At 41.2% G+C, this 507,906-nt stretch overlaps 4 protein-coding genes and 1 non-coding gene across 17 annotated transcripts; 2 read left to right on the forward strand and 3 right to left on the reverse strand.

The window, feature by feature from the left end:
- The first annotated feature begins 97,672 nt into the window (after positions 1-97,672).
- BOC (BOC cell adhesion associated, oncogene regulated) lies at positions 97,673-177,143 on the forward strand. 5 transcript variants are annotated; one of them, XM_060098944.1, is made up of 22 exons: positions 97,673-97,729; positions 97,882-97,983; positions 98,173-98,740; positions 102,898-102,989; positions 135,089-135,250; positions 135,947-136,225; positions 153,189-153,335; positions 155,154-155,297; positions 155,631-155,924; positions 156,282-156,554; positions 157,621-157,928; positions 161,310-161,472; positions 161,878-161,988; positions 162,358-162,564; positions 163,823-164,004; positions 170,257-170,362; positions 170,628-170,750; positions 172,900-173,121; positions 173,894-174,129; positions 174,311-174,387; positions 175,090-175,283; positions 176,374-177,143. In XM_060098944.1, the coding sequence occupies exons 5-22, from the start codon at positions 135,154-135,156 to the stop codon at positions 176,559-176,561; spliced, it is 3,351 nt and encodes a 1,116-aa protein (XP_059954927.1). In that variant the 5' UTR covers positions 97,673-97,729; positions 97,882-97,983; positions 98,173-98,740; positions 102,898-102,989; positions 135,089-135,153; the 3' UTR covers positions 176,562-177,143. The 5 variants fall into 5 exon arrangements, with proteins under 5 accessions (XP_059954927.1, XP_059954931.1, XP_059954929.1 ...); XM_060098945.1 differs by lacking the exons at positions 97,673-97,729; positions 97,882-97,983 and adding an exon at positions 100,156-100,306 and having other exon boundaries at positions 98,005-98,740; XM_060098946.1 differs by lacking the exons at positions 97,673-97,729; positions 97,882-97,983 and having other exon boundaries at positions 98,002-98,740; positions 161,313-161,472.
- Positions 177,102-314,318, reverse strand: CFAP44 (cilia and flagella associated protein 44). Its single transcript, XM_060098942.1, has 34 exons — positions 314,222-314,318; positions 302,367-302,522; positions 301,712-301,871; positions 297,714-297,876; positions 295,801-295,903; positions 292,052-292,268; positions 290,237-290,351; positions 287,505-287,669; positions 285,415-285,570; positions 284,766-284,813; positions 284,077-284,176; positions 283,321-283,415; positions 280,439-280,648; positions 279,707-279,817; positions 261,657-261,818; positions 259,665-259,892; positions 245,854-245,999; positions 244,976-245,246; positions 239,393-239,448; positions 239,064-239,226; positions 237,430-237,560; positions 233,871-234,067; positions 230,959-231,133; positions 220,792-220,969; positions 210,658-211,158; positions 204,368-204,571; positions 202,722-202,917; positions 194,195-194,305; positions 192,763-192,893; positions 191,354-191,470; positions 190,276-190,477; positions 186,380-186,540; positions 184,707-184,841; positions 177,102-181,311 (listed from the first exon to the last, which is right to left on the reverse strand). The coding sequence occupies exons 1-34, from the start codon at positions 314,316-314,318 to the stop codon at positions 181,138-181,140; spliced, it is 5,535 nt and encodes a 1,844-aa protein (XP_059954925.1). The 3' UTR covers positions 177,102-181,137.
- An 8,412-nt stretch (positions 314,319-322,730) lies between these two features.
- Positions 322,731-388,142, reverse strand: SPICE1 (spindle and centriole associated protein 1). Of its 4 annotated transcripts, none has more exons than XM_060099858.1 (18): positions 388,052-388,142; positions 381,458-381,553; positions 378,315-378,362; positions 373,893-374,036; positions 369,458-369,560; positions 368,318-368,424; positions 364,931-365,046; positions 354,736-354,878; positions 354,387-354,524; positions 353,764-354,029; positions 342,915-343,046; positions 339,494-339,635; positions 338,355-338,579; positions 331,335-331,825; positions 328,569-328,752; positions 326,047-326,149; positions 325,205-325,292; positions 322,731-323,950 (listed from the first exon to the last, which is right to left on the reverse strand). In XM_060099858.1, the coding sequence occupies exons 2-18, from the start codon at positions 381,551-381,553 to the stop codon at positions 323,897-323,899; spliced, it is 2,580 nt and encodes an 859-aa protein (XP_059955841.1). In that variant the 5' UTR covers positions 388,052-388,142; the 3' UTR covers positions 322,731-323,896. The 4 variants fall into 4 exon arrangements, with proteins under 4 accessions (XP_059955841.1, XP_059955844.1, XP_059955842.1 ...); XM_060099861.1 differs by lacking the exon at positions 388,052-388,142 and adding an exon at positions 387,691-387,711; XM_060099859.1 differs by lacking the exon at positions 388,052-388,142 and adding an exon at positions 387,452-387,522.
- LOC132491520 (U6 spliceosomal RNA) lies at positions 362,182-362,288 on the reverse strand. Its single transcript, XR_009532729.1, has one exon. It is a non-coding gene; the product is annotated as a U6 spliceosomal RNA (small nuclear RNA).
- A 19,412-nt stretch (positions 388,143-407,554) lies between the features above and the next one.
- Positions 407,555-497,391, forward strand: SIDT1 (SID1 transmembrane family member 1). Of its 6 annotated transcripts, none has more exons than XM_060099862.1 (26): positions 407,555-407,767; positions 434,565-434,686; positions 435,681-435,851; positions 446,350-446,395; positions 449,535-449,636; positions 450,249-450,332; positions 451,992-452,079; positions 454,878-454,949; positions 455,368-455,461; positions 463,916-463,959; positions 470,068-470,139; positions 471,491-471,636; positions 472,641-472,714; positions 474,333-474,399; positions 475,791-475,864; positions 477,066-477,189; positions 477,397-477,514; positions 479,819-479,955; positions 480,589-480,700; positions 483,798-483,812; positions 484,769-484,848; positions 488,391-488,437; positions 492,802-492,907; positions 492,992-493,102; positions 494,086-494,199; positions 497,329-497,391. In XM_060099862.1, exons 1-26 carry the CDS (start codon positions 407,555-407,557, stop codon positions 497,389-497,391), a joined length of 2,496 nt encoding a protein of 831 aa, XP_059955845.1. The 6 variants fall into 6 exon arrangements, with proteins under 6 accessions (XP_059955845.1, XP_059955847.1, XP_059955848.1 ...); XM_060099864.1 differs by having other exon boundaries at positions 484,772-484,848; XM_060099865.1 differs by lacking the exon at positions 483,798-483,812 and having other exon boundaries at positions 484,772-484,848.
- Positions 497,392-507,906: the final 10,515 nt, after the last annotated feature.

Consider the following 507,906-nt stretch of genomic DNA (forward strand, 5'->3'; position numbering starts at 1 on the left):
TCACCCGAAAACTTACCGACTGTCTGTACTTCTTCCTGTTTTGCCAGCTTTCTCTGATTCTCTTTCCTTCTGGAGAGGTTCCTAAGCTCCTAACTCCTAGTTTCAGCCTCCACAATCTCTCTGTTCTCTTGTGGTTCTTCACGCCCTTTATTTATTTATTTTTTTTTTTCCATCTCTCTCTCTCTCATGACTGAGAGGAAATTTGGAACACATGATTTAGAAAAATAAAAACTATTATTGCTGTATTTCTCAGTAAGGCTCATTCAATTCCATGATATTTCTAAAACTCAGAAATAAATTACTTTTTCAATTATTTAACTTAAGTTTTTAAATAAACACATTCATGTGATTCAAAATTCCAATGATATGAAAGGGTAAAAATGTTTCTCTTACCCCTTCTCCCAGCCACACAGTTCTCTTTGGAAGCACCTAATGCTACTATTTTCTGATAAATATTTCCAGAGACATTATAGGCATATACAAGCAGTTAAACATATATATTTAAATATGTGTATATGCATCTGTATGTATGTGTATTTATACATTCTTTATTTTTCTTTGTTTTTACAAAAATCATAGCATACTTTATACAAAAGCACCCTGCTTCTTCTTCTTCTTTTTTTTTTTTTTACTTAGCTGAGTATCTTGGCAATCATTCCCTATCAATCCAGAAACAATTCTGCCATGAATAACCTTGTTCATATGTCATTTTTCACATAGGAGCATATGTCTGAAGGATAAATTCCTAGAAGCAGAATTGCTGGGTTAAAGGATATGTGCATTTGTAAGTTTAATAAGTATTGCAATCTGCCCTTCTTAGAATCTGTAACCCCAGAGATATGAGAGGGCCTGTCTTTCTGCCTTCTCACCACCCAGCCCTCCTCATTGCTCTGTTTTTCACCATTCTTCTATTCTTACTTTTCTTTCTATATGAACTTTAGGATCAACTTTTGTCCCAAAAAAACATCATGTAGGAATTTTTATTGGAATTGCATTAAATGTATAGGTTGACTTAGGGAGAATAGATATCTTTATGATGTTGAGTCTCTTCACAGATGCCTTTCATTTGATAAAGGATTCATTTCCAGCCTTAGTAGCAATTGGATATTTTCTTCATAAAAAGCTCACACATTTCTTCTTAAGTTCATCCCTTGATGTTTTTATTTTTATTGCTGCTGTTTTCAATGGGATCTCTCCTTGTATCTCTTCTGAGTGGTTGCTATTATATAGCTTTGATTTTTGTACCCAGTTTGTATCTTACCACGTCAATAAATTCTCACATTATTTGTAATAGTCACTTAAGTTTGGGGGGTATATAACCATATTGTGACTCAACAATGATAATTTTATCTCCTTCTTTCCATTGTGTATGCCTCTGTTGTGGACTGAACGTGTCCTCCAAAAATTTGTATGTTGAAGCCCCTAACCCCCAGTGTGGCTGTATTTGGACAGGGGGCCTCTAAGGAAATAATTCAGGTTAAATGAAGTCATAAGGGTTGGGAGAACCCAGATCCGATAGGATTAGTGTCTTATCAGAAGAGACACCAGAGATCTCTCTCTCTCTTTCTCTCTTCACCATGTGACGACAATGAGAAATCAGCCATCTGCAAGTCAGGAAGAGAGACCTCACTAGGACCTGACCCTACTGTACCTTGATCTTAGATGTGTAACCTCCAGAACTGTGAGAAAATTAATTTGTTGTTTAAGCCACCCAGTCCATGGTATATTGTTATGGCAGCCCTAGCAAACTGATGCAAACTCGATTTTCCTTATTTTGTTAAGTGTATTGGCCAGAGCCAGAACAATCTTAAGTAATAGTGATAATTGTGGACATCTTTCTCTTATTTCAGAATTGAGAGGGAATGTTTCTAGTGTTTGCCCATTAATGCTGTTTTGGGTTGAAAAAAAATATAATTAAGAAAGGAAAGCTGTTTCTATTTTCATTGCATTTTTCACTTATTTGTGGTATTTACTGAAAATTAACAAACAACATAGACTTGTCAAAGTACCTGATCAATAAAATAGGTGCTTCGATCATTATAAAGTTCAAGAGGAGTTTGCCAGGTAGGGATAATGTTTTCCAAAAGGACTTTAGCCACAGAAAAAGCAATAGCCTATGTACAAGGGAAGGCTTCAGAACAGTGTGGAAACATACTGACCATGTTAAAACATACTTACATCCATGAGATGAAGGAAGTTGTATGAAACCAATTTGCCATACAAATAAACTTGAACAGTTCATTAGGCAGTTTAAAATGTTTGGAACCAGTATGAACAAGTTTCCCTGAGTTATACTTTGGACAAGTGGGACACGTGAGGTAGGCACCTTTTGCAGCCTTAATGTTTACCCACCAATATGTATATCATTTTGTCAGTAGACCAATGGCTTAGTGCATGTACAGTGGTAAGGAGTGAGAATTTAAAATCTCCAGTAGGACTGGGTTGTTATTTTGTCCAAACCAGAGCTTTCTCTTTTTATCAAACCATCAATTGCTAAATTAACAATCTTGTTTTTCCCTTTCAGAGGCCAACTCTTAGGCTTCTCTAGGCAGTTTTTCTAAGTTATCATTTGGGGAAATATCCCTTTGGACCATGGAAGAGGTTTGGCTGCTGTAGGTCTCTCTAAGAACAGAATTCCTGAGATTGGTTCAAGATGGCAGAGTAGAAGGACATGCTCTCACTCCCTTACAAGAACACCAGAATCACAACTAATTGATGAACAGTCATTGACAGGAAGACACTGGAACTCACCAAAAAAGATGCCCCACATCCAAAGACAAAGGAGAAGCCACAATGAGATGGTAGGAGGGGAGCAATCACAAAAAATCAAATCCCATAACTGCTGGGTGGGAGACTCACAAACTGGAGAACACTTATACCACAGAAGTCCACCCACTGGAGTGAAGGTTCTGAGCCCCACATCAGGCTTCCCAATCTGGGAGTCCGGCAACTGGAGGAGGAATTCCTAGAGAGTCACACATTGAAGGCTAGCAGGATTTGATTGCAGGACTTTGACAGGACTGGGGTAAACAGAGACTCCACTCTTGGAGGGCACACACAAATTAGTGTGCTCATTGGGACCCAGGGGAAGGCGCAGTGACCACATAGCAGACTGAACCAGACCTACCTGCTAGTGTTGGAGGGTCTCCTGCAGAGGCAGGGGGTGGCTGTGTCTCACCGTGAGGACAAGGACACTGGCAGCAGAAGTCCTGGGAAGTACTTCTTGGCGTGAGCCCGCCCAGAGTCTGCCATTAGCCCCACCAAAGAGCCCAGGTAGGCTCCAGTGGTGGGTTGCCTCAGGACAAACAACTAACAGGAAGGGAACCCAGCCCCACCCAACAGCAGACAAGCAGATTAAAGTTTTACTGAGGTCTGCCCACCAAAGCAACAGCCAGCTCTACCCACCACCAGTCCCTCCCATCAGGAAACTTGCACAAGCCTCTTAGATAGCCTCATCTACCAGAGGGCAGACAGCAGAAGCAAGAAGTACTACAGTCCTCTAGCATGTGGAACAAAAACGACATTCACTGAAAGATAGACAAGATGAAAAGGCAGAGGGCTATGTACCAGATGAAGGAACAAGATAAAACCCCAGAAAAACAACAGAATGAAGTGGAGATAGGCAACCTTCCCGAAAAAGAGTTCAGAATAATGATAGTGAAAATGATTCAGGACCTCGGAAAAAGAATGGAGGCAAAGATTGAGAAAATGCAAGAAATGTTTAACAAAGATCTAGAAGAATTAAAGAACAAACAAACAGAGATGAACAACACAATAACTGAAATGAAAAATACACTAGAAGGAATCAATAGCAGAATAACTGAGGCAGAAGAACGGATAAGTGACCAAGAAAACAAAATGGTTCAATTCACTGCTGCAGAACAGAATAAAGACAAAAGAATGAAAAGAAATGAAGACAGCCTAAGAGACCTCTAGGACAACATTAAACACAAAAACATTCACATTATACGGGTCCCAGAAGGAGAAGAGAGAGAAAGGACCCGAGAAAATATTTGAAGAGATTATAGTCGAAAACTTCCCTAACATGGGAAACGAAATAGCCACCCAAGTCCAGGAAGCGCAGAGAGTCCCATATAGGATAAACCCAAGGAGAAACATGCCAGACACATAGATATCAAATTGGCAAAAATTAAAGACAAAAATTATTGAAAGCAGCAAGGAAAAAATGACAAATGACATACAAGGGACTCCCATAAGGTTAACAGCTGATTTCTCAGCAGAAACTCTACAAGCCAGAAGGGAGTGGCATGATACACTTAAAGTGATGAAAGGGAAGAAGCTACAACCAAGATTACTCTACCCAGCAAAAACCTCATTCAGATTCTATGGATAAATCAAAAGCTTTACAGACAAGCAAAAGCTGAGAGAATTCAGCACCACCAAACCAGCTCTACAACAAATGCTAAAGGAACTTCTCTAACTGGGAAACACAAGAGAAGAAAAGGACCTACAAAAACAAACCCAAAACAATTAAGAAAATCATCATAGGAACATATATATCGATAATTACCTTAAACATGAATGAATTAAATGCTCCAACCAAAAGACACAGGCTTGCTGAATGGATACAAAAACAAGACCCATCTATATGCTGTCTAAAAGAGACCCACTTCAGACCTAGGGACACATTCAAACTGAAAGTGAGGGGATGGAATAAGATATTGCATGCAAATGGAAATCAAAAGAAAGCTGGAGTAGCAATACTCATATCAGATAAAATAGACTTTAAAATAAAGAATGGTATAAGAAAGAAGGACACTACATAATCATCAAAGGATCAATCCAAGAAGAAGATATGACATATAAATATATATGCACCCAACATAGGAGCACGTCAATACATAAGGCAACTGCTAACAGCTCTAGAAGAGGAAATTGACAGTAACACAATAATAGTGGGGGACTTTAACACCTGACTTACACCAATGGACCGATCATCCAAACAGAAAATTAGTAAGGACACAAGCTTTAAATGACACAATAGACCAGATAGATTTAATTGATATTTATAGGACATTCCATCCAAACACAGCAGATTACACTTTCTTCTCAAGTGTGCACGGAACATTCTCCAGGATAGATCACATCTTGGGTCACAAATCAAGCCTCAGTAAATTTAAGAAAATTGAAATCATATCAAGCATCTTTTCTGACCACAACACTATGAGATTAGAAATCACAGGGAAAAAAAACGTGAAAAGCACAAACACATGGAAGCTAAACAATATCTTACTAAATAATGAAGAGATCACTGAAAAAATCAAAGAGGCAATCAAAAAATACCTAGAGACAAATGACAATGAAAACACGACGATCCAAAACCAATAGGATGCAGCAAAAACAGTTCTAAGAGAGAAGTTTATAGCTATACAAGCCTACCTCAAGAAACAAGAAAAATCTCAAATAAACAATCTAACCTTACACTTAAAGAAACTAGAGAAAGAAGGACAAACACAACCCAAAGTTAGCAGAAGGAAAGAAATAATAAAGATCAGAGCAGAAATAAATGAAATAGAAAAAAAGAAAACAGTAGCAAAGATCAATAAAACTAAAAGCTGGTTCTTTGAGAAGATAAACAAAATTGATAAACCCTTAGCCAGGCTCATCAAGAAAAAGAGGGAGAGGACTCAAATCAACAAAATTAGAAATGAAAAAGGAGAAGTTACAACAGACACCACAGAAATACAAAGGATCCTAAGAGAGTACTACAAGCAACTCTATGCCAATAAAATGGACAACCTGGAAGAAATGGACAAACTCTTAGAAAGGTATAACCTTCCAACACTGAACCAGGAAGAAACAGAAAATATGAACAGAACAATCACAGGTAATGAAATTGAAACTGTGATTAAAAATCTTCCAAAAAACAAAAGTCCAGGACCTGTTTGCTTCACAGGTGAATTCTGTCAAACATTTAGAGAAGAGCGAACACCCATCCTTCTCAAACTCTTCCAAAAAATTGCAGAGGAAGGAAAACTCCCAAACTCATTCTATGAGGCCACCATCACCCTGAAACTAAAACCAGACAAAGATACTACAAAAAAAAGAAAATAACAGACCAATATCACTGATGAATATAGATACAAAGCTCCTCAACAAAATACTAGCAAACAGAATCCAGCAACACATTAAAAGGATCATACACCATGATCAAGTGGGATTTATCCCAGGATGCAAGGATTCTTCAATATATGCAAATCAATCAATGCGATACACCATATTAACAAATTGAAGAATAAAAACCATATGATCATCTCAATAGATGCAGAAAAAGCTTTTGACAAAATTCAACACCTATTTATGAGAAAAAAACTCTCCAGAAAGTGGGCATAGAGGGAACCTACCTGTCGTTGGCCATATATGACAAACCCACAGCAAATATCATTTTCAATGGTGTAAAACTGAAAGCATTTCCTCTAAGATCAGGAACAAGACAAGGATGTCCACTCTCACCACTATTATTCAACAAATTTTGGAAGTCCTAGCCATGGCAGTCAGAGAAGAAAGAGAAATAAAAGGAATACAAATTGGAAAAGAATAAGTAAAACTGTCATTGTTTGCAGATGACATGATACTATACATAGAGAATCCTAAAGATGCCACCAGAAAACTACTAGAGCTAATCAATGAATCTGGTAAAGTTGCAGGATACAAAATTAATGCACAGAAATCTCTTGCATTCCTATACACTAATGATGAAAAATCTGAAAGAGAAATTAAGGAAACACTCCCATTTACCACTGCAACAAAAAGAATAAAATACCTAGGAATAAACCTACCTAGGGAGACAAAAGACCTGTATGCAGAAAATTATAAGACACTGTTGAAAGAAATTAAAGATGTTACCAACAGATGGAGAGATATGCCATGTTCTTGGATTGGAAGAATCAATATTGTGAAAATGACTATACTACCCAAAGCAATCTACAGATTCAGTGCAATCCCTATCAAATTACCAATGGCATTTTTTACGCAACTAGAACAAAAAATCTTAAAATTTGTATGGAGACACAAAAGACCCCAAATATCTAAAGCAGTCTTGAGGGAAAAAAAAATGGAGCTGCAGGAATCAGACTCCCTGACTTCAGACTATACTACAAAGCTACAGTAATCAAGACAATATGGTACTGGCACAAAAACAGAAATATAGATCAATAGAACAGGATAGAAAGCTCAGAGATAAACCCACCCACCTGTGGTGAACTAATATATAACAAAGGAGGCAAGGATATACAATGGAGAAAAGACAGTCTCTTCATAAGTGGTGCTGGGAAAACTGGAGAGCTACATGTACAAGAATGAAATTAGAACACTCCGTAACACCTTACACAAAAATAAACTCAAAATGGATTAAAGACCTAAATGTAAGACCGGACACTATAAAACTCTTAGAGGAAAACATAGGAAGAACACTGTTTGACATAAATCACAGCAAGATCTTTTTTGATCCACCTCCTAGAGTAATGGAAATAGAAACAAAAATAAACAAATGGGACTTAATGAAACTTAAAAGTTTTTGCACAGCAAAGGAAACTACAAACAAGACGAAAATACAACCCTCAGAATGGAGAAAATATTTGCCACCAAATCAACGGACAAAGGATTAATCTCGAAAATATATAAATATCTCATGCAGCTCAATATTAAAAAAACAAAACCCAATCAGAAAATGGGCAGAAGACCTAAATAGACATTTCTCCAAAGAAGACATACAGATGGCCAAGAGGCACATGAAAAGCTGCTCAACATCACTAATTATTAGAGAAATGCAAATGAAAACTACAATGAGGTATCACCTCATACCAGCTAGAATGGGCATCATCAGAAAATCTACATACAACAAATGCTGGAGAGGGTGTGGAGAAAAGGGAACCTTCTTGCACTGTTGGTGGGAATGTAAATTGATACAGCCACTATGGAGAACAGTATGGAGGTTCCTTAAAAAACTAAAAATAGAATTACCATATGACCCAGCAATCCCAATACTGGGCATATACCCAGAGAAAACCATAATTCAAAAAGACACATGCACCCCAATGTTCAATGCTGTGCTATTTACAATAGCCAGGTCATGGAAGCAACCTAAATGCCCATCAACAGATGAATGGATAAAGAAGATGTGGTACATATAGGCAATAGAATATTGCTCAGCCATAAAAAGGAACGAAATTGGGTCATTTTAGAGACGTGCATGAATCTAGAGACTGTCATACAGAGTGAAGTAAGTCCGAAAGAGAAGAACAATTATCGTATATTAGTGCATGTATGTGGAACCTAGAAAAATGGTACAGATGAACTGGTTTGCAGGGCAGAAATAGAGACACAGATGTAGAGAACAAACGTATGGACACCAAGCGGGGAAAGCAGCGGGGGCGGGGGTGGTGGTGTGATGAATTGGGAGATTTTGATTGACATGTATACTCTGATGTGTATAAAATGGATGACTAATAAGAACCTGCTGTATAAAAAGTAAATAAAATAAAATTCAAAAAAAAAAAAGAACAGAATTCCTTGTAGAAATATCAGCACGATGATTTCCATCAGCTTCCAGTGATTCAAGTTTAGAATTCCCTGTAATCTTAGTAATGGTTGAAGCAGCAGGTAAAAGTATTGCATTCAGTAATTTCTGAACATAGGGGCCATTTTAATTTAATTTCCACTGGAAGCTTCCAGTACATTCCAAAAACCATGAGCTACTCTAAAATCATTTCTACTATCAGTATCAATATTGGTAGTTCTGTCCTTGACTAAAGTACAAGCCCAAGTAAAAGTGTATAATTCAGCCCGTTGGACTGAGGTGGCCATAGGTAAAGATGCTGCCTCAACAACATCAAAAGGAGTTGCAATAGCATATGCAGCACAGTATTTGCCAGCATCACCTTTTAAGTAAGAACCATCAGTGAAGCATGTTCAGCATTACCCAAAGGCATCTCCTGTAGGTCATCATGAGGAGTCAGGAGGTGGTCTGTGAGCATTAAGCAGTCTTAAGGGACTTCACTGGTGACAGAGGGGAGAAGAGTAGCAGAGTTAAGGTTGTTACAACATAAAAGAGTTATGTGAGGAGCAGTTAACAAAAGGACTTCATAGAAGGTGAGGCAGCTGACTGAAAAATATTGAGGTTGATGAGAATTCTGGAGAATTTCTACTGCATAAGGTAGAAAAATAGTTAAAGGGAATCCCACAAAAATTTTCTCAGTGGCTTTAACCAAAAGGGCAGTGGCCAAAATGGCTCTAAGGTAAGGGGTGTATCCCATGCCACAGGGTCCAGTTGCTGGCTATAAAACCCTGTGGATCAGTGGTGGTCTCCATGTTTTGCAGTGAGTGTCCCAAGGGCATTCCCTTCCTTTTCATATACAAGGGCATTTCTTCCTTTTTCCTTTTGAAAAAGGAAAAAGGGAACCTAATAATTGGGAAGCCCAAGGGCAGGTGGGTTCATCAAACTCTCCTTCAAGGCCTTACAAACTATGTTGTCCAGTTCTTCCCATAAAATTGGGTTGCGGTTGTTATTGTTTAGTAAAACATACAGAGCTTTGGCCATAACAGAAATTTGGAATCCAATTTCAGCAATAACCAACTAGCCCAAGAAAACCTTGCAGTTGGTACTTATTTTGGGGTTTGGGGAAACTTAGGACACCATGAAGCCTATCTGGATCTAGGTGTAGCCCTTGTTCTGATATCAGATGCCCTAAATATCAAACTTGGATTTGGGAAAACTGCAGTTTTTCTTAGGCGACCTTATGTCCCTTTAGGGCTAAAAGCTTTAGCAAGTGGATGCTATCTTCCTGTGAGGAAGGTTGAGAAGGAGAGCAAAGAAGCAAATCATCCACATATTGCAACAAAGTAGAACATCTAGGGAACTTTATATCATCAGATCAGCCTTCAGGGTTTGTGAGAAGTAGAAAGGACTCTCAATAGAGCAGTGAAGAATTACTGTCCAGGTGAATTGTTTTTCTTCCCAAGTGAAGGCAAAAAGGTATCGGCTAGCTTCATTAGCTGGAATGCTAAGGCATGTGCTGCATAAATCAGTTACAGTAAAGAATTTACTTTCTGTGGGAATGGATGTTAGTAGAGTATGAGGGTTTAAAACAACAGGGTGTCGGACTTCCCTAGTGATCCAGTGGTTAAGACTCTGCACTTCCAATGCAGGCGGCACAGGTTCAATCCCTGGTTGGGGAAGTTCTGCACACTGCGCAGTGTGGGCAAAAAAACCCAAAAAACACACAAAAAAACATGGTATTGAGGGATAACAATGTTGTTTATTGCCTAGAGGGCCTGGACAATCTAAACCCTCAGCCCTTAGGTTTTCTCACTGGTAAAATAATAATAGTATTACAGGGACTAGTACAAGGGATAATGAGGCCTTGAGCTTTGTAATCCTCTATTATAGGCTTTATGCCTTGAAGTGCTTTTTTACTTATAGGATATTGATTAATTCTAGGAAGAGGGTTTGAGGAATCTGTTTGAATCATGATGGAGGGTGCACTATGAATTTTGCCAGTATCAGTTGGAGATTTTGCCCATATCAGTTGGTGATAGCTGATTCAAAAGGAACAAATGATCTGTGTTCTAGACTCAGCTTTAGTACTAAGAGACAAAACAAATAAAAGATGTCAAAGAGTCATATAATTCACCTGTTTGGTTACTTTGATGACTACTGTCTAATTCTAGAATTACTTCCCCCTTTGGGGAGAAAGAAATTCCAGTGTGACACTTCTCTAAGAAGTCTCAGCCTAATAAACAGTTAGGAACAGAGGAACGAAGGAGAAAAGGGTATGCAACTCTCCAAGGGCCTAAGCAAAAGGGAATAGGTTCAGAAACAGGAACCTCTTGAGGTTCATTAGAGATCCCCATGATTTAAACTGTTTTAGTACTCTGAGGCAGGGGCTGCTTTATAGTAGTGGTGTTGAGTACCAAGAGTGTGGTTCCGGTGTCAGTCAGGACTGGAAGAGATTCATCCCCAATATGGAGATATGTTTCTTTAAGCCAATGAAGAGGGAGGATTAGAAAGAGCCCCTGTAGTTCCTTCGAGCCCTGTCATTGATAATTGGAAGGACATTGGAGAGGCTGATTAGAAGCCTGAAGGTGCCTGAAGCACTTAACATTTGTAACAATCTCCTCTACAATGTCCATGCTCTTTACAATAATAGCAGAAAATATAAGGCTTTTGGTTTCATTTAAGAGTCTTCATTTGCTAGAGTTGAAGATTAATAATTTTTGTGGTCTTCCTTTTAGGTGGCTCATCTAGAGTGTGAGAAAGCTATTTGCCAGATTAACTAAATCTGGAGTAGCTATAGTTTCCCATTCCATCCTGGTCCTTTTTACTAGAAAGGAAAGGTCTCAGTTCAGCCCAGTAATAAACATAAAGTTAAAAGCTACCTGGATAGAATCAACATTTGAAGGAAGACCAGAATCTGAAGTCAATAGTAATAATCATGAACAGGTTCAGATTGTGTGCAATCCTGAATTTTGTTCCAATCAACAAGCTTTGGAAAAGCCCTAGGAATTGCTTGATGAAGTCACCAAGCAATTGCCCAAACCTGATATATAATAAGTAGTGGGTTGGTCTCCTGGTTATAATTTCTAGAGACCTTTCAGGATTTTCCCAATTAGCAGTTTTCATCGAATGCTGGGCCTGGCCTTCACCGACAATCATATGAACTAGCTGATGTAAATAGGAGAAACCAGGTTGATAAGTTTGAATCACCATATTTAAATAGCTCAACAAATCTGTAAGGATCTTAAGTTATTTTGGGAAAATCTTGGACTATGGCTCGCAGTTCAGCTTTAGTCCAGAGAATATAAGAAAGTAAGAGTTTAGCCTCTAGATCCTCAGAAGGCTTAATTTTAAAGGGACAGGCTCTGTAAGTTCAGAGGAAAAGGGAGTGTGGAGAGTTTCAGAGGAAAAGGGAAGTTTGGTGAGAGAATTAGTATAGGGAATCTGAGAGTACAGAGGAGGCATAGGCAGCATAGAAAGAAAGGAAGAAGATGGTGCCAGAGGCAGATCCTGAGAAAAGTAAACCAAGGAAGAGGACAAGGAGGCCTTAGAAGCCATTTTATCTTTCTTTAATTTGACTCAGTTAAAGTCTTAATTTGTAGAGAAGCAATTTTAGGTTCCTGATAATATTTGGTAGCTTCAAAATATCAATCAAAATAGGCATTTCATTCAGTTCTGGAAATTTTAGAGCTATAGTGGTCCAATTCGGTTTCAAGAAAATTAAGTTTGGGAATTTCAAAAGTTCCCTATAATGGCTATTGATATTCTAAACTGCCTTCAGTTTGGTTGATCCATTTAGTTAGAAAAGTGCATGAGGAAAACCACAGTTTTTAAATATAAAATCAGCTGGAATCCCTGGGTTGGAGGGAACACCCTCAAAATATTTAGGTAACTGAGACCCCATTTCTCAGAGGTTTTTCTCTAGAGTAAAAGAACAATTTTCAAACAGCTTAAACAGCCTACAGCTCAAACAGCTCAATTCAAACAACTTGCAACTCAAACAGCCTGCAGGCCTAATACCAGCCAGTTCTAAGGGAACAGCTTGGTCCTGGAGGGACCAGGCTGAAGACTTCTTAGCCAGTTCCCACAGAATAGCTGCTTTTCCAAAGGAATGGGCCACAGGCTTCTCAGCTAGTTTCAGTTGAAAGAGTCTGATCTCAAAATCAGACCAAGTGCCAAACGAGTACTTGCATACAGACAAGGCCTTAATAAGAAAGGACAAAACCTGAAAATAGATCCTGAACAAAGCCTGGAGAGCTTCAAAAGCAAAGAGGGGCATAAGCCTGGATCCAGAAGAAAGACATACCTTTAAATTCCAGGGTCAGTGAGAAAAGCAGTGAACCCAGTAAGCTCAATTGTGGGTACCATACCTGCTCACTCACCAGCTCCCAAGCTATCAGGGGTCTACTCTGGTCCCTGTACAGGCCACCAAAATGTTACCAAAGACAAATAGACTGCCAGTTATTTCTCCAGCAAAAAAATGGGTTTATTCAGGGTCAGCAAAGAATTGCAACTTCGAGTCTACAACCATGGTGAGCTATGTGCCAGTCCCCACACAGCAAAGGAAGGAGAGCACTCGAATACAAAGGAAAAAGAAGCTGGGAGGGCTGTAGTAAATTAAGAGTGCTTGGCTTTTCATTGGCTGAGACCTTGCCAGGAAAGAAAAGGAGTTTTTCTTCTTCCTGTTGGACTCTGCTGTAGTCACAGGGCATGAGAGCTTCCCCTTCTGGTCTCCCAACTCTATTTAATTGAGGTTTCTGTTTATTCATTTTCTTACAGGTATCGATGTTATCTTAGAGATTTTCTTCTTTTTCTATCTCCCAGAAAAAAATTTAAGAGCATTGGAATAATCTGTTCCTCAATGATGTAGTAGAATTACCTGTGAATTCATCTGGTCCTGGTGCTTTCTTGCTCTCTGGTTGTTTGGAGGATGTTACTTCTTTAAAAACTTTACCATTTTTTTAAATGACAATTTGTTTGTGTAGATATTTTGTTGTCTTCTAGAGACATTTTAAGTAACTTTTATTTTTAGAAAATTATATATTTACTAGGATTTCAAATTTATTTGCATACTTTTGAGAAAGGTAATCTCTATGTTTCTTTTAACTTCCCTTGTGTTTGCAGTTATTGTCCCCCTTTATAATTTTTTCGTTTCTTTCTTTTTTTTTTTTTTTTTGCGGTACGCGGGCCTCTCACTGTTGTGGACTCTCCTGTTGCGGAGCACAGGCTCCGGACGCGCAGGCTCAGTGGCCATGGCCCACGGGCCCAGCCGCTCCACAGCATGTGGGATCCTCCCAGACCGGGGCACGAACCCGTGTCCCCTGCATCGGCAGGTGGACTCTCAACCACTGCACCACCAGGGAAGCCCCTATTTTCTTATTTTATATATTTGTGTTTTCCCTTAAGTACATTATTTCTTCCTTCAAGGGACTAGCTCTTAGATGTAATATACTCTGCTCTTTTTTTGTTTGTTTTTGGTTAAGAAATTTCTGCTTTTATTTTGATTAATTTCTACTTTCCACTTTCTTTAGGCTTATTATTATCCCTATTATCATTCAGTTCTTTTTATTAACTCCTTGAGTTGGATGTTACTTTTTTCATTTTTAGCCTTTTTTTGTTTATCATTCTACCTATGTAAGGCTATGAATTTTTCTCTGAGCAGTGCTTTAATTGCACACTATAGTTTCTGGTGTGTAATTATTTCTAAATTTGTTTTTGACACAGAAGTGAGTTAATCATTGTCTTGATTCATGGCACACTCTCACCATTGGTCAATGAACAGTCTTTTATTTACTTATGTGTTTATTCTGTTAGCTTTTTTAAAGTTATAATTTTTATAATTATGGACCCACCATCCAACATGGTCTTGACAATAGCCGATATCTACCTACATGGTCCTTCCCATCCCCTTTCACTGCCTCCTCCTCCCCCAGCTCAATCAGAGATAAGCATCATTTCAATTCTTTGTTTTTCATTCCCTTGCTTTTCTTTTTGTATAGTTTTATAATATCTATCTATTCCCATATATATTCTTAAAATATATTTATTGTAGATTTTAAATTTTTTCATTATTTTCTAAATATTCCATCATTTTGATATTAATTTCCTCTTTGACCCAAGAGTTGTTTAAAAAGAGTTTTGTTTTCTCTTTATTTTTCAGGTCTTAGGGTATTTTGTTTGTTTTGCTATCTCGATTTTTTAAGATTCTAGTTTTATAGAATCATGAGCAGAGAATGTTTTCTGCACTATTTTTACATTGTGGAATTTATTGATTTTTTTCTTTGGCTGAAAATATGGTCAATTGTGAATGCCACACAACTCATGTAGAAACAGCATACTGTTTATGTCTACTATAGGTTTTGATACATATCAGTCAGATCTACCTCACTACTTATGTTATTTAGATCTTCTATATCATACTTTTTTTGTTTCCACTTAATCTGTCATGGGGGCAGAATTAAAACTTCCTGTTACTGAAGTATTTATTTTTTACCATATCTTACATGTTTTTTTTTTTTTGCTTCAGGATTGTTGGTTCTCTGCTAGTTGGTGTTCTAACTTTTTGTAAATCATACTGTTAAAACATTATAAAGTACCATTCCTTGACTTCCTTAAGCTTTCCTCTTTTTTAATACTAAGGTTATGGCCCATTGCATTTACCAGTATTACTCTGCCCACCCTTTTATTCTCAGCTGTTCTGATTCCTTCATTGTAGGTAGGTCTCTATATAGCCTATAGTTGAATTTTGCTTTGTAATCCAGTTTAAAAGTCTTTTCCTCATCTTTGACTTCTGTTATGTGTTGAATTATGTTGCCCAAAATGTGTATGTTGAGGTCCTAACCCCCAGTACCTCAGAATGTGATCTTATTTGGCAACCAGGTAATTGAAAATGTAACTAGTGGGACTTCCCCAGTGGCACAGTGGTTAAGAATCCGCCTGCCAATGCAGGAGACACGGTTTCAAGCCCTGGTCTGGGAAGATCCCACATGCCACGGAGCAGCTAAGTCTGTGCTCCACAACTACTGAGCCTGCGCTCTAGAGCTCATGAGCCACTACTATTGAAGCCTGTGCACCTAGAGCCCATGCTCTGCAACAAGAGAAGCCACTGCAGTGAGAACCCTGCGCACCACAACAAAGAGCAGCCCCCACTCTCCACAACTAGAGAAAGCCCACACACAGCAATGAAGGCCCAATGCAGCCAAAAATAAATAAATAAATAAATATGTAATTAGTTAAGATGAGATCATACTGGAAGGTGAGCCCCTAATCCAACATGACTGGTGTCCTTATGACAGGGGAAAATGTGAACACAGATACATAGGGATAATGCCATGTGAAGACTGGAGTTATGTTGCCACAAACCAAGGAACTACCAAAAACTAGGAGGAAGACCTGGAATAGATCCTTCTCTAGAGCCTTCAGAGGGAGCATGGCCCTACTAACACTTATCTCAGACTTCTAGCCTCCATAATTATAAGACAATAAATTTCTGTTGATTGAGCCACTCAGTTTATGGTACTTTGTTACAGCAGCCTTGGCAAATTAATACAACTTCCTTGTAAATATAAGTTGATTCTCATTATTAGAATTTTATATCAATTTAAAAACTCTTTCTTATGCCTTCATAAGTAAAAATTCTTGGCAAATTGCTGAGGACCAGATATTGTAAGTGTTAACAGGATCTATAGGTGACCCCCTAAAATGTTCTAAATCTCTACAACCCTAAGAAAAACCAGAGTAGCTTATACCTGTTCTAACACTGGCATCCTCCAAGAATCTCAAGTAAGCTAGCTAAAAGCCAGCCAGCTGAGCATAACACCTCCTTTTTTTTTTTTTTTTTTTTTTTGATGTAGGGGGTAGGAGTTTAGTAATTTATGTATTTATTTTTGCTGTGTTGGGTCTTCGTTTCTGTGCGAGTGCTTTCTCTAGTTGTGGCAAGCGGGGGCCACTCTTCATCGCGGTGCATGGGCCTCTCATTATCGCGGCCTCTCTTGTTGTGGAGCAGGCTCCAGACGCGCAGGCTCAGTAGTTGTGGCTCATGGGCCTAGCTGCTCTGCGGCATGTGGGATCCTCCCAGACCAGGGCTCGAACCCATGTCCCCTGCATTAGCAGGCAGATTCTCAACCACTGCACCACTAGGGAAGCCCAACACCTCCTTTTCTATTCAGGATTGTGAGATTTAATGTGAATCAAAGAATTGAAACCAATAAGAGTCTCTCCAGCAAAAGAAAAGTAAACCTAGACTTCCTGTTACCTGACCCAGAGATACTGGGACTTGCCTGGCCATTTGTAAAAATGAAGCAACTTCTATTTCCTCCAGTAAGGGTAACTCTCTTGCCTAACTATAAAAGGCTATGAAGAAAATGAGGACACCTAAGGACCCTAATTGAGATAAGATCTAGATTGTTCTCATCTCGAGCATTAATTTGTAATTTAACTGTCCATGCTCTTACTGTCAACCAACAGGTTTGTTTTTTCTTTAAACTTTGATTACCAATATTTACTGCAATTTATTAAGCAGAGCTAGAGGACAGATGCAGCAGACTGGGTGGGCTGTGTAGTTAAGGATGACTTGGTGCTACACCCCAGAGTTTCCCTGGATAAGGGCCTCTGAGAGACCACACAAGGATCCAAAGTGGCCTTATATATCCTTTCCTTCCTTCATCCCTTCCCTTCATACTTCCACTTCTTCCCACCCAAGCCCAATTGCCATGGAGAAGAATACCAGATATATAAGTTGAGGAATATGAACAGTGGCAATACTTTCAAGACAAAAATATGGACATCTAGTCCATACTTAGTATCAGGAATTTGGGTAGTTCCTAAACTCTGGCAGGAATGACCTCTGTTGAAAGAGAGGTAATGAGCGAACTGGAGATCAGAATTCCTCTATGTGAACATATGTAGCTCACATCTTACCTAAATATGCCTTCCAAAGGGGAAAACAAAAACATTGCATGCTGGTTATAAACTTTACCACTGGAAAGAATAAAATATAGCTCAAAGGAAAAATAAGCAAAAAAATAATTTTTTACTTGATGCTATATAAGCACTTATGTCAATATTTTTAAAATAAGCTTTATTTTTTATTAGAGCAATTTTAGGTTCACAACAAAATTGAGTGGCAAGGACAGGGAGTTCCTATATGCCCCCTTTCCTCACACATGTACAGTCTTCCCCAATATTGACATCCTGAACCCCAGTGATACAGTTGATGAACCCACACTGACACATCATCACCTAAAGTACGTAGTTAACATTATAGTCCATTCTTGATGTTGTCCATTCTACGGGCTTTGACAAGTGTAGTATACAAAATAGTTTCTGCCCTAAAAATTCTTTAGGTTTGCCTACTCATCCCTCTCTTCCCCTAACCCCTGGCAACCACTTAACTTTTTACTGTCTCCATAATTTTACCTTTTCCAAAATGTCATGTAATTGGAGTCACACAGTGTATAGCCTTCTTTAAATTGTTTCTTTCACTTAGAAATATTCATTTAAGTTTCCTCCATATCTTTACATGGCATGACAGCTCATTTCTTTTTAGTGCTGAATAATATTCCTTTATCTAGGTTACCACAGTTTACTTATCCATTCACCTAATGAAGAATATCTTGGTTGTTTCCAAGTTTTGATAATTATTAATAGAGCTGCTGTAAACATCTGTGTGCAGGTTTTGTGTGGACATAAGTTTTCAACTCCTTTGTGTAAATACTAAGGAGAACAATTGCTGGATGCTGTGGTAAGAGTATGTTTAGTTTTGTAAGAAACAGCCAAATGGTCTTCTAAAAGAGCTGTGTCATTTTGCATTCCCACCAGCAATGTATAAGAGCTTCTGTTGCTCCATGTCCTTGCCAGCATTTGATGTTATCAGTGTTCCAGATTTTGGCCGTTCTAATAGGTGTACAGTGGTATCTCACTGTTATTTTAATTTGCAATTCCCTGAGGACATATGTGGAGCATCTGTTCATATGCTTATTTGCCATCTGTATATCTTCTTTAGTGAGGTGTCTTTGAGGTCTTCGGTCCATTTTTCAATGGGGTTGTTTGTTTTCTTATTGTTGAGTGTTAAGAGTTCTGTGTATATTTTGGATTTCAGTCCTTTTTCAGTTGTCCTCCAAATATTTTCTCCCAGTCTATGCCTTGTCTTCACATTCTCTTTACATGGTCTTTTTCAGAGCAGAAATTTTTAATTTTAATGAAGTTTGGCTTATCAGTTATTTCTTTCATGGATATGTCTTTGGTCTTGGATATAAAAAGGTATCACCATACCAAAGGTAATCTAGGTTTTCCCCCATATTATCTTCCAGGAGTTTGATAGTTTTGCATTTAACATTTAAGTCTGTAATCCATTTTGAGTTAATATTTGTGGAAGGTCTGTGTCTAAATTCATTTTTTTGCATATAGATGTCCAGTTGTTCCAGTACCATTTGTTGAAAAGACTATCTTTGCTCCATTATATTTCCTTTGCTCCCTTGTCAAAGATTAGTTGGCTATATTTCTAGGGATCTATTTCTAGACTCTCTATTCTGTTTCATTGATCTGTTTGCCTCTTCTTTCCCCAATACCACACTGTCTTGATTAATTCTATATAGTAAGTCTTCAAGTTGGTTAGTGTTAGTCCTTCAAATTTGTTCTTCTCCTTTAATATTGTGTTGACTATTCTGGGTCTTTTGCCTCTCCATATAAACTTTAGAATCAGTTTGTCAATATCCATAAAATAACTTGCTGGGATTGTGACTGAGATTGCATTGAATCTATAGACCAATTGGGAAGAACTGACATCTTGATAATATTGAATTTTCCTACCCATGAATATGTAATATCTTTCCATTTATTTAATTTTTTGATATCTTTCATCAGAGTTTTGTAGTTTTCCTAATATAGATCTTATACATATTTTGTTAGGTATATACCTAAGCATTTTATTTTGGGAGGTGCTAATATAAAGGGTAATGTATTTTTAACTTCAAATTCTACTTGTTCATTGATGGTATATAGGAAAGCAGTTGGCTTTTGCATATTAACCTTGTATCCTGCAACCTTGCTATAATCACTTGTTAGTTCATGAAGGTTTGGTGAGTGTTTTTTTTTTTTTGGTTGATTCTTTTGGATTTTCTACATAGATGATCATGTCATCTGTGAACAAAGACAGTTTTATGTCTGCCTTCCCAATCTGTATACCTCTCTTTTATTTCCTTTTCTTGTCTTATTACATTAGCTAGAACTTCCATTGTGATGTAAAAAAGCAGTGGTGAGAAGGGACATCCTTGCCTTGTTCTTGACCTTAGTAGGAAAGCTTTGAGTTTCTCACCATAAGTATGATGTTAGCTATAGAGTTTTTGTAGATGTTCATTATTAAGTAGAGAAAGTTCCCCTCTATACCTAATTTGTTCAGAGTTTTTATCATGAATGAGTGTTGGATTTTGTCAAATCTTTTTTGCATTTATTGGTATGACCATGTGATTTTTCTCCTCTAGTCTGTTGATGTGATGGATTACATTAATTGATTTTTGAATGTTGAACCAGCCTTGCATACCTAGGATAAATCTCCCTTTGTCATGGTGTATAATTCTTTTTATACATTGTTGGATTTAATTTGCTAATATATTGTTGAAGATTTTTGCATCTATGTTCATGAGAGATATTGATGTCATTCTGCTTTCTTGTAATGTCTTTTTCTAGTTTTGCTGTTAAGGTAATGCTGGTCCCATAGAATGAGTTAGAAAATATTCCTTTTGCTTTTATCTTCTGAAAGAGATTGTAAAGAATTGGTAAAATTTCTTCCTTAAATGTTTGGGAGAATTCACCAGTGAACCCATCTGGGCCTTATACTTTCTGTTTTGGAAAGGTATTTATTTAATCTCTTTCATAGATATAGGTCTATTCAGACTGTCTGTTTCTTCTTATGTGAGTTTTGGCAGAGTGTGTCTTTCAAAGAATCTACATTTCATCTAGATTATCAAACTTGTAAGCATAGAGCTGTTTATAGCATTCCTTTATTATCATTTTAATGTCCATGTGGTGATGTTTCCTCTTTCAGTTTTTTGTTTGTTTTGGGTTTTTTTTGCCGTACGCAGGCCTCTCACTGTTGTGGCCTCTCCCGTTGTGTAGCACAGGCTCTGGATGCGCAGGCTCAGCAGCCATGGCTCATGGGCCTAGCCGCTCCACGGCATGTGGGATCTTCCTGGACCGGTGCATGAACCCGTGTCCCCTGCATCGACAGGCGGACTCTCAACCACTGTGCCACCAGGGAAACACCTCTTTCAGTTCTGATATTAGTAATTGTTCTCTCTTTTTTCTTAGTTAACCTGGCTTGAGGCTTAATGATTTTATTGATCTTTTCAAAGAACTAGATTTCTGTTTTGTTGATTTTCTCTATTGATATCCTGTTTTCAATTTCATCCATTTCTGCTCTGATTATTATTATTATTTCTTCTGCTTGCTTTGGATTCAATTTGCTCTTATTTTTCTCTGGTTTCCTATGTGGAAGCTCATATTATTGACTTTTTTCTTTTCTAATATATGCATTCAATGTTATAAATTTTCCTCTAAGCACTACTTTACACATCTCACAAATTTTAAGAGTGTTTTCATTTTCTTTTAGTTCAAAATATTTTTTAAACTTATCTTGAGATTTCTTCTTTGACCCATGCATTGTTTAGGAGTATTTTGTCTAATCTCCAAGGATCTTGGGATGTTCCAGATATCTCTCTGTTATTGATTTCTAGTTTAATTCTATTGTGGTCTGAGAGCAGACATTATATGATTTCTATTATATTATATTTGTTGAGGTGTGTTTTATTGACCAGAATGTGGACTATCTTGGTGAATATTCCATGTGAGCTTCAGAAGAATGTGTATTCTACTGTTTTTTGGATGAAGTTGCCTATGGATTATATCCAGTTAATTGATGGTGCTGTTGAGTTCAGCTTTGTCCTTATTGATTTTCTGCTTGCTGGATCTGTCCATTTCTGACAGAGGGGTGTTGAGGTCTCCAACTATAATAGTATATTCATGTATTTCTCCTGGTATTTCTGCAATGGACTGAATGTTTATGTCCCCCATAAAAAATCATATGTTGAAATCCTAACCCCCAAGGTGATGGTATTAGGAGATAGGACCTTTGGGAGGTGATTTGGGCATGGGGGTGGAGCCCTCATGAATAGGATTAGTTCCCTTATAAAGAGACTCCAGAGAGCTCTCTTGCTTCTTCTACCATGTGAGCAAAAAATAGTTGTCTATGAACCAGGAAGCGGGCTCTCACCAGACACCAAGTCTGCCTGCATCTTGATCTTGGACTTTCCAGCCTGCAGAACAGTGATAAATAAATGTTTGCTGTTTATAAGCCACTCTGTTTATGGTATTTCTGTTATTGTAGCCCAAATGGACTAAGACAAGTTCTATTTGGTTTTGCCTCACATATTTTGACAATCTGTTGTTAGGCACATACGTATGAAGGATTGTTATGTCTTCCTGGAGAATTGACCCCTATATCATTATGTAATGCCACTCTTCATCCCTGAAAACTTTACTTCCTCTGTAGTCTGTTTTGTCTGAGATTAATATAACTACTTCTGCTTCCGTTTGATTAATATAAGCATGCACTATCTTTATCCTTTTTTTTTTTTTTTTTTTTTGCGGTGTGCGGGCCTCTCACTGTTGTGGCCTCTTCCGTTGCGGAGCACAGGCTCCGGATGCGCAGGCTCAGCGGCCATGGCTCACGGGCCCAGCCGCTCTGCGGCATATGGGATCCTCCCAGACTGGGGCACGAACCCGTATCCCCTGCATCGGCAGGCGGACTCTCAACCACTGCGCCACCAGGGAGGCCCTATCTTTATCCTTTTACCTTTAATCTATACATGTTATTATATTTAAAGTAGGCTTCTTGGACTTCCCTGGTGGTACAGTGTTTAAGAATCTGCCTGCCAATGCAGGGGACATGGGTTCGAGCCCTGGTCTGGGAAGATCCCACATGCCACGGAGCAACTAAGCCCGTGCACTACAACTACTCAGCTTGCACTTTAGAGCCCGCGGGTCACAACTACTGAAGCCTACACACCTAGAGCCCGTGCTCTGAAACAAAGAGAAACCACCACAATGAGAAGCCCGCACACCACAACAAAGAGTAGCCCCCGCTTGCCACAACTAGAGAAAGCCTGCGTGCAGCAACAAAGACCCAATGCAACCAATAAAATAAATAAATAAATAAAAATTTTAAAAAGTCTTCTGTAGACAACATATAGTTGGGTCTTATTCCTATCCACTCTGACAATCTCAGACTTTTAATTGGTGTATTTAGACCATTGACATTTAAAGAGATTATTGATATAGCTGGATTAATGTCTAACATATTATTATTTTCTATTTGCTGACCTTTTTCTTTGTTCTTATTTTGTCTTCCACTGTTTTTCTGCCTTTTGTGGTTTTATTTGAGCATTTTATATGATTCCATTTTCTCTCTTTTCTTAGTATATCAATTATACTTATTTTTAAATTTTTTTAGTGGTTTCCCTTGAATTTTCAATATGCCTTTACAGTTAAACCAAGTCCACTTTCAAATAACACTATAATATTTCCTGGGTAGTACAAGTACTCTGTAATAACAAAATATTCCCACTTTTTCCCTCCTGTTCCTTGTTTCATTATTTCTTGTACCATTCATTTATATATTAGCATACATAAGCATATGTATATATACATAAGCATTCATAATCAAATAGTTGGAGCTATTATTTTGAACAAACTCTTACCTGTTGCATCAATTAAGAATAATAAAAGTTTTTATTTTACCTTCATTATTCATTCTCTAATACTCTTTATATAAATCCAAGTTTCTGACTTGTATCATTTTCCTTCTCCCTGAAGAATTTCTTTTAACATTTCTTATAAGGCAAGTCTATTGGCAACAAATTCCTTCAATTTTTGTTTGTTTGATAGAATCTTTATTTCTCCTTCACTTTTGAAGGACAGTTTCATAGAGTACAGAATTCTGGTTGGTGAGTTTTTTCTCTCAACACTTGAAATATTTCACTCCACTCTCTTCTTGCTTGCATGGTTTCTGAGAAGTCAGATATAATTCCTATTTTTGCCTCTGTAGAGGTAAGGTGTGTTTTTCCCTCCGGCTTCTTTATCTTTGTTTTTCTGCAGTTTGAATATGATGTGCCTAGGTGTAGTGTCTCATTACTTAATCTGCTTGGTGTTCTCATAGCTTCCTGGATCTGTCATTTGGTGTCTGTCATTAATTTGGGGAAATTCCCAGTCATTATTCCTTCAAATATTTCTTCTGTTTCTTTCTCTCTTTCTTCTCCTTCTAGTATTCCCATTAAGTATATGGTACACCTTCTGTAGTTGAGGCACTATTTTTGGATATTCTGTTCTGTGCTTTTCTCCCCTTTGCTTTTCAGTTTTGGAAGTTTCTATTGACATATCCTCAAGCTCAGAGGTTCCTTCCTTAGCCATGTCCAGTCTACTGATGAGCCCATCAGAGACATTATTTCATTTCTTTTACAGCATTTTTTATCTCTAGCAGTTCTTTTTGACTCTTTCTTAGAACTTCCATCTCTGATTACATTACCCAGCTGTTCTTGCATGTTGTCTACTTTATCCATTAGAGCCCTTAGCATATTACTCATAATTGTTTTGAATTCATGGTCTGCTAATTCCAACAGTCCTGCCAATATCTGAGTCTGGTTCTGGTACTTGCTCTGTCTCCTCAAACTGTGTTTTTTGCCTTTTAATATGTCTTGTACTTTTTTGTTGAAAGGTAGATATGATGTACTGGGTAAAAGAAACTGTAACAAATAGGCCTTTAGTAATGTAGTGGTAAAATGTGCGGGGAAGGGAAGTATTCTATAGTCTTATGATTAGGTCTCAGGCTTTTGGTGAGCCTGCACCCCTGGACTGTGAAATTCACCAGTTCTCAGTTTTTTTTCCTCCCTTTGGTGGAAAAGGATGGCTAGAGGGGGCTGGGCTTTTGTATTTCCCTTCCTTCATGTGGAAGCTCAGAAGGGACTGGAGCTGGATATTTCCTTTCCTCCATGGGAGTTAGGCTCTGATCATCCCAGCAGGTTAGGCCCTAGCAAAAAAAAAAAAAGTTTCTCCTGAGGGCCTGTCTTGTTAAGAAGAACAGAATGCTGTGGACTTATTTCAAAATGGTTCTTTTCCCCTCCCCCTGCCTAAAGCACCAGGAGATTCTTCTCTGATCCTCACTGTGAGCACCTGGTAGAGCTATGGGAGCTAAAACTCACAAAAGACAAAGTGTAAGGGTTACTTCCCTGTGTGCCCACCCCCCCATGCCTGGGATCCCCCTGGAGTTTTTATATCTCAGGCTTTTTCACCCTGAGCCTCCAGCAGTTCCTCTGGTACAGTTCAGTTTTTCCTACCCTGGTACTGGCTCCCTCAGAGGTTGCTGCTTGTGGCTTTCTGTCCAGTAAGTTGTGATTCTCCATATCTGTCTGTCTCTCCAATTTGGGGGGCAGCAGTTTTCACTGTGATCTTACTTCTCTGATTGATCTAAGAAGAGTTGTTGATTTTTCAGGTTGTTCAGCTTTTTACTTGTTAGAACTGAGTGGCAAATTCTAAGCATTTTACATGCTGAACAGGAAACTGGAAGTCCTTACGTCAGTATTTTAAAATCAGTGTAGAGGTAATAATCAGTTCATCCTGACAAAATTCCTCTTGGGCAAATCAGCATGACTCTGAGGTGATGGTTAAAACCCAACTGGCAGAGATATTAAGCAGGCTACCCAAGGCCACACAGCAGGCTAAAAGCTGAGCAGGGATTAGAGATCTGGAGAGCCTGACTCCCAGCCCTGTATGCAGACTATACCACCTGTAAACAAACTAGCTAACAGCCAAATCAGGTAAATGTGCCTGAATTGAGTCACCTGTGGCTGCTAAACTTGGCCTCTTTGCACAATCAGTAAGCTAAGGATCCAAAAGTCAGGGCCTTTTGCACACATGTCATTGCAAAACCCATCCCTGAGAGGCTGTGCTCCAAGGAGCAGGGGACTGACCATCTTCGGTGGTCACCACAGTGATTGTCCATTGCATTTGTATGGTCCTTCTCAGTTTCTGAAACACTTTTGTGTAATTTATCTCAGATGTTCCTTTCAACTATACTAGGAGACTGTAAAATACAGTCTCTGTTTTGTTTTTATAAGTGTGGTGAGCCAAGGAGGCCAACAAACCAGTGCTGGGAGCTGAATCTTGCCCAAATGAGTATAAAGAAATAAGCAGAGGGCCTCATCTCCAGATGGACATAGGAGGTGATCTCTGAGGTCAGATCTAAGTAGGACAGACAGCATTGCCCTGGCAGGGGTCAAGGTGGAGACTCAGCATGGGTAAGGGAACTGTGCACCTCCTGGTTACCAGGATCATCTTCATCATTTGGAAACTTCCTGGGAGACATGTAGTATTAGGGGTATAATATACTTAACCATGACTAAGGTATTAAAAGTCCTTCCCAAACCCAAATGAACCATCTTCCTGTTTCTTCCTATCTCAGTCTTCCTTTTGCTATTATGTTAACCTCCACCCAGGGCCCCTGGCCTCACCCTCCCAGTCACCTCTGGCCTCCTGCACTCAGTCTCCTCCAGTCCTCTAAATTCATCAGCAGCCAGAATGCTACCTCTTGGGTCTCCCTGATCACTTACCCTTCAGTCCTTGACTGAGCTAGAACCACCTACCCAACTATTCTTTACTACAGTGGTCATCCAACAACATACCTGAGAAGTTACAGAAATGTTATAGAAATTAAACTAAGGCTGTGAACAGCAGTGTTTAAAAGTAGAAATAGAATTATGTCATCATGTCAGTCTACAAGGTATCCTCCCCTTCTTCCTGGGCACATGCTTAGACTACCTTTCCCAGTCTTCCTTGCGGTATGTACAGCCATGTAACTAAATTCTTTCCAATGAAGTGAGTGGAACTGTTGTATACTCTTTATTTTTTTTTGAATTTTATTTCTTTTTTTATACAGCAGGTTCTTATTAGTCATCCATTTTATACACATCAGTGTATACATGTCAATCCCAATTTCCCAATTCATCACACCAGCAACCCCCTCTCCTGCGCCACTTCCCCCCTTGGTGTCCATACATTTATTCTCTATATCTGTGTCTCAATTACTGCCCTGTAAACCGGTTCATCTGTACCATTTTGCTAGGTTCCACATACATGCATTAATATACGACATTTGTTTTTCTCTTTCTGACTTACTTCACTCTGCATGACAGTCTCTAGATCCATCCACGTCTCAACAAATGACCCAATTTCGTTCCTTTTTATGGCTGAGTAATATTCCACTGTATATATGTACCACATCTTCTTTATCCATTAGTCTGTTGATGGGCATTTAGGTTGCTTCCATAACCTGGCTATTGTAAATAGTGCTGCAATGAACATTGGGGTGCATGTGTCTTTTTGAATTATGGTTTTCTCTGGGTACATGCTCAGTAGTGGGATTGCGGGATCATATGGTAATTCTATTTTTAGTTTTTTAAGGAACCTCCATACTGTTCTCCATAGTGGCTGTATCAATTTACATTCCCACCAACAGTGCAAGAGGGTTCCCTTTTCTCTGAACCCTCTCCAGCATTTGTTGTTCGTAGATTTTCTGATGATGCCCATTCTAACTGGTGTGAGGTGATACCTCATTGTAGTTTTGATTTGCATTTCTCTAATAATTAGTGATGTTGAGCAGCTTTTCATGTGCCTCTTGGCCATCTGTATGTCTTCTTTGGAGAAATGTCTATTTAGGTCTTCTGCCCATTTTCTGATTGGGTTGTTTGTTTTTTTAATATTGAGCTGCATGAGCTGTTTATATATTTTTGAGATTAATCCTTTGTCCGTTGATTTGGTGGCAAATATTTTCTCCCATTCTGAGGGTTGTCTTTTCGTCTTGTTTATGGTTTCCTTTGCTGAGCAAAACCTTTGAAGTTTCATTACATCCCATTTGTTTATTTTTGTTTTTATTTCCATTACTCTAGGAGGTGGATCAAAAAACATCTTGCTGTGATTTATGTCAAACAGTGTTCTTCCTATGTTTTCCTGTAAGAGTTTTATAGTGTCCGGTCTTACATTTAGGTCTCTAATCCATTTTTAGTTTGTTTTTGTGTATGGTGTTACAGAGTGTTCTAATTTCATTCTTGTACATGTAGCTGTCCAGTTTTCCCAGCACCACTTATTGAAGAGACTGTCTTTTCTCCATTGTATATCTTTGCCTCCTTAGTGATAGATTAGTTGACCATAGGTGCGTGGGTTTATCTCTCGGCTTTCTATCTTCTTCCATTGATCTATGTTTCTGTTTTTGTGCCAGTACCATAATGTCTTGATTACTGTAGCTTTGTAGTATAGTCTGAAGTCAGGGAGTCTGATTCCTGCTGCTCCATTTTTTTCCCTCAGGACTGCTTTGGCTATTCAGGGTTTTTTGTGTCTCCATACAAATTTTAAGATTTTTTGTTCTAGTTCTGTAAAAAGTGCCATTGGTAATTTGATAGGGATTGCATTGAATCTATAGATTGCTTTGGGTAGTAGAGTCATTTTCATAATATTGATTCTTCCAATCCAAGAACATGGCATATCTCTCCATCTATTGGTATCATCTTTAATTTCTTTCAACAGTGTCTTATAGTTTTCTCAATACAGGTCTTTTGTCTCCCTAGGTAGGTTTATTCCTAGGTATTTTATTCTTTTTGTTGCAGTGGTAAATGGGAGTGTTTCCTTAATTTCCCTTTCAGATTTTTCATCATTAGTGTATAGTAATGCAAGAGATTTCTGTGTATTAACTTTGTATCCTGCAACTTTACCAAATTCACTGATTAGCTCTAGTAGTTTCCTGGTGCCATCTTTAGGATTCTCTATGTATAGTATCATGTCATCTGCAACAAGGACAGTTTTATTTCTTCTTTTCCAATTTGTATTTCTTTTTCTTCTCTGATTGCCATGGCTAGGACTTCCAAAACTATGTTGAATAATAGTGGTGAGAGTGGACATCCTTGTCTTGTTCCTGATCTTACAGGAAATAGTTTCAGTTTTTCACCATTGAGAATGATATTTGCTGTGGGTTTGTCGTATATGGCCTTTGTTATGTTGAGGTAGGTTCCCTCTATGCCCACGTTCTGGAGTGTTTTTATCATAAATGGGTGTTGAATTTTGTCAAAACCTTTTTCTGCATCTATTGAGATGATCGTATGGTTTTTATTCTTCAATTTGTTAATATAGTGTCTCACATTGATTGACTTGCGTATATTGAAGAATCCTTGCATCCCTGGGATAAATCCCACTTGATCGTGGTATATGATCCTTTTAATGTGTTGCTGGATTCTGTTTGCTAGTATTTTGTTGAGGAGTTTTGCGTCTCTATTTATCAGTGATATTGGTCTGTTATTTTCTTTTTTTGTAGTATCTTTGTCTGGTTTTAGTTTCAGGGTGATGGTGGCCTCATAGAATGAGTTTGGGAGTGTTCCTTCCTCTGCAATTTTTTGGAAGAGTTTGAGAAGGATGGGTGTTAGCTCTTCTCTAAATGTTTGATAGAATTCACCTGTGAAGCCAACAGGTCCTGGACTATTGTTTTTTGGAAGATTTTTTTTTTTTTTTGAAGATGTTGGGGGGTAGGAGTTTATTAATTAATTTATTTATTTTTGCTGTGTTGGGTCTTCGTTTCTGTGTGAGGGCTTTCTCTATTTGTGGCAAGCGGGGGCCACTCTTCATCGCAGCACGTGGGCCTCTCACTGTCACGGCCTCTCTTGTTGCAGCGCACAGGCTCCAGACGTGCAGGCTCAGTAGTTGTGGCTCACGGGCCTAGAGGCTCCACGGCATGTGGAATCCTCCCAAACCAGGGCTCGAACCTGTGTCCCCTGCATTAGCAGGCAGATTCTCAACCACTGCGCCACCAGGGAAGCCCCCTGGAAAATTTTTAATCACAATTTCAATTTCATTACTTGTGATTGGTCTGTTCATATTTTCTATTTCTTCCTGGTTCAGTGTTGGAAGGTTATACCTTTCTAAGAATTTTTCCATTTCTTCCAGGTTGTCCATTTTATTGGCATAGAGTTGCTTGTAGTAGTCTCTTAGGATGCTTTGTATTTCCACGGTGTGTGTTGTAACTACTCCTTTTTCATTTCTAATTTTATTGTTTTGAGTCCTCTCCCTCTTTTTCTTTATGAGTCTGGCTAACGGTTTATCAATTTTGTTTATCTTCTCAAAGAACCAGCTTTTAGTTTTACTGATCTTTGCTATTGTTTTCTTTGTTTCTATTTCATTTCTTTCTGCTCTGATCTTTATGATTTCTTTCCTTCTGCTAACTTTGGGTTTTGTTTGTTCTTCTTTCTCTAGCTCCTTTAGGTGTAAGGTTAGATTGTTTATTTGAGATTTTTCTTGTTTCTTGAGGCAGGCTTGTATAGCTATAAACTTCCCTCTTAGAACTGCTTTTGCTGCATCCCATAGGTTTTGGATCGTCGTGTTTTCATTGTCATTTGTCTCTAGGTATTTTTTGATTTCCTCTGATTTCTTCAGTGATCTCTTGGTTATTTAGTAACGTATTGTTTAGTCCCCATGTATTTTGTGTTTTTTACTTTTTCCCTGTCATTCATTTCTAATCTCATAGCATTGTGGTCAGAAAAGATGTGTGATATGATTTCAATTTTCTTAAATTTACTGAGGCTTGATTTGTGGCCCAAGATGTGATCTATCCTGGAGAATGTTCCATGTGCACCTGAGAGGAAAGTGTAATCTGCTGTGTTTGGATGGAATGTCCTATAAATATCAATTAAATCTATCTGGTCTATTGTGTCATTTAAAGCTTTTGTTTCCTTATTTATTTTCATTTTGGATGATCTGTCCATTGGTGTAAGTGAGGTGTTAAAGTCCCCCACTATTATTGTGTTACTGTCGATTTCCTCTTTTACAGCTGTTAGCAGTTGCCTTATGTATTGAGGTGCTCCTATGTTGGGTGCGTATATATTTATAATTGTTATATCTTCTTCTTGGATTGATCCCTGATCATTATGTAGTGGCCTTCCTTGTCTCTTGTAACATTCTTTTTTTTTTCTAATTTTAATTATGCTTTATTATTTGACCTACATGCTATTTATGATTGTATTGATTAATTTTAAATTCTTTTTTTTAAACCCCACATTTTGTTTTATTTATTTATTTTTTTGGCTGTGTTGGGTCTTCGTTTCTGTGTGAGGGCTTTCTCTAGTTGTGGCAAGCGGGGGCCACTCTTCATTGCGGTGCGTGGACCTCTCACTATTGCTGCCTCTCTTGTTGTGGAGCACAGGCTCCAGACACGCAGGCTCAGTAGTTGTGGCTCACGGGCCTAGTTGCTCTGCGGCACGTGGGATCTTCCCAGACCAGGGCTCGAACCCATGTCCCCTGCATTAGCAGGAAGACTCTCAACCACTGCACCACCAGGGAAGCCCAACATTCTTTATTTTAAAGTCTGTTTTATCTGATATGAGTATTGCTACTCCAGCTTTCTTTTGATTTCCATTTGCATGGAATATCTTTTTCCATCCCCTCACTTTCAGTCTGTATGTGTCCCTAGGTCTGAAGTGCGTCTCCTGTAGACAGCATATAGATGGGTCCTGTTTTTGTATCCATTCAGCAAACCTGTGTCTTTTGGTTGGAGCATTTAATCCATTCACGTTTAAGGTAATTATTGATATGTGTTTTCCTGTGACGATTTTCTTAATTGTTTTGGGTTTGTTTTTGTAGGTCCTTTTCTTCTCTTGTGTTTCCCACTTAGAGAAGTTCCTTTAGCATTTGTTGTAGAGCTGGTTTGGTGGTGCTGAATTCTCTTAGCTTTTGCTTGTCTGTAAAGCTTTTGATTTCTCCATCAAATCTGAATGAGATCCTTGCCGGGTAGAGTAATCTTGGTTGTAGCTTCTTCCCTTTCATCACTTTAAGTGTATCATGCCACTCCCTTCTGGCTTTGAAGGTTTCTGCTGAGAAATCAGCTGTTTACCTTATGGGAGTTCCCTTGTATGTTATGTGTCATTTTTCCCTTGCTGCTTTCAATAATTTTTCTTTGTCTTTATTTTTTGCCAATTTGATTACTATGTGTTTCCGCATGTTTCTCCTTGGGTTTATCCTCTGTGGGACTCTCTGCACTTCCTGGACTTGGGTGGCTATTCCGTTTCCCATGTTAAGGAAGTTTTTGACTATAATCTCTTCAAATATTTTCTCGGGTCCTTTCTCTCTCTCTTCTCCTTCTGGGACCCCTATAATGGGACTGTTGTTGCATTTAATGTTGTCCCAGAGGTCTCTTAGGCTGTCTTCGTTTCTTTTCATTCTTTTTTCTTTATTGTGTTCCGCAGCAGTGAATTCCACTGTTCTGTCTTCCAGGTCACTTATCCGTTCTTCTGCCTCAGTTATTCTGCTATTGATTCCTTCTAGCATAGTTTTCATTTTAGTTGTTTTATTGTTCATCTCTGTTTGTTTGTACTTTAATTCTTGTAGGCCTTTGTTGAACATTTCTCGCATCTTCTTGATCTTTGCCTCCATTCTTTTTCTGAGGTCCTGGATCATCTTCGCTATCATTATTGTGAATTCTTTTTCTAGGTTGCCTATCTCCACTTCATTCAGTTGTTTTTCTGGGGTTTTATCTTGTTCCTTCATCTGGTACATAGCCCTCTGCCTTTTCATCTTGTCTATCTTTCTGTGAATGTGGTTTTTGTTCCACAGGCTGCAGGATTGTAGTTCTTCTTGCTTCTGCTCTCTGTCCTCTGGTGGATGAGGCTATCTAAGAGGCTTGAGTAAGATTCCTGATGGGTGGGAGTGGTGGTTGGTAGAGTTGGGTGTTGCTCTGGTGGGCAGACCTCAGTAAAACTTTAATCTGCTTGTCTGTTTTTGGGTGGGGCTGGGTTCCCTTCCTGTTGGTTGTTTGGCCTGAGGCAACCCAACACTGGAGCCTACCCCGGCTCCTTGTTGGGGCCAATGGCGGACTCTGGGAGGGCTCACATTAAGGAGTACTTCCCAGAATCTCTGCCACCAGTGTCCTTGTCCTCACAATGAGACACAGCCACCTCCCACCTCTGCAGGAGACCCTCCAACAGTAGCAGGTAGGTCTGGTTCAGCCTTGTATGGGGTCACTGCTCCTTCCCCTGGGTCTGATGCGCACACTACTTTGTGTGTGCCCTCCAAGAGTGGAGTCTCTGTTTCCCCCAGTCCTGTCAGAGTCCTGCAATCAAATCCCTCTAGACTCCAAAGTCTGATTCTCTAGGAATTCCTCCTCCCATTGCCGGACCCCCAGGTTGGGAAGCCTGACATGGGGCTCAGAACCTTCACTCCAGTGGGTGGACTTCTGTGGTTTAATTGTTCTCCAGTTTGTGAGTCACCCACCCAGCAGTTATGGGATTTGATTTTATTGTAATTGCACGCCTCCTACCATCTCATTATGGCTTCTCCTTTGTCTTTGGATGTGGGGTGTCTTCCGTGGTGAGTTCCAGTATCTTCCTGTCGATGATTGTTCAGCAGTCAGTTGTAATTCTGGCGTTCTCGCAAGAGGGAGTGAGCGAACGTTCTTCTACTCCGCCATCTTGGTTCTGGGCAGCTGGGAGGTTTTGATACGAAGGTAAAGCTCGTAGGATATCTGTATACTCTTTAAATGCCTATGCGATAAAAATTCTTCTCTGTTGTCCCACACATTTTCTGTGGGCTGGATGATGTGGCCCTAAGGGTTGGCAGAGTCATAGGGGTCTAAGAAGCCGGGGTTCCTTAACTACCTTTATGGAAAAGAGCTCTGCTCCAGCCAGGAGCACCTGCCTTGAACAGTTAGATGAGAAACAAACTTCTGTTGTGCTTGAGCCTTTATACATTGAGCGTGTATTTGTGATAGTAGTTCAGCCTACCCTAACTAATAAACCCATCAAGTGATTGAAAGCAGGTAAAACCATCACTAAGCTCTTACCTGAACCCAGAGAAGCCTATAATTGAAAAGGAAAAAATATCTGCCTAATGACAAACGGAAAAAAAAAGCCATAGGTGAATGTGAATTATATTTGTATAAAATAGGATGGGGAAACTTTGTGTGATGAAGGTTCTTGCAGCAAAGAACCTTTCGGGTTTTTACTAGCTAACAGTCTCAGTGTGAGCTGCTGTCACCCAGTGGCTGAAAAAATATTCCTTGAGGACAGGTTCCTTGTTAATGGATGGGGCTGACACATACTAGGTAAATAAGAGATACTTAACTTCAATCAAATCAAAATCAAGGTAGGATAGAGTCTCAACACCAGCACATTTCTAGAAACGGAACATAGCCAACTTTGAGAGCCAAACTTTAAAAATACATATTAACAAAGTCAAATGTCCAGAGAAGGGAAGGGGATCAAGGGTAGTAAAGTCTGAAACCATGTCAGATGAGGAGCATTAAGGGAGTGTAAATGTCTAACCTAAAGGAGTGTGTGTGCGGGCACGCGTGCATGTGTGTGTGTGTGTGTGTGTGTGTGTGTGTGTGTGAGTGTGTGAAGGGGGGGGAGGGAAGGAGAGAGGTAATGAGAACCACAATTGCCTTTCAGTAATTTGAAGGGTTGTCATGGAGAAGAGGCACTGTATTCGACATCCCTTAAAATGTAAAACTGGAACTGAACTTCTACTTTATATAAAAAGAGCTTTCCAACAAGTACAGCTCTTGGACAATGGAACAGGCTGCCTTGGAAAGAATTAAACTTCCCCTCAGAGGAAGTATTTCATCCAAAGCTGGCTGCTGCCAATTGAGGACATTGTAGAAGGTTATCCTGCACTGAGTGTTAGATGAGACAGTGAAGGTCTCTTCCAAAGGCTTCAGGACCCTGTGAAAGATAGTCCTCCAGAAGCTTACACTAACAGGACATTCCGGAGATTCTCTGTTTTGGCATCACCTGCAGTTTCCAACAGTCTCTGTACCAACTCTTAGTCTTTCCTGTGAGGGGGACTCTAGCTGGTTAGAAGATGAAGGGGCAAAAGAGATCTGGGAGAAAGGAAACCAAATGCTAAGTCAGAGAATACATGATCTAGTTATTTTATTCAAAGTCTAGTTTCCGGAGCGGGGGTGCAGCTGATAGAGAGAGACAAAGCCATTAACCCCTCAATATGTCCCCTACCAAATTACACCAGTTTAGTGGAAGTTCTAGTCCAGAATACTCCTGGAAAGATAAAGCCAATTGCTCACCTGGTCTTAAGAGAGCAGTACCTGGTAAGTAGAAGGAAAGACTGACTTTACCTTGTAGGTTCCTTATGATGATCAGGCCCAGTTAGAGACAAAGGCCCCAAAAAAGCAGTATGAGCGTATCCAGGGTGTTGGGGAACTGCAGGGGTGTGAGGAGGAGTGGAGAAGAGTTTTGCCTACCTTGCAGTTTAGCCTGGGGCCTTGGTGTATCTCTGAGAACTTTCTGGGCTGATAACATTGTTTGCAAGCACTCAAGTTGGGATGTCAGGACTTGTTTATAAACTGCAAACACCTTACTACAGCTCAGCCCAGTCTTCCCCATCTAGGTCAGTCTGGTCTCCTTGGGTTCAAGCCCCGGTCTGCTCATCCTCCCTCTGGGAGAAAGAAGGGAGAAGGAACAGAAGGATGCTATCTGTGCTAAATATCTTCCCATGAAGGAAGAGCCTATCGGTTACCCATTCTCATGTGAGCCCCACAGTCCTACACTTTATCTCTTCCATATCCAGTTTGATTATTCTACAACTTCTCTATCAGGGGAGTTACAGAACCCATTCACACTGGCTGGCTCCTAAACACCCAGAAACATAGCAGAGATTATTGGACAGTACAGAAACCTAAGACAGAGGACAGGTAGGCACTACAAGCTGTCTGAGGGGAAATTATGGTGAACTGCATCATCAAGAAAGAGGAAATGAATTTGAATCTTGAAGAATAAGCAGGAGTCAGTCATGCAAAGACAAGTGAGGGAATTTCAGGTGGAGAGACTATACAAGGAGAAGAGAGTATAAAAGAGTATGTTAGGAGCCAATGTGTGGAAGAGTCAGACTGGAAGGATCTACTGAGAGAACTCAGTGGTTGGTGCAACACTTCTCACAACCTTCAGCTTCCATGCACCATTCCAACCCCATCCATGATTGTTTGGGAGTCTCTAGACAGGAGTGAGCATTCTATGGTTGAGGCCGGTAGATTAGGGAATGCATAGAAAAGGTTTATCTGCAAAGAATCTGGCAAAACCTCCATGAAATTTTCACGTCAAATGGAGAAAAGTTGACTGGCTAGAAGTATGGTTAAATAAATTTATAGCTGGTTCAATCATGGACCAAAATTATACTCATCTCTTGCCCCAAGTCTGCCACTGCTCTTGTTTTCCTTATTGCTATCATTGGCCATTCACCCAGTAGAAGTGGTAGTGGATCCTTAAAAAAAGTCACCTCACACCCAGATCAGTGTACGTCTGGAGTGTCCCATGGTATGAGTTGTCACAGTAGAGGTACTTAATGGCCTTAGAGGCAGTCAACTTTCTCTAGGACCTAAATGCAGGCCATGAAACACCATGGTCCTATATATTTCACATAGTATGTGGGACTCTTGTATTTTCCATTTCTAGGGTAGTGAAAACCTTTTATTCAAATTGACATCTAGGTATGCTAGACTGCTTAAATAATTTAATGTTTCCATTTAGACCAACTCACATGGTAAGAAGTTCAAGTGCCAATGCCCCACATAATGTTCTTGCCATTGAAAACTATGAATTATGTCTATGTTTTCCTACAAACACTCACTGACTAGCATAATCATAGTGATTGACCTATATCTAGCATTTTGTGTAAAACACGTATAAATGAGAAGACAATAGTAGAAAGTTTAGAGAAGAGAAGACTGGTCACAGGATGGAAGGAATGGTGGGAGATGTTTTTACAGTTCATCAAGACACAAATAGAGATGGCTATTTGGGGGCTTCCCTGGTGGCGCAGTGGTTGAGAGTCCGCCTGCCGATGCAGGGGACACGGGTTCGTGCCCCGGTCTGGGAAGATCCCACATGCCGCGGAGCGGCTGGGCCCGTGAACCATGGCGACTGAGCCTGCGCGTCCGGAGCCTGTACTCCGCAACGGGAGAGGCCACAACAGTGAGAGGCCCACAAAAAAAAAAAAAAAAAAAGATGTCTATTTTGTTTTTTAAAGGCAGTGGGTGTACTGAGAAATAAGTAAAACTTTAAAAGATTATGTAATACAAAGAATGACCTGGAAATATGGAACATACTGGATCAAAAAGTACCAAACCAGCAGAGTTCAGCACACAAAATTATAAAGTGCCAAGGCATCTTCTCTAACATTACTTTGCAAGGTTGAGAATCACATTCCTGGTGATTCTTGAAGAATAAGGATCCAGCAGCAGTCTGACCTGGAAGGCAAAGTAGGGAGATTTAAGAACTCTCAAAATCCCTTCTCTGCCCAGTGTCTTAGGGTTTCTGGTTGAGTTAATGGGATAGAAGTTTTCCAAATCATAAGAGTGTATAATCTGTGGATGATCAAGAATGCCAGTTCTAGAAGCCAGATGCTTCCATGAGCAAGATGAGGCTGCTGCAGAACTATAATCTGCCAGTCGGAAGAGGTTGTCTGTGACAGAACCTATCTGAAAATTTGATCAGGAATTTCTTCCCAAAGGGGACAACTTCCCTGCCTTTTATTTGGAAGTCTGCTTTTCTTTCCCTGAAATTCTTAAAGCAGTAGTAATGATTCTTTCCTAAAGGAAAGTTGCTGCTCTTGCTAGCATGGGCTTTGAACTGACTTTCTCTCTAATCCTTCTGGCGCAGAAAACTTGTTGCTGAGTTCATGAAGAGGATCAATAAGTGAATGAGCTGGACAAACACAAGGGAAGACCACCTTAAGATAGCGAGGGAGCTAGAGGCTTGTCTTTGTGAGATGCTGACAGTGCACAGGACCCACTATAACATATAGGGTGGTGCCAGAGGATAGCAAGGCAGCCACTTGTTTCAAACTAAGGGACAGGAATTGAGTGTATATGATGAGAGGAAAAGACACAGTTGAAAGGAGAGAGTTTCAACTGGCCCCCTCTTATGGCTCTGCCTGAGTTCAAAGGTCTGTGGAGCTCTCTCAATTTATTATATGCCTATGGACTTGCTGGATAATCAGGAGAAAACAGTCCATTAACCAACCATAAGTCCAAATACTCTCAGTATTTTCACACACTCACCAACCCCAATGGACAGTGAAGTCTAAACGCAGCACTTTTAGGTGGGAAAAAAGTCTAATTAAAATGACTTTTGAAAAAATCCCTTACATTTCCTGTTATACCGTCTTTCAACAAGTTGTTACACCAGTTTTATACCATCTTTCATTGTTATACCAGCTTTCAACAAATGCAACATAATTTTGTGGGTGTTTTCCTTCAGTTGGGTAGGAGATAAAGCAGTAGACTTTTATTTAAAGGATCATGTTTTATAAAATAAATTATTTCTTTAAACACAATCAGATCATATTATGAGATACATCTAGGAACCAAGATCAAAAAGGAACAAGGGAAGAGTAGATTCACATCTCTCATTTCAGCTCATCTAATACTACTCACTGAGTTGAAAGATGGGCAAATCATCCTCACTATTTAAATGACCCTCTCTCCTTTCCTTCTTTCTTTCTTTCTTTTTCTTTTCTTTATTTTGTTTTCTTTTCCTAACACATATTACTGCACTCATATCAGTTAAAAACACATGGCGCCCGACTCCATGGTTCATGGGCATATCCTCTCCCAAGAACCTAAGTGAGGGCCAGAACTAAAAGGTAGGGTCCAACACTTGAGACTTTAGTTTCAGGACCACTTGGCCTCTGGAAAGTACCTTGCTGTTAACTGCTGTCTTTCTCAGTGTGTGCCCCAGATGCTGGCCCTTAATTATCATACTTTTCCCATCGATGATACCTCTTCCTCTCTTTGTGTTCTTTACACAATTCTTGGATGACACCTTGACCTTAATTAAGAAGAAAATACAGATTTATGGGAAAGAGACCTGGAAAATCTCAAACAGACACATCTTTATTGCAACCCTCTGGATCTGTGAGAGAGAACAGGGCCCAGAAAGATCAGCTCTGGACTTGCTCCAACTCGAGGCTTTCAGTCACTCCCTTCTCTTCAAGCTCCCCACTCGGGCCAATTTTAATCTTTCAGTCTTTCTCCCTCCTCCATAGTCCTCTGTTTATTCACCTTTTCCATTTCCCTTGGCTCATTTTCTCATTCTTTCTGATTGCCCTGCTCTCTCACACTCACATCCCCTCGTGGATCATCTTTCTGTTGGAGACTATGCTGACGGCCTCTTTCCAAGAGCAGCAGGTTTGAATCAGCTCCAGTTTAAAATGAAGGGGTGGGGGGGTGGTGAGGCCAAGAGGGGATATCAGCTCTCTCATGTCCAGTGTTCCAAGTGCACAGCCCTCCCCCAGGCCTCCTGGCTCCCTTCTCTGTCTCTGTCTCTGTTTCTCTTTCCTCTCTCCCTCCCTCTCTGCTCCGACACCCCTCCACACACAGGTGCGTACAAAAGAAGGCCTAATAATCCCTTGCAGGCAAGACCGGAGACCCCCCACGCCCACCCCCAGTCAGGCAGCTGGTTTCCATTAGATGCCCCAAGCCCTATAAATATTCTCTTTTCTCACTTATCTCTTATTATTTTTCCTTTCCCTTTCTCATGTTCCCCTCCCTGCCTCTGGATTCCCTCCTGGGAGGAGGCCTAAATTAAGAAGGGAAGGCATGCCAAACTTTGCATTAACCATCTTGTCATAGCCCAGGCCTCTGGCAGAGCAGAACCCAGAAATGATGAATTCTTGTTTGTCCAGTTTGCTGCTCCATACACCAAAGGTTGAAATCCTGCCAGGAGAGCAGAAGGGTTGAGCTCAACCTGAGCTCGAGGATGCTGCCAGGGTCTGCAGCATCTCTGTGCTCTCCATCGTACTGCTGGCTGAGCCTTTTGAGTCCTCTCTGTCTTGCGCTTTGCACTGAGTGGTGGATGGTGTCTTGGGCACAGCTCTGGAGGGGGACATTCTGGGGTTCAGATCCCAGCCTCTTTGTACACAGGCAACGTGACCTCAGGCAAATTACCTGACCTCCCTCATTTGTAAAATTGTGCTGATGACAGCTACCTCAAAGGACTGCTAGGAGGATGAAAATGAAGTAACTAGTGGGAAAACATTTAGCTCAAGTCTGCACTTAGCAAACACTAGTTCTCTCTTCTTGCCCCTTCCAGTAGGATTGACTGTGGAAAAACCCACCCTCCTTTTTTACCTCCTCCTACACCTTCCAAGTAATTAACTGAACAATTAGAGAAGAATTAACCCCTAAATACCCAAGGCCTGAGTTGGGGAGTGTAAAATGTTTGCTTCTTGATAAATGTTTGCTCTCTAAGATAAAGAAAGAGACAGAGGAAGAGTGAATGTAAAAGGCTTAAACTAGAACAATGGTTACAATTGTGAGTACTTCTTATAAACCAGGCAGCAAGAAGCCATGTCATTGTTGAGTCAGTGACCCCAGAGCAAAAGATCCTCCAGGGGTGGGTGGGAGGAAGTGGGGGAATCCAGGCACCTCATTCTAAGCCATGAATGCAGCCTTCAGGATCAGGCTGTTTCTGGGTCTGGATTCAAGCTCCAGTCCTTCCTAGCTGTTGAGCTTGAATGAGTTATTGATCTTTCTGTGCTTCATTTCCTCTTCTGTGAACGAGGATAATAATATAACTGACTTCATAGGATTGTTGCAAAGATTGAATGAGCTAAGATAGTTCACTGCCCTTCAAACGGTGCCTGACAGAGTAAGTGTGCAGGAAATGTTAGCCATCGGTCCCATCAGCAAATCAGCCCTGGTGTCTTAAAGCTTTGCTCTTCCATCGCGGCGGTTCCCAAACAGACCCACCCACAGGGCACTGATCCAGCAGGGAGCTGCCCCTCCCACCTCTGCACACCCCTCAAAAGGAGTCCAGACACTTTGGTGGCTCTGGATGAATTCCAATCCTCACAGTAGAACAAACTCTGGAAGCTCCTTACCTGGCCTTCCCATGCGGGGATGACTTTTAGGAGGGCATGCACTGTGAGCACAGGGATGCCTTTCCTGATCCTCAGCCATCCACGCCCACCAACTCCATGGCCTTCCTTAGACCACAGCCTTTGTCTGGGAGTGCAGCCATGACAGGCAGCAGAGACCAGTGCAAACAGAGCCAAAGGTCTCCAGAGTGCTTCGGGGGGACAGTGATGCTGGGTGTGCCCACTCTGTCTCTTGGGCTGAGGGTGAGTGGAGAATAATGCCCTCCCAGCTTAGAGTCAGGCATAGCACATAATCCCAAGGCCTTAAATTCACGGGATTGAATCCCCTGTCTTCTGAACACAAATCAATCTAGATGGAAACTTGATAAGGTTGTTTGTTCGTTTGTTTTGGCTAACTTCTTTGCTCTATCAGTCAACCTTCTCATACACTGGCGTCAGCTAGACCTGATTCTGTCACATCCTCACTGTGTGACCTTGGGAAAATTGCTTAACCTCTCTGAGCCTCCATTCATTAATCTATAAAATGGGACTAACAACCTTATAGATGTATCGCATCTTTCTTGACGGATTTCAGCCATGGCTACTCACCCTTATTACTATTATTTTGTCACTTTACTCTAGTTTAATTCTACTTCCTCTTATTCTGGCCTTAGTGCAGTCCGAAAAACAGGTGGTCACCACCATTCCTATATATAACTACCTTCCAGAGACCTGAAAACAGTTATAAATCACCCTTCAGCCTCTGATCTTCAGGCTAAGCAATGCCAATTTCTTTCATCTTCCTCCTAAGGTCCTAACTGAAAATCTTGAATGATTTCATTTTTACCTTATGGTCTATCTCTAAATTATTAACATCTCTGGTTTTTAGTGCCCAAACATGAATGTAGAATTTTAATAAGGGCCTGATAAAAATGTTGCCCATAGTGAACATAAAGTTTAATTCATCTAATTCATGCTTAGCCTGGGTGCCCACTAGTACCCTATATAGAGAGGAATATATACATGTATATATACATATATATATACACATATATATAATATTTTTTTGTATATAAACGTTAAACAATTCAAATATGAAATAGAGAAGAAAGGTCAGTGTTTGTTCCTTTAAGAAGGCAACCCCACAACTTATTTGTTAAACTTTGTCCCATTTGCTGGAGGAGGAAAAAAAGAACTACCAAAAGGGACTCTGAAGGAAATAGTAAAGTGAGGAGAAAAGCTCTAAAGAAAAGAGACGCTTTCTGCCCCCTGAACCTTCCTTGCTCGATTCTCTTCTCCCACCGTGACAGTGCAGCTCATATAAGTCTGTGCTCCACTAGGCCCCTGCCGAGTACGGCTGGGGTAAGACAGGAAATCGCCACTCAGAAAATAAATGACCTGTCCCAGAGTCTTTTGTTAATGAGTCCAGGGCATAATAAATCAAGGTGACCCAGTCTCAAGAAACACAAGCCTGTTTAAAAAAAAAAAAAAAAAAAAAAAAACCCTGAAACCCCCAAGCCCCAGAGGTGAAGAGGAGGAGAAAGGCGAGAGGGGACCGCAGGGAGTCCTTATAAATCACACCCTGATGAAACTAGTGCAGATGTTTTCCAGTTTCAGACCCACTCAAGAGGCAGAGAACAGACGTATGTGGATGTGAATGGAAGGGGCTATCTGTTTGGGAGGCGAGACAGGAGACGGCAGGCCTGGGGGACGCAGCCCCTCCTCACACTTGGCATCCCCAGGGCTGTTTGTGGCACAGGTCTGCGAGCTCCTTCTTAGTGTCTTCTAGTTGTCCACTTGGCTTTTTCATCTCGTCCCGGGTCTCCCTCTAATCAGCATGGCCGGAGTGTTTGGAGTAAGTGGCCTGCCTAAATCCCCTTGGGGAAGAGAAGCAAGAGCTTCTTGTGTCAGATGTAGCTCCCAGCTTCCTAGAGTGGCAGGCTCCTGTAAGAGAGGGGGGCCAGGTAAACCACGAGAGGGTCTTAGCTTCCCAAGGGATCTGCAAGTTCTCTGAGGGTGAAATTTAACAGGACAGAAAGAATGTCGCATTGGAAATAAATATTCCAGTATGTGCTAGAAAACCTGGAGCCTATAGATCTCGGGTGAGCTGTAATGTGAGACCCTGTTATATGCAGAGGACTTTCACCTAGAGCCATTAATAGCCTGGTAAGTTAGATGTCATTGTCCCTATTTGACAAATGCAGAAACTGAGGCCAAAAGAGGCTAAGGAAAAACCGCAAAAGGCATTTGTCATGCACTTTGCAGTTTGTAAAGTGTGTGTGGTAGGTGAAACAGGTTGTTCTTCCCTTGGCTACAGATGAGGAAACCTGGGATGAGAGGGATGAAAAAAACCTCTCCAGGTCACGCAGCTAATGTGTGGAGGAACTTGGGTCCACACCCAAGCTTTCAAATCCGTCTGTTGTCCCTTCTGTTCAACACAGCTATTTGCCAGTGTCCCATATGAACATTATGCTGTTAGGGCAAGGATGATGAAACAGGGAGACTAAACTCCGGCCGAGGTTCACGACTATTCAGTGTTTAGAGGTAGCTGGAAGGTAGGTGAATGGACAAGAAGAAACCGGCCAAAGATTTTTCTCATTCTCCTTGTTGTATAAAACCTGTCATCCGGTCATTTCTCTTCCTCTTTATAAGCATGGCCTCCTCTGGTCACTCTCTCCTACTTACCGTTGTTTCAAAAGAAATGACATCACATCAACTGCTGCTTTTTAAAATTATTGCCATGCTGAATTCAATTCCAGTGAACATCATCACCACTACTAGTTTGTTTACTTCCTCTAAACTTCTTAATCGGGATTGTCATTTACCGTAGGAAAAACTGAGATCAGGGTGACTTGCCCGAGATCGCGCATTAGAATGGAGATCTTTCCCCCTAGCCTGGACTGCTTCCAAAACAAACACAAGTAGCCAGACACCTTTTTCCATCTCAGTTTTTTTTCCTATTGCCCCAGTTCTTCAGTGAGAGATGTCACTGTCTTCCTCCAGGCTTCTCCATAGACCTCCTGTACCAGCTCTGCTTCGTTTTAAAATACGACAGTGAGCGTTATGCTCTAATCCAAATAAGAGTCCGCGTGTTGGTTCAACCAGACACAGTCGTCAGCCATAAGAGGAGGATGCCACAGCAGGCCGCCTAAAACAAACCAAAATAAACCCATAGCTTTAAATTGGTACAGGACCTAGATCTGCAGGACAGCAGGCACATCCATGAAAATTAGGACTATTCCAAGTATTTTAGGTAGAATAGCAGCCTTCTACCAAGGCAGAATACTGCTTAGGCTTCCTTTTCTTGTTTTTTGTTGGTTTTTGGTTTTGTTGTTTTGTTTTGGTTTTTGGTTCTGCTTTATGAGTTCAAATCTTTCATACTCAGATGTTGACTCTCAGCTGGGTACCCAGAGCCAAGAACCCCAGGATGTGGGCATTTCGGTGAATTCTGGCATATCAATTTTCTGTCATAAAAGACAGTCAGGGCTTCCCTGGTGGCGCAGTGGTTGAGAGTCCTCCTGCCGATGCAGGGGACGCGGGTTTGTGCCCTGGTCTGGGAAGATCCCACATGCCGCGGAGCGGCTAGGCCCGTGAGTCATGGCCGCTGAGCCTGCGTGTCCGGAGCCTGTGCTCCGCAACGGGAGAGGCCACAGCAGTGAGTGGCCTGCGTACCGCAAAATAAATAAATAAATAAATAAGACAGTCAGTCATTCAACACGTTATCTTGGATTCCTACTATGTACCAGGGACTGTGGTCGGTGATGAAAATTTTGAGACATGTTTTATAGTATCCTGGCCACTAACTATCTGGGAGACCTTGGGCAAGACCCTCCCCCTTTATGGATGGCAATTCCTGCCTCAGTTCAGAGGAAACTGTGCTAGTGGAGTAGGCCTAGGAACAGCACCTAAGGAGAATAATAATGTCCTCTTAATTTACTTATGTAAAGAACTGGAAAAGGAGGTAGAAGTGGAGACTATATTTTGCAAGGACATCAAGCTTTGCCATGTAACGTGGGGCTGGTGGGGGGCAGGGAGGAATGGCTACTGAGTTTTAAAAATCCATTATATATGTCACAAAAAAATTCTCAAATACAAATATGTGTATCACTTTATGCTCTTTTCTGGTACATGTTTTATTTAGCTGTAATCAGTTCTTGCATAATATCCTTTGTTTTATCTGTTATTTTGTATATACATTTTGTATATCATAGAGTGTATGTTTTTCCCATTGCTTTTAGTAGATAAGAGCATTCCATCCTATCATACCTTAGGTTTCTTATTTACTCACAAATGGTGGGACATTTGGAATATATTGGTTTTTTCCTTTTATTAATAGCACTGGTATAACTTTCCCCCTAAATTATTTCCTTTGGACATTCACAAAAAAAATTAAATTTCTAGATGAATGATGTGATCTGTTTCCAAACACCTGATCCATTTATAATAGCATCAGCAGTTTATCAGCATTTTGGGTTTTCTGTAACCCTTTCTACATTGCATATAATAATTTAAATTTCTTTTTGATAACCTAAAATTGTATGTTTCCACTAACTTCTAGGAAATTGTTTATATTTTAATTTCTTTCACTATTACTGAGGCTGATCTGTTTTCTATGTGTTGAATAATTTTCCATATTTCTTCCTATGTGAATAATTTATTCATGTTTTTTGACCTCAGGTACAGTGATTTTTGAAAAACATGTTAAGGCTTTTGTGGGCCAAATTCTTAAGCATTACTGATGTTGTGGATACCCAAACGTGGAAACATTCATCATTAGGAAAGTAGAGATTTTTGTCTGTTTTGTTCACTGAAGTATCCCAAGCACCTAAAATAATGTACACAGCAGGTGCACATTACATAAGTATTGAATAAGTGAATAAATATTTATACGATATCCACTGTGTATTGGGACAAATATGAGCTTTCAATTTTGGCATGGAAAGTGAGAAGAAAGCAAGGTCAGAATAGCTGGGAGTGGGAGAAGGGGTGTTTCTCACTTGAGAATTTTAAAAATTCACACAAGGTAAAGTGGCAAGGTAAGAAGCTACTGAGGAGTCCCTGTAGTTAATACCTTGACATTTTGCCAAAACATGGCACAGGTATTTGTGTGTTTTGTCTGCCTCCCTCGTTACTATTTGCATTAAAATGTCAGGCCAACTTCAGTATTATCACAGTGTGAACCTAATTCAAGCAACACACATTTTCTCAGCTTTTACTGTAATATGCAGGCACTGAACTAGCCACAGGATACTAGTCCAAAGAGCAGAGTCCCTGTGTGTGCATGCAACAGAATACTATATATCAGGAAGAAGGAACAAATTACTGGTACAGACTACAATGTGTATAAAACTCAAAAACTTCATGCTAAGTGAAATTGAGATGCAAAAACTATGTATTGTATGATTCCACTTGTATGAAATTTCCAGAAAAGATAAATCTATCAAGGTAGAAAGTAGATTAGTGGTTCCCTGGGGCTGGGGAATGGGGTGACTGCAGATGGGCACAAGGGGCCTCTTTGGGGTGGTAGAGTTGTTCTGATACTAACAGATTGTGGTGATGATTGCACAACTCTGTACAATTACTGAAAAACCATTGAATTGTACACTGAAAATGAGTGCATTTTATGGGATTTTAATTATACCTCAATAAAGCTGTTTAAAAGAAAAGAGTGGCTACCATGACCTTTACCCTGTCAAAACAAAGCAAAACACAGTCCCCAGAGGAGGCAGGCAGTTAGAGCACTGTCAGTTAAGGGCTGCCATGGAGGTGAGCCCTGGGAGCTCTGGGGGCACTCAGGCACCTAACCCAATCCTGGCGCTCAAGGGAAGTTTCTCAGAGGAGATGATGTCTGCCTGGGATAAACTGTTCCAGGCAGAGTAAATGGGAGTGGGAGAGTAGGAGAGGCACCACACCAAGTCAGTGACAGCAATATCCATGTCATGGGAGGCAGCGCTGAGACCAATGCCCATCTTGTTTTGAGTTTAGCAGGTTTCAGAGGAAGCTAAACGCTGGGAAAAGCTTTGCACATGAATGATAACTACCATCTACTAAGTACCTTGCCATGAGGCAAGAACTGTACCTTCAATAACAGCAACCCTACAAGGCAGGATTACAGCTGAAGAAACAGGCAAAGCGAGGCTACTTGCTAGGAGTAGCTTGCCTAATACAAGCAGCAGAGCTGGACATACGCTTGGGTCTGAAGCCATGCTTTTCCCATTCTGCTATCTCCTTTACCACTATGCAGACACATGACTACTACCAGTGTGGAATCAATGACCTTTGCTGAGAAGGACGTAAGTTTTGCTGATTTACTCTAAAGAATTCATAAAACTCATCTGCAAAGAGTTTTGCAAATGCAGTTGGACAGGGTCTCAGAGCCACAGCTTTGTAATTTATCACCATCCTTAGCACACTGCTCTGTATACAGCAGGCAGGCATTGAAAATATGCTGTTCCCTATTTAGCTTCAGATGTGTGCGTAAAATCCAATAATCTTGGTCACGATAAGTTAAAGAATGTTGACTTCCTAAAGAGCTAGAAAATTCTGAAAGGCCACAGAAATCTAATCCGTATCGCATAGCCATAATCCAAAAATCCTCATTAAATGCCTTTCAATAATATTTTTAGATGATCACACAAAGAGCTTAAAATGGTAAGACCAAAACAGAAACATGATTTCTTTTAAAAATGTGTTTAATCTCTCTTTTAGATTATTTGAGAATTGCTCCTTTCCGTCAACTTTGGCCCAAGTGTATCTACCCCTTTTGGGAAATTGTGAGTCAGCTTGGGTGAGGCAAAGACACACATTCTTCTCTTGAAAGAATAGACTTGCATTCCTATGAGTAAAATAAATTAGGTTCGGTTTCTCTGTCCATTAATTATGTGGAATAAACAACCTTCCCCTGCTCAGAAGGAAGCCCAAGAGACCAGCACAAATTTCCTCCTCAGACTCAGGGGAAAGATCACTTGACCCTCCAGGAAAACGCCTGTGGTCTGAGAGGACTCAGAGCGTTGGAACAGGCAAGGTTCTGCCGCCAGATGTTTGTAAGAAATACACTGATGGAGACAATCCCATGATACAATCCACAGAGGACTGCTGCGTTGCGGGGAGGGGCTGGAATTGCAGAAGAACAACAGAGTGAGAAGGAATTTACGTCCAATTCTGCCCCTCAGGAACATCCAATCCTCAACCCTGAAGACAGCCCATAGAGTCGAGGGAAGGTACTGCCCCCTGCCCCCCCAAGCACTTATGTTATTTTAGTTAGAGTCTTAAAAAATGCCAGGAACATCACTCCTGGGAAAGGGGGTAGGTAGGAGGAAGGTAATGCAGGGCCTCTGACATTCCGTAGTCAAACTGAACCGGCTGGGATTTGCAGAAGCGTGGAACGTCACCAGTGCCAATCTACAGACAAGGAGAAACATGGCTAATGAGAGGGAGTTTTCAGAGCTGGAAATGTGTTTGTGTTTTTGGCCTTTACACACTTGTGACCAACACTACTGTTCATTATCCGCTTCTTCCATACTAAGAGAACCTTGATTTTATTATGAGGTGCAACAGTGCTGTCAGTTAAACCACTCAACTTCCCAGACTCCACTGTGGCCAGGGCAGGCCACGTGTTCCAATTCTGGCCAAGGAGATAATGAACAGAGCTCGCTGGAGTCAGTTGTGGAGCAGTTGCCACGCTTCGGCCTCTTGCTCTTTGCGCTGCACTTCAGATGCGAGTGTGGACGCCGGGACCAGCCTCTTTCCCTGAGAGAAGGACCACAGAATGGCAGGCTGGCGAGCAGAAATGCTGAAGCAGCCCAGATATTTGATGATTCCCAGCAGACACTGCACTAACGCTGGCCTACCACCTGTGAGTCATATCTTGTTTAAGGCGCCGTTTGTTGGGTACGTCGTTGCCTGCAGCCAAACGTAACCCCTAACTGCTAGCAATTTGAAATGAGTTAAATTCAGCAGAGATCACCTATGATGTGCTAGGTGTGGGAATACGAGGATGAGAATGATAAAACCCACTACCCTCAGAGAGTTCAAGAACTAGTGCACAAGAGAAGATACATAAGCAAACTATTCTAGTATAGTCGATACCTTCTAAAGTGGAGGTTTGTTAAAATTGTTATGGGGCCTTTCCTGGTGGTGCAGTGGTTAAAGTCTGCCTGTCGATGCAGGGGACACGGTTCGTGCCCCGGTCCGGGAAGATCCCACATGCCGCGGAGCGGCTGGGCCCGTGAGCCATGGCCACTGAGTCTGCGCATCCGGCTCCGCAATGGGAGAGGCCACAACAGTGAGAGGCCCGCATACCGTAAAAAAAAAAAAAAAAAAAAAAAAAAGTGTTATGGGAACAGTCATCATTATTAATAAGGAAGCAAAATGTACTGGGGTAAACTGCATGGCGTTATAAGTTATTCTCACCCCTTATAATACATATACATATATAGGTAAATCCAATAAATTCACTGAATAGCCACAGTTCATATTATTGATATTGCCTGTCAAATCATGAAGTCACAGTTATTTTATCCCCCTATAAGTACCACTTTACACGTGTTTATTTTCTCTTGTGGGGTCAGAGGACCTCCATATTTCGTAAGTAAATTTCTCAAACCTTTGTCAATTCCTTATATACAAGAGAAACCCCAAGAAGTCCATGGAAAAATAAACTCAGTCTCAAAGAGCACTAGTAACAAAGGACAGTCTGGTCTGAAGCACAGCCAGAAGTGAATGGCCAAAGTACAGTAGCAGCATTTTCACCCAGGGCACCTACTGCAGCAAAGGCTGCCCTGCCTTTCTCCCTAATTTGTGATTCTCTCGGGTGCATTCCTCTTTCCTTGTCTGCTTCCTGCCTCATTCCCCATCATCCCTCCCTAGTCTTCTGGCTGGCATCTATTCCTCCCACTTTCTCACACAGTCCATCTCTCTCTCCCTTATCCAACCATGAGTTAAGAATAATAATTTTTTTAATGTTATTTGCTGCTTTTATTGAAGAGATTTTTATCCAAGATTTTAATTTTTTGAAGTTGATGATTAAATTAATTGATATTTCGCAAAAACAAAAACAAATTGCTTTAAAATTTTTGAAGAGGTAATACATTCACATGTTTCAAAATTTAGGAATTTTGAAAGTATATATGTAAAATATCTCCCTCACATCTGCCACCTAGCTCTCTTGCTCAGGACAACCAACGTTACCAGTTTTGTGTGTATCTTTGCATAGCTATTTTATATACAGGTAAATATGTACACCTATTTCCCCACTTTGTTCTACAAGAAGATGGCACATACTACATACCTCTTTTTTTTTTTAACTTAATATATATTAAAAACCTTTCAGGGACTTCCCTGGTGGTCCAGTGGTTAAGACTCCACACTTCCAATTCAGGGGGCACGGGTTTGATCCCTGGTCGGGGAACTAAGATCTCACATGCTGTGGGGCATGGCCAAAAAAAAAACATTAAAAAAATCTTTCATAGCAGCACATATAAAAGCATTCTCATTCTTTTTTAAGCTGAAAATGTTTCTTTCCATAAATGTATCATAATTTAGCCCCCACTGATGGACATTTGTTTCCAACATTTTATTATTTAAAATAATGATGCAATAAATAGCATTATATATACATCATTTCACAGATGAGAGAGTATTTTAGGATAAATTCCAAGAAGGGAGTAAAATAGTATGAACACTTGTGATTAGAATAAATATTGCCAAATTTCTCTTCATAAAATATATTATTTTATGCTTCTACTTACGGTGTATGGAAGTGCCTATTTCCCTAAACCCTCACCAACTCAGTTTATCAAACTTCGTGGACTTAGTCAATCTGATAGGTGAAAAATGGTCTGTCAGTGTATTTTTAAGTTTCTCTTATTATGAATGAGATTGTTCATCTTTCACACATTTCAGAGCTATTTGCATATTCTTTTCTATTAAATATCTATTAATATCCTTTACCCTTTCTTCTATTGTGTTGGTAAGATTTTTTTATTGCTATTTTCCAAGTTATTTATTCATGAGGGAAATTAACCATTTGTGATATAAGATGCATATTTTCCCCCAGTGTGGCATGTGTCTTTTGATTCTGCTTATCAAGGACTTTTACCTGGCAGTTCATATGTAGTCAAATTGATTAATCTTTTCACTTCTGATTTCTAGCTTTGTTTCATGCTTAGAAAGGCCTTCTGATGGAAGAGGAGTTTTTTATAATTACCTTCTTGATTATACATTATATTGAATGTCAATCAATAAGTTGTTTCTTATGTGACTAGTGCAGGTTAGAGAATGATCAGGAATCAAAGCAGATGGGGGATGGGGTGCAGGTGGTGAGAATCTGGGTTCAGATCCTCTCCACTCCTGGTAATGTTGCTAGGTAAGAGGGCTTGGACTTATTCTGACATCCACTCCATCCATTTGTCTGTTGTAGGTGAATGAACGTGTCCAAAGCTCCACGGGCTAAGTGTATGTGAAAGTGAAAGGAGGATTCTAAGATGCTTTGATGACATGTGTGCATAAACATTTGAATTTCTTCACCTCTGTGTATCATAGTGTCATGTCTTCTGCTGGATGTGTAGATGCTTCCTGTCTACCTAGTGTTGATATTGTTTTTCCTCAAAGATAAAGATTCTGGCATAGGAGTTATAGAAAAACTCATTACAGCTGAAAAAGATCCCCCAATACATTGCATTTCAGTGGAAGTTGAGGGAGGTGGGAGTGAAGGGTGGGAGTCATTCAGTCACCACTCCTTGGTTGAGCAGGGCTTGAGAGGGAGTCAAGCTTAGACGTGTGTAATGAGGTGCCTGTAACACGCTAGAGCCATCCTGACTCTTCGTCTTCACCAGCCATAGCCTCCCAGCCTTATGGGTCCTAGCTCCCTCCTTCAGATGAAGCCAAAATCCCAGACAGGCACCTGAACAGGAAAAGCTGCCCTCCTGCAGGACTGGAAAGCCTCTGCCAGTTCCCAAGATGGCAGCATCTGAGTTTGCAGAAGCAACAGCCAACCCCCCCGCCCCTGCCCAGTGTCCTTACAGCCTCAGAAGAGCAGAGAAGCTGGCCACTTATGACCCCAAACTGGGCTCCAGAGCATCTTGACTTACTTCCAAGGAACACCACTCAGGCTTTAAGGATTTGTCCTTTGGTTTTCTCATCTTTTGAGGGCATTTTGAGATCATGTCCTGCTTATACAAGGTTCTAAACTGAGAGGAGTGGTCAGAAGCTCTGCTGCCATTGGGTCACACATGCTGGGTCACTCTGAAGATATTAGCCTCATTCATCAGGTGCTCCCAGGGCTTGGGCTATGGGGAGGTGAATGGTGGGGCCGCTTGGGGTCCAGCAGAACAGAGTGATGGGCAGCCACAGAGAGGAGATTTAGGAGATTTGGGTGCCAGGAGGCCAGGTCATCTCAAGTCAGGCTCATAGACTGTATCATGGACATAGAATCTTGGGGTAGAGTTAGAAGTGGGGGCTGAAGGATAGAGGAGGTTTGTTATAGTCATGGTAACAGCTCTGTGTGAGAGCCAAGATGGTAGAGGCCTGGAGATGCTCTTCTACTGCCGCCCTACACAGTCAGCAGCTAGATATATCTGATAAGGTCATTTAACATCTGGGTCATTAGTTAGCACACATGTGAGACATGGCTAGCCTCAGTGGTTTTAACAGAGCCCCACCTGTTTCTGATGGGGTAGAAAGAAGAGAGGGTTCATTTGAGTCAGGGGATTCAGAATTGATGAGGAAGAGGTCGTGTCCAATGGAAAGGCAGCTATATCCAAGGAAATTCTACAGGCAGGTCCTTCCGTTGTCCCCCCTGAGTTGGGATTCAGGTGGTTTGAGGGCATTTTCTGTCTGAAACTATGGCAGTGACTTGAGACTTAAGTAAGAAAAAGAGATTGAGACATGAGAGAAAAGGCTCCAAGTTAGGGACTGAAAGGTAATCAGCCAGCAGGAAAGGAAGGAGTGGCCATTTATTCATTCCACCACTGTTCACTAAACCTTGTATGCTAGATACTGTTTAAGGTACCAGGGATATAGCAGTGAACAAAACAAAATCCCTGCTCTCCTGGTACCTATATTCTAGTGGGGGTGACAGATGATATCTATCTATGTATTTTAATATATATTTCTATAATTATATATTTATATATACCTTCCCTCCATCACTCACCTGTGTATCCCCTTCCCTGGTTCTATTAGCACTTTTCCCTAGTGTTAATAGAAAAGTGATGGAGGGAGGATGCTATTCTAGATAGAACGGACATAGAATGCTTCGGTGGTAATGATGTGACATTTGAGCAGAACTGGAATGAAGTGAGAGGGAGCCATGCAGACAGAGGTAAGAGCATCCAAGGCAAAGGGCACAGTAAGCCCAGAGGCAGGCGGGAGTGTGCTGGTGCCACAAGGAAGCCCCTAGGGCTGGAAATAAGTGAGTGAGGGTGGCATCATAGGGGATAAGGTCACAGAGGTTAGAGGGGATGTCGTGGTACAGGCCACATGGGGCCTGGCAGAACATAACAAGGATTTAGGAATGTATTCGGAGTGCAGTAGGAGGCAGTTGTAGGATCACATACTCAGCAGGTTACTGGGCAGCCTGGGAGACACTGTGCCCACATGTACGTGTGACTCTCCAGTGCTGTACTTGCCTCCTAGCCTGTGAAAGGTTGTGCCCGCCAAAGCCCTAATTACAGGGAAAACAGATGTGTATTTCAACTGCCGATTGTGTAGTTGTAAGCCACAGAGAGGCCTGAAGCGGGGAGAAAGACATAAAGCCTGCAGGTCTCAGGCCACTTGAGCAAAGCCTTCCTCATCTGGATGATGGCAGATGCAGCCTTGCAGGTGGGGGTAGCCTTGGCCTCTTACTTGAGTTGTATCTTGTGCTAGTAAGTGGCTGTGCTCCAGTGTTCAGAAAACAGTGTCTGCTTCCTGCTCCCTGAATTCTTCCTCCAAACCTCTCCATAGACCAGACCTCTGCTTAACAGAGCCTAGGTAGGAGGACACCTGCTACGTCCATCTTCTTCCGCCTGGGACAAAGGACTGGGCAGGCCTTTACAAGCTTCTTCCTTGCATAGGAAGTGAGATATCCCCCTAAGTCCCCATACAGTTAAAGAATGGGCTTTGTCTAGAGAGTTTATAGATTCAGCCTGGAAAACCCCACCCTCCTCATTAGATTCAAATGCATTAGCAGATATGCACAAGGCAGGAACCCAGATTCCAGAAGCTGATTTCTTTCACAGGGGTCCTTCCTAGAAGTCTTAGGAAATGCAGGTGGTCTGGTCATTTGTACATTTTGTTCTGTGTTTGTGTGTGTGTGTTTGGCTTACAACACAAAGGTCTATTTCTTGCTCATGCTACATGTCTACCATGCATGGCTGTAGGCCCATACTGTCTTCATTCCAGAACCAAGGCTGAAGGTATAGTCCCTATTGCAACATGCTCATCATCATCCTCAGGATCATTCCCAAACACTGATGGTTTTTGCAAAACAGGGTGCAGCTTCTGTGCTTTCTTTGGCAAAATAAGCCCATACTGTCTGCCCAGAATCACATTCTTGCTCCCATCTCCTTATTTTGTTTTCATCATAAAGTGTTTGTGAACACACTGGCGTACATGCACATGCACACGCACACACACACACATCATGATAATATTGTTGAAGACTAATGACCTAGAAGGATATTCACATGAAACAGTACGCTCAGTATAATCTAAGTATACGTAATTATGCAAAGATATAACTACCAGAGTAATGGCATTATGGGTGATTTTTATTTTCATCTTTTTTATGTGCATTTTCAAATTTAAAACATATTTTAAAAAATCCTTATATCCCATTTACCTGGAAATATAATAATATCAGAAAGTTACCATCTCAACCTCAGTACTTCCCGTCTAACAGCTCTCAACAAGGCAGGGCCTTGACAGTCCCTCCAACAAATCCTCTTGATTAGGATTTGTCAAGAAATCTTGTGTGTGGTAAACATTGACAGACTGATCCCCTGACCCAGTGACCAACCTCCTTTTGTTAGGTGCCTGCACTCGGTGTAGAACCATTCACAGGCAAGGTCACAGAATTGAGAGAGATTTCAGAAATGATCCTGCCTGATTGCCTGCTCAGTGCACAGCTCTCCTTTCTACATGTCCGACTGGGGCCTGTCCAGTCTCTGCTTAGTCATATCACAGGGTAGGGAGACCAGCCACTGTTGGGTAATGGCCTTAGTTAAGAAGGTCCACCCTATAGAGAGAAGAGATCTATCCCCACAGAACACGCACCCTCAGATCCTAGCCCCCATAGTTATGGCACCTCATGGCTGTAAGAGCTCATCCCAAGGAAAATACAAGGGAGTGTGAGATGAAGAACTGACATTTTCTGTTGTTTTTCGGTCGTTTTGTCTTGCCTTAAGAATCTCTTTTCGTTCATCTAAGTTTCTTTTCCATGCTGTCTGGCAGCACTCAAAGATTTGCCTTGTTCTCTACTTCTCTCTTTTTATGTCTGAGGTTTCTTTCTCTCCCAGATGAAACATTTATTTCTCCCCACTTCATCCTGGCCACCTTTCTTTGGTGACCATACCTGCTCTTTTATTTTCTACCCTATAGGTAATTGACTTTCTTTGACTTTTCCCATCACCCTTTTCCTTTCTTCATCAGAACTTCTTATTCCCTCTTTCCCTTTTAGGGTCATATTGCAACAGTTAGAGACATTATAATACCACCCCTCCAAACATGAATCAAAATAAAAGCAGTACCTAACTATAAAACAAATTTATGGGAGAACAAATTGTTTTTTTTTCAGATTTTGACGATAATGATTATTTCAATGATTTTGGGGGGCATTTTTTAATTGTAAAAGACATACCACACAAAATGTACCATTTTAGGGGCTTCTCTGGTGGCACAGTGGTTGAGAGTCCGCCTGCCAATGCAGGGGACACGGGTTCGTGTCCCGGTCCGGGAGGATCCCACATGCCGCGGAGCGGCTGGGCCTGTGAGCCATGGCTGCTGAGCCTGCGTGTCCGGAGCCTGTGCTCCGCAACGGGAGAGGCCACAACAGTGAGAGGCCTGCGTACCACAAAAAAAAAAAAAAAAAAGTACCATTTTAAAATGTACAATTCACTTTCACTAAGTACATTCACAACGTTGTACAACCATCACCGCTATCTAGTTCCAGATCTTTTGCATCACCCCAAATGGAAATTCCATGCTCATTAAGCAGGCATTCCCCATTCTCCCCTCCCCCAAGCCTACAGCAACAACTAAAACTGCGTTCTGTCACTATGGATTTGCCATTTCTAGATGTTTTATATCAATGAAATGATACAATACGTGGCCTTTTGTGTCTGGCTTCTTTAACTTTGCATAATGTTTTCAAAGTTCATCATTGTTGTAGCATGCATCAGTACTTCATTTCTTTTTTATGGCTAGATAATATTCCACTATATGAATATACCACATTTTGTTTATCCATTCACTCATCAGTTGATGGATACTTGGGTGGTTTCCATCTTTCAGAGATTGTAAATAGTGCTGCTATGAACTTTTTCATACAAGTTTTTGTTTGAACACAAATGCTTTTTTGGAAGTATTAATTTTTTTTCTCCAAAACGCAGGCTTGTTTGTTTCTTGCTGGGGGCAGGGGTGGGTGTAGCACTGCTTCACTGATGCCCTAAGCAAGTTTCCGCTTGTCCACTGGCGATCGCCATCTGTTCCTGTTCTTGTGCCTCTCCCTATTTTTCCCTTACTCTCTCTTCCCTGCACAAAGTTGCATGTATGTGGACTCTCCCGCACTCTCAAACAATTTGGAATTCATATTGGCAAGTGGATTTCCTCCTCTTCCACAGGTTTCTTTATATATATACATATATATATATATATATATATAAGTACAATGAATGTGTACAATTCAGAAAGCCCTTAGGCCTCAGTTCTTAGCTTCCCCTAACGAGGCCCCTCTCCAAGTCGATTCCAGGAAATCAGGCTCCCGGAGCTCAAGCCAGGGGAGGCCCTTCCTCGGGCCTGAGCTCATAAAGCCAAGGTGTGTCTGGGCCCCCAACTCTGTCAGGCTTGGAACTTGAGCCTTCACTCGCTGGCTGCTGTCAGAGTTCAGTGCTCCCTGCCAAGCCCTGGGAAAGCTGGGGGCCAGAGAGAACAGAGAGGTGTCAGATTACTGCCTGCAGAAAGGAGGGGGCTGCCCTATCTGACACACGCACCCTCCCCTGGTGTACAGTGTCACTGTTACATGTACAGCGGGTGGGTGAGCAACCCCAGGCATCGTTAGCGTTGGATCGCATCACAAAATACAGTGCGATTATCTTGCCTCCTCTCAGAAGTACAGAGGCCCTTTCTCCCTTCCCTTTTGCCTCTCCCACCCCTTTTTCCTGGGTTTGCAGCTCTCCCCCTCCTCCACATCCCCTGCTTTCCCCCATCTGTTTTTCTGGTGATTTCCCCCAAAAAACCACTCTAGTTCTCTCCTGTCCCTTTGATTCCCTCCCCCTCCTTCATCCTCCAAACCTTTTCCATCCACTCCCTGTCTCCTTGCCTTTCTCGGTGTGCCTTTTGGATCTGTTTCCTTTGACACTGGTCCCAGGCCTGCTGCCAAGTTTCAGACCCATTAGTGAGGTGCCTTGCTGACTGAAACACAAATCAAGGCTGATCCGGGTACAATTAGCAGCTGCTCGCACCTCATCTGGAACGCATTAGCCAGCCCTGAGAGTGGAGGGAGGGAAACAGGAGGGAAATGTGGATGCCAAGCAGAGCAGATCTCCTATTTTGGAACAGGGATCCTGACCCAGTAGATGTATAATTGAAAATAAGATACAAGTAGACAAAGAGGCCCCCCATGAGAGGCAAAGATGAGTGACCTGTTAACTGACCTTGGGTATCCTTCAGCATCTATGCAAGCGATACAGACTCCTCCACATTTGATTCAGGTGTAGAACTATCACCCAGGAAAAGGGGTGTCTGTTCCATTGAATCCAGATATTTGAACACTCGTGTGATCCAGGAGTCCTCCGCTCACTTGCTGCGTACTGTTATCTTAGTACTGCTTCTAGAAATCTAATATGCATTAAGAATCACCTGACACTGAGTTAAAAATGCAGATTCTGATTCACTAGCACTGGGGAGGGGCCTGAGATTCTGCATGTGTAACAAGCTGGTGGATGGACCACACTTCAGGAGTCTAGGACAATTCAGCTCATGTAATGTTGGTCAAATGCCCCTGCTAGAGGCTTCTCCAGGACCCTGTCCTTCTCTTTGTTAGTATTCACAATTACAATTAAGGATAAATGATGTAATTAGCTGTTTGATGCCTATCTTCCAGGTCAAGTACAAGCTGTCCAAGGGCAAGGACCAGTCCTGTCTGCTTCACTTCTGTATCCCCAGTACTAGCCCAGGGTGTTGCTTATAGTAGGTGGTCAATAAACATTTCACAAGTGAATTTTCACAAGTGAATGAACCAGCTCAGTCCTCAAGGCCCATCACAAGTCTCTCCTCTTTCAGAGAGCCTTCCTAGCCCAGCATTCCTTATCTGTACCTGCCTGGTGACAGTTGATAATTTCCCATGTGTTTCAGCCCCTTAGCTAGATCATTAGCTACTTGAAACTGGGACTTGGTCTGCTGAGTTTCTGAACTCTTTTATGCCCTTCCTCCTCCATACACCAGCCCCCCTGCACTGCCTTGCTCTAGTAGGCATTTAATGTCAGTTGATTGATTGAGAGACCCTAGGATGATGCCAAGTTCTATTTAGAACTCAATTATAATGCCCAAGGGTTGGCTGAATTTTGGCTTGGACCAAAGCCAAGGTTTCACATGCCCCAGTGGAAGAGTCTTTAATACTACCTAACACATCTGTGGGTGGGAAGGCTGAGACATTATGTGTGTACAAAATCAAGAGATTGTGAGGCTCCCAGAGCAGCTATAAATCAGGCCACTCTGGAGGGTTAACTGGTGCGCCTGCAGCCATTACCTCACTCCAGTTTCTCCACTGAAAACCGTGACTCACGGTGTAGGGCGCAATTGCAGGAGTGAAGGCTGCTGTTCTTTTCCAGGATCAGGCAGGCAGACCATTTACCTTGGAAATACAGAAAACTGGCTCGCTGCGTTCTCCCATAGATAGGAGAACCTGGTTTTGTTTGGAATTCATCAAATGTCCTATTTTTCAAACATTCAGGGATTCGTGAAACCCAGTGTGCCTTTTGTCAAGCACTTTCCCCCCATAACCTTAAAACACCTGTGTATTTGTAAGGGACATTTAATGCATATGCTTACTTACCCTTAAATCATCAAAATACTGTTATGCAAGATCTGTTTGATGTCTAAGAAACTTTATGAGCATTATTTGGAAGTTTAAAAACCTTGCTTTCAGCATAAAAAACAGGAAGCTGTGTTTTTCCAAAAACACATTGCCTTTAACACAAAAAGATGTGAGGGCCTTTCCAGAATCCTAATTTTACAGGGCTTAAGGGGTTCAGAACCAGCACAGTCCAGGCTCACATCCCTGTCTCTTCAGTGAATCAAAGCGTAGCTGAAAGTCCCAGGCTTGGCAGACTCTGTGACCCTTCAGTACCCAATGGTGACAAAGCTTAATCTGTCTGGAGACTCCCAAGCATATTTTACAACCAATACCCCAGATGCATGTTCCTCCACGTGTAATCGTGCAAAATGCCTGGCTGTGGCCTGATTATCTTCTTAGGCAGATAAGACATAAATCCTAGGGTGTTAGAGACAACTTTTAAAGTTTGAAAGTGCCTGGCAAAGAAAAACCACCAGAAATGCAGCTCAAAGATGTAGTTCTATGGAATGGATTTTCAGTGATCTGATTGATCTCAGGGCAGGGAATGAGGCAGGAAACGTAGGATGTCCTGTTATCTCTTAAGGCTCTGCCCCAAATTGGCCCTGAAAACTGAGAGCCACCACTTTGGTCTCTGAGTTCTGGTTCACTTACAGGTGAAATGGTGAAGTGGCTGGGGTGGGTGAGTTTCAAAGTAATGCTGATACACACACACACACACACACACACTGTATATAAATGTCCCGTATAAACACAATTAGTGAGCAATAGAGAAAGTATGCAGTACACCTAACAGAAGAAACTTAGTGAATAGTTGTTGAATGAGGAGTGACTGCATGTTGCTGAGAATAGGTAACAGGAAATCTGAATCCACAAGCGTCAACTCTCAGATAATAGGCTCCTGTTCCACCGTGGGGACATAGACGTTTGGGGGTAACAGGAGAAAGGAAGATGGCCATTGGGCAGGTAGCAGTGACCTAAGCAAGTGGTGAGAAGCAGAGACATAAGGAAACCCATGTTCCCCAGGCCACCTGGCCTGCCTCCCCATTGTCCTTTCTCCTCTGCGACCTTGGAGCCCAGCCTAAAATGAGCAGAGCCATGCCTGGGGAATGAGTCCTCCAGAAATGATATTCAGCTTCCGAGTTAACCACTCAGCAGATAGCACTGAAGGCCTGCCGCCTGTCAAGCATGGTACAGCTGTCTCAGAGCCACAGTGGTGGCTAAGATACAGTCCCCACCCTCAGAGAGTTCACAGTCCGGCACAGGCGAGTGGCCAGCTTCCTTCTTGCCCGCCCGATATTCAAGGGAGTGTGAATGGAAATGACAGGACAGAAGGAGAGATAAGCAAGAGATGGAATCAGCAGCACTGAGCCCTGAGCAGACGTGAGGGGCAAAGGACAAGGCAGCATTAAGGAAACTGTTGAAGGTTCAAGTCTCGGTGTCTCAGGGGATGGTGACGATATTAGCAAAAATAGAGATTACGGAGGAGAAAAGCAGTTGAGAGGGAAGATGCCAGGGCCAGTTTGGAACCTACCTGCTAACTCTGGTGAGACATCTCTGTAAAATGGCACTAAGGGAGGCCTTTATTCATCTGGGGAAAAAAAAATGGCTGCCTAGAAAGTTCATAAACACACACAGCAAAAAGGAGAGAAAAATGAGGTGAGAGAGCATGAAAGCCCTTGTTGAAGGGGCTTCATTCTGGCCTGACATGAGATCAGCAGAAACAGTGGGCTGCCTTGGCCTGAGCACGCCTAGATCAGAACTAGCACACCACTGTGTCTCACTTTTGATCACTCTAAGTGTTCTCAAAGTGAGAGAAACGAGTAATCTCACAGCCCCCAAAACTAGATCAGATGTGTGTGCTTCAGTGGGTAGCGGTGGCTCTACATATGGAAAATTGTATTCAGAAATGCCTGACTCCAGCACTTAAATTCCATGGCACACGTGGAAGGAATTGAGGAGATAGCCAGACTTAAATATTCCATCCACACAGTGTGGCGTCCTGATGCATTTTGGAAACAGAAGAGCACCATGGGGGGAAAACCTCTGCACAGTTAAATATGGACATCTTGAACAGGGGCTAAATTCTTTATGACATTTCTGTGTCACTGAACACTTGGCCAGTTTCATCCTATGAAGAGAAATCATAGACTATCTCCTCTGGCTATCTAGAATGCTTTGGAAAATTTATTGTTTTGAAGAGCTAAACGTTACAGAGAGAAAAGGGTTTACCCCTTTAAGTGCCAAAACTTAACTCCAGTGATTTTGAATGAAATCTTTTCCAAAGGCATATACCTTTCCTTTACTTCTTAAATACAAACTTAATTTCACTTGAGGAATGCCAATTACAAACTATGTTGCAATAAGAGAAATACTAGACAATAAGTTCATTGAGAAGTGAATGCTGCAAAAACTACTAGTGAAATCCAAATGAGGTCTGTAGTCCATTTAGTGGCAATGTACTGGCATTAGTTTCTTCCCTTTGATCACGGACTAATGTAAAATGATATCATTGGGGGAAGCTGGGAGAAGCGTACATAGGAACTATTTTTGCAGCTTCTTGTGAGTCTAAAATCATTCAAAATAAGGTTTTTTTAAAGTACCCTGAGATCAGGGACTCTTGCTTCAGTTATCAAGTGGACGAATAGAAGGAAGAAAGGAAGGAAAGAAGGAAGGAAGGGAGGGAGGAGAGACAGGCAGGCTTGGGACCTTTAGAGATCTAAAAACCTATATGGGAAAGAGTGTGGAGTATCAAAAATGTGGGAGCTTTAAATGCAGGCAGGCTCTGAGGTACACCCCCTTCCTAGCTTGGTGACAAATGTCTTATAAGCTCAGTGAACCTCCACATTTACCTTTGTAATATAGGGATAAAATACACACTACAGAGGATTGCTGTGAGGATTAAATAGAACAATATGCCCAGTACACCCAATAGAGTATCCATCACCCATTAGGTAGTCAATAAATGGCCCTATTCTAAATGTCCCTGAATAGTGTGTGGTTGTAATTCTTATGTCTTAATTCTGTAATTCTAGTTTCTAATCATCAGAATTCAGCTCTCACACAGTGATGCTCTGCACCTGCTGCCCTGTTCAGTTGGCTGCTCCTCATCTGCTGTGAGCTTGGTAGGATTCTACATGCAGTGTTAAATCTACATGCAATATTAAGTTGTCTGTGAATAAAATATTTGTGTTTCAGCCCACAGACACTAATTTTAGCTGCTCAGAGAGACCTTCTTTTGACGTACTATTTTTCGGCTGAGTTCTCCATGGATAAGTTTCTTGTTGAGTTCCAGTTAGATGAGACAATGACATTAATAAAAATAACAATAGGGGCTTCCCTGGTGGCGCAGTGGTTGAGAGTCTGCCTGCTGATGCAGGGGACACAGGTTCGTGCCCCGGTCCGGGAAGATCCCACATGCCATGGAGCGGCTGGGCCCGTGAGCCATGGCCGCTGAGTCTGCGTGTCCGGAGCCTGTGCTCTGCAATGGGAGAGGCCACAGCAGTGAGAGGCCCGCGTACCACACACAAAAAAATAATAATAATAACAATAGCCATCATTTATCGATCATTACAATGCTAACTGTATTGTGTTCAACATACATTATCTCATTTAATTCTCATAGCCCCTCTACTGTTTTCATCTCTACCCTGTAGATTAAGAATTTCATCCCTCGCCCAAGGTCCCAGAGCTAATTATCTGCAGACCCGGCTCCTATCACAGAGGATTCCAAAACAGTGTCCTCTTCCTTCATTGCGATTGAGAATACTTTTAAATGGCCCCCGTCCTTAGAGTGGGAGCTAGGTCCCTTTTTTTTTTTTGCGGTACGTGGGCCTGTCACTGTTGTGGCCTCTCCCATTGCAGAGCACAGGCTCTGGACACGCAGGCTCAGCGGCCATGGTTCACGGGCCCAGCCGCTCCACGGCATGTGGGATCTTCCTGGACCGGGGCACGAACCCCTGTCCCCTGCATCGGCAGGCGGACTCTCAATCACTGTGCCACCAGGGAAGCCCTAGGTCCCTTTGATGCAGGAGATAAAGAGGGGGTGAGAAGAAGAGGAAAGGAGGAAAAGAAAGTTGTAGTCAAGAGTTCAGTTCTTTTAAAATCTCAAGAAGACAACAGTCCTGGAAACAGCATAATTTTATACTGTAGCTCCTTAATAAATGTTTGTTGAGTGTTTCAGAAAAAAACAGGGTTTCCCCAAGCTGCCTAAAGAAAGAAAACTGTCGTATAGAAGGTTTCTCCCTTCTGTATCCTGAGACCCTTCATCCCCTGTACTGATTACCTCCTCATGCACGGCCGAGCCAGTCAGGAAAGGCCTTCTGTCACAGAACCTGAAGCCCTAGGATTTGAATTACAGAAATTCCCTGTACAGGCAATCTCTTAGGAATTGTCTACTTTGCATTTTGAAGAATTCCTGTGTTTGGTGACCAGACCTCTGAGGAAATGCTAATGATCTCGCCAGACGGTCCGGTCTGTAGGTGTTCATTGTTCACGTGCTTAGACTCAAAAGGGGAGCCCTGCGGATAGACACAAAAGAGGGAAAAGAGGGCAGAGCTGAGGTGGAGGGAGAAAGTGCCTCTTCTATAAGGGAGCAGAGGCCAGAATCCAGCAAGGTTGCAGACCTAACCAGCTGTAAAGTCAGAGGAGTCTTTAAACAGAAAAGGTTCCTGGGCCTTGGCATATATTTTGCAACAGGTTGTGCTGTGAGGGATGTTTGGGACAACTGTAAACAGGAACTGCTGTGTCCTTATTAGGAATAATCACCTCTCCAGGCAGAGAAGCGGCTGTTGAGACTGTGCTCGCAACCTCCTTCCTCCCTCCTGGCCCCAGCCTGTCCTCCCCGTTGCTGCTGTAGGAACCCAGTGACGCTGTACTCTATGGTTGCTTCTGGAGACTGCTGCTCAGCAGGACCCTAGAAAAGAAAAAACCAGGGATTCCATCTGGCGGAGTCTACCTTGATCCCAGCTGCTCACAAGAGCTGTTTATTCCCACCAACACTGAGCCTAGTGTAGCCGTCCTCCCTACTGGGTGGCCTTAAGAGCTGTCCAACAGGCCTGGCAAATTTTGTCAAAGCCAGACACTGGGCAGGACTTCAGGGGTGGGTCTGGGTGCTCAGCAGCCTGGATTTGGAGAGGTCAGCACTCAACAGAAGGTAGGGGCTACGGTAAGAGTGGATTGGTGCTTCATCTTCCCTGTTGGGAAGAGCCGATTCATCCTCAGGCCTCAATGCCAGAGGTCATTGCCTAGGGGTCACTCTGAGCCAGTATCACCAGTTTTTACCACAGAGGTGATTAAAAGTGTAGGCTGTGTCAACAAACAGTATAGGTCAAAATTCTGGCTCTGCCTTTCTCTGGATGCATTTTTCTGAGGATGAGAGTAAGACTTGGCAAATAGCTGAATTAAGGGGAAACAGAGAGTCTTTTAGAAGTCTAGGTATAGGCCAAACTGCCCTGGAGGAGCTGAAAGTTATTTATAAAAATTTGGAATTAGGTAGGTAAGCAAATTTGAAGATGAATATAAAGTCAGTTTTCCACATTTTGAGTTTCAAGAGCTAATGAAATAATCAAATGAAGATGCTAGTAAGCAGGTAGAAAAACAGGAATGGAGTTTAGGAGACAGGTTAGAACTAGATTTTCTTCATCATTGGTCCATGCATGACCCTATCTTATTTTATTTAACCTTTAATAATATGATGAACACTATGAAACTATAGCCCAACACAAGAACCAACCATTACCAGTAACCCACACCTACCCAATTGGTCATCCATATCCCATCCCTCCACCTCACCTCAGAGGAAACCATTATCCTGACTTCTGTGTCTATAATTCCTTTCCTTTGTTTTCTGTTTTATTACACATATCTAAAAAAGTAAATCTAAAAAAGTAAATAGACTGATTTTTCTTGTTTTACAACTTTATAAACAGGTTATACTATAATGTCTGTTGGATCTTACTTTGGTCACTCAACATTATGTCACTGAGATTCATACCTGTTATGTGAAGCTGAATACCATTAGTTTTCACTACTGTATAATATTCCATTGGGTGAAAAATACACTACTTATCTGTTGTCATTAAGTGTATGAGATGTTTCCAGTTTCTTTGGGTGAAAAATACACTACTTATCTGTTGTCATTAAGTGTATGAGTTGTTTCCAGTTTCTTTGGGTGAAAAATACACTACTTATCTGTTGTCATTAAGTGTATGAGTTGTTTCCAGTTCCTTGGCTATTCTGAGCAGTGAGCTATGAACAATTTTTTTTTTTTTTTTGCGGTATGCGGGCCTCTCACTGCTGTGGCCTCTCCCGTTGTGGAGCACAGGCTCTGGACGCACAGGCTCAGTGGCCATGGCTCACGGGCCCAGCCGCTCCATGGCATGTGGGATCTTCCCGGACCAGGGCACGAACCCATGTCCCCTGCATCGGCAGGCGGACTCTCAACCACTGTGCCACCAGGGAAGCCCTATGAACAATTTTTCACATGTCTCCTGGTGCATCTGTGTAAGAGTTACTCTTGGGCTTAAACCCAAGTGTAAGTGGGATTGCTGGGTCATACAGCATACAAATGTTCAGCTCTTCAAGATAATACCAAATTGGTTTTCAAAGTAGTTGTGCCACTGAGACAAAGATTTGAGAGATATTACCAGGGAGGTGACTATTAAAGCCGTGGAAGCAGATGAGTTTGTCCTAGGAGACCATGTAAAGCAGGAAACAAAAGGGGGGATTGAGGTCTGATTCTTAGAAACATGTATGTTCAAGTATGTACAGGAGGAAGCAGAGCCAGAAAAGAAAACAAATGGGTGGTCAGAGAGGAGGGAGCACAACCAGGAGAGGTAGAGTCAAGCATGCCAGAGGACAGGGGTGACCAACATCAGAGGATGCTGCAGAGATGATTTGAGAAGGATGAAGGTTGAGAAAAGGTCAGTGACTTTTAAGAAAGCTATTTTGGGCTTTGTGGACTGCTGAGTGTAGAAGGCATATTTCAAGGGATTTATGGGTGAGCGCTGGAGGTGGGGTGGTGGAGAGAAAGATTGTAATTATAAATACCATCGGGATAAGTTTGACAGTGAGTTGAGGAGTAGATATAGAAAGCTGGAGGAGATATCCCAGCTGGGATGTGATTTTTAATTTGTTTTTAAGGATGGGGAAGACTTGATGTGCTTGTAGGTTCAGAAATAGAAGCCAGTGGGAAGGAAATGTTTGAAGTAAGAGAGGTTCATTGTAGAGGAAGGTCTTCTAAGGAATGGGAGAGGATAGAATCCGATGCACAAGCTTGTTCTTGGCAACTCTATTTCTCTGAAACAGAGAAGATAAAACAACTTTAAAAGGCATAAAAAATTATCATTGCCATCACAGCAACTAACATTTATAGAGTACACTGTGCAAAAGATCCTGTACTAAGCACTTCACATATTATCTCATTTAATCATCTGAACAGACCTATGGCATGGGTACTTTTTATAATATCTATTATAATTTCCATTTTTACAGAAGAGGAAACTGAGGCTTAGAGACATGACTAGATCAGGCTAGTTGTCTGAGGCCATGTTCTCTCAATCATTATGTGTAAGCTGAGAATTTGGAAGTAGAACAAGATTGCGCAAGATGGCAAAAGCTTAGGCCTGAGACAATCAGAGATGTGAGAGGAATAAAAAAGGCTTGGATTAGGCATCCTTATGTGATAAGGATTCAGGGGAAGAGGAGAGAGGGAAGTGAACATTTTGAGCTTTTACTATGTTTCGGGCTAAGTGCTAGGCCCTTTGCATACATTGACTTATTTCAATGGGAACAAATTAAAAAGATAACTAAGAAGTAGCAAGGGCTCCTTGGCAATTGGAAAGCATCCAGTGTAATGGAACTAAGCAGTCTGGGCTTTCTGTAGGTTGCACAAATGACAAGCAGGGATCTGAAGAAGACAGTGCAGTTGAGCAAGGGTTGGAGATACGTAAATGGAAGCCTAGAGGTAAGGGGGTGGATGAGGCCAGAGAGGCCACTTATTTGCTGACCATGGCCTGTCACAGGGGGAAAAAGGCAAATAAGGTCATGAATCAGATGAACTGAGCTGGGGAATATCAAGGGACTAAAGTTCACAGAGGGGATACGGAGGCAGTCCAGCATTGACATGGGTGGGAGAGAGGTGGGAAGGTGAGAGGCTCAAGGACTTTCGTGGTTTGAGATCTTAGAAGTTGAGCAGCTGAGCACTGAGAGGTCTGCAGTGTGGTCACTCAGGAGGGTGCTGAAGAGAAGAAGATACAGATGAAGGCCGCTGGGACTGAGAAACCAGAAGGCTGGGCTACATATAGCACTTTTTGGTTTATGCTGTTTTATAATCTTCATAACCTCCTGGGGGGTAGTTCTTTTTGTGCATTAAAAAAATTCAAAAACTAAAAAAAAAAAGTCTGTTACTAGAGACAGTACATAGATGACCAAACTTGGGCTCCCCCAATTTGGAAAAAGCAGTCCTAGGATGTGAACCAAGTCGTCTTCTCCAAGTTCCCCTTTTCCTCTTTAGTGCCTGCAACTCCCACTCACCATTCAAGAGTCAGTTCAAATGTGATCTCCAAGAAGTTTTCATCTCTCTTAACACTGAGTCAGGGGCCCTTCTTCTGGGATTTCATGACTCTCTCACGTTGCATCCCAATTGCTCACTTATTTGTCTCTCACTAGGCTAGAGGAAAGTGACTGTGTCTCTATTTCCAGTGCCTGGCATCATTTCTGGCCCAGAATGGGCTCAGTAAAAGTTTGTGGAATTAATTAATATATTTGAAAACAATAGACTGGGCCCAGAGACATACCAAGCCAAGAGACTCTTTCCAATATTTGGACTTACAGTCCCCTTAAGTTTGGTTTGAGAAAAATGGTTCTCTATTAAAATAAGGTCAGGCTTCCTGGCTGGCACAGTGGTTAAGAATCCGCCTGCTAGTGCAGGAGACATGGGTTTGAGCCCTGGTCCGGGAAGATCCGACATGCCATGGAGCAACTAAGCCCATGTGCCACAACTACTGAGCCTGCTCTCTAGAGGCCGCGAGCCACAACTACTGAGCCCACGTGCCACAACTACTGAAGCCCATGTGCCTAGAGCCCATGCTCCGCAGCAAGAGAAGCCACTGCAGTGAGAAGCCCGCGCACTGCAACGAAGCGTAGCCCCCGCTCGCCGCAACTAGAGAAAAGCCTGCGCGCAGCAATGAAGACCCAATGCAGCTAAGAATAGATAAATAAATACATTTATTTAAAAAAAAATAAGGTCAGTGTAATGGGGCTGGTAGAAGGGCAGCCAAGATAAGCTGGGTTTGGGAGCCTGGGAAGGGGTGGGCTTATCTGGACAGGAATGAGTTCCGAAGGGAGGAGGAGAGACAACTAAAGCAGTACTGAGTATACATTTGTCAAATTGCTTAAGTTATTAATCAAAAGCCCCAGTTTCCTAAGAAGCCACCAGATAAAACCTTAGTGTATCCTGCCTCCATCACCCCACCCCAACCCCAGAAGAAAGTAGAAGCCACCCACCACAGCTGTGCTTCATTCTTCATTCTTCACACCCACCTTCCCTCTCTCCCCACCACCCCCGCCTCCCCCGAACCTCCCAAGCCCCTCAGATGCCTTCAGTTTACACACACAGACCACGTCACTCCATCCCCAGATGCACACCACGCTTGCTCTCTCCTGGGCTGCTTCTCCTCCCCGGTTTCCCAGCCTGGGAGCGGAGACAGCCTGTTTTCAGTTAAGCCTTTGGTCACACACAGATGCCTTTTCCATTACTCTTGTTTTTCCTCTTGGAGTGTAACATTTCCAATTAATTCTCCACAGGGGAGGAGGCCCTGTGTTAACCACCTCCACGTGGGTGTGGGGGGCAGGGTCCCTGGAGGCCTGCCCTGGACTGCCAACAGCTGACCCCTGGGCAGCCTGCAACAGGAGCTTTCTTCCCTTTGGTGGAGGGAAAGTGACCCTGTGGACACAGTTTGGGGGCATATCACAGGGTTGCCCACCTCTGTAGCTAAGGCCTATAAAGGGGACCCTCTTCTAAGCTCCCTTCCTGACCCTCTGACAGCCTGAAAACACTAAATGAATCTTGTCTGCAAGAGGACATGGAGTTTGTCTTGCTCTGTTTTAAAACCTAGGGGAAGAGTTAGAAAATAAGGACCATAACAGACCCATGAAAATCAAGAGGATCTCCCTGTGGAGCTCCACTTTTGTCCATACCTCTATAGCGTATAATTTCCCCCAGAAATTACAGCAGGGTGTAAGTGAAAGTGTTAGGAGTCCCTTCTGTCCTCTAAGGAGAGTTTATATCCCTGCCCTTGTGATATAAGAAAATATACCAAGCTGCTTTGAACTCTGGATGCTGAGCAGTCGACTCTGCTCAATCACTAGTCCCCATGGATTAGCCTCACAAAGAGGAAATTCAAATTGGAGCTTCAAGAAAATGAAAGGCTGGCATTTCATGGATCCTAAAGTTTGGGCAGAATTGTCAAAACTGCAAGTTCTTAACCTGTGAATGTCAGGTGTCGGCTGTGATGAGTCCTTCGTGTGGCTTTTTGAACTCCAATAGGCCAGACATCGGGCTGGGAGCTTGGCAGCCACTGTGAAGTTTGCCAAGGTAGTTATCGCCATGATCTTGTGTTGCACAGGGCTGCCGTGGACAAACTCCATCTATGCGGAGAGCCTGGACTCCATCTCTTTGCCCATTTGGAGCTCCACCCAGGAATCCTTGATACTGGGTTTCACGGGCTGGAGATACATCTGATTGATTCTGGGTTTGGGAAAAGGGATTGAAGCAGTACCCCCTTCTGCAGCAGGAAGAATAAAAGCCATGGGAACTGGGTTGTGGGAAACAGCAGGAGGAGGCAAGGAGTTGAGTCTGAAGGGAAGAACTGGAGATTCCTGTCAGATTTGAGGCCCAGAGAGCTCTGACAAGCAAAGGACACATGCTGTTTATAATCTTACATTGAGTAGGCTTGATTACACCTTGAAAGCTTTGTGGCCTCTCTCCCAGGCACCTGGGTCCAATTATCCAGGGCCCCATCTACCTAGAAGAAAAACTGCATCTGACTCTCCCAGGCTGACTTCACTCTCACCAGACTCTCATCCTCTTTCTGACATGAATTGAAAGGAATGCAGGTGGTGGAGAGGACCATGGCTGTTGACATACACCCTCCAGAATTTCGTCACTGTTTCATATGTTACAACTACCTTAAGTTTGATCATCAGCAACTTAATTCCTCTGCACGGGTTGTCTTGGTAACAGTGTCTCCACACTGAAATGCTTTTTTCCCCCAACTTTATTGAGGTGCAATTGACGTATAACAATGTTTAAGGTGTACCATGTGATGGTTTGATACTCGTATATATGTGAAATGATTACCACAATCAGGTTAGTTGACACATTCATCACCTCACACAGGTACACTTTTTGTGTGTGGCAAGATCTTTTAAGATCTACTTCCTTAGCAACTTTCAAATATACTACAATATAGTATTATTAACTATAGTCACCATGCTATGTATATTAGATCCCCAGAACTTATTCTACTTATAACTGGAAGTTTCTACCCTTTGACCATTGTTACGGTGCTCCCCACCCCACCCAGCAACCACCAAACTATTCTCTTTCTATGAATTTAGTTTTTTAGATTCTACATATAAGTGAGATCATACAGTATTTGTCTTTCTCTGACTTATTTCATTTTAGCATAATGCTTCAAGTTTCATTCAAATGGCAGGATTTCCTTCTTTTTTATGGCTGAATAATATTATGTCATATATATAAAACAGAATATTATATATGTATATATATGTATCACATTTTCTTTATTCATTCTTCTATCAGTGGACATGGGTTATTTCCATGTCTTGGCTATTGTAATTAATGCTGCTATGAACATGGGGGTGCAGATATATCTTTGAGATAGTAATTTCATTTCCTTTGGTTATATAGTCAGGAGTGGGATTGCTGGATCATATGGTAATTCTATTTTTAATTTTTTGAGGAACCTCCATACTGTTCTCCATAGTGTCTGCACCAATTTACATTCCCACCAACAGTGCAAGAGGGTTCCCTTTTCTCCACACCCTCCCCAGCATTTAACTCTTATCTTTTTGATGATAGCCATTCTGACAGGTGAGGTGATAGCTCATTGTAGTTTTGATTTGCATTTTCCTGATGATTAGTGATGCTGAGGACCTTTTCATGTATCTGTTGGCCATTTGTATATCTTTTTTTGGAAGAATGTCTGTTCAGATCCTTTGCCCATTTTTAAATAAGATTATTTGGGGGTTTTTTGCTATTGTGTTGTATGAGTTCCTTATATATTTTGGATCTTAACCCCTCATCAGACATATCATTTGCAAATATTTCCTCCCATTCTGTAGGTTGCCTTTTCATTTTGTTGATAGTTTTCTTTCCTGTGTGGAAGCATTTTAGTTTGATGTAGTCCCACTTGTTTATTTTTGCTTTTGTTGCTTGTGCTTTTGGTGTCATATCCAAAAAATAATTGCCAAAATCGATGTCAGGGAACTTTTCCATATGTCTTCTTACAGGAGTTTTATGGTTTCAGGTCTTACATTTAAGTCTTTTATCCATTTGTTGGTAATTTTTGTGAGTGGTGTAAAATAAGGGACCAGTTTGATGCTTTTGCATATCGATTATTTAAAGGATACATCAGGTGACTTAAAATTATTAGGAAATGGAAAAATGGGTTGGGCAATATTCAGTGTATATTCAATGCATTCAGATCACAGGAATGGGTGCTTTGGGAAGAAAATAGAAAAAATATAGTCTCAGATGTCTAGGAGCAACCCTTCTAAATGGGTAGGCAGAATTCATCCATGTGGAATGGATAATTAGATACTTAAACATGGAGACTAATGACGGAGGGGAGCTAGATCTTTTAATAGGGTAATTAGGGAAAGCGTCTCTGAAATGATACATTTAAGCAAAGACCTAAAGAATAAAAAAAACAGCCTTATAAAGAACAGGTGGAAAAATGTTCCGGGGGAAGAATCAGAATATGCAAAATCCCTGAGGCTGGAAAGAGTTTGTTCAAGGAAATGAACAGAGGCCACTATGACTAAAGCTAATTTTTAAAAAACATAATGAGATAATATTAAATATATAATTTTATATACTGTGTTTTCATGTAATATAAAAATGCATTTCCTATGTTATTACTTTTTTTCAAAAATATGGTTCTAATGACTTACAACATTCCATTCAATAAATGTAATATAATTTGCATCACCATACCTTTCAAAAAATACTGTTTCTAACTTTTTGCTTTTACAAGTAGTGGGAGCACAGCTTTATACATAAATACATAAATATACATATATACATAAATATTTGTCTGAATTAATTTTTCATCAGGAAAAATTGCCAGAAGTGGAACAACTTAGGTAAATAAACATTTTCAAACCAAGTTGCTCTCCAGAAAGTTGGTCTATATTACTCTTTCACCAGCAGTATATGGAGTCCATTCTAGAGTTAGTAATAATTTGAGCAGGATTGTAAATGTAAACTATTAAAAAGAAATCCTTAATGTGGGAAACAATTAACTTTAAATTATTGAGAAATGTTAGTATAGAAGTTGCTTTGTAATATGTAAACCCAAAATACACAGAAGAATCAGTATAAGAGGAAAGTATTATCTCAAATCAATATGTGGCTTTGGTGAAATTGTTTATTTGGAAAAACATTAAATTATCTCCTTACCTCATACCATATACACTCCTGATGGATTAAGGAGGTAAACATTTAAAAAAAGGTAAACCATAAAATAACTTTAGGAAAATGTAGGTATATATATATATTTTTGTTTTGATTTGTTTTGTTTTGTTTTGTTTTTGTGGTATGCGGGCCTCTCACTGTTGTGGCCTCTCCTGTTGCGGAGCACAGGCTCTGGACGTGCAGGCTCAGCGGCCATGGCTCACGGGCCCAGCCGCTCCGCGGCATGTGGGATCTTCCCGGACCGGGGCACGAACCCGTGTCCCCTGCATCGGCAGGCAGACTCTCAACCACTGCGCCACCAGGGAAGCCCTGTAGGTATATATTTATCATATAATAGGGGAGGAGAAACAAAAATGAAAGTAAAAGTTTGATGGATCTAACTGCATATGGATTCAAAACTTCTATTTCAAAAGTCCTGTCAATATAAATCCATCCTCTGAGAATAAAATAGGTACACTTAATAGATTTCTTAATAGTGATAGCTAACATGCACTGAGTACTTGCCAGGCACTTGCTAAGTACGTTTTTTTTTAAACATCTTTATTAGAGTATAATTGCTTTACAATGGTGTGTTAGTTTCTGCTTTATAACAAAGTGAATCAGCTATACGTATACATATATCCCCATATCTCCTCCCTCTTGCATCTCCCTCCCACCCTCCCTATCCCACCCCTCTAGGTGGTCACAAAGCACCGAGCTAATACTTAATCTGCTTTTTATTACTTACTCCTTGTGAGGTGGATACTATTATGTACCATGAACCCCTGGCTCCGAGGTGCTGGGGTCACCAGCAGTCAATAGTAAGCTGAGCTGAACAGGGGTGGTCTTGGTCAAGCACCTGTCAACTTGCCCAGGACACTTACTGGCCCGGAGACTCTGCTCATCTGCCCCTCACCCTCCCTTGGTAGTTGTCGCCTGCCCGTCAATGACAGCAGAATAGCACATTGTGATCTCACTCATTTCGAGGCCAAAGACTGCTGTTTTGTGGACACTGGTCACCTCTGACTTTCTCCTCTACTGTCTAAGCCAACCCAGAAGAAGTCACCATAGAAATAGAAAATATTATTAGAGCTTGTATCACAGATCCAGGGATCTTCTTCACTGAGCTGAGACAGAAAATTAATATGTTTATCAAGAAAGATTACACTTGTCGGCAAAGAGTCTTTTTTAGGCTGTAAGGATAAATAGAGAGAGTCGCCAGTGGCCCTCAGGGCTGGTCCCTGGGCAGGGTGTCTGCACAGGGCTGGTAGTATGTGCTCTCTCCATCTCAGCAGAAAACAGGCTGCAGACTTTATCCAACCTCCAATCCCGCCGCAGACAGGCCCCAGCTCTCAGCCACATCTTCCTCTGTGTATTTTTATTATAAGAAGATATTCAAGGATGATTAAGGGAGTAGAAAGAAGTGATTTGTCAGAAAAGATTTAAGAGGCTAAATATATATGATATAGCTAAACAATGACTAACACTGGCCCCCTCAGCTCTTTGGAAACTCTGTTGGGCCCAGGCCTTGTTTAGGCTGGCTTATGCACCAAGGATCAGAAGATGGCTCACCCTCAGGTGCCCTTCATCCATCAGTTACCTCTTCCCCATTTACTTATGGAAAGAGCACAGACCCAGACTTGCGTTCAAATCCTATGCTGTGTGGTCTTCAGCAAAATCCTTAACCTAAGAGTTAATCCTAAATCTCAGTGTCATTATCTGTAAAACGAGGACTAAACTAACACAGTGGTGCCAGGACTGGTCTAAGGATAGGGGCAATAAATAGGGTTCTGAGGCTGACTCCTTCAATCACCAGTGGGCCAAGAGGACACCACCATAAGTGATGTGTGTGGCACAGATGGTCACACGGTAACCGTCCTATCCCTGAAGGTTTCACAGGAGATAAAAATGTCTCCATGGAGGATGATGCCACGGCAGGTGCAGTGGGTCAAGAATTTGAAAAACCACGTGGGAAACAGTGTCTACAAAGAGAGTGGAGCCTCTGGTTACCGATAAGATGTATTGACTCCCTGCAGAGGGCTAATGAGAAACAGGGCCATCAGTAAGCAGCTAAGAGCTAAATGTACAAGCCAGAAGGCTTCTTTGGAAGCTGACAAAGATGCAGCTAAGAGTAGAATGTGCAAAAAACAAATCTCATAGTTAAAGTTGAAGAGCTCCAGAGATATTTGAGTGCTCAGCAAGGCAGGTCTGCTATGCTAAAATCAGGGGCCTCGTTGGAAAATACTAGGACCCTGGGGCTTCCCTGGTGGCGCAGTGGTTGAGAGTCCGCCTGCCGATGCAGGGGACATGGGTTCGTGCCCCGGTCCGGGAGGATCCCACATGCCGCGGAGCGGCTGGGCCCGTGAGCCATGGCTGCTGAGCCTGCGCATCTGTAGCCTGTGCTCCGCAACGGGAGAGGCCACAACAGTGAGAGGCCCGCGTACCACCAAAAAAAAAAAAAAAAAAAAAAATACTAGGACCCTGAATCAGCATGGGATCAATAGGACAGATGCCCCTGAAGATTTTGATTTTACAAGCACCACTTCCTTAAACTTTCAGAGTTTGCAGAGTTGGCTCCCTCCTTGTTAGTCAGAGGTAACATTTCCCCTGTGCTGGAAGATGCTGCAGAGGTCCCTTCCCCAGAGGCCACACCCCCTCAAGAGCTGCTCCCAGCTCCTCTTCTGGATGATAGGCTAATAACTAGGGTTAAATCCTAGTATAAGTTGGCTGGGGAAGTGCTGAGCTCGATAAAGAACGAACAAGACAAAGCAGATGGGCAACGAACAAGGATGCTGCTCAGCATCTACAAAAAAATGTCAAGAATGAAGGAGCAGGAGACTGAGGGCAGTCGCCCTAATAAAAAGTCATGATCTCTGGCTCAGTTCCCAGACCTGAGCCTATTTTCATACCTGGAACCCACTGAGTCATGAGATGTGACATCGTAGCAAGGTTATACTGTGATCATTCCCCTCATCTTTCCCCAAAGGGATCTATTTACCCCAGTGACTATACATTGCAGTGTGGGAGATAATCAAATATTTGGAGGACTGTTGGACACAGGGTCTCAGTAGACATTGATACCTAGAGACCCAAAGCATCATCATGCCCCCCACCCCGTTAGAATAGGAGACTATGGGAACCAAGGAATAAGGGAGTCCTGACTAAAGTCTGGCTCACAGTGGACCCACTGAGTCTGTGGATATACCAAGGGGTCATTTCCCCAGTGTCCAAGTATATAATTGGAAATGATATGCTTGCAGTTGGAGTAACCACCTCATGGGTCCTTAGCCTGCTGAGTCGAGTTGCTATAGTGGAGAAAGCCCAGATGGAAACCTCTTAAACCTCCCCCAACATCCTCCAATGCTGGGCCAATATAGGAAATCAAAACCAATATCATATCCTGGGGAGGGAGTGTGGCAGAGATTACTGCCAACTTTAAAGACCAAAGGACACAGAAGTGGTAGCCCCCATCATATCTTCATTTAATTTACCAGTCTGACCCCTGAAGAAACTGGATGGATCCTGAAGAATGACTGTAGACGACTGCAAGGACAACCAACTAGTAGCACTGACTGCAACTGCTGTGACAGACCTGGTATCAGTTTTAGAACAGATTAACGTGGCTGCAAGTACATGGCATGTGGCCATTAATCTGGTGAATGCATTCTTTTCAGTCCCAATGAGAAAAGAGAACCAGAAACAGTCTGCATTCATGTGAAATGAACAGCAATATTTATTTACAATTTGCCTTAAAGCCATGTTAACTCCCCTGCATTCGTCGTAATATAACCCAAAGAGATCTAGACTACCAGGCCATCCCGAAGAATATCATATCTTCCGTGGACGACCACACTGATTAGGCAGGAAGAACAACAGGTGATTAGTTCACTGGAGGTCTTGTTAAAATTCATATGCTCCAGAAGATGGAAGATGAATCCTGTGAAGATTCAAGGACCTACCACTTCTGGGAAGTTTTTAGGGATCCCAAAGTAAAAGACAATTTTTTTTTTTTTAACTAAGCACCCCCAGCGCAAAGGAGGAGGCTGGCCGCCTGATAGGCCTCTCTGGATTCTAGAGGCAACACATTCCACTGTTTCAGTCTATATACTGGGGGACACAAAAAGGCTGCCTGCTCTGAGTGAGACACAGCAGAAAAGGGCTCCGTAGCAGGTCCAGGCTACAGTGTAAGCAGCCCTGCCTCTTGTGCCATGTGACCCAGAAGACTCGATAGTGTTGGTGGTGGGAAACCTTGCTATTATGACAGATGAGAAATTAGTTCACTATGTAACCCAACACTTCTTCTATTTTCAGTTTTTCTGTTTATTTCCATTATAGATTTAAATTACACTTTTATGCATAGTTCTGTCCCCTGCAGGCTATATTTCTTGACTTCCCACTTTGAAAATAAGGATATTAGCATCCTTTTTCCATTTTTCCATATCCCAACTTCCATCCTCTTGTAACTTTTTTTTTTTTTTTTTTGCGGTAGGCGGGCCTCTCACTGTTGTGGCCTCTCCCCTTGCGGAGCACAGGCTCCGGACGCGCAGGCTCAGCGCCATGGCTCACGGGCCTAGCCGCTCTGCGGCATGTGGGATCTTCCCAGACCGGGGCACGAACCCGTGTCCCCTGCATCGGCAGGCGGACTCTTAACCACTGCGCCACCAGGGAAGCCCCCTCTTGTAACTTTTACGTTGTCAAGGTTGATAACATTTATATTCTGTTCTTCAATTGTAATTAAGTTTCCATTTTTCATCTGTAGATTGACCCTAAACGTTCAAAATCAATAAACTATGTTAACATCATTATAGCTCTGTAATATTTATTCACTGCAATGCCAAGTGCCTCACAATGATTATATTTCCTTACTTCTTAGTGTTTGATTCTTCCTGGAGTTTCTAATTGCCTTTGTGAGGTATTTCCCCCTCTTTTTTATTTGCCTTTGTTACAGCTGCATTTAACAGAAGCCCTTCTTTTGATACCACCCACTTGTTTTTCTGGAAGATATTTCTTCTAGACCCTTCTGCCCTCCTGCTCTGCTTTTTAATCTGCTGCACAGCTGTTGTACTGGAACTACTGGAACTGCACTGATCTAGCTTGGATCTGTTTTTTTCTGGATACCATATATTTCTCCTCTCGCTTCCTCCCCTCCCCCCCTCACTCCCTTTTCCTCCCTTCTTCTCTCCCACTTTTCTCTCTTTCTGTATATCCTCAAATAAGATGTTTGGACAGGGTATAGAATAAGTTTAAGTAAGTTTTCTCCTAAAATGAAGACACTGTTCTCTACATTCAGTTGTTTCTGTTGAGAGATCTGATGCTGATCCTAGTCTCATTCTCCATTCTTTTTTGTTCAGTTTTTGTTTCTTGGAAGTTTTTGGATCTTCTGTTTCACCTTGATGCTCTAAAATTTCACAACTGGGTGTCTAGGTGAGCATTTTTTTATTCACCATGCTGGGTACTCAGTGGGACCTTTAAATATGAGGATTCATGTCCTTCAGTTCTGTGAAATTCTCTTATTTATTTTATAATTTTATTTCCTTCATTTCCTCTGTTTCTTATTTTGATATTTCTATTAATCAGATATAAGAACAATTGGGGTAATATTTTCTGTCTCTTTTATCTTTATACATTTTTGTCTTTTAAATTTTATTTTCTAGGAAATTTTCTTTATATTTTACTTTCCAACTGAGAAGAGAAATTTACTATTGTTTTATTTTTCAGGTAGCCATAGTTTTAAGTGCTTTTAAATAGCATCCTGTTCTTGTTTTGCTTAAGCTATTACAAATTATTGTATTCTCAGAGAGATTTGAGAAATCATTCATAAAACAAGGCTTGTAGGTCCTTTTTACAGTTCTGTTTTGATTCTCTGAATTTTCTCCTACTTCCAGTCTTTTCATATGAGTTTCTCTTCATGTTTTTCCTTCATGTTATAAGATCTTTGGTTCCTCATTCATATTTAAATATAAAGCAACAGGCAGATACAGTTTGAGCTTTGTGTACACAAGTGAAGCAGATCAAAAGGGAGTATTTACTCCAGGGGTGTTGGAACAGTTGACATTCCATTTGCTTTGAGACACCTAAAGGCCAGAGGTGCCAGCTTCCACAGTAGTTCCCTGGGCTTTCCCCAAAGAGTTTGTTCTGTTTCTTTAGAGTAGACCCCCTCCTTTCTCCCATTTGGAGTTACATACCTGACTACCTGGCACTTTTGCAGGCAGTTGGTGGGGTGTGTTGAAAGTTGACTGTTAAGTCTATCGAGTCTTGCCTTTTCTCCCTATATGTAGACCGCTTCCTCCTTGGCTGCAGCTGTCTCTGCATGTACACTGTCAGCCCTCTCTCCCCCGCACTGCTCCATCAGTCACTGCTCTTTCTTCTGCTTTTAGTCTTCCACCAATATGTTGAAGCCTCTTGTGCCCTTTTCCATCCTGGTTAAAGAGAACTGATAACTTTTTTATTATTCCTTTAGTATTATTGGATATATTTTGGGGAGTGAAACCATAAAGGTGTATGCTTAATCAACCACCTTGAAGCCGAGATTTCTGTCTTAATATTATTACTTTCTAAAGCCTCAATTATGATTTTACTACTACCTACAACACACATCAATAGAAATTAATATCTCTCCTATTCACCTATTCTTTTATTTAACCTTTTTTTTTTTTTGCTGTACGCGGGCCTCTCACTGTTGTGGCCTCTCCCGTTGCGGAGCACAGGCTCCGGACGCGCAGGCTCAGTGGCCGTGGCTCACGGGCCCAGCCACTCCGCGGCATGTGGGATCTTCCCAGACCGGGGCACGAACCCATGTCCCCTGCATCGGCAGGAGGACTCTCAACCACTGCGCCACCAGGGAAGCCCTAACCATTTTTTTAATTGAAATATAGTTAATTTACAATGTTGTGTTAGTTTCAGGTGTACAGCAAAGTGATTCAGTTATACATATATATGTGTGTACATATATATATATATATATATATATATATATATATATATATTCTTTTTCAGATTCTTTTCCACTATAGGTTATTACAAGATACTGAATACAGTTCCCTGTGTTACACAGTAGGTCCTTGTTGTTGATCTATTTTATATATAGTAGTGTGTATCTGTTAGTCCCAACCTCCTAATTTATCTCTCTCCCACCCACTGCTATCTCCTGGGTAACCTAAGTTTGTTTACTATCTCTGTGAGTCTATTTCTGTTTTGTAAATAAGTTCATTTCTATCATTTTTTTAGATTCCATATATAAGTAATATCATGTGATATTTGTCTTTCTCTGACTTACTTCACCTAGGATGATAATCTCTAGGTCCATCCATGTTGCTGCGAATGACATTACTTTATTCTTGTTTATAGCTGAGTAATATTCCATTGTGTGTATATAATATATATATATATATATATATATATATGTACACCACATCGTCTTCATCCATTCATCTGTTGATGGACACTTAGGTTGTTTCCATGTCCTAGCTATTGTAAATAGTGCTGCTATGAACATTGGGGTGCATGTATCTTTTCAAATTAGAGATTTCTCCAGATATATGCCCAGGAGTGGGATTCCAGGGTCATATGGTAGCTCTGTTTTTAGTTTTTTAAGGAACTTCCGCAGTTCCATATGGAACTGTTTTCCATAGTGGCATTCCCACCAGCATTGTAGGAGGGTTCCTTTTTCTCCACACCCTCTCCAGCGTTTATTACTTGTAGACTTTTTTTTTTTTTTTTGCGGTATGTGGGCCTCGCGCTGTTGTGGCCTCTCCCGTTGCGGAGCACAGGCTCCGGACGCGCAGGCTCAACGGCCATGGCTCACGGGCCCAGCCGCTCTGCGGCATGTGGGATCTTCCCAGACCGGGGCACGAACCTGTGTCCCCTGCATCAGCAGGCGGGTTCTCAACCACTGCGCCACCAGGAAAGCCCACTTGTAGACTTTTTAATGATGGCCATTCTGACTGGTGTGAGGTGATACCTCATTGTATTGATAGTTTTGATTTACGTCAGTGTTGAGCATCTTTTCATGTGCCTGTTGGCCATCTCACCTGTTCTTTCAATTCCGACTCCCACTATCCAGTCCTGACTCTCACTACTTCGCACCTAGGTTATTACAATTAACTGACTAGTCTTCTAGCTTGAATCTCTACCTTCTTCCATAAACCATAACTCAAATCATGTCAGTTTCCTGCTCGAAAACCTGTAATACTCCCTACTGACTGTAAAAGAAAACCTAACTTTGCCTAGCGTTGAAAGTTCTCAATAATCTGTCCTCTGAGCAATTTTATCTCTGTCATTTATCAGATTACTTCTTCCTCCTAGAATGTCCCTACTTCCCATCTCTACAGCTTGAAGTCTTCTTCCCCTCCCCCCTTTATTCACACCACGGCTAATGTGCTACCTCCTTCTGGAAGACATCAATTGATTTGTTTACTCTCTCTCCATGCCTCTCCCTCAGTCCTCCAACTCTGAGGTCTCCCAGCCCACTGGCTGAGCCACTCTCAGAGCATCTGTCACCAAAGGCCTGTATGAGCTTCTGAGGGCAGAGACCTGTGTCATTCTTGTCTCTACGACCAAGCAGAATGGCTGGCACATAATAAGAATTCAGGGATTATTTGTTCAAGCAAAATGACTGAATTTGCTTTTCTCTTTTTTTAAGAAGTAGCCACCTTCTAAGATTGCCTGCAGACCCTCTGCCCACTGCATTTAGAGCTTGGCAGATGATAGTATTTGAATATTATTTGGTGAATGATTGGATGTTATTACTACCTTGTTTTTCCTTAGGGAAACTTTAAAGCCCTGCAATTTATCACCTTAGTATCAACCAGGTAAATCTAATTTCTGCTAAAATAATAATGGAAAAGGGCTAAAATTCAGGCTCTCGGGACATGGTGAGCATTTGAACTGAGGTTATTTAGAAACCCAGCCTTTATTATCTCAGAAGACCCCAACAGTCAGCCATTAGCCTGGCTGGGCCCCTGCCTACCTGGATAATGGAGCTGGAGAGACCAAGAATCAAGGGGAGAGAGGGAGAGCCAGAGACAGACAGTACCAGTGGGACAATGTTTAAATAACCAGGCTGCAACCCTATGAAACAAGGACGGTGATCACTTTCCAAACAGCTAGTAGTGACTAACGTGGAGGTATTTAGGAAGGCAATGGGGCTAGGGAATTGAGTAAGTCCAAGGGGACAAAACAAAAATGGAAACATGAATAAATACTGGGAATTATTTCCATCTTTCTATTTCATCTACATGGAGTGTATCAATCATTTTTTTTTTTTGGTTAATTAGGTCAACCTGGGTAAAAGTTTGTGCTGTTTAGTAGACCAAATTCACTAGGTAATAAATCAAGTGCTGTTTCTTGTCCTACATACCCAGAAACTCTCTGAGCTGGGCAAATCCTTTTTAATTGGATGTACTTGGAGGGGAAATAGAAGCAGAATGCACTAGTATGTTTGTATGTTCATGCATACATGCGTGTGCATATATGCACACCCCCTAGATATTGGATCAGACATGCTTTAAAGGGATCCTTTTTCCTATCATTCATCCTTCTCTTTACAAGCCAGAGCAGTTTACCCAGGCTTCTTTCCTAAGATGCCCTATGGCATTCCTTCAACAATCCAGGTCTATTTGAAAGTTTGTGGCCACTCACAATTTTAACCCAGGGGGCTTTTCAGGTAAAGAGCCAGAGAATTGGGCTGTTGGGGAAAAGTCTCTTGTGTAGGGTGCCAGGATGGGAAGGAGACTTTCTAGTTTCTCTGCTTTTCTCCCTTGGGTTTTCTAGGTATAATCCTGTTGTGGGCCCTGGGGACCTGGAGCCAGCAAAGGGGTTAACAAAGGTTCCCCATCAGTGTTTCTCAGGGATTCCTGACAGAGCCCATCAGAGCTGCCTTTTGTCACTGCTGCACGCTTTAGTGAGTCTGTCAGGGCTCTCAGACATCGTGTTCCCTGCTGGATTAATCCTGCCTGCATTCAAACTCAGGATGTGGGCCACAGGGAGGGAGAGGGCAGGGGGGAGGGAGGGAGGGGGAAGTGGGATGGGGAGAGGAGGGAAATAAGGTGGGAGAAGGAAAAGAAACTTTGAAAGTACCAAGTAAAAAACCTAGGAAGAAAAAAATTAATTTGCAAAATTAAGGGAAGAATATAGTTTGGACAAATTAAAGCTAAAAATCTGAAAAGAACAGGGGACCCAAAAAAAGGGGGTAGGCCCAAAGTCTCAGAATGTGAGGGACATTCAGTATGGGAGCAGAGAGACTCAAGCTCCAGGCTAGTTCTGTCAGAGGTGGTTTATTATTTTTTTTGTTTATTTATTTTTTATAAATTTATTTATTTATTTATTTGCTTTTGGCTGCGTTGGGTCTTTGTTGCTGTGCGGGGGCTACTCTTCGCTGTGGTGCACGGGCTTCTCATTGCGGTGGCTTCTCTTGTTGTGGAGCACAGGCTGTAGGTGCGCAGGCTTTGGTAGTTGTGGCATGTGGGCTCAGTAGTTGTGGCTCACGGGCTCTAGAGCGCAGGCTCAGTAGTTGTGGTGCACGGGCTTAGTTGACCGTGGCATGTGGGACCTTCCCAGACCAGGGCTCGAACCCCTGTCCCCTGCACTGGCAGGTGGATTCTTAACCACTGTGCCACCAGGGAAGCCTGTTTTATTTTTTTAGAAGATTATAAAGCAGACCGATCATTCACTGATTCACTCTCTTACTTGGAGCACATTAAGTAAGGGCCGATGACGCGTGGTCCCCATGCCAGCACACACTTGGAGAAGTTCTCATATACTCAGTTCTGCCATACCTTACTTGAAGAACTACAGAAGGAGATTCAGTACACCAGAGCCTCAGTTTTACCGTCTGTAAGACTTATACCCAAATCAAACCTACTAGAAGAGCACTTTGGCATTCCCTCAGTGAAAGCAGTTTTCAAAAGAAAAACACTGCTGGCTTGACACGTGATGAACTCCAGGTGTAAAAGTGCCTGTGCATCTTGCAGCTAGAAAGCCCCTCCTCATCTGGGCTGGCTGACACTCCAGTCTCTTCCAGTGCTGTGGTTATGGTCTCTCAGCTGAGAGACGAGGACAGACATATGAGATCTCTGTCACTCTGAGTGAGCATCTTGAGGGCAGAAACTAAGCCTAATTTATTTCTATTTCCTCTCTGCACATGAAACCTGATACTTAGTAAGTGCTCAGTTACTTTTGTTCATTGTTGGAGAGGGATCAGGAGAGGCATCAGAGAATCCGTGAATATGAGCTAGGCCTTGTAGCATTAATGTACAGGCTGCATCTGGCATACAGGAGGTACTCAATAAAGGAAGCTTTCCTTAGTAAGTTTGTGGAGAGGAAAAGAAGAGTAAGGCAGAGGGGCTGAGAAATAAAATGCATGCCGAGTTCAAGGAACAGCACAAGTGTGGCTAGATAGGTGTCCCCCAACCTTTTGTGTTTGTAAGAATGGCTACAGGAGCTAGTTTTGATCTGCGGAGTCCTGAGGTCTCTACACTCAGAATTTCGGATTCAGTAGCCCTGAGGGCCAGCGAGGATATCTGCATTTAAGCAAACACTACCAGTTTGTTTTCTTACAGGTAGTCTGCCAACCACACTTGGAGAGCACAGGCCTGGGGATGTGGGAAGTGGGGGCAGTGGGAGTGGCTTGAGTGTGTGGAAAGATGAAGCTGGGGTTGGTTGAGAAGAGTCTGGACTCTGTCCAGGAGGGGAGCCCTCCAGGGCTTCTAAGCAGGGGAGTGACAGGGCCTGATCTGTGATGGAAATCAACTGTTCTTACTAAAGCTCAGGGCATTTTCTCTTTGCTTCTGCTCCATTAGATATCATTGCTTCAAGGACCCTGAACAAATAACGTTCCATTAAAGCTTCCAGGTTTTGTAGGACCCAGAGTTCCAGTTACCAGTGGAATGTGAAGTTCACAGGCCGTGTTCAGGCTTGCAAGGAGAGGATTAATTAGGTAAAAAGGCAGTTGCACACATAAGTGGGTGCCCACACCCCAGTCTGGCCTAGTGTTTTGGTGCACTCATTCAGGCATACAATACTCTTTTCAGTTCTAAGCGCCACCTCTTGAAACAAGTTAAAAAGCGAGTTCCAAGTGAGATGCCCAAGTGCTGTGTTTTACGCAGACTAATGATCAACAGTCTTCTGTTTTTATGGTCCTGGCAACCACACTGGGCTCGCCCTGCTAAGGATACCATAGAAAGGAATCCCGCGTTTCACATCTGACTACATAGCTAAGTGCAGAAAATTATGTTTTAGGTTAAAAACAAAAGTGATGGGTTTACTGAAATTATTGGTTTCTAAAAATTTGTGCCTATGGGGTTTTTTTAACATTTAAAAAATGCCATATGTTTCACTGTGTTGGGACAGTGAAATTAAAATTAACATTAGTAAAGTACTTTACCCCTTGAAAAGTACTTTCACGTGTTATATCTCTATTGATTCTTAAAATAGTCTTGTGAGATAGGTATTATCATTATCCCCATTTTACAGATGAGAAAACGAAGTGAAAGTCTTACTGATTTGTTTAAATCCATACAGCTGGAAATTGTGGCTCCAGAAGCCAATCTCAGGTCTTCTGATTCCAAGATCCATGATTTCACAGTTGCTGCAGAAACCCTGGCAATCAGTGGGAATGCAGATATATCAGTTATCCCCCTCACAGCTTTATTTCTTCACACTCTCCTGTAGCTCCGCTTCACAGCTAGTTGCCTCAACATTTTGTTCCTTTCAAATATCTTTGACAGAGAGGTGAGTGAGGTCATGAAAACTATGTCTAAGTTGATGGTCAACTAGATTGGAAACAAGATTGCTTTTGAGAATGAAACTGTAAAGTTAACTCTGGTAGACAAGTGATATCCCAAATCACCTTATAGGTGTTAATAGAATGGCTCCCAAACCTGTTAGATGTTGTGACACATCTAAGAAATTATATGGCAAGCAGAAAGGGGAGTTGGTCATCATCCCAGAGACAAATGTGGCAAGACCCACTTGAGCTCAGCTTAGAGGAAGATGTGGCCCAGTGACTTGACCCATACAGGCCCAGTGGCATGGACCCCTTTGCTGTGATAATAGATGCTTCTTAAAATTTGGACCAAAAACCCTAACCCCCTTGTGTTGTTTCCATGCTCACTGAAGTAACTCTGAGATTTGACTTCCCTACTTAAGTGTCTGTGGGGTCTGAGAGATACAAGTCCCCAGGCTCTCCAGGTGAGCCCCAACCTGGGTCCTGGCCAAGCACTCACTTGCCCTTTTGAAGCATCCAGAGCAAGTCCTGGAGGTGCTGTCCATAGCTCCAGAATAGGCCTTAACATTTGTGAAGGCCAGCACTAGTCCATGGCTGCTTGAATGGGCCTCCAGTTTTTAAATGAGCAACTTAAAGTGAGAAACTGATTTTTCCATTATGCTTCAAAAAAAAATTTCCCACCTCCCATCTCTGTTGAGACATTCTGAACTTGCTGCCATTCCTACAGTGCATTTTGTTCACTCTTAGAGAACTTCAGACATGCCTTTCTCCCTTTTCTCACTTGTCTCCATCTTGCTTTGTACCTGCATGATCCCCACTCATTTTTTCAACTCTGTATTTAAGTAACTTTACAGAAAAGTTGCAAAGACAGTACAGTGAGTTCCCTTAGATCCTTCACCCAATTTCTCTATTATTACCATCCTTAACAACCAACTTCAATAATCAAAACTAAGCAACTAACATCATTACAATACTATTAACTAAACTATGGACTGTATAGATTTCATCAGTGTTTCCACTAATGTCCTTTTTCTGCTCCAGGAGTCAATCCAGGATCCCACGTTGCATTCAGTTGTCATGGATCCTTGGTCTTCTTAATCTGCAACAGTTCCTTAGTCTTTTCTTGACCTTAACACTTTTGAGGAGTATTGGTCAGTTATTTTATAGACGGTCCCTCAATTTTTATTTGTCTGATATTTTCCATTTGGGGACAAGAATACCACAGAAGTGATATGTCCTTCTCAGTGTATCATACTGGGGATGCATAACATCAAAATATCTTACCACTAGTGATGTTAACATTAATCACTTGGTGGTATCTCCTGGGTTTCTTCACAGTAAAGGCAGGTTTTTTCATCTTTGTGACTAATAAATATATTGGGGGTGATACTTTGAGACCGTGCAAACACCTTGTTTCTCTTCAAACTTTTGCCCACTAATTTTAGCATCCATCACTCGTTCTTGGCCTGAAAAATTATTGCTGTGGTGTTCTAATAAAGATTTTCTATTTCCCTAACTGCTTCTACATTTATTATTTGGAGTTCTTCTGTAAGGAAGAGCTACCCCTTCTACCTCATTCATTCAATTATTTATTTACATCAGTATGGATTCATGGATATTTATTTTGTTCTATGAGTTATAATCCAATACAATGACTGTTTGTTTTGTTGCTGAAATTTTTCCAGCTTTGGCTGCAGGTTGGCCATTTTGCCCTTTCAACACTACCCAGCCTTTTTCGGGTACTTCCTTGCTTCTCTAGCAGCATGAGATGCTCCTGTCTCAACTTGTATTTATCCCACCCCAGCCCTGGAATCAAACACTTTTCTAAGAATCCCTAATTCTTTAGATTGGAGAATGGGATGTAAAATCCAAGACTTAGGTGGTGGGTGTGCTCACTGCTACTGGGATGTCACTGCTTCTAGGCCCTCTCAGCAGACAGAGCTAGGAAATCTATGGATGAATACTAGGAGCATACTAGGTATGTATTCACATCTATATTTATTTCTGTATCTCTCTCTCTCTCACTATATATATATATATATATATATATATATATATATAGTGAGAGAGAGATATAGATATATGTATGTGTGTGTATATACATATATTATATTACATATATATATATATATATTTTTTTTTTTTTTTTTTTTTTTTTTTTTGCGGTACGCGAGTGTCTCACCGCTGCGGCCTCTCCTGTTGCAGAGCACAGGCTCCGGACACACAGGCCCAGCGGCCATGGCTCACGGGCCCAGCTGCTCCACGGCACGCGAGATCCTCCCAGACCGGGGCACGAACCTGCGTCCCCCGCATTGGCAGGCGGACTCTCAACCACTGCGCCACCAGGGAAGCCCCATATATATATATATATATATATTTTAAACCATGAGTTCATACTGATACCTCTGACTCTCATCCAAAACCATAGATTTCATTCTAGCCTTCCCTCTTTCCTTATTTGTAACTTATTACTCTGACCGTGAAAAGCCTGACTTTCATCATCTACAGTGTATTAAAGTATTTGTTCAACCCTAATATATACACCAAGTAGTTTCAGAATTGCTAATCTGTATATCCATGAAAAATAAATTTACTAACTAGAATGCAGTATTTGTGTATAGTTCTTTTTGCCATTAGCTTTACAGTATCCAGCCAAAATACTGATTTCCAAAGTAACTTAGTTCTTTTCTTCCCCACTCCATTATGGTTCTGTTATTCATTTGCAATATAGTTAGGTTCTGTTGTTGTAGTTTGTATTCCATTTGGGGCTCTTCCTTCATCCTGGTTCATTTTTTTAAATTTATATATAGTAAAATTTTCTTTGTGAAGTATAGTTCTATGAGTTTTGACAACTGCATGTTATGCATTTTTAAGTTGTTTTCTATATTCATAAAACTGACATTTTTTTTCTAGCTGTATATATCTAGGCATTTCCATTTATTTTTCAAACTGTTTTAGAACTTTATGGATTGGTCATTCCTGAGGGAGAAAAGTTTCAGCATCTCTGTGTTTCACATCAGAAGGGCCCAAGTTGAGGAGCCAACTTGTGTCTGTAATGCAGCCACTGCCTCAAATTTGGTCAAATCATGATTTTCCATCACCTAAGGAACCCAGGTCTGCACAGTCAGATTGGCTGTGATGTCAATCTATATTGGCTCTTAAGACATCAAACAGCTGATGAGGGGAGGGTTTTGGGGACCAGGGTTGAGAGAGAAAGAAATATTACAGGCTGGCAGCTGCAGCGCTTCCTTTCTCCTTTTGTTCTTTTCCTTCCTTTCTTCAGATAACAACTACCCACTACCTACCATATTCCAGAAGTTGTTCAATGATGTTTAAGGCCCAGGACCCGGCTTCAAGAGTTTCACATCAAGTAAGGAAAATTGAAAATACATCACAGTGTGAATGGCATCCCCTGTGGTTGAGAAACATGACAGGCTGAAACAATTATTAAAATGGTGAGTAGGTGCTATGATAAGGGTAAACACCAAGTGATATGGGTCCTTGGTTAACAGGCACCTCTCACATGCTGGGGAGGTGAGGTGGGCAAGGAGGGCCAGAGGAGTTAACACTTGAGCTTAGCTTTGCAGGACAAGTAGGAGTTTGGCGCAAGAGTCAGTAAAGGTACTCCAAGCAAGGGCACCACATACACAAAGACCTAGAGAAATGAATGATCTGGAATGATCTAAGGAAGCTCTATATGGTGAGGGAGGCATTAGGGTCAGGAGTGGGAAATGGTAGGATCATATTGAGGAGATACTTGCTAGGGACTGTGTGAAAGGTTTTGTGTGCTTTGCCAAGGGGGTTGATTTCACACTAAAAGTGGTGAGGTCACTGAACAATTTCAGGAGGAGAGACGGATATGGCATGATCAAATTTGCCATTTCTAAAGGTGTCTCCATCAGGAATGTGGAAAATGGACCAGTGATGGAGGCAGATGGGACATAGGGAGATTAATCAAGAGGCTTTTGCAATATGAGAAATGATGCATGTCTGGATTAGGGCACTTGCAGAAGGGACTGAATGCAGGTAATGAATTCTGGGGAGACTTTAGATGTGGCACTGCAGGAGTTAGTGACTCCTGAATGAAAATAGTGAAGAAAAAGGAGGCACCAAAGATGATTCCCAAGTTTTTCTGACAGCTAGATAGATCATGGTGTTACTCACTAAGGCAGTTTGATTTCAGACTAACTTTTTTTTTTTAGTGTACATCAGACAGATATAAAAAAAAAGAGAGAAAGAAGCAGATTTTTTTCTGCTAAATAAGTGGGGTTTTGCTAATATTACTCATATTCATTGAGGAGGAACCAAATAAGAAAGTCTCACTGCTCCATGCCATCATTCTTAGACCCCACTGTAGAATAAAGGAGATGATTCCATCCCAAGGGAGAGTAGAAAGTTACAGTTTCAGGAAAGTTTGCCTTTGGTGTGTTCAGGCAACTTCATGGGAAGGTGGTCAGTGTGCTTACACAGAGCCTTATACTCAGAAGGGCCTCTTGCTTGGTTTTAATCTCTGTGGCCGCCATCTTGAAAGTCTGTCTTTGAATTTGTGTTTTGTAAATGAAGTTAGACTGGACAATGAAGCATACGCTGGAGGCTTGGAGTCTCAGCTCACATGTGGTCCTGCCGCCCTCTTCCTCCCTGGGATAATTTCTCAGCTGTGCATTCCTTTGAACCCTCGTGCCCTAGTTTCCCCCAGCCTTCCCCTCCCCATACCTGCTCCTCAGTTGCCTTCTGCCCCAGGTGGGGGCCTGAGCATAAATATGGGGAGGGTTGGGGTACAGCATGTACTCACCCTGCATCTCAGAGAAGGGCAAAGCAGTGGCTGTCCCCACCCTAGGCTGGCAGGTCCACAGACTTTCAGCAGAAACCTGGACATGGGCCTCTAGCCCATCCCCTAGTGTGTCTTGGTGTAGGGATTACAACCCCTTGGGGGTCACCTTTCTGCTGTGGGTATGAAAAAGGGAGATTGACTCCATGACTCCTGACTGGGACCCTCCCTGCATTTTCATTTTGCACTGAACTCTGCAAATAATATAGCCTACCCCTGGGTGTGTTGACCAATGGCAGAAAATGGTGTATGGAATTGTTCCAACTCATCATGCCTCCTCCAGAAACTAGGAACTTTCTTGACCTGTCAGAGGAAGAACAAGACATTCAAGGAAGGGTCAAAGAGGGTGCAAAGCAGAGACCAGGTCAGGAATGAATCCCGTTGCCACAGACTTTTGGAAAAGACTCAAGCCCCTTCTTTTTGGGACCAGAGGGGCGTGGTCCTGACTCTTACTGATTGTGACCAGACTTTTAGGGGCTGGGCTGCACACACACAATAACCTACAAATCATTTTTAAAACATTCAACTACTCACAAATAAGTATGCAAGTAAAAATGACAAAACCTGAATAAAGTCATTGATTGATATATCAAAGTCAGTTATTAAGATATTGTTAAGATATCTTTAAGATATTGTACTACAGTTAGGCTAGATATTGTGTTCCAGTTAGGGGGAAATCTCTGTATTATTTCTTACAACCCATGTGAATCTATAATTAACTCAAAATAAAAAGTAAAAAAAAAAAAATATGCCAATCATGTGCTATCATTTCAAACGTACCGTTAGCATCTAAATGCAAAATACTAAATAAGAGCCATCCAACTTTATATTTAAGACAAATCAGTCTTTAAATGCTTTAGGCAAGAGCCTGGTTTTTGATAACTATGATTTCGCCTCAGGTGCAGTACCAGTTATTGGTATCCTTTCAACATTCCAGACTGTATAGATCCATCAGGCTTCAACTGCTATGACAGAGATACTTGATTTTATTAATTCTTCGTTCAACTATTTATATATGGGGCACTCATTTTGGGCCAGGTATCAGGCTGAGCACTGGGGGTACAAAGATGAAGCAGGGATCGCCTTTGTGCTTGAAGATATTCCAGTCAAGAGGAGAAGTCAGATGGACCCACAGTTAACCACTACAGTGCTCATGATAGATGCTGTAATAAAGGTAAGAAGAGGGGTCCATAGAAGAGAAGTGAAATTGGGGAGGGGAGGTTCAGGCATGTTTTCCTAGAGGAGGTAGTGTTAGAGGAAAATCTTAAAGAGTAAGTAGGAGTTAGGGGAACACAAAAGAGAAGAAAAGGTTTAAGTCAGGGAAGACAGGAATTGGGCAGGCTGGGAAGCATGAGAAATTGTGGTGCTTTGAGGAAGGGCAAGGAGATGCCGGAGCACAAGATACAGGTAGATGGGCTATGGGCGAGCCAGGCTGGAGAGGTGGGCTGGACCAGAGCAGGGAGCACTTGTCCCCTTATACCAAGGGAGCTGGGAGCCACTCATAAACTTTAAGTAAGGTAGTGACATGACTGATCCTGTCTTCACCACTCCTGGATAAATAAGGACAAGGCTTATGGATTTTTTTTTTTTTTTTAAGGAATAAGAGAATCAGTGGGCTGTATAATTCATTTTCTTAGTCCTTCCTTATCCCAGGCAGAGATTCATAGGTAAGGTGCTTCTCAAATTGGGCCCACCAAGCCTCAAATGATTCCATTTCCTTGTTGATGAATCCAACCAATAGAAGGCAAAGAAGATGAATCTGGGTTCTGAATCTGAGTTGGAGAGGTAGTGGGGAGGCTCATACAACATCACCAGCCTAGTATCTCTGTCTTCCTCTCAACTCCCCTTTCTTCCTCATGGCCTCTGCCCTGAGGGCTACTCCCTGAAACCCAAAGAAGTGGGGTGGGGGAGGTTAAGGTGGGGCTCAGCTGGTTTTCTGTTGCTGTGACCAAAAGTCCTAGTAAATCCCTGGTAACTCATGAAAGAGAAAGAAAATAATATATTGAGAGCAAAACAAGCAAGCACACTACCTGTCTCTAAGCTTGCCATGGCAGCTTTGGCATTTGATTCTGCTCTGCTCAGTCCCCGAAACATTGATTCCCCTCCGTGGAAGCATCTCATCGCTAAATACCCTTCCAGGGTGTGTGAGAAACTCCTTCCCTCTTAAATGGCTGACTGAACAAATTTAACGGAGGCTGTTACCCACTGAGTTCGGTATCAAAGCTCTGAGGTCAAGTTCTCCTTGAGTTTTTGCTTTTATCTGGAGTCTTTCGCCTCCTGCCCTCCACTGCCATCAGCTTCACAATATCAGACAGATGGAGTCTGGGCAGCTCCAGGATCCACGTTTCTCAGCCTAACACACGAGGAGGGTAGGGGGAGAAAGGATGGAGGGAGTTGACGAATGTAGGGGTTTCATTCGGGACTAAATGGGGCCTGTGCTTGCATCAGAGGATCTTATATCGTGGAAAAATGGAGTCTCTTAGAACTCAGTGTCAATAGACGGATTCCATTTGTCTGAGACTTAAGGAGTGTGCAAAATCAAGCATGCAGCATGGGTAATGGAAATGGCCTTGTATTACTCTATTTCCCATTTCTCTGTCCTAGCTGTACCTCTGACTCAAACTTTTACTGATATAACTACCACTTATAGAGTACCCACCAAGGGTTATATTAAATATATATGTAAAATAATGGTCAAGGCATTGGAACTGACCAATCAGAATAAGTGCTAACTGTAAACAACTGGTATAGTTGCACCAGATGACCCACTAAGAGTCATATACTGAGAGATACTTCATATATATTATTTTGAATTTTCACAGATAAAGAAAGTGGGATTCAGAGTATCCAAGCTCATAGAGCTTAAGACTGGATCCAAATCCAGATTGATCCCACAATCTTGCATTTTTATGTCATCCTCCCCCTAGGGTACCTTTGTCTGTAGGCAGCCTCAAGGGAATCTGGAGAATGATTCCTTAAAGTCAAAGAACACATGGCCAGTAGGAACACCTGAGCTAGCAGTGCTGGACGACAGAAGTCAGTCCCAGCCAGCTCAACTTGAATGGGGAGTAGATGGCATTGTACCAGGCTCACCTGTAATCCTGCCTCAACCTGCAATTTAGGGTTTAATTACACACTGTCTTGCATTGTTTACTAGTTGTTGCAGAGGTCAGTCTTATACTTTTATCATCATTCTTCATTCAGTCATCAAATATTTTTGGAGCAACTGGGCACATTCCTTCTCTGGCAGCCCTTGTGATAACCAGCATGCAGAGGTAGGCTAACTCAGATAACTAGTTAATGGCCCACTAAAGAGCAAATGAGAGCTAATTTGCCTTTTTATTTTTTTTCTTTTTGTCCGTGCCATGCACCTCGTGGGATCTTAGTTCCCCAATCAGGGATCTAACTCATGCCTCCTGCAGTGGAAGTGCAGAGTCCTAACCGCTAGACCACCAGGGAATTCCCTAATTTTCCTAATAATAAATTAATGAATTAACTTTTGCATTTATTTTGAAAATGTTTTCAGATATTGCTTTAATAAATAAAAATTATACATTCAACAGCTAGAATTTGAAACTAGGAAGTTGGACGCACAAATATTTTATTTCTAGCACCTCTGATCAAGATAAAATGTCTTTATCCAAACATTAGCTTTGGGAATAAGAATGTATACAAAAGCCAGTTTTCTTATTATCGTTAGTACTGTGAATTTTAATATCTAGTCTTTAATCTAGATATCTTAACTCATACGTCAGAACAGCATTCTCTTAAGGTATACAATCCTTGGACTCTTCTGTTAATTACAGTTAGTAAGTCACCTTAGCTCTTTGAATGTATTTGGATGTCCTATTAAAAAAAACAGTCATTTGGAAGCCCACAAAAGATTCCTTAATGGCTTGACAAAATTCAAGCATCTTCTTAATATGCCTTTCTTACTCCACTAAGAAGCCTGTAACTCATGAAAACAGTTGCAGGGAAACCATAGGTTGCACTTGAAAAACCCCAGGTTTCAGAATTAGTACCACCACTTAGTTGCTAGGGATCTTAGGCAAGTTACTTGAGTTTCCATATCTGTAAAATGGAGATAATGAAACCTATGGGAAAGGGTTGCTGTGGGGATTCGAGATTACACATACACACAGAATCCAGTCCAGAGGCTGTGAGCAGTAAGTGCTCAAAAAGTGTTAGTTTATTTCTCAGGGGGTTGTTGGGAAGGTTAAATAAGATCATAAATATAACTGAGCTCACATAGTAAGAAATTACTGTTCCACCCTTCCCACTTGAGCATTGTCTCCACTGTAGTGAATATTTGGCAGTTGTTTTCTTTATCTGTGTAGTCATCCAATCTGGACAATTCAATCAAGTCTCCACTTGGAGCCTTGTGTTTGATGATCTCATTGTTGTGGAGATCTGAGAGATGAAAATATATATTGGAGCCACGACAGGACAGTTTTGCAATAGCAGCCAAAAGGCCTTAAAACGTTCTGTCCGTTGATCCAAAACTCCTACTCATAGGAATTCACCTTTAGGAAATAATCAGAATTATAAATAAAGATTTATGACAAGATGTTTAGTCAACTGTGATGCATGATCATAATAAAAATAGAAATAATCTAAATACATGACAATAGGAGAATGGTTGAATAAATAACAACCTCTCTGAATAGCACACAGCTGCTTAAGTTGAACTTTGGAGAAGATTTAATGACATGGGGAAAATAATCACATTTCAACGTTAAATTTAAAAAGTAGGATCACAACTTGTGTATACAGTGAACACAATTTTACAAAATATGTAAGTACCAGATGAATCAGTGAAGAAACTGACCCCTAAGTTAATAAATGCATAAGAAAAAAATACAAAATATTGAATAAAGGTATCCATTTATGCTACCCTTTTAAACATCTTCCAGTTCTGATCAATTAAAATCATATACTCAGTGAAGATGAACTATGGATTTGTATGATGAGAAACAAAAACGAGAAGAATGACTAGAAAAAACACTCTGTTAACAGTGGTACCCGTGGGTAGTGGGATTAAGGTAATTTCCCCCTTCTTTGTGCTTTTCCATATTTTCTAAATTTTCTTCAATGAACATATTTTATCATGAGGAAAACAGATTTATATTAAAACAGGGGAGATTATCAAGTCCCTATTTCTCTCTGCCTATGTGTTAGTAATTTTCTCAGCACAATTCTTTCCAGATATCCTTCACCACCAAGGTGCCGCCGTCCATATGATACAAGTGGAGTGTCTACAACACACTAAGGAGGTAGCATCCTCTCTTCATGTCACTCGCTGCGATTCCTTCCAGTTCACTCTGCACAGTTTACTGATATGCAGCTTATATGGATCTACAGTCCCTGCCTACCCACCCCCAACATAATAAATGTGACGATCACTTCCACACTAAATGCTGCTTTCTTTTTTTTTTTTTTTTTTGCAGTATGCGGGCCTCTCACTGCTGTGGCCTCTCCCGTTGCGGAGCACAGGCTCCGGACGCGCAGGCTCAGCGGCCATGGCTCACGGGCCCAGCTGCTCTGCGGCTTGTGGGATCTTCCCAGACCGGGGCACGAACCCGCGTCCCCTGCATCGGCAGGCAGACTCTCAACCACTGCGCCACCAGGGAAGCCCAATGCTGCTTTCTTGATAGAGGCCCAGATAGCCCCCAAGGAAGCAAAACACCAGAGGGATTCACCATGAACAAAGTGGAGAGTAGCAGAGAGCACCTGATCACAAGCCCACACTTTGTTTTGAGATGGCTGGGCGGTTAGAGTGGGGTAGGGATGGTAGGGATAGGGAAACTAATAAAGAGGGGAAGGGAGAATTAGGCAAGGAGCTTGCTCCAGGCAAAGGGAGAGAGTTCAGAGATACAATGTTCTTACAGGGGTAATAATAATAAACACAATTATGTTAATACAAAGAGTCATAAAAACAATAAACACATGTGAGTTGCCAACAGTGTGCTTGGTGCTGCGGCAGAAATAAGCCCTCTCAGTTAGGCTGTGATCTGCATTCTGTCTGAACTCTGTGGGAAAGATGAGCAGCCCCACGAGCAGCCTGGGATGGGATGGGGGGAAGCACAGGCCATGGGTCTTTCTCCTGGTGAAATAATGCTGGTAAGGACTTCAACCTTCTTTGTTTTCTGTTGTGCTCTGACTGGTTGACTCAGGGTTCAGGGGACACCCAAAGGCCAGAATGGAGGAAATCAAGAGTCCTAGGAGAAAGTCTTTGGAAGAAGACAATGGGAAGGGGTAAGAGGCATCTTTGAGATGTTGATCAATGAATAGTATGTAAAAGAATATAGATGAATCAATATGAGAGTCTCATACATAGTTTCCTCATTGGTATCCCACATTATCAGTGAGAGTGGTAGTTGGAGTCATCTTTGAAAAACAGACAGCTCAATACTCTGCTGGGGGCTCTGGGGAGAGGGAGTGTTTTCACTGCAGTGGAAGGCTAGCTGGCCCATTCCCTTGGGAAATTGAGAGTTCTGTACCCAGGAGGGGCCCCAGGCCTGTACTCGTGAGTTGTGCCCTAGAGCAGGACAGTAAGAAGGTGGAAGCTGATATGGGCATTGAGTGGAGAGAAAAATAGGCCTTGGAGAATGTTAGGGGGAGAATGTTGGAGATTAAGAGAAGGAAAGTGGGGAGGGAGGGAACTGGAGAAGAAAGGAGCGGAAAGAATACAAGTGCGTAGTTCAAGGAAGGAGTTTATAGTCTTTTTCACCTTGTTGAAAATGGATCATCCCCTTTATCCACTTTCCCCTGGGGACAGACCCAAGAATCCAGGCACGTGGAGCTGAACGTTCCAGATACATCAATAAAGGAACTGGCTCATGCCTGGATTTCCAAAGGCAAGAGAAAAAAATAGTACAACATATTAATTAAAAGATCTTTGTGTTGCCCTTTTAAACATCTTTGGATTCAGCTTCAATTAAAATCATATACTTGGTGTAAAGTATGCATTTTTACTGATGAGAAACTGAAGAAAACAAAGTTGAGGCCCAAAAAGGTTAGGTGACTTTCTCAGAGCCACATGGCAGCTTGCTGCCTCCCGGTGCGGCTCTCCTGCCATAAAGGAGGCAGCACCTTCCTTCCCCCGACTCCCCCCCCCCCCCCCCCCCCGCCCCGCCTGTCCGCTTTCAGAACGGCTCCTTCCCACTTTGGCACAAACTCCAGCAAACGCCTGCCTTAACCCTTCTGGGTCTCGGTCTCCTCAGCCTCAATATAAGGGTGTGGACTGGATGACCCTTCACTATGTTTCATCACTTACAGATTAAGAAGGAGACCATTTGCCACCAACTCAGTACGTGCTTGACTTCTCAATACCGTGGAAAAGTAGTTTTTAGAACGTGGCCCTGGACACACAGCATCAGCACCACCTGAGAACTTACTAAAAATGCAAATTCTCGGCCCTACCTCAGACCCTACCGAAGCCGAAACTCTGGGCGTGGAGCTCAGCAACCTGTGTTTTAATAAGCCTGCAGGGGGTTCTGATGAAGCTCAAGTTTGAGAACCGCTACTCTGGATGTTTTTCTGCCCAACACTAAAGGGAGGGCTTAACACGCACACGCGCACAAGGACGTAACTAACTTTTCTCTGTGGCCGCTACCCCCTCCCTCGCCTCCCCCCTCCCCAATCCTTTTCCTCGCTCTTCCATCCTGGGATGATGAATGGAGGTCAGGGCAGGGCGCTGTCAACGGAGGAGGACGCGGCGAACCCTCCCTTTCCCGACCCACCGGGTGGGTCGGCGGGGAGGTAGCATTGGGGCTGTGGTTTCCTTATAAATTTCTCGACAGCCGCTGCCCCATTTTGTGTGTGTGTGGGGGGGGGGTAGGGGCGCGTTTAACAACAGAGTTTACTTTTAATGATTTATCCAATCATTTGTTTGCAGAATGAAGGAGACCATTAAGAAGGGGGGGTGTCCGAAAAAGACTTGGGGAGAAGAGACTGGACGAGAGGAGGGAAGGATTGCGTAGCAGAGCAAGGGTCTGAGGTGAAGCTAAAGAGAAGTGGGGGTTCCGGGGAGCCCGTGGGTGTGGGAGAAAGGCGGAGGACTTTGCTTTTGGTACCGGAAAGAAAGTGAAGTTTGGGGAGAGCACGGGACTAAGGCGCAACAGAAAGAAAAATGGGTATTAGGAGAAAAACTGAGTTTGGGGGGACTGTTTTTTTTTTTTTTTTCCAGCTTCCTTTCCAAGACTTTCTTTGCTCCACTTTGCTCCTCCCCCTCTTCCCCGCCTCCTCTCCCCCCTCCCCCTCCTCCTCCTGCGCGGTAATGGGAGGCTCCTAGGCAGAAGCAAAAGAAGGAATTGTTTGCGAGTTCAGTCATCCAAAAAAGCTTCTTCCATATGGAGGGACCGGGTGCGCAGGGCGCGGCGTCCCCTGCCTTGTCCTCCCGCTGCTGCCGCCGCGGCCCCCGCTTCCTGCCGCAGGGACCCTGAGCCCCGGCCCGCCGGTGTCAGACGCCGCGAGCGCACACGCACACTCACACTTACACACACACGCGCACACACACTTCCACTCACGCCCGCCGCAGCCGCACGCACCCGCACGCGCCCTCCCTCCCCGGCCCGCAGCTTCTCGGTCCGGGGCTCCTTTGTTGCTCCCGCGGCCGCCGCTCTCCCGTATTGTGTGTCCCCGGGTGTCACTGTGCGGGTTGTGTGTCCGTGCGGCACCGGGCTGTGTGGCTCTCTCCGCGCCCACCGCGCCCCCGGGCCCCGGCTCACCCTTCCCAGGAGCCGGCTGCACCAGAGGTGAGTCACGTCGCTGAAGTTTGTTTTCTTTTCATAAAAAGTTGTGTTTATTTGTTGGTTTGGGGAGGGGAGGGGCGGGAGGCGGCCGCAGGCCGGGCGATACCGAGGAAGCCCCGGCGGGTGGCTGGTGGGGACGCGCCGGCGGCGGGAGCGGGTCCCAGCGCTCGGCCCGCGGGCTCCGGCGGGGGGCTGCGGCGGAGGCGGGCGGCGGGGTGCCGGGTTGCCGCCTCCGGGCTTGGGGGCGCCGCATCTCGTTCCGTGCGGGTGCGATCTGTACGGTCGTTCCCGGAAGCTTCCCGGTGGAAGAAGGGCCCGGACAGCCTCCCAAACTTTCCCGGAGGTTGACACCGGTCTCCGACTACCCAGCGCGGGGCTCTGGGGAGAAACCCACATGGGGTCGGCAAATACACAGCACCACCGCACACCCATTTGGCCTCTTAGGGGGTGAGGGTTTACCGTCTCGGCGTTTAAAAATAATAATAATAAATAAATTTTAAAAATTAAAAAAAAAACAAAAAACTAAACCCAAATGAGGGACCGAACGGACCGGGAGCAAAACAGTCCCAGAAAAGCATCCCCCGCTAGAGGGGTGGAAGGGCTGAGGCTGAAGTGAGGGTGTCCAGAGGTGTCTGTGGGTTTGGGGCAGCGTCGGGAGGAAGTGTGGGTGTGTGGGTGTGTGTGTGTGCGCGGGCACAGCGTCCTCCTGGGGTTGTTCTCTTGGCGGTTTTTGTTGGTGTAACTGTGAGAGGTTGGGAAATGATCCTTTGGAACAAGTGGGAAGGGGCTGTGGAGAAGGGCCAGGAACCCAGGAAGAATTTTCTGCTGGATTTTTGAAGGCTCTGCTTAACTTCCAGGGTGCCCAGCGTTAGTTTGCTCTTCCAGATGGTAGGAGGATTTTGAGGGCTGGATGTGCAGGCAGACCTGGTGGAGTTTAAGGAGCCCTAGGGATTTGTTTGCTTAGTTTTGTTGTGGGTATGGGATTGCAGTGGCAGTGTTACTTGAAAGGTTGTTGTGTGCCTCCAGAGATGTGGCAGTAGAGCTAAGAATACCCAGACCACACACCAACGATCCTAAACAGGCACTTTCTGGGCGCGGTGGGCTGTTCTGCCTCTCCCCCGTCCCTTCTCAGCAAGTTCAAATGGGTTTGCATAAGTTTTTGACCCAGACTTACCTCTTTGAATGGACTGAGTGAAAAGTACGTTTTGGTTTCAGGCCCTTGTGCCACCTCCAAGTGCCTGTACCCAGCTCACATTTGTCACCTAGATCTTTGTTACCCAGAACTTTGCAAACGCTCGCCATTGAATGAATGAAATTTTCAAAATTCTTGAATGCACAAACATTTCTGATTTATTCCACTATTGGGCCCTAAGCAGGCAGCCTAGCCCTGTGATGGTTTTTCATCTCTTTGGTTACAGGCAATAAATCAATATCCATTTTCTCAAGGGCAGCATGACAGTATTTAAACAGTCTCCTTGGACTAAGGTGGGGACTGATGCCCCCATACATCTGTCCAACCTGTTTCCTGAACTTAAAGTGAATCTGAGGCAAGAGTTTGGCCGTTTTGAGGTATGTAACAGGTTTCCCAGGAACGTTTCTGAGGTCTTATAATTGGTACTTTTTAATGGTTTCATAATTGAAATCTACAAGTTTCCCATGGTAATCTTGAAGCACCTTGGGGTCAGTGGGACAGACGGCAGGGTGAAAACAGAAGTGGAGTTATGATTTTCCTGCAGGATGAGTTTTTGGAGCGAGTGTATGGAAAATGAAAGAAGTAAGAGTTGCCGCTTTGCTGACATTGCCTGCCCCCAACTATCGCTTAAAGTTTGGCCCTTTAGGAGGCCGGAGGCTGTCTACACCTATGAAATCTGAGGAATGAGATGTCAGACACTGTCTCATTCATCCTCTGTCAAGAGATCTCAGAAGAGGAACACTGCAAGAAACAGCTTCTTGGGAGAAATTGCCCAAGCCACAGCATTGGCTTTACTGAGGAGAGGAAGTTGATAGAGTCCAGGATAGTTGGTTCCTTGACCACAGTTGGGTTGGGGGGAGGGCGGTGGGATAGAGGGAACCCTGCTTAGCTGTTGATTGGTTGGCCAACTTGAATAAGAGGGTGATGTTTATTCCTTTATATTCTCCAAATGGGTCCAAGAGATTTTCCTTTCTTTGAAATGCTCTTTCAAATGTTTGGGCTCCTAGCTCTCTTCAACAACTTATCTGTGGTTTCCATACCCTAAGAAGGAGTAGGAGATTTTACTCAGGAGATAATTCAGTTGACTTCCCCAGGAATCCCCAGGGTATAAGCAAGGATGGTGAGAAGTGAACCTGGTGGTCACAATATTCCATGGGACCCTAGGGTTCTGAGTTCAGATTTCGACAAAGTCACCAGTATGGTTAATGAATAAGGGTTTTCCTTTCTGTGTCTTTTAAATAAGCGGTAGAAGCTGAAGAGGACCCAAGTGCACCAGATAATTGCTTCCAGTACTTTCTGTCCTCTGAGTAAGAAAGTATTAACCTGGCACCAGAAGATATTGTACATTGGGAGTTTGCTTTCTTTCCTCCAAACTCCAAGCCTTCTTGCTATCTGTGAAAATAAGGAGGAGGGTGGATGGATATTGGGGAGGGAGAGAAAAGAAAGTGATTTGTTACATTTTTTAAAGTGTATTTACTTTAACATATGGAACTTATTGTCATCTCCATACTTCAATTCAGCAAAAATTTATAGCACATCAGACCCCAGACTGGGAGCTTTTTTTGTCCCAAGAAAATAAGCTTTCTTAGTCAAAGGATGTTTCTCCAAACGACCCTCCCCTCCCAATTTTTATTTTTTGCACAAGCATCTACTAATAATAATAAAAAAAGTGTTTTAAAGTTACCCACGTTGCCATACTATAACTGTTTTTGTTCATCCATGTGCGTACATACTTTTCACATAGCTCCGATAAAAGTAAAGACTTGTAGTCAGACAGTCCTGAAGCAGCTCTACACTTTTGACCAAAGACTCATAGGAAGCAGGTATATCCAACCACTTCGCTATTGCTGGGAACAGCCTAAATCCTGAGAGTGCTCCCACGTGGAACCTTAACATGTAATATTTTCATCATTTATGAGGCTGGATCAAATATTTGGGGCTGGAGGGTGGGATGGAAGAGGGTGTTTGTTTTTAATCTAGAAATCCATGTTTACAAAAAGCCTTCCTAAATAGGACTCTTGCCTCCTTGGAGCCCTCAGGGTTGGAAATGGGTAGAGAAGGGGAGGTGGAATCTGGAAGTAAGACTTAAAGGATCCATCTCAAGTGGCACTGCCCTGAGGATTAGGAAACTTGGCTTGGACCCCTGGCTCTCCCTGTGGACTCCATTCACACGGACTTGATCCACTGAGCTAATTGATCACTAAATCTCCATGACCACTGAGTTAGCTCCTTCCCCAAGCTTGCCCAGTCTCTCCCGCCCTTCCTTTTATTATTCCGCCATCCTACCATCTTTTCCATTTCTGCCACCACCATGCTTCCTCATGCCTTTGACAATTGCTGACACATGGCTGGACTCCCCACTGTCTACCCATCACCCCCCTACCCTCCCCCCCCCCGCCAACACCCATCGTCCGTCAGTCCCATAAACTCATCCTCCAGTCTAAGCTCACAATCTGAATTTCTTAGCCCTCTCACATGTGGTTCTGTCTCATCTCATGATAATATTACCTTAATAGGACCCTTCTGCTCCAGCCGGACCCCTCTATTAGCCGACCCTTGATTTTGGAGGGGCTTCACTCCTGCTGCTGCCTTACCAGCCCCAGCCCCTTCCCTGTTAACCCACCTTACTTCGTATGAGGGCTGCTGATAATGTGTTCTGAACAGATATTTGGTGAATATTGGTGAAAATGGACCACTGGATGCAAAGGTAATGGTTTTGTAAGAGCAACAGACTGTTTTCAATGTAATCCTTGTCCTTCATCTATTGTTCAGTTCATTTCTAGCAAGGGGCCAGGTAACTGGAGATTTAAGGAAGCCTGTGGTTTAGAAAAACTGCTTTTTCTCTGTTTTCTTATTTGTAAAATGGACTAATAAGGAATTACTCTGGTTTATAGCAATGTACCTTATCAAAAGCAAATACTTTCAAAGTGTTTATTTATTTTGTTTGAGTCGCTTTCTTTTTCCTCAGGCCCAGAACAAGCTTCCTGGAACCCGTGACCCATGAAGTCTTGTCAACATTCACATCGTCTGAGGGTATCAGCAATGAAGTAGAAGAAGCAGGTGAGGTTTTCTGCCCATAGTCTAATATCTCTAGCCTCTTGGGTCAGTCATATTTTTATGTTTTATGTTTCTGCTTGAAGATAAGAGTGTTTCCCATCCTTCAGTATTGAAAGGGTCCAGTTTTGAGTGGAATCTGAACTAAACAAGTTGGTTCTAGTTCAGCTCGGATACTCTTATAGTCAGAGCCTGTGGTGGCCTCTTTCCCCTGGCGTGACCATGTCACCCCCCCCCCTTTCCCTGTGGCAAATTCTGTTCCACATGTTGGTTATAAACCATTTACTGTGGATTTGGAGCCCAAGACTGCTGCGGAAAAGTCCTGCTTAGGTTTGGATGAGGAAAGTCCCGTGTTTATGTGTCTACCGATGGTATTACAGCAAATGCCTTCTCATCTGATGTACTGGGTGGTGTTTATCTCACAAAACCCAGAGGGATTCCGTGTCATACCATCTTCTGAAATAAAGTTAGGAAATAGTTTCTCTTTTCCTAATGGTGAATTTGGCCTTATCTTCAAAGAAGGCCTTTGATGTTTGGGACGGGGTTATTGGGCAGTAGAGGAAATTGTAGGAGAAAGATCAGAGCCAGTGATACACAGTCAACTTAACTTGGTTGCCAGAGAAAACGTTGAGGAAAGTCTCAACTAGTTCTCCTAGTTAGTAACAGGAAAGTATATATTATGGGTTGAATAAAAAGTCATCCAAAAGGAGCTGAGCAGCAGAAAATATGGAAAAGAAATGTTTATTCTTCTCCCAAATGAGTTTGGACAGCATTGGACAAGATGAGGGTGATGACTCATTTGTAGGTTGGAGCCTTCATCCTTTCAACAAGCTTTTATTCGGCGCTCGCTGTGTGCTCAGTATCCATACCAGAGCCCATGCCTTCCAGAATTCCATGACTGAGGGGAGGGGACATGCAGGGCACGGCAATGCAAACTCCAGTGTGAAAGCGCTTGGACTGGGTCATGAAGAAAGGCTCCTGGAAGGAGGAGAGCCTGAGAGCCTCTCAGGCTAAGTCCTAGAGGCAGAGACGGGGCTGGCAGGACTGAAACGTTCTTTTTTTACCTCTGCCCACATGTGGTTCATTATTTTCTCCCTGCAAACTTACTTTTCCTAAGAGGATAATAGACTGAAGTATTCATAAGACAGGAGATTTCAAGTTCAGAGTGTTTTTTTAAATTTTAGTAAAGTTAAAAACTGGAATCTCTGCATTAAATACAGAACCTCAGAAATGCGAGTCTTCGACAAGTTTCTAAAAGTAGTTACTGAGTAGCTTTCAGGGGAAAAAGGAGAAATTTGTGATCTTCTTTTCTTTCTCAGCCAGGTCAGATTTTAGCTGAGAATGCTAGAAACACATGCCTGAATTCAGCTTTTCACTTTTAAATTCCATTTGCCCTTTGTTCTGCTGTCTGGGGTAGGTTTGCTCGGCTCTGAAATTATTCCCAGAGTAACAAGTGAGAAGACGTTTATTTTAGGGGCAAATAAAAGTTGCTGGGCTCTCCAGTTGCCCAGGAACCTCCTTGGCTGCTAAGAGGTGGCTGTCACACAGGATGGGAGCTACAGGTAAGAGGAGAAGGGCGTGTAGAACTGGTTGGCCTTGGAGGCTGGGCTGGAATTGGACTCTTGAAGAGAGCACTCCGCACCTCTCCCGGCCTGCCAATATTTTTCCAGAATAGTCCCAGCCAAGTAAACTTACCTAACGTTGCAATCCCAGCAGGTCTATTAGGTATGGGTCACAGTTAATTGGAGAGGAAAACTGGGGGGTTCTGGATTTCTTACTTTTCTGTGAAAGCAGAGGCTGCTCTTAAGTGCTTCACAAAGCATCTTGCCCCGTCACTCCCCCGACTTGACTCTCTGCTTTTCTGCCTGATGACTGTCATCCCACAGAGGTGTTACGGTACCTTGTCCTTTTTTACGTACTTGTGCCCACGTGAGAGGATTTCATCATGCAGTCAGTCAGCACAGTACCCACCTTTGCAAGTGAGACCACATAAAGTGATGGAAATTCACGGCTGTTTACTTGTGTCATTATGAATGGATGTTTTGTAGTGAACAAGTTACATAAAAATCTGCTGTGTTATAGCCAAGGGTTAGAATCTAATGGCTCTTCGCAATGTACAGGCCTTCCAAGCAGTCACCTGCAGCCCTTTCTGGACAGCGCTGGTGGTCTGGCCATCGTGAAGGCCGCGTCGGCTCCAGGTGAAAGCCCCGCGGCCAGGTGCCTGTCGTTCTATAGCCTTCTGTCGCAGAGATGGAGGCTGGGTCGTCAGGCCCGGCTTTCGCCTGCCTGGACGGTGGCAGCTTGCCAGTGCGTTTCACTGGGTGGTCTTCAACAATGGGAGGGGTGGGGAGCTCAGCTCTCTGTCCTCACCAAAGGGGAACGAGAAGGTTGGCAACCAACCCCGTCACTGAAACACCACAAAGGTCCTGAGTGTGCATGAAAAAGATAGAACAGGTTGCTGAAAGCAGTATTGTGATGGAGTTCATTTTTGTTCCCCTGATTTTACAAACCAAGCCTTACACGTATGTGGTGATTCTCCCTCAAGAGGGTGAGCACACATGAGCAGCAGGTGCCCTCCGTCACGGACGTTCCCGTACCCTTCCTTCCCTTACCCTCTCAGGGAATCAGCTGTGGACCTGAAGGGCAGGCCGAGAAGGCCGAGACCGGCGGATCCCAGCGCCAAAGAGGCGGCCGTACCTGCCTCCGTCGTCCTTCTGATGACGGGGAGAATGAGAGCTGCCATTTAGCGAGACCTACTGTGTGCCAGGCCCTGTGCTAAGCCCTGTGAGCACTGTCCCTGCAACCCCCCAGCAGTCCTGTGAAGGTGGGCAGCGTGATCCTATTGGGCAGATAAGAGAGCTGAAGCCTAAATAATTGTAGGGACTTGTTCTGGTCTCACAGCTGGTAAGTGGCAGGGCCAAGATTTCGTGGCAGGGCTGCTGACTCCAGAACTCGGGCTTTGAGGAAAAAAAAGTATCCAGACAATCTCTCCTCTCAGCCTCTCTAAGTAGAGCCCCCTTAGCTTGGGAGAGCTGTTTCTTTTGCAACTAACAGAGCGCAAGCGGCAGGTGGCAGCCTTTATGAGACTTGCCTTAAGAGACATGAATTGAAAACCGGGGCCACAACCGGAAGGTTTTGACTGGCTCCACAGCAGCAGCCTGAGGGAAGCTGGGTCCTGAGGCCCAGCTGATGTCTGACTTCGTAGGCAGTGCTGAAAGCTGCCTCTATCTTGGGTCTCCTCTTGGAACGTGTCTCCTGGCTTTTGCTCCCGCCTGGGACATCATCTGAATTGGCTGTCTGAGTCTCTGTTTCCACTACAGGTGCCAGCTGAATCCACATGCTCCTTGGGTCTCTGCAAGTCTGATCAAGGTCCTCTGAGCCTCGGCAGGGTGAGGGGGGAGAAGGTGTTCTGCCCAGAAGGTACTTTTCCTGGTCAGGAGAAGTGGCAGCTTGTGCAGAAAAATACCCTGGGGAAGGAAGTAGCAACTTTGACAGACAGGTAACTGACAGGAGATGGTACCTTCCAGGCAAATACAGGGCAGCCAGCAGAAAGAATGCTACAGGTCGTTACCTGCAGAGCAAAACCGAGTCTCCCAGCTGGCTTCAGAGAGCGGGGAGATTTGGCTGCCATGAGCATGGAGTTGCCCTCAGTTCCTTGTTTTTCTTTAACAAACGTGGAAAGCCTGAAGCCAGGATGTTCTGGCTTTGCGTGTGTTGGGGGGGGTGGGGTACAGGATACCTGGGTTTAAGATATAATTATGTGACCAACTAGTTGGGTAACCCAGAGGAAATCATGGAAACTCTCTGAGCCTCTCTCTCCCCATCCTCGCAAGCTGCCTTCTCAGGGCACTATGGGGATGCAGAGAAATGGCACAAGGGAACACTTTTGATGCAGAAGGTTCCTGCCCACCTCAAAAGCCTCTGGCATCTCTGTTCACCCAAGATGAGTTGGGAGATAAGACATTTGAGGGAACTGGCCAGAGGTCAGAGTCTAGGCACAAGGGCTGCATCTGCTTCTGTGGTTGTGTTTGTTTTCTAAGAGCAGAGGCCTGAACTGAAGGCAGTTAGGTCCTATTGCCAGATAAGCTGCTTTTCCCTCTCTTGTGGGAAGAGACAGTGAAGGCCTCAGGGAGAAGAAAAGCTCTCGTGGCAAGAGGATCCTGGTTCGCACTCTTCCTGAGAGGGGAAGGAACAGGGGAGTCTGAGGAGAGTTGGGGTGACCCCATCTGAGACCAGAGGCTTGGAGTGAATCTTATCAGCAAAAGGAAGTGCTGGAGAAAGACGGTTGTTGCAGGAGGGATCCATGTTTCTGGGGCCCCTTCCAGGTTGGAGATGGTGTGGCATCCTGGTTAAGGGCGGGCTTTGGAACCAGACAGGCCTGGATTTGAACATAGCTTTGCCAGGTGGTAGGTGTTATGACCCTGGGCTAGTCACCTCCACTCTGAAACCCTAGTTTCTTAAAGTTGTTGCAAAGGGAAAGCAAGATACTGCATATAAAGCGCACAAAATGCATTGTGAACATTCAGGAGAAGGTGGCCGTTAATAGGAAAGGAAAGGGCTTCCCTGGTGGCTCAGTGGTTGAGTGTCCGCCTGCCGATGCAGGGGACACGGGTTCGTGTCCCGGTCCGGGAGGATCCCACATGCCGCGGAGCGGCTGGGCCCGTGAGCCATGGCTGCTGAGCCTGCACGTCCGGAGCCTGTGCTCCGCGACGTGAGAGGCCACAACAGTGAGAGGCCCGTGTACCGCAAAAAAAAAAAAAAAAATAGGATAGGAAAGGAAAGGAAAGAAAAACAGACTGGAAGGAGAGTTATCGATGGATTGGGCAGCTGGAAAGAGGAGTAGGTGGAAGGCTGCACTGATGGAACCCCCCACTGGCTCAAGGCTCTATAGAGATGAGGGAATGAGAAGATGGGGAAAGAGAGGAGCCCACAGTGGGGCAAGGCTGTGCCCCAGGTGCCCCCGTAGGTACCAATCTTCAGGCCTGGTCACTGGGAAGACAGCTCCCACCCGGCCTTCTCTGCTTCTTCCCTGATTCAGCATATTCCATTCTGCTGGTGAGACCCAAAACCTGAGAGTCACCTTGGACTCTGTTCTTTCTCTCATACTCCACTTTAAGTTGGCAAATGATGTTGGCTTTATTTTTAAGATGTATTCAGAATCCTGCAGCTTATCACCATCCTTGTCTTCCAGCAACATTTCTTACCTGCTCTATTGCAGTAGCTTCCTAAGCGTTCTCCCTGCCTCCACCCAGCCCTGACCTCCCTGCCTACAGTCTGTTCTTCATGGAGAAGTCAGTGTCAGCTTCCAAAAGAGGAGCCAGGCGAGGTCAGTTCTCTGCTCAAAACTGTCCATGGTTTGCTTTCATGCAGAGAAAATGCCACACACTGTCCGTGCCCTCACCTCCCCTATTCGCTCCACAGCCTCAGTGGCCTCCTTGCTGCTCCTCCGCCTAAGCAGGACAGCCTCCCTTCCGGGGCTTTGCCCGCTGCCTGGGAGGTACTTCCCCGATAGCTGCACAGCCCCTCCCTCACTTCATTCAGGTGTCTGCTTCGTGGCTGCCCTCACTGGACTGCCCTTTATTAATTTACACTCCCACTGTCATTCTCTCTTCCTTCAACCTAATCTGTTCTTTCTCAGCGTTACACCTGCTGACGTATCTCTACTTGTTCATCTCCTTATTGCCTGCTTAGCCTCTAGAAGGAGAGATCCACGGCATCAGGGACTTCATTTTGCATCTCACCAACTCCCCAGTGCCTGGAGTAGACTCTGGGATGTAATTGGTACTCAGTTTTTCTTTTTACTAGTCCACAGGTCTTTCCTGAAACTCAAAATGAGTATCACAAGAGTTTCAAACAGAATGCAATAATTACCTAAGGATTTATATAAGAAAAATGCATTCTGGGGGGACTGTGGGAGAGAGGGGCAGGGAATTCTAATACTATGAGGGCGTCTGTTTTAGAAAAGCTGGAAAGCAGCGTGCTAGGCCGCAGCAGAAGAAGCTCCGTTCCTCTGTCTTCCTCAAGGTGACTGACTTCAGGAATGTCCGTGGATGTGCCTTTGCGCCACTGTTCCATCTGTAAGAGGAGGGTGAGAATGGATGCCTCTCTGGCCCTTCTGCATCACTCAAGAGGAGTTTACTGAGAATGGACTTTGTGTCCAGCACTGTGCTGGGCCAGGCTGGGAGCTGCAGAGAAGCCCAGGGCATCCTCGCTCCATCAAAAGTTTATACTCTAGTTGTTCATCTGGAATTTCCTAAGTGTGCCTGGACCATCCACTGTACTGCTCCCTTCTCTTTGCACAGTTGAATGGGAGTTCTGTTGCATCTGGGACGTGAGGAACACGGGATGAATTTGAGACTAGCTCAGTTCCCTCCATGTGGGGGCCTGGTGGAGTCAGGCCCCATGGTAGGCACACAGGTGACAGAAATTGTCTCTGTGGCTGGAGTGTTGACAGCCTGGAATACAAGGAATAGGAGGTTTGGATGTCTACCCAGAGGGGGATAGATCTGACTTCAAATTGCATCTCAGTCATTTCTAGCTTGGCTCTAGATTTAGAAGCTAAGGAAGCGTAAAAATAAGGGCAAATATCCCAAGAGGCCTCCTGCTGACAACAAACGTGCCTGAGAAATTACACTACCAAGATCCCCAGACCCAACATCTACAGCATCTCAGGGAGCTGGGGAATAGTCCAAACCTCCTCCTCCAGGTTTTTTTTAACTTAGAAAGAAATTAATAGGCTTTTTTAAAAAAGCAGTTTTAGGTTTATAGAAAAAAATTAAGTGAAAATTACAGGGAGTTACCTCATACCCCTCCACCCCTACCAATTTCCCGAATTACTAACATCTTACGTTGGTGTAATGCGTTTGTTAGAATTGATGAGTCAATGTTGACACATAGTTATTAACTAAAGTCCATAGTTTACATTAAGACTTATTTTTTGCATTATACAGCCTGTAGTTCTGACAAATGCGTAATGATACATATCCACCATTATTATAGTATCAGACAGAAGAATAGTTTCACTGCCTAAAAATCCCCTGTGCTCCACCTATTTGGTGGAGCAGCAACCATTGCTCTTTTTACAGTCTTTGTAGTTTTGTCTTTTCCAGAATGTCATGTAGTTGGAATCCTACAGTATATATAGTCTTCCCAGGTTGGCTTCTTTCACTTAGCAGTCTCCTCCAGTTTTAAACATGGCCTTCTCCACGCCATGCCCCCTCACACCGTACATCCAGCTGGGGTGCAAGGCGCTGACAACGGAGGAGCCCACAGCCAGTGCTGAGACCCACCTGCCCAGAGCCCACGGGTCTGCAGTGCTGCTCTTCTGTCGTCACCCACTGGACACGCCTGGCGCTGGAGCTACTGGAGTTCAGCCCAGGCTGGTAAACTGTCGGTTGCTGCCTGTGTTTTGGTTCCACATCTGGAAGTATCGGCTGTGCAGACCTTCCGTGGCGCTCTTAAGTAGAGAGACAGGAGGAGCACCGGGCCATTTGCCTTCCTCCTTGCTAGTTTGGTTTAGTTGCTCTGGAGCTTTGGACAGCGGCGGGGAAGTGAGCCTCCCAGGCAGGCAGGGCGGGCAGCACTCCTACACGCCGCATCCGGCGGCAGCCACAGCTCCCCCAGCCGCCGAAGTTGCTGTCTCAGCCCCAGTGGTGTCTGTGCTGAGCCCTGGGAGGCACTGAGCTTCAGGGCTTGTTTTGTGGTCGTTAAGCAGGAAGACCGATCAGGCACAAAGAGAGTGAGAACGCTTCCCCTGCCAAGAAGTGCTTCTTTCTTCAGTCAGCCTCACAAACGAGGATTCCTTGGCGGGGGGGGGGTGGGGGGGTGGCAGGAACCCCCGTATTCAGTGCCCTCACCAGTCATTAAACAGTGAGGCTCTCGGGGGATGAGGGATAACGATGGATTTTATCACTAGAACAGAAGGAGGACCTCCTCCAGCTGGGCTCCAACTCTGGGCCCCAGTTAGAGGAAAGGGAAGTGCATGTGAATGGGGGTCACGTGGGCCACCTGGTTGAAGCAGGCTGAAACGTTCCAGGGCTGAGAGGAAAGGGGTGTACTAGGTGAAGAGGGTTCCAACCCTGAGGAGCAGGGACTGAGACTTAGACCCCAGCTTCTGTTGCTTCTATGTGGAGTAAACGAAGAGCTGAGGCCAGCTGGCACCTCCTCACTTCCAAGGACACCAGGCAGGTGCCTCAGAGTTCAGTAAAAAGAAGAAAGAAGACATGGCCTCCTTGGAAAGTCAGCTCTCAGACGGTAGAAACTCCATGCCAGTCATCCCAGTCCTTACCACCTCGTCCTCTGGCTTGCTCTTTGCCTAGCCCACCCTCCCATCTGTATCCTGTTCAGGGACTTGCCGAGAGCTCTTGGGCTGCCATTCAGTGGTTCTTCCGACTTGCACCCTGTGTAAGTGGAGACTAATAGTACTTGTCCCGGGTGTGTCATCAAGACTGTGAGCACTAATGCAGTGGAGTGTTTAACGCTCCTTAAACTCTTCAGAGAAGTACTGTCTACAGGCAAGCCGTCCTTGCTTTTGTTGTTAATTGTGGAATCAGGGTGGTGTGCCTGCACCCTCTTGTCTTCCTGGGTCTCGCTCCAGCATCTGGAAGGCTGTGACTGATGATTGACCGTCAACACATGGGAGGCCTTGGCCCTTGTCACAGTTTGCCTGCGGAGGCTAAGGATAGAGAACTGCTGAACATGGGAGGGTGAGACCCATGTTCCCTGCCAGATCCAGCCTTCATTCCTGAGTCACCTCCTCACGTGCTGTCCCCCCAGGAGGTCCTGTGGGAGAATCCCGGACCGACTTCTGTAGGTGCAGCCAGGCTGTGTGTGTCAAGGAGCAGGGACCACGTTTGCTAAACCAAAGATAAGTACATGATCTGACAAAGCATTTGGATGGGACTTTTTCCCCCTGATTTTGGGGGGGAAAAATCTCAGAAACGCTGAGTTTATAAATATCTTGTGATGTATTAAAAAATAACCCTTTAGTACGAGGAATGGCATTCTGTCCAGTTGGGGGCCATGCCAGGACCTCCCAGCAGCATGGTCGCCTGTTAGGGCAGGTTGTGCAGGGAAACGCGGCGTGGCCTCGCCACACGTGTGAAGCTCCAGCAAGTGTTGGTGGAAGGAAGTCTCCAGGGCAGTCTGGGTTTTCTCTAGCACTTTCTCTACAGAACAATCTGTGGGAAACCAGGGCAGGGTCCCAATTTTACCCACCGCTGCCCAACTCCCCTCTCTAGAAAAAGCCTCCATGGCCGTGGAACAGGGAGGCTCCTGAACAGCTAAGTTCTACAGCTTTCAAAGTCACGAGGTAAAGAGGACGAGCCTGCCCCGTTGTGATGGAGTGTTAGCCAGCAGAACTCATTTTCCCTCCACAAGGACACTAACCAAAGTGCCAGCGCTAATGCCCATGGTCTAGATGGGGGAAAGGCAGTGAGGCCTTGTTTCTCTGAACCTCAGCCAAAATGAGGTGTGTTACCCTTCCTCGGGCAGGGGGTTCTGACCTGTTTCCCACCCTCTGAAAATCACAATGCCCGCTGCAGCCAGCCTCCCTTCAGTCACTGAGCTTCCACACTGAGCTGTTCCTGGTTTATCCAAAGACCCAGCAAAACACCTTGCCTAGAGCAGTGCTGTTCATGCCTCTTCAGGCATTTTCCACGTGGCCCCAAAGACGTGTTTGTAACCATTAAAGAGTGGCCTTTCCGTTGATCAGCCAACAGACTATTGAGCGCCATGCGTGCTGCCCTCAAGACACTTATAACTTGGATTCTGAATATTTCCCAAATCCAAGCAAGAGGTCATTTCACGTTGAACTGCATTATCTACCTTCTCTCATTGGAAGAGCCCTTGGCTCAGAGGAGGTGCTAGATGTCACCATTATTATCATCATGATTATTATTACTTTGGCTTTTGAGATAAGCTACTGATTTATAGCTCCTTCCCAAGAGCCCATATTCTCGGAGAATTTGGCTCTTTAAAGAGCTGTGTCACTTACGGTATGTTTGGGAATTTTATAGGTAGAAACATGGAGGTCCAGAGAAAAGTGATGGTCTTTCACTCGGACCTTGAAGCCTGTGCACTTGGTTGGTTCTGCCATCAGGAAAAAGCCCGCCAACACTGGGGACCTGTCATTGGAGAGATATGCTCAGGGTTCTGGGGAAGGCCCATCCAGGACAGGGAACCCAGAAAGGAAGCAGAGGGCATGGGGGGCAGCCAACAGGGTCCAGGTTCCCAAGCCAGAGCACCAAGGAGATAGGCTTCTCAGAGCCTCCTCTGGCTGCGGCCAGCAGTACCCTTTCAGGGGTGGGGCTGCCTCTTTGGCCCAACACTAGGGAGCCTTTAAAGGTTGAAGAGAGGTATACTGCCCTCCGTTACCAGAACCTGGGCGCTCGTGGAAACCTGCCGGACAGCGCTCTTTGGCTTAACTGAGGTGACATGGGGGCTGGGTGGGGGTGGGGGTGGGGCGGGCGTCCTGGAAGTTGGTGCAGGACTGAGAAGGTTTGGGATGATCTTGTTCTAGTCATCCTATTGAAAAAGCAAGTTTCATTATTATTTAAAAACTCAACTACACAAAAGCAGAAAGAAGAGTATCCTGAGCCCCATGTACCCATCACCCAGATTCAACAATTATCAAGACAAAAGAGTTTTTTAAATACTACTTTGTTTTCATTACTCTGCTCTGTGTGCAGATAGGACAAGGATGAACGCCACAAGGGTACTTTTTCCAAAAGAAGTGTGTGATCCAGTCTTCCCACGCCCTCCTAACAGGGGCGTGGAAAAGAAAGAACCCCAGCCCAGGGCCCTCGGGTTTGATTCTCAGTCACTCCACGGTGCTCTGAGATGTTTCTGTGTGTCTCCTTTACCAGATGCTGAGCTCTTAGAGAAAGCTTGAACTTTATCTTTGGATCCACGGAGCTTCGTATTGAATGAGTGTTCAATAAGTGTTTAGTGACTTGTAAGGCAAAGGATTGTGTGAGTCAGAGTGGACAGGTGTAAGTGATGTGAGTACTTAGTTCACCATTTGGGGAGGCAAAGGGGCAGCTGATGGCGTTTAGAGTTGAGTAAGGGGCCATTATCTGAACTCTGGGGGATCCTGAATGGGTGAAAGGTTAGGCGTGATCATTCTGCAATGCAGGGGCTCCTGGTTTGGCCAAGAAGGAAGAAGTCAGCAGCAAGAGATGACAGGAGAGAGCTGGATCAGAGCTGCTCTCTGCCTGGTCCCCAGATCCAGGTGTCTGCAGACCCGGGTATGGGGGGACAGGGGTCTAAGAACAGAGGCTCCAGCTCCAGACCCATTTCTCTGGGTGGCCAGAAGCAGTCCGCAAGCCACCTATGCCACCAGGGCCCGCGTGTCATTCCAAGCACTGTTTTTATTCATTTTGGAGTTGGCAAGGAACGGGCTCCTCCAAGTGTGAGGACCAGAGTCTGCTTCCAGCCTGTGGAGTGCTGGGCAGCTCGGCTGCTCTGTGGCCCCCTGGGCAGCGTTTGGGGTGGTATGAAATGGGTGTTGGAGGAACAGGAGGGGAGATGCTGCAAACCCCGGCTCAGGTCTGACCCTGGGTGTAGCCAGCAGGGGCCTCAGGCAGGGTGTGCCAGGGCCTACACAGACCCCAGGGAAGTCTCCAGGCCCCGACTTGGATCAGCGACCTGCCCCTCCCTTCCCTGCCTGGTCTTTTGCAGTTTAAACTTCGAGCTCTGTCCTCGCATACACGCCTGATGTGTGTGTGAGTGTTTTAATTTTTATCCTTGGCAGAAGTTAAGACACAAAATGGATTTGGAAGGAGAGGAAACCAGTCTTGGGATACGCTGGGTAGCAGCAGCTTCATTCCTGGAGTGGGAGGGCCGCAGGTGGGGAGGGGCTGGGCGGGACCCAAGTCTCTAAGGTTGGGGTGAGGTGCTGCTTCCGCCCCGGCAGGGACCATACTGAAAATCCACTTCTTGGGGAAGGGAACGCCGGAAGCTAGAGGCTGAGCTGTTAACCCTTTGGGATGTCAAAAAGCCAGTTCCAGGGGAGCCAAAGCCCACTGGTGCAATCTGGTGTTAAGTGGATGTGGGACCCCTGGACAGCCAACACCTGTTCTACTTCCTGGTGGTCTGTGAGCCCCTGAGACTGTTCTCAATTTGTTAAGGGAATCACTGACGGGCACTTCAGGTTTTCATGTGCAAACGCTAAAATGTGCATATGCTTGGAAAACTTCTGTCTCCTGCTAAGCTCTCTGCCCCCGAGAAGTGGTGGTGGCCCCAGCAGGGGTGACTGTGGCCCAGGGACCTGTTTAAGTGTCACCTTTGCTACTCTGGAAGCCGTCTTGGCCCCCAAAGTAGGTGCTGTTTGCAATGGTGGTCTCTTCTTGGGTTTTTATTTCTTTGTGAAGAGGAGAAAACTAGGAATCTGAAAGTCCAGAAAATATCTGGGGATATCTGAGAGAAACTTTGAGAAAATGTTTTATTCGTTAAAGTGTATTAAGATATTCAATTTGTGGAATAAAAGAAAACAGCTTTAAAAATGGCAAGAATTTCACTAAAAATAATAGAGCAGGGAACATCTTTATACAAAACTCACAATTTCAACCGTGGCATCCAGTGCAACCAACGCGTTTCTGGCAGACCTTCTCTGTCAAAATGACCCACAAATCCATGGCGGAGACTCCCAGGGGTTCTCAACCCTGGCTGCACATTACGGTTTCCAGGAAAGGGTTTTGAAAATGCTGATACCTGGGCCCCACTTCCACAGGCTCTAAGTGAATTTGCCTGAGGTGCTGCCCAGGTGTTGATGTGTCTTAGTGTCCCCGAATGATTTTTCCGTGCAGCCAGCGTTGGGAACCTCCAATCTTATGCTTATGTAAGAACAGAAGGAAGATGAGAGAGGTCAGATTAAGAAATGGAAGAATTTTATTGTCTCTCACTACAGGCTGGTGCATATTACATGGATCCAGACTCAGAGGGCCATGGCCAACTTGTGGATGGGATTGAGGCGCTCACTCAGGGCTGACTCCCGCTGGGGTGGGGGACTGAGCATCCTCGTGAGTTGGCTACAGAGTGCATTGTGGGACCTGACGAACCAGTCCCTCCCGAAACACGGTGGCTAGTGCATGACTCCAACCCAGGCTGATTTTGTTTTTTTCAGCCTTCCTCAGTTTCCTTTTTCGGTTTGTCTGCTTGAATCTACCAAGGACACCAAGACCAGCAGGCAGGGAAAGCAGGTAACCCTGGCTTTGAATCCTTTACTTGAGCAAGATGTTTAACCTCTCTAAGCCTCAATTGCTGCATCTGTAAAATGGAGATGACAGGACTACCTCCTTCACAGAGTTACTTAGAGGTTAGACAAGATAATACATGCACATCATCTCACACACAGTAACTCAGCAAATGGTCACATACTCTCTTTTATGCTAAGATGGAATATTTCTTCCAATTCTAAATATTTGCCTTAATCTCATATTACAACAAAACCTGGTGTGTTACATTCACTGAATCTGAATGACTTTTCATTACATTTACAAATCAGTTAAGTTAGGAAATTAGTGATTTAGCAGGAAAAGAAGGCAGTCCTTAAATGTTAATATGCCCAACATCGTAATCGTAGCAAACGAAGTGCTTGGTGGATATTTTATACAATTTACTAAACAAAGTAATTTCAGATTAGTAAAGGTTGCTAAAAGAATATTAAATGTGTTTTCATTTTTTCCAAAATACTTGTCCACACACATTGTGTGGATGCAACAGAATCCTGGAATTAGGGGAGGGGTTCTTTATAAGCCGAAGGAGTTGACTGTTGGATATAGACACAGGAAACACTTTAGATGTGATCATGGAGCAAAGAGTAACATTTTACAGCCCAAGGAGTTGTTAGGAAATGAGGCCCCTGGGCCTATGGGAAGATAAAATTTCAGTGATGACATGATAATATTTGGGGATAGTTTTTTTTGTTTTTTTTTTGCGGTACGCGGGCCTCTCACTGTTGTGGCCTCTCCCGTTGTGGAGCACAGGCTCCGGACGCGCAGGCTCAGCGGCCATGGCTCACGGGCCCAGCCGCTCCGCGGCATGTGGGATCTTCCCGGACCGGGACACGAATCCGTGTCCCCTGCATCGGCAGGAGGACTCTCAACCACTGCGCCACCAGGGAAGCCCTGGGATAGTTTTTTTTTTTTTTTTAATTTACCTTTTTAATTACAAAAATAACTCCACACTCACTTGGAATATTTCTTAAGTGTTTGGTATAAAAAGTGCAAATTTCCGGCCCTTCACCATAACTGATGTTAACATGTAAGTGTCTCCTGACCTTATCCTATGACAATTCAAATAACTGTACACCACACATTCACATGTAATTTTTAAAAATTACAAACATGGGATGCTGTTTTACAAGTTGTTTTTGGGATATTCTCCAGGAACCTCTTAGGCCAACATTTCCCGAAGTGTATTTGATGAAATTCTCCCCACTAATGGTACTCTGAGAAAAAAAGAGTAGTGTGGTCAAGTCAGTCCAGGCCTGTGGTCAAATAAGTCCAGGCCTGTGGTTGAGTGAGTTCAGCTTTCAGTGCATACTCTACCCCCCTTTCGGTGACTCACAATACGTAACAGCCCATTAAAGGCTCTGAAAAGGCCTGCACTAAAGAAACCTAATTTGCTTTTCTTAATAGAGCATTTCCCTACATTCTTCTTGCTAGCACGTTTTAACAACCGATAGATTTTTAGAAGCGCTGTTCTAGGCATTCCTCACTCACCTCCCCTCCACCTACAACAGCTCCTCCATCTGCAGCCTTGTGGGGTAGGCAGGAAGAAAAAAAGCTCATCTATTCATTTAATTAACAAATACTTACTGTGCTCCTAGAGATAGATGCTGGGGCTACAGTAATGAGCAAGATAACAGGCCCTCTACCCTGGGAGGCTCAGTGAAGGTATTAGTCACACAGGATGGGTTGCACCTGGGCCGGCAGACCATCAGCAGGGATCCTCTGCAGCTGTGGAGCCTGGGAGGAGCATCTGGAATTATCCCTATCCCCTCCGCCCCCCACCCTTCATCACGCCTCCAATTCCCCCACACTTCGCTCTGCTATAAATAGTGGTGCCTGACCCAGCTGGCAGGACGCCATGTGTTTGTTTTCTCTGCGTGTGCCAGCCCTGCACGGAGGCCACTGGGCTTCCCAAGTTGGGGAGGGCTGACAGGAGTTGGGGTCGGAGGCTTCCAGCAGAAGGTGGGGACAGACGGACTGGAGCATGCCTCAGGTTTCCAAACTGGTATTTATTTTAAGTTTTAGATGGTTTAAAAGAGCTTTCTAAGTGAGGAAGATTGGGGGTGGGTCGGGGACTGAATGTGTATATTTGGGGGTCAGAGAGGTGGAGAAAGTCGGTTTGCATGAGGTCAGACAGGAAAAAAGTAAACTGTCATGATTCTAAATCATACTTCCCAGCTGGAGCTGGAGAACTGGAGTTGTTTGCTGTGTGAGCACATGTGCACACGTGTGCCTATGTGTGCGTGTGCGTGTTTTGTTCGTCTCTCTTAGAGGTAGTGCGTGTACATGCCCAGAGCAGGATGCCTGGAAAGCCTAGGTAGAGGTGTCTGGCCCCTGAGATATTTACCTCTTCTTAAACCTCTTTTGTTGAAATATTAGGGATAAATCTGTAACAAGGATCAGACTAATGAAGGTACTTCTACAAGTAACCCTAAAGGAAGTGACTCAAATTGAATAAGTTGCTGTCATTTATTGAACAACTGCTTTGAACCAGTCATTGTTCTAGATAATTTACTGATGTGATCTGTTTCCCCTTCAACATGCTTGTGTGAGAGAAGTTACTGTCCTGCGCCAAAGTGGTTCCTCCTAAATGTCCGGGTTAAGGGTTTCTTGCTTGAAGGAAAGTCTAGGAAAGACACTGTCTGTGTCACAGTGCAGTCAGGTCAGGTGCCAGCTAAAGAGAGGCAGCTTCTGATCCCGTCTTGGCCCTGACTTAGCAGTTCAGCCATTTTGCCCCATGGCTTAGCTTTTCATTTAAGTGCTTCAGATTTCCTGCCAGCATGCAAGAGCCTGTTAAGGGTTTGTGTGTGTGTGTGTGTGTGTGTTAGGGGTTGAGGTGTGAGTGTGCTGACGAGTTGGAGTTGGAGTTGGGGCTGGTTTAGCCCAGCATTTGCTTGAATCGGCCCCAGGAGTGGACACGTCAAGAAGTGGCAGCCTGATCCTCATTCACTCTGGGTCACAGAACCGGAGACCGGTTTTGAGTCCTGGGGAGGGTATGGGTATGGGCCTGGTGCCATTGGTTGCTTAGTCATCATGAGGAAGGGGCACAGAAAATGGCTGCAGGTGACAGCTTAATTGGAATTGGTGGTAATCATGTTGCCTAACAGAGTAAGTCAGTCTTTTCAATCCTCAAACTTCCTAAAGGCCCAGCTTCCCCTCCTGAGAAAAAGCTCCCTCTTGACTATGTGACTACAGTTCTCTCTCCTCTCTGCCATGACCTTTCACTTTTGTGTTTTGGGTTGTAATTCGTTCACTCAATGGGTGTTTGCTGATACCTCGAACCGTGTTATACACTCAAGACGCCCCTGTAATAAGATCACCGCCATTCCTGCTCCCTGAGCATTTGGTCTAGCGGTCAGGCAGACCATAAATAATTAGCTTGATGGCGCTTCCATGGGGGAAGTGCAGGACTCCAGGGGACAAGAGCTGGTGGCCCAACTGCTGCCTGACGTAGAGTGGGTGCTGGGAGCTTGCCTAGCGAATGGAAGCGAGTTTCCCTGGGCGCCTGCTTCTCCCCACACTCTCCCCCGTCTCCTCCTTGGCAAGCCTGCCCTCACCCACATCATGCTCCAGCGCTGAGAAGGGAAGCCCTGTGTCCTGCTTGTCTTCTCCCCTGAATAAGAACCCCGTTGGGCTCCCCAGAGGCAGGGCGATAGGGACGGAGATCTCAGACACCCATGCATCACCTTCCCCTGCTCAAGCTCTGCTTTGCATCAGAAGCAGCCCTGGGGTTCACCGGATCCAAACTCCAAGGACCAAATAGAGTCAGGCCTGGAAGAGATCTTGGAGGTAGGTCTTTACAGCTTAGCAAACATTCACTGAGTATCTATTATGTGTCCAGGAGAGACTTGTATATAAATAAGGTACAACACAGTGTGAGAAGTGACAACGACAAAGCTTGAGGCTTCAGCAGTCCTCATAGGCTTCCATTAGCTCTAAGCCTCTTACCTACCTTCAGTGATGTACTTTGATAACTCTCGCGGGACTATAGTAGGAGTGAATGTGGATGATGGAAAGGAGGCTTCTTTTAGGACTTGCGAAGAGGACTAAGTCAGAGGACTGACCTTCTGTGCGGAGCAGGGCCTGAGTGTACAAGTGTGAGTGTGTGTGCGTGCGCTCAAATGTATGCCACATTTCTTCTGTCATGCCTCTGATGCCTTTGCTGGTGGTTCTGGTTCTTTGCCTGTACTTTGTAAAATCCAGCCTGTCTTTGATCTTTTCTTGAGGCCGTGCTGCATTTGGTATAATAGAAAGGTGGTGTCAAAGCAGAGGTTAACTAGGTCCCAGGTTCTTTCAGGACGGGAAACTGCCTACTTTTCTCTATGTCCCCTCCACCCTCCATTCAGTGTGTGGCACCTAGTGGGTGCCAAGTGTGGTTTTGCTGAACTGACCTGAATTCTGCCCTGAGCCCACCCAGGGACTCGTACATCTCATCAGGAGTGACTTTGGAGTTGCCAGCTGTTTTGTCTGCTCAGCTTACCATGATCACTAAGCAAAACACCCTTGTCTGTCCTACTCTTCTTCTGGCAAGGTTTGTGTTCACGCACGGCTCACTTGTCCAAAATCCTTTGTCCTAAGAGATAGGACTCAAGCTGTGAAGGTCCGCCTTAAGTGCTGTTCAGGTCCTGGGACTGGTTTGCCTATGTACTGAGTTTGTGCTGTCTACCCACACTCTAATTAATTCCTTTCACATTGGACCTCATCAGCTGTGTGCACCAGAAGCCTTGGAAGTGAATGCTCCTGTTTCCTCTCCAGTCACTGTTACCATTTTACTTTGTTGTTTACCTGTGTGGCTATAGCCCTGGCCGTAGGCTGTAATTAGAAACAGGTAGGTGTAAAAAGAGCAGGTGGTCTGTTGTAGCTTTGTGAGCTCACCGATGTGGTCGGAGGTGAGCTCCGTACTGGGGCTGGGAGGGGGGGGGCGGGTCAGAGAGGGATTGGGAGTGTGTTTTCCTTTCTATAAACACGTCTCCATAACTTCTTGTCCTACTGTCTGACAGGGATCTTCCCCCTTTCTCTCCAAACAAGTAGAGACACTACGGAGAAATTATCATCATCAAGAGAGTGCAGAGAGAGGGCATAAACAGGGTGGGATGGTGGGAGAGGTTATTAGCTTAAGTGATATAAATGTTGACTAGTGTTGGGTGGAGATCGAGAGGCTAGCAATTGTCTTGCCACAAACTTGGGAACACTCTAGTACCACCCAGGGATCTCCTGTCCCATTGGGCTGTTGTGAGGTTCTGTAAAACACTGTATAGAATGTAGGTGTTACTGCTTTTTTTCCGACAAAGAATGTTTCTTGAACTTCTGATGCATGTGTTGTAGGGCAGCAAAATCAGGCCATTGCTTAATTGTGTACAGCTGATGAGGAGCAATGAGCAAAGAGAGGATAGCACATCTGTCTGGAGTTGTTCAAATGCAACAAGTCCTTAAGTCTTAAAGGACATGAATCTCAAAGCCCACCAGTGCCACAGTATGAAATTAGACCTCCAGTGAACGGCTTTCAGTAGAAAAGTTCCACGACACCTGTCCCCCCTCACTGCTATGTGCCAGGCTGCCTTCACACGTAATCCCCTTAACTCTTTTTTTTTTTTTTTTTTCGCGGTACGCGGGCCTCTCACTGTTGTGGCCTCTCCCGTGGCGGAGCACAGGCTCCGGACGCGCAGGCTCAGCGGCCACGGCTCACGGGCCTAGCCGCTCCGCGGCATGTGGGATCCTCCCGGACCGGGGCACGAACCTGCGTCCCCTGCATCGGCAGGCGGACTCTCAACCACTGCGCCACCAGGGAAGCCCTCCTTAACTCTTATTAGCAGCTCAGCAAAGGGGGTATTATCATTCGCATTTTCACAGAGAGTAAACCGAGGGTCAAAGACTAAGTAATTTACCCAAAGTCACCTTCTACCAAAGGTAGAGGTGGCAGAGCCCTTATCCAAACCCAAGGCTCACGTATTTCAGTGCCTGATCCTGCAGAGCTGCAGGGTTGTCACTTAGTGGACAAGCTATGTCTGTAACACAAGTTTGAGATGAGCCCTAAAATCCTTACGTGCTAAAGCATCACCAAGTGTTTTAATAACCTCTTTCCCCATCTGTAAAGGGGACAGTAACACTCCCTGGGCTGTGATGATGAAAAGTGGACCATGTGCGTCCACCCCCAGCCCTGGGCTCGGCACAGAGTAGGCGCTTGGCATATTTAGTGCTCTCGTCCCTACTCCCCTCCCCACGCTCTCTCTTCAGGCCTGAACTTGTCCTCTTTCTCACTTACAGCTTTCTTCTTTCTCCTTCTCCCATCCCTCTCTGCCTGCCTCCTTCCACCCTGGCCTCAAGCTCAGGGCCATACTGTCGCTGGCTAGATGATAGCCAATCACGGTATCATCCTAGATGAGGTTCCCTGCAGTTCAGTGGCTGCAGGAAGCCTGAAGTCTCAAGCTTATTTGGGTGTTTGTTTTGGGAGAAGAGACAAGAAGGAAAACAAAAAAAGGTTCTTGAATGAAACCTCAAGCCATAGGAGCATCTGCAGAGGCACTGACTTCTGTCAGGCAGCTTGGCCTTCCCCAAGGGCTGCTAACTCATGTAAGGGCCATTTGGGTTTGAAAAATAAAGGCCACAGTTAGTCATTTCCTCCTAGAAAAACCCTTTGGTTCCACCACCGATAAGTGTGTCTGCGTGCGTTCCTCTTATAGGTCCATGGGTCAGAGTAACATTCCTTCCCAATCCCAAATTTCTAATCCAAATAGACCCTTCAGTTCAGCAGACATTGACTTTTCTAGGTGCTAGGGTTACTGAGATGAAGTGGACGCCTCCTTGCCTTCAGGAAGTTTAGAGTCTGGGAAAAGAGGCATATTATAGACAGGCATAAATCATCGTGGAAATGTTGCAGTAGGTGTGCACAGTGCTGTGGAAAGTGGGATGAGGAATAATCACTGGAGACACTATACAGTGACACTGGAGGTAAGTTTAGAAGGATAAGAAAGGGAGAAGCAGAAGATAGTTCTGGGAGAAGGAAGGTGTGAAAAAGCAGCTTGCCCGGGACTTAGGGCTCGTGGGAGGAAAACAAGGGGAAGGTTGGCTGCAGCCCAGTTAATACAGAGCCTGGAAAGTTGTGTGAAGAAGTTTGAACCTTATTTAATCATACTTGTTTGGGGAGCTATCAAAGGTGAGTCTATTAGCTCCTTTGCTTGTTTGTTTTTAACTGACCTCAAAAGGGGAAAACAATCACTCCTAATTCCTTCACATTTTCAAATCAGCTGCTCTTATTTGTTTCCTATTTCCTTCCAGGCCTTACCCAACTGTTTACATGCTTTTTACAAAATGCGATCTGCTTTTTTCCTTAATATCCTTTAAACATTTTTCATGTTGCTGCTTGCTCTTTCTAATTATTACTTTTAATGGCTGCATAATAGTCCATTGATTTTTCTGCCACAACTTATAGCAGTGTGGTAGAGTGAAAAGAGCCAAGGTTTTTAGCGTCAGCCAGACCGCGTTCAAATCCTGACTCTGTGGTTTACCATCTGTGTGATCTTGGACACAATATTTAATCACTCTGAGCTTTAATTTCCTCATTTATAAAATAGGTTGGTCGTATATCTACCTTACAGGGCCATTGTGAGAATTATATCAAATTAGGCAAATTATGGATTCTGGCCTATAGGAGGCATTGCTCAGTGAATGGTAGCTGCTCATTTGTCATCTTTACTGTTCGGTTGAGCTTGATATTCTAGAAAGAAGGTAGGTGACAATGTGGAGGCTTATTAGTTGGGGAGAGGAGAATCAGCGGGCCAGTTTGAAGGCCCTCAACATGCACCGTCTGATACAGTAGCCACTAACACATGTGGCTATTGAGCGCCTGAACTGTGGCTAGTCTGTGCCGGGATGTGTAGTAAATAGAAAATACATACTAGATTTAGGAGACCTAGTATAAAACAAAATATAAAGCTTTATTAATGATTTTTATATAGAGTATATGTTGAAATGATAGTATTTTTTGATATATTGTGTTAAAAAAGATATTATTAAAATGATTTCCACTTGATTTTTCAGTGCGACTACTAGAAAACTTTCAACACTATATGTGGCTTGCATTGTGTTTCTCTGGTTGCTCCGGCCAGAGTTTGAGTCCACACAACAAATCAGATACTGGGGTGGAGAATCAGAGGCAGCCAGGAGACAAGGATGAGCCCCAGGTTGGGCAGCTGAGTGGATGGTGAATCTTTACATAGTTTTAGGGAAGACCGGGCACGAGTAGATGGGTTTGAGTCTGTGTAGAAGCAGGTCATTAGTGGGTGTCCTCTGAGCAGTGAAATGAAAAGCAGGTATTTGGTCTCGACCAGAGAAGCTGTCCCTGCTTTCCTTCAGAGCTGCCGTTCCGGCCGTCGCCACATCACACGTATCCGTGGTGAGATTACTGACCAAAGTGCTCACTGCCGGGAGGGCTGGGAAGAGCTTGGCTGCTCTGCTGAGCTCCCAGAGTGCTCCAGCACTAGTTTGTACCAGAGCCCCAGGTGTTCCCACTTGCTCCTTCGTGGTCTTCCCCCAGGTGAGCCCACACACTTCTTGGTAACACACGCAACATGTGGGGTCAGAACGACCGGGGCTAGGGCTCGATACAAACACAGAAGTTGGAGGGGAAACCTGCTCTGCAGGGAGCGTAAGTGTCCAGAGTCCTGTTAGGCCCTGGTCAGTTGTGTGTCTTCACCTATTCTGGTTTGGGGTCTTCAGACCTTTGTGGTTCCCTAATAGATGTAAATGGATATGACGCTGAGATAGACTTCTGGGTAGTGTTTCAGGTACCCAAATGCTATTTTGGTTTTAGAACTAGGGATTGAAATTGTACCTGGCTCTCAAAATATCCACTGTAGCCTTTCCTGAAGGGTTGCTGGGATATAGGGCCTTAAAATCAGGATAAAAGCAAAGAAAAATTATGAGCACTTTTATATACTCTCCTACAGTCTTGCCCGCCCCCACCCCCTCCCCTCCTGCCCCGGGGGTTGAGCTTAGGAAACCACAGGTTCAAGATGCATTTCAGTCGGGTAAGAGCAAGGAAAGTAGAATAGAGCAAGTTTGAGCAAAAATAGAGCAAAAAACAAACCACAGCAAGCACCAGAATCTGCCTCAGTTTGAGCAGTTTTATCTGACCTAGCCTGCCTGACTCTGGCACTGGGCGAGGCAAAAGGCCCGTGTAATAGGCGCTAGCATCCCTCTGGCAGGGGCATTCCTAGCAAAGGTGCAGCAGCATTTTGCTTCTGTTGAAGCCATTGTCACCCACCAGAACCCTGATTGTAGTTGTCAATTGGGTAAGGAGTTTCAAGTTCTTGGTCAGCAACAGAACAACTATAGGAGCGTGTACATGGTTCATTCCTTCAGCAACCATTTACTGAGCTCTTCCTGTGTACCAGACCACGGGATTAAAGTTTCAACTGTAGGAGAGTATGTGAACGTTTTTATAGTTTTTCTTCGTTTTTTATCTTCTGTCTTGATTTTTAAACTTGTGATTTTTTTTTAGTCGCAGAACAAAAAACTATGTTTCACAACTTACAAAGCTGATGATTCTTTAGGAATTCTCTCATAGCTTGGTTACCAATTTTATTTTTTCTGAGAAGTTGGGAGAAATGTACTGTGTTCCCTCCCCACGTCTCTCCCCTCCTTCCCTTTTTGGCCCTGGGGAAAGACCACCTCTGACCTCAGGGAGCCCTAAGTCTCACTTCCATCATATATATTCATGACAAGGCTTCCTCTGCTAGACAACCCACTCCAGCAACTCAGAGAAGCCCCCTATGCCCTTAGTTTGGCTGTGGTAGAGCAGCCCGAGGAGAAGGGGCCCCAGCTTGGCAGGCTGGTGGGTCCTCTGCCCTACAGGGATTTATTTCTAAAGTAGTTTCATCTCGTTGCAAAACCTGTGACTTTTTCCATGCAACTGTGGGGAGCTAGGAATTGACCGCAGGCCTGACACCTCCGGGAGGTAGGTGTTGCTGGCTTGAATGCCCTTCAATTGGCTGGGGTGGGTGTTGGGGGTAGGTAGGTAGGGGTTGGGATATCTAGGCATAGCAGGCTGAATAGCTCTGAAGGCTTGTGTGCGCCAAGGCCCCGATGGACCGCGCACACCTGCGGCACCACGTGCCCCGGCCCCCGCGCAGGTGCTGTGCTGCTCTCTCCCCACTGTGCTGCCCACGAAGTTCCCACTGCTCACCTCTCCCCGCCAACTCCAAGGCCCCGTCTCAGCATCACCTCACCTTCCTCACTCCTTACCCCACAGTCCTGCCTTTCTGCCCGCCCAGACTTCTCCAGATTAGAGCTCTCTAGGGACCTGGTCCTTTTAAAAAGAAGAAGTAAAGAAAAGAGAGGAAAAACAGAAAGAAAGAAGGCAACAGAAGAATGAAACTGGACCGAAGAGGCAGCGGTGCCTCGAGCTATCTCACTGCATTACAATGAATATGGACTCTATTAAGCTCCGTTCTGCCTGTTAGTGTTTCCCCGGGCAACACAGCCCCCATATGGCAGGCATGCAGCAGATTAGGGGAGGCCCCTGGGCCTCATTGAAGGCCGGGGGCGTGACTGGCAGTTGAGCCTCCTCCCCACCTCCCCCTACTCCTCACACTTGACACTGCCTGTGTTTATCTAAAGCAAGGAGGGGGGGCCATTTGGAAGGTTTTTGTGCTGCTCTGAGAGAAGGGAGAGGAGAGGGGAGGGGGGTCGCGGAGGAAGGCGGTAGAGGGGGGCAGGGAAGGGGGGAAGTCCTCATAAATATTCAAGAGGAGCGCTGAATGGGGAGAGAGAAATAAAGCAGATGGAATTCGTGTTAAAGAACAGCACAATCACCCTGTTTTGAGCCCTCCAAAGACAAAAAAAAAAAGAAAAGGGAATGGCCTTCTAGGAGTGTAGAAGCTGCGTTTATCCAATTAGCGGGGTTGTCAAGTTGAATTTATATGGAATAGTGGTGGGGGGATTGAGAAACGAGTGTAGAAGAAAGGAAGTGGTTTTTCTTTTCTCTCTTTTTGCCATTTCAGCAACAAGGTTTGTGGGGTTTTTTTTTCTCACCTTTCTCTCTTTAAAGGTAGATTAAAAAAAAAAAAAAACCTCTTTAAGGAGATGAGGCCATTTTCAGGAAGAGGTAGATATGACGAAGAAATAGGACTCCCTGGTAACTTTTTCCTCAAGTGATGGAGGTGGGGGAGAGGATTAGATTTGTCTAGTGGGCAAATCAAGAGACCAGACCTTCTCTTTACTCGAAGGCAGAGGGGGCTTCTGTCTGGGGGGATTCCTCCCCAGAGTTAAGATGCTGTGTCCAGACTTTTCCTTTCCCCTTGCCTGGATGGTAAAGGAGTTGACCTACCTGAGAAGAAATAAGCTCTGCCCATGTTGTTAAGCAGCTTGTTATAAATGTGCGGTTCAGTGTGAATTAGCCCAGGTTTAGCTAATCTCCCCAGAATGCGTCTTTGCTTATATATTCCCTTCTCAAACCACCAATAGTTCCCCTGTGTCTATGGTGTTAATTTCACACTCTTTGTCCTAGTCTTCCAGGCATAAACCAATCTCAGTTTCCTCCCTTGTCTCTTTTCATTCCTCTAGAATGGTCTCCAAACTGGGGGCTCCAAAGGGGAAATATAAGATATTCCATTGGGGCAGTGGAAGAAAATATTAGAGATTCTCTTATGGTTTATTTCTATCTACAAAAGGAATAGGAAAGAAATTCAGCTTTCCTAATATTTAATACTGGGATTGACAGTCTTTAGTCTGTATGTCGGGCAATGACGTGTTGCAACAGAGAGATCTGCATTTCTCGGAGGGCTTGACAGTGGGGACCTCACTCGCTTGATCATTCACTCCCCAGTTTTCTTGTTCTCTGTTAAGTGGATTTATAGATTATGTTATTTAGTTTTAACTAAATTAACTCTCACAAAAGGACAAGTAGCTTAAAAAGTTTGCTGCAAAGAAATTGGGTTGAAGAGCGTGCTGATAATCCGGCACATGCAAACAGGATGAAAACAGCAGAGCTGACCCTTTTCAAGTCCCATTAGGAGGTAGAAACAATAATAATGGAATCACATCTGATGAGAAGTGAACAAATTAATTAACATTCAAGCAGACCATTTGAAAGAGATTACATCCATATCATTAGTGATGAATCTGATCCTAAATAGGCTTTCTGCCTTTAAGATATTAGCTTCATGATATTATAAAACAGTCGTGATTAACAAGTCATTAAAATGTGGTTTCACTTCTACCTACTCTTAAATTTTAGTTTGGCAGTATGTGCATTTAATTTATAAATAAATATGCATGTATTAGGATATTCTGGGAGATTTGCCCAGAGTATTTTTCTCATGAGAGAGCAAAATCAGAAAGGTTAGGAGACCACTTTCAAGATAAGCATCTGCTTGATGTACCACCTTCCATACAGAACTTTCCCACCAGGTCAGCGTCACCCTCTGTAGCGCCCTCCGGCTCTTACACGTGCACGTATTCCAGAAGGCCCAGTTTCAAACCCACTTATCCAGAAAACTCTTTCCTGAAGGCCTGAAGTTGAAAATGCTCTCCCCCCTCTGCTCGTTTTCCACTTCTCATTTGTGACTAAATTGATATCAATTAAGGTTCTAGAGTAAAGAATGCTAAAGTTGTTAGATGAGAGTAATTTCAAAACCTCAGTGGTTTTATGCAACAAAGATTTATTTCTTCTCCTGTCATAGATTGTGCTGTCTTCTTCCATCTCGTAGCTTTGCCTTGTGAAACATGGGATGTGGCCCACTGGCAGTGGGAGGAGGGAGAAACAGCCCCCCAATTCTCTTAACTGTCTTGGTCTGGAAGTGACCCAGAACATGTTCACTTACATGTCATTGGCCGGCACTTGTCACCTGGCCCTAAGCCAACTGCAGAGCAGGCTGGGAAGTGGGGAGCTTATGGATATTTGCTGAGCACTGGCTGACTTACGTTCCAAGCTTTGTTTTAAGCTTCTCAGGACAGGATCCATCTTCTAGTACAGTGCCTTGCATACTGTCTTCTATATGGTAGATCACAGTGATATTTTTTCTTCCCAATAATAATAATAATAATAAAATCACAATACACACTGTTTTGGGTTTTCTTTTTCATTTTATTTATTTTTGGCTGCGTTGGGTCTTCATTGCTGAGCGCGGGCTTTCTCTAGTTGCTGCGAGTGGGGGCTACTCTTCGTTGCGGCACATGTGCTTCTCATTGCAGTGCACAGGCTCTAGGCGCGCGGGCTTCAGTAGTTGTGGAACGTGGGCTCAGTAGTTGTGGCTCATGGGCTCTAGAACACAGGCTCAGTAGTTGTGGCACACAGGCTTAGTTGCTCTGAGGCACATGGGATCTTCCTGGACCAGGAATCGAACCTGTGTCCCCTGCATTGGCAGGCAGATTCTTAACCACTGAGCCACCAGGGAGGTCCCCTACACATAGTTTTTTAATAGAAAACATACACAAACTTTGGATAAGGAATAGGCTAGAAATATATTTAGAGGCTGGCTAGAGCATGGCTCATACTTAAGACCATCAAACCATTGTTGTTCTCCCCTGTGTAATGTCAGAGTGGTCTGGGTAGATGTTCCAGATATTAATCTTGAACTGTATTGCCTAATGTGGTAACCACTAGCCCTTGTTGGCTAACTTAAAATTAAAAATTCAATTCCTTAGTTATATTAGCCACACTTTAAGTATTTAATTGCCACAAGTGCTAGCGGCTACCTAGCATCTTGGACAGTGCAAATATAGAACATTTTCATCATTGCAGAAAATTTTATCGAAGACGTTCACGTAAAGAACAGTAAGAGATTCTTCTAGATTAGAATCTAAATGGTAAAAGAATGAAAATGACCACACAGAAAGTTACTGTTATAGATAATGATCCAGGTGACATTTTTATGCCTAAGGAAGTAAATTTAAGGACATTCTAAATTTAGTTCTAAAAGCAGTTTTAAGCAGTTGGTTAATATGACCCAGAAACAATCTTCTGGGAGACAGTGTCAGGGTAGTGGAAAGAGAACCAGACTAAGAGTCAGGAGACCTGACTTGTAGCCCTGGATCCCTCTTCACTGGGAGACCTTCTGCAAATCACTCAGCCTCTCTGCACCTTGCTTTCCTCATTTATAATACTAGGTACCTGTTAGGTGTTATCCAAAGCTATTCATTTTTCTGAGGTCCCTCCTGATTTAAAATGTTTCCCTTTAATTACGTCTGGGGGTAAAAACTTTTTACATTAGAAAAAAAAAATGCCCTTTCTTACATCCTTCTCCTAGATCTGTCTAAACCCACATATTCAGCTGAGAATTAAATTCATTTGTTGGCCCAAGATTTCCCCCAATGTCAGTCCTCTGTGCAGGAGGACCACCCTCTTTCTTGAGGCCAGAGGGCTGCCAGCCCTCCCCCTCCAGTCACTTGGCATCACCTTCTCGGGGGAAAAACTTCTCTCTGCCTTGGAAAAGGCCAGTCTTACTCCCCAGAATTGGGAACATGTGAAAAACCATGTAACTTGGGGTCAGAAATATTCCTTTTTTCACCTAGCCAGCCCCTCTCAGCCAGTGGAACAAGAATTTTGTTGGATCTCGTTCTTGCCCCTGGAAGAATGTTTTTAAGAAAGACCCTCTGTGCTACCTGCTAGATTACATGCTCTTCTGTGTAGCTCATCTTGTTAGTGGTCATAGGACATCCACAGGGTGTGTTTGGCATTTTAGACCGTGGAGGCTTCTGTCTTAGGGAGCTGTAGTGGCCTGGGTGATCAGGGGATGAGATGTGGCCTCGGGTGCCCTTGCCTCCCTCTCGGGAGAAGGTGGAGCTAGCCTACTCCTGCTGATGATCGACTCTCAGTTGTTTGTAATTTTCTCTCGCAAAATAAATACTCTAAGGCTGTAATTTCTAGTGCTTGGTCTCAACCTTAGACGTGTATTCTGCTGCTGTTGTTTTTGGAAAGTTTTAAAACCGTCTGCTTGGAGATTATTTCAGTGGGAACATGTATGTCAGCAGTTCAACTTCTCAGATGCATTTTCTTTTATTTTTTGTGTCCAAGTAACCCTTAAAAATAGAAAGTACCTAGGTCTCAATGAGGAATTCATGTCAAGAATTCGTTTTCCCTTCTCTCTGCTTTTGATTTTTTTTTCTTGATCTCTTTTTCTGAGAATATGCAGAAAAAAATAAGGATATAGACCTACCTTGCATTGCCAAGAAAAATAACAGGCCTTACTGTTGCCTTCACCCAATTTTGAAATTGTACCTTGTTCATTTCACAGTGGGACAAAGTTACACTGCAGTTAGGTACTCCAATTAAGCCCTACTTGCCTTTTTTTATTATTAAAAAAATGTTCTCAGAAACCTGCATTTTTGGAACTATTTTTCTAGACCAAGCTCACGAGGTAACTTCCTCCAGGAAGCAGCTCAGTTTCCCCAGCTGCTAAATAAGATGCATCATAGCTACGGTGATCCCCCCACCTCTGTATTTTTGCCACGGTTCTGCTTTGCCGTGACGGAGACCCCATGTGTCCTGCTTTGGGCTCTCTGAGTGGTATCTGCTTACAGCTCTGTTGTGGGACTTCATGAGTTAACTCCTTTCTCCCTCTTTGGACACCTGCTTCCTCACTCCCTCTCCCTCCTCAGCTACATTTTTTTTCTCCTTTAAAAGCGGGATGGTAGCTGGCAGCAGCAGTGGGGTCTGTTTCCATTTTGAACCTTATAAATTACCCAGGGTGCAGAAGTAACAGGAATTGTTTGGCTGGTCCTCGTTAAGCAGGAGGGGGTCTGGGCTGAATTTCCTCAGTAAAACCTTTGTCGACTTGACAACCCAGACACCTCGGTGGCCCCTGTGTGCTGGGATAAGAAACAGCCCTCCTGTCCCTCTTTGTCTGCTTGTCTTCTCTCTGCCCTTTATTACTTTGTATTCATTCCGTCTCCCTGCTGCCTTCCTTTCCTTCCTTCTTCCTTTCTTGGGGCGGGGGTAGAGCAGCTGTGGGCAATCTCCTCAAGGAGTTGGGGAAAGAGGAGCAAGTCATGAGCAAGCAAGTTCCCTAAAATCCTGTAACCGGTCATTCATGCAGTGTTCTAGATAAACACGCTATTTCATTGGGGGAAAGTAGAGAATTAAAGCTAGTATCTGGACGATGGAGGGGACACCAAAGGCTTGCTTTTTGCTGTTCGTCTGGAACTATATTAATGAACGTTTCCTTAATGAACAGTGATTAAGAAACCACTGTGAAAATTCCTCATTGTTCCACGTCACCCTATTCCAACTCTGTTCGCCAAGCGCCCACTTGGTGCAGAGGGCTGGTAGAAGAAAAACATGAAAAGGCTACTTCTGTGGTGAAAAGCACAGAACTTTGGAATGAGCCCAACCTGGGTTTCATTCCAGGCCTACAGTCATATGACCTCGGGCTAGTTACTTACCCTGTGGAACTCAATTTCCTCACCTGTAAAGTGGGGATAATAGTCCCCATCGTGTAGAGTTGTTCTGAAGATTAAAAGAATACCTTGTGCAAAGAGCTTAGCAAGATACCTATCGTGGTAACAGGCGTGCCCTCCCTCCCAGCACGGCTGCCCTGCCCTGCCATACTCACATCCTTTGCAGCTTCCCTTAATTTCACTTTGCTAATAACACGACCCTTTGATTTCCTGGATTGTCTGGAAAGGAGCAAAAGCTCTCGCTACCCCAAGAGGGAAAAACTTGTCAGGAAAAGCTTAAAATTTTTCTTTCAAACCTCTTTTAGAACATGTCCCCTTGTTCTTCCCCAGAAGAGTGGAGGTCCTCTGATGTTGAAGACACGAGGCAAAGGGAAGGATTAAAAATCAAGGGGAAAGGACTCTGCCCTAGAAACCGTTCCGAACATCAGTGTGGGGCCGGGCCCTAGATCTGGTTTGGAGGGGTGCTTGTTTGGCAAAGCAGCGTAGCCCTCTTAACTCTCTAAGTAGCTAGGTGAAAAGCCAGAGGAGCTTGGAGAACGGAGAGGTTTAGGCAGATCTCAAGCACTCCCTAGCACAGAGCAAGACCCTCGAAGCCCAGCCTTCAGTCCTCTGTGAAAGGAGCCACGGGAGTTGAGAGGCCCAAGACCGGCTCTTACAACAGACCATACAAGTAGCCAGAACTCCAGAGACTGGAGAGCGTACAGCTGTCAGCTGGGCAGCTTAACTGCCTCCTATGATTCTTCAGTGATGACTATAAGTTTTTGAAAGAGTCGCTGGTTTAGATAAACTGGTCCAAAAGTGTTTGCATTTTGAGTATACGTCACCCTCCTGGAAATAACTATTAATATCGCCCATGTGCACGATCCAGGAATATGCACCCACTGCCTGGGTCACTGTGATGCCGCCTTCAGGTACCTGAATCTCACCCTACTGTCTCCCTGCCTAGCAGGGCGTGGGCACACCTTCCTCATTGGTCTCATGTTCTATAGGTACAGCAGTGAAAACACAGAGGCAAGATCTGGGTTTCGGCTGTGACAGAAGTGTGTGTACATTTGCCTCTTTGTGATTTTGATGAATCTTAAACACCGTAGCTTAAATGAGGCATAAAGAAATAATACTGTGTGGGCTTCCCTGGTGGCGCAGTGGTTGAGAGTCGGCCTGCCGATGCAGGGGACACGGGTTCGTGCCCCGGTCCGGGAAGATCCCACATGCCGCGGAGCGGCTGGGCCCGTGAGCCATGGCCGCTGAGCCTGCGCGTCCGGAGCCTGTGCTCCGCAACGGGAGAGGACACAACAGTGAGAGGCCCGCGTACCACAAAAAAAAAAAAAAAGAATACTGTTGTTGGCTCTAATGATTAATGAATGTCAGTTAGATCAAGAAGGTTGACATTGTTGTTCAGATCTTCCATATCCCTACAATTTTTCGTCTAACTGTTCTGTCAGTCACTACGAGGGGAGTGTAACAATTGCCACTATGACTATAAAACTGCCTAGTGTTCCACTTTAATTCTGTCATTTAAAAAAATGTATTAGGCATATGCACATTTATGATTATACTCTCAAGATGTGTGTGTTTCACTATGTGAAAATTTTATGTCACTAAAATTTAAAATAATTTGATTAGGACTCAGGGTCAAAAAGAATGCATATAAAGGAGAGCCTCTGGGGGAAAAAAATGATCTGGCAGAAGACCAAGATAAAAATGAAATTGTCTATTTAAAAAAAAGTACAGATTTTGTAGAGATGGAAAATACCAGAATTTCAGCCCTAGGGGACGGAGAGAAGAGGGGCCTTGGCTGAGTGTGACTTTTGTCTGTGTTTGTGTCTGGAGTTGCAGAGGTTAGACAAGCTGAGGAGGGTTGGTAGGTTCCAGGAAATCAAAGAATGTTGACAAGGAGGTAGGTGAAGGGCTGGGGTGAGTCAAAACAGGAGATCTTTCATGAGCCTCTGAGACTTTAGGATTCATTAATTAGTAACATCCCCTAAATGAGGGATGAAGCATGCATTCAGTGGACTATGACAGCACTGTGCACCGTAGTCTAAACTAGCAGCATGGTGTGCCACGTAGCCCTGGGCACCTGGCCTCCTGCAAGCAAATGGTAAAGATAACTGCATCCTTTCCAGCATCTGTGCTGGCTACTCACTGCCCTGAGCCTGGGACGTGGCGGCCGGTCTCCGCCTCTCCATGTCCTGGGCTCTCCTGTCCTTGTTGCTGTGGGTGCACTGGGCAAGGCTCTGGCCTTCTTACCATGACATCCCCTTCTAGCTCAAAGGGGCAACTTAGAAGCAGCTTATGTTAGATGAGAAATGGCATGAGAGTGTCCTTTAGTCTTCCAACAGCCGGCCAGGTCAAGACTTTGAATGTTACCACCTGTGTGATGGAAGCAGGGGGCATGGGGACAAAGCCAGGCCCCATGGCTACCACAGGGGTGCCCCAGGCATTCTTACCACAGCCGTTTCTCTCTCTTTTTCACCACAGAGTGTAGCAGGGGATTGCGGTACCTCTTTGAGTGACTCCTTTGGCTTACGGGACGTTGACACACCATGCCGCGTGGGATGATGATAACGCAGAGAGGAAAGAGGTCCGAGGTCACACTTGCTTGCCTCCTCTTGGCCATGGCGGGCTGCTTCGCAAACCTGAGTGAGTGTTTTCCTTGCCTTCTCAGTGGCCCTTCTGGGAAGAACACTTTGCCCCTAGTGTCAGAGGGAAGCATCAAGCATTCTACAAGGACCCTCTAAAAAGGCCTCCTTCCTCCTGGATTTCAAAGAGCATTTCCTTCCCACTGACCTTCAGGGACACGCTCAATAATACAAGATGAGAAATGATCTCAATAACATCATATTGGTTGTATTTTGATATTTTAATCATTTGAAACTTATACTAGAGGAAGTAACGATAATGACTGAACTACCTTTTATTGAGCACTTACTATATGGCATTACAGCAGGCAGTTTACATGCATTGTTTGTCAGCTTCCCAGCGACTCTGTGAGACAAATATTATTAGTCCCATTTTACAGATAAGAAACTGAGACCCCAAAAGGCTAAAGTTCCCTGGCTCAGAAGCAGTGGCACTGGGATTCAGACGCAGCTCCTGTTCAGGTCCAAAGCCTGAGCTCTTGCTTTCATACCACACTGCCACTCCGGTCTACTTTCTGGGGAAAAGGCCAGGTTGGGGAAATGGACCCGAGGTCAGCAGAGTTCTTCAAAGAAAAGTCAACTCCTCTCTGGGTTGCTCAACTCTGAAAGGCTGCCTGGGTGCTGTGCTTCTGAGCATGTCATGCTGTTGGTTTCTTGGGGGTGTCAGTTCATCGCTGCATCCCTGTTCTTCCTCCAGACGAGGTTCCTCAGGTCACTGTCCAGCCTTCTTCCACCGTCCAGAAGCTCGGAGGAACCGTGATCTTGGGCTGCGTGGTGGAGCCCCCCTGGATGAACACCACCTGGCGCCTGAACGGGAAGGAGCTGAATGGCTCGGACGATGCCCTGGGCGTCCTCATCACCCGCGGGACCCTCGTCATCACTGCCCTCAACAACCACACTGTGGGACGGTACCAGTGTGTGGCCCGGATGCCTGCAGGGGCTGTGGCCAGCGTACCAGCCACCGTGACACTAGCTAGTGAGTACTGCTCCTCTCTGCACCCTCCCATCCTCTCTCTGTCCCCCACCCCAATCAAACCCCCTGTCATCAGTCCCGCCATAAAAGGGGCCTTGCCAGCTGACGTTTCCAATCAGAGAGTGGTGGCTGCCCAGTAATCTCCAGTGGCTGGGGACCTTTGTGCTCTCTGAGTAGAGGCAGTGTCTGGAGTGAGCGTCTAGAAAGAAGGAAACTTGACATGGTTGAGCTGTTTCTGTGGGCCCCAGAGCTGGGCCACGCCGTGCCTTTCTACTTGGTCGCCCTGTGGTCTTCAATGTTGTTGTGCCCCCCGCCCCCCATCCTCGAAGCAGCTGCAGTCAGAGCATGTACAGGGCCACGTGTGGTCCGAACAGAGCCCGCCCGTTCCCCCTTGGCCTCCTGCCTCTCTGCGGGGCAGGCATAGTCTAAATTCCTGAAACAGAAATAGTGGAGCACAATGAAAAGGGAACTGTGGGACGGAGGGTGGAGAGGAAGAAGTGAGGCAACACTTTGGTCCAAGGAGGGTGCCGGGAGAAGACTTCGTGCTACTCTTATATGTAATGACCACTTGGATACACTATTGTGCCCAAGCTCAGCACACACATTACCTGATTTTCTACCCATGGTATGTACGGGAAATGAGACTTGACTGGTTAAATAAACTTCCAAAGGCTTATTTTGGAAGCGCAGCCGCAACACCTGCTCTTATACGTGGAGTCTATAGCCAGGACATTCACTTGGCCCTTGAACAATTCAGGGTGAGGGTCGCCGACCCTCTGGGCACTCGAGAATTGGCATATAACTCATAAGGGGTCCTCTGCATCCGCAGGTCCAACCAACCTCGGGGCATGCGGTGCCATAGTATTTACTGTGGGGGAAAAGATCTCCAGCCACGTGGACCCACGCAGTTCAAACCCATGTTGTTCAAGGTCAACAGTATTAAGAATTAACCTCCCCTTCCTGGTGGCTGAAGCCTAGGAAACAGGGGACCTTGTTGAGAGTTCCATGGTGTTTGGGCTTAACCTTTGAGAAGGTCTCCTGAGCTTGTTCCTTCACGACTTAGCTGTGCCTCTTTATCCTGGACAGCCCTGCTTCCGTGTCACCATCGTTATCAATCTCCTGGACCATGTGGTTCCAGGAGGTTGGTGGTCCTTATGTTACAGGTCACACCTAAGGCAGCCAAGCTTCTAAGATGCTCCTTAAGCGTCGGCTGGGGTCCCTGAGGTGTGAGGCGTGAGTCCTGGGGAGAAAGTGGTGAGAGAAGGGGGAGTAGAAAAGCAGGGGAGAAAAGACCCCGCCCCGCCCTCTGGTTTCCAGATCCCTAGAGGGACTTCACTCCCGTGGGAGAATAGAGACTAGAACGAGGCTGGCAACGGTACTCCTGTTTCCTGAGGAGCCCGTTTAGCAGCCCTGCCCTCTTCTCAGAGGAGGCCGGAAGACAGGGTGGGTCCCTAGCTACCTCCCTAGTGGGGAAGGCCAAGCCTGGGCTGCATCTTGGAGCCACTTTGCCTCTGGCCGCAGCAGCACTCACTGAATCTGAGTGCCAGGCCTCTGGGGAGCAGGCTTAGGGTTCGGGTTTGGGTTTAGTGAGGCAGGCAGGCCCTGGGCCACCTGCTGGGCCCCCCCCCAGGTGTGCTGGTGGGCTGGGGGAGGGTGCTGGGAGAGCTGGGTGAGGAGGGTGACAGGGGTCATCTCGTCATAACAAGAAGGGCTGAGGCCAGAGCTACACTTCTTACCATCATACTTCTCTTGTAGATTTTTAAATTATAATTCAATTGACTCTCTAGAAAGTTTAGAATATGTGGAACATAATGTCTCCCCACCATCCTCATACCACCACCATCATCATTTTGGAGTACACCCTTCTGGTTTTCATCCCTACCTGTATTTTTACACTACTGAATATACAGTGTCTGTCCTTATTCTCTCCCCTTTGACATCGTATGACAAGCGTTTTCCATTGGCCATAGGACCGTATTTACTTTTTCTTTTTTATTGAGTATAAAATGCATCCAGTAAAGTACACAAAATGCACGAATGTTAAGTGAACAGCCCAATGTGTTTTTCACGTGTACGTACCGTGTAACCACCGCTCTGGCACGCTTCTAGTTAATCTGTCCCCCATCCCCCTCCAGAGCAGGAGCACAGTTGCTCATGGCCCTAGAACATCCCAGAGTGGCTCTACCACAGTGTCCTGAACGCTCTTCCTAGGGCTGGGCAATCGGGTCCTTGCCTGTTGTTCGTTATTACAAAGGAGAGGTGCCTTTTAGCAGCCTTTGTGCCTTTAGCAACGCCGCTCCTCCAGGAGGTTTGCTCACCTGCAAATGGTCAGCCCTCGTCTGTGAAGACTTGGGAGACTCCCTAACTTGGCCTAATCATGAGCCAGCCTGAACCTCTCATTGTCTGGAGAACAGGAGAGCTGGAGAGTGGAAGATTTATTTTGGAGCCCTCCTTCTACTTCAAGGTGAATCTGTGTGAGGAGAGACAATTTATAGCCTTTATTTTTAAAAAATTCCTGGCCGCTTCTTTCTCTGGTGTTCAAAGGGATCTGCAGTTGGCAGTGAGCACAAAGGGAATGGTTTGGTTGCAACCCAAGAAGGCGCAGTGAGAGAAGAGGGGGCTTGTGCAGAAGCTGAGGCGAGTCTTGTTTGAAAACCAAGAGCCATTGGCGTGTCATGTAGGCATGAATCAGAAGAGAAATGTTTGGGCCTGACCAGAAGATGGATGGAGAAGTGCTGGAAATGGGGAGAGCGGGCTTGGAGGGTCTGGGTCCTGGGGAGAGGGAGTTGGTGGACTGGAACTACAGCCTCCCAAACTTGGAGGAGGCAGTGACGGGGTGGTGGGAAGGCGGGAGAGAGGGGTGCTGTCCTTGGGTTAATGCCGTGGGGGATTTGGCCCAGACTCAGCAGCTAGATTAAGTTTCCCAGAGCACATTCCTGAGCAGAATGGGGGCTGTGTTTTGCTGGGTGGCTGGTGTGCGAGGGAGGCCGAGTGGCAGAAGGGATTATCGAAGGCACGTTCTGCATTCAGAGGCGAGACCGGCAGCGGTGTGCTGGCGCACGCACGCACGCACGCACACCCACACTTGGTGTTTCAGGCTTCCTTCTCCTCCGGCCTCTCCCCAGTGCATTCAGATGTTCATCCTCAGGCAGGGCACTTGCTGTTGGGCCTCCGTGGCAGGGCGCTGCCTCCTGCATCTCCGTGAACCCCTAGAGATCACTGGTGGCTTTCAGTGATGGGGTCTTTCAGTGATGGGGGCTTTCAGTGATGGGGGCTTTCAGTGATGGGGCTTGCAGTGATGGGGGCTTGCAGTGATGGGGGCTTGCAGTGATGGGGGCTTGCAGTGATGGGGCTTGCAGTGATGGGGCTTTCAGTGATGGGGGCTTGCAGTGATGGGGCTTGCAGTGATGGGGCTTGCAGTGATGGGGGCTTGCAGTGATGGGGCTTGCAGTGATGGGGGCTTGCAGTGATGGGGCTTGCAGTGATGGGGGCTGAGACCTGGCTTGCGGATTCAGGGATGTGGAGGAGGCTGCTAGCAGAACTTCCCTGGTCCAGACCACTTTTACTCTGATGCCAGGGGGTGCACTTGTACTTTACCCCTGCCTGGTGACATCAGCCTGTGTTCTTCAGGTAAAATGGGACCACCTGAAGTCTCACCTGTGCACTCCCACCCTCTCCTCCAGGTGGTCCTGGCTGTGTGGAGAACTGCTTTTCTTACTCTCTGTGGAGGTGCCCTTCCCACTCTCTTCTGTGGAGATTATTTTTCCCTTTTCACTTAAGGTTTCTTTGTGGTGAATCTCTCTTGCTGCTAATGCCTCTCTTCAGACCACCTTGTCTAATTCTTTTTGAAATGCTTTGCTCTCCTTTCTTACCTCTCTTCCTCTTACCTCTCTTTTCACAAGCTTTACACCCGGGTGCCAACCACTCTGTACGCCTGAACCAACAGCGGATGTTGCCCGTGGACACCACATTCCTTGTTCCTGGACCCCGAGGCATCCTTAGCGTTGCTTTCCACACAGCACAGCACGTAATCACAACCAGTTCAGAGCTGGCACGCAGCGTGAAAGCTGTTTCCAACCCCTTACCACTAGCCATCTACCATTCAGATAAACTCCTAATAATTCTTCATTTTTACCTTCTTTCTATCTTTTCAGTTAATTCTCCCAGTTATCCTATAATCCCTAGGTCCTAGTCATAGTTGGAAATAAAATAGGCGGTAACTGGGTAGTAATTCTATATCTGGGGAGTTTAGTCCTCAGGCTAATGTGAAGTCTTATGCTGGTGCTGGTTTAATTGACAGCCGATCTGTAACCCCTCCCTAAGGTCTTTAAACCCTAGGACCAGTCACGTACTCCTGAATTATCCTTCTCTGGCATGAGAGATCAGAGGCAAGACAGCTGACAGGAAAGGAAGGAGTTCCCCTTAGGCAGCTGCGTCCATGACTCTGTGCCTTTGAGGAAAGGTCAGAAGGGGACAGGGGCCCTTTGTTACCATAATTTAACCCATGAGTGAAATGAAGAGCCAAACTGGTGTAATGGAAAAAACAAGCAACTTGAACCGAGGATCTTTTTTTCTTCTTCTTTTTTTTTTTTTTTTAAGTTTTAACTCTGCCACTTAGAGTCAATGTGGCTTTGGGCAAGTCACTTGATTTCTCAGATTGCCACAACTGTGAAATGAGCACAGTAATGATTACATCGTCCATCTTATGGTTTTGTTTTGTTTTTTAGAGAATCAAATGAGAGAGTATACGATAGGAATATTTGGAGGCATTTTATGAATTCCAGACTTCATTCACTCACCCATTTGGTCAGCACATACGTGTGGAGTGTCCTCTTGCAGAAGGCTCTGAGGCCTGTGCCCAACCCTGTGCTGCCCAACTCCACTCTGGGAGCAGCCCCGGGACGACAGAGCCCAGGAGTGGCAAAGCTTCCATCACAGCCAGAGCTAAGAGAGAGGACTGGCTTATCAGGAAGAGAGAACAAACCCATTTCCTGTGAATTTCTTAGCTTCCCCTACACACATGTTCTCCAACCTGGGTTCCCACCGCCCCGCCACCTCTGAGAGCAGCCCATGGTGTCACTGCATGTATGTGGTCAGTGTAGCCCACAGAGCTGCCCGTTTATGCTTGTGTTGGTTCACTGCTGCTTATTGTTCCAAGGAGACAGTGCTCGTTTGCCCTGGCAGGATGGGCCGACCCTGGCCCTTGGCCTTGTGAGTTGCACAGACAGAAGCCATGACTCTTCTTACTCACCTCCCCAGCTCTGATTCCCATCAGACACTTCCTTAAGGTCTTCTGTGCTGTGACCCTGAATTAGAATAGGCCACTAAGGATTGCTGTCGACATTAAAAAAAAAAATTTCTAGCTTCCTTTATCCTTGTTTTTAGTCAGGGTTCTCCAGAGAAGAAGAGCCAATCTCTCTCCCCCCCTCTCTCTCTCTCTCTACATATATATATAAAATGCATGTATGTGTATATACACACACACATATATACACACATACATAATTACATAAACACACATAATTTTATGGAGAACATATATATAATTATACACACACACACATACGGGGAGAGAGAGAGAGAAAGAGGAGTAGAGAAAGGCAAAAAGAAAGGGAGAGAAAGATTCATTTTAAAGAATTGGCTCGGGCCTCCCTGGTAGCGCAGTGGTTGAGAGTCCGCCTGCCGATGCAGGGGACATGGGTTCGTGCCCCGGTCTGGGAAGATCCCACATGCCGTGGAGCGGCTGGGCCCGTGAGCCATGGCCGCTGAGCCTGTGCTCCACAACAGTGAGAGGCCCGTGTACCACAAAAAAAAAAAAAAAGAATTGACTCACATGATTGTGGAGGCTGGTAGGTCCAAAATCCATAGGGCTAGCCAGCAGGCTGGCGATTCATGAGTCCCACTAGGGAACCAGCAAACCAACCATTCTCCTGAGTTCAATATCTGGGTGTTTTGGAGATTGCTGTCCTGCGAATTGGGGAGTGTTTAGAATTTCCAGCAGCACAGTAAGACCTAGTCCGTCCTGCTGAGGATCTCTTAGTCTGATGGAGAAGGTGGACTGCATTTACATGTTAGCCATAAAGCAAGTCAGTCAGACCCATGAGTTGCCTAATAGAGATATAAACAGATTTTCGTGGGAGCTCAGGTGAACAGTGATTCATTTCAGTTTCAGGGGATTGAGGAAGACTCAGGGTTGAGCCTTGAATTTGTGCAGGACAACCTTTATCTCTAATTTTTTGAGTCCTCACATCCCTTTCTCAGACCTTCAACAGCGAAGTTCAGCTCTCTACATCGTGTACTTAGACCTAAGCCCAGTGCAGTTTCTTGGACGGTGCAGATAATTCCATAGTGAGTTCAGTCCGATCCTGAAATTAGGATGAGGTAGCAAGAGAGAGACCATCACCCAGTGGCTGTATTTCCCTAGGAGGGGAAAGGAGTCTGCAGCTGAAAGCTGGGTCTGAAGATACCCACCAGTCACAGTGTGAATCTGCCTTTGCTGGGAGAGGCAGAGAGACAGCTCCACATGGTGGTATAGTTGGAAAAGGAGAACTAACTTGACCTTGAAATCCAACTGCTTTATGCTGTAAGCGTTGTGTATTTTACTTTGCCAGTTGGACAAGAAAATTATTGAAAGACAGTGTAAACCTAAAAGGTACTAAGCAACTTGAGTACCTAAATAGGAGATGACTAAGGAATACCTTACAGCTTTAGGCCAAAGTCATATTAACCCTTTCTGTTTTCTACTGGATACAGGCAGAAATGCACACCTCACAAGAATTTCCCCTGGTATTCTGTTGAAATCTTCAAATGGCTTTGGTAATGCTAATCCCAGTAGGCCTGGCACAGGGGCCCAGACAAATGTGTGGAGTTAGCTCAGGGCATCATGGCAGCAACTGACCCAAACAGCCAGGGTTCCAATTCTCTATTTAGCAATGGTCAATATTTACCCAAAGAGGACTCAGTTCCATGGTGCATCTTCTCCCAGGGACATGCTTAGAACTCTTAACCTACCCCACTCCTCTCCTCAGTCTGTTCTTTGCACGAACACCCATATGCTTAAATAAAATCCTAGGTTCATTTTCTAAGCTAAGAGAAAAGGGAAGGACCACACAGTGTGTTAAGCAGGTACAACTATAGATTCAGTGAGCCAGAACAGACTTTAAGAAGGCTTTTGCATAGGAAGACAAGGGGAAGGATTGATTAGCTTGCTTGAAATCACTGGGACCTCTAAAGAACATGATGCAAGATGGTTCCTTTAAAATGAAAAAGCATCAAGAGAGCAAATGAGTTCCTTGGCTCTCCTTTGTTTTGTGTGTGTGTAGAAGAGTTCAGGGATTTCTACCCTGATCTTGTTTTTTAGACTTTCAACCATTTTTGGAATCTGGTAATAGTCCCAGGAACTATAGAACAGTGAGTCTGTCCTGCAAGTGGGACAAAATGTTCAAATCTAAATAAAGGACTATCACTTAATACTGAGGGGAAAAAAGGGTAAACAAAAGGAAAAAAAAAATAAAACTTGCTGTGGCAGAAACAGCTTGTTTTTTTCTTTAGGGAAAATTGTGCTTCATTTTTGGGGACTGCGCTCCTTTTCTACTTAAAAACATTGAAAAGGCACCACAGAGTAAGACTCAGGCTGCAGCGTGACACTTAAGCCTCCCTCTCAGCCCTACCTCCTCCCACTCTAGACCCAGCAACCCTGCCATTTCCTCAGCTAGTCTTGCACTGGGTTTTTTGGGGGGTTTTTTTGTTTGTTTTTTTGCGGTACACGGGCCTCCCACTGTTGTGGTCTCTCCCGTTGCAGGGCACAGGCTCCGGACACGCAGGCTCAGCGGCCACGGCTCACGGGCCCAGCCGCTCCGCGGCATGTGGGATCTTCCCGGACCGGGGCACGAACCCGTGTCCCCTGCATCGGCAGGCGGACTCTCAACCACTGCGCCACCAGGGAAGCCCTGGTTTTTGAAATGGTGCTCCGTCCGCCTGTAACAACCTCCTTTCCGTTCCCAGAGAGTTGCCACCTCCCTTGGGTTAGTCAATTCCTTCTCGGTTTTCAAGATTCAAGTATCTTCTCCTCTAAGAATCTTTTCTTGACCCCCTCGACCCCCCACGTCTGGAGTGGGGTCCCCTCTTCCCGGCTCCCTGCCATCCCGAGTTTACTTCTCTAGACCTCTCCTGCCACCGTCTCTTAGCCCTTCACCTCTGTGACCGCCACACTGCTGCACAAAGGGCCTGGCACAGGCTAGGCCTTCGGTGAATGTCTAGGGAGAGGCAGACTCCCAGATAAGATGTGTTTGAAGTCTAGAAGTTCAGAAAGGGCGTGCCGAAGGTGAACAAAGATTTCTTCACCAGATTATGACATAGTAAAAATTTTGAGGAAGTAAACAAAAAGGATGGAGCAACATCTTGGGATATAAACAGGCTGAAAATACAAATAGGTTCAGGAAGCATTTAGAAAAATTTATGGACGTCAGAAGCATGAAGCATTTTTAGAGGAAACTCTGGAACGTTTGAAGGGAGACGCCAGTGGAAGTGGCTCCACGTCCTACCAGGCGCCTCACGGGACACTGTCAGAGAGGGTGGGCAGACGACATGGGTAGTCATTACTGCTTTTAGGACTGTGTAGTTCCCAGGTGCGTGGAGGGGAAAGTGAGAACCACTGTGGGTCCCACGGCCTTCAGACTGTGCCCCTGCCTCTCCCACCTAGAATTCGGTTTGTAAAGGCCACGCTGAAGGGTTCATGTCCATTGTTCCTCCGAACGCCTCTGTCTTCTCTCCTCTCTCTCTTCCTGTGCAGGCCGCCAGCCTGCCAAAGGCCATGCCAGGAACCAGCTCTGGCTCTGATGAGTCCAGACCACCGGGATTCACATTAATTTTCCCATTGCTAAGTTTCTAGTTTATATTTGGTTGATCAGAGAAATATGTGTGATGTGGGTTGCTGGCAAGTCAATCTTTTTTTTCCTTCTTCTCTCTTTCCCCAGTGTGTGTTTTCAAACCATTTTATTCCTTCGTCTAGTCCAAAAGAAACTCCCCAGTTCTGCTAGCCAGCCCTCCTTCACGGCAGCGCTGGAGTCAAATAAATGGGATGGTCTACAGACATCTTCTCTGTTCATCTGGCTGCCAGACTCAGCGGAGAAATGGCTCCCACCCTTGATTTGGTTTCAAGGATTAATAACATTTCTCATTCTCATATGTCTTTTTAAATATATATATATATATTTTTTTAATTGGTTCAAGCCAAGAAATTCCTGAAGCATTAGGCCAGTTTACTGCAAATCATTTAATGACATTGCAAACTAGGTTCTTTTTATTTTCCTCCTCCTTCCTCACGCACCCCTCCTTTTATGCCCTCTGTCCTGTCCTGCCCGCCTCCAGTCTTGACTCTGACCTTCTGCTCTCCTCCCTCTGACTCTTCATCTCTTCCCCGTCCTCAGCTTTCTCCCACTGCTCCAATCTAGGTGCACACCCCACCTTAACTCGAAAGAAAAGAAAGAAACACAGGATTTAACAACTAATATGTTTGGCATCTGCCAAGGTTTTTTTCTCCCCCATAGAAACTTCTTATTTAAATAAAAGAGAGCATGCCTTGCTTTCATCAGAAAGTGTGTGTGAGAAATTTCATGTCACGTTTCCATGGCTGTCAGGAGATGGCTCTGGAGCCCAAATTATGCAATTGAACAGGCAGAAAAAAAGCCTGAAGAGAGCAAATGTATTTGTCCGCTCTTCCAGCCTGCAAAGGGAGGGTTAGTCACTCCACCAACCCCCTTTCTAAGTTGCTCTGGAGATCGAGGTAACCTGACTGAGGCTGGAATGCTGGTGAAGGTGGCGGGGACTACGCCTGGGGACACCCCTCTTTCAAATTGTTGTACCCTGCCTTGTGTGTTGTTTTAACTGTCTTTTCTATTAGAGTAAAGCTCCTGTGGTTAGGAACTATGTCTTTATCTTCTTGGTATCTTTGCAGCTTCTGGCTGGCTGAGTGAATGAATCAGTGGTGTCTGGAGGGATGGTATTGTGCCAGATGCCAACTGCAGAATATGCAGATTTTGCCCAGCCTTGTGGGCTGCAGTTGGGTTTGACTTCAGTGGTCTGTGTGCCAGGGCTATGGACTAGTAATAGGCTTAGTCACTACCCAGAATGCGTGGCGTCTGAGAGGCCTGCCCATCCCACAGTAAACCCCATCCACTCACCAGGATCCAGGCAGTCCCACCTCTAACAGGAACACCGTCAGGATCCAGCCTCCACTCCGCTTCTGCAGTCCATCACCAGGGTTTTCCACTTGTAGCGCACTTCCTTTCAGAGGCTTGACCCTGGGGTCGTGCCAGGCCATGGCTCCTCAGGTGACTTGGAGATCAAGTCGTGCTGTGATTCTCTGCCCATCCGCGAAGCAGTTCAGGGCACTGGAGAGCCCCTGCATTGCGAGAGCCCACACAGGGAGGCAAGGCCTAGGACCCTTCACCTGCTCAGACAGCGCCTCCAAGTCCATTGGTAGAGCGGTGAGCCCCGGGCTCATGGATCTACTTCCTTTGCACCTTTGCTGCCTTTCAAAACGTGCAGGGATGGGCCACAGGGTCAGCATGTCACTGGGGTACTCCATGAGGCAAGCTCTTTCTATGCTTTGTAACACTGGCCGTAGACGCAGCAAACCAGCACAGGGGCAAGTTGAGGCCTGGCGGCCAGGACAGTTGGGGGGTAGAATGATCGGTCAGCCTAGAAACTTGTCGACGGCCACGAGGCTGCTGAGCCACCCGGCAGCGTTGCCAAGTGAGCCCAATTCAGTCGCCTCACGATCTGGTGGATCCCATCCAAGCCTCGGCAGATGCGTGCAGGCTTGTCCTGTGCTCCCTGAGAACAGGCAGGAGGGTAGGACGGGACTGACTAGGTACGAGAACTGCCTGGATGCGTTGAAAGCCGGAATGTGTTTTTAATCGCTCAGCAGCGCTCAGGGAGATGGCGATGTTGGTAAATCCAGGCAGCCTCCACCTGAAGGCACCGTCTTACCTGACTTCTTTCTTAAACAGAAGCGAACTTTAATTTTCAGCCTAAGGGAGGACTCAGGGAGAAGACGATCAAATAAGGAAACTCCCTGAAAGTAAAAGTTAGGTTTGTTGATTACACTGGGGGCATTTTGCTGAGGCACAGTGTACAACGTAACAGGACAGGTGGAGTCTATAAAAATTGGAGGATGAGCCTACAATCAAGATTTGACAGTTTTGTGTTATGAGAATGAACAGACATACAATGAATATTGTCATTTAATTCATAGATCTACTGAGCCTTTTATTCATAAAGGAAGGATCCAGGCTAGAAGGTGGAGAGAAAGAAACTCAAAAGGGGCCCAAGGTGAAACCTGTCAATTTGTGGTTTCGCATATGATCCTGGTGATGGCAGCCACACCCCGACATGCCTCGGAAAGTTTTTATTTTCCTTCTTTTTTCCCCACAGCCAAGAAGGTAGGAGCCTGATGTACCCTGTAAATGTGAAGAGGAAGCTCAGAGCATATTGCATGATTTGTGTCTGAACAGACCCCTGTAATCTGTGTATCCAAGGCTCCTACGGAAGTGATATATCAGAAGATATATGTTCCGTTAAGAAATTGAGTGCTTAGAAGGCAAGGAACTGGGCAGGGTTCCATATGGAGCCTGAGATGTTATGGGCTTTCTCAGAAAGCACGAAGTTCTGTGACACATAAGGAAGGTCCATAAACCCAGAGATGGCCTCAAAGACCAGGGCTTCTGACCTGTTGAGAGCTGAGAAACAGGAGTGAGCCTACTGGCATTTGATTAGTGCCGACAAGTTAATAAAATAGTTGGAAGAATACACAAAGAGGGGATGCAAAAGAAGGGTCTGAGGGAAGGTAAGAGGATTAAAGCTGCAAAAACATTCCTCTAATGGATTTCTCAAACACACCAGCCAACAGGCAAGGGCAGGTGTCCTGTCAAGCCATTTCCCCCAGGAAACCTGATCCGTCGTTCTGCAGCGAGGCCTGAGGCCTGCTAACCCCATTTGTAGCGGAAGGGCCTGCCCCCTTATTCCCAGCGAGGCGCTCTGAGCAGCCCAGGGACTCGCCAGGAAACTGGCTTTGCAGACAAAGGGGCCTGAGAACAGGCTGCTTTCCTTCATATGCAGCCAACTAGATCTCCCTGCATCTGCCTCTCATCTGGTGGCTGATTAGGCTGTTATTGATCACAAAGCCTCTGCCCCTGCCTGGCCTCCTTCCTGCCCAAAACTGCTAGAAAAGGGGGTGCTCTGATTTTCAGATCGTCCATCACTTCATTACTCTGCCTTTGATCCCTTTTTAGTGAAACTCAACTTTTGCTCCAGCAGCCAAATTGGGAGCATTTGTCTAGTGAAGCAACAGCTAAAGCTTAAGCTTTGGTGGGGGGACAGGGCCAAGGACCCAACTGCTGCTTATTTGTTTTGAAGCCAGGAGGCTCGCCTGCCAGTCGGCCCTTGTGGGGAGCTGGAAGCCCAGCTGGGGTGTCCTGGGTCCTGCCCGCATGGGCTGTCGTGCACATGTTGGCATCAGAACAGAGGGGCCGTCTGCCGCATGGCTGACCAGCGCCCCCGCTCTCGCACACCCAGCTTGCTGTCTCCAGGGCAGCAGTGGATTGTCAGAGCGTGCACAAGGCACCGAGAGAGGGGCTTAAGGGGGAGTGCATAGTGTTATCTAGTGTTGGGGCACTGAGGTGGGTGCATGGAGGACAGCGTGCTCTGCGCACGGATAAGACCTCAGTTACAATTGGGCAGAAGCCAAGGGCTAAGCTGGAGATGGCGTTCTGATCCCAGACACCTTTCAGTTGCTCACATCTTTCTTGCAAAATGATCTGTTAGGCTTAAGTACATTCTTGCTTGAGGCAGATTTTCTTAGAATGAGGTAAAGGAGGAGGGTGAAACAAAAACTCAGAAACTCTTGGTGGAGTAGTTTTTAGATTTATTAGAGCGTGCATGAGAGTGCTTCTCAGTGACTGAGGAATTTTCCAGGTGCCCCTGAGCTCACAATCGCTCACAGCTCACTGTGGGGAGCCTCCTGACTTGGCAGGTCGGGCACACCCTGTGCTGAGGAGGGTTAAGGCCTTTACATTGCTGGGAAAGCAGATAGCAACATCCAGCTAGAACACACTGAGCACAGGCAGACCACCCTTCCCACAGTCCATACCCTCCTTCTCTCTGGGAGAAAACACATCCGCTCTCTTGGCTGAGAGGCTCAGCCAAGACTGGGCTACATATTTTGTGGGGCTCAGTGCAGAGTGAAAGTCTTCCAAGCGCAGGGCCCGGCACAGCTGCACAGTGTGCATGCCCACCAAGCTGGCCTTGGGCACAGCCTTCCAAACTAGTCACTCAACAAGGACTAAATGAGCATGGTGCATCCTGAAGATGGTGCAGTGGGGCTTGGGGCGGGGGCATGGAGTGCAAAATTAATAGGTTGCCCGCTAGGAATTTGCAATTTAGTTTGGGTTGGTTATCACCAACACAAAATTAAATAATGATGAGATAATTCTTTAAAGCCCAGAAGGCCCGGCACCCACCCAAAGGAAGGAATCCATGAGAGAGCTCACCTTGACTCCCAGGAACCACTGGTTCAGCCTGGAAAGCAAAATGGGGCCATAGAGATGAATCAGGCATTCTGTCATTGTTTTTGCCACACTACTTGGTCAACAGCATGTATTTCTTCTAGTGTATTTTTCATTTCAGTTATTCTTCAACTGATTGGTTGTTCTTTATATTTTCTAATTCTTAGTTTAAAACGTCTTGTGATTTCTTGCTCTGTGCATCCATTCTTTTCCCAAGTTCTTGGATCATCTTTACGATCATTACTCAGAACTTTTTCTCTGGTAGATTGCCTATCTCCACATCACTCAGTTGTTCTTCTGGGGTTTTATCTTGTTCCTTTATCTGGAACATATTCCTCTGTCGTGTCATTTTGTCTAAACTTCTATTTGTATTTTTATGTATGTGGGAGGTTAGTTATGTTTCTCAGCTTTGGAGAAGTGACCCTCAGTAGGGGATGTCCTATGTATCCCAGCAGTACACTCCCCTCTCGTCACCTGGTGGCCAGGGACCAGCTGGTCCCAGGGTAGGTCCAGACCTGTGTTTTTGGACTCAGTTCCGCAGGCTATGTGACTGTTTTTCTTGCTTCTGGTGTCTGCCCCCCCGGTGGGTGAGGCTGGTCTAGAGACTTGTGCAGGCTTCCTGGTGGGAGGTGCCAGTGCCTGCCCACTGGTGGGTGGAATTGGGTCTCGGCCATCTGGTGGGCAGGGCTGTGTCAAGGAGCGTGTTTAGAGGTGGCTGTGTGCTCAGGAAGTCTTTAGGCGGCCTGTCTGTTGATGGGTGGGACTGTGTTCCTGCCCCGTTGGTTGTTTGGCAGAGGTGTGCCAGCACTGGAGCCTGCAGGCTGTTGGGTGGGGTCAGGTCTTGGTGCTAATGACCCAAGCAAGATGTCAGCCTTCAGATGAGTAATCCGGATACGTTCGCTGCCAGCTTGTATGTCCCAAGAAGGAGCCACAGCTACCCCCTGCCTCCCCAGGAGACCCTCCAAGACCAGCAGGTAGGTCTGGCCAAGGCTCCTATGAAGTCACTGCTTTTGCCCTGGGTCCCAGTGCACACAAGACCTGTGTGTGTCCTCTAAGAGTGGATCTCTGTTTCCCCCAGTCCTGTGGAGCTCCTGTGATCAAGCCCCACTGACCTTCAAAGCCAAATGTTCTGGGGTCTCCTCCTCTTGATGCCAGACCCCCAAGCTGGGGAGCCTGACATGGGACTCAGAACTCTCTCTTGTTCCCGTGGGAGAACTTCTGTGATATAGTTATTCTCCAGTTTGTGGGTTGCCCACCTTGGGGTATGGGATTTGATTATATCTCAAGTGAGCCCCTACTACCATCTTGTTGTGGTTCCTTCTCTGTCTCTGGATGTAGAATATGTTTTTTTGGTAGGTTCCAGTCTTTTCTACTGATGGCTCTTCAGCAGTTAGTTGTGATTCTGGTGTGCTCGTGGGAGGAGGTGAGCTCAAGGTCTTCTACTCTGCCGCTCTGTCCCGACCGACAGCATGTATTTCTTATTCCACATTTATTACACCTATTTTACCTCTTTCCTGTGACCCTGGAAGTAATCACTCAAGAAACATTCTATTTTCAAAATATCCAAACTTAGATAAAGGTTGGCCACACTTGGATAAAAGGTTCATGGACAATTTGTTGTGCTAAGCCCTTGAGCTCATACTAGAGACCCAACTCAACTATGAAATTTGAGTTCAGAGGCAACATGCATGGGCATCTTGTACCTGACTTGAGTGGCCCAGCTCCAAGGTAGTCACTCATTGGTCATTCAGCATTCACTGAGCATCTACTTGCGCCAGGTACTGGTTAGGTTCAGAGGACATATACATGAAGAAGACTTGGTCCCTGCCCCTAAAAAGTTCACAGTTGAATATTGGAATCAAGGGGACAGTGATCCTTTCACAGAAATAAAAGGGCTTTGCTGCCCTGCTCTGGCTTGGCTTGACTAAGAACTTCTTGAAAGTTCCATTAAATGGGAAACCTCTTGACCTCACTGAGTGCCTTGATCACTGAGCTCTCCTCTGGCGACAGTAGTTTGTTTTTGGTGATTAGCTCCTGTCTTCTGTGCGAAACCCGATTCCCACCGCTCCTTTTGCCTTGTCTGGGAACCAACCACACAGGCAGGTGGAGTCTTGCCGTGAACTGCAGTTACACTGCGATGGTATCAGTTCTCAGCCGATCAGAATGTGGTGTGGTCAGCACTCAGAGATGGTGCCTCCAGGGCTTTCTGAGTACCTTTGTGGAGAGAGTGTCTGGGTAAATATTTTCATCTCTCTTATCTTATTCTCTATTAGTTTTATTTCCTCTCTTAAATTCAGCCACAATCCTGAAAACCAAATTTGGAATGCGGTTTTGTTGCACAAATGGCCCATTTTGTTCAGCAACAGCAGTGATTTGGCTCAAAGAGAGTTTTGTTGTTTGGACCTTTGGATTGTTTAGGAAACATCCTGCTTTGGTTCCAGATGGATCTCCATCCTCTCCAGTTTAAATCCCAGTCTTCCTGCCCCTGAGCTAAGTCAGGAGAGACTGCAGCCTCGTGTCAGGACCCTCGGCTCGCCCGCATTCCACTGCCATTAAGCCACACTGGGGACATCCCGCTTTGCCTTAGAAAATCCTTCAGGCATCCACAGATCCCCATCCTTAGCCCTGAGAAAGAATTAGCCATGACATGACATGGAGTCGGCTTTCTGAATCTGCAGGTGGAAAATCCGAGGATACGGCAGGCCGACTGTAATCGTTGTCCAGCACAATTTTATATAAGGGACTTGAGTATCCGCCGATTTTAGTATCCACTGGGGTACCTGGAACCAATCCCCGAGGATACTGGGGAGGACTGCATAGCTCCTGGGTAGCAGAAATCAGCCTTCTGGTTGTAACCACCGTTAGCAATTGAGCAGACTCTCGGGCCTTTCACTTTTCACTGTGGATGTCTGAGGAGAAGGCGATTCTTGATTGAACTGGAAAACAGACAAAAGCATTCTCTATCGTTGTTCCTTTTAGTCTCCACGAGCTGTGCCGGGACATCTGTGCCTTGACTATGCCCCATTTCCAGCCAGGCTCAGTGGGGCCGATGGGCCTAGCCAACTTGCCCCCCATGTCAGTGTAACAAAAGAGGCTGGTCTGCGTCACAGGCACCACTTCATGGAATTCTCTGCACCCCGCCCCCTCAACTTATATACGCCCAGCTGAGCTCCCCATGCAGCGACGCGGGCCACACACTCCCTCCTGTAAACTCCTCTAGACACCAAAAGGTTGGAGCAAGGACTCGGAGCACCCCCAGAGCACCCCGAGTGTGTGAGCTTCTTGCAGCTGTTGATTGTGACTAAAGAAAGACACTGAGGCACAAGCCCACCCTGGAATGTGGCCCTGTCTGCCTCTCTCCTGCATCGAGGCCCAACCGGCCCCTTCCCTTCTCTCCACAGATCTCCAGGACTTCAAGTTAGACGTGCAGCATGTGATTGAAGTGGATGAGGGGAACACGGCGGTCATCGCCTGTCACCTTCCTGAGAGCCACCCAAAAGCCCAGGTCCGATACAGCGTCAAACACGAGTGGCTGGAGGCCTCCAGAGGTGAGCGAGCAAGCAGGAGCCCAGCGGCTGGGGCCAGGAGGGAAGCTGGCCGTCTCTGCAGGGCTTCCCAAACCCCCGTCCCCATGCTCGTGAGCTGTCTTCTGCCCTGATATTTAGCCCCGCGGGATCCTGAAGGGACTGGCCTCTGTTGTGGAGGTCCCCTGAACCTGTCGCGAGGAATCTCTTCATCCTTTGAGGCCCTGGCAGATGCTGCTGAGCTGCTGCCATTGGATGAGGGCTGAGACTCTCCCTGTGCAGGCTCCCTGCCACCAGGCATACACAGGAGGGCTGCCTGACGGACCAGACATTCCTGGAGCTGTGGGGTTCCCTGGTGGGAGACAGGGGCTCTTCCCCGCACAGCAGAGCAGTCTTTAGTGGAACTTGAAATATTCCCTCTCCCCATCTTCCTGGTAACGCAACCATCTCAACAGTCACAGCTTCCTGCTAAGTGGACGTGACAGCTGGTCCAGCGGCGACCAAGCTTTTGTCCACAGAGTGCCAGCGGGGAGAGAAGCTCTCTCTCAAGGCCAAGTCAGCTACTTTCCACAACTTACCTGCACTCAAGGCCAAGTAGACCCTATGACTGGACCCGACACTTCAAAATGTGTACCTTTTTAAATGTCCTAGAGATTTAAAAATATCTTTGTTAGCTTTCTGGTTATGAAAGGGGAGTATATGTTTACTATAGAAAACACAAAAAACTTTTTTTTTTTTAAGGGTAAAAAGCCTAATTCTGCCACTCAGAAATAACCGGAGACTGAGAAGAATATGAATGTCTACTGTCCCTAGCAGAAGCCTGGCAGTAGCCCCTAGAGAAGGCCTGCCCATCCCACAAGAGTCGAGGGCTTTTTCCTTTCCATCTGGCATTTGCCTAATCAGCTCACACCTGGGGCGGCCCAGTGACAGGCAGGTACCAGACTCAATGAGCCTAGACTGCAGGGACATCCAGATTGCCAAGGGCAGGCCCCCAGGAAGCTCAAAGCTGATGACCAGTGCTTTGCCTGCCAGGAAGCTAAACACCAACCCAGTCACCAAGTGTACTGTGAGTCGCTGTGAATCTGTCTCCTGTGGAAAGAAGCTGAACTCAGCCCCGGGACCCCACCCCCATGGCACCCCTGGTCCAGAAGCAGACAGAGCCTAGCAGGCCAGTGATGCAGGGGGAAGGGCTTCAGTGGTATTCATGGAGAAGGGTGGGGCTTGGGGGTTAGAATATCCCTCCCTGGCTGCAGAAATTCAACGGTGAGATGGCTCAGAACTGTGACCATGACAGAGACTGATGGGAAATTCTGAGGTCAATTCCCTCCTTCCTGGTGGCTTGCAGGAATGATCAGCTCATCTCCCCTGAATGCAGCACGGGCCTCTCAGTCCTTACAAATGGCTCTGAAGCAGCACACATCATGCTGTTTCACAAATGAGGAACCAGGATCTGAGAGGTTAATTAACTTGCCCAAGATCACACAGTTAGTATGCGGCCATCCAGAGCTTGAGTCCAGGTCTGACAGATCCCAAATCCTGCCCCCTTTCCATGGCACCCAAGCTCCCTTAAAAGTTATAAAATGCTCTTCCACAGACCTGTGTATGAACTTGGGATGGTGGTGGGGTGTCATCCAGCCAGTCTGGAGGCTGGTTGGTTAGTGTCACTTCCGACACTTGCGCCCCACTAGGTGTGAGGTTTTATGGGGAGAATAGCATTTTCAGTTTGGGCTTGTTGGAATTCAGATATACAACTTCTGACTTGGGCCCTACCTGCCCCTGACCTTTGCGGGAGCTGCTGAGTGCAGTATTCTGGGCCCAAATTCATCCCTGTCCTCTCTTCAGATAACTACCTGATCATGCCGTCGGGGAACCTCCAGATTGTGAACGCCAGCCAGGAGGACGAGGGGATGTACAAGTGCGCTGCCTACAACCCAGTGACCCAGGAAGTGAAAACCTCGGGCACCAGTGACAGGCTGCGCGTGCGCCGTAAGGGGAGGGTCTCACTGATGGGGGGGGGGCTGGGGCCGGCGGGGCATCCGGCACGCGTGGTGCTGATGCCACTGCTCCACTGCTATCTCATTTCTTCCTCGTGACAGCTCTCTGCAGGAGGACCTCGGTTCCCCTAAGGCAACCAGAGCCCAAGGGAATTAGTATGTTGCCCCACTTGACAGAGGTCATAAGCCCCTGAAGAGCTGTTGGATTCCAAATCCACAGTCTCCAGGCTGCCCCCTGGGGCTGGGCCACCTGAGGCAGGCGGAGGGGATCCTCTGCACCCAGTCCTGGTCCTACACGCTGTCCTTCCTCTCCTTGCCCCTCCAGGCTCCACTGCTGAGGCTGCCCGCATCATCTACCCGCCAGAGGCCCAGACGATCGTTGTCACCAAAGGCCAGAGTCTCATCCTGGAGTGTGTGGCCGGTGGGATCCCACCCCCGAGGGTCACCTGGGCCAAGGATGGGTCCAGTGTCGCCAGCTACAACAAGACACGTTTCCTGCTGAGCAACCTCCTCATTGACACCACCAGCGAGGAGGACTCTGGGACCTACCGCTGCATGGCTGACAACGGGGTTGGGGATCCCGGGGCCGCGGTCATCCTCTACAACGTCCAGGTGTTCGGTGAGTGTCTTCTGTAGTCCTTCTCCTCCTCGGCCTTCTCTTATCTGCACGGCCTCTCTAGAAGCTCATAAGCTGAGGCTCAGACAGGGTCACGTGCCTTGTGAGAGGTCATGGGCCAAGTGAGTGATGGAGGAGAACTGAGAGAGTGGGAGGCCTTGGATCCCAGGGGCCAGGGTGCAGGGGCCCGGTTGCCCTTCCCTGTCAAGGCTCTGATGGAGGCGACATGGGACCTTTTCTCTCTCTACCAACGTCATGGGGAAGGAGGGAGCCTTGCCCAACAGCAGTCCCCTCCCCAGCCTGTCTGGGCCTGGATGGAAGGGCTCAGCCTTTCTTACCTCCGCTCTGGTTTCCTGGCAGAACCCCCCGAGGTCACCATGGAGCTGTCCCAGCTGGTCATCCCTTGGGGCCAGAGCGCCAAGCTCACCTGTGAGGTGCGAGGGAACCCCCCGCCCTCCGTGCTGTGGCTGAGGAACGCCGTGCCCCTCACCTCCAGCCAGCGCCTCCGACTGTCCCGTAGGGCCCTGCGGGTGGTCAGTGTAGGGCCCGAGGATGAAGGCGTCTACCAGTGCATGGCCGAGAATGAAGTCGGGAGCGCCCACGCTGTGGTCCAGCTGAGGACCGCCAGGCCGGGTGAGTGCAGCCCAAGGGTCTGAGATTCCAGCTGAACATTTATAGAACCCTTTTCTCAAATGGAATCCAGCTTAAAACCCCAGTATATAAAATAAATAAAAGTGGCTTTTCGTTGTAAGTTTAAATTGACATTGACTTCCTAATAAGTCAGAAGTGCAGATTTTCAGTAGTGCAGATGACCCATTTAAATACTGTATTAAAAAAAAAAAAACATTTTAAATTGGTTTGCAGAACCTGTGGCTTCCTAGAGTTCCGTGGAACCCAGCTGGACAGCCACTGGTCTAGCACAAAGAAAACCACCTCTGTCTTTCTTAGTTTGATTCCTTTCAGTTGACATCTACGTGGATTGAGCAGTTGCTATTTGCTCAGCACTGGGCTAGGCAATGAGGGGGATGCAGAGAGCCTACTTTTCCTAGGGAGGAGATAAAACTTACCGCAGAATCAACTGGAGAAAAATACAGCAAGGAGTAAGGCTGTCTCGTCTTTATCAGGAGCCAGCCTCCTGCGCAGGAGGTCAGGTAGCAGAAGCTAGTGTTGGCGGAGTCTGTGGACGCTTCCTGAAGGAGGAGCGGCCCCTCCTGCCTCTGAGAGTCTCAGACGTATTTACATGCACAGTTCACACCTCCAGGTCCCCTCAGTGGAGCAGGGAGAGACCCACACTGTCCCATGGTGTGGATCCCACAGTGGAGGGGACACGTCCCCACACCCGCACCGAATGTGAGAAAAAGGATTCAGGCTCCTGCACCTCAGGAGCACATTGAGATGGTTCGCTCAGACGCACCTGGTGCAGACACAGGAAAACAAGCCGGCGGCGAGAAGCCCAGGCAGGGGCGTCCGGCTGCCTTTCCCTGTGGCCAGGCTGGGGCACAGCCCTCTACCCCCACGGAGCCTGGCTGTGTGTCCAGTGGGCTGATGGTCACCTCACGTCCTGAGCCAGGGGCTCTTCCTGCCCTGGCAGCCCTTCGCTCTGACGTCTCCCTGTTCTCTCCGTGGAGACAACAGCTCAGCAGGTGGCCGGGGCACTAAGAGCTCTTCCTTACCTTCTCCTTCCTGCTCTGTCCTCCAGGCACCACCCTGCGGCCATGGCGGGATGCTAAGCCGGCCACTGCCACGCCTCCTGTGCCCCCGCCCGGACCCGGAAGCCCTGCGCAGATGCCAAAGGGCCACCCAGGGGTCCTGAGGCCTCCGGCGTCGGCGCAGCCAGCGCCCTTGCCGTGCCTGGGAGAGCAGGGGCAGGCGGCCCCCGCCGAGGCGCCTGTCATCCTCAGCTCGCCCCGCACCTCCAAGACTGACTCGTACGAGCTGGTGTGGCGGCCTCGGCACGAGGGCAGCGGCTGGGCACCGATCCTCTACTATGTGGTGAAACACCGCAAGGTATGGTGTCTGGCGTTACGCCTACCTCCCGCTGAGGCGGGGCAGGGGCCTCCGCCCGCTGGCCACCTCCCCTTGAGCTCCTGAAGCCTGGATGAGTCGTCTCCACTGCTGATCGTGACCTTCTGATCCCTGCGGCGAGCTTTCCCACCACCTCCCGGGAAGCTGGTTGTGAGATGGGCATCTGGGGCCCTAAGAGGCCCGGGAAGAAGCCGTGGGTGTGCTTCCAGGTCTGAGCCTCGCGCACCAGCTTCCAGTCCCGAGGAGAGTTCATAGGCTCCCGAGTGACCACCCCCGTCCTCCCCTCTGCCGTTTGTTGTTGATGTTTTGTTTTGTTTTGAATCTAAGTAAGCTCTGCTGGTGCATACCTGCAGGAACCCGGGCGTGGCAAGCTAGCTCTAGAGCCAGGAAAACAAATATCTGTGAGCAAGTGTTTTCTCTGAGGGCTACAAAATACCGCCTCAGTTCTCAGGATTCCTCCTGGCTCAGGTTTGACAAGCAGGCCTTTGAGCTAAAAGCACATCGTGCTGTTCAGACCTCAGCTATTTCTCCTTGGCAGAAGGAAGTCTGTCCAGGTGGATGTGTTGGGAGCTCTCGGAGAGACCCGGGGACAGAGCTGGGCTGGCCCCCCCTCTTAGACACTCTGCCCTCCGAGGCAGGACGCGGCCCCCAGGCTGCCACCCCCGTTGAGGGCTGCACTCTCACCTGCTGTGACCCCTCAGGGGAGAAGGACATGAAATTCCCCTTAAGAAAATATCCTTGAAAACATTTCTGTTTATCCCAGGTGCATGCTGGTTTTTTTCCTAAGGCCATTAGACGGTAGAAAATTATTGTTCTTAATGGATTTTTTAAAATCTTATTTGGTAAGTAATAATGTATCATAAATGCCAGGTTTTATTATGCATTTCTTTAGTTGCTAACAAAAGCGCCATGGGCACCTGGTAGAAAATACGGAAAATAGAGGAATGCGGAACGAAAAGCATTTGTCAACTTGCCTCCCTCTCCAAAAAGAAACAAAACCAGCGAAACTCAGTGAAAGGTGCCGCCTGTGCAGAAGCTGTGCCCCTGCTCCGGACCCCAATGGTCCCGTCGTTCTGGTCTTCCTCTTAACATGCTCTCCGAGGAGACCTCCAGGCAGGACAGGTCCACAGAGGCACCTAAGGCAAAGCCGCCTCCTAGGTGGGGGTCGAGAGGGGGCAGTTTCTAATTAACCCTCATAGGCAGCCAGCAAAGGGGGTGGATGAGTTTTTAACAAAAAGCAGTGTTGTTCAGCCCAGGTTATGGGGCAGGGCTGGTCCTAATCCTCACTTCCCCGTGTAACTGGACACCTCGATCGCAGAGTTGGAGACAAAGATCAGGGCAGGCCAAATGCTCGTGGTCCCCAGGAGGCAAGAACCAGCATGAGAGCAAGAATAATATTTTTCGGGCCAATAGGTGGCCATGAAACGGCCTCACCAAGAGGCAGGCTGGCAAAGGCCACTCGAGGTGATCCGGAAACGCCAGGCTGAGGCCGCATTCACCCTCTCAGTATGCGTGACAGTGACTAATTACCGTTCCATTTCTTATTTTCATTTCTGAGCCCGGTGGAAGTGAGGCCAGCGCTAGGAAGCAGAGGGAGAAAAGGGGCACAGGGGAAGTGAGAGGACAGTGCCCCGCTGGGTCTGGCTTCTGTTAGGCTCTGGCCCGTGGGGCACTTGGAGCTGTTAGGTGGACATTGCCAAGGCACAATTATGTCTTGAAAGCAGTTTCATTCTTGAGGGACTAACGTGTCTTCAAGATCATCACACAAGAAAGGGTTTTGAAAGCAAAAATCAGCATTTGGGTTGTGTTTTTTCAGCCCCTCCCCTCTTGCTGGAGACTGGGAGTCATTCAACTCATTTTCACTTTTTCACATGCATGAAGCCAGCTTTCATTTCCTGGTGCATCTGCAGACCCTGGGCTACTGTGTTTGGGTTTCTAGCACCACTGGGGATTCTCAGTTTGTAAAAACTTCTCCCTTTGGAACAAGTCCTGGAAGCCTGACATGAATGAGCCCAGACCATCCCTGTCCCTTGAATAGTAGGTTTTGTTCTATTTTGGAATATTCTGCTTGGGGATAAGAGCTTTTCCTACCAGCTGTTTAATTCCTTCAGCAAACCACAGCTTCAGGCCCCAGCAGGCTCTGGGAGATGTGCACAGTGAGCAGTGAAGTCTGTGTCCTGAAAGGTGGGTGGGTGAGATGAAGCAACCTCTCAGCAATGCCTGTCCGGAAGCCTGGAACTCCTTTTTTTTTTTTCTTTAAAGAGCCAGGAATTTGAAGCCATTAAAGATTAATCTCTAATGGTTACAGTTCATCCACGGTTTTTAAGTTCTAAGCAAGGCCTGAGGGCAGGAGCAGGAAAAGGAGGATTGAGATCCTCACTGAGCGGAGGAAGAGGGGGGGCGGCACGTACTTGTTGGGAACCTACTGTGTGCCGGCTTCAGTGCTCCACACGTCACGTAAATCATCGGATTTAAACTTCGGAGTAACCTGAGCGGTTTTATTTGCTTCATTTTCAAAAAGAAAAGCTTAGGGATCAGAAAGATTAGGGAACTTGCTCAGGGTTACACAGCTGGTAACCTGTGTGTGGTAAGAGACAATCCAGATTTGAACCCAGGATGTTCTGGCTCCCAGACTTCCTTTCTAGGGTAGGTTACGATTATGAGCTTGATCTCTGGAGTCAAGTCAGGGTTTCTGCGCTCACTGGCAATGTGGTCTTAGACAAATCACTCATCTCTCTAAACCTTAGTCTCCGCGTTTGTGAGGTGGGAACAATATTAACACCCATCTCTTGGGCTGTCGTCGTGGAAGCGTGTTATGGTGCATACAACGTGCTTAGTCGCTGATTTGCCAGCACATAGTAAGCTCTCAAAAAATGTGGCCATTTCTATGATGCTGCTGCTTTTATCATTCTCATCATCATCTCATTAGAATTTAAACTAAAGGTACTGTGTTTGTTTGGTTTAAATAGATCAAGGAGAAAGAAAGTTAAATAGGGAGGGTTTTACACTTGATCTTAGCCAAAAGGCCGAGAAGCCATAGGGAGGTTTTTAGAAAGAGAGCGGGTCTTTGGAGAAACTCTCAGCAATGTCAGCTGGGCCTTTTGACCCTCCCCACAGAGTTTTCTTTGATGAGATCATTAGATGAGGGGTCAGGGAGCCTGACTTTATTGTCCCAGCGAGGATGGATGTCCCAGAGCCAGCAGGAACGGTCTGCCTTCTGTAGGGCCACCTCTCCCACAACCTGGCCCATTTCTCCTCCCTTCCTTCTGTCCTCTTGGGCTCAGTTCTGCTTTCCTTGCAACCTACAGCCCACCTGTAGCTCCAGGCCAAGATGTCGGTCCTTATACCAGCCACCTTCTCCAGCAGGTCACAAACTCCTCTGACGACTGGACCATCTCTGGCATTCCAGCCAGCCAGCACCGCCTGACCCTCACCAGACTCGACCCTGGGAGCTTGTATGAAGTAGAGATGGCAGCCTACAACTGTGCAGGCGAAGGCCAGACGGCCATGGTCACCTTCCGAACTGGTAAGGGTCCAATGTTGCCCCCAGCTTGGGGTTTCCATGGGCCTGAGCAGTCCTACCAGGCCAGGTGGGCATCCTGCTCACCTTGCCCCAGCTTTTCACCTTGGATTTTATCTTCCTTTCAGCTCCTGCCTCCCTCTGGTCTGCGTGCCTAGGCTGAGGTGCCACCTCGCATCAGGACAGGCACCAGCTGGCCTCTGGCGTCCCTTTGCCCCTTTCACACTCGGGGGCCACGTGCAATCCCATGGCTGTCAGGCAGAGCTGGAAATCAGACCACACTTCCAGTGTCCTCTATTATTTCCATGGTCTTGTCAGACCCCCTGGCGCAGCTTCAGGCGGAAAGGACTGTGGAAAGAGAGACCTAATGCACACTCCCTCTCATGCTGATCTCAACCCATTTCTACCCAGGACGGCGGCCCAAACCTGAAATCATGGCCAGCAAAGAGCAGCAGATCCAGAGAGATGACCCCGGAGCCAGCCCCCAGAGCAGCAGCCAGCCGGACCACGGCCGCCTGTCCCGTAAGCCCCCGGCAGCCCTGAGGGCGGAGGTGACAAGCAGTCAGAACTGGAACCAGGTCCACCGCCTCAGAAGGCTCACTGCTGCAGGTTGAACGGGGTCTTGAGTCCCAGAGTCCTTGTGACATTTTCCTGGCCTCTCCCCAATTAACCACAGCAAGGAGATATGGATTGGAGCTTTTCAAGGGCTCCTCCCAGGAGAGAGTGACCCAGAGAGCCCTAGGAAGATCTGACGCGGCCACCAGGGGGTGAGGGCTGTGGGGTGAAGCTGGCCCCCATCAGGAACAGGCCAGGTCTAGTCACATTACAACCATCTTGTCATCATGTCCTTTCCTCCTGCTTCCTTCCTCCCTTGGGTATGGTCTCCTGCAGCCCCAGAAGCTCCAGACAGGCCCACTATCTCCATGGCCTCTGAGACCTCAGTGTATGTGACTTGGATTCCACGTGGGAATGGCGGCTTCCCCATCCAGTCCTTCCGAGTGGAGTACAAGAAGCTGAAGAAAGTGGGGGACTGGATTCTGGCCACCAGCGCTATCCCTCCCTCCCGGCTCTCGGTGGAGATCACAGGCCTAGAGAAAGGTAGGGCCCTGGCCACTGCCCTCCCTGGTCCCCTGGCTGCCCCCGGCCCCCTGGAGGAGAAGGGAAGCTTTGGAGGGTCTTCTCTCTGCTTGTCGTCCACCCACCACCAGGCTCCTGTGGCCACTCTTGGTCGTGTTACCTCAGTCCCACAAGGCCTTCCTTCTCCCTCCCTCTCTCCATAGTTGGTCCCAAGCCACCTCCTGTGTGGCGCCTCCTTTTTTTTTTTATTTTAACTTTTTATCTTATATTGGAGTATAGCCGATTAACAATGGTTTGTTAGTTTCAGGTGTACAGCACAGTTATACATATATCCTTTTTCAAATTCTTTTCCCGTTTAGGTTACATAATATTTTTTTTAAAACTTTTTATTTTATATTGGAGTATAGCCGATTAACAAGGTAGTGATAGTTTCAGGTGCACAGGGAAGTGACTCAGCCATACATATACATGTATCCATTCTCCCCCAGACTCCCCTCCCATCCAGGCTGCCACATAACATGGAGCCGAGTTCCCTGTGCTATACAGCAGGTCCTTGTTGGTTATCCATTTTAAATACAGCAGTGTGTACATGTCAATCCCAAACTCCCTAACTATCCCTCCCCCGCCCCACCCTTCCCCCCTTGTCTTGTCAGTCTGTTTCTATTTTGTAAGTAAGTTCATTTGTATCATTTTTTTTTTAGATGCCACATATAAGGGATACCATATGATATTTGTCTTTCTCTGACTTACCTTCACTCAGTATGACAATCTCTAGGTCCATCCATGTTGGGGCAAATGGCATTATTTCATTCTTTTTTATGGCTGAGTAATATTCCATTGTATATAAGTACCACATCTTCTTTATCCATTCCTCTGTCAATGGACATTTAGATTGCTTCCACGTCTTGGTTATTGTAACTAGTGCTGCAGTGAACATTGGGGTGCATGTATCCTTTCGGACCATGGTTTTCTCCAGATATATGCCCAGGAGTGGGATTGCAGGATCATATGGTATAGCTCTATTTTTAGTTTTTTAAGGAACCTCCATACTGTTCTCCATAGCAGTTATACCAATTTATATTCCCACCAACAGTGCAAGAGGGTTCCCTTTTCTCTGTGTGGCTCCTTTCTAATGAGGGTAGGAGTGCTTGAGTCCTTTGGGGCTTGCTTTTGGGTAAGGGCTGCCCAAAAGATCCCTCCAGGCCCTGAGCCTGGATGGGCTGAAGGGGAGGGAGATGGTGTCTCCCAGCCCCCAGGTTCAGTGAGTTTCTCTCCCCAGGCACCTCCTACAAGTTCCGAGTCCGGGCTCTGAACATGCTGGGGGAGAGCGAGCCCAGCGCCCCCTCCCGGCCCTATGCTGTGTCAGGCTACAGCGGCCGCGTGTACGAGAGGCCCGTGGCAGGCCCTTACATCACCTTCACCGATGCCATCAACGAGACCACCATCATGCTCAAGTGGATGGTAAGTGGCCTAGCGCAGCCAGCAGTGGAAGACGGTGCTGAGCTCCATGTTGGGCGGGAGCTGGACGCTGCAGCCCGGGCAGAAAGGAATCACCTTTCTCCCTTGGCTCATCCTAGGCTGCCACCCCTTTAAGTGTTCCTCCACCTTCGTACCTGGGAACTGGGCCAGAGGGACTCAACCTCGCAATACCCAGGAAGCTTCAGAGGGGACTTAAGTCTTTGAAGAAATGACCATTTGTTTCTTGTCTCCAAAAGTTAGGGACTCCTAGGCTAAATAAAATAATGAGTGATCGCTACAGCACTGTCTAGAGAGCCTTGGGGAGATCATCAGAAATGTGTGTCAAGGTCTCCAGTGAATTTTTAATTAATTTTTATTGGAGTATGGTTGTTTTACAATGTTGTGTTAGCCTCCACTGCACAACAAAATGAATCAGCCATACACATACAGATAGCCCCTTCCTTTTGGACTTCCCTCCCATATAGGTTACCACAGTGCATTAGGTAGAGTTCCCTGTGCTATACAGTATATTCCCATCAGTTGTCTATTTTATACATAGTATCAATAATGTTTATGTGTCAATCCCAGTCTCCCAATTCCTCCCTCCCACTCCTTTCCCCCTTGGTATCCATACATTTGTTCTCTACATCTATGTCACTATTTCTATTTTGCAAATAAGATTATCTATACCATTTTTCTAGATTCCACATATATGCATTATTATACGATATTTGCTTTTCTCTGACTTAAGTTCACTCTGTATGACACTCTCTAGGTCCATCCCCATCTCTACAAATGACCCAATTTCATTCCTCTTTATGGCTGAGTAATATTCCATTGTATATATGTACCACATCTTCTTTATCCATTCCTCTGTTGATGGGCATTTAGGTTGCTTCCATGTCCTGGCTATTGTAAATAGTGCTGCTATGAACATTGGGGTGCATGTGTTTTTCTGAATTACGGTTTTCTCTGGGTATTTGCCCAGTAGTGGGATTGTTGGGTCATATGGTAATTCTATTTTTGGTTCCTTAAGAGAACTCCATACTGTTTTCTATAGTGGCCGTATTAATTTACATTCCCACCAATAGTGTATGAGAGTTCCCTTTTCTCCACACCCTCTCCAGCATTTCTTGTTTGTAGATTTTTTGATAATGGCCATTCTGACCAGTGTAAGGTGATACCTCATTGTAGTTTTGATTTGCATTTCTCTAATAATTAGTGATGTTGAGCATCTTTTCATGTGTTTGTTGGCCATCTGTATGTCTCCTTTGGAGAAATGTCTATTTAGGTCTTCTGCCCATTTTCGGATTGGGTTGTTTGTTTTTTTGATATTGAGCTGTATGAGCTGCTTGTATATTTTGGAGATTAATCCTTTGTCCATTGATTCGTTGGCAAATATTTTCTCCCATTCTGAGGGTTGTCTTTTCGTCTTGTTTATGGCTCCCTTTGCTGTGCAAAAGCTTTGAAGTTTCATTAGGTCCCATTTGTTTATTTTTGTTTTTATTTCCATTTCTCTAGGAGGTGGATCAAAAAGGATCTTGCTGTGATTGATGTCATAGAGTGTTCTGCCTATGTTTTCCTCTAAGAGTTTTACAGTGTCCAGTCTTAAATTTAGGTCTCTAATCCATTTTGAGTTTATTTTTGTGTATGGTGTTAGGGAGTGTTCTAATTTCATTCTCTTACATGTAGCTGTCCAGTTTTCCCAGCACCACTTATTGAAGAGCTGTCTTTTCTCCATTGTATATTCTTGCCTCCTTTGTCATAGATTAGGTGAGCATAAGTGCATGGGTTTATCTCTGGGCTTTCTGTCCTGTTCCATCAATCTATATTTCTGTTTTTGTGCCAGTACTATACTGTCTTGATTACCGTAGCTTTGTAGTATAGTCTGAAGTCAGGGAGCCTGATTCCTCCAGCTACATTGTTCTTAAGATTGCTTTGGCTATTTGGGGTCTTTTGTATTTCCAAACAAATTGTAAAACTTTTTGTTCTAGTTCTTTAAAAATGCCACTGGTAGTTTGATAGGGATTGCGTTGAATCTGTAGATTGCTTTGGGTAGTATAGTCATTTTCACAATATTGATTCTTCCAATCCAAGAACATGGTATATCTCTCCATCTGTTTATGTCATCTTTGATTTTTTTCATCAGTGTTTTATACTTCTCTGAGTACAGGTCTTTTGCCTCCTTAGGTAGGTTTATTCCTAGGTATTTTATTCTTTTTGTTGCAGGGGTAAATGGGATTGTTTCCTTAATTTCTCTTTCTGCCTTTGTGTTGTTAGTGTATAGGAATGCAAGAGATTTCTGTGTATTAATTTTGTATCCTGCAACTTTACCAAATTCATTGATTAGCTCTAGTAGTTTTCTGGTGGCATCTTTAGGATTTCCTATGTATAGTATCATGTCATCTGCAAACAGTGACCGTTTTACTTCTTTTCCAATTTGAATTCTTTTTATTTCTTTTTCTTCTCTGATTGCCTTGGCTAGGACTTCCAAAACTATGTTGAATAATAGTGGCGAGAGTGGACACCCTTGTCTTGTTCCTGATCTTAGAGGAAATGCTTTCAACTTTTCACCATTGAGAATGATGTTTTCTGTGGGATTGTCATATATGGCCTTTATTATGTTGAGGTAGGTTCCCTCTATACCCACTTTCTGGAGAGTTTTTTAAATCATAAATCAGTACTCAATTTTGTTGAAAGCTTTCTCTGCATCTATTGAGATGATCATATGGTTTTTATTCTTTAATTTATTAATGTGGTGTAGCACACTGATTTTGCATATATTGAAGAATCCTTGCATCCCTGAGATAAACCCCATTTGATCATGGTGTATGATCCTTTTAATGTGCTGTCAGATTCTGTTCGCTAGTATTTTGTTGAGGATTTTTGCGTCTGTGTTCATCAGTGATACTGAACGGTAGTTTTCTTGTTTTGTGATATCTTTGCCTGGTTTTGGTATCAGGGTGATGGTAGTCTCATGGAATGAGTTTGGGAGGGTTCCATCCTCTGCAATTTTTTGGAAGAGTTTGAGAAGGATAGGTGTTAACTCTTCCTCTAAATGTCTTACAGAATTCACCTGTGAAGCCATCTGATCCTGAACTTTTGTTTGTTGGAAGGTTTTTAATCACAGTTTCAATTTTATTACTCATGATTGGTCTGTTCGTATTTTCTATTTCTTCTTGGTTCAGTCTTGGAAGGTTGTACTTTTCTAAGAATTTGTCCATTTCATCCAGGTTGTCCATTTTATTGGCATATAGTTGCTTGTAGTACTGTCTTATGATCCTTTGTATTTCTGTGGTGTCAGTTGTAACTTCTTTTCATTTCTAATTTTACTGATTTGAGTCCTCTCCCTTTTTTTCTTGATGAGTCTGACTAAAGGTTTATCAATTTTGTTTATCTTCTCAAAGAACCAGCTTTTAGTTTTATCGACCTTTGCTATCGTTTCCTTCACTTCTTTTTCATTTATTTCTGCTCTGATGTTTATGATTTCTTTCCTTCTACTAACTTTGGGTTTTGTTTGTTCTTCTTTCTCTAGTTGCTTTAGGTGTAAGGTTTGGTTGTTTATTTGAGATGTTTCTTGTTTCTTGAGGTAAGGTTGTATTGCTATAAACTTCCCTTGTAGAACTGCTTTTGCTGCATCCCATAGATTTTGGGTCATCGCCTTTTCATTGTCATTTGTTTCTAGGTATTTTTTGATTTCCTCTTTACTTTCTTCAGTGACCTTGGTTATTTAGTAGCGTATTGTTTAGCCTCTATGTGTTTGTATTTTTTTACAGTTTTTTTCTCGTAATTGATTTCTAATCTCAGAGCGTTGTGATTGGAAAAGATGCTGACTACGATTTCAGTTTTCTTAAATTTACTGAGGCATGATTGGTGACCCAAGATGTGATCTATCCTGGAGAATGTTCCATGAGCACTTGAGAAGAAAATGTATTCTGCCACTTTCGGGTGGAATGTCCTATAAATATCAATTAAGCCCATCTTGTCTAATGTGTCATTTAAAGCTTGTGTTTCCTTATTTATTTTCATTTTGTATGATCTGTCCATTGGTGTAAGTGGAGGGTTAAAGTCCCCCACTATTATTGTGTTACTGTCGATTTCTCCTTTTATGGCTCTTAGCATTTGCCTTATGTATTGAGGTGCTCCTATGTTGGGAGCATAGGTATTTACAGTTGTTATATCTTCTTCTTGGATTGATCCTTTGATCATTATGTAGTGTCCTTCCTTGTCTCTTGTAATAGTCTTTATTTTAAAGTCTATCTTGTTTGACATGAGTATTGTTGCTCCAGCTTTTTTGATTCCCATTTGCATGGAATATCCTTTTCCATCCCCTCACTTTCAGTCTGTATGTGTCGCTAGGTCTGAAGTGGGTCTCTTGTAAACAGCATATATATAGGTCTTGTTTTTGTATCCATTCAGCCAGTCTGTGTCTTTTGGTTGGGGCATTTAATCCATTTACATTTAAGGTAATTATAGATATGTATGTTCCTATTCCCATTTTCTTAATTGTTTTGGGTTTATTTTTGTAGGTCTTTTTCTTTTCTTGTGTTTCCCTCCCAGAGAAGTTCCTTTAGCATTTGTTGTAGAGCTGGTTTGGTGGTGGTGAATTCTCTTAGCTTTTGCTTGTCTGTAAAGCTTTTGATTTCTCCATCGAATCTGAATGAGATCCTTGCTGGGTAGAGTAATCTTGGTTGTAGGTTTTTCCCTTTCATCACTTTAAATATGTCCTGCCATTCCCTTCTGGCCTGAAAAATTTCTGCTGAAAAATCAGCTGATAACCTTATGGGGATTCCCTTGTAGGTTATTTGTTGCTTTTCCGTTGCTGCTTTTAATATTTTTTCTTTGTACTTAAGTTTTGTTAGTTTGATTAATATGTGTCTCGGCGTGTTTCTCCTTGGGTTTATCCTGTATTGAACTCTCTGTGCTTCCTAGACTTGATTGACTATTTTTTTTCCCATGTTAGGGAAGTTTTCAACTATAATCTCTTTGAATATTTTCTTGGCCCTTTCCCTTCCTCATCTTCTTCTGGGACCCCTATAATTCGAATGTTGGTGTGTTTGATATTGTCTCAGAGGTCTCTTAGACTGTCCTCAATTCTTTTCATTCTTTTTTCTTTATTCTGTTCCTCGGCAGTTAACTCCACCATTCTGTCTTCCAGCTCACTTATTCGTTCTTCTGCCATTGATTCCTTCATATGTATTTTTCATTTCAGTTATTGTGTGGTTCATCACTGATTGTTTGTTCTTTAGTTCTTGTAGGTCCTTGTTAAATGTTTCTTGTATTTTCCCCATTCTATTTCCTAGATCTTGGATCTTTATTATCATTGCTCTGAATTCTTTTTCAGACAGCTTGCCTATTTCCTCTTCATTTATTTGGTCTTGTGGGAGTTTACCTTGCTCCTTTGTCTGCAGAGTATTTCTCTGTCATTTCATTTTGTCTAACCTACTTTGTTTATGGTCTTCTTGCTGCAGGCTGCAGGGTCGTAGTTCTTCTTGTTTCTGTTGACTGCCCCCTGGTGGATGAGGTTGGTCCAGGGGCTTGTGCAGGCTTCCTGGTGGGAGTGCCTGGTGCCTGTGCTCTATTGGGTGGAGTTGAGTCTTTTCCCTCTTTTTTTTTTTTTTTTTTTTTTTTTTTGCTGTACGCGGGCCTCCACTGTTGTGGCCTCTCCCGTTGCGGAGCACAGGCTCCAGACGCGCAGGCCCAGTGGCCATGGCTCACGGCCCCAGCCGCTCCGCGGCACGTGGGATCCTCCCAGACCAGGGCACGAACCTGTGTCCCCTGCATCGGCAGGCTGACTCTCAACCACTGCGCCACCAGGGAAGCCCGAGTCTTTTCCCTCTTGATGGACAGGGCTGTATCAGGTGGTATGTTTTGGGGTGTCTGTGAACTTAGTACAATTGTAGGCAGCCTGTCTACTGATGGATGGGCCTGTGTTCCTGTCTTGCTGGTTGTTTGGTGTGAGGTGTTTAGCACTGCAGCCTGCAGGCAGTTTTGTGGAGTTGGGTCTTGGTGTTGATACGGATACCTTCAGGAAGGTGCACGCCAATTAATATTCCCTGGGCCCAGGAATTCTCTGGTGTTCCAGCATCCTGGACTCTATGTCCCCACCCTGGAGGCCCAGGCCCAACCCCTGGTCAGGGTCTCCAGTGAGTTTTAAACTCTAGGCAAGGGTAAAATTTCCATCCACCAGTGGTTCTGCTCACACGATGATTTCTCTGCCCCATTGTCAACTTGCTTCTTCTTTCTTCCCTGTAGTATATTCCAGCAAGTAACAACAACACCCCAATCCATGGCTTTTATATCTATTACCGACCCACGGACAGTGACAATGATAGTGACTACAAGAAGGATATGGTGGAAGGTGAGAAACACCTGTGTGAGATAGTTTCCTCTGTTGGCAAGGGGCTCTAGGAGTTGGTGAAAGTAGAAAATGTGGGCTGGCCTGCCCCACATTGTTGGCTCTTTCTTGACACACTTGGGGTCATTGAGTTCATAAACCCACATGCTTTGTTCCATGGTGATGGGACAACAGGAACGTGGGTGGGCACCTAGAACATTGCCTCCAGTGGGGGCCAAGCAAGCCACATGCATAATCATCATGCTGACTCTCTCTCTGTCTTTCCCAGGGGATAGATACTGGCACTCCATCAGCCACCTGCAGCCAGAGACCTCCTATGACATTAAGATGCAGTGCTTCAACGAAGGAGGGGAGAGTGAGTTCAGCAACGTGATGATCTGTGAAACCAAAGGTGATCTCTTTGGGTTCCCTGATCTCCTCTTGCTCTCCTCCCAGCAGACTAGGGCAAAATCACTGCTCTGTGTGCCATGCTGGGTATCTCTTCTCCAGAATGACTCCTTATTTTCCAAGTATCCCCAAACTTTGTCATCTTAACCCTTCTCTTCCTTTGCCTGTGCTTCGTATTAAGTACGAGTGGGCTGCCATCATGACGGTTTCACGGAGCTTGGGAATTAACTCACACATGAACTCATGGGTTAGAACCCACTCTTAAGTTGGGAGCTTTCTATAAACACTTTATTCCTACAGTAATATTTGGTACTCACATTGGTTAGTTTACTTAATTTAACTACAACCCCATGGGAAAAGAAAGAAACTGAGCATCAGGACATGTTATACCTTGACCAAGGTCACACAGCTGGTTAGCAGTGGAGCACACTTTGGGCCAAGTTTGTCTAACTACAAGCCCAGACTCTTTCTCTGCACTAAGACACGTTAAATATATTCATATAATAACTTAATGTTTGCACATTGTCAAGTGGATAGATATCATTTCCATTTTGCAAATACTGAAAGGTGTATTGCAAAAAAATGTAATCAGGAGAAGATCCCAGAGGAGCAGGGATGGAGCCAAGACAACAATCCATTTTCCTGTCATGGCAACATTCTGTCTCCCGTGTGCCCTTCCTGCCCTCTTCTGTCACGTACGGTGGAGTGAAGGGGCAGATGCACACACAGCCAGCAGTCCTGTGTCGGGACACAGAGTGCCTGGGGCAAAGAGCAGAGACTTCACACAGCCTTCACACTGGTCTTCTGGAAGGACTGAACCTTCAGCAGGGTGGAGGCAGCGGCCTGGGGCATAGGACAAACCTTCACGTAGCTCTACATGGTGGGAGGACGAGAGAGGGCAGTGCTCAGGGAAGAGGCCACGGGCATCAGGGACCCTGTGGGCTGTGAGGTGGAGAAGGGTCGTTGTTGGATTTGATGGTCAGGAAGGGTCACTGGTGACTAGGCAGGAATGGGCTGAGGGGAGAGAACCGGGGCCGCGAAGGAAAGGTGAAGAGAAGGAGTGGGTTTGAGCATCTTTTCTGAGGGAGCGTGGGGAGCACCAGGGACTGATAGTGTGTTGAGGCTGGGAGAGAGTGAAAGGAGTTCAGCGTAAACCTTGAGGTTTTGAACTTGAAGAACCACACAGGTGGTGGTGCCATTTTTCGAAATGGGGAAAGCCAGCAGGGAACTCGCTTCCACAAGAAAGGAACAACGTGAACCACTTGGAGGCGTACCTGAGTCTGATTCTTCTGAGATGTTGAAATGCAAGTGTCCCGTGAGGGAAGCAGGTCTCCTGCCCAGGGAGGATCCTAGGTAAGGGTATTTGGCGGTCACTGGGATGTAGGCTGAAATCACGGGAATAGAGGGAAGAAGAAGACAGAGTGTAGACTGAGAGGGACCAGGAGGACTTCTCAGTGTCTGAGGCAAAGACAGGAAGAAAAGGGCAAGAAGAGAGAAATGCAAGCAGCAGCAGAGAGGTTATGGGAAACCCAGAAGACTGTAGTATCAGAAAGTCACTGGGGAGGACAGCTGCGAAAAGGAGTTAACGATGTCAGAGGCATCCTGATAACAGCAAAAGCCAGACGCCGAGGTTGCCACCTCGTAAACTTTTGGATTGGCATTTCTCTAGCACTGTCAGTCCTAGTGAGCCCCGAACCCCATCTCCCTGCTCTGCACCCCAGCTCAGACCTAGGATTTCACGTCTCTCGATGCACCCAGGAATAGCAAATTCACGGGGAAGTTCTTCCATTCCCAGTTCTTTCTGGTTTCAGGTACTTTTTATATTTTCTTCCAAAAGTTCCCCAGCTATGCTTCTACAAAACCCCTACACCACTTCTGCCCCCAAAGACCCAGTCTGCCCCTAGTGCTTGGTGCACAAATATCTCAGGGGGTTTTTTGAAGTATAAGGCTCAAGTCTCTTCAGTGCCGCCCAATTTCACATTAGATGTCAATTTCATGCTGAGCTTGGACACCACACTCATCCACCAGAGGCCCTGTCTTATAAGTTTGACCCCATTTCTCACACCCATGGAATCAGGATATTGTTTTCCTATTTTTCATGGAAGAAATGTCAAAGAAATAGAGGCTGAAGTGAGTTTTGTCCCAATTAACAGCCCGGAAGTCTTCTGGTCAGCCTGGTCGACTCCCACCCCCAACTCTGGCCCCGCCACAGCTACCACCCCATGAAACCATAGAGCGGCCGGTGGGCACAGGGGCCATGGTGGCCCGCTCCAGTGACCTGCCCTACCTGATTGTCGGGGTCGTCCTGGGCTCCATCGTCCTCATCATCGTTGCCTTCATCCCCTTCTGCTTATGGAGGGCCTGGTCTAAGCAAAGTGAGTGAATGACCATCCTCAACACCAAAGGGAAGGAGCCTGGGGCGGGGGTGAGGGGAGGAGGGGTCTCCCAGTCCCTAAGGAGGCCTCTGCCCAGGGCAGCATCCCAGGCGCCCTGTTTCACACTCCTGGGAGCTCAAGTTCCTGGTGAGTCCCCCAGAGGGCTTGGAGAGAGTTGGAGAATGCTCACAGATGGGGCCTTCCCTTCGGCTCATAGACCTTGGCAGATAGAGAGGATGAAGTGGGAGTTGGTCTGTGTTCTCTGCATCCCTGGAGCTCAGTGCTTAGCTGGCTCTGTGTTCTTTTACTGTCTCAAGCTCTGACCACGTACTCATACTTTCAGTTGACGCCGCCTCTTCCCGCCTCTTCCCGCCTCTTTAGGTCTGTGGCTCCCTTGAGCTTTCCCCCTAATCCTGGGTTAATAATCTGATTTATCCACTGATTTCTGCTTCAGATGGTAACACATCTGGCCAAGTTGCTTCATTTAAATATTGTTCCTTCTGTTAACTTGCCATTTCATTCTCCCAAATCCTGGTCCTAGGTCTCCTGTCCCTACTGCAAAAAAAAAAAAAAAAGCCTAGATGTTAGGAAGAAGTGGGTGACAGGAAGAATTTTCCGAGAGAGAGAATATTCTCTCCCCTGGCGCGATGTCAACTCCCCACCTACCTCATTGGACCTTAAGTCCTCAGGAGTTTTCTGAGATTCACGTAGGACTTTTGCAAGCTGCCCCAGGCCTCCTTGACCTAAGCATAGCTCTATCCTGTTCTTCCAGAACATACAACAGACCTGGGTTTTCCTCGAAGTGCCCTTCTGCCTTCCTCCTGCCAATACACTATGGTACCACTGGGAGGGCTCCCAGGCCACCGAGCCAATGGGCAGCCCTACCTCAGTGGCACCAGCGGACGGGCCTGTACCAATGGGGTACATGTGAACAGGGCCTGCCCTGCAGCTGCCATGGGCTACCCAGGCATGAAGCCTCAGCAGCGCCGCCCAGGGGAGCTTCAGCAGGTAACGTAGTTCTGGGAGTGTGGGCACGCAGGGACGGGTCACCATGGAGGGAGTGGCCGGGCCACCTCCTGAGGCTCCCTCCCTTCTAGCCTCTAATCCCGGGCTGCTGGGCCTGCTGAACAACGAATGGGGAAGTTACCTGGACTCTCTGACGTGACCTTCTCGTTACTCATTTGAGCAGCAGGATGACACCAACAGCACGCTGAGGCAGACCGTTCTTGGCAGTGGATGTGACCCCCCCAGTCACCAGATTCCCAGGTACCCAGGCCCCTCCCTGCCTTGCACCCCTGAGCCCCAGCGCTCGCTCTCTCGCTAGTTCCTCAAACCCAGCATCAGTCACTGAGAGGCGAGCACTAGTGCTTCACTCACCATCCCCTCATCCGACAAACTGCTCCCCTGGACTCTTTCTTTCTTTGCGGTACGCGGGCCTCTCACTGCTGTGGCCTCTCCCGTTGCGGAGCACAGGCTCCGGACGCGCAGGCTCAGCGGCCATGGCTCACGGGCCCAGCCGCTCCGCGGCATGTGGGATCTTCCCAGACCGGGGCACGAACCCGTGTCCCCTGCATCGGCAGGCGGACTCTCAACCACTGCGCCACCAGGGAAGCCCTCCCCTGGACTCTTAGCCTAAGGGGGTTAGTTGTTGTGTTTGCAGTTATGATGCCTTTTCCACTCAGCAATTCCTCCCTCGCTTCTCAGGCCAGAGCAGCCCCGCCCAGCTGACTCTGCCCATAGGCCCCACGTCCTCTCATATGCTCAGGACACGCATGGAGTCAAATGGAAGGAGACTAGAATTGCCTGTGGAAGCAATGGTGTGGCACCTCTTGATGTCCAAAGGGGAGCAGCCCCTGCCCCGCCTGAGCCCTGCCCAGCTCTGCTGCCCCAGACGGGAGCAGCCAGGGCAGCGGGATCCAGGCCCACGCTGCCCCTACCTCACCCCTCCGCCTGGTTTTGTGCACGCAGGGCTCCCAAGCCTAACCCGGACGAGGGCTCTTTCTTGTACACACTGCCCGATGACTCAGCTTGCCAGCTGCTCCAGCCTCAGCAGGACTGCCACCACCTCCAGGGGCAGCCAGCAGCCACGGGCCAGCCCGGCATGAGGCGTGTACCCCAGGGTCCTGGGCTGGAAGCCACGTGGGACCCTCTTTCTCACCCAGGTCAGTGCTGAGGGCAGGGCGGGCGGTTGAACAGGCTGGGGATGAGGTGAAGTGTAGGCATCCACGACCCGGGAGTGACATGCAGTGGGCGAGAACAGTCCCTGAAGGCGGTGCTTGGTAAGGACCATCCGCAGCTTGTATATCTGAGATGGGGGTGCAAAGGGGAGTTGGCCACCTCCTTCCCTGCTGAAGGCCCAGCAGATCTGCGGGGAGTGTCAGGTGGGTCCATCATGGCAAGCTCTGTCCTCAAAGGCTGAGAGAACGGGCACTTCTCCATTTCAGAGAAAGAAGCCCTTTTGGTCTCAGCATTTCAAGGCCACTCACAAATTCCCGCCGGCCCTCATCACACTAAGAGGCACTCTCTAATCGCTCTGAAGTACCTTGCTTTGTTGGGTCTTGTCTCTTAATTAAGGAGCAAGGTTGCATCCATCATTAAGCCAAGTTCTCACATCATCAGAACTCTGTGCCTCCACAGAACCTTCCCTCCAAGGGACTCAATGCACAGCGCGCCCAGCGCACTGTCCTTCTTTGTGCCCATCTTTTTGATACCTGGTTGGGCACAGGCTGGTTCAGAGAATTAGCTGATGTTTCTTAGCCTCCATGGTGTGGCTTTCAGGTCACATGCAGCTCCCAGACCCTGGGAGATGAAATTCTAAGACAGGTACCTCCTAGAGCCAGACCCCAGTAGCATCCACACAGGACTCCCTCCATCGGGGGGCATGAGTTGTGAGTGGGAGGATCATGGCCAGAAAGCATAGCAGAAGGGTGGACTAGCAGCCCACTCCTGGAGAGAGAACTTTCTTGCACGGTTCCTGGGCTCAGCTGACTTCATCTTCATCTGTCCCTGGTTATAGGGTAGATGCCTGAGGGTCTCCACGCTTTCACCACTGAAATGTGCAGGTGGGACGTGGGTAAGAAGTGGCCCATACTTAGAGGGAGTGTAATCGTCCTTGTTGTGGTTGTAGGTCTCTGTCCCTCCTCTAAAGCCAGTAACCAGCTCCTGTCCCAGAGAGAGGCTGACCCAGTACTGCTGAGCACTAGTTCCTGGTCAGGCTGGATTCTAACGTTTCCCACTTTTCTCTCCCCTCAGGGCCCCGGTGCTGCTTGGGCCTCGTACCGGTTGAAGAGGTGGCCAGTCCTGACTCCTGCCCTGCGGGGAGAGGAGACTGGTGTCCCCAGCACCCCGTGGGGGCCTACGTAGGGCAGGAACTTGGGATGCGGCTCTCCCCCAGCCCACCGGTTCACGTGTCTTTTGAAACACCACCTCCTACAATTTAGGCAGAAGCTGATATCCTAGAAAGACACTATATATTGTTGTTTCTTTTAAAAAGAGAGGAAATTGGTATTTATTTTTCTATAATAGCCATATTTATATATTTATGCACTTGTAAATAAATGTATATGTTTTTATAATTCTGGAGAGACATAGGGAATCCTCCCCACTGAGGTCTGAGGTGGGAAGCAAAGAAGCCGCAACGGAACAGGAGTCAACGGGGAAAGAGCAGCACAGACTGAGGAGGCAGCCCGTCCCTTAGACCCTCCGCCGCTGCCTGGGCCCCTGCAGAAGGCCCACAGAGAAGGCCGTGGAAGGAGGACTCCTAGGCACACTGTCCACAGTGACTGCAAGAGAAGGGCCAGGACCATGCGATCAGAGGCTGCAGCCACCCGTGACAGTGGCTGGATCTGGTGCTACAGGAAACGTTTTCCCAAGATGCCCGTGAGACTAGACTAAGATGTGTATAGTACTATAAGCATTAACAAACCTTCCAGAATCAATAATCTGTGGCAACATATCTCTGTAAAAATAAACACTGTAAATGTCTAAATAAATGTTTAGTCTTCCCTGTAACCTACAGCTTAGTCATGTATGAGTCAGCATTCTCTTCAGATGTTAGGATTCAGTCTGAGTATTTGAAGAAACAGCCACTTGTGATGTTTTCAGATCCATCGAGGAGAAATCTGGAAAAGGTAGCAAATGTTTCTAATTTTGTCTTTTTAAATATTGACTCTCAGTTGTGTTTTCATTAATGCAGATGCGTGGTAACTGTTTAGTCCAAGAGGGACACAGTGTACACTGGGCGAGCAGAAGCAGATTCACCGTTCTCTGACTGGACTTGAGGTAAAGCTATGGTCAGATCGGAAGGAATGAGGCTCATCTTTTCTGTACAGGTGTGTGTTGAAGACTAAGTATTTTCTCCAAAATGCCACCTGTGCTGCAGGTGACCATATGGTGCCTGGTAAAATTCACTTCCCTTCTTTCCAAAGAAACAGCAACGTGGCCAGAGGAGTTGACTCACTAGTTGTTTAAAATCAACATTTACTCACTGCCGTCCAACCACAGGATCAATCTTTGTCCGGGCAAGTGGAAGTAGATGGAGGCTGAAGCTTTTTGCTGAGAGCCCTACCACACTTCAACTGTTTTCAGGAGAGAAATGTACCTTCTAGATTTCAGTAGAGTTGAGTTACAGATGAAATGCCACTTGAAACACTTAATCCTGTTCCGAGTCATCAGTGGCAGACCCTAGCTTCACGCTCCAGTCACAAATTGAATGAAGTCCTAAGAAAGCCCCAGGAGGTGACTGATTGTCTAGGGCAAGTGCGCCCTCTGCTGGCCAGAAGAGATTCCTGCATCCTTTCTCCATCCAGCCGCTAAATTGGAACATGGTTTTCAGAAAAGCAGTATTTTAAAAATATTTCAAGAAATAAAATGAAGGACTGTAGGAATATGGAAATGATAGGAAAGGAGACGTAGAGCAGGGAAGAGAAGAAATAAGATTGTGACTTCAGACACAATCTGGCATCAAGGGCCTAGAGGTCACTTCCAGGAGGGGGACAGCTCTCACCTCTCAGATCTGGGCTATAATTCAACTTCTAGCCCATTGGCTTTTGAAAAAAAAAAAAAACAACTCCCCTGTTTTCTTAATGCTTGATGATCCCAGTGGTTGTCAAAGTGAGGTTTGGTGAACTTTCTGGAAGTGGTATGGTTCCAGTGCTGTGCAGAAAGCAGTTTTATGTGACAACAGTGCTTTTAGCTCTCAAAAAAAAAAAAAAAAAAAAAAGCCTGGGAATGAAGAAGCACTTCTGAGGCAGGTTAAATGAGATAAATGTGCATATTTACTTTAGCCAATTGCAGGAAAAGGTTAGGCATCAGGCCTTTAAATTTTAGCCTAGAAAAGGAAACAGCTTATTCAGTTTCATTGCATCTTGCATTTCTTTAGATTCAGGTTAATTATTATAGTGCCTTTTAAAAATCTGATTCACTCAGCAATGGCTATATAAATTAATCAAAAGGAAGAGTAAGACCTAGTTGGGCAGGAGCTGGTGGTGGTGTGGAGTTCAGCTCGTGGCTCAGGACAGCCCAACAGGGCAGGCTGAGTCAGCAGGAATGAGTAACTCCTTCTCCTGTGAAGTTCTGACAGAGGGGCTGGACTCTACAGTTTTTCTTTCAATGTTGAGATTTGATGATACTATGGACGAGGGTTCAGAATAGCCAAGGGACATTAACAGTCGATCCACAAGTAACTCAGACAGATTTTTGGCAGCTTTCAAAGGTGAGGCTGCCTTCTCCAAGGGCACAGCAGGAGGCAGAGAACAGTTAGATCAGGAGACTAGGACAGCTTTCCATCCATCCCCAGCCAGGGCTGCACCCTGGTGCTCTCCTGCTTGATATTAAGCCTCCCGAAGACTCAGTTGCTATAGATTCAAGACTAAGCCTGGCATCAATGAAATGAAACGAAAGCTATCTTTACCTTTTATCTAATTCAAAATAAAAATGAATTAACTGTATTGTCAAATCCCAGACATGCTGTATGAAAGCCTAATATTGTAAACTTTAGTGATTTTTGTCTAGTTCAGTTTGGGAAAAAGTAATAATCCTGACTGGTTTTACTCTAAGAGAGTTGATAGACACATGGAATCCTTGACATGGCTCTTCCATAGACTAAATTCATTCTTGCTGCAATTAGAATCACAGGATTCAGAATGGGAAGAAGCCTCAGAGCTTAGCCAGATCTCTCATTTGTCTGATAATGAGGCCCAGGAAAATAATGTAATTTTTACCCTAGCTCTCAGCACAACAAGGGGATAGTGTCTCCTCCGGGACCACCCACTGTATCCAGGCGGTCGCTCAGGGTCGCAGCCAGCCAGCCAGTTACGTAAGTTTGGTGGTAGCCCTTCCTGCTGCAGCCAAGCTTCAGATGGACGCGGCCCCAGCTCACAGCTTGACTACAACCTCGTAAGAGAGAGACCCGAGCTGGAAACACCCAGTTAAGTAGCTCCCAGCTTCCTGACCCTCAGAAACTGGGTGAGATAATGTTGTTTTAAGCTATGTTTTGGGGTAATTTTTTATGCAGGAATAAATAAGTAGGTAAAACACTCAGAACTGTGACTAGCACATTATTTTGAAATGCTTGAAGGGCACACATAGTTTAGGGCGTACACACATAGTTTAGGGTGTACAGCAGAGAATGTGATAAAGGGTGCTCTCCAGTAGAAAAGCTGCTACAGCAGAGCTCTGTGGTGATAGGCTCAAACAGTAAGCTATTTGGACCTCTCAAATAGGAGTATGAAAGGATCTTAGAAACACAAGTGGCCGCCTGTAACATATATATATTCCAACATACAAAAGACCCCAAGTCCTGTCTATAATTTTGGGGGCCAGATCAGCAGGCTAGACAGGTTACGAAAACTTGACCTTGCTGAGGTCACTTTCTACATTGGTGCAATATTGCCTTCTTTACCTCTCGTTTTCGGTAACCAATTCATAGTCTGGGACGGCCTCAAGGGAGTAGCTCGTTAAAATGGACCCATAGAGCACGGAATTTAAAGTGCTATGTTCTATTACTAACAGGAATCCAAATATCAGTGAAATCATTCTTAGATGAATTCCACTGACTACTTACCCCCAAACCAAAAGAATGCTCCCAAATTAGTTTAAATGTTATGTACAATCAAAAGTGATTATTAGAGTTGATCTCTCAGTGATGGAATCTATTTCATTACTTCCTGATCTATAGCAAAACCAGCAAATGGCTCAAGTAGAAACAGAAAGAAAATGGACAGGACATGAGAAACTACAGGAAATGCTTAGAATACTGGTAGAGTTGCAGATACCTTCAGAGAAGAGCCTCCTTGTTAACCATTTTGCAAAACGCACTTCTCTGCTCCACCCAGAGCTGAGGAGTTTGCTAAAACCATGGGTGATTCAGGAAGCTGTTTATTTGTTTGCTTTACGCCAGCCTAAAGCAAACTGCTCTGCTCGTTCTGTCTGCATTTCCTGAATCCCGACCCCTCAGATAACTGCTTTATGAAGTTAACAATGTCAGAATTCTAAATTGCATTTCTTTTTCTCAGATATTGTTGGCAAGATAGTTTTTGTTCTCGTGTCCTCTCAGAGAATACCTGATAACATCAAAGCTTATTTTCCAAGGATCCAACGACCAAGAAAAGGAAGTTTTCTCATGGTTTGCTGAATGATCGATTTTCTTGCCAATGGCTAAGAATTCAGATAACCAAAAAACAGATTTCCTAAAACAGGGTACATTACCGATGGTTTCTGGCGATTTGAGTTAACAGCCTCCTAAGACTTCATATTCGACCCAGCTGGTTGCAAACACATCTGCAATGGTTCAGTTCAATAATAAGTGGCTGTTGGGTGCTGTAGTCAGTTTTAAGATAAGCAGTTGGGGGGAAATGATTAAAATGACATGACTGGATGTGGTTTTAGACTTTCAGATAAGTTCACTTTAAAACAGCAGGATTGTTGCAGGCGACAAGGAAACAGAACTTCTGTTGAACTAAGTGTCAGAAATCTTGGCTGGATTTGGGAATAAAGCAAACTTAAGGCCCACGGGCTTCATTCATTCTCTTGTGGAGAGTGAATTGGGGGGAGAACCAGGCCACCTTTCTTACGCAAAAGAACAACCTCTTCCTTTAAGGCCAGAATCCTTTGGGCCTGGACTTGGATCAGTTCAGTGACCTTCTCTCTTGCCACAGTATCTGCTTTCCGGGGGCCCTGGAAGGCGTTGCCCTGTTGAGAGAAAACACCTCCCTGCTTTAAGCACCATTTGGACTATGGAAACACCCCTGTCTTAAGCCTTCAAGTCCTCCACTGAAATCCTACCATTGGAAAGGTGTCCCTTTGAGCTAATAAGCAACTCTTAAAATGCAAATGCCCTTTAGAGGGTAACTCATTAAGCTAGCTGTCCATCACTCATACCCTACAGGGCTCATCGCTGGAATTCTAAAAGGCCAGATACCTCCTTTTCCTATACAGCCCATATCTTGTTTTCCAAAAAAGAAATCTTTATTCCCTCATCTGATTTCTTCCCCTGCCCAGCCAGTTCCTGCTCATGTTTCAGACATCATTTTTAAGGAGGATTTCTTTACCCCATGGGCTGGGTTAGGATTCCTGCTCTATGTTCTGTCAAATCATCCATCACACATCATTGTAGTTATTAGACTGAACCATCTGAAATTTGTGACATGTGACCATTTTTTAACCTAAAAAGTAGCAGTTTCTTATGGTTTGACCTAAGTGCTTGTTTGATATCTTTCTTGCTAGATCCTGTGCCTTAGAAATAGAGCCCAATATGCCTGGATCTCACCACTCTACCCAGCATCCGCCCTAGAACTTGTTACATAAGTAGATGCTCAATAAATCTGAACGTACATTAAAGGAAGGGACATAACACCTAGTATCTTCTCTGTGCCCGGTGCTTTATGTCTGCGACCTCACGTGATCCTCACAACTCAGAACCAGGCGGTGTTATTCCAATTTTAAAGATACAGAAACTGACAGAGGTTTATGAACTGACCCAAGTCACTATACTATTAAGGACTGGAAGCAGGATGAGAACCAGGTTACCTGAAGCCAAAAGCCCATGATTTGTCTGTTACCCCACTTACTATGGCAGCCCTTCCTCATAAGTAGGGGTTGTCATTACCCAGTACCTTCTTGCCTCTTCTCCCTTGCCCACCTTCACTTCAGGGGCTGTGAAAACTAAACACTAACCTTAGCCAGTTTCTTTTCCAGCTGGGAGTGGCTAAGTAGATGTAGCAGAAAACGTTTGCTTTCTTAATGAAAGGGACACAAGTGACTGGCATTTGGACAACAACCACAGAGCTGGGGCAGCTGTCTGTGACTGAAGGAAACCTCAGCCACTGAGTCACAGAGATACTGGCCCTGACATCACAGCCCCACTAAACTAAAACCCCTCAGTCATCTCCTGCAGACTTCTTCTTAAGTGAGGAAAAGCACCCCTATTTGTTTAAGCTACTCTCCAAAAGTGGGGCTTTTGGTTACTTATAGCTAAATGCACGGCCCCTCATGCCCAGTCAGTCCAGACGGTCACTCTGAAGTCACCTTAGCTTTTCCCTCATTCTCTCCACCATATCCAAACAAATTTTGGCTCTTCTTACTTTGAAATGTCTTTGACCGTTGGTTTTTTGTCCTTACCATCTTCATCCCAATCCATGCCTACATTGTTGTAAGAGTAATAGCTATGGAGTCAGCTTGGGAGGCAGAGGGCCCTCAGTTTAAAAACAAACTTCCCATTCACTGCAGCTCTATTTACAAGAGCCAGGATGTGGAAGCAACCTAAGTGTCCATCATCAGATGAATGGATAAAGATGATGTGGCACATTTATACAATGGAATATTACTCAGCCATAAAAAGGAACGAAACTGAGTTATTTGTAGTGAGGTCAGTGGGCCTAGAGTCTCATACAGAGTGAAGTAAGTCAGAAAGAGAAAAACAAATACCGTATGCTAACACATATATATGGAATCTAAAAAAAAAAAATTGGTTCTGAATAACCTAGGGGCAGGACAGGAATAAAGACGCAGACATAGAAAATGGACTTGAGGACATGGGGAGGGGGAAGGGTAAGCTGGGACGAAGTGAGAGAGAGGCATGGACATATATACACTACCAAATGTAAAATAGCTAGCTAGTGGGAAGCAGCCGCATAGCACAGGGAGATCAGCTCGGTGCTTTGTGACCAACTAGAGGGGTGGGATAGGGAGGGTGGAAGGGAGATGCAAGAGGGAGGGGATATGGGGATATATGTATACATATAGCTGATTCACTTTGTTATACATAGAAACTAACACAACATTGTAAAGCAATTATACTCCAATAAAGATGTTAAGAAAAAAAAAAAAGAAACGTCCCCACGTATTAGCTCTAGAGCATGGGCACGTTACTTCACCACTCTGAGCTTTGGAAAGTGGTATTTTGAAGATTCAGTGAGACAGCCAATGGAAAGAGACCATACATGTAAAGCTATATATATAAAGATATACTATGTAAAGGGACCTACACAATTAATTTCCTTTCCCAGTCAACTGATCTGCCTCCAAACTCTTTCCTCTCCAAGGTATCTGAACGTTCAAAGCACATCAAGTCAACAGATGTTTAGTCACTGACGACTCTGAAGATTCTGTCTAGGCATCACCCCTCTTGAATACTGCTGTGACTCTTTGCTCAATAATTCTTTAGTGGATAAAGGGCCTTTGATATTCAGATTCTAGTCTTCCTCTCTATTTTAGTTGCAAACCTCCCAAAGCCTCCTATTCATTCTTTTGGACTTTTGCTTAGACCAGTGATTCTTCAGCTCTAGCATGCAGCAGAATCACCTGGAAGGCTTGTTCTGGATTGCTGGACCCCTCCCCCAGAGCCTCTGATTCTGTAGATCTGGGTGGAGCCTGAGAATCTGCATTTCTAACAAGTTCCCCAGGCGAGGCAGATCCTGTTCCTCAGGGAACCACACTTTGAGAACCCCTGGCTTAGAACATTTCCTGGGTGCATAAAGAAAACCAAGAGAAAAAAAAAACAGCATTTTTGCAGGTACTATTAAAAGGTTATAGCACATAGTTCAGAATATGCCATACATGTGTTATGTCCCTAGAAGGCAAGGCTTAAATAGGGTGAAACTTTATAAATAAGTATTATCCACCACATACTGTGTATTAAGTACTACTAGGTTAGCCTCAATAAATATTATATAAAAGCAAGTTGAAAGCCCTAAAAAGTAACAAGTGTTTTAATAAGTAACATGTGGCCTCCCATAATTCAGGAGGCCCCCTTTAGGTCAAAGGAAGTAAACATTGGAAATGGATGTTTGACACCAAATTCAGGAAGCATGTTGATGTCATTATTTATACCTAAGTAACCTTACCTCTCCAAGGGCTGAGGCAAATCCCTTAATTAGTACTTGTATGAATTCATGGTACCCAGTAGGCATACAGTAAAGCTAGTCCCTCAGGCTCATTGTAATGTAGACGGTATCAACTCGGTGTCCTCAGGGACCCAAGTGGGCCAGAAACATCCAAGATCAAGGTTTGTTTAAAAGCCAGCACTTGATGTTCCTTTTATAGAACATCCTCAATTCTGACAAAAGGTCTGAAGAAAAGGAACATACCTGCTGGTTCTGTAGAATATTCAGCTGAGAATCAAGTTTCTTCTTTTCAATACATAAATCATTCATCTGATGAAGTTTTTTGGTGTGTTCTTTTGTCTTCATCATCAATTCCCATTGCACTTGAGCAATCTTTTCCTACCAGGGCAGAAAGATGCAAAATGGATTAAGTGAATGAGGAAGCAGAGAAAAATGAATGTCCGGATTTGATCAACACCATCAGGCAAATGGAGTGATATGCACATAGAAAAATACAAAAAGCCAATAATATCAGAAGCAAGTGCACTGGGTCTGGTTTGATTACAGAAGAATGTAAGCAGGACGAAAGTAGGTAAAAATAAGAGACATCACTCCATTGTTGAGAAATGACATTAGTGTGCATACTAATGGTGATGGTATTCATTAATTAAAAGGGAGAATGATCCTTTAAGCAGGAAATGTTCCTGTATTGCTTTTTCCCCAGTCTTGGCCCAGGATCCTCAAGGTGACTGGCTTGAATGGCCATACATCTGCCAATGGCTTTCCTTTGTTCTCCTATTACTCCAACAAATTATTTTAGATAGCACATATTATCTCCAGCACTACCCTGATAGGGACCAGTCCCACTGGCACGAGCACTGAAGTAATTTGTTTCTTCACGGTACAGTGGCAAATCTTCAATAAGAAAAGATGAGCCAAGTTAGCAGTAGGAGGGACTTCCCTGGTGGTCCAGTGGTAAAGAATCTGCCTTCCAGGGCAGGGGACGCAGGTTCAGTCTCACATGCCATGGGGCAACTAAGCCCACGCACCACAACAATTGAGCTTGCGCGCATCAACTAGAGCCCACGCGCAGCAAACTACAGAGCCCACGTGCCCTGGAGCCCGGCACGCCACAACTAGAGAGAGAGAAAACCCGCACGCCACAACTAGAGAGAAACCTGAGCAGACCTTGCACCGTCACAAAAAAAATCCCGCATGCCTCAACAAAGACCCTGTGTGCTGCAACTAAGACCCGACGCAGCCAAAAAAAATAAGGAAAATAAATAAAATAAATATTTTTAAAAAGAGCGCTAGGAACCTCTCCTCCTTCCCTATCTACTATGAAGACAGAAAACTGGAGAAGCCATAATTATTTGTGGGCTTATAAAATCTTTGTAAAAGTTCCTGTCTCTGAATCAGGCTGTAACTGGGGACTGCCTCATCTCATGGCTCCGGAAAATGTGTAGGCATTTAATACCTTCTAAGACCCTACCAGCTCAATAGTATATACCTTGTTATAAAATGTATTACTCAGAGATGTTTTTCTAATTTCCAGAATGGAAATAGCATGCAAAAGCTATGTAGAATAATACAATTAGGTCCTCAGAGTATAGCAGTTCATGTCTAACGCTATTAGAACGTTTATACATTAATGCAGACCTCAGAGTGGAATCTCTTTGTAATCTTTCATGCCATTTTGCCATCATATTTGCATGAATCCTGGACCCCAGACCCAGTGCTAGTGTTTTCATCGCAAGATAGACCAGTGGCTCAACTAAGTGAATAGTAAGAAAGCTGAGACAGGCTTAAGATCATGGAGGAACCAAGGGGGGCTCACACACATGTCTCCAGCTGTACAGATGCTTCACAGGAACCACTGAAAGCTCACCAGGAGTTCTTGCCTCCACCCAGTGGATCACCTGCCCTCTCATCCTAACCTCCCACATCTTCATTTCCTTTGTGTTCGATAGCTCCTTTCGAAGTTTTTTGATCTTTAGTTCTTCAAGTGTTGTATTCACAGAAAGTGTCTGAAGGGCTTCTAGGTTGATCACATGGCCAAACTTGCTGACCATTAGTTGATTGACTGTTTCTTCCATTTCTAAAAGAAGACAGTCACTGTCAGGTTGTTCACCAGATCCCACTGTTAGTAAACGAATAATACCAGTACCAATAACATTCTAAGGAACAGCTTTTGCAAGAAGATAAGAGATTTTACATTACCAGTTGGGTTTTCCTCTGTGACTTTTCACCTACTACTTTCCTCACTTAGAATGCACATTGCTCTATTGTCTTTTCATCTACTTCAAATTCCTGTGTAAAAGGGACTCATCTTTCCTAGCTGGCTATACCTTCTGATCTGCCCCTCCTCAGATTATTCATGGGCCCAAATGGGATTATGAAGCCTTCAGTTTTTAATTTTTTATTACTGATCTCTATAACATCTGGTGTTGAGAATAGAACAGTCACTGAAAAGAAGTTTCCATCTTATTCCAAGTAAAAATATTAAAATCCTTGCAGTGGTTCACAAGGTCCTACCTGTCCTGCCCTGCCCCTATTATCTCTCCCACCTCCTTTCCCACACCTCTCTCCTCATTTACTCCAGACACCTTTTTCTCAACCTTCTCAAACATTCCAGGCTCACTTGGATATTCTCGTATGGCATTGTCTGGAATTCTCTTCCCGAAATAGCCACATGACTCACTCCACACAACCCATTTTCTGAAAACAAGTTGTGAGACTGGTGAAAGACTCATTTCCAAAACACCCATTTCTGAAGGTGTAACCAAGTGTAATTTGTCCCCTAACCAGGGAGAACCACATCTTAGTAAGTATATCACCTTTCCAGGGAGCTCTTCCCTGGCTTCCTATGGACCTCAGCACTCTTTCCCAGTCCCTTTCTAATTTTTTCTTCTTAACAATCCTCTCCATCTAACATGCAACATGTTTTACTTTTGTTTACTGTGTTTCCTCAACACGTGAACACTGGAAAACCTGGAGAAAATTCTACTTGTGGAGTCTGAGCTCCCCAAGAAAGTATAATCTTGTAACAAGATTTTCTCAGTCACCAGAGTCCCCTAAGTGAAGTCTGAAGGCCCTAAAGTATAACAAGATGATGCAATTCTGTTACAGTACAGGAATTTGTATTCAGGTATAATTGTTATGGCTGAGTGATAATGGTATAATCAGCATGGCTGCCATTTTGCACAATCCAGGGAGGGTTATTCATTTCTATTCTACGTGAGTGGCACCCCATGGACTTGTGTCATGTGGTGGCCATGATAATCCGTGATGCAAATGAAATGACTGGATTATTTGCACATGTGTGGCTAGCCTGTGGCTGCCTGCTTGGCCTCCCTCAGTAAGAACCTTGACTTCCCCCAGCTAGCCCCATATGACAGGGTGCCCTCTCCCAAGGCAGCCTCATATACTAGGACATGGACTCTGGTCCTTGCCCTTCCCACTGTGGAGCCAGCCTAACGACACCCTTCTGACTCAGTTAGGCCAGCTAGTGTTCCCTGGGGACATAAAGGCTTCTGGAACACTCCCTATCCTCTGTCCCCATGGCTGCAAGCTGTGCTCTCCTTGAAAAAGAGAGAACTTACCTCCCCACCCCATGTTCTAGACTCTCCTCTTCTTCCCCATTGGGTCTAGGGATGGAGGCAGGCAACAGTGAGTGACTGTGGTGTTTCTCATCACTGGTAAGCATTTGTTCTCTGAGATACAGGAAAGGAACCCACTCCTAGCTTCACCTTCAGAATTAGGAGATCAGTCTTTAACCAGACTCACAACTTGCTTTCAGAAAATGGACCGGGGGTGGGAGAAGAACTGAAAGTCACTGAATAAAACTTGAACCACGTGGGACTTTTTTTTTTTAATTTCAACTAACATTCCAGAAATGTGAATACTTCATTTCATTTTCTTCACACATTTTTCCAAACTGCGAGGTTACTCAGTTGGAAATAAGCTTCTTTCCTCATTTTCATACTAGTTTGTTCCTTGGTTTGACAAACAGTATTTCAAAATATAAACAACGTTCACAGGCTACAGAAGCCAAAGGAATGTGAAGTACGTGAGAAACATTGGGGCCTCAAGGTTTATACCTGAGAAAACTCTATGTCTCAAATAAGTGTTATTCAAACATAGAGTCCTAACATGTATTTTAAAATTTTATAATCCAGCCACCCATGAGGGTAGAACCATCATCACTCATTGGAAACTGACCTCTAGAAATACAAGCAACTTGGATTGACTGACTGCTATATTCTTCCCATTATTTTTCTTTTTCAAATTTTCTTTAAAAAATATTCAATTGTGGTAAAATACACATAACAAAATGTACCATTTTAATCCTTTTAAAGCATACAGGTCTGTAGCATTAAGGTAGATGCTATTATAGTATGGTAATATTATTGTTATTAAAGTTGGAATACTTCATCACTTACACATATGTTCCATATGTCAAATATTCAAAAGGTATTTTAAAAGAATTGTCCTTACTCCATACATCTTATACTGTACACCTCAATTCCATCTGAATTAAGAACGTAAATGTGAGGAACACTACTAATAGAAGAAACAATAGAAAAATATCTTTGTGACCTCAAAATAGGAAAGGATTTCTTAAGACACACACACACAATGAACAAATTATAAATAGATTGATAAAATTAATTATATTGAGATTTTTAAATGTCTGTATCCCAAAAAGATACACTAAATAAAGTAAAAAGGCGAGGCATATTAGAAAAGATTCGAAGTGAATGTAATGGACAAAGAAAGACATAAAATATAGGAAAAAAAACTCCCTACAATCAATAAGTAAAATAAAAAAAACAGAAGTAAAAAAATGGGCAAAGTGTATGACAGGCAAGAAAAGGAAACACAAACAGCAAATAAGCTATGTGAAGACATTCAACCTCAAGGACTTCAGGAAACAGTGAAATACAATTTTAACATCTACGAGGTTGGCAGAAATATGAAAGTCTAACAGTATTAACTGTTGATTAGACTATGGAGCCCAGGAAATTCTCACACTGCCAAGGGAGAGAAAAGGGTACAGCCACTTTGGAGGGCAACTTGACCACACCCAGGAGAGTGGAAAATGCACACACACCCCTCTCACCCAGAGCCCCCGGTCCTGAGGACTCACCTCCTTCCACACCTGCACAGGGAGACATGTACAAGAAGGTTCACTGTCTGTAATCATGAAAAATTACAAGTACCCTAAATATCCATCAACAGGAGACTGAAGAGAAACTCTTTTATAGTCCTACAATGGAATATTGTAGTACCAGTTAAAATGAGTAATTATCTGTAGCAATACAGATTACTCTCAAAAACTGGTTTAATAAAGTGAACTGCAAAATGATAGGAATAATATTATATTACAGTTAAAAACATACAAAGGCACTTTGTATACTGTGTGTGGATACATCCATATGTATATGGACGTGCCTGGTGGTTGATCCTGGGGAAGGAGAGAGCAGAACAGTATTATAAAGAGAAGGGCCTTCAGTTGTATCTTCAATGCTTTATTAAGCTTGCTACTGGGTACAGGGGCTATTGCTGTATTATTCTATAACTTATTATACATAAAACCTTTAAAAATTGTGAGAAACTGTTTCTATGACAAAATATTTATCCTTTTAAAATAGGAGAATGACCTTTTGATAGAATCAGGAGAGAGAGTAAGTGGGAAGATGGGAAGGTGTTATTTCCTCTCAGTGGTTCCGATCTGTGATGACCTACTGTTTTCAAAGTTGGAGATGGTCACTTGACAGTTCCCTCTCCAATCAATAAATATTACTAAATAAGCCACGGGCTTAATACTCACTCTGTATAGTTTTGGCCATCTCTCTCTTTTCTCGGATGAGCTGTTTACGCCTCTCCCGGTATTCTTTGTTAAGTTTTTGCTGCTGGGAATTTTCCTCGTGGAGCTGGACAATTCGTTCTTGCAGTCGTCCTAAGGAGTGGTTCGAAAAGACCAAAGTTCCAGAAAGATCTCTAGGTATTTCTCCGGATACCACATACTCTATCTACAAAAGCAAAACAAAACAGAAATCAAAATAGACAAAGATCAAGCTAAATTTAAGGTCATGGAAAGCATAAGGGAAACACTTCTTTCTCTGTCCCTTGTCACCACAGAGTAAGGTAAAAGCAGGAAGCCACTTTCAAATAGAAATCACATTATGTCCCTCTGGGACAGCACTTCTTTCCAAAAAGACCATGCTTGATATCTACTGCATAAGGATGGAACGGACATTTCAGGGTTGGCATATTAGGCAAATTGCTACAGATAAGCTAATCCTGTTTGGGTCAGGTTAAACAAGATGTATGTAAGGCTGATCTTAGGTTTTTCTTCTAACATACAGCTTTCTCTATTTACGTGACAAAACATGGTACGATGGGCCTTCGCTGATATGATCTCTGCATTTTAATGTAAGTTGTAGTTTGAGCGGGATATAGAGATGAACAAAGAGGGGGAAAAAAGAGAAAGAATATTTTCCTTTTATCTTAACCTCCCTCATTAACAAGTAGAGATTAAGTGAAGATAATTCTTGCATCATTAGTTCATGTCTACTTAAAGATGGTGTGAAAAGTGACATGTGTCCAAGAGCCAAGATTTCAACCTCCAAGCCATTCCCTTAAGTCATAGGCTTCTCATTTCTTCAGACTTGAAATGATTCAACTTTCAAAGTGATAATGGACCACAGGGAAATATACATGTTTTCATATTATGCTTTTATAACAATCTCAGAAGGGGTAAGAAAAGTTGGGGTGTCATTCTAGATTTCTCAGCCAAGGGCTGCACTTCTCCCCCCTAGTGGCCCATGAATTTTTCTCTGGAAAAGCCTGAGTGTCATATGGCTTTCCTGCTCAGACAGGGTGGGGCAACCGCTCAGACCCGTCACCTGGTGGAGCTTGAGAGGAATCACAACCAGCAGTTCATTCAACCGCTGCTGCTTCTCACGTTGATAAGCCTCCAGGGCCTCCTCTGCCATGTTCAGATTAGTTGCCACAATCTTCACCTGTGGAAAACCCCGTGTGTGAGATGTTGAAAAGATTCACTGAATATATACCTGAGGTGGTAAATGAAGCCTTTCTGGGAGGAAGCAAAAGCATGAGCTGGATCTGCTTTGTTGGGCTGTGATTAAATGGACGATCCCAGCCTGCAGCCCAGCAATATATATTATTCTCTTCCTGCTAAGTCATGATCCACACCACTTTTTCAATTGTTCCAATGACCCCAGAGTTGTATAGGTTTTGTTAATGAAAACTCAGAAGACTTGTCCCCATCTCCCTCTTGTTTTCTGCAGTAAAAGCATCTCTCAGCCTGGAATGTCTTTGTCAGGATGGTTCAAATCTCATTTGGTCATAATGACATCAATAAACTAGAGAAAAAAGCCCTTTAAAGTAATGAAACTACTAACTACAGTATTTCTAAAGCACATAGCTTCATCTCCTAAAATACTTGAAAGTTTTCCAAATCATTTCCTTTTTCGAGAAGCAATCTATCAGAAATATTTCTGAATATGAGTCAAGTGATGCTGCTCTAGGAAAGAGTACCTAAGAGGGAAACTGAGCAGATACAGCAGAAAAATCAATATAATTGTACCAGAAGTTTAGCTTAGTGTCCTCCACGTGGAATGCATACACCCCAGAGTGTCAAAGTCATCTACTGGGGTCCGGAAAGAAGTTTCCATTTCTATTTATTTTTATCTTATTCTTTTCAGTTTCTGTTTTTGCAAATGTTTCATAATACATAAAATATATTAGTACAATAGTTCATGTATATAATTTATAAATAAATATACCTTTATTGTGGGAATATGTGCTCCACAATTTTTTTACTTATAGAAGTATGTAATCAAAAAATTTGGAGGCCAATGATTTAGATAAAGAAAGTCTCAGTCATTAAAAGAGTAATGGCGGGCTTCCCTGGTGGCGCAGTGGTTGCGAGTCTGCCTGCCGATGCAGGGGACACGGGTTCATGCCCCAGTCCAGGAAGATCCCACATGCCATGGAGCAGCTGGGCCCGTGAGCCCTGGCTGCTGAGCCTGCGCGTCTGGAGCCTGTGCTCCACAACGGGAGAGGCCACAACAGTGATAGGCCCACGTACCACATTAAAAAAAAAAAAAAAAAAAAAAAGAGCAATGGCCCCTCAACCACAACTGTAAATGGATATAACATGGGAAATGTCTGTTCTCTTACAAGAAGTCCTAACTCATGCCATTGCTATGAAATAGCAATATTATAGCTGCAAGGAGGTGTAGCTTGTTGGGAGAGGATGAACAGACCTGAGAAGGGCAGACCAACATACTTTTTTGGACAATGTATCATATTCCTTTCTGAGGTTATCGATCATTTTCTTTTCTTCAACTAAGACCTCTTCAATGTCCAGCCTTTTCTCTCGAAGTTGAAGGGCCAGTTCAAAGAGACCCTTATCACAATCTGAAAAGATAGTCAAAACAGTAAAGCAGCCCCATTTGTTAGGGAATGCAGTAATACAATAAGCGTGGACTTTGGAGCTTCAGAATTATTAATGTCCATCTACTCCAGCAAGGTTCCATCATACTTAGGGCTCCAGGTAGAAATTATTCTGGGCAGAAATTATTAATGGTATTAATAATCATGATAGTGTTTATGATACTAGTATTGATGTTCTGAGCAGTGCTCTGAGCCAGGCTGGGTCCTGGGTCCTTTATGTACCTTCTCTCATTCAAGGCTCACAGGCCCTGCAACGTAGAGACTATTGTTCCCATTTTATAGGTCACGACCACCCGACCACCATAAGTCTCAGAGAGGTCACACAGCTGATATGTGACAGAATGGGATTCAAGTACAGTACCTCTGTATTAATTTCCACTATATCACACTGACAGCCACATTTATCCACTGAGTAATTGATAAAGAATGTGAAAATATAATGGATCACTACAATGGAATTTAGGAACCATAGCTCCATCCCAAGTTTTACCACTAAACTAACTGTGAGCTTTTGTTCAAGCCGTTTAATCCTGCTATAAAATAACAAGCTGCACTACAAGATTTTCTAGCTTTCTTCCACTCATAAATATGATTTTAAGGAGATTCTTATTTTCAAAATCAAAACAAGATTTAAACTTTATTTGACTTTAAAATTTGATTTATAATTGATATGAAATATCTAGGAAAATAATTTCAGATGAAGAAGAAATAGTTTTCCTACTGAACCATTCCTGTATTGAGCCTGTAAGAATATTGGTCTGGACTATAAGAATATTGGACTGTAAGAATATTTCAGACTGGTTTCACCAGTGAAAACAATGAATATAAATTGCCAAGCATCTCCAGGAAATGTAAAAATTGCCCTTACAAAACAGGTTTGAAATATGAAAACTGAATGGCTTGGCAAAAAGGAAGAGCTTTATAAAAATATACTTAAATATATATTTTTATATATATACACACATATATAAATCTTCGGTTTCTCTATAAAATGAAACTTCCTGCATAATTTATGACTCTGAATCAACTAGAGATTGTCTGCAGATTATTTAATTGGGTACTCATAAATAGCTGCCTCAAGAAACAGAAAATTAATTGTCCAGAGAGCCCCAAAGAGTATTCATTAGACTACACTTCATACATATTAAGCCATCCTTTCCTTAAATATCATTATGAGACAATCGAGAAACCAAAAAAAGGGAATTTTTGGTATTATCAATCCATAGTCACACATAACAGAGAATGCATGGTTTTATCCCACTTACTTGTTGGGCAGATAGAATCATCAAAAACCTCATCTTCAGATCCAGACTCATCCTCATCACTCTCCAAGCTGGATTCTTCTTCACTTGATTCATCACTTTCTTTATCTTCATCTATGGAGAGAGGGAAACATTGTTAATAAGCAGAGAAGTTCCTGTGTTAAGGCTTTAAAAATAAATCATTTTTCAATGAGTTAGTCACTAGGGAAACAACAGGTAAATAAGGAAATTATTCAGTATTTTTAGAAGAATTTAAAATGGTTACGGATACAGAGACCACAAACTCAAATGCCTGCAGAAGGTTGTGCAATTAATTTCAATGCATTGAGTCAGAGAGGGTTGAGATCAAGCTGCCAAGCTGCTTATGCTGTGACCCACCTAACACACGCTTGGTTATACAGTCCACAATTCCTAAATCACAGTACTCTGAAAACAGAGAAGATTTTCATAACTTCTCTGAACCGAAGTAATACCATTTATAATCTTCACTTAACCTACTTAGTGTGAATATTCATGTCTTGCTGCAGAAGTATTACGATGTTTGATTTAGAGATTCTGCATCAAACCCTGCTGGGGGTGTTAGTTGACAAAGACTCTGGCCTTTAACCAAACTTGAGTCAAACTCCTCTGAGTCCTCTGACTAGTCCTTGACCTTGAACTAAATGGGCTCTGTCCTGGGCCCATTTAGTTCAGTTTTAGCAAGAGTCCTGCTGAGTAATTCCCCACCCTTGATAGCTGGTCAAATTCCTTATTCCCTACCCTCAACATTTTATCACTCTGGCCTGCCTTCAACAGAAACCCTGTTAGGTCAGTTTAGCAAAGAATTACCCTACTTCTTAGTAATTTTCTATCAACTAACCCTGACCGTGCTCCTTGGCTATAAATCTCCACTTGCCTTGTTGTATTCAGAGTTGAGCTGATCTCTCCCCTACTACAAAATCCCATTATAGTGATACCCTGAATAAGGTCTGCCTTATTCTTAACAAGTATCATGAATGATTTTTTTCCTTTAACAATGTCATATTTAATATCTTTTATAAAATTTTTTGAATACTAAAATACATCTGCTCCCAAGAGTTTTGGATAAGGAACTGTAGACCTCGCCCACTCAACTCTAACCCCATTTTCTTTTAAAACACCTTGAGCCCATGTGTGAACAACTGGCAATTCTATTATATGGAACATCAAAAAATAGAGATAAGAAGTGGACCTTATACTCACTAGAAGATTTGTTAAATGAAAATGTCTCAGGACTTCCCTGGTGGCACAGTGGTTAAGAATCCACCTGCCAATGCATGGGACATGGGTTCCAGCCCTGGTCCAGGATGGTCCCACATGCCGCGGAGCAACTAAGCCTGTGCACCACAACTACTGAGACTGCACTGTAGAGCCCACGAGCCACAACTACTGAAGCCCGCATGCCTAGAGCCCATGTTCCGCAACAAGAGAAGTCACCGCAATTAGAAACCCACACACCGCAACAAAGAGTAGCCCCCGCTCACCACAACTAGAGAAAGCCTGCACCCAGCAACAAAGACCCAATGCAGCCAAAAATAATTAATTAATTAATTAATTAATTAAAAAATTAAAATGTCTCTTAAAATGACTACAAGTGATCTGTACCACCTTATGAAATAAATCAGCAAAGTTTAAAATTAGGCTTTAAAATTCTTACATAGATTTCTGTTTTCAAGAAAATGAAGCAGATCTACTTCCCCTATTCCTCCCACTAAATACAGCCCAAACCCCTGGACATTATGTGTAAAACAAACACAAGAAGACTCCAAGAAGTGGAAAGAAGGTGGCAGGCCTACTAATGCACTTTGAACCCTGAGGAACAGCACTGTGGTGAGTTCCTTGGGCCTTTTTTTTTTGCCCTGTATCTCAGAGGTGGATAAGACTAAGAAACCTGAAACACCAACAGGTGCAGATAAAGAAAGGCCCAACCAGAGCATGCTCTCTCTAGCCAAATGACCTCACCATGCTGTCAGTAGAGATTCTGTGGGGAGCTGGGACTCCCATCTGCACACAACAATAGTAAGGAGGTCTCCCTTCCCTCGGGTGAAAAAAAAGGCTGAGTACCTCCACCTGGCAGTAAGGAGGATGCACCCACTCCTTCCTCTGGCAGAACAGTGTTAGAGAAAGCCAAGTAAACCAGAAGATTTAAATAAGATACAGAATCTCATATATAATATGAATGTTTCCAGCTCTCAACTGAAAATCATGCACCATACCAAGAACCAAGAATATCTCCAGGGTCTCCCTGGTGGCACAGTGGTTGAGAATCTGCCTGCTAATGCAGGGGACACAGGTTCGAGCCCTGGTCTGGGAAGATCCCACATGCCACGGAGCAACTAGGCCCGTGAGCCACAACTACTGAGCCTGCGCATCTGAAGCCTGTGCTCTGCAACAAGAGAGGCTGCGATAGTGAGAGGCCTGCGCACCGCGATGAAGAGTGGCCCCCACTCAACACAACTAGAGAAAGCCCTCGCACAGAAACGAAGACCCAACACAGCCAAAAATAAATAAATAAATAAACAAAATTTTAAAAATGCTTTATAAAAAAAAACAAAAAAGAATATCTCCAACTGAATGAGAAAAGACAACCAATAAATGTTAACACTAAGATGACAGAAATGTTAGAATTATTTGACAAAGTACTTTAAACAGGCAAGATAAAAATGCTTCAGTGAGCAATTATGAACACACTTGAAGCAAATGAAAAAATACAATGCCTCAAAGAAATAGTCTCAGCCTATTTGTTTATTTATATAAAGAAGAACTAAATGGAAATTTTAGAACTGAAAAATACAATAATTAGAATAGAAACTAATGGATGGGTTCAACAGCAGAATGGAGGGGACAGAGAAATGAATCAGTGAACTTGAAGACAGAACAGTAGAAAGTAGCCAATTTGAACAACAGAGAGAAAACAAACTGGAAAAACAAACAGAACCCAAACCCCAGAGCCTCAGGGACCTATGGGACCATAATGAAAGGTCTAACATTCATGCCATCAGAGTCGCATGAAGGAGTGAGGAAAAGAGGGGGTCTTTAAAAGGACTTGAAGAAATAATGGCTGAAAACTTCTCAAATTTGGCAAATGACATAAACCTACAGGTAAGTTGAATGAATTCCAAAGAGGATAAATCCAAAAAAAAATCTACACTAAGACTCATCACAGTCAAACTTCTGAAAACTAAAGAGAAAAAAATCTTGAAGGCAAACACAGAAAAGGGGATAAGCAATTTGAATATCAGAGGGTTTCTCATCAGAAACTATGGAGACCAGAAGCAATTGGCACAATATTTTTCAAATGCTGAAAGAAAAGAAATGCCAACCTACAATCCTATACCCAGTGAAAATGTCTTTCAGAAAAAGAGGAGAAATCAAGACATACTCAGATTATAGGAAAATTTTAAAAATTGCCACTAGTATACCTGCCCTAAAAGAAATTCTTTACACAGAAGGGAAATTATTTTTTAAAACAGGAAACTTGGAGCAAAAACATGGATAAATACAATAGGCTTTTCTCTTCCAAGTGTTTAAATTATGTTTGATAATTGAAGGAAAAATTATAACATTGTCTGATATGGTTCTAGATTTATGTAGAGAAATATTTAAGACAACCATATTATAAATAGGGAAGATAAAGAGATGTAAAAGTAGACGAGGATTCTATACTTGACTTAAACTGGTAAAATGATGACACTGGTGGACTGGGATAAATTATGTATATATATTGTATCAATAATATATAGAGCAACCACTAAAAAAAGTATACAAAGAGATACATTAAAAAGTGCTAGAGAAAATTAAAATGGAATTCTAAAAAAAATGTTCAAGTAACCCACAGGAAGGTAGGAAAAAGAACAAAGACAGAAAACAGAGAATAAGAACAAATAAAAAATAAAATGGCAGACTTAAGCCCTAATATATCAAATGTAAGTGGTTCAATATACCAATTAGAAGACAGAGTGGATGAAAAACATTATTTGACCATATGCTGTCTATCAGAAATTCATTTCTAATATAATTATATAGTCAAGTTGAAATTAAAAGGAGGTGGGGGGGGGCTTCCCTGGTGGTGCAGTGGTTGAGAGCCCGCCTGCCGATGCAGGGGACACGGGTTCGTGCCCCAGTCTGGGAAGATCCCACATGCCACAGAGCAGCTAGGCCTGTGAGCCATGGCCACTGAGCCTGCGCGTCCGGAGCCTGTGCTCCACAACGGGAGAGGCCACAACAGTGAGAGGCCCACGTACTGCAAAAAAATAATAATAATAAAAAAAAGGAGGGGAAAGGCATATTATGCAACTATTAATCAAAGCAAAGCAGGACTGGCTATACTAATATAAGACAAATAGACTTCAGAGCAAAGAAAATTACCCAAGACAGAAAAAAACCTTATATAATGATAAAAGTGTCAATCCATCAAGAAGACATAGCAATATTAAATGTGTATTCATAAAACAACAGAGATGTGTGAAGCAAAAACTGACAAAAATGAAAGGAGAAATAGACAAATCCATGATTATATTTGGAGACTTCAACACCCCTTCTCTCAACATTTGATGCAAAAACTATACAGAAAACCAGCAAGGATATAGAAGACCTGAACAGTATAATCAATGAATAGAATCTAACTAACAGTAATAAAATACTTCACACAAACAGCACAATATACATTCTTTGCAAGTGTCCACAGAACATACACCAAGATTGACCATATGTCAGACCATAAAACAAATCTCAACAAATATAAAAGAACTGAAATCATACAAAGTGTGTTCTCTGACCACAATGGAATCAAACTAGAACTCAATAACAGAAGGATAACAGGAAAATCTCAAAACACTTGGACCTACACAACACACTTGTATATAATCGATGGGACCCAGAAGTCACAATGTAAATTTTAAAACTACATTGACCTGAATGGAAATGAAAATGCACCTGAAAATTTGTAGAATACAGCTAAAGCAGTGCTGAGAGAGAAATTATAGTACTAAACTAGAAAAGAGGAAAAATTCTCAAGTCAATGATTTAAGCTCCCACCTCAAAACCTAAAAACAAGAGTACAAAATAAACCCAAAGCAAGCTGAAGGAAGCTAATAGTAAAGACAATAACAGAAATCAATAAAATTGAAAGCAGAAAAATAAAAGAGAAAATCACTTATACAAAGAGCTAATTTGTTCTCAAAAAGATCAACTGAATTGACAAACCTCTAGCAAGACTGAAAAAAAAATAGGAAGATAAGAAACAACTTACCAATATCGAGAATGCAACAGGTGATATTAGTACAGATGCTGCAGATATTAAAGGGATAACAAGGAAATACAATGAACACCTCTATGCACATAAATTTGCTAACTTAGGTGAAATAGACCAATTCCACAAAAAATGCAAATTACCACAACTCACCCAATATAAAATAGATAATTTGAATAGTCCTGTGACTATTAAGAACATTGAAATTCTAATTTTAAAACTACCTTGAAGAAATCCATTGGCCCAAATAGTTTGACTGGAGAACTTTACCAACATTTATAAAGAATTGCCATAAATTCTTTACAATATCTTCCAGAAAAATCAAAAAGGAGAGAAGACTTCCCAATTCACATTTTGAAGCTATTATTCTCCTGATACTAAAACCAAATAAATATAGTACAAAAACAGTACAATGATCCTCATGAATATAGACATAAAATTTCTTAACAAAATATTAGCAAGTAGAATTCAGCAATATATAAAAAGAATTTTACATCACACCAAGGGAGATTTATTTCAGAAATGCTAGTCTGATCTGGTAATCAGTAATCAGCCAATATAATCCACCATCTTAATGGGCTAAAGAAAAAAAAATCACATAATTGTCAATGCAGTAAAGCATCTGATAAAATTCAACACCCATTCATGATAAAAATTCATGAAAAATAGGAACAGAGGGGAACTTCCTGAACTTGATAAAGACTATCTATGAAACACAGGTGTTTCTTAATGGTACAGGTAGCATACTTAATGGTGAAAGATTGAATGCTTTCCTCCTAAAATTGGACTAAGGCAAGGATATCAGCTCTGAGTACTCTATTTCAAGATAGTACTGGATGTTCTAACCAGTGCAATAAAGCAATAAAAGGTAATTGGCATACCGACCAGAAATAAATAAAACTGTCCCTTTTTACAGATAGAAATTCCCAAGGAATCAATCAAAAACCCCTAAAACTAATAAGCAAGGTTATAAGATATAAGATAAACATCTAAAAAGCAATTATATTTCTATATACTAGTATGAATATGTGGACACCAAGATTAAAAGCAATATACCTTTTAAAATTACTCATAAAAAAGGGAAATACTTTGGTGTAAATCTAACAAAACATGAACTTGAATTGTATGTTGAAAACACAATGCTGATGACAAATCAAAGCTTTACATAAATACATACTATGTTCATGCATTGGAAGACTCAACACAGTAAAGATGCAAATTCTCCCCAGATTGATATAGAAGTTTAACACAATTGCTATCAAAATTCCAACAAGATCTTTTGTAGGTTGAGAAAAAACAATTCTAAAATATGGAAATATATAGGAGCTGGAAGAGCTAAAACAATTTTGAAAAAGAAGAATAAACTGGGAGAAATTAGTCTACCTGATTTCAGAACTCAATAGCTACTATAATCAAGACTATAGAATTGGTGGAGAGATAGACACATAAATCAATAGAAGAGAATAGAAAACCCAGATATAGAACCACACAAATAGGCCCAAATGATTTTTGACAAAGATCAAAAGCAATTCAATGGAAGAGAGACAGCCTTTTCAACAAATGGTGCTAGAACAATTGGAGATTCCTAGGAGAAAAAAAAAACCTTGACCAAAGTCTCACATCTTACAAAAAATTAACTCCAAATGGATCACAGACTTAAATGTAAAACATAAAATGATAAAACTTTTAGAAAGAAATAGGAGAAAATCTTTGGGACCTAGGGCTAGGCAAAGAGTTCTCAGACTTGACACCATAACAAGATCCAAAAAGGGAAAAACTCAAGATATACAAACAGCTCATACAACTCAACAACAAAAAATAACCCAATCAATAAATGGTCAGAAAACCTAAATAGACATTTCTCCAAAGAAGAAATACAAATGGCCAATAGGCACATGAAGAGATGCCCAACATCACTAATTATTAAAGAAATGCAAATCAAAGCTACAATGAGGTATCATCTCATACCAGTCAGAATGGCCATCATTAAAACTATATAAATAACAAATGTTGGAGAAGGTGTGAAGAAAAGAGAACTCTCCTACACTCTTGGTGAGAATGTAAGTTGGTACAGCCACTATGAGAATAGTATGGAGGTTCCTCAGAAAACTAAAAATAGAATTACCATATGATCCGGCAATCCCACTCCTGGGCATATATTCAGACAAAACTCTAATCCAGAAAGATACATGCACTCCTATGTTCATAACAGCACTATTCTCAATAGCCAAGACATGGAAACAACCTAAATGTCCATCAACAGATGAATGGAATAAGGAGATGTGGTACATATATACAACAGAATACTACTCAGCCATAAAAAAGAACGAAATAATGCCATCTGCAGCAACATGGATGCAACTAGAGATGATCATACTAAGTGAACTCAGAAAGAGAAAGACAAATACCATATGCTATCACTTACATGTGGAATCTAAAATATGACACAAATGAACCTACCTATGAAACAGAAACAGACTCAGACATAGAGAACAGACTTGTAGTTGCCAAGAGGCGGGGGTTGGGGGCGAGATGGAGTGGGAGATTGGGGTTAGCAGATGTAAGCTATTATATATGGAATGGATAAACAAGTTTGCTATATAGCACAGGGAATGATATTCAGTATCCTATGATAAACCATAATGGAAAAGAATATAAAAAAGTGTATATATGTGTATAACTGAGTCACTTTGCTGTACAGCAGAAATTAACACATTGTAAATCAATTATACTTCAATTTAAAAGATGAAAAAAAATTTTAAGGGAAAAATGGACAAATTGGACATTGACAAAATTCAAAACCATTGCTCTGCAAACTCTGTTAAGGGAATGAAAAGACAAGCTATAGACCAGGAGAAAATATTTGCAAACCACATATCTGACAAAGGACTAGTAGGTGTAATATGTAAAGAACTCTCAAAACTCAACAGTACCAAAGCAAACAATCCTATTCAAACATGGGCAAAGACATGAAGAGACATTTTACCAAAGATATACAGGTGGCAAATAAACATATGAAAAGATGTGCTAGTTAAATGAAACTATCCTATGATACCTTATACCAGACACACACACACACACACACACTCTCTCCAGATGGTTAGAGACCTAAAGGTTTATATCCTCTTATCTGTAACCCCATAGTGCCTCTACATTGTCTATGTTATAGTGAAATAAAAGGGTGTACTATGTCCCTTAGTTATTTCTCTATTTCATGCTAATGAGAAAAAAATAGGATCATACGTAAAAAGAAATACAAACCAGCAACTCCTTCAACCTCCTTTTTCTTCACCCGCTTAATCCTCTTCTTTAGTACTTTCATGAGAAAGTTAGCAAATTTATTGTTTTCTCCAAGGGCTGCTTGGAAACCAGCATAGAGTGCCGTTTCTTGGTCCTGGACCTTGGCAACTTCATTCTTTTTCTCTTCCATCTCTTTAAGAGTTTCATTTATTTTCCACTAAATGAACAAAAAACAAGAACAGATGATAAATAAAATATTTCTGATAAACCAGGTTCAGAGAACAATGTACATTACAATGTAAGGTTACAGCCTACAAACATTTTTTAAGCTTCTTAATAGAAGTTTATATTTCTGATGTTTCTGAATGCAGAGTCATTCACTTATTTGATTAAAATTTTATAATTCTTTTGTAAAAATCAGTTAAGTTCAGAATCAGATAAGATCGATTCTTTAACGTTTAACTTCCTCAAGAAATTAAATTAGGTAAATTGAAATTTTTACTGATATGTGGATATCAGCTAGTATTTTTCCATGTATGGTCTCAAAAAAGTTTTTTTCATATCAATACAACATAACTAAAACAAAAAGGCACATCTGCTCTTAGTGAAACTGATATACCTAAAAACTGACGTCACTACTGAGTATGTATTATCTAATACAATCCTTCTTCTTTTAAGACAAAGATAGATGGTCTAATTAAGCTCTTTAAATTTAACATATATGTAACAAATAAACTCAATTTCCTGTGCTACTCAATTATTTATTACTCTGAAACTAGCTATAATATTTAAGAAATTTACCAACTTCTTTTCCAAGTATGTTCATTCATAAGGATAATATATAATCAAAACTCAACTTCACATGATAGCTACTGACAACAAAAACAGACTTTTTTTTTTTTTTTTTTTTTTTTTGCGGTATGCGGGCCTCTCACTGTTGTGGCCTCCCCCGTTGCGGAGCACAGGCTCCGGACGCGCAGGCTCCGGACGCACAGGCTCAGCGGCCATGGCTCACGGGCCCAGCCGCTCCGCGGCATATGGGATCCTCCCAGACTGGGGCACGAACCCGTATCCCCTGCATCGGCAGGCGGACTCTCAACCACTTGCGCCACCAGGGAGGCCCCAAAAACAGACTTTTAATTTTGAAATCCATAGGTAAACTAAACATAAGGGTCACTTTTTATTTATTTATTATTATTATTTTTTGCGGTATGCAGGCCTCTCACTGTTGTGGCCTCTCTCGTTGCAGAGCACAGGCTCCGGACACGCAGGCTCAGCGGCCACAGCTCACGGGCCCAGCCGCTCCGCAGCACGTGGGATCTTCCCGGACCGGGGCACGAACCCGTGTCCCCTGCATTGGCAGGCGGACTCTCAACCACTGCGCCACCTGGGAAGCCCAAGGGTCACTTTTGAAAAATTTATTTCCTACCTTACAAAATATCAGATCAAATTCATTAAAAAGTATGATTCACTTCTCCCTGAGCACGGCTACCCAAAACAGAGAGCAAACAGGAATAACGGGGAAAAGGAGGAGGAAGAGAAGACAAGAAAGAGATGTGGACTAGAACAAGGGGGGAAATTAAGTTGAGAAGAAGAAAGAAAAGAAGAATCAAGTCCCCTCCATAACGAAGGCTGTAGCCAGCTAGCACTCTTCTGCCCATTCATACTTGCATGTCCTGTTCCTCTTTGTCTAATGAATTAACACGCTCTTGAAGTATGTTCTCCTGTTTCTCAAAATTCTTCAGGAGAAGCATTTCTTGAAATAATGTGACATGGTGCAGGTCAGATAATTTCATCTGAGTATCTAGTTTCAGTTTCTGATGTCTCAGGAGACGGAGTTCTGCATCAAAAGTGACAATCAGTTCTTTGATCTGAGGTGGAAAAAGATTTGAGGGTATGTTAGAAGTTTAAAACAGGAACGTGCATTTTAAAAACTATCCAACAATACTGATTTGTTTGGGTAAAAGCATTTTCTTATTATGCCCTTATTATGGATGGAGAATTACAAGGGTGGGTGGGTGGGGCACACGGGTGTGTATACAGTCTCATAATTTAATTTATGTACATTTAATACCATTGATGAACTGGTTTATTAAGTGGTAGGAATTCTGTAACTGCAGTCCTTCGAGCTGTTTCTTCACCATTGATTAAGCCATTGATCAAGAATGTCCTTCTTGCTGGTTTAAATCAGAGACTGTGAGCTCTTTGTGGGTAGTATTGTGTCTGTCTCCACTCTATCCCCATGGTATCTCTACACTGCCCTTCACACAGTAAGCACTAAAAAAATATTTTCCTCACCTTCTTATTTTGAAAAGTTTCAAATCTACAGAACAGTAAATATTTTTAAATAGATAAATATAATTGTGGAGCCATAAGAAACCTGTTCAGTCTTCTTGGTTTATTTACAGATGAAGAAATCGAGACTAAAAGTGACTTCCCTGAGATCAAATTTGTTACAGAGCTTGGATAAGAACCCAAATATCAGGTTTCCCTGGTGGCACAGTGGTTGAGAATCTGCCTGCCAATGCAGAGGACACGGGTTCGAGCTCTGGTCTGGGAAGATCCCACATGCCATGGAGCAACTAGGCCCGTGAGCCACAACTACTGAGCCTGCACATCTGGAGCCTGTGCTCCACAACAAGAGAGGCCGCGATAGTGAGAGGCCCGCGCACCGTGAATGAAGAGTGGTCCCTGCCTGCCGCAACTAGAGAAAGCCCTCGTACAGAAACAAAGACCCAACACAGACAAAAATAAAAAATAAAATTAAAAAAAAAGAACCCAAATATCTCATGTCCTGGTCTAGACTTTATTCCACTGCGATTTCAAATGATTTTAAATCCTCAGTTTTACTTTGATTTTGACACAGTGTCTCCCTTGCCCCATCCCAAAGGAGATGAAGAGATCAACAGAGAGCCCAAAGGGCTGATTCTCCCAATGAAACTAGTACACCAGGAAAAAGGCAAACCATTCCATGTTTTTCATTAGGCTGTACTTGAATGGGGAGCCTCGACTATCAAATGCCTATAATGAGTGTGGGCTCAGCCTGGGGCTGAGAAAGAGGAAGATATCTGTGGGTTTGGGTCTGTGAAACTGCTGGAGAATTTGAGAGAGCTAAAAAAAAACAAAAACAAAAAACCCCAACAAACCAAGGAGAAGAAAAATTAAACTTCTAATGTATGACTGTAGACTAAGTGGGTTCCACTTTAATCCTTGTTCAACAAATTTGAATTATTTTTAAATTTCTTTGGAGGAAGCACTATGTTTTCTTCAGTGCAACACCATTCTGCAACTATACCACATAGGTGTCCAAGGTTGTAAGGGTTATGCTTGTTTTATTCTCACTACCCCTCATAGCCTGTAAGATTTATAGGATAGAGAACATGTATGACTTGACAATTGTTTCATCCCTACTACCTAGCTAGCACTGTTTCTGCACATAGAATGTCCAATAAACATTTGTTAAATTAATAGATAAAATTAAATCAATCAAAACTTTTTACTGAATATCTACTATATGTCTGGCATTGTCCTAGACACTTCAGGGGAATTCTAGAATTGTATAATCTAATGAAACAGAGACTAAAAAAAAATAGAAAAAAAATCAATGAAACTAAAGCTGGTTCTTTGAAAAGATAAACAAAATGGATAAACCTTTATCCAAACTCACCAAGAAAAAAAGGGAGAGGGCCCAAATGAATAAAATCAGAAATGAAAAAGGGAAGTTAAAACTGACACCACAGAAATACAAAAGGTCATAGGAGACTACTACTAACAGCTATATAACAACAAAATGGAAAACCTAGAAGAAATGGACAAATTCTTAGAAATGTACCATCTCCCAAAACGAAACCAGGAAGAAATAGAAAATATGAACAAACCAATTACCAGTACTGAAATTGAATCAGTGATTTTAAAAACTCCCAACTAACAAAAGTCCAGGACCAGAGAGCTTCACAGATGAATTCTACCAAACATTTAGAGAAGTGTTAACAGCTAACCTTCTAAAACTATTCCAAAAAATTGCAGAGGAAAGAACACTTCCAAACTCATTCTATGAGTCCAGTATCACCCTGATACCAAAACCAGGCAAAGATATCACACAAAAAAGAACATTACAGGCCAATGTCACTGATGAACATACATGCAAAAGTCCTTAACAAAATATTAGCAAACTGATTCTAACAATACATTAAATAATCATACAGTATGATCAAGTGGGATTTATTCCAAGGATGCAAGGATAATTCAATATCCACAAATCAATGTGATACACCACATTAACAAATTGAAAAATAAAAAACATGATTATCTCAATAGGTGCAGAAAAACTTTTGACAAAATTCAACATCCATTTACGATAAAAACTCTCCAGAAAGTGAGCATAGAGGGAACATACCTCAACATAATAAAGGCCATGTATGACAAACCCATAGCAAACACATTATTGACTGGGGGATTTTTGCAGAAACTAATGCCTGTGTCCATAATATGCCTCTGGTTAAAAATGTATTAAAGGTGAAAAGCTAAAAGCATTTCCTCTAGGATCAGGAAGAGGACAAGGATGCCCACTATTGCCTCTTTTATTCAACACAGTATTGGAAGTCCTACCCACAGCAATCAGACAAGAAAAAGAAATAAAAGGAATCTAAATTGGAAAAGAAGAAGCAAAACTGTCCTTGTTTGCAGATGACATGATACATAGAAAATCCTAAAGACACCACCAGAAAAATACTAGAGCTCATCAATGAATTTAGTAAAGTTGCAGGATATAAAATTAATATACAGAAATCTGTTTCATTTCTATACACTAACAAGGGACTAGCAGAAAGAGAAATTAAGGAAACAATCCCATTTACCATCACATCAAAGAGAATAAAATACCTAGAAATAAATCTACCTGGGGAGGTAAAAGACCTATACTCAGAAAACTATAAGAAACTGATAAAAGAAATTGAAGATCACACAAACAGATGGCAAGATATACTGTGTTCTTGGACTGGAAGAAGCAATATTGTTAAAATTACCATACTACCCAAGGCAATCTATAGATTCAATGCAATCCCTTCAAAATACCAATAACATTTTTCACAGAACTAGAACAAAAAAATTTTTGTGTGAAAACACAAAAGACCTCAAATAGCCAAAATAATCTCAAGTAAGAAAAACAGAGCTGGAGGAATTATGCTCCTTGACTTCAAGGCCATACTACAAAGCTACAATGATCAAAACAGTATGATACTGGCACAAAAACAGACACATCAATCAGTGAAACAGAATAGAGAGCCCAGAAATAAACTCATGCACCTATGGTCAATTAATCTATGACATAGGAAGCAAAAATATACAATGGAGAAAAGACAGACCCTTCAATAAGTGGTTCTGAGAAAACAGGACAGCTACATGTAAAAGAATAAACTTAGAACATCCTCTAACACCATACACAAAAATAAACTCAAAATGGATTAAAGACCTAAATGTAAGTCTGGGAAACCATAAAATTCCTGGAGGAAAACATAAGCAGAACATTCTTTGACACAAATCGTAGCAATATTTTTTTGGATATGTCTCCTAAAGCAAACAAAAGCAAAAATAAACAAATGGGACCTAATTAAACTTAAAAGCTTTCAGACAGCAAAGGGAACCGTCAACAAAATGAAAAGACAATCTACTGAATGGGAGAAAATATCGGCAAATGATATGACTGACAAGGGGTTAATATCCAATATATATAAACAGCTCATACAATTCAACATCAAAAAACAAACAAACAAACAATCTGATTAAAAAATGGGCAGAAGACCTGAATAGACGTTTTTCCAAAGAAGAAACGCAGGTGGCCAAAAGGAACATGAAAAGATGCTCAACATAGCCAATCATTAGGGAAATGCAAATCAAAACCACAATGAGATAATCACCTCACACCTGCCAGAATGGCTATCATTAAAACACACACACACACACACACACATACACACACAAATAACAAATTTTGGCTAGAATGTGGAGAACAGGGAACACTCACACACTGTTGTTGGGAACGTAAATTGGTGTAGCCCTGTGGAAAACAGTAAGGAGGTTTCTCAAAAAACTAAAAATAGAACTACCTTATGACCTAGCAATTCCACTCCTGGGTATATATCCAGAAAAACAAAAAACACTAATTCAAAAAGATATGTGCACCCCAATGTTCATAGCAGCATCATTTACAAGATATTGCAAAGATATGGAAGAAACCTAGGTGTCCGTCAACAGATGAATGGAAAAATATGTGGTACATATATACAATGGAATATTACTCAGTCATAAAAAAGAATGAAAATTTGCCATTTGCAACAACATGGATGGACCTGGGGGATATTTTGGGTAGTGAAATAAGTCATCCAGGTTAAGACAAATATTATATGTTAGTAGTTATATGTGGAATCTAAAAAAATAAAACAAACTAGTGAATATAACAATAAAGAAAGAGACTCACAGATATAGAGAACAAACTAGTGGTTATCAGTGGGGAGAGGGAAGGAGGGAGGAACAATATAAGGGTAGGGGATTAACAGGTACAAACTATTATGTATAAAATGAGCTGTAGTGAACTAACACACCATTGTAAAGCAATTATACTCCAATAAAGATGTTAAAAAAATAAGCTACAATGATATATTGTACAACACAGCATACTTTATAATAATTACAAATGGAGTATAACCTTTAAAAATTGTAGATCACTATATTATACATGTGTAACGTGTAATATTGTACATCAACTATACTTCAATTAAAAATTGTAGGGCCTCCCTGGTGGCGCAGTGGTTAAGAGTCCGCCTGCCGATGCAGGGGATACGGGTTCGTGCCCCGGTCTGGGAGGATCCCATATGCCGCGGAGCGGCTGGGCCCGTGAGCCATGGCCGCTGGGCCTGCGCGTCCGGAGCCTGTGCTCCGCAACGGGAGAGGCCACAACAGTGAGAGGCCCACATACCGCAAAAAGAAAAAAAAAAAAAATTGTATAATTTGTAAGACAAAACTAACACATATAAAACAGCAAGAAAAATAAGTACAAAACCTAAGGTGCTGATTATAAGTGCAAATAGAGTTTAGAAGAAAGGAGAGTATGTAGTGTGGGCAGAAGATTCTGGAGAGGGTTTGGAAGTGAGCTGAGTTTTGAATGATGACAACTTTGGAAGAAGTCATTGTAGGCAGAAGGAAATAGCAAAGAAAAAAGCACAGATATGAAACTCAGAAGTGGGGTGGTAAGTGGGGAGAAACAGGAAGAGTGAGAAAACAGCACTGGAAGAAGTAGAGATAATGGGTGAAGAATAAGGTTGGGGAGTAATAGGTGCTGCTTTCAGACACACTGAGGAAGGGGACTCTATACGGCTGGCAGGAGGGAACTTCCATCCAGGAAAGGACCTTTTCCTTCCATATTCAGAACACCTCGTGCACACAACTGGCCCCAGCCTGGTCCTGATTTTCCTACAAATAAAAATATTTGCCAGTCCAGCTCCAGAACAATTCTGAAGCTAGTCATTACCATGAACACTCTCACTAAAGGGGCAAATCACACATTAGAGAAAGAGCAGGGGGTGAAAAGCAGAGGGTGCCCCATTTTCACTGGAAGGTTTTTAGTTATGCTCCATCCATCATCTGAAGGCTGCTCCATCACTTCTTCTTTACCGTGACTTTAGTTAGATACCAATTAACATGGATTTGTCCTTAATTCTTAGCTTTCCAAAAAGAAAAAAGTTGAAAAGCTCCAAAGTTCTGGGCAGAGCACAATGATTTTCAGAAGACCAGGGATGGGGAGAAAGCCAAGGCATCAGTGAGTTGTGGGCTGGTCAGGGTTTGGGGAAGATTAATGTAGAGAAATTAAAAATAATTTTAATTATTTTTAATTAAATTATAATTTAATTTTAATTATCCTGCTCTTCTCTTTCAGCTTTAAATAAGCAGTCTCATTTCTTACCCTGTTGATCAAATACTGTTGCATGTACAAGTGTTTAATCTCATCCCTTTTCATAATCTCCAGCTCCACTTCAGTTGGATCTGTTCTTTCAAATTCCATGAACTTTGGAATATCTAGATTGAACACTGATGCTTTTGATGATCTAGACAATGAATCACGTGTCGTCAAATCCCCATCCTTTCCAGAAGAGAGTCTGAGGAAGCTTCCAGCTGAGCCTGCAGACGCTGCCTTTTCCACTTGAGGGGCCATTTCAGCCTGATTTTTCATCTGCTGCTGCTTAAAAGCTAGGAGGCTTTCCTCATCATACTGAAATCTCTTTTCTGGAACTTCTTCTGGGTGTATCTGAGGGATTTGGGGAATGGGGATGTGCTTGGATACGTGAAGAGTCGACTGAATGTTCTTCAGTTCTTGCACCAGGCACTGTATTTCCTCGATGACAGCCACTTTAAGGTCTCGAAGAGAGACAATGCACTTGTTCATGTGCATTTTCTTTGAATAGGCCTGATAAAAAGAACAGGAAGAAAGCAAAATGACAACCTGCTCCCAAAGGGCAGCTTGAAATACAATTTGCTTTTGTCCCTTGACTGGAATGCCTAGCAAAAATTCAAGATAAAAATTTATCTGATGATTCCTGTTCACTACTAAGTTATTTTCTCTAGTTTTTAGGCTTTTCCCCATTTCACCTCTCCATAATGGGAAGACAGTCTGGATGTGACCTCTGGTGTCCCCCAGCTGGCTTGTAGGGCTGAGTTCCCCCATCCTCCTTCCACCACTCAATGGAAGTCCTTCCTGAGCCCTGTACTCAGCCAGATCCCAGGGAGGGGGAGGCCATTCTTTGGTCAGGAGCACACAGACCGTCCTTCCCTGATGAAAACTCAAATCCTATTGGCTTAGACTCACTTAGGGTTGCCCACCTCGGGCCACTTTAGCCTGCTGTCATTCTGTATTTTGGCCACATTCTTTCTGTTACTCCTGTGCAGGCAAGGTCACGATCCTGAATTCCAGTACCACATCACACTAAGAGGTTCCTGGACTCTTCCTTGGTTCCTTCTCCACTCATCCGAGCCCACCAATGCCCCTGCCTGCAGTCACAGGTGCCAAACAGGCCCACTGCTCCCTCACTGCCAGCTCTCTCCCCAGGCTGTGTTTCCTAAATGCCCTGACCAGAGCCTCCAGTCACATGCAACCCTGCTCCTGGTGTGCAGTTAGGCAACTAGACGGCCCAAAGGCTGTTAAGAGTAACTTTGCATAAATATACAGGTTAAGAAAAATAAAAGACCGAAAGACACTTCTTCAACTCGTCTTACAAAACTTACCTGTATATTTACTATCTACTGTAACAAGATAGAGGAGATGTTTTACATACCTAAGAAAAAACCTTTAAAGCATTAAGGTTTAAACTCAAAATCCAGCCCTTGGGTGAGTGGGGGACCACTTCTGAAGTACCTGGAGGACTGAGAATTAAGCGGAGAACAAACCCAAACCAGCCTGGTGGCTGTAAGGCCTACCTCTTTTAGGAGCCCAATTTACATACCAAGCCTCTCTTTCTAATTTTCCAAATACCACACACCTAAACACTAGCCACGGACAGGAGAGGTGGGGGAGGAGGAGTGGGGGGGAATGTATAATACACGACTTCTAAAATGCTTGATACTTTTCAGTGACTTTGAACTTAACCATGATAAGAATGACTGTTTATTGACTTTCACCATTACTTTAACCCTATGAAGAAGACTAGACATGTCTTGTCTTACTGTTGTTCATTGGTAGTAATACCTTTTTTTTTTAAACAGACAATACAACTGAGGCTTAGGGAGAGTTACATGACTAGCCAAGTTCATATAACTATTAAGTGGCAGAGATTGGAACGGAACTCTGATCTTCTGATTGGTAGAATTGTGTGCTCTGCATTATTTAATGCTGTCATTTTAATAAAATAGATTTCAGTACAATGCAGTTCCATTCAAGACATCACACCTGTCCATCACCTCTACCTGGGCTATAAAATTTCAGGTGGGATGACTGGCAAATTGTGATCAAAAGAACATTTCTCTATGACAGTGGATGAAACATGATAGTTGAAACAAGAATTGCCTTAGACAAACAGCTAGAAAAACAATCCAAACGGTCACAAATAAAATGTTCAAAATGTCTATTTGATCAGAAAGTTATAGTTATGAGCTATGAAAATTTACTTGTGGCTATGAATTGCCATACCAGGATCTCTGTAGTGCTGGCATGTACAGCATCTTTGCTGAAATAGAAAAAGACACTCCTTCCTCAAGACACTTTGCACTTCCATTTGTCAGAAAATTATAAAATATTCAAACATGCTATATCTGTGGTATGATTGGCACTCTTTTCAATGTGATGCCTTGAAATAGGCAACCTGCACAGCCATACTAGGTGGCCATATACGAAATTCTCCTCAAAATGGTAGCTCAGATGCCTTCTGAGCCTCTAAATGTGAAAAGTCACTTGTCAATTCAAAGCAAGGAATTACTATAACAGGGAGAGGAAACTTTAGGATGAAAACAGGTATGAGAAATCAGGATGATTAGAAGCAGTTTGGGGAAATGCAGAGAGAATCAAACAGGAATATATTAATTGCTCAGTACTGAGTCACCTACAAAAGTTTGAAAGTCCTTCAAACAAAGGCTAAATACAGTGGTTTATTTTCCTAAGTCTTGGTGGTCCACAGCAGCCAAAAACAATAGCCAACAAGAATGTGTTTGAATTTCAGAGATTCAAAGTTCATAAAATATAATGCCTTCACTCATGAAACTGGTATTGAACCAAGTAATTAATTTGAAGGCTGGTTCTGCCATGTTAACTAAATAGTCATGAATAAATCTCTTATCTTTGGGACTCAATTTCCTCATTTGTAAAAAGGGGCATTATTCTAAATAATCATGAAGGCCTTTTCCAATTCTAAATTTATACGACTATATATCTTTATGGACCAGCTAACAAAATGGGTGGTTTCAGCAGAATTCAACTAAAACAAGAAAATCCAGAATTCCGGGGAAGATGGCTGAAGAGTAAGACGTGGAGATCACCTTCCTCCCCACAGATACACCAGAAATACAGCTACAGGTGGAACAACTCCTACAGAACACCTACTGTATGCTGGCAGAAGACCTCAGACCTCCCAAAAGGCAAGAAACTCCCCACGTACCTAGGTAGGGCAAAGCGGAGAGATTCCCGCACAGAGGATCGGTGCCAACCGTAACTCACCAGCCCAAGAGGCTTGTCTGCTCTCCCACCAGGGCGGGCGGCGCTGGGAGCTGAGGCTCGGACTTCAGTCGGAGCGCAGGGAGAGGACTGGGGTTGGCGGCGTGAACACAGCCTGAAGGGGCTAATGCACCACAGCTACCTGGGAGGGAGTCCGGGAAAAAGTTTGGACCTGCCGAAGATGCAAAAGACTTTTTCTTCCCTCTTTGTTTCCTGGTGCACGAGGAGAGGGGATTAAGAGCGCTGCTTGGAGGAGCTCCAGAGACGGGTGCGAGCCGCGGCTGAAAGCGTGGACCCCAGAGACGGGCGTGGGACGCTGGGGCTGCTGCCGCCGCCACGAGGCCTGTGTGCGAGCGCAGGTCACTGTCCACGCCCCCCTTCCAGGGAGTCTGTGAAGCCCGTCACTGCCGGGGTCCCAGGATGCAGGGACAGCTTTCCTGGGAGAACGCACAGCGTGCCTTGGGCTGGTACAATGTCACGCCGGCCTCTGCCGCTGCAGGCTCCACCCGCACTCCTTGTCCCTCCCTGCCCCCCGGCCTGAGTGAACCAGAGTCCCGGAAGCAGCTGCTCCTTTAACCCTGTCCTGTCTGAGTGAAGAACAGACGCCCTCCGGCAACCTACACGGAGAGGTGGGGCCAAATCCAAAGCTGAGACCCGGGAGCTGTGAGAACAAAGAAGAGAAAGGGAAATCTCTCCCAGCAGCCTCAGAAGCAGTGGATTAAAGCTCCACAATCAACTTGATGTACCCTGCATCTGTGGAATACATGAATAGACAATGAATCATCCCAAATTGAGGAGCCAGGAGTCAGTGCTGTGCCTCCGAGGTGGGAGAGCCAACTTCAGGACACTGGTCCACAAGAGACCACCCAGCTCCACATAATATCAACGGTGAAAATCTTCCAGAGATCTCCATCTCAACACCAGCACCCAGCTTCACTAAACGACCAGCAAGCTACAGTGCTGGACACCCTATGCCAAACAACTAGCAAGACAGGAACACGTCACCCATTAGCAGAGAGGCTGCCTAAAATCATAAAAAGTCCACAGACACCCGAAAATACACCACCAGACGTGGACCTGTCCACCAGAAAGACAAGATCCAGCCTCATCCACCAGAACACAGGCACTAGTCCCCTCCACCAGGAAGCCTACACAACCCACTGAACCAACCTTAGCCACTGGGGACAGACACCAAAAACAATGGGAACTATGAACCTGCAGCCTGCAAAAAAGAGACCCCAAACACAGTAAGATAAGCAAAATGAGAAGACAGAAAAACACACAGCAGGGGAAGGAGCAAGATAAAAACCCACCAGACCTAACAAATGAAGAGGAAATAGGCAGTCTACCTGAAAAAGAATTCAGAATAATGATAGTAAAGATGATCAAAGATTCTATTTCCAAGATCCAAAATCTTGGAAATAGAATAGACAAAATGCAAGAAACAGTTAACAAGGACCTAGAAGAACTAAAGATGAATCAAGCAGCGATTAAAAACACAATAAATGAAATGAAAAATACTCTAGATGGGATCAATAGCAGAATAACTGAGGCAGAAGAACGGATAAGTGAGGTGGAAGATAAAATAGTGGAAATAACTGATGCAGAGCAAAATAAAGAAAAAACAATGAAAAGAACAGAGGACAGTCTCAGAGACCTCTGGGACAACATTAAACACACCAACATTTGAATTATAGGGGTTCTAGAAGAAGAAGAGAAAAAGAAAGGGACTGAGAAAATATTTGAAGAGATTATAGTTGAAAACTTCCCTAATATAGGAAAGGAAATAGTTAATCAAGTCCAGGAGGCACAGAGAGTCCCATACAGAATAAATCCAAGGAGAAATATGCCAAGACACATACTAATCAAACTGTCAAAAATTAAACACAAAGAAATCATACTAAAAGCAGCAAGGGAAAAACAATAAATAACACACAATGGAATCCCGATCAGGTTAACAACTGATCTCTCAGCAGAAACTCTACAAGCCAGAAGGGAGTGGCAGGACATAATTAAAGTGATGAAAGAGAAAAACCTGCAACCAAGACTACTCTACCCAGCAAGGATCTCATTCAGATTTGATGGAGAAATTAAAACCTTTACAGACAAGCAAAAGCTGAGAGAGTTCAGCACCACCAAACCAGCTTTACAACAAATGCTAAAGGAACTTCTCTAGGCAAGAAACACAACAGAAGGAAAAGACCTACAATAACGAACCCAAAGCAATTAAGGAAATGGGAATAGGAACATACATATCAATAATTACCTTAAATGTAAATGGACTAAATGCTCCCACCAAAAGACACAGATTGGCTGAATGGATACAAAAACAAGACCCATATATATGCTGTCTACAAGAGACCCATTTCAGACCTAGAGACACATACAGATTGAAAGTAAGGGGATGGAAAAAGATATTCCATGCAAATGGAAACCAAAAGAAAGCTGGAGTAGCAATTCTCATATCAGACAAAATAGACTTTAAAATAAAGACTACTAGAAGAGACAAAGAAGGACACTACATAATGATAAAGGGATCGATCCAAGAAGAAGATATAACAATTGTAAATATTTATGCACCCAACATAGGAGCACCTCAATACATAAGGCAAATACTAACAGCCATAAAAGGGGAAATCGACAGTAACACACTCATAGTAGGGGACTTTAACACCCCACTTTCACCAATGGACAGATCATCCAAAATGAAAATAAATAAGGAAACACAAGCTTTAAATGATACATTAAACAAGATGGACTTAATTGATATTTATAGGACATTCCATCCAAAAACAACAGAATACACATTTTTCTCAAGTGCTCATGGAACATTCTCCAGGATAGATCATATCTTGGGTCACAAATCAAGCCTTGATAAATTTAAGAAAATTGAAATTGTATCAAGTATCTTTTCTGACCACAATGCTATGAGACTAGACATCAATTACAGGAAAAGATCTGTAAAAAATACAAACACATGGAGGCGAAACAATACACTACTCAATAACGAAGTGATTACTGAAGAAATCAAAGAGGAAATAAAAAAATACCTAGAAACAAATGACAATGGAGACACGACGACCCAAAACCTATGGGACACAGCAAAAGCAGTTCTAAGGGGGAAGTTTATAGCAATACAATCCCACCTTAAGAAACAGGAAATGGGCTTCCCTGGTGGCGCAGTGGTTGAGAGTCCGCCTGCCGATGCAGGGGACACGGGTTCGTGCCCCGGTCTGGGAAGATCCCACATGCCGCGGAGCGGCTGGGCCCGTGAGCCATGGCTGCTGAGCCTGCGCGTCCGGAGCCTGTGCTCCGCAACGGGAGAGGCCACAACAGTGAGAGGCCCGCGTATCGCAAAAAAAAAAAAAAAAAAAGAAACAGGAAACATCTTGAGTAAACAACCTGACCCTGCACCTAAAGCAATTAGAGAAAGAAGAACAAAAAACCCCCAAATTTAGCAGAAGGAAAGAAATCATAAAGATCAGATCAGAAATATATGAAAAAGAAATGAAGGAAACGACAGCAAAGATCAATAAAACTAAAAGCTGGTTCTTTGAGAAGATAAACAAAATTGATAAACCATTAGCCAGACTCATCAAGAAAAAAAGGGAGGGGTTCCCTGGTGGCACAGTGGTTGGGAGTCCGCCTGCCGATGCAGGGGATACGGGTTTGTGCCCCGGTCCGGGGGGATCCCACATGCCGCAGAGCAGCTGGGCCCGTGAGCCATGGCCACTGAGCCTGTGCGTCCAGAGCCTGTGCTCCGCAACGGGAGAGGCCACAGCAGTGAGAGGCCTGCGTACTGCCAAAAAAAAAAAAAAAAAAAAAAAAGAAAAAAAGGAAGAAGACTCAAATCAATAGAATTAGAAAGGAGAAGTAACAACTGACACTGCAGAAATACAAAAGATCATGAGAGATTACTACAAGCAACTCTATGCCAATAAAATGGACAACCTGGAAGAAATGGACAAATTCTTAGAAATGCACAACCTGCCAAGACTGAATCAGGAAGAAATAGAAAATATGAACAGACCAATCACAAGCACTGAAATTAAAACTGTGATAAAAAATCTTCCAACAAACAAAAGCCCAGGACCAGATGGTTTCACAGGCGAATTCTATCAAGCATTTAGAGAAGAGCTAACACCTATCCTTCTCAAACTCTTCCAAAATATAGCAGAGGGAGGAGCACTCCCAAACTCATTCTACGAGGCCACCATCACCTTGATACCAAAACCAGGCAAGGATATGACAAAGAAAGAAAACTACAGGCCAATATCACTGATGAACATAGATGCAAAAATCCTCAACAAAATACTAGCAAACAGAATCCAACAGCACATTAAAAGGATCATACACCATGATCAAGTGGGGTTTATTCCAGGAATGCAAGGATTCTTCAATATACACAAATCAATCAATGTGATACACCATATTAACAACTGAAGAAGAAAAACCATATGATCATCTCAATAGATGCAGAGAAAGCTTTCGACAAAATTCAACACCCATTTATGATAAAAACCCTGCAGAAAGTAGGCATAGAGGGAACTTTCCTCAACATAATAAAGGCCATATATGACAAACCCACAGCCAACATCATCCTCAATGGTGAAAAACTGAAACCATTTCCACTAAGATCAGGAACAAGACAAGGCTGCCCACTCTCACCACTCTTATTCAACTTAGCTTTGGAAGTTTTAGCCACAGCAATCAGAGAAGAAAAGGAAATAAAAGGAATCCAAATTGGAAAAGAAGAAGTAAAGCTGTCACTGTTTGCAGATGACATGATACTATACATAGAGAATCCTAAAGATGCTACCAGAAAACTACTAGAGCTAATCAATGAATATGGTAAAGTAGCAGGATACAAAATTAATGCACAGAAATCTCTGGCATTCCTGTACACTAATGATAAAAAATCTGAAAGTGAAATCAAGAAAACACTCCCATTTACCACTGCAACAAAAAGAATAAAATATCTAGGAATAAACCTACCTAAGGAGACAAAAGACCTGTATGCAGAAAATTATAAGACACTGATGAAAGAAATTAAAGATGATACAAATAGATGGAGAGATATACCATGCTCCTGAATTGGAAGAATCAATATTGTGAAAATGACTCCACTACCGAAAGCAATCTACAGATTCAATGCAATCCCTATCAAACTACCACTGGCATTTTTCACAGAACTAGAACAAAAAATTTCAAAATTTGTTTGGAAAAACAAAAGACCCCGAATAACCAAAGCAATCTTGAGAATGAAAAACGGAGCTGGAGGAATCAGGCTCCCTGACTTCAGACTATACTACAAAGCTACGGTAATCAAGACAGTGTGGTACTGGCACAAAAACAGAAAGATAGATCGATGGAACAGGATAGAAAGCCCAGAGATAAACCCATGCACATATGGTCAACTTATCTTTGATAAAGGAGGCAGGAATGTACAGTGGAGAAAGGACAGCCTCTTCAATAAGTGGTGCTGGGAAAACTGGACAGGGACATGTAAAAGTATGAGATTAGATCATTCCCTAACACCATACACAAAAATAAGCTCAAAATGGATTAAAGACCTAAATGTAAAGCCAGAAACTATCAAACTCTTAGAGGAAAACATAGGCAGAACACTCTATGACATAAATCACAGCAAGATCCTTTTGGACCCACCTCCTCGAGAAATGGAAATAAAAACAAAGATAAACAAATGGGACCTAATGAAACTTCAAAGCTTTTGCACAGCAAAGGAAACCATAAACAAGACCAAAAGACAACCCTCAGAATGGGAGAAAATATTTGCAAATGAAGCAACTGACAAAGGATTAATCTCCAAAATTTATAAGCAGCTCATGCAGCTCAATAGCAAAAAAATAAACAACCCAATCCAAAAATGGGCAGAAGACTTAAATAGGCATTTCTCCAAAGAAGATATACAGACTGCCAACAACACATGAAAGAATGCTCAACATCATTAATCATTAGAGAAATGCAAATCAAAACTACAATGAGATATCATCTCACACCAGTCAGAATGGCCATCATCAAGAAATCTAGAAACAATAAATGCTGGAGAGGGTATGGAGAAAAGGGAACACTCTTGCACTGCTGGTGGGAATGTGAATTGGTACAGCCACTATGGAGAACAGTATGGAGGTTCCTTAAAAAACTACATATAGAAGTACCATATGACCCAGCAATCCCACTACTGGGCATATACCCTGAGAAAACCATAATTCAAAAAGAGACATGTACCAAAATGTTCATTGCAGCTCTATTCACAATAGCCCGGAGATGGAAGCAACCTAAGTGTCCATCATCGGATGAATGGATAAAGAAGATGTGGCACATATATACAATGGAATATTACTCAGCCATAAAAAGAAATGAAACTGAGCTATTTGTAATGAGGTGGATAGACCTAGAGTCTGTCATACAGAGTGAAGTAAGTCAGAAAGAGAAAGACAAATACTGTATGCTAACACATATATATGGAATTTAAGAAAAAAAATGTCATGAAGAACCTAGGGGTAAAACAGGAATAAAGACACAGACCTACTAGAGAATGGACTTGAGGATATGGGGAGGGGGAAGGGTAAGCTGTGACAAAGCGAAAGAGAGGCATGGACATATATACACTACGAAACGTAAGGTAGATAGATAGTGGGAAGCAGCCGCATAGCACAGGGAGATCATCTCGGTGCTTTGTGACTGCCTGGAGGGGTGGGATAGGGAGGGTGGGAGGGAGGGAGATGCAAGAGGGAAGGGATGGGGGAACAGATGTATATATATGACTGATTCACTTTATTATAAAGCAGAAACTAATAAAACAAAACAAACAAACAAAAAAAACCCAAGAAAATCCAGGGTGTGTGCCTCATTGTCATGAAAGCTATGGGTAAGTACCATAGAGTCGAGGTATCCCAGTTCCTCTTCCTTCTTGGCAGCATTTATTCTCATGTGTTCAGGTATCTTATAGTCTGGGGCTGTCTTCAAATTGAAGTCTCCCATATACAATTGGGCCTCTTTGATGGCTTGAACGTCTTTGGGATCTTCATAGTCATCATCAGGTTTACTCTTGTACCTATCAGAAAAACAGAAAACTCAGCCATAAACCTGACAATAAACTCTGGTTTGTCTACTTTAGGCATATAATCAAATTTAATCATGAAGCAAAAGCATAATTCTGAGTCTGTGGTGCTGCCTTTTCCTATAGAGCCCAAGATTTTTTTTATGTTAATGGCTATTTTTAAAGCACCTCAAGCAAAATAATAAGTAATAAATAAAAAATAAACAACTAGATGGTGCTGAAATAATCTGAATCATTCTTAGGCTTTGTTTAACTTCAAAGTAATTTAGATCAACATTGTTATTTATTCCCTCAATAGAAATTACACTTTGGATACAGGTTTGTTGTTGTTGTTGTTTTTTAATCACTAAAATGTTAAAGTTTTTAAAAAACATAAGCGACTGTCATAAAGTTTGTCATAACATTTTCAAAAAAAGGCATGTGATTCAAAATGATAGCACGAGTATATATGTATTTATCTCCCTCTCTTTTCCCACATTCCATGGAAATGGCACTGTGGGGTGTCAAAGGAAGTAAATCACTAGGAAAGTTGAGAATGGGATAGAAAACCATGAGCAAACTAGTGATAGAGATACATTTCTAGAAGACAGAAAGAAGATGAAATTGTATTAATGGATAAACCAGACCAATGAAAACTCTAGTCCCAGATACCCCCAGGAGAAGGCTATAAAAAGAATTGGATTAGGTCTTCTTGATAGAGTTCCTAAGAGGCTCCAAGCAAAGATGGAGCAGGTATGGAGCAGGGAATGGAATGTTAGACACTATTTGGTAAAATTAATTAGAGGATTGAAAAGGAATGCCTGAACCAGTTGAGCCCTCCCAGCTTTCCCATCTACACACATGCAAGGCAGTAGCAACCTTATACATAAACTAAAACTGAAGAACTAATCTCTACAGAAACTGACCTCTCTGCTTGGGAAATACTAAGGTAGCTATGTATGGGTTGGCACCCCACTGGAGGGGATCTTCATTGGGAGAGCCTAATCTACCTAATTCTTTAAAGTGAAGCCTGTCAGTCAACATGAGCATATAGCTTCAGTCAGCCCTTTAGGGGAAAGCAAACATACGTATAGCAGAGGAAACACATGCCATCTAATGTATTAACTGACAATTGTTCATTTGTGTATAACAGCACTAAAAGGAAAGATTAATATTTTTAATGAAAGGAAAGGAAGGAAAGGAAGAAACAAAATACTTCTGCTCTTGCCATGTGAGAGAAACACAGCCCATAATTATCCTCATGCTACAAATAATTAGAACTGAACAAAAATATATAAAACAACTATGTTCAGACATTGAATGATAAGCAGCACAGGACTGTAATTCCTGAGAAAAGTGAAACAAAATAAGTAATCCTTACTGTCTCCTAGTTTCTGCATGGAGGAAATTATCATACTATGGAGTAGGGTTGGAATCCCAGAAATCAGATTTCACAGAGGCCAGAATGGCTAGAATTTTGTGGAAAAGACTATCAGAGCTACACAAAGAAATCTATATAGGGCTCTCTTGAGTTTTTGGCTGAGTATTAATTTGTACACTTGTAATGTGAAACACCATGAAGGTGAACAAGGAACATCTGGGGAAAGTCAAATACTGGGAAGCTGTAAGACAACTAATTCTCATAGTTTACACATGGCTGGGACTTGCTTATGATCCCACCAGCTAAAGAGACCTTGTTAAATGTAGAAGACATTCAGTAGAAACCCCAAAAGAGTCATGCCTTCAAAGTAGGAGAAATAGAAGATTTAGACAATATTATCAATCACCTTGTCCTCATTGACACGTATGGAACAGTACACCCAAGAATACAAGAATACACACTCTTTTTCAAGCACACATTGAACTTTAACTAAGAGACTATATGCAGGCCTATACAATTTCCAATAAATTTAAAAGAATTTTAATCACACAGACTATTTTCACACAGACCACAAAAAATTAAATTAGAAATCAAACAGAAAGGTATTTTTTAAAACCTCAAAATATTTGGAAACTAAATAGCACATTTTAAAATAAACCACAAGTCAAGGAAGAAATCACAAGGGATACTAGAAAATATTTTGGACTGAATAATAATGAAAATATATCAAAACTAGTGGAATGCAGCTCAGGGCTTAGAGGGAAATTTTTACTTTAAATACTTACGTTAGAAGAAAAGTATAAAATCAAAGTTTACACCTTAAACTTAAACCTCAACAAGAAAGAAAAGAGTTAATTAAACCCAATCAAACTAGAATGAAAGAAATGATATAGAACAGAAATCAGTGACATAGAAATCAGACAAACAATATTTTTTTAATCTATAACCAAAAGCTAGTTGCTTAAAAAAATTAATAAAATTGATAAACCTCTTGCTGGAATGATCAAGAAAGAGAGAAGATACAAATTAACTATGTCAAAAATAGAAGAGGAAAACACAACAGATACTACAGAAATTAAAATAATAATAAGGGAATAGTATTATTTGAACTATATTATGCCAATAAATCTGATGAAATGCACAAATTCCTTGAAAGACACAAATTACCAAAACTGACCCAAGAAGAAATGGAAGATCTGAACAGCACTGTAATAATTTAAATTTTGAGTTTATAATTTACAACCTTCCTTCAAAGAATACTCCAGGTCCAGATGGCTTTACTGATAAGTCTTATCAAATATTTAAGGAAGAAATAATACCAAGCCTAAACAAAGTCTTTCAGAAAATAGAAAAGAAAAACTTCAACTCTTTTTATGAAACCACTGTTATCCTGATAACAACCCAGAGAAGACATTGCATAAAAATAAAACTAGAGAACAATATTCTTCATTAATAAGATACAAAAGTCCTTAACAAATTACTAGCAAATCAAATCCAGCAAAATATTTTTTGAAAATATCAAGTCTATTTTATTTTACTGTTTCATTGAGATATAATTGACATACAATATTGTATTAGTTTAAGGTATACAACATAATGATTTGATATGTGTATATAGCAAAACATTTACCACAATAAATTTAGTTAACATCTATCACCACACACTGTTATAATTTTTTCCTTATACTTAGAATTATTAAGATTGACTCTCTCAGCTCAAATACACAAAACGGTATTGTTAATAGTCACCATGTGGTAAGTTACATTCCCAGAACTTATTTATCTTATAACTGCAAGTTTGTATTTTTGACCACTTTTACCCATTTCTCCCATCCCCCCCAACACCCCTTGCCTCTAGCAACCACCAATCTGCTGTTTCAATAAGGTCAGATTTTTTTAGATTCCACATACAAGTGAGATCATATAGTATTTATCTTTCTCTGTCAAACTTGTTTCACTTAGTATAATGCCCTCAATGTCCATTTGTGTTGTCACAAATGGCAGGGCTGCTTTCTTTTTTTATAGCTGAATAATATTCTGTTGTACAGTATATATGTGCCACAACTTTTTTTAATCCATTCATCCATCAGTGGAGATTTAGGTTGTTTTCCTGTCTTGGCTATTACAAATACAATGAATATGGGGGTACAGATATCTCTGAGATAATGATTTTATCTCCATTGTATATATAACCAGGAGTGGAATTGCTGGATTATATGGTAGTTCTATTTTTAATTTTTTGAGGAATCCCCACACTGTTTTCCATAGTGGCTACACCAACTTATGTTCCCACCAACAGTACACAAGGATTCTCTTTTCTCCACACCCTCACCAACAGTTGTTATCTCTTGTCCTTTTGATGACAGACATTCTAACAGGTGTGAAATGGTATTTCATTGTGGGTTTGATTCGCATTTCCCTGATGATTAGTGATGCTGAACACTTTCACATACCTGTTGGCCATCGGTATGCCTTCTTTGGAAAAATGTCTATTTAGTTCCTCTGTCCATTTTTATTTTATTTTATTTGTTATTGAGTTGTATGAGTTCTTTATACATTTTGGATATTAACTCCTTATCAGATATATGATTGCAAATATTTTCTCCCATTCCATGAGTTGCCTTTTCATTTTGTTGATGGTTTCCTTTGATGTACAGAAGCTTTTTATTTAATGTAGTACAGTTATTTATTTTTTGTTTTTATTGCCTTTGTTTTTGATGTTAAATCCAAAACAAATCATTGCAAGGCTGATGTCATGGAGCTTACCACCTATTTTTTTCCTAGAGTTTTATGGTTTCAGGTCTTACATTCAAGTCTTTAATCCATTTTAAGTTTCTTTTTTTGTATGGTGTGAGATAGTGGTCCAGTTTTCCCAGCCCCATTTATTGAAGAGACTCTCTTTCCTCATTGCATATTCTTGGCTCCTTTGTCTTAAATTGACCATATACGCATGGGTTTATTTCTGAGCTCTCTATTCTATTTTATTAGCCTATATATCTCTTCTTATGCCAGCACCATACTGTTTTGATTGCTACAGCTTTGTAATATAGTTTTGAAATCAGGGAGTGTGATACCTCCAGCTTTGATCTTCTTTCTCAAGATTGATTTGGTTTCTTGGGGTCTTTGGTTCTGTACAATATTTAGTATTTTTTTCCATTTCTATGGAAAATGCTATTGGCATTTTGATAGGGGTTGCACTGAATCTGTAGATTGCTTTAGATACTATGGATATTTTAACAATACTATGTCTTCTAATCCATAAGCACAGAATATCTTTCCATTTATTTGAGTTTTCTTTAATTTCTATCTCACTGTTCTTATACTCTTTGGTGTACAGATATTTTACCTCCTTGGTTAAATTTATTTCTTAGTATTTTATTCTTTTTGATGTGGTTGTAAATTTGATTTCTTTCTTAATTTCTCTTTCTGATAGTTCATAATTGGTGTATAGGAACACAACTGATTTTTGTGTATTGATTTTGTATCCTGCAAATTTATTGAATTTGTTTATTAGTTCTAATGGTATTTTGGTGGAGTCTTTAAGATTTTCTTTATATAATATGACATCTGCAAACAGAGATGGCTTTACTTCTTCCTTTGGATGCCTTTTATTTCTTTTCTTGCCTAACTACTCTGGCTAGAACTTTCATTCTTATGTTGAATAGAAGTAACAATAGTGAGTATCCTTGTCTTGTTCCTGACCTTAGAGGGAAAGCTTTCAGCTCTTCACCATTGAGTATAATGTTAGCTGTGGGTTTGTCATATATGGCCTTTATAATGTTGAGTTATGTTCCTGCTATATCCAGTGTGCTGTGAGTTTTTATTATGAATGGATGTTGAACTTGGTCAATGTTTTTTCTGCAGCTATTGAAATGATATGATTTTTATCTTTTGTTAATGTGATATGTCACACTGATTTGTGGATGTTCAATCATCCTTGCATCCCTAGAATAAATACCACTTGATCATGGTATATTATCCCTTTAATATGTTGTTGAATTCAGTTTACTAAATTTGTTGAGGATTTTTGCATCTATGTTCATCAGGGATACTGATGCAAAGAAGGGTATGTGTGTGTGACAGAGAGAAAGGGAGATGGAAGCAGAGAGAGCAAGACAGAGTGAGCCAGAGAGTAAAAAGAGCTAGTAAGCTTTTGAAATCTCCACAGATTAAATTTCCACTGATGCCTGAGCTTGGTGGAGCAGCTCAAAAATGATTGAGTAACTACTGTCTAAAGTAAAGCTCATAGAAGCAGAATTCAGTAGCTTCTCCTAAGGCAACACCAGGTTTAGGATTCTGGTCCAAGGTGGTGACATGTGAGGCTCCTGAACTCACCATCTCCTACAGACACACCAAATCTACAGCTATTCACAGTATAATTACCTCTGAAAGAAGTTCAGAAACTAGCTGAATGATTCCCACACGTTGGTTAATGAAAAAATACACATATTGAAATGGATCTTGGCACACTCTCAGCCACTGGGGGCCATTAAGAACAAAGAATATGCCTTGGATAATCACAAAGGTCTAAGAGACAATGAAGATCTCAGGCCAGGCTGAAAGATAAGGCTCATCTCCCATGAGACCAGATGACTGTACTACTGTAAACTACTGTAAAGAATCTGAAAAAAAGCTACTACACCAAGTAAGCTTAGCAACATCATTAGATTAAAGATAAATATGAGAAAAATCAATTGAGAGGAGTTCCACTTCCAGGAAGATGGAATAGACCCACATTTTGCTACTTTTTCCAGCAAGCAGAAAATAAAAACCCTGGACATTATATATAAAACAAATATAAGAAGATTCTGAAAGGTGAAGAGAAGGTAGGCCACAAAAAACCTTGGGACCCAAGGAAGTATATGATGGCAAGTTCTCCGGGTTTTATTTTTGCCTTGTATGTCTCAGAACTTGGAGCTAAAGAAAACAGAAACTCATGTCATATGATCTGTCAATCCCACTCCTGGACATATATTTGGACAAAATATAATTCAAAAAGATACATGCACCTCTATGTTCACAGCAGCACTATTTACAATAGCCAAGACATGGGAACAACCTAAATGTCCATTGACAGATTAATAGGTAAAGACGATATGGTACACATACACAATGAAATACTACTCAGCCATAAAAAGAATGAAGTAATGCCATTTGCAGCAACATGGGTGGACTTAGAGATTATCATACTAAGTGAAGTTAAGTCAGAAAGAGAAAGACAAATACCATAAGGTATCCCTTAGAAGTGGAATCTAGAATATGACACAAATGAACCTATCTATGAAACAGAAACATACTCACAGACATAGAGAACAGACTTGTGGTTGTCAAAAGGGAGGGGGCATGGGGGAGGGATGGATAGGGAGTTTGGGGTTAGCAGATGCAAACTATTTTATATAGAATGGATAACCAACAAGGTCCTACTTTATAGCACAGGGAACTATATTCAATATCTTGTGATAGGGGCTTCCCTGGTGGTGCAGTGGTTGAGAATCCACCTGCCAATGCAGGGGTCACAGGTTCGAGCCCTGGTCTGGGAAGATCCCACATGCCGCAGAGCAACTAGGCCCGTGAGCCACAACTACTGAGCCTGTGCGCCTGGAGCCTGTGCTCTGTAACAAGAGAGGCCGTGATAGTGAGAGGCCTGTGCACCACAATGAAGAGTGGCCCCCACTTGCCGCAACTAGAGAAAGCCCTCACACAGAAACGAAGACCCAACACAGCCAAAAAACATAAATAAATAAATTAATTAAAAAAAGAGAAATCTATAAAAAAAAATCTTGTGATAAACCATAATGTCTCAAAATATAAAAAAGAATGTATATAAATGTATAACTGAATCACTTTGCTATACAGCAGAAATCAACACAACATTGTAAGTCAACTATGCTTCAATTTAAAAAAAAGAAAGAAAACAGTAACTCAGAAACCCCAGTGTGTTTAGACAACAAAAGCCCAACAAAATCCTTCTCTCTCTAGCTAAAGCATCAAGAACAGAATGGCGAGAGAAAAAACTTGTAGACACTAAACTCTCTACTCCAGCCAATTCCACAGAAAAAAAAAATGTGGTGCTACTTCCACCCATGCCAGCAAAGGCCAAGTGGGAGTCTAAACTTCCTCCATCACCAGGCTTTAACAAGGCAACGCAACCCCAACAGAGTGGTGTTAGAGAAAGTGAGTCCTTCCCAGGACTTTCATCACCAGTGTGGAACAAACCTCCCTACCACAGTGTGAGTGGAGACCCCAAAGGGAATCTGGATTTCCACTCCTGCCTAGCAGTAACAAGGTGATCTACCCTTCCCCCTCCCTGCTGCAGTTGTGTGTGAGGAGCCCTAGTGGAGAGTAATGATTTTCACCATGCTCCACAGTAACAGTGGAGGTCAACTGGAGAGCAAAGTGGTATTAGTGGGAGCCTAGTGGAATCTGGAGCACCAACTTTGACCAGCGAGTAGACCCTTCCTTCCTAAGGTGTCAACTGGAGAAGAATGGGTAACCTGGACTTCTATACTCATAATAAGATGACACTCCTCTTTATCCTGCTGAAATCAGAGAAAGTCAGCTAAAACAGACTGTGATTAGTCATGTATTCATAATGTAATACCTAGAGCAAACACTAAAAAGCTACACAAAATGATGCACTCAAAAACATTACAGATTAATCGTATTGGAACTCTAAAATATTCAAGAAACCACAGGAAAGCAAGAAAAAGAAGAAAAATGAAAAATAGAGAATAGAAAACAAAATATAAAATAGCAGATATAAGCCCTAAACATTGATAATTACATTAAGTGTAAATGGTCTAAATACACCCAGTGAAGAACTGAGATTGACAGAGTGGGTTTAAAAACATAACCCAACTATATGCTGTCAAAAACACACTAAAGTCAAATGTAGCTATATGAGCAGATTGAAATAAAAGAATGAAAAGTTACACCATCAGTACTGAATGCTTCTCCCCTAAGATCAGGAACAACTTGTGGACACCAGCTCTCCCTATGCTATTACAACATGGTACTGGAAGTCTTAGCCAGTGCAGTAGGAAAGGAAAAGAAAAGAAGAGGCAAACAGATTGGATACAAAGAAATAAAACTGTCTCTATTCACAGATTACATGATTGTCTACACAGAAATTCCCAAGGAACCTACAAAAATAGTCTCAGAACTAATATGACAGTTCAGCAAGTTTACAGAATACCAGATAAACCTACAAAATACAATTTTATTTCTATACCATGAACACATAAGTATCAAAATTAAAAACAATACCATTTACAATTGGTCCCAAAAGTGAAATATCTGTGTGTAAATCTAACAAGATATATATAGGACTTTTATATTAAAAACAACAAAACACTGATGAAATCAAAGGAGATCTAAGTAAATGCAGAGTCATACCATGTCCATGGATTAGAAGACAACATAATAAATATGTCAATTCTCCACAAACTGATAAACAGGATTAAAATAATTCCTAAAGAATTTCAGCAAGATTTTTGGGGGGTAAATATATGATTTATATGAAAAGGCAAAATAACTAGAATGGTTAAAATAATTTTGAAAAAGAAGAATAAGATGAAAGGAATCAGTTTACCCAATTTCAAGACTTATTACATAGCTACAGTAATCAAGACACTATGGTATTGGCAAAGGGATAGACATATAGATTAATGGAACAGAAAGCAAACCCAGAAATAGACCCACACAAATATGCCTAAATAATTTCTGACAAAGGTGCAAAAGCAATTCAATGGAGGAAAGAGAGCCTTTTCAACAAATGGTGTTAGAGCAATTAGTCACCCACAGGCAAAAAAAAAAAGATGAAATTACATCTAAATCCTACATTTTACACATCTTACACAAAAATGAACACCAAAATGGATCATAGACTTAAATGTAAAATGTAAAACTATAAAACCTTTAGAAGAAAAATAGGAGAAAATCTTTGGGACCTATGGCTAGGCAGAGTTCTTAGACCTGATACCAAAAACAAGATTCATAGGGAAAAAAATCAATAAATTGTCTTCAACCTAATTAAAAACTTTTGCTCTGAAAAAGATCCTGTTAAGGGAATAAAAAGACAAGCCACAGACTAGGAGAAAATATTTGCAAATAAAATATCCAACACAGTACTCATGTCTAGAATATACAAAGAACTCTCAAAAGTCAACAGTATAAGATAAACACTGTTATCTGAACATGAGCAAAAGACATGAAGAGATATTTAACCAAAGATATAAAGGTGGAAAACAAATAAATGAAAAGATGTGCTTGTTAAATGAAAGTACCTTTAGAGACCTAAAGATGAAGACCCAAACTATAAGATGTTAGAAGAACGTACAGGAGTAATATCTTCTTAATGTTGGGATAGAAAAGAATTTCTTAATTCTTAAAAATCACTGAATATATTAGTAAAATGAAATTCCTAGACCTGAAACTCAAGGGGTCACTGAAGGTCCACCACAGTATCACCACCCTGAAAGATCCACCTAACTTGACTTTAATATCTCTATCGGTTTCTATTTCTTTTAGTTCTTTATTTAAATACCAATGTCAATAAATGTAAAGATTTTAAAAGACATTTTGAGACTCATTAAAACAAAAGATTTCAGGTAAAAAAACTTACATTTCCTCCCATTCTTTTTTTCGCTGCTGAATTTTCAGTTGGGCCCTTTCAGCCTTTAATATAAGTTTCCTTGTTTTCTCAATTTGATTTTCCACCATAATTTCACTTAGGGTTTTAGGTCGAAATTTCTTCCCTTTTTCTATGATTGATTCTTCTGGCACACTAATACTCCCACCTGTACAGAGAGTCAACATTTTTTTTCAATCTTTTTTAAACATCAAAATAAAACTTTCAAATATTGTTTTTAACCTGCCACATTTTAAAAATCCAAGAATATAATGAATGTGTAATATATATAATAATCTGCAGTATATATTAAGCAACTACCATGAATTAAATCCCATAAGTATTTTAGAATACCAAAATAAAGAGATCTAAATCACAATTTTTGCTCCTCCGAACCTTATTAAAAAGTTGGTGAGATAACAATTAGAGAACAAGATAATGAATGACAGACCACTGACAGATATTGGGAAGCAGGGAAAGAGTGTCTGTAACATGATGATTGGGGAAGGGAAAAGCAAGTGAGTCCTATTTGACATGTATAATTTAAGGTGACATATACCAACTGCAGTGGTCTGTGACCAATCAAAAAACTGGTCAGAAACACACAAATCTAGAATTTAAAAATTATGGGCTTTATCACAGACACATGAAAAAATGCTCAACATCACTAGTCATCAGGGAAATGCAAATCAAAACCACAATAAGATATCACCTCACACCTGTCAGAATTGCTGTTATCAAAAAGATGACAAATAACAAGTGTTGGTGAGGAGATAGAGAAAAGGAAACCTTTGTGCACTGCTGGTAGGAATGTAAATTAGTGCAGCCACTATAGAAAACAGTATGGGGGTTCCTCAAAAATTAAAAATAGAACTACCATATGACCCAGGAATTCTACTTCCGGATATTTTTCCAAAGGGAAAAAAACCCACTAATTCAAAAAATATATGTGCCCCTATGTTCACTGCAGCATTATTTACAATAGCCAAGATATGGAAGCAACCTAAGTGTCCATCGATAGGTGAACAGATAAAGAAGATGTGGTATACATATATATGTTATACACACACACAATGGAATATTACTCAGCCATAAAAAAATAAAATCTTGCCATTTGTGACAACATGGATGACCTAGAGGGTATTAGACTGAAATAAGTCAGACAAAGAAAAATACTGCATGATTTCTCTAATATGTGGAATCTAAAAAAACAAAACAAATGAACAAACATAATAAAACAGAAACAGACTCATAGATATAGAAAACAAACAGCTGGTTGCCAGAGGGGAGGGGGAGAGGGGATGAAATAGGTGAGTGAGATCAAGAGGTACAAACTTCCAGTTACAAAATAAATGAGTCTGGGGATGAAATGTACAGCATAGGAAACACAGTCAATAACGTAGTAATAATTTTGTATGGTAACAGATGATAACTAGACTTATTATGGTGATCATTCTGTAATGTATAGAAATATGGAATCACTATGTTGCATACCTAGAACTAACAGTTTTGTAGGTCAATTATACTTCTATAACAATTAATTAATTAAAATAATTGATTTTTATCAGTTATAAGTATCTACTGGGGGAATTACTCTATTTATGTTCAAGTTGCATAGAGATATACTTTGGATATACACAAAAAAAGTTAAATAATATGGATGGTCATATAGTTACAAGCTACCATTTCATTTCATATTTCAAATATATGGCACCATGGTAAAATAATAGTTTAATGTGGCCTGAGTGGCCACAGAAAGGCTTTATAGTAAAAGTGTAACTTGTATATATAAAATAGATAACCAACAAGGTCCTACTGTATAGCACAGGGAACTATGCTCAATATTTTGTAATAACCAATAAGGGAAAAGAATCTGATAAAGAATATAAATATAACAATCATTGTGCTGTACACCTGAAACTAACACAACATTGTAAATCAACTATACTTCAATTAAAAAAATAAAAGTATAATTTGATCTGGATCCCCAAGGACTGGGGAGAATTCAGAGGGGAGAGGAGTGAATTGGTCACTCCATCAGGAACCTGGATGTGGAAGTTTCAGACATAATTAGGAAGCAACAAGCAGGACAATAAGCTAAACGTGCCAATCACGCAGTATGAGAATGAGCTATTGGAAATAAATTAGGGATATTGTGGAAGGATTAAATATGGGGATAATGGTTTCAGATTTTAACCTAGAGGCAGAAAGAAGCCATTAAAGGTTTCTCAATGAAGAGAGTGAACCAGTATTAAGGTCAGTACTGTATCCTGGGCACTAGTCTAGATCTGGCCAGGCTACAGTGACCTTTATCTTTGACTGGGCTCTGCAAGCCATTCCCAGAATTCCTGTCTTCCTCCTACTCACCTGCAGTCATCCTGCAGGCAGTCACAAGAGGCAGGGCGCAGGGATTAGAGGCACTATTTTCACATCTGTATTCTCAGCTCATCACTCTGTTTAAAACATACGCTCTTGGAAAAGAGTGTGAAATGCTGTGTTCTAGCCCTACCCTCTGGGATGGGGCCCAGGACTCTGGGAACAAACACTGCCTAGGAAAACTAGCATCTGGGGAAATCCTAGATTTAAGAACAGCTGGACATGGGAAGTGCTCACAAAAAGATAATTCAACTTTGAAATTTTAATAACTAGGGATTTAAAAGCCTTCTTTTTTTTTTTTTTCTTTTTGCGGTATGTGGGCCTCTCACTGTTGTGGCCTCTCCCGTTGCGGAGCACAGGCTCCGGACGCGCAGGCCCAGCGGCCATGGCTCACGGGCCCAGCCGCTCCGCGGCATATGGGATCCTCCCAGACCGGGGCACGAACCCGTATCCCCTGCATCGGCAGGCGGACTCTTAACCACTTGCGCCACCAGGGAGGCCCCTAAAAGCCTTCTTGTCATTTAGGTTACCTGTATCTCTCTGACTGTCCTTTCTTCCAGTTCCTTCTTTTTCAAACCTCTCAAATTTGCTCGCTCTTCTCTCCGATTGACTCGGCCGTTTGGATTTGGAGTATTTAGAGGGCTTCACAAGCCTATAGGAGGATATCTTGTGATCACTTTGTATGGCATGAACCACAATAGTATCGCTTTCCAATGAATCACGAAATCTGAAGGAAAAAAAAGTATTTGCAATCATCACCATTTTAATCATGCTGCATGATTATTACATAATAAGATCACAATGTACTATGCTGATAAATGATACCATTATATCACGCTGGATCCAAAATTCAACCATGCATATACCAACTCAACAAGGATGTAGTGGAAGTTGAATAGGACTTGGTTAAAGAGCAAGTAGAATTTTCTTCTTAATGAAGAATACTAAACATCTAACTAAACATCTCATTATAAACAGTATAATACCATTGTTTTGATAGTATGAAGAGTCAAAAATTTTCAGACAGACTGCAGTTTAAAGGTAAATGGATTATATCAAACTCTGAGGAAATGTAATTCATCTTCCTATCTATTATCTCATTTATTATATATAATATTTCATATATTACATATACAATAGGTAACAGGTGGTGATACATGTATGTACATATTACCCTATTTGTCTTTATAAAAAACATTAAGCTCAGGAATCTGTACTACTCTCCAGTTCAACTTTCTCTTATAGCTCATAGACATCTATCTTTTAAAAGTTCTTCATCAATTTAATTGTTGTTATTTTTTGCTGGTTCACAATTATTTCCTCATCTTTTTATGTCTAAGTTGATTTATAGATTCAATGTAATTCCAATCAAAATCCTAGGTTTTGTCATGAAAGTTGACAAACTTATTCTGTGCAAAGGACCTAAGCAATACTGAAGGTGAAGAACAATCCAGAGGGTTCATAATATCAGATGTCAAGAATAATTAAGGTCTTGTGACACTAGCACAAAAACAGATGGCCAATGGAATAAAATGAAGTGTTTAGAAACAGACCCACATATATGTGGTTACCGGATTTTTGACAAAAGCATCACTACAATCTAGTAAGGAAAGGATGGTCTTTTCAGTGAATGACAGTGGGCCAACTGGATATCCATATAGAAACAAAAGACACTTGATCTCTATCTTACACCACCCACAAAAATTACCCAAGATAGATAATGGCAAAACAGTAGAGCTTCTAAAAGAAAATGGAGAATTATTTCATGAATTGGGAATAGGCAAAGATTCCTTAACTACAACATAAAAGCACTAACCATAAAAAGTTAGTGAAAATATTGATAAATTACAAAGGAAAACATTGATAAACTAAACTTTATTAAAATTAAAAACTTCTGTTCAAAAAGATACTATAATGAGGATGAAAAGACAAGCCACAGAGTAGAGCAAGATATTTTACATGTGTGCATACACACACATAGATATGTCATACATACATGTCATGTGTATGATGAGACTCATCCAGAATATAAGTCCCACAACCAAATTTTTAAATGAACAAAAGACTTGAGCAAACCCCTAACAAAAGAGAATATAAAAATAACCAATAAGTACAGGAAAAGGGACTGAAGATCGTCACTCATCTGGAAAATGCCAATTTAAATCACACTGAGACACTACTACAGAATAGCTGAAATTTAAAGAGCTGACAATGCCCAGTGATGGCAAGCATGAGTGTTATGGGTTGAATTGTGTCCCCCAAAAAGAATATGAAGTCCTAACCCCCCAGGCACCTCAGAATATGACCTTATCTGGAAATAAGTTCTTAACCGAGGGAATCAAGTTAAAATGAGATCATTAGGGTGGATCCTAATCCAACATGACTGGTGTCCTCATAAAAGGAGAAAAGTTGGACAAGCACAGAGGCAATATTATACGAAGAGACACAGAGAGAACACCATGTGAAGACAGAAGATTTAGAGTGATGCATCTACAAGCTAAGAAACACCAAAGATTGCTGGCCAAGCCATCAGAAGCTCACAAAAAGGCATGGAACAGATTCTCCTTCCCAGCTCTCAAAAGAAACCAATTTAGTCAACAGTTCGATTTTGGTCCCCACAATTATCAGATAATAAATGTCTGTTATTGTAAGCCAGCCTGTCTGTGGTACTTTGTTATGGAAGCCCTAGAAAATGAATACAATGGGAATCAATTGGAATTCTCATACATTGATAATCAGAGTATAAATAAATTGAGCCATTTTGGAGAACTGTTTGTCAGTGTCTAATAAAGCTAAACATGCTTAGAACCTACAGTCTAGCAGTTCCACTCCTGATTATATAGCAAACAGAAATAAGTGCTTATGTCCACCAAAAGACAAGCACAAGAATGTCAGCATTATTCATCAAAGCCAAAAAATAGGAACAACTCAAATATCAGCAGTTAAATGGATTAATAAATTGTGGTATAACCATTTAATAGAATATTACAAAGCAATGAAAATGAATGAAGTACTGCTACCTGCATCAACATGGGTAATTTTAGGCATGATACTGAATAAAGAAGCCAGATACAAAAGTGTTCATACTGCAGCTTTCCATGTATATGAAGTTCACAGACACAACTAATCTACGGTGATAAACATTCATCTTTGGAGACTAAATATTATCGGGAGGAGGCCACGAAGGAAATTTCTGGAGTGTTATAATAGTTATTTTATTTTTTTAATTTTTTTGAGTTTTTATTTCTTTTTTTGGCTGTGTTAGGTCTCCGTTGCTGTGCTTGGGCTTTCTCTAGTTGTGGCGAGTGGGGGCTACTCTTTGTTGCCATGCACAGTCTTCTCATTGTGGTGGCTTCTCTTGTTGTGGAGCACCAGCTCTAGGCACGTGGGCTCAGTTGTGGCTCGTGAGCTCTAGAGTGTAGGCTCAGTAGTTGTGGTGCACAGGCTTAGTTGCTCCGGGGCATGTGTGATTTTCCCAGACCAGGGCTCGAACCCATGTCTCTTGCATTGGCAGGTGGATTCTTAACCACTGCGCCACCAGGGAAGCCCCTTTGGCTCTATTTTAATTTCGACTTTCTAATATATACATGCTCATGTGTTAATTAGTTATAAAATAAATCGTTTGTTAAAAACCGAAAGTAGGGCTTCCCTGGTGGCGCAGTGGTTGAGAGTCCGCCTGCCGATGCAGGGGACACGGGTTCGTGCCCCGGTCTGGGAAGATCCACATGCTGCGGAGCGGCTGGGCCCGTGAGCCATGGTTGCTGAGCCTGCGCGTCCGGAGCCTGTGCTCCGCAACGGGAGAGGCCACAACAGTGAGAGGCCCGCATACAGCACACACACACACAAAAAAAAAACGAAAGCAAATATGTATGACATAATTTGGTTTGCAAAAAATTTCGCAGACTTAAACTAGGAAGGAGTGAGCTCAGGAAATCAGTAGCACTGACAAGAGGATTCCTTGAGATTTTAGGAGTTAGTAGGTACTTCAGGAGACCTCTTAATCTGACCACTTCAACAAAGCCACTGGAAACGACTTTCTTCAAATATATGCTCTCAAACATCTTAACTTGCAGAAAATATGGATCCTACCTATTCTGTAGCTTCATTAGGCCAAGTTGGTGTTTCTCTTTTTCCCAAGCTAATTCCTTTTCCACTTGTTGAATTTTATTAGCTGTTTTCCTGTCAATCTCAGCACGAATTTTGGAATCTAGATCAAAATCCTGCAGATAAATAGATTTGTTCATCAAAATGGGTATCTTTATCAATGGACTTTATCAATCCTATTTCATACATAAATACAGATTTTTAAGGTTTGTCCTCAATTTTATGCCACATCATAACTGTCTCCTAAGTATCATAAACTCTCATTCTAGAAAAAAACAACATACTTTTGATTTTACTGTCACAAAATATGGAGAAAAGTTCCCAGAAATAATTAACAATGATGAAAATACAGTTACATATTAAAAGATTTTTCCCACAGTAAAAACAATGAATGCTAACAGAATATTTGGAGAGTTTAAACAGTTTAAAAAAAAAAAAAAAAAGAGGAACTCTCTCCACCCCAGAATAACTACTATTACATAACCACCTGGGCATGGGGTAAAAGTTCATGGCACTTGATCATTAGCTGAAACTTCCCTCCCATGTGACCCCCCCCACCTAGGAAAGACAGTAATGTCTTTGGTGTCTTCCGGATATAACCAAGTTCTGGCTGAATATCCTTCACCAAAGGGGCCATTTTCCCCATAAGGATACTTAGGGGCCTCGTGTTTCTTTCCTTCACTCCTGGAAAAATATTAGGGCCTTCATTCACACTAAATTGAAAGTAATTATTCTTTCCAGGTGTGTTGGTGTTTTAACTAATGGTGTGTGTAAAATGCTTAGCCACAGAACTTACCTCAGTTGTTCTTTATTTTGAATTATGTAACCATATTCTGCAAGTGTCAACACTTTTCTTAGTAAAATAACAAACATCCTTTAACCATTATAAATTGGTCTTTTAACCAATATAATGAGTTAATCATTATGATTTCACCACAGTTTTTTTTTTATATGAAATTGGCTAAGTGCTTCTGGAATTATAGGACTGGGTAACTCATGGGTATAGTCAGGATAATAAATTCTGAGCTTTTATTTGATTAGGCTCTTGACAGTAATTCCATTTAAGATAATGTAAAAAAAAATGAGGAAAAAAAGTTATCACTAGGAGGTAGATGGGGCTTTGCAACAAGTCACAGAAGAAAAAAATTTAATACAATATTAGCTTAAACAATTTGGTGATTGTCCCCATAGCTACAACTATACTAAGTCATCTTTTAGAAACTTTGTGGATGAACCAGGTACTATCTTTTCAATAGAGTTGATGAATTATGGAAAAGGAACCACAGAGAATCAAATTATATAGTATGTACCTATCCAACAGTTAAATATCTTGGCTAGGTATGGTAAGGATTGATAACCAGATTCAAACTTATATCTTAGTACCAAAAAAATGTGAAGTAGTTAAATCCAGAAGTAAACTTTGTGTAAAGAGGCTCATCTATATCCAAACCAAGTTGCATGACAAGTTCTACAGTAGTTCAGTTGCTGCCAACACACTGACCGAACAGACAAGGGAAATTTAAAGATGGTTTTAAGTGTTCCTACTTGTTGGCAAAATAGCAGCCTCAATTCAGAAATAGCATATGTTAAAATTAAAATCAAATTTATTTTAGGCTTACTGTCTGTTTAAACTGCATATGTTTTGGTAATTCTTCATTCATCTGTAGTAGTTTCTGTAATTGATTCCTTAAAGCTTTGATTCGTTCTCTCTTCTCAGCCTTGATTTCTTCCCCTTCTTTCATTAACTTGTCATGTTCTCTTTTTCTTCTGGCATTCTCAATACTGAAAACAGAAATTTTAAAAGGTAACAGGTTAAAGACAGAGAAACAGCAGAGAAAATTAGTATTTAATAATTTGGAAATTCATTTAACTTGGTCAGCTTTGGTAAAATGTTGGTGTGTTTTGCAAAAGCCCAGTCTTATTAGGTATTGATCAAAAATTCCCATACCTGTAGGCTTTAGGATCTTCAATATCTTCTGGAATTGGCTCTGTTTCTATTCCAAACTGTAGGAAAAGGAGTAAAAGCTTAGCTCCTTTAAATTGCATATTTACCTTAAAATATCTAATAAGTAGTAAATTGAGGGGTTTTCTCTGCTAATTTCTAACAACTGTAGGCCTGGAAAGTATTGTCACAAAAAATAAACTGGGGAAAAAAACTTATTTGTTTCTACTTCATTTAAAGAAGTATGTAGAAAAAGAAAATCACATGTATGCAAAATGTTAATATCACCATATTCCCCTCCAAAATACAAATTAGTAATATTCATGTGTTACTAACAAAAAATACACCAAAAAAATCCTCTAGATCATGTATTTTAAAGTACTTTTTTTTAGCATATTTCTTTCATACATGCTTTGATTCCCACCACAATACCTCATGTGTATACAAGGAAAAAATTTATGTATATCTTTAAAATTTTAAGTGTTTCACTTGATCTTATCACAGATATTCAGTGAGAAATACACAGAATAATATAATCCCTCTCCTTGAGAAAGAAAGATATGAAATCAGAAATATGACTTTCCCTTTAGAAAGGAAATCAGTTTAAATTAAGAAGTACTATGAAGTAAATCACTTAGAAGTACTTTGTTTATTCAGGTGCTGTGCTGAAAAATGTCTTAGGCTGTTAAAGAAGAGGATTTATAACCCAGTGAATAAAACAAAAAGTCCTAGTTTGCTAGCTAACAAGTTCTTAAGTAAAACTGAACTTATTTTCTATTCTCTTCATAGCACATAGGTCTCTGTTTTGCTATCATTTGTTGTAAAGAAATATTCTCTTTTGATCAAGTTGTTTTATTACAGTACTAGTCTTTATATACATAAAATATAATCTACATTTATGTAAGACAAGGTTTATGATTTTCATAAAGTGAAGTCATAAAACATGACCAATGTAAGAGACAAGTGATGGCTAATACATTTTAGTTACTATTAATCAATTAGGATACAACTTGACTGAACTCTATTCTTTTATTGCTCAGAGTTAAGCCCCTTGCTTCTTCCATATCAGTTACGATTTCCAGGATTTGATACTGATATCAGCCAACTCTCTCCTGACCTCAGCTGTTTACAATAAATTTGAGTTAAACAAAGGTGCTTCCAAAGAGTTCCAAAACACCTGCCAATTGTTCTCAATCCTGACTGCACTCTAGAACCACGAGGGCTGGGGGGAGGGGTGAATTTAATAAAATACAGTTGGTCCCTTACTTACAATGGTCAACTTGACGACTTTGCATTTGGTAGAAAGCATACTTCACGTTTGGAATTTTGACCTTTTCCTGGCTAGGGACATGTGGTAGAGATCCTCTCTCGTGATGCTGGGCAGCTGCTGCAACCACAGCTCCCAGGCAGCCACATGATCATGAGGGTCAACAACCAGTACAACCATTCTGTTTCTCACTTTCAGTACAGTATTCAACAAATTATGAGATAGTCAACACTTCATTATAAAATAGGCTTTGTGGTAGATGATATTGCCCAACTGCAGGCTAAAGCAAGTGTTCTGAGCATGTTTAAGGTAGGCTAGGCTAAGCTGTGGTGTTTGGTAGGTTAGGTGTATTAAATGCATTTTCAACTTATGGTATTTTCAACTTCTGATGGGTTTATCAGGGCACAATCCCATCATATCTTAAGTTGAAGAATATCTGTACTGATGCCTGGGCCTCACTTTCCAAGATTCTGATTTAACCGCTCAGGCTTCTATAGTTTTAAGAGCTCCCCTGTGATTCTAAAATACGGTAAGAACCTCAGACCTATGCAGAGCTTAGTTTTTTATTTTGTTTATTCAATTCTTTCTGATTTTGCCTTCTAAAAAGCAGAGGCTGCTTCAGTGACTTCAGAAATATTGATTGCAGTTATAAATAAAAGGAGACCATTATACAAATGTGGAATGGATTTTTTCTATCCCATATGGGTTTCCATAGAGAGTTGGCACTAAGTAGAAAGATAAAGATTTTCTTCTTGTTCATACACTTTCCCTTCTGGAAAATTCCTCTTCCTTAGCTTGACCTCATTAGACAACAGTTCATTCTCCAAATTTTGCTGCTATTAATAGAAATGAAAATTTACCTACTCAAATCTTCCCTACATTCTTTGCATATTCTTTTGATATTCTTTTGAAGCAGGCTACCTGTTAAATAGGAAGCCAATGTGTTCACAGGAATTTTAACTTTGGTCTAATACAATTCCTTATTCTTTAGAAGCAATCCTAACAGTTATTAGTCATTTTACCCAAAGGAACCTTTTTTTTTTTATTGGAGTATAATTGTTTCACAATGTTGTGTTAGTTTCTGCTGTACAACAAAGTAAATCAGCTATATGTATAAATATATTCCCTCCCTCTTGGACCTCCCTCCCACCCTTCCCCCCCCCATCCCACCCATCTAGGTAATTACAGAGCACAGAGCTGAGCTCCCTGTGCTATACAGCAGGTTCCCACTAGCTATCTATTTTACACATGGTAGTGTATATATGTCAATCCTAATCTCCCACTTCATTCCACCCTCCCCTTCCCCCTGTGTGTGCACATGTCTGTTCTCTACATCCTTGTCTCTATTCCTGCCCTGGAAATAGGTTCATCTGTACCATTTTTCTAGATTCCACATATATTCTAGATTCCACATAATTTATGATATTTGTTTTTCTCTTTCTGAGTCACTTTACTTCGTATGACAGACTCTAGTTCCATCCACATCTCTACAAATGACCCAGTTTCATTCCTTTTTATGGCTGAGTAATACTCCATTGTATATATGCGCCACATCTTCTTTATCCATTTATCTGTTGTTGGACATTTAGGTTATTTCCATGTCCTGGATATTGTAAATAGTGTTGCAGTGAACATTGGGGTACATGTGTTCTTTTGAATTATGTTTTTCTCAGGGTATATGTCCAGTAGTAGGATTTCTGGGTCATACCGTAGTTCTATTTTTAGTTTTTTAAGGAATATCCATACTGTTCTCCATAGTGACTGTATCAATTTACATTCCCACCAACAGTGCACGAGGGTTCCCTTTTATCCACACCCTCTCCAGCATTTACTGTTTGTAGATTTTTTGATATTACTGTTTGTAGATTTTGATATTTTTGATAATAGCCATTCTGACTGGTGTGAGGTGATACCTCATTGTAGTTTTGATTTGCATTTCTCTAATAATTAGTGATGTTGAGCAGCTTTTCATGTGCTTCTTGGCCATCTCTATGTCTTCCTTGAAGAAATGTCTATTTAGGTCTTCTGCCCGTTTTTTGATTTTTTTTTTTTTGATATTGAGCTCCATGAGCTGTTTGTATATTTTGGAGATTAATCCTTTGTCCGTTGCTTCATTTGCAAATATTTTCCTCCATTCTGAGAGCTGTCTTTTCGCCTTGTTTATGGCTTCCTTTGCTGTGCAAAAGTTTTGAAGTTTCATTAGGTCCCATTTGTTCATTTGTTTTTATTTTCATTACTCTAGGAGGTGGGTCAAAAAAGATCTTGCTATGGTTTATGTCAGAGTGTTTTTTTCTGTTTTCCTCTAAGAGTTTTATAGTGTCCAGTCTTAAAGTTAGGTCTTTAATCCATTTTGAGTTTATTTTTGTGTAGGCTGTTAGGGAGTGTTCTAATTTCATTCTTTTACATGTAGCTGTCTAGTATTCCCAGCACCACTTATTGAAGAGGCTGTCTTTTCTCCATTGTATATTCTTGCCTCCTTTGTCATAGATTAGGTGACCATAGGTGTATGGGTTTGTCTCTGGGCTTTCTATCCTGGACCATTGATCTATATTTCTGTTTTTGTGCCAGTACCATACTGTCTTGATTACTGTAGCTTTGTAGTATAGTCTCAAGTCAGGGAGTCTGATTCCTCCAGCTCTATTTTACTTTCTCAAGATTGCTTTGGCTACTTGGGGTCTTGTGTTTCCACACAAATTGTAAAATTTTTTGTTCTAATTCTATGAAGAAATCCATTGGTAATTTGATAGGGTTTGCACTGAACCTGTAGATTGCTTTGGGTAGTATAGTCATTTTCACAATGTTGATTCTTCCAATCCAAGAACATGGTATATTTCTCCATCTGTTTGTATCATCTTTGATTTCTTTCATTAGTGTTTTATAGTTCTCTAAGTACAAGTCTTTTGCTTCCTTAGGTAGGTTTATTCCTAGGTATTTTATTCTTTCTGTTGCGATAGTAAATGGGATTGCTTCCTTAATTTCTGTTTCTGATCTTTCACTGTTAGTGTATAGGAATGAGAGACTTCTGTGAATTTTGTATCCTGCACCTTTACCAAATTCACTGATTAGCTCTAGTAGTTTTCTGGTGCTGTCTTTAGGATTTTCTATGTATAGTATCATGTCATCTACAAACCGTGACAGTTTTAATTCTTTTCCAGTTTGTATTACTTTTATTTCTTTTTCTTCTCTGACTGCCTTGGCTAGGATTTCCAAAACTATGTTGAATAAGAGTGGTGAGAGTGGGCATCCTTGTCTTATTCCTGATCTTAGAGGAAATGCTTTCAGTTTTTCACCATTGAGAATGATGTTTGCAGTGGGTTTATTCATATATGGCCTTTTTATGTTGAGGTAGGTTCCCTCTATGCCCACTTTCTGGAGAGTTTTTATCATAAATAGGTGTTGAATTTTGTCAAAAGCTTTTTCTGTATCTATTGAGATGATCATATGGTTTTTATTCTTTAATTTGTTAACATGATATATTAACATTGATTGATTTGCATATATTGAAGAATCCTTGCATTCCTGGGATAAATCCCACTTGATCTTGGTTTTGATACTTTAATATGTTGTTGGATTCTGTTTGCTAGTATTTTGTTGAGGATTTTTGCATCTATGTTCAGTGATATTGGTCTGTAATTTTCTTTTTTGTGATACCTTGTCTGGTTTTGGTATCAGGATGATGGTGGCCTTGTAGAACAAGTTTGGGAGTATTCCTCCCTCTGCAATTTTTTGGAAGAGTTTGAGAAGGATAGGTGTTAGCTCTTCTCTCCAAAGGAACCATTCTGATAATAGAAAATTTAGGTCTTGTGATAGGGCAAAGGGATATAATTTGGGGATTCAAACCCTCAATCTTCATTACAAAGCCAATAATGTATTCTGTTTAAGAATACAATAATTTACCTGAGTCTTTGATGAAACTCTCATATTCTAATACTAAAGATAATAATATTTTTACAACCCCTTTCAAAGGTACAAATTATGGTATACATCCCACATATGCCTCTTCAATAAGCAAATGAATAAATAGAAAGCAAAGTATATCTGAAAAAAGTTGGGCATCTTGAAAACAAAAAACTTTGTGAAAGTGATGGAGACAGAAAAGTTGACAGTCTTTTTAGTAGAGGGACTTCTACACCTTTAGTAATAAGGTGAATTCAACATCTTTAATATTTGATAACAGAGACACCAGAAAGGCAAAATTATAGTACTGGTAGGAAGATTAGACTGCAAGGTATTTGTGGCTAAATAGTTTCATTTTTAAAGAATATGAGCATTTTAACATCACAATATTAAAATAAAGTTATTATTATTAGTCAGTTACATACCCTGGGAGATGGCACCTTGGCTTTCATGACTTCCTTTAACTCAAATTCAGAAAAAATGTTGAAAACAAATATATTACTGTCTGCTCCAGCAGTCACCAAGAAACGGTCATCAAAGCTAGTGGAGATGGCTTTAATGCATCCATAATTATTGTCATGCATACTGAAGTGCCAGTAGTCCTCCATATTGGTCAATGAAGGATCATTCTTATTTAAGATATAGACTCGAATTGCTCCATTTTGCATTCCACAAAACATTATTTCTTGGTTAATGCTATGAAACAAAAGGAAAGTAAATCGTTCTTCATATTAATCTGAAAATGTTTAATTTTAAGTTAATTGAAAAATGACTAAAGTTTTAAAAACAAAGATGTTATGGAGTAAATTATGTCCCCACAAAATTCACATGCTGAAGCCCTCACAAACTATGGCAGCTCTAGCAAACTAATACAAAAGAGTAGAAGGAGAAAAAGACAATTTGAAATTTGGAGCTATTATATTTGGTCTTCAAAAGAATGACCAGGATGTATGCTTAATTCTTAATTATTAAAGGACTAATGATTCAATTAGTGATCTTTCCAGAATCATTGTAACCCAGAACTTTCATTATCTGACTGTGCAGTAGCATCCTCCTAAGTAACAGAAAGAAAATCCATACAATTGAACTGTGTGATAAATTCTGACAGAATATTTGATAGAAGGGATTGAAGTAGTTTCAGGAGTACCTTAGATTCTACTTTAGTCACTTGATTTATTTAACTAAACATTGTTTGAGTACTCCTCCATTTGGACAGATCTTTAAAACTGACAATATTAATGATGGACAAAAACAGACAGTAATGGGATATAGTTTTTTTAAAGCTTTCTGAAATTCTGGTCACCTGAAAGTGATAGTTGTGATGGGATTATCCTCTGTATCCTCAAGAAGACGGAAATCAAAAGGTTCATCTTTCTTTTCTGTGATATCACTGCTTTTGTCATATGGGGGAAACTCACAGTGATATAGAAAACCAGAATCATAGCCACCCTGGAAAAGAGATAAATAACATAGAAGGTAGTACCTGAATATAAGAAACCTATGACCACATGAGGAGTTTTTGATTATTTCAAATTTTAACACATAAAACAGGTGTCTTAAAACATATACTTTTGTATGATTTCTATGGTTACAGATTGAGATGCTTTATAAAACCTATTATTCATTTTTATGCAACTACATAATTATAAAAATAAAACACTTTACAATGATTTGTTCCTACTTAAAAGACAATACAAGAGGGACTTCCCTGGTGGTCCAGTGGTTAAGTATCCACCTCCCAATGCAGGGGACGTGGGTTTGATAACTTGTTGGGGAACTAGGATCCACATGCCAAGGGGCAACTAAGCTCGTGCACCTCAACTAGAGAGCCCATGCACCCACAACTACAGAGCCCATGCACCCTGGAGCCCGTGCACTGCAACTACTGAGCTCACGTGCCACAAGGAAGAGCCCATGCACTGCAATGAAAGATCCCACATGCTGCAAAAAAGATCCAACACAGCCAAAATAAATAAATAAAAATAAATATTAAAAAAAGACAATACATGAGAGATATCATTTCTATCTACATACTGAATTCCATTTTATTTTAAGGATTATTCGGCATAAGCAGTATTTAACAATAGAGTTTTGTAGATCGTGGTTTTCAGAGATTTCCAGTCCAGGAGATTTTTTTCTCCCTAAGGCAACTGCCAGTTCTGAAAGTGGCAGCTAAGAAATTGAGCAGAGCAATCTGTAATGTCATGGGCTTAGGGAAAGGCAAAGGATTCCCAGGGTCCTCCAAGAAGAAGGAGCCATTGTAAACACACCTTCCACTGGGCTTTCCATTGCAACCCTGGAGCACTATATCCCACATGTATGGATAAACCAGAAATAGACTGGCCCTCGTAGGAAGTAAAACCTAATTTCAAGTCATCTCAATCACTGACTGGATGAAACTGATCTAGGATTTATAGTTGCTTTCCAGAACTAAAAATAAATTTCAGGAGACAATAGCAATATAACAGAGACTCAAGTTGATGCTAAAGTTTTTCACAGACAAGATCCAGCATTCAATTAAAAAAAAAACTAGGTATACTAACAAAGAAAAGTCTTGATTGAAAATCAAAAGAAAAAACAGACCAAAGAAACAAAAGTACAAGAAATAGTGATAAAGGTGTTTTCAAAATGGACTTCAAAATAACTCTGATTAATATATTTAAGGCCTTTGAAGGCAATACAGAAAGAAGTCAACTAGGATCTATAAAAAAGTAGATAATGGAAAAAATAAAAATTTTAGAACAGAAAAATAAAATGAAAAAAATTAGAATTCAATAGATTGGTTTAAAAGCAACTAGACACAGCTAAAACTAGAGTTATGAAGCTGGAACAGAATCAGAAAAAATAGAGTAAGGCAGGAGAGAGAAAATACATATATAAAAATTTTTTAAAAGGAGTATAAGATCTACATGGGACATAATGATAATGATTAATATACACAAAATTAGAATCCCACAAGAAGAGACTAAAAGATGGACCAGAAGTAGTATTGTGGTTGATAAATGTCTGATAATTTTCTAAAACTGAATACAAATGTGTTGAAGTACAAGAAATGCAATGACCCACAAGCAAGATATATGAAGAATTTACACCTTTTAACATCACACCATAAAACTCCTAGAAGAGAGCATAAGCAAAACATTCTCTGACATAAATCATACCAATGTTTTCTTAGGTCAGTCTCCCAAGTTGACAGAAATAAAAACAAAAATAAACAAATGGGACCTAATCAAACTTACAAGCTTTTGCACAGCAAAGGAAACCATAAAAAAAAAAAAAAGACAACCTATGGAATGGGAGAAAATATTTGCAAATGATGTGACAGACAAGGGCTTAATCTCCAAACTATACAAACAGCTCATACAACTCAACAACAAAAAAACAAATAACTCAATCAAAAAATGGGCAGAAGACCTAAATAGACTTTTCTCTAAAGAAGACATACAGATGGCTAACAGGCACATAAAAATATGCTCAACATCACTAATTACTAGAGAAATGTAAATCAAAACTACAATGAGGTACCACCTCACACCTGTCAGAATGGCCATCATTAAAAAGTCTACGAATAACAAATGCTAGAGAGGGTGTGGAGAGAAGGGAACCTCCTACACTGTTGGTGGAAATGTAAGTTGGGGCAGCCACTATGGAAAACAGTATGGAGGTTGCTCAGAAAACTAAAAATATAATTACCATATGATCCAGCAATCCCACTCCTGAGCCTATACACAGACAATACTATAATTCAAAAGATACATGCACCCCTATGTTCATAGCAGCACTATTCACAATAGCCCAAACATGGAAACAACCTAAATGTCCACTGACAGATGAATGGATAAAGAAGACGTAGTACATATATACAGTGGAATACTACTCGGCCATAAAAAAGAATGAAATAATGCCATTTACAGCAACATGGATGAAACTAGAGATTATCATACTAACTGAAGTCAAAAAAAGAAAAATACCATACAATATCACTTATATGTGGAATCTAAAATATGGCACAAATGAACCTAGCTACAAAACAGAGACAGACTCACAGACATAGAGTTCAGACTTGTAGTTGCCAAGGGGGAGGAGGGTGGGAGAGGCAAGGACTGGGAGTGTGGGCTTAGCAGATGTAAACTTTTATATATAGGATGGAAAAACAACAAGGTCCTACTGTATAGCACAGGGAACTATATTCAGTATCCTGTGATAAACCATAATGGAAAAGAATATGAAAAAAAAAGTCTGCATGTATATAACTGAGTCACATTGCTGTACAGCAGAGACTGGCACAACACTGTAAATCAACTGTACTTCAATAAAAAGGTAAAGAAGTTACACCTTTTAACACAAAATCTTCAAAGCAACAAGAAAAATGATGCATAGGTTACAAAAAATAACAATAAAAAGATGTACATAGGGTTTCCCTGGTAGCACAGGGGTTAAGAATCCGCCTGCCAATGCAGGGGACACAGGTTCAATCCCTGGTCCAGGAAGATCCCACATGCCACGGAGCAACTAAGCCCATGCACCACAACTACTGAGCCTGTGCTCTAGAGCCCGCAAGCCACAACTACTGAGCCTGCGCGCCACAACTACTGAAGCCTGCGCACCTAGAGGATATGCTCTGCAACAGAGAAGCCACCACAACGAGAAGCCCACGCACCGCAACAAAGAGTAGCCCCCACACAGCTACAAAAACCCAATGTAGCCAAAAATAAATTAAAAAAAAAAGATATAGATGGCAGAATGGAAGACAAAAGATGATAAGATATCAAAGTTTTAAAAAGAAAATATACAGAAGAACTAAAAGTTTTAAAGGCAAAATAGGCACTATAAGGCAACCCCCCCAAACTTATATATACATATACGTGTGTGTGTGTGTGTGTGTGGGTATATATAAAATGTGACAATGAGGTGAGGGGGAGGATACACAACACTAAAGTGCCCTAAGATCTTTTTTCTCTAGGGCTAGTAAAAGAATAAATTTGTATCAAATTATATTAAGTTAAGGATATATACTATGACCTTTAGCATCACCACTAAAAACAAAATAGTAAAAAAAAATGTATAACTAATAACCTAATAGAGGAGGAAAACTGGGGGAAAAACTACCTAATCATCTGATAGAAGGTGAAAAACCAAATGTAGAATTGGTGTGATAAACAGAAATAATAAGATGGTAGATTTAATCTAAAATATATTAGCCATTACATTAAATATAAAAGGACACAGTGTTCTATTAAAATAAAATTTTTACTACAGGATTAAAAAGAAAAGCCTAGCCATGTACTGCTTACAAAAGACATACTTTGAAATAAGAATATCAAAGGTAGAGGAAAGAAAAGAATCATTAACAACTCTCAGAGTTTTGGCTTAGTAACTGGATGGATGGTTGTCCCATTTACTGAGATGGAGATGGAGCAGGTTTGCACAGGGCAAGTATGATTTAAAAGTTATATTTTGGTGATTTCCCTGGTGGTACAGTGGGTAAGACTCTGTGCTCCCAATGCAGGGGGCCCAGGTTCGATCCCTGGTTAGGGAACTAGATCCTGCATGCATGCCTCAACTAAGAAGTCCACACACCACAACTAAGAAGTCCACATGCCGCAACTAAAGATCCCACATGCCGCAACTAAAGATTCCATGTTCCATGACTAAAACCCAGAGCAGCCAAAATAAAAATAAATATTTTTTTAAAAGTTATATTTTGGAAATGTCCATTTTGAGGTGCCAAGTAGTGATGTCAAGTTGGACATACAAGTCCGAATATGAGACGAGAGGTCAAGACTAGAGATACAAATGAAAGTTATTGGCATATATTTGATATTTAAAATCTTGGGACCAGATAAAATCATCTAGCAAGAAAGAGGGCACCCAAGACCACATCCTAAAGTACTTCAAAGTTCAAAGCTAGTTCAACATATAAGAAGCCAGCAAAAGAGGCTAAAAAGGAGTGGCCAGAAGATGGTGGTGTCATGGAAGCCAAAAAAGAAAATGCTTTAAGAAGAATGGAGGATTAACTTTATCAAATGTTTCGGAGAGGTCAAATGGACAGAGAAGTGACCACTGAGCTTGGCAGTAGGAAAATCTTTGATGACTTGAAGTGGTGGAACTAGAAACCTGACTGGAATGTGTTAAAAACCAAATAGGAGGTGAAGAAATGAAGCCAGTGACTACAGACAACTCTTTCAAGTTTTCCTATAAAGGAGCAGTGGAGACTTCCGGGTAAGATGGCGGAAGAGTAAGACGCGGAGATCACCTTCCTCCCCACAGATACACCAGAAATACAGCTACACGTGCAACAACTCCTACAGAACACCTACTGAACGCTGGCAGAAGACCCCAGACCTCCCAAAAGGCAAGAAACTCCCCACATACCTGGGTAGGGCAAAGCAGAGAGATTCCCGCACAGAGGAGCGGTGCCGAGCGGCACTCACCAGCCCGAGAGGCTTGTCTGCTCCCCCGCCAGGGCGGGCGGCGCTGGAGCTGAGGCTCGGGCTTCGGTCAGAGCGCAGGGAGAGGACTGGGACTGGCGGCGAGAACTCAGCCTGAAGGGGGCTAATGTGCCACAGCTAGCCGGGAGGGAGTCCGGGAAAACTCTGGAGCTGCCGAAGAGGCAGGAGACTTTTTCTTCCCTCTTGGTTTCCTGGTGCGCGAGGAGAGGGGATTAAGAGCGCCGCGTAAAGGAGCTCCAGAGACGGGCGCGAGTCGCGGCTGAAAGCGTGGAGCCCAGAGACGGGCGTGGGACGCTGGGGCTGCTGCTGCCGCCGCCAAGAAGCCTGTGTGCGAGCGCAGGTCACTGTCCACACCGCCCTTCCGGGAGCCTGTGCAGCCTGCCACTGCCGGGGTCCCGGGATCCAGGGGCGGCTTCCCTGGGAGAACACACGGCGCGCCTCGGGCTGGTGCAACGTCACGCCGACCTCTGCCGCTGCAGGCTCGCCCCGCACTCCGTGCCCCTCCCTCCCGCCCGGCCTGAGTGAGCCAGAGTCCCCGAAGAGGCTGCTCCTTTAACCCTGTCCTGTCTGAGCGAAGAACAGACGCCCTCCGGCGACCTACACGCAGAGGCGGGGCCAAATCCAAAGCTGAGACCCAGGAGCTGTGAGAACAAAGAAGAGAAAGGGAAACCTCTCCCAGCAGCCTCAGAAGCAGCGGATTAAAGCTCCACAATCAACTTCATGTACCCTGCATCTGTGGAATACATGAATAGACAACAAATCATCCCAAATTGAGGAGCCAGGAGTCAGTGCTGTGCCTCTGAGGTGGGAGAGCGAACTTCAGGACACTGGTCCACAAGAGACCTCCCAGCTCCACATAATATCAAACGGCGAAAATCTTCCAGAGATCTCCATCTCAACACCAGCACCCAGCTTCACTCAACGACCAGCAAGCTACAGTGCTGGACACCCTATGCCAAACAACTAGCAAGACAGGAACACAACACCACCCATTAGCAGAGAGGCTGCCTCAAATCATAAAAAGTCTGCAAACACCCCAAAACACACCACCAGACGTGGACCTGCCCACCAGAAAGACAAGATCCAGCCTCATCCACCAGAACACAGGCAGTAGTCCCCTCCACCAAGAAGCCTACACAACCCACTAAACCAACCTTAGCCACTGGGGACAGACACCAAAAACAACGGGAACTACAAACCTGCAGCCTGCAAAGAGGAGACCCCAAACACAGTAACATAAGCAAAATGAGAAGACAGAAAAACACACAGCAGGAGAAGGAGCAAGATAAAAACCTACCAGACCTAACAAATGAAGAGGTAATAGGCAGTCTATCTGAAAAAGAATTCAGAATAATGATGGTAAAGATGATCCAAAATCTTGGAAATAGAATAGACAAAATGCAAGAAACAGTTAACAAGGACCTAGAAGAACTAAAGACGAATCAAGCATCGATTAAAAACACAATAAATGAAATAAAAAATACTCTAGATGGGACCAATAGCAGAATAACTGAGGCAGAAGAACGGATAAGTGAGGTGGAAGATAAAATAGTGGAAATAACTGCTGCACAGAAAAATAAAGAAAAAAGAATGAAAAGAACAGAGGACAGTCTCAGAGACCTCTGGGACAACATTAAACGCACCAACATTCGAATTATAGGGGTTCCAGAAGAAGAAGAGAAAAAGAAAGGGACTGAGAAAATATTTGAAGAGATTATAGTTGAAAACTTCCCTAATATGGGAAAGGAAATAGTTAATCAAGTCCAGGAGGCACAGAGAGTCCCATACAGAATAAATCCAAGGAGAAATACACCAAGACACATATTAATCAAACTGTCAAAAATTAAACACAAAGAAATCATATTAAAAGCAGCAAGGCAAAAACAACAAATAACACACAAGGGAATCCCCATCAGGATAACAGCTGATCTCTCAGCAGAAACTTTACAAGCCAGAAGGGAGTGGCAGGACATACTTAAAGTGATGAAGGAGAAAAACCTGCAACCAAGATTACTCTACCCAGCAAGGATCTCATTCAGATTTGATGGAGAAATTAAAACCTTTACAGACAAGCAAAAGCTGAGAGAGTTCAGCACCACCAAACCAGCTTTACAACAAATGCTAAAGGAACTTCTCTAGGCAAGAAACACAACAGAAGGAAAAGAACTACAATAACGAACCCAAAACAATTAAGAAAATGGGAATAGGAACATACATATCAATAATTACCTTAAATGTAAATGGACTAAATGCTCCCACCAAAAGACACAGACTGGCTGAATGGATACAAAAACAAGACCCATATATATGCTGTCTACAAGAGACCCACTTCAGACCTAGAGATACATACAGACTGAAAGTAAGGGGATGGAAAAAGATATTCCATGCAAATGGAAACCAAAAGAAAGCTGGAGTAGCAATTCTCATATCAGACAAAATAGACTTTAAAATAAAGACTACTAGAAGAGACAAAGAAGGACACTACATAATGATCAAGGGATCAATCCAAGAAGAAGATATAACAATTGTAAATATTTATGCACCAAACATAGGAGCACCTCAATACATAAGGGAAATATTAACAGCCATAAAAGGAGAAATCGACAGTAACACAATCATAGTAGGGGACTTTAACACCCCACTTTCACCAATGGACAGGTCATCCAAAATGAAAATAAATAAGGAAACACAAGCTTTAAATGATACATTAAACAAGATGGACTTAATTGATATTTATAGGACATTCCATCCAAAAACAACAGAATACACATTTTTCTCAAGTGCTCATGGAACATTCTCCAGGATAGATCATATCTTGGGTCACAAATCAAGCCTTGGTAAATTTAAGAAAATTGAAATTGTATCAAGTATCTTTTCCGACCACAATGCTATGAGACTAGATATCAATTACAGGAAAAGAGCTGTAAAACATACAAACACATGGAGGCTAAACAATACACTACTTAATAACGAAGTGATCACTGAAGAAATCAAAGAGGAAATTAAAAAATACCTAGAAACAAATGACAATGGAGACACGACGACCCAAAACCTATGGGATGCAGCAAAAGCAGTTCTAAGAGGGAAGTTTATGGCAATACAATCCCACCTTAAGAAACAGGAAATATCTCGAATAAACAACCTAACCTTGCACCTAAAGCAATTAGAGAAAGAAGAACAAAAACATCCCAAAGTTAGCAGAAGGAAAGAAATCATAAAAATCAGATCAGAAATAAATGAAAAAGAAATGAAGGAAACGATAGCAAAGATCAATAAAACTAAAAGCTGGTTCTTTGAGAAGATAAACAAAATTGATAAACCATTAGCCAGACTCATCAAGAAAAAAAGGGAGAAGACTCAAATCAGTAGAATTAGAAATGAAAAAGGAGAAGTAACAACTGACACTGCAGAAATACAAAAGATCATGAGAGATTACTACAAGCAACTCTATGCCAATAAAATGGACAACCTGGAAGAAATGGACAAATTCTTAGAAATGCACAACCTGCCACGACTGAATCAGGAAGAAATAGAAAATATGAACAGACCAATCACAAGCACTGAAATTGAAACTGTGATTAAAAATCTTCCAACAAACAAAAGCCCAGGACCAGATGCCTTCACAGGCGAATTCTATCAAGCATTTAGAGAAGAGCTAACACCTATCCTTCTCAAACTCTTCCAAAATATAGCAGAGGGAGGAACACTCCCAAACTCATTCTACGAGGCCACCATCACCTTGATACCAAAACCAGACAAGGATGTCACAAAGAAAGAAAACTACAGGCCAATATCACTGATGAACATAGATGCAAAAATCCTCAACAAAATACTAGCAAACAGAATCCAACAGCACATTAAAAGGATCATACACCATGATCAAGTGGGGTTTATTCCAGGAATGCAAGGATTCTTCAATATACGCAAATCAATCAATGTGATACACCATATTAACAAGTTGAAGGAGAAAAACCATATGATCATCTCAATAGATGCAGAGAAAGCTTTTGACAAAATTCAACACCCATTTATGATAAAAACCCTGCAGAAAGTAGGCATAGAGGGAACTTTCCTCAACATAATAAAGGCCATATATGACAAACCCACAGCCAGCATCGTCCTCAATGGTGAAAAACTGAAACCATTTCCACTAAGATCAGGAACAAGACAAGGTTGCCCACTCTCACCACTCTTATTCAACATAGTTTTGGAAGTTTTAGGCACAGCAATCAGAGAAGAAAAGGAAATAAAAGGAATCCAAATGGGAAAAGAAGAAGTAAAGCTGTCACTGTTTGCAGATGACATGATACTATACATAGAGAATCCTAAAGATGCTACCAGAAAACTACTAGAGCTAATCAATGAATTTGGTAAAGTTGCAGGATACAAAATTAATGCACAGAAATCTCTGGCATTCCTATATACTAATGATGAAAAATCTGAAAGTGAAATCAAGGAAACACTCCCATTTACCATTGCAACAAAAAGAATAAAATATCTAGGAATAAACCTACCTAAGGAGACAAAAGACCTGTATGCAGAAAATTATAAGACACTGATGAAAGAAATTAAAGATGATACAAATAGATGGAGAGATGTACCATGTTCTTGGATTGGAAGAATCAACATTGTGAAAATGACTCTACTACCCAAAGCAATCTACAGATTCAATGCAATACCTATCAAACTACCAATGGCATTTTTCACAGAACTAGAACAAAAAATTTCACAATTTGTATGGAAACACAAAAGACCCCGAATAGCCAAAGCAATCTTGAGAACGAAAAATGGAGCTGGAGGAATCAGGCTCCCTGACTTCAGACTATACTACAAAGCTACAGTAATCAAGACAGTATGGTACTGGCACAAAAACAGAAAGATAGATCAATGGAACAGGATAGAAAGCCCAGAGATAAACCCATGGACATATGGTCACCTTATCTTTGATAAAGGAGGCAGGAATGTACAGTGGAGAAAGGACAGTCTCTTCAATAAGTGGTGCTGGGAAAACTGGACAGGGACATGTAAAAGTATGAGATTAGATCACTCCCTAACACCATACACAAAAATAAGCTCAAAATGGATTAAAGACCTAAATGTAAGGCCAGACACTATCAAACTCCTAGAGGAAAACATAAGCAGAACACTCTATGACATAAATCACAGCAAGATCCTTTTTGACCCACCTCCTAGAGAAATGGAAATAAAGACAAAAATAAACACATGGGACCTAATGAAACTTCAAAGCTTTTGCACAGCAAAGGAAACCATAAACAAGACCAAAAGACAACCCTCAGAATGGGAGAAAATATTTGCAAATGAAGCAACTGACAAAGGATTAATCTCCAAAATTTATAAGCAGCTCATGCAGCTCAATAGCAAAAAAACAAACAACCCAATCCAAAAATGGGCAGAAGACCTAAATAGACATTTCTCCACAGAAGATATACAGACAGCCAACAAACACATGAAAGGATGCTCAACATCTTTACTCATTAGAGAAATGCAAATCAAAACTACAATGAGATATCATCTCACACCAGTCAGAATGGCCATCATCAAAAAATCTAGAAACAATAAATGCTGGAGAGGGTGTGGAAAAAAGGGAACACTCTTGCACTGCTGGTGGGAATGTGAATTGGTACAGCCACTATGGAGAACGGTATGGAGGTTCCTTAAAAAACTACAAATAGAACTACCATATGACCCAGCAATCCCACTACTGGGCATATACCCTGAGAAAACCATAATTCAAAAAGAGACATGTACCAAAATGTTCATAGCAGCCCTATTTACAATAGCCCGGAGATGGAAACAACCTAAGTGTCCATCATTGGATGAATGGATAAAGAAGATGTGGCACATATATACAATGGAATATTACTCAGCCATAAAAAGAAATGAAATTGAGCTATTTGTAATGAGGTGGATGGACCTAGAGTCTGTCATACAGAGTGAAGTAAGTCAGAAAGAGAAAGACAAATACTGTATGCTGACACATATATATGGAATTTAAGAAAAAAATGTCATCAAGAACATAGGGGTAAGACAGGAATAAAGACACAGACCTACTAGAGCATGGACTTGAGGATATGGGGAGGGGGAAGGGTAAGCTGTGACAAAGTGAAAGAGCGGCATGGACATATATACACTACCAAATGTAAGGTAGATAGCTAGTGGGAAGCAGCCGCATAGCACAGGGAGATCAGCTCGGTTCTTTGTGACCGCCTGGAGGGGTGGGATAGGGAGGGTGGGAGGGAGACGCAAAAGGGAGGGGATATGGGAACATATGTATATGTATAACTGATTAAATTTGTAAAATAAAAAAAAAAAAAAAAAAAAAAAAAGGAGCAGTGGATGAGAAGAAAAGAGATGTGAAAGAAAAAAAATTCAAGTACTAGGAGCATGTTTATGTGCTGACGATAAGAACTGAGTAAACAGAGAGAGGTTGAAGATACAGGAGACCAGCTAGTTTATTTCAGGAGTAAAATCTTTGAGAAAGTGAGAGGGGATGGGATCAAGAGGCCATTTGGAATAGTGTCCTTGGAAAGTTGCAGGGGACCATTCACCAACTGTTAACAGTAGCAGACAAACTTGTATGGATCTCCATAGGACATTAGATCTCATTAAGACAAGATAAGGGAATTCCATCTGATTGTTTTTATTTTCTCAGTGAAATGTGAGATGGGAATTCCTTGGTGGTCCAGTGGTTAGGACTCTGCACTTTCACTGCCGGGGCCCGGGGTTCAACCCCTGGTCAGGGAACTAAGATCCTGTAAGCCGCTCAGCGGGGCAAAAAAAAAAAAAAAAAAAAAAGAAAAAAGAAATGTGAGATAAGGTTATCATTAGAAATTGAGGGAAGGTACAAAATGATTGATGGGAGAAGAATTAAAGCAATAATTTGGAAAGTGGGAAAGTGAACATAGCTGGGCAGTAGAACCAGCCTGCACTGTGAGTACTGATTTGAGAACTGTGGTCGTGCCTTCAAAATGAGACTGGTTTTCTGCAGCACCGGCTTGGATGCAGGCACAGAGTTGGCAAACAGTTGAGTCAAGCAGGGTTGGTGTCACTTCTTCTGAACTATGCCTTGACCTTGTATGCTGGTGTAGTTTAATGGTTAAGAGCGTGGACTCTAGATCCAGACTGCCTGAGTCCAGATCCTGGTTCCACCCCCTCATTAATTATACAACCTCAGATAAGTTACCTAACCTCTCCACTCCTTGGTTTCTTCTTATGTAAAATGCAAATTATGAAGAGCGCTTATTTTATAGGGTGGTCACTTAGAATGGTGCCTGGTATAGAATAAGCAGGTTTCTAGATTTAGCAAATAAAAATACAGAATGAATGTTAACTAAGCTTATTGTGGTAATCATTTCATGATACATGCAAGTCAAATCATTATGCTATATACCTTAAATTATACAATGCTGCATGTCAATTATATCTCAGTAAAACCAGGAAAAAAGTTTTTAAATGCAGGATGCACAGTTAATTTGAATTTCAGATAAACAACAAATATGTTTTTAGTATAAGTATGTCCCATGTAATACTTATCTGGCACCCCTAAAGGTAAGCATTAAATATGTTTGTCAAATAATTAATAATTCTTGCATATGTTTCAAGGACACTAGAACTCCATTATATTACTGTACAGTTGTTTCTGTGCCTCTCTCCCTCATGATATGAGGGAACTTTCAGAAGGCAGGATCATGTCTTAATTATTCCTTTACCCCGTGAACCCCACACAACAGTAGCCATCGATAATTGTTTCATAAAGCACAGAAGATAAAATGTCAAGGCACTAATACATGGAATCCTAAGGTGCCTCCATCACTACTTTCTATCCTTCTTGCTGCTTGTCTCCTTAGAAGTTGCTATCAAAGATGTATTTCTAAGAAATGTTGAAGAGGGGTGGAGTTAACTCTCATCACTCCTTATAGCAACAGTACTCAGTTAGGCAGTCTCCTGGCCTGGCCAAAGATCTGATACCACTTATGAATTAGAGATAACAATTGACATAAAAGTATATGTGAAAGACTACTTTTTTGGTGAATGGAATTGAAATTTGTGACAAATTCATAATGAAGGAAATCTTGCTTTGCAATAGATCAATAAAATATTCTATAAGAGTAGAAAATATATAATTAGGGGATGTAATTGTCACATTATTGTAACGTTCGCAGGTACTTGTCTCGCATTTTTCTCTTCTTCCTTATTAGCCAAGTCCCAATTTCACTCAGGGTGGCAAGGTGACCATCTAAAAACAGTCACTTTCCCAGACTTCCATGCAGCCACACAGCATAGTTGTAGATAATGAAATGTAAGCAAAAGTCTAGTGGACTGTGCTGCCATCATATTCAAAATTTTAAAACGACAAACACGGCTGGAAAACCCCTTAGCCCTTTGCCCTTCTACCTTTAATTCTCCTCCCCTTTGACCTTCTGAAACGTGTGATTGTCATAGATAACAGATACAATAAGTAGACATGTAAAACATATTAAGATGATATAAAAACAAACACATTCATTCATCAAAATTCACACCTTCGGTAGTAATTAATAGCTGAAGTCTTACCATAGAGTAAGGAATTAAGAAAGCGATGGAAAATAATACCTATAATTAGATTAGGGTTGAGATAAAAATTTATTACATTATTACTTACCAAAGAAACCCAGAACTTCCCTGGCCCAGAGTAAAATCCACAGAGGATGTGACAGGGGGTTAAAGGAATAAAGATCTCGGGTAATGGCTCCTCCTCCTCCTCCTCTTCCCCCTGGAGTTCCCTTTCTCCATCTTCTCCCATCTCTGCTTCTAGGCTTTTCCTCCTTTCTTCCTTCTCCTTCTCCTTCAACTCCTTTTGTTTCTTTCTCTTTGCAATTTCTATTAATCTCTTGTGCAAAAGAGATATTGGGATTAAAAAAACTGTAATTCATTCATTCATTCACACTATTATTAAAGAAAGTAGGAGGAAGATAGAGTCCTAGAAAAATTCACAGCTCTAATGTAACAAATAATGTCATTTAAAGATTATTATCGGGCCTCCGTGGTGGCGCAAGTGGTTGAGAGTCCGCCTGCCGATGCAGGGGATACGGGTTCGTGCCCCGGTCTGGGAGGATCCCATATGCCGCGGAGCGGCTGGGCCCGTGAGCCATGGCCGCTGAGCCTGCGCGTCCGGAGCCTGCGCGTCCGGAGCCTGTGCTCCGCAACGGGGGAGGCCACAACGGTGAGAGGCCCGCATACCGCAAAAAAAAAAAAAAAAAAAAAAAAAAACAATAAAGATTATTATCAAGTTGGGAATATTATTTTTTTTTTTTCTTTTTGCGGTATGTGGGCCTCTCACCGTTGTGGCCTCTCCCGTTGCGGAGCACAGGCTCCGGATGCGCAGGCCCAGCGGCCATGGCTCACGGGCCCAGCCGCTCCGCGGCATATGGGATCCTCCCAGACCGGGGCACGAACCCGTATCCCCTGCATCGGCAGGCGGACTCTTAACCACTGCGCCACCAGGGAGGCCCCGGGAATATATTTTTATTGTTAAAATTTTCAAAACATTGGAATGACTTTCTGCATAACTCCTATTGATCCTGGTTTTACAGAAATTATTTTGCCTTTTTTTTCCTAATAGAGAAGTTAAATATAGCTTCTCTCAGAGCCTATCACTGTCAATCCATGAATTTGGTGGACTGAAATAGTCCACAGGGGAAGCTGTTTCTATCTTTAGTGGTACAGTGATTTAGGCCCTCAGCCTCTATCAACTGGCTATTGCAAAAGCCCCCTAGCACTGGCATCCCTACCTCCCATCTTTTACCTCTTTATTCCATTTACCTCTTAGAATTAACTTCCAAATTTATATGATCTCATCACATCTATATCCTCCTCAAAAATTCAAAATGGAGGGCTTCCCTGGTGGCGCAGTGGTTGAGAGTCCGCCTGCCGATGCAGGGGACACGGGTTCGTGCCCCAGTCCGGGAAGATCCCAGATGCTGCGGAGCAGCTGGGCCCGTAAGCCACGGCCGCTGAGCCTGTGCGTCTGGAGCCTGTGCTCCGCAGCGGGAGAGGCCACAGCGATGAGAGGCCCGCGTACCACGAAAACAAACAAACAAAAAAACAAAACAAAAAAAAAATTCAAAATGGATTCCAATGGCCCAAAAATTAAATTAAAACATCTTGGCTAATATTTAAGGGGTTCCATGTGGTGGTCACAGACTCCTGTCACACCGCTCCACAAATTGCATCCCTCTGCCTCATGGTCCATTCTTCATTTCTCAAAAACACCAAAACTCTTGCAACTCTGCCATCCCTCAGAATGTTCTCCCAGCTTTTATTGCCTTCCTCCTCATTTTCAACCTGTCAAAATCCTTCCCATTCTTTAAATACTAAATATCACCTCCATGAAGTCATCCTTGACCTCCTCTCACCACTCTATGAGGATCATATATTCTTTCCTCTGTGTGCCCCTAAAATTCTTTTCTTTGCACTGTGATTTTAATATCTACTCATTACCACCTTCTAATACAATAAGCTGCTTTCTACCAAATAAGCTCCTTAAAGTCTATGTTTTATTCTTCTTCGTATTTTCCCAGCACTTAACACAGGATATTTTATATTCTAAGAAAGAAAAAAAATTAGAAGTCAATGCTTCAAGGGTATTTCATACCAGAATCTTAGATTTGATACTTGAGAAATGGAAACGTTTTATACACATGTCTTTGATTTCATAGGAAACTACATCATGGTCCTCCTCCTCCTCCTTTATAGTTGGAAATGGAGCTTCAAGAACATAGCCATTCTCACAAATAATCAGTAAAGTACTCTCAGGCTAAAAAGAAAATTAAAACATATCGTTTACATTTAGGCAAATTTTTATAAGCACAGTTGAAAACGATTTTAAACCAGGGAAACTATAATTGCTATGTATATTAACCATTTTTAAAAGATACTTATTACCAGTAATAACCACAGTGAGGAACTTAGTCAATCTTATTAATCATTATACACAATTATTAGCACAATTATATCATTAATTAATAAGTGTTAAAATTAGATTTAGATTCATTTCCCTTACAGACACCATATTTTCTGAGCCAAAAATTTGGTTGTGAAATGTTAGCCCAAAGGGCAGAATATTAAAATTAGGACTGCCAAGGAAAATCTGCAGTATGTGAATGGCATATATCACCTCAGCCTCCTTTGATGGATCATCCTCTCTCTGCCTGAGTTCATTTAATGTGGATAGCTCCAAGATTTTTGTTCACTTCCCTCTTCTTCTTTCTCTCCATAAACATGCCCTGGGAAATCTTATAGCCAATGAAGACTTCATTACCACTCACAAGCAATTAGACTCCCGATTAATCTCTCTAGTCCAGTCCAAAATCATGTATTTAACTATGTGTGGGAAATCCTCATCTTGATAGTCTACAGAAACATTATTCAAAATGTTTATTCGAAATGTTTATTCATTCAGTTATTCTATTCTATACTTATTATACACCTATTATGTGTTCAGAATTTTGTAGTGGGCTAGAGGCAAAATTATAATAAGAAAAATAGGGATTATCTCTGCCATTATGAAGCTTACCTCCAATGGGAGAGCCTGTCATTTAACAAATCATATAAATAAATGTAAATTATAACCACAATAAGTGTTGAAGAGGTACTGCAAGAGTAAGGAGGTTGTACAAGGCTTCCTGAGAAGGTGGTACCTAAGTCTCAAGGTGAAGGATGAGTAGAAGATATTTTTATAATGACTTAGGGGAGGGTTTGAGGGAGCAAGCTATGTAAAGGACATACCATGTGCAAATATCCTGTGGCACATTTGGGCTTTTAAGAAAGTTGTGGCCTTGGTTGTATCACCTAGGTGAAGAGAACAGAGTGAGCAGAGAGACTGGGACAGAGCCTTTGGGAAACAACACTCAATGGCTGAGTGAGGGAGACTGAGAAGGAGTGACAAGATGTAAGAGAAGGAACAAGGAGAGCATAATGTCCCCCAAATCAAATAAAGATGGTATTTCAAAGAGGAAGTGAGTGTCAACTAGGTCAACTGAGGCTAAGAGGGCAAGAAGATAAGAACTAAAACTGTTAAATGGATACCACCGGTATCTTTAGAAGAGCTGATCTGGTGGAATTATGAGACACAAGAAACTCGTAAGAATGTGTAAAGGAAGGAGTAGGTGTAAGGAAATGCAGTTCGTGGGAATAAACAATCCCCTTAAGAAAATTGGGAGGAGAAACATGGAGCAGTGACTGGAGGAGAACATGAAGTCAAGGAATTTATTTTTTATACATGAGAGTCTTGAATATATTTAAATACTAATGGAAATAATTCATTTAACAGGTAAGGTTAAATTTATATGACAGAAAAGAGAAAATAAATGTGTGAAATATTGAAAAGAGTGGGAGTAGAATCCAAAGGTCACAAGGGAGAATTGGCCTCAAGTAGGAAGGCATACAGCACCTCTATTGGTTAAAAAAAAAAAAAAAAAAAAGGGAAGAGGAGCAGGTATATGAAGAGGTAACAGGATTTTACGTTCGGTAGTGGGAAGGTAAAGGAGTTCCTGGCAGAGGGCTCCTACTCTATGAAATAAGTGATGCTGAGAATGAGAGTGAGCGAGCTAGTGGGAGGCTTGAAGCTTTGAGGAGAGGGGGAGTTTTTAAGTGTTCATTGTGGGTGAAAGAGAGTTGATAAGAACAATGTCATAGGACTGCTAAGCCATACCATGAATTGTGTTGAGGCCATTTGAGTCACTAAAATATGGAGAAGCTAATCTTCTCTGATGTATGACTATCTCCAGCTGCCCTTGGTAATCACTGTAGGCAAATATAAAGCAGTTGGGGGCATTCAGGGATGGATTTTTGCCAGAAGTGTATGAAAAAAAGAGAAGGGAGCTCAATGCATTGAAAGAGTGTTATTGAACCCTACTGAAAAGAATCATGATATTTAAGCTGGATATAGGGGGAACTTAAGACAAGAGTGGACTAATGAGTGAGGGAAAGCAAATGGTGAATGAACAAGGGGTGCCTGTGACTTCAGAGAACAAGTAGAGCAGAAGTAGCTACGTTAACAGGCTGGATAGGAGAGAGGTTGAGGTTAGAATGTGAGATATCTGAATAGTAGACTTTTAAAGTTGAGTTCTTACAAGACATTGTAGTCTGAATCATGTCCCCCCAAATTCTTATGCAGAAGTCCTAACCCCCAGTATGTCAGAATGTGACTGTATTTGGAGATGGGGCCTTTAAGCAGGTAATTATGTTACAATACAGTTGTTAGGGTGGGTCTTAATCCAATAGGACTGGTGTCCTTATAAGAAGGGGAGATTAGGACAGAGGGACAATCATGTGAGGACACAGTGAGAAGGTGGCCACCTGCAAGCCAAGGAGAGAGGTCTCAGAAGAAATCAAACCTGTCAGCACCTTGATCTTAAACTTCTAGCCTAAAGAACTGTGAGAAAATAAATTCCTGTTCCTTAAGCCACCCAGACTGTCGTATTTTGTTATGCAAGTCCTAGTAAACTAATAAACTGGTGGTAATAGTGCCCAGTGGGTGGCTGTGAACGTGTGTGGATAAACTGTAAAGGTCATGGGAAATGAAGAGGTCAAGAAGCTCAAAGGCTGATGTGATTTGATTGACTAGGCACATGGTGTTAATATCATTCAGTATAATTGTTTACACTCTGGATAAAGAGAAAGATAACCATATTCTCAAAATTTTAATAAAGGGGCAGGCTTGACGAGGTGGTCAGAAGATAACAGCAATATAAAAAGACAGAAGGTGATATAGCCAAGTTACAAGAGCCTCAGAGGAGCTGTGTTTCTATTTTATGAGTCAAGTCATAAAAGTAATAAATATTGCCACAAATGAAATAAAAGTTAACTATTATACTTCTCTCCCTGACCCCAAACAGATATAATGAATGCTAAGAATATATTTCTCCTCAGAATATATTTTTTTTGAATACGGAAAAGGGTGTTCATTCATTCATTCAGTGAAGATATGGTCAATCCATATCCATGAAGATAAAATAACCAGACACATTAGAAATAAGACATTAGAAGTGAGAGTCAACAAAACAAATACCAAAAAAATCTATAAAGACTTCAGATGTTGAAATTATCAGACTCAGTCCAAAAAACAATTATGCTTACTATATTTAAAGGAATATAGAAGTATCCACAGGGAACAAAAAAATATAAAACTAACAAAACAAATATGAAAAACAACTAAATAAAACTTCAAGAACTAAAAAAAACAGAAGTTGAAAATAAGATCACAAAGGATGGTTTTAACACCAGATAACTGAAGAGATTACTAGTCAGTAGAAAATATGAGAAGAAATCTGTAAAATACAGCCTGGAGAGATTTTTTTTTAAGCTAGAAAATATGGAAGATCTGTCATTTATACGACAGAAAAAACCAGTGTGAAATTTTGGAAAAAGTAGGAGACAGAAAAAGTTAAACAAAATGAGAGGACAGAGGAATTTGTTACAAACAAAAGAACAAGGGAAAAAACCCTTAAAAAAAAACAATTAATGAAACAGAAAAAATTTACCAGATAAAGAGCTCAAAGCATTAGTAATAAGTATGCTAACTGAATTTGAAAAAAGAATAGATGAACACATGAGAATTTTAACAAAAACTAGAAAAATATAAAAAATAATTCAGAGCTGAAGAATACAGTAACAAATGAAAAACACACTAGAAGGAATTAGAGCAAACTAAGTGATACAGAAGAAAGCATAAGTGATCTTGAAGGTAGAATAATGGAAATCACCCAATCAGAATAGCAAAAAGAAAAACAAATTTTAAAAATGAGGATAGTTTAAGGGACCTCTGGGACACCATCAAGCATACTAACATTCCCATGATAGAGATCCCAGAAGGAGAAGAGAAAGAGAGAAAGGGGTTGAAAATCTATCTGATGAAATTATGGCTGAAAACTTCCCAAACCTGCAGAAGGAAATAGATATCCAGGTACAGGAAGCACAGAGATTCCCAAACAGGATGAACCACAAGTGAAGAAACTAAAAGAACACAGAAGAACTACAAAAACAGCCAGAAAACAAGTAACAAAATAGCAATAAGTACATGCCTATAAATAATTACTTTAAATGTCAATGGACCAAATACTTCAACAAAGAATTATGGGTGGCTCATTGGATTAAAAAAAAAAAAAAGACCCATCCATATGCTGCTTACAAAAGACTCACTTCAAAGCTAAAGACACACAGAGACTGAAAATGAGGGGAGGGAAAAATATATTTCATGCAAATGGAAATGACAAGAAAGCTGGGGTAGCAATACTCATATAGGACAAAGTAGACCTTAAAACAAATTTTATACAAAAGACAAAGAAGGGCATTATGCAGTGATAAAGGGATCAATACAAGAAAATAATATAACATTCGTTAACATATATGCATCTGGGATTTCCCTGGTGGTCCAGCAGCTTAGGCTCCGCACTCCCAATGTAGGGGGCCCAGGTTCAATCCCTGCTCAGAGAACCAGATCCCACATGCCACAGTGAAGTTCCTGCAGGCCGCAACTAAAGATCCTGCATGCTGCAACTAAGACCTGGCACAAGCAAATAAATAAATAAATATTTAAAAAATGTTTTTAAAAAACATATGCACCTAATACAGGAGCACCTAAACATATAAGGCAAATATTAACAGACATGAAGGAAAAAGTTGACAATAATAAAATAATAGTAGGGGAACTTTAACACCCCACTAATGTCAATGGACAGATCATCCAGACAGAAAATCAATAAGGAAGTGGTGGTTTTTAATGACACATTAGACCAGTTGGACTTAATAGATAACTATAGAACATTCCATCCCCAAACTGCAGAATACATATTATTCTCAAGTGCACATGGCACTTTCTCTAGAACAGAACACATGCTAGGCCACAAAACAAGTCTCAACAAATTTAATAGAATAATAGAAATGATATCAAGCATTTTTTCCAACAACGTGGTATGAAATTAGAAATCAATTACACGAAGAAAAATGGCAAAAACACAAATATGTGGAGACTAAACAACATACCACTGAAAAACCAAAGGGCCAATGAAGAAATCAAAGAGGAAATCAGCAAATATCATGAGACAAATGGAAATAAAAACACAACTTTCCAAAATCTATGGACACAGCAAAAGCAGTTCTAAGATGAAGTTTATAGTGATGCAGGCCTATTTCAAGAAACAAGAAAAATGTCAAGTAACCTAACCTACCACCTAAAGGAATTAGAAAAAGAAAACAAAGCCAAAAGAAATCAGCAGAAGAAAGGAAATAAAGATCAGAGAGGAAATAGAGACCCCCCAAAATAGAAAACAGCAATGAAACCAAGAGCTGTTTTTTTAACAAAACATGAACAAAATTGATTATCTTTTAGCCAGGATCATTTAGAAGAAAAGAGAGAGGACCCAAATAAACAAAATAAGAAATGAGAGAGGAGAAATTACAACTGACATCACAGAGACACAAAAAAATCACAACAAAATACTGTGAATGGTTATATGCCAACAAATTGGATGACCTAGAAGAAATGGATAAATTTCTAGAAACATACAATCTACAAAGACTGAATCAGAAAGAAATAGACAATTTGAACAGACCAATCACTAGCAGTGAAATTGAATTAGTAATCAAAAAATTCCCAGCAAACAAAAGTCTATGACTTCACAGGGGAATTCTACCAAATATATAAAAAGATCTAAGACCTATCCTCCTCAAACTGTTCCAAAAATTGAAGAGGGAACACTTCCAAATTCATTCTATGAGGCCACCATTACCCTGATACCAAAACCAAATATACTACAAAAAAAAGAAAATTACAGGTCAATAGCAAAAATTCTCAACAAAATATTAGAAAACAAAATTCAGCAATATGTAGAAAAGATCATATATAAAAAGGATCATACATCATGATCAAGTGGGATTTATTCCAGAGATGCAAGGATGGTTCAATATCCACAAAAATCAATATGATAGAGCACATTAACAAAATGAATGATAAAAATCACATTATCATCTCAATAGATGCAGAAAAAGCATTTCACGAATTTCAACATCCATTCATGATTAAAAAAAAACTTATCAATGTTGGCATTGAGGGAACATACCTCAACATAAAAAAGGCCGTTTATGACAAACGCAGAGCTATCATCATACTCAATAGTGAAAAACTGAAAGCTCTTCCTCTAAAATCGGGAAAAAGACAAGGATGCCCACTCTCACCAATTCTATTAATATTTTTAACATAGTATTGGAAGGCCTAGCCACAGCAATCAGATAAGAAAAATAAGACAAATTGGAAGGGTAGAAGTAAAACTCACTTTTTACAGATGATATGATACTATATATAGAAAAATCCTGAAGTCTGTATTAGAATAAAGTTGCAAAATACAAGATTAATATACAGTCATACACTGTACACATGGTATCAACTACAATCATGCATGATAAACTCACTGGAGAGTTGCTGTTTTATATCCCTTAACCAAGACACCCATGATAAAGGTCAGGACCCAAGGGTCAACATAGTTGGATATACTTCTGGTAGTCATCTTAGCCCTGGATGCCCTGGCCAACAACTAGTTCATCAATATTTTTATAAAATCTTGAGCCATTAACAATTGTCTGTCTGCCTGATACAGCCAATGGCAGCAACAACATTCCTTATCCAAGGAATATCTTGACTCATAGATACCCAAAATATAAATCAAGGTCACATGTCTCTACATGACTTCATCAGCTTATTCCCTTCATGCATCCAGACATTGGAAATAATGTTAGAGAAACAATTTATTGGAATTTCCAATCAACCTTTCTTTACTTGATGTTAGAATATTTTTCCCCTGTAGAGGAGGAAAGAGTTTCTTTCTCCTGAGGTCTTCTGGGGTTTCTATTAGCCTAGAACTACATTATTCCAATTTTAATATTTGAAGATTTCCAAATCACTTGGGTGATCCAACACAGGGCCATAAGTGTGCATTTTAGAGCTATTTAACTTATAGTTCATCTTTATCTTAGTACATAGTTTTGGGGGATATAAGCTTTAGTTAGTGGTTGCCAAGGAGGAGAGAGAGTTGGATGGAGGGAGAGTTAGAAAAAAATAGTGAATTAGAATGGATTCTTTAGCTGGTTCCTTGTTTAAACCTTAAAAGAAAGAAAAAAAAAGCTTAAGTTAGTGAAGGTTTGTCATAATTTCTTCCTTTGCTATGCCCTCATCTTGAACATGAGTCTCCATAGACTAAGGAGGACATCAAAAAGATAGCCAATTTTTGAGGCTCTTTTTTTTTCTTTCTTTTATTCCTTTTGATCAGAATACGCCTGCCCTCTTAGCAGAATCAGCTTTCGGTACTTGAAGTTTTCCCAGTATTTGTGCTACATCTCACACCACCAATAAGATGCCTTGGTTATTCTGTCAAACCTTTTATTTATCCTCATGAAAAGGTTGAATTGAGCCACCTAGTACTCCATGAGCTAATACAGATCCTTACCCAATTGTATGTTCTATGCACACATTCTTAAGTAATCTTATTCAAGTGGAAGATGTTGGGTTATTTTTTGTGATAAAATGACAAAATCATCGCTGTAATTGTAATAACTCAACCAGATATTTTTCATCCATCATGTGTGAGTATCACAGTAAGTCACTCTCATCACATTGTTAATTCTAAAATACCTGAAAATTCAATTTCATTATACTTCTCTATCCTTCATGAAGGTCTGTATCCTTGATGACTGAATGTAGTTTATGTTTTAGAGATGAAAGATGTTAGAGAAGCACTGTTTTGCAGTTTCTATTCTTCCTGTCTTTAATCTGTCTTACAAAATTCCTTCATGAAAAGCTGTATATCAACAACTGGTAAATTTATTTAAATTTTGAAGACTGATATTTATGTACAGTATGTATATGTATAAAGAAACATGACATATATTATGTATATACACATATATGCATATATACATATATATGCATGCCATGTCATTTTTGCTAGGTAACTAGAGAACTTTAGAATCATCTAAAGAGAAAATGCTGTGGTTTTCTTACATATACATTTATTTATAGACTTCATCCCCAAAATGAATCAGAGCAGCAGAATATATGCCCTATAGGAATAAGGAGCTTTAATCCTTCTCTACCACATTTTATAGATTTTATTTCCTTTTCTAATCAAGTGAAATTCTATAAAAGGAAACTCATTTTCTTTTGTATTACACCTTGATTAATCTTTTTATTTACAATGTGACTAGATAAATCAAGAGGATATTTTATGAAGGTCATCTAAATTCCACTAAGCAAATTAAATTAATTGACAAGGGTTGGCTGGGTATTTGTGAAGAACTCCATTGTTATTGTTAAGAACTAGACATTTATTCCTTATTAAATTAACAGATTCAATTGAGAAATCACAGTTAATGTAATAGTCACCCACTTGGTTATACTCTGTAATTACTCTATATGACAAAGTTACTAACATTGGAAAAACTACCAATAAGAACTAGCTAAATCAAAGTCCCTTCATTGTGGGGAGGAGAGCATTTTTTTCAAATTTTCAAGTAGTGCACTCAAAAAATACATTTATTAAGCTTTTATCACTTGAGTAATAATGCATTTGGGGGATGAACTGAAGTGTATCATTTCAATTTTCCAATTTGATAATTAGTAAACATACTCTCCCCATGATGAAAAATATCGAATATTTTAATTCTCATAACTTTAAGAATATAGCAACTATTAATCTTGTCATTCTTTTTGATTCATTAATCTCTCTCAAAAATTGAAAAAAATCAGTCTACCCTTGTCTTGTCATTCAAGAAATGATACAAGTTGGATGCTGATATTGAAAGGTTAGATAATGGATCCCAAATATTTTAGATACTAACAACATATCCTAAGTGATCTTCAGTAAAATACACTTGCTGAAATCAAATATTTTTAGGGAATAACTGCTTGCCACTTACTATGGACTAAATATTTGGGTTCCTCCAAAATCCATATGTTAAAACCCTATGTGGAGGTGGGGGCTTTGGGAGGTAGTTAGATTTAGATGAGGTCCTTAGGGTGGAGCCCCCATTATGGGGCTAGTACTTTTATAAGATGAAGAGACCAGAGCTCTCTCTCTCTCCATGTGAGGAATCAGCAAGAAGGCAGTGATCTGGAAAGCAGGTAGAAGGCCCTCACTATGAATCTGACCATGCTGGCATCTAAGCATGCTGACCATGGGGCTGATCTCAGACTTCCAGCCTCCAGAACAGTGAGAAATAAATGTTTGTTGTTTAAGGCACCTAGTATACGGTATTCTGTTATAGCAGAATGCCAGACTGATAAAATACTTATTTATAAACATCTTATTCGAGGCTAATTTGCAAACTTTTGTTCCTGATTGTCTGATGCTTTAGGTCTTGATTACCTAGAATCTATTTTACATGTATGAACATATCAATCACCCCAAAGTATGCTTAAACAGAGTGAATGTTTGCAAATATAAAATGACATTTTCTAAGAATTTAGACATATACTAGGATATGACAACAAATTTAATAAAAAGTTTGTTTCTGTGGTTGTCCTTGCAAATGTTGAAATGGAAGCAATTGTAAAAATAAATAAACTTTACAATAAACAAATAAAAAAGGCAAAAAAGATTAATATACAGAAATTTGTTGCTTTTCTATATACTAATAATGAACTACCAAAAGAAAAAGCAAGAAAACAGTCCTTTTTAAAATCACATGAAAAAGAATAAAATACCTAGGAATAAACTTAACCAAGGAGGTAGGCGATCTATACTTTAAAAACTATAAGACATTGATGAAGTTGAAGATACAGAGAAATGGAAAAATACCCCATGTTCATGAATTGGAAGAATTAATATTGTTAAAATGACTGTACTACCTAAGGCAATCTGCAGATTTAATACAATGACCATTAAAATACTGATGGCATTTTTCACAGAAATAAAACAAATAATCCTAAAATTTATATGGAACCATAAAAGACACTGAATAGCCAAAGCAATCCTGAAAAAAAAAGAACAAAGCTGGAGGTATCACACGCCCTGATTTCAGACTATACTACAAAGCTACAGTAATCAAAACAGTATGGTACTGGCACAAAAACAGACACATAGATCAATGGAACAGAATAGAGAGTCCAGAATAAACCACACACTTATGGGCAAAATTAATCTACAATAAGAGGAAAGAATATACAATGGGGAAAATAGTCCCTTCAATAAATGATGCTGGGAAAACTGGACAGCTATATGTTAGAGAATGAAACTAGAACATTTTCTCACACCATATACAAAAAATAAGCACAAAATGGATTATAGAGCTAAATGTAAGACCAGAAACCATTACACTCCTAGAAGAACACATAGGCAGAACACTCTTTGACCAAAACGATACAATATTTTTTTGGATCTGTTTCCTAAAACAAAGGAAACAAAAGCAAAAATAAGCAAATGGGACCTAATTAAACTTAATCTTTTGCACAGCAAAGTAAACCACTGACAAAAAGACAACCTACTAAACAAGAGAGAATATTAGCAAATGACATGACCCATAAGGGGTTAATATCCAAAATATATAAACAGCTCTTACAACTCGATATCCAAACAAACAACCAATTTAAAAAATGGTCAGAAGACCTGAATAGACATTTTTTAAAAGAAGACATACAGATGGTCAACAGGCACATGAAAAGATGCTCAACATCACTAACCATCAGGGAACTGAAAATCAAAACCCACAATGAGGTATCATCCCACAACTGCCAGAATGGCTATCAACCCAAAGACCATAATTAATAAGTGTTGGGGAGGATGTGGAGAAAAGGGAACCCTGGTACACTGTTGGTAGGAATGTAAATTGATGAAGCTACTGTAAAAAAACAGTATGGAGGTTACTAAAAAAACTAAAAATATTACTACCATATGATCTGGCAATTCTACTTCTGGGTATATATCCCCAACAAAACAAAACCCAAAAACACTAATTTGAAAAGATACGTACACCCCAATGTCCATAGCAGCATTATTTACAACAGCTAAGACATGGCAACAACCTAACTGTCCATCAACAAATGAATGGATAAAGAAGATGTGGTATGTACACACACACACACACACACACACACACACACACACACACACACACATTGGAATATTACTCAACCATAAAAAAGAATGAAATTTTGCATTTGCAACAACATGGATGGACCTGAACGGTATCATGCTTAGTGAAATAAGTCAGACAAATACTGTATGTTATCACTTATATGTGGAATCTAAAAAATGAAACAAACTAGTGAATATAACAAAACAGAAACAGACTCACAGATATAGAGAACAAACTAGTGGTTACCAGTGGAGATGGAGGACAAGATACAGGTAGGGGATTAAGAGGTACAAACTACTATGTATAAAATAAACAAGCTACATGAATATATTGTACAGCATAGGGAATATAGCCAATAATTTATAATCAATTCAAGTAGAGTATAATCTATAAAAATATTGAATCACTATATTGTACACCTGAAACTAATATTGTAAATCAACTATACTTCAATAAAAATAAAGTTTAAATAATAAAAATAAAGGATTTCCCTGTGGCACAGTGGTCAAGAATTTGCCTGCCAATGTAGGGGACACAGGTTCAATCCCTGGTCCAGGAAGATCCCACATGTTGCAGAGAACTAAGCCTGTGTGTCACAACTACTGAGCCTGCACTCTAGAGCTCGTGAGCCACAACTACTAAAGCCTGTGCACCCTACAGCCCGCATGCCGCAACTACTAAGCCCACGCACCGCAACTACTGAAGCCCACGAACTCTAGGGCCCATGTGCTGCAACTACTGAGCCCGCGTGCCTAGAGTCCATGCTCCACAACAGGAGAAGCCACTGCAATGAGAAGCCTGCGCACCACAACAAAGAGTAGCCCCCACTTGCCGCAACTAGAGAAACCCTGTGCACAGCAATGAAGACCCAATACAGCCAAAAAAAAAACATTAAAAATAAATAAACAATAAAATATCAATACTTCTAAATAGTCCATAGGTCAAGGAAATCAAAATGAAACTGAGAATACATTTTCAAATGGATAATAAAAATACTACATTATCAAAACTTGTGGGATACATTAAAGCCTATAGCTTTATAAGGTACACATAAAGATACATATAAAGAAGAACAATAAAATATAAATATCCATTTCATGAAATTAGAAAACAAGAAAATAAACCTTAAGACAGTAAATGTAGGATTGTAATAAAAGAATATAACTTAATAAAATAAAAAACAAAATAAAAATCAATAAAGTGAAAAGTTCCTTGAAAACACTAATTGACAAACCTCTAGAAAGATTAAGCAAGAGGAAGGGGAAAAAATGACCAGTATAAAAAAATGAAAAGGAAACATTATTACAGATCCTGTGACATTAAGAATATTATGAAAATTACAGACAAAAATTTTGAAAATTCAAAGGAAATAAACAAGTTCCCTAGGGGGGGGGGAAATGTACTTACAAAAATTAAATCAAGAAGAACACATCTGATTGGAACCACAAGAGACCCTGAATAGCCAAAGCAATCTTGAGAAAGAAGTCAAAGCTGGAGGCATCACACTACCTGATTTCAAACTATACTGCAAAGCTATAGTAATCAAAACAATATGGTATTGGCATAAAAACAGTCATAGAGATCAATGGAACAGAATAGAGAACCCAAAAATAAATCCATGTATATATGGTAAATTAATTTATGACAAAGGAGCCAAGACTACACAAGGGGGTTGACAGTCTCTTCAATAAATGGTGCTGGGAAAACTGGACAGCCACAGGAAAAAGGGTGAATCTGGACTATTACCTTATACTGTGCACAAAAATTAACTCAAAACGAATTAAAGACTTGAATGTAAGACCTGAAACCATAAAACTCCTTGCAGAAAACATAGGCAGTAAGTTCCTTGACCTTGTCATTGGTCTTTGTGATGAGTTTTTGGATCTGACACCAAAAGCAAAGGCAACAAAAGCAAAACAAAAACAAAAACAAAGTGAGACTACATCAAACTAAAAAAGCTTTTGCACAGCAAAGAACTCAACAAAATGAAAGGCAACCTTATGAATAAGCAAAAATATTTGCAAATAATCTATCTGAAAAGGGATTAATATCCAAAATACATAAAGAACTCGTACAACTCATTAGCAAAAAAAAAAGCACAAAGAATCCAATTAAAAAGGGGGCAGAAGATCTGAACAGACATTTTTCCAAAGAAGACATAGAGACAGACAACAAGTACATGAAGATATGCTCAACATCACTAATCATCAGGGAACTGCAAATCAAAACTACAATGAGATATCACCTCACACCTGTTAGAATAGCTATTATCAAAAAGACAAGAAATGTTGGCTAAGATGTAGAGAAAAGGGAACACTTGTGCACTGTTGGTGAGAACATAAATCAGTACAGCCACTATGGAAAACATTGTGGAGATTCTTCAAAAAATTAAAAATAGAACTACCACATGATCCAGCAATCCCACTTCAGGGTATTTATCTGAGAAAATGAAAACATTAACTCGAAAAGATACATGCACCCTCAAGTTTATCACAACATTCTTTACAATAGCCAAGATATGGAAACTATGTGTTCATTGAAGGGTGAATGGTTAAAGAAAATATTCCATTGTGATTATATGTACACAATGGAATATTATTCAGCCACAAAAAAGAATGAAATCTTGTCATTTGCAACAATATGGATGGACCTTGAGGACATTATGCTAAGTGAAGTAAGTCAGGAAAAGAAAGACAAATATTGCATGATATCAATTGTATTTGGAATCTTTAAAAAAGAAAAAAAACATTAGGTACAGAAAACAGACTGGTGGTTGCCAGAGGCAGGGGCTGGGTGATGATAAAATGGAGGGGTTCAAAATGTACAAATTTCCAGTGATAAAATAAGTCATGGGAATGTAATGTACAGCATGATGACTATAGTTAATAATATCGTACTGCATATTTGACTGTTGTTCAGAGTAGATCTCAAAAGTTCTCATGTATGGTGACAGATGTTAACTAGACTTATTGTGGTGATCAGTTCACAGTGTATACAAGTATCAAATCATGTTGTATATCTGAGACTTATTTATTTAATTATACTTTAAAATTTAAAAAGAAGAACTATAATCATTAAAGGCATTGAATTAATTTTTTAAAAAGCACCTCAAGGGGGCTTCCCTGGTGGCGCAGTGGTTGAGAGTCCGCCTGCCGATGCAGGGGACACGGGTTCATGCCCTGGTCTGGGAAAATCCCACATGCCGCGGAGCAGCTGGGCCCGTGAGCCATGGCCGTTGGGCCTGCGCGTCCGGAGCCTGTGCTCCGCAACGGGAGAGGCCACAACAGTGAGAGGCCCACATACTGCAAAAAAAAAAAAAAAAAAAAAAAAGCACCTCAAAAAGAAAAAAAACCCTATGCTCTGATGGCTCTACTACCAAGTCTGCCAAAAATTCAAAATTCTAATATATTACAAATTCTTCAAGAGAATAGAGAGAATATTTTACACCTCATCTTAGGAGATGAAAAAAACCTTAATAACAAACTTGATGATGAACTATGAAGACAGAAAATATTATCCAAATCTCTTTTATAAACATAGATGAAAAACACTAATGTTAGCAAACTGAATTCAATGACACATGAAAGTTTGCTAAATCAGCTAGTTCAAGACAACACAGAGAAACCAGTACAGCCACAGCTCTAAGAGCCAAGATAGCAGGAGAAGGGAAGTTAGGTGAGGTGAGCTGGGCATTCTCTGCACCTCTTTCTCCTAAGGGCATTGGTCAACTTACTGCATGGGACCTAGAAGCCAAACAGAATGCAGTGTTCTAGAGCTTTAGGCATTCTCTCAGAGATGAATAGACACAAGGTGAAGTTCAAAGTGACAAGAAAGTTAGGACCTGATGGCACATGATACCAGAGAAAAGGGAAATGCAGAAAAGGGAGCCTGACATTCTGCTGGGCCTTTGACTTTAAAACATTTGCACAGCCCTAAGCTGCATGAGAACAGGAGTTGCTCATTTCATCCAAAAAGTCACATTATTGTTTACTTACTTTCATTTTTGAAAGATACTACCACTGGGTATAAAATTGTGGGTTGGAAGTTATAGAACTATAAACTGCTAAAAGAAGACATCTACTGAAGAAATTCAATCCATTATTAAAAATCCTCCTACAAACAACAAATCAGGTCCAGAGAATAGAAAAGACCTTTTTTTTAAAAAAAAAAAAAGTGGCCAGAAATACTTTGATTCCAAACCTGGCAAGGACATTACAAAAGGGGGAACTTATCACTCTGTTATGAATGTAGATGCAAAAATCCTTAATAAAATATTAGTAAATTATGTGTGTGTTAAAATATAGTGAGTTGATGTGTGCTAGGATGACAAGAAGGAGGTCACTTTAGGCGGAGAAGATTAAGTTCAAAGCTTAATGCATGAAACAAAGAGGAACAAGACAATATAGAGGAAGAGAGAGATTTAACAGATGTTTAGGGTGCATAACCAATGGGGGGGCTTGGTGAACCACCAAAGCAGGGTGGTTAGAGGTAGGGAAGAGATGGCTCTAAAGATTTTCTGGTTTAGGTAACAGGGAGAATGGTGTTCTCAGAAAAATGCAGGAGGAAAAAAAACATGTCTTAGAAAAACTCTAATGAATTTCATTTAGACACATCAAAATCAGCCCCAGAAATTCAGAAGATCACCAAGTTCAGTCAATTCTACCTATCTCTTATCCACACAGTCTTTCACACTTTGGTCACATCTTCTCTGGAACACAGCTGTCCAATAGATCTACCTGCCTCTCATTTGGCTCCCTTGTAACTTCTCCACACTGCTGCCTAAGTGATCATGGTAGTGACCACTGAAGATGGAATGGTTCTGTGTGTGATGCAGCTTTATTGGAAACCAAAATAATGAGCAGAAGCTTAATGCATTCAGGAAGCTAGGAGGTCTGACCAGTGAGCTGGTGGGGGCTAACCGCTATTGCTATTTGGACAACTGAAGTGTGCAGTACCAGTTACACATGTTAATTTACTTTTTTCCCTCAGATTCATTGTAATATAACTGACATAACATTGTGTAAGTTTAAGGTGCATAACGGGATGATTTTGTGCATGTATATATTGTGAGATGAGAGTAATTTACATTAGTAATACCCAAATAATACTAGAAATATAAGTGCTAATTGGCACCACTGCCTGAAATGACTTTTGAATTATTTTTTGTTTTTTTTGGGGGGGGCATGTCTTTTCTGCCTTAATTTTTGTTTTAGTTTCTTATTTTGAAGTAACTATTAATTCATAGGAAGCTGCAAAGATAGTACAAAGAGGTTTATACCTTTTGCCCAGTTTCTCCCATTGGTTACTTCTTCTGTAACAATATCAAAACTAGGAAATCAACATTAATATAATGTGTGTATAGTTCTGTCATTTTATCACATGTGCAGATTCATGCAACCATCCACAATCAAAACATAAACTATCCCACCACTACAAAGATCTCCCTCAAGCTGCCCCTTTATAGTCACACCCACCCCCTTCCCACCCATCATTCCCAACCCCTGAAAAATGCTGGGTTTTTTAAAACTTTGTTATATAGGGAAATGATTGAAGGATGCACAAAGTATTATATGTTGTGATACAATAGCTCATGCTTTAACACACAGCATCCTTTGCAGCTCTCTTTCCTTCACCTATACAACTTGCACTCTCCTCCTCTCAACTAACTCACATCACATGTTAACTTCTCCCTTGCTTGATATTCCCTTTCTTGATATACATGCTCTATATTCACAGCACGTATTGTCTATACCACTGATATCACTGATAATTTAGTCACCCATTCCCTTGTGAAATCTTAAATAATTCTATCACAGATCAATATAACTTCTTAAACGTGTATTTTTTTTCTCCTTCAGAAGATACTGTTATGTACTGCTTATTGAATCCATTGCCAGGGCCTAGCAAAGATGAAAACAATGAGTATTTGTTAATTAAAAAAATATTTTTTCTAGGTACTACTATATTTTATAGCCATTTTCTTTAGAAGAGCTTAAAATAGATTACAGATGTTACCCCCCACCCCTCCAAAATCCTGACAGTACTTCTATGCAGTTCATCAGCATTATTATTATGCTGGAACCCTAGTACAGTACCTGGTTTAGACATTCAATCAATATTCAGGTGACTGAATTATCCTATGCTCAAAATTAGGGAAATTAGGGGCATTAAATAAGATTAGTAATCAATACTGAATCACCAGTTGTTATTAGAAAAGAGGCAATGGAAGATTAGAAGAGAAAATGGAGCTGGAATGGGAGCAGAAGAGAAGTAAAGAGATTAGACATGAGGACAAGTACACTCAACACATTCTGACATGTTGTGTTTTGGGCTGAAGTCTCCATTGTTGAAGCAAAGTCTGATATAATAGATTAATTAGATTATGGAAGAAGGAGGAGGTAGTGGGAAGGGCTTGAAGCTCCTGAGTAATGCTCCACTAGTAAAGCAGAGCAGCTTCCCTGGCCCCTCATGGCAGGACCCAGGAGTGGAGCTAATAATTCCACCCACTATTCTCTATCTACCAGATCACTTCACTATGTAGTGACTGAGATTTAAACACGAAGACAAATAACTACTTACATGAGAGGCTGTAGACCAGGTTAACTGGCAAACAGGTCCAGGAGTAGTAATATAACCGATTGGCTTATAATCCCTTTCCACTTCAAAGAAGAAGACAGTTTGATCTTTACTCTAAGAAAAAGAGAGATACCCAAATATTTATTATTATGAAACATTGCATACAATACAAAGAAGCATTTAACAGCTATATTACACCCACTGTATACGTATACCTACAATGATCATATCTCCCCAGGTTATTCTGGGAACATTCTTATTTCAAATATTTGCTTCATTTTCCCCATGAGAACACTTGACAAACCATGTTTTCTTGTATGTGTTTCTGAAAAGATGATCACCATACCTGTATATAAGATTCACAAAAAATTCCACAGTGCATATGCTCACCTATTTATGCATAAAGAATTTACATGTTTATTCTCTTCATTTAGGCCAATTCTATATAAGAACATACTTAGGTTATAAAACGTTGATTATACATAAAACATGTTGCATGATTCCCAGTTGAAAATTTCTATTCATTTAAAATAAGCATTACAACTCAATTTGTAAGAATATTTTTAAATGTCACGCACAGACTACACTGAAAGAATCTGAATACTAAGAAAACAAAACATGGATATATTCTCAGAAAGGAATATAAGCAAATAAGGCATCATTAAGTAGGAAGACTAATAAGGCAGGGTTAACCACAAAAATTCAATAAGAAACACAAGGAAATCTACTACTTACCCCTGTGGCTAGAACTTCTCCATCACGATCATAAGCTAAAGCAGTGACAGGAGAAGTATGAGGTTTGAAAACCTGTTTCAAACGAATATCTGCATCTGAAACTCTCTTCCGTCCCACAAAAACTGTAAGCCCTTTTGGATCATAAAGTTCAAGAATTCGAACAACTCCATCTTCAAATCCTGCAGTAATCTGTGCTCCCCCATTGCTTACCTTGGACAAAAAAGAAATGCGAGTTTTCTGAAATTAGTTGATGAAGAAAGCTGTACTACATAACAGATTTCTGTATTTTATTTAGACTTAAATTATTTAACTAAATAATTACTAAAATAAATGCTAATCAATAATTCCTTATACTACTTTCTGGTAACTTCCATCTCTTCTATGACAGTTCCTTATCACTGCAGACCATGAGACAGGTAAACAATGACAATCCAAGCATTCAATGAGCAAAAGTTGGTGGAGTGTCTGTCTACTATGTGCCAGGCACCCATCACCAGCAACCCAAGTGTGAGCATAAACAGTCTCAACCTGTTTTCACAAATTTATGGTCGAGTGGGAGGACAGACATTAATCAACCACACAAATGAATATGGAATTATGAACTGAAGTAAGTAAAAGGAAATAAACATTCTCTGAGAGCACACAGCAAAGAAAGTTGACCTAGTCTGCAGCTTAGAGGAGAAGTCTGGGCCAGAGATATAAATCTAGCAATGTCTTAATGTACTAAATCTGCTATCTCAGAAGGCATTCAGGAGAAGGGCAAGAGCCTTGGTATTCTTTAGAGAAGATTGATCATCCCTGAGGCCAGGCAATTATGAAAATCTTGGGAATAAGAAAACTATATTCCATTCAATTCCAACTGAATGTTTATGCAAACATTTAGTAAGTGTCTAAATGTACCAGTAACTGTAGAGGCACTGGAAGTACAAAGAAGAATAAGATATGGCGTCGTCATGAAGAACAGTCTGGTGGGAAAGACAGTCAATAAAGCAAGTCATCTTAGTACACTGTGATAAGTGCTATAAAAGAGGTATATACACAGTCCTTAAACAAAAACCGCAAAGGAAGAAGTATGCAGTTCTACTTGAAGGTGGGGTCATGGAGGGCTATGGAGAGGAGATGATATCTGACCTGAGCTAAATTGTAAACAATGATGTGCAGTTTTCCAGGAAGGCAAGAGGGTATGAAGAAGGGGCAATTCAAGCATAATATCCATATGATCATTACTTGGATATAAGGCTAAAAAAGAAAACATTCTATGGACATTGTCCAAGCATCTGAAAAAATGATTCAATTACATAGGCTGTATTTTATTTTATTTATTTATTTTTTTTATTATTATTATTTTTTCTTTTTGCGGTATGTGGGCCTCTCACTGTTGTGGCCTCTCCCATTGCGGAGCACAGGCTCCGGACGCGCAGGCCCAGCGGCCATGGCTCACGGGCCCAGCCGCTCCGCGGCATATGGGATCCTCCCAGACCAGGGCACGAACCCGTATCCCCTGCATCGGCAGGCGGACTCTTAACCACTGCGCCACCAGGGAGGCCCCATAGGCTGTATTTTAAAGAATTTAGGTAAGAGTGTAAATAGATTAGGATAAAGAGTGATCCATGTTTGGTAATCTAAATACTCTGCCATTTCTACTTAATCCAGCCTCATCATTGTTCTGTTTCTATGCCCTGGCCTGAGTTCTCCTTCTGGTCTTGATCCCATCATGAAATTCCCCTCCATTCCAGCCACCTCCACATCTACTTTGGGCCTGGAACATTTTCTCTTTGACTTCAACCCAAAACAATAAGGATAAAATATTCCAAATATTCCCATGACATTTTAAAAACTTCGCTGCAAATTTTTTGCCATGCCTCTCATGGAGAGGTGGGGTTTAAGTCCCTCCCTCCTTGAATCTGGGAGGGGGGGGCTTGTGACTGCTTCACCCAACTGAGTATGATACAAGTGACATTATGTGACTTCCAAGGCCAGGTCATAAAAGGACAGCAGCTTCTGCCTTATTTGTTGGAACACTAGATCTTGGAGCCCTGAGCTTCCATAAAGAAGTGTGTGACTGCCCTGAGGCCACCATGTTGTGATAATGACCTCTCCATGTGGCATGGGCTTCAGGTAAGCACTGCTGTTGACATCCCAGCTTAGCCTAACCTTCAACCCAGGTGCCAGACCTGTAACAAAGAAGCCTTCAGTTGACTCTAGGCCCCAACCATTCAAATCTCCCCAACTGAGGCCCCAGATACTGTGAAGCAGAGATAATCCATCCTTGTCACCTGTCCGAATTCCCAAACCAGAGACTGTGAGAAAAATAAGATGATTGCCATTTTATGCCACTACATTTGGGGTAGTTTATTACACAGCAATAGACAACTAGAACAATGATCTCTAATTTTTTCTATAGCTCTTATCATTATCTAACATATCACATAAATTTACTTGTTTTTTGTCTGTCTCTGCCTCCTGTCTCCCACTTAGAGTGGGAGATTCATGAGGGCAAATATTTTTTTCTTTTTGTTCATTGCTATATTCCCAGAATCTAGTAAAAGGACTGGCATGTGGCAGACGTGCTGGAAATATATAGAATGAATGAATCAGAGTCAGACAGAGGACAGATACACAAAGTTCTGTCAGGTAATTACTTTTTAACATGGAACTATTTCTAAACTTTAGGTGGCATAACAATAGATTTTCATTAAAACAGAACCAAAACCACAATAGCAAAGTCATGATATGATTTCTATCACGTTCTGAGTGAACTAAATTTTCTGTTCTTCTCTAAAATCCAAAGTCAGAAAATATCTGTGTTTCTAAGAAATAGCACTAATATACCATATTTACAAATAGATTCTAGTAGAAATTCATTATAACAATAAACTTACCAATCGTGGTACCCAAGCAAGGGCAGTACCTCCTTGTTTGAATTTCATCTGAACCAAAGGAGTTTTGCTAGCAAAATCATAGAGTCTAACAGAGCCTACAGAAAGACAGTTTTAAAAGAAACAAGTTATTTATATATATATATTTATTTATATGTAAATATCTTTAATAACTTTAACTCACTCCACATTTAAGCACTAAACAAGAAACATCATAAAAATTAAATCAACTGATAATCTAATGGCTTTTCTTTAGTTAAAAATTTACATGTATACCCTCAATCAGGTAATTTATAAACATGAATAATACTATGCCATTTTATATAAGGGACTTGAGCATCTGTGGATTTTGCTATCAGTGGAGTCCTGGAACAAATCCCCACACAGATACCAAGGGATGACTGTAGTAAAGAAACAACTGATGACTGACTGGTGGATAAATTTCACCTTGCACAGTCCACATAGATTCACTGTAAGTCAAGAAGGAAGAAAGGAGATGGAAAGAAAAGGAAAAGCATGAATGTGGATAACACCAAGATGAATGGTATTTTCACGAGTAACTTATTGATGTGTCTTTATTTTAATCTCTCGCAATAACCATGGTTGCCGTATTTTGGGCCCTTTCTCCTCTCCTGAAACTTACCTCACTTGCATCAAGAAGCTTCCCTTTTGGAAAAATTCTCAAATACTTTAATCAAACACATTAAAAAAATGAATTGAAAACAAAACACAAAGGTCCAGATATGAGTTCCTACTTACAGTCCAAGCCAGTAGTGGCCATGAGATAAGTGAGAGGAGAGACGGCCAAGGCTTCAATGGCTCCAGAATGGAAGGAGAAGAGGCATTCTGGATCTTGGGTCTGATAACAAAAAAAAGTTCCTATTAGAGCTCAAAGATAGGTTAACACAGAATTAAGGCCAAGTTTAAAGAAATGCAGTTAGAACCCTGTATCATGTGTGACTTTATCTGAACAGAAATAAGAAAAGGCATAGTAAGATAGAAAGGGCGCTGAAGTTTGGAATTAGGAGAGACAGATGATGCGCTTGATGGCTGTGTGATTTGGCACAAGTCACTTCAAATGACAGTTTCCATTTCTTCATCAGTAAAATGAGATGATGGCAACTGCCTGCCTACAAAACAGAGTAGTTGTGAGGATTATATGAGATAATATACATTAAAATGCCATATGTTTATGAAAACTGTAAAGCACTGTATAATGTTAGGCATTGTCATTGCCACTTTTCTTGTAAATTCTGTTATGAGATAGATCCTTTTTTATGTAAAGTCATAAGGAGAGAAAGAGACAGATACAGTATGAATTCTTTGGATATGTTGAGCAAGTTTTTGATGAGAACAATGATCAAATATGGAAAAAGAGTATATTTTAAAGAATAACAACAAAGGTTTTTACTATGAGAATTAGAAAAAAATAAAAATAGGCAACTTACAATATTTGAAAAGCTAAGGTCAAGCTTCCATATGGCTCCATTGGAATCCTAAAAAATTAAATACCTAATAATATTTTGTTCATCATTTTAGACTTTTATCAAATTAAAGAAATTTTTTTATGATTTAGTTAAAGGATAAAACATACCAAAAACTTACATATATTTTAAAGTGTGATTGAAATTAAACAAGAGCAACTTCCATGCATCTTAGAACACAACGACACAATAAATGAAGCAATCTCATAAAACTTACAGTCAGTTTAACATAATAAAAATGCTAATTTGTTTTCTGTGTATAAAATACAAGTCAATTAAATATCAAAATTCAGGGAACTCTTCATTGTAGTATCAACAGTAGTCTTAATAGTACAATGGATTTAGTGACAATAAATTATACTATTTTAATTTTATGTCCAGATAACTTTATTTTTTTAATGTATTTTTAAAGTCTTTATTGAATTTGTTACAGTATTGCTTCTGTTTTATGTTTTGGTTTTTTGGCCACGAGGCATGTGAGATCTTAGCTCTCCATCCAGGGATCAAACTTACACCCCCTGCATTGGAAGGCAAAGTCTTAACCACTGGACCGCCAGGGAAGTCCCAATGCCCAGATAACTTTAAAGATCAAAGAGAGAAGAGTGCATCTTACCTGAGACAACCAAAAGTTATTTCCAATTTCATTCATTTTTATCATAGAGAAGAGTCTGACATTCTTGTCTACTTGAAGTTCATTAATGGGCTCTATCTCTAACAATCCAGTCTCGTCTATAGTATCAGCAGTGTCTATTGTCTCAAAATCCCATATCTTAAAAAATAAGAAAATACTTTAATCAGTCAGCAGTTTCTGAATGTATATTTTCTAAGCCAGAAAAGGCCCCATTTTTTTCAAAAGTCATTTCTTCTTGTTTCAAGAAAATAATGAGTAGGTATAATTAAAACACCAGAGAAGATCTAACCCTGGGATTTTGCTCTGAAATGGGAATAATGAATTATTATAATTTCCTTTGTATTTATGGAGATTAGTGAGAAAATACAGACTTGAATAAGAATTCTAATTTGCCCAAAGTAAACTTTATTTCAAGGTTTCTGTCAGCCCTTACTGCATATATAGCGGCCGCAAGGAATAAATGGTTCAGTCATACACTGAGACATCATGACAAGCCTCGCCTTACATTAGATCCGTGGGCTCCTGGAAAGGGGACATAGACCTTCTTGCTTAATGATTCAAGCACTATCTTCATTATAAGCAGAGAAAAATGGATGTAGGTAATGTCTTCACGAGATAATGTTTCTCTTCCTTATCATAGATTTAGACTGTACTATTCAGATAAGAATTGTTGTTCTTGGGATAGGAGACCAGAATAGTACTAGGGAAGGATGAGGGAGCACAGTTTCACTTCATGTGGTGAAGAGACTCGGAAGGACTTCCTCTGTGAAGTGCCAAAGCCCAGCCTGGATGGTTCTATAGCCACATCCTGCTACGTCATCCTAGACTCAACAACTCAGACTTTGGGAGGATTGGTGGTGTCCCACAGAGTAGACTTGTGGAGGAGAGTCCCAGATCCTAGGGTCAGACTGACTCCTGGGAGTTGGAATAGGTTTTTCCTAGAGGGTGAGAGGTAGAGATTTACAACATAGAGGACTGAAGAGATAAGGGCAGACTTTGAAAGGGAAAGCAAATTAGTGATGTCCATACTTTCTCTGTGAAGTATTTAACTTCTCTTCTCTTGAGGTTTTCCTCCACTTGGTATTTTGATGTATTTAGGGGTGGCATATGCCTTGGAAGGATAGTGAATACGTTGTATGACATAATAAAGGACAAAAAATTCTCACAGCAATGAGTAAAATAGAACAAAATTAAATTTAACATGATTCAAAAAGCCCATGGTAAGAGGACAAACTGTGGAAGACATGTCTAATATATTGTTTGAGCCATACGTAAGCTCAGTAAGTGTCAGAGTAACCATACTAGTAAAAAAAATAAGTCTTATTTCTGATAATACTACTTCCTAAAGAATGTCCGGAGAATACTCCCTTTTATGAATATTTTCTTATGAAAGGGCTCAGTAGGAATACATACTGTGGGGACCACAAGGCAAATCAGAAGACTGCAGGTTTGCCAGCAACAGCAGGGTACCTACACATGGGTAGGTGGGAGAAGAGGTGTGATAACAGCCAGAAGGACGGAGATGCAGAAGCAATGTCCCAGCTTAGCCCACACTATGGGCAGGACAGTGTCCACAGGTGAGGACAAGCGAGTTCACTAGTGTACAGAGCACCAGGAAGGAGCATCCATAGGCAAACCCTGTCAGTTCACCTTTGTATTTCTAATTGGTAGACTCAGTAAAAAAATAACTAACAAATGTTTGGCCTCGTTGTCCCTAGAAAATGACCCATTCATACCAGGCATTTTGGAAGGACATCTGAGTCCTCTGTTAATATTGTGCTAACATGGATATTCATTTTCCGAAGCTACTATTGATATATCAACAACAGAATCAAAATAACAAAAGGTCCCCTCAGAAAATTTCAGTGCCAAGATGTAAATGAATTTTGACTAGAATTTAAATATTTACCACAAGAGAAGCATTATTTAAAATGAGTTGGCCCTAGGAGTAAATGACCACTGATCTCCTTCATCAAGTGACCTTTGTGAGAAATAAAAATCTGATAAAATCCACAGGGTGATCTGCAAGGTTTTGATATGGGTGCTACTGTCCTAGTGTAAAGAAAACTTACCCTAACACATCCATCTGACCCGATGGTGATGACTTCACCCTCGTCCAGCATTATCTGGTTAATGGGACCCTGATGACAAGGCTTGCCTGAAGCTCGACTCAGCTCGACTTTGATGTGGCCACCTTCCCAAAGCAGCATGTTGCCCCATTCTGACCCTGAGAGCACCTGGCAGGTGTGTGGAAAGGAAAGAACATGCATGAAGACAGACAAACGTGTATATATGCTTCAAAGAGCTGGTGAGACTTGTTTCTAAAGACTTTTCTTGGTTATGAAAGTAAAAAATTTTTTTTAACTTTTAAAATAAAATACAGCAATGAAAATTCACTACCCCAGAAACAACCACTTGTCACATTTTGACATATTTGCTCCTAGCATTATACATAGTTTTTCCTCATTGTGTATGTTGGTTAATTTTTCAAACATATCTGCTGTAGATTTCTTTGTACATCTCTTAAGGACACAACCCAGGAGTGGAACTACCAGGTCAAAATTTAGAGACATGTTTCAAGTCCTTGACAGATGAAATTCTACTTTTTAAGAGTGATAATATCAAATGTTATGTTTGATAATTGTGAGGTCAGTACTGAACTCAGCAAATTATAGCAGAATATAATTCAATTTCAAATAAGGATGATCATTTAGAACCACTTCACATTAATGCACTTAATCCAGCACTTCCCAAAGTATGTACCACCAAACACTAGTTCTTAAGATGTTTAACTAATATAACATAATAAGTAATACTAATTGAGTATTGACTCCATGCCAAGCAGTGCTTGAGCACTTAACATATATTGTTATTTAATCCTAAAAACCAAGGATACCATGTGCTGTTGTATAGGTTGGGTACTTTATTTTCCCAGAAAAGACAGTTTTTCTCATTTGCACAAAGGAACCATCTAGGCCAATGGAAGTCCTGACTATCACTATCCCCATTTTATAAAGTAAAAAAACTGAAGCACAGAACAGTTAAGTACGTTGCCCAAAATTACTCAGAGGAGTCAGGGTTCTAAACCATGCACTGTGGCTCAAAACCTCCCATTCCAACTAATGCTGCCTCAGAAGACATATGCTAGGAAAAACAAAGTCAAACAAGTTTCTTTTCTCTAGGACCCCTTGGAAGCTTAAATACAGAAGTGTTCACTGGGAATCACCATGAGAAATTTCTAGCTGCAAAGGAATTTGACCAGGAAAGTCTTTTCATAGAGTTTCTGTGCAAAAGAATGTTGCATGCAATGCCCTTTGGGGAACTCTGATCTAATTCTTGCCTGCCTGCTCGAGGACTCTGCAGCCCCATTTTCCTCTCACCTAGAGGAACTTATGACCTTACTCAGTCTTTTCTACTTCTCCAGTCTACCTATGCTTATCTATTCTACCTATTAAGCCTCAGCCCACTTGTCTTTACTTAGATTTCTTTTTTTCTGTCCAGTAACTAAAACCACCAAAAGTCACCAAAGCCTATAAGGCATTTCTTTCTGAAATGTCACTCATGTCTAGCTTCCCTCTTCCATTTGTCCTGAGAAGAGTCCAGACTCTCATCATCTCTTCTTACATAAAAGCAGTATCTTCCTTCTGAGCTCATCTCCTTGACTCCACATTTCCCTTCTAATATGCTTGGCATTTGGGGCCAAATTTATATATAACTTCTTTCATTTGCAACTCTACTCTTCCAGAACCTAATAGTTCTGCCTTGCTGTTCAAGTCCTCATACACGAGGGCCCCACCATACTTCTCAATCTCATTTCCCACTCCTTCCCAACATGAGTACTGCAATTAATCCTCTAAATATATAATATTTACTCCTAACTCTAAATATTTCCTTTTATGGCTCTTTCATTTAAAATGGCTTCTTTTCTCCCCTACCTCTACACAAACTCTACTGAACCTTTTTCAGATATATCTCATACCATGTTTTTAATGATCTTTAGCTTAATTCTTACAGAATTTGAAGCTGGAATGATTTATTATCATCTTATAGGTTTGGATATATAATTTATAATTTAGCCAGCACCCAAGACTTTTTATTTCCTACCATACACCATGATTTCAAATTAAGAATATTCCACTAGGCAATGACTAGACCATTTGGTTCCTCAGAGTAATATTTGTATGTTGGCATTTACTTATAACTGAGATGACCACAAATAATACTATATAACTCATCCTAATAGGAAGCCTTATACAATATTAATGGAGAACTGATCCTATAGGCAATATGTCTATAAATTTTATAAGAAAAGAAGAAGAAACTAACAGATTAAAATTGCAGTGTTGTAGATGTCACTATACAGTGGCTCAATCTTCCTGAACAATAATTTGGTAATAAAAGCAAAAGCCACAAGAATGTATATAACCTTTGACCCAGTAAGTCCTCTTGGAGGATCATGGCAAAGAAGAGAGAAGGGAAAGATAAACACTATAAACACTGCAACTCCATGACATAGTTAAAAGTGACAAGTAAGTCACTATGTTAATATATGAAAATGCTCGCATACTTTATATGTGTATATAATATTTAGTAAAGACAAAATGATATGTACATGTGGATTATGACAATTTCACAGAATTAAAATTGATAATCTGAAAAGGTAAAACTAAATGCTCATTATATTTGCCATTATAGTATCTGTTATTGCCAATATTGGCAGTGCTTTTTAGACTGCTTTCATATATGTGTATCACTTCATTTAATTTCAATAATTTCATTATTGTAGAATAGCAGCTGTACTCACCTTCCCATCTGGGAGCTCCATGTAACCTTCTATATCATTAGTGGCTGTTTTGCCAAATCGACCCAATGAACCCTGAAGCTTGAGGCCGGTGAATGTTAGAGCCATTTCCCAGAACCTGCCAACAAATAAGAGCCTGAATGTACCTCAAAGAAATTTTATTTATTTTAATTTTAATATCACCCAAACATTTACATATTTCATAGTCACATATTATTTCACTTATCCATTCATTCAATTAAAATGTATTAAGTATCAACTACCTGTCAGGCAAAGTTCTAGGCAATATGAATTTGGCATCAAGCAAAATAGCCCAAAAAGAAAAAATTCCCTGCCTTTGCAGATCTTACATTTTAGAGTTGTGTTTTCCTATGCAATAGCCACACGTTTGACTATTTTAATTTAGACTTAAAGTAATTAACATTAAATAAAATTTAAACATTAGTGTTTCATTCAGACTGACCAGTTTCAAGTATTCAATAGCTACGTGTGGCTACTGTCTATTAGATTGGCCAGCACAGAACACTCCCACCCTAGCAGAAATGTCTACTGCATAGTACCACTTTAGAGGATATAAAAGTTTTCCAAAGGTTCTAATTTACTTGTTGTGTAACTTTGAGTGATTTTCTTGATCACATTGTATTTTCATTTGCTCATGTGTAAAATGAGAATATTATTTGCACCAACCTCATGAAATTGTTGAAAACCTCTTTTAGAACAGTGCCTAGCATATAAGGTCAATAAATGTTAAGTTACTAATATTTTCTTATTCATAATCTAAACAAATGAATAGTCAGAATGATGAAAACCATGTAGAAAAAAGAAAGAATCTGGCCTACCAACTGGATGTAGAATAGATAATGGACAGTATCAACAAGCCAATAATATGAAGCCAAGAGCCTAAATGACCAACACCCTTCTCCAAGGCTGCTGTAGGTCCCCTAATCATCTGTTTCCATTTCCTCTGTTTCTTTTACAGTGCACCACACATGAAACTGTTCAAGGTCTATCTTTCCCCAAAGACATAGTACATAGAAAATATGCACTCTAGTAAGCAATGGAAAAATTAGCATTTTTAACCTATAGCCAGCAGAGAGTTGGTTGACAATTCCCCCCAAGATTTAAAAATCTGTTCAATTATTCTATATTTCAAAAGGACCAGACTTAAATTGGAATGAAAAGAATTTAAGATAGATTTAAAAACGTCTTTCTCATAAAGAGACACTGGGAATCAAGTTAAGGGCAGCTCGAGAGTAGTGCTAGAAGGTTGTTAAATAAAGGACAAAATCAATTCCATCCTGAACAAAGAACAAAAGGGTATAATATAGTGGAAAACACCCAGAGACCTGAGATCAAGAGTAGGCTCTGTTACCATTTAGTATTGAGGGTCCTGCATCAGGAATGGTTCTGTTATAATTCTTATTTTACAAGTGAAGACTGAGTTCAGAGTCATCAAGATGACTTATCCATCTCACAGTATCACTACAACACATTGAACTGTGGATATGAAAGCTCAATATGAACTTGGACACAGCATGCCAATGTTAGTAAGACATGATACAAACTCTCTTAGGAAATGAAGCCTACAAAGAAGGCAGCAAGCAAAATTCAAAACCCCTTCTTTTATCTATGCTGTTTTCAGTAATAAAATCTCCATACCCAACTAGAAAAGCTGCACTACAGTTAGTTTTTAAAATAACACATTTAAAAATTATCCTAATGTTAACAACATCAGCAAAAATGTCTCCAGCTGGTCAATCCTCTTAGAAAAGACCCTAACAATAAACGACTAGCACCTGTATCAGTCACGCAACCTACTTGATGTGGCCGGATCCCGATGTAGTAAGTTGCTCGTCATCTTCAGGATTGAAAGAAACCTTGAAAACTTCCTGGGAAAAAGCTTTTGTCCTCAGTAGGGGCTGCTCTTCTTTCCAATTCCAGATTGTCAGTGTGTGATCAGGGTTGCCACCAACAGAGGCCAGCAAGGTACCATCGCCGTTAAAGTCCACATATGCATAGGCCAGATCAGTCCCATCTGAAAGGGTGAAAAGATGAATGCAAGTCTAATGAACACGGACAGCACTTACTTTACAAAAGTGTATTATTTAAATTTAAAAAAGGAGAGAGAGAGCACCCTTAGTGGTGTGCATTGGTGGAAGAATGCCAAGACTCCCCTAAAGAAACAATTCCAAAATCACTCATCACCCTTGGCTGTAGAATGAACTACATGATATGGGGGGAGGGGGGGAGGGTGAAGAAATCTTAATCACACTTTGCATGAGAAAAACACTTTGAGAATACATTCTACTTTATGAAGTGGGGAAGGGTGACACAAAAGCATGTTAGACAGCAGAGAGAAATCAATTTAAAATCTGTCACTGAAAATTTCATGAAATAAAAATTGATGACTTCAGGTTTCTGGTTATGCATGTGAGGAGGTAAGAAATCACCATTCCATCCTAACAAGTAAAAAGCTGAACAGACTGAAAAATCAACAGCTCTTCTTGGATCTATACGAGAAGAAAGAAACCAGGGCAAACCCCTGCCCCCAAGAATGGAGAGACCACCAGGTAAATACAAGGATTTGCAACTCACCATAGCAGAGGCTTCCAAGCAGAAACAGCCAGAACAGCTCAAGGAACCGCTGCCGGTGAAGTAAAACATGAACTCTAACTGACTAATTGCTGGAGGCTCAGTGTGGACAAGTCTGAGAATTAAAAACTCCAGGGGGACCCAGTCATAAGGTGGCCCCAACTATTGTTGTGAGATTTACCTCCAGGAGTTAACCAGATTCCTTCCTAAAGTAAAAATGTCTAGAAAAATCCTCCCAGGCTTCCAACAGAAGGAGGGGGAAAGGAACCATTTTGAAATGCCCAGGAGCTCTCTGTTCTTCTTAATAAGGTCTGCCCTCAGGGGAAACTAATTAACCAGAGCCTGACCAGCTGGTGTTATCAGAGCTTAACTGACCTGGAGAAGGAAATATCCAACCCAGCCCATTCTAGCCATCCTGTCCTACCTAAGCGGGGAGAAAAATGCTGAGAAACATTTGTGAAGTTCACAGTGCAGAGGCATAGGCTCACCAAAAAACTGAGACCTAATCCCAGGACTAGAGAATGCTTCCCCTGCCCCACACCTTACCACCAGGTGACTAAAGTCCTATTTAAGGCAGTTCTTCTTACCCAGTACCTCATGTCTGGCTACCCAGAAAAAATTACAAGGCATACCAAAAAGCAAAAAAAGACAGTTTGAAGACACAAAGCATGCAGCACAACCAGACATAGCATAGATGTTGGAATTGTCATATTGGGAATTTAAAACAACTACAATATGCTAAGGGCTCTAACAGATAAAGTAGACAACATATAAGAGCAGATAGGCAATGTCAGCAGAGAGATGGAAATCCTAAGAAGGAACCAAAAAGAAATGCTAGAGATTAAAAAAAAAAAAAAAAACTGTAACAGAAATGAATGCTTTTGATGGGCTCATTACTAGATTGGACACAGCTGAGGAAAGACTCGCTTAGCTACAGGATGTCTCAATAGAATCTTCAAAAACCAAAAAGCAAAGAGAACAAAGACTGATAAAAACAGAACAGAATATCCAAGGGCTGTGGGACAAATAAAAAAGGTGTAATGTATGTGTGGTGGGAATACCAGAAGGAGAAGAAAGAGGAACATAAGAAATATTTAAACCAATAATGACTGAGAAATTTCCCAAATTAATGTCACACACCAAACCACGGATCCAGGAAGCTCAGAGATCACCAACCAGGATAAATGCCCAGAAACACTACAGAAAATGAAAGATAAAGAAAAAAAATACTGGGGAAAAAAGAAAAAGAGGGGGGGACAAAATCTTACCTAAAAAACACCAACCTAGAATTCTGTGCCCTGCAAAGTTACCCTTCAAAGGTGACAGATGGGGCTTCCCTGGTGGCGCAGTGGTTGAGAGTCTGCCTGCCGATGCAGGGGACACGGGTTCGTGCCCCGGTCCGGGAAGATCCCACATGCCGCGAAGCGGCTGGGCCCGTGAGCCATGGCCACTGAGCCTGCGCGTCTGGAGCCTGTGCTCCGCAACGGGAGAGGCCACAGCAGTGAGAGGCCCGCGTACCGCAAAAAAAAAAAAAAAGGTGACAGATAAAGACTTTCTCAGACCAACAAACACTGAGGGAATCTGTTGCCAGGAGACCTGCTTTGCAAGAAATGTTAAAAGAAGTTCTTTAGAAAGAAGGAAAATAATATGGGTCAGAAACTTGGATCTACATAAAGGAAGAGAATCAAAGGTGTAAATGAAAGTAAAATAAAACTTTTATTTTGCTTATTCTTGATTGATGTAACAGATAACTGTTCAAAATAAAAGCAATAATGTATTTGATTATGTATGTTTATGTCTGTGTGTGTGTGTATATATATATGCTTTATGTAAGTGAAATGAATGCTTATATATAAGCTTATATGTAACTGAAATGAATGACAGCAACTAAAATGCCCCTTAATAGGTGAACGGATACATAAAATGTAGTACATCCAGACAATGGAATATTATTCAACACTAAAAAGAAATGGACTATCAAGCCATTAAAAGACAAGGAGGAAGCTTAAATGCATATTATTAAGTGAAAGAAGCCAATCTGAGAAGGCTACATACTGTATAATTCCAACTATATGACACTTTGGAAAAGGCAAAACTATGGAGACAATAAAAGATCAGTGGCTGCCAAAGAGGGTAGGGCAGTTACGAATAGACACAGCACAGATGATGTTTAGGACAGGCTTTGGGAAAACTCCTATTCAGAATACTGAATGATGTTATAATGATGGATATATGTCATTATACATTTGTCTAAATGAATACAGAACACCACAAGTGAACCCTAAGGGAAACTACAGACTTTGGGTAATTGTGACTGTTAACATCGACTCATCCTTGGTAAAAAATGTACCATTTTGAGTTATGTTGATAATGAGTAGGCTAAGCATGGGTGAGGGGAGAGGGTATGTGGGAATCTCTTAAACTTCCTCTCAATTTTATTGTAAACCTAAAACTGCTCTGAAAAATAAAATCTTTTTTTAAAATTGACTACTGAAATTAATTATATGGAAAACAGAATTGTAAGATAATTGTGATGGTAATTTTATGTGTCAACTTGGTTGGGCTATAGTACCCAGTTATTCAATTAAACACTAATCTAGATGTTGCTGTGAAGATAGTTTGTAGATGTGGTCAACATCTATAATCAGTTAAGGTTATCCTTGGTAACCTGGGTGGGCCTCATCCCATCAGTTGAAAGCACTTAAAGCAGAACTAAGGTTTCCCTGAGGAAGCAGAAGTTCTGCCCTTAGATGTAGAATCAATTCCTTCCCAAGAATTTCCAGCCTGCTGGCCTGCCCTACAAACTTCAGATTTGCCAGCCCTCATAATTACATAAGCCAGTTCCTTCAAATAAATCTCTCATCTATCTCCCACCAGCTGTGTTGCTCTGGAGGACCCTGACTGCTACAATAATGTTACATCTTCAAAATGTTAACCTTAAATGTGAGATATTTTAAAGATTTTACTAGACTCACCTTGAAGTATTCTGTAGGGCCTCAAAGAAGGATATTCATAAATGATAATCTTTGGGAAAACTCCTTTTTCTGCTACTGTGAAGTAAGTTTTTTGGGGGTGAACCTATAAAAGATAAAATCTCACTAAAGCACTGAAAGGGAGATTATCATATAAATCACTCAGTTAATACAGTATTTAGCATCTGTTACTTTATAATTTGTTTATTAGGATCCACTCTAATAGAAAACTCAAAACTGGGCATCTAATAAATACTTGACAATGGATATAATTTAAACTGAAAACTAGAAGAATACTCATTTTAAGTTTTACTTTCATTAAGAGAGTCATGTCTTAACTCTACAATTTTTTAAATTGCCATCAGAAGAGCTAGAACAGTGGTTCCCAATCTTTAGCAGGCATCAGAATCACAGGTAGGGCTTATTAAAGCACAGATTGCAAGCTTTAACACTAGAGTTTCAGTAAATTGGGGCTGGGACCTGATATTCTGCATTTACATTTCTAACAATTTCCCAGGTGATGCTGGTGATGCTGAATCTGGGGACCTCTTTGAGAACAACTAAGTTAGATGAATTGCTTACCCTGCGTTTGGTGTTTTGCTTTATTTTTAATGGAGACCTAGAACAAGCAAGACATTTACTTTACACTCAACACATAAATTCACCCTGTCTTTTCTGGAAGAGAGCTTATATCCCCCAAACCACATTTCTCATGGCTTTCTCATAGCCTCACAAGAGCATTTCTTATCCACAAACGGATAACTGTTCCAGAAAAATTGAAGTGACATGGGCAGTGGAGGAAGGTCCCTGTCACTGTCTGGGCACCAGCAGCCTCAGCACACATGGAGAAGAGCCCCACCAATGCACAAGCTCTCAGTGTCCAGAAGGGTGAGGTTTAGGGTTAGCATTCTTGTTCACACTACACCCCTAACTACTGACCTCAAACCAAATAATCGTTCCACAAAATAGAAAAACGGACATTTCAAAACTATCATTGGCCAAAAAGTGATAGAAAAATAAGCAGGCTAGATGTTGCTCAGTCCTCTGCAGATGGTGGGGGGACCTCAGGGCTCATAGTACTTTGAGATGGTCCCGACCGACTTCCTCCACAGAGCCTTCATGTTGGGCCGGTGAATATTTGCAACAGCTGGTGCCACCATAGCATGTACTTGTGTATATATACTTAGCTTTTTGGTTTTGCCTCTTTTTTTTTTTTTTTAATTGGCCGTGCACATGACTTGCGATTTCTTAACTCCCCGACCAGGGATTGAACCCGCGCCCCCTGCAGTGGAAGCGTGGAGTTCTAACCACTGAACCACCAGGGAATTCCCAGAGAGGGGCCTTTTAAAATGAGAACAAGTTGATTTAGTATGTTTTTATGCTGAGGATGCCTAAGGAAGTAAAGGCTGAAGATACAAGAAAGAATATGACTGATGGAGACAGACCCTGAGGAGGAATGAAGAGACAGACTCGAAATCACACACAGATCTTTTGTCAGCTGCTTGAAACTACTGAATGTGCAATTTATGCTTCATTTCCTAATGTTCAACTGTTTTATCTGGCACTTAGCTTTAATTATTATGTGAATTATCATTTGTGTTATTCATCTCAGTATTTTTGCAGAATAGCAACATAGCATTTACTGTGAAAAACCTGCATGACTATGGGAAAGTCACTCAACCTCTATTAGCCCCAGTTTCCTTATCTGCAAAATGAGATGATAATATTATTAATATAATATTATAATATTGCATGGAGCTAATGTCAGTGAACGTAGTGGTTGTAATCGCGAATTGAAAATGCCTTAGAATAAAGACTGCTGTGCATCTCATATAATCCCTCCTCACAGCCTGGCTGGTCCATAGAACAAACAACACATGGATGGATTTTTGTTTTCTAAGTTACTAAAGGCATACCCCAATGACACCAATTCCTCTGCCACTGCTACTTCGCAGGTAGGTCTGTTCCTTGGTTTTCAAATTCAGAAGGATCAGCTGGTTCCCAGCTATGTACAACACCATATTGCTGTCCAGAAGTTGTAGGTTGGCCCGCTTTCTGCAGTCATAACCAAAGGAATGTCTGAGGGAAAGTTGCAAAGGAAAACAAGTGAAACAACATAACCGTCCTAGAGAGGGGAAAAGTAACGAAATGAATATATTTTTAAAACCCATACCCTTAGTTAGATAAAGATCCAGGGTTGAAGTAGTTGAATTTTATGCTGAAACTTAGAGTTATTTACTGTATTACTAATGTAATCTTGTTTTTAAATTAGGTGAAAATTCTCATACTCTGATTCAGTCAATATTTTAGTTTTCCTAGGAAAACCCTGAAAGCACATTAATTTTGTTTGCAATAAAAAATAAACTTTCTATTTGGGTACTATAGAGAGCAAAGTAGTCCCCGAAATAATTTCATTTTCCTCTCTCCTGCTAAAACTAAATCACATTATAATGTGAGAGAAAGTCTGTCTTTGCCATCTTTGTACTCCCAAAGCCTGTCCAGTTTGTTGACTGATCATAGTAAAAGGATCATGTAGGCCTCTTCCTTGATGCTGAAAGATAAGATGTTTAGAATTCTGACATGTTTGTGAAATTCTGACACACCAGTGACAATGTGACTACTGTAATAAATTCACATAAATATAATTGAAATTTAATATGAAAAATTATAAAAATTGACTAAATAATACATAATATATAAGTATATAAAATAAATAGGCTAACATTTCCTTTCCAAGATCGTTAGTATGTACGGGTGTGCAGATGAGTATATACGTGTGTGTGCGTTTATGCTATAGGGTGAAACTGCATTAATTCAAAACAGAGGTTTAAAAAACTGAGCTATAAAACATTTTTTAAGTGTACTTTGTTATTACGTTCAAGCTCAAATTACTATAACCCAAGATATAAGTGTAATAATTAAATGAGATCAACCTATTAAAAAATTATAGTTTGCCAAAGAAATATATTATGTAGTGTATCTTAAGTAGATATATTCTTATCTTCCAAGAATTCATTGCTGAACACAAAAGTTGAAGGATCACTGGAGCAATCCTTTTTTCTTGAGCCCTTGTTTTTGTTTTGTTTTTTCAGTCTGATTTTAGACGATTCCCCTTATTTGTAAGTAAATATTTTCAGAGAAAGAAACTATACAAAACTTTTAACAAGAACGATATGTAGAATGTAAAAAAGGAAGAGCAAATTTTAATTAATGCAATTTGAATTGTGAAGAATATATAAATTATAACTAACTACAAGTAACTATACCTATCTCATTGCCTCATAGTTAAATTGAAAAAGAGAGAGAGAACATTTCAGGGCATTTGTACAAGAAAAAGGAATTTTATAAATTTAAAAGACATTAATGCCTAAAATTGAATCTTATATAGAAATGCAAATGAATATGTGATCCAAGATCTAGATGAAGCTATTCTGCCCTCATGGAGAATACCTGGGGCCGCCTCACAAATAAAGAGTAGAGTCTACAGCCCCTTATCTTTACAGAGCCTGGTATGGGGCAGGAAGTTTTGCCTACCCTCTTTTTTCCTCTCCCTAAACTACTGTTCTCACCTTTCCTTCTTCCTTCTCTCCTTTCCCTTTTCCCAGGTGCCACTGTAATACTCTAAAGGGCTAGAAGAATGTCTAACTATGAGGGTAGAAGTGGGCTACCATCCCTTCACTAACTTGGATGAATCCAAGTAGGGAATCAGAGACATGATCATTTATCTAATATTATCATCTGTAATTTCAGGGGGAAACTCCCTCTTATTGCTGCTGTTTTGACTGAAGGCCCTTTCAAATGCAGAAATGGGTTAGATTGCCGCTTGCCAAACACTCTCCCTCTAAATCAATCACAACATGCTTGAGGGCAGAGACTGCTTCTCATTCATCTGTTTCCTGGAATGCCTACCACAGAGTCTTGAGCCTATTTGGTTGAATGAATGAATGAATGAATAACTAGAGTCTGATCTTTCCCTTTTAACCCCAGAGGACAAGACAGTCCCTAAGCAGAGCTCTGAAAATGTTCAAATGTTTTCTGACGTACCTTCACCTCCCTTCTGTTTTATCTCATCCTCTCTTTTGGCACCTATTCTTAACTTCCTATCAGAGGCCCAGGGCCTTTGTTGTTTGTCCATGTCCATCCAGGACCTCCACTTTAAAGTGGTGTTTAAGCACTGTCTTAAGTGCTGTTTAGTGTCTTCTATAAATTATGCTGTGGTTTAGGTGATATTTTATAAATTATACTTTCTTGATTGATTTAGAAGACACAAATGTTAAAACTGAAGTAGATAAAGAATTAAAAAGGGTATATGGGGATACATGAGAGCAGACTTCTTACAGCTTCTCACAAGAAATAGAGATTATATTTGTTCATCTCTAGAGGGTAGGACTAAGTCTAATGCAGGACATTCCAGAAAGGCAAATTGTAATTCAAGGCCTAGAGGAGCTCTCTAATAAGGTAAGCTATTCAAAAATGGGATAAGCTGCTTTGTAATTGCCCTGGTTTTGAAAGTGTTCAAGTCCATAGCTTATACAGCCACTCCTCCAGCATGAGTAGAAAGGATTCATGCACTGAGCCAAATGTCAAGATCGCTCTGACTCCCTTATTTACAGACTAGGCATATCTCTCTAATACAGAGATCCTTGTATTCAGGAGCACCAAATCCCCAGTGGAGAGCTGGGAGAAGGCAGCACAATCAAAATTACCCGAGAAGCTTTTTCAGAGTACATATATACCCAAGCCCCTCTCCACATGGAAATAATGCAGTAGGTCCAGGAAGCTATCAGAGCACGTGCATTTCAGGAAAAGCTTCTAGGTGACTAATAAACCACTTCATTAGAGAAAAATCGACTAGAAGGCCAACAGCATAAGTTTTATCAGTAACCTGTCCAAAGGCCATAAAGGAAAAAAAAAAAGCCCTCAAGAGAGAAAACTCCAGGTTACAAATTTCAGGGTGAATTAGTTTTAGTTACACCTAGGATCGAAATAAAGTTAGAAGATATAATAACAATAACATGTTCTATTTTTACATAAAAAGCAAAACTGAGTCAGGAAGTATGCTGCCCTCCCCCTCTCAGCACCCCATTTATAAGGGGCCAGTCAGTGTCTAGGCCATGAGGTCATAACCACTGCCCTTCTGAGGGTAGGCATGCTAAATTGCTAACCAAGGGCCTTAATGGAAATTGTCTCCTAACTAGCGTCTCACAAACCTAACATCATAAAGTGATGGCAAACCCTAAATCCCCTTGTTAATCATCCCACTTTTACTTTTCTTCACAGACTCTTATTCTTCTATTAAAATGGGTTATATTGTGCTCACTTCCTCAGGGTTGTCTTCTCTGTAACTCATCTGGTAAATAATGTGAAAGCACTAATGCCTGACAATGGCCACATCAGCGTTTCAAGCAGGGAGATCAATGATTTTAACTTAACAGGCATTGAAAAAGGGGTGCCAATCTGGTAGAGATAAATGGGGATAAGAGGCCTCCTGGTCTCCTTCACATCACATCTCCTGAAAGGACAGCCAGAAAAGCATTATATCTCTTTATGGTTATTTGGCATCTAACAAAAGCTAACAAAAGCTTAGTTTAAATTAAGATCAAGCATTTCTATCTTAATCTTCTTAGAATTATCTAAGATAGGGGTTGGCAAACTTTTTTTGTAAAGGGCCAGGTAGTAACTATTTTAGGCTTTGTGGGCCAGATGATTTCTGTTGTAACTACTTAAATCTGCCCTTGTAGTGTGATGGCAGTTATAGACTTCATGTAAATAATTGAGTATTGCTGTGTTCCAATAAAACATTATTTAGGGAAAAAGGCCAGAGGCCAGATTTGGTCCATGGGCTTCAGTTTGCCAACCCCTGACCTAAAAAGCTGAAATTCCAAGATTATACATATGTAACTGGAGTGGATACACAAGTGTAAGAAGATCCAGCGGTATGTTTGAATCCGGAGTCACAAAAGGCATCGAAGCAAGCTCCATATAATCATAGAAGAAGCTTTCTGGTATTTTCTTCTTAACGTCCTCCTCTGCCTCTTCTGCATCTGCAACAGGAGTTTCCATGTACTGAGATTCTAAAAAATTAAAAATATTTTAACTAAGAAGAATGTCTGGTCAATCCTAAAATCGTATTTCATGAAGACAGGAGGAATGTACATAGCCCATAATACTCTAGCAGTAACTACTACTTCTGGCCCAGACATAGGACGCCACCCACAAGTGAGCATGGAAGAAGCAGCAACACGCCTGTGTGCATTGGGGTGAACGCCTAGCCCTGCATGGTTCCGGCAGTCTCAAAGAACAGCACATGGTCAGTTCTAAGGGAGAGTTAGTCTCACTAATGTGGGATAGATCACTCCTTAGACAATCCCACTCCCCAGAAAAACCCAGTATGAGAGTATGTGATACTCAGAATACACAACTCCAGAGCTGCTAAAGCACCCTATCAGGATATGTTTGATGCTCTTTCTTTTATCACCTCCACACTTCCTGCAACCATTTCTTTTATGGATTTACAACTGTTCAGTTAAAACAGTGACAAGTACTGATAGAAAACTAGTAATACTTACTTCCAATGCTTTCCACATAATCATCTTGAAATAAACTTGAACTTCCTTCCAAATGTTCCACATAGGATTCATCATTCCCTAAATATGATTCTTCCCCTTCAGTAAATGTTTTGCCTGTGGTATCTTCAACAGATTTGTAATCCTCTTTCATAGCGGCTATTCAAAATAATTTGTTTTAATAATTTCTAAATTTGAATTAAACATTTTCAAATTTCTAAATTTGAATTAAACATTGTCTTAAACATTAAATAATTTCTAAATTTGAATTAAACATTTCTTATTTCCAAAGTACCTAATACTTCCAATTCATTTGTGCTCTAAACTGAATGAATTTTAAACTCAAAACTTGCTAAAAATCATTTTATTTGGTCACTCTTGCAGCTTTACAAAAAAATTTTAAAGATTTTCCTGTGAGTAAATCTCCATTTTCACTTCATTTGCAGTCTATTTCCTACCACTGCACACTTACAAGAAAGTAAAGGATAAAGAAGAAAAGATTGGCTAGTATGTTGCTATCATTTTTTCAATTCAATTTCACTTGAACAACATGTTATTTATAAGGACCTTTTATGTCAAAGATAAATGATGTATATTCAAGAATAAACTCCTCTGGGTATGACTATGTCTGAATGATATCCTAGGAATACATCAGACTATTTGCTTCAGGACAAGCTAGAAGAGAAAAAGAATTGGAATGGGAGTAGAATAGACCTAGGTATAAGCCATTCAGATCAAGTCCAAACATGGCTATGGTTCACATATACCATGGCCAGCAGGTGAAAGGGCTGGATGAACTTTCAGAATAATAAGGCAGAAATGGTAAGTATGTCAGAAACAGAGTAGAACCACCTAGTAGGTCTATCTGAGATGGGCTAAAAGAAGAGGAACAAGGCCCAAGACTAACATGAATGAGGTGAGATAGCTGGGCCAATCCAATTAGCAGAATAAGAGGACAGGATTCTGTAGGATTCATGCATTTGGATGGAAAGAAAATAATCCTGGACACCTAAATGGGGCCCACTTCTTGAACTCCCCTAGGGGAGAGCCCTGGGTAAATACTCTCCAGAAATACCATTTAAGAGATTTCTTAGCTCTTTCTTGTGACTGTTGCAATCAAACATTATATCCCCATTTCAAGATTAGGATATTATCTGCTGGCCTGCCTCTCTCTGGGAACAGAGTTCAAGCTGCCATTAGATGAGTTCAGGCTGCCAGCTAGGATGAGGGAATCACTGATAAAGGAATCAGAAGTGAATACGAATGAAAGGGAGTAAATCATTTTTCTAAAAATGATTATTCTGAGCCTGGTTGAAGGGTTGTGCCACTGAAAGGAAAAGTGGAGTTTGGAAAAAAACTAATTTAACAGGAAGTAGACACATTAAATCAGATTGGCAAAGCAGCAGATCTTAGCAACTTGGTGACAACAAAGAATTCTATACTTTTTATAATCCCAAAATAGACAGGTGGAAGGATTATGGTTTGATGCACAAATCAGCATTTTTCTTTCTGTTCTTGGAAATAATCTACAATCAACATTGAAAATGAAAGCCAAAATTACAAATGCCATTTTTTGTAGAACTAGAAGCTGCTAAAACCTCAAATCAGAAATGGATGGCAGGGCTGGCTGGTGGAAGGGCTGGCAAAATTAGTGGACACGGAACAAGGATGGGTGCAGGAGGAAGCAAAAGGAGGTAACCAAGGCGAGGAGACACCATAGCCACAGATCTCAAAAAGAGCCAGCTGAAAGTTTGTTTTATGACCAAGGATTTTTAAAAATTAATTAATTAATTTGACTGCACCAGGTCTTAATTATGGCACTCAAGATCTTCGTTGCGGCATGTTTTGCTGCAGCATGCGGGATCTTCGGTTGCAGCATGTGGGCTCTTAGTTGCAGCATGGAGACTCAGCTGTGGCATGCGGACTTCTTAGTTTTGGCGTGCATGTGAGATCTAGTTCCCCAGCCAGGGATCAAACCCGGGCCCCCTGCATTGGGAGCACAGAGTCTTACCCACTGGACCACCAAGGAAGTCCCTGACCCAGGATTTTATAGGTGAGTTTCCTCAGCTTTTTCTTCCCTCTAGCCAATAGAAATAAGAAGCTGTGGTGCCTCTCCTCACCAGCTGCCACAGAGGCAGGCTGCCTCCTGCAAATACAGCTTGCCTTTCTGGTCCTTGTTTATCTCCACCCCCTTTGTGAGATTGGGAACACAATGAGGAAGTCTGCGAATGATGTGACTGTGCACATAGAACATCCATAAGGACTCCCTATAATTATTACAATTTTTAAAAGAGTTTTGCATGGTTACTACATACAAAAACAATATACAAAAATTCATAATTGGAACTTCCATTTTGGCCATGCTGAAGTAACCATGATGGAGTTCCAGACTGTTCTCCTACTACAATTTTGGAATTATTTAGTTCTCCCTTTCATTCTATTTTTCTTCATGTATTGTGATGCTCTGTTATTAGATCATACATATTTATGATAGTTATGTCTTCCTAATGTATTGCTCCTTTTATCATTGTGAAATGTACTTCTTTGTCACAGATAGTACTCTTTGTCTTGAAATCTATTTTATCTGATATTAATATAGTCACCCCAGCCTTCAAATGCTTACTGTATGCCCACTATATCTTTTTCCATCAATTTACTTTTAACCTATTTGTATCATAATACTTAACATGTGTCTCATATATCATACAGTGGGTTCTTGCTTTTATTATCCATTCTGATAATCTGTACCTTTTTACAAGACTTATTAGCCCATTAATATTTAATATAATTATTGGTAGAGTTGGATTTTGATCTAACATTTAATTATTTATTTTCTGTTTGTGCACTTCCCACTCTTCCATTTTCCCTCTATTTCTTCTTTCCTATTTTCTGTTAGACCATTTATTGTTATTCTTCTAGATTATTTATTCTTTAAAATTCCATTTTAATTTCTGTTAGCTTTTTAACTACTTTTCTTTGTTTGCTTTTTAAATAATTGCTTCAGAGATTATAATATTTATCCTTTACTTCTCACAGTCTACTTAGTTAATATTATAGTAATACACATCTTTCATCAACTGATGGAACAACCAGTCAAAAACTCCATAAGATATGATGATCTGAAAAACACCATCAAACATCCCCACCTGATATTTAAAAAACACTACACCTACACATTCAAAGGCACATGGGCCATTTACCAAGAGAGGTCACTTGCTGGAACATAAGACAAGTTTTAATAGCTTTTAAAAGATTGAAATAATACAAAATATGCATATTCTCTGATTATAGCAGTAGTAAATTAAAAATAAATTACAGAAGACATTTGGCAATTAAAAACCACACTTAAAAATAATGTATGGGTCAAGGAGAAATTAATAAAGAAATTATAAAACACTTCAAAGTAAATGATAATAAAATATAACACCAAAATTTGTGGGATACAGCTAAGGCAATGCTTAGAGGGAAATTTATAGCTCTTAGTACATATATAAGAAAACTCAAAAATCAATGACCTAACATTCCACCTCAAGAAACTAGAAAAAGAAAAGCAAAAAAACCCAAAACTCAGAGTAAGTAGAAGAAAGGAAATAAAAATAATAAATAATAAAAATAAAATAATGAAACAACAATAGAATAAGTATAAATAATAAAAATGAAAGCAAGACTCAATGAAATAAAAAGCCAACAAAACAATAGAAAAATTGGCAAAGCCAAAACCTTATTCTTTGAAAAGATCGACAAAATGGATGAACTCCTAGCTAAGCCAATCAAGAAATAAAAGAGAGACAATACAAATCTTCAGTATCAGGAATTAAAATAGATCCTACAGAGTTAAGTCAACAAATTTTACAATTTAGAAGAAATGTATAAATTCTATGAAAGATACAAAGTTATAAAACTTCGTAAAGAAGAAAGAGACAACCCTCTATTTATTAAGGGAATTGAATTCACAGTTAAAAACTTTTCCACTAAGAAAATTACAGGCCCAGATGCTTCATTGGTGAGTTCCAACAAACATTTAAGGAAGAAATAATACTAATTCTACACAAAATATTTCTGAAAATAGAAGAGACCAAAATACTTCCCAGTTTATTATATGAAGTCAGCAATAATTTAGTCCTTTGATAAGAATCAGAAACCAATGTCTTGGTAACTAAAGTCCTTCACCCTTGTGAAAAATGCTGGATGGTCTGGCTGGTACATTTGGCCTAAATCTCTTAATAGGACTCTGTTACAGCAGAAACTCCTTGTTGGGTATGGGGAAGAGTCTACCTTAATCTCCGTACTTAGGTAGAAAACCAGGAAATTGATTCACTCTGTGTGAGAATTCCAAAGGGTAAGATGTTGCTCAGACATTTTAGAAAGACTGAGAACAAGGTAAGGGCTCCAGGAAAAAAAATTCAGCTATCAGGTATGTAGCTGAACCAGGACAGAGACCTCTTCTCACAGCACCAAGGTAGAAGGTTTCAGAGTGTCAGCAGACTATTTCACATTATCATTTGAGATCCTAAAACCCATGATTTATGAACTAATTTATGAGCTGAGGACAGGGCCAGGCCAGACTTGATAAGACCTGCCCTTAAGAAGGTCTGACATTAAAAAGGGAGATTCAGGCAGTGCTGGACAAAGGGACATTATCATTAAATCCATCCGTCTGGAGCGGAAGAGGAGCAAAGGGTGTTGGTCCCACCCACTCGGGCCCTGGAAGCCTGCTGGGCTCCCACGTGGTGTCCCCTGCCCTCTGAGACTACAGGCGGGAGGCAGGCCTGGGCCCCTTCTGTTCCGTTGAGCCTAAGCCCCAACCCCCGACACCTCCCGGGCCTTTTCCAGCCCTGTGGGTCCTAAGCATAGGTCCCACCCACTGCCCAAACTCTGCCCCTGCTTAGGGCCTGCCCTCCACAGCCAAGGCCTTTTCCACCTTTTTTTGTTTTTCCTCCTCCTTTTTCTTACTATTGTGGTTCTTTTTTACTTTCTGATTGTTGGTTCATCTATATTTTTATTTTTATATTCTTTCTAACATATCTGTTAGTTTCCTAGTCTAATTTTATTTTTTACTTGTTATTGTTCTCCATTTTTTTTTTTTTTTTTTTTTTTGCTGCCCCACACGCAGCTTGTGGGATCTTGGTTCACAAGCCAGGGTTAGGGCTGAAGTTCCTGCAGTGGGAGCTCTGAATGTGAACCACTGGACTAACAGAGAACCTCAGACACCATAGGGAATACTCATCAGAGTGAGGTCTCCCAGAGGTCCTCATCTTGGCACCGAGACCCAGCTCTAAGCAACAGCTTACAAGCTCCAGTATTGGAAGCCTAAGGCCAAACAACCAGTAAGGCAGGAACACAATCCCACTCATTAAAAAAAAAAAAAATGAGATGGCAAAAAAACATGTCACAGATGAAGGAGCAAGGTAAAATCCTATAAGACCAAATAAATGAAGAGGAAAAAGGCAATCTACCTGAGAAAGAATTCAGAGTAATGATAGTAAAGATGATCCAGAATCTCAGAAATAGAATGGAGGCATAGATTGAGAAAATACAAGAAATGTTTAACAAAGATCTAGAAGAACTAAAGAACAAACAAACAGAGATGAACAACACAATAACTAAAATGAAAAATACACTAGAAGGAATCAATAACAGAATAACTGGGGCAGAAGAATGAATAAATGAGCTGGAAGACAAAATGGTGGAAATAACTGCCAAGGAGCAGAATAAAGATAAAAGAATGAAAAGAATTGAAGACAATCTCAGAGACCTCTGGGACAACACTAAATGCACCAACATTCAAATTATAGGTGTCCCGGAAGAAGAAGAGAAAAAGATAGGGTCTGAGAAAATATTTGAAGAGATTATAGTGGAAAACTTCCCTAACATGGGAAAGGAAATAGTCACCCAAGTTCAGGAAGCACAGAGAGTCCTATACAGGGTAAACCCTAGGAGAAACACACTAAGACACACATTAATCAAACTAACAAAAATAAAATTCAGAGAAAAAATATTAAAAGCAGCAAGGGAAAAACAAAAAATAACATACAAAGGAATCCCCACAAGGTTATCAGATGATTTTTCAGCAGAAACTCTGCAGGCCAGAAGGGAGAGGCAGGATATACTTAAAGTGATGAAAGAGAAAAACCTACAACCAAGATTACTCTACCCAAAAGGATCTCATTCAGATTTGACAGAGAAATCAAAAGCTTTTCAGAAAAGCAAAAGCCAAGAGAATTCAGCACCACCAAACCAGCTTTACAGCAAATGCTAAAGAAACTTCTCTAGGTGGGAAACACAAGAGAAGAAAAAGACCCATGAAAATGAACCCCAAACAATTAAGAAAATGGTAATAGGAACATACATATTGATAATAACCTTGAATGTACATGGATTAAATGTCCCAACCAAAAGACACAGACTGGCTGAATGGATACAAAAACACGACCCATATATATGCTGTCTACAAGAGACCCACTTCAGACCTAGAGACACATACAGACTGAAAGTGAAGGGATGGAAAAAGATATTCCATGCAAATCAAAAGAAAGCTGGAGTAGCAATACTCGTATCAGATAAAGCAGACTTTATTTTTATTTATTTATTTATTTATTTTTATTAGTTTCTGCTTTATAACAAACTGAATCAGTCATACATATACATCTGTTCCCATATCCCTTCCCTCTTGCGTCTCCCTCCCTCCCACACTCCCTATCCCACCCCTCCAGGCGGTCACAAAGCACCAAGCTGATCTCCCTGTGCTATGCGGCTGCTTCCCACTATCTATCTACCTTACATTTGGCACTGTATATACGTCCATGCCTCTCTCTCGCTTTGTCACAGCTTACCCTTCCCCCTCCCCATATCCTCAAGTCCATTCTCAAGTAGGTCTGTGTCTTTATTCTTGTTTTACCCCTAGGTTCTTCATGACATTTTTTTTCTTAAATTCCATATATATGTGTTAGCATACGCTATTTGTCTTTTTCTTTCTGACTTACTTCACTCTGTATGACAGACTCTAGGTCTATCCACCTCATTACAAATAGCTCAATTTCGTTTCTTTTTATGGCTGAGTAATATTCCATTGTATATATGTGCCACATCTTCTTTATCCATTCATCTGATGATGGACACTTAGGTTGTTTACATATCTGGGCTATTGTGAATAGAGCTGCAATGAACATTTTGGTACATGTCTATTTTTGAATTATGGTTTTCTCAGGGTATATGCCCAGTAGTGGGATTGCTGGGTCATATGGTAGTTCTATTTGTAGTTTTTTAAGGAACATCCATACTGTTCTCCATAGTGGCTGTACCAATTCACATTCCCACCAGCAGTGCAAGAGTGTTCCCTTTTTTCCACACCCTCTCCAGCATTTATTGTTTCTAGATTTTTTGATGATAGCCATTCTGACTTGTGTGAGATGATATCTCATTGTAGTTTTGGTTTGCATTTCTCTAATGATTAATGATGTTGAGCATTATTTCATGTGTTTGTTGGCAATCTGTATATCTTCTTTGGAGAAATGTCTATTTAGGTCTTCTGCCCATTTTTGGATTGGGTTGTTTGTTTTTTTGCTATTGAGCTGCATGAGCTGCTTATAAATTTTGGAGATTAATCCTTTGTCACTTGCTTCATTTGCAAATATTTTCTCCCATTCTGAGGGTTGTCCTTTGGTCTCTTTTATGGTTTCCTTTGCTGTGCAAAAGCTTTGAAGTTTCATTAGGTCCCATTTGTTTATTTTTGTTTTTATTTCCATTTCTCTAGGAAGTGGGTCCAAAAGGATCTTGCTGTGATTTATGTCATAGAGTGTTCTGCCTATGTTTTCCTCTAAGAGTTTGATAGTGTCTGGCCTTACATTTAGGTCTTTAATCCATTTTGAGCTTATTTTTGTGTATGGTGTTAGGGAGTGATCTAATCTCATACTTTTACATGTCCCTGTCCAGTTTTCCCAGCACCACTTATTGAAGAGGCTGTCCTTTCTCCACTGTACATTCCTGCCTCCTTTATCAAAGATAAGTTGACCATACGTGCGTGAGTTTATCTCTGGGCTTTCTATCCTGTTCCATTGATCTATCTTTCTGTTTTTGTGCCAGTACCACACTGTCTTGATTACTGTAGCTTTGTAGTATAGTCCGAAGTCAGGGAGCCTGATTCCTCCAGCTCCGTTTTTCGTTCTCAAGATTGCTTTGGCTATTCGGGGTCTTTTGTTTTTCCAAACAAATTTTGAAATTTTTTGTTCTAGTTCTGTGAAAAATGCCAGTGGTAGTTTGATAGGGATTGCATTGAATCTGTAGATTGCTTTGGGTAGTAGAGTCATTTTCACAATATTGATTCTTCCAATCCAGGAGCATGGTATATCTCTCCATCTATTTGTATCATCTTTAATTTCTTTCATCAGTGTCTTATAGTCTTCTGCATACAGGTCTTTTGTCTCCTTAGGTAGGTTTATTCCTAGATATTTTATTCTTTTTGTTGCAATGGTAAATGGGAGTGTTTTCTTGATTTCACTTTCAGATTTTTCATCATTAGTGTACAGGAATGCCAGAGATTTCTGTGCATTAATTTTGTATCCTGCTACTTTACCAAATTCATTGATTAGCTCTAGTAGTTTTCTGGTAGCATCTTTAGGATTCTCTATGTATAGTATCATGTCATCTGCAAACAGTGACAGCTTTACTTCTTCTTTTCCAATTTGGATTCCTTTTATTTCCTTTTCTTCTCTGATTGCTGTGGCTAAAACTTCCAAAACTATGTTGAATAAGAGTGGTAAGAGTGGGCAGCCTTGTCTTGTTCCTGATCTTAGTGGAAATGGTTTCAGTTTTTCACCATTGAGGACGATGTTGGCTGTGGGTTTGTCATATATGGCCTTTATTATGTTGAGGAAAGTTCCCTCTATGCCTACTTTCTGCAGGGTTTTTATCATAAATGGGTGTTGAATTTTGTCGAAAGCTTTCTCTGCATCTATTGAGATGATCATATGGTTTTTCTCCTTCAATTTGTTAATATGGTGTATCACGTTGATTGATTTGCGTATATTGAAGAATCCTTGCATTCCTGGAATAAACCCCACTTGATCATGGTGTATGATCCTTTTAATGTGCTGTTGGATTCTAAAACAGACTTTAAAATAAAGACTAACAGAGATCTTATCTCTGTTACAAGAGATAAGGAAGGACACTACATAATTATCAAGGGATCAATCCAAGAAGAAGATATAACAATTAGAAATGTTTATGCATCCAACATAGGAGCACCTCAATACATAAGGCAAATGCTAATAACCATGAAAGGGGAAATCGACAGTAACATAATAATAGTAGGGGACTTTCACACCCTACTTACACCAATGGACAGATCATCCAAACAGAAAAGAAATAAGGAAACACAAGCTTTAAATGACACAATAGACCAGATAGATTTAACTGATATTTATAGAACATTCCACCCAAAAGTGGCAGAATACACTTTCTTCTTAAGTGCACATGGAACATTCTCCAGGATAGATCACATCTTAGGTCACAAATCAAGCCTTGGAAAATTTAAGAAAATTGAAATCGTATCAAGCATCTTCTCTGACTACAACGCTATGAGACCGGAAATCAGTTACAGTAAAAAAACTGAAAAAACCCACAAATACATGGAGGCTAAACAGTGTGCTACTAGATAAGCAAGAGATCACTGAAGAAATCAAAGAAGAAATAAAAAAATACATAAAAACAAATAACTAAAACACAACGACCCAAAACCTATGGGGCACAGCAAAAGCAGTTCTAAAAGGGAAGTTTATAGCAATTCAATCTCACCTCAGGAAACAAGAAAAATCTCAAATAAACAATCTAACCCTACACCTAAAGCAACTAGAGAAAGAAGAACAAAGAAAACCCAAAGTCAGTAGAAGGAGAGACGTCATAAAAATCAGAGCAGAAATAAATGAAATAGAAATGAAGAAAACAATAGCAAAGATCAATAAAACTAAAAGCTGGTTCTTTGAGAAGATAAACAAAATTGATATACCCTTAGCCAGACTCATCAAGAAAAAAAGGGAGAGGACACAAATCAATAAAATTAGAAATGAAAAAGGAGAAATCACAACTGACACCACAGAAATACAAAGGATTATAAGAGACTACTGCAAACAACTATATGCCAATAAAATGGACAACCATGAAAAAATGGACAAATTCTTGGAAAGGTACAATTTTCCAAGACTGAACCAGGAAGAATTAGAAAATATAAACAGACCTATCACAAGGAATGAAATTGAAATTGTATTTAAAAATCTTCTAACAGGGGCTTCCCTGGTGGCGCAGTGGTTGAAAGTCCGCCTGCTGATGCAGGGGACATGGGTTCGTGCCCCGGTCCAGGAAGATCCCACATGCCGCGGAGCGGCTGGGCCCGTGAGCCATGGCCACTGAGCCTGCGCGTCCGGAGCCTGTGCTCCGCAACGGGAGAGGCCACAATGGTGAGAGGCCCACGTACTGCAAAAAAAAAAAAAAAAAAAAAAAAAAAAATCTTCCAACAAACAAAAGTTCAGGACCAGATGGCTTTACAGGTGAACTCTATCAAACATTTAGAGAAGAAGAGAATGTACTTGAGGACATAGGGAGTGGGAGGGGGAAGCTGGGGCAAAGTGAGAGAGTAGCAGCGACATATATACACTACCAAATGTAAAATAGATAGCTAGTGGGAAGCAGCAGCATAGCACAGGGAGATCAACTCGGTGCTTTGCGACGACCTAGAGGGGTGGGATAGGGAGGGTGGGAGGGAGAGACGCAAGAGGGAGGGGATATGGGGATATACATATGCATATGGCTGATTCACTTTGTTGTACAACAGAAACCAACACAGTATTGTGAAGCAATTATACTCCAGTAAAGATCTATAAAAATTTTTTGAAAAAAAAAAATCATCCAGGAAAATACTGCAAAGCACTAGAAACTAAAAAGTAGACAATCCTGTGTCAGAAACATAGGGAGTGGAGAAAAGTGGAAATGGAAAAACAAATGAGAAGCAAACTAAAGTTTTTCAGGAGAGTGATATAATCATATTTTTTGGAAAGATAACTCTAATGGTGGTATGGACAGGAAGACTTAAGCAGAAATCCTTGTAAGAGTCCAAGCAAGAGGAGATAGACCTCTAAAATAAAATACGATACAGAGAAATCATAGATTTACCAGATGTGCCTCAGCTAAATTGAAAGAATTTAATGTACATTTTGTAAATGAATTGATTTCCCCAGGACCTGCTCTCCTCTAGGTGAATAGTAAAAAATAGATTCTGAAACTATATTTAGGATTAGAACTAAAATTGTCAATATTCCACTAAGCCACTTAACACCACGATGCCCAGACAGAGCCAGTCATCTTTTAAAAATCCTATTACAAAATTCTTCACTTTCCCTTCTATCTGAAATCTATGGTATCCTTCCACATGTTATCCAATTTAATCCTCAAACAGCTCACAACGATCACTTTATGGGTGAGGAAATTGAGGCTCAGAAAGGTGAAATAATTTAGCCAAGATCAAGCATCTCTAAGTCATAGACCCAGGACTCAAAACTTAAGTCCAGCTCTCTTTCCACTACACTGTGTTAGAGAAGCCCATTAAAGACCTTGTAGACCCTACAGGAAGGAGCCAGACCAGATGTGAAGATGGGTCGTTATCAACATAGAGATGATAGTAACTTCTGTGTTCCAGGACTAGAGATAAAATGATTAAAACACAGAATCTGCTCTTAAAGAACTTAGAGTTTAGTAAGGGAATTAAACAAGTCAACCTGTCGTATAAACTTAGATATGCACTCTTTAAAACTTATGTTACCTAAATTTAATAATCAAGACCCTAAGTGTATATTATAATCTTTACTCACATTTTGATGCAGATCTAGAAGAATGAGACTGCCTTCCATCACTCTTTGATCTCTCTGATTTCCCCCCATCAGTATCCTGATCATCTGGTTCCTTCATTTTCTCTGTAAGCACAAACTTGAGACAGAGAAAGGGATAGAGCTGTAAAATAGAAATCATTAACAGATTATTTTCCCCCTAAACAAATTCCATGAGCACCAAACACCATGTGTGTTGACAATCTGTATGTTTGCAAGGTAGCAGAAATGACTTCACCAGCTGGAGGGCACAGCCATCATCAGAGACCTCTGTAGAATGACAAAATATAGTCTGATATTCCCTTCCTCCAGGCAAACTTGTCATCGTGGTGCCCTCTGGTTTTCCAGAAGTCCACAGTGAAACACCACCCAAGCCTATCTTTTCTCGAAATGCTCCATATTAAAATTAACCCTTTGCCATCCTTCCTTTGGTTCATCCCCTCCTCTTCCTCCTCCCATCATCAAAGTCCCCTGGTGTTACTAATCAATTTCAATTTTTAAATATTTGTTGAGGATAACTTCTATGTATCAAATCTTATGTTAGGCACTAAATTGTAGTACTGAACTAGAAAGATACGATCCTTAACTTAGTGGAGCTTTTTTAGAAATATAGGTATTAAACAAGTAATTAAAATGTAATGAGTGCTACAAAAAAATAGGGTGCTGTGGGCCCATACAGCAAGAAGATTAAACCATGTCTGGGGTTAAGGAAGAGGCATTTGAGACACAGGTAATGAGTAGACATTGGCCAGGCATAAAATGGGAAAGATTATTGGCAGAGGGAGCTTCTAAGAGAGGCCTGTGTCTGTGAAGGCCTGAGAGCAGTCTATTGGCTAGAGCAGGAGAGTGAAATGGACATTGATGAGGAAGCGGGTAGCAGATCATCAAATTGTCTCTAAGCTTTGCTAAGGAGTTTAGAACTTATTTCTATGGTAATTGAAAGCCATTGAAGGTTTTTAAGGAGGGGAGTGACACGAGAGGTTTCCTCTGTCCTCTCTCTCTATGGCAGCTCTTGTAGATGAGAACATCTACTATGTCTTCCTTCTAAGTCTTCATTTCTCCGCACTAAACATCCCGTGTTTCCTCAACATTCTTCTATGGCACAGCTGGCAAGCACAGTAGAGTAGTAGTTCTATTTGGATGAGATCTGTGGTTAGATTCAGGTTTGAATCCCAGTTTTGCCACATAACTAGCTAATTACTTCACATCAATTCCTCAATTGTAAAATGGGAGTGAAGAAAAAACTATGTATAAGGCTGCTATGCAAATTAACTAAACTAGTGCATTATTATACCTTCCTGGTCTCTCAAGAAAGACTACTATGCCCAAAGCAGCCAGGATCTACAGTACACAATCAGTGCATGAGAGTGCAGGATGACAACTACCCACCCTCATCTGGACATTAGGGTTTATACTATCTGTTTCCTTGCACTGACATCATGATACCCTCTCTTGATTTTTGTGTTTGTTTTTATTTTTTTAGAATTAAGGGATTGAGAAGTTGTTTTGTAACCTGATGAGGCTTTGATGTCAGAGAGACTTGTTTGGCCAAGAAAAAAGGTTTACTTGGCCAAGGGTCAAGCCCCTAGCATCCCTTAACCTGTCAGTCCTTTTATATGTACAATGGGGAAGATAAGGTTGTCTGGCAGAGTTATTGTAAGTATTAAATGAGATCTTTTATACCCACAGTTCTCAACTCTGGCTGTACTTTAGAATCACTTGGAAAACTTTTTACAATGTACCATTCTCAGGGTCTCACTCCCTATATAATTCTTTTGTGGAGCCAAAGAATAGGAACCAGAGTTAAGGATCATGGGTTTATATCAAACTCTTCGTAGGTACTGGAAAATGGTAGTTTTGCTATAATTACTACACATTCTCTTTAATACAGCTAGGGCTCAATAAATATGATCACAGAATCTTGAGAGTTGAAAGAGGGTTAATTTGGCCCAATCCTCCCACCCAATATAAGTCACACATCTACAACTCAAGCCCAGGCTAAGAGTATTGGCTAGAATCACACTGACTGGGCTCAAAGCCTGGCTCTTCCTCTTACTATTATAGTTGTGAGGTATTAAACAAGTATTTAACCTCTCTGTGCCTTCTCATCTGTAAAGTGCAGTACCTACTTCACAAGATGATTCTGAGATCTCAATGAGTTAATACAGTAAAGCTTTCAAAGAACCAGTGCCTTGCACTCAGTAGGTAAAATAGTTGAAGGGATGAATGTTTTAATTCCTGAAGAAAGGAACAAATGAAGGAACACACCAAGAGACAATCAGCTTTAAACATTTCAGGTAAGAGGGTGAGCACATTCTGTTCATGTTCTCAGCTCTAGTTCTTAGGAAGTTCATTTTATATTATATGAAATCTTCCTACCTGCAACTTGGATCTATTTGGCCCTATTCTTGTGTGGACACACAGAACAAGTTTTCCTGTTTACTATAGCCATTCAAATAATTAGCTAGTTAACTTTCTTACCCAGATCCTCTCTTTTCCCAGATAAAGCATCCCATTTCTTTCAACTATTTCTCACTAACATGTTTTCAACTCTTTTCAGCATCTGGATGGCTCAAAAACTTAATTCCCAATCCATCGTATATCCCTCCCAATTTTGTATGTCCTTTGAAGGATCTGGACACTTTCCAGAAGATATGAACCATCACTTTATCCGTTGGGGACATTATATTCTTTCAAGGCAGCCTAATATTACATTAGCTTGCCAGGGTCGGGGGGGTGGGCAGGCTCCTCATATACTGACTCATAATAATCCATTTGTAACCAGCTTGAATGACTAAACCTTATTTCTGTATACCTAGCCATGTCCTTCCTATCTTATACAACTGAACTAGCTAGGTTTGGAAGTCTATTTGCAGAACTACCTTAAATCTATTTTCATTAGACTCAGGCTTATTGGTCCAGCCTATGGTTAATTCTGTTAACCAACTCATTAGGTAGACTGTGAAGTTTTGAGTCAACCCTGAGGAAGTGTAAAGAAAAAAGAAAATTGTAGTACACAGTGTTGCAGAGTGTGTGTTGCTAGAAGGAGGTTGGCTGGAAGCCGGACAGAGGGCTCCCCAAGATGACATTACTCAAGATTCATTCCTTAGATTCCAGGGTCGGTCCCCACTCTCACAAACTCAAACACTCTATCTCAGCAGTGTGCCAGAGCTGGTCACGTTGAGATTCATAGAGATTCCTGTATAAAAACAGACACTCAGTTTTTACTTTACAGTGTGAAATACAACTGTGGAGAGAATAACAGCTCGTGTTTTTTAATGTTTACCATGTGTCGAGCACAGTTCTGAGGATTTACACATATTGTTTCATATATTTCTCAAAACTCTATGAGTTAGGTGCATTTTACAGATGAGATAGCAGAGCAGTTACTATTTGAATCCTTCCCTCTCACCCAGCTCATGCAATTGACTTCCAAGTCCTGTTGCCCAGTGTCCAGTTATTAAGCCTTTTGAATTCATCCTCTCCCTTCTAGTCCCACTGTCCCCATCCTAGTTCTGGTCCTCATACTGTCTCACCTCTACCATTACCACAGCCTCATTCTCTCCCTTCTCTGGTCCATTTGTACACTGCCTCTTACATTCCTAAAACACAGCTTTTAATGTGCCACTCTTCTTGTTTAAAACCTTTAATGGTTCCTCATTGCCACAGAACAAGAACTCAGATTCCTTGGTGTGGCACAAAGGTCCTTCATCTCAGGGTCTGTAATTCATCTCTTGTCACCTTCGCCTTTCCTGGATCCTCCTCAGCCCCTCCTCCTTCTGAAAAGTTTTAGTCAGTAGCCACCTTGGACAACTCACAATTGGCCGGGCATGCTGAGTACTTGTATGCTACTATATCTACTTGTACGCAACAAGGATTTATTGTGCACCTACTGTGTCTTGCATGTGCTACACACTTACTTGACCTGCATTATCCTATTTAATTGTAACAGGAACCCCATGAAGTAAGCACTATCACCTTCCCTACTTAGATGAGGAATCTAAAGTGCAGAAGGTCAACTTGCCAAGTGTCACACTTAACAGGTCTGGGTGGCTTGTTGACCCCAAAACCCAGGCACTTTCCCACCGACTCCCTGCTCCTGGCTCAGCCAGGACCAACTCGGACTCCTGCCGTCGTCTGTCTTCCTCCCCAGCTGGATCATGAGCTCCTTGCAGGCAGGAACAGCGTCCACGTTGTATCTATAGTGTGTAGCCCCATACCTGCGAATGCTGTCACTTCAAATGTTTGTCGAACTGATCCATAGAAAGGAGAAGGAAAGTGTCGCAGCAAAGCCCGGAGAACCCTAGTTCAGCCTAAGAGAAGTCCAAATGGGGTCGATTTATCCCTGACTCGCCAACAGATTTGAGGGGGAGGTTGTGGGAACTACCAGGCTACTGGGGTCAAAACTTACCTAAGGCACCGACATCCGCCGCGCGTCCCCAGTCACAGCGTCTGCCCCAGGTCTCCGTTTACTGCGGTTACCACGGCAACGCCATCCCGCCTCCCGGGTGGGCGGAGACGGGCGGGCCGAGAGGCGCATGCGCCGCCCTAAGGCCGTTTTCTGGGAAATGACAAGGCGGTTGCAGCGGTACCCTTGATCTCGCTTGCCCTCTGGCCCGGCTATTTCGTGGCCCATGACTCAGGATCAAGGCCAAACAGAAAGCTCGGCATTCTGCCAGCTTATTATCCCCATTTAATTTTTATGTCTAGTTTATATTATTATTATCCTAAGGATGATACATTGATGACTTTCGAAGATATGCCCAATAATACAAAATGGCTCAAAGGTGCCCTGATCACACACCGTCACCAGCAAAGATACGTCGCGGGGCGATTTTTGTTTTATTTATTTATTTTACGCTATGTTATCTCTGTTGACTTTAAGAGTAAGTATTTTATGTTGTGGGCTCTTTGGTCACAGGACTCTAGGTGCACAAAATACAGGCCTAGCTTGACAGATTTTTTTCAGTTTAGCAGTTTGCTCTCCAAATGCTCTGTGGCACAGTCAGCAATCATTATTAATTATTTTAAAGTACCTAACTAATGTTACTGTTTACAAAACATTGTTTTTAAATGGCTACAGCCTCGCAATAATATGACAAAGAATTTTGTATCCAGAATATGTAAAGAACTCTTAAAATTCAACAACAAAAAAACTAACCACCTAGGACTTTGAATACCTCACCACATCAGATGTATGAGCAGTCAATAAACACATGGAAAGATGCATAACAGTAGGCCCCAGGGAGATGCACACCACAATGCACACATTCCATATCTACCGGGATGGGTAAAAGTTTTAAAATTGCCAGCACCAAATGTGGAAGGATGTGGAGCAAATGGAACTCTCACATAACGCTGTTGAAAATGTAAAGTAGCACAACCACTTTGAAAAAACGTTTGGCAGTTTCTTTAAAAGTTAAACATTTACCAAGCGATTCCATGTCCAAGGTATTTTCCCAAGAGAATAAAAATTTCCATCCATACAAAGCCTTATGCATGAATGTTCACAGCAGCCATATTCACAATAGCAAAAAACTGGAAACCACCTAAATGGTCACTGACAGGTGAATGGATAAATATCTGTACAACAGAATACTACTCAGAAGTAAAAAGGAAGAAACTGATACACACAACATGGATGAATCTCAGTTGGGATGAGTGAAAGTAGACAGGCACAAAATATTACAGTGTGTGTGATTTCATTTATATAAAATGCAAACAAATCTATGATGACCAAAAGCAGATCAGTGGTTCCCTAGAGCTGGAGTAAAGGGAGAGATGCACTGCAAAGAGACAGGAGGAATCTTCTGGAGATGATAGAAATGGTCTTAATTGTGGTGATAATTTTGTCTGTATATACAACTGCCAAAGTCCATGAATTGTTCTCTTTAAATGGATATATGGATATATTTTGTTGTATATAAATTATTTCTCAATAAAGTTGGTAAGAAAAAAATGGCTGTATTATATTTTGTGTTTATTGGTTTCTGTAATGTTACACAATGATTTTCCAAAAACTTTGTACCATGCATTTATTGGTAATATTGAAATGTTCTCTTTAGTCAAGTATTCTCGTGGATTAAAAAACAAGACCATGGGCCTCCCTGGTGGCGCAAGTGGTTGAGAGTCCGCCTGCTGATGCAGGGGATACGGGTTCGTGCCCCGGTCTGGGAGGATCCCATATGCCGCGGAGCGGCTGGGCCCCGTGAGCCATGGCCGCTGAGCCTGCGCGTCCGGAGCCTGCGCGTCCGGAGCCTGTGCTCCGCAACGGGGGAGGCCACAACAGTGAGAGGCCCGCATACCGCAAAAAAAAAAAAAAAAAAAAAAAAAAAACAAGACCATTATCGCTGCTGTTAATTATTAAATAGTATATCCAGGGTGTCAAAAAGTCAGAAAACATAGGATAAACTTACTTTTAAACAGTATGTTAGTTATTTTCAAATAATATGCTCAACCTGTTTTATTTCAACCTCCAAACATCTTTAAAGTTAAAGCAGTGGATCCAGTTATTAATTTGAGAAAAACACAAATTCACTACAGAATGTCTTTAAAAATCCAGAAGTACAGAGGGAATAGTATATTTATTTCTACACCAAAAAGTCGGCAGTCATTACTGAATGCTTGTGAGACCGGTGCTGTTCTTAGCATATTTACACCTATTTACCTCACTTAATTCTCACAACCCTGTAAGAAAGGTATTATCTCTGACTTTCAAATGGGAAAAATGAGATTAAGCTGCCCAAGAGACACAGCCCAAGGAACACAGATGACATATGAATCCAAGCTTTCTGTTGGCAACACTTGCACCCGTAGCCACTATGCTATATTAGTTATTTCTTTTAAGTTAGTAGAAGTCCAATAATTGTTTTTCAAAAGAGCTTCAAGTCCTGGCTTTACTTCTTATAAGCACTCTGACGTTGGGTAGCTTATTCGACCTCTAGAGCTCAATTTCCTCATCTGTAAGGGGGGTGGGTGGCATTTAAACACATCTAACTCATAGGTTGACTGTGAGATTTAAATGCAATAACGGGCTACTGCAGCTTAGCACGGCGCCTGCCACAGGAACGGCTCAATAAAGGACAGCTATTACCATTATGGTGCTTCCATACTGTGCACACCATAAGAGGGCAGCGCAGCATAGGCTTTGGAGAAAGACTGCCTATGTTCTCATTCTAGTGCCACCACTCCCTGGTTATGTGACCTTGAGAGAGTGCTTACCTCCTCGGACCTAATTTCCTCATCTGCAAAATAAGGGTAACAGTACTTACCTCATGAAGGTGTCACGAAGTCATGTGGCTAGAACAGTGCCTGGCACTTAGCACATAGTAAACCATTATTAAATTCTGCTAATCCAAATGATTTTGCTATACAGTGTAGGAGTGATTCTATCATAACTATGGATTTAGCTATCAGTCTAGTTTCTCTCACAAGCTGCAATTTGGAGAACTATAAATTTTATTAAGTTTATTAGCAACTGAAGAGCAGCTTTCTGGGACATATCGGACAAGACATATGTTAGCAAAAAACTTGCGTCTAAAACCAAGAAACACAAGTAATCTGAGTTTGGACCGTTAAAAAGTAAATACAAATGTAGTACATCACAGTCAAATACAGCAGAGTTCACCTGTCTGCAGTGCTATAGATCCATGGTCCCCAAATTTGAGCATGCACCGATTCACATGAAAGGCTTATTAAAAAAGACACTAGAGTTTCTGATCAATAGGTCTGGGGTAGGGCCCAAGAATTTTCACATCTAACAAGTACCCCAGGTGATACTGATGCTGCTGGCTGGTGTTCACGCTTTGAGACCCACTGATGCAGCTGGCTCTGAAAGCTGATAAAGAGAAGCTAATAAAGGTAGTTTAACTTAATTAAACACAATTATGCACTAATTTATGACTTGGGGATAATAAATGTTTTTATTTTCCCAAGCTTGGCTGTTCACTGGAATCATCTCAGGAGGTTTTTAAAATACTAATGTTTGTGTCCCATCCCCAGAGTTTCTAATTTAATTGGTCTGGAGTGAGAATTGGGCACTGGGAATTTTAGAAGGTCCCCAGATGACTCTAGTAACAGCTGAAGTTGAGAAGCACTACTCCAGAAGGCCTAAGAAAGAAAGGCGCCTTTCTCTGTATCTATTATTCTTGGAGTTTTTACAATCTACCTTTGTATTTTATCAGCAAAAACAAACATTAACAGGATGAATACTTCAATATCAGTCCCAAAGGTTGCCAGTGAGCTAGTGGTAAAAGTTTTTGCATTGGTTCTCAACTCTGGCTGCACATTAAATCACCATGAGCAGCTTTTTAAAATGCCACGCCAAGGCATCTTAGAGGTTGAAAGGAATATAGAGGAAAAAAATAAAGAGCCAACCAGTTGGAGAATATTAAAGAAAATACATGTCAAAAGAATGCATTCACAAACCAAGCAGATAACTTGACATTTCAATAAGAGAAGGAATAACACTAAAATGGTTTTATATGCCATACAGGGATAGTATTTATTAAATACCAAGGTTTAAAAAGTGCAATACAGATGGAAGAATCTGCAATAATGCACATGCATACAGATGACTTCACATAAATAAAATCAGTGATACCGAAAGATAATAACTATTTTGCCCCTACAACAATGAAGAGGCCCAAATGAAAGCTGCATAGCACACTTCCTACAACAGTGACTTACAACTGCAGGAGGAGGGAAGGTGTTATCTGAGAAAGTTCCCCAAGGAGTTTCAATGTGCTTCCCCCTCGCCACTCCCACCTCACTTAGGCTGAGAATTCCTATCATAGAGCCAAGGAGCAGAGACCATTCAAAAACCAAGTTTAAAACAGAAACCAATATGTGAGATCAAACAGGTGCCTTGAAGAAAAATCTACCCTGAATGCATTGTAGATTCAAGGCTGGGAAAATTGATAGCAACGTTTTGTACTCAATTCTGTTTCAAACATTAAATAAACCAATAAATCAATGTTACTGCATTCAGATATTTAAGCTCAATCATTATTTTTTTGATATACATTACCATTACTGATAACATTTTCACATGTAAAGACTATGTAAGAATTTTATAATATATATAACCACCCTTACCTGCTTAAGCAAATACAAACAAATACTCCCACACTTACTTTTTAAAACTATATATTCACTTGATGGAAAAAGTGATGGACTACAGTGACTTCTCTCAAAAGGGGGTGTAAATTTTTCTGAAAGCCAGACTTTAGTCACACCGAGGCATTTTATTGTAAGTTATATGGAAAAGCAGCTTAGTTCTTCAGAAAAAAATAAAATAAGTATAAAATAGATCAACACTTGAGATACACTGGACCAAAAAAAATCTGAATAAAGATGATAAAGAAAAAATATATTACTCAAAAAAATCCTTGAATTTATTAGAATATAAAACTTTTATTTCCCTCTAGTCAAAATTTTATTCACAAGAGGTTATAGGTTGTTTGTTTGTTGGAAATCTATTTGAAAAGGTTAAAAATTAAAATAATTGCTTTATTTCTTTGTTCCATTAGTACTAAGTCACGAGATCTTTGTAAGTTGTATGTGAAAGAAGAACATAAAAACTTAAAAGTGGGAGCAGGGAAAGGGGAGTGGAAGCTCATGAATATATTACTGAGAACAAACTCTACAACTCGACCTCACTTAGGACACGTGGGTAGCAAGAGCAAACCAGCCTTCTTCATTCTGTTTCTCAATCTGTTGAACAAAGATGCAGAAAGGCTTTAGAAAGTAATCAGGAGCATGAAACCACTCAAGATTTACAATTATTTATACCAAGTACATAGAACCAAAGTTATCTTACACCACTGAATGGTACTAAAAATTACTGCTACTAGAAATATGTATTCTCTATCAGAGACACTCCCAAATATTCCCTGGTCAACAGATCCCCTTACTGATTTGGCAGGCCTAATTTTTTAAAAAAGAATCAATCTAGTATTTTATACAAATCAATGTACAACTTTTTAAAATAACAAAAACGTTATTTGACCTTGGTAAATCAAATCTGTTACTAAATTCCAGAAATTAAGGGCAAATTATATAAAATAGTTTACGTTAAAGCTTTTAAGAATATAAGAAACAACAAAGGACAAATCTTCCAGTGCTGGGCAACTGGAATATTCTGAGCCTACCGATTAATTTGGACTATAAATACTCAATGTTTATTGAGGCGTTCACTATTTGGTCTAATTACTGAAGCTAGTAATAAGAATAGCAAGGAAGATTCCCCCCTCCACCCCATCAAACAGTTGTTAGCTCACGTTTGCAAATGTAATGTTTAAGATTTTAAAGATACCCTCACAATTTGCTATGACTAATCAGTCAAAGGAACTGTATTTTGCTGTATTACCAGCACAGAAAAACGCCTTTTGCAAAAATTTTGGATATACTGTAAGATGCTTAGTTTCTGTACATCCCTATAGCAAATCAGAACACATAAAAAATACGTAAGACATTTATTTACCCTTTGTGCCATGACCTCTCTGTGTGTGGCACATAACCTCTCTGTGGCACACTCAGATACAGCACACTGGGGCAGAGAGACAAGGAAAGTGACTGGCCCCAGGGCTCTGGTTATCCCAAGCCCTACACAGCCACAGCAGAGAATGAGGAAACCAGTATCTCAGTAAGCCCACAACCCATTCAAGGCATCCCTGCGTGTCTTGCCACACTATTTGGAATGCTCTGCCTGAAACAATAATGTCCGATCTTTGTTGAAATCTTATTGAATTTTACCTTATTCCTTAGTTACCCTAGAAAACAAAAGAAGTGTATGCTTATTTGTTTTTTTCTAATGAAGGTGAATTAGTATTTCTTTTCTTCTGAGAATTTTATGTTATCTTTAAGATAACAGGAATAATAATTAAGCTGGAAACTACTAAATCAGCCACCTCCCACCTTTGCCCTCCCAACCTCTAGACACGTTCACAATTACATTTTATCACATACCTTTGCACTTGGATTAAGAGGTGTCAAGTGCCCACTTCCTGAGGTGGCATTTAATGGAGAACAAGAATTACTAGTAGCCCCTGGAGATCTATTTATGAGAAATAAAAGAGGGTGAGAGTGTAATCTATTATTATTCACCTTTAAAAATTATATAAGACACAATTCTCAATACTGAGAAGAGCTTGAAAGGAATGGCTGACTTAAGTCCAAATGAGGTAAATTATTTGCAACATATTTTCACCAACCTAAGTCTTGTTTTTTTAATTAATAAATTCTCTTTTTTAGAGTATGTTTAGGTTTACAGAAAGACTGAATGGAATGTACAGAGACCATTAGAGGACCATACAGATAAGTTTTTAACATTAAAAGAGGAAGAATGGATGTGCAGGTATGGGGAAGAAGGTCAAGGTCGTGGAAGAGTAATGAGACATGGAGCAGTGCAGTACTAGCATGTAGAGTGGACACAAGAGAGCCAGGTACATCCTTGGTGTCACCATTTACCAACTACATAACCCATCGAGGCAAATTGCCAGATTAGCTCTATGAGCTTTGGTTTCACTTACTGTAAAGGAGAAAAATACTATTGGTCAATTTACTCTGTCATATATTACCTCCTAATTTTGTAACCCATAAAACACTCTACATATGTGCTATTATCCTATTTTTGTCGTCAATAGCCAATCCAGTGCTTTTCTTCTTCTTTTTTCCCCCAAAATTCTCCTCCCCAATTACTTGATTTTCTCTACATGAGTGAATCTGTCTGAAACTAAGTCAGACATTATGCACTACCTTTTTTCACAAAAAGAATAAAACACAAACCACGTTCTTGGTCTTAACCCTACCTTGTTGAATTTAGCTCACTGGTAGGAGAGACAATAGTGCATTTTGAGCTTTCTGGGGCTTCTGCTACTGGAATAGATACCTCGATCGTCCTCTTTCCTCCTTCTATAATATAAAAATAAACATTAGTTTATTACCTTTCAATAAAATGAAAATTAAAATTTAACTTGATTTCTGTTTTACTGCAAATCATACATTATAAATTTGAGGGTTCTTTCTATATTTTTATCATCATGGACCACAAATACACTTCAAGGATTTTTTAAAAAACGAACTGTGGGACAAGAAACTTTAGTTCTTAGTGTCAATTCAGGAGCATGCCAGTTCCTAGAGAGCCAGAATCTTCAGACAAGTGGTATCATGTCAGATCTGCAAGTGAAAAACAGAAATTAAGAGCTAGCCCTAAAGAATAGGGATCTTGGTGAGAGCAACTTATCTAAAGCTTTCCAAAAAAAAAAAAAATGAAAAAGAAAGAAAATTTCTGGAGTTATGCAGTAAAACTTTAAATCTTCTAAATCTATTACATTATTACTGTTACTGAAGACATTAAATTTGGAGGGGAAAGTTGGCTGAAGAGCTCATATGGCCAAAGGCAAGTATAATTATGTACATTTTCAATATTTCAGAAGTAGATAATCAGTCAACAAATATTTACTAAGTATGTACTCATGAAAGGCTCAGGCAGTGCTCCTAAGAATCACTGCTTAAAACCAGTGATTTCTGGACTTTAAGGGGTAATGAAGCTCTATTCAATTTTATAACATATTCCTTGGTTACCCTAGAAAACAAAAGAGGTTCTGCATGACATATGATTTATTTTTAGCTTTATCATTATAGACCACAGAGGTTCCTGTGAAACCAATAATTTTACTTAAGAAAAGAATACCTTAGACAAACAAGCACTGGAATGGAAAGAACACGGTTGCAAATCTATCAGTTTGCTTTAGAATTTCAGACAAATCACTCAGCCTCTTTGTGCCTCAGTTTACTTATTTATCAAATAGTTGTATCAGTTTTGTCTACTCTGAGGGTATGCTGAAAACTAAATGAGCCAACAGAAATGGAAGTATTAACCTCAAAGAACTACTGAAACAGATGTCTCATTTTATCACAAAATTATTCTTACGAGTGATCTGCTTTATTTTTTCTTCATTGCATTTGGCACTAACTGACATTGTCTCATGTATTTATTTGCTTATTTGTATTGCCTGCTCCCCAACTTGAATCCCGGAGTAGTCAAGCTGGGCAGGGGCTTGTCCTGTTCGATGCAGTATCCCCAGTGCCCAGAACAGTGTGGCACATCGTTGGTATTCACATATATTGAGTGATTTCACTTATTTATTCTAGTCAGAAGTTGCCTCTAGACTTTCTGACTATGAAGAACGGTAGATAAAGCTGTAATGTGAAGGAGCCTAGATAAACAAAGAGGAAGGACCTTAGGGAAATGCGTTATCCATCACTTTCCAGTAACTTCCAAATCACTCTGTTTTCCTGTTTTCTTTTTAAAAAACATTTATTTATTTATTTATTTATTTATTTATTTGGCTGCACCAGGTCTTAGTTGCGGCACTCGCGATCTCTAGTTGCAGCATGCGTGCAGAATCTAGTTTCCTGACCAGAGATCGAACCCGGGCCCCCGGCATTGGGAATGTGGAGTCTTAACCACTGGACCACCAGGAAGTGCCTCAAATCACTCTGTTTTTTGGGTCTGTAATTCAAAAGGGAAATAACTTCTGAGAGAAAAAGTCTTATTGGTAGATCCTTCATAGGTAACCTACTTCAACCAGCCACAGGACATAGGAATCTCTCTAAAACAACAATGCTTGAACACCTCAGGGGGCACACCACTTACTGATACAGAGCTTTGTCTATTCCTGACAATTAGAACCTTCTCTTACACCAGGCCCAAATTAGTCTCTCTAGAACCTTCATGCAGCTCTACCCCTTGAGGGTCTTAATAATTCAATTTTTGGCTAAAGAGCAACTTGAGGTCTACTTCCTTTATCAGTACCTTTTTGAATGTGATCACTATGACAACTAAATTTTCAGTTACTTTCTATTGTTTAGAATCCCCTGTAGCTTTCCACATTCCTAAAAGTAACAATTAAATAGGAAGTTTAACTTACAAGTGAAAATGTTTTAATGGTTTTAACAGAATAATAACTTGTAATTTGCTGCTGATGAAATTCTAAATTATTTTGATGCTTATGTTTATAAATAGTTGCAGCATACGCCATGAACGAATCATATACAGAAATAGATCCCATTTACATGTAGGGCAACTTAGGAATTCAGACACCAAAGATTAACTGCAGGCACCATGGGATAGCTTTCTAGAAGCTAGAGAGGAGACCAGCCTTCTAGTCCCATTTCTGTCACTTAGGTCTGTTTCTTTCTATATAAAATTGAAGACACTGAAATATATGCGCTCTGAGATTTCTTTTAGCTAAATATATACTTGCAAAATCAAGAAAATGAAAATTTTCATGTGTCTAAGCTTTTAAATCATGAATTTGTGACTAACCAGTCCATGCTCCGAGAGGTGACCGAATAGGTGATACTGGTGGAGAGGAAGGATTCAAACCAACAAGTTTCTGCTGCTCTATGAATTGCAAGAGTTTTCCACGAGCCTCCATACTCTGTCGATTCAATTCTGCAATCCGCTCCTCCATGCTACTTGGTGTTAGAGGTTGTACTGCTGGAAAAGTCTTAAAAAAAAAAAAAAAAGGACACAGACTCCATATTAAAAATAATACAAACAATTTTGACCTTTTGTAAAAACGAACTCTTCCACTAAGAGCCAGCAAATTAGTATTCATAGCCTTTGCTACATGTGAACTTGAATACTGGGCAAACAGTAATAGAATTTACAAATCTCTTAATTGAAAAATAAAGGCTAAAGTAAAGGGATACTAATCCTTCTAATATCAGTGCCACATAAGCCCTCTAGTCCCCCTCTGTCCACGGACAGTGTCCGTGGGACAAAGCAAAGCCTTCCTGCATCTCTTAGCGTTTGTTGAGCTGCACAAAGATCACATGAGCAAAGACACTACTCCGAGTGATTGCCTTCTAACATCCCTATTAAAGACAGGTCTGGAGTTTGAATCACAATATACAAAAGAGGACCTGCTATAGTTGAAATAGATGCTTCTATAATTATAATCTCCATACATGCACTATGAGCTATTTGCCAAAGATTTCTAGGAATCTTATCACTCCTTCTGACCATGTGTCACCCTACCCAGGCCACTTTTGGCCTAATATACCTGATTCCAGAAGGCTAGTGACTGGAAAGGAATATGAGAGGTAAAGTAAAAAGGAGCCACCCAAGGAATATAATGTAAGTTTGATTTGAAAATTCCTGAAAGGAATGTCACTCTTAAGTATTTCATTTAGTAAATATGTCCCTTTGGGGAAAAACAATTCCTACTAGAAGTCACTAATTTGTAGCTTATGCCCATTAGTTAAAAAAGAGATAAGCAAAACAGCATGAATTAAAAATCATTTTGTAATTCTGATTATAATGAAAAGGGTGGTGAGGGCAATAGTACTAGATTGTCCTCTCTAGCCTAACTTGTTATACTAATTGGAAAAGGGGGCAAGCTCCATTTTTAATTCTGTGGGCTTTTTTAAACCAAGAGTTGCCTGTTTCATGGGCTTCCATGGTGGCGCGGTGGTTGAGAGTCCGCCTGCCGATGCAGGGGACACGGGTTCGTGCCCCGATCCCGGAAGATCCCACATGCCGCGGAGCGGCTGGGCCCGCGAGCCATGGCCGCGGAGCCTGTGTGTCCGGAGCCTGTGCTCCGCAACGGGAGAGGCCACAGCAGTGAGAGGCCCGCGTACAGCAAAAAAAAAAAAAAAAAAAAAAAAAAAAAAAAGAGTTGCCTGTTTCAAATAATCTTCAAAGCTCTGCATACACAGAAATGTCTCTGTTGACTAAAACTGAGGCAGCTTGTACTTACGTACAACCGTAACAATCACTGCTGCCCACTCCTAATCTCCGTCCCGGCTTCTTCTGCCAGTCCCTTCTGACTGCTATTTCTGTCACTCGATACCCGTATTGCCCTTATTGCCCATGAGCCAGTGCTGACAGAGGTGGCCCTTACCCCCACCCTCTCCTAACCTTCCTCATGGAAGCCCTCAATCCACAGTTGGTAAAGCCCTTATGGAAGCGATCACTCTGGAACCCCTAATCCATGAAGCTGGCCAGCTCCTTCCCACGGCCCCGCCTCCCATCAGAACTCTGAGAGGCGCCACATTGGCTCATGACAGGGTAAAAGGAAGACTCTCCCATCACTGGGATCTGCATGAGGGCGTGTGTTATAAACACTCCACAACTGGAACTTAGAATCCCTTTGCTCCCCGCAAACAAGGAAATGAAGGTTCACGTTGCCAGGTCAGCCCTCAGTTACGTAACTTACAAAATTCCAGCACTACAACATGCAGACTTTTGCTCCTTAAAGTGTAATCCTTGGACCAACATCACCTGGGAACTTATTAGAAACGCACAGGTTCTACCTCAGACCTACTCAATCAGAGTCTGCATTTTAGCAAGATTCCCAGATCATTAGTATGTACATTAAAGTCTGACTTTAATATTCTTTAAAACATCATTTCTAAGGGAAAATGCATTCTGTGTCCTAAAAAATTAACTACTCACGAGCTGAGGGCCAACTACACATAATTCTTTTATGAGCCCTTTAAGAGTAAAAATGATTTCAATTAAAACATAGTTATGTAGTAAACTTTCAAGACATATTTATTCTATATATTATATTTATTTTTATTTATTTATTTATTTATTTTTTGCTGTACGCGGGCCTCTCACTGTTGTGGCCTCTTCCGTTGCGGAGCACAGGCTCCGGACGCGCAGGCTCAGTGGCCATGGCTCACAGGCCCAGCCGCTCTGCGGCATGTGGGATCCTCCTGGACCGGGGCACGAACCCGTGTCCCCTGCATCAGCAAGCGGATTCTCAACCACTGCGCCACCAGGGAAGCCCCTATATATTATATTTAAAACTTCATTCCTAGCTTAGTTTTAGCTTTCCTACCTGTTTTACTTTTGTCCTATTTTCCTCATTCATTTCCTCGTTTTAAATTTTATGTTGTACTCTTTTAATGCATGTGTGACATAAACTGATAAATAACCTCTACTTATTTTGTGATGAGGACTTGACACAGCATAAGCCATCTAGTACCAGCTTCAAAGATATCCAGGGTCATTTCTGGATGCTCCAGCAATATACTGAAATACCAATATGTCTGTAGGCAATCCTTCACTGGTACTCACAGAGGTCATGTCGCTGGCATGACTCGTCTCCTGTTTGTTAAACTCCCGAAGTCCATCCCCTTGCTCTCCCCCTGGCCCAATAATATTATTCAGATGTGCCTTGATAGCTGAATTCTGCAGTGTCAACTCAGCAATTCGTGCCATGATGTCCTTTCTTTGTATTAATGTCTCATCTGTTCTAAGCTGTTGCCCATCTCCCAATACTGGGGGTACTTCTGAGAGTGCGGGGTTTCTTGATTGCTGAGTGCTTGAACGGGAATTGCAGAGGGGCTGTGAGGGGTTAACAAAAGGAGTCTGGGTTTTGTTCTGCAAATCTTCTCCCATGTGAGAGGCCCTCCACCTCTGAGTAAAGAGATGACTCTCTTCACTTGAATTCTGAATGTCTGTGCCAGTAGGTATGGTCTTCTTTTCCCAATTTTGTTCCTTCTCAATTATTTCCACGGTTGGAGGAATTCGTGGGGCAGGACGAGTTTGAACAGTCCTCCTCAATACTGTAGATAAAATTAAAGCATAAGAAACATGTACCACTTAACCACAGTTGGCACTATAATCATCTCATTAGCCCTCCTTAGTAGTTAGAGAAATATTTCAATAGAAGGATTTGGTTTCTGAATGCCTCATTTATTTTAGCAGAGAACGTACCAGCAATACCAGCGCTAACCATCAAGTACAGAGTCTTTTATATTCCTTACAGCTTTATTGGCATCCTTGTGAAAAACCATCTACCAAGTTCACATTTTAACACATGTATTAACTCATACCTGGGAATCCTGGGGGGAGTACAGATACATAATGTAAACTGAGGACGGGCAGGGGAAGCATCTCTGAAGAAGTAAAGTTTTTAAATGATTACATATGTGACAGAAAGTAGAGCAAAGAACATTACAGTCAGAGAGAACAACATATGTGAAGGACCCAAAATAGGAAACAGCAAAGAAAGGAGGCCAGTCTGGCTGTAGCATAGCAACAAGGCAGAACTGGGAGTATATGAGACCAGAGAGGCATGCAGGGCCATTTTTTGCAGAGCTTTTTAAAGCCATGTTAGAAATTTTATAATTTAATCCAAGAGCAATGAAACCTGGAGGTTTGGGAATGGCCCAATTTACATAATTTGCATTTCTTAAATGCTGTCGATAATTGGAAGGTCCAGGAATAGAAGTAGGGAGACCAATAAGCAACTGTAGTAGTCAAGAAGAAAGATGATGGTAGCTTTGACTAAGGTATGTTTGCTATAAAGATGGAGGGAAGTAGATACATTTGAGAAATACTTTGGCAATAGAACTGAGAGTGATGAACTGAAAGTAGGGAGTGAGGGAAACGCACAGAGCAAGATGGCATGCACAAGTGAATGGATGGTGATGCCATTTACTGAGATGGAGAAGACAAGGAGAACAGATTTGGTGGGAGGAGGATTATTAAGAATTGTTTTGAACATGCTAAGTTTAAGGTGCCTATATATCCATCCAAGCAGATGAAACATGGGTCAGAAACTCAAGAGACTATCTAGGCTAAGATCCGAAACTGGAGATCACTGGCATATACTGGGTTGGCCAAAAAGTTCATTCGGGTTTTTCCGTAACATCTTACGGAAGCCACAAGAACGGGTGAGATTATTTAGAGAGAAAGAATAGAGTGAGAGAAGAAACCAGTAACAAGACACGAAGAACTCAACATTTAGAGTCAGATAAAGGAGGAGAAGCTAGCAAAGCAGACTGAAATGGAGCAGCCAGAAAGATAAAGAAATATTACAAGAATGTGGTTTCAAGGAAACAAAGAGGCAGTGGTTAATTGTGTGTAAATTACTGTAAGACCTAGAAACATAAGGACAGAAAGTGTACAGTGGAGTTAACAACACATTGGCCACAGGAGCCCTTAGCTAGAGTGATTTAGGCAGAATGACCAATATGGGAGTGAATTGGGGGAATAGATGCTTCTATTTCAAGACTACAGACTGAGCATACATTTATCTCACCTTCTTTAACTGACAGTAAGGAAATATAAACACAAATAAACTCACACCAGTAAAGATAATGGTCTGGGAAGAAGCAGTAGCAAACTAGATATTTCAACACATTTCTAGAAGACTGAGAGTGGATGGGAAGTGTGTGAAAGAATGAAATTGTGCAGAAGCTACAGTCCAGAATATGTCTATTAATTAAAAGGAAGCTACAGGTAAACCAGTTTCTTTTGGGCAGTACTGAAAAGGCTGCAGGCTCAAAGCTGACAGGTACAGAGAAAGAGAAAAGTAGGGCTAAACTGGGGAATTACTTGAAAGCCTGTCTTTTATACAGTTATGTCAGTCAACCTGTTGCTCCCCACTTCCGACACCCATCCTTGAAAACAACAACAACAAAAAAAAAACAGGGTTGGGAAGAGCAAATGTGGTAGACCCAATTGAACAGCTGGATCCTGCTTCCATATGCTACAGGAAGCCTGCAGTTAACACCTCATGCCCATATGCGCAAAGCAACTACTTAGGGCAAAACATATTGGGAAAACAGACCTAGCCTTACCTACACCATAGAGGAGAAAACTTTTGCCAGCTACCTATACTATTCAACCTAGTCATTTATTCTTAAATATGAATGGACAATAAAGGATGACCAGACATTGAGGAAAGCCAGCAGCACAAAGAAGAAAAGCCAGGATAGATAAATAGAACAGACTAAGAAGAGAAGAAAGAAAATTCAGGTACAGAGGAAAATGTAACAAAATTTTAACTGGTTTCCTCGCAAGAGAGTTTCTGGAAGATATTGCATTCATAATGAGCAGCAATGGAAGAAAGGACAATCAGAAAATAAGAAAGGGTCCTTGCTTGGAAATTAAAAATATGGTTGGTGAAATACAAAAATGTAAAAGTCAGGCTTGAATATAAAGTGAAAAATACTTCCAAAATATAAGAAGGGGGCTTCCCTGGTGGCACAGTGGTTGAGAGTCCGCCTGCCAATGAAGGGGACGCGGGTTTGTGCCCCGGTCTGGGAAGATCCCATATGCCGCGGAGCGGCTGGGCCCGTGAGCCATGGCCGCTGAGCCTGCACGTCCGGAGCCTGTGCTCCGCAACGGGAGAGGCCACAACAGTGAGAGGCCCGCGTACCGCAAAAAAAAAAAAAAAAAAAGAAGGAAGATATAAGACCAAATACATGAGAAAATAATCCAGAAGGTCAACATATAATTTCCCCAAACTGCAGAAAGTCACGTCTTCTGACGGAAAGGTCCCACGGGTGCCTCACAGTATAATGAGGAAAAAACCCACATTTAGATACACCCTGTGCAATTTCAGAATAAAAATAAAGGGATCCTAAAAGCTTCCACAGAGAAAGAGTAGGTCAAAAATACAAAGAAATAAAATTTCAATATGAAATCAGACATCTCGACTGCAACACTGGATACTAAAAATCAATGGAACAATGCCTTTAATTTCTCAGGAAAAGGGACTAAGAACCTAGAATTCTATTTCTAGCCAAATCATCAATCAAGTATAAGAGAAAAATGAAAATATTTTCAGATTTTCAAAAACTCAAAGTTTACCTTCTATATACCCCTTCTGATGACTTCTTTCAGAAAATTGAGGGAAAAAACCAAAAAAGAGGAAGAAATGGAATCTAGAACGCAGTGGATCCAAACCAAAAGTGTGATAACAGGGACTTCCCTGGTGGTCCAGTGGTTAGCAATCCGCCTTCCAATGCAGGGGACGCAGGTTCAATCCCTGGTGGGGGAACTAAGATCCCACATGCTGCGGGGGAACTAAGATCCCACATGCTGCGGGGCAACTAAGTCCACGTGCCGCAACTACTGAGCACGCGAGCCACAACTAGAGAACCCATGTTTCACAACTACAGAGCCCACGTGCTCTGGAGCCTGCGCACCACAACTCGAGAAAAGTCCACACGCCACAACGAAAAGATCCCATGTGCCGCAACGAAGATCCTGTGTGCCACAACTAAGACCTAATGCAGCCAAAAATAAAATAAATAAATAAATAAATTTTTTAAAGTGTGATAACAGCAAGTCCCAGGATAAGAGCTGTGCAACAGGCCCAGAAAGCAATCCATTGAGACTGGAACAGAGGTTGGTGGGCTCTGGGAAGGTATCTCCGGTGTGAAGGTGGAATGACGAAAGGATGTGCAAATGAAATGGGTGAAAGCACATTATACTTTTGTCAACAAGATGGTGAAAGCAATTTGAATCCTCAGGCAAAATAAAAACAGAACAAGAAAATCACAGTATAAACACAGAGCCAAGTAAAACATTCTGAGCAAATGATGAAGTGAAATAAGAATTCACCTTGATCTTCATACTATGAAATTTTTCCTTTTGTGTGGCACAAGGACTGACAGTAACAATGGACCCAAAAAGAAAATGTAATTGTTATTTGTTTTCAATGTCAGTATCCATCTATAGATGAGACAGAGAAGACATAATGGTAATGGAACATTGTAAATGTTATCAAACTTGATACTACCAAAGGAAAGGTAAAGGTGACTGAAGATGGGAGGTGGAAACAAAGGAGAGGAAGAAGGAAGGGAGAGGAGTTAGTGTTCTCCTCTCATAGCTGAAAGCTAATAGGTACTGCCTGAAGTTAATGAAAAAGAAATAGAAAGTATTTAAAGTCATAAAGTTCTGCAACAGAAGAATTAAAAATAAAAATATAATTATCCAAATCAGATAGAGAAGAGAGGCAGGTGTTAAGATGAATTATACCCTCTTCTTTAATAAGGGAGAGCCTATAATGATTGTGTAAAGTTGATATTTCAAGAGAAGAGATGTAAAAATATTTTATGTTAATTATTAAGACCACCATCAGATAAATAGAAATCAAACTGGGATAAAAATAACTGCCTCTTGAGATAGGCCTAGAGGTGGAGGAGGAGGAGGAGACCCTTGTATGTGCTTTTTTTAACCACCTGCAAATATGAATTAAATTAATACTTTAAAAAGTGAATGGAAGATAAGAAAGTGAAAACAGCATATGTATACCACTCTTTCAAGAAGCATGGTTATAAAACAAAGTAGAAATTGATTAGTAGCTAAAGGAAAGTATTTATGATGGGAAATTCTAGAACAACACTGTCCAATATGGCAGCCTCTGGTTATATGTGACTATTCATATTCAAACTTTAATTAAAATTAAATAAAATTTAAAATTCAGTTCCATCAGTCACAGTAGCCACATTTCAGGTTCTCAGCAGTCCCATAAGGCTAATAGTGGCTACCATATTAAATGGGGGAGATATAGAACATTTTTTATCATCACAGAAAGTTCTACTGAACAGTTGTTCTGGAGCATAACTGAACACTGATGATGCACCCTATGTACCTCTCATCTCTGTCTGCATGTTCAGTTTAACTGAACAACTCTTTACATGTGAGTATTCCAAAGAAAATGTTGAAAAGTATGTTAATAAAACTTCACCAATTCAGAATACATATTCCAAGGTAGTTATATCTGCACACTGTAAAAGAAATGTGCAGTGTTATTTTCAATGCAGAATCTGCTGAAGGTGCTAACAAAATGTTGTCTAGAGCAATCCCTGAATAATTTGCTTTAACGAACAGTTAATATATTTTCAGAGTAAAAATATTTATTATAATTATTTCTTTAAAAGGATTTCAAGCTACCTTGTTATCACCAATGAAAAATAATTTACAATATCTCCTAAGAGAGCATTAGGCAAGCCCATTAATAACATGCAAACATTTGAAAAATTACTTTAAGGAACGAAAAGCTAACTTGAACAGAAATCAGAATTGAAATTATATTTTGTAAATCTAGCCAATGTTAATAATACTTACTAGACCTCTAAAGAGGAAATATCAAATCACAGAACTGTAGAGCCGAAAGGACATTAAAGATAAAGGAAAAGACTCTCATTTGAGAGACAGGAAAACTAAAGTCCAGCAGAGGTATCTTAGCCCCATGACGCACAGCTAGTCACTGGACCGGCAGGCCAAGACTCCAGCACTTTTGACCCTCAGCCTAGCGCTGTCCCCCTGCACCACATAGATCTGACAAACTCTACATTTGCACTGTAAATGCTAAAACAAATTTTATAACAGCAAGGATTTGTCATTTTCTTTAACTTCTTATGGTCTTTTCACGTCCTCTAAGGGAAACGAAGTGCAGAAAATCTGACAAATTCTGTATGTCCTAATGACAATAAAAATTATTCTTCTGTTCCTCTACATAAATATACAAACACTCTTTTTAAAGAAAGAAAAATTTAGGCAAATCAGGGCTGAATAACATTTTTCTAAAAACTTTGGAGGAACATCTAGTTTTTTTGATTGAAGAACTCTTCTGAAAATGAAATGAAAGCTATAGCTCCAGAAAAACGTACATGTGGACAAATAAACATAATTTTCCAAACAGTGAAGGAGTCCATGGAACATCTGAAGACCATCCATGAGCTCCAAGTTTTAAGAATCTATGAGCTAAGGATTAATAATAAATTTTAAAAATATTATTCAAAGTTCTCTTTATATATGCTGCAAAAGTAATTCTAAAGCTACTTTTAATTATACATAGGCTTTCATTATAAAATTCTCCAAGCTGACTGAGCTAAAAACTTTTGCTAAAAATGAGGTTAATAATCAGATCTGACTTACAAAATCTTCCAAGTCACAGTTCCTGTCTTTCCTTGGTTAAACTTTCCTTACTCTCCAGAGTACAATCTCCCCTTGTTTCTTACCCCTTCCTGTGCCCCTGGACCATAGACACAAATGGGATTCCCCTTACTCTGCATTTTATTGCTGAGAACTTTGGTCCTTTGATCTGAGTTCAATTAATATTTACAATGTCTGATGGAACAGATACATAATGAAATTCACTGTCACATTTCACCATAGGTATAATACACATGATATAAACCACCCTGAAAGACCCTCCTTCAGCTTAAAGATTAGGTATGGTAATCAGTATCTTTTAAAATTCTGTTTATCAGGGAAAAATGAACACAATATTTTACATACATGAAGCATAAAAAAACAGCTGCCTTATAGCTTTAGAAGAAGCCTGCTTACCATCCTGCAAAGGACAGAATTCTGAGTTGCTCTTCTGCCTGGGTGGTGTTAACAATACCGCTGGCTCAAATATATGCCCTGGAAAATTGCTGGCCAGATTCCCGCTTTCTGGAGGGTTTGGCACCTGAGACAGTTTAACAGGCAAATCTTCCCGTGGGAATTCAACCGCATCTTCCCCTCTGAACATCAATGGCACGGAGGCATTAGCATTTACAGCTGGACCCTCTGAAGAAGATGAGAGGCTATGAGTACTCAAAGGAATTATGAGCGCATTTCAGGTGTTAATACTTAGATGCATTTCCACAGAGGGCAAAATCACAGGGCCTCCGGAGCCTTCACTTTCTAGTCCATATGCTCATTTAGCAGTCACTCACAGGCAAAGCTCCTGGGGGGCCAGCACTGGGAAGAAGTGGCTGTTTTTGAGAAAAGCACTGCCTTTGAAGACCCACCCTCACCACTGAGTTTATCTCATGCAATTTAAATTTTAGAGTCAGCCACTTCTTAGAATCCCTTCTAAGAAAACGTGCCTAAATACATAAAACTCTTTCCACACAGAGACACTCATCAAAATATTACTTAGAAGTAAAAAATCTTAAATGTCTTATTCAGCCTATGGCATGAGGTGAAAAAAAGGTTTTCAAAGCATCACCACAAATGAACTAAAGTCATGAATTTCTGAAAGTCAGTATTTTTTTTTCTTTCCATGACCATCCCGACCCCTTCTGAACCTGGGGCACCATAATGAAAGGTGCTGGTATTAAATTCCCACATGTCTAGGAAGCTAGTTCTTCTACTTACTATTTGTGTGACTTTGCTAAGTTACCAACACTTTCTCTAAGCCTTGGTTTTCTCATCTAAAAAATGGGGGTAACAATGACACCTACCTCATAAGACTGAGTGAAGAACTCTTGAAAATTAAATGAAAGCTATATTATGAGGATTAAACAAGATAATACATGTAAAAGTACTTGGCATAGAGCAAGTATCCAATAAATATTAGCTGGAAGTAGCAGTGGCAAATGCAATAGTGTTAATGCTGTTTATGCATAAACAGCCAATAATTACATACAAGTTTACAGTTTTGTTTTCTCTCTAAGTATTTTAATCCCAATCTGGGATAATAAAATTATTCCACTCACCTGGACTGTCCATATTTCTACTTGTGGCTCCCCTTTCTAATGTCTGACTTTCTTTGTCATTTATCACAGGACAGTTCTTAATGGCATGTGTGAGTGATATAAGCTGCTCATCTGTTGTGATCATGTACCGCTGAAGTCTTGCCTAGAGAAAAACGAACAAAATAATATCACTGGCATATCAGACAACAAATCATCACCTAGGTATATATAACTATATCATTTCAGACTTTCAAATACTAAAACAATGCATTCATTAAAACATATAATTATAAATATTTTTAAATTCCATGATAGAAGAATGGTCTAATAAATCATGGAATATTATTCATTAATAAATACACTGCTACAACAATAAGAATTAACCTTTTCATAGGGCTTTCAATTTACAAAATCTCTTTATATAGATGATACACTATTGACTCTCGAGCTACCCTGAGAGATACATCAAGTGGAGGAAACTCAACAGAATATTATATAGGCATTTAAACTGATAAACATGAGCATTATAAAAATTTATGGTAATGTATATAAAATAGTGTTAAAAGACTATATATATATACATATATATATGTATATATATATACCACATAGGTATATATATATGTATATATATTACAGTTGACACCTGAACACAGGAATTAGGGGCATCAACCCTCTGCACAGTGAAAATTCATGTATGACTTTACAGTTGGCCCTCCATATTCGAGGTTCTGCATCTGTGGATTCAACCAACCACAGACTGCGTAGTACTGTAGTACATATTTACTGAAAAAAATTCACGTATAAGTGAACCAGCACAGTTCAAACTAGTGTTGTTCAAGGGCCAATGGTATATACACAAACAGACATAGATATCTCCAAGATGAACAGACATTAGATAAAAATCAGATGTGGTCAGAAGTCAGAAATATTATTAGTAGGACTGCTGAATGAAGTATACTAAACATTTTTATATCCGCCCAAATTTTCCCCAAATTCCACACTCATATATCTAGTGGCCTACTCAGCATCTCCACCAGGAACTCACATAGGCTTTTCAAACTTAAAATACACAAAACCAAACTCGTCCTGAACATCCCCACCTCATCAATAACAACTCCATCCTTCTAACTGCTCAGGCCAAAACTCTGACTCTTCCCTCACATCTTCCCCTTCACCCCATATCCTATCCATTGGCACATCCTACTGGTTGACTTCAAAATATATTAAGGGGCTTCCCTGGTGGCACAGTGGTTAAGAATCCACCTGCCAATGCAGGGGACATTGCCTACAAGATTAAAGTGTTTACAGATTCAGTATCAGGTCAAGATACATTCCTTCTGATGATGTTATATCTTCGTGAGGCTGAGTTTTCATTAGTTGCTGTGCTAAAAAGCAACACTGCATAAAAATGACTGTGAATAGGAAATAAGACTGATGGTGTCCAATATGATTCTAGGCTATGAGAAGCTGTACAATGCTTCATGTACAACATGTATACATATTCCATTAGTAAATAACTGTGGTTATTTAATCATGATAAAAATAAGACTTTTTCTATCAATTTACATGTATTATTTTTTTCACACAGCATCCAAGCTGTTAAGACATAAATGCTTATTAAGTTGTTTGAACCTAACTACTTAATAAATGGAACTGTTGGGTATTTCTTTGGTCTAGGAGTTTCCTGAGGCATGAAGGGCTTGAATGGAGCTAGGGCAGTGATCTCTGATCTAATATCAACACAACAGCCTAGAGAGATTCTCTTAAAACTTAAGTCAGATCCCATCTCTTCTCTATCCAAAACCCTTCAGTGGTTTCCCATCTCATTCAGAACAAAAGCCCAAGTCCTCACTCAGCCTGCAGGGCCCCATGGGATCTGGCTTCCCTGCTCTTGTCTCCTCCTGCGCTCCCTCTCCCACATCCCACTCCCGCCACCCTGGTCTCCTTGATGGCTTTGAGCTCAATAGCCATGCTCCCACCTCAGGACCTTCACCCCTGCTGTTCCTCTGCCTCGAGTGCTCTTCCCTCAGCTATCAGCATGCTCGCTTCCTCACCTCCTTCAGGCCTTTGCTCAATGTCACCTCCTCAGACAGACATGGGCCATCCTATTTATACCTTCCCACCTTGGGCACTTCCTATGTCTCTTACCTGCTTTATTTTTCTTTATAGTACATAATAACCATCTAACTTACAATATACTTCACTATTTGGGGGTGTGTTTATTTAGAATATAAGCTCCTTGAGGGCCAAGATTTTTTTTTCGTTCATTACTGTATTTCCTGCACCTAGAACAGTTCCAGGCCCACAGTAAGTGCTCAATAAAGATTTGTTGAACGTATTAGTATACTTTAAAAGTGTACCATCTTCCTAAGAGAATTGAAAATATATGTTCACACAAATACTTGTACATGAATGTCCATAGCAGCATTATTAATTCATTACACACAAAAAGTGGAAACAACTCAAACATCCTTCAACTGATGAATGGATAAGCAAAATGTGGTAGAGCATATAATATTTAGAATATTATTGGGCAATAAAGAGGAATGTAGTACTGATACATGTGACAACATGGATGAACCCTGAAAACACTATGTTGTGTGAAAGAAGCCAGACACCAAACACCACATATTGCATGATTCCACTTATATAAAATATCCAGATTAGGCAAATCTATAAAAACATAAAGTATATTTGTGGTTACCAGGGGTTGAGGGGAGGAGAGAATGGAGAGTGAATGCTAATCAGTATGGGGTTTCTCTTTGGGTTAATGAAAATACTCTGGACTTAGCTAATGGTGCTGGTACACAACTCCATGAACATACTAAGAAACCACTGAATTGCACACTTTAAAAGGATGAGTTAAATGGTATGTGAACTATATATCAATAAAAAAATTGCTTGTCATATCTAATGTCCATTGACACAAACATAATTTGTCTACTAACTACTGATTTTCTAGTCTCTTTTGGCTGTTAAGTAAAAGTAATAATAACCACTATTTGAGAACAAAAAGATGAATAAAGATACTGAAGATACTATAAACAACTTTAAACAGCATATGTTATAGGAGGGTTCCTCAAAGGGTATCCTCTGCTATTTTGAAATGAAAAGTAGCTATCATAACACTCATTTCATATTTTGGATAAACTATTATAATATTGGTAGTTATCATTTAAATGTAGATTCTGTCTTCCCCAATAAATAGTAAGTTTCTTAAAGACAGTAGACTTATTCTACACTATTTGTAGTCCAAGTTTCTACTATACTACCTCCAATATAATAAATGTGCCATAAAAGTTACTCTTGATGATAATAAAGAAGCAATAAGTAATCATGCCAGCACAACTAAATCAAAGGCAAAGAAGAGAATCTCATACATCCATAAAAATGCTTTATACTACTAAACACAGAAAAGTTTGGGATCTCATCTAAGTACCTGGGTAGCAGTATTTTCTTCTCTAAGGAGAAGAATTTCAGCTGTCAGAGCATCAATCAGCTCTCGATGATCGCCTAATGCTTGTTCCAGTTGCTGCCTTGTCTCTACTTCTTTACGCAGTTGGAGCTCACTCTACAAAAAATAAATGTCAAATAAACTCCCATCCATAGCATCACATGTTGAAAACTAAAAGTTTCTACTCAAAGCTGTCAAAGAAGAGAATACTTACAAAGTATATATTGTGTGACAGTAATGACAATGAAATATGTTTATTAAAAGGTTTATAGTTGATTATAATGTGCTGCTTTATCCTCTTCCCTTCTTTAAATATAACACAATGAACAGAATGGTATGTAGAATTAAACAACTACAACTTTTAGAGAAGACAGTGGAAGGAAGCACATATACATGTTGCTTGAATGTATGTAGGCCATCTCCAGAAGGACACACTGGTATCTGGTAATGATAGTTGGCTACAAGGAAGGAAACAGGTTAAATGGAAGTTAGGGGTGGGAATTAGGTTTTTCATCGTATATTCTTCTGTATCTTTGAATTTCATACCATGTAAATGTATCACCAATTCAACAATTAAGTTTGTTAAAATATAATTAAAAATAAAAAACGTTTAAATGATTTAGCTTTGTAAAGCAAGTGATTAACTAAAAAGTACATGCTTCTAAGCCTGTAATACGTTCAGAGAGCCAAAAGTACATTCCTAGAGATTCCTAACTTCTGGGCAGAAGAATGTTAAGACTATCACAAGTCTGACAGTATAATAAATCTTTAAAAAGCAAATGTAGATAGATCTCTACAAGACGGTGGAGGAGAAGGACCTGAGCTCACCTTCTCTCACGAAAACACCAAAATCACAGCTAACTACTAAACAACCATTGACAAAAAAGGACTGGAACCTACCAAAAAAGATCTTCTACTTCCAAAGATAAATAAGAATCCACGAGACAGTAGGAGGGGCACATTAACGACACAGTCAGATCCCATACCTGCCTGGTGGGCAACCCACAAACTGGAAAATAATTATATTGCAGAAGTTCTCCCACAGGAGTGAGAGTTCTGGGCCCAGGTCAGGCTCCCTGGTCTGGGGGTCTGGCACTGGGAGGAGGAACCCCCAGAGCATTTGGCTTTGAAAACCAGGGGGGCTTGATCACAGAAACTCCACAGGACTGAGGGAAACAGAAACGCCACTCTTGGAGGGTACACACAAGGTCTCGTGTACACCAGGATCCAGGGGAAAAAGCAGTGACTGCAGAGGAGCCTGCGCCAGACCTACGTGCTGGTCTTGGAGGGTCTCCTGGGGAGGTGGGAGGCGGCTGTGCCTCACTGCGGGGACAAGGACAAGGACACTGGTGGCAGAGGTACTGGGTAATCATTGGCATGAGCTGTCCTGGAGGCTGCCATTTTGATGCCAAGACCTGGCCCCACTCAACAGCCTGAAGGCTCCAGTGATGGGACGCCTCAGGCCAAACAACCCACAGGGCAGGAACACAGCCCGATCCATCAGCAGACAGGCTGCTTAAAGTCTTCCTGAGCCCACAGCCACCTCTAAACACACCCCTTGACATGGCCCTATCCACGAGAGAGACAAGACCCAGCTCCACCCACCAGTGGGCAGCACCAGTACCTCCCACCAGGAAGCCTGCACAAGCCTCTTAGATCAGCTTCATCCACCAGGAGACAGACACAAGAAGCAAGACAAACTATAATCTTGCAGCCTGTGGGACCGCAAACACAGAAAGTTAGACAAAATGAGACAACAGAGGAATATATTCCATACAAAGGAACAACATAAGACCCCAGAAGAACTACTAAGTGAAGTGGAGATAGGCAGTCTACCTGAAAAAGAATTCAGAGTAATGATAGTAAAGATGAGCCAAGATCTCAGAAAAAGAATGGATGCACGGATCGATAAGATACAAGGAATGTTTAAGAGCTAGAAGATATAAAGAACAAACAAAAAGAGATAAACAATGCAATAACTGAAATGAAAAATACACTAGAAGGAATCCACAGCAGAATAAATGAGGCAGAAGAACAGAAAAGTGAGCTGGAAGACAGAATGGTGGAAATCACTGCCACAGAACAGAATAAAGAAAAAAGAATGAAAAGAACGGGGACAGCCTAAGAGACTTCTGGGACAACATTAAACGCACCAACATTTGCATTTTAGGAGTCCCAGAAGGAGAAGAGAGACAGAAAGGGCCTGAGAAAATATGAGAAGAGATAATAGCTGAAAACTTCCCTAACACGGGAAAGGAAACAGTCATCCAAGTCCAGGAAGTGCAGAGAGTCTCATATAGGATAAACCCAAGGAGGAACATGCCAAGACACATATTAACACATTACTGACCAGGGGATTTTTGCAGAAACTAACGCTGGTGGCCGGCAATTTGTTATGTAAGTGAATATGGAAACACTAGCATTTGAGTAAATATTGACAACTTTTTTTTGCACTTAATGTATTTATTTGAAACTTTGTACATGTCTTACTAAAGCATTCTAATATTTTGTTAGAGTGGGTTAGGCAGTATAGCAGGCACCTCTGTGCAGGGGAACAGAACACCTATTACAAACATACTGTGTTTCACTGTACTTTCCCCTGAAAGAGCAGATGCTACACTTTCTGGTGGCACTTTTTTTTAGTCCTGTGGGTACTATTTCCTCTAGAATATGTTTTTATTTTACCTGATAGTTGACAAGGTGGATCTTTGCAGGGGCTCTTTTAGAAACGCCACAAGAAGGACCAGGTGTGGGACTACCACTACATTCACCAGAATGGTCAGTTACCCATTCTCTAGCTAATAAAAATTACTTGTAAGTCATTTTATTCTGTGCATTAAGGCTTAAATAAATTTTAAACACATTGAATAAACTGCAATTACTCAAAAGAAACCCAGTTTCTTATACCATTTTGAGTTTTCCAGAGGACACTGAAGTTTGACAGATTTGATCAGATTGATCAACTCCTTTCATATATTTATTATACTCTATATACAAGTGGGCTTAGTTATCTGATGGCCAGTCCTCCTGTCTTCTTTTCCTGTAGATGCTATGGAGGTATCATGAATAGCTGTCACCATGTGGACTAGCCTCTTGTCTTTCCATATAAGAAGAATCACTTCTCTCTTCTGTAAGAATGTCATTTCTCCCTTCTGCTGATTTTTAGATTTCTCCTTTAATTGGTTTAATAGACCATGATTCTCTCTTATAGTCCCACAAACTCTGATTTTATTTTTCAACAATATTTCAGATGTGGACACAGTAGTAATAACTGTCTTTGTAAATATGGTGCCATGAACCAAGATAAGGTTGTAGGACCAATAATATTGTTTCTTGCAGCTTCTTTCCTTCACCCGTGTAAATCTCAAGGCTGCATGTATATTCAGTTTCACTTTCACTAACCATCCTGACCAAAATTCCATACTTTGTAAGTTTTCTGGGATTATAGGTTTTGAATCTGAGTCGTCCTCTCCACTTTATCTTCGCCTCCTCAAGTGACAGCTCTTGTTTGGGTACATAGATCGATTGAAATTTTGGTAGAAAATAATCCAGAAGAGATTTAACTTTTGAAATTCTGTCGCAGGACATGGAGTTTCCAAGTTATTGCTAAAGTGAAGAAATGTCATTACTTGTTTGAACCTTCCTCTCATCAACATCTTTGGAAAGATAAGTGTTTCAAGTAAGGGATCAGTTGACCAATATTCTTTCCAGTGTGACTTTCTTATTTGTTCCATCAAAATTATTAATCCAAGAAACTTCTTCATGTCAATATTGCTTACATCAGTCCATTTTAAAGCCTTATCATACTTTTTATATGATTTTTCATTCTGTTGGTGATACAAGTTTGTTTGAGAAGTGACCAACTTGAAAAAGTCGTTACCAAAAATTAATTCTGCTATTTCACTAACACTTTGTGGGTTATTACATTAATAGTTACAGCTGACACACCCGTAAAGTCTTCTAATTTTTGTGAAATGTTGCCTTCAACCCACTCTTCTGTAGAAGCAAAGAAGCATTCTCCAGCACTGTGAGTTTCATTTTCACTTTCTGTATCAGAATCAATCACTAAGGTTTTTTGTCTTTTTGTTGTTCTAATATTCACATCTTCTGAATCAGAACTATATTCTGAAGAATTATCATCTTCTGAGACACTAGTATATATGTCACTAACAATCAGAGAAAGTATCTGCATAAAATTCACCGAAAAATTCTTCTTCACTCAAAATTTCATGATGCATAATTTTTGAAGATTTTACGGTAATAAACTTGTCTTTATAATTTACACAAATTTGGAACAAAAACCTAATGGAGCAAAACGTGAATGATAATGACAATCGCAAGTTGTATAATGAACCCTTGATCAATTTTAAGCCCTAACAACTTCACACGGTGATACTAACTGTGTCACTTTCTAAAAACGTACTGATACGTCTCTGGTCAATAACATTCAGGTAACAAAAGATGTATCAATACATCACCAGTCAATAAGTTGTTAATCAAATTGACAAAAATTAAAGACAGAGAAAATATTAAAAGCAACAATGGAAAAGCAACAAATAACATACAAGGGAATCCCCATAAGGTTATCAGCTGATTTTTCAGCAGAAACTCTGAGGTCAGAAGGGAGTGGCAAGATATATTTAAAGTGATAAAAGGGAAAAACCTACCACCAAGAATACTCTACCCAGCAAGGCTCTCGTTACAATTCGATGGAGAAATCAAAAGGTTTACAGACAAGCAAAAGTTAAGAGAATTCAGCACCACCAAACCAGCTTTACAACAAATGCTAAAGGAACTTCTCCAGGGGGAAAAGAAAAGCCCATGACAAGAAACGAGAAAATTACAAATGGGAAAATTAACTGGTAAAGGTAAACATACAGTAAAGGTAGGAAATCATCCATACACAAATATGATATCAAAATCAACAATCGTGAGGACAGTACAAATGCAGGATATTGGAAATGCATTTGACATTAAGAGACCAGCAACTTAAAACAATATTGTATATATATAGACTGCTATATCAAAACCTCATGATAACCACAAACCAAAAATCTACAATAGATATACAGACAAAAAAGGAAAAGGAATCCAAATACAACATTAAAGATAATCAAATCACAAGGAAAGAGAACAAAAGAGGAAGGGAAGAAAAATGACCTATGAAAACAATCCCAAAATAATTAACAAAATGGCAATAAGAAAATACATATTGGTAATTATCTTAAATGTAAATGGATTAAAGGCTCCAACCAAAAGACACAGACTGGCTGAAAGGATATAGAAACAAGACCCATATATATACTGTCTACAACAGACCCACTTCAGACCTAGGGACACATACAGACTGAAAGATATTCCATGCAAATGGAAATTAAAACAAAGCTGTAGTAGCAATACTCATATCAGACAAAATAGACTTTAAAATAAAGACTGTTACCAGAGACAAAGAAGGACACTACATAATGATCAAGGGATCAATCAAAGAAGAAGATATAACAATTGTAAATATACATGCACCCAGCATAGGAGCACCTCAATATATAAGGCAAATGCTAACAGCCATAAAAGGAGAAATCTACAGTAACACATTAAGAGTGGGGAACTTTAACACTCCACTTACATCAGTGGACAGATCATCCAGACAGAAAGTCAATGAGGAAACACAGGCCTTAAATTACACATTATACCAAATGTACTTAATTGATATTTATAGAACATTCCACCAGAAAGCTGCAGAATATACATTCTTCTCAAATACACACAGAACATGCTTCAGGATAGATCACACAGTGGGCCATAAAGAAAGCCTGAATAATCTATGAAAACTGAAAACATATCAAGCATCTTTTCTAACCACAACACTATGAGATTAGAAATCAACTACGAGAAAAAAACTGTAAAAACCACAAACACGAGAGAGTGGCATGGACATATATACACTACCAAATGTAAAATGTAAAATAGCTAGCTAGTGAGAAGCAGCCACATAGCACAGGGAGATCAGATCGGTGCTTTGTGTCCACCTAGAGGGGTGGGGATAGGGAGAGTGGGAGGGAGATGCAAGAGAGAGGAGATATGGGGATATATGTATAGGTATAGCTGATTCACTTTGTTATACAGCAGAAACTAACACACCACTGTAAAGCAATTATACTCCAATAAAGATGTTAAAAAAAAAAAGACATGCCACATTTTTGATCTATGTACTCAACCAGCAAACAAAAACATGAGAGGTACATTCATCTAGCTGATAGGCTTCCGCAGTATCTCTTCAAGCCAGTAGGATCTGTGCCCTGCAGAACAATGTAGTCAGTATGTCTATAGGCCCTGATAAGCTTGAAAAATTATCCATACATTTTCTACATACGAGACTAACCAGAGCCAACGGGAAAATCGTGTCCCTACTTTGGTATTATCTGTCTGATAAGTTTAAATGGGAAAAATGCTTTTCAATTTTTTCCATAGTCATTGAAACTGGTATTTTAATCTAAATAGTAACCTTAACATCAGTGTGACATTCCAGAGCTACTCTCTCATGTAGTTTTAATTTTCCCCCCACTTTGGAGAAATGACCTTGCACTACTGAGTTAAAAAGCAAATAGCTGCTTCAATATTTACATCAAAGGGTTTGCTCAATACATTTCAGTATAATAATTACAAACAAGAAGAGAATGCAATTTTGCATAAGTGTCTTCTGAAAGTCACTAAAAATCCTATATCAATCTAGACACTGATTGTGTCCATTGTCTCTTTTATGTAATATTTAATTTATTTTCACAGAAATGCCTCAGGTGAATACAACTCTTTCCAGCTTGAGGTTTGTATTTTGGGAAATAATTCACAGAGTTCAATGCTTCCAACTTTGATAGATTTATTGTCATGGTAGCGCCAAACATCTTTTTCTGATACTTGCTTACACACAGAGACTCAATGGGCCAAGTGATGAGAAGCAGTTTAGTGCAGGTGCTTGTCCTAGTTTACACATATTTGGTATTGAACTCCTGGTAATAATGTTTACTTGCATGATGCATTATTGTTTTCAGAGAGCTACCATATCCATTTCTCTTTGTTACAGACCTGTGGCTGTAATTTCTGAATCACTCCAAAAGGTGTCCTGCTTGAGAACGTGTGCACTATCACTCCTGCTAGAACTGCATATCTTTGGACATTGTTATTGCTTCTAGGTAAAATAATAGGGAGAGGAGATATGTTCAAGTGTAAGAATTGAGGAAATATGTTTCACTTAAAGATCTCATCAGCAGTCCAGTGGAAATCAGTGATTACATTTAGTGAAAAGTTCTTCCCCAGGTGGAGCTTCTGGACCTAATGAAGGTGGAGGTATTTTTCACTCCTTGCTTTTTCTCAGAGAAAGCAGAACCATTATTCCTTGCAATGATCTGGGGAAAGAGCAGTGGGAGCTCTGCTCTCCTACAATGAGTCCGCCATGCAGAACCTGGGTAGGTTCAGTATGTTAATCTATTTGTGTCATTCCTTTGTTGAGGACAGGTCAAGGATTTCCCTTTGCCTTCAGAGTAAGTAACATTTATGGTTCTTCGCATGGCCCATAAAAAAATCCTAAAGATGCTACCAGAAAACTACTAGAGGAATCAATGAATTCAGTAAAGTTGCAGAATACAAAATTAATACAGAAATCTGTTGCATTTCTATACACTAACAACAAAAAATCAGCAAGAGAAATTAAGGAAACAATCCCATTTACTATCATATCAAAAAGAATAAAATACCTAGTAATAAACCTACCTAAGCAAAAGACCTGTACTCCTAAAACTATAAGATGCTGATGAAAGAAATCGAAGATGACACAAACAGATGAAAAGATATACCATGTTCTTGGGTTGGAAGAATCAATACTGTCAAAATGACTACACTACCCAAGGTAATCTACCAATTCAATGCAATCCCTATCAAATTACCAATGGCATTTTTTGCAGATCTAGAACAAAACAAAATCTTAACGTTTGCATGGAAACACAAAAGACCCTGAATAGCTAAAGCAATCTTGAGAAAGAAAAATGGAGCTTGAGGAATCAGGCTCCCTGACTTCGGACTATATTATTAAGCTACAGTAATCAAAACAGTATGGTACTGGCACAAAGATAGACTTATAGATCAATGGAACAGGAGAGAAAGCCCAGAAATATACGCACACACCCATGGTCAATCAATCTATGACGAAGGAAGCAAGATTATACAGTGGAAAAAAAGACAGTCTCTTCAATAAGTGGTGCTGGGAAAACTGGACAGCTACATGTAAAAGAATGAAATTAGAACATTCTCTAACACCATACACAAAAATAAATTCAAAATCAATTAGAGATCTAAATGTATGACCGGATACTATAAAACTCTTAGAGAAAAACTTAGGCAGAACAGTATTTGACATAAATCGCAGCAATATCTTTTTGGATCCACCTCCTAGAGTAATGAAAATAAAAACAAACAAATGGGATCTAATTAAACTTAAAAGCTTTTGCACAGCAAAGAAAACCACGAGCAAAACAAAAAGACAACCCTCTGAATGGGAGAAAATATTTGCAAATGATGTGACCAACAGGGGATTAATCTCCAAGATGTACTATATAGACAGCTCATGCAGGTCAATATCAAAAAAACAAACAACCCAATCAGAAAATGGGCAGAAGACCTAAATAGACATTTCTCCAAAGAAGACATACAGATGGCCAAAAAGCACAAGATGCTCAACATCGCTAATTATTAGAGAAATGTAAATCAAAACTATAATGAGGTATCACCTCACACTTATCAGAACGGCCATCATTAAAAAGTCTATAAACAATAAATACTGTAAAGGGTGTGGAGAAAAGTGAACCCTCCTACACTGTTGGTGGGAATGTAAATTGGTATCGTCACTACAGAGAACAGTATGGAGGTTCTTTAAAAAACTAAAAATAGAGCCACGAGATGATCCAGCAAGCCCATTCCTGGGCATATATCCGGAGAAAACCATACTTCGAAAAGATACACGCAACCCAATCAATGTTCACTGCAGCACTATTTACAACAGCCAGGACATGGAAGCAACCTAAATGTTCATCGACAGATGAATGGATAAAGAAGATGTTGTATATATATACAATGGATTATTACTCAGCCATAAAAAAAGAATGAAGTAATGTCATTTGCAGCAACATGGATGGACCTAGAGATTATCATACTAAGTGGAGTAAGTCAGACAGAGAAAGACAAATACCATGTGATAGCACTTATAGTGGAATCTAAAAAAAATGATACAAATGAACTTATTTACAAAACAGAAACAGACTAGCAGACTTAGGAAACAAACTATGGTTACCAAAGGGGAAAGGTTGGCGGGGTCGGGGGGGGGGAGCTAGGGATAAATTAGGAGGTTGGGATTAACATATACACACTACTATATATAAAATAGATAACCAACAAGGACCTACTGTATAGCACATGAACTTATTTATAAAACAAAAACAGACTAGCACACTTAGAAAACAAACTATGGTTACCAAAGGGGAAAGGTTGGCGGGGGGGGGGGCTAGGGATAAATTAGGAGGTTGGGATTAACATATACACACAACTATATATAAAATAAATAATCAACAAGGACCTACTGTATAGCACAGGGAACTCTACTCAACACTCTGTAATAAACTATCTGGGAAAAGACTCTGAAAAAGAATAGACATATGTATATGTATAACTAAATCACTTTTCTGTACACCTGAAACTAATATAACATTGTAAATCAAATATACTCCAACATACAAAATAAAAACATATATATAAAAAACAGAAGTAGGGGCCTCCCTGGTGGTGCAAGTGGTTGAGAGTCCGCCTGCTGATGCAGGGGATACGGGTTCGTGCCCCGGTCTGGGAGGATCCCATATGCCGCGGAGCGGCTGGGCCCGTGAGCCATGGCCGCTGAGCCTGCGCGTCCGGAGCCTGTGCTCCGCAACGGGGGAGGCCACAACAGTGAGAGGCCCGCATACCGCAAAAAAAAAAAAAAAAAAAAAACAGAAGTAAACATTTTAATTAATTAATTTTTTAAAAAGCAAATTTAGGAAGACATCTCCAGAGAAATTGATACATGTAAATTAGGGTGGTGAATCAACTTTTTTTAAATGATAAAATTTCCTTAAACAGTTTTTGGTCATATTTGCTTAACAAATTTAAATATATAAAAAATAAATAACAGTTTAAATAGGTTTTTAAAAAGGTATAATACATAACCATTTCTAATCCCACAGCATTCTGAGGACTGATTATTATTCACAAATGAATTAAAGATACAATTCTTGCCTGTCTTATAACTTATTTTTACAACAATAAAATGTCTCCCACTTCAAACACTGAAGCAAAGCCCAAGTTACCAGTGATACAAATAATATGAAGAATTTTCCTAATCTGTGTCTACAGATTACAGGCATACCACTCTCCAAAGTGAACTGAAGTGGGAATAGCAAGCAGAGAAAAGCAGTAGAATGTTTAGTGGTTCTAATTAATCTGTAACTGCCAAACAGTAATATTAAGTATTAGCACAAGATATAATTTTATTTATAGCAGATTTACCTAATTAATTATATTTTACTAAAGCTCATATTAAAATCAACATCACTTATCTGATGTATCTGTATCAGGATGTAGAGGAAAATTAAGAGGATAAACCTTTACTACAGATAATCTAAAGCTGATGTATTTTAAACAAAGCTATTCAAATTTGACTATACTTTATTTGGAGATTGCAATAATTCAAGTGTAGAGGGGAAAAACCTACCCATTTCTGCCATTAGTCTGGCAGAAGAGAAGACTCTAATAACCTCACCTCTTTAAGGTACCGAACCAGGCGACAGAGGGAGCTCACGAGCGACAGGGTGAAGCCGGTGAGACCCTGACTGTTCTGGAGCCCCCGGACCTCGCGTCCTGTCCACCGCTCATACTCTTCCATTTCATGTTCCACTTCATGTATCATGCGTTTGAGGACATCTAGGCTGGGGTTACTGCTATTCGGTAAGTCTGTGGAGTCTGTGCTGGTTGATAACACGCTATTCTTCTGTTTGGAAGGAGCACGCAAATCTGGTTTTCTTTTCACTGATAATGACAGAAGCCATTCTATGTTAAGACTGGGAAAAATTACACTAGAAAAACGTTTGACTGTTGTTCACAATTTATAAAAGGTTTTTTATCGAAGTTATCATCATTTTCTCATAAAGAATGTATACTGTTTGAACCAGACTTATACTATCTGTAATGAATGGATGAGAACCATCCTTCTAGAGTTACATGGAATAAAAGGAGGCATTGCCTGGCTACCATTCAACAAACTCTTACTTAGTAGGATCCAACTGGATGAGTTTAAGGGAAAAGACATGACATGCACTAATAAACTAAGATAGCTGTGTCAAGTTACATGTTTAATAACCCAATTTGTCAATTAAGAGACTGAACCTTTATTTAGCAGCTGTTTTTGCTTCCTTGAGTTCAGCACTTGTCTCACTACATAGCTTGAGTCTAGAGTCTCAGCAGATTCTTCCAGTTGAAGCCTCGTATGGATTCTCTTAACAGCATTGGTAGCATTCAGAGCAGCTAAAAGGGAGAATTTTTCCAAAAGTATCTCAAGTGAACAACAACAACAAAATTTTAAGCATGTCAATCAATAGGTCAATGAGTATTTACTCAACCAAGTTAAGACAGTCAAAACTCAAATAACGTTCCTTTAAAAAATTACTGTGCTTAAGAAAGAACATAATAAAGTAAGCTACTACTCTGGGAGAACTAATACAGTCAGGAACCAAACCTTTTTGTTCTCCTGATGGAGAAGCAGATGATGGAGTTCCTAAAGAGGTTGTTATTTGTGATTTTGTTGCTACTTTCTGCTGAATATCAGTCCATAGTTTATTAATTAACTCGGAATTATCTTCCTTTATTTGGTGGAGAAACCTATAAATTATGGGACAACAAGCTATATTAGAATTAGTAAGTACTATCATTTAACTTGTTCAAGTGTTTACATGTTTGATTTGAAGAAACTTTTAATATTTCATAATCAAAGAGAAATATGTTTTGCTTTAACTTATAAGATAAAAATCTAAAATGCCAGTCTTCTCGGTGTTAGAAGGAATCATTCCATCTCCCTCCCAGTTTCCTAGCTATGTTGGCTCCTAAACCAGGAGCGATTTGCCCTTTCTGAAGTTTTGTGCTATAGGTTATGTCCTCCTCTCTCTTTCTCTAGAGAAAGTACATGGTTTCTATGAAGGAGCTTGTCCTCAGAGCACAGTCTCTGCTCATCACTGAAATAAAGTGACTGGAGCAGACTCTGCCCCTGTGTTTCAGGGAGGCGGGGAGAGGGAATGAGAAGAAGAGCTACAGTGTAGGGGGTGAGAGAGATAAGCCTTTTGCTGTAATCATCTTTATCACTGATAAAGCTGATTTTTCAATCTCCAGTTGTCTGATTTCTTTGTCTATTCCCCAACTAGACTAATATTTAAAAGACGTAGAGGGTCTAAAAGTGGAAACAACCCAAATGTCCACCAGCTGATGAATGGATAAGTAAAATGTGCTCTATCCACACAGAAGAATATTATTCAGCCATAAAAAGAATGGAGTGCTAACATGTTACAATATGGATAAATCTTGAAAACATGTGACAGACCCCAGACACAAAATATCACATACTGCATGATTCTATACAGAGGAAATGTCCAAATAGGCAATCTACAGAGATTTAAAACAAAAACAAAAACAAAAAAACCCAGATTCACCTAACAAATTAGATTGGGCTGAAAGGTTTGGGAGAAAATGGGGTCTGACTTTAAAGAGTATGGGGCTTCTTTGAGGGTAATGAAAATGTTCTGAAATTGACTGTAGGTTGCACAATTCAATGAATATACTAAAAATCTAAATATCTTTGAATACTATGCTTTAATGGGTAGAGTGTATAGTATGTGAACTATAAATCAATAAAACTGTTATGGGAAAACAACAACAACAATGACAGAGGAAAGGGGAAATCTTATTTAGTGGCTCTACAAACCTCAACCTAGAGGAGTTGCTTTCAAGCAACCTGTGGACAGCACACTGTACACTAGTTGATACAAAGTTTAGTTAACAAAAGGCTATAATGTGGTCCATTCACATTATGGCTAGTTATCAAAGCATCAGAAAGACTCCTCTGTAAGACAGTGTTAGTTAGGTCTAAGTCCAACCTTCAGGATAAGTCCTAAGAAAAGTGTCATAATGAGATTTCTGTACAAGTTGGGAAAATCCAAACCAGTGTGAACTCCCATTACCATCTCTAATGTTTATACTTTTAAGAATTAGGTTATATCAAATAACAACAACAAAATAAGACAATACTATCTATGGTAGGCTTAAGAATGGCCCTCCAAAAGATACCCATAACCTAATCCCTGGAACTTGTGAATTTTACCTTATCTGACTAAAAAGGGACTTTGCAGATGTGATTAAGTTAAGGGTCTTGAAATAGGGAGATGATCCTGGACTATCCAAGTGGTCCCTGAATGCAATAATATGCATCCTTAACAGAGAAGCAGAGGGAGGTTTTGACACACACAAGTGGAGAAGGTGATGTGAAGGTGGAGGCAGAGGCTGGAGTGATGTGGACACAAGCCAAAAACACACCATCAGCCAGCAGAAGCTGGAAGAGGCAAGGCGTGGATTATAACTTAAGAGTATCCAGAGGGAATGTGGCAATACCAACACCTTCATTTCAGTCTAGTAAAACTGATTAAGGATTTCTGGTCTCTAGAACTGTGAGAGAATAAATTTCTGCTGCTTGAAGCCACCAAGTTTGTAGAAATTTGTTAACACAGCCCCAGAAAATTAATACAGATTTTGGTACTTGGATATGGGGTGCTTATGTAACAAATATCTAAAAATGTGAAAGTAGCTTTGGAATTGGATAATGGGTAAAGGCTGGAATAATTTTTAGGTGAATGATAGAAAAAGCCTGATTGTCTTAAAAAGACTATTGATAAAAATATGAATGTTAAGGACTCTTCCAGTGAGGCCTCAAGAGGAAGTGAGGAGCATGGTAGAGAAAGCCTATATTATCATAGAAGATAACATATCATCATAAATAGAATGTTGGTAGAAATATGAATATTAAAGGAGCTTCTGGTAAGGATTCAGAAGGAAATGAGGAACATGTTAATGGAAACTGGGAAAAAGGCAATCCTTACCATAAAGTGGCAGAAAACTTAGCTGAGTTGTGTGGAAAGCAGAATTTGTAAGCAATGAAACTGGATATTTAGCTGTCAAAGTTTACAAGGAAAGTACTGAATGTGCAGCCTGCTTTCTTCTTGCTGCTTACAGTGAAATGCAAGAGGAAAGAGATAAATTGAGAGAAGAACTGTTAAGCAAAAAGGAACCAGGACTTGATTTGAGAAATTCTCACTCTTCAGATTGCAATAGATGCTCAAATTAGGAGCCACTGTTAGGAAAGCAGGCTCTGGAGAGAAGGACAAGTGTACAGCTAGATAATTTTTTGCTACTTCTAAAGAGATGAGGCATGTGACTCCTGGATCCCCTCAATGATCACAGCAGAAGCCAACAACGAAGATGGGATTATCCAGGGAAGATCAATAGAGGAGCTCTCATCTAAAGGCATGCTTTCCCATGACATACACAGGAGACCCATAAGATCTTTTGACAGTGTTATACCATCAGAAATACTACAAGCTGGTACTACTGAAAGGGACAGAGATAGGATGAAATGAAGGAAGGGTGTCAAACTCCTAAAATTCTCCAGATAGTAAACAGGCTGATAAAATTACTCAGGGGAAAAGACAGGCTTCAAAAAAAAGGAATAATGATTTCATAGCCAGGGCTGCAGGTATAGAGACTAGATCCATGGACACAGAGTCCAAGGCCAGAGCCACAGGCACAGAGAATTGAACCATGGACCCAAAGGGTAAAGTGTCAAGCCACAGAGGATTATTACCAGGCCTTGAAACCTAATAAAATTTGCCCTGCTGGGTTGGGACTGGTGACCCATTTCTTCCTTTGATTTTCTCCTTTTTCAAATGGGAATGTCCATAATTATTATCCTATGTCTGTTCCATCATTGTATTTTAAAAGCAGATAACTTGTTTTCTAGTTTCACAGGACCATAGATGGAGAAGAGTATTGGCCCAGGGTGTATCATATCCAGAGTTTTACCCATTCCTGACTTAGATGATTAGATTCGGTTTGAGTTTATGTTTAGATGAGATTTTGAACTTGAGTTGATGCTGAGACATTGGGGGATATTGGAATGGGGTGAATGTAAATTCTGCATGTGGGCCAGTGGGTGGACTGTGTAGGCTAAATTATGGTCCCTGAAAATATGTCCATGCTCTAATCCCTGGAACCTGAAAGTGGCCAAAAATGGGTCTTTGCAGATGTGATTAAGTGAAAGATCTTGAGATGGTGAGGTTATCCTCTGTGGGCCCTAAATGCAATCACGTATATTCTTATAAAAGACAGACAGAGGTAGATTTTCTCTCCTCTCTCTCTCTCTCTCTCTCTCTCTCTCTCTCACACACACACACACACACACACACACACACACACACATTCTCACACACAGGAGGTGTTGTGAAGACAGAAGCAGAGACTGAAGTGATGTAGCCACAAGCCAAGAAAGACCAAGAGCCATCAAAAGCTGGAAGAGGAAAGGAACAGATTTTCTTCTAGAGCCTCTGGAGGGAGTGTGGCCCTATCAACACCTTGATTTTGGTCTAGTGAAACTGATTTCAGATTTCTGGCCTCCAGAAGTGTGAAAAAATAAATTTCTATTGTTTTAAGCCACCAAGTTTGTAATAATTTTTTATAGCAACTCCAGGAAACTAATGTACTACCTTGAATTTGGCAGCTTTCAACTTAGAAACTTAAAATACTTTATAGGTATTATTGGGTCGGCCAAAAAGTTCATTTGGATTAAGATGTTATGGAAAAACCCAAGTGAACTTTTTGGCCAACCCAATATTTTTGAAATATGATGGGAAGAATAAGAAATTACTTTAAAGTATTTATCGCCATCTGAAGACAACAATCTCCTTTAGATCTAGAACTCAATTTTACTTATTTTATTTACTTTGGGCATTGATTCACATCCAAGCTCCTTCCATTTCCACTGATGACCACTTATGAGCACCAATTCTATTTTATGGCAGCATCAATCACAACAGTATTTTAATGACTTTATTTCATAGACAACTTAGGAATATCAGCAACTCTAATTTATATTCCTAACATACAAACCACATCCAAAGGAAGCTACCTAAGCCTACTGGAAAGAGAAATTTTCCTTGTCATTCAGTTTTTGCCACTAGGGGTTTATTCCTCTCAATTCTTTCTCACTTTTTTCCTATGGATGCTCTAACATCATCTTTCCCTCTCCCCAGCCTATACACAAAGATCTACAGAGGAAGTAGGTATTGATAATGGTTAAAGTGAGAGAAACGCTTGCAATCACTGTTTCCTCACTTGGAATGTACTGACCCCAAAAAAACAGCAATGACTCAGTAGAGGCTTTTGAGGATTGGGTCAGGAACATATTTATCATGTATAATATTATTGCTATGAGAAATCAATTCAGTGCTCACAGGAACTCACAGAATTCACAGAAATTTTCAAACCAGAAGGCACCTTAAAAATCATATGTTCTACCCCTCTCATATTTTACAAGTGAGGAAATAAAGACCCACAGATTATCTAATTAGTAAGTAACCAAAGGCTTAGTCCCCAGATTCCAAGTCTAATGCATCTTCTAATACCTCATCTTCTAATACCTCTAATACCTTCTAATACCTTCTAATACTCTAATACCAGCAATCAATAAGTAACATTTTGAGACATAAGGTATTCATAAGTTGGAAATTGCCTTTTCAAACAACTAATGAGATAAAACTAAACTTAACCTACCAAATGAAAAAACTTATTTGATTCAAGTGTAAAGAATAAAAGTAATTCTGTACAAGATTAGTTATATTTAGCCTCTGAAAGAAAAAGTACTTAAAAGACAATACATATTTCCAGGTATTCCTAACAAAATGGTGACCAACTAAATTTGAATTACTCTACACATCCTCCAAAAAACTATACAGTGAAACAAGAAAAGCAAATAGAACAGCATATAACCCATACCTTCTATATTATTGGAAGACAGAGAATACTACTAACTTCAAACTACCTGTAGGTAGAAAAATAAGCATCAAATTCCAGCAAAGATATTTCTTGAGCACCTGTAGGAAGCCTTTGCAAAGAATGGGGGCAGTTCAAAATGACTGCACAGAGAAAAGGAAAGCTGAGAGCCTAATGGTGACAAAAATCACCTCTAGAAAGAAAAAGTCCACTCTAAGTATGCCAATACTTAAAAAAAACAAAAAAGAAAAACCTGGGCAATCATAACACCATCAAGAAGTTTGTAGAACCCAAGGTGGTAGTCTTGGGAAGGCATCACTTCTTAAGGAGAAGAGAGTGAACAGGAAGGGAGAGGTACCCTTTGGAGGCTGAGTGCTAAAGGAGAAAAGATGCAAAAGTCCTTCAAGACAAAAGAGAACCATGATATTGGAGGATAAGCCAACTTTAACCCACCAACACTTTTTTTTTTTTTAAAAAGGCTCTAAATAAGCTGTGCCTCACCATAATTGAGAGAAGAATCACCTAAAACTCCCAAACCTCTCCACAAAATGTAAAGTATAACAAAGGCAGTATATCAAAACAGAAAACTGAAATTGAAATATTTCAGCTAATGAAAATTCCTGCCCCCAACATGCAAAAAAAAGAAGAAAACTGGGCTTCCCTGGTGGCGCAGTGGTTGAGAGTCCGCCTGCCGATGCAGGGGACGCAGGTTCATGCCCCGGTCTGGGAAGATCCCACGTGCCGCAGAGCAGCTGGGGCCGTGAGCCATGGTCACTGAGCCTGCGCATCCAGAGCCTGTGCTCCGCAACGGGAGAGGCCACAACAGTGAGAGGCCACAACAGTGAGAGGCCCATGTACCACTAAAAAAAAAAAAAGAGAGAGAGAGAGAGAGAAGCCACTTTTGGCCTAAGCCATTTTGTGATCTAAGTCTGACCACAATTCTTGCCCTTGAACCAGTCTCAGTAGTTAATGATCTTAAGGGAAGTAAGGGAATTCAGTAACAAAGAAAATGCAGTCAAGAAACAAAAGTTCAGCAATAAAACAAGTCCTAATTGCTCCCCAAGGGATATACATAACAATCTGATACAGTTTTTGAGCTCTGTAGGAACTAAGGCCCCCACCTAGGTGGAAGATGGAATGATGATGTTGACCCTCCTGACTTCAATCAACTAAAGCTTGGACTCTGTCAACATTTGTCCCAATTCTCCTCTGCTCAAGCCTCTTCATGAATATGCATGTACTCTTAGCTTAAAGCTTCCCCAATTTTGCTGTTTGGGGAGACACTGCTTTGGGAAGGATCCCCCGAGTTCATCTTACTTGCTGCAAGTAATAATAAATCCTTCCTTCCCTCAAAAAATAAATAAATAAATAATAAAATAAAATAGTAACCAACAACAAAAATACTCAGGAATAATTTTAACAATAAATGAGGAAACCTATATAAGAAAAACATTAAAATACTCCTCAAAAACAAAAAGGTAGACATTAACAAATGGAAAAACATCCTTTGTTCTTGGATAGTAAAACCCAGCATAATAAAGATGTCAGGTCTCTCTAGTTAATTTATTAATATAACAAAAATATCAATAAACTTTTTTATGATGCTAAATAAGTTGACACTAAATTCATACAGAAAAATAAACATGTAACAATCATTATGAAAACTCTGAACTGGAAAAGGCTATGAGGGAAGTCTATTAACACAATATAAACTCTAATTAAAACAGTGTGGTATTGGAGCATGACTACAGAAACAAGGCCAGTGGACTAGAAAATTCAGAAGTAGATCCAGGTACACACGGTAATTAATGTACGCAGGCAGAATCTCAGATCAGTGGGGCAGTAATAAATGGTGCTGGGGCAACTGGATACCAATTTAGGAAAAGATAAGAATCAGAGCCATACCTCATACCACATACCAAAATAAACTCTCAATGGATCAGAGAACTAAATAAAAAATAAAACCACAGAAGTATCAGAAGAAAACATGAGTGAATTCCTCTAAAACCAGTTTTAGGAAAGAATTTCAGAGTATGATTCAAGATCCACATGTAAAAACAATGCATGATAAATTCAAACTATATATATATTCTTTTTTTTAAACATGGAATGCGTCACAAATTTGTGTGTCACCCTTGCACAGAGGCCATGCTTATCTTCTCTGTATTGTTCCAATGTTAGCATATGTGCTGCCAAAGCGAGCACTATATATATATTCTTAAATCTTTTATTTATTAAAGAAATTCAAAAGACAACAAATTGGGAGAAAATATAACATATTACACAGGTCAAAGACTAATATCCTTAATATGTAAAGAATGCTTACAAATTAATTAAAGGACCAAAACCCTAAAAGCAAAATGGGCAAAAGACATGAATAGACAATTCACTGTAATGTCCCTTAAATATATGACAAAATTATCAATTTCACTTAGAAAGGCAAAGTAAAACTACACTGAGATACCATTTCTCACCTACGAAATCAGCAGAGAAGTCTGACAACACACTCTGGTGCAGACACTCTTGTAAGTTGACAGTAGGAGTGCAAAATACTACAACCCTCATAAAGCAGAATTCAGTAATTTTAGAACAAAATTACATAGCATTTACCTTTTAATCCCAAAATCCCACTTCTAGTAATTTACTCTAAATACACACCTTCAACCATACAAAAATACATATGCATAAGTTATTCACTGCAGCATTTTTTAATTGAAAAATATTGGAAACAACTTAAATACTTGTGTGTGTGTATATATATGTGTATATATACACACACACATATATAGCATTGCAAAAACTGGATAAAGATGTGCAAAAGAATGAAATTGGACCCCTACCTTACACCACTCACAAAAATTAACTCAAAATGGATTAAAGAATTAAACATTAGACCTGAAATGGTAAAAATCCTAGAAGAAAACATAGGGGAAGCTCATTGACATTGATCTTGGCAACAATTTTTTGGATCTGACACCAAAAGCACAAGCAAAAAATAATAGCTGGAACTACATGAAACCAAAAAGCTTCTGCACAGCAAAAGAAACAATCAACAGAATGAAGAGGTAATCTATGGGATGGGAGAAAATATTTGCAAATCATATACTTAATTAGGGGTTAATATCCAAAACACATAAAGAACTCATACAACTTAATAGCTAAAAACCCAAACCATCCAATTAAAAAAATGGGCAGAGGAACTGAACAGACATTTTTCCAAAGATGACGTACAAATAGCCAACAAGTACATACATGAAAAGGTGCCTGACATCACTAATCATAAGGGAAATGAAAATCAAAACCACAATAAAAGCAAAACCAAACAAAAAATAAAACAAAAGTAAAAAAACAAAGAAAACAGAAAACCATAGAACCAAACAAAAGAAACCATAAAAAATAAAAACAAAACAAAAAAACAGAAAGCAAACTAAAAAAAAGCAAACATAAAACAAACACACAAAAATGATTAAAAAAACAAACCCACAATAAGATATCTCCTCACACCTATAATAAGAATGGCTATCATCAAAAAGTCAAGAGATAACAAGTGTTAATGAGGATGTGGAGAAAAGGGAACCCTTGTGCACTATTGGTGGCATTGTTAATTGGTACAACCATTATGGAAAACAGTGTGGAAGTTCCTCAAAAAATTAAAAATATAACTACCATATGATCCAGGATTCCCACTTCAGGGTATATATCAAAAGGAAATGAAAACAGGATCTCAGAGAGATATCTGCACTCCCATGTTAACTGCAGCACTATTCACAATAAACAAGATATGGAAACAACCTAAGTATATGTCAACACATGAATGGATGAACACGATGTGATTGAGATACATAGATACGTATCATATTCCACTGTATACATATACAGTGGGATATTATTCAGCCATGAGAAAGAAGGAAAGCATGCCATTTGTGACAACATGGATGAACCTGGAAGGTATTACATTGAGAAATACAAGTGAGACAAAGAAAGACAAATACTGAATGATATCACTTATACGTGGAATCTAAAAAAGCTGAGGGGACTTCCCTGGTGGCGCAGAGGTTAAGAATCCACCTGCCAATGCAGGGGACACAGGTTTGAGCCCTGGTCCAGGAAGATCCCACACGCCGCAGAGCAACAAAGCCCGTGCGCCACAACTACTGAGCCTGCACTCTAGAGCCTGTGAGCCACAACTACTGAGCCCACGTGGGGCAACGACTGAGCCCACATGCTGCAACTACTGAAGCCCACAAGCCTAGAGCCTGTGCTCTGCAACAAGAGAAGCCACCACAATGAGAAGTCTGTGCACCACAACAAACAGTAGCCCCCGCTCACTACAACTAGAAAAAGCCCACGCAGCAACAAAGACCCAATGCAGCCAAAAAAAAATAATAAATAAAACAATTTTTTAATTAAAAAAAATATATATATATAATAAAAAAGCTGAACTCATAGAAACAGAGTGGTGGTTACCAGGGGCTGGGAGGTGGAGCAAATGGGAAGATGGTAAAAGGGTACAAATTTCCAGTTATAAGATGAATAACTTCTTGTGATTACAGCTAATAATATTTTATTTTATACTTGCAAGTTGCTAAGTGAGAAGATCTTAAATGTTTTCACCACAAAAAAGAAATGGTAATTAGACGATGTGACGGAGCTATTAACCATCCATCACTTAATGCTATGATGGTAACCATTTTGCAGTATGTAAGTATACCAAATCAACATGTTGTATGCCTTATAAACGTATACAACATTATATGTCAGTTATATCTCAATAAAGTAGGGATGGGGGAAGAAATGGCCTTGGAAAAAAGGGGAGCATCTTAGATACTTATGCCATTTATACTTACGTGTTCGCATTTGTGTTTGACTGAGAGCTTAGAGAGTTATCCAACTCATTCTCACTTTCTTCTGACTGGCTGTTAACAGTTTCTTCTCGTTGGTCATCATCTACTTCATTAAGAGCCTTTATCAACACAACAATAAAATAATAACACAGGTTGGTTATATACACACTCATCCTTTCTTTTTGTCATAACAGAAGAGAGATCTCTCCTTCTAAGGCTAATCCCTCCACACGTGGTCCAGAACCCAAACCCTCTTGCTTCCTTCTAGTCCATCAATTGCCCCTTCTCTTTCCTGCATCTTCAACTTCTCCTTACTGGCTTCAGCTCATCCACATTTAAATCTATGTCTTTGCCATCTTATCCGTACCCTATACTCACCTTGAGCTACCATCTACTCTTTCTGTGCAACAAACTTCTTGAAAGAGCTGCCCGCCACTTCTTCTTTTTTTTTTTTTTGGTACGCGGGCCTCTCACTGTTGTGGCCTCTCCCGTTGCGGAGCACAGGCTCTGGACGCGCAGGCTCAGCGGCCATGGCTCACGGGCCCAGCCACCCCGCGGCATGTGGGATCTTCCCGGACCGGGGCACGAACCCGTATCCCCTGCATCGGCAGGCGGACTCTCAACCACTGCGCCACCAGGGAAGCCCCTGCCCGCCACTTCTCATTCACCATTTATGCCCTGCAACTTTGCTTCTGCCCTGCCACACCATTTAAGCTGTTCTCTACATGGTCAACATCAACACACCTGTTCCCAAATCAAATGGATATTTCTGTCTTTGCCTTCCCTTACTTCTGACTCATCAGACATCAATGACCACTCATTTCTTTCCCTCAAAATCTTCTTTTGAGGAAGATAAACTTTTCCTTTCTTCTTCCATGATACCATATTTTCTTGGTTTTTCTTCTTTTGGCCATTCCTTCCCAATCTCCTTTATTGGTTCTTTTCCTAGCCTTCCCTTTTTCTGATGTCACTCAAGGTTCTCCCTTTGGACCTTTTCTCCTCTCATCTGACTCATTTTCTGTATGATTATATTTAATTCCAAGGTGCAATTACGAGCCAAATGCTGTTAATTTCCAAATTTCTAGCTTCACTCAGATATCTCTTGAGCCCTCAACATTTATATCCAACTGCCTAAAAGATACCCCTAGGAGAACATCCTACACACATATACTCAACATGTCTAAAATTCATCATTTTCCTAAGCCTCTACTATCATTCTTCCAGAAACCTTGTTCCTGTCATGTTACCAAGACCATAACCAGCATCACTATCTACTCAGGTTCTCAAGCCAGCAAACTGGAAATTATCCTTCTTCCTCATCCATCACATCCAATCAATCACCCAATCCTGTCAATTCTATCCCTTCTTAATCTCTCAAATCTATCCCTCTTCCCCTCTACCTCCTTCCCTACTGCCACTGCTTTGGGTCAGTCCTCACCACTTCTCGCTAAGATTCCAATGTGAGTCTTCTAATCAGATCCTCTCACCAGTCTTGTCCCTCCCTCCCCAATCCATCTTCCACGTTACTGTCAATTTCGCCATGACTGTGCTCTTCTTAAAATCCTTTAGTGGCTCTACTCTTGCTTCCTGGTTCCTTAGCCCTTCGTGACCCAGCTCCTTCTTGTCTCTCTTACCTTGCCTCTTGCCACCTCCCAACCTTCATCATAGAGACCATGATCATTTGAAAACTAACTTTTTAATAAGTGTAAAAACATACATGGCTTTTGGCTAGGGATATGGCTAATGGACTTTGGCTATTAAAAATATGTGTAACGTTCTACTTAATTGCCTTTATAAGTAGAAAACGGTATATTTATATGACTCTGGACCTTGTAATTCCCTAGGATCATCCATCTAATTGATGATTCTTCTTTTTGTCATAAAAGATACAAATGACTTAGGAAATTGCATTAAACAGGTACTAAGACCTAGTCATTCTTAAAAAGTTGATTTATTTTAGTATTAAATTCTTCATGGGCTTTTAAAAAATGTTTCCTATCTCAAAATTCTAAACATTTTGATTAATTAAGAGTTCCAATTAGATTAAGATACAGCTCATAAATGTTTTACTACTATACTTTTCCCATGTAACTAGTCAATAAATTCAAAGTTTCTTGGGTAGCTGCTTTTTAAACATACTAGTACATTAGAAGGGACAAAGGTATTTTTAAAGAAATATTCAAGTCTGTTCCATAGTGACTAATTCACTGACTTTCAGATATAGTCTAAAATATTCTTTTTGGGCCTCCCTGGTAGCACAGTGGTTAAGAATCCACCTGCCAATGCAGGGGACACGGGTTCGATCCCTGGTCCAGGAAGATCCCACATGCCGCAGAGCAACTAAGCCCGTGCGCCACACCTACTGAGCCTACGTTCTAGAGCACTGGTGCTACAACTACTGAAGCCCACGTGCTCTAGGGCCCATGCTCCGCAACAAGAGAAGCCACTGCAATGAGAAGCTCCCAACGAAGAGCAGCCCCCACTCGCTGCAACTAGAGAAAGCCCACGTGCAGCAATGAAGACCCAAAGCAGCCAAAAATAAATAAATAATATAAATAAATTTATTTAAAAAAAAAGAAGGGACAAAGATTTCATGAAGAACTAATATCTGGTATTATGCTCAACACTTTACATAACCTATCTGAGCTGATCCTCACAACAACCATAGCAGGTATATTCTATTCCCATTTAACAAAAAAACTCTCTGAGCCAACTCAGATACCTTGAGAAATCAACTCAACATCGAACAGCTAGTAAGTAACAGAATATGAACATAGATTCACCTGACTCCAAAGTGGGACGTGGAAAGACTCTCTTGCTGTTTCCATATTTGTAGATGGTGACACAGTCTTTTTTTTTAATTTATTTATTTTTTATACAGCAGGTTCTTATTAGTTATCTATTTTATACATATTAGTGTGTACTATACATGTCAATCCCAATCTCCGAATTCATCCCACCACCACCACCTCCCAACTTCCCCCCTTGGTGTCCATACGTTTGTTCTCTACATCTCTGGGTGACACAGTCTTATGGAGCCAGACAGCCTAGATTTGAATGCCATCTCTCATGCTAACTAGCTATGTGATCTTGGACAACTTACTTAATTTTTCTGAGCCTCAGTTTTTCCATCTGCTAAATGGGGATAATAATAGTAACTACCTCCTAGGTAAGCACTCAGTAAATGTTAGCTATTATTATCTAGTCCTATCTTGTTTAGTACAAGCATTACTCACAGTACATGCACTATATTTGAGTAAGAACAATTCTAGCAACCACAACTTGGTATTTAGATAGTAAAGCTTTTGAAATGTTTACCACTATACCTATCTACATCAACTTAAACTGAATTTCAGCATGAGCATTATGGCTGTGAGCAAAGTACGTTACCTGAGGCTCAATAACAGATTCACTAAGGATGGCCTGGGTGACAGGGTCTTGATTTACCACAATGGGACCTTGAGAAGAATCAGGAGCCATTGTTACATTAGGAAACCCTGCAGAAGGAAAATGTCATGATGATTTTGTTTCATTTAATTAAATTGACTTCACACATACAATACACTGCCATAGGTCTGAATTATCGTATGAAAATCTTAAATAATAATAATAGCAACTCGCACTCAAACAGTGCTTACTATATGCCAGGCATTGTTCTAAATGCTTTTACATATATTAAATTGTTTCACCCTCACAAAATCCTATGAGGTTATTAGTATCATTATTTTACATATGGGTAAACTGAAACTCAGAGACGTGAGGCAACAGGCACAGAGTCACATTAGTGAGTGGCCAAGCCAGGGTTTAAACCTTAAACTAAAAACTAATGATCTGTTTTTAGGGATTAAGGTAAACAACAGATTATATACACATTAAAGTAAATAATGTTGTGCATCTCACAAGAGGCAAAGTTCCTTTTAGAGAGACACTGAAGTTGCTTTAGTTTTCAAATTAAGCTTCACTCAAATTACATACAAAGCAGATACTTTAATTATATGGTAATTTAATATTAATAAGCTGAAAATGAAATCATACCTTAAATTATGAAATCTTATACATTTCACAAGATATTTTAGTAAATAATAACAATTTACCTTTCCTTAACTTGAGTAATTTGTAATAGTTAATATTCTTAGTGAAAAGCAAATAAATTGTAATAAATCTATGTCTAACAACTCTTTTTTTTTTTGCATTACGCGGGCCTCTCACTGCTGTGGCCTCTCCCATTGCAGAGCACAGGCTCCGGACGCGCAGGCTCAGGGGCCATGGCTCACGGACCCAGCCGCTCCGCAGCACGTGGGATCTTCCCGGACCGGGGCACGAACCCGCGTCCCCTGCATCGGCAGGCGGACTCTCAACCACTGCGCCACCAGGGAAGCCCTCTAACAACTCTTGTATGCTATCCACCCTAGAACACATGTGAAAGAAATAATATGATGCCTGAGAAAAGATTTTAAATTCTTTCAAACAGCCAGGTGTGGGCTATGATGAATAAGATAAAGAAACTTTTGTTTGATGTGACTACTTTACCTGTGCGCCTACGAGGAAAATCAACAAACAGATCTTTTGCTGTAGCCATCAAATGATCAGATTTTTCCAATACATCCTGCATCCGGTATTGATCAGAAAGAATCTAGACACATGTTAGTGATAAATATTATTATTCATAAAATATATATATACTTAATAAATCACAAAGGAAAAGTCCATACAAAGGCAGGAGCTTAAAAATCATCTCAAATCCTTCAGCGGCAATATCATTAAGTACCAGTAGATGGAGCTATTATAATAATTAGTGGATTTCAAATGCTTGGCTTTGATCCAAAGAAATACATTATTAAATTATGACCCAGTCCACACACAAATGTAGACAAACACCAAAATAAAAGCTTTGCTTAAACTTACTCTTTGATAACCACTCTGATATTTTCTTTTTCGTTTCTATTCTATTTTTTCAAATGATGGTCACAACCCACTAACTTGATTTTACAATCCATTAAAAAGTTGTGATCCACAGTTTGAAAAACACTGATTAAACATGAATCTTTGAGCCATAAACTCAGATGTGTGACTCTTTGGTATTTCAACCACTAAAGTGATTTCATAATCCATTAATGGGTCATGACCCACAACTTAAAAAATACGACGTGAGATACAACTTTGGGGGCATTAAACAAAAAAGTGATGCTTCTGCATTTATAAACAAGCTTGAATTTTATCCTGGAGAAATGAGAACTCAAAAAATACCAATATGGCGGTGCCTCTGATTATACACTTTCAACTTAAGAACTTTCCCAGTTACAAGCAAGGATGCGCAGGCTAGAGTGAAAGCAAGTCAACACCCACCACCACCAGATCGCATTCTTAGGCTGAAAGGAGTGTCAAAATTGGAAATTTTCCAGTTTCCAACACCGACTCAAATCAAAACATCTGGTAACAAATGCTCTTACCAGAATTTCTCTAGACCATGGAAACAAGCATACAATGTGACCTCAGTTACTGTTTTAGGACATGAAGAAAAATAACCAGAGTCACGTTCTGACTTTTTCCCCCTTCTTCCCCTGCTAAAGCCAAGCAGGTTGGCTGGCTCTGTTAGTGAGAATAAAGTCCTGAATCTGTTCTCTCCACAAAGCATAAGTTTTGGAGTGGCACAGGACAAAGAGCACATTTGGAGTCAGAAGACTGGCATCCTAGGCCCTGTCAAGAGACACAAAAGTATACTAAATCTGTATACAATTTTAGAGATATTTGAGAATGTTGTTACAACTTAAATTTTCATCCCTGGTTAGCCATCTTGTAGCACATGCAATTAGAGTTTAGGAAAGAAAGTAAATGGAGCATTATAATCTACCACTTATACTAGAAAAATTTTACAAAATATATTTCCTAGCAGCAGTTTTGTTTACTATTTTTAAAAAAGGTATTGACTTGCTATCAAAATGAAGAGATATAAATTAAAAGAAGCAGATTGTGGAGGAATAATTTTATCATATCAAGACCTGATACTAATTATAGTGAGGTCTCCAGAAAACCCACTTCCCTGCAGCCCTCTCCCTGCTAGTCCCTGCCCAGGCTCCTTGGGGCAGACGGCTTGAGTGGCCAGAGGTCAGAGCATTGGCTTTCTCTTGCTCTTTCTGGATTTCTTTATCACTCTTCTATGATAAAACTCATCCTCATGATAGGTAAATCAATCTCTGCAGGCCCATCTGTATATATTACTTCCCCAGATGGGTTTGCAGAGCACAAAACCAAACTTACGAAGAGCACAACAGAATACATCTTGGATTTTCAAAAGATCAGTCAAGGTCCCTTCAAAACCATTATTAGAAACTTGTCACGCTAGCAGTTTTGCTCTCTGGTAATAAAAACCAGACAGAATTGGGAAAGTACAAAGAGACTAGGTTAGTTAATATACTTTTAAAATTTACAAAATCTTTATCAAAGCCACCCTCTCTCTGATTTGGATTTGGACCCTTATTTGCTTGATTCCCATGGCATGAGTGGATCATACAGCAAATGAAATCTAAGATTATGCTGGTCAAAGAGCTTTTCTCTTAATTTACGTTAATCTAGGAGCCCAGCTTCTGGAGGACAGGTCCTGGTAGCTCTAACACATAATGATAAAACCTAGGTGGATATGCCCAAGGAGGACTCTTCCTTCCCCTCACATACCTTATCACAGACATTACAAATATAGCAATACTGAAATAATAGATGAATGAATGCTTTGACTCAGCAATTCCACTTTTAAGAATTTATCCTACAAATATATTTATACATGTACTCAGAAACATATTCATTACATTATTTATAGTGACAAGGCAGGAAATAATCTGTCGGTGGCAGACACTGCTACTTATCCACCAATACCCTTTCTTTCTGTTTTCTCTTTAACAGTGGAACTCCCAAGTTAGCCAAGTACATAGCTAATTTCCCAACCACCCTTGCAGGTGACAGTGGTCACTTGATGAAGTTCTGGACAATGGGATAGAAGCCAGAGCTTCTGGGTGATACGTAAAGGGAGTGACATGCATTCTCTTCCCCACTTCATGCTGCCTGGGAAACATCTGAAGGAAGCTGGAACAGCCACTCCAAACTCAGACATGGAAGCCCTGTAATAAAGGACCAGAGATCCCCCTACCCACTACCATGTATCTCTGAGCTGTTCCATAAAAGTGAAATAGATTTCTATTTTGTTTATACCAGTATATTCTGGGGTCTTTTTTTTTTCCAGATGCTTATACCATATTCTGATACACATCCTAAATGTCCACTAATAAAGCACTAGATAAATAAATTGTGGTATATCCACATACTACTTGGCCATTAAAAAAGAAAAGGTAGGGCCTCCCTGGTGGCGCAGTGGTTGAGAGTCCGCCTGCCGATGCAGGGGATACGGGTTCGTGCCCCGGTCTGGGAGGATCCCATATGCCGTGGAGCGGCTGGGCCCGTGAGCCATGGCCGCTGGGCCTGCGCGTCCGGAGCCTGTGCTCCGCAACGGGAGAGGCCACGGCAGTGAGAGGCCCGCATACCGCAAAAAAAAAAAAAAAAAAAAAAAAAGAAAAGGTAGATTTCTAAATACTGACATAGAAAAACCTCCAAAATATGTTGTTAAATGGAAATGCCTAAATCCCACTAATAGCAGAGGTTCTCAAACCTAGCAAAATATTAAATATTACATAGCAACTGTCTTAAAAATACCTAAGTGGGGCTGCATCCCAGATCCACTGAATTAGAATACCTGAGTATAAATATGTCTGAGTCCAGATACTGTTTGGTTTTTTTTAATGGGAATTTTTTAAATGGAAATTAGAATCAGTCAGAGTTGATAAACACTACGCTAGAGCATGAGGAAGCCGCATTACAGAAAGAAGGCAGAGAAATTACACTCACCCTCTCTTACCACTCTCCTTCAACCCCTAATTCTACCACATCTACAAGGTATAAGGGATTCAGGACATGAGCAGGGGTCACTAGGGACGGGAAACAAAAGCCCAGAGTCACCTCAAAGTGGCTGCCTTTTTCCCTGGCCAGATCTGTGTTCTTAGGCCTTTCATGGAGAATTACCACGTAACATTTAAATGTAGGTGACTTGCCTAAGATCACCAAAAGATACGTACCTCTAAAGAGCCATTCTCTCTCAATCCACTGTTCTTTTTACAAGCTCATGTGAACATTTATTTGGGAGATATAATTCTTCCTCATGATATATAAAGTCATGACTTTCATAATTCACTAAGAAGCCTAACAAATTCCTCAAAAGACAGAATGTGACTTAAAGCTGCAGCAGAAGGTCACCCAGACAGCCAAGTGCCATAAGCTCCAACAGTGAACAAGAAGAAAACAGGCATTTCTTTTACAATGATTTCAGCCCAAATAAAAGAAGGGTTTTACTGTAGTTTCTTCTTATTTTCCATATTATTTATTCCTACCCACTCTGATTACTTATTCAAACACCCTACATCTGACAAAAGATTCAGCCAAAGACAAGTGCCTTACTAATTTGTTGGACAAGCACACATTTTTTTTTTTGCAAAGTAATCTAACAGCATCGCTGTTGAACTGAGAAAAATAATTATAGCAGCTTTATATATATATATATACGACACTAATTATGTGCCAAGGACTGTCCTAATCACTTTAGTAATATTTTATCACTGAAATCTCATAACAATACAGTCAGGCAAATACTGTTACTCCAGTTTAAAGATAAGAAAATTCAGGCTGAGAAGTTAATAATTTAAGGTCACCTGGCTAGTAAGCTGAAAAGCGGGAATTCAAATCATGAAACTAGACTGTGATCGTCACTCTGCTCCTTTTTCCAAAGTCTACCTGTCGATCACCGCGTAAGGACACGATAACGATTAGAGTCTGTCCAATGTTAATCAAGTACGCGGAAAAAGAGAGACACCTATTTACCTCTTCTTTTCTTTCTAACTCTACAGATGATGCAGTTTAGCATTACCTCCTTCATGAGAGACAATCTCCTTTTCTCAAGATTAGAAATTTCCGGTTTCTGCTTCTTCCATTTTCTCTTCAAAGCTTTTTCTTGGAGCTCCCAGTGTACTAATGCTCTATTCTTCGATTTGTGTATTTCATGACGACGGATCTATATGGAAAAAAAAATATATAAAAGAATGTTTCAGGAACAAAGAACTTGCCTATTCAGATGGTAGGACAACCTAACCTAGTTCATCTTTTTTTATTTTTTCTAGTCCAGTATAAGTATATTTTATATATATATATATATATATATATATATATATATATATATATATATATATATATTCACAAAATTTTCACCAACTCCTAAATTTTCAAAAATGATTTTTTAAAAAAGAAGTATCAAAAACTAGTAGACTTAAGGAGTTCCCTGGTGGCCTAGTGGCTAGGATTCTCGGCTTTCACTGCTGTGGCCTGGGTTTAATCCCTGGTCGGGTACTGAGATCCCACAAGCCACGTGGCATGGCCAAAAAATAAATAAATAAAACAAACTAGTAAACCTAGCTAAAACACAAAATGAAAGAATATTAATTTCTACTTCTTTTGTACAAGACTATCCAATAAAGTAGTGTTTTGCAAACTGCATCTTGGTACTCACTTAATGGGTGGTAAAATAATTAGTGGATCAAAACCAACATTTTTAAAAAATAAAACAGAATATAGAATAGAAAATATTAAGAACACATTGCACATAATAAAAGTTAAGAATTCTTTTGTTGGGGCTTCCCTGGTGGCTCAGTGGTTGAGAATCTGCCTGCCAATGCAGGGGACACAGGTTTGAGCCCTGGTCTGGGAAGATCCCACATGCCGTGGAGCAACTGGGCCCGTGAGCCACAATTACTGAGCCTGCGCATCTGGAGCCTGTGCTCCACAACAAGAGAGGCCGCGATAGTGAGAGGCCCGTGCACCGCGATGAAGAGTGACCCCTGGTTGCCACAACTAGAGAAAACCCTCGCACAGAAACGAAGACCCAACACAGCCATAAATAAATAACTTAAAAAAAATTCTTTTGTTAAATTTTTCAGTTACATATGTGTGTACATGTACAATTATAAACACACACACATATACACACACACACACACACACACACACAGACTGAGTATGACATAAAAGGCACAAAATCCACTAAGTCATCTCTGGCAAAGGCACACCCATTCCATGACATTCACATCACCAAGAGCTCACAATGCAGTGTTTTTATAGCCCTGTAATGGCTGCATGTGGAAGTGGGTCCATGGAGATGCAGGACTCCAAGGAAGTGGAATTCCAGAAGTAGAAGCAGAGATATGAGGCACAGCTTAAGAGTTAGAAAGGAGGAGTTCACTAAGGTGGCTAAGGAACAAAAGCAGATATTGGCTTTACAAGCACTCTAGTATTCAGAACTATGAATATGAACAAAACTTGTATGTCATCTGATAAAATGTACTACTGAGTTTGCACCATGTAAATATGAAATCAGTCCATTAAGAGACTAACAACCAAATATTATGTAAGGATTCTGATTCACAAAGAACAAATGAAGATGACATTTTTGAGACGGTCAGGGAAATCTGAATATGGATTGGGATTAGGTAATACCAAAATATTAGTGTTACTTTTGTCAGGCATGATAATGGCATTGTGGTTATATAAGAAAATATCTATTTTTTTTAATGCAAACTGAATATGTAGGCACAAAATGACATGTCCTCTGGGCTTTGCTTTAAAATGCTCCAGTGAAGAAGCAAAGGGTAAGATAAATGAAACAAGTATGGCAAAATTTTCATAACTATTATATCTAGGTGAACAGTATATGGGAGTTCTTTATACTTTTGTCGCTCTTTTCACATGAGTTTGAAATTTTTCATAATAAAAAATTTTAAGTCATTTGGGCATCATTATTATCCTCAACAAACATTTAATGAGTACCTACTACGATTTAGATTCCTAGGCCCACAAAGACGTATAAGATACGGCCTCTATCTCTCAAAACATTAATAATCTGCCCAGAGAGATTGGACCTATGCATATAAAGATAAATGACATGGATTAGATGGCATATACTCAATGCCTTATGTAGGTAGTAAGTACAACAGTTCAGAGAAGAAAGCAACTGTTAGGCAGCTTCAAAGAGTAGGACTTCAAACTTACTACAATAATCAAGAGAGTACGGCACTAGCATAACGATAGACATACAGATCAGTGGAACAGAAATGAGAGTCCAAAAGAAACCCTTATCTTTACAGACAATTGATTTTCAACAAGGGTGCCAAGACAATTCAATGTGAAAAGAACAGTCTTTTTAATAAATGGTGCTTAGACAATTGGATATCCATGTGCAAAAGAATGAAGCTGGACTCCTACCTCACACCATACACAAAAATTAATTCAAAATGGATGAAAGGCCTAAACATGAGAGCCCAAACTTTAAAACTCCTAGACAAAAACATAGCAGTAAATATCTGTGAACCTTGGTTAGACAATGGTATCTTAGATATGACACTAAAGCTACAAGTGACAAAAGAAAAAAATTAGATAAATTGGACTTCATCAAAATTTAAAACTTTTATGTTTCAAAGGATACTATCAAGAAAGCTAAAACATAATCAACAGAATGGAAGAAAATATTTGCAAATCATATATCTGATAAGAAACATATCCAGAATATATAAAGAACTCCTACTACTCAACAATAAAAACACAAATAATCCAATTTTATTTTTATTTTATTTTTTGTGTCCCTCTCTTCATCAAGCCCAGTTCACAGTTGTCACATATTTCCTCTGCAAATTTTAAAATAACTAAGAGACTTGAAGAGACATTTCTCCAAAGAAGATACTACAAATGGCCAATAAATATATGAAAGGATACTCAATGTCATTAGTCATTAGGGAAATGCAAATCAAAACTACAATGAGATTCCACTTTATACCCCCCAGGAGAACTAAAACCACAAAGATGACAATGACAAATGCTGCAAGGGATGTGAAAAAATTGGAACCCTCATACATGCTGGTAAGAATGTAAATGGTGTAGCCACTTTAGAAAACAGTTTGGCAGTTCCTCAGAAAGTTAAATATAGAGATATCATATGACTCAGCAATTCTACTTCCAGGTATACACCCAAGAGACTAAGAGCGTATGTTCACACAAAAACTTGTACATGAATATTCATAGCAGCATTATCTATAACAGTCAAAAAGTAGAAACAACCCAAATGTCCAACAACTGATAAATGGATAAATAAAACATGGTATATCCGTAAACAAAATAGTATTTGGCAATTATAATGAATGAAGTACTGATACTACAATATGGATGAACCTTGAAAACATTACACTAAAAGAAAGAAGCCAGATATAAAAGAATACATATTATATTGCATTTATATGAAATGTCCAGAATAGGCAAATCCATAGAGACATAAAACAGATTAGTTGTTGCCAGGGATTGGAGGGGTGGGGCATAGAGAGTGACTGTTAATGGATAAAGGGTTACTTTTGGGGGAGTGATGAAAATGTTATAAAATTAGAAAGTGATGATGGTTGCATAACTCTGTGAATATACTAAAAAACAATGAATTGTACACTTTAAAAGGGCAGATTTTATGTTAGGTGATTTATATCTTAATAAAGCTGTTTAAAAAAACAAACAAACCTATAATAAAAGCTTTTTTTTTTAAAGTAAAATTTGGGCTTCCCTGGTGGCGCAGTGGTTGAGAGTCCGCCTGCCGATGCAGGGGACACGGGTTCCTGTCCCGGTCCGGGAAGATCCCACATGCCACGGAGCGGATAGGCCCGTGAGCCATGGCCGCTAGGCCTGTGTGTCCAGAGCCTATGCTCCGCAACGGGAGAGGCCACATCAGTGAGAGGCCTGCGTACCGCAAAAAAAATAAAATAAAATAAAAAAAGTAAAACTTGAACTAGGATAAGGAAGTAAAGTAAGATTTGTACAGGAGGAGAAGAAGGTAGGGAAACTGTTCCAAGTAAAGAGAATAGCATGAAGTGGGGCTCAAATGTGGAAATGTACGTGGCATGTTCAAGAAATAAATTATAATGTATGTTTGTATAGGGAAGTAATGGTAAATAATGCTAGTGATATCTACATCTTGGAAAAGATGATAAATGTGTACAGGAAAATACTGGACTAGAGAGATTTGAACTGTAAACCAAACCTATCTAATGAAATTCTAATGCATGCTAACTGATGTGCCTAAGTAAAATAAGGAAGCCCAGGACATATGCTTTTTGATTTTATATAGACATAAGCAAGATTAAAAATAACTGAACAACTTCCAAGAAGTGCCTCTGGTTTCTATTCTGTAGGTTAGAAGTATCAAGTATCAAATATCAAATAAGAACATGAACTTAACGTTTGACTTAACTTTCGATAGTAAACTTACCAGATCTTCAGGAGTTGCCCGATGAACTGTTAGATCAGTTACAGTGTTCTGCAAAAAAAAAAAAAAAAACAGATGAACTTCCTTTAAAAAGCAAAAGGTTTCTTACAAAATATTAGTATACGCTGAATTTTAATGGCTGAAAACGGATTCAAAATCCTGAGACCAAAAAGTCTTACCTTGAGAATTAAATTCTCAATTTAAATATTAACATGGATTACTTTTAGGTGTCTTGTAGAAAATAACTGACTATTTTTAAGTGTCTCACAGAAATTAAGCACTAAATTCACCAAGCAAGCATACATTATATTAAAATAATGAAAACAACTGGGTAGTACATAATTCAAAATGAGTTAGTTTAACTAAAGTTATAGTTTTCAAACTATATTTCATGGAACAAGGCAACTCTAAAGATTCCTAAAATATAAAGTGTGATCACTACAGAGAGGTTCAATTTGTACCCATGCCAACACCTTAAGCATAGGACCTATCATAACCAGAGAGACAAATTTTGAGGGTATTGTATAATTTCATAAAATGTGTAAACAGTCACTCAAGTAAAAAGGCACTAAACCAAATGGCAGGGCTTCCACATTGCACAACTCCAGGTGGTTCTGTTGATATCACAGGCCATGTAAGTAGTGCCCCTTGGAATTGTACAGTGCACAGCCTGCACAGCTCTGAGTACCAGCCCTGCAATTTGGTCCTTTCCAAAATGACTTCAGCCATTGTGTTATACAGATTTGGTAAGGCAGGGAAAAAAGCAATGTAGACTTTTAATTCTAAGAGAAATACAGAGAACTGAGCCTAGTGAAATAGCTTCGGATGTATTCAAAGACTTAACCTTTCAGCCATAGTTTGTATTTAGCTCAAGTCTTTTATATACTAAAACCGTTATTCCTTCCATGTTGATTTAGAAAAGTACAAGATACAACGCTAAGATCATGAGAATTGGGGTTTTTTTGTTTTTTGGAGGGGTTTTCTGGCCATGCCACATGGCTTATGGGATCTTAGTTCCCCGACCAGGAATTGAACCTGGGCCCTCAGCAGTGAAAGTGCCAAGTCCTAACCACTGGACCATGAGGGAATCCGCGAGAATTGTTTTTAATAATCATAATAAAAATTCGGGCATATAAGTGATATGCTTGGAATTAGTTTTCATGGGAGAAAATATAATTTCATTTATACTACTATTGCTTAAAACTACAGTTGACCCTTGAACAACATGGGTTTGAACACAGGTCCACTTATGTGTCGATATTTTTCAATACATACTACAGTGCGACACGATCCACAGCTGGCTGAATCCATGGATGCAAAACCACAGATACAGAGGGCCAACTGTAGTTATACGTGGATTTTCGACTGTGCAGAGGGTCGGTTCCCCTAACCCCCATGTTGTTCAAGGGTCAACTGTATTTTCTTCTGAAATTGCCTTTAAATCTAATTTACAAGCCATTTCAGAAAATGCCTCAATATTTTCAGCAAAACAGTATTATTCAGTTGATCTCTCCTTCCTCATTTACTATTCACAGCAAATGACCTATAACTACTTTCAAGTTCCATCTACCTTCAGAAAACAAAGTTTTTTCTACCACTGGAGATAATATAAAGTAAATGAGGAAGGTTCTGAATGCAATTTCAAATAATGGTTTTCAATTATGTTTTGAGCAACAGCAGCATATCAAAATAAATATGGAACTTCCCAAAGTAACCACTCTGAAGGGGACAACTTATGTGATCATTTTTTCATGATAACATAATGTTAACATTATGATAACATAAATGTTAAGGTGCATTTTTTCACCTTTTAATCAGTGTCATTACCTTAGAGTCATATCCTTATACTATTTTGTAGCCAATCACATGGCAACAAAGCAATCTAAACATAGAGAAATCCCCCTGCCCCATTTTCTAAGGCTGTCAGTTTGCCCAGGATACCTGGCTAAGGTGGTTGGCCACAACCCAGAAGATTCTAAGTCCAAAAGAATCCCTAAGATCCAAACTAGTCCCTGACCAGTTAATCTTCACAACAGAAAGTAAAAGTACCCAAAGTCTCATGGTCCAAACCAAAGTACCCAACTCCAAAAGATAAAAATCCCTGTGATAATGCCAAGTGGTACTCAGGGTAGGAGCCAGGGATCATGTCTCAGATACCTGAGACCTGTCTCACACCTTACGAGAACCTTTGTACTGAAATTGACAAATCTCTGGAGATGAGCAAAAAACAATTTGAAGGGTAAGAGAGCAAGGATCACCCACTTTTTCAGTCAAAAATGCCACTCGCATGATTATGATATCACAAGTTGCTATGGGAAAATCTAAAATATGTACCCAAAAATTTCAGATTTCAGGTTAACTAGAGTTACCTTAAAGCAGTGAGTTCTCAAAGTAGAGGTGGGGGACTTTTTAAAAACACACTCCCCATCCACTTAAGATTTCAGTTCTTTTTTTTTTTTTTTTTTTAAGGAGAGAAGGGAAAGGAAATCCCTTCCCTTCTTGTCTTTTTTTTTTTTAATTTATTTATTTATTTATTTATTTATGGCTGTGTTGGGTCTTCCTTTCTGTGCGAGGGCTTTCTCTAGTTGCGGCAAGTGGGGGCCACTCTTCATCGCAGTGCGTGGGCCTCTCACTGTTGCGGCCTCTCGTTGTGGCGCACAGGCTCCAGACGCGCAGGCTCAGTAGTTGTGGCTCATGGGCCTAGTTGCTCTGCGGCATGTGGGATCTTCCCAGACAAGGGCTCAAACCCGTGTCCTCTACATTGGCAGGCAGATTCTCAACCACTGCGCCACCAGGGAAGCCCCAAGATTTCAGTTCTTAAAAAGAGGTAGAGCTATAGCCTCAACATAAAAATTCCCCAAAGGCATCTGCTCTTCCCTCCAAGACCTAGGATATTGGATTGGCCAAAAAGTTCATTTGGTTAATGAATACGTTGTTCAATAAAGTTCTTGGTGAAAATGAAAAATGTCTTTTATTTTTACTTAAAATGAAACAAACGTTTTGGCCAACCCAATAACATGCCCAGAAACCCATTCCACCATATCACATGCTAAGCCCCATTCAGAGCACCATCCTGAGTGACTAAGGTCATCACATTTATTCCTTCCATGTAATGCTATACCATGTATTATCCCACCTAGACTTACATCCCATTCTTGCTTTACTGACATTTTCTTCTTTACTTTCAGTGCTTTCCTTCCTCCTCCACGGGGACCGTAATGGTTCACTCTGACAAATGACATCTAGGAGTAATAATCATATCAAATTTTAAAAATACATGAAAAACTAATAATTAACCATCACCAGAGAGGGAAAAAGATATCTAAGAAAATAAATTTTAAAACATCAGACGAGAACTTTAAGTATAATGAAAGGAACAGGCTACCAAAAGACTTGGTTCTTTCACTTCGTAATTATTAGAAAGTTGATATTGATAACTATGATAAAAGAGGTTTCAAATCACCAAATTAAATATATGTGATTAATAAAGAACCCTAGGAATGAAGCAAGTATGACCTAAAGCAGAGATCTATCTGACAGCAGTCATAAGCATTGTCACCTGTTACACAAATTCGTAATGAATAGAGGAAATGTCAATCACATGTGAACAATGTGAATGTAAGAGAAGGAGAGCAGGAGACAGTTGGGGTTCTTTTTTAAGCATCTAACACTCAAAATCACTACCAGACACATACGTACTTACCTTAAAATAAAGGTGGCTAAATTTTAGAGAATGAATGAGTTATGATACGATCTCTAGTATATTTTTCACATAATACTAAATGGGGGTGATTATCGATACTAAACTAGAATACGAAAATGGCCAACAGATGCTTGGCACTTTTAAAATACAATGCTAAGGACATTAGACTAAACATCATACAAAATTAGAAAAAGACTCACAGTGCCTGAACACTAGGATTTGAGGATACATATATGATTTTTAAAAAGCAACACATATACATGACTCCAATTCCAGAACTTCTTTAACACCTAAATAATTACAGAACTTTCCAGCTGACCCCCTTACTCCAAATTATCCTAAAACAAAGACTCTAGTATTTTCCTTAAGTACATCTTTTAAAAAAATCATTTAGTCTACTGTGAATAAAGATGACTAAATGCAAGTATTTCTCAGGAATTGGCCCTATAACTCTTAGCAACCACGTCCACTCTTTAAGCATGGTATCTAATTTCAGAACGTACAATCCAGCAAAGGAGATAATTCACATACAAGTTAGAGAATATCATTTAAGTATTATCATAGTGATGGTGATGATGGCGATGATGATGACAGCGGTGGTGGTTATAATGATGGAATTAGCTACTAAGTACTTTCTTCAAGCCAGGTACTGTTCTAAACTCTTCCCATATATTATCTCCTTTAATCCTCACACTAATCCCATGAAGTATTTACTGTTTGTTACTCGTTTTACAGATGAGAAAACTAAGGGACGAAGAGTTAACTGACTGGGAAGGTCTCACAGTAAATTGCAGAGCCATATATGCCATTTTAAAAGATATGAATGGAATAGAACCAAGAGTCCAAAACAAAACTTTAAACTTATGGTCAGTTTATATTCAACAAGGGTGCCAAGAAACAATTCAATGGGGAAAGAACAATCTTTTAAATTAATGGTGCTGGGACAACTGGATATTCATATGAAAAAGAATGAAGTAAGACCCCCTACCACACAACATGTAAAAAAATTAACTTAAAATGAATCACAGACTTAAATGTAAGAGCTAAAAGTACAAAACTCCTAGAAGATAACATAAGCATAAATCTTCATGAACCTTGGGTTAAGCAATGGTTTCTCAGAAATGACACTAAAAACACAAGCAACCAAAGAAAAAATAAATTGGGACTCCATCAAAATTTAAAACTTTTGTGCTTCAAAGGACACCATCAAGAAAGTGAAAAGACAACCAAAAGAATGAGAGAAAACATTTGAAAATCATATATCTAATAAGTAACTTGTATCCAGAATATATAAAAAACTCTTACAACTCAACACAAAAAATCCAATTTTAAAATGGCTAAGGGGGCTTCCCTGGTGGCACAGTGGTTAAGAATCCGCCTGCTAATTCAGGGGACACAGGTTTGAGCCCTGGTCCAGGAAGATCCCACATGCCGCAGAGCAAGTAAGCCTGTGCACCAAAACTACTGAGCCTGCACTCTCGAGTCCGCGAGCCACAACTACTGAGCCCATGTGCCACAACTACTGAAGCCCACATGCCTAGAGCCCATGCTCTGCAACAAGAGAAGCCACTACAATGAGAAGCCTGCGCACCGCAATGAAGAGTAGCCCCTACTGGGCGCAACTAGAGAAAACCCACGCGCAGCAACGAAGACCCAATGCAGCCAAAAACAAATTTTAAATTTTTTTTAAAAAAGAAAGAAAAAATAAATAAATAAAATAGCTAAGGGATTTGAATACACATTTCCCCAAAGAAGATACTACAAATGGCCAATAAACATGTGAAGAGATGTTCAAGATCACCAGTCATTAAACGCAAATCAAAACCGTAATGAGATATTACCTTACACCCACCGGGATGGTTATAATCAAAAAGATGTAAATAACAAGCTTTGGAGAGAATGTTGAGAAATTAGAATCCCCATATATCACTAGCGGGAATGCAAAATGGCATAGCCACTTTGGAAAACAGTTTGGCAGTTCCTAAAAAAGTTAAACACAGAGTTACTAAATGACTCAGCAATTCTAGTCCCACATATATAGCCGAAAGAATTGAAAACTTATGTCCACACAAAAACTTGGACATGAATGTTCATAGCAACATTATTCTTAATAGACAAAAAGTGGAAACATCCCAAATATCCACTAACTGAAGAAGGGATAAATAAAATATTGTATATCCATATTCTTTAATATTATTTAGCAATAATAAGGAATGAAGTACTGACACATGCTACAACATGGATGAACCTTGAAAATATTATGCTAAGAGAAAGAAGTCAGACACCAAAGGTCATAAATTATATGATTCCATTTATATGAAATGTCCAGGATAGGCAAGTCCATAAAGACATAAAGTAGATTAGTGGTTGGGAGGGTCTGGGGGGAGGAGGAAACGGAGAGCCACTGCTAATGGGTACAGGGTTTCTTTTGGCGGTGATGAAAATGTCCTGGAATTAGATAGTTGTGATAGTGGTTGCAAAACTGAATATACTAAAAAACTCTAAACTGTATACTTTAAAGGGCTAACTTTTATGGTCTGTGAGTTATATCTCAACAATGCTGTTATAAAAAAAGATATGGAAAAATATAATGGTTATTCAAAAAAGCTTTCTTATGTATTTTACTCTTGAACCACTTAGATCTTCGATTTACTTGGCAGAAACAAAGGGGAATCATAAAGTGTCAGTATACCTAAATGATGAATTATGTATTCATTAAAATTATATTATGAAGAATATAGGAAAATACATAGAAAGTTCAGTGTAAAAAGTAGAATACAGAACAGCACATACAGTATATTCTCATGATATTAATACACACACAATACTAATAAAGCACTTACCTGTGCTAAAAGCTTCACATTTAATCCCACAACCCGATGAGGCACATACTATCCTGAGACACACTAGAGCACAGTAGTTAAGAGTACAGTCTAAAACCAGACTGTCTGGGTTCACATCCCAGCTCTGCCAGTAGCTGTAAAACGGAACTAATTAAATGCACAAGGTGCTCAGAACCCCTGCCTAGCACATACTAAGTTCTACTTAAGGATTACTAATGATTATGTCAGCAACAATTATTAACCCCCTTTCCCAAATGAGAAAACTGGGGCTTTTGAGATATTGCTCAAAGTCACAGAAATAATAATGCACAGAGCTGGGAGCTGACACTCAAAACCAGATCTGACTAATTACGACTAATTATAATAATGCACATTCTAGAAAACATTACTAGAATTAAGTTGTCTCTGGTTGGTTCTATATTTTCCAAACTTTCTACAATGAACTCATGTTACTCTTAAAATACTTTATTTCAAGTTATTTAAAATATTATACTTTTCCACCAGCCTCAATTCTGAAAACTCATCCCTGAATCTGAAGTATGCAAAGGTTAAGTTCACAATGGTGTAACAAAGCTGGCATCCCATCTCTGACCTTCCCTTCACCAACAAACTTCATGAAGGAGAGGCCTATTTAAGCACTTTTATTTACTAAGCCCCAGTTATACTTCAAACTTTTATAACACAGGAACCACCTATGCACTGAAAAGTGTTCTCTTGAACATCACCAGTAAAGGTGACCATATTTTTCTTGACCAAAGATCAGACTTCGTGGTCTAACGAAGGGATTTTGTGCCACTTACACGAACCAGGTATAAGGGAGCTATAGTTTACATGCTGAAATGTGAGACTATAAAGATAGTCTGATGGTTTACAGTGCCAAGATGTCAAATAATAACATTAGCATAACCCAGAAAATCTAGGCGCATTGGGAGAAAATCTAAAATACTAATAGCTTCCTAATTGCTAAAATTATTGGTCCCTTATTTCTCAGGCCCTTTCCATCTCTAGAGACGCCCACTCCTGGAAGCTTGCCCCTCCCTTGGCTTCCATGACACTCTTTCTCCTGGTTTCTCTCCTATTCTTTTCTCCTTTTCAGGTTAAGACAATACTCACATACTATGTAATCAAGGATCTTCACTCAGTTCTATCCCAGTCTTTTCTTTCCATTGGACACCCTCTCTCTTTGTCCAATAATTGTTTTTGAGAGTCTACCACATGCCAGGCACTGGCCGGGCACTGGAGATACAATAGTAAACAAGTCTAATATGGCACCAGCTCTCATGGAGCTTACTTTCTAGATCACCAAGGGGAGTTCACATCTTCCCTTAGTGATCTCACCTACTCCCTTGAGCAAAGCTATCAATGTACTGGGAACACAAATACACTGTGAAAGTTAGTCGCAAATCAAGGATGTGCACCTTTCCTCAAAACACCTAATGCTCATTTCCAACCGGCTTCTGTGCACATCTCTCAAATATCTCAAATATAGTATGGCCAATATACAGCTTAGCATCCATGCCCCCTCCCCACCAATGTCTAGTTCTTGATATATAACTGGCTTGCTCAGTAAATGTCTGCTGAATAACGCTGAAGTACAGAATTACCTTTCTTCCAGTTGCTCCAATTTAAAACCTTAGCATCACATTCTCTCCCTTCTTGTCTCAAAGCTAATCAGATACCAGAATCTATTCATTCTTTCCCTCAAACATCTCTCTCATGTCCCCCCTTTTTTCATCTCTACTATGAATGTTTTTGTCCAGGTTCTCGTTATTTCCCCTAATTAATCTTCCTTTCACTCATTCGCTCTCCCACTTCATCATCCATCTATTATTTCAACAAGTATTTTGAAAGCACCTGCCAAGAGCTTGGCACCAGATACAGCAAGAAAGTAGAATAACTCTGGACCCTCACAGAGCTTAGTTTGTCCGACCGCAATTAAATAAGAAATTGCAATAAAAGGCTAACGTTGGAAGTAAATTCAGTGTCATAGAAACACCTAACTTACTCTACACAGTGAGAAAAGGCCACCTGTCATAGAAATACCGAACTTACTCTACACAGTGGGAAAAGGCCACCTCCTCCCTCTAATTCACCCAAAAATATTTAAGCTGAGAGCGGAACTATGACTAAAAGTTAGAAGCTGGGGGAAAATGCTCCAGGTCGGGGTCGGGGGAGGGCACTTACAAAGGATTTGAGAGGTTCAGTTTGACTAACAAAGATTTGAGAGGGCAGGAAGGCTAGAAAAAGGATAAAAAAGAAAGGCAGAGGCCAGATTATGGCCTTGTGAGCGAGCCACAGCAATTTGAACACTAACCTAAAAACCTATAGGAAGCCACTGAAGTGTTTTAAGCAAGGTCAGTTACGATGGGATTTAGTAAAACCACTCTGGCTAGTGGAAAATTGATCAAAGGGAAACAAGACCTCTTTCCAAACACTATCCCTCCAATCACTCCTACCCAGATATATGGATAGAGGATAGCTCTCAAAACTTTACTTCCTTCCTCAAACGATTTTAACAGCACTCCCCTGCAGAGAGGAATCCAGCTCAGCTGGGCACTCAAGACACTCTCCCCGCTCCGTGCGGCCCAGCTGACCTTTCTTTGCAGTCATTTCTCCTCTCACATCTCCCACACATCCTAAAACAAAGCTCTCGCCTTCCCATATCGTTCCAGCCGTTCCTTACGCTCTGCTTGGAACACCCGTCACACTTCCACTCCCTTTTCCACGGGGTTAACTCCCACTCACTCTTCAAAACTCATTCAGGCGGGCCTTCCTGATAAACCCTTTCCTAACCTTCAAATCGACTTAAATGACCCTCCCTGTCCCCAGGTACCCCGGGTAGTTTGTCTCTCTCCCACGAGACCGGAAATTCCTCGAAAACTCCATTAGGGTACCCCAATTTCTAGCTCTGCGCATAAGTGCCCGAAAGCGGTGCGCACGCGCACACTCAGGATGCTCCTGGGGGAGCGCGCTAGACACAAACACACCCAGACAGGCATCCTGACACGCACACACACTCGCAAAACACATGGAGTCGCGGGTGCACTTTCTGTAGTAAGGATTCTCAACCCAGGCGCCTGGATCCCCAGGGAACAGAGAGGAAGACGCCACGACCGTTCGCCCCGCCCTGTAGCCCCGGTCCCTAAGATTCTGTGGGGCGGGCTGCAGGCCTCCGCCCCGTCATCGCAACCTGCCTTGCAGTTTCCTGACTGCTGCCTCCACCACGACTATAACTCCAGGTTCCAGAACCACCCGGCCGGCCACAAGTTAACACAGCCCGCCGCTTCCGGGATGTTGCCTAGGTTACCGGAGCCCCGCCCCATTCCCTTGCGTACATCCGGCGAGGCCAGTGCGCAGGCGCCTCCCAAGATCTGGCTTACGCTATGAGATAGAAAGGCTCTTGCGTGTCTTGCTTTAGCCACCTGTCGGCAGGGTTCCGGACATAGCTTTGGAGGGTAGGCATGTATCATTAGCCAGGTTCTTGTGAATTCTCGGAAAGCAAGATGTTGCTCCCCACACCAAACTTAACATGTCACACTTGCTTTCACCTCTGTTTATTCAAAAATATTTATTACTGGGCTTCCCTGGTGGCGCAGTGGTTGAGAATCTGCCTGCTAATGCAGGGGACACGGGTTCGACCCCTGGTCTGGGAGGATCCCACATGCCATGGAGCAACTAGGTCCGTGAGCCACAACTACTGAGCCTGCACGTCTGGAGCCTGTGCTCCGCAACAAGAGAGGCCGCGATAGTGAGAGGCCCGTGCACCGCGATGAAGAGTGACCCCCCGCTTGCCACAACTAGAGAAAGCCCTCGCACAGAAACAAAGACCCAACACAGCAAAATAAATTAATTAATTAATAAACTCCTACCCCCAACATCTTCTTAAAAAAATAATATAAAAAGATATTTACTGCTACCTAGCAATGTGCCAGAGACTATGTTATATTCAGCGGACTCTAAAAACAGGCGAAGTCCCTGTCCTCAGGAAGCTTACTGTGTAATAGCAAACAGTTACCAACAATACAAATGTCACATTAAAACTCTGACAAGTGCTAACAATTAGGCATACTAATTAGATACTAAACTTATAGGAATATTTGAATTACTAGGAAAGCTGAAAAGCAAGGATGAGTAAATTACCAGGGACAGGTAAAGCCTTCCTGCAGAGGAAGCCACATATGCAAAGGTGTGTGGCAAGTGCAAGGGAGTGGAAGAAGTCCAGTACCTCTGGTGTTGGTGTAAGGAAGGCTGCCCTAACTGGGCGGAGCCAAGACAGGCAAAGCTGCATATCCCATGTTAAGATCTTCACAGAGCATTTCACTGGAAAACAGAGTTAATTTGCTCCAATAATACAACCTCCTTCAGGTCCTGGTTTTCTACTGTTAAGACATAACCATACATGGGCCAGCAAATACACATTCAACACCTTCTAGATGCAAAGAACTGCCTTCTAATAGTTTCCACTCTGATTGAGGAAGTTTAATGTAGTTATATTCAACGGTCAGTCAATATAATCATTCCCTGCATACATCTTCAACTCCCCGCCCCTCTCTGAGTTACTGTAAACTTGGCAAAACCACAATCCTGGCTATTTCAACACTGTATTTACTAAGTGCCTGAACCCTTCCAGATAAAACTAGAAGGAGAAAAACACTCAGCCATGCTGACTTTAAATTCATGATCACTAATTTTAAGTGGGCCTTTAAAAATGACTGAAGACCACAGTACCATTCCCTGCTCTATTAATTCTCCTACCCTCCCAAATGACAACTTTATACCTTCTCTCGTGCTCAACATCTCTTCCTCTGTCCTCAGTCTCAGCCAGTGACCTTGCTCCCTACTGAATTGACAACACTGAAGCAATCTGAAGAGAACTTCCATAAGCTCTCATCACTAATTCAATCCTCCTGTCAGCATCTTTACCCACTAACCTGCCTTCCAGAAGCTCAACAAAATCCAAACACAAGAAACATGAAGAACATTACATCAAGGTACATAATAACCAAATTCAGTGATAAAGAAAAAACTCTTAAAAGCAGCCAGAGGGAAGACATTACAGAGGAACAAAAATAAGGATAACATCATATTTCTCATCAGAACTATTGCAAGCAAGAAGACAGTAAAACATCCTTAATGTATTAAAAGAAAAATACCTGTCAACCTAGAATTCTATATCTGTCAAAAATATATTTTAAAGATGAGGATGAAATAAATATGCTTCCACACACAACTGATAAAATTTATCACCAGCAGACCCCCACTATGAGGAATGTTAAAGTAGGTACTTCAAGCAGAAGGAAAATGATATCAGATGGAAATCTGGATCTACACAACGACAAGCACTGGAAATAGCTACAGGAGTAAGTATATAAAATTATTTTTCTTATTATTTAAATCTCTTTAAAAGATAGTTGACTACTTAAACAAGTATACTAAAAATGTATTGTGATGTTTATAATATATGTAAAGGCAAAATGCATGGTAACAATAACATAAAGTCCAGAGGAAATATATTGTTGTAGGCTCTTATACTATTCTGATGTGTTATAAAATCACCTGAAGTTAGACTGTGACAAGTTAAAGATGTATTCTATAAACCCTAAAGCTATCACTAAAGTAGTAAGAATTACAGCTAAATGAGATGATATGTATAAAAAGAGATATTATAAAAGAGATAACAAAGAATAGTTGATTAAAAGTAGGCAGAAAAGTGCAAAAAAAAGGAAACAAAGAACAGATGAGAGAAATAGAAAAAAACAGCAAGATAGATACAAATCAATTATTACATTAAATGCAAATAGTCTAATCACCTCGATTAAAAGGCAGAGATTGTCAGATTAGATTTTTTTAATTGCTGCCTATAAAAAGAGACACGCATTTATCAATAATATAAAAACACAAGTAAGTTTAATGTACAAGGATGGGAAAAGATATATCATGCTAACACTAATCAAAAGAAAGCTGGAGTGGCTTTATCAATATTTGATGAAGTAGATTTCAGAGCAAAGAATATTACCAGGGGTAAATAAGATCATTTCATGATGGTAAAGGGGTCATTAAATCAAAAGTATACAACAATTCTAAACATTTATGCACCTAATAAGAGAGCTTCAAAATAAATGAAGCAAAAACTGATAGAACTTCAATGTGAAATAAAGTCTACAATTATAGTCAGAAATTTCAATCCCCCTCCCTCAATAACCTATAATACAAGTAGGTAGAAAATCAGCAAGGTTATAATAGGCTTGAAAAACATTATCAGCCATCTTGACCTGATTACATACATAGAATACTACTCCAACAACCAGCAGAATACAAATGCTTATCATATGTATACAGAATTTTTAGCAAGATGGACAATAATCTGGACCATAAAGCAAGTTTCAATAAATCCAAAAGGATTCAAGTTATACTAGCTATGTTCTCTGACCGCAATGGTTAAATCCAAGGAGGAAAGAAGTAATAAAGATTAAAGCTGAATCAATAAAATAGTAAAGCAAAAAACAATAGAGAAAACCAATGAAACTAACAGCTGAATCTTTGAGATGATTAATTGATGAACCTATAAACAAATTGATCAGGGGAAAATTACATATAAATTACCAATATTGGAAATGAGAGAGGTGACAGATTCTACAGATACTAAAAGAATAATGTAATATTTTGAACAACCCTATAGTAATAAATTCAACATCATAGGAAAAAATGGACAAATTCCTTGAAAGACATAAATTACCAGACTTTCTCAAGGAAAAGTGGATAACCTAAATAGCCCTATATCTATTAAAGAAGTTAAAGTTGCAATTAAAAAAAAAAAAAGAAACCTTCTCACAAAGAAAAGTACAGGTCCAGATGGCTTTACTGGTGAATTCTATCAAACATTTGGGGAAGAAATATTACCAATTCTACAGAAACTCTTTCCAAAAAGTTGAAGAGGAGGGAATAATTTCCAACTCACTCTATGAGGCCAGCATTATCCTGATATCTAAATCAGAGAGAAGTTTACAAGAAAACTACAGACGAATATCCCTCATGATTATAGATGCAAAAATTCTTAGCAAAATTTTAACAAAACTCATTGAATAAAATAATTATGCTGAGTGAAATAAGCCAAACAAATTTTAAAAAGGGTATATACTGTGTGAGTCCATTTATGAGTCTCTAGAAAATGAAAGTTAATGTAGTGACAGAAAACAGACCACTGGATGCTTGATAATAGAAAGGAAGCAGAGAGGAAGTAGGAGAGAGATTTAAAGGAAGAAGAAAACTTTAGAGGATGTTGGATATGTAGAAAATGGTTTCATGAGTATGTGTGTCTATAACACAGGTGATATATATGCTTTAAATATGTGAAGTTTGTTGTATGTCAATTATACATCAAGAAAGCTATTTATTTAGTTTTCTCTGGGTGGTCCAAATGTGAGCCAGATATGCTCCCCAAGCCATAAGATGTTCTACTTCTGCTTAGTCCACCTCCAGATCCCCCATCCCAAATTCTCATCAGAGTATTTCTGAAGTCTTCCCTTTATTTATTTTATAAACCTCTCCTACTCCCCTCTTGTCTTTGAGTCTCCGCCAAATGCAAGTGATGGTGGATGATCCTTTCTATATCAAACACTGAATAGTTTCTGTTTATTCTCATGTCAGTAGTCTTTGTTTCCACAACTGCTTCTATTTTTTATGACACTGATTTTTTTTAATATGGGGAAGATTTGTCTTCAGTACTACTATGACAAGAATCATACTTTTTATATATTCTGATTTTTGAAATGTAAAAATACCTAAACTGGGATATAAATCATATAGATCTCTGGTTGGTTATGAGGAACAAAAAATAGGGAAGCTGGCAAACATGACCAAATCAGGACAATTCTGTGTTGATTGTTGCAGAGGTTATGGTTTGGCTTCCTGGACTGACTACTGCAGAGATTGTGGGTCAAGTTCTCTTGTTACATATCATCTGCCCATTGTCTGTTTGAATATTCAGTCACAGACACCACCATGACTAGCAAACAAGAGATCAAGAGCAATGCAACTGTCCACCACTGCTCATGCCAATGAGTTGAGACTGATTTCTATTCATTCTAGAGATTAGGTAGTATTATTAATAACTTCTGCCAAAGTCAATGATAACTTCATCTTATAGTCTTTTCTATTTGTATAATTCTCACCATTGAGAAGACTGCTCTGATTATTAGGATAAACAATGAGTCAGCAATTCCTCCAGGTAGAGTACCTGCACAATCAAGGGTGGTCTCCTTTTGTAGCTTGCATCTGAGCCAGGATTTCCATCCTTGGTAGTTTATAGAATTAATGTCTAGGTGTATAAATAAGTCTTGGGATGCTATTACTAAATTGGATAAAATCTTAGTCTGAGGCAAACAAGACCATGTGTTCTGCCTGCAAAGAAAGTAGTAGCCTGTAGGGGCACATGGAGATCCGAGAAAAAAGATTTTATCATAAAATGAAATCAAAACCAAGAACTTACATACTTAGATCTCTATTAGTCTCTTCCAAGTGGCAAGTATTTGGCCCATCACCCTACAAAGTTTGTTGCGTTCAAATTTAGAATTACCTGGGGTCTGATCAATAGATTGTACTAATTGATTCTTTCTCTGGGAGAAGGAAAACTAGCAGAGTCACAGGTTAATGTGTTTAATGTAGTTTGTCCATGTAGGTGCAAGTGGAATAGCCATTGGCTATAGTTTTCTGTGATCTCACTTGATGCTAGCCTATACGTTTTCACTATGAGAATCCAATGATGAATGGCATATCCAACAGTCAGTAAGGCTGAGGGCAGAGGGTCCTATCTGGGACAATCTAAAAAGAGTGACTATGTTCTGATCCAACAATTATAATAAAGAGGAGGGAAAAGGAGAGAAGGGAGCATTCTGGGTAGAAAACATCAGTGATCTATATAGTAATAGAGAAGGAGAATATCAGTAAGTCAGTCAAAAACAAAACAACAATTAGACAGGGGTCCTGGTACAATGTCTTAGTTGGAATCTGTCCATTTTCCAAGGCCATGTGCTTATTCCAAAGGTCTTCAGTCCATTGTCTATTTCCAAAGATCAGCTGCTTCTAAAGGATCTGTGATAATCCTCAGCTTGAAGTCCCCTACTGGAGTAGACTTCCAGTTATATGGAACTCTGAGTTGTTTATTTAGCTGTGAAAAGTTAAGTCAAAAATTGACTTACTGGGCTTCCCTGGTGGCGCAGTGGTTGAGAGTCCGCCTGCCTATGCAGGGGACATGGGTTCGTGCCCCGGTCCGGGAAGATCCCACATGCCATGGAGCAGCTGGGCCCATGAGCCATGGCCGCTGAGCCTGCGCATCCAGAGCCTGTGCTCCACAACGCGAGTGGCCACAACAGTGAGAGGCCCGCGTACGGGAAAAAAAAAAAAAAAAAAAAATTGACTTACTGAAGTTTCACTAATATATTTATTGTGTTAAAAATGATTAAAGTAGACAACTTTTGTGATACAAACAAACTTTACTTAACACTTCATGAAGTAGACAATCTCCTTTTGGAGAACTGCAAAATGGGGTAGAAGGAAGGAAGCTTTTACAGGATAAAGAAAGAAAATGAAAGAGAAAAACAGAAAACATCTGATTGGCTGGGGCCCCACTGTCAACCATGTTTGGGTGAGAAGGCCAAGAGCTAACTTGCATTTGGGGATTGACCGACTAAATATACTGCATTTCTGGTCAAGTGGAGCATTTAAAGGGATGCGAAAGTTATCTAAGTTTCAGTTTACTAAATGTGGCACCCCAGGCAGGAGTGGCTCCATCTTGGGCCTAGAAAGGTATTTCAACAGTTGTTAACAGTACCTAATAAGGTCCCTTCCAGTGAGATTCAAGAAAGGTTTTTCCCAGTGTCTCTTCCAATAGATGAAATTTCCTAGTTGATGATCAGGAAGAGCCAATTTAAGAAGCATTGTGTGAAGCTGGCCTTAACGTGTCCATTATAGGACTTGCAATATTTTGCCACATCTGCATGCAGCAGAAAAGAGTCTAATATCAGGGGTGAAATTTCTAAAAGTATGTGCCTTCCTGTTAACAGTTCATAGGGATATAACCAATGTGTCACTGAGACATATGGCCAAAAGGGCTAGTGGGAGTACCTCTAGCCAAGAGAGCTTAAGAATTTCTGAAAGTTTTGCTAATCTTAATCTAAGGATTCCATTGGTTCTTTTCATCTTTCCAGAAGTTTGTGGGTGGTAAGGACAGCATACTTTTTGAGAAAGAGTGATGCCTTACAAAGTTCTTTTATGGTAGTTCATGTAAATTGTATGCCTTGGTCACTCGATATAAAAGTTGGTATACCCCAGATTTGAAACACAAAGTCAAGCAGCTTCTTAGAGACTCCAAAGAATGTTCAGCAAAGAAGATTTTCAGCAAGAAAATGCTGTAACTCATCCTAAAAATAAATAAATCCCATGGAGAGTGGGAGCTGGATAAAATCTATCTGAAGGTGTTCAAAGGGTCCTGGAGGCTTTGGTTCCTGGCCATGCCTCATCTTTACAGTTTTTCCAGGATTACGTTGTTCACAAGTAACACATGTCCCCAAAATAATCTCAGCTGTCTTTTAAAGTTTTCCCACCAACATTGATTTAAGATAGTAAGCAATATGTCTTCACCATGATGCGTAGTTTCAAAGAGAAATTCAGCTAATATCCATTTGAAATCATCTGGTGCCACCGAATTGTCATCTTGAGAGTCTCAAGGATTATCTAAGTGAAGTATACACCACATTTCTTCCATTCTTCCTTTTCCAAATCATGGGCTAGATTTTTGATGTGGATATTTGATAATGGCTTCTTTGTCTCAATCCAGAGATTTGTCTTTTAGGGGGTTAGTTAGTATCATAACCTTGGTTAAGCCTGCTTGTTTGGCAAAATGATCTACTAGAGCATGTCCTTTAACTTCCATTTAATCTTTTTGTCTCTGTTACCATGGGCCTCAATCTTTACAGTAGCCATTTCACTGGGAAGTTGAAGTGCATCTAAAAATCTCTTAACTTGTTGTCCACTTTTGATGGGGATTCCAGCAGAAGTGAGAGAAACTTTTTGTTTCTAAAGCAGCATGTACTACTCCAGAAGCATACCTGCTATCTGTATATGCGTTTATTCTCTGGTCTTCAGCTAGTTGACAAGCTCTAATAAGTGTTATAAATTCTGTCATCTGGACTAACTTTCCCTCAGGTAGAGGACTCTCCTGTAATGGAGAGTTGAGATTAGTGATAGCATTAGTGATGGCATGATAATCTCCAGTTTCGATTTTGAAGTATGACCCATCAACAAATACTATTCTCAAAGGGAGAATTCTCAAAGGGAGAATCCTCTCTAATAAAGCTGAGCGAGGTACAGAAAGTCCCTAGCTGAACTAAGACGATTGTGAGGTTCCCTTTCTGGTAAGGGCAGGAGAGTGGCAAAATTGAGGGTGTTGTGCAGTTAATAGTAATGTGAGAGGGAGAGGACAACAGAAATTCAAAAGAGGTTAACTGACTGACTTAAAAGTGTTGTGTGGAGATTGGCGGAGTAGAAGGATGTGCTCTCACTCCCTCTTGCGAGAGCACCGGAATCACAACTAATTGCTGAACAACCATCGACAGGAAGACACTGGAACTCACCAAAAAAGATAATCCATATCCAAAGACAAAGAAGAAGCCACAATGAGATGGTAGGAGGGGCACAATCAAAATAAAATCAAATCCCATAACTGCTGGGTGGGTGACTCACAGACAGGAGAACAATTATACCACAGAAGTCCACCCACTGGAGTGAAGGTTCTGAGCCCCACGTCAGGCTTCCCAACCTGGGGGTCTGGCAACAGTAGGAGGAAGTCCTACAGAATCAGACTTTGAAGGCTAGTGGGATTTGATTGCAGGACTTCGATAGTAGTGGGGGAAACAGAGACTCCACTCTTGGAGGGCACACACAAAGTAGTGTGTGCATCGGGACCCAGGGGAAGGAGCAGTGACCAAATAGGAGACTGAACCAGACCTACCTGCTAGTGTTGGGAGGGTCTCCTGCAGAGGCAGGGAGTGGGTGTGTCTCACCATGAGGACAAGGACACTGGCAGCAGAAGTTCTGGGAAGTACTCTTTGGTGTGAGCCCTCCCAGAGTCCACCATTAGCCCCACCAAAGAGCCTGGGTAGGCTCCAGTGCTGGGTTGCCTCAGGCCAAACAACCAACAAGGAGGGAACCCAGCCACACCCATCAGCAGACAAGTGGATTAAAGTTTTACTGAGCTCTGCCCACCAGAGCAACATCCAGCTCTACCCACCACCAGTCCCTCCCATCGGAAAACTTGCACAAGCCTCTTCGATAGCCTCATCTACCAGACGGCAGACAGCAGAAGCAAGAAGAACTACAATCCTGCAGCCTGTGGAACAAAAACCACATTCACAGAAAGATAGACAAGATGAAAAGGCAGAGGGCTATGTACCAGGTGAAGGAACAAGATAAAACCCCAGAAAAACAGCTAAATGAAGTGGAGATAGGCAACCTTCCAGAAAAAGAATTCAGAATAATGATAGTGAAGATAATCCAGGACCTCAGAAAAAGAATGGAGGCAAAGATCAAGAAGATGCAAGAAATATTTTTAAAAGACCTAGAAGAATTAAAGAACAAACAAACAGAGATGAACAACACAATAACTGAAATGAAAAATACACTAGAAGGACTCAGTAGCAGAATAACTGAGGCAGAAGAATGGATAAGAGACCTGAAAGACCGAATGGTAGAATTCACTGCTGCAGAACAAAATAAAGAAAAAGAATGAAAAGAAATGAAGACAGCCTATGAGACCTCTGGAACAGCAATAAACACAACAGCATTTGCATTATAGGGGTCCCAGAAGAAGAGAGAGAGAAAGGACCTGAGAAAATATTTGAAGAGATTATAGTCGAAAACTTCCCAACATGGGAAACGAAATAGCCACCCAAGTCCAGGAAGCACAGAGAGTCCCATACAGGATAAACCCAAGGAGAAACACGCTGAGGCACATAGTAATCAAATTGGCAAAAATTAAAGACAAAGAAAAATTATTGAAACCAGCAAGGGAAAAATGACAAATAACATACAGGGGAACCCCATAAGGTTACCAGCTGATTTCTCGGCAGAAACTCTACAAGCCAGAAGTTAGTGGCATGATATAACTAAAGTCATGAAAGGGAAGAACCTACAACCAAGATTACTCTACCCAGCAAGAATCTCATTCAGATTCGATGGAGAAATCAAAAGCTTTACAGAAAAGAAAAGCTAAGAGAATTCCATACCACCAAACCAATTCTACAACAAATGGTAAAGGAACTTCTCTTAGTGGGAAACACAAGAGAAGAAAAGGACCTACAAAAACAAACCCAAAATGATTAAGAAAATGGTAATAGGAACATAAATATCAATAACTACCTTAAACGTGAATGGATTAAATGCTCCAACCAAAAGACACAGGCTCGCTGAATGGATACAAAAACAAGACCCTTATATATGCTGTCTATAAGAGACCCACTTCAGACCTAGGGACACATACAGACTGAAAGTGAGGGGAATGTAAAAAGATATTCCATGCAAATGGAAATCAAAAGAAAGCTGGAGTAGCAATATTCATATCAGATAAAATAGACTTTAAAATAAAGAATGTTACAAGAGATAAGGACACTGCATAATGATCAAGGGATCAATCCAAGAAGAAGATATAACAATTATAAACATATATGCACCCAACATAGGAGTACCTCAATACATAAGGCAACTGCTAACAGCTATAAAAGAGGAAATCGACAGTAACACAATAATAGTGGGGGACTTTAACACCTCACTTATACCAATGGACAGATCATCCAAAATGAAAATAAATAAGGAAACACAAGCTTTAAATGACACAATAGACCAGATAGATTTGATTGATATTTATAAGACATTCCATCCAAAACAGCAGATTACACTTTCTTCTCAATTGTACATGGACCATTCTCCAGGATAGATCACATCTTGGGTCACAAATCAAGCCTCAGTAAATTTAAGAAAATTGAAATCATATCAAGCATCTTTTCTGACCACAACACTATGTGATTAGAAATCAATTACAGGGGAAAAACGTAAAAAACACAAACACATGGAGGCTAAACAATACGTTACTAAATAACCAAGAGATCACTGAAGAAATCAGAGGAAATCAAAAAATACCTAGAGACAAATGACAATGAAAACACGATGACCCAAAACCTATAGAATGCAGCAAAAGCAGTTCTAAGAGGGAAGTCTATAGCAATACAATCCTACCTCAAGAAACAACAAACATCTCAAATTACAAATCTAACTGTACACCTAAAGTAACTAGAGAAATAAGAACAAATAAAACCCAAAGTTAGTAGAAGGAAAGAAATCATAAAGATCAGGGCAGAAATAAATGAAATAGAAACAAAGAAAACAATAGCAAAGATCAATAAAACTAAAAGCTGGTTCTTTGAGAAGATAAACAAAATTGATAAACCATTAGCCAGACTCATCAAGAAAAAGAGGGAGAGGACTCAAATCAATAAAATTAGAAATGAAAAAGGAGAAGTTACAACAGACACTGCTGAAATACAAAGCATCCTAAGAGACTACTACAAAACACTCTATGCCAATAAAATGGACAACCTGGAGGAAATGGACAAATTCTTAGAAAGGTATAACCTTCCAAGACTGAACCCGGAAGAAATGGAGAATATGAACAGACCAATCACAAGTAATGAAATTGAAACTGTGATTAAAAATCTTCCAACAAACAAAAGCCCAGGACCAGATGGCTTCACAGGTGAATTCTATCACACATTTAGAGAAGAGCTAACACCCATCCTTCTCAAACTCTTCCAAAAATATGCACAGGAAGAAAGACTCCCAAACTCATTCTATGAGGCCACCATCACCCTGATACCGAAACCAGACAAAGACACTAGAAAAAAAGAAAATTAAAGACCAATATCACTGATGAATATAGATGCAAATATCCTCAACAAAATACTAGCAAACAGAATCCAGCAACACATTAAAAGGATCATACACCATGATCAAGTGGGATTTATCCCAGTGATGCAAGGATTCTTCAATATATGCAAATCAATCAATGTGATAGACCATATTAACAAATTGAAGAATAAAAACCATATGATCATCTCAATAGATGCAGAAAAAGCTTTTGATGAAATTCAACACCCATTTATGATTAAAAACTCTCCAGAACATGGGCATAGAGGGAACCTACCTCAACATAATAAAGGCCATATACGACAAACCTACAGCAAACATCATTCTCGAAGGTGAAAAACTGAAATCATTTCCTCTAAGATCAGGAACAAGACAAGGATGTCCACTCTCATGACTATTATTCAACATAGCGTTGGAAGTCCTATCCATGGCAATCAGAGAAGAAAAAGAAATAAAAGGAATACAAATTGGAAAAGAAGAAGTAAAACTGTCACTGTTTGCGGATGACATCCTAACGATGCTGCCAGAAAACTACTAGAGCTAATCAATGAATTTGGTGAAGTTGCAGGATACAAAATTAATGCACAGAAATCTCTTGCATTCCTATGCACGAATGATGAAAAATCTGAAAGAGAAATTAAGGAAACACTCCCATTTACCACTGCAACAAAAAGAATAAAATACCTAGGAATAAACCTACCTAGGGAGACAAAAGTACTGTATGCAGAAAACTATAAGACACTGATGAAAGAAATTAAAGATGTTACCAACAGATGGAGAGATATACCATGTTCTTGGATTGGAAGAATCAATATTGTGAAAATGACTATATTACCCAAAGCAATCTATGGAATCAGTGCAATCCGTATCAAACTACCAATGGCATTTTTTACAGAACTAGAACAAAAAAATCTTAAAATTGGTATGGAGATACAAAAGACCCGAATAGCCAAAGCAGTCTTGAGGGAAAAAATGGAGCTGGAGGAATCAGGCTCCCTGACTTCAGACTATACCACAAAGCTACGGTAATCAAGACAATATGGTACTGGCACAAAAACAGAAATATAGATCAATGGAATAGGATAGAAAGCCCAGAGATAAACCCACGCACATATGGTCAACTAATATACGATAAAGGAGGCAAAGATATACAATGGAGAAAAGACAGTCTCTTCAATAAGTGGTGCTGGGAAAACTGGACAGCTACATGTAAAAGAATGAAATTACAACACTCCCTAACACCATACACAAAAATAAACTCAAAATGGATTAGAGACCTAAATGTAAGACCAGGCACTATAAAACACTTAGAGGAAAGCATAGGAAGAACACTCTTTCACATAAATCACAGCAAGGTCTTTTTTGATCCACCTCCTAGAGTAATGGAAATAAAAACTAAAATAAACAAATGGGACCTAATGAAACTTAAAAGTTTTTGCACAGCAAAGGAAACTACAAACAAGACAAAAAGACAACCCTCAGAATGGGAGAAAATATTTGCAAACGAATCAATGGACAAAGGATTAATATCCAAAATATATAAACAGCTCACGCAGCTCAATAGTAAAAAAAACAAACAACCCAATCCAGAAATGGGCAGAAGCCTTAAATAGACATTTCTCCAAAGAAGACATACAGATGGCAAAGAAGCACATGAAAAGCTGCTCAACATCACTAATTATTAGAGAAATGCACATCAAAACTACAATGAGGTATCACCTCACACCAGTTAGAATGTGCATCATCAGAAAATCTACAAACAACAAGTGCTGGAGAGGGTGTGGAGAAAAGGGAACCCTCTTGCACTGTTGGTAGGAATGTAAATTGATACAGCCACTATGGAGGACAGTATGGAGGTTCCTTAAAAAACTAAAAATAGAATTATCATATGACCCAGCAATCCCACTACTGGGCATACACCCAGAGAAAACCATAATTCAAAAAGACACATGCAGCCCAATGTTCATTGCAGCACTATTTACAATAGCCAGGACATGGAAGCAACCTAAATGCCCATCGATAGACGATGGATAAAGAAGATGTGGTACTTATATACAATGGAATATTACTCAGCTCTAAAATGGAATGAAATTGGGTCATTTGTAGAGACGTGGATGGATCTAGAGACTGTCATACAGAATGAAGTAAGTCAGAAAGAGAAAAACAAATATCGTATATTAACGCATATATGTGGAACCTAGAAAAATGGTACAGGTGAACCGGTTTGCAGGGCAGAAATTGAGACACAGATATAGAGAACAAATGTATGGACACCAAGGGGGGAAAGTGGCATGGGGGGGGGGTGGGATGAATTGGGAGATTGGCATTGACATATATACACTAATATGTATTAAATGGATAACTAATAGGAACCTGCTGTATAAAAAAATAAAGTTCAAAAATTCAAAAAAAAAAAAGTGTGTGTTCTGTCTTTACCCCACATGGAACCGTAAGTTCAAGCAGGGAGCCCAGAACTAATTCAGCAGAAGCATCAACAAGTTTTGCAGTGGCAGCTAGAGCCTAGCTGTCCACATAGAGTGTCATGCAGTCAGTTGAAGGCAAAAATGTATCGACAGCCCCAGTGTAGACGCACACTGAGAAAGGCAGAGCAATAATCTGCTGCAGTGAAGCAGGTGATGTGGGGAACAACTGATGACAGCATAGTGTTTCAGTTAGGTACTAATGGAAAGAAAGTGATAATAATTGTATTGATGTACCTGAGATCTTGAACAAATCAGTATCCTTGTCCATTTGGTTTCTTTACTGGCAGCACAGGAATGTTACAAGGGTTAGTGAAGGTTATGAAAAGGCCTTTGGATATGAAGCCCTGGACCATAGATTTGAGGCTTTCCTTTGCTCTAGCTTCTGGCTTTGGGGAAGTTTGGATAAGAGTTTTGTAGGATCTATCAGAACTTTAATAGATTTCATTCCAATTGTTTTTCCTATGTCAATTCCTGTGGGAACTTTAGCCCATAGAGAGTCAGGTAGTGTCAAGATCTTCATCTGGAGTATACACCAAATACAGTGGAGAAGGGGAGGTTTATATAGAGCAGACACAACTTGACTATGAATAGGTGAGTCCTCTGAAACCAGAAATAGCCCCTCTTGTGTGCATTTAATATTACAGTTCCATTTGCAAAGTATATCTCTCCATAATAAATTTGTAGGGGTGGTATCACAGAGCAGGAAGGAATGTTTTTCAAAGACCCAAGGATTGTAGTTAAAGAAGAATCTGGGGGTTATCTGAAATACCTACCTGTGTGCTATGTTTACTCCAAAGAAGAGGCTGAACGACGATGGCAGGGGTTGATGTAGAAAGATCAGTGTTGTTTGAAGATATTTTCTAGTTTATCCCAAAATCTCTTATAGTTTCATCTTTTTGTTTGTTGCATGATTGCATTATGGTCCAATCAACTTTTATTGGAAATGTTTCAGGTGTGGCTTTTAGGAGAGTATGACCTATCTTATGGGCTTTTTTTGACCCTGGGGTTTATTGTGGAAAGAGGGATCCTGTAGGTCCCTTTCTGCATCAGTCCAATCAGCTTTTGCCATCCAGGATTTAGCATCTGAGGTTCTGATCACAATGTGTACAAGTTGATACAGGTCAGGTAGCCCTGGGTCATATGTATCCAAAGAATTCCAAATTCTTCCATGAATATTTGCTGGTGTTGCTTGGGTTTACAGAAATTTTTCATTACAGCTCTTAATTCCCCCTGGGTCCAAGGTTTAAATTTTATGCTTGTCTGCATATCTAGCTTATGGGAGGGATGAATTCTTAGAGGCAACTGGCGTTTGAGGGTTTTAGAAGAGTTGCTGACAAAAGGTAGGAGGTCTGGACAAGAGGAATTTGAAGGAGGATGGGCAGAAGGGAAGAGAGCAGAGAGATAAGGGGGACGGGATGCGGGGGAACTGGCTACAGGAAGGCAACTGGAAGACAAGGAGGCAGAGGACTTGCTATGGAAATGAGTCTAGATTGTTGTTTAAGTTTGCTAATTGTTCATTAGCTTTGACCAAAGAATCTTTTAGTGAAGCAATTTTGAACAGAGTTTCATTTCAAAGTGTCTGCAAACCAGTAAAAAAAAAAATGCTGCCCATTGAGTCGAAGTTTATTCTCTTTCTTTTTTAAGGCACCTCTCAAATGAACAGTTTTGTTCAAGCCCAGTGTTCCACACAGTGGCCACTGAAGGCCCAGATCATCCTTGGGGAAGTTATGCCATTTGAAACACAAGGATTCAAGGTGCAAGAATAGAACTGTAATGAGTCAACATATAAGAAGTAGGAGTTCTTCCAGAAGGAAGAGACGAATTAGACTTAGCTGACCCCATAAGAGCTGGCAACAAACAGTCCATTGAAAGTGATGCTGTGCACTTTGAGTCTTGAGCCCCCAGTGTGATGGTAACTGCCTCCAAATGTAGACCCAACAAGCTACACCTCCAGGCAGGAGTAGAACCAGAGAGGAAGCTCTCTGTGGATCAAAGCCAAACTCTGGGGACAAAAAAAAAAAAAAAAATTGAAACACAAGGATAGTCTTATCTAGGCTAAGCAACATATGTCCAAAAGAATGCCAGGCAAGTGAGAACCATACTGGTCTGTGAGACCAGCTTAAACAAAGAGCTTAAAAGGCCTATGCCTGTGTTCTACTCTGTGATAAACAACACTTTTAGATGACATAACATAAAACAGAAGTAGAAAAGAGAGCAAAAAAAAAAAAAAAAGGATAAAAAGGAATGACCTGACTCCACCAGAGATGCTGAACAAATGGGAACCAATAACGAAACCGGGGTATCAAACTGAGACTCGATAACCAAAGAACTCAAAGCAAAGGGCAGAGTTCAGACCCGGTGCTGACTTACCATGTCAACGCCTATAAGTGGACTCGGTGGGTACTGCACCTGGTTGAAAGCTGGAGTCCGTGATGACAGGCAGTACAGACAACATCTCAATGGGACCTTCAGAAACACTATGGAAACAAGGACCACCCAAGGAAAACAAGCAGAAGTTATTTATTCAGAGCTTGCTATAGTAAGCCACCACTTGTGTTTGGCAGACTTAAAGGCAGGGGAGTAGGAAAGCTTTATAGTGAAAAAAAGGGAAGGTTTTCAGAAGTGCTCTGATTGGATCTTGGTGGCATGGAGAAGCTGGAAGCAGGCACATTTTATGGTTTGTAGAACATACTTGGCTTCCGCTGACTGATTCTAAGTTGGAAGCAGGAGCAAAAATTGGAGAAGCTGGCAGTCACTGACCAAGTCCTGACTGTTCTGGGCCATTTGCTACAGAGTTTGTGGTTTGGCTTCCTGGACTGGCTGCTGCAGAGGTTGTGGGTCGGGCGTCTGTCATCACACATGGACTGCGCATTGTCTGTTTGTATGTTTAGTCTCTCACAGTGGAAGCTGGGCATTGTAGATATTTTTAAAACCTGGCTGATGGGCCATGTTTTACTTTTTATCTATTGAACAATATAGTCATATGATAATATCTGGTCGTATAACATTTTATGCTTTCTAATACTGATACAATTTCAAATACATTCTTCTCCCACCCGCCTTTTATCCTTACAGCGATCTTGTAATCCTGGGGAGGTTAATTACCTAATGTCATTCATTGGATCTGGGCGAGAGTTAGGAGTCAGTCAGAGTATAGCCTGATTTGCAATGTAACACTCAAATTGTCTGGTATAGATATCATCTATAATGGCTTTAAAATAAATATTTTGGGCTCTATGGGATAAAGTGTATGTTCCAATTGCTTCTAAATTCATTACTTAAAGTTAGGATAAATCCTTGAAGGGTCATAGCTCCCTTCAAATCCCTACAAGGCTGTCATGTGGAAGAAGGATTAAGTTTATTCCTACGGCTCCAGACGGCAGAACTCACAGCAGTGAGTGGAAGAGAGGCAGATTTCAATTTAAAATGTGAAATATCTTTCTAATAATGAGACACTTGCCCCCCCAAAGAAGGGGTCACCTTGTGAAAGGGCCAGTTCCTCACCCCTCTTAGTGTTTGAGAAGGACTCCATGATCCTACTCCTCTAGAAAGTGCTTGAACTGGCCAGGCCAGCTAATCTCAAAGGACATCATAAACTTCAAGTTCATGAAAATTTTTTAAATTATAAAAAGAGACATAGACATTTTAAATACAGCAATTTAACATCATTCAAATTCTGGATGAAATTATCATGCTATGTTTCTCAAAAACAATCAGTTCTATTTTAAACTTTACCCCCAGACTCTTCTTTGAATCCGTATTTTTGTCCTCATGCCCATGTATTTTCAAAAACATTTTTTAAAAAGTAAAAAAAAATTTAAATTCTAATAAAAGTACTAATAGGAAGTCATCTAATTCAATCGTCCATCTGCATTGTTTTCTGATTGTGCACTTATAACTTTATACCAAATGTATTGCGCTCATTGTTTTTGATGTTTTAATAAATTGTAGTAATTCAACAAGGTTAAAAAAAGAGAGAATCACTTCCCATTGAATGGTAAATGCTAGGATTTTAATCTGTAATCTTAATTCTTTGAACATGATATTTTTCCTTCTTTGTGGCTTCTTTTTTAATGTTCCCTCAGGTTGAACTCAATTATATTCTTTTCTAGTTTACAAATAACTTGAAGCTGAAAGAAAAGAGTCCTCCTGACTTGTGACTGATATTCTGCCAGGACTTCCGAGGGATCCTCTTCTCAACCCACCCTTTACCTGCCTCTTCAACTGTTTAAATTGACTCCCCTAATTTTTTCCTGAAGGGTATCTCCTTTTGATTTGGGGCTGCGGTTTCTCTCCTGAAAAACAATACAGAATCCTGGGGATTCTGCTAAATCTAAGAAGTCATTGCAGAGGTAAAGTAGACAAGAAGTTGGGGCAGAAGTTGTGCCCTCTGCGCAAAGCCAGCTGCTCTGGGTCGTCTTTGACAACTTCCGGGACTAGACTTAAGGCGGTGTTCGAAATTGTTTTCTTTACCACATCTATTTATTTTTTTATGACTGTACATATTTACATACGTACACGTATGGCGAGGGAGAGAGAAAGTGATGACGTGAGGCTCCTTGAGATTAGGAGGTGATAAGAAAATAAAGCAGGTGGCTGGGAAGGGAGAAGGGAGAACTCTGTTAGAGAAGGGAGAATTGAGAGTTAACCGTCATTCAGATGAGCAAGAGGTCTCTGCAGGTAGCAGTCTGGAAATGTGAACTCGTGCACCCTCTTTGAGGACAGGCTCTGTTGCTTTCTATTTCTTCGCTTGCAGCCGCGTGCCTATTTATTTGAAACTGAATTTCCTCTCAATGGCTGGTCAGGTTGATTCTTCAAGACTAGTGGATATTTCTTTTTAATGTCTCCAATGAAATTTTTTTCTTTTTCTTTCTTTCTTTCTTTTTTTTTTTTTTTTTGAGGTTGAGGGGGAAGAGATGGTTGAAATTCTGGCTAGGTAAGTGGGAGGTTCTCAGAAATGAGAAAGGGGGAAGGAAACGGACTTAGAAGCCGGCAAGCAAGGCAGCAGCCCCCGGCCCCCCTATCCTCCGCACCCCCTACCTCCGCCCCGTGACCTTCCGTGGAGACCCCAGGAGGCTGCATCAATATTTGATCAGCCTTTCGCCAGCGCGTTGCCAGCACTCGTCGGCAGGGCTTGCCAGGCATCGCCTGCGCTGCGCTGCAACCGGTGCCGGGGCCCGCAAGGGGCTTTGGAAGGACCGGCTCTTCGCTCGCCCTCTCCCCTGGGGCGCGGCGCCCACCATGCGGGGCCGCACGCTGCTCTGCGCGCTGCTCTGTGCGCTGCCCTGGCTTCTGCCGCCGGCGGCACCCGCGCTCCCCGCGCAACCCTTAGCGCGGCGCCGCGACCCCCGCGACCCCGCCAGGGGCGCTGAGTTCGATCGCATCTACAACGGGGTGGTGAGCCTCAGCACCGAGAACATCTACTCCTTCAACTACACTAGCCAGCCCGGCCAGGTAAGACACTCGCTCCCTTCGCTCCCAGGAACTTGCCAGATCTCAGAGCCCCGTCGCTGCTCTGGGTCCCTGGGGAATCGACCTCGGGAGACCACAGGGACCAGGGCACCTTCGTTCCCTTTCTCCTTCAAAGCAATCACTGCCTTGCCCAAGCTGCCGCATCCTCCGCTACCGGCCTCGGGGACACCTTCGCCTCCTCTCTCGCCTTCCCGGCCTGGTCTCTGGCATTTTTGGGCTTTGCAGGGGCGCTGGTTCCCCGCACCGTCTGCGGGTCCCGGCCCCCTGCTGGGCCCTTCCCTAGGGAGGTCACGATTTCTAAGGCTGAGGAGGGAAAGGACCGCACCTCTGTTCCTAATCCCCTGCGGGGAAGGAACCTCATCTCTTTTGGATGATTCTGCCAGACTTCTATTTCATAGCACACGGGGAGGGAGAGCTGCTCAGAATCTAAAACGGGAATGTGTGAGAACAGACCAAGCTGCAGAATCTCTGTGTGTTCAAGAGTCACTGCCTGTGTTTCTGTACCGTTGTCACACGTTTGTGCTTCAGAGAAGCCAGAAGACCCGGCCAAAGATATTGGAACTGCAGCCATCAGCCGATTTATCGAGGTTTTGATTTTATACAAGGATAGATAATTGAGTGAAAGTTCTAGACCTATTTCTGACAAAAATTGAGGTGAGACAAGGGAAGGAAAGGACTGTTCCAGCAACTACCCCTTTGACACATATACTCTCTATAATGTAAGAAAACGCATACAATTAGCTTTTCCCCTCTAATAGGAGGCACAGAGAAAAGAGAAAACTCCCCAGTGTACCTGCCTCTAGATCTTCTTCTCAGGAATGTATGTGAATGAATGTGTATATATGTGTATACATATGTATGAATGTATATGTATCCCTTACTATGCCAGCATTCCCTACTCATTGGGGAAATTCCAGAACCAGATGATTGGGATACCATGATATGCCTCCCTAACTCTCACTTAGGATCAAAACTCAGAGACCTGGTAGCTTGGGGTAGTATTTAGCCAAGAGCGACCAGTGTGCCCATCACCACTCCCAGACATTTCCCAAGTGTGTGTACTGAGCAAGTGCACCATCTCCAGTCTGGCACCAGATCCTAAGCTTGGTCTTCACCATGGACCATGTCACCATATTCTTACCCTGTCCTGGCCCTCGCTGACCTTTAGGTTGTACTCCTGAAGTAAGCAGACTGGCTGTGTGCAGAGCCATTCCACTGTAGACAAGTCGGGGGGGTCAGTTTTTACTCCCCACATTCCTTGTAACCCACCTTTTCCAGTTCTGTGTGCTGTATGGACCAGCTGACATTGCACCTGAAGTGTGTTCCCAGCCCTGTTATTGGCTCAGAATAAATAAATGTCTGAAAAACCCCATGATCTCTGGGGTGTACTGCCAGTTTCCCCCTAAATCATTGGTAAGGAAACTCAAATGATGTGTGCAAGGTAAGACCCTACATCAGGCTTTAGTATTTCTTACACTGCTGCTTAGAGATAGAGTGACTGCTTTTTTTTTACTGTTCTTTGGACCTTTTTGGCTGCAGTATTCAGTGAGTTCCTCTACCTCAGCATACGTTGCACTGTTTGTAGTTAGGGTCACAGACTTGACTTTCACAGAAAACCGTGAGATATTGAGGATGGGGGCAGAGTCATATCCATCTCTATACCCTAGTACCTAGCACAGTGCTTGGCACATAACAGGTTTACTAATGTTTTTGAAAAAATGAATACATAGTTGAAAAAAGATTTAAGGAGTCTTTAAACTAAACCTAAATAAAATATACTTTTTTAGTAGGTTGAATGTGAGATCATTTCAGATAAAAACAAAATTTTTAAAAATTGTTCTGAGATTATGCTCTTTCCATTTTGCCTGTATATATGTTAAAATGCCCTTTATTTTATGAAACAATGGTGATAATTAGTTTTTAAAATATTTTTGCATAATACAATAAAAAGCTGACAGTCCCTAAATTTTACTAGTGTGAGAAATATAGTGGGAAACCTTAGGACTAGCAGAAAACTCAAGTGTTTTAATTATTTTAATGCCAGTATGTAATAATATGAACCAGATGTCCTCAAATCTTACAGCCTTCTGAAACTTCTCTTTAATGTGCAAATAAGACAGTGGAATCCTCAATCAATTTACTTTGGAAAATTGCCCTTCTCTCCCTCCAGTCCTGTATTCCAGTTGCTTTCTCCAGAAATGGCATTGTTCTGACCTACCCATCGAAACCATTATTCTGTTTCTCTTGATGGCCTCCTCTCTTCTTGGTCCCTTTTGCCTCATGTTGGAGACCAGCGCCCCCTCTTTCTAATACCATGAACACAAGCCTGTTGGATATAGCAGAATTTTACTGAAGGTTTGGAGTAACATAAGGGAATTGCAGAACAGCACAGAGTAGGTGATAGATTAAACCAGAAATCTAAGCAACACTGTCATAACAATTTACCAGCTATTCCTCCACCAGGAGAAATATCAGGATGGTGGCACTATTTTTCAGGCCCTGGCTTGTCACCATCTTCTTGGCCACCCCTCCCCCAAATGCTGGCCTCTCAGTTTCTAAATTTTTGTTATTCTCTCACGTCAAGCAGTTTTGCCTCCATGACCAACCCCAAACTCACTAAAGAACTCTGCTAAAAAAAGAGCTATGAGTCCAAGAACAGAACCTCTTTCCTTTAAACTGAGCAAAGTCTTGGTCAGGGCTCTCTCCCCTGCACACGTCATTTCCCATCTACCTGTCTTCAGTGCAACTAAGAATTTGATTTAGACATAGGTGTATTCTTAATTGGAAAACTGAAAAATATTGAATGGAATACATATAACAGTGTTTATATTGGCACTAACGGACATGTAGCACATTAAATCATTAAATTCACACTACAGAGCATTATAAAAAGCAGACTTTCCTGAACTCTTTTTCAAATGCTTCCTATTTCTTTTCCAATGAACATAAATTTTATTTCCTAATTTTCACGTAGCATCTAGCTCTCCAGAAATCTTGACTTTACACAAGTTTTTCTCAATTTAATTAAGTACATTTTAAGATTTTTATTTTTGAAAAGACTAATCATCATTAAAATTACACCAGATGTTTCATATAAAGACACCGTCTGCAAATACTGATTATAATGCTGTAAGCAAAGGAAGAAAAAATTAAAACAATGTGGATAAGTGCATTTTTTTAAAAAAAAAGGAAAAAAAAGAATTCGGTTTAGGAAAAAAAAGACTAATTTTTTCATTTTAATCTTTTTTCCTTTTCACTTCAAGCCATTGGTATGTTTGCCATTCTTTTTCCTTCAGCTTGGAGGAGAAAGACTATTCTAAGTTTAGGCTTTGGTGCAGCGAGGAAGTCGATGTGGGAGACTGTTCCTAACCTCTCCTGTCAGCCCCTGCATCTTCCATACCAAACGCTGTCTTGGAGAACTATTTAGCCAAATGTGTCATGCTAATTAGCTAAGCTAGCACCTGGAAAAGTCTCACATGCCTTCCAGGCTGAGAGTAATGTAAATATGAAGTTGCCTTTAAAAGAAAAATCACTGAAGGAATGGAGTGACTGGTTTAAAGAAGGATAATGAAAATAACAATTGAAGGTACAGGTCAGGCAAGATCGTGGTTCATTTCAATCCCTGGAGGGGCACTGTCTGGAGACTCCTTTCAAGGGGCATAGGGTTTCATTGTGTCAAGGGCTGGGACCAAACAAGAAGGAAATCACCTTGTTGAGAAAATTGTCAGGGATGGGTTTGACTGGGACAGAGGGCATAAAAGCAGGTTTACTGGGAAATGAGAATACTCTTGTAGAGACACATGGTGACAATAATAAGATGTTTATATTTGAGCTAGATGGTGATAAGAAGCCCTTAAATAAAAATCTAACCATGACCCAGCAAGAGGTCTTCTCTGAGGCTTTCAGTGACAGAATTCATTGTTTGCCATAGATTTTTGAATTTGAAATGTTTCTCTGGACTTATTTCTTTTATTTTGTTTATTACACGGAGGCATTTATCTTTTAATGACATACAGTTGTCTATGCCTAAGGAACAAATCTTGGCTTTATTAATATCAACCAGTATCTAGAATCAGTTATACCAGCCTGTCAGATCCAGACTAAAAAAGCCTATCCAGTTCTCATGAACAGGACATTCCAGGGGTAACTTCTAGCTGTATACATTACTACTTAGAAGAATTAAAAATGTTGATGCAATAGCCTCAGTTCTTTCCATGTCGCAAGTACTCTCCCCGTTTTCTTTACAAAATGAGGCAGAGAAACCTCCTCTGCTGTCCTCCCACATCTCCTTACTGAACTGGACTGGTGCTTGTTTGGGAAGAATCATCTCATTAGCACATTACCTGGGTGGTTGGTTACTGTTTCAGTCAGTTCAGGCTGTTAGAGTACCATAGACTGGGTGACTTAGAAAACAAACATTGATTTCTCACAGTTCTGGAGACTGGGAAGTCCAAGATCAAAGTATCGGCAGACTTGTATCTGGTGAGAGCTGGCTGCCGGGCTTGTAAACAGCACTTACAGATGTGTCCTCATGTGGCCCAGAGAGCAGAGAGAGAAGCCAGCTCTCTCCTGTCTCTTCTTATAAGGGCACTAATCTCATCACAAGAGCTCCAACCTCATGAACTAATTAACTTCCAAAGGCCCTACCTCCAAATACTATCACCCTTGGGATTAGGCTTCAACATATGAATTTGGGGATGTGGGGACACAAACATTCAGTCCGTAGAGTCACCTCTCACATTTTCCTGCATGGCTCTGAAAAAAGAGTAGACATGTCATAAGGGTATTTAGGGGCTGACATTACTCCAGTTATGAGTCTGATTTTATGGAGGGCCCATCTTCTGCCTGCCTTGACCTGATAATCACATGCTAAACTGTACAATGGACCTCTACCTTTGCTACATGTGCTGAAGTTGTTTTTCAGTTCCTTTTTATTTCTTGCTGAGTGCCATGTCTATAAGCTTGCTGTAGTGTTGGGTTTGGTTTTTCAGTTGTTATTTTGTTTTGTGTAGATTTTACTGCTGTGATGGTCCCTTCTGACAGGGTGTTTTAGGTTCTTATACAGTTCATCGAGATTTTCAGCCTGCCTTTCCTGGTTTGGTTTCAATGTGTTACCTGATGTAACTCCTATGTCATTCCTCACTGTTAGCTTGAATCTTAAAGACTAAGGGACTTGAAGATACCGTGAAACCTCTTTGCTGCTAGAAGTGCCAGCATTTCTTTCTTCATTTCAAATAGAAGTAACCACACCCTGTTGATATTATTACACGTTGCCATGCAGCACCCCAGAGTATGTTAGCCAGCTCTTCCTGCATTGTTTAATGCTAGAGCTGACTGAAGTTCATGTCAACACACCAAGATGGTGTGTTAGTGATTTAAAGGCACATCTAGTGAGCTATTGGAATTGGGGCCTCACCATCCTTTCTGCTTATTTGCTAAGAAAAGTATCAAATACATCATAGGCTGCCAGACAATATAATCATAGTCTTTTCTATTTTGCTAAAAAAAAAAATTATAAACATTGATTTTTTTTTCTTTACTTGGACATTTTGAAAATGGAAACTTTGAGGTTTTCCAGTACATTAGTTGGCTATGCAAACCAGACCAAAACCTAAGGACCTGTATTTTGCTTAAAACCTAAGGTCAGCAATAAGAATAACATTGTATTCTATTAAGTCCTCAGCCTAAGATCCTTCTGTTTTTATATATAAGAATGTGTGTAAAAATTAGATAGGAGAAGCAGTTGATTTACATGTTAAAAGATAGTGCTCCATTCCTGAAAAGCAAAGCTGAATGTTATATAGCAAATTTAAATTATATAGTAAATGTTATTAATAAAATTAATTTGCTATAATAATTAATTACTTCAAATTCTTATTCCCCTCATCCCCTCAGTTTATTTGAAGTGACAGTAATAGCCAAAGAAATTGATTTTACTATTGGGAAGAAGTAATATGCAGATGTTAATTTTGCTACAAGATTCAACAGGGGATTTTTCAGTTAGTTTAACAAGAAGAGTAAAGCTGGCTTGAAGTTGTCTTATATTGAAAAATGTGTCCAGAGAAAGTTGAATATAAGTTTTCTTTCCTGATAAGAAAGCTGTAGGAATCCACTTCCCCGTCACAGCTCCCAAGAAGTGGGAAATTTTCTCTCTATTTGGACCACTGAAAAGGTTTTGAGGAGCTAGTTTTCAATCCATAATTTTAAGGAACTTTATTTTGGACCCAGCCTTCTACAGCTGATCCCAAGAATGGCCAGGGGTGTCACTATGTAATTATGAAAGTATTGGTTATTTAAAAGTGAAGATCACCTATGTTTTGGTTAGACTCAGGTGTTTGAATAAAATACTTAATTTCCAAAAATGGTGGCAAAATTAAAGTTTATCTAACATCATCAAGTAACATGTTGTCCTGAGTAAAAACATCCTTTGGCTACCTGGGAACTTACACTTGATACTGTGGACGTTTAAAAGTGTAGATAAAAGTTCACCTCTCCCTCTGCCTTACCTTGGCTGCAAAAGATTTTCAACTTTGTTTGCTTCCTCACTGTCCCCTATATGTACATATTTTTAACAAAACTTTATTCTTCAAAGCAGTTTTAAGTTTACAGAAAAATTAAGCAGAAAGTGCAGAGAGTTCCCATATATCCTCTCCCCACCACCCCCCATTCACACACAGTTTCCCCTATTATTAATATCTTGCATTAGCGTGATACACTAATGATGAACAAATATTGGTGTAATATTGATATTTTATCGGCCTTTATTATTTACTAAAGTCCACAGTTTACATTAGGTTCACTATTGGTGTTGTACAGTTCTATGGGTTTTGAGAAATGCATAGTGTCATATATCCAACATTATGGTGAGTTGTATAGAATAATTTCACTCCCATAAAAATCCCCTGTGCTGGGCTTCCCTGGTGGCGCAGTGGTTGAGAGTCCGCCTGACGATGCAGGGGACACGGGTTCGTGCCCCGGTCCGGGAAGATCCCACATGCCGCGGAGCGGCTGGGCCCGTGAGCCATGGCCGCTGGGCCTGCGCATCCGGAGCCTGTGCCTCGCAACGGGAGAGGCCACAACAGTGAGAGGCCCGCGTACCGCAAAAAAAAAAAAAAAAAAATCCCCTGTGCTCTACCTATTCATCCCTTCTTCCTTTCTTTCAAACCCTAGCAACCATTGATTTTTTTTTTTACTCTCCTTATAGTTTTGTCTTTTCCAGAATGTCATACTGTTGAAATCATACAGCATGTAGCCTTTTCAGATTTGCCTCTTTCACTTAGCAATATGCTTTCAAGGTTCCTCCATATCTTTTCATGGCTTGATAGCTTATGTCTGTTTAGTACTAAATAATATTACATTGTCTGGATATGCCATAGTTTGTTTATCCATTCACCTATGAAAGACGTCATGGTTGCTTCCAATTTTTGGCAATTATGAATAAAGTTGCCGAAACATTTGGGTGCAGATTTCTGTGTGGACATAAGTTTTCATCTCATTTGGGTATATACCAAGGAGCTTAATTCCTAGATTGTACGGTAAAAGTATGTTTAGTTTTATAAGAAACTGTCAAACTTGTCTTCCACAATGACTGTACCATTTTGCACTTTCACCAGCAATGAATGAGAGTTCCTGTTGTTCCATATCCTCATCTGCATCTGGTGCTGTCAGTGCTTTAGATTTTAGCCATTCTGATAGGTGTAGAATGATATCTTATTGTTTTAATTTGCGGTTTCCTAATGGCATATACAGTTGAGTATCTTTTCATATGCTTATTTGCCATCTGTATATCTTCTTTGGTGAGGCATCTTTGCAGATCTTTTGCCCATTTTTAAATTGGATTGTTTGTTTCCTCGTCATTGAATTTTAAGTGTTCTTTGTAGATTCTGGATGCCAGTCCTTTATCAGAAACAAGTTTTGCAAATATTTTCTCCTTGTCTATGGGCTTGTCTTCTCATTCTCTTAATAGCATTTTTCACAGAGCAGACATTTTTTAATTTAATGAAGTACCACTTATCAATTTTTCCCCATGGACCATGCCTTTGGTGTTGTATCTAAAAGTTTGTCATAAAATCTAAGGTCACCTACATTTTCTCCTTATATTAACTTCTGGAAGTTTTATAGTTTTGAATTTCACATTTAGATTTATGATTCATTTGGGGTTAGTTTTTGTGAAAAGTGTAAGGTCTCTGTCTAGAATTTTTGTTTGGTGTTTTTTTTTTTTTTTTTTTTTTTAATTTATTTATTATTTATTTTTAGCTGCATTGGGTCTTCGTTGCTGCACACGGGCTTTCTCTAGTTGCGGTGAGTGGGGGCTACTCTGTTGTAGTGCGCAGGCTTCTCATTGCGGTGGCTTCTCTCGTTGCGGAGCATGGGCTCTAGGCATATGGACTTCAGTAGCTGTGGCTTGCAGGGTCTAGAGCGCAGGGTCAGTAGTTGTGGCACAAGGGCTTAGTTGTTCCTCGGCATGTGGGATCTTCCCTGACCAGGGCTCGAACCTGTGTTCCCTGCATTGGCAGGCGGATTCTTAACCACTGTGCCACCAGGGAAGTCCCTTGTTTGGTTTTTGTTTTTGTTTTGCATATGATATCCAGCTGTTCCAGCACCATTTGTTGAAAAGGTCACCCTATATTTTTAGTATTATAGTACTGCGTATGTTTGTATACATTTATAGCCTATCTTGGACTAAAGAGTTTGAAGCAACTCTTTATTTGGGGCTCATGGTTCTTACCATTGTTCCCAACCTTCCCTTCTGTTACCACCATCTCCGATCTCTACCATTCTCTTGTTGCTCCTTTTTTCTATGTATCTTATGTCTCTCTGCTTCTTCCATCCCTTTTGTCTTTCCAGTCTTCTGTGAACACTGTCAGTCCATCAGGGTTCTTCCTTTTCTCTGGTCGTTTGAAGCTTTGTTACTGGCAAAATATTCTTTCTTCTTCATCTCAGGAGATAGGTTTTGTTCCTTCCTTCCTGATTCAGAGCCAGTCTCCCAATTTTTAAGGTTTTGCTATAGAATGTTAATAATACCAACAGTGAAGGATGAAGAGCATACATTATTTGGGCCATCAGTATATACTTGTTTTGACTTCATGTACCATTATTTCCTTTTTTCATGTCAACAAGATTTTCTCTGTCAAGTCTGCTTAGCTACAGAAGTGTGTCACTGGGCTTGCATTTGTGATGTTTTTTCTATTTTTTCTATCAATAAAAGAGACACAAAATATCCCTCAAAACCATGAGAAAGAGGTAATTGTATTTTAAACTTAAGAGCTGAAAGGACCTTTTAAATTACCCAATCTCCTCTCTCTTAAAAGGAGAGAAAACTGAGCTGGTAAAATAAATGACTTGTCCAAATTATACAACTAGTTTGAAGCAAATCCAGGAACATAACTCAGGTTCCTGAGGACATTTCCTCAGGATATTTCTACTAAACCTCCCACAAGAGCACATCTGTTATGCTTATCAACAACAATAAAAATGTTTAAATACCATAGTCATAATTCCACAGTCAGGTTGTTTTTTTTTTTTTTTTTTTTGCCTTTTTTTTTCTTTTATTTATTTATTTATTTATTTATTTATTTATTTATTTATTTTATTTTACAAATTTAATCAGTTATACATATACATATGCTCCCATATCCCCTCCCTTTTGCGTCTCCCTCCCACCCTCCCTATCCCACCCCTCCAGGCGGTCACAAAGAACCGAGCTGATCTCCCTGTGCTATGCGGCTGCTTCCCACTAGCTATCTACCTTACGTTTGGTAGTGTATATATGTCCATGCCGCTCTTTCACTTTGTCACAGCTTACCCTTCCCCCTCCCCATATCCTCAAGTCCATGCTCTAGTAGGTCTGTGTCTTTATTCCTGTCTTACCCCTATGTTCTTGATGACATTTTTTTCTTAAATTCCATATATATGTGTCAGCATACAGTATTTGTCTTTCTCTTTCTGACTTACTTCACTCTGTATGACAGACTCTAGGTCCATCCACCTCATTACAAATAGCTCAATTTCGTTTCATTTTATGGCTGAGTAATATTCCATTGTATATATGTGCCACATCTTCTTTATCCATTCATCCGATGATGGACACTTAGGTTGTTTCCATCTCCGGGCTATTGTAAATAGGGCTGCTATGAACATTTTGGTACATGTCTCTTTTTGAATTATGGTTTTCTCAGGGTATATGCCCAGTAGTGGGATTGCTGGGTCATATGGTAGTTCTATTTGTAGTTTTTTAAGGAACCTCCATACAGTTCTCCATAGTGGCTGTACCAATTCACATTCCCACCAGCAGTGCAAGAGTGTTCCCTTTTTTCCACACCCTCTCCAGCATTTATTGTTTCTAGATTTTTTGATGATGGCCATTCTGACTGGTGTGAGATGATATCTCATTGTAGTTTTGATTTGCATTTCTCTAATGAGTAAAGATGTTGAGCATCCTTTCATGTGTTTGTTGGCTGTCTGTATATCTTCTGTGGAGAAATGTCTATTTAGGTCTTCTGCCCATTTTTGGATTGGGTTGTTTGTTTTTTTGCTATTGAGCTGCATGAGCTGCTTATAAATTTTAGAGATTAATCCTTTGTCAGTTGCTTCATTTGCAAATATTTTCTCCCATTCTGAGGGTTGTCTTTTCGTCTTGTTTATGGTTTCCTTTGCTGTGCAAAAGCTTTGAAGTTTCATTAGGTCCCATGTGTTTATTTTTGTCTTTATTTCCATTTCTCTAGGAGGTGGGTCAAAAAGGATCTTGCTGTGATTTATGTCATAGAGTGTTCTGCCTATGTTTTCCTCTAGGAGTTTGATAGTGTCTGGCCTTACATTTAGGTCTTTAATCCATTTTGAGCTAATTTTTGTGTATGGTGTTAGGGAGTGATCTAATCTCATACTTTTACATGTCCCTGTCCAGTTTTCCCAGCACCACTTATTGAAGAGACTGTCCTTTCTCCCAGGTTGTTTGATCACACAGTTTAAGAGCTTTATGTCTGACTCCCTTACAGTTACTGAAAGTTGAAACAAGAGGATTTTCGCTCTGTTTTTCCTCCGTGGATCGTCCAGGCATCCATGTGCCTGTGTTAAGTCAGGCAAGCAGAGTTGACACTAAGAAAAATGGTGAATGTGACAGATTTCCTTCAGTGTTTCACAGAGCCACAGGCACCCACCACCCTGTGGACCAGTCTTCACCTCTTGTGGGCTTTATTGTCATTAATGCTGGGTTCCTTCTTTGTGCCAGACATAGGGCAGCTTGGAGACCTAAGCAGTTAACCTATATGTTCCTCTAGGGCAGTATTAATCCTGAGAACTTGTATTTCCGGATCCCCACTAAATAGCTATGAAGATAAGCCATAGTAAACAGGAATGACTGACTCTTTCTGTCCCTTTAGATCTAACTGCCCTTTTGTGGACGAAGTGACTCACAACTATTTTAATTTGTCTAACTGGGGGTGTATGTTATGCTCCCCCCCAAAATTAGCATGTAAATGCTCACAGTTTTATTTTATCCTCTCTAATACTTGCAAAAAAGGAATCCTGTATTCGTCCCCACTCTCTCCCTGCACCGTCTTCACCAGAGTGGAGGAATTATAGGTTTCTAGGAGAAGGACAATGTTTATCTGGGTAATAAAGGGATAAAAAGTGGGGGATAAGGAAACACGCAAACAGAGTGAAGTCTGGGTGTGCAGAGATGGTTTGGGGAGATCTGTGGACAGTAAGGCTCAAGTTAGCTGTGGGCTATGAGTGAAGTAGACAGAGAAGGAAAGAGGGTGTGGGGTCAGGCAAGGTTATTGGCTGCAGGCAACAGAAATCGACTGGCTAACATACGGAGTAAAAGAATTTACTAGAAGGATATTGGATAGCACCCAACCTGAGTTCCTAAGCTCACACTATGGGGACCAAGAGAGAATACACTGCAAGAAATTATAACAATAGTCACGCAGCAGGAATGTTGTGGCCAGGATGCTCACCTAGGCACTACCACCTCCTCTGCCATTAGACATGGTCACCCCTGGGCCCTGTTGTCATGGTCCCTACTGATGTCACCATTGACAGCGAGTGTTAAACTCTTCCTTCATCTTTGTATCATTTAATCACCGTTGAAAGTACCAAGTGAGAGCATCCAACTCTCCGAGCGTGGGTCCTGTACCTGCCCCCTGTGGCATCTACAGGCAGCCTTGCCTCCCACAAAACTCACACAGTGGGGTGGAGGGGAGGAAGTTCCTCTAAAACATGCAAGACATTTGGATGCTGGGCAGCTCCCAAATCAACCCCACCAAAAGTTTTCATGGGGTGTTCTCTAGCTAGGACATTTTTTGGAAGACAGCTACATGGACCCAGACATAAGTGATCAGGGACCAAAGGGAGCAAATCTGGGCTACTGCAGGCTAGCTTTGCCCATTTAAAGAGGAACATCTTACCTGAGCACCAGAGAAGAATTCAAGTCATATATATCATCTCGGCCGCAGTGTTTACTCCATGATTAGAAATAGTTGTGTCTCTGAAATATGGCCTTCCCTGAGGCTGCTTCTGCTAGTCTCAGGAAATTTTCTTTGAAGATTTTGAAGGGGATGATGTTTGAAGATGATTGGCTTTGTCTTGTTTAGAAAGCAGTTTTTCTTTAAGTAATACTTATATCCCGCCAATACTTATTTAAAATTATAAATGGCACCAGTCTGGCAATGAATACCACTACAGAAATAAACAGCTGATAAACATCAGATCATAACTCTGACAGTCATTGCAGTTTTGTGGTGCTTTTCCATCTTTAGAGCATTAATTAAGTAGGCCTCAGAATAGCTCTAGAAGAAACATGCCTGCAGTGCAATCACTCAGCATATAAATAAAATCCAGGGAGTAGATCCTTGTGTTCTGCCTCAAACCATAAAATAAATTATTTTTACCTCTTTATAATTTTTTCTCCCTCCCAAGAGAAGGAGTATAAGCAGGAAATAGAGAGAAAAAGACAGGAAAGATAAAGAGGAAAAAGGAATCACACACAGAGATGAGCAGACTCAGATACCTAAGAGGTTGGTGAACCAACAGAGGCCCCTGGCTCTCCCCCAGGAGCCAAGGCTGGAGATGCCTCAAGCCAGACGGAGGGCAGTGGGACAGAGGAGCGAATGCAAAGTCTGTGAGGGGCCTGGAGAGACAGAAGACGGTCAGCTCTTGGGGTGAGAGGCAAGTGGCCACCCTCAGTCTAAGAGGCCACGGGTAGGGAACAGGTTGGAGGAGAGCTTTCTTGTGGTGCTTTTTGGCCTCCCTCCGTTTGGCCCAGGTGTACTGCTGCCTGCCCTGCCTCGTCATCATCGGGAGGGAGGAAACAAGCAGCACCCACCCAGGGCGGGCTGGCTCGCGGGATAATGTCTGTGGAGGCTGGCGTGGAGAAGCGTAACCACTGTGCCTGCTGACCTGCTGACCCTGAGCCGTCCCTGCTTTCCCACAGGCCCCTTCACAGGGCAGACGCCGGCAGGTTAGGATGGGAGCAGGAACAGTGGGGCTGGGGGGCGGTGGACGGGAGGGGCGGGAAGGTAGAAGTAAAATTAGATGGGGGGGCAGACTGGACCCCTGGAGGGGGGTGAAAAGGGGCATGGTCAACTCAGAGGCTCTCCACCCTTCCAGTCCCTCCTTCTTCCCTGAACTCCCCTCACATTTAGCTCCTCCCCTCTGGAGTTCACGCTACAACTCTAGGTAGCTGATAGCCCAGGGAATCAGAGCTCATGGGAGAAGATAACAACAGATCTACAGAGGGAAGTTATGTGAGAAATGTCAAACTGGATGACCTTTACCAGATGTAGCAGAGTTAATGAACGGGAAGAATAAGACTTCATGATAAGCAAAGTGAATATCCTGGAAGAGATGTGGATAGGAGGATGTTGTTCAAATGAAACAGGTTACAGCTATAAAGATGAAAGATGAAGCAACTGGGAAATCCCAGATTTAAAAAATAATACTGTTTACATAAAGATCTCAGCAATGGGTTGGACGTTAGAATGAATAACGGATTAGAGAACTGGAGGATCGTGTTGAGGATCTACCTAAAGAGATGTAGGATATAAAGAGAAGAATTTAGAAAATGGGAACGCGGACCCAATTATGACATCGGGATCCCACAGGAAGAAAACAAATGGAGAGAAAGGAATAACTGTAGAAATAATGCTGAAGAATTGAGAACAGCCATTTCCCTGACATCCTGGGGTGTTTTTTAGGACTTGTTGAAAGCTACAACCTTAGCTGGACTACCTTCGCTCATATGAAAACAGAAACTGTAGTGTATGTACTAAGTGTCAAATACATGCTTGACTCCAAATAATGTCACAGATAAAATCCTCAAAGAGAAACAAAACAAATACCTGGAACAATTAGCAAATATTACAAAACATGAAAATATGATATAATTGAGCACTAAATTGGGTAGTACAATCCTTAAGTTTTATGATATTAAATGGCCAGATTAGGGCGAGTTAGGGTCTTTAGGACATACCTGATTTGACCTCAGTTCTTGTGAAAAAAATATCACAGCATTTCCCAAAGTGTGTTCTATAGAACATTTGTTCTGTAGGATAGTCTTGGTGTGGCATGTGAAACGGATTCCAAATGTAGTGGAATTTGGCCATGTTTTAACTGCCCAGTATCTGAGCCCCATTCCTATATGTTTTGGGGAAATTCCTCATTTCACGAGTCTCTGCTGGAGATAGAGCTCCTTCCACTAGGGAAGCAGAACAGCAGGCATGTGCTATCTTGAACACACCCCTCCCAACCCCACCAAGCTCAGGCTCAGGTCTGTGGCCTCGGTGCTACCAATCAGATCGGCTTTCCCCAGACTTTGATTTGGGAGCCAGTGACACAGGAAAGCAGTTGTTCAGCAGCAACAGATGGGTGTCCAGGGATGGCCATAGCAATGGGGTGGTAGCACTTAAAACCTTCCAAAGGCTTTCTATTGTCCTTAGAGTAAAGCCCCATCCTCTCTAACATGACTTTAAGACTCTTCAAGATTATCATGGCCTTTCATGCGCCTCAGGCTTCAGCCAAACTGATTTTCCCTTAATTCTTCAAACTCGCTTCTTGCCTTCTCTCTGTCTCTTTTCCTCCTTCCCTCCTTCCTCTCTTTCCTTCCTTATGTCTGCTACACAGTTCCCTTTGTTTGGACATTTCTCTTGCTCTGCCCACATTTTTCTGGTTAATTCCTACTCATCCTTTAGGAAGATATTCCCTGGAAAGTCTGTGCCATGCACTTCCACAGCAACTTGAATATTAACGCACTTGCTTGTTGAATGGGCATTCTATGTGTAAACCTGTGATCTCAGTGAGGGCAAAAGGCTATGTCCACACTGCTTAGTAATGTATCTCCCATGCCCAGGACAATGCCTGGCACAGGGTGGGGAGTCAAATATTTATAGAATGAACAAAGTTCATCCTAAAGTAGCTAGAATCTAGACCGTGTATTGCTCTATATTCCTGGCCTGCCAATCCTTAACCTCTCTTCACTGTTTTCCCATGTTTTTATTGGAATTGAAAGGTTTAAAATAAAATTTAAATCATAAGCCAAAAGAGGAAAGAGTATATAAATGTATTTCTGTCCAGATTATTGTTGGCATAATGAAATTGGTGAGATGAGGTCTGTAAAGCATGATTCTTAGGAAAGTGCTCTGAATTGTATTCATCTTGTAATGTTGAGAATCTAAAAGAATAGGGAATAAATAGCTCCCAAGGGGTAAACTGCTCTTTTCGATGAGATGAATGAGCTGTTCCAGGAAAGCTGGAAGCCAAGCTGCGAAAGGAAATTAATATCCTATGTGAGGGCTTCCCTGGTGGTGCAGTGGTTGAGAATCTGCCTGCCAATGCAGGGGACAGGGGTTCGAGCCCTGGTCTGGGAGGATCCCACATGCCGCGGAGCAACTGGCCCCGTGAGCCACAAATACTGAGCCTGTGCGTCTGGAGCCTGTGCTCCGCAACGAGAGGCCGCGATAGTGAGAGGCCCGTGCACCGCGATGAGGAGTGGCCCCCGCTTGCCGCAGCTGGAGAAAGCCCTCACACAGAAACGAAGAGCCAACACAGCCATAAATAAAAAAAAAAAAAAAAAAAAATATCCTATGTGAGATGGACTGCATAACCTTCTCCTCTGCCCGGGGGCAGTTGGGCTTATAAATGTGTCTCCACACGTGGAAAAAAGACAGTCAATAACTGATTGATTGGTGAACGCGTGGGAGTGGAAAAGCACTGCCCCAACCCAGAGCCCGGGTGGGACAGCTCTGCCTTCTGCTCTGCCTGGTGCTTGGCAGGTCACAAAACACAGGTCACCCATAGTCTAGGGAGGTGGATAGTTTGGGTGTTACTGTTCCCATTCTACAGTTGAGGAAACTGAGAATGTCCAAAGTCACCCAGATAGTAGATGTAGTGCCAGAAATAAAATCCAGTTGTATGTATCTTTCTGCCTTATAGCATAAGTTTACAGAAGATGGTTTTCCAAGGCTACATCAGGCAGAGGGAATTTTAAACAGTCTCATCAATAACTACAGGAATTACTTTAAAGCTTATCTTAAAAAAAAAAGTATAACCTGTGATTAAAGCAGCTCAGTTCCCTGCAGTAGTTATAAAACTTGTGGGATGGGCCTCCCTGGTGGCGCAAGTGGTTGAGAGTCCGCCTGCCGATGCAGGGGATGCGGGTTCGTGCCCCGGTCTGGGAGGATCCCATATGCCGCGGAGCGGCTGGGCCCGTGAGCCATGGCCGCTGAGCCTGCGCGTCCGGAGCCTGTGCTCCGCAACGGGGGAGGCCCAACAGTGAGAGGCCCGCATACCGCAAAAAAAAAAAAAAAAAAAAACTTGTGGGATGAAATGCTTCATTTACTAGGACTTTCCAGCCTCTAATAAGAAAAAGATTCAGAACTGCAAGGTCACTTCACTCCGGGGAAGCTGTTTTCATACAACAGTCACATAATGGACTCTCCCAGCAAGCCTTCCTTCATTCAGCATGAAGGCTCTTGGCGGGTGGGTACAAGTTGGAGATAAGCTGCTGGTCAGGGAAAGGTACAGATCTGTACCTGAATGGCTTTATTCCTTAAAAATTCTACAGATCTAATGTTATAGGTTGATTTATGTCCCCACCTCCAAAATATACGTTGAACTTCTAACCCCTGGGACCTGTAAATATGACCTTATTTGGAAGTAGGATCTTTGCAGATGTAATCAGATTAAGATGAGGTTATTAAGGTGGGCCCTAATCCAATGTGACTGAAATTCTTATAAGAATAGGGAAATTTGGGCTTCCCTGGTGGCGCAGTGGTTGAGAGTCCGCCTGCCGATGCAGGGGACACGGGTTCGTGCCCTGAGCCGGGAAGACCCCACATGGCATGGAGCAGCTGGGCCCGTGAGCCATGGCTGCTGAGCCTGCGCGTCCAGAGCCTGTGCTCCACAATGGGAGAGGCCACAACACTGAGAGGCCCGCGTACTGCAAAAAAAAAAAAAAAAAAAAAAAAAAAAAGAATAGGGAAGTTTGGACACAGACATGCACAGAGAATAGGACAGAATGTGAAACAGACACACAGAGAGAATACCATGATGACAGAGGCATGAGCTGCAGTGATGCAGCTGCAAACCAAGGAACCTCAAGGATTGATCAGCATCACCAGAAGCAGCAAGAGGCAAGAAGGGATTCTACCCAGAGTCTCAGGGGGAGTGTGGCCTGGCTGATATCTTAATTTCAGACTTCTAGTCTCTGGAACTGTGAGAGAATACATTTCTGTTGTTTTAAGAACCTAGTTTGTGACACTTTCTTACAGAAGCCCTAGGAAACTCACACACCTAATAACATGGAATCTAGGCTGGCACATTACTGTCCAGTGCAGTACTAGCTTCATCTTCATATTTCTTTTCCAGGGAAGAGCAATGGAGAAATGAGTCATGTTAATCAGACCAAAGACAATGTAAAGTTTTCCAGCTGGCTGCACATGCACAAGGTGGGTGGGGAGGTGGGCAGGCTATAATTGGTGAAGTTAGTACAAGCAGGTCAAGCACTAGTAAGGACAGACTCTATGAGAGTATGTTTTGGAGACTGTTTGCCACTTCCTTGAATAGCAAAGAACCTGTACAAGGAATCTCCTGGCAGTCCAGAGGTTAGGACTCGGCACTTTCACTGCCGTGGCCCAGGTTCAATCCCTGGTCGGGGAACTAAGACCCTGCAAGCCACGTGGCCAAAAACAAAAGCAAAAACAAAGAACCTGTATAAAATGTATAAAATGAGGGTTGTTGCTCAGAAGTGGGCAAACACAAACGCCAGCACATCACGGCTTCTTGATGATGATGATGATGATGATGGTGATGAAATATTTCAGACATATAAACAAGTATAGAAAATAATATAGCACCAGTGTACCCACAACTCAGCTTATGAAACAAGAAGACGATTATAATTCCCTATTTACCTCTACCTATCCTCTTCCTTCATCCCCCAAAGTAACCATTTTAGGGAGACAGTTCTTCATAGGTCTCTTGATTTCTGCACATCTTACAGGAAGGCAATGACTGAAATTTTTCTACAGTGTTCTTTCAAGGACATTTGTATAGTGAACACCTCAGAAAATAGAGATGGTGTCCCTCTCTGGGGAAAGTTCAGGCAGGCTTTCTGCCCATGTTGTGACCAGACTAATAATGTACTTGCTTCTAACCCAGGAGTCTGGGTCTTCTATCAATATCTAAGAAACTGTGGCAACTGGGGTTAAGTCTGAGATCCTTCCAAGTTTTTGAAAACAATTGTCTTGAATTTGGTGTTTATTAATTCCATGTATATATATTTTACTAAAGATAGATAGAAACATAGATATTATTTTACTAAAGATAGATAGAAGGATAGATAGATAGATTATTGTTTTGCTTGTTTACAAAGTTTATGTAAATAGGATCATACAACCTGCTCTTTCTCTTAATTTATCTTCTTCAGAGTTATCCACCCTGATCCATAGTCTACTTCATTTCATTTCATTCTTATTCATGACTTTGTGTAAACTTAGGAGTGGAAATGCTGGGATGTAATGTGAAGTCGTCTTCAGCTTTAGTAGATATTGCCAGCTTGTTCTCTGAAATGGTTGTACTGAATAACATTCTCATAAGCAATATGCAAGAGTTCCTATTTCTCTCCATCCTTGTAAATGTGGTATTGTCATACTTTTGAGTCTTTACCTTACTGATGAGTGTAAAATATTCTCATCTTTTCACATATTCTTTAGTCATTCTTCTCTTCAGTTGCTGTTTACATCCTTTACCCATTTTTCTATTGGGTTATTGTGTTTTTCTATGAGTTTTCAGGATTCTTTATACATTCACAATACTGATATTTTGTCTGTTATATATGTACAAATAACATCTCCTATACTGTGACTTGTCTCTCCCTTCATTTATGGTGTTTATATAGCTTCTTGATGTCACAGTAGAAGTCTACATGCACAATGGTGTTCAGTGGAGTCAGGGATTCAAAATGGTGATGATAGCATGATCTGACCAAACATTGTGTGGAGATTGGGCTGCAAGAAGCTTGGGTTCTAGTAATGATTCTTCCATAGCTGAGCATCCTTGGGGAAGTCATATCACCTCTACGTCTCGGGCTCCTTCTCTGTAAATGGAACCTTTGGACTAGATGATCTCCCTGAGTACCTTCCCAGATGCAAGGTTCTCTAACGCCATGAGTCAAGGTCATGTGCGCCAGGCAGGCAACAGCAGGACCTATGTGAACAATCCCAACTTCTCTATAACTTGGGAAGTAACCAACTAGCTTCTGTGTTTTTTACTCTGACTCTTCCACATGGGTAGCCACTTTGTCCTCTGGGGGCCCACAGCACCTGCTCACATTGCTACTATAATATTATCACATTATGCTTTTGATGATAACACCATCTGTCTCTCTGATTAGATGATGAGCTAGCTACTCAAGGACAGGGTTCCCTTTACTACATCCTTAGCACCTCCCATAGCTCCTGACTCAGTGACTGTTTGAAGAATGATGGAGGGAGCATGGCAGGGTAGGAAAGAGGGAAGGAAGGAAGGGAGGGAGGAAGGAAGGACAGACAGAAGGACCAAAGAACCTAAACACCCCCAAAATACACACGCAGTGAACGTAACAGGGTTATTAAAACAGTTACCAAATAACATTTGTATTTGTTTGTAAAAAAAAATCGTTTTATAACGTTTGTAACATGAGGAAAAGGAACCATTAGCAAATACTATGGTAGCTATTTTACAAGTGGAATCAGTTTTTCAAGATCACACCAGTAAACAATGGTGTGCCTAATAATGGAAACCAGTAATCTCTGATTCTTAATCTGATATTCCAATAAAGGCTACAGTCTCATTATTTTAGCAAAACCAAACTAGATTTTGAATTGAACTCATTTTCACCCTCTTTCTGCAACAGAACTCTATTATTTGTAATTTTGAACTTTTCCCTACTGACATGTTCTAAAAGATTAAAAAGGGACTCTCTAAGCTTTAAGACCTTTTGTAATTGTGATCTATATAATATCAGAGATGGGAGTACTTAAATAATTCTTCCCTCATAGTTATAATGCAATTCCCTGCTTGTAGTAACATAGGAAGAGAACAAGATATATGTAATAAATGTGCTCTTGTTGTCATGACAACAGGAAGAAGCAACAGGAGGGAAAATCTTGGCTCTTAAGAGTAGTCTGGGGAGATTGGGATTGACATATATACACTAATAGGTATAAAATAGATAACTAATAAAACCTGCTGTATAAAAAATAAATTAAATTAAATTAAAAAAAACAGTAGTCTGTTACAGGGTATCAGGGTCCATTATGTATTGTCAATACCTTCGTTTAGTTTTGGCTTTACATGGCTTACTTCACTGCTGCAAATGTAATCCAACTTTCTCAGTTGCATATTGGCCTCTGGAAAAGCAAAGCAACATTTGAACAGGGCTTTTTATCCTTTCCCGGGGGTGGTGCATTATCTACTCATCTTGAAAAACTGCCCAGTGTTTTCTATTTCCCACGCTAATTTTTTTTTGTAATTTATTATGCCAGTATCTCTGAGTTTTAATTATAATTAATTATAATTAGTAAGATCATTATTAAATAATAAAAAAAAAACTAAGTGGGTTACAAGAGCCAGACCAGGAATAAAAGAGTGTGGAGATAAAGAGTGGAGTGCAGTAACAATCTGCCCTGCTCTGCTCGCAGCAGACCTCCTTCCTGCTGGCCCAGTTTCAGCCCCACCAGACACACTAGCTTCCAGACGTGCTAGTGACATTGGTGATCTCACGGTTGTGCATCTCATAATAGTGGGAAGTTGGCAAGTTGCTGACAAGTGGGGCCATCTACTAGATGGTTTCTTTGAAACAGTACTTCCCAAAGTGTGGGCTCCAATCCACATGTATCAGAATCCCCTAGCATGCTGTTAAAAACACATTATTTTTAAGTTCTACTCCTGATCTGCTGAATCAGAAATGATGAGGGTGGGTTTGAGAGATTCAAATGCTAAAAAGCACACTAAAATTTGAGAATCACTGCCTTAGAGTGACGTGTAAAAAAAAAAAAAAAAAAAAAAGTGGAGGGAAATCCCTTCTGGAACTAAGTACCTAAGAAGGAAGAAGACTGCAGCTTAGGTAACAAAAAGGGAAGCAGACAAGCAAAAGATGAAGCTGGCCTAGTTCACAGCTTTCCTTAGGTTTTTACCTCAGTTCTGACTGCTATAGATTTAAACCAGACAAAAGTGTGCTCTAAACACATGTGCTGTAAGTTGGTGTTTGTGTTATGAACCTCAAAAGTGAGCCTGCTTCTAAGTTAATTCATTTTGCCAGCACCAGAGATGCCAAAGGTGAAGTTTTCAGCTTTGCAGAAGAGCCAGGCAGGTAAGCTAAATGTTAGAATACTGAGAGGTCCATGTCCACAATGAGACACCACTTCACACCCACATAATTACAATCTAGAAGACAGACAATAATAAGTGCTGACAAGGATATGGAGAAATTTGAAACTTTTACATTGCTGGTAATGTAAATTGCTGTAATGTAAAATGATGCACCTCTTTGGGAAACATTCTGACAGTTCCTCAAAAAGTTAAACATAAGAGTTACCATGTCACCCAGCAATTCTCCTCCTAGGTATACACTCAAAAGAACTGAAAACACTGTAAAGCACAGGGAACTCTATTCAGTACTCTATAAAGACCCATATGGGAAAATCATCTAAAAAAAAAAAGGAGTGGATATATGTATATGAATAACTGATTCACTTTGCTGTACACAACATTGTAAATCAACTATACTCCAATAAAAATTTTTTTAAAAAAGAAAGAACTGAAAACACATGTTCACACAAGAACTTGTTTACAAATGTTTCATAGCAGCGTTATTTGTAATAGCCAAAACGTAGAAACAACCAAAATTTCCATTAACTGAAGATTAAACAAATGTTGTATATTCAATTAGAATATTATTGAGCAATAAACAGAAATGAAGTATTGACACATGCTACAACATGGAAGAACCTTGAAAACATTATGCTAAGTGAAATAAGCCAGACACAAGAGAGCATATATTACATTATTCCATGTATATGAAATATCCTATGTGAAACAGGCAAATCCATAGAGAAGTTAAATTAGTGGTTACCAGGCACTGGGGGAGGAAGGGAATGAGAAGTGACTGGTAATGGGTACAGGGCTTCTTTCTGGGGTGATGAAAATATTCTGGAATTAGGTAGTGGTAATGGGTGCACAGCTCTGTGAATATACTAAAAACTACTGAATTATACACTTTAAGAGTGAGTTGTGTGGTATGTTATCTATATCTCAATTTTTAAAAGTGACCAAGAAAAAAGGAATAAATTTGACTGCATGAAAAAATGTTTTGTGGTTGTCTGTAGAAAAAGCTAACTTCTATTTTCTTCTACTCACCCAGTACTTCTGACCTCAGATTTATGGGTCTTCCACACACTAAGCAATTTTGTGTGGGTGGGTATCCTACAATTCAATCCAGTTCTGACACTGTCTACCTGATGTTTGCATCACATCTCATAGGTTAAGGCTCAGTCCCACAAGACTGCCTACCTCCCACTTCAGATGCTGATCACACGTCCAGGCTGTTACCTATGCTTTGACCAAACAGCTATAAATCAGAGGTTCCCAAGACCCCCTCCTCAGGTTTGATTAATTTGCTAGAGCAGCTCACAGAACTCAGGAATACAGTTTATTTACTAGATTACTATAGTATTATAGTAGGATATAACTATAAAAGGATATAACTTAGGATGAGCAATATAGAAGAGGTGCATAGGGTAAAGTCCAAAAGTGTTCTGAGCACAGAAGCTTCTATCCCCATGGAGTTGGGCTGCTCCATCCTCCTGGTACATGGATGCATTCACCAACCTGGAAGTTCTCCAAACCTTGTATTTTAGGAATTTTTATGGAGGCTTCATCATTTGGGCATGATCAATTATTAACTCAAACTCCAGCCCCCTCCACTTCCTGGAGGATGGAGGTAGAACTGAAAGTTCCAGTCTTCTAATCATGGCTAGGTCTTTTGGGTGACCAGCCCCCATACTGAAGTTATCCAGGAGCCCACTAAGAGTCTCTTCAGGGCCTCCCTGGTGGCGCAAGTGGTTGAGAGTCCGCCTGCCGATGCAGGGGATGCGGGTTCGTGCCCCGGTCTGGGAGGATCCCATATGCCGCGGAGCGGCTGGGCCCGTGAGCCATGGCCGCTGAGCCTGCGCGTCCGGAGCCTGCGCGTCCGGAGCCTGTGCTCCGCAACGGGGGAGGCCACAGCAGTGAGAGGCCCGCGTACCGCAAAAAAAAAAAAAAAAAAAAAAAGAGTCTCTTCATTAGAACAAAAGAGACTCCTGTCACCCAGAAAATTCCAGAGGATTTAGGAGCTCTGTCAGGAGTAAGGAATCAGACCAAATATTAGAACAAAATATGCCACTAGTGCTCTTATCACTTAGAAAAATACAAGGGTTTTAGGAGCTCTGTTCCAGGAACTGGGGGCAAAGGCCATATATATTTCTATTATTTCACAGTGGTATTAATATGCTGTATAGAGGTAATCAGAGGCCACATGCCCCCCCTCAAGAGAGAGACACCCACTTATTTGATGGGATGGGGACATATCAGGGAAGACATCCCAAAAAAAGGACTTTAGGGTTGAGAAGGATATTGAAAGGCCAATCACTGGGGACAGAGCCCTTTTGAGAAACAGCAAGTAATTGGCCATGTGGGGGATTGGCAGGCAAAGAAACTAGAGAAGAAGGCAGTAATCAAGAAAAGCCCAGAGCAATTCAGATCAGTGGAGAAAAGATGGACTTGTTAATAGGTGGTGCTGGGACAACTGGAGAGCCATATAAAAAACAAAAAGATAAAATTAAAATCATTCCTCATACCATATGTTAGTATTAATCATGAAGGGATAGGCATTTAAGTATTAAAAATATGATACTAGAAGTATAAAGTACTAGAAGAAAATACAGGCCTCAGTAACCTGGAGTGGTGAAAACTTTCTTGAGTAATCCCAAATCCAAGGAAAAGATGGAGAAATGTATTTACTTGAATCTAGTCAAGCCTCTAGCTGCAACTGCCAGTTTACAGGAAACACAGGGGATAAAGGAACCTATTCAATGACACCACAGGGTGCAGTCAGCAAAATCTAGTATGTGGGTGTTTCGGGTTTGTACTGCTGCTTTGTGAGCTGCTTTCTTTAACAAATAAATGCCCAAAGGCGGGGGCGGGGGGGGGTTACCTTTAGATTAAAAGAGATTCAAAACACATATCAACCAAATGCAATATGTGGATCTTGTTTGTACTCAAAATTTAAAAACTGAAAAAAGCACAATTTTTTAAACAAATGAAGAAATTCAAACACTGTGTGGATATTGGGTGATTTTAAAGAACTATTATTAATTTTACTGAGTATGATAATGGTAATGTGTTATGTGGAAAAGAAGAGGCCTTATCCCTTAGAGGTATAGATTGAAATATTTACAGATGAAAAGGTATGATCTTTGGTATTTACTTTAAAATAATCCAAAAAGGATGTGTGTGGAAAATGGAAGGTGTAAATGAAAGACAATGGTACAATTTTTAATAATTATTAAAGCTGGATAAGTACATGAGCATTCATTATTCTATTCTGTATTGTCATAAAAATACTATTGCCGTTTCTTTGGAGGAAAATCTGAAAATTCCCAGAGCCACTGAAGGCCTTTTCAGCAGGAGAATGCCAAGATGGAAGTGGCATCTGAGGGAGTATAGCCCTGGGGATAAGAAGACTAGATAAGGTGCTGTCAGGGAGGGTCACAGTGATAAAGGACTGGGCTAGGATTGCCACTGGAAGGGGAGGGGAGGATCTGGGTGTGAACACTATGTAGAACTTGATGACCTATTGATGGAGAATGCTACAGAAGTAGGAATCAAAGATGACTCGGGCTCAGAATAATGGCTGTGTGGTGAGGCCATTCAATAAGCAAGGAAATTCAGAAGAAATGAAAGTTAGGGGTGAAGGAAGTGACAGGTGCCACTTCAGACAGGTTGAGTTTGAGGTGCCTGTGGAACATCCAGAGCTTAGGAAAGAGGTCTGCACTAGAGACAGGGTGTTGGCAATGATCAGCTGCAGCATAATTTCCATGGAAACATGTAGAGCACAGGCACAAGAAAACGCTCCCTTGGTGAGCAAGCACTTCTTATCTAATTATAAATTACTCTTGGACGGTTTTAACATTAAAAAGCTAAGTGTCTTAATCAAGAATGATATAAGATATCCAAATAGTAATAATCTATGATTCCCATGCTATTCTGCTGCCTCTCAGTTTCCATTCTGAACATGTCATAGATCTTCAGGGTTTCACTGCAAGCCTTTCTTGCTTCAATTCTTTCCCCTAATAAGGTGTTTTCAAGAGAACACTAGGGCTTAAATTCATTAGGGGAAAAAAAATCTCAGATGAAAGATCAACTTTTTCTTACTTTGCCTTTTTTCTATTGCCTAGAGTATTATATATAAAAAAAAAAAAAAAAAACTGAAGGGAAACACCAAAACCATCTAGATCCAGGGGCACAATTCAATTTCCTGTCTTTTAAACAGCCATGATAGTGTTCAATCCTTGGGGTGACACATGTATTCAGAAGAAGCCACGGATCTGCTGATATCAAAAAGCATTTAGTGTTGGGGATTGATCTATGCCTTGGAGCAGGGCAGAGAGAAGACTCTTCAGCCCCTATAGTATTTGTTGCTGGGGGAGCATCAGGCCATCTGCTAGACTTTAACACAATGTGGCAATAACATTTTGGTCTGAAGCCCAGAATGATTTTCCAAACCAAAATTAAAGTTTGTTAGCAACTGAGGCACTTGTAGGTATTTTTTTAAGATATTTGTATATTTACCATTTATATTCAGATAAGAAGAGAAGCACATCAGCGTCTTTCTTCTTCTGTTTGGGCTTATTCTCCTAATCTTGTGTTGACTGCCCAATTCAAACTCCTCAGCCTGCCATTTGAAGCCTCCAAAATTTGGCTTCACCCAAGACAACTTAAATCAAAATTTTGAGGGTTGGACCCAGGCATCAGGGTTTTTTTTAATCTCCCCTGGTGATTTCACTGTGCAATCAGTGTTGAAACTGACTATGGTTACAATCTGAATGAGGAGAAGACAGCTGGGATATTTGGAGTATCTATGGTCAGCAGCAAACGTATGAATTAAAGTTTTTCAGAGCTTCAGATGGCAGCTATGATGTAACACGTCTGTGCGTATGCGTGCGTGTGTGATTTGCATTTCCTCTCTCTCTGCCCTGGCTCACAGGTGAACGCCGTGCGGGTGTATGTGAACAGCTCCTCCGAGAACCTCGACTACCCGGTCCTGGTCGTGGTTCGCCAGCAGAAAGAGGTGCTGTCCTGGCAGGTTCCTCTGCTCTTCCAAGGACTGTAAGTGGATCTTTCCCCGACAGCTTCATTACATTTGTTTTCTTTCAATGTGCTAGACCTTAATTGCTCTTTTCCCTAGTGAAAGGAGAAATCAGACGTGCAGAATGTTGACATATTACGCATGCTAAGTGCAAACAGTTGTCGTGGTGCATGCGTTGACCGTTCAGCTCTGCTCAGTTTCTCTCCTCTTTGAGGTTCTGATAAGCACTCTGTCTAGATCTGTAGCACCCAGAAGAACGTTTAACATTTTAGTTCTACCCAGAATGTTCTGTTACTCTTGGTTGGTCAGTAGGTCATCCATCAAGGTCAGGGCTAGGTCCCACCATCAACTTCAATGAGTGACACCTCCCCCCATTCTTCGTAATGTTCACCGAGTGTACTTTCTTTATCCCGTAATATTTATTGAGCCCTACTAAATGATAGGTGCTGGGGATACAGTGGTGGAAGACAACAGCGAAATCCTACCTCGTGGAATCTATAGTTTTGCAGGGGAAGCTGTATAAGGCGCTAGAGCACTAACAAGAACAAACCAGAAGGCATGTAGACATGGGCACATAGTACAGTGTTAAATCATTTTTGGAGGTTAATACACGTGAGGATTGAAATACTGACTCTAATGCCCTGACTTGGACTCTGGGGCTTTCTTTATGTTCATTTAGCAAAAGCTTGAAGATTGGAAAAATGGTATCAACTGGTTGTTTTATCAGAACAGTTTTCCCTTCAAAATCTGATAATTTTCCTGACTGAATTAGGAGGATGACACCTAAGTGAACTGCTCAGTACTCAACAGTCCTCATATCTGTGTTTAATGTCACACAATGTGTGCCAAACACAGTAGCTCTAAAATTACTATCAGTGGGTCCAGTATGAAATTTTAAATATAAGGACTTGGAAAGAAGTTCAGGGAGAAGTGAAACGAGACGTTCCTTTCCCTGCTCGTTCACTGAGTGTCTTTCTCCTTCTTGCTGGCTTTTCTCTCCACTGACTGCTGCAGATACCAGAGGAGCTACAACTACCAGGAAGTGAGCCGCACCTTATGTCCCTCAGAAGCAACCAATGAAACAGGGCCTCTGGAGCAACTGATATTTGTAGATGTCGCATCCATGGCGCCCCTGGGTGCCCAGTACAGATTGCTGGTTACCAAGATCAAGCACTTCCAGCTGCAGTAAGTGGGACTCCTTGTGGCCTTTCTCTGTTCGCTTGTCTGCTCTTCCTGAGCTTGCTTGTGCACAGTCCAGCTTCCTTCCTCCCAGATCAGCACTCCAGAAGGAAATCATCCACTTGGCATATTGTCTTAGCAACTTCTGAGCTCTCCTGTGCACAGCTGGGCAGCAGGGCTTAGTCTGTGTAAGGGGGAAGCAGAGCAGAGGGCGGTGCACCTGACAGGTGTATCTGTTCCCGGGCATCTGTGAGGGCCCCCTCCTGTCTGTCGTCCAAGCAAGCGTGGCATCCAAGCACTAGTGATGGGTACTTCTGTGTCACTCACCAGTGCCACTCTCCTGAAGGAAGTTTTGGTGTTGTTTTAAGGAAGATCTTAAGCTATTTTTCTTACCCTTATTACTATTCCAGCTTTCTCCTTCTGGTTAGGAATGTATACAGGTTGAAAATAATATGTTATGTGGCTTTGTGCGAAAACTTATGACTGTTTCCTCCTTCTCCTTGCTCTACCATCCTTTGAAACCAAATCAGTCGGGATACAGCATCTCGAATTGTTTATATTAGATATGGAGTATAATAAATTCAGTGGAGGGCATTGTCTCTAAGGGATCTATTCTCTCCCAGAAGTTAGTCACATAAAATATTGCATAAATCTGTGTGCAAATGTAAACAGAAAGGCTAAGGTTATTCCTTAATAAGGCCAGAAACTTTGGGGAGTTTCCTGCCCTATCCTACTCTAAGTTCAAGTCTTCTCAAGGGTTCAAACCATTCCCTCCCCTCTCAGTGTTTTAAATAAAATTTTTAAAAATATGTCATTAAATCAGTCATACTAAAATTTTAATTTGTACTCATCAAAAGTTATCATTAAGAGAACAAAAAGACAAGCCATAGACTAGATAATATGTTTCCAACACTAACTAACAAAGGGCTCATATGCAGAATATATAAAGAACCCCTACAAATCAATAAGAAAACACTGGCAAGCTTTTGGCTGCTGTTCCCAGTATCACCCACCCTTCTGTGGCTCTGGCTTCTTCTGGGCAAGAATCTTGGAGCCTATGAGTCTGAGCACTGCTCAGAGTGGGGGCTGGCACCCAGGTGGGTGCAAGATTCAGACTCCGCTTCAGTGAAATAAATAGATTCTTTGGGGCAAAAATGAGGAGATCTCAGGAACAGAAACGATACTTAAGACTTTGACCTCTCACTAGAACTTTGGGACAGAGACAGAAGATCTCAGAAGGGGAATCAATGTTTATATTTACCCAATGAAAATAAATGACATATAAATAGACTCAAATATGCCAAGTAAAAGACTAAGAATGTCAAATGGGATTTAGAAAAAAAGAAAACTAAATATATGTTGCTTACAAGAGTACAATCTTTGAAAAGAATGTATAAATGTAAATAAAAGGGTAGTAAAAGAAATACCATACTGATACTAAACAAAAGAAAGTTGATGTATTATATCACATTATACAAGATATTCCTTAATGCAAGGAACATTATTAGATATAGAGAGACATTCCATATTTCTAAAACAATCATTTACCAGGAAGACAAATTTAAATTCTAAATTTCTGTGTACCTAGTAATATCACTTCAAAATATACAAAGCAAAAACTGCAGAATGGGAAGAAGAAGTGTACAAATTCACAATCTTTGTGGCAGCCTTCTCTATAGCTAATAAAATAACAACCCAAAAATTTTAAATGTATGTACAGGGTTCCCCCACTATGTGAAAGTAGAGTGTTCCTGTGAAACCTTTTATAAGCCAAATGATATTAAGCAAAGAAGCAATTACCTTAGGACACATCTTGCTAACTGATGCACAGAATAAATTGAGATAAAGCACAAAGGTTCCCAGACACAATTCACAGCTATGGTGGCTTGATGCTGAGATGCTGAGCGTAGTTCCAGGGAAGGCGGTGGCAGTGCCACTCTCACCCCTCAGGGTGCACACTGCAAAACAAACGCTGAACACTGTTTTCGCTTTTCATCTTTTTTCAGAAAAGCAAAAATCTTCGGATTTCTTCCAGTTAGTGAAAACAGATACTAAGGTAGCAAATTGGCATAAAGTGAATTTTCAAAAAGTGAAGGATAGCAGTATGCAGTACTTAGAACAAATACTGGCAAACCATGGCCCACAGACTAGCCAATGGTTTTTGTAAATAAAGTGTTATTGGAACATAGCCCTACCCATTCATTTACATATTGTCTCTGGCTGCTTTCTTACTACAGTGGCATAGGTGAGTAGTTGGGACAGAGAAATTATGGCCTGCAAGCCTAAAATATTTACTATCTGGCCCTTTTAGAAAAAGTTTGCCAACACCTGCTATAAAAGAGCAGATCAACATGAATAACAAACTTGAGCTAATTAATGTATTTTGAAAACTGCATCTCAAAATGATAGAATGCCTAACCTTATGAAAATATACATATCCAAACTTCTGGGATGCAACTAAAGCACTGCTTACAGGAAAATGTAAAGCTTCAAATGTATATGTCAGAAAAGACGAATGGCTGAAAATCAGTGTGTTAAGTACCCATTTTAAGAAGTTAGAAAAAGAACTGAAGCTTGTGTAAACTGCTTCTTTGTTGAAATTCTATGTATTTTATTTTATTTTATTTATCTTTTTGTGGAATTGAATCCAGTCAATGTAACTCCTGAATGTACTTTTTTTTTTTTTTGGCATCTTTACTGGAGCATAATTGCTATACAATGGTTTTTGGCTGCATTGGGTCTTTGTTGCTGCACTTGGGCTTTCTCTAGTTGCGGTGAGCAGGGGCTACTCTTTTGTTGAGGTGCGTGCAGTAGTTGCAGCACGCAGGCTCAGTAGTTGTGGAGCACGGGCTTAGTTGCTCTGCGGCATGTGGAATCTTCCCTGACCAGGGATCAGACCCATGTCCCCTGCATTGGCAGGTGGATTCTTAACCACTGTGCCACCAGGGAAGTCCAAATTCTGTGTATTTTAAAACATCATCGTCATTCTCTTGATTTCTATAGGTTTGTTATGATCCTTAAAATAAATTCTTGAATTAAATGCTTGAAAAAAAAATAAAAAAGTAAAAGAACTGAAAATAAAATTCAAAGAAAGTGGAAGTAAGTACTAAAATAAGAGCCCAAAACAATGAAATAGAGAACAAATTAACAATGGACAAAATCAACCAAACCACAGGTCAACTATTTAAAATGACTAGTATTGGGCTTCCCTGGTGGCGCAGTGGTTGAGAGTCCACCTGCCGATGCAGGGGACATGGGTCTGATCCCTGGTCAGGGAAGATCCCACATGCCGCGGAGTGGCTGGGCCTGTGAGCCATGGCCGTTGAGCCTGCGCATCCGGAGCCTGTGCTCCGCAACGGGAAAGGCCACAACAGTGAGAGGCCCGCATACTGCAAAAAACAAACAAACAAACAAACAAAACCCCAATAAAATGACTAGCATTATTTTTATAATTGTCTTCTAAAAAATAAAAAAGACAGGCAAGCCCACTGGAAAAAAAATAGGCAAGAGACTTAAACAGACACTTCACCAAAGAAACTATACAAATGGTCCAAAAATATAACCTCATCAGCTGTCAGAAATGCAAATTAAAACCATAATGAGATTCCACTGCACCTACCAAACTGCTATACTTTGAAAGGACTGACAACGCAGTTCCACTCCTAGTTATATACTCAACTCCTAGATACATAATTGTGCTATTCATTTGCGGAATATCACACAACAATAAAAACAAACTATTTCTGTACCTAACAACATGAATAAATCTCACAAACAAAATGTTGAGCAAAAGAAGCCAGACAAAAGGAATACACACTGTTTGATTCCATTTATATAAAGTTTAAAAACAGGTGAAACTATTCTGTCATGTGGGAAGTTAGGACAGTGGTACCGTCAGGGAGAAAGAAGAAGTACATGGCTATGTTTACTTAGTGAGAATTCTTTCAGATACATACTTATGTCTTGTTATCTGTATGTTTGTTACACTTCAATAAAAAGACTAATTTTTAAAAAATAAGAATATTTTAAAACATTTATATACTACTTTTTCGCAGCTTATTTTTCTGATCAGAATGTTCTGCTCTATTATAAAGCTCTCCTTAAATTTTCTAAGGCAGTTTATTCTGAAGTCTGTAGCCAGTGGAGTTGCTGATATGAATCAAATATTTATCTTGGTCCTCTCTACACCCCTTGACAGTGTATACCCATAGATACAGATGGACAGATAGATTAATGAATGGTCAGAAGGATGGTGAAGTAGTTACAGCATTTTTTTTTCCAAGTCCCTCCATTAATTCTGGTGTAGAAAAAAGGGACGTGATAATTTCAAGAGCAAAGAACCAGCCCCCCCCAAAAGGCAGAAAAAGATCAATTATATGAGTCTCCCTCCTCTATGGAGGGAGGTTTGAGCATTATAGTATATATATTTTTAAGGTTCTCCAAGTGATTCTAATGTGCAGCAGAGTTGAGAACAACTACCTTTAAGCAATTTCTACATGTGGTGCTTGTGTTTAATTGTTTTAATAACTAAATTTCTTTGTGATATTAAACAGTATGGGAATTCGTACTCATAATTTGAAGGAGGTGGCAGCACATGACCCGAGCAGAGTGCATTTTGAACTTTGCAGAAGCCCTGCATTTACTAATTGGTCTCTGTGTGTCGGACCTGTTGCTGTCACCTGGAAGTAGTGTACTTGAATTCTAGGGCTGGTATCTGTGAGGCTAATTAGACCCTTTGGAGAACTGAATTCTCTGAAACTGAAGCCATAAGGTCACAACTCTGTGAGAGGGTTATTGAATGATACGTATGTGGTGAAACTGCAAGTCTATTCCCTCATATTGTTTTGTTTCCGCCTCTCACAATGTGACCTGACCTCAGCAACCAGACATGCAGAGCATTTCAAAATGCACACAGTTACCAGGGATTTTATGCAAATAAGATAAGCCCAAGAAGAGATGGTAACTAAGATATATGTGTCTCTTCCTCCCTGGATCTGGATTGTCCCACACCAGCCTTGCTGGAAACTCAGAAATCCAGAGGATGATGGTAACAGACAAGAAATGAGGACTATGGGGAGATCTGAACTCAGGTATTGAGAGAAACACTGAAGAATGAACTCAAATTTCCCAACATGGCAGTTTCTGTTGTATGTTTTTCAGTGGCAGACTACAAGTATTGTTTTTTTTTTTTCTAGAATCATAAATTTTAAGAATAGAAGGAGCTTTGGGAATTGAATCGACTCATTTCATTTTTACAGATGAGCAAACTGATGCCCAGAGAGGTTAAGTGATTTGTCCAAACTCACACAGCCAGGAAAGGACAAAATCGAAATTAGATTCGACTTCTGACTTGCAGTTCTGAGCTGTTCCCACTATACCATGCTATTTCTGCTTTCTGTTTAACACTGTCCTCCTAATTTTTGTTACCCTAAATATGTTTCTCAACTCCATGAAGCATTTATTTATTTAAATCCAGCTTAAAAAATTAACTTCTGCCTTAAAGCATTACTCCGTGCCGTCTTAACTCTCCCCCACCTGCCTCCACACATGCACATACACCAGCTTTGCCCCTACTCCTTTTCCCAGACCCCATTGCCCTGGCGCTCAGTGCTGCAGAGTGTGAAGTTGCAGATTGGGAAGAGCGGGAGGCTGCAGGAACAGGCAGGCACCTGCTCCTGGGCTGGGAGGAGCCTGGAAGGGCTGTTGGGAATTCTCTGGTGGTCCAGTGATTAGGACTCCATGCTTTCACTGCCGTAGGCCTGGGTTCGATCTCACAAGCCATGTGGCTCGGCCAAAAAAAAAAAAAAGATATCCCCAAGAATGGAAAATGCATGACAGATAGTTTAAAAAGAAAAAGAAAGAAATTTAGACAGTTGTCCATGTTGTGATATTTGTATGGATAATGGATTTGAGGGGGACTAGACTGGATGCAGAGAAATTAGAAGGCTGATGCCGTGGTCAAGATAAAATAATGAAATGAACTGAAGAATTTAGAGGTGAAGTTGACAAAACTTGATTGGATATTCAGGGTAAGGGAAATGGGAGAGTCTAGGATGACCATCTAACTTGTAGATGGTGGTGCCCCTAAGAGAAAATGATAATTTTGAGGAGGGAAGGAAAAGATAAGTTCACTTTGGGACATGTTGAACTTGAAGTGCAGTGCCTGGCAGAGTGTTGAACTTATACAGCACGATGCTCAGGACAGAGGGCTGAGCGACAGAGAGGCCACTGAGTAGAAGCTTCAGGAAGGCTTGTCCATATGGTGCCTGAGGTGGAGTTACAGGAGGTAAGGGGAGAAACAGGCAGTACCCAATCCTTGATCTTTGAGATATTTTTGCTGCACCAGGTAGTTTAGACTTCATCTTTAAGGTTATGGAAGCCACTAAGAGATTTTAAGCAACAGAATATCATGAACAGGTCTGATTTTTGAGATGACTTTAGTAGCCATGTAGAAGATGAACTGGAGAGGAGAGGGTAGAGGCACGTAGACAAATAAAAAGTTTGAACAGAGAAGAATTAAAAAATTATTAGGACCTGAACATATCATGGTAGCAACAAAGTTGTAAGGGAGAAAAAGAGTCAAGTAACACACATGGGGATAATACACAAATTCAAAAAATACATGTGGCAGAATCAAAAATATAGTCTTACATGAGTACTTGAAGGCTTCAACCCTCCTCTAGCCTTCTAAGTAGGGATCTTGAGTCTTGTTTTGAGAGAGAGTTTTGAGTGCGATAGCTCAGCTACTGTGCTGTGAAAAGTAATAGATTTTTCAGGAAATGGATGAGTAAAGAGGCTTTTAGACCATTTTGCTATATGTCATCCTATGTAATGACCTTTTGGTATTTTGGGGTAGAGTATAGTGATTTACATTGTTTTTCAGTTTTTTATTTTTCTTATTGGATGCTATACTGAGCAAAGACAGTGCTTCAGGTGGGAGCAGGTGCATCCAGGTTACATTTACACTAATAGAATCAGTAAGACTTGGTGAGCAGTCAGCTGTGGAAGGGATAAAAAGGGAAGCCAAGACAACTCCAACAATGATGTCACAAGTCAGGTGAGGCTTATCGACAGACGTGGCAGGTCAGGGTCAAGGAAAGGGGAGTACTTTCCATTTTGATCATATGGAGTTTGAGATGCTTGAGGGCCGGTGAAGTGCAGAAGCCCAGCAGAGAAACACTCTTCTGTGACTGGAGCCCAGGAGATAGCCCTGGGCTGGACATGGAAACTTGTGATTCACTACCATTGTTGTGGTTTTTGTGGCAACTGAATATTTATATATATGGATTTTATGGCAATTATAATATATATAATTATACATATATGAATGAAGATGTATGTGGCTAAGGAAAACGAGGAGATCAAGAACAGGACTGTGGGTCACATTCTCATATAAGGGATGGTCTGAGAAATAGGAGCTCTCAGAAGAAGCTGACTCGGCATAGTCAGATGTGTGGAAGAAAACCCAGGAAAGCAGGGGTCACAGAGCCCACGGGAGGAAGTTCTAAGACAGGGGAAGTGGCTGTCAGTGTCAACTGTCACAGACAGGTAAAGAAAATTAAGGACTAAGTCACTGGATTTAGCTACAAGGAGGTGACTGGCAACCTCAGGGAGATGATGGAAAAAGAATCCTGACAGCAGTGTGGAGAGGAAGGAATGAATGAGGGATTGGAGCAGAGAGCACTCTTTGAAGAGGCTGGTTGTGAAGGAGAAGGATATAGAATGACATCAAAGGAGAGAAATTTGGGGAAAAGAGGGCAATCCTGGGGGGTGCTTTTGTTTGTTATTTATTTTGAAAGTGGTTGAGACTAGAGTATATTTATAAACCAAGGAGTAGAAAGGCAGATAAAATTTAAAGGAGAGTTGGAGTTTTGTAGAAGCAACGTCCCAGAGGAGGGAAGAAAAGACAGGATTTAGCACATGCGTGGAGAGTTTATACTTCAGCCAGAACCTTGAGGTGGAGGGTTACAGATGATGGAGGTGTTGGGGAAAGATTTGGGATAAGCAAAGGCAGTTCATGACAGATGGTAGTAAGGAGATAACAGGAAATGATACTCTGAAGTCCATAGTCCAGGTGAATAACGAGTGTAATTTCCTTCGACAAAGTGAGGGTTTTGAACGCTCGCTGTGCTCTGTGCTAGGGGCTTGCTGTCAGAAGATGAATAGGATGCCCTGAATCTCACAGGCCTCTCTGTACTCACCTCAAAAACGACTTAGTTTTGGTCTCTGCCTGTCTTTCCACTCACCCTTTCTTCCCATCCCCTCTTCCTTTTCCTTCTGTTTTATTACTCTCCTGTAGATACTTCTCCCCGTCCTCGCTCCCTTCCCCATGGCCCCTTTCTCCTCTTCCCCTGTCCCCCTTCTCTGCTCACCCATCTCTCTTGATTCCTCTGTTCCTCTTCTCTTTCCCTCTCCCTCAAACTAGCCAAAATGAGGAAACAAAATTAGCTTTTGGGTTTTCTTATTTATTGAATAAACTTTTGTTTCCTGTGTTTAATTTTTTCAAATAAGTCGAAAATTGTGTACTTCCTTCTCTAAAACTAAAGGTGTACGTGTGTCTCAATTAGATTTGTTCTGTTGCTTAATGACACCTGATAAAATAAACCTTCCTCTCTTCCACTGAGGCCCATGGGGAAGGAAACAGAACCTTTCATCTGCAACAGGCACCATGTTTATTTTGCACACACTGTTGACTCCATGAGAAAGAGAAGACTTAAATGTGATAGTCTTAAAGAAAATAAAGTGTTTTCAAAGTTTGTATGTGTTGTACTAGTAAAGCAAACATAAAGAACAAGAAAAAAAAAAACAGAAAATTCCTAACAATGTCCACACATTCAATGTTATAACTGCAATTCAAATGACAGGGGAGAATTTAAAAACAAATTGCTGGCCAAAGAAAACTGTTTGCTTCTGGAAATCTTACACTGTCTGTTGCCAGCCAAGAACATCACTGTCCTCTTTGTTCCCCTGACCTGGCAACAAACAGAACTGAGGGCCCCGTGTTGCCCTGGTAATAGCAGATGACACTCCTCACACGCTGAGAGCCACACACAGCACCGCGGGTCCTGACTCTGGCTGTGGAACCTCAGGAGAACACACACAACTGGATTTGACACTGACTTTGGCTTCTCTAGGTGACTTAAGATCACGAGTTACTAACCATATGTCAGCAGAACCAATCCTTGACTCTGATGATGATTTCTATTGAGAGTGAATATATACAAATTGCACCCGTTGCTAAACTCTAAGCCTCGTCTGCTGACAGCCTGAATTGTTTGTCATTACCTTTAGAAATAGAGCTCAAATTTTATGACTTCTAAACACCACCTCCAATTATAAACTTCATGCTTAAATGTCCTGATATGCCCTTTCTAAAGGAATCTTTAATAAAAATTTTAAACTATTTAATTTTTATAAAAGGAAAATTAGGAGTGGAGAGAAAGACTCCTTAGCATTGGGAGATAAAGCTGGGGAAGGACCCCAGAAGAAGTTCAGGTTCAGGTTCCCACAAGTGCAGGTCACATTGGACAGTTGGGATCATGACACTCCCCAGACTCAGGCATTGAGAGTGCAGTGGGCATGTGTGAGTGATCTTCACAACAAAAAATGAGGCAAGAACCAGAAAGAACAAAAGCCCCAAACAGCCCTTACATGACTACAGAGAAGAGCAAATTTCTCTGTTTTCCAGTCTCTTGAACTGTTCACGTATGTTCCTTCCAATAGCACTCTACGCTACAGATGTATGGTTCCCACATGCTCCTCACACTGTCCCTTCCTCAGTGCTGAATCATTTCTGTCTTTCACAGAAGAATGAAAATATCTAATAAAATATCTAATAAAATAATTCACAGCAAATTAATAATTGGAGAGAAAATAACTTGATTATATTTTTTTGGTGGTATGTGCATTTTAAGAAGGGTCTTAGAAGGCAATGCCTAACCCAAAGAGGACACAACCTTGGAGGGAAATGTAGACAAATGGGGGTGCTTGGGGGCAGGAGGAGTATGCTCCTATCCCTAGAGACACTCCCATAGTGATTATCTATCCACCACATTTTTAAAAAAGTGATCTTTTGACATGGATACATCAAAATTTTGAAGTGCTATTGGAATTATGCAAATGAACCTCAAACCTTCTTTTCCTCTCTCTTTCAGACCACTTCTGACACCTAAACCCTGTACTTGATTGTAAAATCTTAAGAGAATCCAAAGACAAATGTGTCTATAAAAGTCAACAAAGTACTTATTTGTATAGGTATGACTTCATGGGTTTACAAGGACATAAAATTGATCCCTTCCCCAATTTGATCATTCTTGAGAGTTGAAACCACCAAGTTCCAACACAGCGCACTTTGTCACTTCTATGGGCCCAGAACTCCTTTCTCAAAGGGTAGGGCTTTCCTTGCATCTAGTTTAAGATTTTTTTTAATAAATAATTTTTGCTTGCTAACTTATGCTTTTCTTTCACTTTTCCCACTTTCCCCTCTCCCCCTTATATTTCTCAGGACAAATGTTGCCTTTCACTTCACTGCCAGTCCCTCTCAACCCCAGGTAAGTGAAGGGCTTCAAGGTTATCATGATTCTTCCTGTTGGTGTTACCCAAAGAAACCATGGTAACAGGTAGAGTTAGCATGTGATGTTGCCCTGGATCTTTCACAACATGAGTTATATTTGTACCTTTGGAATGTTGTTCATGTAACTGGGATTTTAGACACACTTTAACCTTATCACTTGAATTGGTGTAAAATGGGAGGCATGAAGTATCTGCAGATGTTCCTTGGCTCAACCTTCATTCATAAAATTGTGGGCCTACTATGTACCAAGTAGAGTGTTAGATTGTACTAGGTGCCAGGGATAGAAGGATGAAGAAGAGACAGGTGCAACTTCTGCCCTCATGGACCTTATAATCAGGATGGGGGTGGGGAGACAGACAGTGGAAGACCACCACTAAACAAATACAAAAATAATCAATTGATCTGAAAGTACAATAAAAATGAGACAGATTTTAATTTCTACAGTGTTATGGGTAAAGTTAGTTTCTCCTGTCATTAAGAAAGAACAGGAATGCTGACAAAAATTATTAGAAGAATTAGATATTTGTGCTGTGCTCTCCATTAGGCCATAATCATTAACAGACTAAATAGATGAAAACTTTGATTGACTCAGGCTGCTTTTCTGGTGACACTTCTAGCTACCTTCCTTTTTCCTTTCATAGCTTCTGAAAGAGTGAAGTTTATGCAACAGCAAGTTTAAATAGATTTGTTTAATGTCCTGATATTTATTATAAGTCTTCTGTAGGCTGTAATGCAACTTTGTCAAAAATGGCCTTGGATATACTGTACTAAAACTGGGATTAACATATTATATGGATAACGTTGTAAATCTGTTACAACCACTTGTGAGCTGGTGAATATTTAACAACTGGTTCTTAGAGTGAAAGCCCTGTTTTGTAGCATTTGCCCATTTCTGCAGCGTAAATACCTCCACTCTGGCGGATTTCAAGCTGCTAGCGTGACATCATTGAACACAGAGTTTGGAATCGATGTGCACAATCAGCTCTGCAAGAGCCAACTCCAGCACACCTTGAAGAGTTAAATTTCCCATCAGTGAAAGCCTCCAGAGTGCATATATGCTGCCACCCAGTGACAGAGGAGGACTACAGTCCCACGATCCATTGCCCTCAGAGTATTAGCCACTTAATTCATGAAATATTTGAAAGCACTAGTTACTAGGTGCAATGGGAGATATCTATATAGAAAGGGAGGGGAAAACTTGTACCCCAACTGCAGAAAGAGTACAGTCTAATAGTCCTGTCGAAAGCTATAATAAAAATGATAGACTGAATGTCGTGATGTACTTCGTAGACTGAAAATCAGTGATGATTATATAGTATAGCTTCTTTCTATTTTAAAAAAGTATTAAACACTAAAGCCCAAATAATTTGTATATAATCACAAACTAGAGTAAAATATACTTGAAACAAAACAGAAATTCTTTGACGTCTCTGAAGGTCTTACTTTACTCGTAACTGTTCCCATTTCAGCCTATATTTTATATCCTCTTCAACTGTAGGAAAAATTTTCTGTTCCTGTAAGTCCACCCAAACTATTGCACATACTCAGACAACCTGAATCACCACTGTCTGTCTCTATTCCTGTAGACAGAAGCAGGTTACAGAAACTGGATAATCAGGACACAAGATGGTGATTTTTAGCCTAAATTCCAGGCATTGCTTTGGATCCTTGTCACTTGCTTCTTTCTGGTAAAAGTAGATTCTCAAGGCAAGGGGTTTATTTATTTGGGGTTTATGGTAATTTAAAAGTTTAAAAACAATTAGTAATACCTTGGTATACAGATAAGGCTTCGGTAGATGTCTACAGCTTGCACAAAACCAACTCCTAGAATATACAGGCATATATGTGATGCTCATTGCTGCTAATAGTAACCATAATAATGCTTTTGAGTTACAAAGTATGGTTCCCTTAAGAACCAAGAATGCCTCTTGGGAATTCCAGAGTATTCACCTTTGGAAGAGCCCTGTATTGTATGTATTTGAATCAAGCTCCAAAATAAAAGCACAAAAAATGGAGTGGCTTCTTGAGAGTGTTTCCATCTGTTACAAGGCATGAACAGACTTCCAAAAAGCAGCGTTAATGACACTCTTTAATCTTGAGATGATTTTTTTCCCCATCAGAAGGCTTTGGATTGTTGAAAAAGTTCTATTCTTATTGCTCTGGTTCTCAGAATAAGGTTAATAGAGAGGATGTGGGAATGCAAAATGAAGTTTTAATGGGTTTTGCTTCTCCTTTAAAGTGATAGATTTACTAAAGCCCTAGGATAGGGGTTTGCTTTGTTTTCCTCAAAATTTTAATCATGTATTTCATGTCAAGCTTCTCAACCAGTTTCTATATTTATAACTACTGGGCAGAAGTCCCCTTTCTTCATTATTAGCAACATGTTTAAGGCTTAGAGTTAATAAATTTTTCCAGTGGATTGATAGTCTAAGTAGGTAAATAGTGTAACTTTTGTCTATTATAAATGTTTCCTTATTCTGATGATATTGGAGAAATACTTCTGCCCAAAATTGTGAACATATTTCAGGAGGCTAGATGTAGGGCTTGGTCTTTGAATCTAAATGTCATCTCACTGTATTCCAGCCAGGAAATAGACTCTTTGGCAAAAAAGTCTAGGGGAAGGGTGGGTCTAGTGCTAATTCTTGCCTATGGGAATGTGGTTAAGATTCTTGAAGAACAGGCTTATCTGCTTTTCAAGGAGGAGCTTCATATTTCAAAATGACCCCACAGAGGCAAACCTTGTCTCCTGTCACATTTCACATATCTCTAATTCAAAGGGTTGGGGGCATCTTCTTAAGTCAAAATTAGAATGAAGTGTCGCAAAGTTTAGTTGAGAAGGAAAAACTATAAAAAATGATATGGCAATATTGTATGAAGTGGCTCCTTTCTCTTGTTCACTGCTGTGTTCCTAGTGCCTGAGCCCTGCACAGAGCATTTGCTCAATATGCAAGAGGTGAATGGCTGACTCAATTACTGGAGGCTTACTGAGATTTACATCTGAACTTTGTGCTTAATATTTGAGGAAACCACCTTATTCATGGGAAAATAGCTTGAGTTTTTGACCGTAAACATTTCTTAACATTAACAAATCCTGTCTTTCTTTTTTTTATTCTTAGTATTTTCTATACAAATTTCCTGAAGATGTGGACTCAGTTATCATTAAAGTCGTGTCTGAAATGGCTTATCCATGCTCTGTTGTCTCAGTCCAGAATATCATGGTGAGTCTTCATAGCCTGTCAACCTTCCAATATGGAGTACTATATTGTCCCAGGATAAATGAGAGAGAAGGGTGGGTACCATGTCATCCTCATACTACCTATTTCTGACAAAATTGCTAAATAATAAAAACAGTATATTGTGCACACAAGTGTGCAGTCTGTGTTTGTAGACACTGATCTGGGGAGATAGAGAGCAGTTGACTCCTCACCAAAATAAACAAAGGAAGGAAGGGAGGGAGGGAGGATCATGACAGAGAACAAGGAAGACCAACTTATGGGCTGCACAGAAAAAACGAAACCTGTTTGTTCTATTTTTTTTAATTTTTATTGTGTCATTAGGCCCTTTCTGTTTCATAAGGTGTTAATAAAAAATGGGAAAGGTGTGATACACTTTAATGATCTTTTCAGTTCTCTTTGATATAAAGTGAACTTGACTTCAGAGGACAAGGCACCAAGTTTTAGGAGGACTATTTCATGACTGTTCTGGGGGAAAACTCTTCATGGTTTCTGGCTCAGTAGGGACCCCCTCCCCTGTAATCCAGGTGACATGTGTGCTATGTATACTATGACATTAATGATGTTTTCCTTTTTTATCCCTCATGCATGTTACAGTGCCCAGTGTATGATCTCGACCACAATGTAGAATTTAATGGTGTCTATCAGTCCATGACCAAGAAAGCTGCCATCACACTACAGGTGAGACATCGCTTCTGTGGTTGTTATTGTCAGTGACAGTGCACAGTTTTTAATCAGATTACCTACTGGACCAGCCAGGTTACCTGCTGGACTTAGAAAAACCTAAGGGATTACCGCTCACTGTGTGCCTTGAATCTCTTTCCTTTCTGATTGATTTTAAAACAAAGATTGCTACACCTGAAATCAAAGCCTTGGTGATAGTAGACAGTGCTACTCTGCCAGGTGCTCCGTTCCCCTTGGGGAATCTTGGGAACCTGTGATTCAGTGGGACATGTGTCTGACAGATTGCTTAGAGAAGTAAGGGCAAAAGATTCCAGTCTACCCAATGGGGGATGCTGGTTTAGGGTAAAGTTTATCTGATCCATTTAAAACAACTAAACATATTCTACTAAAACAATATTTTAAATCAACTATCCTTCAATTGAAAAAAAACATATTGTAACCAAAACATAACTTCAACTCTGGACAGAATGGATAGGTTCAAAGGAATATGAACCACATTTGTGCAGAAGTTTGCCCTTTTGGTATGATAATTAAATTATTATTTCAATGGTAATTTTATAGCAAAAATGTACAGACATCATGTCAGCATATTTTCAAAGAGATTCTGTCCCTGGCTTTAGAGCGGTACTTACTTGGAGTACCTGCGATTTGATCTGTTCTCTAGGTAAGGAGATACTGTTTATTGAATAGCAGGCCATGAATGAGGAGAGGTTAATTATAATTTAGGTATCAGATCAAAAAACTTCTATTAGTCAGGCTTTTATTTTTAATGTCTCAGTTTTGATATCTCAAATATCTGCTCTTGTTTTTAGTATTTTTTTTCCTTAGCACATCAGCATTATGTGGTCCCAAACTTAAAAAGACAAAAAAATAACCATAGTAGGAAACTCAGATTTTACATCATCTGGACACTAAATTAATGAAGTGCAAATCATATCAGTACATTCCTACTTTCAATATGTTTGGCAATAAGTTATTACTTCTCTTTTGGACCCATGAGTCAGTACTGGGCCATTTTCTCAGTGGGTTAAACATAATATCAGAAATTTGGGGATAATAAAAAAAATCAGAGTTGTATAAATATACTGGACCTTAAAGATTATCTTGTCAACCATGTTTCATTCATGGATGAGAAACTGGAACACTGAGAAGCCCACTTAGAGAAAGTCAAGGCCAGGACTGTAACTCAGGTCTCCTGACTTGAGTTTTTGCTTCCCTAACCTAAATTGTTTATTTAACTGCTGACTGTGTGACTTTTAGGAAAGTCATTTATCATTAAATTTTAAAATAATAAAAACTTAATATAGTGAAGCTAAAACTGCCCAAAAAATAAAGTTTATTTAAGAATTTAATATACAAGTATGAATTATTAAACATAGACTGTTGACATATATTTTATACAGGGTCTACTACAATTCTAAGCACTCAAGTGGGCACCAGACAGATTGAAATCAGAACAGTCTATTTACATAATTTCTTGGATATAACAATTATTTTATTATGGATAACCTGGAGTAGATCATGGGAATGTGAGAGTCCTTTCTAAGGAGTTAGGGAGCAGGGGTGAACTTTACTTTTCTTCTCCTTCCTCTTTCTTTTTGCCCCCACCATTATGGACTTTCTCCCTTCTTCTCCCTATCTTTATGTCTTGTGCAGAAGAAGGATTTTCCAGGTGAGCAGTTCTATGTGGTGTTTGTGATAAAGCCTGAAGATTATGCCTGTGGAGGATCTTTCTTCATCCAGGGTAAGCAACAGTGAGGAGTATTTATCTACTTAGAAAAACCTAACAGAATGGAATGGAAAGGAAGCCAAAAGCTCATTTTGGCCCCTTCTGGCTCCTTCCAACCATCTCTAGTTCCCACTAAGTGAAGGTCATCAGCAGTGGCTTGGCAAGGCAGTCTGAGACATACATGAGAAAAAAATAAAGGGAAGAAAATAATAAATCTCAAGATATTATTGATACCACAAAATGCCATTTAGTGCCTGAATCTTTTCAAAGTCTTGCACTCCCTCAGTTGGCCCAGTTGGCCCAGTTCACTCAGTTGGCCCTTTACTCAACAAATATTTACTTCTGTGAAGTAATGATCTTATACAGCAGATCGAGGTCCATTTTCAAAGATCATTTTGGCAGCGAGTAGCAATGGAGCCACTTATATTTATCAGTAGTCATCATTTCCCCAAGGAAAATTCAGAGTTCTCAATTCCCATTGCCAAAATTGTACCTTTCAAGATGGTAAGTAAGCAAAGTAGGGCAACTTATCCCAATGGCAGGGGTTATGTCAGCTCTTAAGCATAGTACAAGTGGTTATGGGCAACTACCCACTAACTACCACAGGAATGGAATAGGCTGTTGAATGAAAACACAGACCCCCCAGCAGCTGATAGGCCATATGTGATCAACATGAAAAGTGTTTACTGTTGAGTGTAACATCGTTCGCTCAGTATTTAGGTGAATTTTCTTCTAATATATTCTTTAATCTCTTAATTACATAGCTCTAGAGTTTTGCCAACATCCAATGTTCTCGGTAAACTGTAAGTCCTTTGATGGCCATATAAGAAAAAAACAAATTCTCACTGCCTAGAAAAATGCAAACCAACAGTGCAAGAGGGTTCCCTTTTCTCCATACCCTCTCCAGCATTTATTGTTTGTAGATTTTTTGATGATGGCCATTCTGACCAATGTGAGGTGATAGCTCATTGTAGTTTGATTTGCATTTCTCTAATGATTAGTGATGTTGAGCATCCTTTCACGTGTTTGTTGGCAATCTGTATATCTTCTTTGGGGAAATGTCTTTTTAGGTCTTCTGCCCATTTTTGGATTGGGTTGTTTGTTTTTTTGATATTGAGCTGCATGAGCTGCTTGTATATTTTGGAGATTAATCCTTTGTCAGTTGCTTCGTTTGCGAATATTTTCTCCCATTCTGAGTGTTGTCTTTTTGTCTTGTTTATGGTTTCCTTTGCTGTGCAAAAACTTTCAAGTTTCATTACGTGGGAATGTAAATTGATACAGCCACTATGGAGAACAGTATGGAGGTTCCTTAAAAAACTAAAAATAGAACTATCATACAACCCAGCAATCCCACTACTGGGCATATACCCTCAGAAAGAGACATGTACCACAATGTTCATTGCAGCACTATTTACAATAGCCAGGACATGGAGCAACCTAAGTGTCCCTCAACAGATGAATGGATAAAGAAGATGCAGCACACATATACAGTGGAATATTACTCAGCCATATAAAGGAACGAAACTGAGCTATTTGTAGTGAGGTGGATGGGCCTAGAGTCTGCCATACAGAGTGAAGTAAGTCAGAAAGAGAAAAACAAATACCATATGCTAACACATATATGTGGAATCTAAAAAAATCCAAAACAATGGTTCTGGTGAACCTAGGGGCAGGACAGGAATAAAGACACAGACATAGAGAATGGAATTGAGGACACGGGAAGGGTAAGCTGGGACGAAGTGAGAGAGTGGAACGGACATATATACACTACCAAATGTAAAATAGATAGCTAGTCGGAAGCAGCTCCATAGCACAGGGAGATCAGCTCGGTGCTTTGTGACCACCTAGAGGGGTGGGATAGGGAGGGTAGAAGGGAGGCGCAAGAGGGAGGAGATATAGGGATATATGTATACGTATAGCTGATTCACTTTGTTATACAGCAGAATCTAACACAACATTGTAAAGCAATTATACTCCAATAAAGATGTTTAGGGCTTCCCTGGTGGCGCAGTGGTTGAGAGTCCGCCTGCCGATGCAGGGGACATGGGTTTGTGCCCCGGTCCGGGAAGATCCCACATGCCGCGGAGCGGCTAGGCCCGTGAGCCACGGCCGCTGAGCCTGTGCGTCCGGAGCCTGTGCTCCACAACGGGAGAGGCCACAACAGTGAGAGGCCCGCGAACCGCAAAAAAAAAAAAAAAAAAAAAAAAGATGTTTAAAAAAAAAAGAAAAAAAAATGCAGACCAAAAATGTAGTAGCTCTCTATTTTTGCAGCTGTTTTCTTCAGATGTCTGTGGCATATTGAGCCACAGGACATCAGGAGAAGGGTCAAGCCTTCTTTATTCAAGAAAGGAGGCTGCGTTCTCATTTGACTCACTTAGTGCTACCAAAATGCACCCAAAGGCCAAGTTGAAAGTTTTTTTTTTTTTTTTTTTTTTTTTTTTTTTTGCGGTACACGGGCCTCTCACTGTAGTGGCCTCTCCCATTGCGGATCACAGGCTCCGGATGCGCAGGCTCAGCGGCCATGGCTCACGGGCCCAGCCGCTCCGCGGCATGTGGGATCTTCCTGGACCGGGGCACGAACCCGTGTCCCCTGCATTGGCAGGCGGACTCTCAACCACTGCGCCACCAGGGAAGCCCTCAAGTTGAAAGTTTTAATCAAAAAGAGTATTAGACAGTTTGACGGTTTTCACATAGTTCTCGCTAAAAGAAAATTCAGCAACCAGAGTTAATTCTGGACAGTTTTTAAACAACTGTTCAGATCAGAGACCAGGAACCTAGTATCTGATCCATTGTGCTTTGTTCTTTTTTACCAGAAAAGGAGAACCAGACCTGGAATCTACAACGTGCAAAGAACCTTAAAGTGACCATTGTTCCTTCCATTAAAGGTCAGTCTTGTTACTAAGATTTAGTGGAGAGATTCCTATGTCAGGAAGGCAGTCATGTCATTCAATGCTAATGTCATCCTTCCAGAGAAACATCATAAGAAAACTAATGTTTACCTTAGAGATAGAAGAGAGAATCAAAGCATTTTGTTAAATCCTTTGCAGAAAGAAAGGGAAGCCAATTATAAAGTTGTATACAGGAAGTCCCTTCCCAGCTTCCCTGAGGAAGTCATCACTGTGAAAAGCAGCCATTTATGGACGATGTCTGGGTGACCTCCAATAGCTTTGCTGCTTTGAGTGGAATTATCTTAGGATTTAAGAAAGAGTGTGATGCAGATGGGCCCATGAAGCTGTCCTGTCCCAAACATGGTCCCCTCTTCTCTTGAGGACATCCTGACCAAAGCTGTTTCTCTTCCCTCAGGATCTGTTTATGTGAAATCCATTCTTCTCAGTTTCCTCATCTTCTTCTCCTTCTACTTGGGATGCCTGTTTGTTGCATTTGTTCATTATATCAGGTACGTCAAGAGTTTCAAGAAATGTCAACCCCCTTCACCTGTCTCTGCTTAGTGATTAGCACATTAGATTTTAGAGCCATATTAACTGGATTCGAATCTACCTTAGCCACACACTGTGTGATCTTGGGCAAGTTACTTAAACTTTCTGTGCTTAAGTTTCTTCATCTGTAAAATGAGATAATAATTTACCTCATAGACCAGTATAACTGCAGTGTTTACATCAATGTCCTGCACAGAGTAAGTGCTGATAGTGTTAGCTATTTTCATAGTTAATGAAACTTCAACAGAAAGATAGCTTGGGTAATTTTTAGACCAGAAAATACTCAATGTAGATCCTACGGAACGTAGGAAATGAGTTCTACCTAACATGGAGATTTAGAAACAGCTTTAAACATTCCATCAAAAAGTACAATTAATACCTAAAATAAATATTGAGGTATAATAAGTAGCAGGAGTAATAAATATGCTTTGACACTACATTACCAGGTGCTTTCTTAGTGTTGTAGCATCAATTTTACAGTAAAATGTTCCTCGAGAGAAAAAAAGGAGATAATCATGCTGTAATTTGGAAATTTCCCTTCCCAAGAGTTTGGAGCCCCCAGTGAAAAGAGCACCAGTCTTTCCTTGTATCTCAGAGCAGGCCTGAACCTTGAGAATTCCATAGCTTGTCGTGGTCTCTGTAAAACAACTACAAAGGAATGGCAGGAGGTATAATAAACAAATGTTCTCTCTCCTCTTGAGCATGTAAAGAAAACAAAGCCAGTATGGAGTTTTCAGATTACTAGGCAAGATTAGTCTCATCTGTAGAAAAACCTCAAGGCTACCACAGTGATACAACTATCTCAGTGATACAGGCCTACCTCTGACTCAAAAAATAACTCCCTTCTGTGACTTTTATGAAGCTTTGCAATTGAGAAACTGACTTCAAAAACCCACTGACCATATCTGGGACAATTTGAGAACCAAAACAATTAAGGAGAAAAGTGAATTATAAGCCATTGAGAAAAATAGAAATTCATGAATCCATCCCAGTAAGGGAAGAAAGGAAGGGAGAAAAGGAGGGAGGAAGGAAGGGGGGAAAGAAAGACCAAAATGCTTACAGATATACATTTAATAAACTCAACAAAATTACTAAAACAGATACACATTAGGGACAGGACCCATTAGCAAATACTGACCTAGGAGGGAGGATTCTTGCCTACAGCACAACACCAAACACTGACTGGTAAATAAGGAGAGAGTGCTGGAATTGGAAAATCATCATTTTGCATAGATCAGGTTAAGAATCATCAATGAATACTAAAACTAGCAGGAAAATCTGATGAGGATCAACATATCTGCATGGCCTTAAGTATATCCCCACAAATCGCTTAGTAGTTGTAAGGGAAAAAGTAGTAACTATACAGTGGAGAAATTAGACTATTGACAGGGTGATAAAGGTTAATATGACCAAGGGAAAGATGGACACTGTGTGCCTCCAGATGTGACACCCTGAGAAGGAAATAGCATCACTTATGCAGTATTCCAGCCAGAAATGCACATTTTTAATATAATCCTGAGGAAAAAATTAGACAAACTCAAAATGATGAACATTCTATTAAAATGTATCACAAAAGACAAAAAATAGCTACGGAAATGTTCCAGATTGAGGGAGACTAAATATATGTGACCACTAAAGACAATATTTGATCTCAGACTGGTTCTTTTACTAGAAGAAAAATATGCTATAAAGGACATTATTGGGTCAATTGACAAAACTGTAAAACAGACAACAGATTAGATAAGATTATCATATCGATGTTAAATGTGCTGAAGTTGACAACTACACTGTGGTTATGGAAGAGAGTATCTTTATTCTTTGGAAATATTTAGGCACAAAAGTTCATGACATATGCAACTTACTTTCAAATGGGTCAGAAAAAAATGTTTATGTATACATGCATATGAAAACATACATATGCACCCAGAGACAGAATGAGAAAGCAAAGGGGGTAATATGCTAACAATAAGTGAATCTAGGTAACGATACATGGGTATTCTATATTCTATTCTTATTCTTACAGCTTCTCTATAAATGTGAAATTATTTTCAAATAAAAAATTAAAAAAAACTCCAGTCTACAGGCAAATATTATAGCTGGAAAGTATACATACATTAACTGGTTATCAGCTCATTAATTTATCAGATCATAATCACTAACACTGAACAAGTACTTACTCTTTGCCAGGCACTCTGAGTAGACTATCTCATGAAAAGCCCCACAACAAGTAGTAGTATATCATTATTTGACAGTTCAGGAAATTGAGGCATTCAGAGGTTAAGCAGTTTGACCAAGAATTCACTGCCTGGGATTGAACCCAGGCAGCCTGGCTCCAGAGCCTTAGCTCTTAAGCAGCCCGGACAAGATGGGTCTGGAGTGGTCAGGGCATGTGAAGGAGGGCAGTCCTAATCAAGGAAACCAGGTCAAAAGCCTGGAACCCCAGCATGAATTTGATTGAAAAGGGGTCCGAAAAGCTGCCAATTTTGACTCAGATGAGTTACAGCGTCATGGGAAAAGAAGTTCATCTTTTCTGCCTCTCTTAGGAAGGCTGTCTCTACCGCTGATGTTTTAGATTTTAGAAAATAGGTTTCACCTCTTTAGTTACCTAGCAGACATAACCAGTGTACAAACAGACAAAAATTAATAGCTGGATATCAATCTCTCTAAAGTTGTTATTCAGCCTGCTGAAGAGAGCACAGTTTTTGAAAATCGTGGCCTAAGGCTCTGTCGAAACCTCTGGCTGCCAGATTACTTTGCTACTGCCAACTGCACAAGCATAGATTCTTTCCAAATATAGGCAAACTGAAAATAGAAATCTGGAGACATAAGAACTACTTGGCATCTAAATAGGGGAATAAACTGAGAGAAAATGCTAATAGAACTCTTCCTTCATTGAACTAAGCAGAAATAACAAAGTTTTCTACAAAACCAAGTGAAGCCAGCCAGTCCTGGAGCAGAATGCCAATTGCTTGTTGAGCCCCCTGTTCTTTATTACTAATACATGTGGGGTTTGCAGTACATGCTATGAGATCAGGATGAAAACAATGATTAGAGACATGGCTCCTGTCCTCAGGGAGCTAAGAATTCAAAGTGTTTTTATGCTATTTTTTTAATGTTTTTTTGTTTTTATGTTTTTTGGCTCAACCCTAAACTCCATTCCCCTCCCCACCCACCAGCTCCAATTCATTCAGCAAGTATTTATGGAGCCCCTGCAATGACCCCCTGGGTCAAGAACTGCATACATGTCCCTTTTTTTCTTTAATTATATTATATCTATATCACTTTATTTTTTTTTATTTTATTAATTTATTAATTTATTTTTGGCTACGTTGGGTCTTCGTTGCTGCGCAGGGGCTTTCTCTAGCTGCGGCAGGCAGGGGCTACTCTGTTGCGGTGTGCGTGCTTCTCATTGCAGTGGCTTCTCTTGTTGTGGAGCACAGCCTCTAGGTGTGCAGGCTTCAGTAGTTGTGGCTTACAGGCTCTAGAGCGCAGGCTCAGTAGCTGTGGCGCACGGGCTTAGTTGCTCCACAGCATGTGGGATCTTCCCGGGCCAGGGCTCGACCCCGTGTCCCCTGCATTGGCAGGCAGATTCTTAACCACTGTGCCACCAGGGAAACCCTGCATACATGTCTCTTATTGCTTCCTCTCAGTCACCCTGCCAGATGTTGAGTTCAAACTACATGATCCTGATTACTCGTTCTTCCCTTGATTCCTGTATTAGTTATCTATTGCCACAATAATGCTGCATAAAAATCAACCATAAAAACTCCAAAAACTCCAACCATAAAAACTCCAATACATATTTACATTTGCTCACAAATCTATGGGTCAGCTGGATGATTCTGCTAATCTGGACTAGGCTCAGAGATCTCAGCTGGGTGTGGTCATAGAGTGAAATCAACTGGCAGGTCAGAGAAGAGCTGGCTTTTCTAGACTGGCCTCAGCTGTACTTTGCCTCTCATCCTCCAGCAATCTAGCCCTGGTTTATTGTATCTCCAAGAGAGATAGCAGAAGAATGCAAGGCTTCCTTAAGATGTAGGTTCAAAAGTGGCATGATGGGCTTCCCTGGTGGCGCAGTGTTTGGGAGTCCGCCTGCCGATGCAGGGGACACGGGTTCGTGCCCCAGTCTGGGAGGATCCCACATGCCGCGGAGTGGCTGGGCCCGTGAGCCATGGCTGCTGAGCCTGTGCGTCCGGAGCCTGCGCTCCGCAACGGGAGAGGCCACAACAGTGAGAGGCCCACAAACTGCTAAAAAAAAAAAAAAAAAAAAGTGGCATGATATCACTTCCCCCTCTTTCTATTGGCCAAAACAAGTGATAAGGCCAGTCCAGCTGCAAAAGGTAAAGATACAGACTCCACTTTTGATTGAAGGAGCTAGATACAAGATGAGGTATAGCCATTTTTCAATCAATCTAGCATAGGTCTCATTTACTCTTTTTTTGTTTGTTCACTGGATACTGCCTGCCTCACCCTAGCTTTGTAAATCATTTAACTCCTCTAATTAAGAACTTTATCAGCTCCAAAACCTAGGGCAAATGTGGTTAAAGCCTGTTAATACAAACACAGTCCAAACACATCATCTTTTATGAGTTCATATAATTGCTTGCTAGTTAATATCACTAAAATTGTTTTTTTAAAGGGACTTCCCTAGAGCCTCATTTGCCAGCTAGAACAGTCAGACCCAACTGTAACTGCTCTCCTTAATGATATGCCTTGTTCACTCAACAAATATTTAGTTATCATTTCCTGGGTGCCAGGCCCTGTCCTAAAGGTTAGTGATACAGCAGTGAACAAGACAGTCTAGATCCCTGCTCTGATAGAGCTTCCATTGTACAAAGGAAAAACATATAAGCAAGCAAGCAAGCAATTAATAAAGAAAATAATTTCAGCTAGTGACAGGAGGAGAACAAACATAGTGGTGGGACAGAGAATGATTGGACTGGGGAAGCTACTTTAGATTTGATTTGTTCAGTGGGGAAGACCTCTCAGGACCAAGACCTGAATGGCAAGTAGGAGCCAGCCATGTGAGGATTTGGGGAGAGAGTGGCCCAAGCAGAGAACAAGAGCAAAGGCCCTGAGGCAGGGATGGGTTTGCTGTGTCTAGGAACGAAAGAGGTATGAAGAGAAGTCCTTCCACCAAACATACCAGGATCAGGGGTGTGCAACTTCTAGAGCCCCCATTTGGAAGTAAATAAGAACATGTACCAAAGCACAGGCACATATAGTCCCCAACTTTTCTCCCTTCTCCCCCGACTCCAACCTCATATCCAAAAGGGAAGCTCATTTGGGGGGAAGAGAGAATTCACATTTTAATTTTTGATAGACAATTACATTTGATACACCCTTTTTTGTTTTGTTTTGTTTTGTTTTGTTTTTGTTGTTGTTGTTTGTTTTTGCGGTATGTGGGCCTCTCACTGTTGTGGCCTCTCCCGTTGCAGAGCACAGGCTCCGGACGCGCAGGCTTAGTGGCCAAGGCTCACGGGCCCAGCCGCTCCACGGCATGTGGGATCTTCCCGGACCGGGGCACGAACCTGTGTCCCCTGCATCGGCAGGCAGACTCTCAACCACTGTGCCACCAGGGAAGCCCCAACACCTGGTTTTTTAAATAATGACTTTATTAAGACATAATTCATAGACCATAAAATTCACCCCCCTTTAAAAATTCAGTGGTTTTAGTATATTCACAGTTGCACAACCATCACCACTATCTAATTTTCATCATCTCCAAAAAGAAACCCTGAGTTTATCAAGATTATAGGATACAAGATCAATATACAGAAATCAATTGTATTTCTATACACTGGCAGTGCACAGTTCAAACACGAGATTAAGAAAATAATTCTATTAACAATAGCATCAAAAATAATAAAGTACTTAAGAAAAAATTTAAGAAATTAAATATAAGACTTGTACATTGAAAACTACAAAACATCCTTGAAAAAACTTAAAGAGAACCTAAATATATGAAAAGACACCCTGTGTTCATAGATTGAAAGACTTAATATTATTAAGATGGTATAGTAGACAGAATAATGCCCCCCAAAATGCTCATGTTCTAATATTCAGAACCTGTGAATATGTTACTTTACATGGCAAAAGAGATTTTGCAGATGTGATAAAATTATGGAGATTATCCTGGATTATCTGTGTGGGTATAATGTAATCACAAGTGTCCTTATAAGAGGGAGGCAAGAGAGTCAAAGACAGGAGGAGGTGTGATGAGGGAAGCAGAGGTTGGAGTAATACATTTGAAGATGCGGGAAGGGGCCATGACTTAAGGAATGCAGGCCACGTCTAGAAGTTGGAAAAGGCAAAGAAATGGATCCTCCCCTGGATTCTCCAGAAGGAATATAGCCCTGCTGATATCTTGATTTTAGCCACATAAGACTCATTTTAGAATTGACATCCAGAACTGAAGATAATAAATTTGCATTGTTCTAAACCACTAAGACTGTGATAATTTGTTACAGCAGCAATATAAACTAAAAGACGTGGTAATACTCCCCTAACTGATTTATAGATTCAACACAATCCCTATGAAAGTCCCAGCTGACTTTCTTCCAAAAATTGATAAACTGATCCTAAAATTCATATGGAAATGCAAGGGACCCAGAATAGGAAAAAAAATCATGAAAAAAAAAAGAACAAAGCTGGAGGTCTTACACTTTCTGATGTCAAAACCAACTACAAAGCAACAATATTCAAAACTCTGGCCCTGACATAAGGAAATACATACAGACCAATGGAACAGAATTGAGAGTTCAGAAATAAACACTTACATTTATGGTCAATTGATTTTTGACAAGGGTAACAAGACAATTCAATGGAACAAGGATATTCTTTTCAACAAATGGTGCTGGGACACTTGGGTATCCACATGAAAAAGAATGAAGTTGTACCCCTACCTTACAACATATAAAAAAAATTAACTCTAAATAGAACAAAGATCTAAATAAAAGAGCCAAATCTATAAAACTCTTGGAAGAAAACATAGGTGTAAATCTTTGTGACCTTAGATTACGTAATAGTTTCTTAGATATGATAGCAAAAGCACAAGTAAAAAAGAAAAAATAGGTAAATTGGACTTCATCAAAATTAAAACTTTTGTGTTTTTAAAGGACATTATCAAGGAAGTGAAAATACAAAACTGGAGAAAATGTTTGTAAATCATATATCCAGTAAGAGTCTAGTATCCAAACTATGTAAAGAATTCTTACAACCCAAAGATAAAAAGAAAAATATCCCCATTTAAAAATAGGCATTTTTTAAATTGAATAGATGTTTCTCCAAAGAAATATGCAAATGGCCAATAAGCATGTGAAAAGATGTTCAACAACATTAGCCATCAGGGAAATGCAAATCAAAACTACAATGAGATATCACTTCATATCCACTAGGATGGCTATAATAAAATTTTTTAAATGAAAATAACGAGAGTTGGCAAGGATGTGGAGAAATTAGAAACTTGTACATTGCTAGTAGGAATGTAAAATATTTAGTTCCTGCTATTGAGCTACAGTAGAAAACAGTTTAGAAAAAAATGTTAAACGCAGAGTTACCTTATACTCAGCACTTCCATTTCTAGGTCATACCCAAGAGAATTTAACACATATATCCACACAAAAACTTGTACACAAATATTCATAGCAGTGTTATTCATGATAGCTAAAAAGTGGACACAATCAAAATGTATATCAAGTGTAAACAAATAAATTAAGCATGGTATATATCCATACGATGGAATATTATTCAGCCGTAAAAAGACTGAAGTATTCACTCATGCTACCACATAGATGAACCTTGAAAGCATTATGCTAAGTGAAAGAAGACAAAGAGACCACATGCAATACAATTCCATTTATATGAAATGTCCAGAATAGGCAAATTTATAGAGACAGAGAGTAGATTAGTGATTGCCAAGGGCTGGAAGGAGTAGAGAATGAGCAGTAACTGCTATGGTCAATTGATCTGAGATTTCTTTGAGTGATGATGACAATGTTCTGGAACTAGAAAATAGTGATGGTTGCACAACTTTGTGAACATATTAAAATTCATTGACTTGTGCAAATTAAAGGGTGAATTTTATGGCATGTGAATTATCTGAAAATAAATGAAAATGGAAATAAATTAATGAATTTAATATATGTATGCCTGTACGTGCCTAGGTGTGGAATTGCTGGGTCATATTGTGTCTCTAGGTTTAACTTTTTAAGGAACTGTCAAATGGTTTTTCAAAGTGGCTGCTCCATTTTATAGTCCCACTGGCAATGTATCAGAGTTCCAATTTCTGCACATCCAAAGGCCCATTTTTAAGAGATCCTAGCAGACAAATCTGCAACAAAGTCTATAGGGAACAAATGGAAAATGCTGACGTTTTTGCAGTCTTAGGAGCATGTGTATGTGCTTGTTTGCAGGTTTCAGAGAAAGTCCATTGATGGAAGCTTTGGTTCCAATGACGGTAAGAAAAATCCCTGGTTTCAATTCAAACTGATGTCAAGTATGTGGCAACATTCCATTTGGTACTTTTGTCTCTCTGACTTTTGTAATTTCCCAAACCCTCTATTGATTCCTACCGCGCCCCCCCCCACCACAGACACACACAGAGTGGTCTAATCTGCAGTCTTTCTACAGAAAGCAGAGCCAGTGAGAACCAATTTATGCACTTGATAATTACTGAAATATGGAGCTCACGCTAAGAGCCTTTGTTCGGAGAGTTCCTTGTAGTTGTCCACAGCCCATTTGTCAGCAATTCATCTTTTTAAAGAGTTTACTCTTTTCTAGGACATAAATTGTTCATATCTGTCTTATCACAGAGCTGACTTGTGAACAATGGTAAGAATTTATTGTGTCAAATCTAATACAGAGCTTACTTTTCCCAAATTGAGATAGAGGGTTTTTTTGTTCAAGGATCTAGAAAACTGAAGTATTTGAGACTAGCAAGTATAACAGAGTCTTATAACTTTGGGAAATCCAGAGTAATTGATTATCCAACCGTTGTAATATGCCCTTTCCTCCACTCGGAGGATTTGAACAAAGGAATTCAGTTGCTTGATCTTTTTATCAAATCTTTAAAAAAAAAATAAATGTCCTTATTTTTAAAACTTGAGATATAATTGACATATAACATTGTATAAGTTTTGGGTGTACAACATGATTCTATATTTGTATATATTGCAAAATGCTCACCACTAGAAATCTAATTAACATCTATCACCACACATAGTTATACTATTTTTTCTTGTGATGAGAACTTTTAAGATCTATTCTTTTAGCAATTTTCAAATATACAATACAGTATTATTAACTCTAGTCACCATGTTGTACATTACATCCCCAGGACTTACTTATATTTTATAACTGGAAGTTTGCACCTTTTGTAAGTGTCCTATTTTTTGAAAAGCCTAAATCAGCATGAGTTACTCAGTGCTCACAAGCTACTTGGCATAGAATGATCATTTGGAAAAGGAATGATGGAGTGAGACTTGATTTTTAAGTCACATGCAGCAGATTTTTTTTCTAATTTTTATTGGAGTGTAGGTGTTTTACAATGTTGTGTTAGTTTCTACTGTACAGCAAAGTGAATCAGCTATACATATACATATATCCCCTCTTTTTTTGGATCTCCTTCCTATTTAGGTCACCGCAGAGGATTGAGTAGAGTTCGCTGTGCTATACAGTAGGTATGCAGCAGATGTTTAGTTCTGTATTTTCTACAGTTAAGTTAGAAAGACACAAAGTGACTCCCTACCCCACCCAGCAGGAGTATCTCTCCCTCTGCTGGAGGTCTGCTTCTCCTGCCTTCCTTTGACTTTTGTCTTCCTTAATGTCAACGTGTCTATTTTTCCAGGCATCCAGGCAATTGGTTTTAATAACATTCAACAGCCAATGTAAAGGAATATAAAAGAACACCTGCTCTATTGTCTTTAAAATGCTAAGTACTACTTTCTATTTTATTCATAAAATGTTAAAATGAAATGTCTTCTCTCTGGATCTCAGCCTTTTCCCTCTGATGCTCTCCAGGTTTTGCTCGTATTTAGGCCTAGTCGAACTTAGAAAGCCTAATTGGTTGGATCTGATAGGTGCTCTGTGAATGGATGCTCTGTTATTTTTATTGTATGAGTGAAGTCATTTTATCACTGCAATGACAATTAAAGGAATTTCGTATTCAGAAGGGTCTCCTGAACAGTGAAGTACTGGTAGACAGAGCCGGGACTTGAGCCAAATCACTGTCCAAGATCAAGAAGGCTCTGAAAATTAGCTAAGAGCTAGAGGTACCCTTCAGATAACAAGCAGAAATGAATGAGTGACCAAAAAAATAAATAAAGATGCATCCGTTGGATTCATGTGGCTGCAGGTAACAGCAAAGTTTATCTCAAACATACCTAAACTATAAAGAGTGTCTCCTCTCCCTGGAAGTTGAGCAGAAGGGTGGGCTTCAGGTTTCACTGAGTCCAGTGGCTCTGGTCCTTTTTCCTGCCATTCCCTTGACTCTGCTTTGCCCCCAGAGCTGGTAGTGAGATGGGTCCTCACCTGACAATGTCCAGAAGGAAGGACTGTTTCAGAAGCACCTAGCAACTTCTCTCATGTTTCATTGGCCTAGAGAGGATCATATACTTGTTGCTAAACCAGTCACTGCAAAGGAATCTATTTACTTACAGATCAATCAAGCCTGCTTATCGAATTAGGGTGAGGTCATCTTTTTCTAGGACCAGGGTTTCTCAAACTCAACATTATTGACATTACAGCCAGATGATTCTTTGTTGTTGGGAGCTGCCCTGTACATTATAGGATGTTTAACCACATCCTTCACCTCAACCTACTAGAATTCAGTAATACACTCCCTCCCTGTGACAACTAAAGTTATGCCCAGACCTTGTCAAACGTCCTCTTGGGAGCAAAATGTTCCCCCCACTCCTACCCCCAACCGAGAATCACTGACTTAAAAATATGGGCTGCCAGGCACGGATGAGGGAGGATACCCAAACAAAATTCCAGCTTAGTTAGGAAGTAGGAAATAGGAATGTTCACCACAAAGGGCTTTGAAATAAGGAGGAAGTAAGGAACCTATGTAATGCTGAGAGGCTACCGGGAAAGATGGCACATGACCACTGGTGAGACAAGACCTAGGTTCTTCAAACAAGAGCAGAGAAGATAAGCTCTAGCCTAGGGAGGAACCAGTTAGTGACTCTTAATCATATGAAACAGAGCACGGAGAAACCAGCCTGTAACAAGAGACAGAGGCAAGTGAGGGACCTTATCTGAAAGCTAATGTGAAAGATTCAGGGGAGGAACCTTTAGAGAGGAGCAAGTATACAGAAATGTCTTTTGTCTCCAAGGGCCAGTATCAGTGTGCCCACGGGGGCTACAAGAAGTTTAATGGAGCTTAGAGCTACAGGAAATGCCCTGGGGGCTAGTGCCTAGAAGAAATGCTAGGAGCAGCGTTTGAGAAAGGGGACCCCACTAGATTTGGCATGTTGTCTGCTGCAATTAACGTGGAGCTGGATATCTGAGGAACTTGGCCTGAGGCTTTCACCCTAGGTATGCCTGAGATGGAGGAAATGGAGCCAGGTCCCTACAATTTGCTAAACTGTCGGCAGCTCTGTTTTAGTTACGTAATGATAGGAAGGCTGCATTTGGAAAATCCGTCGGCTCCCCTGCATGTGTTTTTCTTTGATTTGCCTGCAGTTTTTAAAGTTGTGTTTGAAAAATGTTGACATTGGCTCCAACTAAACTAAAAAGCAAAGGAAGGGCTTCCCTGGTGGTGCAGTGGTTGAGAGTCCGCCTGCCGATGCAGGGGACGTGGGTTCGTGCCCCGGACTGGGAAGATCCCACATGCCGCGGAGCGGCTGGGCCCGTGGGCCATGGCCGCTGAGCCTGCGTGTCCGGAGCCTGTGCTCCACAACGGGAGAGGCCACAACAGTGAGAAGTCCGCGTACCGCACAAAAAAAAAAAAAAAAAAGCAAAGGAAGTTCTTTCATACTTAATGGGATAAAGAAGGAGATAAGAGCCTGGAGCCCAGGTGAAATGGAAATAGTGTTGGTAAAGAGTAGCTTCAGGCTGTGAAGGGACTTTACTGCTGCAGTGTGAATGGATGCACACTGTATTCTCTATTCCTCACTTAGCACTTAGGACAGGGGCCTCTGTGGTAATCTAAGGGGCACTGGGCAAGGCTCTGTGTTCTAAAAACATGTCCTCCAGTGGCTCTCAGTGGAAAAAACCCACACTTCACATCATTGTTAAAGAGCCTGTACAGAAATTCAGTTACCACCTTGAAAGAGAGACAGATGAAACGTGACTCACAGGCCTCTGGGACCACATGAGCTGTCACCACGAACCTGGGTGCAGCCTAAGAGGAGGGTACTTTCTCAAGTGAGGGAGCTTGGTGAACTTGCCAAGTTTGCAGATTTAAGAACCAAATGGCCAATCAGATCCTTCCCTGGATGGAGCGATTACTGAATCAGCCTCCCAGCAGAGAGCAGGGCCCAGAAGGAATAAGACAAGCAGCGTGCTGAGTTCAGAGGGGTCAGGGAGCACAGGACATCCTCAGGCTCTGTGGCAACGGGTCTCAGACCCTAGTCCTGACTCTCTACTCTGCTTTTTCCCAACTTTGCCTGACCAGTTTTTTCCTCTAGAGGAATTTTACTTTTACATCCTTCTGCAAAGATTAGTGGTTTTCTTCATTTTCTCCTCAACTTTTGAGATACATCATGACACTCATTGGGATAGGTAGCCAACTGGCATAAAAATGAAATCTCATGGCAGCTAGTTCACAGCGTTGCTGACTCCCTCTTCCGCTTCCAACCTCCTGAGTCTGGAGACGGAAGGGGGCAGGACAATTATAAATGTGACGTCCCTGAAAGAGCCAAGCATGCTCAAAATGAAATGAAGTTTTTCTCCTCACATGGAGCAATTAATATAAAAGGCAAGCATGCAAGCATATCCTGTTCTAAGTTAGTAAAGCAGACAGATGGCAAAGGGCTCGCGCACAGAGAAAAACATACCAGAACAAGTTTCCCCGTTAAGATGAGCTCATTCACAACTTTATATGTTTGCTTATTCCCAGCCAGAACATCTTGGTCTGTCCTATAAACTGATATTTTGTGTTTAATTCTGCTTTCTAAATGCCATACAGTTAAATAGAAATATGGCTTGCCTTCTGGGCGCATCCATCACGTTTGAAGTTTAGGAGGTAATGCTTCGGTTTTTGCATTCTAAGAAGGTCTTAGACATTAGAAACGTTAACAGAATACCGTTATCCCGTGTTGAACAATCTCCTATTTAATTGTGCATATAGAAGTGCACAGATTTGAAACAAGCGCACTGCTCATGAAAATCTCGATGCTCTTGTCCATCACAGAACCATGGTTGTTGTGGTTGCCTCGGGGTGAAAAGAACTAGCGACTACATCCAAACCAGGTCCTGCTCGATTGCGAGGCAGAGTGCAGAAATCATCGAAGTCTGAACAAACCTACACAGCTGGCTTTTTCTTTTTAGTGAAGTTGTCGCCTAACAAAACAGTGATTGTTTTTGTTTGCTCACTTGCTTTGACTTTAGTTTTTGCCTTTTTTTCTCTTTTGATCACACACACGAAAACCCTTTGCCTCCTACAGACCATTTCAACCCCCCGCTGCAGCAGAACTCAAGCATTCTCCGACGCATGTGTCTACTTCCCATGCCAGGGGGCTTCCCAGGAACAGAAAATGCCAAAAAATCTGGGGTTTATGATTTTAGTATCATTCTTCGCTTACTATTTGCACATGTAATATGCAAATATGTAATATTTGGAAAAGTTGGAGGCGCGTCATCTTAGAGAATGTTTTTCTCTCACTGCCAACAACCATTTGGCAACAGACATGCCTATTCTACCTCTGAACTATCCCCCAAATAACTCATATTCCTGCACATCCTTAGTTCATGTTGTCATTATTTTTTGCTCCAAGGAGTGCAGTAATTTCCATCCTGTCAGGGCTCATCCTGTCTATAGTTAGGGTACTGTTAATGACTGTGACAAATAAACCTCCGAATTATAGCCCCTTAATCACAGAAGTTTATTTCTGGTGTTTATGTCCAGTGGTGGCCTTCCTCACAGTGATTCCAGACCCATGCTCCTTTGTTCTTATGATTCTGCAATACTGTCAGGCAGGAATCAGCAATGTTTTTTCTGTAAAGGGCCAAATGGTCAATGTTTTAGGCTCTGTGGGCCATGCAGTCTCTGTCGCAACTGCTCCACTCTGCCATTGTAGCCAAAAGCAGCCATAGACATACTTAACGAGTGGCTGTGTTTCAGTAGAACGTCATATATAAATACTGAAATTTATAATTTTACCTGCCATAAAATACTCTTCGCCTTCTGATTTTTCCCTAACCATTTAAAAAATTTAAAACCATTTTTAGTTTAAGGGCCATACAAAAATGGGTGGCAGGCTAGATTTGGTCTGCAGACCATAAAACTGGCCTGCAGGCTCCTATATTAGAGTGAAAAGAAAATCAAACTATTTAGAGTTATGTTCTTTCATTTTGGCAACTGGACATAAAGTGTTTGCCTCTTCGCTTTTCTTTTTAACAGGCTCTGGAAATACGTCGGTGTCACATCCCATTGCTGCCAGCACCCCTGAAGAAAGCAATTATGGGGCAATAGGTATTTCCTACAATGAGTCCATTCATGGAAGTGTTTCCTGGTTCTCCAAAGAATAGGATACAAGGAGCCCTCCAGCCACTAATAACTGTGAGAGTGGGCAAGGCAGTCATCGTATAAGATTATCTTTTATTTATAAGATGAATTGGCTCGATGATCTGGAAGGTTCCTTCCAGCTCTAATTTTCTCTGGTTCTATTGATCCATTTCTTGGGTCTGCTAGCCACACTTGAGCAGAATTTTCTATGGTTGCCATCAACTCCCTTGGGGATTTTTTCGTACCCAGCCTGAGTTTAGGGCGTGAAAGACGCGTCAAAGAGTCTGACGTCAGGGAGCCCGACATCAACTGACCCGTTGTTTCATTCTCAGGTTTCAGTGGAGTAAGGGCGATCAGAAGACAGGCTGTGCAGCAGGTGAACACGGCTGAAGCCTAACGACCTTCCATTTGGGCTAACTGCATAAATGAACCTGCTCACTGCCACCCAGTCATTCACATGGCAACCCCCAGGGCTCGTTCAGTGACCTGAAGGGGACAGAATTCTGATCCCTGTCTTGTTAGTCGGCGTGCATTGACGCTTCCACACACTTCCATGATGCTTGCGGGCCTATGAATGGTGCACCTTAAGCTGTCAGCGTAGAGGGGCTGGGAATCCTGTATGCCTGCCCTGTTATTCTGTAACTTTGAGAAGCATGTGGGCTCAGTGCTGGAGACTTATTTCTGGCTCTGCACGAACAGGGTTTGGTTTTTTTTTTAACCATCTGAATAGAAGAAATAAAGCAGAAGGTAGGCTCTGCTCATGTGCTCATTAGGCTGTGCAAATTCCCATCTGCTCTGGGAAACATTCACAGGAACACAAGGATTCTTCTTCCTGAGAATGTTGTTTCCATTATATAATCATAGATACGGCATGTGGGGGATTTCGGTGTACAAATACTTTATCCACGAGAAATGTATAGCTGCTGGACATGTGGGTACTTACACGTACATGTGGTAGATGTTATACATAATTATGTGCATGTGTATGTTTATACATTTGTGCTCATATTTTAAAATATGAAACATGAAATATAAGCATAATATTATTTTTGCATCCAAATAGTTAACAGAGCAGATGTCTTTATATTATGTATTCAGCCCTAGAAAGAGATGATTTAAATATAAAAATAGGAGGAGAGGAAAATTAGAAGTCCATTGAGGAGGAATTGAGAGAAAGAACATGTGCTGTGGGTAAGGAGTTGGTTTTTACCAACACAACGTTTTCAGGAATGAGTCAGCACTGTGCTTTTTGCAGAGAAAGATGGACTCCATGGGTTCTTCTCGACTTGGGAAGGCAGATGAGTCTCCTCTGTTTCAGATGAGTCAAGCTCCAGTCCTGGCAGGCAAATGTCCTCCTCCAATGGCAGACAGCCGGGCCAGTCAGACACGGACAGCTCCGTGGAGGAGAGTGACTTCGACACCATGCCAGACATTGAGAGCGATAAGAACGTCATCCGGACCAAGGTACTTCTGCCTGGTGGTGCTCTTCGAGAGGGCGAAAAGTTCAGGAGCCAAATACAACTTCAGCAATACCTCAATTTCCTTTATATATTTTTTTTCTTCAGGGGGAGTCACATTTCTCAGTGAGCTTTTTATTTTTTTATTTTTTAAAGATCTTTATTGGGGTATAATTGCTTTACAATGGTGTGTTAGTTTCTGCTGTATAACAAAGTGAATCAGCTATACATATACATATATCCCATATTTCCTCCCTCCTGCGTTTCCCTCCCACCCTCCCTATCCCACCCCTCTAGGTGGTCACAAAGCACCGAGCTGATCTCCCTGTGCTATGCAGCTGCTTCCCACTAGCTAGCTATTTTACATCTGGTAGTGTATATATGTTCAGGGGGATTTTTAGATAAAACTTAGCTACATACTAAAAGCAATACTTGGTTAATTAACACTTCTTTCTGGAGGGAGAAAGTGAGAGCAGTAAAGAAAACAGAGTGCTAAAACACTCTCAGGATCTGAAGTGGCTGACCATAGACAAAAATGAGGAAGGGATCCAACCAAATGGAGGAAAAGATTCACTTGAAGGGTGTACTTGGAAAAACTCCCTGGTTGTATACATAAAATCCTTCAGGAGTAAAAGATCATTTCTTTCTGGCTTGTATGTATCACATTGTGTTGTATCCAATAAGGGACACAAAGGTGAATCGTACCGTTTCAACCTCGGAATTCAAGAATCACACAATGGGCACCTCTGAAAACTGGGAAACCAATTCTTGAGATTTAAGAAGCATTCAAGACTCCCAGTAGGTTTCCCACATCAGCCAATTTCCCTAAAGCCAAGGGAAATACTAGGATTTTTAAAGGCATCCTGAGAAAAGCAAAATTAAAAGAAAAGTCTTGTTAAATAATTTTAATCCCTAGTGAGTGATTGAATTGGAATGTGTAAAGCTCTCCTTTATATTTTATGCAAGAAATCCAAGTACAGTTTTGCATTCTCTTTTTATTTGGCATCCCAGATGTTCCTTTACCTGTCAGATCTGTCCAGGAAGGACCGGAGAATTGTCAGCAAAAAATATAAGATTTATTTTTGGTGAGTAGATGACCAGGAGGGCTATGGTTCTCTCTAGTAAAATTAAAGTTTTCTTTGTAAAAGCCACAATCACTTATGAGATTCATATAAGTGAATCAAATCACAGGTTTCAGTGTTTAATGAGGCACAGGTATAGGTGTTTAAAGGATTCATGACACATTCGATAGGAAAGACAAAAATGAACTACCAAAGGCAACCAGCCCTAAATTAAATAAATACAAAGTATTAAATAAGAACAGTAGTGGAATCCCATAGGGAGACACTAAATCCTTTTCTAGGAAAATACAGTAACAATAACATTAATGTCACCACCTTCCCTCTTCTCCTCACCAGGACTTGCTCTTGGAAGAGCCAGTGATTAGAGGGATGGGATGCCTAGAGCATCTCATAGTAGCTGGAAACCACCCTGAGTGAAGATGATACCATCAGCCAATGATAAATAGACCTGCAATGGTCAGACACAGATGCAGTCTTCCTACAAGCAGAGAGTCTGAGGTGCCTGGCAGGGTCCCCTCCTTCCTCTCAGAAACCCCCAGCTGACACTTGTGATAGCACTTCCCATTCTTTTTTCTGGAAGGATAACCTTTTACTGGGATACAGATATTAGAGGAAAACAAGGGCCAGTGGGGACCACATGGAACTCCATAGTAGGACCATCATTTGGGAACTAAGAGATATCTAAAAAAGCCACATCCCTTTGTGAGATCCATCACCCATTACCTACTCTCGGATCACTGTTTTTTTAAATTTTTTTTAAGTCACAACTTATTTTTATTTTTTTAATTTATTTATTTTTGGTTGCGTTGGGTCTTTGTTGCCGTGTGCAGGCTTTCTCTAGTTGCGTCGAGCAGAGGCTACTCTTCATTGCAGTGTGCAGGCTTCTCACTGCGGTGGGCTTCTCTTGTTGCGGAGCACAGGCTCTAGGCACGTGGGCTTCAGTAGTTGTGCCATGTGGGCTCAGCAGTTGTGGATCGTGAGCTCTAGAGCATAAGCTCAGTAGTTGTGGCGCATGGGCTTAGTTGAGCTGCAGCATGTGGGATCTTCCCAGACCAGGGATCAAACCTGTGTCCCCTGCATTGGCAGGCGGATTCTTAACCACTGCACCACCAGGGAAGTCCCTCTCTGATCACTTTTAATCTAACAATATCCTAAATAGATAGGCCCTCATTAATAATTGGTTAAACCAGAAGCAAGCATTATTTACACTGTTTTACAAGTAACTGTATGAGAGGAAGATTGGAGAAACAGGAACCACATAATCAGTTTCTAATTGCTTTTTTGAGTTAACTAGGGAGTTATGGGGTGGAAAGATTCTTTTAAAAAAAAAAAAAAAAAAGAAGGCAGGGCTTCCCTGGTGGCGCAGTGGTTGGGAGTCCACCTGCCGATGCAGGGGACACGGGTTCGTGCCCCTGTCTGGGAAGATCCCACATGCCGCGGAGTGGCTGGGCCCGTGAGCCATGGCCACTGAGCCTGCGCGTCCGGAGCCTGTGCTCCGCAACGGGAGAGGCCACAACAGTGAGAGGCCCGCGTACCGCCAAAAAAATAAATAAATAAATAAAAGGGCAAAGTTTCCATTGTTATTTTGGAAATAACCATTTCTGATTCTTTGCCTGCGTAGGAACATCATTACCATTGCTGTGTTTTATGCGCTGCCTGTGATCCAGCTGGTTATCACCTACCAGACAGTAAGTGCTGCCCCGAACTCCAAAATCCCACCTTTCATACTGCAGGGAAAGATCTTTGCTGTGACTTACAGAGAAAGGTATAACTTGAGCTCCGTCCAAGAATTAATTCCCCATTTGGGTTCCCACTGGATTTCTCCACTGGTTCATCTTTGACCTTTAAATCTAATTCCCAATTGTTTTATCACAGACCTCTTGTATTATTTTGACTACCAATCTGAAATTATTACCTTGCACTCATTTAGTCTTGGTATCTATCAACTATGTCTATTTTTTTACCAGTCTGAACTTCTGATCATCATGGGATGATGAGTAAAGTTCCAGACCAAAACAAAGAAACCTGATGTCTAATTTAGCCTGTGTCCTGTCATTGAGGGTAAATATGTTTTGTAAAAGTAAAAACAGCTTCACAAAACTAATGAGATATTAAAAGAAAATATAAAATAAATTTAAAAACAAACAAAAACAATAATTAAAATAGCTTGAGAATCCCCACTGCACCTTCACAGAACCCTAGGGTCCAGGTCACTTAAGTGATCTCGTCTGGAATCTATTACACATGAAAAAGCCCATTTAGAATAGCACCAGGCTAAAGGTGTTTCTAATGCAATGGTTCTCAAACTTTGCATTAAAATCATCTGGGGGACTTTAAAAAATCCCAGTGTCCAAGCTGTACCCCACACCAGTTAGAGCAGAGTGGAATCAGGCATCAGTATTGATGAAACTCCCAGTGATTCCAGTGTACAGCCAAGTTTGAGAGCCAGGAGTTTAATCATATTTCACCAATTCCATACTTAATACGTGATGAGGATGAGGACTTTCTAAGGTTTGAGCACCACCATTTATAATCTAAATATTCTCTGAATACTTCGGGGCTCTGTCAGAAGATACAGCTATGCTGTGATCTAGGAAGGTTCTTAATGATAGCGAGAGTGATAACTATGGAAAACTGATCACACATCTCCTTATGTCCACCTGCCCTGTGGTTATCATTTCCACACAGAGGATGGAACAGCTCCTTACCCTCCCAGGATTCATCTAGAAAATAGGATGTACCATGACCATCCTAATAGGCAGGTCCCAATGTTAGCATCCTCTCAAAATCCTTTTATAATGAGAACAAAGGAAATATACTCAGTTGCATTCTGCCGTGAGGCCACATAATGAGGGACACGGAATATTTCAATTCAAAGCAAGATGGCAGCATTTAAAGGAAATGTGTCTATACTGTGTAAAGGCTGAAGATAATGACCCATCCCCTGCTGAGAAGGAGCACTGGTTACACTGTAAATCACTGACAGTTGATCGCTGTGAGCACTGTCCACGTTTTGTGATTTCAGGCTCGGGGTGGGGGAGGAAAACAGCATCTCCTCTTCTCACTCTTGGTTTTACAGATAGTCAATGTCACTGGTAACCAGGACATCTGCTACTACAACTTCCTCTGTGCTCACCCCTGGGGTGTCCTGAGGTAAGCCCAGTCCTCCGAGGCAATGAGAGATGCCTTTCTGTGTAATGTGGTGATTTCAGTTTTTAAAAATACTAGAAACAATTGTGGAAACCACCCCCAATCAAGGGTAAAGAGGAATGAAATCAGGAAGTTGAGATCAGGTATGCCTCTTCCATTCCTGTATGGGGGCCTCAGGAAACAGTCCTGAGGAGAAGGCAGAGATGTGGGTTTTTGGGGTTTTTTTTGCGGGGTACGCGGGCCTCTCACTGTTGTGGCCTCTCCCGTTGCGGAGCACAGGCTCCGGACGCGCAGGCTCAGCGGCCATGGCTCATGGGCCCAGCCGCTCCGCGGCATGTGGGATCTTCCCGGACCGGGGCACGAACCCGCGTCCCCTGGACCGGCAGGCGGACTCTCAACCTCTGCGCCACCAGGGAAGCCCCAGAGATGTGTTTGAAAATACCAGGTCCCTAGCTGTGATGACCCTCATCCATGGGCATGAGCCACTAGTGCATTCAATCTGTTACACAACCTCATGAGATAGATAGGATTATTCTTACCCCCGTTTTTAGTTGAAGATGTTAAGGCTGTTAGAAAGGTAAGGCCTTGAGGAAGGTCCCTCAGCTGTTAGTGATGCTGAGACGCACACCACGGCCTGCTGCCTCCAAGGCCACGCTCCAGCCTCCAGAACACGGCGAAGTGGAGGGAGCATTTGCCTGGGAGTTGCGAGCCTGGCTTCTTGATCCAGAACTGAACTAGTCTCAGTTTCCTTAAATGAATCTGCTGGCTGTGACCAGATGACACTTATCCTGAAATTCATGGTTACAGAGCTGAGTATGGACACATAACGTGGGTCCATCCATCTATGTGAATTCACTCTCACAGTGTAGCTGAAACGCTTGGCCCAACTGCCCATCTGTGGAGCGACTCTTTTTCCTGGGATTCATTCCCCACCAGTGCCATCAGCACAAGGGAGGACTGAGTGGGTGTTAGGGAAGCTAAGCAGGCATCCCTGAGAGGAAACGGACACATTATCACAGGCTAAGCATCCTAACGTGGCGTTAGGTTAAAGACGCTTTCTGATGATCTCGGTCCTGAAATCTCATGGAAAGGTTGGCAGTGGAAAACACTGAATGCTGATTTCACTCGCTCATCCATGCCTCATTCAGTCTCTAAAGCTCGTTGATACCTTGACTCCCTCATGGTCTCTCTGTCATCCCCTTAGTGCCTTCAACAACATTCTCAGTAACCTGGGCCACATGCTCCTGGGCTGCCTCTTCCTGCTGATAGTCTTGCGCCGGGACATTCTCCATCGAAGAGCCCTGGAAGCCAAGGACATCTTTGCCATGGTGAGGAGAGGGTGGGATGAGGGAGGTGAGAGCTAGGAAGGGTTATGGTTCCAAACGGGATCTGCAAAGAGGAGGGACATCTGGCTAGACGGTGTGACGATGGATTATGTGTAATGGACCACACGAGGCCAGAGCATGGGCATCCTGGTTCTGTGGCTGAGTCACTAAGGAGTATCTTTCCACTGACCAAGCTTTCTGCTTTTTCAGGAGTATGGGATTCCCAAACACTTCGGTCTCTTCTATGCTATGGGCATCGCACTGATGACGGAAGGGGTGCTCAGTGCTTGTTACCATGTCTGCCCTAATTACTCCAACTTCCAATTCGGTAATTAGAATTTACATCAGCTACACAGCTTTGAGTCTTATCCTGGGACCCTCTCAGAAATGCCAAGGTCGTGCTTGCAAGAATTAAATGACATTTTACATGAAGTGATCTGAGGGCACCTCACCACAGGGCATGGTTTCCCCACATTGTACCGTTTTTTTCTCTCTGATCACCTTTTATAGACTACAAAAGAGTGAACACTGGGTACTGATCTCATGGCTAGATCTGCAGGTGGGCAATGGGCTAAGTGTCAGGCAGCAGGTCAGGTGGAAACCACCAACAGACATCTAGAAATCTCCCTCAGTGTAGCTTGGCTCAATTTAGCAGTTTGCCTACTTTGGGTTGAAAGTAATCGAAAACCCAATTCGAATTGGATTAAATAATAAGTACACTCATCAGCGCACCAGCCGAATGTACAGGTGGAATGGCCTTGTGGGTAGTCTGTCTGGTGGCTCTGGCTCCGCTTCTCTGTGATCCCCTTGGTTGCACCCAGCCTGCACACTGGTGGTCTCCTCAGGCTGCCTTCCCTCATGGTGGCAGAAATAGCTACAGCAGGTCTTGGCTTCCTGTCTCCGCACCATGATGTCTAGAGAGAGCAGCGAGCTGGCTTCCAGGAGCCTTCATTTGAGAGCAGGAAACTTCTTTTCCCCAAACTCCCCAGATAACAGCCCCTCGTGCCTCAACAGCTTACACAGCCCTGAGCTTACTCCAGAATCTTTCTCTGTGTGAGGGTTAGCTCGGGCCAGCATTGCTACACCAGTCACGGTGGCAAAGGAGGTGAGGTTACCTTTAGACCAATGAGACCCTTCCCTGGAACCAGGGGTGCAGTTAGCTTTCCTAAAGCAAGTGGTCTGGGAGGGTGTGCATTTCTGAATAGAAAATGGGGCTGAGATATTTGAGTTGGTATCGAGATGCTGTTAGGATGGAGAAAGGGAATAGCTGATGCTGGAAGAAGGCAATTAACAATGTCCTCCACACTCGAGGATAAGGTTTTTAAAAAGTTATTTTGTGTTTGTGTTCTAGCCTCTGGCTGTTAACTCAGAACACCACAGAAATTCTCTGTCACGTTTTAATTTTTTAAAATTAGAAGACATTTTTAATAGAGGAAAACTATAGAGAACAATATCATTCACCACTCAGAAGGAAAAAATGCCAACACTTTAAAATATTTGCCTTAAATCTACTTTAAGAAATAAAACTGTGTAAAGTTGAGGTCCCATTTTGAACTGTTTTCTAAACTTATCAACTCTCCCCTTCCTTAGAAGCAACAACTGTGATTAATTTTATATTTATCCTTCCAGTTTGTTTTTAATAGTTTTTCTTCATTTGTAACAAATTAATATTAATTTATCACACTTTGTTCGGCATCCTTCTTTTTTCATTCAACAATGTTTTCAAGATTTATTGGTATTAAATCAAGGATATCCAGTTCATTCATTTTTAAAGATTGTCATTCTGTAATAAAAATATACCACATTTATCAATTCCTCTATTGAACAACACTCAGAGGTTGCCAATATTCTGCTAGTACAGACAGTGCAACAATGACTAGCCTCATCTATGCCTGTTGTGCACATGTAAGAGAGGTTCCCTGGAATACCTAGAAGGAGAATTTTGGGGTCACCTGGTCCTGGATGATGCATCTTCCATTTTACCAAAAACAGTCAACTTTCTCCCCAGAATATTAATTTCCACTCCCACTGGCTGAGTGAGAGTTTCCACTTCCCCCATATCATCACTAACATGTGTTATTATTAGACATTTACACTTTTGCCACATTTTTTAGTAACATGGGACATTGCATTGCTGTTTTAATTTGCATTTCCTTAACCCCCATGCAGCTAAGCCACATGTAATTTCTAGCTGTCTTCCATCCCTAGGCTAGAAAGCCTTGTATATGAGCAGTAATCAATGTGGTTACGTTTCAGTATGCTGAGAAGGACCTCCTGCACCCACGTAGGATTCTCTTTATTGTCACACTGCCCTGTTCCCATTAGGGCTTCTTTTCTTATTGTTAGACAGAAGCGTTTATACACACATAGCCCTGCGAGTGGGGATGGGCAATTATTCATCATATCATCTGATACTTTTCTTCTGTGAGCTAGGAACGCCCCTCTTGGAGGGGGTAAGAGGTGGAGTGTGTAGGGTTTACCTAGAATGTGCCTGGAAAGGCTGGCGTGTTGGAGGTCACCACACGGTCTGAGGGCAGCAAATACTCCAAGGCCTGAAGGGAGGGGTTCTCTGAGGCTGAAGAGAAGTCTATCTGCCACCTACTGGATCTCGATTGTCTCGGCTTCTCCTCAGACACCTCGTTCATGTACATAATCGCCGGCCTCTGCATGCTGAAGCTCTATCAGACCCGCCACCCAGACATCAACGCCAGTGCCTACGCTGCTTACATCTCCTTCGCCCTGGTCATCACGCTCACCGTCCTTGGAGTGGTGCGTCCCTCCCCACAGCTGGCAGCCCTCTTGGGAGGCTTTGTATTTTGGTTTTTGGACCTCAGGTGAACAGGTTTAACTAACCATAGTCCTTGGCTCATGACACACTCTCATCATTGGTCCGTTCATAGCATTTTAGTTACTGAGCTAGAATTTTTCATAATGTAACAGGCCCCTGGAACACTGCCCCTGGACAGTGTTAATAGAAAGCTGAGACCTGACTCAGGTGAGCCTGGAATAGAGATGCACAGGCTGATGGGAGAGAGACTGACCTGAAAGGACAACAACCACTTTCTACATGTGCGTGCGCGTGTGTCAGTCCTCTGCTGTTATGTGAGGAGCATCAGCTCCCAGCTTTAGACCTACTGCCTCTTCACCTGCTGTTCAGCTGCCTCACCCACTGCTTCCTTTTCCATTTCTTTGTTGTTCGTTTGGCCAGGTAGCCATTCTTCTTCCTGCCCTTTGTGCAGTAAGATCCCTGTGAGATCAGAGAAGGGGAAAACCCAAAATTCACACACAGCAAGGTTTCTGACACCTTACGCATACACGAGAGATGAAACAATTTTAGTGAGTTCTCTGGGAAAAAGAAAAAAAAAAAACCCAGATGAAGGTAACTTCCATCTTTACTCCTAGGTGTTTGGGAAAAATGACCTGTGGTTGTTCTGGGTCATCTTCTCTGCAATCCATATTCTGGCTTCTCTGGCCCTCAGCACCCAGATCTACTACATGGGTCGTTTCAAGATAGGTGAGTCACCTGTTACTCTATACTAAACATGCTGATTAACTCACCCTGAGAAAGGATTGTCTTGCCTATCCTAAATGGAAGTGTTACTTGTCACCGTGAACGCTTGCTCTGAATTCTGTGTGTTTAATAGCATATATTCTCTCCAAGAGCTTCCTCTCCTGTATAAGATAACAACAATCTACTATCACTAGTTCTGTTTTCAACTGAGACACTAAGCTAGCTCAGAGCCGAGGCGTCCTTCCAACTCCAAGTCCCAAAAGTTTTACCATTCGCCAAACTTTGAAAGTGCGTTTGTAGAACAGCATGATCATCACACCGCTAGTTCCACCGAGAAGAATGTTTTTCAGTTCATAGCACTTAAAAGGAGCATTTCTCTAACCATCCTAAATGGTTAACAGGAATAAATTCTATATTATATTCAAATTCTGGGGCTGGAAGTTTTGGAGCCCAACTTGCCAATCTTAGAGGCAGGACACCTGCCGAACGCCCTCTGACGGCATGAACGTATCACATTAGATTGCCAAGTGTTCTGTGGAAATCAGCTTCTGATCTGCTCTTGGTCAGTCAGCATACATTTGAGCAGGTGCAAGTCATTTTAGAGCATCTAAATTTCACCCATCATTTTAAAGTCGGGGAAGTCAGACTCAAAGATTCATTTGTATATTTCAAGAAAAAACAATATATATATAAACTAGGCCCATCCCTAATATTTGCAGAGCCCAAGGCAAGATTGTAAATAAAAGCCCACTTACCATATGTATAAAAATGTTTAATTTATAAAGCAGAGTAAAAAAGTATTAAATATGTGGAAGAAAGGAAGGAAGAAAGAGGGAAGACCAACAAGCTGATAAATACACCTTCATTACAACCTACAAGGTACAAGTTCAAATTTAAAATTCTCAGGTGTGGGTTTCCCTGGTGGCGCAGTGGTTGAGAATCTGCCTGCCGATGCAAGGGACGTGGGTTCGTGCCCCGGCCCGGGAAGATCCCACATGCCGCGGAGCGGCTAGGCCCGTGAGCCATGGCCGCTGAGCCTGCGTGTCCAGAGCCTGTGCTCCGCAACGGGAGAGGCCACAACAGTGAGAGGCCCACATACCGCAAAAAAAAAAAAATCTCAGGTGCATGGAAGAGTACTCCAGAACATAGCTGTACAGGAGAGCTGGTCCCCAGCCCCTGCCCCTCTTTTCTTCTCACCTCTGGCTCTGTCCTGCATCTTAAGGGGTCTCACAGGTATGCATATGAACACCCTTGTCTAACATCCAACTGGCCATTCCTTGCCCCTAGAAGTGCATACTCTAGTGGTGCTATCTGCCCTCAGGAAGACAAACCAGGGAAAGGACCTATGCAGGCTCTGAGAGTGGGCTCAAGGCCATCAGGACAGGGAATTCTTGGGTCCAGGAATTCAGAATGTGGCCTAGAAGAAGCAGTCCCCTTGCCCTGCAGACTCCTCACTCAGTGGGGAATGAGGGCCTTTAAAATATGGCACCACTGTTGCCCAGATCTAAGAGCGATTCTAAATAAACAAGTGGCTTTAAGACTAGAAGACCAAATAAAACAATCTCTCATTTTGGCAGTTTAGTTTTTCCTCTTGGCATGGTCAGTAGATTAACTCTTGGTGTTAACATAGCCAGTATACCTCCAACTCCCCCAGTGGAAGCATCAATAGCTGGTTGGGTAGAACATTTGGTACAGCACTCTGTTCATGCTCCATCCTCCACACTCAAAGGTGAATGAAGTCATACAAACTAAACTCTCAAAAGGAAAATGAGTTAGGCACTGTTTCTCTGGGCTTTGCAAGTTGGAAAAATAAACTTGAATACAGATATATGTAATGGTAGTGACCATTATTACATAGAGGAGCTTTTAATATGTTTATACCACCTTTGCCCCATGCAACTTTGCAATACCGAATTAATTTACCTTTTTAAAAAAGGAGAAATTTAAGGTCGTCTATTATAACCATGTACTAGTTTGTCAGGGTTCCAACAGGAAAAAGCTATCACATACAAAGACAAAAAGATTTATTCACAGAGGGACTCTTCATAGGACACGGGTGGGGTGGCGAAGAATGAAAGGGGTAGCACAGTAACCTGGGGTTAGTAGCAGAGAAGCTTTTATTACCCACAAGCCCAAAAGGGCACAGAGGAAGTGGTTACCCAAACATGGAAGGAGGGCATCACAGTCAGGAAGTCACCTTCCTCCATGAGCGTGGAGCAGTGACCTTTGGTTAACAGACAGGCAACCTCACAGGGAGGGTACCAGGCAGATAGTACTCGGGGCTCACTCTCCTTCCTCTGTCCCTCCAGTCTCCTGCTGGCGTTTCTCATTGTCCAAATCCAAGGGGAGCGAGGGAACCCACTGAGTGGTCCCTGCAGTCAGCCTCCCCGGGCGTGGTGAGGACAGAGAGACATGGCAGGTGAGTCTGGAGGGGCAAAGGGAAGATAACCTTCACACAACTTAACCCAATATTTAAACTTTCTGGACCTACGGAGTCTCCCCCAAGTGGTTACGGATTTACCAAAGTCAAAAGGAAAACACTGTGACAACTGCATCTACATTTAGTCCAAAGGCAGGAAGTCGGGTGAGTGGACGGTGGTTCAGGCAACACCAACCTCTCTGCCCATTCCATAAGCTGCCTTTGCTTTCTCAAATCACAGACTCCTTTCTCTGGGGCCCTCGGGCCACACAGGAAAATAAATGTGGACACGAGGAAAGGCAGGAACAATGAGGCAGAGCATTTCATAAGCAGGACAGAAAACTGCAGAGCTACCTGCCCAGATCACCATCGTGCCTCTTGTTTCCCGAAAAGGACCACAGGCAGAGGATGGATTATAAGTTGCAAGTGGTGCGCAAAAGTACACAGGGAGAGAGCAAAGTCTGATTCATGCTTTGAAGAACAGTGAACTTCTGAACGTTTGAGACAGGCAGAAGGAGCCTGTGTACTTTACGAGAAGACATTACTTTTGTAATCAGAAAACAAAAGTAAGGTCATCTGTTTCGAGAGAAAAATAAAATGACCAGTAGTTTACCTGTTTGGCTACCTTCTTACAAATCTTTTTTTTTTCTCTCCTCAATTCTCTGCTTCCCACTGATTCAGATGTGTCTGACACAGGTAACGTTCAGCCACCGTCCCCAGGGTTTTCTACATTGTTTTCTTAACAAAGAGACCTGCCTGGCTGATCTGCCAACTCTGCTTTCTGAATATTTCTTCCAGATTGGGCAGGATTTGGTGGGCAGGGGGTTTCGAGAGAGGCTCAGAGGCAGGGATGCACCCCAACCCAGCCCGCAACACGCCTCTTCTGGGCTAGTGCATGGACACGCCCACGCCCCCAACCCCCAGTGTATCTAGTCTAGCGAACGCTGCTTAAATTGACCCCAGGGGTAGCCTTGAAGAGGAGCAGCAGCACAGCAGAGCTGGGGTCCACCCTTACTGAAATGCTCACTTCGGGAAGACCCAGCCTTGCCCGTGACATCTTTGTGTGGATGGCTCACAGGATGACAGCCCCACCTGGGGCCCTGACCCTGCTCATGTAACAATTATCATACGTACAGGCTTTCTGAACATGCTTAGTAGATCCCACTGTCCCCTGGTTCAATTCTTACTGACTTATAACCACACTGAGAAACACAGGTTCGAATTTTTACAAGCTAAGATTTCCCATGGTCTAGAGAGAGCAGATGTTTTAAGGTGACTTTTGAAAGTCCCCATACATCTCTGCTGTAAAGAAAACACCACTAGAGTAAACTATCAACAGAGGGAAACTTAGCTGAAGGAGACCATAGGAGGGTTGGCCAGCCCCCCAAATGGTTTGCGAGTGCTTGTTCCTTGTGTCCATCTTGCCTGCCTTTCTGCGGGATGCTGCATGGATAGAGCACACCTGCCACGAAAGCCCAGGCAGCTGTGGGTGGCGTTTTTTAAAGCAAACATTTATTGCTGACCTATTAGGTACAAAGCATGGCTTTTATGAGGTGACGACGACATCATCCTGGCCACAAAAGCTTGGGCCAAAGGGGAGTGTTTTGGATGATCTCTGACCAAGCCTTCTCACCATGCAATTGTGTCATCAGCAGATTTGGGAATTTTCCGACGGGCCGCTATGGTGTTCTACACGGACTGCATCCAGCAGTGCAGCCGGCCTCTCTATATGGTAAGTGTGTGTTCCTGCGTGCCTTGGCCTTCTCCCAGACAACAGGAGGACAGCAGGAGGGGCAGGCTCGGGGTAGTCACACAAGGCTCCCCAAACCAAGAGGGCCAGATGGCCTGGCGTGGCTGAAGTCCAGTTAGTGAGGGAAGAGGCATTTTGCTTCTCCTTCTCACTTTTTTTTTTTTTTTTTTTTTTTGCGGTACGCAGGCCTCTCACTGTTGTGGCCTCTCCCATTGCGGAACACAGGCTCCAGACGCACAGGCCCAGCGACCATGGCTCACGGGCCCAGCCGCTCCGCGGCATGTGGGATCTTCCCGGACCGGGGCACAAACCCGTGTCCCCTGCATCGGCAGGCAGGCTCTCAACCACTGCACCACCAGGGAAGCCCCCTTCTCACTCTTAAAAGACACGCTGGGATGGTTCCTTTTTTGTACATGAAAAATTGCTAGTATATAAAGAACATATGTATGTATATACACACACAAAACTATTAAAGTGACAATCGCTGGGGGAGGGAGGATCAAGATACGGTGTCCCTATAAATAATCATCCAAAGAGGTATGATTATTTCACTTGTGAAAGTGAAGAGAGGGCACTATTAAAAATGACACCTGGGGCCTCCCTGGTGGCGCAAGTGGTTGAGAGTCCGCCTGCCGATGCAGGGGATACGGGTTCGTGCCCCGGTCTGGGAGGATCCCATATGCCGCGGAGCGGCTGGGCCCGTGAGCCATGGCCGCTGGGCCTGCGCGTCCGGAGCCTGTGCTCCGCAACAGGAGGGGCCACAGCAGTGAGAGGCCCGCATACCGCAAAAAAAAAAAAAAAAAAAAAAAAAATGACACCTGGACTGTCCCAAGCAAACTAGGGACATATGATCACTCCAATCACTTTCATTAGGAACTTTCCACATTATACATTTGTTTGCTTTTTATACATTGTTTGACTTTTACAATGAGCACGAATGCTTTTTCAAAATTGTAGTTATTGCTTGATGGCAGAAATACACTTTTAAAAATTCTACCGTAGGGTTTTCAATATATTGCACATTTCTATACTGAGCGGAGGGGTCAGTGTAGTTTCTACACTGAGCTGGGATCAGCCCTGCTCCCAGCTGCCTTGGCTTGCTGGCCAGTGACCTTGGGAAGGCTACATACCTCCTCTGAGCCACTGCCCCAACTTTTACCCCGTGCTGTGATCAGAACTAGTGATGCCATTTGGGCGTGGCACACAGGCATTCACTAAATTCCTGCTGATAGTTTATAATCAGAAGGATTTTTACATAAAGGAACCTGGGAATGTTTTAAGCCCGGTAGAGCTTGGGCAGGAGCTATAGGCACTAAAAATTGAAGGAATTGAAGCTGGAGGGTTTTACTCAGGGGAGAACTTAAAAGCCCATTAAGACCTGTGAATATTAGGAGAGATAAGAATGCCTCAGCTGTGAACCATAAGAGGAAATTAGTGTTTCTGGTTTTTTTTACATTAATTGATGCAGGCTGTCTTTTTTTTTTAACAGACTATTTTTAGAGTTTTTAGTTTTTTTAGGTTCACCAAAAAATTGAGAAGAAAATACAGAGATTTCCCGTATGCCCCTCCACCACACAGACACAGCTTCCCCATATCAACACCCTCACCAGAGAGGTGCATTTGTTAGTCAGTGAACCTAGGTTAACACATCATAATCACTCAAAGTCTATACTTTACATTACAATTCACTCCTGGTATTGTACCTTCTATGGTTTTCTTGACGAGTTTGTGATGACATATATTCATCATTATAGTATCAAAGAAGGTAAGAGTCATTTTCCTGCCCTAAAAATCCTCTGTGCTCCACCTATTCTTTCCACCTGCCCCTCCTCCCCAAGCCCTGGCAGCCACTGATCTTCTTCAGTGTCTCCTTAGTCTTACCTTTTCCAGAACGTCGTATCATTGGAATAATATAGTATGCGGCCTTTCCAGATTGGCTGAAATAATATGCACTTATGTTTCCTCCATGTCTTTTCATGGCTTGCTAGCTCATTTCTTTTTTTTTTCTTTTTTTTTTTTTTGCGGTACGCGGGCCTCTCACTGCTGTGGCCTCTCCCGTTGCGGAGCACAGGCTCCGGACGCGCAGGCTCAGCGGCCGTGGCTCACGGGCCCAGCCACTCCGCGGCATGTGGGATCTTACCGGACCGGGGCACGAACCCGTGTCCCCTGCATCGGCAGGCGGACTCTCAACCACTGTGCCACCAGGGAAGCCCTCATTTCTTTTTAGTCCTAATATTCCACTGTCTGGATGTGCTACAGTTTATTTATCCGTTCACCTGTTGAAGGACATCTTGGTTGCTTCCAAGTTTTGGCAATTATGAATAAAGCTGCTATAAAATTTTGTGGGCAGGTTTTTGTATAGGCACGTTTTCAGCTCCTTTGGGTAAATACCAAGGAGCACAACTGCTGGATCATACGGTAAAAGTATGTTTAGTTTTCTAGGAAACTGCCAAACTGTCTTCCGAAATGGTTGGACCATTCTGCGTTCCCACCAGCCATGAATGAGAGTTCCACATCCTCACGAGCAACTGGTGCTGTTAGTGTTTTGGATTTTGGCCTTTCTAGTAGGTGAATTCGTTTTTTTAAAAGGAAGATATTTCCTTCAAATATAACGGATCACCCACAAAGAGAATCACTACTTTTAAACAGATGAGTGGCCATGCAAATTAAAGTATAATTAGATAGCACCTAACAGTTGTAAGTAGTAGGCAAAGGAGTAGGAATGGATTGTGAATAAATCTCTGTCGGAGTAATTGTCCTTTGAGATGGACCTTACCTCTCTATTTTCTCCCCTACCAATAACATTAATCTTAATAAGGCCATGTGTTTAGAAACCAGGAGCCTGGGAGCTGCAGGACCTCCTTGGAGCCAGAATAATGAACTAATTCCAGGTGCATCCCAAGAGCTGCCTTAGGGTCCACCAGTTAACACAACCCAGGGAAAGAGTCCTTGGTTACAGAACACCGGTGGCAGAATTCTTTTAACTACTGAGTAATCAGCACATACCACCAGCCTTCCCACCAAGAGGTGGGCCCAGGTGCCCAGCTCCTTTAAAAACTAGGGGGAGGGCTTCCCTGGTGGTGCAGAGAGTCCGCCTGCTGATGCAGGGGACATGGGTTCGTGGCCCGGTCCGGGAAGATCCCACATGCCGCGGAGTGGCTGGGCCCATGAGCCATGGCCACTGGGCCTGCGCATCTGGAGCCTGTGTTCTGCAATGGGAGAGGTCACAACAGTGAGAGGCCCGCATACCACAAAAAAAAAAAAAAAAAAATCTGGGGGGAAAACAGCAAGACTTCTGCTTTATCACCAGGCTTTCTTTTACAGGGACGAGGTCACGTCTGTTTGCAGTCAGAGGCTTTGCCATTTAGTCCTCGTAGAGGACTTTCCGGTCATAGGCACAGCTCTCTTAAAACTATAGAAAAATTGTTTCCACCAAGGCAATTGTTTTCCCATAATTGATGCTTCCCCTATGGTAAGTTTTTTTAAAAGGCCCCTCATTTGATGTTTTCTTTCCTCCTTTCCAGGACAGAATGGTATTGCTCATCGTGGGGAATCTGGTTAACTGGTCCTTGTAAGTAGTCTTAGGAAAACATGTTTTTCTCATTATTAATTTCTCTGTAACACCGTGGTTTAGCTTTCCTTGGCTGTCATTTTTATAAAGAAGTCTTAAATTAAGGAGAGCATAGGACTGTGCTTGTTCTAGTGACTTGAAAGAAAGCTATTTTTTGTCCTGCAAAGAATGCACTAGGAAGCTCTTGTGCACCAATAGTTGCCTCCCTTAAAGCAATGAGTTCAACACACTGATGTCTTGAGCTCATTTGTTCAATAAGACAAACATCAAATTTGCTATATCTAGGTGGATAAATTAGATTGGATATATATGCATATACACACATACACACACATATATAAAGAGAGATTAATTATGCCAGCAGCTGCAAAAATGCAAGTTTTAAACTCTTTTTAGAACTTTCCATAAAGGCTACCCAGTAGGCATTTCTCTTTCTTAGTGTGTGTGTGTGTGTGTGTGTGTGTGTGTGTGTGTGTTTCTCATTTCTTTCTTTCCCTCCAGGTCTCAATCTTCCTACTCTGCCTATATCATTCTTCTTCCTTTTCTTTTCCCTCATTATCACCTTGGTCTTGTTTCCTCAAATGACCTCAAAGTACAACAGTGCAACAGAAGTACATTTATGCTAGCTGTATTTTATGTATCTATTTTTTGCAACTTACTCTTAACTTAAAAATATGAATGAGCGAGATATTTTATTGATCCCTCAAAAAATAAGTATGTTGAGCTGCTTTTATTAGTGGTTCTTAGCTGATGTGCTCCTCTGGGTCAGTGACCTTTGATAGAAAGGTGACACCCTACTCCTCCTCCCTTTAAGATACCAGATACAAAGAAAGAAGCAAGAAGCACACCATCAGGGAAAGCCAGAATCAAGTCATGAGAATTTGAATCTTATTTCGGGGCCACATGCTTTTGGAAGAAACTTCCCACAATATTGTTGCCCCAGGGTTTACCTCGGGTAAGGTCCATACCTGTGAAGGACTGTCCTTTATTCAGGGACACATCAGGATGGGTGATTCTTGGCCGTGGTCACCTGCGATGCTCTCTCAGCCACCCTTTTAGGGAAGACCCCACAGTCCTGGAGACTCTGTAAGACAGGACAGAGGGCGCTGATAGGAGATACGATACTGAACAACTGATGATAGTGTCTGCAGGGTCAGAATCACCTAGCTTGTCCCTGCCTCTAGTAGAACTAAAATCAAGCCCAATCTGCAATCAGACTTAACAATCAACAGAAAGATATCCCATGCTCTTGGATTGGAAGAATTAATGTTGTTAAAATAGCCATACTACACAAAGCAATCTACAGATTTAATGTGATCCCTATCAAATTACCCATGACATTTTTCACAGAACTAGAACAAATAATCCTAAAATTTGTATGGAACCATAAAATACCCAGAACTGCCAAAGCAATCCTGAGGGAAAAGAACAAAGCAGGAGGCATAACCCTCCCAGACTTCAGACAATACTACAAAGTTACAGTAATCAAAACAGTGGGGTACTGGCACAAAAACAGACATATGAATCAATGGAACAGAACAGAGAGCCCAGAAATAAACACACACACCTACGGTCAATCAATCTTTGACAAAGGAGGCAAAAATATACAATGGGGAAAAGACAGTCTCTTCAGTAAGTGGTGTTGGGAAAACTGGACAGCCACATGTAAATCAATGAAGTTAGAACACACCCTCACACCATACACAAACATAAACTCAAAATGGCTTAAAGACAAACTAAGATATGACACCATAAAACTCCTAGAAAAGATTATAGGCAAAACATTCTCTGATATAAATCATACCGAAGTTTCTTAGGTCAGTCTCCCAAGGCAATAGAAATAAAAACAAAAATAAACAAATGGGACCTAATCAAACTTACAAGCTTTTGCACAGCAAAGGAAACCATAAACAAAAAGACAACCTATGGAATGGGAGAAAATATTTGCAAACAATGCGACCCAAAAGGGCTTAATTTCCAAAGTATATAAACAGCTCATACAACTCAATAACAAAAAGACAACCCAATCAAAAAATGGGCAGAAGACCTAAATAGACTTTTCTCCAAAGAAGACATATTGATGGCCAACAGGCACATGAAAAGGTGCTCAGCATCACTAATTATTAGAGAAATGCAAATCAAAACTACCTCACAATGGTCAGAATGGCCATAATTAAAAAGTCTACAGGGCTTCCCTGGTGGCGCAGTGGTTGAGAGTCCGCCTGTCGATGCAGGGGACACGGGTTTGTGCCCCGGTCTGGGAAGATCCCACATGCCACGGAGCGGCTGGGCCCGTGAGCCATGGCCACTGAGCCTGCACGTCCGGAGCCTGTGCTCTGGAATGGGAGAGGCCACAACAGTGAGAGGCCCGCGTACTGCAAAAAAAAAAAAAAAAAAAAAAAGTCTACAAATAACTAATGCTAGAGAGGGTGTGGAGAAAAGTGAACCCTCCTACACTGTTGGTGGGAATGTAAGTTGGTGCAGCCACTAAGGAAAACTGTATGGAGGTTCCTCAGAAAACTAAAAATAGAATTACCATATGATCCAGCAATCCCACTCCTGGGCATATATCCAGAGAAAACTATAATTCAAAAAGATACATGCACCCCTATGTTCATAGAAGCACTACTCACAATAGCCAAGACATGGAAACAATCTAAATGTTTATTGACAGATGAATAAAGAAGTTGTGGTACATATATACAATGGAATACTACTCAGCCATAAAAACTGAAATAATGTCGTTTGCAGCAATATGGATGCAACTAGAGATTATCATACTAAGTAAGTCAGAAAGAGGAAGACAAATATCATATGATATCACTTACATGTGGAATCTAAAATATGGCACAAATGGACCTATTCACGAAACAGAAACAGATTCACAAACGTAGAGAACTGACTTGTGGTTGCCAAGTGTAGGGGGGCAGAGGAGGGATGGACTGGGAGTTTGGGGTTAGTAGATGCAAACTATTACATATAGAATGGATAAACAACAAGGTCTTACTGCATAGCACAGGGAACTATATTCAATACCCTGGGACAAATCATAATGGACAAGAATATTAAAAAGAATGTATAGATGTGTATAACTGAGTCATTTTGCTGTACAGAAGAAATTAACATAACATTGTAAATCAACTATACTTCAATAAAAAAATAAATTTAAAAAAAATGAACAAAAACAGTCCATTAATAACAGCTTTCCACTTGAAATACTTAGGAATAAACTTTGAGAGATGTATGGAAACTTTCTGCAGAAAATTTAATTACCTTATTAGGAGACATAGAGGAAAACTTAGCTAAATGAAGAAAGATGGCATGCCCTGGGTGAGAAGATTAACTATTGTAAAGATATCAATTCTCAAGTTAATGTGTAAATTTAGAATTAGAAATGGAATGAAGTTAACAGGATTTTATTCTGAAATTATTTACCTAGTTAGACAAAATTGTCAAAGGTCTCTGCAAAAGGTTAACCGGAGAAAGGAGGGGCAGAGGTGTATAGTGACAGCCCAGCATTATTCAGTAGAACTTTCTGGAATGATGTGTTTATTAGCCACTTGTGGTTATTGAGCACTTGAAATGTGGTGTGACCTAGGAAATGAATTTTCAGTTTTATTTAATTTTTATTAATTTTTATTTAAATAGCCACATGTGGTTACCACATTGGATAGTGCAAGCTAGCCTAACCTTTGTTAGATAATCTAACATATTATAAAACAACAATAACACGATAAGCCACTGCTCCAAAACTAGAAATTATGAATTAGTGAATCAGGATGAAGAGGACAGAAATCCAACTATATATATATGTACATGGTGTGTCTGTATTAAAAACAAGCTTTCAAAACCAGGGGATAAGAAAAGGCTGTATAATAAAGACTTTTGTTAGAACGGAATAGAAATTTGGAGCAAAATTAAGGCCAAACCCCAACCAAAATAAACTTCACTATTAATTTAGACAGCTAGCAAAAATTTGGTAATGTGTGTCAAGCCAAGTATTGAGATAATTCTATGTCTAATAATCTATTCTAATCATCTTAAATGCAAAAAGAAAAAAAAGCACAATATGTCTGAAGGTATTTATTGCAGTTTTTAATAATAGTGCACAACTGACGGACAAAGAGAAAACTCTTCATTTCAACTAGAGAGGTAGGATGATTGCTTATGGTACATCCACTGATAGGAACCTCACAATTGTTAAAAATGAATGTTCTGAAGATGTAATGAATTGAAAGTTACTTATAATATGTTCAACATTTTTAAATTCTCCTCCCACCAGAAATGGGGGTGTGGGAGTGAAAAAGCCAATAATGTTACAAATCCACCTTCATAGCTACAAAATAATTCCTCTGTGTGCTCAGTGCCCTCTTTGGACTGATCTATCGACCCAGGGACTTTGCCTCCTACATGCTGGGCATCTTCATCTGTAACCTGCTGCTCTACCTGGCCTTTTACGTCATCATGAAGGTAAGAGTGGCGGTTGGGAGCCGGGCACCGCGGGCCCTCCTCGGGTGACGCGTGCAGCTTGGCAGCAGCACTTCTCACCCACAGCTTCGCAGCTCCGAGAAGATCCTCCTGATCCCGCTCTTCTGCATCGCTGCCACTGCTGCGGTGTGGGCCGCCGCCCTGTATTTTTTCTTCCAGAATCTCAGCAGCTGGGAGGTAAGAGGGCAGTTTTCTTTTCCAGGATGACATTCTCTCTCCATCTTGCCTTTCTGACCTTCCTACCTCCCTCTCTTCATGTGCTTGTTGCTGTTTATCTTTTTTATGTTCTCTGATATGAATGCTTTCTCTAAAGAGGATGGTTTTAAATATCCACACGTGACTGCTCAATAAATGGCAGGTCATCATTATCAGGGTGGCACCTCTTAAAAACGAAGCTCTACCGACACTGCAAATGTGATCTTCATTATGTGTCATGTTATGATTATGATCCTGTTCCCAGTGGATGTTTAATATGTACAGAAACCTTGCTTAGTGTATCTTCTCCACCTTATCATAGTCACCATCAATAAACAAATACACAGGTGCAGGTGTTTATAAATCCATTTCACAGATAGAAAAGCTGAGGCCTAGGAAACTGGTGATGTATCTGAGGCACAGAACAGGGAAGAAGTCTTAGCTCTCCGTCACCATAATCACCACAGGCAACTTTAGAACATTTTTATCACCCCAGGAAAAAACCTGCATCCCTTAGCAGTCAATCACCATTTCTCCCTAACCCCTTAGCTTTAGACAACCACTCATCTAACTTTTGTCTCTACAGATCTACCTATTCTGGACATTTCATATAAATGGAATCACATAACATGTGGTCTTTGATTCTGGCTTCTCTTCATAATGGTTCCTAGGTCCACCCATGTGTAGATGTTATCAGTACTTCATGTTTTTATTGCTGAATATTCCATTGTATGGATATACCTCATTTTATCTACCCGTCCATCAGTCTATGGACATCTTGGCTTTTATGAATGTTGCTGCTGTGAACAACTGTGGTCAATTTTTTGTGTGGACGTATGTTTTCTTGGAAGCTAACTTTTCGACCCAGGCATTAGTAGTGACTTTTTAGGTTTCTGGATACTCAGCTCTCTAAGGAGTTGAACTGTGGGAATGCCCCCACTATATCCTGCCTCACCTTCTTCCAGGGAACGCCAGCCGAATCCCGAGAGAAGAATCGAGAGTGTATCCTGCTGGATTTCTTTGATGACCATGACGTCTGGCACTTCCTCTCTGCTACTGCCCTGTTTTTCTCATTCTTGGTGAGTTCATAAAAACTTTTTTCATTTCTTCTCGTTTTATATCCTGTACCCCTTTTTTTCTCTTCCCCTCTTTCTTACATCCCCTTTTGTATTTTTAATTTCCCTTTCCAAGTCTTCATTATAATTCAATGTACAGAATATCTTATTTCTTTTTTTACACTGTATCCTTCGGTTAGATCTTTATTTTCATTCTCCTTTTACTCTTCAATACTTTAAGACACAGAGTGATAAAATAATTTTCCTTCAGTTGTGCAATGTTTGGACTGAATTGTTGATTAGAACTCACATGCCCAAATCCCCCGGGAACCACTTTTGGCATTGGCTACAATCTCAGCCACACTAGGTTATTCCTTCTTGGGCTATACTCACATTCCTCCCCCTCTTCCAGTCCCACTGCATGTCTTACAAACATTTCACAAGTTCTTGGAGTGGCTCAGGATAGCAGCCAGGCCTCTTTTTGCCTTCTAACCAGCCTCTTCCAAATCTCTCCAGTAGTCCCTCCATTTTTTGCCCAAACACCTTTCCAGAAGCCATGCATATTATAACCACCCAGATGAGAACTCCCAGCCTACTTCCATCTTAATTTTGACTTTTCCAAAATAAAAGCCCATGGTGCCTGTACACAAGGTCATTTAACAAATAACACTGGGTTGGCCAAAAAGTGCCTTCAGTTTTTAAGTCAAAATAAAGGACATTTTTCATTTTCACCAAGAACTTTATTGAACAATGTATTCACCCTTTTGTTCCACTACCTTCTGCCACTTTTCAGGCAACTTCATAATTCCATCTTCCCAAAACTTTTTATCTTTTTGAGCAAAGAACTGTTCCAGGTGCCTTTTACAGTCTTCCAGGGAATTGATTTTTTTTCCATTAAGAGAATTTTGTAAAGACCAAAATAAATGGAAATCCAAAGGTGCAATGTCTGGTGAATACGGCTGATCAATCAGAACTTCCCAGCCAAGCTGTAACAGTTTTTGCCTGGTCATCAAAGAAGCATGCGGTCTTGCGTTATCCTGATGGAAGAATATGCGTTTTCTGCTGACTAATTCTGGATGCTTTTCGTCGAGTGCCGCTTTCAGTTGGTCTGATTGGGAGCAGAACTTGTTGGAATTAATCATTTGATTTTCTGGAATTAGCTCATAATACAGGACTCCCTCCCAATCCCACCATTTACACATCACCTTCTTTGGATGAAGATCGACCTTTGGTGTGGTTGGTGGTGGTTCATTTCGCTTGCCCCACGGTCTCTTCCATTCCACTTTATTGTACAGTATCAACTTTTCGTTGCCTGTCACAATTTGTTTTAAAAACGGAACTTTTTATGTTTGTTTTTACTTTTGGCCATGTTGGGTCTTCGTTGCTGTGCACGGGCTTTCTCTAGTTGCGGCGAGCAGGGGCTACTCTTTATTGCAGTGCACGGGCTTCTCATTGCAATGGCTTCTCGTTGCGGAGCACGGGTTCTAGGTGCACAGGCTTCAGTAGTTGTGGCACGCAGGCTCAGTAGGTGTGGCGCACAGGCTTAGTTGCTCTGCGGCATGTGGGATCTTCCCCGTCCAGGGACCGAACCCGTGTCCCCTGCATTAGCAGGCAGATTCTTAACCACTGCACCACCAGGGAAGCCCAAAACCAGAATGTTTTCATTACGTTTAAGTAGAGAATCACATGTGGAAATACAGTCAAGAAGGTTTTTTTCGCTTAACTTAATGTGAAACCCAAACATCAAAGTGATTCACATAACCAAGCTGGTGCAAATGATTTTCAACACTTGATTTAGATATTTTGAGTATGTCGGCTATCTCCCATGTGGTATAACGTTGATTGTTCTCAATTAATGTCTCGATTTGATCGCTATCAACTTCAATTGGTCTACCTGACTGTGGAGCATCATTCAGCGAGAAATCTCCAGCACAAAACCTCACAAACCACTTTTGACATGTTCCATCAGTCACAGGACCTTCTCCATACATTGCACAAATCTTTTTTTTGCGTTTCAGTTGTTTTTACCTTTCTTGAAATAATAAAGCATAATATGCCGAAAATGTTGCTTTTTTCCTTCCATCTTCAGTATTAAAATGGCTACACAAAAATTCACCAGTTTTGATAGGTCTTTTTTTAAATGCACGCTGATATGACAGCTGTCACACACAATCTAACAAAATTGTTTCAAATGAAGTTAAAGACAACTAAGTGCTACTTGAGCCATCTTATGGAAAAAACCGAACGAACCTTTCGGCCAGCCCAATATTAGGCCTCCTGGTTTCACGCTGCCCACTTACTTTAGTCTTGTCCACGTAACCTCAAGAGTGGAGCAGGGCTACCCCCTCGTGGCCAGTTTGGAAAGTTTAACCAGTCTGTGTAAACATCATTCCTGAAGGCTTTTATCTTTGATAGTCACCTTCTCTAGAGAGACAGAGACAACAAAAGTGGAGCTAAGGGTTCCATGTGGAGAGAGTGATGGTAGAGGGAACTAAAAGTGGAGGATTAGGGTACAATTCTTATATGGCAATATTCTATGCAACAAGATTTCATTCCTTTTAGGTCCCGACCCAAATGTCCCCTCCTAAGTGGTAATGATGTCCCTGGCCACCCAATGAAAAACAAAATTTTATACATTTACAACTGAATCACTTTGCTGTATACCTGAAACTAACATAACATTGTTAATCAACTGTACTCCAATATAAAATAAAAATACAAAATTTAGAAAAATAAAATTTTAACCAAAAAAATTTTTTTGACCTCACCCCATCCCACACTTCCTATATCCCCACCACAGTTTAATTATTATCCTTAGTACATATTACTAGCTAACATACTTGACTTTGCTCATGCATTTGCTTCATGTCTGAAGCCCTCTCTCAAATGTAAGCCCCACCAGGGTAGGGATTTTTGTCTCTTTTGTTCTAAGCCATATCTCTAGCACCTGGAATAGCACTTAATAGACCCTTGATAAATATTTGAATTAATACATGAACTATGTAATTATGACAAGTGCCTGTTAAGAGCACGGCATTGCAAAAAGCTGCAGAAGACATGAAAACAAGTAAGGGCACTTGTGAGTCTTTGAGAGAAAACACGGACTTATTGCAACTGTGGGTTCCTCTCATTTCTCTGCCTCTCTCATTTCAGGTTTTGTTAACCCTGGATGATGACCTGGATGTGGTTCGGAGAGACCAGATCCCTGTCTTTTAAGCCTCCAGCATGGAGAGCGGGGAGAGAGAGCAACCAATCTTGGTGCTGTTTCATGAAGAATACAGAGATTGCAGCAAAGTAAGCACTGCCAAATGCTCCACTCACCCTCTGTTGGGTTGGCTCTGTACACATTCCCGCAGGGAGGAGAGGAGCTACAGGGGAACCCAAACCTGCAAGAAGGGAAGCAGAAGGGAGGCAGCAACTGTGGACAGAGTCAAGCCCTTCAGAGTCGAAAAACACCCACCATCCCCTTCTGTCACTACTCTGAGTTAGACATGGACAAAAGCTGCATCGAAGTTGACCTTGGGACCACTCCCACCCTCACCTGAGATTCGCCAGCCATGGGGGGGACCATGCTGCTCTCCGCCCTCCAGCTGCCTCCCCACCCAGAAACTCCAGGGTGGCCCCCATGCACCTCTGTAACATCTGCTGCTCTAGACATCCCAAAACACCAGCCCACTTCTCCGAAGTCCTGGAATGATGTGATTCATTGGAGTCTGGTAGAGGGGTGGCCCCAAGGCCCTACCCAACTGGGACAGATGTCTTGTAGCACCAGCTCATCACCTCCACCAAAGTAATGCTGTACGCTTCCCCCAGGTTCCTGACTGCATTAGGAGGACTCTACATCAGGCTGGATCACCTGCTCCTGGCAGGTAACTGTCCCTGAGACCAAGGTGTGGGTGCTTCCCTGTTCCTTGGTGTCTTCATCTCACCGCTGTGTGCTGACCCCCTGACTCAGGCTCTACCTTCTTGGGAAGGCCACTTCTACACAGACCAGCTCCAAGGTGGAAGGGGAAATGGGAAAACTCTTCCAGCAGCAGGAGGCGCAAGAGGAATGACCAACAGCACTAGGAGACTGGCGACATCAGCATCAAGCACTCAGGCCTCACGTTAAGGACTTGGGCTCCTGGAGCAGATTCAGCGAAGGCAATTAGGCCTCCAAGTCAAACAGCTCCATTCCGTGCCTGCATCACCCTTGGGGAAGAAGTAAGTGTTCTAAGCAGGGGCACTGCTCTCAGGCTCCTGTACAACCGGCCAAGCCCCTCCTCTGCTGCTTTATGCAGATCAGGGGCTTTAGACTTTCTCCTGAGTTTCTCTGGAGGCCACTCTCAGGGTGAAAGCATCTCACGCCTCCTCTCCAGTTGCAAAGAGCTCAGCCGGTTTCGGGGCGGAGCAGTTGTCTCTCTGACACACCTGATTCACATTCACTCCCCAGGATGGTGTTGAAATGCTCAGTGTCCCACTTCACTCTCTCACTGTCCAGCAGCTCTGCCCCCAGGAAGTCCCATTTTGACAAAACTCCTGTATTACCTGTGATATGACATCATCAGATTTACATGCAAATGGGCACACAAAGATATATTTGCCGGTGAAATTGAAGTCACCTTCTCACCTCTGCTTTCTTGATCTTTCATTAGAAGGATCCTTCATTCTTTTTAAAATATATATACATATAATTCTTTCTCTAAAATAATGTTCAAAAACACATTTTGGAAGTTTGAATGGCAAACTTTTCCTGATTTTAAGAACACAAAGATGCTTTCAATGAAACATGATTTTTTTTCTAAAATGCCACCAAATTCATAATTGGTGTTCTGTTATTCTTAATTCCTTAAAAATTTTTGGCTTCCATAGGCCATATGAAGGCCACCTATTAAATGGTTGTATCAATCTAACATTTAAAATAAATTTCGAACCTGTTTAACTTGGCTGATTTGACCTAATTCTTTTATTTTTAATGCACTAAAAGTTTTCAAATCCAAAAAAAAGCAGGGGTGTGGGGTGGTGCAGAATGCGAACGACAAAGTCTGTTCAAGCAGCCCTGTGGCCTGAAGTGAATAAATTGTAGGACACATTACCTGTTCCGTAGCTTGTCTGGGAAATATGTCCATGGAAATGGGGAAGGGGCCCCAGAGAAATGGTGGATTGTGCTGCTGTATTCTTGACCGTTTTCTGACAAAGTCTGTCTTGTGTTACAAACTCACACGTTGTGGTCAGTTCTGTTCTCTGCAGCAGGACTAAAAACCCAGGCCAAACCTGCTCTTATAAATATCAATTCTAAATGTACCTGTTGCTAGCTTTTTCTATAGTGCCGATTTGTGCATGGTTGGAGGCCACAAGAAAGTCGTTCAGCTGCGTCTGTAGGGTTGATAGGAATGCGGGGTGGAGGGGGCAGCCACAGTTACTCACAGTGGTCCTTCATCCACATGTAGCACAGGCCCGTGTGACTTTTGTCTGTCCTCATGCACTTCTCTCTTTACAAGAGAAGGGAAGGCGACTCTGAAAGCCGAGTCCAACAGGAGGGTAACGGGAGCCAGCCAGCCACTGAGAAGAGGCTCTTGGCAGAGAGGCCCAGGGTAATACGAGCAGTTCCCCTGGAGGACAGAGATGTGGCAGCCAGAGGGGCAAAACCGCACATAAAAAAGGCCTCTTCACACCTCTGACAAATGCTGGGGAGGCAGCCCCACCTGTTAACATTGGATGGCTGAGGGATTAGCCCGGTTTTATTTTAGCAGCAGGAGAAGCCAGTGGAAAACCAGAGTCTCTCTGGGGCAGGGACTTTCCATGGTTGAAGGAGATCACCGAGTCAGCTCCTGGGGTAAAGAGAGTGGCAGCTTCTACTTTTGTAGCTCCAAGCAGCCACCAGAATGTCCTGGGGGGTCGCAAAATGCATGTGTCAGGGAAACAAATAATACCCAAATGTTTCTCCTCCTGGGAGACAGTCTCTCTGTCTAAAACGTGGGAAAAAGGGGAAAACAAAGAGAAACGTTCTTCATAGAAGGAACAGTTGAATCCGAGAAAAATTCTTGAGTCAGACTTTAGTCCACATATGTTCACCTGCTTGCTGTGTGACCTTGTGCAAATTGCTGGAACTCTCTGATCTTTATTGCCACATCTACATGACGCTACATGAAGGTGACAGAGGTGGAGCTGTGTAGAGCACCTGGAGCGGTGGCCGCAGAGAGAAGGTCCTCACCTGCACCTCTCGAATCCTGTAGGGTGGCAGGGCCAGAGCAGGTCTCCCTGCTGGGCTGGCACCTCTCGCCCAAGGGAGCCCCTCATTGAAACCAGCTATGCTGTTTCCGGTCCTCAGTTCCAGGAGGCCCTGAAGGGGCTGGAAGGCCTCTTCACCTTCAGAGAAACTGCCCAGAATTATCACACCTCACAGCCCCAGCCCCCCTCCTTGCCCTTTAATTGCTGCATTTCATTGTCTTTGGCCCTTAATACTCCAACGCAGATGAAAAACTTGCTGCCAAAGCTGGGGCCAAGTGGAAAGTCTGGCTGTGTATAAAGTCACACCTCATTACTGCCAGTTCTACTCTGGGAATCTCAAAGAAAACCTAGACTTTCTCCTCTCTCCAGCATCTATAGCTACTACAGCCCAGGGGATGCCAGCTGCAAACGTTTCCCCCGACCCTTATCACCAAATGTTCCGTAGGGAAAGCCTGGATGTTCAGACTGGATGAACAGGGACTTCAGCCTACGGGTGACAAAACAGGTCCCAGAGGAAGCCTGGGAGGGTCGCTCTGGTTTTGAAATGATTCTAACGTCCCCTGGTGAAACTAAGGAAAAGCATTATTAGTGAAGATACAACTGGCCTCTGCCTAAAGCAACGTAAAACCCAAAATTATGTCTACCATAATTTTGCCCAGCTTACAGTCTTTTTTTTTTTTTTTTTTTTTTTTGTATGCGGGCCTCTCATTGTCGTGGCCTCTCCCGCCGCGGAGCACAGGCTCCGGACGCGCAGGCTCAGCGGCCATGGCTCACGGGCCCAAGCCGCTCCGCGGCACGTGGGATCTTCCCGGACCGGGGCACAAACTCGCGTCCCCTGCATCGGCAGGCAGACTCTCAACCACCGCGCCACCAAGGAAGCCCCTACAGTCATTTTTTTGCTTTGTTTTTAAATGCTGTTTGGTGGTGTTAGGGAACCGGGTTCATTTTACCTGAAGCACAGCAAACAAAACGCGGAGACGCTGACGTCTACAGCAAAGACACGGCTTATCCGCAAGGCAGCCGAAGGAGAAAACGGGAGAACAAATCTCAAATCGTCCCGCCCGAAGATAAGAGGCGGGGGTATTTATGGGACGAGGAATGAAGAAGCCGGCTGTCTGAGGCACGGAAAGTGTGGGAAGCGGGCGAGGTGGGGAAGGGCGATTGGGAAAAGGTGCGCTCATCACCGTACTGCGCAGGCGTAGCTAGGCTACGTGCCTCTGCACGTTCCAAAGGTCGTGACACTCGCGCATGCCCAGTTGGAAGGTCAGAGGTCCCACCTGGTTTCAACCAGCTCAGCTGTGCTAGATACAACCTGCTCCATATTCCTGGAAAGAAACTCAGGCAAACAGTTTCTTGTTTGGGCCATGTGCATTTTGGAGAACAGGCAAGCCTTAAAATGACTTTGATTAGTGAAGTCAGGGGAAATGGATTTGACTAATTACCCACGGTTTTGGCGGGGACAAGATATATTTGTGTGGCTAAGTTCAAAAGTCTCCTCAATATTAAGGCACCATCGTCAATAAGGTAAATGGCCTGCTGAATCTTAGGCCTTAACACACATGAATTCAAATAAGCTGGCGAGGGTCATGGATCAGCCTTTCTCAATGAGTTTCTAAAAGGCCATAGTAATAGAGTTTTCACTTGGACGGGATTCCTCTGCAAAAAGAAACCAATTTTTAGACTTTTTTGACCCCTGTGAACTCCAAGGGGGGCGGGGTTTGCAGTTCATCATATGGTTTTCCTGAAGTAGGGTCTTGCTATTCTTATTGAAGTACAAGGAGGGCTAAGTGGTGACAAATGTTGACATAGAATTACCCTTTGCTCCTCCAGTCTTAGGGAAATGGAGCTCTGCGTTCTTTCTGAATATCTCTATATTCGAAATTTTCATGATTTTTCCTGAACTAAATTTTTAAAAACTCCATGATTTTATCCTACCTCTTTTTCATTCCCTGTCATCTAAGGCTTATCCCTTTCATTGGAGATGAAAAATAGCTAAATAGCTAAAATCCACTGGTCTATCTTTCAATTTGAATGGATCTTTTTACCCATGCATGGTTTTGTAACAGCATGCCTCAGTCACTTGGAAAATATTGGCTCACTGAATTGTGCAAATCTTTCAAACATTACAAATTTAATTATATAATTATTAATTATATATATATGTATACATATACTATTCATTTATATCACTACTGATCTCATCAGAGAGGTCTTAATGGGAACCTGTTAAGCTCACAGTGGTGGATACAGTGCATGTACATTTCATTCATTTTTGAGAAAATATCTGCCAAATACCCAAGTCTGAATAACTATAGATTTTAGTCATTCTCTCAGCTAAAAATAGTATTCCATAAAGAAAACCAGGAGTTCATTCTGTAATTTAACACCAGTGCTTTTCCTTGTGAAAACCACCATCCTCTGGCTTGCAACAGAAGTACTTTATGTTTGCTTCCCATGTGCTCACACAATATTTAAAAAGGATATTAAAAGGAAGCATACCCAAGAGTTAAGATTGAATGAAATTGTTAATTTCTGTTGCTTCATCAAGGAGATTCTAAACTATGTTGTTTTGTTTTGGTTTTTTACTATGACTTTATGATGATTAAAAATACAGTGACTATTACTACTAGCACAGTAGTCAGTGCCACTGCCTTGATTTGTGCTAAAATACTAGCAGTTTTACCCACCATTGCTTTTGCACCATCAGTGCATATGTCAACACAGTATATAGGCATGTCACATCTTGGTTCTATCATAAAAATAATTTTGACCTCACAGATTCCCTAAAAGTGTCTCAGAGAAACCCAGGGAGGCTGGAGACTACATTTTAAGAAACACTACTCTAGAAGCTTTAGTGTTTTACCTTTTACACTTAGGTCTTTGACCCAACTCAAATTAATTTTTGTTTATCATGTGAGGTGGTGGCGGGGGGCAGGTGTCTAGGGCTTCCTCCCCTTCCGTACTGATATCCACTTGCTCCAGCCCATTTACAGCAAAGACCATCCTTTACTCATTGAAATGGAATTGGCACCTTTATCATCAATCAAGTTGACTATATGTGTCTAATCTATTTCTGAATTTTCTGCTCCCTTCCATTGGTCTATTGTCCATCCTTGTGCCAATATCACACTGTTTTAATTATTGGAGCTTTATAGTAATTTTAAAAAATTTATTGAGGTATAATTCACATATAACATTATATTGGTTTCAGGTGTACAACAGAATTTGCTATTTGTATATATTGTGAAGCCATCATCACAATAAGTCTAGTTAACATCTCTTACCATACATAATTACAAAAAATTTTTTTTCTTGTGATGAGGATTTTTAAGATCTACCCTACTAGAGTAGTTTTGAAATCTGGTGGTTTAAGTCTTCTAACTTTGTTTGTAAGAGAGTCTAGACTATTCTAGGACTTTCACATTTATATAATTATTATATTAAATACTATATAAATGTAAGAATCTGGTTGTCAATTTCCACCGCCCCCCCAAAAAAAAATCCCTGCAGTGATTTCAGTGGCAATTGCCACTGATCATCTTTGTCTTGATCCCAACTTGGGAGAAATTATTAAGTATGATATTAGCTGTAGTTTTGTTTACTGGGTTTTTTTTTTGGCAGAAATGCTTTATCAGATTGAGAATGCTCCCTTCTCTTCCTCTTTTGTTTAGAATTTTTACCATAAATGGATGCTGAATTTTATCAACTAAAAAGTTACCATATTTTAAAAATATGGCAATTGAGTTACCATTTTTTTTATCTTTTATTCTGTCAATACAATGAACTGCATAAATTGATTTTAAAATGTTAAAACATCTTTGCATTCCTGAAATAAACCACATTTGGTCACGATGTACTATTCTTATATTACTAGATTTGATTTGCTGACATTTTGTTTAGAATTTTCAGGGAATTCCATGGGGGTCCAGTGGTTAGAACTCTGCACTTTCACTGCTGTGGGCCTGGGTTCCACCCCTCTTTGGGAACTCTGGCCCGCAAGCCATGCTGCAGCCAGAAAAAAAAAAGAAGAAGAATTTTCACAACTATGTTTATTAGGGATATTGGGCTATAATTTTCTTTTACTATAATGTTGTGACAGATTTGGTATCAAGGTTATATTAACTTCTTAAAACAGGTTTGGAAATGATCCCTCTTCCTCATGAGTTTGGGTAGATTGGTATCACTTCTTCCTTTAACATTTAGAGGAATTCCCCCCTAAGATCTCTTGGGCTTGAGGGTTTTTTATGGGAAGACCTTTAAAAAAATCAAAACAGCTATTGAGATATAATTCACATACCAGAGAATTCCCTCATTTAAAGTGTACATTTCAACAGTTTTTAGTGTATTCACAGAGCTGTACAGCCATCACCACAATCAATTTTAGAACATTTTCATCATCCCCCATCAAAAACCCCACACACACTATCAGCCACCTCTCACTTTCTCCAGAACTCCCCAACCCTAGGCAACCACAGATCCACTTTCTGTTTCTTTAGATCTGCCTATTCTGAACATTTCATAGAAATGGAATTATATAATACATAATAGGAAGGTTTTTAATTATAGATTCAATTTGGCTAACAGGTATAGAGGTATAAAGATTTTCTATTTCTTCTTGTGTTCCTTTCGGTAAATCATATTTTTCAAGAATTTCGTCCGTTTCATCTCAGTTGTCAATAATATTGGCATAATGTTGTAAGTGATCTTTTTATGATTTTAATTTTTGTATGATCTTTTGTGAAGTCCCCTTTTCTATTCATTTTATTGGTAATTTATATCTTCTTTTTTCCCCTGATCAGTCTTTCTTAGGAGCTCTTTTGTTTTCTTTTTAATCTTTTCCAAAAATCAACTTTTGGGTTTGCTGATTTTCTCTATCATATGTCTGCCTTTTCTTCTGCTTATTGGTCACATTTTTCTGGACATTGTACATATTTCCTGGATATTGTACATAAACGAACAGCAAAGATTGAAGTTGTGTTATTTTTCACCAGAAGGGAATCATGCTTTTCCTCTGTTAGACAGAGAGTTGAGCTGGGTGAGAACGGGGATGCAGCTGTAGTTAGAGGCAGTTCTCTTCTGGTTTTCAACGTCTTGAAGGTGAGACTGCTTCTTCTAGCAGGAATTTGTCTCCTAAGCTTCATAAAACTGTGGGAGCTTTCACTATGCCTTTTCAACCCATACTCATCCAATGTCCCCAGGGGTTAAATAGAAAGGCCAGAGATCTCACCTCACCTAGGGAGGCCTTTTCTCTCTCTGTTTTGTTCAGATCTATGTATATAGTCAGAGGAATTTTGTCCTCTTATATTGATGGGTTTTAGTATCTTTTTAAACATAATTTTCTAATTTATTCTTTGTTCTAGTGGTGCAGTGGGATTGATAACATGCTACTAGCTATTACATTCTATCCAAAAGTGAAAATTCCCTGGATAGCTTTTTAAAGAGATATAAGTTACTAAAATCACTTTTCTTCAAACATCTAACTAAACTGGAAAGCTAACAAAACGTTAAATATATGGCTGTTATAACTTGCATATTCATTTTAGGGATATTGAATCTATGCACAGTGGTTGCACTATTATAGGTTGTATGCACTTTACAGCATATTAGGGTTCCTTGTATAACCAAAATATATGATACATCTATGACCTCTGTATGAGAGGCAGTGGGCAACAGCAGAAAGAACACTAAACCCTTGATAGTCAGAATACTGAGCTTTAACCCGAACTCGCAAAACGCTAGACCAGGAAAATAGTGAGCACTAATTTCCTGGAGAACATGTGAAATAAATGCTCTCTAAACTCATTTTACCTGTTTTAACATTAGGACATATTTTACTCATTCATAAGACAAAAATGTCAGGTGTAAGTGAGATGAACACCTGAGCATCTGCTCTCAGATTCAATAGAACCTACCAGTGTTTGGGGGGGGGGGTTGTATAAATTTATTTATTTTTGGCTGCATTGGGTCTTCGTTGCTGTGTGCGGGCTTTCTCTAGTTGCAGCGAGCAGGGGCTACTCTTCGTTGCGGTGCACGGGCTTCTCATTATAGTGGCGTCTCTTGTTGCGGAGCACGGGCTCTAGGCGTGCAGTCTTCAGTAGTTGCAGCACATGGGCTCGGTAGCTGTGGCTCACAGGCTCTAGACCGCAGGCTCAGCAGTTGCGGCGCACAGGCTTAGTTGCTCCGCGGCATGTGGGATCTTCCCAGACCAGGGCTTGAACCTGTGTCCCCTGCATTGGCAGGCGGATTCTTAACCACTGTTAAGAATTGGCCATTGGCCACCACTGGCCACCAGGGAAGTCCCCTACCAGTGTTTTAGAAGTACCTCTCGTTACCTTCTCCCTCCCTCCTTTCCTAAGAAGTATCCATTATCCTGAATTTTGGGCTTCTCATTTCCTCAATTTATAATTTTTGTTGATTGTTTTTTGTTTTTTGGCCACACCATGTGGCTTGTGGGATCTTAGTTCTCTGACCAGGGATCAAACCTAGGCCCTCAGCAGTGAAAGTGGAGTCCTAACCACTGGACTGCTGGGGAATTTCCCCTCAATTTGTCATTTTTCCCACATCTGTAGGCTATCCCCAAAGAATAAATTGTTTGATTTAAAGGTATTTAAACTTTACATAGCTTTATACTGCACAAGATCCTCGGCAACCTATTTTTCCCCTCAAACTTCATGCTTGTGAGATGTGACAAGGTGATGTGGGTAGTTGTAATGAAAGACCTAATTCTTGTCCCAAAGTTTTGTGCTTCAGTTTCCACCACTACAAATACACAAGGAGGAGAGTTTAAATTGAATCGTCTATCAATTCTCTCCAGATCTGAAATTCTAATTCTACTTTTTACAATAAATATAGAGGTGTACAGTTTACTCCAAAAATATAGTGCTAATCATAATTATGATTTATCTGAGGTTGACTCATTGATCAGAAACACAACCCCATGGGAAAATGTGTCATGGAGTCATTTTCAGACATTTTGGCAAAATTTAAAGATTACCTGAACATGAATCTTCAGTATGTAAGACAAGTCATTTTAATACCAGGTTTGAAGCAGCACAGGCCACTGATGACGAGAAAAGGCAGAATTCACAATGCAAAAATGCAAAGTTTATTTTCTTAAATAAAATACTATATTCATATCTATACAAATAATTATTACAACCATTAAAATGTTACATTTACCAATAAAAATTTCAAAACTTTAAACAAGAGCATGGTTCAGAATATTCACACCCTAATACAATGCATTTGTAAAAAGATGTCAAAATAAACAGGACCTATTCTTATTTACAACTGTAGGACAATCCTGACCATATTATACATATCTGCTCTGGATTCTATTACAAAACAAATTAGCTCCCATTAGAATTATAAACCAGGTAATTTACAGTAATAGGACACAGTGCACAGCAGACATTGCTGGCGTGAGAATAGTTACAAATATTACATACACTACTGAAAGCACTACAGTTAGATCTTTTCTGGTGACTGCCCTACAGTAAGCTTCTCACCCAGTGTATCTAT

The sequence above is a fragment of the Mesoplodon densirostris genome, chromosome 5 (assembly GCF_025265405.1).
Source record: "Mesoplodon densirostris isolate mMesDen1 chromosome 5, mMesDen1 primary haplotype, whole genome shotgun sequence".
NCBI lineage: Eukaryota > Metazoa > Chordata > Mammalia > Artiodactyla > Ziphiidae > Mesoplodon > Mesoplodon densirostris.

What these genes read in the sequence shown, in the direction of transcription:
- CFAP44 (XM_060098942.1), bottom strand. Translation starts at nt 314,318, where the DNA reads ATGAAGGAACCAGATGATCAGGATACTGATGGGGGGAAATCAGAGAGA. An exon ending in CTGGATCTTCTTACACTTGT is followed by an intron (nt 297,877 to 301,711) that starts GTATCCACTCCA and finishes ACTTTCCCTCAG; the next exon opens with ACATTCCTTTGGTTATGACT. An exon ending in ATATGCAGTTTAAACAGACA is followed by an intron (nt 237,561 to 239,063) that starts GTAAGCCTAAAA and finishes ATTTATCTGCAG; the next exon opens with GATTTTGATCTAGATTCCAA.
- BOC (XM_060098944.1), top strand. Translation starts at nt 135,154, where the DNA reads ATGCCGCGTGGGATGATGATAACGCAGAGAGGAAAGAGGTCCGAGGTC. An exon ending in GGGCTGCTTCGCAAACCTGA is followed by an intron (nt 135,251 to 135,946) that starts GTGAGTGTTTTC and finishes TTCTTCCTCCAG; the next exon opens with ACGAGGTTCCTCAGGTCACT. An exon ending in GATCACAGGCCTAGAGAAAG is followed by an intron (nt 162,565 to 163,822) that starts GTAGGGCCCTGG and finishes TTCTCTCCCCAG; the next exon opens with GCACCTCCTACAAGTTCCGA.
- SIDT1 (XM_060099862.1), top strand. Translation starts at nt 407,555, where the DNA reads ATGCGGGGCCGCACGCTGCTCTGCGCGCTGCTCTGTGCGCTGCCCTGG. An exon ending in AAGCTGCCATCACACTACAG is followed by an intron (nt 450,333 to 451,991) that starts GTGAGACATCGC and finishes TGTCTTGTGCAG; the next exon opens with AAGAAGGATTTTCCAGGTGA. An exon ending in CCCTGTTTTTCTCATTCTTG is followed by an intron (nt 494,200 to 497,328) that starts GTGAGTTCATAA and finishes CTCTCATTTCAG; the next exon opens with GTTTTGTTAACCCTGGATGA.
- SPICE1 (XM_060099858.1), bottom strand. Translation starts at nt 381,553, where the DNA reads ATGTCATTTGTCAGAGTGAACCATTACGGTCCCCGTGGAGGAGGAAGG. An exon ending in GGGCAACTCCTGAAGATCTG is followed by an intron (nt 374,037 to 378,314) that starts GTAAGTTTACTA and finishes TTTTCCATATAG; the next exon opens with ATCCGTCGTCATGAAATACA. An exon ending in AATCTGTTATTGAGCCTCAG is followed by an intron (nt 365,047 to 368,317) that starts GTAACGTACTTT and finishes GTGTTGATAAAG; the next exon opens with GCTCTTAATGAAGTAGATGA.